The sequence below is a fragment of the Macaca fascicularis genome, chromosome 5 (genome assembly GCF_037993035.2).
Source record: "Macaca fascicularis isolate 582-1 chromosome 5, T2T-MFA8v1.1".
NCBI lineage: Eukaryota > Metazoa > Chordata > Mammalia > Primates > Cercopithecidae > Macaca > Macaca fascicularis.
Genome location: NC_088379.1, coordinates 13,747,501 through 14,232,500, shown reverse-complemented (window position 1 = coordinate 14,232,500; position 485,000 = coordinate 13,747,501). Strand labels below are relative to the sequence as shown.

The 485,000-nt window shown below is 39.1% G+C and overlaps 2 protein-coding genes and 2 long non-coding RNA genes across 15 annotated transcripts in view; 3 read left to right on the top strand and 1 right to left on the bottom strand.

Annotated features, from left to right (window-relative positions):
* The window catches only part of CPEB2 (cytoplasmic polyadenylation element binding protein 2), a 66,226-nt gene extending 2,333 nt beyond the window's left edge, over positions 1-63,893 (bottom strand). The window contains exons 1-12 of one of the 11 annotated variants that reach the window (XM_045392147.2): positions 62,002-63,893; positions 58,750-59,040; positions 57,919-58,008; positions 49,089-49,179; positions 32,534-32,584; positions 25,236-25,259; positions 15,644-15,814; positions 13,955-14,044; positions 9,689-9,807; positions 8,935-9,049; positions 5,932-6,113; positions 1-1,672 (exon numbers count right to left, since the gene is read on the bottom strand). The exon at positions 1-1,672 is cut by the window's left edge and continues 2,333 nt beyond it. In XM_045392147.2, the coding sequence (XP_045248082.2) occupies positions 1,445-1,672; positions 5,932-6,113; positions 8,935-9,049; positions 9,689-9,807; positions 13,955-14,044; positions 15,644-15,814; positions 25,236-25,259; positions 32,534-32,584; positions 49,089-49,179; positions 57,919-58,008; positions 58,750-59,040; positions 62,002-63,672 (3,123 nt within the window). In that variant the 5' untranslated portion in view covers positions 63,673-63,893 and the 3' untranslated portion in view covers positions 1-1,444. Of the gene's footprint in view, positions 1,673-5,931; positions 6,114-8,934; positions 9,050-9,688; positions 9,808-13,954; positions 14,045-15,643; positions 15,815-25,235; positions 25,260-32,533; positions 32,585-49,088; positions 49,180-57,918; positions 58,009-58,749; positions 59,041-61,447; positions 61,658-62,001 lie in introns of those variants that run through there. The other 10 variants (XM_045392148.2, XM_045392155.3, XM_045392149.2 and 7 more) reach the window with 10 other exon arrangements.
* A 6,669-nt stretch (positions 63,894-70,562) lies between these two features.
* LOC102118468 (uncharacterized) lies at positions 70,563-163,596 on the top strand. 2 transcript variants are annotated; one of them, XR_012434685.1, is made up of 9 exons: positions 71,540-72,093; positions 73,379-73,569; positions 76,600-76,750; positions 96,568-96,708; positions 99,030-99,077; positions 99,251-99,398; positions 124,313-124,375; positions 145,363-145,501; positions 162,661-163,596. It is a non-coding gene; the product is annotated as an uncharacterized lncRNA (long non-coding RNA). The 2 variants fall into 2 exon arrangements; XR_012434686.1 differs by lacking the exons at positions 124,313-124,375; positions 145,363-145,501; positions 162,661-163,596 and adding an exon at positions 101,468-101,616 and having other exon boundaries at positions 70,563-72,093.
* A 26,174-nt stretch (positions 163,597-189,770) lies between these two features.
* LOC135964381 (small ribosomal subunit protein uS13-like) lies at positions 189,771-190,323 on the top strand. The gene has a single exon (XM_005554496.5). It carries the CDS (start codon positions 189,812-189,814, stop codon positions 190,268-190,270), a length of 459 nt encoding a protein of 152 aa, XP_005554553.3. The 5' UTR covers positions 189,771-189,811; the 3' UTR covers positions 190,271-190,323.
* Positions 190,324-204,204: 13,881 nt separating this feature from the next.
* Positions 204,205-450,226, top strand: LOC135964382 (uncharacterized). The gene is made up of 3 exons (XR_006698135.3): positions 204,205-204,320; positions 206,284-206,361; positions 449,378-450,226. It is a non-coding gene; the product is annotated as an uncharacterized lncRNA (long non-coding RNA).
* Positions 450,227-485,000: the final 34,774 nt, after the last annotated feature.

Below are 485,000 nucleotides of genomic sequence, written 5' to 3'. Positions count from 1 at the left end.
GTTCCATGCAACAGTGACCCCAGTTTAGACAGAAGACCCCAATATTTATAGGTTAAACACATAAGCAAGTTCAAGCCAGATTTCACCATTGTCTTATAAAGGTAAAACTTAATTTTATGCAACTAGCCATCTGTATATTTCCCCTTCTCCATTTTGACTTTACTTAGGGTTTACTAAAGTTTTGCATTCTTCTATAAAATTCAGATTTTTAAATATGGGTTTCTTATGGGTCTTACATTTGGTGACTGGTTAGCAGTGTGCTGGCCATCTTTGGTTTATAAAGGATGTCTTAACCATGGACTATCAAAGGGGCTTAAATCAACTTTCTTTAGAATTCTTGTATTTTCTTTTGCTCATTCTTTTATCTATACTATATCACTGCACATGAATTAGAACCGCACGTCACAAAATTGCACAGGGATTACAGATATTACATCCAGTCTGCATAAAATCGAATTCCACTACTGACCAGATCACAAAATGGCTGCACTCTCTAATCTAAAACTAATTTGCATATTGTACACATGTAAGACGATTTTTTAAACTTGAAGTCACAATAATGCATGCAAGTTTGCTTTTTTAAACAAATTTTATAATTTGTTCATGCTACCTAGATTCAAGAGAGCTTTTTTGAACATTTGCAATACCTCACCTCGTTAGTTAATAATTCTAGTGCATGCATATGGTGTATACAGGTAAGTAAACATGCATTTTTTTTCACATTCTAAAACTATGGCAGTTTAGGCCATATTGTGCTGCCTGCATTTTATCTGCAATGCAGTGTGTCTCTAACGTTTTCAGTCCCGTATTAATAGGTGGCATTTACACATAACACCTATATAGCAGCAAAGCTAATACAGCTTGTGATTAAAAATGTTTAAAAATAGCTAATAAATCAGATTATCTTGAGGTATTATTTCTTGCAAGTCAAAATGGAGAGCAAAAAAATCAACCCTAATTTTTAGTTTATGTATACACTGAAAATAGCAACAATAAAAATAAGCATTTGTAGCAGACATATTCCATCTTCACTATTATTTTGCTACCTTTGGTAAATTACTGGGGCAGATCTTGAAGTTAAAAACCCATGTTTAGAAATAAGTGCACGCTTCCCCCACTATATAGCAGCAGACTGTGTTGCCCCTACGCAAAACATTCTCATATCTAATTTTAACTTTACATATAAAAATAACTTGGAGAAAATACAAAAAAACATTTTATTTTAACATGAAAATATCACAAAAATTAGTAAGCCTGAGATGTAGGGTTTTGGTGAAAAACAAGAGGCTTGTAGTGTTTTGGCTGCTGATAAAGATGCATGTATTGATAGCTGGGGTGAAAAGCAGAAGAATGCACTTATTTCTTCTGCATGTCAGTATCTTCAGACACAGTAAGCCACATGCACCCTTTCTTTCCTTGTTAAACAGAGGCCAGTTTGCTATTCTTAGTTCCAGCGGAAGTGGATCTGACGTGGGCGATCAGCACCTTCCTTTACCAATGGCTTATGGAACTCACGTCCAGCACGAGAGTGGATATTTGCCCAACAAAACTCACAGTAATACTGCAGGCAAGTGACATTGGCACAAAAAAAGGGAGCAAATTTTCCACCACAGCGTGCGCCCTGGCATTCATCACACATCTGGTCATCCAGCACATATGGCTTTACCTCCACCTTGAAAAAAAAGAAAGTAAGTCTCATTAGGGTCTGCTTCAGAAATCAAGTTCTGTAATAACTTAAAATGTTTCTATAGAGGAAAAAAAGGACCAGCATTAAAAGCTGAGGAAATGGGCAGTTTCTCAAGGAAGGAGCTTTACCGTGTAGTAGGTTAAAATACTTTAAAAATCTACAAAAAATCTGATTTGCAAAACATTTCACTCTCACCTTTCTTGAATAACATCTTTGAAACACCTGTGTCCTCGTATTTTCAGAGTTGGGGGAGATTGTGAGTGAAAAACAAAAGAGATCTCAAGTAGCCATGGAAGACAGTTTCCACACCTTTCTCCCTCATTCCAGTATCACCTGTGAGATGGCAGAACCCGAACAGCCACTGATTAAGGCAGCGCTTCTCCACTGCAGGTGCGAGTCACACTCTGCTTGGAAGTAAGTGGCACAGACAAGCCAGAACTGTGGAGAATCTTACAAAGGGCATGCCTAGACTTCTGTAAATTTGTAAGATATAAAGTACAAGTCCTGTTGTGAAGGTCTGACTTGGCAGAACACTTCAGACTGGAGTCAGCTCTGAATGATAAACTTCTCCACCTCAGTTTCCACATCTGTCAAGTGGGAATAACAGATTTTGTCTCAGAGTTGTGAGGCTTAAATTGTGAATGTCAAAGCATAAGACAGTGCTTGGCACATGGCAAAATATTCTCTAAATTAGTATTATCTACTATTAGCTGCAATAGCCTTGCTTTCCTGCTTGTGATAACTTTATGAATGGAAGGTTTTTACCGTTTGGCTGAAAAGTGCCAGACAGAGTAACAGCTCAGCTGTTCCTTAGGAGACAACAGAACACTGAGTGTTCTGAAAGACTGGATTGAGATAAAGTAAAGGTTGCCTATAGTAAAAAAATAATGACCCAACAGTTTGTATTCTGAATGTACTCTACTGAAATACTTGCATGAGTGCAGAAAATGAATATAAGGATACTTTCTGCAATATTATTTGTAAGAACAACAAACTAGAAACAACCTAAGAGTTGATTAAAAGAACTGTAGGATGTTCATTTGATAGGTCATGGAATTACATTGTTATTTATATTTCATTCATAAGGATTAGGATAAATATATTCGACACTTGGCTTTTCTGAATTGCTTGTTTGTATCTTTTGCATATTTTCTTGCGGGAGTTTGCTTTTTAAGTTGATTTATGAGTTCTCTTTCGTCAGTTAAGAATTTTTAACCTTTTTCCTAGTGGCTTTACAATCTTTAACACAAATTTTTAAAATTTTTATGCTTGATCTTTATCTCTCAACTTTTTCCTTTATGGGTTCTCTTTTCTTTGCCAGGCTGCTATTTTTGATTCATTATCTTCACTACAATTATAGTTATAATAAAAAACATTATAACGACTAAAGAATAAATTAAGGTAGCCGACAGTTACTGGATTTCATCTCACTGAATTATAAACTCCATGAACAATGCGACAGCACCCATTTGCACAACATTCAGTTCCCAGTGCCTAGAAGAATATCCAGCATGAAGTAGAAATGCTATAAATATATGCATAAATGCAATACATTTACATATGTTTTCTGGGTTTCTTTCTCATGGTTATTTCTTTTTTTTTAAAATAAGATTTTAGACAAATTGAAACCAGGGTCTGTGATGTTTACTTCACTTCCATAATAATAAAGTGCCAGATGTTCAGGAGTTACATTTTAATATAAAACTGTTGAACGAAAATTTTGCAAATGCAGTGATTTCAATTATCTGTATTTTTAAAATTCTACATATTAGTTTATGAAGCTAACCTACTTTACTCAAAACCAGAGACTTTAAAGATGGAAAACTGAATTTCAAAACCTATTTTTCATTAATAATCTCTAATAATTAAACTCTTCTACATGCAAAACGAAGTTTCATTAACACTACACTTCACCTAGTCTTATTTTCTTTTTTTTTTTTTTTTTTTTTTGAGACGGAGTCTCACGCTGTTGCCCAGGCTGGAGTGCAGTGGCGCGATCTCGGCTCACTGCAAGCTCCGCCTCCCGGGTTCCCGCCATTCTCCTGCCTCAGCCTCCTGAGTAGCTGGGACTACAGGCGCCCGCCACCGCGCCCGGCTAATTTTTTGTATTTTTAGTAGAGACGGGGTTTCACTGTGGTCTCGATCTCCTGACCTTGTGATCCGCCCGCCTCGGCCTCCCAAAGTGCTGGGATTACAGGCTTGAGCCACCGCGCCCGGCCTAGTCTTATTTTCTAACATTTACGAGAAATCACAGTGAATTATACTACTCATGAAATAACATACAAAAAAATACAATGAATTACACATCTGTGGTGACTGCTTTCCAGCTATCAGATAGGAACTAAACCACAGTATCCATCAGTCTAAAAAGTAAGTGGAATAAACAATTTTCATTCCCTCCAAATATGTATCCTGTGTATCTTTGGGTTGGCAGTTATACACTTAAATTTATTCCATTTTTATGGTTTAATAACCATATTCATATTGGAGAGATGAAAAGTATAAAGGTTAATGGTTTAATATTTCTTTGTATAAGCAATACTAGTGACTTGTAAAATATTTAAGGCTCAAATTCTTTCAAATACAGTTCAAAATTACCTTTGTAACACATATCTTATTACAAGCTTTTCTCTCAGGTATTTCAATCAATGCCTTTTTAAGAAGGCACAGGTATCTCACTTCATCTGCTCTGCAACTGAGTTGCTCTTTAAGAGTCAACACTCTGCTCCAAATAATTGGTCCTTCACTATCATTTCAGAAACAAAGAGGTATGAGGTATGACACTGTAACAGTCTTTTTCTTCTGCTACTGCACATTAAATACCATGACTATATACTATGTAAATAACGTCCCCTGTGACCTATTACCTCTCTGTAAAGTAGGGGATTAGTGGTCTAAACCACTGCTGTACATTTGTGTCACTTTTGGAGCTTTATCAACTCCTGTTGCCCTGGCTGCCTCTCAGACCAATTCAGCAGAACCTCAGGGGGTAGGACCCAAATGTCAAGAATTTTCTAAGTTCCCAGGTGAATAATGTACAGCAGAGGTTGAGAACCACATTAGAGGAACTCTTAACGTTCAGACAAGTTCAGACAAGTTATGTATGCATGTCTTATCAAAAGCAGAACACCTCCTCTTAGTTTTTTTTGGGCAACCTTTTAAATAGCAATGCAAACAAACAAACAAAAAGGAAACCACTCTGCATTTGTGAACTGAACCTATGCTGCGTTTCTTTTCTAAATGAGATGGTTGGGTAATTACATTGAGGACTACTTCTAGCATGCATGGTCTAGTCCATTGGTTTAACCAGCCTCCCTGTCCCCAAAATAGTCTTTTAATGTGCCAAACAGCCCCAGGTTTCAAGAAACTGTTACACTGGGGAAAAGGAGTACCCAATCAACTTATATCTTCTATCTACTAATTTGGATATAAAAAATCCATTTACCCCCATATTCTTAATGTATTTCTGCTGTACTATAAACATGATTATTTTAGAATATGATTAGCTATGTATAGGAACTGTTCACAGATTTTGGCATAAAATAGATTTGTAAATGAATGCTAGTGTCTTTATTTTAGAAGGTAGTTAGTACTTGGAATTATTCAATAGGGTTTCAGTTATCATTCCTAGTACTTCTTAAAAGTTCTTATTGTGATGATTCAAGCAATGCTACTAAAAAAAATTTTAAGTTTAGGTCAATTATTTTAGAGAAATATACACAATGCATTTTTATTTTAGATTTTGTGACAAATGAAAACAATCATTTAAATGACACTCTCCGCCAAGTTCTATTCTAAGTGCTTGTATATATGTGAATTCATTTAATCCTCAAAATTACTGAGAAAGACGTATTATCATTGTTTTCCATTTTACAAGTGAGGAAAAAGAGGCATAGAGAAGGTTAATTTGTAGAAATGGGGTTTAAGCCCAGGCAGTCTGACTCCAATGTACAGGCTCTTAAAACCACCTCTGCCCCCATGGTTAGAATATTTGACCTTACTGGCTGATTTAAAAATTTTGACATGGCTGCACAATGATATTAATATTTTTATATTATACCTAAAGTTTAAAATGTGTTCAGTAATTTTCCATTTCAAGGATATTTTTATATAATATCCTTTAAGACTTAAAGAAGTATAAAAACTAAACAGTGTTTGAATTGTATTATTAACTCCTTAGGGTATGAAGCTTTGGATCAGCACCTCATTATAGGACATAAGTTATTTCCCAATATGCAACTTACACGTTTATCAATATCACCATGCTGAAGCTGAACAAACCGAGCACTAATGGCAGCAATATAGCTCTGCTGATTGGAGAAAGCAACTCGCCCAGCACCTTTTGGGTATTTTAGCTCAGGATCTGTATCAATTCCTGCATAACAAACTCCACCATACAGCCGGTCCATGATCATAGCAAGTTCCACTTCAAAAGGAAAAGAAGTTTACATCAAATTTGAGAGAACACAGGAATCAACAATTTTTAAGTACTTTTTGTAAAACGTAAAAGTCAATAGTGTATTATCATTTGACCAGGAGTAGAATGGCAGATAAGAGGCTGTTGTTAAAAAGGAAGGGGATCAAGGATGCCTTTTTTTTTTTAACTATAAAGTGACTCACCACCATCACATCTACCCACTTACAGCACTAAACCTACTATATACTCTATCTTCTGACCTATAGACAAATAGTTCCATGCTCTTTCCTAAATCCAATCCTTTCACTTGCATACTAGATCCCATCCACTCTCACTAAGGACACTGCTTTAGCAATTCTCCCCTTTCCTTTCTATACAATCAGTTTTCCCCTTATACTAGATCATTCCCAAGTATACTATAATTTTCCTATCTTAAAAAATTCCCTTAACGCTTTTTTTCCCTCTTAGCTACTGCTCCATTTCTCTGTTCCCCTTTACAACCAAATTTCTCAAAGTCTGTTCCAGTATTCCCCCCAATTCCTCTCCTCCCATTCTTTATTCAACTCTTTTTAATCAGACTATCGCACCATGACTCCATTATAATTGTTCTAGCCAAGTCCAATGGTCAATCTATCTGTAAACAGCATTGAAAACAGTTAATCCCTTCCTTCTCATTCAAGTATTTTCTCCATCTGGCTTCTAGAATATATTATCCCACTAATTCTGCTCTTACCTCACTGATAAATTTCTTCTGAGTCTTCCTTGATAGTTCATCTTAAACTCCTTAACTTTTCAATGTTAGAGTACCCTAAGTTTCAATCCTGGCAACACTATCTACACTCCTGGCTTTAGTAACTTCATCCTGTATCATAGCTTTAAACACCATCCAAGTTTTTAAGCTCCTACATTTTTATCTCTAGTATGGACCTCTCCCCTGGACGACGGACTCGTATATGCAACTGTCTAGTGGACAACTCGATATTTAACAGGCACTGGCCACACTCAGTATATTAAAAATGGAACTCATAATCTTCCCCTATCCCATTAAACCTGCTCCAATGAGTTTCTACTGATCCAGTTTGAAAGCAACAGAAAAGATGAAGTTGTCAAGATGTTTGGCTTCATCCTTTCCGTATTCTTCCCTTGCTCCATACTGTACATGCAATCCTGTGAACCTGATTTTCAAAACATATCTAGAGTCCAATCGCCTCACCTCCATCACTAACATCCTGATTCATGCTAACATCATTCTTCATCTGGTTCATGGCAATAGCCTTCTCTCTTTGCTTTTGGCCCTTGCCTTCCCAGCTTGTTTTTAAAACAGTATAAGGAGTGATTCTCTTAAAAAATATACCAGATACCACCATAAAAATACATTAAAAATATACCATATAGGATGGTTTAATTGAAATTTCTATTTGGGAGCTCTGAATGGTGCCATAAACTTGTGTTCAAAACCAAGACCACAATCTTCCCTCCCAATCTGCTCCTTCTCCAGTGCTCCTCCCATCTCAGTAAAAGGCATCACTGTCCACCCAGTGGCTTATGACTGAAAGATGAGATTCAGTCTTTGTGTTTACCTCATAAATATCTGTCACCTCTGTTCAGCTGGCTTTCTCCACTGCTACCACTAATCCAAGCCACCATTTTTTGTCTATCTCCTGGCTTGTAATAATAGGATGCTAAACTGGTCTGCCCGTATTTACTCTTACCCTGGCCCTCCCTCTCTCTGAGTCATTAAAGTGAACTTTGAAAACTGCAAATATGATGAAGTCTCTCTTTTGCTTAAAAACTCTTCAATGGTTTACCCTTGCTCTAAGGGTAAATACCAAGTTAGCCTATTAGACTTGTATGATGTGAATCCTGTCTACTTTTTCAATGTCTCCTTGTGTCCCCTCCCTCACTCTTTGTATCCCAACTCAGGCACTTTGGACTTCTTTCAGTTCCTCCAAAGCACCCTGTTTCTGTCCACTCAAGACCTTTAAATAAGCTGTTCCCTTTCTGTGAAACATACTCCTCAGAACCCTACTACCATCCTGATCCTACTCCTTTTGCCCAATCTTTATATGTCAGCTCAACTACAAATATCTTCAAGATATCAGACTTCAAACATCTTCAAGATATCAAATTATCATATTTCCTTGCTACATGCTCTTCTATTCCCTATGTACTTCTTTGTAGAAGTCATCATATTCTATAAGTATTTACATGTATGAATCGTTCTTTAACATATGTCTCTAAGACTGGGGAGAGGATGTTTTCAGTGATGGAAATCACTAACACTCTACACATGGTGCAGGGTACCATCTAATGTGAGCAAAGTGGGTATATACATCTACAATTATATTCCTATGTAACATATTTTGGTAGGTTTCTGGTTCCTAGTTATTGATAAACAGAAGTTTATCATCATTCACTTATCTAAAGTGCTACTTTAATGATTAAAATATAGATAAAAGAGAAAAAATCCCATATTTCTTTTTCAGATATTGGAATTGATCTACACAAAATAAACAAACCCCAAATACTCATATCTTAGAGAGGTACACCTAGAAAATCGGAATTATTTAGGTGGATTCTTATAGATTTGCTTGGCGTTAGCTACTGCACTAATATTGATAGATAAGCACTCAATTCTCCAGTTTGAGTTTCAAGAAGGGGTCTCAGAATTTGTTTCAAAATTCTGTAGTTAGCAGCTATTGGAGCATGAAGAATCTGCTCCTGCTCTGTCCAAGAGTGTCATGTACACAATAGCTTCCAAATGTTTATTAAATTGACTAGAACATATTTAAATGATTTTTTTAAACAAAATTGTTAACATTCTACTTACCAGCCCTTAATGGCCTAGGAACACCTCCAACAAAAATTGTTTTTCGGGGATCCAAAGGCTGAGAACCATCCATTACAAAATCACTATCACTTAAATTCCAAGGACGTATTTGAACCTATGAAGAAAATCACATTGAGTCTTACTCCCTTGATGGCTTATGAGAATTTTCTGTTTGTTTTTGCCAGTTAATAGTGATTGTTTTATTGTTTAAAAATTTGTATAGTGGGACCTGGAAACAAATTTTTTAATAACTTTTGATCTAAATACTATAAATCAGCAGTCCCCGACCTTTTTGGCACCAGGGACCAATTTTGAGGAAGACAATTTTTCCAAGGATGGAGGTGGTGGAAGATGGTTTTGAGATCAAAGTGTTCCACCTACGATCATCAGGCATTAGATTCTCATAAAGAATGTGCAACCTAGATCATTCACATGTGCAGTTCACAATAGGGTTTGCATTCTTATGAGAATCTAATGCCATCTCTGATCTGACAGGAGGTGCAGCTCAGGCAGTAATGCTGGCTTGCCTGCCACTCATCTCCTGCTGTATGGCCTGGTTCCTAATAGGTCATGGACCACCAGTACTGGTCCACTGCCCAGGGGTTGGGGACTCCTGCTATAAATTATCTGGATGTTTCAAAAACTAAAACTCAACATGATAGTTTAATTGTTCTTTTATTAATTAATAATCATTTCAAAACAATTTTTGAAAAATCTACATTTGTAGCCTGAAGTTCATGTGGTATTTACTTACTGGTTTGTCCTTAATAGTAGGGCTAGAAACACACAGATAGAGTTTTCCATCTTCTTCAATACAAGCATCAATTAGTGCCTGAACTGAGCTCTCTTCTTGAAAGAGAAGAAATGCATAGCCTGGAATAACCATTAAAAATGAGGCAGTATGTCAAGTCAAGTGATTTTACTCCAAATTTCAGTACTATTTAGAAAATACATGCTTTTGAAAAAAAAAACAAAAAAACAACTAGGACAAAAAACCATTTACCTTCTACAAGAGAACACAATATACTATGTAATACACATTAAAACAGATACTCAGTAAAGCAATTGGCTACTTTATATAGAACACTTGCTATCAGATATTGTACTAACTTACATGCATTATTATTTGATTCTCAAAAGTCTATGAAATACGATTCCCATTTTACAGAAGAAAAAAAATCAAGGTACTGAAGTCAGTCTCCTAGTAAATAGCTGGTTGAATAATTTCAAACCCAGGTCAGCCCCAAGGTCTCCCACGCTCTTTCTAGTAGTGATACTACCTTCTTAAAGAACTTGGTAGAATTAACCAGGTGAGTATATCTGGAGCTAAAGTTTGCTATAAAGGCCTTCAGGTTAATCCAAGTTCTATCTAGAGCATACTTTTAGACTGGAATACACTTGGAAAGGTCCAGGAAATCCCCTAAGCAGAGGAAACATTCCACAGTCTCACGAAAACTTCTCAATGATACTAAGAAAGCTACAGTAGAAAGGTTGGAATAAAATATGTTCCTTAATAAAACATGGGTCAGATGGATCAAAACTTTTAAATCAAGCCTCAACTCAGAAAGCAGTGGAATACATTTTTCAAACTGTTTGGAGACTATCTAGACTTGTAAACAACCAATTGCCAATCTTTAACAAAAAATCATGTATCCAGCCGACAGAATAGACTACTTATAAAAAGAAGGCATCAAAATTTACACAACAAGTTTACTATTATGTGATTATTCCCAGCAGGTGATAGCTATAAATGATCTATCCCTTATCTTGGCAAGATTTCTATGTGAACAAATGTACAGCATTTTAATCTAGTCCCAGTATGAAGCAGACATCAAGCAGGGCATGTATGTCTGTTCCACCATATAACAGGAAGTGTAAGGTCATGTTTTACTCAAGTCAAAAAACTCAGCTTATTGTCAACAATAGCTTTATGCCACAAAGGTCTGATGTGACACTAAAGTACTTCATTTTAATAAAATTAATAGCTGATTGTATAAAAAATACCTGAAGCCATTTCACCCTATACAAATGATTTCACCCTATATAAATACAAACTTCCAAAGGTAAGATTACACAGGATTAAAAAACATGTCTTAGATTTTTTACATTGCTAGAAACAATTTAAATATTCTTAAAAATAATGAAGCTTTTTTAAGGCTTTAATTTTGATACAAAATAAGGATCTGGGAACTATAACTATTTTGTAATAATGAAAAGGGTGTAAGACCAATTTACTGAAATAGTACATTAAATTCGGTCATTTAAAAAAATTTTTGATATTAATATTTTAATATTGCTAAATTTTAAAATAATACTTTAAATTCAATATTTTTAGTATTTCTCAATTTTTGTTATTATTAGAGAATAAATGTTTATATTACAAAAATTAAGCCATATCAGGTAAATTATGACTTACCCAATGCAAGTCATTAGATATTAAAATATTCTTAACAAAAACATACTATATAATAGCTTCTTTCGAATTTGTTAAAGCAAGCTAACAATCATGTAACGTGAAGGTTATCCACTGCAAAAGAAACTTATGTACATGTGTGGCTTAGCATCTAAGGGACTCTAGTCACTGCTGTAATTACAAGGTAGCTTCACTCACTGGATGCTTCTATACCAGTGTTTTCCAAACCATGGAAAATGCTGAATTACAGAAATAAAAAAATTGCTTGAAAGAACAAGGTTTGGGGATACTAGTCTTTGGAAATGGCTACAATTAACTGTAATTGTACCAAAAAAAGTATGAATTGCCAATGCCAATTTTATTTTTTCAATTAGAGAAACTACTACAAAACCACAATAACAATGATAGCAACAATAGCAATAAAGACAACTATTCTGTTTCACATTAAATTTGTTCCATCTCATCTTTCTAGGCTTAGAGTACACCATACCTGTAAGTGAACAAGTGGCTCATGCAAAAATGTGCATCTCTCTCCAGCCAAACAATTCCTAATTCCTTTTTAAAATTCTATTTCCATTCCTGCCTGGAACTCTGTTCAAGTACTTTTTATCTATCTATATACAGTACCTTAGATTAATTCCAAACCTCTCAGTGAAGCTTTCCCCTATCTACTTGAAGTAATTTCTCCATCCTATAGTATTTTTTGTTATCTCATTTATTAGGCAGTTAACAATCTGTGAACTATTGAGAATATGAACATTCACAAAGGTGAATAAAGACACTATCTTACAGATCTTTGAAAGAAACTGACATTAATAAAATAATTACAAATTTTTAAAGTTGTAAAAATGTAATACTGCAACTGTGATGAGTGCTCGGAGTGAAAGACACAGACAGCACTAGGAGTTGGGCAGGAGGAGCCGACCTCATTTGGTAGATCCTCAGTGTCTTCTGTGATCAACTTACACTTAAGCTTGAGATACAAAAGATAAGTAGGGAATATACAGATAAAGAGACACAAGGAAGATACACCATCAGTCTAGAGATTATCATACATAAAAGCCCTGAGGCTGGAGAGGACAAGGCCAGTTTGTGGGACTGGAGGGAAACAAACAGTAGTAGTAGAAGAAGCTAGAAAGAAGATGAGGCCAGGCAGAGTGAATGCATTTTTCTTTTATCCTAAAAATAAGAAAAACCACTAAAGGGTTTATGCAGGTAAGTAAAGAATAGTACCATCCAATGAGTTTTCAAAGACTGCTGTGGCTGGACTATAGGAGAAAATTGGAGAGGGCTAGAGATGTGGAGAGACTAGAAAGACAGCTGAAGGAGTCAAGGAAGTGATGATGGTAGCTTGTCGAGAACATTACAAAATAACTCAATACTCTGAGTATTCAATATAAATGGCATTTATAAAGTAAACTTTATGAAATGGCAAGATAGTAAAACTATGGCCAACACTAAAACTTAGCTAATAAGCAAACATCTCTATCCATGTGGAGATAATTTCCTCTCTAAACCAAGGTTTCGTGACCCCCAATAAACTCCAGACTACATGGAGAGAGGTAGATAGCTTTAATCAGATTCTTATAGAGGCCTAGGATCCAGAATCCCTACTCAAAAGATGCTCTTGATTCCATACATACATATAGATCTACAAGTATTAAAAAAAATCATTGCATTATTCCATTTATCTAAAAAACTATTTGAACTATTAGTGGAGGTGCTATAATTCTCAATGGCAGAAAGTAGATACTGTACCTAGTTTTTATATGCCAATAACTTCTTTATCATGCTTCATTTCCCAGAGTCAAAATCAAAGTATTTAACAGTTCTATTGGAGTCTTTTCTCCAGGCTTGACAATTCACTAAGTCATGAAACTAAACAGTATGTGTGATGTGCTTTTTCTAAAATTATATTTCAGCAATGTTTAAAGTAAAGTCTTAATCTTTGAACCTCCTCCTTTCTTTTACTTATTTCAGAGAATCTTCCATTAGCAATTCTGACTCCTTTCTCCTCTCTTCCTCTTGTTATTGTGGGCAGGATATACTTCCTCTCCCCACAGATGACTTGATCATGTGACTTGCATGTGAAGGTTAGCACAATTTGTAATTCTTGTCCTGTGGTGATCAGTCACAGTGTCTTCCTAGCAATAACTGACTAACATAACTAAGCATCTTCCTCAAGTCTTACATCTTTATATAACTGAAAAAAAAAATAGACCCAACTAGCTACTTTGTCTTTTATCTAAATTATTTATTCATCAACAGTTGGTAATAATTTATACCGCTCTGCTGTTATCTAGAACACTTAATGTAAATCTTATATTTCAACTGTTCATAAATTTATATTTTATAAAAGACCAATCACTTCACATAGATCTTAATTTCATAATGCAGAGAGATCCTGTTTCATGTCTACACCCAAGTTACCTGGAATGATGCTTTAGACAGAGAAAATACTCAAACATTTGTTGATTTGAGTCTCTGAAATTATTATCAAATCATAGCAAGTTTCTTATGATTCCTAACTGGCTAAGTAATTGCTATTCTTTCTTTTGCTCTCATACAACCAATTTCCTAGCAAATATTAACAATAACAATCCTTACCTTTTGGTGGAAAATAGGACTTGCTTTCTGCTTTATGAGGCCAATCTACTACCAAAGGTCCAAATCTTCTGAAGCTAGCAGTTATTTCATCTTAAGAAAGTACAATAATATGCATTAGAAATTAGTTTCAGTGATTCGTTCTAAGAAATTCTGTACTTTTACTATGAAGATTTAACATTTAAAACTGCCAAATACCTTAAGATAAATTAGAATATAAACACTGGGAATATGTCTAATATACTTATTAAAATAATATGTCAAACTTAATAACAATTTTTGTTAAAATAAATTCATTTTTAAGCAGTACACTGGTTAGAATACTCAATTGCATGTGAATTTTAAAATTTTATATAACATTGTATGGATACTAATGACTTTATAGTACACCAAACCACAAATAGCACTGGATTGAAAAAAACGCCAACATTACGTAAGTTAAATAAAATCTATTACTGCTTCACAAATAAAATCATTTTATTATAGGAAAAAAAGGTCTGCTGAAACAAGACTTGAATAACTATAATGTTGAAAAAATACACTAGGGTCTGATACATGCCAGGTAGTTTCACTGAAATCCATATAGGTTACATCCAATTGCTATGTCTTATGTTATTTCATTACATGGAAATCTTATGAAGATCAATACTTAAAATATGTTATTTCATTACATGGAAATCTTATGAAGATCAATACTTAAAATAAGTTTGTGGGTATTTGAATCATAACTAAAAAACATTCTAAAATATAAGAATGAGTGATACATTTCCCATAACCTCACAAATATAGTTTAATATTTTAAGTCTTCAATTTTCTTTTGTTATAATTACACATGATCATTTTCACATATAATCATTAGTGTTCGTGAAATCCTAATTTGCTATTCATGTTCTGTTTCCATTTCCCTTTTGCATTTGATAGCCTCTTTCTTCCCTGTTTCTAAGAGCACATTTATCCTCAAAGAAATTAAACTTTTGGCCGGGCGCGGTGGCTCATTCCTGTAATCCCAGCACTTTGGGAGGCTGAGGCGGGCAGATCACGAGGTCAGGAGATCAAGACCATCCTGGCTAACAAAGTGAAACCCCATCTCTACTAGAAATACAACAAATTAGCAGGGCATGGTGGCACACGCCTGTAATCCAGGCTACTCAGGAGGCTGAGGCAGGAGAACTGCTTGAACCCAGGAGGTGGAGTTTGCAGTGAGCCGAGATTGTGCCACCACACTCCAGCTGGGGCAACAGGGCGAGACTCCGTCTCAAAACAAAAAAAAAGAAATTAAACTTTCGATTACCAAGCATTGCAGATATAATCTTATGGTTGGTTCCATTTATTTCATTGTGTGTATGCATGCACACATTATGGTGATTTAAAAAGTTTCAAGTTTTATATACCTAAATATGTTCTATTATTTTAAAAACAAGTAGAAATGACCGAGGTCATGAAAATCTTATTTACCAAAAATGCTCGCAGTTACAAATATGATAAGATCTAAAGAAAAAAATCATAAAAAAGCTTTTGTTCAACTGTTTTCATATTTCAACAGGTGATAAAATATTTTAAAAGAAGAAAACACATTCTAATTCTGAAAATCTCCAGGTGGTAAAAACTTCCAGTCCATTCACATTAAATTTCATATTTTTTTGTTTTTGTTAAAGCCCAAATCACCATGTTAATAAATATCTTAATAAATACCTTCATCAATATCTGGAGGAAGACCACCAACAAAAACTTTTCGAGAGAAGCGTTCTATTCGCTCTCCATTTTGATGAGCTGAATAACAGGTAGGTGAATTTAAAACTCCAACTTGATCACTGTGACCATCATCCAGCAAGCCATCATCTATTGGAAAGAGGGAAGAACGACCTAGAATAAAGAACAAATATAACCTGAATCTCAGATCTGAGAAAATGATAAATTTAAGTATAAAAATACCAATGACAAATTAAAAGACTTAAAAATGAAGGTGATGCAGGTGAACATAAAAATTAAGAGAAATTTAAATAGTATGTGGTTTTAATTACCTGGATTCAAGAAAGAAGCAATCTAAAGAGTGACTTAGAAATAAACATAGCCATATGTCAACAATTAAACTGCAAAAGAAATACTAGATCACTTCAACTTGTTATGAGCAAGAATTTGTTATAACCAAGAATCTAATGTATGCGGACAGTTAGACTGGATATGCAACAGGTAAGACTTTTCAGAAACTGGTGGCAGAAAGGAAATGACACAGACTAAATAGATAAGGGGATATAATTTATAAAAAATCACTTGTAGACTACAGCAAGTAAGGATAAGGAGAACAAGTAACACTTGTATACAAGGTCTTGACCTAATTTATTACATGTGTGCCAATTATATGAAACGGTAGACAGGGCTTCTGCACATGTACAAACTAGAAAAGGGTGTCCCCTCTGGCACTTTAGTGCCCATTTGGGCCCACATTTCAGGAGGTAATCCTTGTATAGGGCACATCCTGTATAATCCTCTGAAGAAGTAATCCCCACTCTGTGGGTAATCCCTCCACAAAACTTAAATGACCTAATATACTCCCCGGCTGTCAAGGAATGTACATTTAGAAAGATCAGATGTATATATGTAACCATGGTACACATCCATAAGAAAGCTTTAAAGTGCTCAGAGGACATACTCTGGAGGAAAGGAGTCTAATAAAAGGGGGATTTCCTAAATCTCTAAGTGAAATTAGATAGTATTTATGATAAAAAGGGAAAAATAGCAGTGCATAGTGAAGCATTAGAGAGGGTAGAATATCTATAGGTGGAAATATTTACAGGAACATGGTTTTCAGTAAATTTTCCTTTTTCCCAAGTGAAAGGAGAAACAGAAAATGTAGGAAAAATTGAACTTAAGAAATAAGGAATAGTCAAGGTTGGCTGAAATATGTTGGAAACAAGCAGAGTAAAAGCTAGAAAAGCCCTTTGAGGCTAGCTAGAGTTATTTAACGCTGAATGCCAGGCTAACAAGACATTTAGTAGGTGATGAAGATAATCAACTGGATGCAGGGGTTCAATCAAAATTATAACTTTTTCTGTGCATTAGGGAGAGTTAGTAAATATGGATAAGGTAGCTGGAAATGAGCAGATTAGAAGTTGTGCAAAAAATCCACAAAGGATGGATGGCAGTCACAAGCAAATAGGAAACAAAATAGGGAGAAAGAATGAAAAAGAGAGATCTAAGGAAGACTTTAGAAAATGATAAGAACCATTAACTGATATAAGGACAGTAAAGACCAGAAACTGGTATGAGAAAGGAAAATAATTTAAGCTTTAGAAATGTAAAGTTTTATATGCTGTTAGGATGTTCAGAAGTAAATGTATAGTAGGAAGCTGAAAAGGAAGTGCAGAAAAGAAATATCATATTTCTGAGAAAATAATTTGGAGTCAACTCCACATGGGTTATAGTTTAAGGTCCTTCATAACATCAATGATAAACACTCCAGTGAGAAATGATGAGGACAGCTCCTCGGGAAACTTACAAGGAGGAAGCAGAACATTCAAGGAGCTAGAGAAAGGAGTGGTAGGAAAAGTGGGAGGGCAGCCAAAATATTACTGTACTAGAAGCACCAAAAAAGTAATAAAAGAACGAAAGAGCAATTAAGTAACAATGTGAAATATTAAGATAATTACTTTTAATAATGACAGTTGTTTTGAGGACATACATGATCTGTGAAGGTAGGTGTTTCAGGAAAGTTGGGTAGCAGTCACATTGCATGTATTTAGAGTTTTATTAAGTATAGAGATCAAATGAAGATTAGTTCTTAAAGTATATTAGATAAGGAACAACAGAGTAAGAATATGGACAAGTTGTTTTTCTTTCAATATTAACTGAAAGATTTTTTTGGATAGGAGACAATGGATATAATCTATAGCAGTGGTCCCCAACCTTTTTGGCAGCAGGGACTAGTTTTGTGGATGACAATTTTTCCACAGCAGGCGGATGATTTTGGGATGAAAATGTTCCACCTCAGATCATCAGGCATTAGATTCTCATAAGGAGCACACAACCTAGATCCTTCACACATGCAGTTCACAATAGGTTTCACGCTCCTGTGAGAATCTAATGCCACTGCTGATCTGACAGGAGGTGGAGCTCAGGCAGCAATGCTCACTTGCCCTCTGCTCACCTCCTGCTGTGTGGCCTGATTCCTAACAGGCCATGGACCAGTATCAGTTTTATGTTAGGTATCTGTCTACATATTAAACAAATAGGCCACAGACCAGACCATTTTATGTTGGGTATTTGTCTATATATTAAATCACATGCCATAGAGCATCTTGAAAAATATGACACATGACGCAAGTAATACAAACAAAGACAATTAGAAATGTGACAGCCTGAGGAGAATGGGTTGGGGATAAGAAGGAAGGGATCATATGCCTGTCAGAGTGAGGTAGCTAGCTACCTAGATGTTTGACATAAAAATTTAGTTTACAAGACACAACAACAGAGAGAAAGATGATATTTGATATAGGAAGCGAATTATTCTAAAGATTCAAATGCTGCTTAAATACGATGTTCTGAAAAATACCCGTGTTCACTGAGTAACTTTGTGAATATTGCTTAACTTTTCAAATACCTGTTATTAGAAATAGGAAGCAATATAAAACAAAATGTCAGTGTTCTTTGTGATGAACAGAAAGGAAACTCTTCAACATGAAACTATTTTTACTTAATAAAATGAACATCAAGATCCACTAAAAATAATATTAATTGTGAATAACTGGTCAAAGTTTTAAAGGTTAGACTTTAATTGAATAATTCTCTATTTTAAAAGGAATAAGATAAACAGCATGCATACAAACTTGATTTTAAGGGAAAAAATCAAAAATCCAAATTCTATATTTATTTCAGATATACCAATTCTTTGGAAAGTTTTTCACTTTAAAATGCCCTAACACAAATAAAAACTTAGCAGTGTCACAAATACAGTAAGTATTTAAATGTCTTTCTAACAGACATTTAAGTTGAGAAAAAATATGGATCACAAATACTTAGGGTCTACATAAAAAAAAAAAAAAAAGAATGCGGTGACAAATCACACTATAAGCAATGCCAAAGAGAAAAGTGACCCAAAAATGACTCCAGTTTTTTGTTTACTATAATAAAATATTGCCCTTAGTATTCATATAACTAAAAACATCTATAATCTATGTGTCTATAATCTATTAACAAAGTTCAGCTAAACAAAGAATGTAATGAAAAGTTTAAGAACATTTAGTACACTAGCCATACTAACAAGAATCTTCACTGTTGGACAATAATGACTGCTTTTTTTCAAGAAGCCATAAAAGCTATAGATTTAAACACTCATTTAAAAGAATATATATCATTGACAAAGTATGACTTTTTACTTTGCCAATTATCCTTTTATCATATTTCAAATTACTATGACAATAAAAGGAGAACCATTAAATAAGTTTATGTCTACCACTGTAGTGTACCTTAAACATGCTTTCTAAATGATACCATACATATGTTTTCAGGTTCTTTCACCTCAAAGGAATAAAACTGAATGATAATGAAACACAACAAATTCATTTTGCTGGAATGCAGCAAAAGCCATGCTTAAAGGAAAATTTGTAGTTTTAAAAGCATATTAGAAAACAAGACATGCTTAAAACAAATCATCTTGTTTCTACCACAGAAAGCTAGAAAAAGAATAGCAAATAAAATAGAAAGTAAGATGAAGGAAATAAAGTAACAAAAAGGAGATATCAATCAACATAGAACTTACAAACATTAAAAGATGAAAAAGGGAATGTTATTAGCCACTTTATGGTAATAAATTTAACAACTAGAGGAAACAAATCCCTTGAAAAATGCAGCTTTTCAAAAATGGCAGAGGGAGAAAAAATCTGAATAGTTATTTATCTATTAAAAAATGAAAATCATAACTCAAAAATCAAAATAAGAAAATATTCCAACAAAGAAAAATCCAGGCCTAGGTGGCTTTACTGGCAAATTAACTAGACTTTTGAAGAAGAAAAAAACAGCAATTTTATACAAACTCTTTCAGAGAATAAAGAAAGAGGAAGCACTTCACAACTTGTTTTTACAACTGCAATCTGACAAAAACATTATAAAGAAACTGTATACTAATGTCCCTCATGAACACAAATGCAAAAATCCTAAAAAATATGTTGGCGGAATGAATCCAGAAGTATAGATAACAAAGGAAAACATATCATGATTAAGTAGGGTTCACCCCAGGAACATAAGATTGATTTATCATTTTAAAATCAATTACTGTTAACTGTACCACATAAACAGACAAAAACAGAAATAGCATAAAATCATTTCCATAAATGTAGGAAATGCATCTGATAAAATTCAACAGCTATTCATAATTTAAAAAAAAAAAAAAGCAACTCCCAGAAAACTAGGAGTAGGAGGGAATTTCCTCAATCCAATAAAAAGCATTTAAAAAAAAAAAAAAAAAAGAGTGAAAGTCTTCAATAATAAATTATCAAATGGCTTCTCTTGAAGGTTTGGAAGGATGTTAACTCTATTTCTACTCAGCATTGTACTACTGGAGGTACAACAAGTCAAAGAAGATGAAAAAAATAATTTAAAGTCATGAGTACTGGCAAAGAAAAATAAAAGTATTTGGTATAGACATAATTGTACATGTAAAATTCAAAGAAATCAAACTAGTAGAAATAATTGTATTTAGGGAAGAAATGCAAATTCAATTTACAAAAACCAAATTATTTCTAAATGCTAGTAATAAACTGGGAAAAATTTTAAATATCATTTCCATATCTCATCCAAACCCACCAAATACTGACAAACTTAAGAAAAGATATGCGAGATTTTTACACTGAAAATGACAAAAAATTGCTATGGAAAATGTTAATAAAATGAAATAAATGAATAAACAAAAGAAACCATGTTAGATGTAAATTCTTTCCAAATTATCCAATCTATAGATTGGATACAATCCATCCAAAATCTCAGCACACAGTCTTCTAGAAATTCACAAGCCAGTTCTAAAATTTATAATAAATCAAAGACCTACGAACAATCAAGGAAAGCATACAAAACAAACAAACAAAAAAGCCAAAGTTGGAGGATTTACACTACCAAGTTTCAAGACTCACTAGTTAGCTATAGTTATTGAGACTGTAAAACTGATATTAGAGTAGACAAATAGAACATAAGAGTCCAGAAATGGGCCTACACATGTATAGTCACTTGATGTTTTAGTTCAATGTGGAAAAGTAAATCTTTTCAATAAATGCATTTCTAGTTGGAGGGGGAAATACATTTGATCCTTGTATCACACCATACTGAAAAATAAATCCAAGAAGGATCACAGACTTAAATGTAAAAGTTAAAACAATGAAACTAGAATTTCTTCATAACCTTGTGGGTAGTGATAATTTCCCAGGACTAAATGACACTAATGGTGAATGAAAACAATTGGATTTTTAAGAAAATTTAGACATTTTTCTGCTTATCAAAGATACTGTTAAAAAGTGGATGACAAACAATACGCTGCTGGAAAATAGGACAAAATATATAAACAACTCCCATAACGAAGAAAAACAACCCAATTAAAAATGAGCAAAAGACTTGTAAGGGAACTTTACAGAAGAATACAATGGAATGGGTTAGAAGCACATGACAAGGTGTTTAGACGCCATCCTTAGTCATCAGGAAACTGCAAATTAGAGCCACAGTGAGGGACTACACACCATCAGAATGGATAAAATTAAAAAGCCAACACTCGGCCGGGCACAGTGGCTCATGCCTGTAATCCCAGAACTTTGGGAAGCTGAGGTGGGCAGATCATCTGAGGTCAGGAGTTCCAGACCAGCCTGGCCAACATGGCGAAACAATTTTTGTAAAAATACAAAAATTAGCCGGGTATGGTGGCGCATGCCAGTAATCCCAACTACTTGGAAGGCTGAGGCAGAAGAATCGCTTGAACCAAGGAGGTGGAGGCTACAGTGAGCCGAGATCGGACCATTGCACTCCAACCTGGGCAACACGAGTAAAACTGCCAACACTGGGTACTTCACAAGATTGTTTCAAATAGCAAATCCTGGATCAACTTTAAAGCAGTATATAGCATACTGCATTTTCAATAATTCCTTATTTATCATAGCACATAAATCTGAATGACTATACATTATGAATAAATCAAACTTCTCTAATTAAACTTCCATCATTTGTCTCCCTTTAAAATTATTTCTCCTATCTTCTTGTCCCATATGTAATCTACTAACTCAAGCTTTGGGTTTACTTGCTTAAAAGGATTGCCTCCTGGGGCTTAGAACCATTAACTAAAATAAGTTTTTATTTCCATTACTAAAAATATTCTACATATTTTTATTCCTTCTGGAACACAGTAGCCCTTTAATCCTTTATTAAAGGAACTGATTGTGCTATAGAAATAGTTTAAGTTGAAAGGATCGAACTTAAGTTACACTTCACACCTCCCTTCACAACCCTCATCCTACTTGAATCCTGGACAAGTATGTTCACTCTCAGAATGGAATGGAAGAAACAATGAATACAAAATAAATACAAATGATAAGTAGTTTTCCATATTAAAGTCAGCTCCCCATGTGAACCCTTTTCCTTCCTAATGCTGCCCCCTAGGCAGCTCTAAAGTAGAACTCTTTATGGCTACCAGGGGACAGAGATACACAGTAGTGGCAGTAGGTTCCAACTAAAAAGCAGGGAAAGAAATCTCTGCTTTTCTCAACTACTACTAGCATAATTACATTTTGATTATTCCTAAAGTATATTTCATAAATTAATACCTAGAGCTAGCTTTAAAGTTCTTATTGACATTATTAAGAAATTCAAGTACATAAAGTCGTTTTGGTATTAACTTGATTTGACTGTAGTCAAGTGAGAAATCTTTTACATGAAAGAAGAAAAACAGTTCTTCCTGAACAGGACTACAAAAGTCAAAGTAAGAATGTCCCGTGAAAATAACTGTTCACCCATTATTGCACTGGTAGAAGAGCCACGACTTATTTTTAGCAAAAATTATATCAACTCAGTGTGACACATCCCACATGAACAGAAGATAAGCAACTCATTTTTAACAAAATAATTCTAAACAAATGCAGTTTCTTTGATGGATCAAATCTAAAACATGAGGCTATATAAAAGGGGGTCTTTGGTGGTAAAAAGGTTATCAGTCTGAGGTTTGTTATATCTAGGATGGAACAGGAAAAAAACAGTAAAAAAATAGGAAGAAAACCAGGTGACTAGCCATTTCTGAGTCATTCCTTTGGTATGCAGGTTTTTTAAAAAAAATCATTACTTACTGTTTCAGTGTACTTTAAAATTCAGATAAAATCTCTCAGTAGTTATTTCTAATGAGTGTGGCTTTCACGTGACTCTCACAATCAAAGTTTTAAAAGTAGACTGCTACTGTTCATAGAAGATGAGCTAAAAATTTACTAAGGCCATATAATCTGAGATGAAAATTCAGGCATTCATTCCCCCTTATGCTAAACCAAATATGTGTGCCAACCGTCAGTTCTGTCCTAATGGAAGCTTTTATCAGAAGCCTTAAAACCATGTGAGAGTCTTCCTGCTTCCAATGCAGGAAGGCAGTTCTGAAGTCAAATAATTCTTTATGGCTTCTAGTGTATCGAGATATACAGGAACGAAAGCAGGTTCCTATATAAAAGCAGGGGAAAATTTTTGCTTTTTCTCAATATCACAATCATAATCTACAATTATTGAACTGAGAAGAAGACAAATAATAACACTACTTCCTAATACTTTGTTCCTAAAAACTTCTTAGGTCATGATATTTACATGAGAGTATATGAAATTAGACTAAACGTAAGCCACAACAGTTAAAAGATGAAAAATGTTTAACAAGGCAAGAATTCTGAATTGCTCTATAGCTTCAAAATGCCTAAAAATCACAGATTGGTAAGTGGGTTGTGTTTCAGAGAACTGAAGCTCCATTATTAAAATGGCATAGTGAAATAAGTTAGTCCATAGGTTTGAAAATAGTATTAAACTTCCAAACTTTCCCCACTTCTCAGCTTGCTACGTCTTTAGAAAAGTTGTTCAGCTTCAATTTTCTAAATCTTGAGTGTCTATCTCCTCTAAATTTTTAGTTTGAAAACTGAAGAACCAAAAGATTCAGTCAAGCATTTGAAGAAACATATTAAAAAATTAAGTTAAATTCAGATAATCTGAAATATAAAATTGGGAGCACTTAAGAATATAAAATACTAGTTTTGGTTGTCAGTCGTGGCAAATGGTTTTGCTTGTTTAAAAAGTCCACACATTCATGACTAGTTGAAAAGAAATGGAAGCACTAGCACATGTATATAAAAGTGATCAAAGGGCATTATTATTACTGTCTATTCTCCATAGCTTAAGGGAGATTTTTAGAGGCCAAATAAAACTCTTTTTATTCAGTGTGGCACTTGGAATAAGCCTAACAATATAAACATCATGATTTTTGCTCATTTAGAGAACAATCTAGTAGCATACTTTTGCTTCCTCTCATCCCATCTACTAGTCTGCACATGGCAAAAGGAGAAGCAGCTTCAGCCACAGAAAACATCAGCTGCTTTCCTAGGAAGTTCAATAATAGTCTTGCATCACATAGTCCTCTTTCCTTAGGATACCACACAAGAACTCTGTGGGGAATACTTTAGTGGGGGAGGGAAAGGAAAAAGGAAAGGGGAGAAGGTATATGTGTGTGTGTGTGTGTGTGTGTGTGTGTGTGTGTGTGTGAGAGAGAGAGAGAGAGAGAAAGAGAAAGGGAAAGAAAGGGTTACATTCTTAGAAAACAGAGAAATATAAGCAACATTATTTCTATAAATCAGTGTTAACAATAATCTATTTGGTGTGTATTATTTTCAACTGGGTCAACATAGAACTAACAAGCTAGAGTTGTAAATTATACATCATAAATATGACAGTTACACATTTAGAGAGTAGAAAAATCATACTTCATGCTACCTTCACTAATATTAAACATATTTAAGCAGACAAACTATAAATAGCATCTTTAAGAGATACAGAAATAACTTTAAAAACTAGAGTTAAATCTCAACAGTTTAAAAAGGGAAAATTTATTAAATAACCACAATTAGTATAAAAATACAGTTCGAAAGTTAAAGAGATTTAAAATTAAAAACTTCGACAAGTGCTCAAATCAAAATACAATTGTGAGTTTTCAGAGATTGCATGAAAAATCTAGAGTAATTACAACATTGATCAGTAAACCCAATTAGAAACAATTATACCATAGCAAACGGAAATGAATTACCTCGTCTTCGCCCATAACTCCTTGCTGCATGTAAACAAAGGACAAATTGTAAAATGTCAGAACTAAAAAATAAGCCCACATATACAAATATTTCTGACATGAAAAGCTATGTGGGCATCTGAAAATTAGTGCTACTTTGTTTTAAGAGCAATGACAAAGTCACCATATAAGATTTGCATGTTTTACCATTCTACAAAGGACTTTTATTTATAGGTAAGTATATATCATCTGAATCACATAAAACTCTGAAATGAACAATACACCATTTATTAGCATTTGTGTTAAAATTCACAAATATTTGTTTCATCTAATGATGATAGAAATATATAACACTGTGCAAGAAATAGCATCCCAAATAATTTTCCCAGTGAATGGAAACAACTTGAACTAAATGCTTATTTTTCCACTTATTATAAAGAATGGTATGGCATATATAGTCCAATAAATAGCTATTCAGATCCAATCCACATTATACCAAGCCCTGCATGGAAGTAGTGCTAGAAGAACAGATGACTGAGAAGATATACCACTATTAGACTGACACTCTGAAGCCTGTACAGATTAGACAGGATTTAAGAAATCAACATTTAAACTTGTTTAGAGAAATTACTATAGCTAATAATGCTTTCCATCATTTTAATATATGGTATAACAGCTATCTACTAATTGTTTTTATGTCTACCTATGAGGTAAGAGGGATTCAGATACAAATTACTATGAACATCATCATAGAATAGTACATATGTTAAATACCATAGAAATAGATAGGCATTTCTATCTATGTTACTTGCAGTGACATAATTCCTACGGAAAAACAAAAAGACTGTAATTTCTTTTTCATAAGAAACTACCAGTTTGATAAAATCCACAAATTGTTTTAAAGGAACTCCTCCCCACAAATTTGAATACACAATGAGTATTTTTACCCTGAAATTAAAATATGAAGTCAAGGCAGTAAACAAACAAACAAAAAAAGACTGTTAAAATTAAGATCTTATTTCATATTCACAGATTTTTTTTAGGCCTGCAAAAAATTCAATAGTGAATAAATCTCAAGTAAAAATATGTACTGAAAGTTGTCAGAAACGTCTACCTAAAAATATAAAACTTAAAGATCAAAAGAAAACATTTCACATTATGAAATACATTCTCTTTTATACTAATGCTTTACTACAAGGAAGTGTGTCTATAACACACTAGTTCCTCTAATAAAAAGTGGGAAAAACAACCTTGTCAACTCTTGGTCATTTAAATTCTAAGAAATAAGTCAATAAATATAAGGCTTATATCAGACCCTTTTATATAAAATAACTTCATGTGCATCTCTGCCATTCTAGTGTCTTTAGCTATATAATCTGTTGCACACTGAACCTATCCTTGAGCTCCAATTACCTCAAAGTCCGGCAGATCTATTTCATAGCTTATCTGACCTATATATTATTCCTCCTCTCCTGAGATAGGGGTGAAAGCAGCACTTAATATTTTGTTGTCTAGGTCTTCTAAACATAAAAGTTTTTAAAAAACTCTAACTGATGGGAGATCAACTGTGAAAAATCAGACTGATACAAGAAATTATAATAGAGTGATCAAGAATAGACTATAGGGCTGCACACAGGTGATCACGCCTGTAATCTCAGTAGTTTGGGAAGCTGAGGTGGGTGGATCACCTGAGTCTAGGAGTTGGAGACCACTCTGACCAATATGGTGAAACCCTGTCTCTACTAAAAATACAAAAATTAGCCAGGCGTGGTGGCGGGCACTTGTAGTCCTAGCTACTTGGGAGGCTTAGGCAGGAGAGTTGCTTGAACCCGGGAGGCAGAGGTTGCAGGCAGGTGAGATAATGCCATTGCACTCCAGCCTGGGAGACAGAATGAGACTCTCTCTCTCTCTCTCTCTCTCTCTCTCTCACACACACACACACACACACAGAAAAAAAAAAAAAAAAAAAGAAAAAATAGACTACAGAAGAGTGAATAGTTGTATTAAGCCTAGAAATGGTCAACAGTCCCCAAACCACTTCACAGGATGAGTCACTTGGGTTTCCTGCTTATCCCTGGGCATAGCCTAATGGTATTAATCCAGTATGAATTTGTTTTGGAGAATTTCATTCATAGGTGTAGAAAGCTGAAGATTTACAAAGCAAATAAAAATATTTTCATCCAGTTTAAAGTCAAATGATGAATTATGAAGTCTTAATGTCACACTTAATTCTTGACCTACTGAGAAAATTAATGGTATCATAGCCAGTTTATGTTCTTAGCTGAGGCTACTCAATACTAAAATGGTAAAAATATGCATAAATTTCATAGCATCTTAAGTTTTCATTCCTTGGCTTGAACATAATCATTTAGAAAATTTCTCCAACTATCTCATACCTGAGGAATTTTAGAATCCTGTAAAGAGCTATTCTACTTATTTTTTGGACAACTCTCAGATTCCAAGTATCTACATTACCAAAAATAGAACTGACTACAGATGAAGCTAAACCATGTGAAATATTTCCTATTCCCTGTTATGGAAATAACTAATCTGCACACTAAACAATGGTGTGTGTATTCACTTTCCTACCAATATTTCTATGTGAATTTCTGGAGTATGTTCCATTATAACTCTGAATCAGAATTATGAGAAACACCTACCTATTAAGAAAAAAACTAAGTGACTTATGTTTTTAAAAAGACTTTTTAAAACAATATGTCCTTCAAACTCATTGAGAATATGATTTTTAAAAGGAAAAACTTGTATAAAAATGAAGAACACCTATGAAGTGTTACAAAAATAACATAAGGAGCTGGCTATTTAACATACCTGTTCACGTTTATAAGCACAGGTAGATTAAACATGTATTACTGACACATGTGTGTCCTTATTTATTTAAAAATAAGAAGGCTTTGAGAAAAGCCTGAAGACAAGCGACTTCACAATTTTGGTTCTGGTTTCCAAATCGTCTTATTAAGGTTCTAATCTATAGCTACAAAAAATAAAAACAGGATGATTCTAATATTCTGACTAGAAACTGTAGGGTCATATATGTATTGGCTCTCAGCTACAGTTGTAACTAAACTACTGCAGCTAGAGGAAGGGATAGACAAACACATTAAATCAGCTGGAAATACAGGCTAAAGTTCTCTTGATGAGGAACCTAATGACATTTTTAGGTTTTTCAACTTGAAAAAGCCAAAACTAAGGAGAGAACTATGCTTCTAATTCATAGTCCTTTTTTTTTTTTTGAGACGGAGTGGAGTCTTGCTTTGTCGCCCAGGCTGAAGTGCAGTGGCCAATCTCGGCTCACTGCAAGCTCCGCCTCCCGGGTTCACGCCATTCTCCTGCCTCAGCCTCCTGAGTAGCTGGGACTACACGTGCCCGCCACCACGCCCAGCTAATTTTTTTGTATTTTTAGTAGAGACGGGGTTTCACCGTGTTAGCCAGGATGGTCTTGATCTCCTGACCTCGTGATCTGCCCGCCTCAGCCTCCTGAAGTGCTGGGATTACAGGCGTGAGCCACCGCGACTGGCCCCTAAATCATAGTCCTTTTCAAGACCCCCAAAAAAGCTTATTTCCTCCACTCATTCCACCAGCATAAAAAAAAAGAACTGATGGCTACCCCACTTTCCTATTTTTATGACTGAATAGATATAGTTAAAGCGTCTGCCTTCAGAAATACAATTACTGACTTAATTTTCTTAAACGATACACATAACTTTTTTCCTCTCAGAAAGTACAGTAAGCTCTTTATCACATACATAGCTGTACTTGGGTTATCACAGCAGATTTACATTTCTAACTAGCTTGATAATACCATTCCCACACCCCGTCCTGGCCACCAATACTTCTGCTCTATTTGTTTCTCTTTTGAAAAATATTATGTACTAACAAAAATGTAAGCTATTTTCCTTGAGAAAGGGGTAAAGAAAATATAATTCAAATATTAATACAAATACTGAATGATAAATCATTTTGTATTGCTCTTTACAGGGTTTTTTAAAAACTACTTATAATAAAAAGTGTTTAGGATTTATACATTTAGAAATATAAACATACATACTTTCATTCTAACTTCAGAAGTACTTCACCTTTGGTTTCAAGACAATCTACACAATTCTATATAACGTGACTTCCCTAAAGTGCTTCTGGATGCTAAATATGGACTCTTCAACATATTTGAATTCTTCAATAGTGACAGTCTCCAGTAGTCAATTCAACTTAATTTGGGGAATATGGTCTGTTCAGAAGGAGACTGCTTGTAGTTATATTTATATGGTTTTTTTGTTGTTTAAATTAAAAATATCTCTACAGCCTCATGAGATATACAGGTATTTATTGTATTACACCTCTTTTTTAAAAAACTATATATCTGAGCTAACAGATGCTTAGAGTTAAGGATTTGCCAGAGACACTTCATAGTTTTAATGAGTTTGATCAACTTCCTGGCTTTTATCCCATTTTCTCTTTATTTCTTACTTAAAGGAATATTTAAAAGATGAACCATAACTGCTGATTAACTATTAAGGTAGAATCATAAAATCTTTACAGATATGTTTACAGATATATTTGCCATATCGGCCCTAACAATTGTAATAGTGTGTTTTATTAAAGAAACTCAAGCCTAGCATCACTGTCAGCTTTCTGTCAGTTCTGCATTTTCTAAGGAATGTTCTTTAATTGCAACAGTCACGCATTTATTTTAGTGGGTATCTGTGTACATCAAAAGTCATCTTGGGTACTCCAAGGAGCAACAGCATCACACTTTAGGAAACAATGCCTCAGAGAGTTATTTTACCTTTTTGGGGGGTTATTTTACCTAAACTTTGTCCCAAGAGAGTTTCTAACAAATAGTTCTAGTTTGGCTTTCTGCAAGAACACAAAATGGGCCATCTTTGTTAGCTACTTGTAATATACCTCAAATAGTTTAAAATATCAGTTATGTTTTCTCTTAAGTTTATATTTTCCAACACAGACATACCTAACTTCATGTATTTATAGGACATGATTTTTACTCTTTCAAATAAATTTTTATCACTGTTCACCATCACCCACTACTTAGCTAACATTTACTTTCAGAAGCTGCTCTAAATACTTTACATGAAGGAATTCACTCACTTCTCACAACAGTTCCCCTGAGTCAGGCAGTATGCTAATCTCTGTTTTAGACATAAACAAACTGAGTCAAAGTGAAGTTAGGTAAGCTGTTCAAGGTTACACAGATAGAAAAAGCCAACCTGGGTTTAAACTCAGATAATCTGGCTCCAGAATCTATGTTAGCAACCACTATGAGCTAGCTACTATACTACACCACTATAAAAAGACTGATGCAAAATTTATTATTAAACATTGATTTTTAAAATTAACAATATTAGCTCTGTCAGTTAATTCAACTTACTTAACCAAATGCCTAAAAGTGAGTTAAACGTGATATACTTAAAGAGAAACTTTCATAATTCAAAAAGTCGGTCTATGTACTATGAGAAACAACAATTTCTTTAATCCGTCAATAACATTTAATAAATACTTAGTACAGGAATACTAATATCACTTAATTCTCACATTTCCCAGAGAGACCATATGCTAAGAATATAACTGAATTACACATAGTTAAAAAATAGTTCAAGAAAAATATCCCCTTACCTATTAGTACATTTCTTTGCCTAGTTCTCTCTTCAATAACCTTGGTGTTTACTAAAACTATTTAAATCCCTAATATTCAAGACTTCTTTAACCCACAAATATTCCCAATTATGTTGCGACTTCTTTAACCCACAAATATTCCCAATTATCTTGCTTTACTCTCAAGCAATGATGCGAAAAAAGTTAAAAAAAAATTCTCTTTGGATCAAATTGTTTCTTTTCCTGATGTAAACACATTTTCATGTCCTAGTTTAATTATCTTTTTCTCCCTGCTAGTACCTTGCCAGAAAAAGTTCAGAGTTTCCAGGCTAGCTTCCTGTACTGAGTATGCATTGTCGCCCCAAATGACAGACTACTAAGACTACTCACATAATATACAAAGCAGATTTGTCCACAAGATGCAACTCTGGCCTGAATACTCTTCTTTCTGCTGTGTGATGAAACACTTTTCCACCTAACATCTAGATTATTTATAAGGGCTTTTCGCAACTGACAAAATCATCAATTAGTTTAATAATGTTTAGTATAACTAATAATGTAAGATGCAGATACACTGTGGATACTAAGTTCTTTGCTTCCACATGACTCAGTACGGCCCCAGTAGTACCCTGGCAATTCTGACCACAACCACCCTGTAGGATTCTCACTAATTAGATAGCCCAATGCTTAGACTAGGCTGGCATGTGCTAGACAACTCAACAGTGAAATGCTGAATGATTAAATCAATCACCTCATCTAATGCTCGGCTTCTTCAATTTTTCTCACCGAAAATCCTACTTACCCTGACCATCTCCTATGTGGCCTAGACTTTATTTCCATCCTTCTGTCTTAATACTAGTTCACATGGTCTAGCTTTACATGTACCTTATTTTCAGTTTTTGTTCCTCAACTTCATTGCCATGTTATTTCAGCAAAGCTTTAGTTGAAATACAAGAGCCAAGCCATTTTAATGATATTGTTTTTTAAAGTAAATATTAATACTATTTCTATTCTTTCCCCTTCCTATTTCCCTCTCCACACCCACCCTCTGACTTAAAAATACTCTTGTGAAGGACATTTTAATCCTCCATCTCTACTCCCACAATCACGGATGTGCTAAGTACTGAGACTCTGAATATGTTAATGTTTGTCTAACAGAAAGAAAACTAACTTTAACGAAAATTTATTATTTTCCTTACTTTGGTGAACTTCACTATGTAAGTTTTCTAGTTTGAATAAGTTTAGTGTGATCACAATATTTATAGTCACCAGTATATTCCTTATTTAACCACAAACACAAGTGCTACACTAAGTAACAAGTTCTACGCACTTTGCAAACATCTCATTTGAATCTCACAATAAACCTTGAGACTATATTCTCATTACACAGATGGGGAAACTAAGGTAATAGTAATCTGTCCAAGGTCATATCTGAAACTGGAAAGGCAATATTCAAAACAGGACTGCCTCCAAGTCTGTGATCACTGAATTAGTCATACTGTTACAAATGACGGCTTTACCAGTCAGAACACACTCAGATTCCTAATTCTGCCTTTTGTATAGGAATAGTAGTAACTTTATTTTTATACTCATAGAATGATTAAACTGTGTGTATGGAGAGGTTCAGAGATACATGTATTAAATCATCTTTACATAAACCAATTGGAAACACAAAATGTTTTTATAAAACTTACCATTTAACATCAATAGATTGTCAGTTCCTGGATGTGGATAGCTCAATCGACCTTTAAAAAGACAGGAAAGGTGAGTTTGAAGATTATGGAGTTATTTGAAAAGCAAAAAGAAAAAAACAAAAAACAACAACAAACAAAGGTGGTGTAAAGAGAAAATTATTGAGCACAGTATTTTTCATAAGATTACAATGTGATTTGGGAGCAACACCAATAGAATAAAGCTTATTTATTTTTGGAAATGTAAAAACAATATACGTATCATATCCTAATCTTGCAAGTTTAATATGAAATGTGAATTTTTAAAATTTTTTCAAAGTTGTTTGTAATTTTATCTATAGATCTCTTGTCAAAAATAAAACTTGAGAGAAGTTCATATTCCTAAATCAAAAACAATTAAAATGTTAAAATAAAAAATAAGCAGAAAAATTCATCTCAACTTGCCAATGTGGCTTTATAAAGTCATATTTAAATAAATAAGGTTAATGAAAACATCTTATATTACAAATATTGAAAACTTCTTCCAAGTTTATGAATGATTAAAAATATAAAAAAATAAATAAAAAATAAAAATACTAAAGCTGATGAGCATAGTAGCATAGTATTTCCTCTGAGTCATTCTTCATTCAAAAGTTTTTTATTTACTAAATGCAGAAGGGACAACAGTATTATGAACTGCTGTGGAGAAGAAAAAAGGTATGCATGAAACATTCTGTGGTTTATCCAGCATTTTTACATCATAACACTTGTTTGATAAATGCCAATAGCTAGGATGACCATTATTTTTAGTCTATTATAAAATACAGGATTTTCTCAAATGCCTGAATCTCTAATGGGACTATTAGAATAGCACATTAAAACCCATTTAAAGGCTGGGCACAGTGGCTCATGCTTGTAGTCCCAGCTAGCTGGGAGGTGGAGAAAGGAAGATCACTTGAGCCTAGGAGTTTGAGCCTATAATGAGCTATTTTGTGCCAATGCACTCCAGCCTGAGCAACAGGACAAGACCTTGTCTCTAACAAATGAATAATAATAATAATAATAAATTTAAAGCCCATTTGAAAAATATCTAAAAATTAAATGTCTGGGATTGCATTTTAGTACTTTTCAGCACAGTCCCTTTAAAAACAAAACAATATGCTAGCTAGCACATGAGTAAGGAGTACAGATTAACTGCATCTACCTTTATCACCTCAGCAAGTCCTCTACAGATTAACCGCATTTACCTTTATCACCTCAGCAAGTCCTCTACACTCTACAGGCCCACATATAAGATGGAGATTGTCGGCTGACTTTTAGTTATGAAATTAAAGAGTTTGATCATCTTCTAATGCAAGAGTAAGTGGTAAAAATAATCCAATTTTGACACTAAAATATGTAAATATATATGATAGATATACAAATATGTTACCTGTACATACACATACACACACACACACTTCACCTGAGCTCTAAGTTAACTGTGGGACATTTTGATTTCAGACTCAACACAGGCAAAATACGTGTTATCAAAAGGATTATCTACCATCTCTTATTTACTCCTGCATTTCACACAGCATGACATGAGTTAACTAAATGACCTCTTAAATAAAGTTGTCATACTCTAAAACATACCAGTAAATTTCTTGTTGTGATACCTTGGTATGGAGAAATAGAAGCACACATATGGGAGGTACACAATAAAGAGCCAGGAAGCACAGCTTGCCTAAACTGCACTTCAGTAACACAGAACATTACTTTGAAGTATTATAGCTTATTTTGGAAATATGCCTATTTCTAAACATCTTGCTGCAGATGGCCAAATTTGGAGAACAATTTAAGGCCTTGAATAAATTACTGTAATTTCTGACTTAAGATTAAAAAAAAAAAACAAAACTCCTACAAAGTGGCAACCTGTTTCACTGTTCAGCATAATAAGTTAATTAAATCTATGATACTGACAGTGTGTAGGATGTAGATGATGTAAACATGAGTGGGACATAATCTTATGATGTGGTAGGGGAGATAGACACAAATATACAGCTTCAATAAAATATGCTAGGTGCTAAAAGAGTTACATACAGAATGCTGTATAAAAAAACACAACAGAGTCTATAGTAATCAGGCCCAGGGATTAAGGCAAGACTTCCTGGAAAAGTAAATTACACAAAGCCTTAACATGAAGCCTAGTTCCACCTTGAAAGATTCTCAACTTTAAACCGTCAAACCCAGTTAGAGGCTGGGCATGGAGGCTCATGCTTGTAGTTCCAGCTACAACTTTAATAGGTTCTCAACTGTAATAGGTTCCTGTTCATTTATTTATCTCAAGATACAGGTTAAGAAAAAATATTTTCACTGCTAATAATCTTTTGCTATTATGGCTCTGAATAGACTTTTAAAAGGCACACATTTTGTGGAAAGTTTAAAAAACAACTATTTGCAAAGTAACATATACTGTATACATTGTATACAGTTGTATACATATACAACATATACATATGTATACATATTCTAAATACTACAGCTCTCTACCTAAGAAAATCTCTTAATATAAGTAATAAAGTACTCCAAATGAAATAAGCAAATTTAGACTCATTTTAAAGATACCCAACCACCTTTTCTCCACCCCAGTGGAAACATTAATGCATCTTCATAGGTTAACTTTTAAAGTTATGTTTTACTTAGGGTATTATTAAAAGTACTTTCACTAAGAACCTGCCAATTGATAGTAAGAACTAACAGCATTTGAGGCTATACTCTGAGCCAGGAGCTTTTCTACGTTCTTTACAACCAGTTACTTAATCCTAACAACAATCCTATGACTTAGGTATTATTATCTTCCCATTTTAAGATGACGACACTATGTCACAAAAAGTTAAATAGGTAAGTTGCCCAAGGTTATACCACTAGTAGAACCTGAACCTAAGCAGTTTGGCTCCATACTCTTAATCACTATCTTAATAATTACTTTATATTGATAACATAAAGGTATATAAAAGTATATATGGTTGGTTGTAGGACAATTTTATCTCTTAAAAAATTCACAGAGTATTCTATAGTATATTTGATAATTTAAGCTTTAATACAGAAAAAATAGAAAAAAACCCATATTACTATAAAACTAATTTCTCCTTATTGTTTAAAAGACCTGTGGTGCAGGGACTGATAGGTGTACACTGTTCCTAATAGAGTCATCAAAGTTAGACAGATACAGAGCTTCCCACAATGAAAAACAAAAAACCAAAAAGCTACATATGTAGCCCTGTCTTCTTGTAGATAAGTGTACGCCTGAATGTAAGATCTGGCCAATGGGATATAAAGTGAAAGTGGTATGTGCAATTTCTGGGAAGTACTGTATCCTTAAAAGGGAAGATCTTCCTTTCCTCTTTCTTGCTTGCTGAAATGCTGATGTGATAGCTAAAGTGAAGAAGCCGTATTAAACCATGAGGCAGAAACTGTGTTCTCAGGATAATAGAAGAACGAGATAAAAACGAGCTTCAATCCATGAAAATCACCAAACTACTCTAAGAGTGTTAATGTTTCTAAGTGTTAACGTTTCTGGTAAGGGAAACAAACTTCTATCTTATTCAAGCCACTTAGGAGTTTTCTGTTGTCCTTAAGAAACCTAAGCTTACTAAGTCCTCTAGTAATAAATTTGAGCAAATTAAATTTTAGGTAATGAGGCAATTGCTTATTATTGTGAAAATATGATCATTTCATAATGGCTTAATATATCTATAAATAATGAGTATACACGAGCTCTTAGCACTCTTCCTTTCACATTAAGATACTATGTAATTTAAAATAAGTAATTTAAAAAATATATATATTTTTAGGTGTCAGTGAATAACTAGAGGATCTATCGTATCTTAAAAATTGTCTTATTCATCTAATTATGGTTTTAAATAGTAATTTGTATATAATATATAGTCGACCCTCTGTGTCTGCGGCTTCTGCATTCATGGGATTCAACCAAGAAATTATATTGAAAATATAATTCCTGATAGCCGGGCGCAGTGGCTCATGCCTGTAATTCCAGCACTTTGGGAGGCTGAGGCGGGCGGATTACGAGGTCAGGAGTTTGAGACCAGCCTGACTAACATGGAGAAACTCCATCTCTACTAAAAATACAAAAAAAATTAGCTGGGCATGGTGGTGCATGCCTGTAATCCCAGCTACTTGGGAGGCTGAGGCAGGAGAATCACTTGAACCTGGGAGGCGGAGGTTGCAGAGAGCCGAGATCGCACCATTGCACTCCAGCCTGGGCAACAAGAACGAAACTCCATCTCAAAAAAATAAAAAAAGAAAAGAAAAGAAAATAAAGAAAATATAATCCCTGATCAAAAATACTCAGGAAAAAAAAATTCCAAAATGTTCCAGAAAGCAAAACTTGAATCTGATGTGCACCAAGTATGATATGACACTGAATCCACACAAATGTGATGTCTAGGCACTGTTTTAGGTATTGTAAGTAATCTAGAGATGATTTAAAGTATACAACAGGATGTGCATATGTTACATGCAAATACTACATCATTTTACATAAGGGACTTGAGCATTGCCGATCTTGGTATCCCTGGGTGGTCCTGGAACCAGCCCCAATGGTTACCAAGTGACAACTCTACAAAAAGGCCTTACTTCATGTTAGCCACTTTAAATGTATTATCTGAGCAATTAAAAATACTAAGAAATATGACAACTGTATAAAACTTATCACTTGTTTAGACAAATTACCAGATTACATTTGAAACAAATATCTGGTCCCTGATTCTTTACCATTTTTGCTACACTGAGCTCTTTGCTGTTCCTCAAACATGCCAGATAATCCCTTTCCAGGATCTTCCTACTTCCTTTTTTTCCTGCTTGAAATACATTTGCTCAGATACAACCAAACCTTGCACCCCTTACTTCATTCAAGTCTTTAAGAGATAGTATGACAGACTATCCTGTCTAAAATAGCAGCTTCTTTCTCTATCCCCTTGATAGTGTATTTTTTCTGCATAGTACTGATTATTATCTAACATTTTCTGTCTCTATACTTCTTTAAAACAGAAGATCCATGAAGGCAGTAACTGAGTCTTTCTTATTCTTTAGCATATAAAACAAAGCCTAGCATATAGTAGGCTCTCAAATATTTGTTGAATGGATAAATGAAATATTTCATTCTACTATGTAAACTACAGACTGAATCAAAAACACAAATACCTTAATATGTGTTTGTATGTGTGGCATAGGGAGGATATTCTCTAAGATAATGAAAAAAAAATCATAGAACAAGACTTTTTTTTCAGCTTATTTCTAAATCTCTTACATATTGGAAGTTGCGGGGAGAGATACTGCAAAAGTCCTGCTTGTTGCTCTTTGCCAAGATAAATTTTCCCCTTCTCTAAACTAGTTTTTCTTTAATAAGTTAATAGAAGAAATGAACTCCAAAGCCCTAATATTCAGTTGATGATGCTAACTCACTCTTCAGTGATGAGAACATAGCTAAAGAACAATGCTATGTGCTCTGCCAACTGTTTTTAAAAGAAAAATACACATTTAAATCACATTAGAATCATACAGAGTTTAGGTTAGAATTAACAACAGATCAAAAGGAAGACAGTATGGTGCAGTGGTTAAAAGCACAAATTCAGGAGCTACCAAGTTCCACCACTTACTAGCAGTTGAAATGCAGACAATTATTAAGAATAAGCCACAGTCATCCAACTGTAAAATAAGGGTAAATATCTACCTCTTAGTCATGCAAATTAAATGAGTTAATACATATATGTAGAGTCCTCAAGAATAATGCTTAGCTGTATCAACTGCTCAATAAATGATAAGTATGGTATGTTATATACTGCATATGTATATTAAACACAAAATGCACACATATCCTTAATAGAAGACATCTAATACTTCTTAATTAAGTGCTTTAAATAAAGCATTGCCCCCACTCATCTGACAGACTCTTCCAATATTGTTTTCATAATCTACATTTACCTTTACTTCCAAATCCAATTAGGAAAAAAAGGTTCATTTGAAGTATGGTAAAATCCACTTAGAATGTGGTCATTACCAACCTTGAATAACTCCAATCTCTGCTCAGATCCAAGGGGCAGGACAGTCATTCCTGACCACACTCCCAAATTTCAATGCATGCCTCATAAAAGCCTAAGAATAAGATCATACAAACGTAGAAAAGACCCTTAGATCCAAATTACCAGATCCGAAGAGAGCAACAGAATCATTCCTTACCTCATCTGATAAAAGCCACCAATCTACTTTAGATTCAACTGAAACTAATTTAGTTACCACGTTCAAATCAAAATCCTATCATAAATTTTTTGACCTAATCATATTTTAAGACTTTTAACCAATTAATACTAGAAAATTTACCAAGAAACACCAAAGAACATAGAATACCAAAAAGTTTTGATTCAAGAAAAGGATAATCCCAAAAGACAACAATAACGAAAGACAAAACTTAAGTCATTAATTATTTAGTGAGATAATGTATTTTCATACACCTATTATAATAAAAGTGGTATTAATTCAGATATATGCAACTAATACTAAAATCAAGTTGAGTTAATGGTTGCAAAACTTTTTACTGTTAAGGGTTTTAAACAAAAGTAATGCTGATAAGCAGTAGGAATAGCAAATGGGTAACAAAATATTGCCAGTGGAACTGGTATAAAGCAAACCTAAGTTGGCAATATATGTTTACAGCCTCAGAAACAAGCATATGAAGTTGTGCTATGAAAATAAACACAAAGAAAGCTAATTCAATTTTATTTAAAAATTTGAAAAACCTAAATGTTCAACTATTCAAGAATGGTTATACAAACTATTTTACATGTATAGATACAATATACAGTAATTCTTTAAAGTTCTAAATCAATATTTTGAAGAGTATGAATCATGAGAAAATGCTTAATCATTTAATTAATAATTTACTGGGCCCCTCCTATTTGTGTGACATTATGATATCTGCTGATTCAAGGTAAAGCAAAAACACATGTGGCCATTGCTCCCATGACAGTCTTATGTGAAAGATTACATGAAAGATATATATTAAAAAACAGTTCCGGCATGGTGGCTCAGGCCTGAAATCCCAAGCACTCTGGGAGACTGAGGCGGGTGGATCACAAGGTCAGGAGATCGAGACCATCCTGGCTAACATGGTGAAACTCCGTCTCTACCAAAAATACAAAAAATTAGCCGGGTGTAGTGGCATGTGCCTGTAGTCCCAGTTACTTGGGAGGCTGAGCAGGAGAATCACTTGAACCTGGGAGGTGGAGGTTGCAGTGAGCTAAGATGGTACCACTGCACTCCAGCCTGGGTGACAGTGAGACTCCGTCTCAAAAAAACAAACAAAAAAACAAGAACAAATGATTGAATCTAAAATAAGAAAGGTGCTCTAATTAAAAAGAAACTTGATTCTCTATAAATCTTTAACACAAAAGTAATCTACCCTTGATAGGGATGCCAAAGAGTCTTTATGATGAGGTAGAAGTTGACTAGAGATTACAGAGACTGCCAACTGAACACGAAGGACTGAATACACGTGTTCACCTCTGTTGCTTTCTGAAACCCCTAACATGGCAGTTAAAAACATTTTAAAGAGGTGTCTCAAAAAAAAAAAAAAAAAAAAAAAAAAGATTTTTAAAGAGGCATAACCCCATTAGGATAAAGTAAAGACACTGGAACAGGATCATAAAACAACCAAATCATCAAATTTCTGGGAACTGTAAATGTGAATGGTTGAATGGTAACTAACTTTGTAGACCAGAAATCACTGAAAGCACAAACCTAAGCCAGTGTATGTATGGGGAATGCCATCAAGTTGACACTCCATTTACTGTAGTACACACCTGGATAGGTTTAGAAATCAGAAGCTCTGGTTATAACCGTGTGTAAAAGTGGGGTACAACTAAAAACAGGAAGGTTTAAGATTGCTTGTTAGTTTTTAAAACAACCCTCCTGGGTTCATCTAAGGCTAGCAGCTAGGCCTACAGCTCACAAACAGAAGACTAGAAGACCCACATCCATGTTCATTTCCCAGAACAAAAGAAAAGACCTAGACGCATGTATTGTAAGGGGCTCACCCGACTGCCTTACTACAATCATTACTAGTTGATAATTTCAACTACATACATTGAGCTTCCAATCCCCTTTTTGTGTGTCTTACTTTTAAATATGAATAGACAGTAAAGGATGAAGCCTCCAACATGAGAAAAGAAGAACTTAGAAGAAGCACAGACAATATAAGGAACTGGGAAAATAGTCTTCAAACACTATAACAGCCTCCAGAGAAATAAGATCAAACAACAAGAATAAGATGTCATTGGAAAGTTCTGAGAATTTTTTAAAGGAGGTTTTAAAAATTAGTAAAAAATTTTAAAACAAAAAACGCAATAGAAGATTTGAAAAATAAACATAAGCTCTTCAAACGCAAAACCAGAGATAAAACAATGGAAAACAGAAAAGAAAAACATATGATGACTATATAAGGTTTAACATTTGAGGAACAGGAATTCCAAAAAGAGGTAATACTAAAAAACGGGAGGCAGACACGGTGGCTAACGCCTGTAATCCCAGCACTTTGGGCGGCCGAGGCGGGCAGATCATAGTCAGGATTTCGAGACCAGCCTGGCCAACATAGTGAAACCCCATCTCTACTGAAAATATAAAAATTAGCCAGGCATGGTGGCGGGCACCTGTAATCCCAGCTACTCAGGAGGCTGAGGCAGGAGAATCACTTGGACCTGGGAGGTGAAGGTTGTAGTGAGCCAGTATCACGCCATTGCACTCCAGCCTGGACAACAGTGCAAGACTCCCATCTCAAAAAAAAAAAAAAAAAAAAAAAAGGAAGAAATTATCAAAGAAATAATATCCTAAATTTCCAAGAACTGAAGATACAAACCTCTGAATTAAAACGGTCCAATGAAGGTACAGCTTCATAAATTAAAAAATGAAGATAGGAAGGAAGGTATGTATGCACATACACACTCCAAGATACACATTTCATTATTATGAAATTGCAGAACCACGAGCATGAAAAAATCCTAAAAGCTTCCAGAAAGCAAAACAACAACAACAAAAATAAGAAATCAAGGCAATCATACAAATGAACAGGATTCAGAACGATGCCACACTTAAAGCAATACTGGAGGTTAAAAGACTCTGAATCAATACCTTCAATATTCTAAATTGCTAATATATAATTCCATAGTGGCCTATCATATTATATTGGTAGAAAAGTTATGTTTTAATACATATAGGGTCTCAAAATTTATGTGCCATTAGCAGGAAGGTAATACAGGTACAACAAATCAAAGAGAAACAAAGATGTAAGTCACTGAAGGAAGGACATGGAGATCAGGACATGGATTCCACAGAAAAAAAGGAATTCCTAGGATTATGGAAGTCCCCAAATGACTGCTATATAGGGCTACAATAATGAAAAAAAAAATCTGGATGATAATTTGATGCATTTATATGTATTGAAAGAAGCTTTACAGTCTATGGATAAATTCTGGGATGAATTAATGATAAATACTTAGAAAACTAAGCAAATAAACCAAAAAAGATAATGATTAATACCAGGAAAAAGAAAGTTTTATGAAAAAGAAAACGTTATAATACAAAACATACTACAAGGTTCATCTATGAATATTATTTGCCTTACCTCAGTAATACAATCCCTGACTTAAACAAAGGTGCTCTTATCATTTTGGAGGACAGAGTAGGGGAAATATTGAAGGATATTAAGTCATATTAGAATATCAACATATAATATCTAAAATGTAGGAAACCTAGAAGCACAAACATATTATTTACAAATAATTACACAAAAAATCAGTTCCAAAAAAAAAAAAAAAAAAAAAAAGGCTCATAGTGGCCACCACTAAGGAGCAGGAATCTGAAGTGGACAGACAAGGAAGAGGAAGGAGACTTCTATTTTTTCCTTATATAAGACTTACAGCACTACTTGACTTTCAAAAGTATGTACATATATTTTTTAAACTAATTTTTTAAAAAGTTAACCAGGTTGGATGGAAGGCAAAGATTTAATTACTGCAAATATTTTAAGTTTATAAATAATGAAAAGATTGGAAAAATTATACACCAAAATATCAATTATGATTACTTTAGTTCGTGAGATAAGTGATTTTAAAACTTGTTTCTCCTAGTGTTTCCACATTTTCTTTAATAAATGAATACTATCTTTTTTTTTTGTAACAGGAAAACAAATACTTTAAAAAGGATAAAATGCTATTATTTTGGAGGAAAAATCCTTCAGAAGAGATTCTTCGATATATCTTCAAATACTATAAGTAGTTAAAATGCATAAGCCTAATTATTCCAATTACTTGCTTTTATCACTGCAAGTTATATATAGGAAACATTCTTTTTGTTGTCTTTCCATTTAAAACAAGTGATATAAATATTTTTCAGATCATATGAAAGATGTTTTGTGGTAAATAACAGGATTGCAGTAAAAACATACATGTTCGGAATAAATAAATATGATTTTAACAAAATTCATTGTAGTTTCTGTCTGATAGGTTTTAGTTTTTAAGAAAAAAATTTCAGTCTGTCATAATTTAAATCATTTACCTAAATATTCAAAGATGCTTGGAAGAAATAAAACTCAAGTATGTTTTAAATGTAATAACAGTTTGTAATAAAGACAATTATGTAAAAAGAAATAAAAGCAAAACTTATCTCTATCCATGATGCCATATTTCAAATAAGTTTTTTTAAAACAAAAACTTTCACAACCACATTTTTATAATTTCCTTTTCAATCTACAGATATTCTCAATGACCAAACTCATAAATTGTACTTTCACCTTTCACTAAGATGAACAATTCTGAGCAGTGGAAGGATAAAGTATTAAGATTCCATGTACATTATAACAATAATCGTTTCTTAAAGTCAGAATTGCTTAATAAAATATACATGGCTTCTATATAAATATAATTTACTCCAAAAGTTGTTAATAATTTTTTTCCTATCAAAGGCCAGGGCTCTATAGAATAAAGAAACAAAAAATCAATAAAGGAGAAATAATATGTCAATCCTATTTACTCCTTTTTAAAATAAATGGAAACATTTCATTTAAAACTGAACACATATGCAACATCCCTCTAACTTTTTAAAGATATATATCTAATACAGGTGATTTTCTTCTATATTCTTTTTTCTTTGTTATTAGCAATTGTAAAACTTTTGACTTCAGGAAAACACCAGTGGCTGAAGAAAAAGTAAACTCAGTTTTGAGAAATGCACCCCTTTTACTCTGTCAGGGGAAATAAGGAAGAGTCCTGTAAGAGCAGATGACATACCTGCTTTGGCATGTATATTATTGGTATTTGTTTTATTGTGAACTTTATTTTAATAAATGCCATTAAAATTTCACAGTTTTTTTAAAGATCTCTTTACCACTGCTCTCTTATACCAGAGTTTCTTCAGGTGTGTTCTACACCCCACATTGACTGCACCACCACTAGGAATGGGCCCTGAAACCCACATGGTTGACACAGTCTCAGAGTCTGAGAACCTCTGTCTGGCTCAACAGTTCTTAAATTCTAAATATAAGTTCTCACAATGGAGACTTTTAGAAATTTATACAGGTTATTTTGTGACTTGGTATTGTAATCTTATATCAAGGTCAGCTGAAGAGAAAGAGAGGGAAAAGTGGAAGAAAATAAGAAATTTGGTACTACCATAATCAGTCAGCACCTTACAGGAATAACTCCTTATTTTCTTAGGGCCTATATGCCCTAAAATAAACAGAGCTTCTTACTTCAGGAGTCTTAAAAAATAGGAGGTTAGCAATCAGGTAATAAAAATGACACTAGACACACAAAAACGTAGTAAATAAGAAGTTTTAAAGGCATCCACTTCTAGACATTCGTTGATGTAAAATCACACTCTAAATTCTTTTTCTTTAATTCCCTTTAACTACTCATGAAACACTGGTAAAGGCATTACAACTTACTGACACATATCTTCCCCAAAACCATTACATAAACTACATTTCTTCCTAGAGTTTTCAAATCAACTTTTATGAGCTACAATTAAGTACTTTTGTTTGTCCCTATACTTTGGGGAACGATACAAGTAATTTCTGGCAAAAAATACACAGTAAGCCTTTTTACAAATTGTTGGGGGCAGGGAAGGAAAAGAGCTTAACAATAATCACTGTCTTGTTCTTTTGTTTAAAGGGGGAATGAACATATAGACACATATATTAAAAAATCACAAATTACTTAAAATAGGTATGCAAATCTAAAACTGAAAAACTACAAAACAGTACTTGGCAAAGCATGATTTACTTTAACCATTTAAAGAATCCATGATTGTTCTTCCTTTGAAAAGATATTTGCCAAGAATCAAGACAGTAATCAGAAAATAGGATGTTAATGGAGAGAAACTACCACACAATAAATAAAGCAGACGGGTCAGTGCCATTCTTACTAAAGAAAGCATTTAACAGTGTGTCACTGTTCATGATCCATAGCAAAATATAGCACACTTTCGACAGTGTTAACTGTGCCCTGTTACACCCAGTCGGCGTCAGGCAGCCCTAAACAAGCTATGCCAGGACTAGCCTCCTTTCAGTTCCTCAAACGTGACAATCTCTTTCATGCTTTTGCACATGCTGGTTCCTCTGTCTAATTGACACTTTCTCCCAATATTTTTTCATCATTGTGCTGCTCATGCTTCAGGTCTCAGCTTCCTTTACTCCACATCTAAATTGGGTACTTTCATTTATAATCTCTCTAAACACCTCATAATCTTCCTCCACAGTATTTCTAACACGCAGTAGATATATGTATATTGTATTTGTATAAGGTATCTCTCTTTCCCCAGTAGGCTAAGGGGAATTTTTTATACATATATATAAAATTACATTTTAAATATAAAAATATATATACACAATTATATATATATGTATACACAACACATAAACACATGCATATATATAGATACATATGTTTTTCAATCTCAAGTGAATTCAAAATTTTTAAGTTAGAAAAATTATCTTTGGCTGTGAGAAGGGAAAAAACATGCTCACTAACCATCTTTAGGAATCATCATGGTGACAGGTCTCTTCATATTTACACAATGTCTGTCTCAGAAAATGTGCAGTCAGTGTCTAGGAAACTTGTGCAAAAGCAGACACACTTAAAGGAGTAAGGTGCATTCAGCGTTCCATCTTGGGTTGCCATCATTTCATATCTGGACAACTCCAACAAGACTAGACCCTTCCCACCTGCTATGCCAGACCACGAAAATATCAACATTAAACAATGGAGGTTCCCTACTGTCCTGAAAAAACACTGGAGAGTAGGAAAATGCAAATAAGCTGCAGTGAAGTGTTCTGGGCATAAACAGGGATGAGAGGGAGGGTGCTTCTGTTAGCACAATCACCCAGTTCTCAGTTAGGTCAGGAACGTGCCACTTAGCATTCTAGAGATCTGCTTGACTCCTTTCTTCCAATTGACAGTCTCACCTTGACTAATTTTTCTTTTCCTTTAACTGAGGGTAGAATTGAATACAAATTTACCACTCTGCCTTTTACCTCTGTGGTAGCCAGCCTCTAGTATTCACATCTCTTGAATAGCAGACCTGACCTAAATTGAGCAGAGCTGATCTACGTAGTTAACAGAATGTTGTGGAAATGATGGTATGAGACTTCTAAGGCTAGGACATAGAAGACATGGGGGCATTCATTTTGAGCTTTTATCACTCACTTTGGGGGATATAAGCAACCACGTTATAAGAAAAATTTTACAGCCCTGTTGAGAGGTCCATGAGGCAACAAACGGAGTTCTTCTGCCAACAGCCAGCCATGCGAGTGTACCATCTTAGAAAAAGATCCTCCAGTTCCAGTTAAGCCTTCAGATGACTGCAGCCTCAGCCAGTATGCTGACTGCTACTTCATGAGATATCCTCAGCCAGAAGTAACCAGCTGAATTGCTCCCAAATTCAAACCCACAGAAATTGTGTGAGATGATGTTTACTGTTGTTTTGATCTGCTAAATTTGGGATAATTATACAGAGATAACTAATATCTCTCCTCACTCAAGTTCATTTTCCTAGATATTTTCACCATTAATATAAAGAGAAACAATTCATTTTAAACATTTACCCTCCAACTCTCTTCTCCTTTTTCATCAGATCCCGTAACAAAAACAAAACCAATGGCTGGTTTGTAAAACAGCATTTAGAAAGGATAAAATAATACTCATTTTGTTTTCCAGGGGAAAATAATTTTTTTTAATTAAACAGAGGACAGGATTTCCTAGAAGGGATGAAAAGGTAAGAGAGAAGAGATGAGACAGAGGGTGAAATACCGCCCTCAAGAACAGTAATGGAAAGAAGGAAAACAAATTCAGGTGTTAAACCCTGGATGGTTTATTCCATTTGCTACCACCTTGATTTAGAAGATTCTACTGAGGTCTAGCCCCGCCCCCCCCCCCAAAAATTACAATAATCAGAGTATGGGAAGAAAGAAAATATACAACATAATATCCCAGGAGGCAGTGGAATCTGTGTAAGTAAGGAAAGAAAGGAAAAAAAAAAAAAAAGACTTAAAGTGGCAGAACCTAGTACCAAGATAATTTTAAATAGGGATATGATGGAGCTTTGTACAAATATCAGTCTTTTTTTTTGATTTTATGCAGAGAAAGTTTCTCAATTTTTTCTTTTTTCTCTTTTTAAAAATTCCCTGTCATAAAACATGTGGAAGACAAAATATTCCACGTTTTGTGTAAATATGAACAGACTTGTCACCATGATGATGCCTAAAGGTGGTTAGTGAGCATGTTTTTCCCGTTCTCACAGCCAAAGATAATTTTTCTAACTTAAAAATTCTGAATTCTCTTGAGATTAAAAAACATATATATCAATATACATGAGTGTGTGTGTGTATATGTATATATAATTCCCCTTAACCTCACAATGCTTCCATTTCCTTTCCAATGTCCTCTTTTTAGGTTTCCCTTCACTTTTACTATAATCCAGGCTAGTAAAAAGAAAAACAGAGATAATTAACAGTGCCACAGTGAACATTTTATCTAATATGTTTAAAAAGCCTTTTGAAAAAAAAAAAGACTGGGAGAAACAACGAAAAACTTTTATTATCCACTGGTAACAGTTAATAATCTTGACTTTATCTTGTATTAGAATTTCTAAGAGTTTTCTTTCTTGAGAAGCCAAGGAGATAAACAGGAAACTTCTTAATCATAAACTGCTGGCTTCTATTCTAAATGGTGGATCTAAGACAAACCACTGAAACTGCCAGCATAACAGTGAAAAAGACCAAGACCCTATACAAAGATACTAAAAAATCTAAGCTGAATTTTGGTTAGAAAAAAAAAAAAAAAACCGAAACCCAAAAACTTGACATATAACTTTACTGTAAGTTTGTATGAGGAATTACTATTAGCACACATAATCAACAATCACTAATATCCCCACAGCTTCTCAAGCTCCTTAAAATTAAGGAATTGAAAAGACAAGGAATTCTTTTGACAAGCAAAATCCATAAACAGAACAAAATAATTAGATATGTGGTCAGTATTATCAACTTAGCCCCACATCACCACCTCCCCGTCAATATGGAAGTTTATAGAGTTTTTAGGCCAAATCTTGAAAGAGAATTCTAACTTGGCTTTATAGAATTAAAAATGGAGAAAGTTTACAAAGTAATCCATGATTTTGATTCAATGAGAGATTTTGAGCCAGAATAAAATAGTTAAGCTGCTCCTGAATTTCTGACTCACAGAAACCGTGTAAAGTAATAAATATTTATTGCTATTTTAAGCTGCTAAGTTTTGAGATAATTTATTATGTAGCAAGATATCTGTCATGACTCAAATTGACAATTTGGTAGATTTTCACCATTGACATAAATGACGATATATACTGTATAAAAATACATAATAATACGTAATAATTTTCATTTTATATACAGAATATGTACAGACAAAAACAAGTATGCTAATGAGACTTCTTCAAATACTATAAACAATTAGTGAAGACTGCTACTGTAGGATAAGTGGGCTGGTTCTTTTCCCTAATTTGTGTCAATTTCTATGAAGAGCTACTTTTCACCTTGGAGAAGCCACTATAAAATATTCTCCCCTTTTCAAAACCCTATGACAGTAGAAGAAAAATAGAGAAAGGAGGTTAACTAGGGAAAATTCTAGACTGGAATCACCGCAAATTGTGAATACAAGTATTCCAAGAAATATTTTTAGTATTTTCATACTTGAAAGAATTCTAGAAAAGTGACTAATGTATACTTTTAGATCCATTCTTCATTCTCTGGTGAACTGAAGCATGTCTCTAAATAGTAAATTTTCCTTAAATTGTAAGTCAAGGTAGGTGAGTTCACATTAAGCAACAAAGGAAAAAGTATGGCATTTCATAAAAAAAAGATTATCATTAATAAATGTATAATAGAATTTTATAGTGGATATAGATGCTACTTAGGGTTCACTTTCATATAAAAACTAGTTAGATAAGCAAATTGGTATATAACATAAACATATTTTTTAAAAAAGTCACCTACCCTTAAGAGGATCATGCTCTGCTCTCATAATATCGATAAGGGAATTTTCCAAAGAGTGCATATTCAAACTGTCATACATTCTACTTCGATCCTGGAAGAGAAGAGGAAAAAAGACATTATAATCTATGCATTTTCAAAACGTGATTATAAAAATACTATCTAAATTCTCTTACACAAAAGAGGACATCTGATTAATATATTACCAATTAATCTGTATCCCACAAAAATACCAGTAACTACAGATCTCATGAGCTACAATGTTCCTTGTATTGGAGGACATTATTTTCAGTACATTTATCTCTTAAATCTTTTATCAAAAGCAATCTAATTTTATTGGCAATACTAATGCAAAACAGTAAAATAATTTCTATGGTTACCTTTCTCTATAAAGTTTCCTGAAATCTTATATACATAGAAAGTATTTTTTGGTTAATTTCTAAACTTTTCTCAAGTATTTAGGAAGACAGATACTTGCACGAGGAAAATAAATATTTGGAAGGAAATATTTTAGTTCCATAATTGCACCATACTTTAAACATCTATCAAACACTTTGTTATTTGACATAGTAGTCTGAATTTCATAATGAGTGCATAAACATCTTATATGGCAAAAATCAAAAGCATAAGATACTAACACCAGAACAAGGACTAATGCCTAGAATATTCAGATTCATATCTTACTCTATAAAGTGCTTCCTTATTTGTCTCTGCATTTTTAAGCCTGCCTCCCCCAACTCCCCTGCAAAATAGGCACGTGGAAGAGAGAAGAGTAAAAGCAGTAATCTCATTAAGTCTGCTACTTCACCAAGTCTCCAAAATCTTGTGTTATCAGAACCTTGTTTGCTGAATGTTCAATCCCTTCACTTGCTTATTTGAAAGAATCTGACTCTTTAATGTCCATGAATTTCCACTGTATTCTGTTCAATACATACTCAATGCATCTGAAAAAAGGTACATGGGGAACCACTACAGAAGCTTTCTGGCCCATGCCATCATCTAGGAGTCTTCCCAAAATACTCACCCAACCAGTTAAGTATGTGTGTACACGCATGTGCAAGCTTATATATACGTTGGGGAGGCAGGATAGTCCATTCTAAACTCTAAAAAAAAGATTGTCACAGAAAATGGAAAGGAAGAATCTGAAAATTAAGTGGAAATAAAAGTCCCCATAGAAGTCAAAATAAGGCACTTAAGAACCTGGGTCCATGAGCTTCAATAGAGACCAGAAGTCTCTGAGATTATATATAATAGACTGCTCATGGGTGTACAGTAGTCCCCCCTTTCTGCCTTTTGCCTTCCACGATTTCAGTTATCTGTAGGACAATACAATAAGATATTCTGAGAGAGAGAGAAATGCCACTTTTACATAACTTTTATTACATTACATTGTTATAATTGTCCTACTTTATTATTAATTATTGTTGTCACTTACTGTGCCTAATTTATGAATTAAACTTTATCATACATACGTTTTCACTGGGAAAAAATCATATATGAAGGCACTATTTGCAGTTTCAGGCATCCACTGATTGTCTTGGAACGTATCCCTCATGGATAAGTGGGGACTGGTGTATACATAAATTTTTTTTTTTCCTGAAGAAAAGGTTTATAGCTTTCATCAGTTTTCCACGGGAGTCCACAATCCAGAGAAGATTCAGAATCAGTTCTTTAGAAAGCTGAAGAAAAACCTAAGTAGCTTTTCTAAGAATATGTCTATTTATTTACTTTGATGTTTAAATTGAGGTTGTAGCCTTTTTAAATCTAGGGGTTCAGAATCAGCACTGTAGACTAAATAAGTTGCTGTCAGGGATTTAAAAAAGGAAGTAACACTGAATGACGGAAGGAACGCTAAACTGGAGACTCTTATTCCAGCTTTATCACAAATTAACTCTATCAGTACTGTTTACTGATTTGTACTGAAAGGCCCCTGAGGTAAAACACATGCATCAATAACAGCTGCTCTCTAGAACAGCGACCTTGATTAGTGATGGAGGCACAAAGAATCAATGAGCTGTAACAGTTGTTCCTAAACTTGAGCATGTTTCAGAATCATCTGGAAGGCTGGTTAAACACACAGACTGCTGAAACACATCAAATTCAGTAGGTCTGGAGTAGAACCTGAGAATATGTATTTCTAACAAGTTCCCAGGTGATACTGATTCTGCGGGCCTGGATATCACACTTCATAAGAAGCAATTAGTTTCTTCGTCTGAAGTCACTAAATCTCTCTAGGCTCTGGTTCTAACTCCTAGAAAATAATCATGTCAGACAAGATTATGCCTATAGTCTCTTTAAAAATTACAGAAAAGAAAAAGACTGAAAATACTCCAAAATTAATGAAATATTAATAAAATCAAAACAGAGAATAGGATGGCCCATATGGGCAAAAATGACATATTAATTTTAGGAATCTATCCAAATATGTCCATCTTCCCTGTGCTTCCACAATACTGTGTTCATAACCAATTTGTTGATTTTCCTGTCTCTTCCACTAAACTTCTAAGTTGATTAAGAATAGGGACTAATTACAGAATATAGTTAGTTCTCATATGTCTGCTGAATGAATACTCCTTTATCTCTACCATACAAACTCAGTAAAAAATTTTAAAAAAAGTCGAGTTCTGTGAGGAGAAAGACTGTACTTCTTAAACAGTAATTGCAAAGGACTATAAAACTTTCTCAGAATCCTCAATGGAATAGGTAGTCAAATGTTAACTGACTAAACTGACACAAGCATCAGATTAATGTGGCTTGCTATGAATCTGAATTTCCAACAACCCAATGGAAGATTAAGTACTATTATACTGAAAGTTCCCAGATGTATTTAAAATAGAATTATAAAATGTAAGCTGTAATGACAAAAGTTAATGTTCATATAATTAAGCAAAAAATCCCTCTGCAGGTATGCCATATCATGACGGTTCTAAGAATACACTGTAAATACTTTAAAATACTTTACTATCCTCCTTACCCTAAATCCTCACAAAGGAGATATATTACAGTTCATAGTTATCTTTTTAGGTTGATGACTTTGAACAGAATCAACCTATGCCCAGTCAACTGATGACCTTAATTAATGGTAACTAATAAATCACCCAAACAATATTTCCCAAGTAACTTCCTTTTTCTGGAGGTGTAGGGGAAAGTACACTCTACCTTCATTGCAAGAGGTGTGATCTTGCTCTAGAGCATGGTAAAATTATTGCCTGGGTCATGGACAATATTTAAAGTATGAAAGAGAAACATCCTTAAACTAACTATAAATATCAGTGACCACTATATAATTAATTTTGAGAGGTGTTACTCAAAAAGGCTGCATCTATTAATAACTTCCGCTTGAGTGTCTATCTAACTCAATCAGTGAGACGCCTACTTATAAGGTCTCTTATTTCCTTTTTCTGTTAAGTATTTGATCCTAAACTCCTACTCTAGGAAAGAAAACAGCAAAGCTATTTTAAAAAGATTAGCTTGGTTATACTTTGTAAAGCATTAGCTGCATCCCATGTGATTTTTAAAGCAACAAACATAAAACAGCCGTGAGCAACCAAAGAGCACATGACATCTCAAAATTGCTTTTTGAATTTAATGAAACCTATAGGCTTACATGCAAAAGATATAGATAATTCCATTAAATAAATTGTGGGAATTAAAATATGACTTCTGAAAAAACAGAAACAAATCTGGTTATAAAACAAACACTCATGCATTCTTCTGAAATAAAGACATTAGGAAAAGTTGTGTTCATGCAAACTGCCATCAGTTTAAAAACTAAACTGAGGAACTAAGGCAATTTTCAAGTGACCATGAACACAACAATACTAATTATCATTAATAAATATGGAAAATCATAGCAATGTAATTTACATTTATTACAAGGCTATTTGAAAACACCAAGATATTCACAAAAATAAGAATCTATGAGGAAAAGTGTGCATGCAATCAATTCTGAAATATAAAAACTATCTGGCAAAGAATCAACTAAATGGGCTTTCAGAAACGAAATTACAGAATCTCATAATAATTAACAGAATAAAATGATTAGAAAACACTGTTGGAAAAGGTATAACCTCTTTTATTATAATACTTATTTCATGGTTTTTCTTAAACCCAGACATTTGCCACAAACACTTACAGGAGTGTCAATAAAAGCTTAGAAAGGCTGAAAAACACACAAAAGAACAAAGTGATCCTAATCTTGAAAAAAGATGACCTAAGCAAAGATTATAAACACTGAAAAATAACTAGGGAGGTCAATGCACAATATTAGAAGCAGTATGACAAAGGGAATTCAAACTTAATTACAATTTGAAGAGATATTAATTTTTTTGCTCAGATATATTAAAAACCCTGTTTTATTTTTAAATAAGTGGTCAATTAGAAACTTTTCCTCCTGAAAATGAGGTACTCTTCCAAAGAAAAATAAGATTATAGAAAAACCCTACATTCTTATATTTAATGATTTAGCAGATGCTTGAAAATGTATTATTCTGCTTAATTAGAAAGATCAGCTTTTATTGTACTTATAATATTTGTGTTTACTTCTCTAATTTTTACTTTAAAATAAAGCAATGTAGTGCTAATATTGTCCTTAATTTTAAGTAGATATTGACCATACATTCCTGTTACACAATGTTATTGCACCATACTCAATGAGTAGCAGATGACGTGCTACTCTACTGCATAACGTAGTACTCAATCTCATAAGCTCTCTTCTCATTCTCTAGATGTTCCACTTAGATAATCCTTATTCATCCAACTAGACTCTTACCTTCTCCAAGACAAAGAATAGTATTTTTTATCCATATATCCTGAGGGTAATTAAAACACTAACATACAGAATGAATGAAGATACATTTCTTGAATTTTCTTTATTAATTTTGAACCTCAACAAAGTGTGTTCGTCATTCTCAGGAAAAAAAAAAAAACAAAAAACAATCCAATGTTTTAAAAGGCCAAAGCTATTCTAGTACTCACAAGAATTAAAATAGAAAGACAAGTGGAAAACATTTCAAGAACAATTAAAGCACTGAACACAGAATAGGAAACAAAAAGAAGGCATCCATTACTTAAGCTGTAATACAAGAGTCCATTCTTTTTCCTTTTCAGTGGGCATGCAACAGTTTGATGACTATGAATGTCCCTGAAGTTCATCTGGTTTACAAACCACTATTTAAGAAATGCTTTATTAGATAAACAAATTGGGCTTGGTATGCAACTACATACTGGTTTTTTTTTTGTGTGTGTGTGTGAGTAAAGACTCAAATAATATTTTTTTCTGAGACAGATCTCCAAATTATGATTTACCACATTATCATAACAGCCTATTAAAGATTAGTGGAAAGTATCTTCAATTAGTTCAAGGTAATTTATTATGTGACATGCTCAAGCACTGCAAGTAGAACGTGTGGAAGACCAAAAATTTAGAGTTGATATATTGACCACTCCCCAGGTGGAAGGCAGGGTGACATGCATGTATATGCTTCACACACTCGATTACTGTTGCAAGACATTACTTTGTTTACAGTGAGCTGATATGTCATATGTAAACTGGTAAGTAATAACAACCTCAGTTAAAGGATATTAACTCTTTGATTTAAAACGTATGAATAAATATAGCATAACCTTAACATTAAACTGAAAACTCCTATTTTTCTGGGAAGAGGGGGTGGTGTCTTGTTATGTTGCCCAGGCTGGACTCAACTCCAGGGCTCAGGCAATCAATCCTCTTGCCTCAGCCTTCCAAGTAGTGCACGTTGCTGGATCTGGCTGCAAATTCCATTGTAATATAATTTAGAATTCAAATTTTTAAGTATGCTTCTTGCAAGGGTAACTAGCTAATGACATTTTAAAGTAAAGTAATTAATAGCCCTAAGGATATTCATGCATATATACTGGCTGGGCGTGGTGGCTCAAGCCTGAAATCCCGACACTTTGGAGGCCGAGGCGGGCAGATTACATGAGGTCAGGAGTCTGAGACCAGCCTGGCCAACATGGTGAAACCCTGTCTCTACTAATAATATAAAAATTAGACAGGCATGGAGGTGCCTGCCTGTAATCACAGCTACTGGGGAGGCGGAGGCACGAGAACTGCTTGAACCTGGGAGTGCAGTGAGCCGAGATCATGCCACTGCACTTCAGCCTGAGTGACAGAGTGAAACTGACTCAAAAAAAAAAAAAAAAAAAAGAAATTCATAGAGATATATAATACTCATTTTAAAGTCAGAAATGTTTACAATTTATATTTGCTTTTAAAAAGTTTTAAATGTGAGGGTTTTCTATTTTAAAAAATTCTTATCTAAAATAAAATTCCAACCCACAAAATTTTACATATTAACAGAAATAAAAATCAACCTACAAAACTAGTTCTTTCTTATTTATTGAATTCAATTATGTGTTCACCTCTTGATATAGGTAAGCCTGCAGTATCCAAGTACAAGAATTAAGACTTCAGTTCTAGAATTTTGTATTATATTCTAGGCCCTAATGAATTTGAGCCTAAAGGAAATAAAAAGTAAAATGTTTTAAAATAATGTACTTGTTAACAAAAATATACTCGAATTACATTGTATGTGATGACAAAAGGTCAGAAATGCAAATAATCTCCTCAGATATTTAAGTGACTAAGTATCTTCTATAATTTTAATTTTGCCAAAGAATGAGAAACTACCCAACATTTTAAGATATCAATTTCATTTTGTAGCTGCTGCTGTATTTTTAAGAGGCTCAACTGCAAATACCTCAACCTTTTATGGAAAGATGGAAACACATAACAAATTATGTATAAGCACTTTTAGGGTACATAGAGGAGACAATGACATTTCTTTTAAGTCCAGTTGAAAGGTCACATACTACCTCCACTTCCTTAGACTAATGCCTTAGACCCTTTGCTCAAAGAAACCAAGAGGCTTGTATTCTAAAAATAGAGGCAAGGGGGTGGGGCACCAGGGAGGAAAAGAAATGGCCAAAACAGATCAGAGAAAGTGTAAAAGCTGGCTGGAAAGGCCTTAAATGACCTAGTTCAAGGTCCCCCTTTTACAGATAAGGAAACTGTGACCCAGAGAGATTAAAGCCCATAAACTATGTCATTCAATGTCATAAAGATTATGAGGAAGAGGAAGAAGATCCAAGTTACAGGCCTTCTTTCCTTCCAGTTCCATTCACTTTCCATTATCTCTTTTTTTCCTCCACCATTGTCTTCTACTTCATCACATCACACGTCTGGCTCAAGTATCTAAAGGGAATGCCAATATCACGGCAGTTTACCAGATAAGTTTATCTTTAAGCACCAAAATCATTTTTCCTAAAATAAATCTCCCTAAAATCTTAGGTTATAAAACAGGTAAAAGCAGAGTAGCTTTGATTGAGGTCTAAGTGGGAGGGCAGCCCCAGAGGCTGATTTGAAAGCTTCCCTTTCATTATCACCCCTGTCTCCTTTCTAGCATTCCACCAATTGAAATCAACTCTATAACCTGATTTCTCGACATCTGTCCCTGCCTCATGGACCCTGTAATGCCAGCTAATTTGTATTCTTTTCCATGGATACTTATTTCTCCTATATATGTATCCATCCTATTGCTTCTTCCTGCACAGAGTAATTATGTCCTCTTCTATCTGAAAACATTTCTCTTGCCACCTTCAAAACAATTACATTAATTTTCTTCTCCTAAACATACCATCTCCTAGGCATTCACGTGTTGAATTTAAATACAAAAATGCTACCATAAAAATGCCACTAATAAGGTTTAACTGGACCAGAGTAGAGAAGAGAGTAGACGTAAATAGCTAACTTATATTAACAAGACAATACCTTGCAAATTACATGAAGTAACTACCACTTCTAAGTGAAGACCCTGGCAGGACTACTTTGGAAAACAGGCAGGACTTGGCTAAAACAATTGTTAGTGGTTGATTATCAAAATTGGTGCTAACTTTCTAGATTAGAAAGTTACTTACAAATATATTACTAATCTGTTTATGTCCTTACTTGTAAAATCATATCATGTTAATAAATTAACCAAGGAAGAGACTTAGAATAACACAGCTCCATTCATAAAACACACACGACGTTAAGTCTATGCTCATTCAAACTGGAGCTCTCTAAGAAAGAACCTGCATATATAAGGACTGAGTTTTCTATATCCTGTAATAATCCTCAACACCTGGTACACCTAGTATACATTCAAATTCAGTTTGCAAGAAGAAAGATAGTATTTTGTAAAAAGGTGTGAATGTAATTTGATTAAGGCTAACTCCCAGCTTTTTCACTAATGGTTTCTCCATAGAAAACTGATTATTTGGAATAAGTCAGGGTACAAAAGCAGTAACAAAATTTAGAATACTAGGCTATAAATTGTTTAATAAAGGTGAAAAAACGAAACCAAGAGAAGTCTTTTTTAGAAATATATCTCAAAACAAATAGACTTCAAGACAAAAATTTACTGAAAAGTTCTACAAAACATTAAATACAAAGCTGCATGTTAAGTAAACATATGATTTTGTACCTAATTGCATATAATTCTGAAAAGAGATACAATCTGTTTAGTTTGACTGATGTTTAAAGTCAGGTGCTCTTGTGTATATAATCCCTTTTTCCAAAAATATTTATTATGTTTTAGAAATATAAAAGGATTAATTACTCTTAAATTTGAAAATAAAAAAATTCTTACATTAAATAGTTCAAAGCAGGTGATCCTTAAAAAATAAATTGCTTCAGTGTCCTCTAACATATGTTTCAATAGGTATAATAAGAAAGTAAATACTAAATCCTACTCATAACATAAATACTAAACTCCTAACCGAAATCCTAAAAAGTATACACTGTGCAGCCTACCTGGTCTATTCTGGATGTTCCGGCTGCAGTGCACCAACTATCTTGGAGTGAATCTGAGCCCCAAGCTGGCAACTGCAAACTAGATCTCACCTTCAATAGCATAGAAGTTTTCATCAGAAATCAGCAGTTGTCTTCCCCATACCCACCCAATGAAAGAAAGAAAGAAAACCAAAAATAAACCTCTATCTTAAATCCTCATTCCATCCTTTAAAGGTTTAAGAAAAAACAAAACAAAACAAAAACCTCACTTGCAATAGCCATAAAGGAACTTCAACAAAATAATAAAAAGCCTGGGGGGAAAAAAAAGTCTAGTCAACATATTAGGCCACATTTAGAAAAAATAATCAGTGAATTAGTGAAGATAAATTTAAATTAGATGCAAAAAAGCCCTAATATTATTTTGCCACAATCACAGCTGTACTAAGTATATTCTAATATATATACAGCCGATCGTAGTCAAATCTAAGAATAGTTAAAATTACAGAACATTTTAGCTTAGCTATATTATAGGAGAAACAAATTTTGGTGGCCCATTACAGTTTATAAATGAAAACATTCTTAAAGAGTTGCCAATTGAAAGCTTCAGTATGTATTTAATCAATACAACGGGTTTTTCTATGTTTTACTAAGCTTATTTTCCATTGCGTGTTTAGAGAATTTTTTTACATTCTCAATTTTCTCTGTATAGATATTTTAACCTTTGTTAATTAAATTACAGGCTTAAAAATTAAAACTTTATTTGAAAAAATGTTAATTTTACCATACCACTACCACCACCACCCAATTCCCTATTTTGAAAGATTAACATTAGAGATAAGGTCATTTACATACCATTCTTACCTGTAAGGGTAAGAGTGTATTACTATTGTTGTCTGTTCTGAACACATTATCTTCAATCCAAGATTTTGGAGTCAGTGATGGAGTTGAGCGAGTAAATTTCGGTGGTGCTATGACATTACCAGAAAACGGTTTCTTCAATGGAGATATCTGATTCATAGTTCCTGGGATTCCCATGTTTCCGGTTCTACGATGATCTCTGCCATGCATTGCTCCCCAGGACATACTTCCAGTGCCCCAGCCACTGCTCTGATGGTTGCTCCAGGGAGATTGTTTCAGAAGAGGCTGGGGAAAACATAGCTATTTAAATTGTGGCATTTAAAGAGTTTGCAATTCAAATTCAAATGTCAGACCTAAGAATTTATATGAATGAAATATATAAAGGCAAAAGAATACATCTTTTCTAGGTTATAAAAGTAATAGTCTTGAGATCTTTCTATGTGAAATCATATTTGATGCTGGTCAAGTTTTCATCTTCTTGTGTACTATAAATATGATATTTTATGACAGTTATTGAAATAGAACCATGCAGTTCCTTATCCTTCAGAAATAACTGTATACATGATAAATATGAAGAAAAAAATTGAAATTAACTGAAGATTCTTAAAGATATAACATACACGGTGATCTTAAAGCAACCATATTATGCTAGGCACACAACTAAAAATATGGTCTTTGTTAATTAAAATATCCTACTCATGCAAGTGAAATACATTGACTTCATGTTTCCAAAACAAGTTGCACTGATACAAAAGTGGGAATTACTCTATTGCACAAATTAAAATCGCCTTTTGGAATAAGGGCAGTATAGAAACTATGTCATTTTTCTGCATTGTTTATTTAACTGTTAAGGCATATTATTGCAGTTTTAGTATAGTTTGTCTTAAAGTGTTTTTGTTTTTATTTCACTTAATTATCCATGAACTTTCAAGCAATTATCTGATGTTGCCCATAGGTGGATCCACTGAGGTATACTGCCAATTAACTATATGCTTTGATTATTCCACTAGAGATCTTGATACAAGTCTCCATCAAGTTGATTCATTTTCAAAAGTAAATTACATCCTAATCTAAAGCCTGTGGCAAGAAAAGTCAAGTCATCAAAGAATGGTAAATCCACCAAAAGGCTAATAATTGTAGTTTTGGGTTTTTTTTTTTTTTAAAGAAGTATTCATTGCTGGTAATTCTACTGTCAATACGTTTATACTTTAATACTTTGGTGTTAAGATGTAGCCAAAGAAGTATGAACCAGACAGTTACTAAAAATATGATTCTCTTAAAATTGAACCTGCTTTTTATAAGACAATTAAAAGAGAAACTCCTGATCTACAGTACCAATTTTTAAAAACTTTTAAATGCTAACATAATCATGAGTATATATTACTCTTTCCTCCTCCACAGAATTCCATGGATAATTAAGGAGCCATGGACAAACCACTTCATTCTTGAGGGCCTTACTTTCCTTATTAAATGATTTAATGCTCAAAGTTATCTTCCAGTGATCTAAAATTCTATATGAAAGCTGTGTGACCTCTCACACTCCATGGCTAGACCCATCTTTTGTTCAAAAGCAGATTACAGTTAAATATGGACCATTGCGTATGTTCTTCCAACGTTCTGTATCACAACTTTAAGAATACAAAATTACCTACAGATAATTTTCTGTGGACAAGTTTCCAGTTAACAAAATGAAGACTCTGAGACACAAAAGACAGTTGCTGAGGATTATAAAAATCATGAAAACGTGGAACATTATTTCAAAATCCCTATTTTCAATCCTTATAGGCCACATTCTCTTTTCTAAGAAAGAAATCAGTGATTCAACAAAAACTGTTCACTATCACTTTGGTTAACTCAGATAAACTGTTAACTTTCACTTGGGTTAATTTAGATAATATTCACTTTAAAAAAGACTAATCCTTGAAAACTTTGGTCAACTGAAAAAGTTATGGGGTTAAGGTCATATTTTGCGTCTCTGTCAATCCTTAATCACGAAAATAGAAAATGGACTTAAACAGAATGAACACTGCAAGAAATGCTAACAAGATTCAAAACCAACAAGACACTCTTTCGACGTCAATTTACCAATCCAGCAGTCACCCAAAAATTGTATTGAGGGAATAACAAAAAAGATCTTGAATCAGAAAAGATCCGGAAAATAAAAACCTCTGCCCAGTGTTATTTCATAATATTACCTACTTAAAATACACACGGCTCAATATTCCCTTGCAGAAGGTTAAGGCAACCAAAAAATGTACCGAGAGTCTACAAGGAAACACTAATCCCAGATCCAAGTTCAGTTTTGTCTTAAAACCCACAAAACATGACACCAACATTGAAAAGCACAGAAACTAAGACAATCGTGGGGTATCTCGGTTTGAACTCGAGCCGTCACTAACAGTTTCTTCTTCCCAGTCCTGTAAGCCGAGGAGGCGACACCGCGGGAACCAGGTCCTGCGAGGAGCGCGGTCAGCCACTCCCTCCCCACTCGCCGGTGGCCCAGGGTGCGGCGCTGCCGGCAGGTTGACCGGACCGAGCTTTGCGAGCGGCTCGACGGACCGCCGGGCGGGCTGCGGCTTCAAGGCGAGATCCCCGCCGGCCAATTAAGAATAAACAAACTCCAAAGAAAAAAAGCCTTTCCGCCTTCCCTCATTGGACGGTAGGACAGAGTCAAGGGCTCCCCCGCACGCACCTTCTCCAACAATCATTTTCCTCCTGCCCAAGTTCACTTTCCACGGCCGCTCTTCCAAGGCCCCTGGCCCGCCCCCGGTCCTCGCCGCGCCTCCCCGAGTCAGGGGCCCGGGGCGGCGGCCCTCCAGGCTCGGGGCGGCGGCCCTCCAGGCTCAGGGCACCGGGTGGAGCCCGGGATGCGCCAGCTAGGAGGGTCAGGGAGAGACGCCGCGCCCGGCAGCCCGCGGCCACGGCGCTATTCAGCCCCTGCCCCAGCCCCCACCGCTGCGCCGGGACATTCGAGGGGAGCCCGGCCAGCCGCGGCTCCCAGCGCGAACTCGTCTCCCACGCCCCCGCAGCCCACGGTGGCTACTGCCTTCCCACCCCGCCGGGGGCTGGGGTTCCGAGTCCTGTCACGGTCGTCCGCCCTCTCAGTCCTACTCTTACTTGCGCGAGTGGCCCCGTCGCGGCTTCTCTCGGGGCTAAGATCGGGTCCCCGGCCTCCCCGCCGCCGCCTCCGTCCCCCGCCCGCAGTCTCCCGGTCCCGCGGCGCGGCCATGCCGCCGCCCGCCGTACCTGGTGGTGGTTATAGGAGTTCCTCTGCTGCAGGAAGGCGGCGGCCGCCGCCTGGTGCTGCTGCTGGAGCTGCGGGCTGACGGGCGACCTCCGGCTCTGAGGCTGCTGCGGCGCCGCGGGCGGCGGGGGCTGCTGTTGAGGTAAATTCATGGCGGGCGGCGGCGGAGGGGGCACAGCGGTAGCCGAGAAGGGGCCGCCGAAGCCGCCGCCGCCGCCGCCGCTCGTCGGCACGCTGAGCCCAGTGCAGCCGTGCGGCGACACGGGCGAGAAGCTCGGGAAGAAGGCCGGGTTCATGGACGACGGCAGCCCGGGGTAGAAGCCGTTCTCTGAGTCGGGGCTGGGCGGCGGCATGGCGCTGAGCGAGCCGCCGCCGCCGCCGCCGCCCGGGGTGGTGGCCGACGAGCCGGGCGGCTGCGGCTGCGGCTGGGGCGTCTGCTGGGGTGGCGGCTGCTGCTGCTGCGGCTGGGTCGGCGGCGGCTGCTGGGGCTGGGGTGGCGGGGACGCGGTCTGCACCGACCAGGGGGTGCCGAAGCCGGGCAGCGGCGGCGGCGACGCGGAGCCGCCTCCCCCTCCGCCTCCTGGGGGCCCCCCGCCCCCGCCGCCGCCGCCGCCGCCGCCCGGGTGTGGAAGGTCCGGGCTCTGCAGGCTGCTGAAGGCGCCCGCGCCAAGCGCACCGCCGGGCAGGAGGTTACTGGGACTGTTGAGCAGAGGGTGGTTGGGGGACTCCATGGAGCCCGGCGCGGGGTTCACCGGCGGCGTCGAGGAGGCCAAGCCCGCATTGGGGGACTCGGCGGCGCTGCCCTCGCCCGGGGCTGGGGTCTTGCGAGGGCTGCCCGAGCCTCCGTGGCGGCGCCGCGGGGCTGCGGGCGGCGAGGGAGGGAGCTGCGGGAGCGGGGGCAGGTCGGCCGGACGCTGCCGCGGGGCGAAGTCCTGCGGCGAGAGGTGCTGCGGGTGCGGGAGGCTGAACTGCTGCGGCGGCTGTTGCTGCTGGCGCTGACCGAGCTGCGCCGGCTGGAGGAGCGGGCCGGCCGGCGGCGGCGGGCTGAACCGACCGGGGCAGTGGAGCGGCGGAGGCGGCGGCGGCGGCGGCTTCGAGTCCGGAGGGTGGGGAAGGTGGGGAGGGCTGAACTCTTTCCTCTTCTGGCTGCTCAGCTGCTGCTGCTGCCGCTTACTGAAGTCCTGCGGGGAGGAGGTGCGGCAGCAGCAGCAGGAGGAGGCGGAGGAGGAGGAGGGGTGGTGCAGACTCGGTTTGAAGTCCTGGGAGGGGAGGAGGTGGGTCACACCCGCGATCGTGCCGCCGCCGGGGTGGTGGTTGGGGAGTTTCTCCGTGGCCGCCGCCCCCGAAAGCGGCCGCGCCGGCTGCTGTGTCAGCCCCAGCAGCAGCTCATCCTGCATGGTCTGCTGATGCGCCAGGAACGGGGAGGAAGAGGAAGCGGCGGCGGCCGGGCTGCCCGCGCCGCCGCCGAGGGGGATGGAGAAGGGGGAGGCGGCCTCTAAGAAGCCGGTGACAGGCAACGGTGGTGGCGACAGCGGGCCGAAGGGCGTGGCGGAGGGCAGCGGGTTGGCGGACCCCACGGCGTAGGGACCGTACGCCTCGCCGCTGAACAGGGGCCCGGGGCTGCTGCTTCGAAGCGGGGCGGTCTGCAGCACCCCAAACCCGAAATCCCTCATTTATCTGGCCGCCGGCAGCGGGAGGAGACGCTCCTCGTCCCCTGCCCCACCTAGGAAGCCGCCGGCGCTGGGGCTGCGCGGCCGTGGTGGAAGGAGGGGGAGTCAGTGAGAGAGGGACACCGTGACTGAGCCGGGGGCACCGACTTCGGCCCCACCACCCCTCGCGGCGATCGCCGCCGCCGCCACCTCCCGAGACCGGCTCGGGCGCCGCCGCCGCTCCCGTCGCCGTCGCCGCCCTGGCCGCTTAAGAACCCCGGAACGTGCGTCAGCGCCACCTCACAATCGCGCCGCCCCCCGCGGTGCGTCCCGGCACGCGCGGGCGCGAGGCCACCGCACCCCCGTCGCCCCTCCCCGCCCCTCATTAATATGCAGACGCAGCCGGGGGCGCGCAGGCGGGAGCGAGCGGCGCGTCTCCTCGGGCCTCTCCGCTCCCGGGGAAATGGAAAGGCCCGTTGGGGCGGGGGTCGGCTGGCTGACAGAGGTCGGAGCACGGGGTGGGCGCGCGCACGAGGGCAAGCACGCGCCTGGGAGGGAGGGACGGTTCCTGGGCAACGGCCCCTCCCTGGCGCGGGATCGGCGCAGAACCTGCCCGGGTCGCACGCGTCTCCGCCCCTCGCGGTGCCTCCTCCTTCCTGTCACCTCGGTTCCGCCCTAAGTGAGGAGAAACCCTGCCGCACCACTCGGGCTTCCCAGGGCGGGGCTGCCCCGTGGGGGAAACTGAGGCCCGGGACCTCGACCAGCGCCTGCGCCGTGCGAGCCCGCGTAGAAATAGGTGCCCGAGGACCCCAGCGCAATGCGAGAGCCCGGCGCAGCCCGGGGGGTCCTGTGGTGAACTCGCATCTGGGCTCTGCAGGCTTGAAGTCCGCTGAGCGCCTGGCGCCTCGCCCCGCACCTCTAGACCCCGAATGCCGGGTCTAGGACCCCCTCGTCGCCCTAGGAAGCTCCCTCTAAGCTTGTTTCTGTTTGTAGGCGCTGGTAGGGGTGCTGTCACCGACATCCTATAGCCGCCGAGAGTGTTTCTGTAGGGTAAACATGAAGCCTCGGAGCCCCGGCTTTATTCCAGGCATTTTCACTTGGGTAAGAAGGAACAAAGTCCCTGGAACAAACACGCTCCGCGTGGTTATTTACACACTCGGATGCGTGGAACGGGTTCCACGGCGAGCTCCCATGGTAACCCCGGGCCAGCTCCGTTTCATAAAAGCGTTTCATGTGCCATCATCAGGGCTGGAGCATGGGACTCCTCCCAACCACATTCATTCTGGCGTCCCCGCCCCTTCCCCCCAGGGAGACTCTAATTTATTCCTAAGCTTTATGAATTTTCAAGGGAGAAATAGTTCTTACATCAGGGAAAAAAAAAGGAGGTTCTGACTCAGCAGCAGACTTGTTGAGACTTGCAAAATGGAAGGGAGAGAGCTTTCCAGGGTAGAGCTCTTTAGAAGCGTTAGAGGAGGAACTAATCCTGTGTATTTCCTTTTGTATAGAAACATTTTACATAGAGTATTTGAAGGTCTAGATGAAGAATGACAGAGTGATGCATACAACATGATGAGATGAACTTCATGATCCTGTTTTGTAATTTTAACGTTTTGCTTGATGCTTAGAGAAATAAAACTATTAAATGAATCCTAGAATATAGACTCTTAACCCCCAAAGTAATGGAAGGTAGATTCAGACTTTACTTGATTTTGGTTTACAAGTGAACTAAGATTAAATATTTAATTTTATAAATTACTATACTTTTACTGATGTAGGCAGAGTGTACATTTTTGTAAGTCCTCATTCTGTATTTGAATTCTACTTCTGTTCAGTGTCTTAAATTTATATAAATCAAAATAAACACGGTAGAAAGAGAGCAATATTGCCCCAGGGAACTGTATTTCGTGTATAATGTTTATCTCTGCTATCCTGTCCAATGAACCAAGTTTTATGTTGCCTTTACAATAAGGAAAAAGTATGTTTTTAAAAACTCATAAATGGTTCAGAATTTGGTCAGGTGAATAGAAAATTGGTTCAACTTATTAATCTCAAAATCATTTTTAACAATCAGGCAAAATGTAGAACTGGAGAAGTACTTTTATTCTAAATTACAATGTCTAGAAAATAACTGGAGCTCAGAATTTAAAATATAAATGGTTATTTTCACAGTACATATTGACATCTTATTCATTTTTTAAAAGGTATTGTGCAGGAAAAAAAACTACTTCTGCAACCAAGGAATGTAAAATCTTAAAAACGGATGAATTTTTTTCCAAGTACAGATGTATTTGATTGGAATCATTTGCAGATCCAACAACAAATCTTGAAATAGGGGGAAAATACAGGCATAAACCTTAGCTCTATCATCCATTAACACTGCAGTTAGTAAAGAGGAGAGAGCACATACTTTTAAAAGCTAACTGGTGCCTTTCTGGGCTACAGTTTTGAACAAAAACAAGATTTATTAGTACTCTGATACTAGTTTTGTTTTAGAGGATTTAGAGCTCTCTGAAGTGGGGAAAAGCCATCAAGTTTGTTGTTACATAATAATGTCAAACTTCGTATTAAGTACACCAAATTCCAAATCCTGCCAGGGCCTCTACTCACTACTTTTGTGAGGGCCCCGTTTTTTTAGAGCAGAAAGTTACTTTCTGACATCTTGGGTAAGCTGGTGATCTTGCCCTTATTGAAAATATTCAAATGAAAAGATTTCCTAGAGTGGGGAGTGGAGTGGGATAGGAAGAAGGAGCAGCACGTGGTGGGGAGGGACTATGGTCCTCTAGCAGTTTCCATGCCAAGTCTTATAAGTCCATTTTATGATTTTTTTTTTTTGTTTTTGACGTGAAAATATTTTGACTCATGATCATTAACTAGGACCTTGACTTTGTGTTTGACAGTCCCTTATTCATTTACTCCCACTGTCCTGGGCAAGTGTTTTTAAAAATATTTTTGCTACAACCCAATATACATGCAACAAACTCCTTTTTATAATTTTAATTTTAAAATCACGTTTGATCTCAAATTCCAAAGTTGGTTTTAACACCTTCTATCAGATTATGAGCTGAAATTTAAAACCACTGTCCTAGAAGACCATTTCAAACATTCTGCTCTGTCTGAAAACCTCTTGTCACATCTCTCCTACATGCATCTGCTAGCATATAGCACTCTCAGCTGCTGAGCTACATGCTTATTTCACTGAGAAAAGAGAAGCAACCACAGGAGAACTTCCACAGTCTCCATCTGTCCCTGCACACCTTGCCTTCCCTCCCAATACAACGGATGGCCCATCTGTCTGCGCTCCTGTCTAAGGCCAGCCTCTCCGCTGGCGGAGTAGATCCTACCCCTAACCTACTCAAGACATGGGCTCCAACAGTTTTCTCTCTCTCTCCTTCATCATGACCTCTTTCCTCTTGAGGAAACACTTCCATGTGCACAAAAACATGCTTTACTAGTTCTCACCTTTGAAAAATAAAGCCAAAACTTTTTGACCGTATATTCTCCCTCCTTTAGCTACTACCTTCTTTTTCTGCTTTTACATTATGTGAACAACTTGCCCGTTTGACTGAGTGTCTCATAGACACCTCAAATTAAACACATCCAAAATTAAACTCTGCCTCACTAGTCCCGATCCCCGTGGCGCTCCATTGTTCTAGTTCCCATTTGGCACTCCATTGTTCTAGTTGCTCAGGCCAAAAACCCTGGAGTCATTCTTCGCTTCTGTCCTTCTTGCATCATATCCAAGCCATCAGAACATGTTGCTGGTCCTACCTTTAAATTACTGGCATAACCTAGAGATACCGTGGGTTCCAGATTACCACAATAAAGCAAATATCCCAATAAAGCAAGGCAAACAAATTTTTTGGTTTCCCAGTGCATGTAAAAGTTATGTTTATTATAGTCTATAGTGTATTATAGTCTGAACATAACTTGTAATTATGTTTAAATAAGTGCACAATAGCATTATTCTGAAAAACATGCACACATTAATTTAAAAATACTGCTAAAAAGTGCTAATGATCATCTGAGCCTTCAGCAAGTCATAATCTTTTTGTCAGTGGAGGGTTTTGTCTCGACGTTCATGGCTGCTGACTGATCAGCATGGTGGTGGCTGAAGGAGGAGGTGGTTGTGGCAATTTCTTAAGACAAAAATGGAGTTTGTCACATAGATTGAATCTCCCTTTCACGAAAAGATTTATCTGTAGCATGCAATGCTGTTTGGTAGCATTGTGTCCACAGAACTTCTTTCAAAATTAGTCCTCTCAAAACCTGCTGATTCTTTATCATCTAAATTTATGTAATATTCTAAACCTTTTCTTTGTCATTTCAACTGTGTTCATAGCATCTTCACCAGGAGTAGATTCCATCTCAAGAAACCATTTTCTTTGCTTATCCATGAGCAGCAACTCCTTCGCTATTCAAGTTTCATTGTAATATTGCAGCAATTCAGTCATATCCTCAGGCTCCACTTCTAATTCTAGTTCTCTTGTTATTTTTATCACATATGCAGTCACTTCCTTCATGAAGTCTCGAACCCCTCGAAGTCATCCAAGAGGGTTGGAATCAGCTTCTTCCAAACTCCAGTTAATGTTGATATTTTGACCTCCCATGAGTCACAGATATTCTGAATGACTGTTAGAATGGTGAATCCCTTATAGAAGGGTTTCAATTTACTTTGCTCTTATCCATCAGAGAAATCACTATCTATGGCAGCTATAGCCTTATGAAATTTTTTTCTAAAATAATACTTGAGGTCATCCTGGTGACAACTTAGTGATTTTAAATTTTAAAATGAAAATAGAATTATAAAAAGGAGTTTGTTGCATGATTAAAAGAATGGCTTAATAGCAGCTTTATTTCAAAACAATCCCAGCACTTTGGGAGGCCAAGGCGGGCAGGTCACTTGAGGTCAGGAGTTCGAGACCAGCCTTGCCAACATGGTGAAAACCGTTCACTTCTAAAAATACAAAAATTAGCTGGGTGTGGTGGCGCATGCCTGTAATCTCAGCTGGTCAGGAGACTGAGGCAGGAGAATCGCCTAGACCCAGGGGGTGGAGGATGCAGGAAGCTGAGATAGTGCCACTGCACTCCAGTCTTAGAGCCAGAGCCAGACTTTGTGTCAAAAATAATAATAATAATACTTGAAACTCATAATTACTCTTGAATCCATGGGCTGCAGAATGGATTTGGGCTAGCAGGCATATGAGAACAACAATTATCTTCTTGTACATCAGAGCTCTTGGGTGATCAGGTTCATTGTCAATGAGCAGTAATATCTCAACAGTGGACTTAAAATGTTCAGTAAACTATGCTCTTTCCAAGTTTTGTGGTTCCATTTACCAAGCACAGGCAGAGTAGACTTAGCATAATTCTTAAGGGCCCTAGTATTTTCAGAATGATTAATGAGCATTGGCTTCAAGTTAAGGTCACAAGCTACGTTTGCCCTTAAGAAAAGAGTCTGCCTATCTTTTGAAGCTTGAAGCTAGGCATTGACATCTCCAGCTATGAAAGTCCTAGATGATATCTTCTTCCAACAGAAGGCTGTTTTTCTACAGTGAAAACTTATTATTTAGTGTAGCCACCTTCATCAATTACCCAGCTAGATTTCTGGATAACTTGCTGCAGCTTCTCCGTAAGCACTTTCTGTTTTACCTTGCACTTTTATGTTATGAAGATGGCTTCTTAAGCACGAACCCACCTCTGCTAGCTTCCAGCTTTTTTCTTCTGCAGCCTTCATAGAATTCTCTCTCAGCCTTCATAGAATTGAAGAGAGGGCCTTGCTCTGGAATAGGCTTCAGCTTAAGGGAATGTTGTGGCTGGTTTAATCATCTCTATCCAGACCATTCACACTTTTTCTATATCAGCAATAAAGCTGTTTCACTTCCTTATCACTCATGTGTTTGCTGGAATAGCACTTTTAATTTCCTTCATGAACTTTTCCTTTGCAATCACAACTTGGCTAACTACTTGGAGCAAGAGGCCTAGCTTTCAACCTATTTCAGCTTTCCACATACCTTCCTCGCTAAGCCTAATTATTTCTAGCTTTTCACTTAAAGTGAGAGTCATGTGCCTCTTCCTTTCACTTGAATACTTAGAGGTTATTAGAGTGTTATTAATTGGTCTAATTTCAATATTGTTGTTTCTCAGGGAATAGGGAGGCCTGAAGCCTTTATTGATTAAATTATTGTCTTATATGGTTGTGGTTTGTGGTGCCCCAAAACAATTACACTAGTATCATCAAATGTTATGATCACATATCCCCAGAATAGTTATAGTAATAATGACAAAGCTTTAAATAACACAAGAATTACCAAAATGTAACACAGAGACACAAGGTGAGCACATGCTGTTGGGAAAATTGTGCTGATAGACTTGCTTGATGCAGGGTTGCCACAAACCTTCAATTTGTAAAAAACTCATTATCTGAGAAGCACAAGATAGCAGAGCACAATAAAGCGAGGAGTGTCTATATATCCAGAATCCAAGCACTTCACCCCATTCTCACCACAAGCAGCCTGGGCCAGGCTACTGTTACTTCCTGGATCGTTCCTCTCACCCACTAACTCGTATCCCAGCTTCTGATCTTGCCCCTCTCCAGTCTATTCCCAACATAGCAGCCAGGATGATACTTTTGAAATGGAAAACAGGTCATGTCAGCTCCTCTGACTAAATACTTACATTTTCTCAGAATAGAAGTCAAAACATTTTAATAACCAAAAGGTTCTTCAGAATCGCTCCTGCCACCAACCCCTCTGAAAACTTCCCTACAGTGGAATGCTTATTTCTCTAACAGCCCAGGCCAATTCAGCCTTAGGGCCTTTGCCCTCGCAATTCCCACACCTGGAATACTTGTCTCCTAAGTAGCAACTGGGCTCACTTAACCATGTTTTTAATCATTCTTTTTTTTTTTTTTTTTTAGTTTCTCTCTCACTTAGGTCTCTGCTAAAAGTCATTTTTCAGTGATGTCTTCCCTGACCACCATTGTAAAATAACAACCCCCCACTCTTTCCCAGCCTTCTTATTCTTTATAAGGTGTTTGTTTTTCCATCTGACCCACTATGTACTTGAACTGTTTATCTGTCCTCTCTTATAAGATCACAAGCCCATGAGGAAAGGTCCATGCCTTGTTTTGTTCACTGTTGTATCCTCAGCACTTACAACAATGCCTTGCACATAGTAGGCTTTCAAGAGTTGGGAAATGCATGCACTGAATAAAGGGATTGTTGAATTAATAAATAGCAATTTTAGGAAATGATAGCTAAAAGAATACAATAGTAATACAAGGGTCTGTTTATAAATTGTTAATTTGCTTTCAGGAGCTATCCAAACACCATGCAGATGCTCCTAGGATTCTTAAACAAGCCAAAAATAATTCCAATCATTGTCAGATATAGGATAAGTGCATGAGGACAGGTAAGTCATCCCAGGACTGTAACACTGGGGAATAGATAACCCTGGAGTACAAGGGGCAAGACTCCTGTCTCAGAAGCCTTGAGTTGGTACTCCAGGCTCCAGGAACACAGGGTTTCATTGCAGGAGCTTGAACAAGGAGAGGAATCAAGACCCCAGCTCGTAGAAATGGAACCAGTTTAGGAGGCACTGCAGTTAAGGTCAACTGGATGCCTTACCTCCATGCTGCTGGTTTTCCGTGGCACAGCCCATGCCCATGAATGTAATTAACCCCATAGAATGGGAAAACTTTGAGTCTTTAGATGGGAGCTAATTAGTTCTGGTTTGGACTTGGAAAAGGAGAAAGTAGAAATTAAGATTCATTCTGACCTTGTCCAACTTCAAGGTGCTTTATTGATGTGGCACTCAAGAATAGTACCACCCTCAGTTACTTCTAGTTCTCCTACTTTTCTAAACCTTCCTTCATAATTTCCTCCGTCACTTTATCGTTATGTATTCTTTACGTGCGAGAGCTCCTTAGGTTTATGTTTCTGGTCCTTTTCTATATTTCTACCTACTTTTTCTAGATGAATTTATTATCATGTTTTCAAACATCATCTAAATGCTAATGTCTTCCGAATCCATCTCTTTAGCCTCGTGGTCAAAATCATATTTCCAACTGCCTATTTAACACTTTGACCTGGGTGTCCTTCAGCCACATCAATTCAATGTGTCTATACCTGCATTCAACATCTTCCCCAAAATCTGCTTCTATTTTGCTGCTTGTCTTGACTGACGTCATCATCACACAACCAGTTTCTCAAGCTGACACATGAGTCATCCTCTTCCTTCATCTCTCTCACTCTCCAAAAACAATTGGCAACCATGCTCTGTCAATTATACTGCAGAAATGTTGCTCAAATGTAATTCCTTCTTGCATCTCCTCATTCCCCTTGCCTTTCACGTACCTAGAACACAAGTGCCTAGTAAGTATTTGTTGATTAGTAATTGCCCAATGAATGCTGTAAGAAGAAAAGATGAAGAAAAGGAGAAAACAAGGTAAGGAAAGGAAGGAGGGAGATGGAAGGAGGGAACGAGGTAGATGTTTCCAAAGCATGCTTTACAAAGACATGTGCCATTCTGTAGCATTGTTAACTAATGTTTACTGGAGAAAAAATAAAATGAATAACCATATTGACAATGACAAAAAAGTTATTTTCCTTGACAATACCAAACTAAAAGTTTCATTCTGGTTATTACAATCTCCATTCTGGTTATTATGCCACGGGATGAACTCATTGACAAAGAAAAATATCAAAAATCTTCCCCGATGACAAAGTGTAGTCCTGAAACATAACAGAAGTTCTCTGTTACCCTTTGTGGCATCAGGGGGATTTATCATCCCACTCCAATACCCCCACCTAGGAGAGAACCTGTCAGCCTCTCCAGTAATTTTTGTCACGATGGTCACTGGGCCCTTACGTAGACTGACTTCCTTCTCTATTGTTACTTATCTTGTAACTTTAAGGCCACGTCAACTTGATTGAATTACAAGTCTTTGGAGGCAGTCGCTATGCCTTATATGTTCTTTAATTTTCCTAGTTCTTATTGATTGATATTTGTATTCAGAAACTCTTTGTCGAGTGCCTACTCTGTACCAGACACTGTGCAAGGCACTATGGGTGTAACTGTGAAAAGAACAGAAAACATACATTATTCTGTGTATCCTCACAGAGACTGTAAATAAATGCCATTGACGTTAGTTATGATAATTCCCAACCCTAATTGTCTGGGCAGAGTCATAAACAGTGAGATTGTAGGTTGAAACTGACTTCCTAAATTGGAATCCTACTTGGGGCAATATGACCTTGCCAGGCTGGTCATGGGTGGAGCCTTGTGATCTCTACAGAATATTGAGGTAAGGCAAATCTAACAAGAAGGCAGATAAAATTACACACTGAAGCTCATCTCAATCCTGGCTTGAAATGAGATTTCTATGATTTCCTTTTCTTGTCACAATATACTTTGTGAGTAGATAAAGCAAATCATATTTTTGTTTTATTGTTGGAAAACCAAAGCCCAGAGGTAAAGTTGTTTGCTCGAGATAATTTGCATAGACTGAGATTAATGCCCCCATCTCCTCATTTCTCAGTTTCTTGCTTCATTAGTTGGCCCTCAGGCTAGTGCTAGAAGCAAAGACAAAGAGTGGGTCACTGCTCAGCAAGTACCTGAGCAAAACAGAGTCACAGAGACACATGCTTAAAAATGGTGCTTGGGTATATATATCCTGAGGACTTGAAACCAGTATGTCAAAGTGATGTCTGTACTCCTGTGTTCACTGCAGCATTAGTCACAGTAGCGAAGACACAGAAACAACCTAAGTGTTCACCAACAGATGAGTGGGTAAAGCAAATGTAGCATATATACACAGTGGAATACTATTCAGCCTTAAAAAAGAAGGAAATTTGGCTATCTGCAACAACATGGATGAACCTGGAGGATATTATAGAAGTGAAATAAGCCAGGCACGGAAAGGTAAAAACTATATGTTCTCACTTATATGTGGAATCTAACACAATCAAATTCATGGAAGCTGGGAATAGAATGGTGGTTATTGAGGCCAGGGGCTGGGAGAACAGGGAGATGTTGGTCAAAGGGTACAAAGTTGCAGTTAGATTTAAAATCATGTAAGTATTTAAGCTGATGGATATGTTAACTAGCTTGATTTAGTCATTCAACTCTGTATACATGTAACATCACTGTGTGTTCAATAGTAATATACAATTATAATATCAAAAAATAAAACTTTTTTTGTTAAAGCAACAGTCCTTGCTTCTACTAAAAGTTAAGGAGTGGAAGGGATAATCCTTCAAGTCTTCAAAGTGACACCTAGCTACATGAATGACAATTGGTAGTACAGACCTCAGAGCAAAAGCATCTTATTTTCAAAATAACATATCCCACTGAAATTCAGAGATATTCCTCACATATGCTTAGTCATTTTTCTCCTATAGTAAGAATGAGGCCTGGCAGTATATATTGGATATATTATACTTTTTCCACATTGTGGAAAGCTAACTGCGTCAATTGATAAATTATTCTAGGCAGAGAAGAGTGATGCATCTTGACTAAATATTAAATATGTAGACTTTAAGTAGATGAAGAGCATTGCATCTATCAAATTTGACCTTAATTTGTTTAGAATCTTAGAAGATTCAACATTTTAAATGTTTGTTTTGGAAGCTGTGAATGTTCAGTTAAAAAGAAATATCATGAAGCTTAAATGGTAGCAGGCATTATGACCAACCTTTGTGCAAGGATTGATTAAATGTAAAGACAAGAGAGGAAAAACATTCAGAGGGAAGAGGGATATTTGATTTTAGTCCTAGTTAGTGCTTCATTGTCAGTGCTAGCAATTCACTTTTGCTGTCTCCTTTTTTTCATTGGACTTGAGAAAGGATTATAGAACTTTATGTCATCTCACATCCAAAATTCATTTATAGTGTAAGCCATTGTACTAACATTGGAGTACATAATTCATAACAATAAGAAAAAACATAGACTTCAATTTTCAATAGAAAAAAAATAGACAAACTGGTACAGAGAATAAGAAACTCTTAAGATTGTCATAAGGACATAAATCGTATATATGAAAATACCATTGTTTGTAGGCCCACAGTTGATGCATATTCATCCCATATTAAGAGATAGGGAGGAGCAATATGATGGACACAACAGAGCTAGAGTCAGAGACCTGGCTTTTAGTCCAACTTCCTCTGTTACTATGTAACTTTGGCAATTAAACTTTGGGAACCTCAGTATTCTCATCTGTGAAGGTAAAGACAAACATTACCTGTGAAGCGGGGGCTATGGTGATGATAATTAGCAATATTTTAAATAGAGAGTCTTCTACAGTGTTTGACACAAAATAGATGTTTAAACAAACTAACAAAACACCTTAGCTGTCATCTACTATGCAGTTCAAGGTAAAGAGCAGATGAGAAAGCCAGCTTGAACACAGTGGTAGTCCTGGAGAATGGATAACCAAAGCAAAAACAAAGCAAAACAGTTACCAGACAACATGGGGGCTGGTAATGGCAGTGAAATCCTGGATTGCTAGCAGTGGAAGGAGATATCCAAATAAAAAATGAGAAAAATAAAAAAAGCTAAATTCCTCTTAGATCTGGAAAACAGAAAAAATTTCTGAAAGTTAAATGTTAAACATATTCAATGACTGTTTAATCCCTCTAAGGAAGACCAGAGACCAATTATGCAATTAGGGCAAACTCTGACTTTAAGGATTATTACTGAATCCCACTACCAGTTCTGACACCTATGGGGCAGGTTATGTTTACCTGGGCATGTTAACCATTCTCATTCTCTGTTTTCTGCTCTGATAAATAACATAGAGAAATATGTATGAAAACACCAAATGCTGTTAGAACACTGATCTTCAAACTAGGATATGTCTAGACCATTGTGGTCCAATAGAAATATAACATAAGCCATAAATGTGAGCTATATATGTAATGTGAACTTTTCTAGTAGCCACATTTTATTTTTTAGAGACAGGGTGTGGCTCAGTTGCCCAGGCTAGAGTGCAGTGGTGTGATCATAGCTCATTGCAACCTCCCACCTCAGCTTCCCAAGTAGCTAGGACTCAGACGTGCACTGCAATGCCTACCTAATTTTCAAAAAAAGTTTTTGTAGAGATGAGGCCTCGATATGTTGCCCATGCTGGTCTCCAACTCTTGTACTAAAGCTAGCTTCCTGCTTTGGCCTCCTAAACTGCTGGAATTACAGGTATGCACTGGCCACATTTTAAAAATTAAAAAGGTACAGGTGAAATTAACTTGAGTAATGTGTTTTATTTAAATCAATATATGCAAATAATTATTATTTCACCATACAGTTGATATACAAGTTATTGCTACTTTACTGCTTTTTCTCCATCTGTTAAGATTATTGTAGTTTTTGGTTTATTGTATTAATATAGTATATTAAATTGGTTGATTTTCATGTTTTAAGCCAACCTTGTATTCCTGGGATGCATTTCATTTGGTTATGGTGTATAATCCTTTTTATATGTTACTGGATTTGGATTGCAAGCAATTTGTTGAGACTATTGGCATGTATGTTTATGGGGGTTATCAGCTTGTAGTGTTTTTTTTCTTGTGATGTTTTCATCTGTTTTTGGTATTAGAGTAACTAATACTGATCTCATAGAATGAGTTGGGAAGTATTACTTCTTATAATTTTTTGTTAAGAGTGTGTGAAGGATTGGTATTAATTTTTCTTTAAGTTTGTGGTAGAATTGATGAGTAAAGCCATTTGGGCCTAGACTTTCCTTGTGGAAAGTTTAAAAATTGTTAATTCAATTTGTGTTTGTTATAAATCTATTCAGACTTTTCATTTCTTCTTATTTTAGTATAAGTTGTTGGTGTTTGTCTGCAAATTTGTTTATTTCATCTAGACTTTCTAATTTGTTGATATATAATTGTTAATGGCATTCTCTTTTTTAAAAAGTTATTATTTACTTATTTTTTTAAATTAATTTTTTTCTAGAGATGGTGCCTTGCGTTGTTGCCGGGCTGGTCTTGAATTCCTGGCTTCAAGTGATCCTCCTGCCTTGGCCTCCCAACGTGCTGGAATTACAGATGTGAGCCACTGCATCCTGTCCATAGTGTTCTCTTCTAATCCTTTTTATTTCTATGAGGTTGGTGCTGAGATCCCCTTTTTTATTCCTGAGTTTAATAATTTGATTCCTCTTTTCTTGTTCAGCCTCACTAAGCTTTCATTAATTTTACTGATTTTTTAAATAAGTAACTTTTTATTTCATTGATGTTTGCTCTTTATTATCTATTTCATTTATTTGTGGTTTAATATTTATAATGTTTTTTATTCTGCTTGCTTTGGTTTTAGTTTATTCTTCTTTGGTAGTTTTGTAAGATATAAGTTTAGATCATTAATTTGAGATTTTCCTTCTTTTCATAATAAACATTACAGCTACAAATTTCTCTCTGATTACTGCTTAAGCTGTATCTAATAAGTTTTGGTATGTTGTGTTTTTGGTCTCATTAATCTCAAATAATTTTCTGATTTGCCTGGTACATTTTAAAACCATTTTTTATTTAAAAGTGTTTAGATTACTTTTTACATATTTGTGTTTTCCAAATGTATTTGTTATTGTGACTTTTAAATGTATTCCTTGGTGGTCAAAGAACATCCTTTGTGTGATTTAACAGTCTTTAAACTTATTGAGTTTTTTTTAATGGTCTCTTCACATGTGCTTTATCGTGGAAAATTTTCACTGTGTACTTGAGAAGAATGTGTACTCTGCTATTTTTAGAGTTTTCTATAGATAAGTTATATCTAGTTAGTTTATAGTGTTGTTCAAGTCTTCAGCCACTATTGGAAGCAAGTTATTGATGTTTCCACTTATTATTGTTAAATATCTGTTTCTCCTTTCAACTTATGTATTTTACTTCATGTTTTAGGAGGCTCTGTTGTTAGGTGCATTTATGTTTTTATTGTTGTCTTCCTGATGAATTGACCCTTTTATCATTATGTCTTTTTTGACTCTAGTAACAAATCTTGTCTTAAAGCCCATTTTGTCTGATACTAGTATAGCCACTCCAATTCTCTTTTGAATACTCTTTGTATGGAGTACAATTTTCTAATTTTTCACTTTGGACTTACTTATATCTTTGAATCTAGTGTGTCTATTGTAGATGGCATATGAGTGAATTGTGTTTGCTTCGTTCTGCATTCTCTATCTTTTGACTGGAGAGAGATATGCATTTTTATTAGAGGAATGATATAGTCATTATTTGATAAATTGCACATTCATTGCTTTATTAAAATTAGTTGATAAGAATTATCCTATTAATTTATATTCCTCTTATAATTGATGAGATGCATTACTTTTATTAGATCTATATTAAGTTTGACGTCCTTTCATAATCTGTCTTATAGGATTCATTTTGTAACTTATTTCTCAATGTTTGTGGGTTTTGTTGATTTTTGTTTTTGAGATGGAGTCTCGCTCTGTTGCCCAGGCTAGAGGGCAGGGTTGTGATCTCAGCTCACTGCAACCTCTGCCTCCTGAGTTCAAGCAATTCTCTGGCCTCAGCATCCTGCGTAGCTGGGATTACAGGTGTCCAACACCACACACAGCTAATTTTTGCCATGTTGGTCAGGCTGGTCTCGAACTCCTGACCTCAAGTGATATGCCTGCCTTGGCCTCCCAAAATATTGGAATTACAGGTGTGAGACATCGTGCCCAGCCTCCATGTTTTAATAACATTATTTGCAATGCAAATTAACACATTTGTTTGAATTGAAAAATAAAGGCAGAATTTTTCTGGAGGGAAAGTACAATTTGGCTTACTGGTTTGCCAATATATGTAGTACACATGTTCCATAAATTGAGCTAAATATGAAGGACCACAGTTTTGATTTTATATAAATGTATAAAATTCAAGGGCAAAGTATAATACAAATGTGAGTTCAAAGAAAAAATATCTGAAATTTTTAAATTAAAACATCTTTCTCATTAAAAAAGATAGTCATGGGTATCAGATTGTTATGATATTCAGATTTCATTAAATACATTAAAAATAATAGTAATTTAAAGTGACAAAATAAAATATGTACTGAAATTATATCCTTTGCAACAATTATTTCAATTTACAATATTTTTAGAGAACTTAAAATGTATGTATGAGACATCTAAAAGTGTTCAAATATGCAAGCTATGTTTTGGAAAATTTTCAGTTTCTTTGAGTAATTCTTGGGGAAAAAGTTTGAAGAATAGTTTAAAACACTCCAAACTCATAGTCTCTAGTTGCCTTAGTTACTACTATATTCCCAGTACCAATCACAGCCCCATGACTGAATGAGTGAATTAATGTGTTAAGTGCCCTGAATGGTATCATTGCATTTTACATACTTGCTGCCTAAAGAAAGGACAACCTGGGAGGCTGATGTTTTCCTACCTAGGTTAAGTAATTAGGTAGTAGGTAGAGAGCTGGGTCTTGATGTAAATGGGGAAAGGAAAGGGATACCTACAATCCTGACTCTCTTCCAGACAGCCCTGGATGGCTACATTTACCTTTGGCAGACTCTAGATAATGAGAGTAAGATTAGGACCTAGACTTAAGAGAGCTCAACAAAGTGTTAAGATCCATACACAGCAATTACCTTGAATTCTACACACTTTCTTGGAGCATGTACTTCTTGCCTGGCACTCTGTGAGGCACTGGGCATGGAAAGATGAAGACGACACAGTACATGGGAAGTATACTTAAAGAAAGAGGTCTGATGAAGCAGGATAAATGCTGTAAGAGGAACATATCATGTTATAAGTTCAAGTACTGGAAACTGCAGTTATTTGACCACTTTGACCTACCAAAAACTGGTAACTCATATGGTTTAACCTACATGTTATATACAAATCCATGTGAAAGAATAATAAGTCTTGAGGAATTTATTAAGAAGGGCAAATGATGTGCAGTCGGTGGCATTTGAGCTGTACATTGGAAGATGAGTGGATGGATAGGTGGCAGGTGGGGCATTTGAGAGAACATAACCAACAAGAGCAAAAGTGGAGAGTAATGGAAGATGCACATGCCATCTAGAAAAGGACACTGAGTGTTCTTTGCGTTGAGATCTGGGAAATAAGATAAGAGTGGAAAGAGCCTCAGACGTATGTTAAGAGTGCTGCAGGCCCAAGAAGACACTGTTCCACAAGCAAAGGCAGGCTACCAAAACTTTTTTTAGAGGGAGTATTGTTAACAGATAAAAATTTTTAGAATGCCTTAGGTGGCTGCATGGGGAATGGGTTGCAGATAAGGAGATTGAAACTGGAGGCACTGAGATACTTAGCAGGTGGCTGCAATAGTTAAGGTGAATATAGTAGATGTATACGGGAGTTGAGGAGTGGGCATGTTTCTCTGATGTAATTGTCATAGTTTGGCCAATTATTAGGTTTGAGGGGTTAGTTGAAAGAGGTACAGGTTGAGGAGTGGTTGGGGGGGGGGGAAAGAGTAAGCTAAGTGAAGATATCAGAGAGTAAGAGTAGGGTTTTGGTCTATGGATCTTGGTTTTTGTTGGTGTGCAGTTGATAGCTGAGGCCGTGAAAGTGTATGGGATTATCGGGCAAACTTACCTAGGGAGAGCAGGGAAATGGAATAAGGGCAAAAGGGCAGAGGGGGGAGTTAGGGATGAATCTGTACCTTGTACTTTGCCTCATTTTATCTCTGTCACAGCACTTGTTTACGTGAGTGTCCACTCTTCACAAGTTTGTGAAATCTCCAAAGATGGGTAGGAGCTAGATCTTATCCATTCTTTAGAATCCTCAAAGCTCCACTATACTCAAAAGGTAGCTACTTAAAGAAGTGCTTGCTGGATCATACTCTTATTTTCTAGGTTTTAGGCATTGTTCTAAGTGCCACGTAGGTGCCATTCCATTTCACACTTCATAATAGCTTTATAAATTGATGCTATTATTAGCCCCATTTTACAGATAAGGAAACTGAAGCATGAACTCATTCAAGGACACAATCAATAAGTAAGAGCCTGGATTTAAACTCAGACAGTCTGAAACTAGAGGCCACTGAGTACTAAACTCTCTGCTATAGAATGAGTGGGATCAGAGGGACTTCTGTTTAGTACTTTGCAGCTTAGAATTGCTTTCATAAGCAATTCCAGTGTCCTCAAGGTAACTTTGTGAGATGGAGGGAGGGGGTAATACTATTATCTGTATTTGATTTGTGAGTAAATGAAAGCTAAAGTCAAGTATATTCATGAAGACACAACAGTAAGTGGCAAAATCACCACTGTCTTCCGAGTTACATTCCTGTGTTCTGTTCACCCCATCTTGTTTCCTGTGAATCCAGTTGTCTGCCCTATTGCTCAACAAGATAAAATGTCTGAGCTGGTGGCTGGAGGCTGGAGGAAGAATCTGGAGAGAGAGAGAGAGACTGTGGAAAAGGCATAGAAAGACCTTTGAACTAGCAGAACGTATTTCTTTGGGGGATGTAGGAACTTCATTCTAGTAAGACTACAAGATATCAAACTTACTTGTGAATTCTAACATAATCTCTTTCATTAATAATCAAGAATGTTTGAAATTTAGGTACAAACTGTGTATAGAAATGATTGGTTTGTTGGTTGTAAATGTAAACAGATAATTTACTAACTTGTTATTTCTTCTTCCTTGCTGAGGACATACTGTAACTTTTCCTTAGGCATGACATCAGAGGTCCCTATACTGTCTAAAGGATTCAGTCTCTTTGGAGCCTTCTGTAGTTCATTTACTGTAGAGGATAAGATTTACCCTCTTCACTGGAGAATGGAAACAAGAATGATGGATTCTCAACTTCTATAGGCATTTGATTTACCTAATCCTCTACCACACATAGATTTTTTTTTTTTTTTTTTTTTTTTTTGATGGCTAGTCTCTTAGCTAGGAGCAACTCACTAAAGATTTCAAAGGAACTGAAAATGAGATTGATAATAAGCTTTATACTTGTGTTCAGCTCATTTTAGTTCAGAAAAAAAATTCCCATGCATCTGACAGATACTGCCTTATTTGAAATTTAGAAATCTAAGGCAAGGTTGTCCTGCCATTTCTCTGCCATTACACAAGATTGGTTATCTTGCCAAGTTTCACTGTTGCTAATATAGACTCTGAAGCAACAAATATTACAAAGGATTTATAGAAGAGAAATCTCCTGTTTTGTAAGTTAAATGTAGACTTGTTTATTCATATGAATGGTGAAAGTATATTCTCTCTATGGCCAATATGTTTAGGCCCTGAACTTATAAAATAAGCAATGTTATAGAAATTAAAACAGAGATAACTACATTCTTGTTTAGGGAAGGATAGAAGGAAAGAAGAAAATTCAGTAATTCTTTCCTCTAATAGTCACATTTATAATATTAACAATTTATAATATAAACTATTAACATTTATGTCATTCTCTCCATGTGCAAGGCATTATTCTGAACATTCAGTACCCTTTTCAAATCCATGATAAATATTACTATTGTCTTCATTTCAAAGGCGAGTGAACTAAGGCACAGAGGTGTTAGGCAGCTTGCCTGAAACCACAGAGCTAATAGTAGAAACAGTATCCCAGAGTTCCTGCTCTTAATTTACTGTGCTGAAATTTTTGTGAGTCTCATAATTTTGTCTCCACTAAACTGGAGAAGACTTCCAAGAGGCGGCAACAGTTTAGAAAATCTTTGTTTTTTGTGAGGATTTGTGGTGTTTGGTTTTCTTATTTTTTGGTTGGTTTGTTTGTTTGTTTGTTTGTTTTTGAGACAGGGTCTTTCTCTGTCACCCGCGATGGAGTGCAGTGCTGTAGTCTCATCTCACTGCTGTCTCCGCCTTCCAGGCTCAAGTGATCCTGTCACCTCAGCCTCCTGAGTGAAGATCTTTGAAAGATGGGAGTTAATTTAATTAAGAATGGAAATCTAGAGAATTTCAGTGTTTGAAAGTAAACTTCTGATTCTAACCGAAATCCGGAACAGTGCTTCTTCATGAAGCAGAGATGTGATGCTGCATTAACTTTATGAGAAACTGGGCTGAGTGTCAGCATGGTTTTTCTGTTGATCTTATTGAAACCAGGGGCCACAAGTTTTCATTTATACATTCATGCTCATTGTTGGTGTCCTTCCTCTAGGTCATATACTCTACAAATGGATGTTGTTTCTTTTTTCCTTCCCTCCCTTCCTTCCATTCTCTAAGTCAATGAAATCAGTTAAATGAGCCAGGCTCTGTGTCAGGGGCTGATGCATAAATAAATAAATAAATAAATAAATAAGACAAGTGCTCTGGCCTTTAAGGAGGCTCAATGATGGTTGTTTGTTTTGTTTTGTTTTGTTTTGAGACAGAGTCTTGCTCTGTCACCCAGACTAGAGTGCAGTGGTGTGATCTCGGCTCACTGCAAGCTCCGCCTCCTGAGTTCACACCATTCTCCTGCCTCAGCCTTCCAAGTAGCTGGGATTACAGGTGCCCACCACCACACCCGGCTAACTTTTTGTATTTTTTAGTAGAGACGGGGTTTCACGGTGTTAGTCAGGATGGTCTCTATCTCCTGACCTCATGATCCGGCCGCCTAGGCCTCCCAAAGTGCTGGATTACAGGCGTGAGCCACCGTGCCCGGCCTCAATGATGGTTTTAAATGGCCCTCTGTTCATGGTGTAAGCAGCTAAAAAAGAGGGAGTTGTTACTTCAACCTGGGGCATTGGGGAAAGGCTTCAATGGAAAAGCTTAGTACTTGAGTTGAATCTTAAAAGATGTGTAGGTTGGGGGTGAGATGGTCAGAGGGAAATAGGAAGAACATTCTAGGAAGAGGTGTCGGCAAGAATAGCCAAGCCTTGGAGGAGACAAATAGTAGGACATGTTATGGAAAGGGAAGAGGGTGTTGCCTAGATGGAGCAAGGGGGTGAGGTGAGGCCGTTTGAGCAAGGCTAGAGAAGTAGGGGAAGTCAAACCAGTCGAGACAGAGGGATTCATCACTGAAAATTCACTTCCAGGACCTGCACCTAACACAGGATCTGTATATGGTTATAATTTGAACATTCCCAGCAGTTTGTCGTGTAATATCTGGGATTCAGGGCTTCAGGGATGCTGGATACTTTTACTAACATATTCTATGGTGTTTTATATAGGTCCTGGCAAGATTAACATATTGTTTTCTATGATGACAAATAGCTAATATGAAATGAGGATTAGTTTGATCTTTCATATAAGGTCTAGAGAATGTTTCTTCACAGTTACCCCAGACCTTTGGTATAGCATCTGTTTTTCAGTTCTAATGCAAAAGTATGTTACTCAGATTGAATATTAATGACTAGTAATATTCATTCCAAGTACCTATTTTCATCAAATTTCTTTTTTTAACTTTTAAGTTCAGGAGTACATGTGCAGGTTTGTTACATAGGTTAACTCGTGTCGTGGGGGTTTGTTGTACAAATTATTTCATAGGTATTAAGCCTAGTACCTATTAGTTATTTTTCCTGATCTTCTCCCTCCTTTCACCCTCCACTCTCCAGTACGTCCAGGGGTCTGTTGTTCCCCTCTCTGTGTCCATGTGTTCTCATCATTTAGCTCCCACCTATAAGTGAAGATATGTGGCATTTGGTTTTCTCTGCCTGCGTTAGTTTGCTAAGGATAATGGCCTCTAGCTCCATCCATGTTCCTGCAAAGGACATGATCTTGTTTTTTTATGGCTGCATAGTATTTCATGGTGTGTATGTACCACATGTTCTTCAGTCTACCATTGATGGGAAGTTAGGTTGATTCCATGTCTTTGTTGTTGTGAATAGTGCTACAGGGAACATACACGTGCATGTGCCTTTATGATAGAACGACTTACATTCTTTGGGTGTACACCCAGTAATGGGATTTCTGGGTCTAATGGTAGTTCTGTTTTTAGCTCTTTGAGGAATTGCCACACTGCTTTCTGCAGTGTTTGAACCTAATTTACATTCCCAGCAACAGTTCCATCAAATTTCCCAAAATAATAAATATGTAATACCTGTGATATGCCAGACAATATTACACACATTTTACTAACAACACAATGAGAGATAGGCATCTTCATTATCCCTAGTTGATAAATGAGGAAACAGTAGTTGAGTAACTTGCCCAAAGTTATAAGCTAGTGAATGTTGGAGATGGTAATTGTGCGCAGGCAACTTACTCCAGAGATGTAAGCCCTGATTATCATTTATCTACTCTTCCAATTTATATATTTTTTTCAAACTAAATCACTGGACAGATTTTTAAATTCTTTTGACCACTTGTTTAATTGACATGATACAATATTATATGAATATAATTCACATACACAAACATTACATGCCCATATATGATATGTGATAGTTATTATAGATCAGTAGTTCTCAACCCTGGATATAGATTGAAATCATAAAGTGAGGGAGGTTTTTTTTTGTTTGTTTCAGTTTGTTTTGAGACGAGGTCTTATGCTGTTGCCCAGGCTGGAGTGCAGTGGCATGAACAAGGCTCATTGCAGCCTCCATCTCCTGGGCTCAAGCCATCCTCCTGCCTCAGCCTCCCAAGTAGCTGGGACTTTAGGTGCACTCCACCATGCCTGGCTAATTTTTAAAATTTTTTGTACAGACAAGGCCTCACCTTGTTGCCCAAGCTGGTCTCGACTTTGGGGCTCAAGCAGTCCTCCTGCCTTGGCCTCCCAAAGCGCTGAGATTACAGGTGTGAGCCACTGCACCTGGCCCATGTGATGAATTTTTTTAAAAACTGTTATTGGCTTAAGTCCCACCTCCAGAGATTCGGATGTAATTGCTTTAGGTGAAGCCTGGACATCAACATTTTAAAAACTCCCCAGGTGATTCTAATATTCATCTGGGGTTGAGAACCACTGTACAGACCAATCATTTATGGTTTACTTCAGGCACTGTACTATACATTTTACACACATTAATTGTCATTTCACGTGACAACATGATTAGATAGGGTATAATTATTGGTGTTTTACGGATGTGGAAATTGGGGAACCAAGGGGTTATATAATTTGCCCAAGTTCACACAGCTAGTAAATTGCAGAGACAATGTATAGGGTAAAACTGCATTTTCTTAGTTGTAACTACCATGCATAAAAATCAACCTGTGTCATAAATTAATTTATCAGCATTCTGGAATATATATGTTTGTATGTACATGCTAAAACTCTTAAAATCTGAATAATTTAACCAATTTTCCATTTGGTCTGTTAAAAATACCTTTGAAACTAAATTATATATCTATTTCTATTATATACAATACAATATATATTTTATATTATGTAATATATTGTTATATATGCCATCTATTTCTAATATTAACCTTTTCATTTCATCTTTTCTACTTCTACATATGAATATGTAAAACATTCTAAATAAGCTTTCAAATACATGAGTAACTTTTAACAACTACTGGTTGTTTATATTTCTATTGAGAAGAAAATAATATAAAAGCCATTTATCCTTAGTGAAAAAATCTTAGGTTACCCTTTGTGAAGAATGTCCTAACCACAAGCAGCATCCAACAGCTAATATTTGAGCACATGTTTGCTACTATGCCAAGTACAGTGTCTACTACTTTCTATGTATTATTTCATTTAATATATTCAATGCATTAACTCACCTCACCTCCCCTCTGTATTTAAAACTTCCACGTTTGCTTATCTAGCTCAGGGACTCCCTTCTGAGGTATGAGCTGCTTATTCGACTACCTACTTGATGTCTTCCCTCAGATGTTTGAGAGGTACCGCAAATATAACGTGTCCAAAATGAAGCTCTCAATTTTCCTCCATTTATTTTTTGTTTCCTCAGTCTTTTCCATCTCAGTAAATGGCTCACCATCTACCCAGTGGCTTCATGCCAGAGAGCTAGGACACATCTTACATTTTTTTTCTTAGCTTCCAAAATGATCTTGTCGGTTTCATCTCCAAAGTGTATCTCAAATCCATCCATTTCTTTCTATTGCCACTGCCGCCACTGTAGTCCCATCCATCAATATCTCTTGACAGAACCTTATTATAACCTCCTAACTGGTTCTCTTGTTTCCACTGTTGTTCTCTTATAATTCATTCTTTACCCAGTAGCCCGTGTTGCATCCAATTCATCCTTTTTTTAAAAAGTCATCCAGTGGTTTATTTGGTCTAGTCTACAAGGCCCTGTGTCTTCTACCATCAACTTGAGACCACTCAACCTCTCACGCACCATGCTCAACTATTCTGGTTGTTCAGTTCTTCAGACACTCCAAACTTTGCTCTGACTTAGAGTTTCTGGGCTTGCTGCTGTCTTGGCCCAGCTGACTCTTCTTCCAACTGCATGGCTGACTCCTCATCTTTCAGATTTCATCTAAGATTTATTTCCTCCTAGAGACCTTCATGGGCTGTAATCTCTAAAGTGTCCTCCTTTTCAGGCCATCTTTTATTTCCTCAGAAGTATTGCTCACCAATATGTAAGATTTAATTCATTTATTTATTTTATTTTCTATTTCATTTGAATATGAGATCCACGGTACACTCAGATATGCACTGTTTGACTTATTCCCAGCTAGTTACTTAGCATGTAGCACAAAATATGCTCACAATAAAAGATAGTTTAGTTCTATGTTAAATGAATATAAATGTCATGAATCTTTAATATGCAATAAAAACATAATAATCTCTCCCTGAGATTTTAAGAGAAAAAGTTATACTAATAGTTCCCAAACTCTATTTTATGTAGTAATAAAATAAGAGGGAAAAAAAGGAAGAGCGAAAATTATGTTGTGAAGATTCTGCTATTGTTGTTAAGTAAGTTTAGTTATAAACAAGAAAATCGCCATACTTTCTATGTCTACCATCATGGTACCAGACAGAATGGTGGAGAGCTAAAAGCATTCTAGGCCAAAAACTGCATCTATAAAGGCACAAAAATGGAGATAGTATGGTGGCTTGGAGTAAAATCAGTAAGAATAGTTGGAAGAAAGTGACCAATAACAAGTTTGAAGAAGTTAACAGGTTTAGATGATGGAGAGTTTTATATACATGAGAAAGCATTTGGACTTAACTCTATAGGGAGTGTGAAGTTCTATATAAAACAGCTTTCAATGGGAAAATGATGTGGTCCAATTTGTATTGAAAAATTATTTTGTGGCCAATATGGCAAATGGTTTGGAGGGAGATGAGATACAAATCAGAGAATCCAGTCAGAAGGCTGTTGGTATAACCCAAGAGTGAGATGGTAGGTCAGGCTTGAAATGAGGAGATGGCATTGAGGATGAAGGTGAAGAAACTGGTCTTTGTTATTAGCAAAATCGCAAAAATTCTTGAAATGATTGCCATGAGGTTCCAATTGACTACTGTTTCCAGTTCTGGCTTTTATCTTCTACCTATGAGATTTCAAATGAATTTCCATGTTGCATATGAGTTGGCCTCATATCTTCCTTTTTTTTTTTTGCAAATGTATCTTAAAGAAAACCATTACACTATAGAACATTCATTGTGAGGATTTAAAGAAGAAATGGATGTGAAAGCACTTTTAAAGTACTATACAAATGGAAGCTATTTTTATTACCAGTAGGTCAATTTAGTTTACAAAGAGAAAAATCACTTTCTAGCATGTAAGCTCTGGTAAGCAAAGTCCCTAGGCAAAATGAATCATTCTTATAACCATAGCACTTTTTTGTACTTCTATCATAACACCTCCATTAATTATAAATTATTTATGCATTGGTTTTTTTCATAATGTATAAATTCTTTGGAGGCAGAGACAGAAGAGTCTTATGAATCATGCATCCTGGTTTGTGGTAGACAGTAAATGGTCAGCAAATGTTAATTGCATGCATGAATGAATGATTAGTTCACAGGAAAGGATAAAGTCAGGTAGCAGGGAGCTGGTACAGACATCAGAGATTAAATAAATAATAGGGCAAACATATTAAAGTGAAAAGATTTAGTGTTATTAATGATCATATATTCAATTTTAGTTTATAAGATATGTATAGTGTGTATAGTATATATACTGGTGTGTGTGTGTGTGTGTGTGTATATATCTTGTAGACTGTACTACAAGACTATATGCCAAAATACTGTATCAACTTGCTGTATATAAAGTTATTTTGTAATGCTGATAATTAAAAATCCTTTTGTGATATTTGTTTATCCATTCATTCGGCAAATCTGTTTCCAATGCCTGATAAGTACAAAGCACTGTGTGGACATGTTCCTATTCTCAAGAGGTTTGTTATGCAGTAGGAAGGAGAGGAAAGCCTGCTCTCTGCCAAACATTCTCCTAGGAGTTTTGCACAATCCATTGAGTATTCTTTATATTTTTAACAGCTCTGAGAGGTAAGCATTATTACACCCATATTACAAATAAGAAACCTCAACACATGGACACAGGGAGGGGAACATCACACACTGGGGCCTGTCGGGGGTTTGGGGGCTAGGGGAGGGATAGCATGAGGAGAAATACCTAAGATAGATGACGAGTTGATGGGTGAAGCAAGCCACCATGGCACGTTTATACCTGTGTAACAAACCTGCATGTTCTGCACATGTATCGTAGAACTTTAAGTATAATGAAAAACAATAAAATAAAATAAAATAAGAAACCTCAGCTAAGAGAATATTATTAATTTAGCTGAGACCACAGAGCTAGGAAGAGGCAGAGGCAGGTCGATTGATAACAAGGAAGAACATCAAGGCTTATTTCTTTTTCAGAGTCTGGATCCATTGCAGCAATTTTGAAATTAACAAATAGTAAGGGAAGGCCAACAAGGACAGATGTATAAAAGTAATGAATCATAACAAGAGCTTCATCCTCATGGAATTACTGGTTTAGTAGAACAATTTAGGAAAATGAATACAATCATAAGGTGGATCTTAACCAAAGATGGTCAGATCATTGGGGGAAAAGCTCTCGGAAAATGAGCAGCATCTAGGTGTCATATGAAAGTGTTCTGGGCTTGGAGGGCCAGAAGATCACTGTTTACGACATCACTGCAGTTCTAGTTCTGTGCTGGTGGGAAAGACACTGAAATTTCTTGACCTCACTGCCCTAATTTGTTAAATATAAGAAATAATAGAGCTTTCTACCTTATTTTAAGAATTAATGAGTGGAAGTATGGGAAAGCAGTTTCTAAAATGCATTACAAATTTATGATTAAGAAAACCAATTTTACAGAAACAAATTTTTGGTGTAAGAGCCATCAAATAAGAGAAAGCATAAAGAAGTGAGTTGTACATTCTTATCCCTAGTAACATGGTGTCTGTTACAGAGTAAGTGCTTAATAAATACTTTTTGAGCTTAGCTCCTAAATGACTGAAAGACACAAGAGAAAATCAGATTCTCTCTCTTCAAGTGAGTGGGAAGACATGTTACATCCAACTTCTTGTAACCTATTCCAGACACCAAACAGTTGTCAATAAATATTACTTATAATCTAAAATGCTGATTAAATTGGGTCTTCTTTGTCAATTTGATTGATTGAGATGCATATGTACGTATGTGTTGCAGAGATGCATGTACATGACTGTGTGTATGTGTCTAAAAGAATATACTTGGGAGTTCTGGTGAACTGTCCTCATATTTGTTTGGTTCTGTTAAGTATCTAATTCCTTTCTATTGGTGAGGGTTGGAAGCATGTAGCACAAATTGGGGTCTAGAGTAGTACCATATATTTTCCATGGATACTTATATTCAGCAGATATTATAGACATTCATTAAAGGGATAAAGCTTAAGCCTGGTAATGCTATACACTAGCCAGAGAGAGAATTTATTTGAGGAAGGCTGGTTTACTTAGCACCATCAAACCACCTATTCATAGTTATCAATCTGCCTACCAAAAATACCTTTAAATTAGATAGGTGACTATACATACACATACCTTTGCTAAGAATGTGGCCAATACTCACCTACAAATCTTAATATTGTAAGGAATAACAATAAGATTACTAAACATACGAAATCTTTATTCTACTTTAACATTTCATTCAATGTCATTTAAATGTGTTTTTATAAGATGTTATTAAGAATAAATGTTTAGAACCTCTGCCTCCTTGAAGATAGAGTAGATTATTTGCCCCTCTTCCTTCCACTAAGGACAACAAATAACCCTGAATATTATATACAAAACAAAAATCTCAAAGTCCAAAAGGTAAAGAAAAGAAGGATAACCATCTAGGCATCTTGGAACCCAAGGGACAGTAAGGCCCTTTGATTTCCTTTTTGCCTTGTATATCCCAGAATTGGAGGTGGAGAATCTAGAACTCTGTAAATGCTAACATGTTCAAACAAACAAACAAACAAACAAAGCCCAAACAAAAGTCTGCTCTATGTAAAAAAAAAAAAAAAAAAAAAAAAAGGTGAAGGAGCAGTCTAGCAGCACAGAAACTTTAGACGATAACCATCCTATTCCGCCAAATAACGACAGAAAAAAAAAAAAATGTGACCCGGCTATCAGCTATGCCAGTAAAGACCAAGTGGGTAGCCTAGAGCTCCACTCTTGCTAGGCTGTAACAAAGTGTTTCCCCCAACACCCTAAACATACCTGGATGTGTTAGATGGTGCTGGATGGTGTTAGAGGAGGCCAAATAGAAAGCTAGTACTTTCATTCTTGCTGAGAAGTAATGAAGACCCCCCACTCACAATGTCAGTGGAGACCACATGTGAACCTGGACTTCCACCTGCACCCTGCAGTAATTAGGTTCTACTCCCTCCCGCTACTGAGTCGACATCAGAAGATACCTAATGGAGAGTCTGGATTTCTGCTAGTGTTCAGTGGTAATGAGGCCATACAATCCCTGTGGTGGACATGTGGGGAGCAGTAATGAGTCATTTGCACTTTTATCCAGGGTGGTATCAGGTGAAGGGTAGTGGGGAACTGAGACCCCCACTTCCTCTCAGTAGTAACATAGAGCCCCCTGTTCTCAGGTATCAACAGGGGCCAAGTGAGGAACCTGGACTTCTATCTCTACCTGGAAGTAATGAGTCAATATCCCTGTCTGCTGTTGTCAGAGTGATATCATCGATAGCTAACAAAAGTATAAGGTTAAAATGAAATCTGGAGTTTCTTAACAAAATACCCAAAATGTCCAGGTTCCAGTAAAAATGATTCATCAAACCAAGAACCAGGACAATCTCTCTTGAATGAACAGTAACAATGAATGCCGACACTGAGATGACAGAGATGTTAACATTTGAGGAGTTTTCAACCATTATTTTTTCAGCTCTCCCTTTTTTCTCCTTCCCATATTCCGATGACATGAATGTTAGAGCTTTTATTTTAGTCAGAAAGGTCCCCAAGTCTCTCTTTTTTTCAGTATCTTAAGATTGCATAATTTTCATTGTTCTCTCTTTCAGTGTACTGATTATCTTTGCTGTCCCATTTATCTGAAAAAGAAAATTAAAGCAGCTATTATAAAAGATGCTTCAATGAGCAATTATAACATGCTTGAAACAAATGAAAATAAAAAGTCTCAGCAAAGAAGTAGAAGCTGTAAAGTCAGATTTTAGAACAGAAAATGCAATAACAAAAAAATTCAGTAGATGGATTCAACAGCTGAATGGAGGGAACAGAGAAAAGAATCAGTAAACTGAAAGAAAGAATAATAGAAATTATCCAATCTGAACAATAGAAAATAAACTTGGAAATTGAACAGATACTCAGGACTTATGTGACTATGTCAAAAGATCTAATATTCATGTCACAAGACTACTGGAACCAACAGGATGTAATCAATATTTACAGAACACTCAATCAACAGCAGAATACACATTTTTTTAAGCACCTATGGAACATATACCAAGTTAAATCATATTCTGAGTCATAAAAAGAACAACAACAAACTTATAACAATTAAAATCATCCAGAGCATGTTGTCTGACTACAGTGAAATCGAACTAGAAATTATTTTAAAAAATAACAGTAAAACCTCCAATCACTTAAAAACTAGACAACTTACTTCTAAATAACCTTTGAGTCAAAGAAGAACTCTCAAGGGAAATAAAAAAATACATTGAACTGAATGAAAATGAAAATAATACATGTCAGAATTTGTGGAATGCAGCTAAAGCAGTACTGAGAGAAAAATTTATAGCACTAAATGCTTACATTGGAACACAGGACACATTTCAAATTAATAGTCTTAGCTTCCACCTCAAGAAACTGAAAGAAGAATAAATAAAGCAGGCAGAAGAAAGGAAATGATAAAGATAAGAGTAGAAATTAACAAAATTAGAAATAAAGAAAAACAGCTGGTTCTTGCAAATTTCTAGTAAGAGTGACAAAGAAAAAAAAAGAGAAAAGGCAATTTACCAATATAAAAAAATGAAACAACTGATATAACCACAAACCCTGAAGACATTAGATAATAGGTGAATATACGAACAACTCCACATACAAACATTTGATAACACATAAAATGGATCAATTCTTCAGAAAGCAAACTCTCAACACACTCAATAAGAAATAGGTAATTTTTATAGCCCAGCAACTCATAAAAATTGAATTTGTAACTTTAAAACTCTTTGATCCCCACCCAAATCTCATTGAATTATAATCCCTAATGTTGGGGGAGGAACCGGGTAGGTGTTAATTAGATCATGGGGAAGGAAGGATTTCCTTGCTGTTGTCATGATAGTGAGTTCTCATGAGATCTGGTTGTTTGAAAATGTGTAGCACTTCCCCCTTCTCTCGCTCTCTGTTCCTCCTGCTCCTACATGTGAAGGTGTGTTTGCTTCCCCTTGCCTTCCACCATAATTGTAAGTTTCCTTAAGTCTTCAAGCCATGCATCCTGTACAGCCTATGGAATTGTGAGTCAAACCTCTTTTCTTCATAAATTACCAGTCTCAGGAAGTTCTTTATAGCAGTGTGAGAATAGACTAATACATCCAGTCCCAGATGATTTTACGGAAGAATTCTACCAAATATTTGAAGAACAACTAATACCAATTCAGCACAGTCTAGTCTCTCTAGAAAACAAACTAGAACTACTTCCTAATTAAATGTATGAAGCTAATGGTATTCTGAAATGAAAACTCAAAAGAAGTACAGAATAAAGAAAACTATAGGTAAATATCCCTCACGAATATAAACAGAAAAAATATTTTATAAAACATTAACAAATATATTTCAATAATATATAAAAATAATTATACTTCATGACCAAAATAGATTTATTCCAAGGATGCAAGTCTGGTTCAATATAGAAAAACTAGCCAGTGTAACCCACCATATTACCAGAGGAAAGAAAGAAAAAAACCACACAATCATGTTAGTTGATGCAAAGAAAACAGAATAAAACAAAACATTTGACAGAATTCAGTGTGTATTTATTATAAAATCTATCATAAAAAATAGAAATACAGGATAACTTTCTCAGCTTGAGTAAAAAATTATAAAATATCTACAGCTTAGCATTATACTTAGTGATGAATTACTGAATGCTTTCCCCTTAAATTGAGAAAAATACATGATGTCAGCTTTCATCATTCTTATTTTACATAATGCTGAAGTTCTTTCTAGTTGTTGCAATTAAGGCAAGCAAAGAAAAAGACATACACATCAAAAAGGAAGAAATACTACTTTCACTATTTGTAGAAGACATGGTTGTCTACATAGAAAATCTGAAAGAATGTGTTATAAAAACTCTCCCAGAACTCATAAGTAAGTTCAGAAAGATCACTGGATACCAGATAAACATGCAAAAACTAATTGCATTTCTATATGCTAGCAGTGAAAACATGGACATCAAAATTAAAAGTATGATACCATTTACAATTGCTCCAAAAATTAAATACTGAGGTGTAAATATAAAAAATATGTACAGGAATTACAAGCTGAAAACTACAAACTACTGATGGAAGAAATCAAAGAATTTCTAAATAAATGAAGAGGTGTACTATGTTTATGGATTGGAAGACTCAACATAATAAAAATGTCAATTTTCCCCAGACTGATAAACAGATTTAATAAGATTCTCATCAAAATTCCAGCTATAATTTTTGTACATGTAGACGAGATTATTCTAACAGTAGTATGGAAAGGCAAGGGAACTAGAATAGCTAAAACAATTGTGAAAAAGAATGTAGTGTGAGGAGTCACTCTGCCCAAGTTCAAGACTTATTTAACTATAGTAACCAAGACCGCATGTTATTGGCGGAAGGATAGACATATAGATGAAAAGGACATAAAGAGAATGAATACAAAGGGACTACATAAATATGCCCAACTGATTTTTATTATTTTTAAATTTTTAATTAAATTTTTTTTGTAGTTGAGATGTTTGAGTTCCTTGTATATTCTGGATATTAATCCCTTGTAGGATAAATAGTGTGCAAATATTTTCTGTCATTAGACTGTAGCTTGTCTTTTCACTCTGCTCATTATTTCCTTTGCTGGGCAGAAGGTTTTTAGTTTGATTTCATCCCATCTGTCTATTTTTGTTTTTGTTGCCTGTGCTTTTCAGGTTTTATTCATAAAATATTTTCTCAAACCAATTTTCTGAAGCATTTCTCTGTTCTACTTAATAGTTTTATTATATTGGGTCTTACATTTAGTTCAAAGTGGGGGTCTAGTTTCATTCTTCTGCATATGGATATCCAATTTCCCTAGCACCATTTATTGAAGAGATTGGCCTTTCCCCAGTGTATGGTCTTGGCAATTTTTGACAAAGATGGAAAAGCAATTCATAGGAGGAATTACAACTTTTTCAACAAATGGTGCTAGAGTAATTGTAATTTATAGGCAATAAAAATGAACATAAACCTAAACTTCACATGTTATACAAAAATGTAAAATGCATTATGTATTTAAACATAAAACATAGAACTGTTAATCTTTTAGAAGAGAACATAGGAGAGAAGCTCTGTGACCTAGTCTTGCATGAAGGGTTCTTAAATATAACATTATTAGTAAGATTCATAAAAGATGAAAATGAATAAATTGGACTTCACTGAAATTAAAAACTTTTGCCTTCAGAATAACACTGCTAAGGGAATGAACAGACAAGATAGAAGCTGGAGACACAATATTTGGAAACCACTTCCCTGACAAAGGGGTAGCATATAAAATACATAAAGAACTCTCAAAACAAACAGCCTGATTAGCAAATGGCAAAAAAATTAAAGCCATGATGAGTTATCACTACATACCTATCAGAATGGCACAAATAAAAATTACGACAATACCAAATACTGTTAAGAATGTGAAGAGAGTGGATCTCATTTTGTTGCTGGTGGTATGTGAAGGGGCACAGTCACTCTTGAAAACAGGTTGGCAATTTCTTTATAAACTAAATATGCAGCTATCATATCATTCAGCAATTCCACTTTGAGGGATTTATTCAGGGAAATGAAAACTTATTTTTATAGAACTTGTACATAAATATTCAAAGAAGTTTTATTTATAATAGGCAGAACTGGAAGCAATCCAGATGTCTTTTAATAGATGAATGGTTAAACAAACTGTGATATGTCAATGTTTATTCATGATCTATTTGGTGTCACAGGACTCAACCAGGTGCTTAAATACATTTGTGACTTAAATTTCATAATGTAAATATTATTATCCTAATTTTGTAGATTAGAAATTTGAGTTTAAGGGAGTTTAATAGCTTAGCCAATGTCATTCAGGGCAAAGGCTAGAATTTTCAACCTGAGTTCATGGTATTCCAAAACCCATTTATATCCCACCACAGGAAGCTGCCACGAAAATTAGGTGAGGGACTATGTGTGCTTGTTATTCTTGTAATCGAGAAGGATATAACTAATCATGTTATACCCTGTCTAAGGACTACTTCTGTCATTACATTTTTAGCCCAAAGTGATTGCCTAAGAACAGACTTTCTTATTCAGTAGTTTCCATTCAATGCATTTACCTAAGTAGGTATCTGCAAAGTCATGGCATTTGATGAGACTTCACCAAGAAAGAGAATAGGCTTAAACTCTCTTCTGTTGACTCATTTAACTAAGTAACAGAACTAATGCTTATTCTTTTTCATAATTAGGTTTGCAGCCTCATTTTTGGAGCCTAAAACACTCATTTGATCACATGGATGCCTGGAATGACTTTGTTTTACAATGCATTTCCTTGTCTTCAGAGTCAACTAAAGCACAACCATTGAGGTCCATCCCCAGTTATGGAACAGGTATGGTTGAAAAAGAAGACATATCATCACATTTTGTAGCCAGAAGAAATTATTCAATTGAATCAATCACCTCATTTTGTAGAGGCAGAGTAACTTGTCCAGGTCACACATATGTGTTTAAAATTAAAACATGAGTCTTAGATTTCTCCTGAGGCTCAAATCTGGGTGTTACCAAAACTTCTTTCTATGCTCCATACGTTGAATTCCAGTTGCTATTCCAAGTTTTACAAGAGCAATTCTTGTTTTGTGAATAGACCATGAACAAAATACTTAATTATTTATTTTAAAAGCCAAATTTCAAGGTCCTTAAACCTAGAAGGAATGGCAGCTGCAAAGATATAACTTGCTATGTTACCTAAGCACCTCTGTGTTTTAGCCATGCCTCTTAATTTTGATACCTTAACAAATTCTTATTTGGTGCTTACCTTGCATTTTGCTTGGCTCTGGAGAGGAGATTCAATGATAAAGTAATAAAAATACTGCCTTTATCTAATTTGGAGTGTTGATGAATTAGAGAAATGAGATAGTAGATGTGAAAACTTTTTGTAAAGTGTACAATTCTGTAAAAATTAGACATGACACCATTTGCAATTGCTAGTGTATATGATATCATAGATGAAGATTTGAAATATTGAAAACTCATCATAAACAAAAGATATATTTATATTGTAAGTTTATGACATCTAGACATTGAAATTGGACAGAATGCTTAATAACAAACGTTTGTTATGTGCCGATCACTTATTTATAATTTCTGTTCTCCACTCAAATGTAAATACAGAAAAGTTTTATCTTTTTTATTACTATTATTCCAGCTCTTAGAATAGTAAGCACACACCATGCACTAAATATTTGATGAACAAGTTAATAAATTAATACTTTTTGTGTATATATGTTCATTTTATGATACATGACCAAAAGTGGAATTAGTGGACATAAGATTATATAAAGTCTTCATAGATATTGCTAAATTCCTCTTCTAATTAATTGATTATACCAATTTATCTTTTAATTGTCTAATTTATTAAAAAGGACACTGAGTGCCCGTATATTTTAAGCTCTTTTGCATCTGGCTAGCATGTTTTTCTTCTGGGAATAACAGTCCCTTCCTCTGGGAATTATGACTTCCCTCATCCTTCTGTTGAGAGCAGCCAAGTTAATGTGAATTCATCTTCTGGTGCAATGGATTGGGTCAGGAGTGGCTCCAGACTCAAGCTGGGCTAGTCATAGAACCTCATCTCTGAAGTTATCAATTATTGGTCCAGGAATGTTCATTGGATCTAGTCAGGGCCAGAGACTGACTTTCTTGGAATTTTTGGGCATGGGAAACTTGTGACTTGAATCAATAATTTTCTGATGGTTGAAGCTATTAAGGACTTAAAACTCAAAATTTGTTGGTTGCTGTTTTTCACCAAAGGGACAAAGTTACTTGGCACTGAGAGAGAAAAGGATGAAACCCATACCCAGAGAAGATCCCCCAAGATAAGTCTAAATGCAATTTGAGTGCCTGGTTCTCAGTGTTCCTGCAGTCAAACTACATGAGCAATGTTAAGATTGAGGAAATATCTCAATCTCTTTATGATGATAGTAGTAAACAGTAATAATGTTCTTATTTTTAACTTAAATTGATTCAAATTATCTTTCCCCCATTTTTTGTAACCAAGAATCATAATAGTGAAGCTTACTACACCAGCAGGCACCTTGACTCAATGTTCTCTTAAGCAGTATATGAAAGTATCCATTTGCCCATATATTTACCTATAAGGCATGTTATGAATATTTACATTGTTGTTTTCATATGGTGAGTAAAAACAATGGAATCACTTACTTGTTTTAATTTGTGTTACTTAAGCAGCAGCTAAGCTGAGAATGTTTTCAGGTCTTTATTGGCTATAATTCTTCTGTGAATTGCTGATATATAATATTTGGTCATTTTTCTCTGGGGTTGTATTTTTCTTATTAATTTGCAGAAACTTTAAAAAAATGGCTATTAATCTTCATTGTATTCATTGAAACTGTATTTTCCTGGCCTATTACATGCTCAGTTGCATTTGTTTATGCTATATTTTATCACATAGAGGTTAAGTATTTTATATATTCAAATCTATTATGCTTTTTCTTTAGGATTCCTGATTTTTTTCTTGTTTAGGAGCATTTGTCCCACTTCTAAATTATTTTCAAAAATCTAAATTTCCTTTTTACACATCTTAGTTTATTTTCTACCTTTCATTTTATGTTATTCCAATCACTGTACTTTGCTCTTTTCGTATGAAATTTAATGCATACTTTGCAAGATAAATATTGTTATCTCCATTTTCCAGATTATGGGAAGGAAAATGAGTTTCAGAAAGTTGTTCAGGTCACACATGGTAAGTGCTGATATTCTGGCAGCAAATCTCATAATCGTTGATACGGTTTGGCTCTGTATCCCCACCCAAATCTCATCTAGTAGCTTCCATAATTCCTGCATGTTGTGGGAGGGACCCAGTGGGAGATAGTTGAATCACTGGGCCGGATCTTTCCCTTGCTGTTCTTGTTACAGTGAATGGATCTCATGAGATCTGATGGTTTTAAAAACAGGAGTCTCCCTGCACAAGCTCCCTCTTTGCTTGCCGCCATCCATGTAAGATGTGACTTGGTCCTCCTCAACTTCTGCCATGATTGTGAGGCCTCCCAAACCACATGGAACTGTGAGTCCAATAAACTGCTTTCTTCTGTAAATTGCCCAGTCTTGGATATGTATTTATCAGCAGTGTGAAAATGAACTAATACAATCCTTCAACCTTTCATGCCATCTCTGCAAAATATAGATGAGAAACTGGCTAATTTATAGCTGCTGGGATTTTATTTATTCCCTAAGTGATTTGAGTTGATTAATACTGCAAATTAATGTAACAATATAGATATATATTATGTACGGGACCTTGGATCAGTACAAACTGTAGTCTAATGCACTTTGTATTCAATATATCCTTGATTAAGAAATTGGTGAATAAATAATTGACCGGGGTGGCAAGGGTCACACTAAGCTCATCTGCACTTGGAGAGTCAAGGTTAAACTAGAAGCAAAGATGTGGTGTAGGATGAGGAAAAAGCTGGATGTCAGGTGTGTGCAGCAGCACCATTAAGGCACATCTTGCTACCTGGAGTTCCCAGCTATTCACTATTCTTCCCATAGTGATGAGTTGAGGCTCACTCCTCTGAATTTGCATGATGTCTTCACACACCTCTAGAGCACTTTTGTCCTTGTTAGCTTAGTGTACTAGGCAGTGTCCTCCGAAGCCGTGGCACTTAGTCTTTTTGTTCTGTGCCCCTGGTCCTCTCCTAGCACCTGGTATACTATGGAGACGTGGTCAACACACAAGCCAGAGAGCCAGCTGGGGCTGTTGAACTTGGAAATGTGGTCTGTGATCTAATTTCAAGATGAGAAACTTAGAAAGTTGCCTTATTCTTGATGTTTTTCAAATAATTCTGGATATAATCATTTTGGTGGCTAAAAAGCAGTGCCAACTTTCTTAATGGCATTCTTCTATTCAATAAAGCAGGCAATTTAAGTTCCAAGGATATGTATTTTTTCTGTGAAACCCAATAAGTCTATTTTCTTTTTGAATGAAAGAAATATAGCCTCTAAGTAATACACACACACATACACTCCTATGTGTACATATAATATGTACCCATACATATTATTCCTGTATTGGCCTTCATGTAAAAGAAGGCTGCTCAGTACTGAACTCCATGATCTGCAAATGCCAAACTTAGGAAAGGATCAATTCATCAGTCCACAGATACATTTAACCAGCAATGCATCAATCTTCCCCATAGATAGATCCCATCAGAGAGCCATCAGTAGCCTCAGTTGCTTCCTCCTGGCTGGTCCCCGCAAAACATTAGAGTGTTCAGTGATACCTGCCAGGTGTCCACCTGCCAGCAATGGTCTATAAATCATGACCTAATAAAAAAGGTCAGTGGACATCATGTTATGTGTGCGTTTCACCTGCATAAATGCAACCACAGGGACTCTAGCAACCATAGAAGTGTGCCATTCAGATCCACTTTTAAGAGGACCTTTTGTGGGAAGCACAGCTGATGGCAGCTGTTGGACTTTCACATTCAAAACTGCCAATGCTGTGCTTCATCTGGACTCTTCTAGCCAACATCTGGATATGACGGGGGGACTGGGTCCCTTCTCTACCCAATGTGGGATTCCACTAACAGGCAATGTTGTGTTTGCTTGTTGACTCCTTATTGGTTTGGCTGAGATTTTCTTAGAACCTCACTATAGTCTGAGCTTTTCCTGGCCAGTCCTTCTTTCTTTCTCTCCTTGCATAACTATCCAATCTGTGTTATGATCTGAAAGCTCTTCCTTACCACTCCTGCTCCCTTTATCTTTATCTTTCATATGTGTTTTCCCCATCAAATCTCTTGTTCATCTAATCCCTTTTTGGTGCCTACCTCTCAGAAAATCTGAATTGATACAGCAGCCCATCAGAAAAAAAAAGATGGGGTGGTGGTGTTGGAGAAAAACAGCAACTTAAATAGTACCATCTATGAATTAGGAGTATTCACTGAATGAGCATGAGATGTAGGTATCTTGTCCCCTCAGCCAGGTCCTATTTGTTCCTTAAAGTCCTAATTTTAGTCAATAAATCTTTATGGCATTTACTCTATGCCAGACATTGTTCTAAATATTTTACTTATACTGAATTATTTGGTGTTTACATCAGCCCTATGATTAACTACTGTTTCCATTCTGCAGATGAGAACAATGAAGCACAGAGAGATTATGTTAACTTGTCCAGTGCCAAAGAGCTATTAAGTGGCAGAGCTGGGATTTATTGCCACTGCACTGTTGCCTCTTCTGTTAGGAGCTCTTTGCTGTGCTGAGATTGCAGTATTTAAAGATAGGTATTTTTAATAAAATATGTTCATTAAACTTTATTCAATTTCTTTGCATGCTACTTAGCTAAATAAATAAGAATTTCTTTGCATCAGTGAAAGGAAAGCTGACTGCACTGAATTTGTTAGTCTTCAGTATGGCAACTTCATAGAAATTGAGGTTCAGAAAGTTGTTCAGGTAATTTGCAAGAAGAACATTGATTTTATATATATGAAATTATATATTATATAATTAATATCTATAATTACATATTTATAACATATATAATTAATATCTATAATTATATATAATATGTAATATATAATTATAGATATAATAGGTAATATATAATATATTATAATATAATATGTAATTATAGATATTATATATGTTATAAATATATAATTATTTTTTATATATACACATATCAGCTATTTCAAATGACAATTCCCAGATTTGCTTCATCAAGGCAAGGTCTTTCAGTGGATTTTTGTGGGGTAAGAGTGAAGAGGGTTGGTGGTATGTTCTAATGTTGGAAAATTAATCAGAAATATATATTCCTCTTCTATTACCAACTGGAAAACTCTATTTTCAGAGGACTCATGTGACTCAACAGGACCCACTTGGATAATTTCCGTATTTTAAGGTCAACTGTACCATATAAAAAAATCTAATCACAAGAGCAGAATCCACGATATTCATGGTCAGTAAAGCAGGCAGTTCAAATTCTAAGAATATATGCATTTTCTGTGAAACCCAATAAGGCTATTTTCTTTTAGAATAAAAGAAATATAGCTCTTAAGCAATACACCAATAATTGTTTAATTTAATAAGTTTCAATTCAGAAATATATATTTCTGACTAATTTTCTAACATTAGAACATACCACCAACCCTCTTCACTCTTACCCTGCAAAAATCCACTGAAAGACTGCCTGGGTGAAGCAAATCTGAATTGGCATTCAAAATAACTGATTTTTGCAGAGTGATGGATGACAATTTTCAAGTAGTTACTATGCTCTGGATAATGTTCTAGATAATGAACATGCATCCAATAATTTAAATCACACAACCACCTGTGGAGTGGTTGCCCATTTGAGAAGGAAGAAACCTGAACTAGATATATTAAATAAATTGCTCAACATCAGAGCTCGTAAGTAGCTGAGTCAAATGAAAACCAAGTCTTACCAATTAGTCTGTGTTGTTGTTATTTTAAACTGCCTGCATCAGCTAACTAGGGTTTATATTTCTGAGCTACCCCCTCGCCCCCAATTATTCTTGCTTCTGTGAACTTTCTTCTTAACCATGGCAAATTATACCCACTTTAAGCTTTTCATGATGTCACAGGGACTTCTTTATGAATTAAATTACTTTAATGCCAATATTGGTGAGATTATGTGTGATATTAGATAACTACTTTTATTACTCATTCTTTTTTTCTTTCACCAATGTTTGTAAAATACCCTCTTTTTTTTTTTTTTTTTTTTTTTTTTTTTTTTTTTTTTGACAGTCTCTCTGTCACCCAGGCTGGAGTGCAATGGTGTGATCTCGGCTCATTGCAACCTCCGCCTCCCGGGTTCAAGTGATTCTCCTGCCTCAGCCTCCCAAGTAGCTGGGATTACAGGTGAGTGCCACCACGCCCGGCTAATTTTTGTATTTTGTTTTTAGTAGAGACGGGGTTTCACCATGTTGGCCAGGCTGATCACGAACTCCTGGCCTCAGGTGATCCACCCACCTCGGCCTGCCAAAGTGCTAGGATTACAGGCGTGAGCCACCACGTCTGGCCTAAAATACCCTCTCTTTTAGGCAGATAGATAAAGGCCATTCTAAAACAAGCCCTAAGATTTCCTGCTTACTGTTGTACATATTTTTCATAATCCCCAGGACAATGAATGTAGTGGATTGTAATAGATAATACTGAGTGTCTACTTGATTGGATTGAAGGATGCAAAGTATTGATCCAGGGTGTGTTCATGAGGGTGTTGCCCAAGTAGATTAACATTTGCATCAGTGGACTGGGAAAGGCAGACCCACCCTCAATCTGTGTGGGCACCATCTAGTCAGCTACCAGTATGACCAGAATAAAAGCAAGTAGAAGAACATGAGAGATCAGACTGGCTTAGCTTCCCAGCCTACATCTTTCTCCTGTGCTGGATGTTTGCTGCCCTTGAACATTGGACTCCCAGGTTCTTCAGCTTTGGGACTCAGACTGACTTTTTTGCTCCTCAGCTTGAAGACGGTTTATTGTGGGACCTTGTGACTGTGTAAGTTAATACTCCTGAATAAACTCTCCTTTTCAAATACATCTATCCAATCAGGTGTGGTGGCTCACGCCTGTAATCCCAGCACTTTAGGAAACCGAGGCAGGAGAATCACTTGAGGCCAGGAGTTCGAGACCAGCCTGGTCAACATGGTGAAACCCCGTCTTTACTAAAAATCCAAAAATTAGTTGGGTATGCTGGCACATGCCTGTAATCCCAGCTACTTGGGAGGCTGAGGCAGGAGAATTGCTTGAACCCAGGAGGTGGAGGTTGCAGTGAGCCGAGATTACACCATTACACTCAGCCTGGACAAAGAAGGGAGACTCCATCTCAAAATAAAGTAAAATAAAATAAAATAAAATAAAATTAACACATCTATCCTATTAGTTCTATCCCTCTAGAGAACCCTGACTAATACAGTGGATTTTGCTCTTGTGATTAGATTTTTTTATATGGCACAGTTGACATTAAAATAGGGAAATTATCCAAGTGGGCACTATTGAGTCAAATGAGTCCTTGAAAACAGAGTTTTCCAGCTGTTAATAGAAGAGAAAGTCAGATTGGAAAGCATAAGAAGACTTTGCCACACAATTGCCAGCCTGAAGATGGAGGGGCCCAGATGATAAGGAGTGTGGGTGGCCTCTAGGAACCCTTGGCTGATAGTTAGTAAGGAAATGGAGATCTCAATTTTATAGTATCATGAAGCTGGATTTTGCTAATACTCTGAATGAGCTTGGAAGCAGATTCTTCTCCAGAGCCTCCAGATAAGAACTTAGCCTAGTCAACACCTTGATTTCAGCCTTTAGTGCCCTCATCAGATCATAGACCCTAGCCAAGCTGTGAATGGACTTCTGACCTAAAGGATCAGTACTAATAAATGGTTGCTGTTTGGAGCCACTAAGATTATGGTAATTTGTTATACTGCACTAGAGACAAATACACTCTTTATAGAGGATCATCATAGTTCTTAGTCCTGGGGATATAACATAGCCTCTGCAGTCATAGAGTTTATGTTCCAGGAGAAGGATGGGGGATGAAGAAAATGCGTGAATAAATACCAATAAATAAACAGTAAAATATCAGTAAAATATCAGATGGTGGTCAGTGCTATGAAGAGAATTATAATGGGGTGATATAATTGAGAGTGTTATGGGGCTCCTTTAGATCAGTTGGTCAAGAGAAGTCTCCTTGAGGCAGTCTTATTTGAAAAGACTCGTATGACAAGAAGGTTCCAGTCAAGTTTAGTTCTGGGAGAAGTGCCATCCAGGCAGATGAGGTGCCACTGCAAAGGACTTCATGTGAGGAAGAACTTGTGATTGACAGACAGGTGGTATGGCTGGCCCCTAGATGATGGTGGTGGGGCCAGAGGAAGTTGGAGAGATGATTAGAATTCAGATTTGGTAGGACTTTGTATACTATGGTAAAGAATTTGAATTTGATTCTAAATGTGTTGTGCCACTGGAAGACTCTAAATAGATTATATGATTTGATTTATATTTTCAAGATTTTATACAGTGCAGAGACACATAGAAACATTTCAATTAGAAACAGAGCAAGACTTTTTTTTCCTTTTTCAAAAAGTTGAAATACTTCTCTACCTGTACATGTGTAGAACATTTTATATTTAAAGTTTTAATGCATTTTTTTTAGCTCAGGATATTATCCTTTTATACTTTTTATATCCTCCTTTTACCCTTGTCCTTGTTATGTTTTCTATCTTCTCCTTTCTGTGTTTACTTTTTTTATTTTGAAAAAAATCAGAAGAAATTTACAGAGAACAGTATCAAAATATCTGACCAAGAATCAACATTTAACATACTGACATGTTTGCTCCAAGTTCTTATGCTTTTTAAAAGAAGGGAATGTTATGTGTTAAAGTCAAGTCCATTTTGTCCTTCATCCTTGTCTTAATTTTTTTTGAAGAAGTTAAATGTATCATAGATTTTGTGTGTATCATTCTAGGCCTTTATTGATTTTTAATTTTTTTACATATACATATATGTGTAATTGTTTGGTGATTTTTAAATTAAAAACACTGTATTTTATGCATTTGTTATTTATTTATATAATGTCACTAAATTAAGTTTGTATAAAGGCTATAATAAATGTTTAAAAAAAGTTTGCCTAGGCTAATAGGAAAATGAGGACCAGTTGAGAGTCGTCTGTGGACATTCAGATGAGCAAAGACGGTGGTTTGAACAAGGGCTATGGTAGTAGTGGTGAAGAGAAATGGACAGATTTGATATCTGTTTCGGAGACAGTTCTTGCTGGTGGATAGGATGTGGGAGATGAGGGACCAGGAAATCTAGCTCCTAGATTTTTTTTTTTGTCTTAAGCAATTGAGAGGATGAATGACAAAAATAGAGAAGACTAGGAAAATAAGGGGTTGGATTGTGTAGAATCAAGAGGCCTCTTTTGGCCATATGAAGTTTGAGTTGCCTATCAGGCATCAAGTGAATATGTTGAGTTTACAGTTAGATATGTAAGTCTGAAATTCAGAAGGAAGGTTAAAATCGGAGATAAAAATGTGGGAATGATTAGCAAAAGGAATCATACTTAGAGCCTTGAGATTACCTAAGGAGAGACCTTATATAGGCCAGAGAAAAAGGATAAGGACTGAAGTCTAGGGTATTCCAAAATTTAGAGATCAAAGAATGGAACCTGCATAGCAGTATGAGCAGGAATAGCCAATGCATTACAGGGAAACAGGGTGGTGTGTAGGGTGCTGGAAGCCAAGAAAAGAGAGAGGAGGGAACGAGGTGTGAAATCCAGTCAGTGACTCTATGCAGCAGCTCTTTTACTTTTGATCCCCACCATGACCCTTAGAGTAGGCAACGACAGAATTATTATTTTTATTTGTGGATAAAGAGCAGCTTTGAGAGATTAAATGACTTTCCCAAGTGGCCTGGCTAATCGGGGGCCTTCCGAGTGCCTGGTTCCTGATCCCTTTGCCTTTCCAGGGAGCACTGCAGCGACCCTGTCTCCTTCTGTTGGGTTGTATTACATTAATATCTTGGGGCCTATGACACATTTAACATTCGGTGCTTCTATAAAAAATGAATGCTGGGGTTTTATATGCTTGTGACCAGTTTTTATGGGTTTCCTGCTTCCTCATTTGATGTTAGGATGTCAACTAGCACTTCTCCTTACCCTTAGTACTCCTGCCTGCATATGACCCTGGCCTGCCTTCTGTTATTTTAAATTTTTTGAGCACTTTATAATTCACACCTGAATTCCAAATGAGTGGTAGGTACCCAAATTTTTCATAGATGATGCCAAGTGTAAATTTGTAGAGTTTTAAATATTTACAGAATGCTTGGCCCTGTTTAATTGTTAACACTGGGTCATATTAAGTGAAACAATGTTAACTTAGGGTTTTGATATTCTTGCAAAAGTGTTTAGGGTCTGTGGAAAATAATAGCCTAAATTTTCTCTATTCTGTCACAGCAAATAAATTTGTACCACGATAATCCTATAGCTAGTCCTGGAAAAGTACTGTGATTCAAGTGGAAAAGTACTTTGATTTACTCTTTGGAAAACAATCTCTGGGATCTAACAGCCTCAGTCCCATGATTGAGAATGTCTTTCCTTTTGTTTTTCTCTGTCTGGTTTAAGGAACACTCAGTTACTGAGAAACAATAAAGAAAAAAATTTAAACAATAAAAATTAGAGGAAAGCACCAGGAAACACACACACACACACACACACACACACACACACACACACACACACATTTGCAAGACATGAAGGTTAAGTTTACATGTGCAATGACTTGGTTGATTTGGTAGTGTATAATGAAATTAAAACCATTTGTTCTAAGTGTAAACTACAGCCAAAGTTTATAAGTAAACTCAATGAACCAGGATTGTTTTTTAATGAAAAATTTTAAGATACCAATTAGGATGTTTAGTTCTCAAAAATTTAATTCTCCTTATAAACTAAAATGGCACTTATTTGTCATCTCTCCAGTTAAACTATCTTCATGATTTTTCTGCCTATTGTAGAAGGCTGCTGGGTTACAATATTAAAGGAAAAAATGCCTGAAAATTGTATAGGATTTGAAGGCCTACTTCTTCCGTCTGTGGGGTAGTATGTATTTCATTACATGGAGAGCAAGAGAGCAAGGAAAGAGACTCACATTTATATTAATGGGAGGTAGGGCCATCTGAAGGATTTGAAGATGAGTGTATTAATTTTCTAGGATTGTATAACAAAGTACCACAGAGTGAGCAACTGAAACAACAGAAATGTATGGTCTTGCAGTTCTGGAGGTTGAAAGTCTGAGATCAAGCTGTGGGCAGAGCTGGTTCCTTCTGAAGGTTGTGAGGGAAGATCTATTCCAGGACTATCTTCTTGGCCATTTCTTTGTATGATCTTTCTTCTATGCATATCTCTATGTCCAAATCTCCTCTTCTTATAAGGACACCAGTCATATTTTATTGAGGCCACTTGTATAACTTTGTTTTAGCTTGATTACTTTTTTAAAGGCCCTACTCCACATAAGGTCACATTCTGAAGTGCTGGAGTTAGGACTTTAACGTATTAATTTTGAGGGGAAACAATTCGGCCCATAACAATCAGGCATCTTTAGTTCATTAACTTATTAATTCATTGGCCTCTTATACACACACAGACACTGCACCAGGAATTGGAGGACAAGGTAGCCAATTTCTTGCCATTCTATTAAGGGAGGCAGATTTTAAACAAATAACCACAACAAAATGTACAGAGTGACATGATCAAAGGAGTACAAGGAGCTATCAGAGATGACTAGGAGTTGGCCAGATGAGGAAAATGTAGAGGGAAGTGTCTTGAAATCTTTCCTCTGAACAAACCTGAAAGGTAGAAGACCATGAGATGACTCCTCTGGGGGACTGGGTATATAGCTCAAGGCTGTTCACACAACTGGGATATCCTTTCATTTATGCTCTCTTTTTCATAGCATTTATGCATTTTATATTCTACTCTGTAATATATTTATGTTGGTTTAAATACAAAAATAATCTTTTAAATTTGTTTCTATCACGAAAAAGGCCAAGCCAAAATGATTTCCTTCCTGCCACCAGGAATATATACTATTTTTAACTCCTGTTGTGTCCCCAGCAGTTCTAATTTTACCCCAGTTTGAGAGACATCCTCTTATCACCCCAAATTTTATCCTTGGATTAATCCAGAGCATCTGAGAATTGCCTTGGTTTGGACCAAATATATCGGAGCAACTAAATTAAATTTGTGGTAGTGTTGATAGATGTTTTCAAACTCCTCATTGCATACACCATAGGGATGCTACTGACAGTTCCATTGTCATGCAGTGACCCCTTTAGGAAGACTTGTGGGAAAAATAATTTATCTGAGGACTCTGGATCAGAAATATCTTTATTTCTCCAAAGTATAATGTGGCCCCTTTAACTGATCATTCTTCCTTCTTTGCTTTGGCTGCCAGGAGGCTCAAAACAAAATTACCATTTATTATTTATTTATTTATTTATTTATTTGTTTTGAGACAGAGTCTCACTCTGTCATCCAGGCTGGAGTGCAGTGGCATGATCTCTGCTCACTGCAAGCTCTGCCTCTCGGGTTCACGCCATTCTCCTGCCTCAGCCTCCTGAATAGCTGGGCTATAGGTGCCCGCCACCATGCCTGGCTAATTTTTTTGTATATTTAGTAGAGACGGGGTTTCACCATGTTAGCCAGGATGGTCTTGATCTCCTGACTTCATGATCCACCCACCTCGGTCTCCCAAAGTGCTGGGATTACAGGCGTGAGCCACCGCTCTCAGCCTGCCGTTTTATTTGTAATTAACTTGTTGGGGCTTTTACTGTTCAGAGTCTATCTAGTAACTTTCCCATTGTTCTCATCTCACCATTTTACCTTTATTATCTCTTCAGCTTTATCTTGTTATTTATAATATAACAGTACTATGTGTTATTATATAGTCTATAGAGCTATATAGACTACAAAATAACATTATAAGACTATTATATTGCATCAGAATCTTTATATTAATTTTTACTTTATTGTGAGTGCAGTGGATATTGCTGTTTATATACCCATTATTGTATTTGCCCTAAGTAAACTATCCCAGTGTTCACTTAATGATGTACCTCTTTCTGTCACCCTTGATTTCAGGAACCCTGTCTCCATCTTCAGTTCTGGAGGTTCATGTAAGTTGTTTGGAGCTAATTCATGCAAAACTGGCATAGTGATTCAGGAATCCAGGTCTAAGACAGTTAGCACTTGCTAGGCCCCTGGACTCCATTCATGAATCGATCAAGCTCAGTCTAGAGACACAAGAGGGAGAAATTCTTAGGGTTCTGAGTCAGACAGTTCCTGTAACTGAAAAAGTAACCACTGGATGTCAGAGGGAAGTATATACACTGAGTAAGGGGCAATCATAAAACTATGGAGAAACTGAGTTATAGTCTTCAGGTGAATAAATCCTGAAGTCTAGCTGGTTTCTAGGTTTCTTTTTTCCTGAGCCAAATATATTTCCTTATTATTTAAGATAGTCTGAATTTTTCTTGCTTTGTTATTGTTGTTTTCACTTAAACAAACCACCGCTGATATGGTTTGGATGTTTTGAGCCCTCCAAATCTCATGTTGAAATGTGATTCTCAGCATTGAAGTGAGTTCTCACTCTGAGTTCATGCAAGAGCTGGTTGTTTAAAAGATTCCTTCTCTTGCCATGAGACACACTGCCTCCCTTTCACCTTCTGCCATGATTGTAAGCTTCCTGAGGCCCCCAACCAGAAGCTAAGCAGAGGCTGTTACCATGCTTATAAAGTCTGCAGAATGATGAGACAAATAAACCTCTTTTCTTTCTGAATTACCCAGCCTCAGATGTTACTTTATAGCAAAGCAGAATGGACTAACACAACCTCAGATCCTTTCAGGAGCAAGGTATAACATAAATAAATAAATCAAGACTAAAAAGTAACAGCACATGGAACAACAGTAGCCATTCATGAGTACATCCGGCTGCTTTTGCCAGCCCTGCCTCTCACTGTGTGCACCTCTGCTTCCACAGCCCCACCCACACTCCAGAAGGACTGGTGGTTCTCTGGATGCATCATGCCACCCCCTACCTTCTTGACTCTGCACAAGCTATTATGTACCATCACAATGTATTATTTCTGTCCATTAATGAGTCAACACAAATATCCCTTCCTAAAAAAGACCAACCTGAGCTTGCTAAGCCTGCTTACATACATCTATATTTCTATCTATCTATCTATCTATCTATCTATCTATCTATCTATCTACATCCATTCATCCATCCATCCATCCATCCATCCATCCATCCATCCATCCATCCATCCATCTTTCCATCTATCTAATTCCTCTGCATACTGTATGTCATCTCTCCATTTCTACAGCCATGACATAGCTTTGTGGGTGGTTATGTGTCTCCCCTAGGCAGTAAATTCCTTGAGGGCAGGCACCAGGTCTCTTCACCTTGGCATCATGACTGCCTAGTATAGTGCCTGCCACATAGCAGCTTCTCAATCCATTTGTATACAATTTGTTGTCTTTCAAAGTAAGCATCTGGAAACTGAGAAATAAGAAGGAATTGGGTTCTTTGGTGACAGAAGTTTGATCCCAGAGAACAACTTCATGTATTACTTTGGAAAGAGCTCAGAAAATCTGGGGATAGATTCTATAATTTCCGAGTATTAGAACTAAAAAGGCTTTTAATATAAACTTCTCATTTTCTACATAGGGAAACTGAGACCCAGAGAAATGAGATGACTAGCCCAAGGTTGCTTAGCTTATTAGACTTGGGACAGGACAAGAACCCAAGTCCTCTTCCTCCCAGACTGCTGTTTATGTGGCTACTTTTCCACTGTCTTGCATGCTCAACTCTTTGTGTGACCTTGGTTTGAGTCACTTAGTCCTCACTAACTCCTTTTTTCTCCATTGCAAGAATGGAATTATTCCTACTAAATCGTTGGGTAGAACCAAATGATGTAAACACGTGAAAATACTTTAAGCATCATTAAAATACAATGTTTTGTCTTAGGATACTTTTCAACCCTGTGTACTATGCAGAAAAAAACCATTCATTCTCCGTGGTGACAGGAAATATTGTAGAATCTTATAATTGGCAGGCCTACAAAGAGTAAAATTCAAGGCATTACAGACAGCATCTTTTTTTCATTTGTTTTAACAACAATTGTTTCATTTTAATAATCTGTGACAAGATGTTTAGCTAATAAGAAAAGCCTGGTAAGTATATCGGGTAAAAACAAATATAGTCAGCACTGTAGTCCTTTCCTAAAGTGCTTTGCTGTTAACCCTTTTGTCAAGTAGGGCGTCAGTACTGCTGGGCAGGCTCGTGTGAGATTTGCCAACCTTGGAGATTTCTGAAGAGTTGAAGTCAAATGGTGTTGTTTATTTCAGTGCTACTCAATGTGCCTAGTTTATGCATAAGAAACTTAATTTTTTTTTTAAAAAAAAGGCTAGAATATGGAATATTTGGGGATTTGTGAGGTCATGAGCATGAAATGAAAGGCATATCAAACCAGCTATTTTCCATTCTATCACCTCAAGCTTGCTCTTGCAAATGTTTATTTAGATAATTTAAGCAGTTTTTATTTATCATGAACTATGTGTTCTAAGTACAATGCTACATGTTGGGGAGATAGAGGGGAGAATTAAACCAACTGGGTTCCTCCCTAACCACAGCTATAGTCCCTTGAGGAAAATACATGAACAGGTAATGATATGTATTAAGGGAAGTACAAAGTCCTATAGGAGAACTTGGCTGGACCCTCCATTATTTCCAGGGATTGACTGAAATATCAGAGTGTACCTCTGGGCTAGTTTTTAAGTCTGACAGTCAGTCACTCTCATTTGCAGTTTAATTTCAACTTTCCAGTTCTAAACTTTTCAGGATGCTTTATTTGTCCTATGCCTATATTTAATAATAATGATAGCAAAATAGCTACTACTTAATAAGTACTGTGTGATACGTTCTAAATAGCATCTTACACAAATACTTATGTTTAGTTTAACCCTTCAAATAACTCTAGTTTCTATTAGGAAACTGAATCCAAAGTAAGTCTTTTGTAATTTGGTTGCTAATTCTTCATACAAATTTCTTCTGCTCATCTAAATTATTTTGGTCAGTCTTCTTAGTCAAATTTTCCCTATTAATGTGTATTTGTATAATTGGAGGTTGATGATGATGACATTAACTCATGTTTATTGGTGCTTACTGTTTTGCTAGACACAAGGCTAAACTCTTCACAAAGCATCTTTTCATTTAATTGGTACAAAAACCTTATGAAGTAGGTCTAATTTTTCTCCATTTTTGACAGATGAGGAAATGGAGGCCCAGAGAAGTTCAATTTTCCTGATAGATACACAACTACTTAGTGAGAGACCTGGAATAAAATCTGTATCCTCCCATATGCTAAGCTTGAAAATTGAATGCTATGCTACTTGAATACTACGCTACTTCTTTTGAAGTCGCATGGTATTCCGCAGTCGAAAGATGCTACCCATGAACAGATGATTTTATATGTCTCCTAGAAGACCATCATGTAGAACTCTGCCTAGACTGCCCTTTCTAGTTTCGCCACTTGACTGACTCCATTGTTTGTGTTTTCTTAATTGTCATTAGGCTTCCAGTTAATCACAGTCCGTTGTTCACATAGACTTATCACGTCTCCCTCCCAAACTCTTGAAATGTTGGCAGGTAAGTACAGATATTGTTCTGCAAGAACAAAAAGAATAGTAGGAGAGACAATAATGAATGGAATGGCTCAACCACTTTTCTGAAGATAGGAAACAGATGCAGGCATGGCAAGCAACTTAGCAGAGTGGAGAAAGTACCTCCTTAAATGCCTGCAGATGACTTGCCCATGGAGCCTGAGAAGCTCTGCAAGAAGAGTATAGGATCAGTGGAAGGCTGGAGGGACAGGCTCAAATAGAGTGACTGGCAGACCCCTGAGGGTGCAGCTTCCTCCCAGCCTTTCCTAGCCAGAAGGTGGTTACATCCTTGCCTTTTACTGTCACACTGGAGAAAAGTCATTTGTTGGAGAATAAACTAGTGGGACTGTGGTCTCAGGGACACCAACATCTGGGGAGAGCAAGGTAGTGTGGCATGGGGTTAAATGGGATTAAAGAAAATCTATATAACAAATTCAGAGACACTCAGCACCCTTCCCCCATTGCTTTAGAAGGCCAACAGCCAGACATATGTCCTATTCTTCACCTTCTACGGCAGCAGATTGGAAGGTCATTTTGTGTAGAAATGAAGTGGGCCCAGAGACATTTTTAGAGACAGACATGTGGAGCTCTACATGAGGAAGGATGGCTTGCCCTTTCATTACTATCAGTAAAACCCAGCAATTAAGTATCTGCCCATGCTTACAGTGTTCAGATAAAACACTTGGTGCTTCACTCTGAAAAAACAAGTGGACAATCCCGGATAACTGGGTATTTTGAGGAAGGCTTTCCACATGAAAGAGCCGAAAACACGCAAAAGATCAACCAATGAAAGAAACGAATCTTTTTTTTTTTTTTTTTTTTGAGACGGAGTCTCGCTGTCTCCCGGGCTGGAGTGCAGTGAGTGGCCGCAATCTCGGCTCACTGCAAGCTCCGCCTCCCGGGTTCACACCATTCTCCTGCCTCAGCCTCCTGAGTAGCTAGGACTACAGGCGCCCGCCACCATGCCAGGCTATTTTTTTGTTTGTTTTTGTATTTTTAGCAGAGACGAGGTTTCACAGTGTTAGCCAGGATGGTCTTGATCTCCTGACCTTGTGATCTGCCCACCTCGGCCTCCCAAAGTGCTGGGGTTACAGGCGTGAGCCACAGCGCCTGAAAGAAACGAATCAACAAAAACAACAAGGAAAAGGAATTCAGTGAAATAGAGACAATGTTGGGAACAGAGGAAAACTTTTAAAAAGCTGCCACTAATAACTTCAGAAAGACAAGAAAATTTGTTGCATCTTTAGAATAACAACAGGAAGCTAGGGAAAAAGAAACATCAGAGCAATAAAGAGCTGTTGGGGAAAATATTTTTATTTCATACACCAGAAAAGAAATTTAAAAGTGCGTACAATTTTGGAAAATAACTGTGTTGAAAAACAAGAGGAATAATGATGAATAAGAAGGAAGGAAAGAAAATTAGAATCTCAATCTGGGAAGCTTCACCTCTAAACATTAGGAGTTTCAGAAAGAGAAGATACAGAAAAAGGAAAGGATAAGATAATCAAATGAATAATGTAGGAATATCTGTCACAGCTGAAATACGTGAGCTTCTACACTGACGGGTTCCCTGATTGCTCAGCACACTGTACACAAGAAGACCCTAGAGGAATTATTTGAGATGAAAGAGGGAGTGGGGGAGAGAGAGAGAGAGAGACAGAGAGACAGAGAGAGAGAGAGGAAATTCAGAATGGCTTCTGAATGTCGAAGCATTCAGCAACACTGAATGCTAGAACAAAAAAAGCAATGTTTTCAAAACTTGGATAATTATTTTCAACCTACTATTCAATACTAAGCCAAATTATCGATTTAGGGTATACCATAGTGTATAGACATTTTCTGACAAGAAAAACTCAAATGTTTTACCCACTCCACATATTTTCTTAGGAAGCAACTGAAGAATGTTCTTTATAAAATGAGGAGTCAATCAAGGAAGAGAAAGATGTGGTATTAAGAAACCAGGCCATGTAATGCCTGGGGTAGAGGAGGGTGGAGAAAAGAAGGCTTAGCATGAAAGCCAGGTAGCTAGCCTGGAGATCAAAGGGTCCACAATAGGAGCAGAAGAACTGTAGGCTGTGGGAGAAAGGGTGCAGGATGGGTGGGTCGAAGAAGGGAGGGCAGGAGGCAGAAATGGATAGAGTGTTTGAAACTGTAGCCCAGCAAGTGCAAAAATTACTGGTAAGTTTTAAAAGATCTGTTGGAGCATTTAGGACAAAAGTAATAGTAAGTATGTTTAAAAAATGAAGAGAAACCGGAATGTATTAAGAACCCAAGGAAAAACAATAAGTTCTAGGAGAAGGAATATGTAATTATGGTACATTACATGGTTCAGTAATAAACAACATTTATATACTCATAATGATGCCCCCAGCATTTGATATATAATTAAATTAGGGATGTTGGTTGAGGATGGCATAAGAAAGCTAACCCCTTAACTTCTGTAATGGGAAGTTAACACAAAAGACTGAAAATTTATGAAACAAGATTTCGCAGTATAAGCATATTATTTAAAGATAGGGAAACAATTACCAGGAGAAGTAGGTAAAACAATTGAAAGAGGTTGGCTCTGGGGAGCAGGACTGGGGTGTTGATGGTGACTGGGGCAGGAGATTACCATTTTCTCAGTATAATCTAGTTTATTTTATTTAAGAAAAAAAGAACATTTATTATTTAGATGAAATAAGCAACCAGTATTAAAAATCATGCTTCCTGTGCAGCTTTTCTTGATGCCTTCCATGCAATCAAAATTACTTGTCTTCCCCTCTTCTCCCACTCCAAATCACCCTCCTCATTTTGTACTCATCCGGATTATATGACCTATTTTGCTAGTTTCATTTATTTATGCTCTGGCATTTGAGACTAGATGATGAGTTATTTGAGTGTAGGGGCTATGTCAAAGGTTTCCAAAATTGTCTTGGTTCACGTTGCCTTTATTGTCTCAGTAATGTTTTGATGGGGCCCGTAGTCTAAAATAAACACCTAATGGGTCTGTTTATTAGGTAATTAGGTCCAAACAACTTAAGATATCTTCTCTAAGTGTTTTAGTAAGGAGCACCAGCAATTTACAGCACATGTTGTTCATATCAGAGAGGTCCCAGTTGGTGTTCCTCAAATAAGACTAACTTCCCCACAAAAAGGGTTGCTTAAATTGCTAACCACAATAATAGTGAAAATTTAAAATGAAAGAGAAAAAGACTAATCCAGAATTCTGCCAGTGAAAAACATCACCTGTTTTCACTTCCACATTTCTATCTAGCTTTTTCCATATGCAGAAAATTACATATTTTTACATATAATCAGTAAAGATGTAATTTTGTGTCATATTTTCTCAAGACTTTCAGATACAGCCAGCTTTCTTTGCCAGTACGTGGTCTTCATAATGGTCATTTTCAACAGCCGTGTTATATTTCATCAGATTTTAGTGACTATTGAAACATTTCCCTGTGAATGGATATATTGTTTGATTCTTTCTTCCTCTACAATTAACATCTTCCTACACATTTCTCTATTCTTCTTTGTGATTATTTACCTCCGTTATTTTCTGGTGGAGGCTAAAATGGGTATGAATTTTTAGAGTATAGGAATCTTAAAACAGGGAGAGAAGTTGCTTTGTTAAACCTCAAACTTAAGGCAGGGACACCCTCTAAAGCCATACGCCTCTTCTTGACTCCTTTCTATAAATTTCACTTTCTCACAAGAAAGTTTATCCAACTGCTGGCCAATTCAAATTTCTAAAACTCAGAGTTCCTTGAGCTCCACACAGCATCATTTACTTGACTTGCTGGCCCTCATTCTGTCCTCAGGAGCCATATGAAACAAGTATGTTTTCTTCCTCCACGTGATAGCCTTTCAAATATTTGAGGATGATGATCATGGACAGGTTGACCTTTGTACAATCTTTTGACTAAGGTATTCCCAGTCTCTGACTGTGAATCCTCCCACACAATCACCTTTGCCATTTTCTGCCCCAGTTACCCAAACTTCTTCCATTCCTGCCAAACATCCACAGCTCCTCCAATCTCCTCCATGGGCTGTCCCTTTAGATCTATGCCACTATATCCTGTTACATCAAAGATGCCATCAATTGTAAGATGCAATATGATTTTTAATTTTTTTTTAACTAAGAAACAAAAACCACTGCCAATTAAACTCTGACATGATATCAATTGTAAAGCACACCTCATTTTCCGAGATAATAAAATATGAAAAAAATGTGTCTTAGAATCAATGACACACAGGAAGGCAATTGTTTCTTTTGTTTTTTAATTTTTTTATTTCCATAGGTTCTTGGGGAACAGGTGGTATTTGGTTACGTGAGTAATTTCTTTAGTGGTGATTTGTGAGATTTTGGTGCACCCATCACCTGTGCAGTATACACTGAACCCAATTTGTAGTCTTTATCCTTTACCTTCTTCCCACCCTTTCCCTCTGTGTCCCCAAAGTCCACTGTGGCATGGCTTTGCAACTTCATAGCTTAGCTCCCTCTTATTAGTGAGAACATATGATGTTTAGTTTTCCATTAACGGCAGTTGTTTCATCTCTTCCAGTTTGTACCTTGTGAGTGAGTCCCTGGGTTGGGGGTGGTTGCTGGTGTGTGTGTGTGTGTGTGTGTGTGTGTGTGTGTGTATGTGTGTAGTATGTGTTGCAAAGGTGTGTTCATCCATCCTATAGATAACAATGTAGTTCTATTCCAATAATCATTTATAGTAAGAATAATTGCAAAGTCATAACTCAGGAATGGAGAAATTGCAGTTAAAGCACTGATGATGAGTATTGAAATCAGCTTAAAAGTAGAGCAAATCTGAAAAACTATTGAATTTATGGTCACATCTTCAAATGCAAATGGCATAAGCTTTCACAATGTCACAGTAATAATTTAACAAATTCAGGATAGGGGTAGAGAGAAGATGTGTCTGTTGGGAAGTATAAGAATTCTAATATTCTCATGTCAAATAATCCATGAATGGCATGTAAATTTGAAGCCTAGTTTAAAAACATAATGACCCCAGCCTCTTAGTAAATTCACAACCATATTCATGCCTTTAAATTTGGCAATCTAGAGGGGTCTTTTAAGAATTGATGTTTCTTACTGGGAAGAAAATTGAATATTTTTTAGCGATTTATTGAATTCTACATGATTTATACTTTACTGTAAATTCAAATAAAAGTAATTAATACTTTTATTAATGGTAGCATTTATAGTACAATTCATTAAAAATTTTTATTTCTAAGTTTTCTAAAGTACAGTTGATTCAAGAATTCATGGTTGGTGTGTTCTATAAAGTCACTAGGAAAACTGAATTAGAGAATACTCAACCATTGTTCCTGGGGGAAATTATGTTTCAGGTTAGGTTCCTTCGAGCCTCTGATCACAGCATCTTCATCAACTGATCATTGCAAAATTGTGTGTTTTATGTGTGTTTCTGTTTAAAGGCACCTTATTTAATATATATTGTTGATTCATTTAAATCGAACCCGCGACTGATGGCATTGTGATTCATGACTGAATTGAGCTTATCCAACACTTGTATTTTCTCACATCATAGCTTCTTGCACTTTGGAAAACTAGACGGAACTTCAGCATTATGCTTCGAAACCACTGTAACCTGTAAAATCACCAACATGAAGCACAAAAATGGGAATTACATGGCACAAAATAGACTGTGCAAAGGATACTTATTTACAGTATAAGTGCTGAAACCAAATGGCAGGACATCACCTGGTTTGACTTAGCTGGGAATGTGTATGTCAGGTGACTCAAATTTCTGCTACCGTGTCCATGTCTGTGAATGGCCACAAAAGCTCCAGTAGTATTGATTTTGGGATTACAAACAAATTTTAGCATGTAGGCAAATTCACAAATATGGAATCCACAAATAATGAGGATACACTGTATCTCTAATAAGGACTTCTTTCACCCTTCTTTTCCCTTTTCCTCCCTAACTTCATACCTGTTCTGACATCTTCTTATCCATAGAGAGATGTCTGAAATTGTATGAAGAAAGAATTGACAAACACTATGATTGGGTGGTAGAATTTTTAATTTGTATTTGAAAACAAAAATATAACAGTATACATTGTAACACATATAATGAAGTCATTATTGTTAAAACATTGATATTAAACTTTATTATTACATATTACAAAAAATAAAATATAGTAAGACTTTTCGTTTGTTTACCACAATGATATTTGTGCTGTTTTTTTCCGTGCTATAATTCAGTCTTTCATTAGGAGGTAAGGAAATAGGTGGTCATACACTGCTGATTTTAGTGTAAATTAGCACATTTTGGGGGGGAAGAAAAATGTCAATGATTTTCATTTCATTCATTAATTCCATTTAGGAATTTTACCCATGGAAATAATCCCCCCAAATTTATTAATAATATTATTATTGTTAATAGTTGTAAACATATAAATCAATTCAACAGAACATCAACAAGAGCTCAGAAAAAGGAAATACAGCTTTTAGAAATCATGTTCTTTAAGAATTTGGATGACATTGTTAATGTAATGACAGATAAAGTACTATACATGCAGATACAGATGTTAAAAAGACTTGAAGGGCTGGAAGAGGTAGCTCATGACTGTAATCCTGGCACTTCGGCAGGCTGAGGCAGGTGGATCATCTGAGCCCAGGAGTTTGAGACCAGCCTGGGAAACATGGCGAAACCCTGTCTCTACAAAAAATAAAGAAATTAGCAGGGCATTGTGGTGTGCGCCTGTAATCCTGAGGTGGGAGAATCGCTTGAGCCCAAGGGATGGAGGTTGCATGCAGTGAGCTGTGATCTCACCACTGCACTCCAGCGAGAGAGAGAGGTGGAGGGAGAGAGAGAGAGAGAGAGGAAGAGGAAGAGGAAGAAGAAGAAGGAGGAGGAAGAGGAGCAATGGAGGGAGAGAGGGAGGGAAGGAAAGGAGGAAGTAAAGAAAGATTTGAAGAATGTATAGCTAAAATGTCAGCAGTGATTGTGTCTGGGAGACAGGGTTCTAGGTAAGTTTCATTTAAAAACTATTTGTAGGTATGATTCACCATTTCTACAGTAAATATGTACTACTTTATAAAAATTGATAAAATTATTTTAAAATATACTTGGCCCCTCAAGGAAACATCACGATAATGGTATAATTCACACAAACATTGTTTTTCTGTTGTTGTCATGATTTTTCTTTAATTTTTTTCTTAAATTCTGGGGTACATGTGCAGGACGTGCAGGTTTGTTACATAGGTAAACGTGTGCCATGGTGGTTTGCTGCACTTATCAATCTGTAACCTAGGTATTAAGCCTAGCATGCATTAGCTATTTTTCTAGGCAGTACCATTCAGGACATATGTAAGGGCAAAGATTTCATGACGAGATTGCCAAAAGCAATTACAACAAAAGCAAAAATTGACAAATGGAATATAATTATACTAAAGAGCTTCTGCACAGTGAAAGAAACTATCATCAGAGCAAAAAGGCAACCTACAGAGTGTAGGAGAAAATTTTTGCAATCTATCCATCTGACAAAGGTCTCATATCCAGAATCTACAAGGAACTTAACCAAATTTACAAGGAAAAACAACCCCATTAAAAAGTGGGCAAAGGACATAAACTGACACTTCTCAAAAGAAGACATTCATGCGGCCAACAAACATGAAAAAAAAAGCCCAACATCACTGGTCATTAGAGAAATGCAAATCAAAACCACAATGAGATACCATCTCATGCCAGTCAGGATGGCAATTGCTGTCATCATTTTTGTTGTTGTTGTTATTTTTTGAGGACCTTGTACTTGTTTGGCACTCTCATAAATATTGTATCATTTAAAGTAATTTGTAATACAATCTTATGAGGCAGATTTACTTATATTCAATTTATGGATGAGAGTACCAGAGAGATTAAACACATAATCCAAGGTTCTCCAATTAATTAAGGTCCCCCCAATTAAATCCAGAGTCCAGATTTAAACACAAACCTTCCCACTTTCACCTACAAATGACAATGTCAGAGTTGGAAAGCCATTGTTCTACAGAGACTAGTAGAGCAATCTACCATTTTATTGCCAAAAAATAAAAGACATTTTCTATAATGTAATTTATTTGAACCTCACAACAATCCAATGACTAAATGAAGTACTACTAAAGATGGTTCTTTATATATAATTAGAAGTTATTCCAATGAGGAAATTATGATGTTCAATATATCATTCATTCATTGATCCTACATGTTCCTGTCATGTTCCTAAAACATGCCAGGCATTGTTCTAGTCACCGGTGATGTTAGCAATTAACAAAACAAGTTGCTTACACTGATGAAGCTTTCCTTCTTGTTTGGAGAGACTTTGCCCTAAAAGCAAAAATGGGAAAGGACTTTCCCAGTTTTATGATTCTTCTATTTCTGGGTAGGGGGCTTTGAGCAGTGTGGTTAACTTTGTCCTCAGTTGGAGAAGTTGGAGGAGGAATACTTTTTGGAGACTCAAGTGTGTATGGAAAATCAAGGCCTTAAACTGGAGATGCCTATTAAATATCTAATGAGGATGTTAAGCAGGAAGTTACATTTTTGAGTATGAAGTTTAGGTGAGAGGTCATGTGTGGAGATATAAATTTGGGAGACATTGGCTTACATATGGTACTTAAGTCATGGAATTATATGCAATTATATAGGGAGATGGTGCCCTGAAGCACACCAACATTTAGACGAGTGGAAGATTTGGAGGCACCGAAAGGGACTGAAAAAAATAAATAAATAAAGATAGAAATCCAGAGAAGTGTGGTGCTATGGAAATCATTTACTGTAGAACTTGGATTAGAATGCAGTTCTGATTCCTAGTGTTTGTACCATTCTCCAGTTACTGAAGATTTTAGTATGCTTTTTTCTTTTTATGCTTACGATTTTGTCTCTAAAAGAGTTATTTAAATAATAATTGAAGTGGTAGATTTGCCAGATGGTAATTGCTAAGACGACTTTCTTGACTCTCTAAGTCTTTTGGGCACAAGTCCAGTTTTCTGTAACCTTCAAACATATGTGTAAATAGTTCAGTGAGTTCATTACCAAACTCCCTGAACAGAAAAGCATGATATCATCCAGAAGCCAATTCTCACTTTAAGGTAAATGGAGCAATGAACCATTTACCTTAAAGGACCTTCACAAGTAGATTCATCTAGTTGTAATGTCCTTCAAAATTCACACTTTGTTTTTTTTATAATTCTTGCTTTTCCATAAAGGTAAAACCATCGCGTAATAAATTGAACTAATTTTCAATGCAGTGTGTTTTTATACCTGCATATGCTCATCTGTGCACCACCCAGATTAAGAAATACAAATTTTCCAATACCTCGCAGCCACTTCCATGCCCTTTCCCAGTCAATACCAACACTCTTCACTTTCCTCCATCACTATTCTGATTTCAATTTCTATTAGCTACATTTACCTGATCTTGAACTCCATATAAATGAAATTAAACAGTATTTTTTTCCTTTGTTTCTGGCTTCTTTCATGTAATGTGATGCCTGTGAGATATGTGGTAGTAGTTTGTTCTTTTAAAAATCTTTCTGTAATATTTCATTTTATGAATATACCACAATTTACATGTACATTCTGCTGATGAGGGACATTTGGGTTGTTTCCAGTGTTTGACTATTATGAATGAAACAGCTATCGTGAACACACCACTCATTTCTCCTGGTTATATACTTGGGAGTGAATTGGTGGATGTATAAACGCATTTAGGAGTGGAATTACTATGCCATAACATAGGCATTTGTGTTTTTCTTTTATTCCAGTCTCTAAAAAATACAAATTAAAATAATGCGTCATTTATTGCTTATGAAGTTAGTAAGTATTTCAGTACGTAGACTACCATTTTCTGTTCTCACCTTCACACACTGCTGGTTGAAGTATGAATTGGTATACTCTTTTTTAGAAAGTATTTTGCTTTTATACTACTTGACCCAGGAGTCTTTTCTCCTTTTAATGTTTTAGAACCCATCCCAAGAAAATAATCATAAATATTGTTAAACGTTCTGAAACAAGATATTTACTGGACAACTATTTGTAGTAGAAAAAACAATGCAAATGATCTATGTCCATCAATAAGGAATACTTGAAGTAAATTATGTAAGAACCCCTCAATGAAATATTACATTTTATCTATGTAGGTATCAATAAAATGTGATTTAGCATTTTATCAGTTGTATATCAATAAAGTTTGACTTTTTTTCTATGAACAAGTTTATAACAATGTAGAAATATGGTTTGCTACAATGCTAAATGTTAAAAGTAGAACATATGTTTAAAGCTTGAACATAACTTTGGATATGGAAGAAACATCTCCCAGGAAGAAATGTCAACAAATTGCTAGTGCTGACCAACAGAATGAGAAATTGCTGGGTGATTATTCCCTTTACTCTATTTTAAAAAATTTCTGAAATGTTTAGTCCAGTTGTATTTGTGTGATTGGCTGCCTTTACTGGTCATTTGAGATGAACACTGATTATCCACCTAATAAGTACTTTTTAGTTCAATACTTACCACAGATGGTGGGACCTGGGTGGAACCAAGGTTTCCTAATGCTTCTTAAGAATTTCTTTTTTCCTAATACGCTTCCCAGTGATAACATCATTTCTTGTTGTTGTGTTTTGCATAGACATAATATTTTTACCATTTGCAACAAACAACTGGTTTTGGTATTTTCAAACCAAACTAGTTTCTTAGGGCTGCCAAAACAAAGTACTACAAACTGGGTAAAACAACAATTTTACTCTCTCACAGGTCTGGAGGCTAGAAGGTTGAAATCAAGGTATTAGCAGAGCCATGTTTCCTATGAAGGCGAAGGTAAGGAATTTCCTTGACCCTTTCAGCTTCTAGTGGGTCCTGGGGTTATTTGGCTTGTGGCAACATAACTCCAATCTCTGTCTCTGTATTTTCACATGGTCTTTTCCCTGAGTATTTCTCTGTGTCCTCCCTTCTTATAAAGACACCAGTTTTTGGACAAAGGATCTACCCTATATCCAGGATAATTTCATCTTGAGATCCTGAATTAATTTACATCTTCAAAGACACTATTTAAAAATATCACATTCTGAGGTTCTTTGTGGACATGAATTTTGAAGGAACGCTATTTAATCCACTATGAACAGTAACAACAATATTATCAACAATATGTCTTGTGATTTTTAAGTCCTTAAGCTTAATATACCTAATAAAGTTTATAACAACGGTTTCCTTAAATATACTGCCTTCTTTGTAAAAGGTGAGTGGAACCCCAAATTTTTAATAGTGTGATTTTGAGAAGTAGGAGCCAGAAAAGGTTAAGGAATCATATAGTCTGAGATGCTTCAGGCTCTGATTTTGTAATGCTTTGGGAAGACGCATGTATCTCCACAAGAGATGAGATCTGAAAAGGTTAAGGGTTGTGTCTAATGTGAACTTACTGGAAAAACAGGAAATGAATGAGGCGCCTGAACATTGAACAGAGATTTTGTTCTTTGCCATTTCTCTTCATGATGTAGAAATTCCAGTAATCCATTATCCACACTAAATCCTTTAGTAGGATGATGTGAATTGCTGTGCCTCATGACTCTTCCATTGGTAGTGGGAATTGTTTTCCCAGCAATTGAGACCTCTAAATTCTGATATTTTTGTTGAGGGAAATTCCAAAAGCACTTACTGTAAAATGAACATGCAGGGGTGAGTTTCTGGCAATTGGGCTTTCCACAGTGTTTTATAGTTGTGTAAATTAGATGTAACAAAGGAAGCCTTTGGACCACAAGGGTCTTTATCCTGACTAAGCAGCAACACCAGTGTTTAGGACAATACCAGAGAGAGAAGAGTGACATTCAGTTACTCATTTATTTAGAAAATATTTATTGAACACCTATGTACCATTCCCTGGGCTATGCGTTGGGAATACCACAGTGATCCAAACAGTGCTCCTTCTTTCAAGGAAATCTGGGGTCTTATGGGGCAGATGAACAAGTAAACAGGCATTCAGAGTACAGGGAAGGATATGGGATAGGTGGCATAGAGAAGTGCAAGATACAAGCAATTATGGACCACCATAGCAGTTTAAAAGAATCAGCACCTAATGTAATCTATGTGTGGTGGTGGTGGTGGGGTGTCATAAAGTTCTTGGTTGAAGCGTCAACTAAGCAGAGATCTGTAGGGTGAACTCAAACAGGTCTTCGTCATAAGAGGAGTGAAATAATGTATTCATGGTTAAGTTCTTGGTCGAAGCATCAACTAAGCAGAGGTCTGTAGGGTGAACTTAAACAGATCTTTGTCATAAGAGGAGTGAAATAATGTATTCATGGTCTTCCATGCTTATCAGAAGAGTCTTATTTCCACTTTTCTTCCTATAACTACAATTTCAATCAATAGGGGAATGCATCAGCCTTTGTATGAGGAACCACAAATTTAGGCAATTGACACCCAGGGTATATTCTATGACGCATTGTTTGGAAGAATGCCTCGTGATCAGTTATCTCCATGTATTAATAGTAGGAGTTCATCTAATGCTGATTAATAATAACAACAAGGATTTATCAGGGGCAGCCAGAACTTGAGATATTTGATGAATCTAGGGTTTTATTTTAAAGTCAAAATAACTGAAGCCTCATATAAGAGAGTTTGTAATGAAGCTTGTGTCTTGTAAGTATAGCTTATGTATTCTAAGTTTTTTGTGTATATGTATGTAGAAGCTTAGATTACCTTTTTAAAATAAACGAACAATGGTGCAAAATTGACCATTTGAACATTAAGTTAATTTTTTAATTACATGGAATATTATAAATGTGGAGAAAGCAAAAATAAATATAACAAATATTACCACCTTGCTTTGTCAAATCTTAATATTTTTGAAATATTTGCTTCAAATACTATTTATTAAGAAGTAAATAATGAGAAGTACAGTTAAACCCCTCTGTGTTTCTTTTCCCTCCCGTTTTATGTTCTCATTCATCAGAGATAATTGCCGAATCCCATTAGAATGTTATTGTGAATTGGGTGTTTATCATTACCTAATTGCTCACCATAATCTATTCTTCTCTTCTTTGGAACAGGTAAATCTTGATTTTTAAAGGGAAGAGTATGTTTCCCAGTTGCCCTCGCAATGCTGTAGTACCATGATTTGGCCATTAAGATTGGGTAGTAGTGTTGTGTATAACTAAAAGGAAATCTCCTTAGAAATAAAGAAAAACATCTCCTTTGCCTGTTTCTCCATCCTGCCACTGAAACTTTGATATAATGGTTAGAGTTATAGCAAGCATCTAGGATCCTAGGATGAAAGACATTGTCTGACAAGGGCAGAGATACAGATTGAAGAATGCTGGGACTGATTTTCTTGTGGGTTGGCCATATATAAACCTTAGATGGTCTATCTCTCTGCATGTCTTTTACCTGAGAGAAAAACAGGCTGTCATGTTTGTTGTTATTTCTTCAGTCTTTATGTCTAGCAATTAAACTTAAAACTAGCATTGTAACTATTCTAACCTATCGGTATTAATAGTGTATTTTTCAAATTTAAATATATCAACATTCTATTTTTAACATTTGAATTTTGTTACATTTTGAGATTTATTCATTTTAACATATCTAGTTCTAGTTCATTTTATTTTGTTCATAACATTATACAATTTAATAATTTTTCTGTTGGTGAACATTTAAGTGGTTTCTAACATCTTATTACAAACATGATGTGATAAACATTTTTAAAGAGATGGTTATTTTTACACTTATGCTAGAATTTCTTATTGAGTTTGTATATAATGAGTTAATATAATGTATCTTTAGAAGCATTCAAATTAAGTGAAGAAATAAAATAAAGCTGCTTCTTTTTGACTTCCATTTGAGGCCCTAGACAATGCAATAAGGAAAGAAATAAGAGGTATAAAATTAGAAATGAATAAATTATTATTTCTCCCAGTAAAATTTTCTCATAGAAACCCAAAGATAATTTATAGAACTATTTAGAACTTTTTTAGAAGTTCAGCAAGACTTCTAGATACAAGATCTATATATTTTGTTTATATATGTATGTATATAGTTTATATATTATTTACTGTAGAGATAACACATTCTTCACTTCTTATTTGCCTAGGTTTTTCATGTACCTATCATTAATTGATTCTAAAAGTCACAAAGTACAATCATTTTTTCAGTATAGTCAGATAAATTCAGGCAATATATCACGCGTGGAGGTGTGTGGAATAATTAGACAGAAAAAGACGGATTTGTTTTCTTTGAAGCCTTACATCTTTGTGAGCAGCTGTTGACTGGTGACATCCTTTACCATCATCGTGAGAATTACCTTACCTTTGCATCTCTCCTGGGTTGGAGTTCAGGGTAGTTTTTCATTCCTTGCTTTCTCTTTTTAGGTTAATGTCTTTGTTTGGTAGAACATAACCTTCATCTTCTTTCTGAATAAGAATACATGGCATGAACACAAGGAAAAGAACAACAGACACTGGGTCTATTTGAGAGTGGGGGGCACGAGGAGTGAGAGGAGCAGAAAAAAATGACTATTGGATACTAGGCTTAATACTTGGGTGATGAAATAATCTATACAACAAACTCTCATGACGTGAGATTATGTATATAACAAACTTTCACATGTACCCCCAAACCTAAAATAAAAGTTTAAAAAAGAAAGAATTCATGGCAGGTAATTTTTAAAGATATTGCCAGTTTGAAAAATTCTTCTTTCGACCTTCACATTTGGTTGATGGTTTGCCCTAGTATAGACTTCTAAGTTTAAAATCACTACCCCTCTCTTCACACTTGAAGATATTTCTCCATTGTCTTGTAGAATCTGGTGTTCCTGTAAAAAAGTTCAGTGCCACTCTCATACATGAGTGTATAAAATTGTATGCTTTTCTCCTCTATGGACCCTAAGTCTATTATTTACCTTCACTGTTCTAATATTTCATAATACTATGCCCTGGTGAGGGTTTGTTTTTGTTTCTTGTGTTCAGAGTGTACTAGACTCTGAATGGGGTCTTTTAATCTCTAGATCCATATCCTTTAATCATGGGAAATTCTTGTACTGTTTTGTTATTATTTCTTTCCCTGTGTTTAATCTTTCTTTCTGGAACTCCTAATATTTAGCTATTGATCCTCCTAAAAGGATCCTTTATTTTAAAAAATTTCCTATTTTTAGCTCTTTGGACTTCATTCTAGGAGATTTCTTCAGATTTATCTTTCAAATACTAAACTGGATTAAAAATTTTTGCTGTCACATTTTTAATTTCAAAGAACTCTTTTTTTCCTTGTTGTCCAAATAGTATTTGTTCTTGTCTCATGAATGTAATATATTTTACCTCTTTGAGACATTTTAAAAACTTTCATTCTTACTTACTGTATTTTCTCTATTTTTGATACTTTTAAACAATTACTTTCATCTATCTATTATGTTGGAAGTATTCTTCAAAAAACTGACAAGTTTTTTGCTGTCCATTTATATTGAGAGATGAGGCACTTAAAAGTTCATTGAATGGCCAACACATGGGGTGAGGATTTTCTGAATGATGGGCTTCACTATTGGGTACCAAGCAGAGAGTCAACTAGTTCCTTGCAGAATCAGAGTACTCCAGTAACTACATGTCTTTTCACCTGGGGCCAATAGTCCAGAATCCTCAAGGCTACTGCCTGGGCTTGTAAACCTAGATGATGACCTTCTGGGAGTTGAGTGAAAAAGGAAACTGGGCTCTCCTTTTGAGCATTTTTAATTCTGCACTCTTCCCTCAGCTGTACCTGGTATCACTGAGTCCAGAGGCATTGGATTCCACAGTTCAAGTGATAAACCTCATCTTTTGAGGCCCTGAGTGTATGTGGAAATGAGGAGAGTAGTTATCTCATTTGGGGTTTATGAGGCATCCTAGGAGTTGAACTGCTTCTCACACACACCTTTATTCTTTGTTTTACTGTATCTCCAGTGTCAGAGGTATCTGGCATTTCTGATTCCTGGTTTCTATTCTGTTAGGGTTAGGCTAGGAAATAAGGCTAGGGTTAAATGATAGAATTTTATTCATTCTTTTCTGTCTCTATCTATATTAATTCTGTCCTACCTAATGATTTAAAAATTGTCTTCCCCTTGCCTTCAGACCCATATAGGTCTCTAGGTCTCACCATAGCATTTCAGGCACCCTGTTTCACACACAACAGTAATGGGAATATTGTAAAGCCAATCTCCAAATAAGCTTGGTTCCATTTCTAATTGTGAGGTGGTGACTGTGCCCTCCAGTCCCTCTTGGGCTGGAAGCCTCCTAAAATCCATAGCACCAGGTAGGGCTGGGAAGTGGGGATTTTCCCCCTTATTTATAAGTGGGAAAACCCTATATGTGTATCACTAGCTCTAAGCAGTGAGCCTAGCCCTGATTTTCCATCTTGGATGGCTTAAGTTTTATGATCATCACTCTGTGGGACCTGAACCCTTTGCCCCACTGCTGAGCCCCAGGTCCAGAGACCAGGAGGCTCTTGGCTGTATTCTCGAATTGGTTTTTTTTCTTTCGAGACAGAGTCTCCCTCTGTCATCCAGCCTGGAGTGTAGTAGTGTGATCTCAGCTCACTGCAAACTCTGCTCCCCGGGTTCAGGTGACTCTCCTGCCTCAGCCTCCTGAGTAGCTGTGATTACAGGTGTGTGCCACCACACCCAGCTAACTTTTGTGTTTTTAGTAGAGACGGGGTTTTGCCATGTTGGCCAGTCTGGTCTCGAACTCCTGTCCTCAAGTGATCCACCTGCCTTGACCTCCCAAAGTGCTGGGATTACGGGCATAAGCCACCATGCCTGGCCCTTGACTATATTCTCTCTCACTCATTTGTGTCTTTGTTTCCTTCCTTATCTGAGGTAAGTCATCTTTTCTCCCCCATTATCCATATGTCTTTTTGCACGTTCATGCATGCATGCATCCACACACATGCATATTTTTCTTTGTCAGTTCTATTGTTTGGAAAAGAGAAACAAAGTGTGAACACAATATACCATCTTCACAGAAAACTTAAAGAGCAGTTCTTTGAAAACAAACATAATAGCAACAACGGCAACAACAAAATCAAAAGCCAACAACCAAATGCAAAACCCACTGCCTTTCACTTAAAAAAAAAAAAAAGTAAAATTTGGAGTGGTTCTAATTTGGATACTATATATGACCATGCTTTGTATTACCTAATGCCCCCTCACAAATCTTAATTATTCATTTTATGCTTATGAATCTAGGTCACCTCATTAGGAAATCTTATGACTTTCTTCACACTGGCCTCATTTTTTTTTTTTTTTTTTAATGCTTTAAACATAAAAGATGAACTTTTGAAGACCTGGGATTTAACTCTTTCTCAAACATATTCCCCAAACTTCCAATATAATCAAAGCATTTTTCTGTTTCTGGAGTCCTTGAGCAGTGTTTGGCTGAGAGGCACACAATGAGAGGGTTATAAGGTTGTTCTTGACAGCCTGGGTGAGATAGAGTGACCTCCTTACTGCTTATAGTTTTCCAGTCCTGGCCCACTGCCAGAAACGCAGAAGTTCCCCAAGAAGACAAACACTGAGAAGTTCACTAAACATTTGGACTTCAATTTGCTTCTTGAAATGCCAGGCTGTTTTCTTTTTCTGGCAGAAATTGTTACTCCTCCTCTAATCTCACAGACTCTAAATGCTAGTTCTACTTTGGTAACAATTTTCCCTGAACTTCATCAGTTCCATTCAACAAATATTTATTGAAGCGTGCCACGCAATGTTAGGTACGGGGAATATAATAACAAATACAGCACAGTTCTGGTGCTTAATGACCTCATGGTCTCATGTCAGCAGAGACACACAGGACTGCAAACACAAAGACTTACCAGGTGGCAAACCTTTGTCCTTAGTGTTCTAGCTGCCGAAGTTCACATTTGCAGGACCATTTGCTCACTGGACCTTGAAAAGTAAGTCTCTCTGGGCTTGAGTTTCCTCATATGTATAAAGAACATGATAATGGTACTATATAGTATATACATATATACATACATATATAAACTATAGATTATGATTCTATTATACATACAGTTGATCCTTGAACAACATGGGTTTGAACTGTGTGAGTCCACTTATATATGAGTTTGCTTCCACCTCTGCCACCCCTGAGACAGTAAGACCAGCCCTTTGTCTTTGTTGCCCTCCTCCTCAGCCTGCTCAACATGAAAATAATGAGGACGAAGGCCATTATGATGATCCACTTACACTCAAGGAATAGTACACATATTTTCTCTTTCTTATACTTTTCTAAATAATATTTTCTTTTCTCTAGCTTCCTATGTTGTAAAAATACGGTATATAATACATGTAACATGAAAAATACTTGTTAATTGACTATTTATGTTTTCAATAAGGCTTCCAGTCAACTGTAGGCTATTAGTAGTTAAGTCTGTGGGGAGTTAAAAAATCATATTGGGACTTATGACTGTGGGTGGGGTCAGCATCCCCAGCCCCCACATTGTTCGAGGGTAAACTGTGTATATGTAAATATACGTACACACAGATATGTGGATATATGTATATATTCATATATTTGTGTATATATACATAGTATACATACCTATATATCTATATACGTGTGTGTGTGTGTGTGTGTGTTGTAGATTAAATTTCATAATACATGTAAAGTATAAACTTGAGGCTGGCAAATAGGAAGGACTCCTTAAATATTAACTTCTATTTTTATGTATATTTTAGCTCTATAGCATGAAGGAAAGCCTAAACTAGTAATGGATAAAACATGGTCTTTAGAGACAGGTAGGTCTGGGTTTAAAACCTCATTCAACAACTTGTAAACTTGAGTAACCTTGTATGTGAAGTCCTTAGTCCATTTCATAATCAATGCTCAATGAGTGCTGCTTTTATTATTATTATTAATATTTTTAGAGACAGGGTCTCACTATGTTGCCCAAGCTGGAGTGCAGTGACTGTTCGCAGGCATGATCATAGAGCATTATAGCCTCAAACTTCTGGGCTCAAGTGACCCTCTTGCCTCAGCCTCACAAGTAGCTGGGACTACAGATGTGTGCCACTGTACCTGGCACTTTTATAATTATCATTTCTTAATATTATGAAACAAAGCTTCCTCATCTCAAAAATAATTAGTATTATCTTTAAGTTACAATTATCGTTAAATTATTTGTGTTGGAAATAATATATATTATATTATCTACAATATAATATTTATATTATATAAATTATGTATTATATTTATATTATATAAATTATGTATTATATTAATAATATACAATATGTGATATAGTATATTATATATTTTATATAATATATTTTAATATATATCTTTGTATTGGAAAAATATTTAATATATATTAAATATTATAGTATATAATTTATATTATATATTAATTTAAATTATATTTTTCCAACAGTATTTATTTTTCTATCTCCATTATATATTTTACATTCATCTCATCTACTTCATTTCTATCCCCATTTTCTAGCTCAAATCTTGGTCACCTCTCCGTTTATTATATTAGTATTCTAATTCATGTCCCTTGTTTCAATTACTCTCTCCTCAAGTCCTCTTTCATAAGACTTCCAGATAAATTTTCTTGAACTGCAAATCTGATGATATCACTCCTCTATTCTCCATTGATAGTATAATAAAGCCAGACTCTTTTTTCTCATTTCAACCTAAATTTGAATTCTATCTACCTTCTTATCTTTAATTGTCACTATTCCCCTTTATATACTTGACATGCAAATTTGAAGGAGATAGTCACTCTACTGAAACCTTGCTCTTATTTTGCTCTGGCTTCTTCCTGTACTACCTCTTTGAGCTTTGCTGCATGTCCAAATCTTCCAAGGCCCAGTCAAGCCCTTTTACTTGATGGTGTCTCCTCTGGTCCCCTCTCCCTGTCCTTCAAATACTCTCAATATTTTAACTACATCTTCATAATGGCTAGATTTTTACTGTGTTCTAAATTTTACCTGCCTGTTGTTTATCCCTGGTACCTTCAGCATTTAGCATATTCTGTTCATTAAGTTTATACTAGTTTCTCTAACAAATAAACTCCCAAATTTTGGTGGCTTAATGCAAGAAAAGTTTATTTCCTTCTCAGCTGAGAATCTAATAGGGGTGTTTCTGCTTCATGTAGACAACTTCCCTTCAAATAGTGATTCAGAGACACAGACTCTCCCCATCTTGGGGTTCTGCAATTTCCTAAGATCTCAGAGTTCTCTGCCTCCAGCCAGTAGAAAGGAAACAAGAGAGTAGAAAAGCAACATCCACATCTTAATTACCATCACCTGGACATATATCACTTATATTCATATTCCACTGCAAGACCAGTCAAATGGTTCCTCACTGATGCAAAAAGGCAAGGGAAGTGTAGTCCTTGGCTGAACAACACCTTCCCAGAGATAGCTCTATTCTGTAGAAGAAAGAGCAGAAATTTTGGGTGAAGAGTAAGCCATCTCTGCCATGCTCTGGTATTAGGAAATACTTTATATCAAACACGTATAGATGAAGATGGTAATAATATTTAGAATACCCACCATTTATTACCTATAATGAATCTTTTTGTCATAGGAATGGTATGTGTATGTATATATGTATGTATATATATGTATCTATATATGTGTATGTATATAATATTTATTTTATATATATACACACACATACATAACTGTATATACATTTATATATATATTTAAGTAAATGTTAAAATGTTGAGAGTATTTGAAAGACAGGGAGAGGGGACCAGAGGAGACACCATCAAGTAAAATAGCTTGATTGGGCTTTGGAAGATTGGGACATGCAGCAAAGCTCAAGGAGGTAGTACAGGAACAAGCCAGAGGAAAAGAAGGGCAAGGTTTAGTAGAGAGTGACAATCTCCTTCAAATTTGCATGTCAAGTGTGTAAAGAGGAATAGTGCGAATTAAAAATAAGAAGGTAGACAGAATTGAAATTTAGGTTAAAATAAGAAACAAGTGTCTGACTTTATTATACCAGCAATGGAGAATAGAGGAGTGATATCATCGGATTTGCAGTTGAAATGATGTATCTGGAAGTCTAGTGAAAGAGGACTTGAAGAAATAGTAATTGAAATCAGGGACCTGAATTAGAAGACTAATATAATAAAGGGAGAGGTGACCAAGATTTGGGGCAGAAAATGGTGGTAGAAGTGAAGTAGATGAGATGAATGCAAAATGTATAATGGAGAGAAAATAAATACTGTTGATGGTGTTTGTGGGGCAGAGGGTCAGGGTATAAAATAGAATCTTAAGTGTGCTAATTTAGGTGACTGGGAGAATGATGGTGACATTAATAGAAGTGAGGAAGGGAAGATGAGTATGGAGGAGGAAATGGGGGGTGGCTAATTTATTTTGGACGTTAGTAACAGAATATTTGTGTGGGAGAGCCTGTTGATGCTGACTAACAGGTGGTTGTCAGTTTTGGACTAGCATTAAAGAGAGAGCGTTAGTTAAATCAGCAACATTTCTTGTGAGATGTGGATTTACAAGGATTATTTGAATGGGGAGGTGAGAGACTAATTGGTAAGCTCATTGAACTGGAAGTACAGTGTCTTAGTAACAAAATACCATAGACTGGGTGGTATTTCTTATATAACAGAAATTTATTTTCTCACCGTTCTGGAGGCTAGAAGTCCATAATCAGGGTGATGGCTGATTTGGCAAAGTCTCCCTTCCAGGGGTGCAGGGAGCCATCTTCACTGTGTCCTCACATGGCAAAGAGAAAGAGGAAAAGGGAGCAAGCTCTCTGCTGATTCTTCTAATAAGGACACTAAACCCATCATAAGGACCCCACCCTCATGAAATCATCTAACTCTAATTACTTCCCAAAGGGTCCATCTCCAAATACCATCACATTGGGAATTAGGGCTTCGATATATGAATTTTGAGGGGACACGACATTCAATCTATAACACACAGGTATCCAAGTCTGAAGGAAAATAGAAGTTGGAGTAGGGAAGATTCTTCCTGATAGAAGTTTATTAGAAAAGTCAAAATCGATTGAAGTTGAAAATTTTCAGGGGTTCCATTATATTAAGACAAAGTAATAGGCAGACACTTAATATCCTAATTGCTCATTAGGGAGAAGCCGGGAATGTGGAAATGCTACCCCTCTCTAGCTCGTGAAGTTGAAAATGTCTGCCACAACAAGAAGTGAATTTTGACCTTACCCAGTATAAAATTAACTTCTCAGTTCATTTCTCAAAACTGAAAAACCAGTTTTAAGGCTTTTAAAATAAGTGTTATCCAATCTATATAGTTTATTTGGCATGGTCTCCTTGATAAGTAGAGACCTGGAATAGACCCTAGAGATGATCTGAGATTTCTGTCTTTCAAACTGTGTTTCATCCCAAGGATGAAGAGAAGGTGCCTCAGGGTTGACCCAGGATGTGAGAATGGTCAGAGCCTGAGATAGAATCGACACCGTTCATATCTCTCCTACCCCTTCTACTCATCAGCCAGGTCAGTCACACTTATTCTGTTATTTATTAGGCTTCTGGCTAAGACTTCATCTGAAGAAAAGATTTCACGCTCTCTGTCTGTGGGCACATCTATGCCTAGCCATGTCATGTCTATATCTAACAGCTATTTGAGAAACAGCACTCTAGACCAGAGCCTGCACACTTTTTCTGCACTTGGCCAAATGTGATTTAAACGTTTGGAGGCTGTACAGTTTCTGTCATAACTATTTAATGATGCTGTTGTAGCAGGAGAGCTGTCATAGACAATACATAGAAAAATAAGCATGACTGCGTTGTAATAAAACTTTATTCACAAAAACACAAGGTGGATTTGTTTGCAGATCTTTGATGTTGATCAACTTCCCTCTTGTTTTATATATTGAGAAATTGAGGTAGAGTGAGGCTAAGAGACTTACTAAAGGTAATAAAGTGGTTAGGAGTAGTCATGAGAATAAAGCTGCAGTCTCCGCATGCATTTCAGTCACCCCTGTTCCACCTCATTCTTGTTACATCTTTGTCAAAATCCCTCAAAGTGTTGTTCTGGTGCCTTGAACATGCTGTAAGATTAATCAGTTGGTTATCTACCTTTATTATGTGCCCTCTTCACAAGCCAAATGATTTGCATGTATTATCTCTTTTAATATTCATGATAACCCTATAATGTTGATATCATTATTCTCTGTTTTACAAAGAAGAACATGGAAGTTTAGAGACTTGTCCAAGATCACACTTTAATGGACCTCTTTAATAGTCCTGATTGGCTCAGACCGCTAAGCTTATAATTTATCATCAACTCGTCCTTTTCTCTTGGAGTCCCTAGAGTCAATTCATAGAAACGTGTTTCAGCTTTCAAAATATACTCAGGATTCAGCCACTTCTCATCACCTCCACTATTACTATTTTGGTCTGAACTGCTGTCACCTCTCCCCAGGATTGCTGCAACGGCCATCTAGTAGGTCTCCCTGCCTCCTGCTGTATACACTTAAGGTCTATTCCCACCATAATCACAAGAATGATTCTGTTAAAACACGAGATAGATCCTGGCACTTGTCTTCCAAACCCCTGCCAGGGCTACTCATGTCACTCAATAAAGGCAGAAATCCTACCATGGCCCTTATGGCCCTGCATACTCTGCCCGTAACCTTAACTCTCTTACTACTCTCGCCTCCCACTCTTTGCCTACCTCCTGGGCTTCCTCGCTGGCCCTGGACAGAACAGGCATGACCTCTCTTTAAGGCCTTGTATCTAGGCCTACTCCATGTCCACAGGCCTGCCCAACTCTCTCACTGCTCCTGGTCTCTGCTCACCTGTGGGCTTCTCAGTAAGGTTCACCTTGACAGCCTTATTGAACACGGCATTTGAAATTCCCAGGCCGCTGGCCCTGCTCCATGTTTTCTTTTTCCCATAGTACTGGCCAGCTTCTAACATACTGTGCAATTTATTTGTTATGCTTATTGTTCATTGTCTCTCTCCCCCCACAAGCCCCAACCAGTCAATGTCCTTGAGGGTAGGGAATCTATATTTTGTCTGCCTTTTTCTCTCTAAGGCTGTGAGCAGTGTTGGGCCCTAAGTGGGCACTGAATAAATCTTTCCTGAATGAATGAATAAACCTGACTCTCTTATTTCAAGGCTTTGTTCTTAATTACTGAATTATATGGCCAAAGAAGTAAGATATTAAATAAATAAATGAATAAATGGAATGAATGACTCCTCTACTAATTTGGGAATTCTCTGGGCCCTGGGATTGTCTCTTAATCATGTGAGTATGCCTGGAACAAAGCAGGTGCTTAGTAAGTGCTTACAGAATTAAATTACATCCTGCAGGCACCAATTCTGACATTTGGGAGGCCCTGTTACCCCATAAAATGCTTCCCTCCTGTTTTAGCCCATCATGACCACAATTGTACTTCTCTTAGCCAAAAAAGCCCTTTGTCCCTTGGCTGAGGTTCAGGCCCTGCTGCTTCCAGCCAGACTGGGCAACAAAAAGGAGCTTCAGAAGGAAGGACAACAGTCACTTTCTTTCTGCAGAATTCCTCCCAGGCTGCTTAAGCCTCTCTCCATGTCTCCCCATTTTAAACCTTTTTGCTTTCTTTGCTCTGCAGGATTCTAGCGACAGTCCAAAGAGGTAACTCTAGCTGGATAGTATAAGGAGATTGAGGGTTTCCTGGGGAATCCTTCCCCCTGGAAACAAGTATCAGGGGCTCCTTTTCCTGCCTTTTATCAGAGATTTTCCAGAGGCACAAATTCAAGGAAAATAACAAATTGCTACTTACAAAAGAGCAGTTTTGTAGCAGCAAACTTGTCGTCAATGTTAAATCTGAAGACAAATCCCTGATAACTCTTTCTAATGCTATTTCACCTCCAGCCTCTACCCTTAAGGTGGAATCTTTTTTTTTCTTTCTTTCTTTCTTTTTTTTTTTTTTGAGATGGAGTCTCACTCTGTCGCCCAGCCTGGAATGCAATGGCTTGATCTCGGCTCACTGCAAGCTCCGCCTCCCGGGTTCACACGATTCTCCTGCCTCAGCCTCCCAAGTAGCTGGGACTACAGGTGCCGCCACCACACCCGGCTAATTTTTTGTGTGTTTTTAGTAGAGACGGGGTTTCACCGTGTTAACCAGGATGGTCTTGATCTCCTGACCTTGTAATCCACCCGTCTTGGCCTCCCAAAGTGCTGGTGGGATTACAGGCGTGAGCCACTGCGCCTGGCCCCTCTTAAGGTGGAATCTTTAACACAACACATGCTGAGTGTCAGAAAACTGCAGGTAGCAATTCTACCACTGAGGAAAGTTTAATATACCTCCCCAAGTGGAGAAACACAAAGGTAGTGGAGAGTAGGGATTTCAACCAGGGTCTACAAAAAGACACATGCACTTGTATGTTCACCAACACCCTCTTCACAATACAAAAACATGGAGTCAACCTAGGTGCCCATCAGCAGTGGATTGGATACAGAAAATGTGGTATATCTACAGCGTGGAATACTACCCAACAACAAAAAGAAAAAAAATAATGTCTGTGTAGTAACATGGAGGCAGCTGGAAGCCATTACCCTAAGTGAATGAACATAGAAACAGAAAACCAAATACTACATATTCTCACTTATAAGTGGGAGCTAAACATTGGGTACAAATGAGAATAAAGTGGCAACGATAGACACTGGGACCACTAGAGACTGAAAGGAGAGAGGGAGGGCACAAGGACTTAAAAGCTATCTACTGGGTACTAATCTCAGTACTCCAAAGCTGAGTATCACTCAATATACCCAGGTAACAAACCTGCACACACATACACCCCCGAATCCAAAATAAAGTTGAAATTACATAAAACAAACGCAAAAACAACCAGGATCTATCTGGTTCCAAGGCTATTTTTTTTTTCATTGGTTCATTCATTCATTCATTCTTAATCACACGTTTATGGAGCACCCACTCTTGGCCAGGGACCATTCTCAGATCTTGAGAGACAGTCATGAACAAAGCAGATAAAAATTCCTGCTTTTGTGAGGCTTTTACATTCTAGTAATGAAATACAGATGATAAAAAGTAAACAAAATTTTTAAAAATATGTGTGAATGAAAAAGACAAAGAAGAGCAGGTAAGGGAAATTGAGACTGCAGAGCAGGGGAAATTCGCAGTAGGAAATCCAATGTGCTGACTTCATTGAGAATCCTGGATATGATCAGGGTTGAAGGAGGCAACGGAGTTCACCCAGCGGATGTTTGAGGAAAGAGCATTTCTGGTGGAGGAGTGGCCAGGGTAGAGGCCCTCAGACAGTGGGCATGTGCCTGTGTGCGTGTGGCCAGCCCAGTGACTGGTTTGGCTGGAGTAGAGTGAGTACACGGGAAGGGCAGATCATAAGGACCCCAGAGAGCATTGCAAGGGCTCTGTGAGGACTTTGGGTTCTCTCAGGGTAGAGCCACTGCAGGGTTTTGTGCAGAGGAGCAGCTGCCTCGTGTCTTTACAGTCTCTCTGGCTGCTCTGTGGAGGCCAAGGTTGTGTCAAGGTTGAAAGCAGGCAGACCGATGAAAGGCTGTTGCAATATTCCAGGCAAGGGATGGTGGCTTAGACACAGTGTCCAGGGTGAAGGAGCTGCCTTTCTCCTGACACAGTTCCTCTCCCATCCACTTTCCTCTCTCAGCTGATGACATGTTTATAGAATCTCTTACAATTAGTTCCTCCTCGGTAAGGTGGCCTTTTCTTTCCCCCCTCTGTCCATTGGCTCAGGTCCTCACTCCTCTCCTCAGCTGCTCTGCATCACCCACTCCAATCCTGGCCCAGAACTTTGTATCTCTGACCTCTTCTGTGGCCCTGTTTTGTGTCCAGGCCTCACCCACAGCAGCCTCAGAGCTCTCTCTTGCCCCCCTGTCCTGGTTGGTTGGTATTATATTCCCTGACAACCATTTTCCCCGTTTCACCTAATCTGTGGGATATTGCAAAACAAAAAGACACAAATGGGCTAGCTAATGCATGAATTTGGGAACAAAACAGGGGCTCCTACCATCCATCCCAAATCCAGGAGGATGGCAAACTCACTCCCAGTTTTCACTTCTTCCAGCCAGGGACCATCAGTGCTTGTCTCGAGGGGTTGTCCTATCAGTCAATGGGACAATACATGGGACATTACATTGCAGCAAGAATGTTACATAGATGATAGGGAAGGGGAAGGAAGAAGATGTTCAGCACACATTATATGTCATGCACTTTGTCTCCAGTGTGTTATGGAACTGTCACAAGGACTCTGTGGGTTGGTTCTAGCATTCATTGTTAACTAGATGAGGGAATGAAAAATAAAACAACCTGCACTGAGCCTGCAGTTGACTCCAGTCATGAGGGTGTGAGCAACCTCCAAAGTAGAAAGATGTTCCATGTCTGGAGAAGACAACAGATTCCTTGTTTAAAAAGGAAAAATACAATATTAAAAGGATGGCTTGGTTTCTCAGGCTTGGGTGTGACTTAGTCATCACATTAAATCAGCTGTGTCGCCAGAGCTTCAGCCAGTGCCAGGTTGTGGAGAGGTGGGCACCCAGGCCAGGGTTCCCACTGCCTATTCCAGGCACTTCTCCTTGGCCCACATAAGGAAGGGGTATGTGAGGGTATGTGAGTGCTTTCCCATGACACCAAAATGCAACTAAGCAGAAAGGATGCATGGCTTGGGGCTGGAAAAACATTTACAACAACCTGACAATGGAATCCATTTGTCCAGGTCTAGCCAGGTTTGGCAGGTGAGGCAAGAGTCCCACCTAATGATACAAGAGCTCCTTTTCATCATTTGTGGTTGGGTTTTCCCCCACTGCCAAGGAGGTGCAGGGTGCATGGGCAGGGGGAACTACGCCTGTGGTGCAGGAATGCACTGAGAAGGTGCTGCCCAGGTAGCCCTGCCCTGCATGTGTGAATCACCCAGTTAGAAGGCCATTACTGGTGGGTTTGCATCTTGTCAGCATTTTACAAACTGGTAATTCTCTTGCCCAGAAAGTGTCTCCCTGTTGCCAGAGTCTGGAAATGCGGCCAAATAATTTGGCATTTTCAAAGCCAAGAGCCTTCTTGTTTCCTCTATCATAGGAGCTTTCTGACAGCTGGCGGAATTGTGGCTTTGAGGGTGAAATTTTTTTTGTCAACTTGGCTAGACTATGGTGACCAGTTGTTTGGTAAAGCATGAGTCTAGATGTTCTTGTGAAGGTACTTTGTAGATGTGATTAATATTTACAATCAATTGATAGTAAGTAAAGTAGATTATCATTCATAATGTAGATGGGCCTTGTCAAATCAGTTGAAGACTTTCAGAGTGAAGACTAAGGTTTCCTAACAAGAAGGGATCTCTGCCTGGAGACTGCAACATAGAAATCCTGCCTATGTTTCCAGTCTTCAATCTGAAGACTGCAACATTTCTTACCTGATCTCCAGCCTGCTTGCTTGCCTGATCGATTTTGAACTTGCCAGCTCCCACAGTGGTGTGAACCAATTTCTTAAAATAATCCTTCTGTCTCTCTCCTCCTTGCCTCTACATAGGTAGAGTCATGTATCACATAATGATGTTTCAATCAACAACTGCATATATGATGATCTTAGAAGATTATAATGGAGCTGCCCTACACAGGTGTACAATATTTAAATGTTTCATATTGTGTTTATGCTGTTTCTTTCTATGTTTGGATACATAAACACTTAATGTTGTGTTACAATTACTTAAAATATTCAGTACAGTCACATGCTGTACAGTGTGTAGCCTAGGAGGAATAGGCTGTACCATGTAGCCTGTGTATGTAGTAAATTATAGCATCTAGGTTTTTGTAAGTATACTCTAATGTTTACACAATGACAAAATCATCTAATGATACATTTCTCAGAGCACATCACTGTCATTAAGTGACAAATAACTATAATGTGTAAGTGTGTGGGGTATGTGGATACATACATATACATGCATATGTGTGTATATATAAAATATATACATATATAAAAAAATATGTATATATTATATAATATGCATATATAATACATGCATATATAATATATAATATGATATATACATATATTTATATAGGTATATATGTATATTATATATACATATATTATATATACAATATATACATATATAAAATATAGACATATAATATATAATATATACATATAATATATATTATATATATAAAATATACATATATTTTATATATACACACACGCGCACACACACACACACCATTTTCCCTTGGCATCTGTGGGAGATTTGTTTCAGGACCCCCTGCAAATATCAAAATCTATGACTTCTCATGTCTCTGATGTAAGATGGCATAGGATTTGTATATAACCTACAAACATCCTGTGGTATACTTCAAATGATCTCTGAATTACTTATAATATCTAGTACAATGTACATACTATGTAAATAGTTGTATTTTTTTTAAGGTTTTATTTTTATTGTTGTATTGTTATTTTTTATTGCTTTTATTCTCTGAATATTTTCCATCTGCAGCTGGTTGAATCTGCAGTTATATAAAATAATTATAAAATCTATAATATAGATAATATAATTATAGTAATATGTGACATTGCTATATACAATATAATAATATGAAATATCTATATGGATATCTGAACTACTGAAGTATTGTAGTTTGGGAACTGTGAAAACTTCTTCAGGACTCCTGAAGTCCTTCAGAATTCTAAAATTTCAAGCATTCCTCATTTGCACATACGGATGCTGGAACCCTGCCTTGAGTCAGGCTTACAGTCTGGTACCTGGTACCTGCCAGGAGCAGGATGTGACCAAAGAGTAGAATCTTAGCCAGTGAGGCTTCCCTCTGTAGACTTGCTCAGCTGCCTCCTGTGGGGCCATGGCTCCAGGGAGCTGCACAACTTGCTTCTCTGCTTGTCTTCTGAATCTGTCCTTCCAAACTCCTGGCAGAGGTGATGGACTGCCCAAGTGATACTGTTTCTGTATTACTGCTTATTGTTTTTGTTTTTGAGATGGAGTCTCACTCTGTCACCCAGGGTGGAGTGCTCTGGCGCAATCTCAACTATTTGCAACTTCCACTTCCTGGGTTCCTGCCTCAACCTCCCTAGTAGATGGGATTACAGGTGACTGCCACCGTGCCTGGTTAATTTTTTTGTATTTTTAGTAGAGACAGGGTTTCGCCATTTTAGCCAGGTTGGTCTCAAACTCCTGACCTCAGGTTATCCGCCCACCTTAGCCTCCCAAAGGGCTGGGATTACAGGTGTGAGCCACCGCGCCTCCCTTGTTTCTCTATTATTTCTTGAGACACATTTATATCCAGGTAATCCTATAGTGGCCGTTATCCATCCATCCATCCATCCATCCATCCATCCATCCATCCATCCATCCTTCCATCCTTCCATCCAGCATAGATTTATCCAGCACCTTCCTTCTACCAGCTTTTATTCTGGTTGCTTCTGGGGGAGGGCACATGAATGCACAGATAAGCTATTTTGGAGCTCTGTGGTCTAGAGAGGTCCTACCCTTGAGACCCACAGAGGGAAATTCTAATCTCCTTTTCCCCAGACAGCCTCAGCACTGCAGACCATCTCTTGTGTTCCTTCTTGCATCTCTTTGGACGCAGGAGCATGCTTAACAGCACTGTGGCTGACCACTGTTGCCATCCTTGGCTACACGTCTTCCTGTTCCATCTTGACGGTTGAGGGCCTAGGAGTTCTTCAGGGAACCCCCGCTGGGGTTTGCAGTCATCTATCTCCCTTTCCCACTCCTCTCTGGAATTGCGCTTGCTAGTAGGAACTGATGTTGACCCATCCCTTTCCCTGATCCTCAGGCTGTTTGATCATGACTATATTTCTTGAAGATTCCTTTTCTTCTGGTGTGACCTTTTTGAGGACCAGCCCCAGCCTGGAGGCCCAGACAGAGCTCTAGAGAAGGAGCATCTGGATAGACACATCTGCTATCCCATTAGTCTCACTGCTCCTACTTCGCTCTCAGGCTCAGGCTCTTGCTGCTCAAATACACCATGGCACACCTGAATCCATGGGTGATGGCACGAGCCACACTTCCTGGTCTTGCCCTTCCCTTCTGGATGTAACTTCATGTCTCCCCGTTGGAAAAGAGATTGACATGAAAACCCAAATTAAAATACTGTAGTAAGTGCCAGGAAGTGGTAACTGTAGTGTTCTATATGGCCTTCTGAGCCTGAGGTGGCAGGTCAGGTCAGGTTCAACAAAGGTTTGCTAGCGAAGGGGTGGGTAATATGAAATCTGAGTGGTCAAAAGGAGTCAGAGTGATTAAATGGATGGTGGGGAAAAGAGTTTTAGACAGAGTGAACACCAGCTGTGGCAGCACAGTGAGAAGACATTGAGATGTGGTCAAAAACCTGGAATCAGTTTGTGTAGCAGGAACACTGGGCAGGAGAGAGAAAACACTATGGGGACCTGGCGCTTTGGGAGGCCGAGGTGGGCGGATCACTTGAGGTCAGGAGTTCGAGACTAGCCTGGCCAACATGGTGAAACTCCATGTCTACTAAAAATACAAAAATTATCCAAGCATGATGGCACACACCTATAATCCCAGCTACTTCGGAGGCTGAGGCAGGAGAATTGCTTGAACCAGGAGGCAGAGGTTGCAGTGAGCCAAGATCATGCCACTGCACTCCAGCCTGGGCCACAGAGTGAGACTCTGTCTCAAAAATAATAAATAAATAAATAAATAAATAAATAAATAAATAAATAAATAACACTATGGGGCTGTTTCTCATCCTGGAGTACAAAGAGAAGCACCTTAACTTGACTTTGTTTTCTCTAAGAAGTGAGACTTCTTTAGTGATGATGCTTTCTGGCACCCTGGCATCCTACCTGCGTAGGGTAAGATGGATACCTTCAAATTACCATTTCTTGTTCCAGTCCCTTCATACAATGAACCAGTTCCTGAAAATTTGCATTGCAAAATCATGAAGATACTGTAACTTCAATTGTGCTAACACTTCCATGAGAAGGAAAAGAGGCTGGGAAGCACATATGCAAAAGGTCGTCATTGGTTAAGGTGAGTGCTGTTTGGTTGATTTAATTCTTGGCTTTATTTTTTGTGTTTACTTTTGTTTTGTTTACTTAACTTTAGAATTATATTAAAAAATTACATTTGAGTTATATTCAAACAGCTCTCCCAACAGATATTCTGGGTCTAATTTCTAGGCTGCAGCATAAGATACTCATTCTCCAGGTGGAATTAGTCTTGTTCTGTAATATATTAGCAGAGGCTCTATTAGGAAGTGATAAGACCACATACTAAGGTCTCCAGGAATATAGGGGATTTTTCTACCAGTGGCAAGGAGTGTTATTCCAGATGAAGCTAATAACTTTGCATTCATGGCACCCGTTAGGGTGTCTTCTTTGTGGTGATTGCTAGTTTAGAAAATGGAAGGAAAATTCAGGAAGGCTGTTTGTGATGTGGCTGCAGAATTCCCTGATGGCTGAGGGTCCCAGAAAGCTGTGTGTCCAGCATACAATATCCTTTGTTTAAGCATCTGCATCTTTCCCCCAAGCAGGCTGTCAGCAAGGCAGTCATGCCCCCTCTCTCACTCAGTTCAGGCAGGAATCGAAGCACAATTTGGTCTCTTTGTCATTTCAAAAATCAAACCTGCCTAGGGACCGAGTTCCAGCAGCAGCTGTTTTTGCTTTATGTTTTATTTAAAGACATTTAATTTTGAGTCCTGTATGTTTTCAATGATATTTTTAATTTTTGGTAGAGCAGACTGTATACATGTATAAAATACCCTTGATTTATATACAGCAACTCTTTCATTAGCTGACTTTTTTAAAGGATAAATGCAGATTAATGATCCTAATTAATAACTAAGTGATTATAGCTATTTATTGTTTTAATTATTCCTTAAAAATAGTAGTAACTAAATATCAAATATATTAAATTATACTTTATGGCCAGCTTTGTGTCAAGTAGTTTACATACATTTTCTCATCAGGCTTTATAAGAATCTTATAAAGTAGATGGAGAAACTGATATTCATTTTATGAATAGAGTCTCAGGAAGGGTAAGTGGCTTGTTCAAGTTCTCATGGCCAACGAGTAGGGAAGCTGAGATTTTTAACCCAGGTATGTTTGATGCCACATAACATACAAAATGTGATATTACATGTATACTGTATATGTATATTTATGTATGTGCATACCTATATATTATATTATTTGTATGTGATACCCAAACTTCCAAATCACATTTTCTCCTCGTCTCTTTCATTTTCTTTTTTCTCTGACTTTTTCTATCTCTTGGCCTCTTGGCTCCTTCCGATGGTTGACTAACCCTGCTGTCCTTCATGGGCTGTGATCTGAGAGGGCAAAGTGTTAAAGCATTTCCCATCTTATGTGGATTTCCCAGCTCACCCATGCCAAAAGTGGACTGAGCTCCTGATCCTAATGCCAGAGGACCTGGGATCATATCTCATTTCTTTTCTGTTCTAGCCTCATATATTTGGGTAAGTCTTGCAGCTTCTCTGAGCTCAGCTTCCTCCTCTCATATGTTGGCTGAGGCTCAGAAGAGCTGGTGTCCTGTGTGCCTGCCAAAGTTATCATGCGGATTAAATGTGAGGATAGATGTGAAAGCAGTTTATGAGCTGTAAAGTGCAATGGTCACTCTGTCATGTTCTCTGGGCTGCACGTCCTCTGTCATGAGAGTTTATCTGGGAGGCAGGAAAGTAAGGAAAAAAGGAATTCCTGCAGAGCCAGCCCCACACATGAGCAGGAATTAGAAAGGTCATGTGGGATCCAGCAAAGCATCCAGGAGGCAGGATTAGTCATCATCCCAAGGCAGAGGCACTTGTTTGTTTCTACTCCAGGAATTTGTCATCATCGCAATTCTGCCACTCCCTGACTCTGCTTATTCTGAACCTGCCATTACTATTCAGCTTATTTCTATTCCTATCTCTCAGCCTTGTGGCTTTTGCTGCCTCATACCATTGTCTGTCTCCATCTTTCACGCTCAGCCTCCTCTCTGAGTTAGTTCTGCCTTTGTTTCTGTTAAGGACCGCTGACTCATTCTGTAGGTCTCACACTTCTACTGCCCAGGGAGAAGGTTCAGTTTGCTATCATCAATGTTGTGCTGGTAAATGTTTAATAACTGGTTCTCTGTGGGAGGCTGGGTGGGGGTACGGGAAACTCTGACACCTGTGTGTTGCCAATTCTCTTGGTACAGATACTCACACGAGAGATGGTTTCAAGATGCCGACATAATGTCACCTGGCTCCTCAAATCCTGAAAATGAAACAGTTGGAGCCCATAAGCTAGCGTAAGCCAGCTCCAGCATATCACTATGAGCCCTGTCTGCTGCCTCATAGCTGCTGGTCAGTCCAGCGATTGGCTGGTCTTGAACTGGGGTCCCATCCTGGTCCATTTAGCTGTGGTCAAGGTATCAGGATTATACATTTAACCTCTCTCTGAAAGTCCTGTGGACATAGGAACTTTCCAGTTTATTTGTTTGACTCTCATTTTACAGATGTCTCTGTGACTTCAATAAAATAAGGGGAGAGATAGAAAAGGAGGGTAAGTAAATATAAATTAGAAAATGATTAATGCCACAATAAAGGTGTAAAAGATGTAAAATGAGGGTTCAGAGCCAGGAAGTGTCACTTTCCAGTCAGTGGCAAACAAGGAAGACTTTATGCAGCAGATAACATTTTAACAGAGACTTCAAGAATGATAGGGTTTGGAGAGGTAGAAATAGAGGAGAAGGTGTTCAGGACACAAAGAAAAAAGTTTGAACAGAAGTGTGCAGTGAGGAGGCATGGAATAGGTATGGAGTTAGTAAACATTTCACTTTATTGGAGCAGAAAGTTTGTGAAGAGGAAAAAGTGATCCTATTATGAAGAAAAGTTGGACCGGGCATGGTGGCCCATGCCTGTAATCCTAGCATTTTGGAAGGTCACGGTGGGCAGATAGCTTGAGTTCAGGAGTTCCAGACCACCTTGGGCAACATGGTGAAACACTGTCTCTACAAAAAATATTATTTAAAATATTTATATTATAAATTATATTGTATTAGGTTGGTACAAAAGTAAGTGTGGGTTTTGCAATTATTAATACTTTTCATGGCAAAAACTCACTTACTTTTGCACCAAACTAATACAAAAATTAGCCAGGAATAGTGGTACACACCTGTGTCTACTTGGGAGGCTTCCTGAACCCAGGAAGTCGAGGTTGCGGTGAACCATGATCATGCCACTGCACTCCAGCCCAGGCAGTAGAGTGAGACCCTGTCTCCAAAAACAAAAGCAAAAACAAACAAACAAACAAACAAAAAAAAAAAAAAAAAAAAAAAAGAAAAGAAGAAGAGAAAAGTAGAGGACTTTTGGGTGTGTCAAATAAGCCTGAAATATCTTATACTGCTTTTCTGAGGTACTGTTTGCAAATAAAAGTGAAATACAAAATACAAATTATAATGCTATTATCTATTATTTTTACATGAATCTACTGAAATAGAGTCTTGAGAGCTTATGAGAGTAAGGTTTTGTTGAGTCACATAAATTGGTTCTGATCTTCTATTTTTTCAAATAGATGATATTATCATGGGTATTAGTTCTTGCACTGAATGGTGTCAGCAAGTTGAGGCAGAGCATTGGTGAGAATAAGACTGGGCTGAATCTGGAAGAAGAGAGATCCTACCTTGTTGCCAACTCAAGACATGGGCAAGTCATTTCTTTGCCAGCCTTGGTCCATCCTTATGCCTGTAATCTCGCAGGGTGGTTATTTGATGGTTGCTTTCTTAGCCTTCCCACGTCTATAATCACATACACTTGACCTCTTCAACTTTATTTTAAATGAAGTCATTCATTATTTGAGGACTGGCAAAGAGTAAAATTCTCCATGCCCTCAACTTGGAGACTCTTCCCTTGAGAATGAGTTACAACTGGAATCACTGCCAAGGTTCATATGTCAAGGGGGAGGAGAATTCTGGTTAACTGAATATCTTTGTTAAAGTGAAGATTAGCTAGCATGAACTGTTTAAACCCTTGCTGTTAGCAATATATCTAGAGTGTGCTAATTAACATCTCTAACTTAGGAAAACAGGAAAATAAGAATTAAGAAATATATATATTATATATATATATAAAATAAATACATATATATATATTTATATATATATATATATATGTACCAGCCTCTGTGATAGTTACTAGGAAACAGAATAATAATGGCTATCATTTATTGAACATTTTATTCTTCGCCAGATACTGTTCTGAGAGCTTTATGCACATCATCTCCTTCAACATTCCCAACAAATATAAAAACTAAGCAAACAGTTATAATACTTTGTAGTGGGCTGAATAGGGATCATCCAAAAATGATATGTCCGTATGCACATCCCTGGACCTGTGGCCTTATTTGGGAAGGGGGTGTTTGCGGATGTAATTAAGCACCTTGAGATGATGAGGTCATCCTGGATTATCCAAGATGGCCCTAAATACAGTGGCAAGTGCCGTTACAGGAGACACACAGGGAAGAAGCACACAGAGGAGGAGGCAATGGGACCATGGAGGCAGATATTGGGGTGATATAGCCATAAACCATGCCCCCAAATGCTGGAAGAGACAAGACACAGATCATCTTCTACAGCCTTGGTAGGCATGGCCCTACCAACACCTTGATATCAGACTGTGGGCCTCCAGAATTGTGCAAGCATGAATTTCTGATGTTTCCGGCCACCAAGTTTATGGTAATTTGCTACAGGAGCCATAAGAAACTAATAAATACCCATTTTACAAATATGAGAATGAAGCATAGAAGGGCCAATCAACTTACCTGAGATCTCACAGTTAGTAAGAAATGGCTGCAGGAGACTCACCTAGGCATCCTTAGAGTTTGCTTTCAACCTTAATAGACAACTGCACCTCATAATGTCTCTACCCCTAATGAGATATATAAGTGACCCAGTTACTCTGAAAAGTGCAATGGAAACTTGGGACAGACATAGGGTGCAGCTATAGGAGCACAAGAGGGGCATATAACCCTGCTTTTGAGGGGAGGCATGAGTATCAGGGAAAATATCCTGAGGGAGGTGATGATATTGAGCTGATAAAGATTTATTTTTTTTAATTTAAAAAAATTTTAAGTTCAGGGGTATGTGTGCAGAACATGCAGGTTTGTTACATAGGTAAATGTATATCATGGTGATTTTGTGCATAGACCATCCCATCATCCAGGTATTAAGACCAGCATCTATTAGCTATCCTTCCTGATGCTCCCCCTCCTCCCCACTACCCTCTGACAGGCCCCATTATGTGTTGTTCCCCACTTTGTGTCCATGTGTTTTCATCATTCAGCTCCCACTTATAAGTGAGAACATGAGGTATTTGGTTTTCTATTCCTGTATTAGTTTGCTGAGGACAATGGCCTCCCGCTCTATCCATTTCCCTGCAAAGGATATGATCTCATTCCTTTTTATGGCTGCATAGTATTCTGTGGTGTATATGTACCACAGTTTCTTTATCTAGTCTATCATTGATGGGACATACCATGTCTTTGTTATTGTGAATAGTGCTGCAATGGACTTACACATGCATGTATCTTTATAATAGAATGATTTATATTCCTTTGGGCATGTACAAGGAACTTAAACAAATTTACAAGAAGATTTTTTATGTTTTTTTTTTTAAGAGAGTAAAGTGGGGATATTTTTCCAAGCAGAAGGAGCAACCATAGCAGGTGAGAAAGAGCAGAGATGTTAAAAAGACTAAGTAGCTGGTCCTACATAGCAGGAAATTGTGGCCAATGTCTGGGAAGCCCTGACTTCAGATCCCATCTTCTTTCAGGCTGCCTTCCGGACTGAGAGGCAGGAGTGCTCTTTGTGTCACATCTTTCTCATTTCTTAGCTGTCTGACCTCTGCAAATTTGCTTAACCACCCTACACCTCAATTCCATCTGCTGTCAAAAGAGGGTAAAAATAATAGTGCCAGCTCTCTCTAACTCACATAAGACTCTGTGAGTAAAATCTTTGTAAATGGAAAGGCTTAGAAAAATATGAGTAATTGTTTATGTGATGAGCCTAAGTTTTTCTTTGGAATTTTATTTTTTGAGATAACTTTCCAGTTCAGCACAGTTTCTTGTGGTTTGCTGATTTCCCCTAAAAGTCTAGTAACATAAGTTTTCTCATTAACAGTTTTTAAGATATGGGCTTATTTTAATATTCCTCTCCAAATCATTCCAAGCAGTTTTCAAATGTTTTTCTCAAAAGTCCTGTAAAAACTCAATCCATTGATCATGGATTTTCATTGGATATATGAACACCAGACCTATATTACATTTGCCTCATGAAAGGTGTTCAGAAACACTCTTTACGTTAAATTTGGAGATCATAATAGAAGAGACTCCCAGCACCTCAGCTGAACAACACAGGTTTGCTTTATTTTAGAATGTCAGCACCTAGGTGTGGACTATGTCTTCTCATTCTGCAAACTGCAATCCAGCACAGCCATGCGTCTTCAATGCAGAAAATGTGGGTGTTTACAATAGGGTGGTATTTGTTCCTCCCTAATCTCTATCCAATTTTACAATTAAACTTTTACCTTGAAAAACCTAGCATGGCAAAATAAAGAGAACTATAAAGTCAGTCATAAATAAAAACCAGTCGCATATTTCAAAGACATGGGTGCCTGCATGTGCAATGTAAAGTCACATCATCTTGTATCCTGTCTTTAAAAAATTGTGTAAGAAGTAACAAGGGGTAACAGAGCAGAAATAGTGAGAAGACAGTTGTGTAATTAGCAAACAAATCTCTTTTCTTGGAGGGGATATACTGTCTCTATTACATAACTCTGCCAAAGTCTCTACAAGGGTGATGAAGACAGTAGGGTACAGTGGAAGGAAAAGTAACCTGGGAACCAGGCTATTTTGTTTTTTAATGTTCTTAAGCTCTTACGCTATTTGGCATTAGGTTTTTATTACATACAACTGTCCCTGTGGCTACAATAGTGGGTGTGTAGGGTAGAGGAGGGGGAAAATAAATTGAGTACATTCATTTGAGCTTGAAAAAGAAATCCAAATCCTAATGCCTTGGAATAGATCATCTCAATCTTTTAAATCATTCTAATAGGACATTTTTAGGCTGATTGTCCGTACTTGAACAAATCCCTGAGGTCAGGGTAATAGAGTCCTCACATATGTTGCATTATTTGTTCACTCTGGTAGCTGGGATAAGGGAGTGGTCAGTATTGGTGAATCACAATGATTTGCTTCCCCATTGGAAAAATGGGCTTTGTTTTCGGAAGAAGAAATGAGTGCTGGGCAGAGAAGGACATTAAATGTCCAGCAAATCTTTGAAACCCTATCAAGCCTTGATGGTAAGGATCCTACAGGATCCATGGTTGTTTCTGTGGTTCCCACTACATGCTCCCCATTCATTATCTCCCACCTGGAGTCACATCCTATTTTTTTGTCATTGAGTGTTCAGCTCCCATTTCATCACCTCTGTGGCACCTTCTCTGGCAGCTCTGATCCATAAAGGCTATTTTCTGTGATACAGCACTGTGCTTCACAGATCACCAGTCCACCATAGCTTGCTGAATCTGAATCTCATCCAATCACTTTTCCAGGTCATTTGCTTCCCTTAATGTGTCTCTCATTTCTTTCTGATTCTCCCTCTTCATTACCACCTTAGTTCATTCATTTCTTCTCACTTGGATAATTGTATGTTTTCTTCTTTGTCCCTCCAGCTAATTTCTCTTTATCTGCCATTTCTTTCAGGGCAATCTTCCCAAAAGGTACACAGCTCTGAACGTACCAACACTCTATTTAAAAATCGGTAAGGTAGAGAGGAAGGTAGTGCTGAGTGAAACTGAAATCTGCTATGTGCTGGAGTTTTCCTTCTGGAAAGCTGACAGCACACCTCTGACCCTTTCCAAAGGGTCTGATGTGAAATATTGTGACAAAGTTGGAATCAACTGGCAAGTATTTCAATAGATGTGCTAATAGCATGCAACAATGGGAAGGTGCCAGAACTGAACCGAGGTGGTGAATTGAGGTACAGATAAGCAAGTACCGAGGAAAAGGAGGCAAGAGGAATGCCAAAACTAGGGTGATACAAAGGAAGGAAACAGGGTTTGATGCTAATGATTATTGTCTGGCTTATCTGAGTAGTTTTTAAAGGGAGAGGAAGGGAGAGGTGTGTACCTACCTGTTGGTACTGTGGTGTGCCTTTATTATGTTTGGACATCCAAGCAGACCGATTTATTTGTTCCCTAAGCAAATATTTATGGAGTACGTACTCTATGCTAAGCACTGTGTATCAGAAGTAACTGCATACATGAGCCTTGGAGGGTGATTGTGGTTGATATGCACGGACATGGGTGAAAGGTAAGAGACATATTTTTAACTTTGTATTTTCCGACACATCCAGCTGTGTGCTTTCTGCCAAGCAGGTGCTCAAAATAGGTTTACTGAGTTGAAAACCAATTCATGCCACTAAAGGGTGTCCCATAGTCTCACAGGAATTAGGAAGGAGTGAGGAGCATCTTTAGTAAATAAACAATATGCTCATAGCACAAAAATATACAACTTTGGGTTTGTTAGACTTTGCTCTGTCTTACTTATTAACTAGAACTCAAATTTCCTTCATGTGATTGTTTTTCTTCTCTTTCTTCTTACTTTCCTAGTTTTCTTTCTGCAAAGTTCTCATCAACACGTTTCAATGAGTATAAATGAGGACTCCATGTCCCAAGAAACAGAGTAGCCAAGCAGTGAGGTGGCAGCGGGGAAGGAGTGGGGGAAAGAATGAGAGAGAGAGAGAGAGGGAGCGAGAGAGTTATGAAGTCTGAATCTCCTGGTGCTTGCCAAGTCTGCAGGAAATGACCTGATTGCATAAGAAAGATAGGATTGGTGATAAAAGTGCGGATAAATAGATGTGTGTGTGTGTGTATAAATATATGTATGTATGTGTATGTGTGTGTATATAGTCAGAGTATGTTGCTTATAGGGATAATGAATGTCTTTGACCCTGACACTCCCTCACTGACAAAAAATAAAAAGGTGTTTTTGTCTATGACTGGTGTGGAAGTGGAGAACAAACATGCCAATAACCATAGGATGGTGGTCTTGATCACAAGGGTGAACCAGCCTGGAGTGAATGGGATGGTACTGTGACTCTTGGTATTGGTATTCTTCATCCAAAAGTTGGTGTCCTGGGTCCTGGGCAGAAGCAGCAGCAGCAACAGGAGCAAAGAGAGGGTGATTCAGTGGACAAGGGAGACAGAATGAACATTTTGATGTCTCTGTTGACCAGAAATAGCAGCACTGCAATCTAGAGAGCAAAAGAGAAAAGGTGGAAATGTAAACTTCACAGCACCTATAAGACATTCTCCTAAGGCCCAGCAGCATTCTGGGAGCACGTGGAAATGCTGGGGGCAAGAGGGATCAAAGTTGTGTCTGGTCCTCTTTCTCCCTGGCTGGTGGGGCCTGGAGAGCAGCTGTTTTAATTAGAGTCATCCCTGAGGTCTGTATGAACTTCCTCTTCCAGCTGTATGGTGGACAAGATGAGCTAGAAGCATTTATACTGTGGAATATCTACATGCTGAATAAATCACAAAGAAACCATACTTGCCTGTGCATTGTTGAGCCCACAAGAAAGTAACGAATGTCCTAAAACCCACAACTCAAACAAATCGTGAGCTGACACAAGAGAGGTGAGTGATTGTGAAGGCAGAGTCATCCTGGGTAAAATGATGCAACAAGGTGCCTGAAGCTTTGAGGATTATTGATCGCACGAGGTATGAGAAAATGGATCCGGAGGTCATGCAAGAGGGAGGATGCTGGGCTTGAGATGCCCTCCTAAAGGTTCACTCTCACAGGGTCTAAATAATCAGTGAAAAGCTAGACTGAAGAAACAAACAAACAAAAAAGCCTGTGTGTCACTGCTGTGACTCTGGGTAGAATTTAATTTGTGACAGTACTAGTCGCCAGTGGAATTTGTTAGCTCTGGTACAGGTCTGTTCTCATATGGATCCAGGGTTACTTTAATACCATCCATAAAGTCAGAGAAAATAAAGCCAATAACTTAAAGCATCGCTAGTTTGAGAGCCATTCCTATTGTTCAAAAATAGCAGATGCAGAGTACCTTGGGGAGTCAGCATCTTCAGCTTAGAGCCTCCAGGGTGCTCCCAGGTTAACTTCAGGCAAGTAAGAACTCCTAGGGAAAAATGACAAAACACACATGGAAGCAGGCCATCATGGATGAGAGTCAGTCTGAACAACTATGAACAGATTTTGACCCCTGAAGTCTTCAAATTTTATTCTGGTATTATCAGGTACAGAAGACATTCTACCTAAGAATACCATATTTAAAGAAATAAAGAGAATAAAGATAGCAAGGAAAAATGAATTATCAAAGAATAAAAGGGAACTCTGGAGATAAAAATGTAATTATTAAAATTATGAATAAAGAAGGGATTTATCATAAGGATGATATGACAGCTAACAGGTACATATCATTTATTATATACTAGACCTTGCTTTGCAGACACACCTGAAGAAAGGAGTGAACTGGAAGTTAGATCTGGAAAAATTACCTTTAGAGAGACCAAGAGAGAAAAAATATAAATGTGAGTGCTGTGGTTCAAATTTACTAGTGTGGTATCTTAGACCTAAATTTTATAACCCATCTGAGTCTTACTTTCCTCAGCTATAAAATGAAAACACAGAGGAGGTGATTTGGTGGATTTCATTGTAGGACTATTTTTGGAGTTTAGGTTTGTCAACACTGAAAAAGTAAAGTACTAAGTAAGAGAAGGTGAGACTGATTTGAACTAGCCTCAATATTTTCTGTATACATTTTTGGGGAATATTTTCTTGGCTTTTTAAAATTTCCACTGTTATGTAGATTTAGAAATTGCATGTATATTTGCCCAATTATAATTTAATGCTTCGAAATAGCATTTTATCTTTTCCAAATCTTATAAATGACTTAGAACCATCATGACTTGGGAAGAGAATGTCACAGACATCCCACAGCAGGTATTTTCTGTTCATCAGATCATATCATTTTCATGTCCCATGAGTCACAGCAAATTCATACATTATTAGAAGCTGATTTAGTAAATGAATTATCATTTAAAAGCCCTCTTAGTTAGAACAACTTTAATGTTTATATCCTTTCAGGATTTAGAATCTTGGAAAACAAAATTCTGTTTTGGAATGCTGCCCATTTAATGGGATTGTGTGGACAATTGAAGAGATAATGGAAATATAGTTAGTTGCTCATAGTAGATACTTATCCCTTTCGTTGTTTGAGGTTTGCAAATGACAAAAACAAACTCTAGCTTATTTAAGCAGGAAAGGAATTAAATGGAAGGAAGGCAAGGTGGAAATGCTCATAGAATTGGTAAGAAGACTGGAGAAACAGCCTTAGAAGGTGAGCAGAAACCACCGGAGGCAAGGCCCAGCCACCATCAACCAAGCCCCAATCGATGAAGAAGCTGATTGGCATCTCTGAACTGGAAACTTATCACACACCAGTGGATCCTTGAATCAACTTCTTTGACAAATGATCTCCATCACTATTGTGACTCTGAAGTCATCCACATAGTGTAGTGTAGGTCATATGCTGGAAACCTTGTGACTACAGGGTGGAGAGGGTATCTGGCCTCCTTTCCTTCTGTCCTAACAGAATATTGATATTAATGCAGTCAAGATGCAGAACAATTTCTTCACAGTATTAGTCCGTTCTCATGCTGCTATGAAGAAATACTTGATACTGGGTAATTTATAAAGAAAAGAGGTTTAATTGACTCACAGTTCCACAGGGCTAGGGAGGCCTCAGGAAACTTACAATTGAGGCAGAAGGGGGAGCAAACATGTCCTTCTTCACATGGCAGCAGAAAGGAGAAGTGCCAGCAGGGGAAATGCCAGACACTTGTAAAACCATCAGATCTCACTCACTATCATGAGAACAGCATGGAGGAAACCACCTCCATGATTCAGTTACCTCCCACTGGGTCCCTCCCATAACATGGTGGCATTATGGAGATTACAAATCAAGATGAGATTTGGATGGGAACACAACCAAACCATATTAATCACCAACACGGTGACTGTAGTAAATAACAATATGTTGTATTCTTGAAAAATGCTGAGTAGATTTTAAGTGTTATTGCCACAAAGGACAACTGTGTGAGGTAATGCATAAGTTAATTAGCTAGATTTAGCCATTCTACAATGTATATATATTTCAAAACATCCTGTTGTACATAATAAATAAATATGATTTTACCTGTCTACTAAAAAATTTTTAAAAGGACAGGATTGCTATTTTAAAAAATCAAAACAATACAGAATGTTCTCCTTTTCATGAGAGATCCCCAAATCCAACTCACCTGAGTTACTTCTTTCAAAATTGTGATACATACACACATATACATATAATGTGATTTCCTATAAAAATTAAAGAATATCTATTTCAACAAACATTTTTGAAACTTTTCATGCAACAATCTGAGCAAATCACTTTCCGCGCACAATAACTTCTATTCTTTTTTGTGAGTCTGTGGCTTCCATGCTTTTCCAGCTCTCTCTTCTTCCCCTCCTCTAGGCTGCGAACTCCTTGGCAGATGGGACTATCCATCATTGCTGCATCTTCGGCACTTAGCTGCATTCCCTATACATGGTGCCTCCCAACATATGTGTGTAGGATGTCAGGAGGACCATATTGTCTAGAAAGAAAAAAAAATAGTCCAATGGAGAGCCTTGCAATGTATAGCAATCTCTCACTGAAGGCAAGTCCTAAGATGCCTAGAAACCAGAGTTTCAATTTGACCTTGGGCAGGGAAGTGGGAGCAGGAAAATCTCACTGCCCTCTCTAGCTGGCATGGTCTGCACATTTTCACAGCAGGTCTCCCTGACTCATTCAGAAACAGTCTCCTTGCCTTTCCCTCTGGGTGAAAAAATGGCAAATCCCCATCTCTCTCAAAGTGCGTTGCATTGCTGCTTGTTCTTGAAGCTTATTTTCAGAAAGCAAGAAGTCACTTCTTGTGACATCCCACAGCAGGGGATGCATTTTTGGCACAATTCAACAAACATTTCCTCAAAACCCTACTGAGTTGCAGTAGGTGCTGATAACCCAAAAACTAATTCAACCACCAGTCATAAATTAATAAGCATTTTCTGAGCACCTACTACATGCCAAGAAGAGGACAAAACACTCAGGCCAGTCCAAGGAGAGTAAGATGTGGTCCCTGGCCTCTCATAGATAAAAATTTTCTGGAGAAGATATGAGTAGATTATTAACAACATTGAAGTAAAATAGCATGAGTGTTATACCAGCAGTGCAAACACCATGTTTGGGGAATGTTGAGGTGGTATCTATTTTGATCACCTTGTGTAAACGCAACTGACCTAAAACTTTTTGGAATAATAATACACATCAGCTACAAAATAGAGCAGTTTCTCTCTTGTCTCTCTCTCTCTCTCTGTTAATTATAATCAGTAGATAGGGAGGTTATCTTCTCTTGGCTCTCCTTGGGAGGAAGCAGGAGGAAGTAGAAGGAAGCAGGAGGAATGGTTGGCTTCAGGGTGAAGGTGGCATTTGCAGAGTCGTAATAGATTACTAGAATTCACTGGAGAAACGGGAATGAGGAGAGAACAACATGTGCAAAGGCAAAGAGGGCGTGCAATGCAGGTGGTTTAGGAAAAAAGTTAAATCTAGTGTTATTGGAGCACAAACATGAACTTCAGATTAAATTGCACACTCCAAAAACATACTTCCTTGGAGAAGAAAGGGGAAAAGTGAATCATTCCTCCATACCATTTTCACTGGCAACCTGCCCTAATCAGAATAGCAAACACTCATGTAGCATTTAACATATGCTTGTACTGTTCTGTTTTTCATATAATCTCCTCACAACACCCTGCCATATACTATTATACCATACATATTTATTATCTTTTTACATACGTGTAGGCTGAAATGCAAAGAGGTTAAATGGTTTCGTCACACAGCCGTTAAGTAGTAGAGGGATTTTAATTCAGGCAGCCTAGTGGTATTTCAACCCTTAACTGCTGCATTTTACTGCTGTATGCAAAGGGGTGTGCCATGCTCTGGAGATACAGAGGTGGCCATGGGTGTGATTTTACCCTGCTCTCTAGAGCTTACATTCAGGGAGGAGGATTCAAATAAGCAAAATTAAGCATGAAATTAAGCACCTATTTCCAATTAGGAGTGCACCTGAAGTGTAAACCAGGGGGTTCTGGCCTGGAGTGGGGTCACAGGTACTGAAGAGTCAGGACAGACAGTTGTACCTGAGTACGTGACAGTCATTCTGTGGCCTGCAGGATGAACGGGAGTGACACAGGAAGAAAGGATAGAGACTGTGAGGACAAGCCTGTTTTTGGAGCAGGAATCATGCTATGTGAAGGTCTTGGGCAAGAAGAGCAGGCCTCCTTCAATATACCAGCAGAAAGAAGGCTGGTGAAGTCCAAAGCCAATTTTGTGGGGTTTTTATTAAGTCAAAGGTGGTCAGGAGGTGGAAATCTCATTCTGCAGGATCTGCTATAATTTTGCTTCTTATCCTAAGAGCAATGGGAATTCTCTGAGTGATTCTAAGGAGGGGATTTGCATGATTTGCATTTTTTAAAAAACACACTCAGGCTGTTGTTTGAGGAACAAATTGTGAGTGTGTTTGTGTGTGTGTATGTGTGTGAGAGAGACAGAGAGAGAAAGAGAGAGAGAGAGAGATGGGCAGGAAAGGAGAGCCAGAGTGGCTGCTAGGAGCCCTTGTAGGAGGCCAGTGTAGTAATGACTGTGGCTTAGACCTGAGGGTGGCTGTGGGGGTGAAGAGAATCACAACGATTCATGAGATGTTTTGGAGTTAGGATTCACAGGACACAGAAACTGAGGAATGATTGCACTGAGGAGTGACTAGGGAGCAACGAAGACAGTTTGCTTGAGCTGACTCCCAAATTTCACAACTCTCTGGAGTGACTGTTGCTAAAATTTCCAGCAAACGGCACGGAATAAATATTCTAGGCTTTGTAGACCATATGGTCTCTTGTAACTACTCAACACTGCCGTGTAGCGCAAAAGCAGCCATAGAGGATAGTAAACAAATGGGCATGGCTGTATTCCAGTGAAACCTTCCTTACGCACAGAAATCAGCCTAGACTTGGCCTGTGGGTCCTAGGTGGCCAACTCCTGGTCTGGAGTGTGTGAAGGTCACTGAGAAATGGTCTCCTAGAGGAGCACCAGCTAGGCAAGTAATTTCTCACTTGGTTTCCTCCTCAAGACACCACCATATAAGAGCCATTATGATGATCTTCATTACCCCTGCAACTATCAATTGACTTTTCCAAGGCCACATAGCTAGCATATGGCAAAGTCAGTGTTTGAACCCAGATCTTTATTTCCAAGTCCATTAAAAACCTTCCAACCACCCCATGCTATCACCGCTTCCATTTCCTTCCGCAACTGTCCCATGATGGTGGCAAACTTTGTTTTGCAAGCTTTTTTCACTCTTCCCGAAGGAAACTTTTCCTTTTTGAATGATTTTTAAACAGCCAAACAAAAAGGGACAGTGAGTCTCCAAACGTGCCATTGCTGCTTTTGTTCAGTACAATAGACTTTATCTTGCTTTGTCCAGTTTCTACGAAGTGGGACATAGGGGTTTTGTTTTCAGGAAATCAGCATCCTATTTTTCTCTTTTTTTTTTTTTTTTGCTCCTGACACAATTTTGTCTTCGAGATAAACTGTTATTTTCATTCCCTCCATTTGAGCCCCGTGTAGAACGTTTTCTATTAAAATTTAAATAAGCCACTTCAGAGACAGATGAAGATGTGAAGCTCAGATGAGCTGATTCACTAGAATTTGTTCCTGAGAATATAACTTATTTGCTCTTATAGCTTATGCAACTGGGTTTCATAATAGAAGTTTTAAGTGGGCCAGCATCGTGCTGCTACAGTCATTTCATCCAAATTCTCCAGCTAGAACAGCCAATTGCAAAGGGAGAAAGGAGGAACATAAACTCTCAATTCCCCTGCCCCAGAGAGATGCAATTATTATTCCAGGAAATTGCTGGCAGCTGACATGTTTTTGAAGATACATTGAATTCTGTTTGTGTGATCCTCAATCAGTATACATTGCAATAAAATACTTTGCTACTAGCTGACTGTCCGAATTTTTCTCTTTTTCCTTTGATTGAAGTAGGAGACAGAGCTTAACAAGTTGGAGATGTGTATATGGGGATCGGGGTGCTGAGAAGAGGTAGTAGTGGGAACAGAGAGCAGGATGGGTGCTGAAGTAGAACACAGGCAAGGTCAAAAACTGAGTTGGTGTGCAAAGACCCAAGAGGAGAGACTAGATGGCTTCTAAATCAGATGATCTAAAGTCAAGGGATAGAGTGAAACATTCAAAGACCAAGTAGATGAGACAAATGTAAGTAAAGTGTGGGAGGGGTAGAGCAAAGTGGGAGTTATTCTGAGTGATTACAGAGAAGAGCATAATGCAAGCTGTGTTCCTTACCAATCAGTGTTCTGAAAGAGATTGATTCTTTGAATAATCTTGAAAATACATAATTTTTTATTCTTGGAGAGACATATTGATAGAAATAACAATGAAAATAATGATAATGATAAAAAGTAAATATATAGATGATTGCTGATATAAACCTTACTACCACCTACAAATATACAATCTTACTCCCTTTCTGGGTATATTGAAAAAATGTATTTTTGCTGTTATTGAAGTTAGCTATAGACAGGTGACTCCCTGGGCCAATGAAATGTGAGTAGAAGTAACATGCAGACGTGCTAGTGTTCACATTTTCTGTCTGCTTTTCTTCTTGCATCTGTAAGTGATGCTATTTCCAGAATAAAGATGACTCCAACCCCTACCCCACAGCCAACATGTAATGAATATGTAGGATGAAGAAGTAACTGTTTTTCTAAACCACTGAGATTTTGAGATTGTTTTTTATAGAAGCATAAGCACTCCTATCCTGACTGATAAAATAATGAAACCTAGAGTTTAGTAGCTTCATGAAACCATTAAATGATCACTCCCTATGTGCCAAATACTATTCACAGAATTTTCCATGTGCTTACACAATAGTGTATTATCAGGAGCTCTGGCACATCTGTGAGAAAATAAGTAGGTAAATAGTATATAGAGCAACAGAAGCCCCTCATTCCTATTATCTTTTTTTTTTTTTTTTGACACAGAACCTATTGATGTCTTATGGAACGCAATCAGATAACACACATTGAAAAACTTAGGCTTGAAACATGCTCCACTGTCCATGGCTGAGCCAGGATATCACCAGCTGCAGAGAGAGTGGAAGCCTTACATAGTGGGCTAAAAGGAGATGATGGATTTACAATGCTGGCAGCTTCTCTTCTCCTGTGCTTGTTTCCATGGCAGTGCCTGAGATGATCAGTGATTCTTCATTAAATCATGACTCTGACCCTCAACTAACATTTAGTACCCAGGAGGAGTTTGGAAATAGAGCACTGAGGAAGTCGAGGGCTTGCTTTTTTGGTGAAATGGTCTTCCCAGAGGAAAACTTCCAGGATGCTACCTTCTTTCTGACCCAAAGCTCCGGGGCAAGATAAAATTCCTCACCTGTTGAATAGCTAGGGGAGCAACTAAGGCTAAGATCAAGAGTAAAGGAAGGGTAATCTTAGGAAGGTAAGGGTCATTTGGCTAAAACAGCCATGGCCAGTACTTCTCTATCCGTCGTAGTGCTATGATTACAGTGGTGATGTGATGAATTTATTACAGAGAAGCTGGGTGACCACAGCATTGTTCTCAAAATCACTGGGTATCTTGAGGTCAGTCACTGGGCCAGGTAATCAAAGAGGCAATAAGGTTGGATGTAGAAGCTGCATGGGAAGGATGCAGGGCCCTTGTGTTTGTTGTTTCCATTGCTGCAACAAATTTCTCAGGACCATTGCATGTCTGGCTCTTTCTCATCATTCAGGTATTTCCTAAAATGGTATCTCCTGAGGGGACTTCACTGACTTCTGAACTGAAAAAGGGCCTGGTTACATCACTCTGTTTTACTTGTGCCCCAGAACTCATCACAACCTAAAAATTTTCTTATTGATTTATTTGTTTATTATGTGTCTTTCCTTAGTAAAATATAAGCACCATAAGCATAGAGACCTTGTTATGTTCAACAACGGACCCCCAGTGTCCAGCACAGTATCTGACACCTAACAAAAGCTCAATCAGTATTGGAGAATGATCAGCTGAATAAATGAATTATTGAGTGAACAGCTGCCACAGAAACTAATAGAGCTCCACACAGTGAAACGTGCACAGAATGAGCAGAAAGAAATGCTAATGTGATAGCAGCCTAGGAACAACAGAAGATAGAAGTAGGTAAAGTACTCTGTCTATACTACAAGCTGGGGATGCAGTGTTGCCCCGTCCCAAAGGTTACCATTCACATCTAATGTCACCAGGGCTGGGTTTGGGGCACCTACTCTATGCTTCCAGAACCTACATAGGTTAACACTAGCTAAGCATCCATAATCCAGGAGTGTGAAGATTTGCTAACTTACCTACCTCAATAACTAGCCCATATATTCCTAGAACCACTGTGTCTTATTTGTAACAGTGTTCAACATATAGACATGATATTTAATAAAAACCTGTGGAATGGGTAAATGAATGCATAATTATGTTACATAGACAACTCACTTGACATCTCAACCCAATCGCTAACTCCTCTAGCTTCAGCCTACTGCAGACTTTGGGCCCAGAATGGCAAAATGTTTCATCATGCATGACATACTGGTTACTGTCAGTGACTACTTAAAGGGATGCAAAGAGAAGGGACTTAAGGCTGATTCTAGTGTCAAATGAAAATGAGTACCATGATGGGTTAGTTCGGTTTGCACTGGGCAAGGGGCAGAGGAATAGCATGAGATTCCTGTATTTCCTAAGCTGACTTTGTGGCCATGGATGTTGCCTCATTAGTAAAAATGACTCCAACTTGACCCAATTTTTTCAACCATCTCTTTGTAGTCAGTATATCAATCCTATGCATAAATCACACTTTGTGGGTTTTAAACTCTTCTCCTTGTATTCTCTTCTTGTTAAGACAGATTTAATACTGTATACCATAGCGAGAGCCATGTTCCAGGACAAGAAAGTGACATAAGGAAATGTGAGTGGGAAAAGAAAAAAAAAAAAAGGTAACTTGGATGTTTAAAAATTGGAAAGAAAGAACAGGAAAAAGAAAGAGCAGGAAGAGTAGGTTAAAATAATTACTAAAAAAAAAAGATAGAATGCAAATATTTTCTTGAGTAGAAATATCAGATGTGAGGCTTTAAAATAGGCCTATTAATACCTGACCTCTCTGAAATCAGAGGGCGAAATCAGATGTTCACTTGAGATTTTATCAGCTTTATAAGTTAATGACTCTCTTGGTTCATTAAACAAGAATCTTTTTCCTAGTTTCCTCTCCTTCTCCTCTCTTCTCCCCTCCCTCCCTCCCTCCCTCCCTCCCTCCCTCCCTCCCTCCCTCCCTCCCTCCCTCCCTCCTTCCTTCCTTCCTTCCTTCCTTCCTTCCTTCCTTCCTTCCTTCCTTCCTTCCTTCCTTCCCTCCTTCCTTCCTTCCTTCCTTCCCTCCTTCCTTCCTTCCTTCCTTCCTTCCTTTTCTCTTCCCAGGTCTAGGCTAGAGCTATCTTCCTTGAGCACATGGGAAAATAAGCATTTGAACAAAATCAGGGATTTGCCATGAATAAAAAAGAAAACAGAGTTGAGGGGTTAGTTATGCAGCCAAGAATGTCTGCTGTCATTTATATTTATATTTCAAAATCTCAGCCAACTGCCACTTACTTAGTAGGTCCTCTGAAATAACTGTGGCAAGAAAACCCCGTTCTTTCTCATACTTCCAGCTGCCTACTCAATATTTTCACTTGGATGCATGTAGACAATTTAGACTCAAGAAGCCTCAGACTAAAATTAATCTCCCTTATCTAAAATCTGCTCTTTTCTTTCTGTTTATTTTTTCAGTAGACGGTGTCACCATTCTTCCAATTTACTCAAGCTAAAAGCTTCAGAGACCATTAAATGTCTCACTCTCCATCATCTCCAGCATTAAATTGGTCTCCAAATTTTGCATAGCTACCTGTTGACCTGATGTCCTCCACTATATTTTGCTACTGCTGCAGATAATTTAGCTCTTATGCCCTCTTGCCTGGTCACTACATCTGGTCTTCCTGCCTCCAGACATACTTCTTTCCAATCTATCTGCCTTATGGTGTACATTATGGTCAACCTTGCATGCATACCTAACAGATTGTCTCTCTTGCTTGTAACTCTTCAGACGCTTTTTGTTATGGAATGAGTTATGTCCCTCCAAACAGATATGTTGGAGTACTACCCCTCAGTACCTCAGAATATGATCTCATTTGGAGACAGTGTCTTTACAGAGATAATCAAATTAGAATTTGGTCATCAGGATGGGCACTAATTCAATATGACTGATGTTCTTATGCAAAAGGGAAATCTTAACACAGATATGCGCACAGGGAGAGTATATAAGGTGAGTGTGGAGATTGGGGTAATTGCCAGCAAACCACCAGAACCTTGGAGAAAAGCATGGCAAAGATTCTTCTTCACAAGCCTTAGAAGAAACCAACTCTGCTGACACCTGAACAGAAACCAACTCTGTTCTCAGACTTTCAGCCCCTAGAACTGTGAGACAATACATTTCTGGCCTTTAAGCTACTCAGTCTGTGGTATTTTGTTAATGGAAACCTTAGCAGACTAGTGCACTTCCCCTTGCCTACTAGGTAAAACCCATGTCCTTTATCATGATGTAGAAGGTAATCCAAGATCTGGTTCTGGCCCATTTTCTAGCATTTCTCACCTTTCTGTCCTCAAGAGATGGCCTATGTAGAATCTTCTCAGGGTTCTATGAACACACCTCTATTATTATTATATATATTCCTTTATTTTCTTGCTACATCACATTTGTCCTTTGAAAGTCAGATCAACTGCCATCTTTTCACAGAGGCCTCTTCAACTCTGTCTCTCTATAGCGAGTTTTCTCTGTTCTGTTCTCTCCTAGCACTTGTGCAAGCCTCCACTGAAACACTTACTCCATTGGGTTATGTTGGTCTCTGTGTTAAGTGTCTCTGTCTAGACCGAGAGAACACAGTGGGTGGAGATCACTTCTGACTCACCTTTCCATCTAGTGTCCAGCCCCGGGAGGTGGCTTATGAGCTCCACCAATCCATGCTGGGATGTTACTAAGTAACTAAGGAGTCGAGTGTGGACTCCTGGAAAGTGGGCTGGACTAGGGTGGTGAGAACTTGGTTCTGTGTTTACTCTGCTGCTAATTTGCTGGATAATCTTAGGCAAGTTCCCTCATCTCTTTGGGACTCTGCCTCCCTATTTGGAAATTTGGATGAGTGGTCAGATGATCTTTAAGATCATCTAAGTATTGAATGAATTTCAGGCAAGCGTAGGTAAAGAGGCAATGTTTACTCACTGAAAGGCCTGCTCAAGCCTTACACTGGTTGCTATGAAGGCAGCCATTTCCTTTGCTTACTGGCAAGGCTGATCATAACCAAGAGGTACAAGGCCACTATGGCTGGGGTTATAGTTATAGTTGGAGTTTTAAATTGAATGGCCATTAAAAACATTGTCTGGGCTATTTAGAGCCACTCCCTCTTTTGCCAGCAGCAATCTCAGGGGCAGTTAGGAGGAAGGTGCAAGAGGAAATGGAACTGCTTTCAGCAAGATACCTGCAAAACCTGAATGGAAAAAAGCCATAGGGTAGAAAGTAGAACTTCTTATGGCACCCTTGACTCTCCTCCTTCTCTCTCAGCACTTGCAATCTCTCTTCAAAGCAATAAAAGGCTCACTTGGTGAGATAGAAGGTCTCTCCATTGTTAAACCACCTGAGCTTTGGGTATCCAGTGGAGGGACAGGTTTAGAATATACCAAGACTGTCACAAGCTTGGTGAGCTTGATTTTGTGATAGGATAAGACAAAAGTCTTTATTTTTGCAATGGTGCCAAATTGTGTTGGTTACTGATAAATTTTCACATGGGAAATTCTTGGCTGGCTTTGCCATTAGTGAAAGCTCCCTTCGCGTCAACACTATTCCTTGGGAGATCCATATCTTGACATCCTGAAACAGTCTAAGAAATTGTTCCTATGCTCTGTGAGTAACTAAACATGGCTCTGTGTGTGTGGAATATAGACACTTTTTTCTCCCTTCCTGAGATGTTTAATATAGTATTTGCTTTATAGCTTGCTAGCTTGTGTAAATCATTTGATCTCCATGGACTGTAAAGTGGGTATAATCATGTCTTCTTTCCCTTTACTTTTTACTTCTAACAAATCCCATTCTTTATCTCATCTAAAATCTTTCACTCAATGATGTTACTTCTAGTTTTAATACCTATAACTTGTTGAAATAAAATGATGACTTCAACTTTGCAAAAGATCATTTATTTAACTGACTTTAGTGAAAAGAAAGCCCTATTAAATTCTGCACTGTCATAGGTCTGGTAGTGACAAACTTGGGTCCTTCAAAGGCTCTGGTTTGAATAATAATTCTAGTGACATTTCTTTCTAGGTTATATTGCAACTTTTTCTTCTTTATTGGCCATTTCATTCTTTATAATAACCAAGGAAGTTATTATCACTTCCATCTATCAGCTAAGATTAATGATACTCAGGGAGAATAAATGATTGTTCCAACATCACCAAGTGGCAAGAAGCAATCAGTACTGAGAGCAAGGTCTTCTAACACCAGGTCCAGTACTCTTTCCACTACAGACATGATTACATTCACCATGTCTTGGAGCTGTTCAGTGCTTTATCTTAACATGGAGTCAAAAAATATATTAAGTGCTTGCTATAAGATGAGCTCTCTGATAAATGCTAGATAACTTCCAATCCCTCCCCTGAAGAAGCTAACAATTGAGTAGTAAAGATAAGATTTCTGCAGAAATAGCCCCAGTACAAAACAGAATATAAATAGCTTATGGGTTAGAAAGTTCTTAGATTGTCTGGCTAAAGAGTTTGGAATTTATTGGTAGGTCATGAGGAGCCACTGACAATTTGTTGAGTGTCCTGTATCCACTGAGCTCTTACAAAAATGGGACGAGTTTAGAGCAAGGATTTACACTAAAGGAAAATGAAGGAGGACAAGCAGGAGGCAGTGACCTATTCAAGTCACAATGAGTGAGAGGGCAGAACTGGAACTTCCAAGAGGTCAAAAACATCCTCCACCATGCCCTTCCCTCAGTTTCTGTTGTGCAGATGAGTGAAAGTTGGCCGGGCAGGAAGACAGGAGCTAGCAGGCTACAGGGGCTAGCTGAACTTTGGTCTTCCTCTCTGTACCATTGTGCACACACCTGCTGGTATATTGAGCCTATTTCATTCATGTCACTTTTCTTCCTGGCTCTTTGAGAGTGGACTAAACCATGCCACTTGCTTTGGACAACGCGTTGTTAGCAGACCTGACACAAATTATATCTTCAAAAGGCCTTGAACTTTGGGGTTTGCTCTTCTGTGCCTCTGTCATCACCTGAGGAGCATGCCCAGGCTATTAGCTCACAGTAAGAGGGCACTGCAAAGTTGCATAGCAGAGAAAGTGGGTAGAGGGCAGGGGGAAAACTGCAATTTTCCAGCATCCATCTACCCTCATACCCAACCTTCATACCATACCATACTGTCTCTCTGTAGCACCTACACTGTATCCTGCTCATTTTATCGAGAGCTACCACATGTGAGTTGACCAAACTCTTGATCCTAGTTGTATCCCTCCTTCAAGCACAGCTTAAGTATCATATTTTCCAGAAGGTAGTAAACACTTCTAAATCCTACTAATGGTGCTTTTCTCTGGGTTCCCAGCACAAGTATATATTGGCACCTTTTAAAATATACTATATCTTGATAAATGCCTTATTTGAATATCTCCTTCAAGCAAACATGTAGCAGACAGAGAGTCTAGGGAAGAGGCAGAGAGAGCATGTGAAAGCCCCAAGTAGCCACGAACTCCTAGGGTGGAAGGGGTCTCCACCCCCAGACACTTAGAGCCTCTTCAAAGTTGGTTCCTTAAGAACTCCAGTAAAAGGCCTTATGCAAGCAGGAAGCAAAGAGCTAAGGCCTCTAAGCCTTATATACAGGGGCAGAGAATAGGAAATGAAATTGGGAATAGATATTTGGTGTAACAGCAAACTTGAATTTATGGACAATCAGAACACTGTGTCATTGTCAAAAATATTAATACATAACAGTCTTCTGTGCTGGTCACTTATTTTGTGCCTTCCAAGTAGATGTTTTAACTGCCACTTAACAGAAGAGAAAACTGAGACTCAGAAAAGAGAAGTAATGTCCACAAGATCAACCAGCTAGAAGCAGAAGAAATAGCATTCAAATCCAGACCTGCTTAACTCAGGGCCCAGTGCCTTTCTGCTGTGCCATCTCCAATGTCTGTTGTCATTGCTGTTACCAGCTGTAAACCTCTCTTCGCAATGTAGGCCATGCTGTTCCCCATGGGACCACACCAGTGGTTAGGGCTTATGATAGGAAGGCAATTACAAAGTGTCTTCAGAGAACCTGTCTGCAATCCCTTGGGCAGACAATCATACCTGGTTCCTTGAGTCCCACTGTCGACCTGCCGCACATGTCCCAGCAGGCCACAGCATTGGCTGGTAGACCACATAGGCACTTACTAGGGAGGAAGGAGCTGAGATTCTAGTTCTGGCTTGACTCTGTGACCCTAGGCAAGTCACAGACCTGTCTGGGTTTGAGTTCCTTCAACTATAAAATGAGGGAGTTGGACCACACTCAATTCAACAGACAAGTATTTGGCACGTACTAGAGCTAATGAGTGAATCAGGGTCAAGAGAGGCATGGTGGGGGGTGGTCAGTCTTTGCTTCCAAGTAGCATATGGCCCACTGGGGACGAGAACACATGCCCAGTTCTCCTAACACAACTCAAGCTGTAGTGAGAGCTTTGACAGAGATGTAGCCATACTGTGGGACATCAAGGAAAGAGATACCTGTAGGGAGGTTTGGGAGGGGAAGTTTGCACCAGGAAATTAACAGGCAAAGAAGGCCTCAAGGATGAGTGAAATTTCAAAGACAGACAAGGGTCTCATTTCATCCAAGTATCCCCAGAGTGTAGACACACACACACACACACACACACACACACACACACACACATCTTCCCTGTTTTATAATTTTTTTACTATGTATAGAATAAGAAATATGTTCAGACAAGAAAAAATGAGACCATGTAAGCTGAATATTGTCTTTTGCCCTTTTATATGAAAATGGAACTCATGGCAACATGAAAGAGGGACATAATATGGTATATTAGTCTATCCATTCTCAAAATATAAAAATAATCTCCCTTCTTCCAAATGTAGCCTTTCTTTTCCCTGCAAATAATGATGATATTAATCATAATATTAATAATACCACTCATTAACATATCATCATATACCAGGTAGTATACAAAGTACCTCACACATTTTATCCTTCTTTAACCTCACCACTACTTTGTGAGGTGGTGTCTCCATTTTACAGAAGAGTTTTAGAAAGTTGACAAAAACTACTCAGTTAGGAACTCAGGTTTGACCAACTGAAAGTCAAGTACTTAACTAGCCTCCAAGGAAGTCAGAAAGTGGTTCTAGAGGTCTTCACACAGGACAAAGAACAAGACTTCTAAATGTCATAGGATCCTTCCATGAGTTTAAAGGGCTTCTAATGATGTATCTTTGTGTATAGGGGATGTAATGGAGACAAAAATAGGGCCATCTCAGCCAGCTGTTGGCTGTTGCGGTCCTGAGCTGACCTATCTGACAGCCTAGAATGCCCTAAGTTGCAACAGGCACCCTGGTCAATGACCCCTGTTGTGTTCCCAGCCAACAGCCCATATCAACTGCCAGCCATGTGCATGAGCCATCTTGGGGCCATAGCTCAGGAAAACCTTTAAGTCAGCTCAATGGCCAACCAACTACAACCACATGACAGACCCAACAGAAGAACCTACCAGTAGAGCCCAGTCAACCCCTAGGACAAAAATTAATTGTTTTGTTTTGGGTAGTTTTGTTACATAGCAATAGATAATCATAGTAGTACATTGAGTTGGGTTGAATTTCCGGCCTAACATAATTTTTCAATTTTTTTTTTCCAGGAAATGGATTTTTGGCTTTCAAATTCAAATTCTTAGGTGGGAAAGGTTGTTTTTGATTATTACATAATGGGTTGCCTCCATTAGATGTTGGCAGTGAATATGTTTTCTGCATCTATATTGGCAAGAGACTCTGTGCAGACAGACATTTCAATAGATTAAGGTTTGGCAAAGCCATTAGTATATTTTAAAAGGGGGAAAACATGGTGTCTGGTGCCAAAGGGCTTTTAAAGATTCCTGGAAAACAATGAAAAAATATTTAGAAATATCGAGAGTAGATTAGGTTATAGAGTAAAGTGCAATGTGGTGTTTTAACAGGCAAATCATGTTGGCCATTTCTAATTTTCTCATGTGATAACATTGTGGGCCAGTAGAGTAAAAGGAAGTAGGCTTGCATTCCTGAACCAATTTGTATTTGATCATGCTATATTATTATTTTAACACCCATGGATTATGCAGCCTAGTGTCTTAGCTTCAGTTTGTATAGAGATCCTTTATTAAGTTTCTATTTTTTTCTGTTTCTTTGTTTTTTCAGATTCTAATATTTTTCTGGCTTCATGAAGGAATGTCAAGGTTTAGGATTTAATGATCTGGAATATTCTAAAAGGTATTTGGTTGATTTGTCTTCATTGGCTTCATAGAATTCTCTTTTGAAATACTCTTGACCTAAAACGTGTGTGTGTGTGTGTGTGTGTGTGTGTGTGTGTGTGTGTGTGTGTGTGTGTTGTGAGAAAGTAGGCATAAAAGAGAAGTCAATGATGATGCTAGAATTCTGGCTTGCATATTTGTTTGGATAGTGTTGCCATTGCCTGAAATAGGGAGCTCTGAAAGAAGGCTAGGCTTAGGTGGAAATTTCATGGATTTGATTTTAAAGAAATGTTGACTTTCAGATTTTGCCTGAGGAGGAACCTCAGGGTAGCAATGTACTTATCAGGGAGAAGATGACTAGGAAATTTGTGCAGAAGCTGTGTTTAAATGTTGTATTCGTTTTCTAGGGCTGCTACAACAAAAAACCACAAACTGAGTTGCCTGAACAATAGAAATGGGTTCTCTCACAGTTCTGGAGGCCAGAAGTCCAAAATCAAGCTGTTGGCAGGATTGATTTCATCTGAGAGAAGGATCTGTTCTCAGCCTCTTTCCTAACATCTGATAGTTCCTTGGCTTGTGGTGGCATAAACCCAGTCTTCACATGGCATTCTCCCCATGTTTCAGGGGAAGCCCATCATATGAGCCCACTCTAATGGCTTCATTTTAACTTCATTACCTCTGTAAAGCCTGTGTTTCCAAATGAGCTCATATTCTGAGATATTGGGGTTAGAACTTCAACATATGAATATTAGGGGGAAACAATTCAAACCATAACAAATATCAAACATTCTCAATTTAGATTTTATGTTTATTTTGGGGTAGCTTCTGGGGTGGAGCTAACGAAGATTATTTGGGGGATATGTGCCCCACCCACCAGACACTCATTGTTGCTACCACAAATTTGCTGCTGTGTATTGAGGTGACTTCAGGATATTCAAAAGCATATGTTATGCTAAATGAAAGAAACCAAGCATAGGAGACCACATATTGTATAGTTCGATTTCTATGAAATATTTGGAATAGGCAAATGCATGGAGACAGATTCACGGTTGTTTAAGGCTGGGGTTGGGGCTGGGATGTGGAGCACAGCTAATGGATATGAGATTTCTTTTGGGGGTGATAAAATATTCTAAAATTAAATTGTGGTAATCAACATATAACTGTGGATATATTAAAAACTACTAAATTGTAACTTAAATTGGGTGAGTTGTATGATGTGTGAATTATATCTCAGAGTTGTTAGACATTGTCAGCAGGTGGATGTGGGAATATTTGACTAGATGAATTTTAATGTTCATTTCAGCCATGAGATTCTAAGATCCTACATTCCTTTATTGTTCTGAGTCTCAGTTTTATCATTTGTAGAATGAGGAGACTGGCATCTATGTAATAGATGATTCCATTTATAATTGAGCTGAAAAGCATCACCTGACATCCTTATTTTACCTACAGAGCGGACTAGTTTAGAACATGGACTTTGGAAGCAGCATGCCTGGATTTGAATCAAGTTCTTTCATCTGCTGGCCCTGCAATTTTAGGCAAATTATCATACTTCTCCCAAGCTTAATCTCCAAAATGGAATATGGAAGGGGATAATACAAATACTACCTGCTTCACAGTGCTGTTGGGAGGATTTAATGTGATAATATTCGAAAGGGCTTAGGAAACACTTGGCACATGGCAAGTCACTACAGGAAGGTAGCTATTAATTTCCTATGGCCAAGACTAATGGCTCTACTTCATTAGTGGACCAGATAATTCTTTTTCAACAGGAAGCAGACCATTGTGTTGTCCTTTCTCATTTTATGTTCTATCATTTATGCATCCCATGCAATTTTTAATTATTAATTCAGCAGCATCTGTGTCAGTCCAGAACATATTTTTCCTCATGCCCCTCCTGCAGTCTGGTAAGATCTTTTTGTTATCAAATAATCAGATTGCCTCTGTTTAGAAGAGGCACCAAATGCCAAATCTGTAATCATTAAAAGCAATCCTGATGGATGTAAATGCATGTAGTTAATATTTATTGAGCACATATTTTGTTCAAAATATTATGCCAAGCACAGAGGGAACTGCAAAGATGAGCAATATAAAGATGTTACTCTCACAAATCCCATGGTTTAATGGGGAAGATGCCCCCATGTATTCATTCAGTGATACATCAGATATTATTAGGGGAATGGAAAGATATGTAGTACAATGCATCTTATTGTGCTCAATAATAGATGTATGAAGTAAGTGCTGAGGACACCTGGAGAAAGGGGTAATTGATTCCATATGGAGAGGACATGCCTGGTGGAAAGGTGAATGAGGCCATTCCCAGCTAAAATCAGGGAATACATTGAATTTCTCATCTTTCAACAAACAGGTCATGCCCATTCATGGTCTGCATTTCCGATTTGGAGACTAGGGCAGGCTTCATGTCTAGGTAGAGCTGCCTCTGGAATGACGAAGTAATATTTGGATATTTAGAGAAGAGACTAGGGAGGGTGATTATATGAAGGGAAGATAAGGTCAGATTATGAAAGGCCTTCATCATAAAACATTGAGACAATAAAAACTCATAAAGGGGAATGACAAACCCAAAATTATGCATCAATGTGGCTGTGCACATGCTGGAAATAAAACACACAAGTGCCTTTTTTCTCACTTTTCACTTAGTGTTTTCAACCCAGAATTTTGTGTGCATTGATCAGGAAATTGCTCTTTTTTCCTAATAGGTAAGTATTTGAGCAACAAGGCAGCATGCAGTTTCAACATCAAGCTCACTGCTGACTCATTTGTCTCTCAGCACCTAAGCTTTTCATTGTCAGTAACATTAATTATATCTATCATTCACTCTAAAATGACCTTTATTTTTTCCCCCCTTATAACATTCTCTCCACATGGGCTCATGTTTGGGAGGCTGGAGACTAGTGATGTCAGCCCTGAGTTTTCATCATGTGGCAATCAGAACTCTAGAAGCACAGGTCAGACTTTCAGGCTCTTCTGTTGCTCTGCCTCCGGCATTACGTGCCTGAACTGAATTGGCAAACCATTCTCTGCTACCAGGATGCAGAAAATCAGGTTCCTAATTTGCCAAACAATTCTTCATTTCAAAAGATTAGGGAAAGATTTGCAGAAGAGAGTTGGAAGGAACAAACATTTATTAAAACATCAGTGAATGAACGTGGACAGTGGGCTCCAAAGACCCATATTTGAATCCCAAATCTGCCACTTATTTTCTGGGTAACTTTAAGCAAATTGCTTCCCTGCTCTGAGCCTCTGTTTCCCCCTCCTCTAGAGAATGAGGATGGTATTATTTATCCTGCAGGCTTGCTGTGTGGCTTGAATGAAGTTCTCACTGTAAAGCATGTGATCCAGACTGGGGCATAAGGTTGACTCCTCGCTTGGCTCGGGAGAAATGACAGCTGTGGTGAGCTTTCGCCTTCTGCAGGCTTTAGGAAACCAGTGTGTAATGGGAAAATAGAGTAAAAATGACTGTTATGGTTTGGCTGTGTCCCACCCAGATCTCAACTTGAATTGTATCTCCCAGGATTCCCACATATTGTGGGAGGGACACTCAGGGAGGTAATTGAATCATGGGGGCCGGTGTTTCCTGTGTTGGTCTTTCCTGTGCTATTCTCATGGTAGTGAATAAGTCTCACAAGATCTGATGGGTTTATCAAGGGTTTCTGCTTTTGCTTCTTCCTCATTTGTCTCTTGCCTCTGCCATGTTAGAAGTGCCTTTCGCCTCCCACCATGACTTTGAGGCCTCCCCAGCCACGTGGAACTGCAAGTCCACTTAAACTTCTTTTCGTTCCCAGTTTCAGGTATGTGTTTATCAGCAGCGTGAAAAATGAACTAATACAACTACCCTTGAAAATCCCTTAAACCAAATGATTGCATCTTTGGTTTTATGCACATGAAAATAAGGTTGCTTCTGGTTAGCGGCCAAAGTGAACAAAAACCAAGTAAACAAAATATATATTTTAGAATTAAGATCATATTCATCATAGAACTTATTCACCATATTAGATATGCATGAGAACCAAGAACCACTGGGATATGGGAATAAGAAAGTCCAGGGTTGACCTCTTGGGTGTGCATTCTGTGACACTGTAAAGGGCCTCACACTCAGAAGAATCCTGTGCTTGGCCCAATGCTTTGCTATCACCATCTTGAAATTCTTAATTTTTAAACAGGGAGGCTCTCAATTTTACTTTTCTCTGGTCCCTACAAATTATGTAGTCAGCCCTTGTCATATATTTAAATTATTATTTCTCTCTTACCCTCATTCCTATCCCCATTTGGTATAGTTGAATTCACAGAAAGGCTTATATGATATGTTGTATAGCTAACTGGCTGTGGTATACAGTATCTTAGTATATTTCAAGCATACCCTCGGAGACTGGTATAATTGGCCCCATTGGAAGGATGTGTAATTTACTCAAGGTCACATGATGAGTAAGGCAATTGGTATGCCTGTCTACTCTTTCTATTATGCCACAATGAATGAGAAAAAAATAAAAGGAAATTTCAGTGCAAAAGTAATAGTTATAGGAGTACGTTTGAACTAAACTGAGGAAGAGGGGCATGCTGGCACCAGCAACACATAATTTATTTATGTAAACTTCCTTCAGATGTGTGCTTGCTTCCTGGCATGAAATCTGCAGGGTTTTGCTTGTCATTGTATTCCCAGTCCCTGGTATAATGGTTGGCATGTAGAAGATCCTCAATAAATACTTGTGGAATGAAGAATATTCCTGCCAGGTTCTTCTTCATTCTGCCTTAATAATTTGGTCTTCCTTCTTGCATATTCATATGTTTGCTCCTTTTATTTGAATCCCCATCTGTTTGATAGAAGAATGTTCTTTAGCAAGCGTGATGATTAATGATATCAGGCAAAAAGCCCTAAGATCTTAACTGATGAACAAACACAAACTTTGCTAATGACACTTTTTGTGTAAGACATTGCTGGTTTATTATGTATTTCAAGCTATAGGAGAATTGTAGTTACCACTTGAATTCTCTGCTACCTGGAGTGCCTTGGAAAAGGTCTTAGGAGAAAGAACTCCTCTTCCAAGTTGCAATTTTAAATTAGGAGTGATCTTCCTGCCACACCTGAGAATGAATTAGCATACTCTCTCTGTGTCATTATCCATTCATCCTTACTCTGTCCCCATAGTCAATGTGTCATGAGGGACTTTTGATTTTTTCCTCCTAAATTGCTCAACATCACCCCTCCTCTCCATGACCTATTATTTCTCCATCTTGGAACTCACATTTCTTCTCCCTGGACTAATCCAACGACCTTTCAGCAGGTCCCTCTGCCTCCTTCTAGTGTAGTCATTGCACAGAAGCCAGAGAAGTCTTTCCAATATAAGACCTTAAACTCAGCACCCTCTGATTACAAGGCCCCCAGTCTCTCACTGCCAGCAGCGTAAGCTCATACCTGTTGGCCCAGCATTGCAGAACCCTCACCACCCTGTTCTCAACTACCATTCTAGTTGATTCCTTTGCATAAACCCATTCATGTCATAACCCAGGCTTGCAGCATGGTTCTCTGAGAAGCAGACTCAAGTACAGAGTTTAGTGTTCAGGTGAGATCAACACCTGTGAGAGGAAGGATGGAGGGAAGAGTTCAACTATGGTAATGCAGTACCAGTGGTGGCCTCTGCCTACCCCAGTGGGAGCTCTGGAGAAAAATTGCTGCTAAGATTGTCCCTCAGTGGACCCAAATGTCTGAGCAATGGTGGGAGGGGGCTGCTTCTGGGATGGTGTGACCTTGGGTAAGATGGCTCTCTGCAGCCCAGGCCACCCCTAAGGAGCTGACCGCTGGAGATGTTTCTCTGCAAATGCTTCCAGCATCCGGGAAAACAAAATTTTTCCCTCTCAGAAGGAGAATCCAGGAAGCGTATCTCCATGTTTACTTCATCTAATCTCTTTTTTATGCAAAGAACTTTTCCTCTTTTTCTGTGGCTTCATGCCCTTGTACCCGCCTTTTCTTCTGTCTGAAATGCCCCTTGCCTGCCTCTTTCTCCCTTTGATCTGAATACCAATTTTTTTTTTTTTTTTTTTTTTTGAGCCAGAGTTTCGTTCTTCTTGCCCAGACTGGAGTGCAATGGCGCGATCTTGGCTCACTGCAACCTCCGCCCCCTGGGTTCAAGCGATTCTCCTGCTTCAGCCTCCTGTGTAGCTGGGATTACAGGCATGCCCCACCATGCCGGGCTAATTTTGTATTATTATCTTTTTTTTTTTTTTTTTTTGAGACTGAATTTCACTCCTATTTCCCAGGCTGGAGTGCAGTGGTGTGATCTCGGCTCACCGCAACTTCTGCTTCCTGTGATTCAAGTGATTCTCCTGCCTCAGCCTTCCTGAGTAGCTGGGACATGCGCCACTATGCCTGGCTAATTTTGTATTTTTAGTAGAGATGGGGTTTCTCCATGTTGGTCAGGCTGGTCTCGAACTCCCGACCTCAGGTGATCCACCTGCCTTGGTCTCCCAAAGTGTTGAGATTACAGGCATGAGCCACCACACCTGGCCTGATCTGCATACTTTTAGTTTTCCTTTATGACTGATGTCAAATGCTAAGTCTTCTTGAAGCCTCCTGTCACTCACCCAGGCAGAGTTAGTTGCTATTTAATATTTTCAGTCAATGTACATTGCATATATGCATGCATCATAAGCTCTGGACTAGACACTAAAAATATAGGAGGCGCAATCCATGCCCTTATGACCTCCTAAAGATATGTGCCCAATTTTTTTGTGCTGTGGCAATGCTCAGTGCTTTGTTTTACTTTAGCATCTGCTACATTGCTTCTTTATTCATCCACTCAGTTATTCGCTTGTTCATTCACTGAGAATTAATCAAGCACTTGCCTTCTATGTACCCAGTGTTTCAGTAAGCCCTAGGATACAATGATGCATAGTCAGGTTTGCTGAAGGATAAATATTAATCAATGGATCATATGAAGCCTGCACAATTCTAACTTGGACAAAGGGTATGAAGTTCATGGAGCCAGGAAGTTTTACAATAGCGCGTTTAGCCTAGTGAGGGAGGTCAGGGGAAGTGGCTGGTAGAAGTGATTATTACAATATAATTTGGTGAAGGGAGAGAAGAAGAAGCCTTTCAGGTAGAGATTGCAGAATGTGCTCAAACCTCATGGCAGGAGAGTGGAAAGAGAATTTAAAGATGAGAATGAAGTTGGATGAGGCTGGAGTTCACGGAGTGAAGAGAATAGTAGAGAACAATGAGTCGTGATTGCAAATGCTCATGGGAATGTTTATGGCTTGGCATTTATGCTCAGAGCAGTAGGAAGTCATCGAAAGGTTTTAAGCAAGAGGTCGAAATGATCAGATTAGAGAGCTGAAAATATGCTCTGACTTCAGTGTGGAGAATAGATTGGAGGATGGCAGAGATGCCATGTGGGAGGCAGGGCTGTTAACTAATGAACTGAGGGTAGCTTGAACTAAGGTGGGGGATGGACAGTGGGAGATAGATCTAGAGCAATTTAGGGGAAAATGAAAAACAAACCTGGCAATCCTTGGTGACTGGTTTGTGTGTCATTAGGGATGATGGAAAGGGAAGTGTCAAAGATGACTTTACATTCCCATTGATCTCTAGCCCTTTTGGATTCTAAATTTGATGAAAATTATAAACCTCTTTCTGGAGGCACGCGCGTGCGCGCACACACACACACACAGACACACACACAGCATTTTGAATGTCATTTCAGAAGGACATATAGAACTTGTAAAGCTCATGTATGAGCGCCAGATGGGAAAGAAAACCAAATTTTATTCCTCACTGTACCTCTCGATTCTATTCTAGAAAACAGTGTGGAATCTGGCATGCAGTACATGTTCGTTGAAGTAATGAATAAAGGTGAGAGGAGATAGAGGGCACTGAGACAGTTCTAGTGGTTAATTTTCTGCCCTTTCAACTGCAAAATGGATGTAGGAGTCTTAATAGAAGAGCTATAACTTGCATGTCTATGAACCAACTGCTCATTAACTTGCAAGGCAGCATTAGGTGGGAAAGTCCACAAATGGACTCATGAGCCTCCAGGTGGTGAAGAGGAATAAATTTCAAAGTATTTAGGTTCCAAAGACCCAAGATTTGTCTGCAGCAGATGTCTCTTCGTAATGCTAAGTACTTTGGACTAAAGAATAAAACTGTCTGCCTTTTTTTTAATGTAGGGGGGTGCATCATTTAGAGATGAAGACAGTCTGCCTATGGCTGAATGGGTAAGTTAGGTTAATGCTACCGTGTGGAAGAAGCAAAAATGATAATTGTGTTCATAGACAGAGATTTAGAACAGAATCATGCCTTTGCAGATAAGACATTTCAGGAGGCCGGTGAAGATAAGAGGAAGAAAAAAATGCATTGAAGGAAGTTTTAGGAAAGATTCAGTTTGCACTTATTAACCCTAGGCTGGGTTGGGTTTTTCTCTTTGTGTTTTGAACAGCTGCATTTTAGAGGGAATTGCCATCTGAACCACAGACTCTCTGAAGGGCCTTAGCGATCACCTGGTTCAGTCTCCACCCCAGAGCAGGAATTCCCCTGCAAGACTTTTGGCAGATGGTTTGTGGTTCCTCCTGAAGCCGTGCTAATGAGACTGTATTGAACAACTCTGATGTAAAGTCCTGTCCTGATTGTTTAGTCTACACTGGGAATGGCAAATAGATTCAATTTGCATGACAATTCTAATTACTCGATAGTGCTTAAGGATTCTGGGGCTGAGTCTCCATTTTTTTTCAAAAAGGCAATAACTGTGGTAACGTGGAAGCTAAAACTGTTCTATATTTGCCATTCCTGGGCTGGTTCTTTCAGTCAATGAATTCAACTTCCATTTATTGAGCATCTACTATCAGCCAGTAGTGTGGTCTTAGAGGGTTGGGATGTAAATCTAATGGCTATTTCTCAGTTCACATTTTACCTGTCCTGTCTGCTACATCAGATACAGTTGTTCACTTTTTCCTTTTTTTTTTTTTTTTTTGAGATGGAGTCTCGCTCTGTCGTCCAGGCTAGAGTGCAATGGCACAATCTCGGCTCACTGCAAACTCTGCGTCCTGGATTTAAGCAATTCTCCTGCCTCAGCCTTCTGAGTAGTTGGGACTACAGGCATGTGCCATCACGCCTGGCTAATTTTTTATATTTTTAGTAGAGACAGGGTTTCACCATGTTAGTCAGGATGGTCTCTATCTCCTGACCTTGTGATCCGCTGGCCTCAGCCTCCCAAAGTGCTGGGATTACAGGCGTGAACCACTGTGCCTGACCCACTCTTTCCTTCTTAAAATATCTTCCTACCCCACAACCCCACCATCCAGCCCCACGACAATCCCCATGCTTTTGGTTTCTCTGAAACCACATTCTCTCACAGGCCAGTAATAATCTCACAGGCTAGTAATAATCTCACAGGCTAGTCCTACTCAATTTTCTCTTCTTCTCTGTCTTAAAATGTCGGCTGACCATAAGTATGACCCCCAAATCTCCTTTTCTTCTCTGTCTCACTTTCTGTCTAGGTACCTCCAAAGTACCTCCACTTCCTTGTCTTCAAATACCATCTATATGCTAATGATATTCAACTTTTTGTCTCTAGCCATAAAGTGAAACCTATATAACCATCTGCTAGGTGACATCTCCACTTAGAGATCTAAAATGCATCTCAAACATAACACATTCAAAAGAGAAACCTTGATTTCCATATTTCCTCTATCTACCCCCAAAATCAGACCTCGCTCATCTGTCCATCTTCCCCATCTTGGTAAATACACTACTGTGTATTCAGTGGCACTTGCAAACCAGTCAGAATTTCTCTCTTCTTATCACCCCTTCTCTAAGCCATGAGCTATTTCTGCCAATTCTATCTCCAAAACGTCTTTCTAATCTGTCCAAGTCACTCTACCCCTTGGCCATCCTGATCATTCTTGCCTGGAATATGTCAATAAACCCCTGTCTGTTCTTCCTGCTTGCATTTTCGCTTCCCGGCGGTCCACTGCCCACACAATAAGAAGATAGTCTTATTTCTCCACATCCTCTCCAGCACCTGTTGTTTCCTGATTTTTTAATGATTGCTATTCTAACTGGTATGAGATGGTATCTCATTGTGGTTTTGATTTGCATTTCTCTGATGGCCATCAGTGACAGACTGGATTAAGAAAATGTGGCACATATACACCATGGAATACTATGCAGCCATAAAAAAGGATGAGTTCGTATCCTTTGTAGGGATATGGATGCAGCTGGAAACTATCATTCTCAGCAAACTGTCACAAGAACAGAAAACCAAATACCACATGTTCTCACTCATAGGTGGGAATTGAACAATGAGATCACTTGGACACAGGAAGGGGATCATCACACACCGGGGCCTATTGTGGGGAGGGGGGCAGGGATAGCATTAGGAGATATACCTAATGTAAATGACGAGTTAATGGGTGCAGCACACCAACGTGGCACATGTATACATATGTAACAAACCTGCATGTTGTGCACATGTACCCTAGAACTTAAAGTATAATAATAATAAAAAAAAGAAGATAGTCTTTACAAATGATTGCTAATGAGATCATGGAAATTGGCTGTTTAGAATGCTCCAAAGGCTTCCCTGTGAAGAAAATTCAAACGTGGACAGGGTGTACCTCAGCATTTTCCTCCCTTACCGATCTCACTGCTCTTGCTTCCTTCAAACACCCCCTGACTTTTTATTGCTCCATGCATCTTCCCTCTTTGGGGATTTCACAGTTTTTTGTTTCTCTGTCTAGAATATTCTTTTCTCTGGTTTCCCTATGGCTGGCTCCTTCTTGTCTTCTAGGTCTTAGCTTAAATTCCACCTTGTGGAATATCTCTATCTTCTGTCATCTGGATGACTGTAATCATCCTTGTTTCCCACTCCTCCACACTGCTCAGCAGGTTCAGCAGGATCTGCTCACTGTAGCATGGTACAACCCCTGCCCAGCCCTCCAATCTCAACTTCACTGGACTGTGCCTCACATGTTCGGTTTGCCTCACATAGACGAGCTCTGCCTTTTGCTGTATTGTAGAATGCCTCTGAGCCTTTTCCCAGGCTGTTCCTTCTGCCTGAAATTGTCTTCCATCTTTTCTTCTGGCTGACTGCTACTCTTCATCTAAGATGCAATTTACCAGGTGTCACCTTCCCTGGAAATGCTTTACTGACCTCTCTCCTTTCCCAAAGTTCGCCCACTGCTTTCTGTGCTTGGTTCCTGAAAGTTCTTGGGAACTGTTTAGTTACATTGTTGTCTGTTTTCTATTCTCTCTCGTGTATGGCCTTCTTGGGAAGAGAGTCTCTGTACGTCTGAGCTTGTATTTATCAACAGCACTGAGCCGAGACCTTTACAATATAATAAATGCCCCATAAAGATTGACTGGCAGGATTCCTGGAAGATGGCAGGAAGCTGTCTGTTGTGCTGTGATGGATTATAGTCAGTGTTTTACTCAGCTCCAGAATTTGTGAGCTCTGAGTGAAGGCTGACCTCTGGGAACAGAGTGAATAACATGTGCTTTGTGGAGGATCAGGGTGAGAGTGCTCAGTGCTGTCCTGAGCACTGAGTTTTGCATCCTGCAGGAGCCCATGTAGGCCTAGGAAAGGACGGAGCATCAGTGGTAGAGGAAGAGTTGGAAGGACAGGAAAGTCTTGAGTCCCCCAGGAATTATTGTTGTGTTCAGCCCTGGTATGGCAGTCTCCTTTTCTGTAGCCTGCCTCTAACATGCAGTGGACTCTAACTGGCCATATTTCCATTTAGTGACCCTGCCCACCTCGCCATACCTGGTTGAGACAGGACTAGGCATCCAACCTCACCTGGGCAATGAAATTCTCCCTCTCCTAGAATTTAATAATTAAATCAGAAAGATACAAAGGCTGGAAGGTGGTGGAAGGTAGTATGCTAATGGTAGCATACTAGAAATGGGGGCTGAAAACTCTTGCTTTTGGAATATTCCCATTTCCTTTCCCTTTCTGAATCAAATCTTCTTGATTCTATGAGATATCCCAGTAGCCCTACACACATATAGGGAGGGAGGAGGGAATTAGGATGGGAGTGACTCAGATGCCTTCTGGGAAAAGGAGTGGACCAGTTTTCCAGGAGTGAAGGGTGCAGTGAGAAAAGAGCCAGGAGTGGATCTCAGGCCTCCCATTTCAAGTCGAGCAAGTGTTTTCACCCTGTAATAAAATCAAGGACTCAGAAAATCAGAGCCGGAAAGGATCTTACTCATGAGGAAACAATGGCCCAGAAAGGGGACATGACTTGCTGAGGATCCTGCAGTCAGTGATTGGGTCTGGAACCCAGGACTCTCATCTCAGTTCTCTTTCTACCATCTCTGTTGTCCCCAGCTCATCTGAGCTCAGCTCCTCTGTCCAGATGGGTCTATTATGCTCCCATTCTCTGTCCTAGTTGGTGGCTCTGGGTGATTTCCTGTCGGGTCCAGTTGCCTGGGGTTAACTCCAGCTGTGCATTTACTTGGGGAGGGTGTTTACTGAGAGCATCTGCCTACATAAGGACCCAGGTGGCTCATCTCTTAGGATTGTGGGATTGAGAGCCACAATGCGATAATCACATGGAAGGACACCGGTATGGAGGAACACCAGTCATAATAGCATGATGTGATGTGAGCGTGGGGGTGGGACTCTCAGACTGCCCCACCCACACGCACCCTGCCAGCCATGCAGCATTCTAGCAGGGCTGCATTCCTGGCCTCAGATGTAACACTTGTTATATTGCTTCCAAATTTGGTTGGATGCAGTAATTGCACTCTTCTTTCCAGTCGACTCAGTCTCCCCAAGGTAGGAGGATGTCTGCTCTCTCTGCACCAAGCAGGATCTTAGGGTGACTAAAGATGGTCAGTGCTCCTGCATTACTTATATAGTTTGTCTGAGGACATAGCCCTAAAGTATGATCTGAAGTTTGCTAGGATCAGAATCCCTTAGTGTGACATTGGTAAAAATGCCAACTATAGGGCCTCTTGCAAGACCTACTGAATCATAATCTCTATATTATTAATAGACTTTTCAGATGGTGAAGGCTACTGGTGCAATGAGTTCATTGAGGTTGGAAAAAGTGATGGGTTTAGGCTGGAGAGATGATAGTTTTCTGTTCCTGCCACAACACTTCCTAGCTGGGTGATTTGGGGCCTGTCACCCACTCTTTGAGCATCCCTTGAAGGAAAGGAATGTGTCTTATATTTATCACTTTTCAATGGCTAGAACACAACTGGTCCTTAACTAGTGTTGAATGAATACATACACGTAGAAGTGAAGATCATAACCCATATTACACCTCTTGAAAGAGGTAACTCAAGGAAATCACTTGTGCAAACTCCTACACATTGCAGGTCCTCACCAAGTGCAGTTCTCTCCCATTCCCCTTGGGTCAGTGGCTTGTGGTCTGCAGGTAACTTGTTCAGGGATACCGTGAAGTGTGGAGGCAATGGCAGGTTCTCAGGGACCTGGCTGAGACCTAGGGTGATAAGTGCTCCTATATTCTCCAAACTCCATTCTTATTCCCTCCCTGTGGTCCTCAGTCCTTTGTCCTGGGAGCCACCAAACCAGTGAAGGTCAACAGAGGCCAATCACAAAGGAGGGGGTTATGGCTGTCCATGTGGTCAATGTGAGGCTTGGGAGGCCACACCCAGCAGATGCTAAGTCTGTGTCCAGAGGCAGAAGAGTCGTGGCTGTGATCAGCAGCTAAGGTTAGGGGGCAACACAGAGGGTTAAGTTGGGGATTTGGGGTACTGCATATGAATAAATGAATCCAGGCATTAGCATTTGTGATACCCCTGGGAAAATTTTATACCCCCCGAGTCAATGATTATTTTTTATCTATGAAAGGGTCATAAAGAACCTCCTATATTCCTTCTCAGTATTTGTCTGAGAAGGAAATGAGTTAAATGAGGATACAATTATTGTTTCTCTCTCTCTCGACTCTATTGTGATGCTTTCTGCTCAAAGTGTGGTCCCAAACCAGCAGTATCAGTGTCACCTGGGAGCCTGTTAGAACTGTAGACTCTCAGGCCCTGCCCCAGACCTAGTGAATCAGAACCTCATTTTAACATGACACCCAAGTGACTTAAAATTCACATTAAAGTTTCAGAAGTGAAGGCTAAACAATTACAAGGAATTTTTCATTCTCTAAGCACTTTTTTTTTTTCTAGTGAGCACTTCGAAGAAAGGGAATGTCTTGTTTCTCTCTTTTCAGTACCTGGAATATAATTGATTATTCACTAATGTTGAATGAATGAATGAATGAATGAATGAATGAATGAAGATATCAACCTGTATTGTCTTGTTTCTCACCCACTTGGAGTTCTTTACCCAATTGATTTCCTGCTGTAATAGCAGGAGATATACACGGGGATTGCAGCTGCCTCACACGCAGCCGATGCCAGCCACAGATGCAGGCATTTAGCGTGTGATTAAGGACAGAGTAATCTACTTAATGTGGGTTGTGGGAGATATTTGGCAAGAACCAAGGGACAGGGGTTGGATTTTACTTTCCAAAGATAATGTCTTTCCCAATTGTTTAAAGCCCTCAGTAACTTGGATCACACCCAGACAGAAATAAGCCTTCTTAAGACAGAATTCTGTAAACAGGACTCTTGCTCACTTTTGCAGCAGAATCTTGACTCTAACAGTCTGCTTAGGTTTTTATGTAACATGGCATGGAGGCCTGCCCAGCCGGATCTTTGTGGAGCTAAGCCCAACTGAACTAACCGCCTATAGAGGAGAAATGCTTTTTGTTTACTGTATTTTACCACGAGCTAAATTAATTAAAGAATTAATCTATTCCATCACTCAACAAATACTACAGTGCCCGGTTTGAGGTTACTGTAGTGAGTACGTCAGCAGTCCCTGCTTCTACCAAGTAATTGCCAGGTGGTGAGGACGGAATAAGAATCAAGCAATTACAGTGAGGTTTGAGGAAGTGCAGACTGACATGGGAGAGCATGGCAGGCAAACTTAGCCTGCAAGGGTGGAGGTGCTGGAGAGATACTTCCTGCAGGAAGTGGCCTGTAGGCTGATACTTGAAGAATGGTTAGGAGTTAGGCAATTGGGACGGGAGGGAGGAAATGAAGCTGAGGCAAAGAATAGCATGGGCCCAAACCTAGAAACAAGAGAGAGTAAGCTAGAGCAAAGGAAGTGGCTCAGTGCATGTTTTGGGTAGGTCTTGTGTGGGGTGTTTGTGAATACACATGTGGGGTGTGGAGCCTGATGAGAGACAAGGCTGAGAAGGTAAGCAGGTGGATCCTCTTATGAAATTTGCATTTTATCCTAAGGCCGATTGAGGAAGTCTTTGAAAGGTCAGGTGTTCGTGGGGTCTGATAGTTTCCAGTTTGCCTCCCTCATGGACCAGTGGGCCCCTTCATCAATATGGTGAAATATGATGATAGGAAAAGATTTGGTTTTGGTCTGTGTGTCTCACACTGCCCTCTTGCCTCTGGTCTAAAGCTTCTTGCTTTGCATCCTGTAATGCTAACAATAGAGGAGTCCTAATTTGGCCTTGTATACTTCTTCAAAGAACAGGGTAATACTGTTCTGTTTTTTAACTCTTATTTTAATTTAAGGGGTACATGCACAGGATGTGCAGGTTTGTAACACAGGTAAATGTGTGTCATGGGGGTTTGTTATACAGGTTATTTCATCACCCAGGTATTAAGCCTAGTATTCACTCATTATTTTCCCTGATCCTGTCTCTCCTCATACCCTCTGCCCTCCAATAGGCCTCAGTGTGCATTATTCCCCTCTATGTGTCTATGTATTCTCATCATTTAGCTCTGACCTGTAAGTGAAAACATGCAGTATTTAGTTTTCTGCTCCTGCGTTGCTTTGCTAAAAATAATGGCCTCTAGCTCCATCCACGTTCCTGCAAAGTACATGATCTCATTCCTTTTTTGTGGCTGCATAGTACTCCACGGTACATATGTAGCACATTTTCTTTATCCAGTGTATCATTGATGGGCATTTAGGTCGATTTCATGTCCTTGTTTTTGTAACTAGTGCTGCAGTGAACATACAAGTGCATATGTCTTTGTAATAGAGCAATTTATATTCCTTTGGATACATACCCAGTAGTGGGATTGCTGGGTCGAATGGTAGTTCTGTTTTTAGGTTCTTGAAGAATTGCCACACTGTCTTCCACAATGGTTGAACTAATTTACACTCCCATAACCTATGTAAAAGCATTCCTATTTTTCCGTAACCTTGCCAACCTCTGTTATTTGTTGACTTTTTAATAATAGCCATTCTGACTTATATGTGATGGTATCTCTTTGTGGTTTTGATTTGTGTTGCTCTAATGATCAGTGATGTTGAACTTTTTTTCATATGATTGTTGGCCAAACGTGTAGCTTCTTTTGAGAAGTGTCTTTTCATGTCTTTTGCCCACTTCTGAATGAGGTGGGTTTTTTTTTTTTTTTTTCCCTTGTATTTTCCTTATAGATGCTGGGTATTAGACCTTCATCACCTGCATAGTTTGAAAATTGGGATACATACAGAGCAAAATGTTTCTCTGTAGGTTGTCTGTTTACTCTGTTGATAGTTTCTTTTGTTTTGCAGAAGCTCTTTAGTTTAATTAAATCCCATTTGTCAATGTTTGCTTTTGTTGCAATAGCTTTTGCCATCTTCGTCATGAAATCTCTGCCCATGCCAATGTGCTGAATGGTATTGTCTAGATTTTCTTCTAGGGTATTGCCTAGGCTTTGGGTTTTGCATTTAAGTCTTTAATTCATCTTGAGTTGACTTTCATATATGGCATAAGGAAGGGGTTCAGTTATCCCTGCACCATTTATTAAATAGGGAATCCTTTCCTCATAGCTTGTTTTTGTCAGGTTTGCTGAAGATCAGATAGGTGTAGATGTGTGGTTTTATTTCTGTTTTCTCTATGCTGCTTTATTGGTCTATGTGTCTGTTCTTGTAACAGTACCATGCTGTTATGGTTACGGTAGCCCTGTAGTATAGTTTGAAGTCGGGTAGCGTGATGTCTTCAGCTTTGAAGAACAGTGTTTCTCTACCAATATGTCAGCAATTCACTTCTCCTGGTGGCTCTGCTTCCAGTCTCTCTATTGTGAGGGCTTCCTCTGTGTGGCTTATTTCCCTGAGTCCCCCAAGCCTTGTGTGGCAAGTGGGGTTCTGCTGCTTGGTGCCCTCACTGAAAACCACTGCCCTATGGGGTCTCACCAGCAGCATCCCCATGGGCACTCCCCATGGAGGTCAGGCCATTTCTGTATAATCATTTTATAACCATTAATGTACTAGCTACATTGATATATGCTTTCATTACGAGAGCCCTTACTTTGAGCTGTGACTGTTCAAAGATTTTTGAGAGGCCATGTGGTATAGTGGTTAAATCATAGGACTGAGGGTCAGAAGAGCTGGTCTGAACTGTGGCCCCTTTCTGCCCTCGTTGTATGCCCTTCTTGAGTCATCAGAATCACAGTTTCAGTTTCCACAGCTGTAAAATGAGGACAACAAGAGCATCTCCCTTGTCTTTCTCAGGGTGGTGGTGAGATCAAACAAGATGGTGCATGGGAAAATGTTTTGAAAAATTCTATAAAAGATTGGGCTTTTCCTTCCACAGGAGGCCTACACGCCACCACTTGTGCTGCCGCCATGTCTCTAGTGATCCCTGAAAAGTTCCAGCATATTTTGCGAGTACTCAACACCAACATCGATGGGCGGCGGAAAATAGCCTTTGCCATCACTGCCATTAAGGGTGTGGGCCGAAGATATGCTCATGTGGTGTTGAGGAAAGCAGACATTGACCTCACCAAGAGGGCGGGAGAACTCACTGAGGATGAGGTGGAACGTGTGATCACCATTATGCAGAATCCACGCCAGTACAAGATCCCAGACTGGTTCTTGAATAGACAGAAGGATGTAAAGGATGGAAAATATAGCCAGGTCCTAGCCAATGGTCTGGACAACAAGCTCCGTGAAGACCTGGAGCGACTGAAGAAGATTCGGGCCCATAGAGGGCTGCGCCACTTCTGGGGCCTTCGTGTCCGAGGCCAGCACGCCAAGACCACTGGCCGCCGTGGCCGCACCGTGGGTGTGTCCAAGAAGAAATAAGTCTGTAGGCCTTGTCTGTTAATAAATAGTTTATATACCTTAAAAAAAAAAAAGATTGGGCTTTTATGAGCACTGTGGACATCCCGGGTTCAGTTCCTGGCTGCCCATCTCCTTCTGGTGCAGCTGAAGGTAGGAACCAGGAGTTATAGCATTTCTCACCTTTTGCAACTCATCACCTTCCTGTCTTGAGGCTTGCAAACTAGGTTTCATTTACCACTGCTCCTGCACTCCATCACTTAATGGGCAACCTAATTGGAAACCATTTGTCCAGATGTAAATGTTCATCTATAATTGTGGAGACCAAAGTAGTCCAAATAATTTTTGGTGACACGATCCACTTTGAAACTCTTTCTGGTGGACCTATGGAGAGCAAACATACCTACCATGCTTCCCTTGTAAGTAATTATCTATTCAGACTTCTTGCTGGCATTTTCTGAAATGTTAATGGAACATTAAATTCCAGTTTATTTCAGAACCCCTGTTTCTGCTAAAAAAGTTTCTCAGGGAAATTTTAAAAATGACAGCTAGACAGATAAATAAAACACAAGAGCAAGCTATTCTCTTTACCCAAGTAATTCCCTTCTAAAATGCAAAACACAAACAGGCATGGTGGCTAATGTATGTTATCCTAGCACTTTAGGAGGCCAAGGCAGGCAGATTACTTGAGCCCAGGAGTTCTAGAACAAGCTGGGCAAGTTGGCGAACCCTGTCTCTACAAAAAATACAAAAATTAGCCAGTCATGGTGGTGAGTGCCTGTAGTACCAGTTACTCGGGAGGCTGAGGTGGGAGGATCACCTGAGCCTTGCGGATGTTGAGGTTTGCAGTGAGCCATGATTGTGCCACTGCACTCTAGCCAGGGCAACAAAACAAGAAGCAAGACCATGTGTAAAAAAGGAAGGAAGGAAGGAAGGAAGGAAGGAAGGAAGGAAGGAAGGAAGGAAGGAAGGAAGGAAGGAAGGAAGGAAGGAAGGAAGGAGGGAAGGAGGGAAGGAGGGAAGGAGGGAAGGAGGGAAGGAGGGAAGGAAGGAAGGAGGGAAGGAAGGAAATTATAGCACAAAGGGAGAAATTAAAGTTTTAAAGCATAGTCACAAAAATGGAATTTAGAGATTTTCAAAAACTCATAGTATTTATTTTTTTCTTCCCAACATGGAGTCTTGCTCTGTCACCCAGGCTAGAGGGCAGTGGCCTGGCCTGATCTTGGCTCACTGCAACCTCCGCACCCCCAGGTTCAAGCAATTCTCTTGCTCAGCTTCCCAAGTAGCTGGAATTACAGGTGCATGCCACAAAGCCTGGCTGATTTTTGTATTTTTAGTAGAGATGGGGTTTCACTATGTTGGCCAGGCTGGTCTCGAACCCTGACCTTGTGATCCACCTGCCTCAGCCTCCCAAAGTGCTGGGATTATAGGGATGAGCCATCGTGCCCAGCCAACTCATACTATTTCAACTTTGAGAAGCATTCTCCCTATCCCATCTTTGGGTCCATTATACATGCTGAGAATTCCTGTCCTGGAGACAATGGGCCATATTAGAATATCCAGTCATTTCTTTCTGGGTTATCTTTAAGATAGCAGAGGGGATCCTTCAGGAAAGAGGGAACCTTCACTGGTTGCATCCTCCCTGAAGCCTTCTTGGAGCCTCCTCCCCATGAGAGGCAGGCAGGACTATTTTCTCTTTGCCTCCAAGTGGTACCCATTTCTTTTCCATTATTCTTTACTCATTTATACAGTACTTAGTTTTTTCATCTGTGTCAACGGACCATGAGCTCCCCAAGGACAGGGACTAGGTCTCATTCACTTTGGCGCATCTAATGACTATTTGTAGGTAGAAGGCATGAAACAAATCATCCAAGGTCACCATCTCAAACCCTCATCAGCCCTCACCAGGATGACTGCAACAGCCTCCTAACTGGTTTTTCTGACATTCCTTTGTCCTTCTCTGAACCATGTTCCCCTAGCAGCCAAGGAAGGCTTTAAGGTAAAAATCAGATTAGTCTTTCCGCTGCTTAATATCTTCTGATGCCAACTCTTGTCCTCACAATCAGTCCCAACTTCTCAGCATGGCTCAGGGGGCTTTTTGTCATCTTGACCTGGTTTAGCTCTCCAGCCTCATCTCTGTCTACTCTCCCCTCAGCTGAAGTTCCAGCCACCAGCAAACTACCATATTTCCCTAAATACATCCTATCTTCTCACATAATAGTAACTGATATTATAGAGCACTTGCTATGCTGTATACTTTATAATGGCTCTGTCTGCATCGTTAGTAAACCTCACACAGCCCTATATCATAGTCATTATTATTATTATTCCCTTTTTACAGCTGAGAAAACTGAGATTTGGTAAAGAAAGGAAACTGCTTCAGGCCAGATAGTTAAAGGCAGCTAAAAGTTATAAACAGGCCTGTGACTGACTCCAGAGTCTGTGATTTTGTCTACCACATTTCATTGAAGAAGAGGTGGTTTTCATGCTTAAGGAAATTTCATCTAGCTGAGAAGATGTGACTCTACCCAAATAAAGAGAAGTCACTGTATAAGAGTAACTCCAATGCCATGCTGAGAAGTGGGAGCTGAGTTTCTGAGGGACAGTCTGAGAGACGATGATGATCTTCTAGCAGAGAGGTGGTCTAATTCTAGTGTTGGCTGGTTGGGAAAAATAAGAGTGAGTTGAAAGTAAGCAGCGAGAAGGGGGAAGTCTGGACCACCCAGTAAGGATGCATTTGCAAGAGTTCTGACATGAGACAAAAGTGGAGGCTGTGCAATTGCAAAGAAAAGGACTGGTCCCACAGGCATTTAAAAACCACCTTGGGCTATAATTTTCTCTTTAATGAAACTGCTGATCCTGCTGTTATTCATGTCTGAGGACCTCAGAGGCATTTTAGAGACACCCCCTGGTGGCCATTTGCCACTGCGTGTGGCACTTAAAAAGCCCTCAGTGAGGGTTCAGGAGCCCCAGGTAGGCTTGACTCCTGGTGGAATAGCCTTAGGCAACTCATTGAAGCATCGTGGGTGATTGCCACATCTGTCATGGCAGCTCATTGAAGCATCATGGGTGATTGCCACATCTGTCATGCCAGGTGATCTGCTCATTGTATCCACCAATCAAATTGGAGTTTTGGCTTAGAAATACTGTTTCAGGACTTGGGAGTTCTCACCATGCATCAAGAGCTGTGAGTAACAGTGGGATCAGGTCTCGCTCCTCCTCTCCCTCAGGATGACACACCCAGTGAGACTGTCACTAATCACTGCTTCTGCAGTGTAAAACAGTGTGTGTGTGTATTAAAGACCTCACTTAAAAGCGAGGAGGAGAGACAAGGGTGTTCTGACGAGCATCCTAGCATCGTAGCCAAAGCAGAGGTGAGTCAGTTACATAAAAGCCCTGATAGGGCCCCCTCGGTGCTGATCTGAGTCCTGTGCAAACTCAACCTGTTGAAAACAAGCCAGAGGCCTCCAGAACCTTCAGCCGGGAAGAAAGGGAATTAGGATTCAGTCAAAGGGAACCTTAGTAAGAGCACAAAGCAGACACAGAGTAGGACTTAACTATATCCAGTCATAGTTTGAGAAAATTGATTCTTTTTTTTTTTAACATTTATTCATTCACTCTGCATTTTATAAGCATCCACTTATTACGTGGGTTTACTTGACTGTTGAACTGAACAGTTTCTTCTCCATGTGGAGAAGAAACACATCTTGTTCATCACCCTGTCATCAGGGCTACAATCGACAGTGGTGGACGCTCAGCTGAATGCCCCGGGGCTGGACCCCAGCCTCTGCTCTTGCTTACTAGGGCTGCTTTAGCCTGGAGGAACAGCCAGAATAAATGACGACTTCTTCCCGTAAACACAAGGTACTGTCTGTTTGTTTATCTGCACACCTTAAGAACTATGTGCTCCTAGAAGGAGCATGTTTTCAAATTGGTGGGCTCCAAAACGGAGTTTTCTAATTAGCACAAACATGTTCTTTATGCCAGAAGTGGCCATAGGTATTATGGGCCTAATGTTACGCTACTCTACTGCTGTATTTTTTTCAGGTAACGTTTATTCGGCACAATTGTATACCAGGTGTGATGTTCAGTTGTCCCCAGGTGTTCGGTCCTGCCCCATCACACAGATATGAATAGGGCAAAATACTGACTTTCGGTCCTGTAGGGAGACAGGCATATAACTAAGCAGTTTAAGGTAAGTTTTGACAAATATGCATGCACAGAAAGTAGGGGTACTTCCTGTGGTCTGGGTAGTGATGGAAAACTTCCAAAAAGTGACTTCTGGTTAGGTTTGGAAGAATGAGTAGGGTTTAGCCAGGAGAAGTGTGGGGACATGTTGCAGCCCAAGAACGGAGATGTGAGTAGACATAATGAATGTGAGCAAACTACAAGTTTCATAGGTCTGATAGGAACCAGAATGTATACTTTTTTAGACTCAAGTCAGATAAGTCCTTCTCCAGGAAGTCTTCCTGGATCCCTAGAGAAGGAGGGACGTATTCTCTTTTATTACTGCCCCGGACCTATTATCAGCTTCTGTTATTGTATTTGCCACATAGCACTGCAAACATTTATAATATGTGTATTTCCCTGTTAGACCGGGAGCTTGTTGAGATCAGAGAGTTAGTGTCTTTTTTATCTTTGTTTAGTAAATTGCACATGCTCTAGAACAGAGTAGGCGCTTCCTGCACATTTACTGAAGTAAATTCGTACATGGAGAATATGAAGAAGGTGTTCTTCCTCCCAGAGCCGAGTTGAGGGACAGATTATCTCTGTATTCATTACATTTAGGGGGCCTCCAAAATCTTTCTTGAATTTTTTAATGTAGATCTTTCTACCTAATCATAGAAACATATACATACATGTACATGTGTGTCTTAGATATACACTGGAAGCATTTATATCCAATTTATCAGTGCCTCTTTCTGGGGAGAGGGGTGGGAGGAGGGCAGTGGGGGACTATTTTAGGACCACTGGATGTGACTGTTTACAATGTGCACCCTATTTTCAAGAAGACCATTCATTTAGGAGTGAGTCTGTACTTTACAAATTTAAACAACAAAAAATAATCATAAAGGAAAACATCATGAGACTGTCAGTTATTTTTTACTTTCTTTTCAGGGTTTTTCTGTATTTCTCCAAAATATCCAAAAATGTATAGGCCTGGCTTTCATATTAAAAAGCTGTTAAAGTTAGTAAATAGTGGACAATTTAAGAAATATTAAAAAGCATAAAGGAGAAAATAAAAATGACCCACATTTTACCAGCCCCCAAATCTACAATTAACATTTTACTTAATAAAGTTTGTTTAATTTTTTGACTTAAAATATTATGTTTTTTTCTTTGAGTAATTTTGGATAATACAGAAATATACAAATAAAAAAATTCATTTCATCACTCAGAGATGACCCACTGTTGACACTTTTTGCATTTTCTTGCAGCCTTTTTCTATATTAGTTACAATCATAGCTCCCATTTGGTGAGTGTTTAATTTGAGCCTGGCAATGTGCTAAGTTCTTGCCAGACCTCTCGTTTAATTCCCACATAAGCCTGTGAGGTGGGAATTGTCAGCCCCACCTCAAAGAAGATACAAACTAAACATTAAGAAACTTGGATCCGCGGTGGCTCAAGCCTATAATCCCAGCACTTTGGGAGGCCGAGACGGGCGGATCACGAGGTCAGGAGATCGAGAGACGATCCCGGCTAACACGGTGAAACCCCGTCTCTACTAAAAAATACAAAAAATCTAGCCAGGCGAGGTGGCGGGCGCCTGTAGTCCCAGCTACTCGGGAGACTGAGGCAGGAGAATGGCGTAAACCCGGGAGGCGGAGCTTGCAGTGAGCTGAGATCCGGCCACTGCACTCCAGCCTGGGTGACAGAGCAAGACTCCGTCTCAAAAAAAAAAAAAAAAAAGAAACTTGGATCCTCTGCAATGTGAACCTAATGTTGTCTGACTCTAAACTTAATATTCTTAACGATTACAATTTACTCCTTCATAGTTGCACATGCCCACACACACACACTTGCTGTACACACAGACACACACAAGCTGTGGTCACATTGTGCCTTCCACTTAGTCATTTTTTTTTTTTTTTTTTGGTATTATTTGGTGTGCGTCTTATGAGGTCATGTAAAAATACTTTTAGAAATGTTTGGCAATTTTTAAAAGTTATATTTTAAGCAAATCAGTCTTGACTCAATTTTCCATTGACTGCTGGCCTTTGCCATCAGGCCTCCAGACATACTACATATCCAGTCCTCTGGGCTTTTTACTCCTTTATTCCTGCTTCCTCCTCAAACTGGGAGTAGGAAAAGCTGGGCAAGCTTTACTCATTTGTACTCAGAAGCTGTCAGGAAACTAACTGCCAAAATGCCTGCACTTTATGGCAGTACCTCATATGGGCATTGCTCTGAAGTCTCAAAGCCTTTCTTGCGAGTGTGTGTGTGTGTGTGCATGTGTGTGTGTGTTTAATGTGAATAACTTTGTCTGACTGAGACGGCATTTTCAAAATGGAGAAATTAATGGACAGGTTAAGCAATCAGGATACTATAAAATATTTAGCAAGGATTGCGACAAGCATTTAGGACATAGAGCACAAAACTTTTAGTAGACTGCAAACTGTTCACAAAAAAGTGGAAGAGATCACTGTGGGTTTTCTCAGCTCTGATATGTTAATCATGTGTATTGTGAATTCCCAGGGGGACCCAGAGTAACTGGTGCTCCCCAAACTTTCTTGACTAAGAACCTATTGAAGTGCAGGCAGCGTTCTTGGATAACTAGCATTCTGAAGTACATAGTTTGAGAACTACTAATCTACAGGTTTTCTATATAATGTTAATTCACTAATTTATTTTTACTCAATAGCTAATTAGGTCCTGGCTACTCAAAGTATGGTCTGTGGACCAGTGGTGTCTGCTTCCTCTAGGAGCTCCTTAGAAATACAGAAGCTGTGTTCTACCTCCCCTGTCCTTCCCCACATAGACAGATTTAGAATCTGCATTTTAATAAGATTGACAGGTCGTACACAGGAATAGTAAAGTTAGAAGCAGACACACTGCTGATAAGGACACAAAAGTTGTTAATATAGAAGTCACACAGAGTTCAATTTAATAAAGTGTTTCACACATGTATTTAAGGTAATGTACAGTAAACACAGGAAGTGAAAAATGTATTTGGACACTGCTTTCTCAAAATGCTGGTCATTTCCTCTGAGGGTATATTCTGGTGTTGGCTCAACAAGGAACTCAAACAACTGTGAGCCCACAGCTTTCTCTGAGTCCTTTTTCTTGTCCTTTTTAGGAGAGGGTGCAGTCCCATAGCATGTCCACATTTGGAACCGGTATGACATGCAGCCACATCCCATCAGCTAATAGCACTAGGTGGTGAGGCCCCTGGAGAGGGGTTTCAGCTGGGAACACACAGCTAAAGCCCCTTTAATTGCCCAGTCAGCTGTCAGGGCTGTAAACACATTTCTTCCCATTCAGAGCCGTTTGCCCCTCTCTGTGACCTCTCATGGCTCTCAGACCCTAGCCACGTGGCCCAGATGGCATAATCTGTCAGGCCGAAGCAGGTGATAGTAGGGCTTGCTGTTAGGTAATCAGTGACTATAATTAGCTGGGGTGGAAGGGATAATGGGACCAACTGCAGGGCTGTGGGGAGGGGGCTGGGGCCAGGGGAAGCCCTGGATGGATGAGAGGGAGCCCAGTAGGAGGGAGGCTTGTTACCTGCCCTCCTTATTTCTCCTTTCCCCTTCCTCCTTCTTCCTCTAGTATTATGTTTTGTAGCACATGGAGTATGTGTGTGCTGGAGGCGTCATCCTCAATGAGGGAGGTCAGGGTTGAGCACTGGCAATTCAGTAAGTGAGTCGTTTGGCAGCCCTGATCAATTTTATTTCACAGAAGCTGTTCCAGAAATCTATGGTGCTTTGGTAATTAGTTGGCTACAAGGACCTTGTGGGAGCAAGGGTCAGGGTGGGGGTGGTGTGCTGTAGAGGTTTAGAACTTGATTCTGGGGAGTCAGACACACTGGCATTCAGACCCTGGCTCTGCTGTCACCAGCCAGGTGAGCTTAGGCTGGTGTAGCAGCCTCTCTGCGTCTCTTACAATAACAGCTCCCAATGCTCAACTTCTGGGCATGTTGTCAGTGCCAAGTAAACATGGCCATCAACACTTCCTGAAACATGCTTAATCTATAGTAGATACTCTGAAAATATCATTTTATTTCTCCTTTCTTTCTTGATAGGAATGATTTTGTACATGATGTCCATGATATGGAAATAACCAACCAAAAAATTGCTATTAACAGATCTTAGAAGGTGTCTTTGATAACAGGTGAAACTCGGTTATGTTTATCAAAAAGAGGTTGACAGGTGGCTGGGTGCACTGACTCACACCTGCAAGCCCAGCACTTTGGGAGGCTGAGGCAGGTGTATTGCTTGAGGTCAGGAGTTCGAGACCAGCTTGACCAACATGATGAAACGCCCCCCCCCCTCCCCCACTTCTACTAAAAATACAAAAATTAGCTGGGCATGGTGGCACGTGCCTGTAGTCCCAGCAACTCTGGAGGCTGAGGCAAGGGAATTGCTTGAACCTGGGGATGGAGGTTGTAGTGAGCTGAGATCTCACCACTGCACTCCAGCCTGGGCAACAAAGCAAGACTCTGTCTCAAAGTCTAAAACAAACAAACAAACAAACAAAAAAAGAGGTTGACAGATAAAGCTGGCTTTGTTTGTAACTTTTATCAGGAGAACTGTCCCTTCATTTTCTAAATCAAAGCGAAAGAGATAGCGCAGTCTACGAGTAAACATTGAAGCCTTGTGTATTTGTCCTGTGGCCACAGATGATGGTTTTCCTGGAACAGAACGTGCATTGTGGAGTGCACTGGACACATTGTTGGAGCTTGTCCACTTCTGTTTTGTTGAAGGTCTAAACTTCTCCTCTCATCTATCCTCTCCACCTCCTAGAATTGTTTTCTCCTTTTCCCCTCCCTTAATAAAAAATATATATATAATTAATAGCTGTAAGCTACTTATATGTCCAACTATGAATATATATCTCTCTATATATATCCTATATATATCTCTCTCTATATATCCTATATATATCTATATATCCTATATCTCTCTCTATATATCCTATATATATCTATATATATCCTATATACATCTCCCTCTATATCCTATATATATCTCTATATATATCCTATATATATACCTAGAGATGAAAAAAGGTAACAAAAACCACCTATAATTTCAGAAATAACCAGTTAACACTTTGGTTTATATTCTACATCCATCTGGACACAGATATTTTTCATCAAAATGAGTCATATTTGCTCACTTGGTACATGTTTCCCCCTGCCCCCCTTAATATATTCAATCTTATTCTATGTCAAAAGGTACATTTCTATAACATCATTTAAAAGTTTTTTGTATAATAGTTTGTTGACTCTTAATGGGCAGAATCGTACCAATCTTTTTTTCCTCACTATTTTTTCAGTTGAGATAATTCACATACCATAAAATTCACCCCTTTAAAGTGTAGCTTTTAGTGTTTCCACAAAGTTGTGTAGCTTTTAGTGTTCAGTAGCTTTTAGTGTTTCCACAAAGTTGTGTAATTCTGTTACTGAATTTCAGAACATTTCTTATCCATTTGAGGTCACTCCCTATTCCCTGCCTCCTCCAACCCCTAGCTAATGGTAACTAGAGTACTGTTAAGATGCCATGAACTATTTGAGTCAGCTCTTCATAGTTGGATATGTAAGTTGCTTACAGCTATTTATTATTTCAAACAATACTATAATGATCAGTCTGTACAACTGTGGTCCAATTAGATTATATTTTTGAGCTGTCAAGGTTAATACACACATGTTGTTTAAATTTGAAAAGGAGTGTTACATTTGGGATCATGTGGTTTTGGGAAAATTGAGAATTAAATCTCTAAATCTGCAGAATGTTAAACATTGGAGCTTTCCCAAGGAAAATACTCAAAAAGACTTAAGCGATAACAAAAGTGGTCATTGCAAAATTGCTTTTGCAAATAACTACCTGTGGAGTTTGCCAGATGTTTGAAGTTATGAAATTATACTACTCTGCAGTTTTGCAGTAGAGGTTAATTCCTCACTCCACCCCTTGAGTGACAGTCAAAATTGTGTTTTGTGTCCCTCTGAACAGCATGAGGACCTGGTAGAGAGAGGAGGTGTGAGGTGGAACCAATTCTGTTTATAATTTTTAGGACTGATTTTGAAAGTTTGACTTAAAAAAATAGATCTTAATCTGATATAAAAAATCTGGTAATTACATTTAAAAGCCCTGTATACCTTTGCACACACAGACTGTATTTAAACATTCATTCCAATAATAATTATTATAATACTTCACATGAATTGGAGAGTTATGAGACTATGAGGCCCAGGTGTTATGTATGCTAAGTGTTTCATATTCATTATTTCATTCCACAGCCTTGCAAAATCATCTATTAGATTGTTTAAAAAATGGATGTCATAAGTTTGCACAAGGTAAATGATGGTCAAGTAACAAGCTACTCGTGGTGTCGGTTTGGCATGTCCATTGTTCCTTAGTCATTTATTCCTTCCCAGTGCCTGACTCACTGCCTGCAGTCTGCACCACCCCATCTCTATCCTTACCTGAGAACCACATGAGAAATGGGCAGGGCTGGGCCTTAGTGGAGAGAGCATGGTTTGAATCTTGGTCCTACCACTTCCATGCCACCTTGGGCAAGTTACTTGGTGACTCTGGCTCAGCTTCCTTATCTGTACAATGAAGATAAGAGTATCTGCTTTAAGCATTTGTGGTGCCAGCTAAATAATTCTATGACATGAAGCTAAGAAGTGTGTAAGCTCTCACTTGCTGTGGCAGGGTTGATCCAGCCTTGAGGTGACAGCACCAAGCCTGTCACCAGAGATAGTTACAGAAGAGATCTCAGTGATCAGCCATCTCCCCCCATCCTTTTACATTTGGGAAACCCGGGGGCTCCAGAGAGGAAGTGACTGTGAAAAATTACATTGCTTGTCAGCAGCAGAATCTTTCTAATGATTCTCTGAAGTGATCTGCTTAGTTCCTGTTTACGTTCCTCTAAAGCAAAGACTGTAGTGGCTTTATAAGCATCTGAGAGCTGTGCTCTATTTCTGTACTCTTGCTCCCAGGGTTCCCTTATTTAGTCTTTGCTCTAATACACAGCTCAGGGGTTACTGGACTCCCTTGCATTGTCCCAGCACTGGGATTGACTGTGTGTTTAATCGCCACTGACAACCAGGCACTGTGCCCTCAGTACATTCTAACAAATGCCCTGTGAGAGAAACCAACATAGTCATTTTGCAGATGTGGAAACAGAGGCAGAAATAAGAAGCTGTGCCTAAGGTCACCCAGATACAAAATGAAGAAAACTTAGGAAAATTGCATCGTGATCAAGAGCTCTGACCTTGGCAAGTTTCTTAGCCCATTTGTCTCCTTGCTTTCTGTAAAATGGAGTAATAAGAGTATCTGCCCTAAAAGGAGGTGGTAGGGATTATTAAGGCTTGTAAAGTGCTTGGAGGAATGCCTGGCACATAGTATGAGCTCGATAAATGTCAGCCTTAAACACAACAAACAAAACCAAACTGCTTCTAAAGTTTGTGTCCTTTCTGCAACTCCCTGACGCCTCACAAGGAATCAGGGAATTGAATTCCTACTTAGAAACTCGGAGCAAGGTTAAAGATTGCAAGGCGTTGGAAAGTGTGGCCTACTTAGAAAGCATAGTCACTCACATACACACACATATAGCTACTTTTAATAGCTGGTAAGAGCCAGAGAAAATCCAATTACAGATGAGTCAATCGATTAAAAAAAAAGAGGGCAGAATAAATGAAAGAATGTTGGAGAGACACAGAACCAAATTACAACCGGATAATAGAATTAAGGTCTGTAGAACAAACCGGGAGAAATAGCAAAGGGATACAGGCTGGAGACGCTTTCACAGCTTTGTAATGATTTGATTCTTTCCGAACCCCTAGACTCCAAAGAGCGGTTATAGGACCAACGCCCCAAACAAGTGGGTGGATCAGAAACAGCCGGAATTGTGTTTGGCAAATCATAGTTTGTGGAGAAATGAACCACATGTGGCCTGGGGAAGAAGAGGATTGTGTTTGAGTTAAACAGATGCTCCTAGTTAAGGGTGAGAGTCGCCGGCCCAGATGCAAGCCGACTTCGATTAGCAAAGGTATAGCCTTGCTCCAAAATATTGTTTGCTAAGACATTCTTCCTTTGTTTTCAAAGAAACATCTCTCTGTTAAATAGGATTACTCTCTTGCGTATACCTAAGCCAAAGCAAAACACATGCACTTTTCATTTTATTTTTCAGGTTGCGGGGACAGCAAGGTGGGGCTGTTAATTTCAGCACCAACCTCTACAGCTGTGTCTATTATTGGTGGGCTCTAGAATAACATCCGTTTCTATGTATTTATGGAAAGGCGTTCTTAACTAGGCCACATAAAAAGCGAGCGCATCTATAAATAAATTAAGGAGGCTGCAAGGCGCGGGCGGCTGCCCCTCTGCTGCGGCCTCGCAGGCCCTGCCGCGCAGCTGTCGTCTTTGTGCCCGGCTTTGCGCGCTCCATTGTGGACGCGATTACCCCGGCCTGGGGCGGCGCGTGCGGGGGCGGGGCGCACCTTCGCCGCCGACGGCTGGGGATTGGCTCCAGGGTCTAGGCTGGGCTACTTCGCGACTGGGGCTGGCCTTGCTGGGCTGCGAGGTTCATGGCCTGTGACTTGGCGGGTGCAGGTGACCTGGCGGCGGTCACTTCCTGGGAGCCAGCTGCAGCTACCCGGTCTCAGGCTGGGCTGGACTGACAGATGGTGACGTTGGGGGTGGGCGTACGGTGGGGCAGGGGGAGGACAGTACAAAACAAGAATAAGAAAATGACTGGATAGACAAGATTAAACAGGTCAAAGCTGGGGTAGGGAGGATACGGATGAGGGAAACTTCTTTCAAAGCTTGAGAGCCCAATCCTTTCTTTCCACCTTAGGATGGGTGCCCCTCCTGGGCTCCTCCCTCTGGAACAGGCGTGAAGGATCCGAGTTCTACTTGCAGGTGGAGATTTAAGATAATAAAGGCAGTACTTTTCACTAGAGAAATGGAGCAAAGAGCTTCTATTTGCTTGGCAATCATTTCTGGGTTTTGTAGGAATCTTGTCTCGAAAAGGATCTCGTTGTGGTCCCTGGACCTGCGCCAACAGTTTCTCCAGTTCAAAAAGCAGACTCGGGGCCCGCAGAGCCACCGAGTCAGAACCTGCTGTTTTCTAGGATCTCCTGGAGGTTCCTGGATAGACTCCATTTGAAAAAGCTCTGGTCTGCAGCACTGATTCTTAACCCTGGCAGAAGTTATGAGTTGAATTGTGTTCTTCAAAATGATGTTGAAGTCCTAATCCGCAGAACCTGTAAATGTGACCTTATTTGGAAATAGGGTCTTCACAAATGATCAAGTTAAGATGAGGCTATTAGAATGGATGGACCCAAATCCAACGTGACTGTGTTCATATAAAAAGGGGAAATTGAAGCACTGAGACAGATGTGAACACAGGGAGGATTTAATGTGAAGATGAAGGCAGAGATCAGGGTAATGCATCTTCAAGACAAGGAAAGCCAAAGTCTGATGGGAACCACCAGGTGCTAGGAGTGAGGCGCGGAACAGATTTTCCCTCATGGCCTTCAGAAGGAACCAACCCTATCTACACTTTGGTCTCCCACTTCTAACTTCCAGAACTGTAAGACAACATATTTCTGTTGTTTAAACCACCTTGTTTGTGATACTTTGTTACAACAGCACTAGCAAACCAATACACCTGGGTACTCCTAAGAATAACCCAGGTTTCTGAGCTCACATCTGAAATGTTTTCAATCAGAATACCTAGGAGCGGGGCCAATGGAACAACATTTTCTAAATATCCCTTGGGTGATTCTAAGGTAGTTGGGAGTTTGGGAACTAGTGAGCCTGTCTCCCTTCCTTTGCAGTGTGGTGCAGAAGGAAGAGAGTTAGAGCTGAGGCCGACGATGTAAGATCTGCTCTTCTTGCTGCATGACTGGGTAAGTCATGGCCTCTCTGAGCCTTACAGTGTTCTCCCTAAATCCAGATGCTTGCCTTCACCAGCTACCTGGGAAGCTTCTAGTGATGACGATTCATCACCTGATGGGGCATCCCAATCTATCATGGAAAGTTTGAACTGCTTAGAGAAATCTTTAAATACAGTCAAAACCTGCTGTGATTATCTCCATGATAAAGATGAGGAAACTGATGTCCTGAGAGATTAAGTAACTTGCCCAAGGCCAAACAGTCAGTATGGGGCCGACTGTGGATTGAATGCAGGCAGCTGTCAGAATCTATCCTCCTGGCCACTTGTAATACCCAGACTGACATAAGTTTACAAAGGGCTATCACACTGGTGACTCAAACAAGACTCCTGCCAGCCCTGGGAGACAGAGACCCAGCGTCCATTTCTGACCCTCAAACCTGGATTGTGTGGGTGGTGTATGAGGCTGGAGGAGGCATCCTGGGCATGGAATTTGCCATGTGTGCAATCTAGAACCTGAATGAGTTGGACGGGGATGCCAGGGTATGAATTTGATTCTTGTGTCAGGGCCTGCACCTGACCCCAACTCCCTCAGTAACCTGGGGCAGTTTGTCTTGCTCTGTGGTCCTCAGTGTTCACACCTGTGAGACGGGGCTAATAGAATCTACCTTTCCTACCTTGTAGCAGTCTTGGGGGCTCCAGTGAGATCACAGATAGGAATATGCCTTGTGAGTCACAAATATGATCGTTACTACAGCTTCGCCTGAGAAGAGAACTTAGCTATTTCCATGAAAAGACCTCTCCTCACTAGGGCAACTCTGGCAATTGCTCCTCCTCACCAACCATTTTATTTCTGCTCATTTCTACCAAGCCATTTCCTTCCAGGCTTGGGCAGAAGTGGGGTTTGGAGAAGGGAATTAGTCAGGGGTGAGGTCTTGTAGGAAGCAGTAAGTTCAGTAATATACTGCCCTACTTTCAGGACACACCCTTTGATCTCCGAAATCAAAGACAATGTGCCTCGCTCCCTTCTAATAGATTATACCTGAGCTGCATTTTCGTTTTCTTTTCTTTATGTTTTTAAGTTCGAGGATACATGTGCAGGACATGCAGATTTGTTACATAGGTAAACATGTGCTATGGTGACTTGCTGCACATATCAACCCATCACCTAGGTATTAAGCCCCACATGCATTAGCTATTTATTCTGATGCTCTCCCTGCCCCCATACCGCCCCCCCACCCAGAGGCCCCAGTGTGTGTTGCTCCCCTCTGTGCCCATGTGTTCTCATTGTTCAGCTCCCACTTATAAGTGAGAACATGTGGTGTTTGGTTTTCTGTTTCTGCATTAGTTTGTTGAGGATAATGGCTTCCTGCTTCATCCATGTCCCTGTAAAGGACAGGATCTCATTCCTTTTTATGGATGCATAGTATTCCATGGTGTATATGTACCACATTTTCTTTTTTTTATTATTATACTTTAAGTTCTAGGGTACATGTGCGCAACGTGCGGGTTTTGTTACATATGTATACGTGTGCCGTGTTGGTGTGCTTCACCCATTAACTCATCATTTGCATTAGGTACTTGAAATACCTGACTTGCATTTTATAAGGGTGGGTCTGTCTGTTCCTTCTTTCCCTTAGAAATCTGAATGCCCCTTCATCTCCTCCCCACCTCCATACACCTCCACTAATAGGCAGGGCCTGGTTCACCCATCAGAGTCTAAAATTCCCAGTAGTATTATTCCCACCCCCTATTTTCTCATTGATGTTTTTTATTCATTCATTCCTCTGGTATTCCCTTGGTGTTTACTCTGTTCCAGATGCTGTGTGGGTACTAGGAATATCAAGTGGATTAAGATGAGCTCCTTGCTCCAGAAACTTACAAGCAATCTAATGTTAAAGCTGCACATAACTCATATTGGTTCTCAAGGTTGTCTCTGCTTACAGGCCTCATAATAAACCTTCTCCTTTCCCTTGCAGTGTGGTGGAGAAGAAAGAGAGTTGGAGCTGAGGCAGATGATGTAAGATCTGCTCTTACTTCTTGCTGTGTGACCTTGGGTAAGTCATAGCCTCTCTGAGCCTACATATTTATCTGCAAATTTAGATCAGCAATAAAGATATAAGATTCAGTGAGAGTTAACTATGAGCCAGCTGCTATTCTAAGTGCTTTACTTATGTCAACAGTTAACAACTTTAGGAGATAAATGTTAATGTCTTTATTTTACACATGAAGCAACTGAGACATAGAGAAGTTAATTAATTTATCAGGAATCACAAAACTAATTGCTTGCAGAACAAGAGTCAAGCCTAGGCTATCTGATTCCAGAACCCAGGTCCCTAACCCTCTGTATTAACCTGCTTCCATAAGCTGCCCATTATTCCAGTTTACCTCAGGGGGTCTGTGAACAGATATAACTACTCTAATGAATGCATGAAGAAGGGGGAGGAGGAGGTGCCAGGAAAAGGAGAAACAATTCCTTCTTTGGCAAAGAAGTCTTACATGTCTTTACCAAAAGGTCTTAACATTTTCTCAAAAAAATTTTTTTTCTTATTTAGTTGCACATATACAACAAGTCTTCTATAATAGGGAAAAATAAGAGGGAGATGTAGAGGAAATAAAAAGGATGAAGTTTTTCCCATTTTAGGAACTTTGGGTAAAAAAAAACATTGAGTGTGCAGATTGTGTATCAGACATTGTGTTGGATACTCTTGTATGAATAATCTATAATCTATCGATTGATTGAGGGATGATATAATCCTACACACTACAGAGGTATTAATATCCCAGTTTTACAGATGAGGATATGGAGGCTTAGAGAGGTGACATGCCTTATTCAGGGACGGTTAGTGGCAGAGCCTGGATTTTACCCAAGAAAATTCTGATTGCCAAGCCAATGTTCTTATATCTCTCTTAGCTCTTGAACAGACAGGAGTTAGCAAATCTCCTGTGTAGTTGAAATTCAGTCTTCTCTCCTCTTCCTTCCTTCATTGATTAGTAATTTTCAGAGCAATTTCTACATACTATTAATCCATGGATAATTCAACAAAAGCAATTCCACAATCCCAGCTTTTAGGGAGATGTGTTTGTATATATATATATAAAGTTGTTTATATAAATATGTTTTATTTATATATATGTATTTTTTTTCCCTTGTATGAAGGCTTGATAATTCCTATATGGGATAAGCTATTGATCTGAAGGAGCCAAAGAAGGCTCTAGTCTTGGATTGAATACTAAATTTTATGTGATGCTACCAAGCCATATCTTTTTTTAAAATATACTTTATTTTGTTAGAGGCATTTTAGTTTCACAGCAAATTTGAGAGGAAGGTACAGATATTTCCCATATCTCTCCTACCTCCACAAAACCACAGCTTCCTCAATTATTAGCATCCCTCACCAGAGTGATACATTTGCTACAATTGATGTAGCTACATTGATGTATCATAATCAGCTAAAGTCCATAGTTTACATTGGGGTTTGTTCATATTTTGGCTTTTTAAATCAATAGTTTGTGGGGAACAGGAGGTGTTCGGTTACATGGATAAGTTATTTAGGTGTGATTTCTGAGATTTTGGTGCACCCATCACCCGAGCAGTGTACACTGCACCCCGTGTGTAGTCTCTTATTCCTCAACCTCCTCCTACCCTTCCCCGCAAGTCCCCAGAATTCATTATGTTATTCTTGTGCCTTTGCATCCTCATAGCTTAGGGAGCCATAGTTTTAAATTATTATATAATTTTATCTTCCGTAACATACAAGATTTACCCGAGGAATCCCTACTTCAAATAAAAACTCTGGTGCCCGAAGGAGAGGCTTATTCTATCTCTCTCTTCCTCACTTCTGGTTTGTTAGAATCTGGATTTGAGTGCTGCTTCCTGTGCCACGCCGACTTGATTTGTACAACCCAAAGGTCAGGGCAGCAAAGCCGGGGGAGCTGTTTCTTTCTAACTTCAAGAACTCATGGGACTAGGTACATTAAAAACAGGGTTATTCCCAGTTCTTTTTGTTGCTTAAATAGATTGGCTTTTCAGTATTATGTTCTGTGCCGGTAGTTCTAAGCTATCACAGGTAACAAAATCATAATTAAAATGATGTGTGTGAAGTTAATGTTGGTGAAAAAACGCATGTAAAGCTGTACAGTGCAAGAATGGCCAAAATCGAAGGCATTTTTTTTCCCTTTTGCAAGGGAGGCATGTATAAATTCAACTAAACTCAACTAAACATGCTCATAGAAAACCTAAAGCCCAAGAGATGTACACTTCCTTAAAAAGGAGAAGGTTAAAGGAAAATGGTACCTATTTAATCCCTATATTGTGCCAGGCAGTTAGACTCTTTCACTGGACTCTCTCCTTTAATCCTCCCAACAACTCTGAAATGAATCTATTATTATAAAGTAGGCATGGAATTATTTGAGATGATGCAAATAAGATACCAAGTCGAGTGCCTGGAACATAGTAATTGTTCAAGAATATGTTGCTTAATGTCCACAGAGATTCAACGACTTGCCTATGATCACACATCTAAGGAGAGGCAGAACAGGGATCCCATGCAGACAGATTTGGTCCCAAGATCACTCATACACTCATGGTGCTACCAAGGCACATTTTTTGCAGGAAAGACAAAAGACAACCTTTGATTTATTATTATTTTTTAAATGACCTGGAATTCTAATTCCCCAGGGCCAGTCTTGTCTCTGGCCTTTTTTGTTAGTTTTTCCCTGATTCTCTACTTATCCACTCTAATTAGTAAGAGACCACCATATAGTCCCCATTTTAGCCCCTTTCCCAGCTCAAAATCTGAAAAGAAACATGAGAACTCAGAAAACACTGGAAGACATCACTATTACGGGCCTTTCTCAAGTCCCATACTAGTGAGTCCTTCTCTCCATTGTGACTCACATCCCATCACCCTTCCTCCTCCCAGGACAAACAGGGTTATGACTCACTGTGGCTTCTGACAGCCTTAAAAGAACCATGAACTTGTGCCCAACCCTTGAAGGTCAAGGAGTACTATCATTCTTTAAGCCACACCATTGTGAACATACTTTTTCCTTTAGCCAAGGGGAACACCATGCCTCTGTGGGTTTTTCCCTTTAGACTAATATATTTCTTCTTGGTTCCACCCTGAGAGGACTGTCAGTCAAGGGGGGCATTTTTGGGTTTGAGGTCAGCTTACAAAAGCTGCAGGGCAGAGGCCTTAGGTGAATTCTGGGGATTTACAAAAGAATCAGAGACTGGGGAAGCCAAGTGTTCTGTGAAGTGAAGCTTATCAGGAATAATTCTAGCAAAAGCAGGGACCCCTCAGTGCTATGTCATTACGGGCCTCTGGGCCTGTGGCTTCATGGGCAGGAGATAATTAGCAGACAGCTCATCCTGGAGGAAAGCAGAGAATGAGCTTTGGAACTAGTTCCCCTGCCTCCAGTTTGGCTTCCCTCCAGCTTGCCCCATTATCATGTCATGCTCACGCTAAAGATCTTTAATGCTTCCCTTTCATCTCTATTTAACAAGGGGAAGAATATTTTTATAGCTTAAATGGAAAGGAAACAAGAAACACACCTCTTCTACTATGCCTCCCTGCTTTACCTGAACAACTGCTCCTGGTTCTCCAAGGCTCAGCTCCGCTGTTGCCTCTTCTGATTTGCCAAGTGGGGCTAGGTGCCTGCTCTGTGCATTTGCTATACACTTTGAACTCCTTCTAGCCCAGCCCTAATGCATTGTACTTTGGTTTTGCATTTAGTCATCTAGCTTCCCAACCATGCCATGAGCTCCTCAATGGACAGGGCCTTGTTAGCTCTAGCAGCATAGTAGGCATTCAAAATGGTGGGCACTGTAGCAGGGTGGTTGAGAAACTTATCTGCGTCTCATTTGATGCCACAGAGTTACTGGAAATGAAGGAAAGGCGTTCCTTCCTCTCCTAGCAAAGTTAACAAGTCTATGTTACGGAGATCTGAATTTTCTTTACTCTTCATGAAAGTAGTAGCCTTTCTGAGTTTCAAAGATGGGGGAAAAAAAAAAAAAAAAAAGAAATAGGCAAGCCTCTCCCAAACTCAGTTCTAATCCCACAACATTTTTCTTTCTTGCTTGAAGGTACAGACCCATTGAGGTATAGTCTAAAGTAGAGAGGGACTTCTTCAAGATTTGAAGACAGTGGAGGCATAATCAGTGAGTTGGCTGGATCTTCAGGGACTGGGTCAAGGGCATGGTTGTGGGAGTGTTCAGTGAGTTGCTCCAGCTGGAAGATGGGTTCCTAGAAGGGGGTGCCTTCATGAGGGCCTGGGAGGGCTGAGTATTGAGTGTGGTGGCCTCAGGAACCCCGTGGCTGAGCTGGTACAGAGGGAAGGGGAGCTACTAGCATAACCACTCATTTTTTGGTGGTCTATGACAACCGAGCAAGGACTTACATATAGCAGTAGCACCAGGGATGGAAAATGAATGCTGAGGCTGTTGTGTCCTTACGATACCACTCTCTGTTTACCATTTTCCTGAGCTGGTAAACTCTAGCATACTTACATGACCCAAATGAAAGAGACAGATTCCAAAAAGAAAGAAAAAAAAAAGGACTAAAGCTTTCTTGGAGTGCTTTTGCATAGCAAAGAAGCCTTGTGAACAAAGAAAGCAGATCACTAGCCTAGGAAATAAGTCAGCTGGAATGAGAAAGGTTTCAATCCGGTAAGCATATGCCATTGGCCCTCTGTATCTGTGGGTTCCGCATTTGTGGATTCAACCAACCGTGGATCAAAAATATTTGAAAAAATAAAGGATGGTTGTGTCTGTACAAACTTTTTTTTCCCTTGACATTATTTCCTAAACAATGCAATATAATAACTATTTACATAGAATTTACATTGTATTAATATAAGCAAACTAGTGACTAAATTATATAGGAGAATGCATAAGTTATGTGCAAATATGATGCCACTTTGTATAGGGAACTTCAGCATCTGTGAATTTTGATATCCACTGGGGATCCTGGAACTAATCAGTTACTGAGGGGTGACTGTATAGGCTACACTGGCTCTAGGGTAGGAGCTGGGATATCATGACGGACAAGTCATAGACCCCTCTTGGTGCTGCTCCTTTGCAGCCTGTCATGCAGACCAGACGGCTACATTATCAGGACTGCAGTATAATTTTTGATACATTGAGGCAGAGGGAAGCACTCAGCAGGAGAACTTAGCCTGGATTGAGAGAGGAAGAGAGGGATTCCTGGAGTAGATGGCACTTGGACTAATCTTTGAAGGTTAATATAAACTAAGTTTATGATTAAAAAAAAAAAAAACCAAACCAAACAAAACAAAACAAAAAACAGTAAGGGTATTTCAAACACCAGAAAGTTAGTCAGAGATAGATAGAAAGGTATATGAGCTATCCTGGGGAGTGGGGGAACTGACATGTAATTGGATACTACTGGAAAGTGAAATGCGTCACCTTAATAGTGAGATAAATGATTAGAGAGTTTGATAGGGCCAGAGCCAGATAACTCTGGACTTGATCTCAAAGATGATAGGCAGAGATTAGAAGGTTTTAAGCAAGTCAAATTTCTTCTTTAAAAAGATAGATTAATTAAGGCAAAGGTAGGTGTTCCAACAGAGAAATTCTGAAACCTCAGTGATTAAATGCCATGCAAGATTATTTTTCAGTGACATGTATTTCAATTGGTAAGAGCAAGGGGTCTGTTCACGGAAGGTATTGAGAGTTGCAGGTGGACGTAGGCTCTGCCCTTTTCTAGACATGACTTCTAAACTCTGGCCGTTGACCTCAAGCCAGCAGATGAGGCAAGGAAACTGAGAAGGCTTGTGCAGAAAGTGTTTAAGGATTAGGACAGGGAATGAATACATCACTTGCATCTACATTCCACTGTCCAGAGATCAGTCAACACAGTCACACTGCCGCTGCTACCAGCAAGGGAGCCTGGGAAATGTCGCTGTACAGGAAGAAACATCTACCCTTCATAGTTCTTAGTTGGGACAGACCTCTGTAACAAAAAAATAGATTAACAAGAGAAAACCAGGAGTTTATTAACATGTATATACTTCAAGTATACATTGGAGATATGCAAGGATAAGTAAATCTCACAGAAGTGGCTTTGAATTCAGGTTTAAATACCATGTCTGTTGAAATGAAAATAAGGTTGTAGGGAAGGCTGGTTATGGAGAAATACCCAGGAAAATCCCAGTGAACAAGGGTAAGGTTTATTATGCAGATTAAGTCAGTACCTTCTCCATTGATAAGAGTCTTTAGAGATGTAATCATCCTTTTCCTGGTACAAAGAAGGAGACACCCTTCTATGATTTGAATGTGTCTCCCAAAGTATATGGGTTGAAAACTTAATTCCCAACACAACACTGTTGAGAGGTAGCACCTTTAAGATGTTTTTAGGCCGTGAGGATGAGTTTAGCCCCCTCTCTTGTTCCTTGCCTGTGATCATGATGCCCTCTGCCATGCAATGATGCAACAACCAGACTTCTTAGACTTCAGAACCGTGAGCCAAATAAATTTCTGTCCATTTTAAATGACCTAATCTGTGGTATGCTGTTATAGAAGCATAAAACAGACTAAGATTCTTGCATATGGAGTTTTTTTTTTTTAATAGATGCAAATTTTCTTTTCAAAAGGGTAACTTCTACTCTGTTTTCAGAGATTCTCTTGTGTCTGCAGGGTCTCAAAATAATTGGCTCAAGATAATACTATGCCAAAGAGGCATATTTTGAGGTGGCATGTTTTGGTCTCCTGCCTAGCCAAGATGTTGCTCTGGAGGAAAGAAAAACCAGTTTGGTGAATGGTTAGTTTATCTCAGCTCAAAAATAGTACTTTGCCACAGTAAAAAATAAATTGAAAAGACAGAAGACAAAAGGACTATAGCAGCAGTCCATGCTAGAGGTGATGGTAGCCTAAAAGTGGTGGGAAGAGAGATTAGAGAAATAATATGAGAATGTGTACAGAGACAGAATTGGCAGCCTTGAAGTATGGATGGGTGAGGAAGTATGATGGGAAGGAGAGAGATGACCCTGAGGTTTCTGGCTTGGTGGATGATGCATCCAAGAGAGATCATAAATTACAGGAGTAGGAACAAATTTGGGAGGAGTAGAAATTGGCAGAGATGATAAATGTGGTTTGGGGCATGTTGAGTTTATACTGTTCATGAGACAAGTGACCATATGAGTGACAGGCTGGGTTCAGAGATAAGACCAGATTAGGGAGAGGGCTGAGTAAGGAATTAACATTTAAAAAGCCAAATAAATATTTCTTCTTTCCTTAAGGAGGAAAAGGGATCTCTTTCCTTAAGGAGGAAAAAGAGATCTCAAAAAGGGAGAAGGAAAGGTAACTCTCCATAGGATACAAACCATAGACATATTTTGAAAAATTTTTAATGTTTTTCTCCTGTAGAGTATCTTGGCTGCATAGTACATGCATTATACTTACCAAATGCCAGGAACCATGCCGGGCGCTGGGAGAGCACCTCTCTACTCTGAAGGAACTCGAAGTTTAGTGGGGAAAATGCTTGGGTATATCATGAATGGAGCTCATAGTCAGCAAGATTTCCTGTTCAAGATGGATTGTGGGTCACCAGGAGAGACATTTCCTTCTACATGCCTGGAATTCCACCATTGCAAGTTCACTGCTTTTGGCTACACTCTTTACCTTTTATTTTGGGAAGTAACGCATTGTAAGAAAAAGAAGATAGTCCTTAGAGATAAGCAGTGGAAGATGACATCTAGTAGGTGACAGACCTTGAGCTGATAACTTAAATTCCTTGAGCTTCATTTCATTATTCATTATATGAGAAAAACGAACTCTGCACAACTCAGCACAACCAACTCTGATTGTGCTGAGGGTAATTGGCAACCATCAATGAGAAATTCTTGATGTTAAATATACAGTGCTCCTTAACAAGATTAATGATAATATAAAGATGATGATGATAGCAGCTAACAAATAGTATCTTCCTATGTGCCAGGATTACTCTAAATGCTTTATTAATATTATCTCCATTAATCCTTGTAACAACCCTACAAGATAGAATTATTATTACCTATTCCCTTTTAACTGGTAAGAACACTGAGGCACAAGAGGCCTTAGGTTTGAAGAGTAATGAATTCTGGCTGGCCACAGTGGCTCATGCCTGTAGTTCCAGCACTTTGGGAGGCTGAGGCAGGCTGAGGTCAGGAGTTCGAGACCAGCCTGGCCAACATGGTAAAACCCTGTCTCCACTAAAAGTACAAAAATTAGCCAGGCGTGGTGGTGCGTGCCTGTAGTCCCAGCTACTTGGGGGACTGAGACACAAGAATCTCTTGAACCCGAGTGGTGGAGGTTACAGTAACCCAAGATTACGCCACTGCACTCCAGCCTGGGGTAACACAGTGAGACTCTGTCTCAATTAAAAAAATAAAATAATAAAGAAGAAGATATAATGAATTCTGGATGGGCCACACTAGAACTAGTTCTGAACACATCCTTGAGAAGGAACAACTCTAGGACATGGAGGATTGCATAGGTAGGCACTTAACACCTGTTGAAAAGAAACTTGGAAATGGCTCAGGGTGTTGCAGTGTGTGCAAACCCATGGGAGAAAAATGGGAGACAAATGCTATTTATCATTATTTCGTTCAGGACTGCACAGATGCCAAGTGGTTCATGCATTCATTTAGTTATTCAGTGTTCTTTTATTGAACTAACTCTGTGCCAGACCATGGGCTAGGCTCAAAGACACTGCTCCCTTCTTTCCTGGTTCTAGAAACTCCTGGTTGGTTCTGAAAAGGGCTGAGTAATAAGTGATAGCCAAGCAAAAGTCGTAAAGAACTTTCTTTTACATTTCATTCATTCTAAAATATGCATAGTTTTGTGTCTATCTGACATTGACTTTCTTTCTCCTGGGGAGTTACTCCTCAACCATAGTGTACAACACTCATAGAATTGGTCTGTGACCCAACTCTGGTGCTCAGCCATTCTCTCTCTACGATTTGTTTTGAATGGAGTGACACATGGCTGAAACAGCTTCATCCAGACACCAGCACCCTGAAGAGACTCGATTGCTAGAACCTAGAACCCTTGAGTTGCCCAACTTCCTTCTTTCATAGCCACGTGCTTTCCTATGTCCTATATATATACACACACATTTATTTTTATTTTTAATTTTGTCATTTTAAATATAAGATACTATATATTATATATAATTATATCTTATATAAATATAATATTTATGTAATATAAATTATTATTGCCCGATTGGCCAATTTTTTACGTTATTTGCAACCAAATAAACGAGCATGCGTCACTTTCTGGTACCTTTCTACCTTGGGTTTTCGACCTATAAAATGGGGATAGTAAAACTTGTTACTCACCCTCAGGCAGCTGTGCAGATTAAAGGTGTATGTCAGTAAAATGTTTTCAGATGCTTGCATGAAAGTTGTTGAAGTACAAAGTCTTCTCTTCCATTTTAGCAATACTTTCAAAGGACTTTCTTTATATACCATAAAGCAGCTTTTATCTTGGGAGGGTGTGCTCCTCACATTACTGTCTCTGTAAACAGTTCAAGGGTTGCTCTGTGCATGATCCTTTTTCCAAAGCTGCCATTCAAGATGAAAGCTCAGCTCTATTTAGCCTGAGAAGTTGCTGTGTGACACACAGAGGGCTTGTGCTTATTATTGCCATATATATTACTTAATGATAAGGAAATTTGTTCAAATCCTTGGATAGTCAATTTGTTAGCTTTTCAGGGTTAATACATTCTTAAATAAAAATAAAATGTAAAAACTCTACCAATTTTGGAGCAGAAAGTGTAGCATCTTATTAGAGTGCTCAACAATTATGAAAGTAGGCACCATAGTAAAAACTATAACACCTTACAGATTATAAGGAATTTTATGATTTTTTAAAACACATACTTTGGACTAGTCTAGATACTAGAGTATGTGGCAGATACCAACTATCTCTAAGACTCCTGAGTTACTATTGCTCAATAAACTGTTTGTATAATATGCAAACATGATGACAGTAATGCATGCTCATCAAAATTTGGAAATGCAGAAATGTAGAGAGATAAAAATATATCAATATTTTAATAAGCTTGCTGTCGTAAAACAACCATTCATCTCATTTTCATGCATATCATTTTTTTTTGGTCATAATTACAACAATTTCACATTAATTGACATATTTTACTTGTGATTTTTTTCTTTTTATATTGCATCATAACTCTATCAGTTATCTATTGCCACCTATTTAAACAATGACCATTTATGATTGCAAATGAGTTCAGAGGTTAGCTGGAAGGTTCCATAGTCACTCTAGTTTCAGCAGGGCTTGCTAATGGTTCTGCAACCTTGGCTGGGTTCTCTCACTTGCTGGTGGGTTCACAGCACTCCTATCCTTGGTCTCTCATCACCTAAGAGGCCAGCCTGGGGGTGTGTACATAGCAGTAGCAAGATTCCAGGAGAGAAAACAGAACCACAAGATGCTGAGGTCCAGAACTGACACACTGTCACTGCCACACTTTGCCAGTGCAAGTTACAAGGCCAGCCTGGATTCCAGCGTGGGGAAGTAGACACCACCTCTGGATGGGATGGGGCTCCCCAGTCATTTGCAAAGGTCATGGATAGAGGGAGGAATAAAGAATGGCAGCTACTTTTTGCAATTGATATAGCAAAATAACATAAGCACACTTCTGTATGATTCCATGGACATTTGTGATGACTTTATATGACAAATGAGTGTGTTAAACTGAGTGACACCCTCATAGATAATTTTAAACATTTCCAAAGCTTTGTTGGGAAAATTTTATATTTGTGGTAATTAAAAAATCTAGAATCACATAAGTTAATATATTATCTTAAAGTTTATAAATTTTTTTTGCTTTTCCTTCATACTTCCAAAGAACTTTTCAAAAGGCTGATACTAATTTAAATTCACATTGGAAGTATGTGAGTGTTTATTTCACTACCCGGCTATGAATATTGAATGCTAAAAAGATAAATCTCTGTTGAAACAAATAAGGAATCTTCCTGCCTTCAGCATTTTGTTGATGTAATTGGCACTTATTTAATTGCTAGTAAAGGAAGAAAGGAAGGGAGCTAGAGAGAAACAGAAACAAAGAGAGTTCTGCAATCAAACAAGGTTAGGAAATACTGTGGCAGTTTGGTTCCTATCTTAGCTATTCCCAGTGTATGTTAGCACTGGACATGCTCTGAAGAGTCTTGCAGTAAAGAATCATATTCCACTTTATTTGCATCAATGTTGTCCTAATTAATTTCATCACAGAACTCTTATTTTTTGTATCAATTAATACCTTAGAACAACTGTTCTGAGTGGAACATTCTTGAGGAAATGGTGTCCTAGTAAAATACAGTCATTTTTTCTGATGGTGGGAATTTCAGACACCTGAGTAACGTGGGCAGGATACGAGACACAGCTGGGGCTTTCGATCATTCCTCAGATCATACTGACCTTCACAAAAAAGAAATGTAACCTGTCAATGAAGATATTCAACTTCTCTTTCCTCCTAGCCATTCTCTTTGTAGTGATAACCCCAAGAGCTTTTAGTCTTTGTTTGAAGGGATGCGTTCTTCCCTGAAAATAGCCTGTTGGCATTTTTTTCTCCTGTTTGAATCTCCGCAGTAAAACCAATCTGAATGGTGGCCCCATGTCTAAGGGACTGAGCCTTTCCTAGGGCTCTGCAGCTCCAAGTGTAGTCTGTGGACCAGCAGTGTCAGCCTCATCTGGGAGCTTGCTAGAGGGCAGAGTCTCAGGCCTCACTTAGACCTACTGAATCAGGGTCTGCCTTTTAACAGGGAAATGTCGTGGTGATTACCAGGCACATTAAAAAGCCCCACTGCTCCAGGGGACATCCAAATCATCTAAAGGACTTACCTCTTCCTCTTGACCATTGCTTTCTTCTTGTCCTCCCTGAATTCTATTTCAACTGCCACCACTACACACTGCAAAAAGTTACCTGGGCATATGCTCCCCTCCCTCCTTTCAAAGTCTGACCCAAGCAAGGTCATAGGCCCATTCTCCTGGTTCCTTTAGACATACACTTACTGTATAAAATAACAACTATCAACACCAAATACAGAGGCAAAACAAAGGGGAAAAATAAAAGGAAGGATGAAATCAAGTCTAGGAGGCACAGAATTTTGCTCCTACCACAGCCCTTGTCCCTATCTTGGGTCCAAGATTCACAAGCCAAGTCTTGATCTATTTCTAACTCTGTCTTAGGAGACTTGCCCTCTACCCCCAGATGCATGGTACACTGTCCCCAGGGCCTTTTATAGTCACTTATCTTGCCTTGGCTTTCTAGTCCTGCTGCTTCCTGGAGGGGGTTTCTCACAATTCACACACCACACCCCCAACTTTCTGCTCACTCCCAATCCCTGCAAATAGGCCTGAGATCATCTTGATTATTCTGTAGTCAAGAAACAGAGAGGCTGGGCATGGTGGCTCATACCTGTAATCCCAGTAGTTTGGGAGGCTGAGGCAGGAGGATCTCTTGAGACAAGGAGTTTGAGACCAGCTTGGGCAACAAGACCACCTCTCTATAAAAAGTGAAAAACAATTAGCCAGGCGTGGTGGCAAATGCCTGTAGTCCCAGCTACTTGGGAGGCTAAGGCAGGAGGATTGCTTCAGCCTAGGAGTTAGAGGCTACAGTGAGCCATGATGGTCCCACCACACTCCAACTTGGATGACAGAGCAAGACCCTGTCTCAAAAAAAAAAATTAATTGCTTATAATAATAAGGAAAAGAAAAAGAAACAGAGAGATGAGTCTTCCAGGATGGGAGACTGTCCCGGAAACTGGAGGCTTCTTCTACTTTCTGATGTCTTGTTACTTTCCCTGCTGACTGATAGCAGGCATTGATACCCTAGCTCTACTCCCTTAAAGGAGATCTTGCCTCAACCTAACTGACAGGGCAGTGACTTTCACTTAACTCTGGCAGGCCTCCTAGGCACTATATTCAAGAATTGTATGCATCTGCAACATGGGAATCATTTCTTAAAAGCTGCTGGGCTAAGAGTCATCAGCATGAAGATAAAGATTACTTGGGTGATAGGAAGTGAGAATGGCAGGGAATGGAAGCCACTTGGAGTTATAAAGCACAGAGTAATGGCTTTTAATTAAATTCTCTCACCAGGAAGGCACTATCCAGAAGCATTTAAAAGCATGGATCAGAAAGAAACTTCTTCTTGTGCTACTTACTAGCTGTGTGACCTTGGACAAGTTGCTGAACCTTTTTGCATCACAATTTTTTCATCTGTAAAAGGAGTGTAAGGGTAATTCCTGTCTCTGAGAGCCATGGCCAACTGCAAAATTTGCAGGGCCTAGTGCTAGGTGAAAATGTGGAGCCCTTTCTTCAAAAGTTATTAAGAATTTCAAGATGGCCTTTCTGAGCCCAGGGCCCCATGCAACTGTAGAGATTGCATGCTTGTGAAGCTGTCCCTCCTCAGAGCTGTTAAGATCATTCCTGTGTCTAGGACAAGGTAGGAAGTCAATAAATTCCACTTATGAATGAAGCCTTGAGAGGTATATATTAATAATGCTGTATAAATGAACTGAAGACTGAGAAAGTAAAGCAACTTACCCAACAAGGTCAGACGGCTAAGTGACTGAGCCATGCCTCTGCCTGGTTCTGTGTGGAAAACCCATAAGCAGAAATTTCTATAATAAGTAGCACAAATGAGAGGAAATGAACTTCATTTCTACCCCAATGAAGGGGGAGAAAGGGGCCCAGGGATACATCCACCCTCCTCTCTGTCAAGGAGACAAGAAAGAGGGAATTGCATATCTTATTCTGGGGACATTTGACAAAATCAAAAGCAGGGCTGAGGAGCTTTGACTCAGGGCTGGCCTATTTGTGAGATTTCAGCAAAGTATTCAGCTTATTTTGATCAGAACCTTAAAACTGAGTCTGCGGCCTGTAGTTTTCTCAATCCTTGAATGACTGCATCCTAAGTGGAGTACCCAAGTTTCTTGTGCCACCCCAACCATCTGGCAAGAATCTGTCATTTTTGTGGGCTGCGGTGTTTCTGGGCCTCCAAAGAGTGAAAAGCAATCTGAAAAACCCCATGAAGCTCAGGGTCTCAGAAATCTGGCTAATTAGCCTGGTTGAGAATAAAAGCATTTCCAAAGGGAAACCCTAAAGAGGCCATGTGCAATGCGCCAGCATCTGGGGACGTGTCTAGCACAGTTCCCTTCCACGTGGGGAGGGTGCACTCAGCACTCATACTGTTGACTCTGGTCTCGATACTGTGTTAGCCACCTTACACATGAGCTTTTATAATTCTCCCAGTATCCCTTGGAGGCAGGCATGACTATTCCCACCTTACAGATGAGGAAACCAAAGGTCAGAGAGTATAATCATTTGTCTTAAATCATACAAGCTAGAAAAAGATGGAGTCAGGTTTTGAATCCAGCTCTCTCTGGTCATGCCATGCCATCCCAATCCCCATCTCCATCCCCACCCTATCCCATCCCTATCCCCATCCCCTCCCATCCTAGCTTTTAACTACTTGCTATGGTTTGAATATGTTCATGTGTTGGAAACCTAACCCTGATTGACACAGTGCTGGGAGGTGGTACCTAATAAGAGGTGATTAGGTCATGAGGACTCTGCTGCATAAATGGATTAATGTTATAATAGGAGTGGCTAGTTATCTTGCAGGTGGGTTTGTTATAAAAGCGAGTTTGCTCTTGCACATGCTCTCTTGCTCTTCCGCCTTCTGCCATAGGATGAAGAAGCAAGAAGGCCCTTGCTAGATGCAGGCTCCTCAACTGTACACTCCCCAGCCTCCAGAACTGTAATAAATAGTTTTCTTTTCATTATAAACTACCCAGTCTGCGGCATTCTGCTATGGCAACGTAAAACAGACTAAGGACCACTGTGCAGTGAGAGTTTACAGTCGTGATGGTTAATTGTATGTATCAACTTTTTTTTTTTTTTTTTTTTTGAGACGAAGTCTCGCTCTATCGCCCAGGCTAGAGTGCAGTGGCCGGATCTCAGCTCACTGCAAGCTCTACCTCCCGGGTTCACGCCATTCTCCTGCCTCAGCCTTTGGAGTAGCTAGGACTACAGGCACCCGCCTCCTCACCCGGCTAGCTTTTTGTATTTTTTTTCTTTTTAGTAGAGACAGGGTTTCACCGTGTTAGCCAGGATGGTCTCGATCTCCTGACCTCGTGATTCACCCGTCTCGGCCTCCCAAAGTGCTGGAATTACAGGCTTGAGCCACCGCGCCTGGCCATATCAACTTGACTGGGCCATGGGATGCCCAGATATTTGGTCAAACATTATTCTGGGTGTTTCTGTCCTGATAATTTTGGATGAGATTAACATTTGAGTCAGTTGACTGAGTAAAGCAGATTGTCTTCCCAGTGTGAGTAGGCCTCATCCAGTTTTTCCCCAAGTAAGTGACAAATTTTTCTACTTTAAATTTAAACTGAAACATTGACTCTTCCTGAATTTTGAGCCAGCTGGCCTTTGAACTAGAACTCCCCTTCAGCTCTCCTGGGTCTCTAGCTTTCTGACTCACCCGACTCTACCTGGAGATCTTGGGACTTTCCAGTCTCCACAACCATATGAACCAATTCTTCACACATTTTTTTTATCTAAATATAAATTTAGATTATATATATATGGGAAATCATAATATTTAGTCTTCCAGTGGATTAAATTAGATGGTGGTTATAAGGTAAATATCCTTAGCTTGTCTATCAAACGTTGCTCAAATGTCAGCTTCTCAGGGAAGTCTTCCCTGGTCTCTATTTCAAATTGCACCCCTTCACACCCCTGTATCTAGCATGTATTATTCCTATTCAATGACTTATGTCTCTCTAACCTTTATTATTCTATAACTTATAATTTACTTATTATTTGTTTTGTTTATTGTTTGTCTCCCTGACCAGTATGCAGGTACCACGAAAGCAGAGCATTTGCTTTGTCTTGTTGTTTAGCACATAACTGGTATTTGATAAATATTTATACCACACATGAAAGACCCTGTCTGGTAAATAGTATGCACTGATGAAATATTAGTTATCATAAACAAGATGAAAATTATTTTACTAGTGTTTTGGCCTTCCATAAACACACTTTCACGACATACCCAAACTCTACTCCTTAAAATGAGATGCTAACCTACTCTGAAAATCATTTGAGAGGACTAACCAAGCTAGAGTTCCCGGCCCTCAATAATAGCTAGGCAACGTTAGGATTTTTGACATCTATCAGACATCCCTCAAAACTGGTCAATGGATTTACCCTTTAGATGTGACTAAGGTAGAACATCTTTCTTGGCCTACCTTCTTTCATTTGTGAGATAAAAGAATCAGAAATAGAGCTCTGAAAGCATGAAGTCTGGAGCGAGTCACACAGATACTAGTAACATACTGGAAATCCTACAGGTACCTCTTCATTTGCTCTTTTACAACTATCAAGTGACAGATTAAACTCTGAGCATACAAGAGAGAAATGACAGTGTAACTTATTATATGGCCCAGATAAGTTTTTTTAAAATGCTACTAACTGGCAGTTATTTGAGGACTCACTTTAATAAAATAAAACTGGTGTTTTATTAAGCTTACAGGAAGCCAAGTACCTCCCTACATTGTACCAAGCCTTCTCTCATTGTGGCAGGCATGAAGACATCTTGATATATGTGGGTGCTGTGGTTTGAACATGATGGAAACTTAGTTGCTACTGTAATAGTAGTAAGAGGTGTGGTCTTTAAGAAGTGATTAGGCCATGATGCCAGGGCCATGCTCTTGGGCTTCTCAGTCTCCAGAACTATAACCAAATAAACTTCGGTTCTTTATAAATTACCCAGTCTGTGGTACTGTGTTATAACAAAAGAAAACAGACTAAGACAAAATTGGTACCAGGAGGGGGTTGTTGCTATAACAAAAATCTAAAACTGGATAATGGGCAGAGGCTAGAAAAAGCCTGCATTGCCATGAATGGAGAGTTAAGGGTGATTCTGTTGAGGGTTCAGAAGAAGAGAAGAGCTTTAGGGAAAGTCTGAGTCTTCTTAGAGATTACTTAAGTGGTCATGACCAGAATGTTGGTAGAAATAGGGGCAGTAAAGGCCATTTTGTTGAGGTCTCATATGGGAAATGAGGTATTGGAAACTGGGATAAAAGCCATCCTTTTTACAAAGTAGGAAAGACCTTGGCAGAATTGTGACTGTGACCTAGGACTTTATAGAATGTGGAACTTAAGAGTGATCAACTAGGATATCTGGTGGAAGAAATATCTAAGCAGCAAAGCATTCAGGCTGCTGCATGGCTATTTTTAACCACACAGTGAGATATGATAGTAAATTACTTAAAGGCAAAATTTATATTTAAAAGAGAAACGTAATGGAAAGATTTGGAAAATTTGTAACCTGGCCATGTAAAGAGTGAAAAAAAAAATGTGTTCAGGAGAGAATACTAAGGATGTGACCAAGTGAACATTTGCTAAAGAGATTTCTATCAGTGGAAGAAAGCCAGGTGCTACTCATGAAGACAATGGGAGGAGGACCCAGAATTCATTACAAAAATTTTTGAGGCTGACTTCCTATCACAGTCCTAGAGCTCTAGGAGGGCAGAATGGTTTCAGGGGATGACCTTGGGGTGCCCTCCACAGATTCATTGCCCAGGACTGCCTCAGAACTCTACACTGTGCATTTCAGCACAGCGCTTCTCAGCTGCCCAAGCCAGGGCTCAAGTGGCCCCTGGTGTGGCTCAGGCTGCCACTCCCAAAGGAGTATCATTCACACTTCTTCTTATATCATGTGGTATTCACCTGTCAGAGGGGTGGAGGCACTGCAGAGAGCTACTACTAGGGTATTGCCAATGGAAATGTGGGATTGGAGCAGCCACAGATGGTCTCCATTAGGGAAACATGTAGTGGAGTGGTGGAACTGGGGTCATTCCTGAGACCTCAGACCTGTAGAGTTACCAGTGTGAAGTGACAATCTGAGAGAGCTTCAGGCGTGAGACTCCAACCAGTAAGAGCAGCATAGGCAAACTGCATAGGTCCCAACCCATGCCCCAGTGTGTTCAGGATTCAGGAGTCAAAGGAGATTATTCTCCAACCTTAAGACTTAATTTTGTTTTCCCTGTTGGGTTTTGGACTTACTTGGAACCACCTACCCTTCTTTTCTTGCCAGTTTCTCCCTTTTGAAATGGCAATGTCTATCCTATCCCTATTCTACTATTATATTTTGGAGGTAGATATCTTGCTTCATTTCACAGGTTCACAGCTGGAGGGAATTTGTGTCAGAATGAAGTATGCCTTGAGTTTCACCCATATTTAATTTAGATGAGACTCTGAGCTTTGAACTTTTGAGTTGGCACTAGAATGAGTTAAGACTTTGGCGGCTATTAGAATGAAATAAATATATTTTGCCTGTGAGAAGAAGAAGGGCATGAATTTTAGGGAACAAGGGCAGAATGCTATAGTTTGAAAGCATCCACAAACATTCATATGTTGGAAACTTAGTTGTCATTGTAACAATACTAAGAGGTAGGGTCTTCGAAAGGTGATTAGGCCATTAGGGCTCTGAAGAGATGATTGTCATTATCGTGGGAGTGGTTGGTTATTGGGGGAGTAGGTTCCTGATAAAAAGAATGAGTTTGGTCCAACTTCCCTTCTCTGTCCCCTTCCTTCACTTCCCTTACACTGTGGGATGACTCTCAGCAGATGCCAGTGCCATGCTCTTGGACTTCCCAGCATCCAGAATTGTGAACCAAATAAACTTTCATCCTTTATTAATTATTCAGTCTTTAATATTCTATTATAGCTGCAGAAAATGACTAAGACAATGGCTACAAGGTCAAGGTTAAACATACCCTGACGGTGACGGGAAACATTTTTGTGTTCCCAGTGTCAGCCGTCTGAGCTGGCAGATCCTTGGTCAGGAACCACAAAAGGGGTGAGTGGCTTACATGGACGATAGGTTTACTTTTGTATTCCCTTCTTGACCTGCACTTGAAGCACCTAGGTACCTATGAGGTCACTCTCAAGCAGCAGGAGACAGAGACAGACTCTGTGACTTGGGAGTGAATGCCAATGGTAATGGAAGCTCACACTAGTTGAGCACTCTACCACTATTATACCAAGCACTGGGATCAGTGATCTGAAGTGGTGTCATCAACTTCACAGGGAATTTAAAAGATCACTGGACGCTACTGTTATTCCAGTTTTGCAGACAAAAAGATTGAGGCTCAGAATAATCAAATGACTTTTCTCAAGTTACATATGCAATAAGTGAAGGTACTGGGATTTGAATTGGATGATTCTGACTCTGTATTAGTTTGCTAGACCTGCCATAACAAAATAGCACAGACTGGGTGGTTTATGCACCAGAAATGTGTTTTCTCACAGTTCAGGAAGCTGGAAGTGCAAGATCAAGGTGCCAGCAGGACTGTTTTCCTCTGAGGCCTCTTGCAAATGGCAGCCCTCTTGCTGCCTTCACCTAGCGGTCCCTCTGTCCTGCTCGCCCTTGGTATTTGTGTGTGTGTCCTAATCTCCTCTACTTATAAAGACACCTGTCAGATTGCATTAGGGCCTACCATAACAACTTCATTTTAATTTAATCACTCCTTTAAAAGCTCCCTCACCAAACACAGTCACATTCTGAGGTACTGGGGGTTAGGACTTTCTTATGGTTATCTTAGGATACCATAAAAAAAATACATAAACCAGGTGTCTTAGGAAACAGAAATACATTTTCTCACAGTTTTGGAGGCTGGGGGAAGTTGAAGATCAAGATTCCAACACACTCAGTTTTGGTGAAGGCTCTTTTCCTGACTTGCAAACAGCTGTCTTCTTGCTGTGTCTTCACATGGCAGAGGAAGAAATGGAGAAAGAGAAAGAAAAGACGGGGAGAGGTAAATTAGGGCCTCACTCTTAAGTCCTCAATTAACTTTAATTAATTCCTAAGGATGCTATCTCCAACTACAGTTATATTGGGAGTTAGGGTTTCAATATATAAATTTGGAGGAACACAATTTAGCTCATAGCAGACCACTCTTAGTCATTTTACAAGTTCAAATACTTAACCAAACCAGTCTTAGTCATTTTAAAAGTTCAAATATTTAGAACCTGAAGATCCTTTATGTATATTTGGCTGATGTTAACTCTCCGTTGGTAAAGACTTTTAGGAGTCACATTCACGTCCTGCCTTAGTTGTACACGCAGAGGTGAAAGGGCCCTCTGTCCTAGGACCACAGCATAAAGGGGAAGTGGCACCCCCTGAGGCCAGTGTAATGAAGGCCAGATCATTAGTGAGCTTTTCTTGGGGAAAGCAACTCTTGGGCAAGTTGCTCAACCTCTTGATCCCTACCTTTCCTCATTGGTGTACCAGGCATAAAAATCATACCCAACTCGTGGGGATACTGTGAGAGAATATAACTTTGCATAATGCCTGGAACATACTCAGACATTACTAACGAAGTGACTTTTGATTTTTTATTTTTTTGCCTTAGTTACTTCCTTTCAGTAAGAGTTCAAAAATGTCACTAAACATCTTAGATAATCTCCTACAACAGCGTTTTTCAAGATATAATTTCTATATCCTGAAGTCAAAAGATGCTTTGCTCAGAATGAGTTCTAGAATCAATTATGTTTGGAAGCACATTTACAATTTCTGCCCCTTTGAAAATTAAATGCTCTGGGACATCTTAGAACAAAAATCTTGTTGAACTTGGCAAACCCACCATCTTCTAGATGCATTTAATAGTGGAATGCACTTTGGAGATGGCATCTTATATAATTTCCTAAATCTTTGTGTATGTGGGGGTCTCTTTAACTCATTTTCAAGTTTCCTCATCATATTATGTATAATATATACGTGTGTGTGTGTATGTCTTTTTATATCTACTATGTTAGTGTACACATAGTGTACACAAATGTCACTCATCCACTTCATTGGATTCTGTGTTCTATTTCACAGAGAAAGAGCTTCAGTCCAGCCTGGTAGGAAAGTATCCTACTTCCAGGCAGGCAGCCTAATCATAGAGGGAACATTGGATCAAACATTTCTGTGCTTTACTTTCCTTATTTATAGCTTTAGTGTGACAAATTAGAGAGGCCCTGATTTATTGTCCACTTTTAAATTCTATGTAATCCTGAATTAGTGGCACTGAAGTTGGTGAAGTTTTATGATAAAAATAGAGAAAAGAGTCATAATCTTGTGAAAATAAGTGAAGACTAACCACATGAGAACAAAGGAAGGCTATTTATTCAGAGCTTGCTACAGGAAGGGAGTCAGCCACCATCATGTGCCAGACTCCAAGGCAGGCAGGGAAGTGGGAAGGATTTGTAGTGGAAAGAAGGGAAGGGCTCAGGTGTGCCCTGGGTGGAGGCTATTGGCCTGGGAAATCTGAACATGGGCTAAGTCAAAGCAGGGCACCCCATCTGATCAATTAAGGGTGAATATTTAGTTTTTGCTGGTTGGTCCTAAGCTGGAAGTGAGAACAACAATTAGGAAGCCTGGCAGTTATTAATAAAATCTTGGCCATTATGGATTGACTGTGACAGGGGTTATGTTTGGCTTCCAGGACAAATGACTAGAGATTACCAGTTACTGCTAACCTGACTTCTGCACATCTGATTATAGACAGCAGGCTGGCTTCCTGGGTTTGTTACTGTGGATAATGGATTGGTTTTCTGGACAGGTTACCAGTTGTGTGGGTCAGAGATCTATGTTTACGCAGAGTTGGGCCATTGTCTATTTGGATAGTCAGCCTCCTCTTATACTCACTAGCTCTTGGTTAAAGTTCCCCATATAACGCAATTCAAAGTTCTCCAAGTCAAGGAAATGTGTCTTGTGTTTGTGCTTCTGGTAAGTATGACAATAGAGGAAACCATGGATCTTCCTGGAATTCTTTTCCTGTAGTTCACCGTTGTCACAAATCATGTGCTGACTGCAATAGTTAGCCTTCTGTGATTCTGGGAAGGCATCTTCTTAAACTTTATAAGAGTTGTGAGTTCCAGAAGAACCTACTGGGACTCCTGGGCACTCTCATGGCTGCTGAGGGGAACTGGAGGCTCCCCCATGGAGTGTTTAATTCCCTGTACTGATTCTTCTCAGGATGTCAATGAAGACTGGACTAGATTTGACATAGCATGTCTCAGCAATTTCAGAACAACTCTCAGCATCTCTCTCTCTTTTTTTTTTTTTTTAAAGACGGAGTCTCCGCTCTGTTGCCCAGGCTGGAGTGCAGTGGCACGATCTTGGCTCACTGCAAGCTCCGCCTCCCAGGTTCACGCCATTCTCCTGCCTCAGTCTCCTGAGTAGCTGGGACTACAAGCGCCCGCCACCACACCCAGCTAATTTTTTTGTATTTTTAGTAGAAACAGGGTTTCACCGTGTTAGCCTGGATGGTCTGGATCTCCTGACCTCATGATCCACCTGCCTCGGCCTCCCAAAGTGCTGGGATTACAGGCGTGAGCCACCGCGCCCGGCCAGGATCTCTATTTTATTTTATTTTTTAATAAAAAGAGAAATTCTTTCCTAGGAGTCCATATGCTCTGACCTGTGACCTGACCTAAGGAGAATTTTAAAAAATGATTATTTAAAAAAACCACACAAAGAAGAACATGTGGCAGAGACTGTAAGTGGCCCACAGAGCCTTATCTGTCTGCTCACTTCAGAGCAAACTTCTGTCGGTTCCTATCCCGGTCAATTCACAGAGAGCCTTTGCCAGATTTTAGAAGTAGGGTCCCCTTCACTATTAGTGCAGTGAGTTTGCGGGAGGTGCCTGGCAATGAGTTTGGGAATAGTGTCTGGCATCTCCATACAGTAGCTGTACAGGATAAACCAGTCTAACTTGTCGGGCTGGCCACATGGGGAGCAGCTGGGGGTGGTCTCAGAGGCTCTGACATCAGCTGGCTCCCAGAAACTGTAGACCTGAGTGTTTTGCTTTGTTTTCTAAACCACTATGGCTCCTCCTGTGTGACCGCTCCCGGGGCTAGTCCTGCTACCTTTTCCAGTTCAGCCTGCCTGATGGCTGGAGAAGAGTCAGTATCTTCAAGGCTTCAAAGTGTCCTCATCCCAGAGCTCAGTCTGTCTGAGTAAAACTTAAAGCATACTTTTTTTTACCTTTTTCATTCCTGCTGGTTCAATTCCCAATCTTTAGTTCAAAAGCCAGGCTGAATTACCTTTCTGGGAAAAGCTATCAGACATGTGGGATGATAAATAATAGCAACTCAAAATATTAATACTTACAGCACATCATTAGGTGAGCAAGTCAAATACGAATGTGGGCCTACAGCATAGTCTTGTTTCCTTTTTTTTGAGACGAAGTCTCACTCTGTCACCCAGGCTGGAGTACAGTGGCACGATCTTGGCTCACTGCAACCTCTGCCTGCCAGGTTCAAGCGATTCTCCTGCCTTAGCCTCCCGAGTAGCTGGGACTACAGGCATCCACCACCATGCCTAGCTAATTTTTGTATTTTCAGTAGAGACAGGGTTTCACCATATTATCCAGGCTGGTCTCGAACTCCTAACCTCGTGATCCGCCCCCGCCTCGGCCTCCCAAAGTGCTGGGATTATAGGCGTGAGCCACCGTGCCTGGCCTAAAGCATAGTCTTAACTACTTGAAGTAAGTGAAAAGAAAAATAGCAAAATTTGCACTGAAACAAAATGTCAGAAAGGAAATGCTCCAAAGCTAAACTGTGGTTGCCACAAGGAACTGGAATTGTAGGTTATGATTTTTCCTCATTTTTTATTTTCTATGTTTTCTAATATTTCTGTTAAAAGCACATACAATTTTAAAATCAAATTAAAAAAAGTAGTTTAACCCAACACTGCTGTGATGTTTTAGTCATAAGAAACACGTATGTATTTGTGCTCAAAAGTCCTGGAAGCAGATGGAAAAAAGGATCCCTAAAGATGTGATTTAGACCCAGTTGTCACGGTTATCAGAAACAAGTCAAACACTTAGACAATCTGATGTTAGAGAGCTTTGAATTATTCTGGTAACTACTTCCACTCTCGGTTTACATTCTGGGCAAGACCTTTTTTTTTTCCCTTGCTTTGAATGTTTTAGTGTTGGAGCAACCAAGAATTATAGTTGTTCTAACTCTTAATATATTTAATTTTCAAAACATGAAACTTCAAGTAGAAATTAAAGCCCTGAATATATTTGAAACTCGCTGATGCCTCCTTTTTCACATGGGACAAATCCATTGCCTCTTGTATTTATTTTTATTGCATCTATAAATCGATTGGGAACAATAAAAACCCAGGAGCCTGAATGTCAGGAAGGAAAGGAGACTCAGTCACAGCTTGTTGGTAACTCTTTGATGTATATATTTGTTCCAAGTGTGGGACATTGGCATCTTTTTCTGTTTCTTGATAGAGGACAGTGTCTTCTGTAGTAGGCAGATAATAGACTTGGCAAGAGGGCAGGCCTGTGTCTTCTCAGGGCAGTGTTACCACCTTATGTTCATGGTTCTTGATTTTGTTGTCATTTGTTTCTCCTCCCTCCCTGGGCCACACTTAGAGGTGTTAGGGATCAGGATACGTAATTCTGTATTTATCATCTATCTTTTTGTTCCATACCTGTTTGCCCTTCCTCAGTCTTGCAGGGACTCCCTCTGCATCCTTGGCTTCTCCCTGTAACAGCCACTATAACTCTGTTTTGCACTCATCTGCCTGCTTGCCTTACTCGTTTACTAGATTACAGGCACTTTGAGTCCAGGGATCATGCCATATTCATCTGCTTTGTATTCTTATTTTTATTTTTTTCCGAGATGGAGTCTTGCTCTTGTTGCCCAGGCTGGAGTGCAGTGGCTCAGTCTCAGCTCACTGCAACCTCTTCCTTCTGGGTTCAAGCAATTCTCCTGCCTCAGCCTCCCCAGTAGCTGGGATTACAGGCACATGCCACCACACCCAGTTAATTTTTGTATTTATAGTAGAGACAGGGTTTTACCACGTTGACCAGGCTGCTCTCGAACTCCTGACCTCAAGTGATCCACCCGCCTCAGTCTCCCAAAGTGCTGGGATTATAGGCGTGAGTCACCATGCCCGGCCTCAGCTTTGTATTCTAAGCAAGCAACATGGAGCCTAGAAGTACACTTCAAAACAATTTCTTAAATGAATAAATAAAGTAAAATCATTAGAACTATGCTTCAAGCACCGGTTTTAAGCACTTTGCCTATGTGGGTTCATGCAATACCCTGCAAGAGTTCTATTATTGTCCCTGCTTACTTGTATATGAGATAGAGGGCTCTGGTGACTGCAGACTTTCTGTCTGTAAAGCTGTGGCTGTTGAAAGTTGTGTCTCTCCTAATACTTCCCCAGTGGGCTCCTTGGGGTGATGAGGGTGGGAATGGTCCCAGCCCCATGGAGAGAGGGCAATATTTAAGCACACTCAAAGGTCTATATAGAGATCATCCCCCTGCTAGTCCCTGCACAGACTACCCCCCATGACTCAAACTGTAGTGCATAGGGGTGCTTCTTATCTGTCCAGACTCTTGGCCATCTGGTTCACCAGGCTGGGCTATCTGGACACCTTGTGATTGGGCCTGTGCAAGTAGGATGCTGACATTCCATCCCTCTTCAGGCTCTTGTCTGGAACACTGTTGCTTATTTTCCACTCTTATTCTCTGTCCGTTTTCTCTTCCCATGTTTACTTGGCTGCCCTTGGGCCCTCTTGGCTTTGTTTTCAGCTCTAGCTCCTACAGCCTTTTCAATTTTTGCAGCAGTGCTTGACTTCCCTGGGTGAGCCTCACTTCATGTAGCCAGCACTCGTCCCGGGCTCTTCTGCCCCTGGCAGCTTCTGGCAAGTCTCCTGCCTGACCAAATGACAACTTGAGTCCCCATTTCCAGTGTGACACAGCCTCTAAGGCAGGGGTGGGGTTCCCCCAGAATTTATCACGTAGCTCTGCAGAGAAGTTGTATGATGAGTTATACATCTCTAGTTCCAGAGTAGAAGTGGGAGAGGGTGGTTATCAGATTGAGGCTTTTCTCCCCAGCCTGACCTGCCAGCATTCTTTGTGGTTTCCCCGAAACTTCCATTCACCCTTGTTTCTGGGTTATTGCACACCCCCTGCCCATGCCTGGGAAACTTTCTCAACCCCACTCTCCACCCTTCAACTCGACTCCTGCTCCTCCTGTGAGCCTCGGTTTTGATGCTCCTTCCCTTAAGAAGAAGCCTGTGCTGCTCACATCCCCTGAGCCCTGGAGGCCTGGATCATGTAGGTGCCTTTTCTTTTTTCTCCTTTGTCACCATGTAAATCTTCATCATCATCATAATAGCCAGTGTTCACAAAATGCTTCATTTGTGCAGGCACATTTCTAAGAGCTGTACAAGGATTAGCTCAATGGATCCTCCACAACCACCCTGAGACAGGTACTATTTTTATCTCTGTTTTACAGATGAGGACATCTGGCACAAGGAAGTTACAGAACTTGTCTAAGGCTGCACAGATAATTAGTGGTGTAGTCAGGTTTTGAACCCAGGTAGGCGGGCTCTAAAGCCACACAGGGCGTAGCTGTTCTTGACTGCCTCTCATGAATGGCATTTGTCACACTGCATTGCACTGTCTAGTTACTCCTGTTTTACTCATAGCTGTGAGCTCCAATCTTTACATTTGTCTGTAACTAGAATTCAGGAATTTGAGCATAAAGCTCAAATCCAGGCAAAAATTAAACTCAATGAATATTTTTGGTGAAATAAATGCCTGAATTCTAGTTGCAGATATTCTGTCTCAGAAATTCAAGTAATTATTTCTTGATTTTGTGAGATGAAGTCTGACTGAAAAAAGGGATGGCCAGCTGGGCACGGTGGCTCACACCTGTAATCCAGCACTTTGAGAGGCTGATGCGGGTGGATCACCTGAGGTTAGGAGTTTGAGACCACCAGCCTGGGCAATATAGCAAAACCCTGTCTCTACTAAAAATACAAAAATTAACCAAGCATGGTGAGGTGTGCCTGTAGTCCCAGCTAGTTGGGAGGCTGAGGCATGAGAATTGCTTGATCCCCGGAGGTGGAGGTTGCAGTGAGTCGACATCGTGCCACTGCACTATAGCCTGGGCAACAGAGTGAGACAGACACACACACACACACACACGATGGCCAATCAACTGTTGAGTTATCTTTGAGTTCCTTAATGATTTCTGTTTTCATTCCTCTTATTTAATGAATATCAGCTGGGATTAACAACGCTTTCTTGTCAGCTCAAATTTTTTGTAAATATTCATTAATTATTATTTGAAATAGTTGAACTGATAGGAAAGTGTTGTTTATCCCAGCACCCCCCGTACGATAGAGCTGGAGATTGGAAACAGAGGGTATAAGTGACTTGCTGAAGGTCACACGTGGAGCCAGTGACAAACAGGATTCTAGGTTAGATGGTTTCCAGTCCTGTGCCCTTTCTCTACACCTGGTCAAACAAAAACTGCAGTCACATGAGGGCTTGTAGTTAAAACAAACAGCAGGTTCACAATTGGTTTGATTATGACTTCAAAGAGCCTGACGGTACTCATGGCTTTGGTGCTCCCTGGGGCTGCAATCAGCCCAGAGTAAACACAGGGCAACTGATAGGAGGCCTGCTTGGCATGGCCAGAAGCACCCAGACCCTGCAAAGTCTCTTAGGGTGTTTTACTCACCATGAGGCCTCTGTCCCTGTGTGACCTTGGGCCCATTGCTCTGCTTCTCTGGTCTCCAGTCTATCCTCCTGTAGTATGATGAGCTTGATCTCAAAGGCTCCATCAAGCTCTGAAATTCTGACATTCTCTCTTAACATCCCCTCTGCTATTGGCTGTGTTCACTCCTGCCCCTCTGCTTTCACCTGAGCCATGCGTCCTCACTGATGTTTTCCATAACTCCTCACGGTTCTTTGGAATCCTCTCACTTAGAGGTAGAGCACAAGTCCCAGCTCACAGGTGTGAAGGAAGGTCAGTGCTTTTGGGTCAAATCCAAATACTTTTCTTAACTTTTATGTGACCTGGGAACAGCGACTTTACTTCTCCAAGCCTGTAGCTGCAAAGGAATTGATAATACCCACAGTATAAGAATGGCTGTGATGATTCAATAGAATTAAATGTATAAATTACTCAATGGGGCCAGGAATATAGTAGACTGGGGGGATCAGGGAAATTTTTCTGTAAAGAGCTAGGTAGCAAATTATTTCAGCTTTCAAGGAGTATGGTCTTATAGCTTTGCCACTGTAAGGCAAGAACAGGCATGGACAATATGTAAATGAATAGGAGTGACTGTGTTCCAGTAGAACTTTATAAAGCAGGCTGCCATCTAGATATGCACCCCACAGTAAGTTTTGCATGCTTTCTTGACTCCTGTTGTAGCTTCTGATTCACATTGCTTTTTCTGTTTCCCTGTGGACAAATGTAAGGCTGTCTTGTGCCGTCTTTGTGTTTCTGTGGGTCCCCTCCCTGCTTCATTCCTCCTTTGCCGGGTAAGAGAGCAAGAACAGAGATGTTTTCATTGATGTTCTTTCCTCCAGGATTGTAGGCACAAGCAGTAGATGTGCCCAAAGTTATTTATTTATTTGTTTATTTATTTGTGTATTTGAGATGGAGCCTCACTCTGTCACCCAGGCTGCAGTGCAGTGGTGCAATCTTGGCTCACTGCAACCTCCGTCTCCCAGGTTCAAGCGATTCTCTTGCCTCAGCCTCCTGAGTAGCTGGGAACTACAGACACACGCCACCACACCCAGCTAGGTTTTGTATTTTTAGTATAGACAGGGTTTCGCCATGTTGGCCAGGCTGGTCTCAAACTCCTGACCTCGGGTGATCCACCTGCCTCAGCCAGAGTTATTTTTTAAAAATAAAATTGGCTGGGGGCAGTGGCTCACACTTGTAATCCCAGCACTTTGGGAGGTTGAGGCGGGTGGATTACTTGGAGCCAGGAGTTCAAGACCAGCCTGGCCAACATGGCAAAACCCTGCCTCTTCAAAAAATACAATAATTAGCCTGGCGTGGTGGTGCACGCCTGTAATCTCAGCTACTTGGGAGGCTGAGAAGGATCATTGCTTGAACCCGGGAGGCAGAGGTTGCAGTGAGCCGAGATTACGCCACTGCACTCCAGCCTGGGTGATAAGAGTGAGACTCTCTCAAAAAAAAAAAGGGAAAGAAAAAGAAAAAAATAAAAAGGAGCCTTCTTCCTTCTCATTTCAGGCCAGGGACTTGCATCTGAGGTCTCTCAAGTGTAGAGGTGAAGGACCTGGCACCAGGGGAGAAGAAAGCCTTTCTTAGGACAGAGTGGGCTTGCAGGCTGGGAGGGGCTTTACTTCTAAAGAGATGCTGTGCTTGAGAGCTGCTGGCACACAGGGGAGCTGGCCAGCAGCAGGGCAGCGTGTGGGTCTACTGCAGAGGTTCCATCGCCATGCCAGCTGCACGGTGGCCTCTGCTGAGAGCAGAACCATTGTTCCTTGCCATTGTGCAGAGCAGAGGGTGTTCAGGACTGTGGGCAGGATTGGAAGCAGCCACTCATTTCACAGAGCTCAGCTCTATGAAGAACAGGAGAGAAAGGGTAAGGAAAGGGGAAAAGAGCACCCGCTATTAGAATGTGTACCTGCTCAGAAATTGAAGTGACCTGTGGTGTGAGCGACGATAACATTTGCTGTGAGTTGCTCTGGGTTTGGAGTGAGAACGGGGCTTCTAGAGGCTGGTAATTGGAGTGCTCAGAGATGCAATAACCCATCTGGCAGTTATTCTGCAAATTTCAGTGCCTTGGTCAGGAGCCAGAAAGAAAAAATTCATGCTCTCTTCTCTCTCTCTCTCTCTCTTTTTTTTTGTTTTTTTGTTTTTTGAGATGGAGTCTCGCTCTGTCATACAGGCTGCCAGGCTGGAATGCAGTGGCATGATCTTGGCTCACTGCAACCTCCACCTCCTGGGTTCAAGCAATTCTGCCTCACTTCCTGAGTAGCTGGGATTATAGGTGCGTGCCAGCACTCCTGGCTAATTTTTTTTTTTTTAAATAGAGATGGGGTTTCACCATGTTGGTCAGGCTGGTCTCAAACTCCTGACCTCGTGATCTACCTGCCTCGTCCTTCCAAAAGTGCTAGGGTTATAGGTATGAGCCACACCTGGCCTGCTCTCTTCTCTTAATCCCCTGTGCACACACTTCTAGCTGCACGAAGCAGCCCCCATTCTGGCAGGATTGTTAGTGCTACTTTGCTTGGCTCAGCGACTCAGGGAAGCCCCTAGAAATACCAGGTGTGTCAGCCGCTGGCCTCCCACAGGGGCTGGAATATGGCCAGGCACCCAGGACGGGCCAGGAAGGAGTGTGGGTAATGGAAGACTGTGACTTCCAGGGTCATCTGGGCTTGACTTTGAGTCCTTGTTCTATATGGGCAAGGTATGGAACTTCAGCAAAGACCGTCTCTGGGACCTACTTACCAACTCTGTGATTTGGCCAAGCTACTTAGTGTTCTGTGCCTCAGTTTCCACATGTGTAAAATGGGAACAATATTGTACCTTCTCAGAGTTGAGGAGGTACAGTATTCCTCAGAGTGTTATGAGGACCAAATGAGCATGCACGTACACACGCACACACACGCACACACTTTAAAGAGTCTTGCCCACAGCACACGCCAGTATGGGTTTACAACCTTTGTGATTATTTTCTCACTTGTGAAATGGGAATAATGACATCTACTTCCTGGGGTTCCTGTGAAGGTGAGATGGGTTCATGAATGTAAAGCCCCCATTTCTGGGCTTGGTATATAGTAGGTCCTCAGTGAATGTTAGTAAGTTTGTGGTTCCCTTCACCACAGACTTGTTGCACAGCATGGGTAGGACTCATCAATGACCATGGATTGTGGACCAGGCTTCGTCACCTGTTAGCTGTGTGACCTCAGGCTAGTCACTGGCCCTCTCTGGGTGTTCTTACTAGAAGATTAGGAGGTCAGACAAGGTTCAGTCTTTCTGCTATAGTATCCCAGTCTTCCCAGGGGGTGTGAAAGCTTGTCACAGATGCCTGTCTTACAGAAATCTGCCTTGAGCACTAGCCTGACGGTAGATGGTAGAGGTCACAGGTGGGGTGTTTCCAGCATGTGTGAAACATGACAAGGTGAGGGGCTCCCTGTGTAGCCTACAAAACTTGAAAGAAGGAGAGGCCAGGTGCGGTGGTTCATGCCTATAATTCCAGCACTTTGGGAGGCCAAGGTGGGAGGATCACCTGAGGTTGGGAGTTTGAGGCCAGCCTGACCAACGTGGAGAAACCCCATCTCTACTAAAAAAAAAAAAAAAAAAAAATTAGCTGAGTGTGGTGGCACATGCCTGTAATCCCAGCTACTCGGGAGGCTAAGGCAGGAGAATTGCTTGAACCCAGGAGGCAGAGGTTGCAGTGAGCCGAGATAGCGTCATTGCAGTCCAGCCTGGGCAACAAGAGTGAAATTCTGTCTCAAAAAAAAAAAAGAAGGAGAATGAGGTTTCCTCAACTCTTAGCAGCTCCCAGATCCATCATCATCATTATCACAAACACTTTGTTATTACTGAGCACTTTATATACTTTAATTCATTTGACCCTCACAAGTATCTCATGAAGCAAATGCCATTATTATACCTGTGTTGCAGATAAAAAAAAAAATAGGCAACGGAGAAGGTTACCTTGCCAAGGTGACACAGCTGTCAAGTAGAAATGGGCTTTGATTACAGTGGTTTGAGTTCTACATCTGGCTCTACACCATGGGACTTAGCTGGCAAATGGAAAAAACAGATCAGGCCACAGGCTGCAGGACATGCAGTGAAGTGGGACATGTATTGGTTCAGAGGGCAGGCATGCTGTGTTCATCCGGGGGCCCAGTCAAGACTTGCTGGAGGCCAAAACCAAATTGCACAACTTTAATTTCTCTGGGTCATAGCTGCCCTAGCCTGGTTCAGGGAATGGGAGGGTCAGGCGAGAGTGCTGTCTTCAGTAAGGCCTGGGAAAGGAAGAGGCTGTTGAAATGGGAAGCCTCATTCCCAGGAAGGCAATAGCACGCATTGACAGGATACAGGATGGTACTTGGGGATGAAGAGGCAAGTCCTTCCAGGTAGGAGACATTGAGGCACTTTACATTCAAGAACACATGGGGCAGAGGATCAGAGGCCCAGTGGAGACTCCACAGTGATTGGTTCTTATGGAAAAAACTACATTTTCACATGACTTGAGCCTTTGGGTGTCTTGTCTAACTTAAACCCTTTGGACAGGTCCAAGGTTAATCTCTCCAGGGCTCTCTGAGGGAAGCAAACAAGAGTGTGTTCTATGTAGTGTCCAAAGAGTGCCCAGAATGCAGCCCCACTGCTTCCACGACTGCTCACTGGGCGCTTATCTTTTGCTGCTTATAGTGTTACCACTTTATAGAAGATGGAAGTGAGACTCAACTGTAAGCTTACTGACCACCAGTACACAGGCTGCGGTAGAGCTGGGATTTGAACCCTGGTTGTTCTGATCCCAAACCTCTGCCGTAAACTGCTCCACTCTACTGGATTTTAGGAGAAAGTCTCTGTCCTTTGGCTTAACATGTGAGGTGTTTCATGACAGGCCCCTGTCACTCCTGCTCACTCATGCTACACTGCAGCCACAAGAAGTTATTGCTGTTCCTGGACTCTGTGCCCTTTCTGGACCTCTGTCTTTGCCTAGGTCATGCATCTGCCAGGATTTCCCTTCAGTTTTCTCCTCTTCCTTTAATGCTGAGCTCATGTGTCACTGTTTGAGGAAGGCTTTTCTCATTACATTTTCAGAGACTGCTGAACAGCTTTCAGCCTGTCTTCCTGAACCCATTCTCACCAATCTAATCTTTTCTATACCCATCTGCGACAAGGACCTTTCTAGAATGAAGCTAGGATCTTGTTCCTCCCTGGTTCATCACCCTTCAGTAGCTCCCTATTGCTCTGAAGGTTCCTGGCACACGTGGCCAGTTCTTGCTGACTCTTGCCTATTCGTCTCTTGAATAATGCCTTGCCAACCTCCCTCTCCCACTCCAAACTTCTTCCAGTTTTCTGGAGGCTCCTTAACTCTCCTACTGCCCTCCCATGTCACATGCTTCTCCCTCTTCCTGGAATGCTCTCCGCCTCTGTCTTCAGTGGCCAACGCCTTCTCTTTCTTTTAGTCTCAGGTTATCTGTTCCTCAGGGAGACTTCCCTGTGTCCTAAACCAAGACAGATCCCCTCTTGCAGCTCCCATTGTAAAACTCAACCTTGTTAACATTTTTTCCTCTCTAGAAGATGGTAAGTTTCACTAGGGCAGGTAACTTGGCCTGGCTTTGTGCAGAGTTCCTGGTACATAACTAGTGCTCAAGTCATAGTAGGTAGATGGATGAACAGATGAGTGTGGTGGTTGCCCAAAGCCATCAAGAGCTAATTCTGGAGCCTTGGAATTCTAAATTCCCCATCCCAAACCATCTCCCTACATCCACTTGTCTGTAGACCCTGCTTGCCTTGCATGCTCATTTCCTACCTCTAGACCATTTTCCCCAAGTTACTCTCACTATATACCATATTAACAATCATACTATATGATGTTTCCTGCTCTAGGGAGCACCTTTCAAATATTTGTACACTCTTGGTCCTTGTGTTTTGTCTGCTAGTCAAGTTCTCCAGTTCAGCTCCTTTAATTTTTCTTTCTTAAATCTCGTCATACTCACTTTGTACCCAGTTTAATTTCCAAAGTATTTTCCCCTCTTCCCACCTCCTTAATATTATTTTTTAAAATGTCCTTAAGTTTAGAAGCACTGGCTTAGATACATACTTCAGTTTAAGTCCATAGAAAATCATTGTGCCCAACACTTGAGATAGAAAGATGAGCAAGACATTTCCCAGTGTTCAGGGAACTATAGTCTTGTATCTCTGAAGGCTGAGTGCCTCTATGCTGGAAGGGACATATTTTGGTGTATTTATTTGTATTGGGCATTAAGCAAGATGCAAGTAGCTTCCCCCCCCCCAGTGCAGGGTACTTGGGAAGCACCCCCTAGAATCATCCTGTTCTCTTCTATTCTTTCTGCAGACCCACAATTGCAACTCTACATCCTCTTAGCGAACACTGAGACAGCCTGAGCTACCTGGTTCTAAATCTCAGAGAGAAGGAGACCATGGCCCTGAGTCAGGAGACTTGGTTTGGGAGTTAGGTTAGAAAGCTGTTTACTTTGAATTAGGAGACAAAGTGTAGGGTTTGAATTATTACCATGCCCTTATTAACTGTATCTTCTTGGCAAAGATATGTCAAGCCCCCCCGCTTTCTTCATCTGCAAAACAATAATAACTGCCTCACAGAGTTCTTCTAAGGATAAAGTAATGGAATGAATAAAATATTTCTGGCTCAAGGACTCAGCAAATCCGATCTCAAATCAATGGAGTGGCAGTTTAGCCATGATCTGTCTTTTGCAGCTACACTGTGTGTTTGTTAGTGATCCCGTGAATGAACTGCCTTCTACTGTCTAGGTCACACCATAGATTCAGTGCAGCTTAGATAAGGTTAAGCCCTTGGCTTTTAGACACATAGCAGGTGAGGGCGTAGCCAGACATCAGGTGTATTGGAAAGAGTTTTATATTTGATCAAGTATAAAAGATACATTCAAATATGATATAGTCACTTCAGAGAACACCTTGGTTATGCTGTTCAGAGTACAAACAATTTTTTCTCTCTCATGATGCATCCAGCCCTCCTCCATCTGTGCATTCAACCTTTGAACTGGGGTTTATTGAGCCCCTACTATGTGCCAAACACTGCACTAGTGACCCAAAGATGTAGTACCTGTGTGAGTGGGCACACACTCTTAGTTTGTAGGCAATACAGCCTGATGTAGACTGTGATGGAAATAAGCAGAGAAGCTATGGGATGGGGGCAGAGAGAGGGACTGGTGACCCCACTGAAGGGCCAGTAAGGGTTGCCTGGGGAAGATGATCTGTCAGACAGTTTATATAGGCATTGGACCAATCAGAGTAGATTCTGGTCAAGGAGTTAGGACTGGATTCTTAGATGCGTTCTGTTATGCCAGGCATTAACCCTGTAATCGCAGGCTCCCAGAAACCTTGGGGATGAGACAGGGTGGGAGGGGTTGAGCACCGTCAGTTGAGGGAGCTCAGGGAAGTGGCTATTCACTGACCACATAGAAAGGGTTCTCTATGTTACCTCTGGCATTGCCATCCCACCCTCACCTTGCTTGGTTATGAAGTTTAGGACAAAGTTACCAGGTTTACAAAAATCCTGAAACCCTCACCAGGTACTCTACTCTAAATCTGACTGATTTTACTTCATTTTCCCTGTATTGCATTTTTGAAAATGGTGTTTTATGTCTTTCTTTCTTTTCCATCAGTTGTATAGATTCTTTCACAGTTTCTTGCTAAATAGGATGTCCAGAATGGTTTCAAGCATCTCTGTCTCTGTGCCTTCCTGCCTTAATTAGTGCTGTGGGTCTTTCTCTCCTCCTTGTTGAATCATGCCATCAGCACACCTGTAAGCTCCTCATAGTGTCTTTTTACTCTCTAATATTAACTCAAGTGTTGTATATCTTCTTAGTCTCCATGATGTTTGAGAGTAACGCAGAAGTGCCTGATGCCTCTTACTTTCTCTGAAAATTTCTGTGCGAGAATGAAACAGCCAATTCTGGGAGGCAAGCAAGTGCAGAGAATGCACGTTTTGGAGTCAGGAGACTCTAAATTTAAGCACTAGTTCTTTTGTAGTTGGCTATTCGGCTGTGGGCTAGTCTATTTCATGGGGCTTTATTTAAAAACTAGAGATTAAAATTGTGAGACTTCAGTGAACCGCCTGCATTGGCTTAGGTCCATCAATAAGTAGACACCAAAGTGGGATAAGACATGTTAAGATGTTATTAGAAGAAACGCCTGTGAGAAAGGAAATAGGTCAGGAGTTTGGAAAGGCTGGGAGAGCCTCAGAGGCAGTGTAACTCTGACCCCAGTGAAGGGGAGAGGGAGAGGAAGTTGGTGGAAGCATCCCAGACTATTGTTTAGTCTACAGAAGGGTTGACAAAGCCTTTGGGAAGTCCTCAAGCTTCAGTTGACCAACAAAGATGTCCTGGAGTTCCATGTCTCTCGGGAATGGGTCGGTTTTGGTGTCTTTGATGCAGTGAGTCATTGTGGGGGTAGCCTGTGTTGTAGAGGGGTACTCAGGCATAAATGTAGTGATGAATTTCAGGTACAACAGCTGAGTCCAAGATCAGTTATGTTCCCTGTTGTTGGAGGTCCACAGGGTTCATCCTCACAGCTACACCAATGCCTGTCACATTTCCTGGAATACAAAAGTGGCTGTCCGACACTTGAATCTGAAGTGAGATGCCATTTCCTGAATTTGCGAGGCAGGGTTCCTCTACCTCAAAATAGACAAAGCCTTCACATTGGCAAAGAATGAGAAAGTGCCGAGTGCTGTGAGCAGCACACAAGAGATGCTCAGGAAACCTGGGAAGAGGCCCACATATGATGGAAAGAATATGCCTGTCTTCAAGTCCCAGTCCTATGATATGCCTTTGTTTTTAAACGTATTTTTACCTATTACAGGGAGCTGACAAGAGGGTAAAACAAGATAACTCTACCAGACATAGGTACCCCTAAGTGCAGGACGGCTCCATAACTTTCTTCTCTCTGCACCCTACCCCCTTTACTTTCAATTATCTTAATTTACTTAGGTAACAAATTTATCAACGTACCTGTTCCAAGGCCCAGAATGAGAGCTTGTGTTCTACATGCCTAATCTTATACGGAGTATTTACCCTTTCAGAGAATGTTCCTGCAGGAGTCAAGTTTATTTATGATGTGGTGATACTGGGATTTCAGAAGGCGGAAGTGTTCATTGGGCAGAGAAGCGGTACCTAGCATATCAAAGCTCTGTTTTTCTACCTGATCCTAGGGTCCCTCTTAGCAATGCTATCCCCATTAACAAGGTTCTTTAATTTGTGACCTAATGTAACTTCTTTCTACTTTCCATCTGTTCATTTATACAACAAATATTTGAGAGCCTGCTCCATGCCAGGTACTATGTTGCTCTAACAGAGCATCTGAGTTTTGGTCCTTCCAAAAGCCAACTCCAACCCAGGGATTTGGGTGTAGGTAGCTTATTTGCGAGGCGGGTACTCCCAGTAAGGAATGCAAAGAAGTGGAGAAGTGAGTCAGGGAAGAAAAGGAAACCAATAGAGTATGCTCCCTCTAGAGCAGGGACCAGCAAATGTTCTCTGTAAAGACCCAGATAGTAAATATTTTTGACTTGGTGGATCGTATGGTCTCTGCTGCAATTACTTGACTCCACTGTTGTAGTGTGAAGGCAGTCACAGGCAACATGCAAATAAATGGGCATGGCTGTGTTCCAATAAAACTTTATTAAAAACAAGTGTCTAGATGGATTTGGTTAATATTTGTTGACCCCTCATGGAGAGGGTACCTACCATGGGCAACTGGGGCTCAACTGCACTGAGAATCCACTGGAAATACACTTCTGCTAATTTGTCCTACTGAAAAGCAAACTGGCAGATTTATCTGTCAAATCCCTTCCTGCATGGTTTGAAGGGTTGATTCTTTGCTCCCTCGATTACACTTGGTTGACCTCGAGCCCATATAATCTTCCCCAGGAGTGCTGGGCATGTTCTGTGTCCAGAGAACACCCTCGGGCCAAGAGGCATAGGATTCCTCAGTGTGTGCCAAACTAGATAGTGACCTTGAGGGTGACCCAAGGGGACATGGGTGAGGCACCAAAAGTACCTATTACACAGAGGATCAAATATGAACCTCTAAAAATGACATCATATTTCATGTGGTCAAGAAAGCCCTGTTCATTGGAGAAAACCTACCAGGCATAAAGAAAAATTTCAAGTGTAAATTAGTTAAACCATTGTAGAAGACAGTGTGGCGATTCCTCAAGGATCTAGAACCAGAAATACCATTTGACCCAGCAATCCCATTACTGAGTATATAACCAAAGGAATATAAATCATCCTATTACAAAGATACAGGCACATGTATGTTCATTGCAGCACTATGCACAATAGCAAGGACATGGAATCAACCCAAATGCCCATCATGGATAGACTGGGTAAATGTTGGTTTTTAAGCTACCCGGTCCATGACCATTTGTTACAGCAGCCTGAACTAAGGCACATGGCTTCTGCCAGAGCTGAGTACAGGCAGAACTCTGGGGTCTTCTACCCTATCTAGCAGCCCAGTGCTCTCCTTCAGCTTGTTCACACCTAGAATGCAGGCCCTGGAAGCTTCATCAGAGAAGATGTTTATAATAAAATACTCTGGTTGAGGGGAGCTGTCAGCAGGTCCAGGGAATAGCTACAGAGACACCAGCAATTGTCAATTAGGCACTAATTGCTTCCTGGCAAAGCCAGCCCTTTGATGGGTGATGGCTCAGAGATCACACAGATTAATCAGGTCAACATGCTTCTTCCTTTTCTGGGCTTTGGAATCCAGGTGGTAGGAGAGCTCGGAGAAAATAACCTGGTTGGTGGCCAGAAATTGGAGTGCTTATTGTAGGCGGAAGGCCAAAAAAAGGCATGGGAAGTTTCAGTTTATTTTTTAAAATCTTTTTTTGGTCATATGTCTAAGTCTAGCTGTTTCTAAGGCCTTGGGCTTTGTAGTTCTGCCTATCTGGGTTTAAATCACTTTCCTTTCACTGTGACCTTGGAGAAGTTACTTAGCCTCTCTGAGTCTCAGTTTCTTTATCTGTAAAGCAGATACAACAGGAGAACTTACATTGTTGGATGGTTGTGATATATATAAGTTTACAAGTAATGGTGCCTGCAAAGGGTTTAGCATGGTGCCTGGCACATAAATACAACTAGTCAATGTTTGTTGTTATTATTATTGACTCATGAACCTTGTGGGTGGTGAGAACAGAAACTAAAGGACATTAGCACCAACCGTGTGCCAAGTATTGGGCTAAACAACATACATAGAATCTCATTTAATATTTATAATAAGCACACAGGGTAGGTGTTGTTATCTTCTGCACTTTATGGGTGAGAAAACTGAGGCCCAGGGAGGTGAAATAATTTGCCTAGGGTCCCAAAGTGGCATGTTGCTGGAGCCTGACTCCAATCATCTTCCTTCCCTCCGTCCACAGTACATATATCTGGGTGAAATTGGGTTAAAAAGAATAAGGGAAAGCCATAAAAGGAGAGATATTTCATAAGAGAGCAGACTGGGGTCGTGCCCACATGCACACATGTGCTGATAGTTACCCTTATCCGGGAATTTAGTTATAAACATCTTCAGTGAAATTATAGGGTGTCCAATACAGGTGTTAAGAAGCTGGAAGGAGCAGCACTATGTACTAAGAGGTTGAGATGATAACTCTGAATCTACTCATCTATCCATCATCCCCAAGGCATTTCATGGGCTATGGGAGACATTTTGAATATCCATCGATAAGTTTATGTACTTCTCTGTGGCAGGCAGGGCCCTTCCCAGATGAAATTCAGAGAGCTAATAGGAGTTTCTGGGAAGGAGAACCAAGTTCATCCTCAGAGGTGGGCAAAGGCTCTAAGAGTCTGACTGGTCCCTGATATGAGTAATTTCTTATCACCGTTGGTTTCCTTTTCTCATTTACATTACCCACCCTATGTGCCTGAGGAAGGTCAGGGGCAACCCCCTCCCTGTTTATATTTTTTATTTTCTATTGAAGTTAATTAGTACTATCTCAATGGTCCTTATCCCAAAACACAGCCCCTCGTCTTGCTGGGTCAGAGAACCTGGAAAGTATTGGTATGGTATGCAGAATAATGGCTCCCAAAGATGTCCACGTCCCAATTCCCCAACTTGTGAATATGTTAGGTTATATGGCAAAGGGGAATTAAGGTTGTGGGTGGAATGAAGGCTACAAATCCGCTGACATATCAGTATTATCCAGGTGGGCCCAATAGAGTCACCGGGTCTATTAAACTGGAAGAGGCTGGCGGAAGTTAGAGAAGCAGAGAGTTGGCAGCGTGGGAAGGACTCAGCCTGATGTTGCAGACTTTGAAGATGGAGGAAGAGGCCATGAGGCAAAAAGAGCTGATGGTCAGGAGGCAAGTTGTCTGCTGCAGAAGGAATACAGCCCTGCTGACATCTTGATTGTAGCCCCATGAGCCCAGAGTAGGACCTCTAACCCACATAACTGTAACATAAGGCATTCGTGCTGTCGAAAGCTGCTAGGCTTGTGGTGATGTGTTACAGCAGCAATAGGAAACTAATCTACTTGGCATAACACAGGGAAGGGGTAGAGTAGGAAACCAGCCAGAGGGTTTGAGCTCAGGGATTGGAGTGTGTAAAGGTGACCACCCTGTGTGGCCCAAGCCAAGCACAGGAAAGCACAATTAAAACAGGAAAAGTGGTAGCTGATATTTTCTTAAACAAAAGGAGAGCAGACATTGTACTGGGAAGATTCCTCTGGGAAAGTGGAAGAGCATGGGTCTTGGAACAAAGTAATCTGGTTTAAAACCTGACTGCATTTCTCCCATTCTGTGATCTTGGGCAGTTGCTTAACCTCTCAGAGTCTCAATTATTCATGTATAAAATATCACATACTGACTAGCAGATTAAGGTATGCATGATCCCATTGATTATCTGTAAATTCAGATATTAGCTAACTATGGATTTGTTCTGATTCATAACAACCAAAGAGAAGCAGCCCAGAAGTAGATGTATAATAAATGGAGACAAGCTTCTTCTCCAAAGGCTATATGCCACTAAACCTGCTGTATTTTTGTTTCTCTGAACTAAGCCATTGATTATTCTTTAGAAAGAAATTGATCTACATTTAGTGTTAATGCAATGCTATATAGTAAAAGTTTCCAGTTTAGAAGCTTTTTGGACATCATTGGGAGCCATTATTCTGCCCACCACACCAAGTATTTCCAGGTTCTCTGACACAGCAAGGCGAGGGGCTGTGTTTTGGGATAAGGACCATCAAGATAGTACTATTTAGGGAAGATAATTTTGGTGGGAAGGGAACATGTTGCTTGAACTAAGAATTAGGATTAGGCCTAAGGACTAAGATATTCTTTGCAAAAACACACTTTTAAATCAACCTCTATCCGTTAAACACTTCACGTTCACTTCTTAGTTGGCCAGTCAACCAAATTTCCAATTCTTGTTTTTATCTTTACTTTAAAGCCCAGCAATGATCTTTATGTATAATAATGGATCTTTAAGATGGTCTACATTTCTACCTTTGCATCAAAGTCAACATTCCCCGATCTGAACTCATTATTTATCCACTTCTGTCCATAAATCTGTCCATCCTATGCTTCCAGTCTTAGTGAGTAGCAGTCACTTGGGTCCCATCACCGAAGCCCAGAGCCTGGAGTCACCAATCCCTGCTGAGGTCCCTCCTTAGCATCTTTCTACCTGAGCTCTTCTCTCCATGCTCATTAGTAGTAGTATTATTTCCACACAGAAGAAGAAATGATACTATAGTTCCTCTCTCTGCCTCAAGTCTTGTCCCCATCCCTGCTCTAATCTAGTCTCAACCCTGTGACCAGTATGACATTTCTAAATTAATAGTTTGATTGTGTTACTTTCTGCTTAAAACCTTTCAGTGTCTCTTTGCTAACTACAAGTGCTATGGTCTGAATTGTGTCCCCTAAAATTCACACATTGAACCCCTAACCTCCAGAGTGACTGTGTTTTGAGATAGAGCTTTTGGGAAGTAATTAAGGTTAAATGAGGTCATGAGGGTGGGACCTTGATTTAATAGTATTAGCAATCTCATAGGAAGAGACACCAGAGAGTTCCCTGTCTCTGCCATGTGAGGATACAGCAAGAAGGCAGCCATCCACAAGCTAGGAAGAGAGCCCTCCCCAGAAACTGACCCTGCCAGACCTTGACTGGGGTCTTTGAGCCTCCAGGACTGTGAGAAAACAAATTTCTGTTGTTTAAGCCAACTTGTCTGTGTTATTTTGTTATAACAACCTGAGCAGACGAATACAAAGTGATACAATCATGGCATATAAGGCTTTTTTCTTTCTAATCTCCACCTACTGACAGGTCACAATAGACAGCTCTTCTCTTTACCCACTCATAATTTAGTTTCCTGATCCACCTTGCTCTTTGGAACAGAAGTCCTCCCTGCTGGGAATAGTCTGGATAGTTTCCTTTCATTCTTTATGGTTATTCTTAGTGCATGTGATGAGAACTCCATTTTGTATTTTCTTAGGACTTGAGAGGAGCCTCCTTCATCGCAATAAAATGTGTTATAATTATTCCTTATCCAATCTACATCTCTCAGCTGACAGATTGAGAAGGAGAGAGAGAGAAGGATGCTGCCCTACGTGTCTGTCATATCCGTAGAACTCATCACAGATCTGGCGCCTGGTATATTTTGCAAAAAAAAAAAAAAAAAAAAAAAAAAAAGTCTTTTGAATGGATGAATCAATGAATAGGTGGAACATGAAGCAAAGCTTATTCTTGCTTTTAGGATAAGTTCCAAAGTCTCTCATATGGCCTATGTACCTCTTCAACCTTGCTTAATTCCGTCTCCTCTTGGTACCAGCCACAGGAAGCTGCTTGTTAGTCCCATAATCCCCCCATCGCCAAGACTTTGTACATTCTCTTCCTTCTGCTTGGAATGTGCTCCCTGCTCTAACCAATCTTATGCTAGTGAGTGGCTATCCATTTTTCAACTTGTGGCTAAATGGCTTCCCATGGAAGGTTTTCTTGACATCTAGTTCCTTAGACAAGATCTCTTCCTCTGCCCTTTGTTCACTTAGCACTTTTCTGTTTGTTTCCTGATACTTTCTCCAGTGTGCTGTAGCATGCTTATGTGATTATATAATTAAAGTTGGGCTTTCTGATAAGGCAGTAAGGTCCCTGAGGTCAGGGAGGTTTTATTCACTTGCTTGATTGTTTTGTTTACATCTCGTACTCTCCACTAACCCCCGGCTCCACCACCTTACTACTGAGGCTTTAGAACAGTGCCCAGCACGTAGCACAGAGCAGGCACTCATCATAATACTCTGAGATGGTAGATAATTGATAGTTGCAAGATACAAATCAGACCCTACTTTTAGCCATTTTTCTGTACATCATTTCATTCACTTGGAGTTATCTAATAATAGGCCAGAATGAATCAGACCTTATCTCTCAGTGGCTTAACCCTTGCATCCCTTGGTTTCTGTCCACCCTGGAACAAAGGTTACAGGGTTCAGGCTGTCAATTAGTAGGTTTAAAAGTAAAGGCTATTCTTGTAGCTCCAAAGCCTTGCAGGTATAATAGGTGAAGGAACCTCACGGAACTCCTTTGTCAGGGAGAATTTGCAGGAAGCTAGAGCTCGTGCTTAGCCTTGAGGGGCAGGTGTAGTTGGACTATAGAGAAAGGAATTGTTAGGGGAGAACTCTTGTGTATTCTTGGTAGATTTGGAACTCCTAATTTGGTAGTTAAGAGCCTTGTTTCTGGAATCTGACTTCTTGGGTTCAAATCCTGGTTCTAGTCGTTTTTGGGAGAGTGACCCTGAGTAAATATATTACTCTCTCTGTGCCTCATCTGCTGAAGTGGAGGTTAGAAATAGTACCTACCTCATCAGGTTGTCATGAGGATTAAATGGGTTAAAATATGTAATGGGCTTAAAACAGTGTCTTGAACATAGGATGCATCTGGAAAGGCTATTTGATACTACTGTTGACCATTCTTGGTGTTTTTAATCCATGTAGAGAAACATCCATTACTATATCACTCCTGGCCTCTTCCCCTGGAGGAGAGAAATAACTAAACTCTTTGGAGAGTCTAGCAGGAGAAACTGGCAATACTTCGAAACTTTCCTTCCTCTTAGGAACTATCTGGGTTTGCTCTGGCTCAGAATTGCTATGTCTGGGAGATAATTCTGACCAATTCTGGGATTCAGTATGAGGCAGTTTAAATGCCTGTGGTTATAAGCCAGATTCTCTAATATCAGCTTAACAGTGTCTCACTTTGACACAACTTGCCTGCTTCCTTAGTTTTCTCTACTGGTTTGGAACTTAATCAGGAAAGAGGTTGACTATTTATTTATTGGCTCCTCTTTAAGGCCCCAACAGGATCACATTTACAGTGAGTAGAAATGCATGGGAGAATAAATGGCAGAGGTCTTAGTGTCCCAAGAGCAGAAGATTCATGCTTGAGAAATTGGAAGAATTAAACAGTCAGTGTTCTTGGAGATGGTTGGAGGAGCAGCAAACCAGCATAGCCCACATGGTTGTGAGTGACATTCCTAAATATCAGAATCCCTACACTCTTGGAGTCAGAGGATGCAAATGTTGATGCTCAGAAAGTGTCACAACAGCTGCCTCTATAAAGGAGCTGTTCTTAGCCCAGATCCTCAGCAATGAATTACATTAACATGAGTGAAATGTGTGCAGAGCCCAAAGGTATGACATAAAGCATAAAGACAGCATTCAAGACAGAGCACTCAGTTCAGAGAGACAGACACAGAGGACCACAGGGGCTATGCACACAGAACAGCCATTCTTAGGCCAAGGGACGATTATGCACAGATATTTGTGCAGCATTGAGTGGACTAAGCAATCTAATCCAATTGCTTAAGATGATTTATAAATGAAACTAGCAGAAAACAAATGGCAACGACTGGGAATGTGGCCTTTGAAACAAGGTAAAAGTGCTCCAGGACAGACCAACATAGCAGTATGAGGACATGGAAAGGGACCAGCAGAACTTGGTCAATGCAAATGGTAGAGCAATCTAGTGTCAGCTGGGTCAGATACTCTTCTACCTGGCACACCTGGCTAAATATGATTATGAGTGGTAATCATAAATAAATGTAAGACCACACTGTAGGTATTTGGTAGTTTGGGGTGAATAACTTTGCTCAAGGTACTTGTTTAGTGTAAATACATGTATATACTCCTTACTTCACAATTCAGATTTGCATGACTTTTAAGCAAACCCATTATGTCTGTTGTTATAATGTCTATGTTAAAGGGTCCATACAGGTATATGTGTTTAGAACTGGATAGACCCCACAAAACTTTCAGGCAGGGAAGCAGTAGGCAGTGTGGGAAAAATCAGCTCAGCAGATCGTGTTTGTGGCTACCTTTTCCTAGTATCTTCTTTTAGTATAGGAATAATCCTATTTCTAAGTAAACAAGTTAAGATTCTCATCACTTTTGTCAAATGTTTAAATATCAGTGGAAATAGTGACCACAGTGAGGCTTCTGAGGATGCTGGAAGAAGAGACCAATTTAGTTAATTAGAATGAATAATTCTGTTTAATTTCCCCTCCCTCCCCTTCCTTCCCCTCCCTTTTCCTCTCTATTCCCCTCTCTTCTCTTCTCCTTCCCTCCTCCCCTCCTTTCCCCTTCTCTCCTTTCTCCCTCCTCCCCTCCTTTCCCTTTCTCTCGTTTCTCCCTCCTCCCCTCCCCTCTTCTATTTTCCCTTCTCTTCCTCCCTCCCCCGTCCTTCTTCCCTCTCTCCCTCCCTCTTCCTTTCCCTTCTCTTTTCTCCCCTCTCCTCCTCCTTCCCCTCCCCTCCCCCTTCCCCTCCCCGCTTCCCCTCCCCTCATTTCTCCCTTCATTTCTCCCTCCACCCTTTCTCCCCTCCCTCCCTCCCTCCCTCCCTCCCTCCCTCCCTCCCTCCCTCCCTTCCTTCCTTCCTTCCTTCCTTCCTTCCTTCCTTCCTTCCTTCCTTCCTTCCTTCCTTCCTTCTTCTTTTCCCCTGAAAAGATATTACAGGTTGTTTATCTGGAAAGCCAACTCTGGAAATAATTTAGCAGGCTGGATATTTATTAAAGCATTTCTTTGGGATGAGGTCCAGTGGAAGGGAAAAGAAAGAAGCAGGACTGGGCAGGGAGAGAAGCTGAATGGTGATACATCCCTGATAATTTTATACAACCCCACAAAGGCTCCAGAGCTAGAGTGGCTCTTCAGAGTTGTCTTGAGTTAAGCCAAGATGACCTGGATTTTTCATAGTCTCACATTGGTCCATCATTGCATGTGGGCCTTCTGGGGAGGGGCATGAAATTAGATAACCTTGGGGCATCTCTACAACTGAGAGATTTATGAAGGGGCTGATCATTGCAGGCCTCTGCCCTCAGAACTCCCAGGCTAGGACAACTAGATCCTCATTGAAGGAGCATATGGGAAGCACATCATTATATATAACGACTATAGAGCTGTTACAAGAATCCAGAAATAAGATGGTAAGGGAGGAAAGTTGAGACATACTTGCAATGACAATCAACAGAATTACTCTGTCTGCAAAATGAATGGGATCCCCAAAAACTGAATCTCTTACTTGTATCTTCAATGCACACTTGAGTTTAATTTTCTTTATGGGAAAATTCTTCCAGAACTGATTTTAAATATGTATATATTTAACCTTTTGTTTTTCTCAATTAGCTCTTGAGGCAGCTTTGTGCAATTATAGAATGATAAGAATTGATCCCAAATTTTGTCTCTGACTAGTTTTAGATGTTTGATTTTGGTCAAAATTGATAACCTTTCTGAACCCAGTTTCTTCATCTGTAAAATGGGGATAATGCTTTCTACCCTTCTTAAGGTTAAGATTGGTACAAGGTTAAAAGAGAAACAATGTACATAAAAGGCACTTAGCACAATGTCTAATTTTACAAGTTTAGCCAACCTGCCTTATTTTGTTGTTGTTCTGTTTGGTTTTGTTTTAGGCTTTTAGCAGCCTGAAGCCATGTAATATTGTTTGACTCTCTGTCCCCACCCAAATCTCATATTGTAGCTCCCACAATTTCTATGTGTTGTGGGAGGGACCCAGTGGGAGATAATTGAATCATGGGGACAGGACTTTCCCTAGCTGTTCTTGTGATAGTGAATAAGTCTCATGAGATCAAATGGTTTTAAAAACAGGAGTTTCCCTGCACAAACTCTCCCTCTTTGCCTGCTGCCATCCATGTGAGATGTGACTTGCTCCTCCTTGCTTTCTGCCATGAGTGTGAGGCCTACCCAGCCATGTGGAACTGTAAGCCTGTTAAACCTCTTTCCTTTGTAAATTGCCCAGTCTCGGATGTGTCTTTATCAGCAGCATGAAAAGGGAGTAATGCACCATGAATTTTAGTTTCTGTCTCTAGTGATAAGCAGAAATGGTAGATGAAAAAGGGGCTTTACTTGCCCAACCAGAAACAGAAACCAGGACCCCATGACTATATTATTTCCCTTGGACACCCCTAGATACATAGCAATTTTTCAATAAAGTCAGTCTTCTTCTCTAGAGGGGAAACTAGTTCAGACATTCTAGACTGTTCTGTCAGACTCAGTTTCAAAAGAGAGTATGTGGGAGAACAGTCTTTGTCAACTTTTATATATAAAATAATAGTATAAAAAAGCTTCTGGTTGTCAAGTGAAGTACATGCATGAAACATTCATCTTGCAGCTAAGACCTAGCTTGTTGAAATCTGCCTGGAGCAAAATTTCATGGCTGAGTTACAGCTTCAGAAAAAAAATTCTAGGTTTGAATTTCTGTACCAACCTTCACATCCTGGCCTTATTTAAAAGGACATTTTAAGTCTACCGTGAAGTGGGATTTGGGATGATAAAGTTTTTGTTGAAGGAGAAAAGAGGGGAGACAGAAATATTTGTATTATTTTGTTTTAGTAGCTTTCTATCTAGTGAAAACTAGAAATGATCTCTGACAGAGAGTGTAATAGAAATGTTTTGAGTGGCCTTCAAATCTGCAACAGTGTCCTGAGGCCTCCACTATATGGAGGTCCCTTGTGTGTAGAGGTGTAGAACATATCAGGATGCCCTGTCCTGAGAGAGTCAGAGTCCAATGGGGAGACCTTCATGAAAACATACTTTACTCCATCATATAACTAGAAAGGGCTGTGGTCTAATGCAGTTTATCCATTAGGCACTCAAAGCAGAGAGCCTGAGGCCTGTGAGTTTTTCAGTGGGCTTGAATGTAAATGTTCAATATCTGAAAAAATAGCAACTCCTAAAAGAAAAAAAAGGAAACTGCAAAATTACAAGTGAATAAATGATAAGTTAAATGTTTATAAAACTTTACATCAGCTGTTCTACTTCAACTCAACACAGACACATATACATACACACATATACACCAATATGTACATATATACACACAAAATATACACATTATATATAAGCACATAAAATAAAACTTAAACTGTAAGAAAAAAAGTCAATAATTTATACTAAACAAATTAAGAATTATTTTTATAATTCTTAACATTCCCGTCAATGAAATAATGACCGTTGGCCATCAGTATTTATGGGGGACTGGTTCTAGGATCCCCTGTAAATACCGAGTCTAAGGATGCTTATGTCGCTTTATGTAAAATGGTTTAGTATTTGCATATAACCTACACATATTTTCCTGTATACTTTAAATCATCTCTACATTACTTATAATACCCAATACAATGTAAATGTTATGTAAATCATTGTTATACTGTATTGTTTTGAGAATGATGGAAAAAAAGTCTGTACATGTTTAGCACAAACAGTACCATCCATTAGATAAATTTTTCTATCCACAGTTGGTTGAACCCAAGGATGTAGAATCCATGGTTGTGGAGATCAGACTCTATAGTAAACATGGGATGTGGATATGTTTTATTTTCATGTGGTGTGCAGACAGCCTCTGAAAACATGAGTTCCTAGATCCTGCAAATGTTTAAAGATGGCCCTTGCTGTGGGGGCCCCAGAAGGGTGGTATCCCTCATAGGGAAAGATTCCCAAAAGATTCCCAAAGAAGGTAAAGCAAGACTTGAATGTTGGGTATAAAGCAAGCATGGTGACATGCCACACATATCACAACTAAGGAGAGTTCCAAAGCCATATAGTCAAGTCTCTCCGCCTTATCTGGCCATCGGTTGGACACCTGTGACTTAACAGAATGCAACTCAATGCTTCCTGCTCATGAGAACTCATGCCAACTCCTGAATTCATAATAAACAGAACCTGGCAAGTTAGGGTCATGTAATTGTCTTTCAATTTTTTGGTGAGTCTCTTTTGCAAAGGAACTAATTCTCTTGGACCCATTTGAGAACGAAAAGAGCAGAAACCAACAGGACAGGTGAGTGGAAAAGCAGGTAGCACAATATAAGCATAGCATATGTTCACTGGAGCACATAACCAGGTTCAGCCTCCCAGTGATGCTGATGGCATTTAATTTATCTGCTGCAGCTTCATTACAGCACTCCTGCTTCTGAGTCTTCCTTATCCTTTCACCAGGCTTAGGTAAGAAACAGAATTGGAATTTGAGGTAGGATATCCCCGCCCCACATTTTGTATTTTTTGAGTCAGAGAAATATTGCCATGTTGTTTGTCTGGATAGGATTTTAGAAGATTTGCCTTTAATCTGAAGCCTCAGAGAAATTATGGCTTTACCTCTGGGAATGAGTGTTCTTCCTCTGGATTTACTGTATGCCATTGTTAATTATTCTAGTCAATTTAGAACTGGACCTGGGGGTAGTGGAATGAGGTCAAAAGTTAAATATCTGTATGGCCTGATTATGAATTTAACAGTAAATATCAGCATTCTTATTTTTTAAATGTTTTCTAATTGATCCATCTTTTATTTCATGTAATAAAGGAAACTAAAGAAATAGTTTCTATGGAATGCTTACTCCATGTTAAGTCCTCGGCTAAGTGGAATTTAATCTCTATCTCATTCCTATAAATTAGATATTATTGGCCTATTTTAGAGTTGAGGAAATGGAAGCTCGGCGATATTAAGGAAATAACTAGAAGTTACAGAATTATCAGTGGTGGGGCCAAGATAAAAATGAGGATTCCTAAGCATTTACTTTTTTTTTTTTTCACAGCACAGAATATTGCTTTTGAATGCTCTAATTGTCTCTCCTCTCTTTTCTGATGTAAAGTTAAAATAAATTTTGTTCTAAGAATGTATCAAGTTCCACTTTAGGTGCTGGGAATAAAGGGAGAACTTTCTCTTTAGGTAGGGTCTTTGCACTCAAGAAACTCACGGTCTACTGGAGATATGGAAACAACTGACTTTAATACCAGATGGAATAAGTTTCCTAGAATGAACTATCTGCCTGAGTGTTAGGGGAGAGGAGACTGGTTTTGAGGGATGGGATTGGTTATAACTGAGGGACTTAGAAAGCCTCCCTAGTGGAAATAATATTTTGAGGTGTGCTTTGAAGGATGAGGTTCAGCTAAGCAGAGAATGAATGGCCAGAAAGGACCTCTGGGCGGAGGACTCAGGAGGAGAGGGAGCAGGGAAGCATACAGTATGTTCTACAGGTGAGGGGATGGGGTTTTTCAGGATGTTCTGGCAGGGGGCTGCAGGGAGGTCTGCAGGCAGGTGCAGCTGTGTGAATTTCTTTCTTCAAGGACAGGAAGGAGGCTGGGAGGTGCTCAGAATACCTCAGCCTCATCACACAATGTGTTGTTCAAAGTGTTCCCAGCCAGATATTATAATGGGGCCATAGAGTAGAGTGTGGCCAGCCCTTTTGCACTTTTTACAATCAGGAAAATAATTCAAAAATTGTCCTTTATGGACAACCAGTAGGGCCACTTTTGTCTACACACTGAGGTCAGGCTTTGTTATGAGGACAAGCATGCTTTACTCTGCACTTTCTACCTCAGCCTACCTCTCGGTGTGGGGTGTATAGTTCCTCATAGTTCCCCTGTGCCAGTCACTGTCTAGATGCTGGGATTCACTAGCCAGCCAGGCAAACATGGAGCTTGCATTCTAAAGTGGTATCCCAACAGTAAAATGATAAACAAATGAAGATGAAGTCATGGCTAGTAGAAAGTGCTGCAAAGAAAATAAACCATGGGATGTGATAGAGAGTGATGGGGAATGGGATATTTAGGGAAAGCTCTTTCAAGTGGCAGTCAAGAGAATATTAATTATTCAATTTAATTTGGAAACACAGGTACTCCACATAAATTCCAAATATTCTAAAGTGTACAAAGAGAGAAAAGGGGCATCTGTCTCTCCATATCTATTCCCCAGCCACCCATTTGCATTTCCAGAGACTGAAATCAGTTCCTTGTTTGTCTTTCTAGAGCAGTTCTATGCATGTACAGCTCATGTGTGTGCGTGTAGAATGCCAATGCCAATGATAGCATCCATATACACTTCCTGACATGTATTTTTTACCATTTAGAATATGTATTGAAGTTTCCACATCAGTATATTGAGTTGCCTCACTTATTTTTAGCTGGTTTCACAATATTCCACTATGTAAATAAACAGGTCCACAATCCTTAATTCCAATTCCCAAATTACCAAAGGCATAAAAACTAGGTTTTTTTCCTCTAAATTTTGACACCCAAACTCATCTGGGAGGAAACAATTTTGAACTGGTATGAAAATGTTTATGCTTTTTGGTTATCCCACTTCATGTTCATGTGGCATGCCTCAGAAGTACAAATAAATTTGATTAGAGGATGCTTCCAAGGCCTGCTGGTAATGGGTGTACATCTCATCTGTTACACCATGTTACTAAACTAGAGTGAAAAAAATCTGCATTCTAAAACAAAACTGGCCTCAAGCATTCTGGATTAGAAATGGTGGATCTTTCTTGTGTTTTATTTAACTTGCTTTCTTTGGATGGACATTTTAATGGTTTCCAACATTTGTTCCCACAAACAATGTTAGAATGATATCTTGATAAATATATAATTCTGTACTTGTGTTCCATGGATCTAAATGCTTTTATATTTATAATTTCAATCAATTTTACCAAACTGCTCTTATGCTCTTACCAGCATTAGTTTAAACTACCAATTTTCCGTGTCTGCGTTTCATGTCTACCAAGCACTCAGCTCTCATTGAGAGCTTCATTAGCTGGATCTCCTTGTCAGCCAGGGCCACATTTTCCTGATTTGATGATACTTGCTGATGATAAGAACCACATTGGTTTAATGGCAAGAGAAGAGCAAGTGATGCCTGAGCTTTGTTTGAATATCAAGTAGATTTGACTGTCTCCTTTTTAGAAAATAGGCAGCCCAGGTATGAGATCAGGTTTTATGATGTAATTATGTGATTGATCTTTTAGCCCATATGACAGATACTAGGCAGTGACAATATTGAGGATGATGAGATTTATCTGAAGCAAAATGATTGCGTTCTTTATTATTGTAGGTTACACTTCGTGAATATTGTGCATTATATGGTGAATACTCTTGGTGAATATGGGAATATTGAATCAGAACACAAGTCCTTGGCTAGACAATAAAGCTAACTATAGAGGATATATAGCGTAAGGGAAGGATCTGAGTTCAAATCCTGACATTCCTACCTAGTAGCTGTGTGAATGTAAGGAAGTCACTTGACTTTCCAGAGATTTGGCTTCTTTTCTTGTTTAATTAGGATAATAACCCCACATTTTGTCATTATTATTAGGGTTTAGTAAGATGAATGCTTTTAAGGCACCTGGCATATATAGCAGGTACTCATCAAGTGACTGGTTTTAACATTGGAGTCCTGAGCCAAGAGGCTTGTCAGTGCCTTTTAAATTTTTTTAAGTCTTACAATAAAGCAGTTAAACCCACTACACTGGATCTCTTTGGAAAAATGATATGAACAAGCTTTGGTAAAAATGAGTATGTTTTAAGGACAGAAAACACAAGGAAATCAAGAAGACCAGGCATGGTTGATGATTGGTCCTGATCATCCATGAAACAGATATTATATGTCCTTGTTTGAAAGCAATCAGACTGTGGAGGCTATTATCCTAAGCTAATTGATACAGGAACAGACAACAGTTTGATTTCAACATGGGTGTGCCTAAGTATAGACAGGCTTTGAGTGCAATTCCAAGCACACCATCATAGGAGAGTAGAGGAACCAAAGGATACTTTCTCAGGCAAGTCATTTCTGATTGTCTTTGTTATGCTGAGATGTGAGGATAATTATATCTCCTACCTCCCATTATTTGTAGCCATCCCTTTTATTTTTAAATTTTTATTGTTTTCCGCTTTTATTTTAGATTCAGGGGGTACATGTATACATGTGCAGGTTTGTTACCTGGGTATGTTGTGTGATGCTGAGGTTTGGGGTACTAATGATCCCATCACTCAGGTACTGAGCATAGACTCCAATAGTAGGTTTTTCATCTCTTTCCCCTTCCTTCCCCCTCCCTTATTGTAGTACCCAGGTTCTATTGTTGCCATCTTTATGTCCATGAGCACTCAGTGTTTAGCTCTCATTTATAAATGAGAACATGTAATATTTAGTTTTCTGTTCCTGGGTTAATTAGCTTAGGATAATGCCCTCCAGCTGCATCCATATTGCTATAAAATATATAATTTTGTTATTTTTAATGGCAGTGTATTCCCCAGCGGATATGTACCACGTTTTCATTTTCCTGTCCACCATCGATGTGGCACCTAGGTTGATTCCATGTCTTTGCTGCTGTAAATAGTGCTGCAATGAACATGCAAGTGCATGTGTCTTTTTTGGTGGAATGATTTGTTTTCTTTTAGATGTATACCCAGTAATGGGATTTCTGGGTCATGTGGTAGTTCTGTTTTAATTTCTTTGAGAAATCTTCAAACTGCTTTCTATAGTGGCTGAACTAATTTACATTCCCAATAACAGTATATAAGCATTCCCTTTTCTCTGCAGCCTTACCAGCATTTGTTGTTTTTTGGCTTTTTAATAATAGCCATTCCAATGGATGTGAGATAGTGTCTCATTGTGGTTTTGATTTGCATTTCTCTGATGACTGGCAATGTGAAACATTTTATCATCTATGTTGGCTGCTTCTATGTCATGTTTTGAGCAGTGTCTCTTCATGATTTTGGCTCATTTTGAATAGGGTTATTTGTATTTTTCTGTTTCAATTGTTTAAGTTTCTTACAGATTCTGAATATTAGACCCTTGCCAGATGCATTTTGCTATTTTTTTTTTTGCCACTCTACAGGTTGTCTGTTTATTCTGTTGATAGCTTCTCTGTTTTGGTTTATGTATGTGTTTTTGTTTGTTTATTTGAGACAAGATCTCACTCTGTCACCCAGGATAGAGTGCAGTGGTGTAATTGTGACTCACTGAAACCTCAAACTCTTGAGATCAAGCAATTCTCCCACCTCAGCTTCCTAAGTAGTTGGGACTACAGGCGTGCACCACCTTGCCTAGCTATTTTATTATTATTATTGTTATTTGTAGAGATGGTGTCTCACTATGTTGCCCAGGCCAGTCCTAAATTCCTGGGCTTAAGCAGTGCTCCTGGCTCAGCCTCCCAAAGTGCTAGGATTACACAGTTTGCTGTGCAAAAGCTCTTTAGTTTAATTAAGTCCCACTTGTCGATGATTCTTTTTGTTGCCATTAATTTTGAGGACGTAGTCATAAATTCTTTCCCAAAGCTTGTGTCCGGAATGACATTTCCTAGGTTTTCTTCTAGGATTCTTGTCGTATTCTTAAATCTTTAATCCATCATGAGTTAATTTTTTTATATGATGAAAGGTACGTGATATGGTTTGCCTCTGTGTCCCCACCCAAATATTATCTCTAATTGTAATCCCTTTGTGTCAGGTGAGGGGCCTGGTAAGAGATGATTGGATCATGGGGTACTTTTTCATCTTGCTGTTCTTGTGATAGTGAATAAGTCCTCATGAGATATGATCACTTACATGTATGTGGCACTTCCCCTTTACACACTCTCTCTCTCCTGCTCCTCCATGGTGAGATGTGCTTGCTTCCCCTTTACCTTCCTCTATGATTGTAAGTTTCCTGAGGCTTCCTAACTATGCTTCCTGTACAGCCTGCAGAACTGTGAGTTAATTAAACCTCTTTTCTTTGGAAATTACCAGGTGCAGGTAGTTCTTTATAGCAGTGTGAGAACAGACTAATACAGATTAATACAGAAAATTGGTACCAGGAGTGGAGCATTGCTATAAAGATACCTGAAATTGTGGAAGTGACTTTGGACTGGGTAATTAGCAGAGGTTGGAACAGTTTAAAGTCCTGAAAAGAAGACAGGAAAATGTGGGTAAGTTTGGAACTTCCTAGAGTCTTGTTGAATGGTTCAGACCAAAATGCTGACAGCTATATGGACAATGAAGTCCAGGCTGAGGTGGTATCAGATGGAGATGAGGAACTTCTTGGGAACTGGAGTAAAGGTTACTCTTGCTATACTTTAGCAAAGAAACCATTGGCATTTTGCCCCTGCCCTAGAGATATGTGGAACCTTGAACTTGAGAGAGTTGATTTAGGGTATCTGGTGGAAGAAATTTCTTTCTTCTTCTTCTTTCTTCTTTCTTCTTTCTTCTTCTTCTTTCTTCTTTCTTCTTCTTCTTCTTCTCCTCCTCCTCCTTCTCCTCCTCCTTCTCCTCCTCCTCCTCCTCCTTCTCCTCCTCCTTTTCCTCCTCCTCCTTCTCCTCCTTCTCCTCCTCCTCCTCCTCCTCCTTCTCCTCCTCCTTCTCCTCCTCCTTCTCCTCCTCCTTCTCCTCCTCCTCCTCCTCCTCCTCCTCCTTCTCCTCCTCCTCCTTCTCCTCCTCCTCCTCCTCCTCCTCCTCCTCCTCCTCCTCCTCCTCCTCCTTCTCCTCCTCCCCCTCCCCCTCCCCCTCCCCCTCCCCCTCCCCCTCCTCCTCCTCCTCCTCCTCCTCCTCCTCCTCCTCTCCTTCTTCTTCTTCTTCTCCTTCTTCTTCTTCTTCTTCTTCTTCTTCTTCTTCTTCTTCTTCTTCTTCTTCTTCTTCTTCTTCTTCTTCTTCTTTTCTTCTTCTTCTTCTTCTTCTTCTTTTCTTCTTCTTTTCTTCTTCTTTTTTTGAAACAGAGTCTTGCTCTGTCACCTAGGCTGGAGTGCAGTGTCATGATCTCAGCTAACTGCAACCTCCACTTCCTGGGTTCAGGTAATTCTGCCTCAGCCTCATAGTAGCTGAGATTACAGGCATCCACCACCATGCCTGTCTAATTTTTGTATTTTTGGCAGAGATGGGGTTTTACCATCTTGGCCTGGCTGGTATAGAACTCCTGACTTCATTGTCTGCCCACCTCAGCCTCCCAAAGTACTGGGATTACAGGCTGGTGGAAAAAATTTCTAAGCAGCAAAATGTTCAAGATTTGACCTGGCTGTTCCTAACAGTGTACGGTCATATGCATTCACAAAAAGATAATCTGAAATTGGAACTTTGCTTAAAAGGGAAGCATGGCATAAAGGTTTGGAAAGTTTGCATCCTGACCATGTGGTAGAAAAGAAAAACCCATTTTATGGAGAGGAATTCAAGCCAGCTACAGAAACTTGCATAAATAAAGGGAAGCTGAATGTCAATAGCCAAGACAATGGGGAAAATATCTACAGGGCCTATTAGTGACCTTTGTGGCACCCCTTGCATCACAGGCCCAGAAACCTACAAGGGAAAAATGGTTTCAATGGCTAGGACCTGTGCCTAGCTTCTTTCTGTATCCATGGGACATGATGCCCTGCATCCCAGCCACTGCAGCTCCAGCTGTGACTAAAAGAGAGCAATGTACAGCTCAGGCCATTGCTTCAGAGGATGCAAGTCCCAAGCTTTGGCGGCTTCTATGTTGTGTTAGGCCTGTAAGTGCACAGAAGGCAAGATTTTGCGAGCCTCTACCTAGATTTCAGAGGATATATGGGAATGCCTGGATGTCCAGACAGAAGTTTGCTGTTGGGTTGGAGTCCTCATAGGGAACTTCTACTAGGGCAGCGCCCTGCACAGAATTCCCACTGGGGCGTTGCCTAGTGGAGCTATGAGAAAAGGACCATCATCCTCAAGACCCTAGAATGGTAGCTCCACTAACAGCTTGCACTGTGTGCCTGGAAAAGCTGTAGGCACTCAATGCCACCCAGTGAAAGCTGCCATGGAGGCTGTACCCTGTAGAGCCACATGGGTGGATCAGCCCAAAGCCTTGGGAGCTGACTTCTTACATCAACATGTCCTGGATGTGAGACATGGAGTCAGAAGACATTATTTTAAAGCTTTAATGACTACCCTGCTGGGTATTGAAATGGAGCCTGTGGCCCCTTTGTTTTGGCCAATTTCTCCCATTTGGAATGGGAGCATTTACCCAATGCCCATAACCCCATTATATTTTGGAAGTAACTAACTTGTTGTATTAGTTTGTTTCTATGCTGCTGATAAAGACATACTTGAAACTGGGAACAAAAAGAGACTTAATTGGGCTTACAGTTTCACATGGCTGGGGAGGCCTCAGAATCATGGTGTGAGCAAAAGGCACTTCTTACATGGTGGCAGCAAGAGAAAAATGAGGATGAAGCAAAAATGGAAACCCCTGATAAACCCATCAGATCTCGTGAGACTTATTCACTATCATGAGAATAGCACAGGAAAAACCAGCCTCCATGATTCAATTACCTCCCCCTGTGTCCCTCCCACAACACTTGGGAATTCTGGGAGATAAAATTCAAGTTGAGATTTGGGTGAGTACACAGCCAAGTCATATTGTTCCACCCTTGGCCCCTCCACATCTCATATTCTCACATTTCAAAACCAATTATGCCTTCCCAACATTTCCCAAAGTCTTAATTCGTTTCAGCATTAACCCAAAAGTCCACAGCCCAAAGTCATCTGAGACAAGGCAAGTCCCTTACATCAATGAGCCTGTAAAATCAAAAGCAAGCTAGTTAATTCCTAGATACAATGGGGATACAGGTATTGGGTAAATACAGCCATTCCAAATAAGAGAAATTCACCAAAACAAAGGGGTTATAGGGCCCATGCAAGTCTGAAATCTAGCAAGACTGTCAAATCTTAAAGCTGCAAAATGATCTCCTTTGATGTTATGTCTCTCATCCAAGTCATGCTAATGCAAGAGGTGGGTTCCCATGGTCTTGGGCAGCTCCATCCCTGTGGCTTTGCAGTGTACAACCTCCCTCCTGGCTGCTTTCATGGGACGTGAGACTTGGAGGGGGCCAGGAGCAGAATGATATGGTTTGGCTCCGTGTCCCCACCAAAATCTCATGTTGAATTGTAATTTCCATGTTTCAGGGGAGGGGCCTAGTGGGTTGGATCATTGGGATGGATTTCCCCGTTGCTGTTCTCGTGATAGTGAGCTCTCACAAGATCTGATTGTTTAAAAGTGTGTGGCACCTCCCCTTTTGTCCCCCCTCCTGCTTTGCCATGGTAAGATGTGCTTACCTCCTCTTCAGCTTCTTCCATGATTGTAAGTTTCCTGAGGCCTCTTAGACATGCTTCTTGTACAGCCTGCAGAACTGAGAGTCAGTAAATCATCTTTTCTTAGAAATTACCCAGTCTCAGGTAGTTTTTAAATTTTTTTTTAATTTTCGTAGGTTATTAGGGTACAGGTGGTGTTTGGTTATGTAAGTTCTTTAGTGGTGATTTGTAAGATTTTGTTGCACTGATCACCTGAGCAGTATACACTGTGCCATATTTGTAGCGTTTTATCCTTCGACCCCCTCCTACCCTTCCCCACAAGTCCCCAAAGTCCATTGTATCATTCTTATGCTTTTGTGTCTTCATAGCTTAGCTCCCACATGTCAGTGAGAACATACAATGTTTGGTTTTCCATTTCTCAGTTACTTCACTTAGAATAAGTCTCCAGTGTCATCTGGGTTGCTGCAAATGCCGTTTATTTATTGCTGTTTGTGACTGAGTAGTATTCCATCATATATATATGTATGTCTCATTATATATATATGTGTATATATATATTAAAATTTCTTTATTCACTTGTTGATTGATGGGAATTTGGGTTGTTTCCACAATTTTGCAATTGCAAATTGTGCTGCTACAAACATGTATGTGCAAGTATCTTTTTCGTATAATGACTTCTTTTCCTCTGGGTAGATACCTAGTAGTGGGATTCCTGGATCAAATGGTAGTTCTACTTTTAGTTCTTTAAGGAATCTCCACATTGTTGATCCATAATGGTTGTACTAGTTTGCATTCCCACCAGCAGTGTAGAAATGTTCCCTGTTTGCTGCATCCATGCCAACATGTACTGTTTTTTTATTTTTGATTTTGGCCATTCTTGCAGGAGTAAGGTGGGATTGCGTTGTGGTTTTGATTTCCATTTCCCTGATCATTAGTGATGTTGAGCATTTTTTCATATGTTTGTTGGCCAGTTGTATATCTTCTTATGAGAATTGTCTATTCATGTTGCTAGCTGACTTCTTAATGGGATTGTTTGACTTTTTCTTACTGATTTGAATACATTGTAGATTCTGGATATTATTCCTTTGTCAGATGTATAAATTGTGAAGATTTTCTCCAACTGTGTGGGTTGTCTGTTTACTCTGCTGACTGTTCCTTTTGCTGTGTAAAAACTCTTCAGTTTAATTAAGTCTCAGTCATTTATTTTTGTATTTTTTTGCATTTGCTTTTGGGTTTTTGGTCATGAAATATTGCTTGAAGCCAATGTCTAGAAGGGTTTTTCCAATGTTATCGTCTAAAATTTTTATAGGTTCAAGTTTTAGATTTAAGTCCTTGATCCATCTTGAGTTGATTTTTGTATAAGGTAAGAGATGAAGATCCAGTTTCATTCTTCTACATGTGGCTAACCAATTATCCCAGCACCATTTGTTGAAAAGGGTGTTTTTTCCCCATTTTATGTTGTTGTTTGCTTTGTCAGACATCAGTTGGCTCTAAGTATTTGGGTTTATTTCTGGATTCTCGATTCTGTTCCATTGGTCTATGTGCCTATTTTTATACCAGTACCATGCTATTTTGGTGATTATAGCCTTATAGCATAGTTTGAAATCAGGTAATGTGATGCCTCCAGATTTGTTCTTTTTCCTTAGTGTTTGGCTATGTGGGTTCTTTTTCAGTTCCATATGAATTTTAGAATTGTGTTTTCTAGTTCTGTGAAGAATGATGGTGGTATTTTGATGTGAATTACATTGAAGTTGTCGATTGCTTCTGGCAGTATGGTCATTTTCACAACATTGATTCTACCCATCCATGAGCATGTGATGTGTTTTCATTTGTTTGTGTTGTCTATTATTTCTTTCAGCAGTATTTTGTAGTTTTCCTTGTAGAGGTCTTTCACTTCCTTGGTTAGGTATATTCCTAAGAATTTTTTTTCCAAGTACTGTAAAAGGGGTTGAGTTCTTCATTTAATTCTCTGCTTGGTCGCTGTTGGTGTATAGAAGAGCTACTGACTCATGTACATTAATTTTGTAATTGGAAACTTTGATGAATTCTTTTATCAGTTCTAGGAACTTTTTGGAGGAGTCTTTAGGATTTTCGAGGTAAATGATCATATCATCAGCAAACAGTGACAGTTTGACTTCCTCTTTACCAATTTGGATACCCTTAATTTCTTTCTCTTGTCTGATTGCTCTGGCTGGGACTTCCAGTACTGTGTTGGAGAGGAGTGGTGAGAGTGGGTATCTTTGTCTTGTTCCAGTTCTCAGAGGGAATGCTTTCAACTTTTTCTTATTCAGTATTATTTTGGCTGTGGGTTTGTCAAAGATGACTTATTACATTAAGATATGTCCCTGTATGGTGATTTTGCTGAGGGTTTTAATGATAAAGGGATCCTGGATTTTGCCACATGCTTTTTCTGCATCTATTGAGATGATGATGTGATTTTTGTTTTTAATTCTGTTTATGTGGTGTTTCACATTTATTGACTTATATATGTTAAACCATCCGTGTATCCCTGGTATAAAACCCACGTGATCATGGTGGATTTTCTTTTTGATATGTTGCTGGATTTGGTTAGCTCATATTTTGTTAAGGATTTTAGTGTCTGTGTTCATCAGGAATATCGGTCTGTAGTTTTCTTTTTTGGTATGTCCTTTCCTGGTTTTGGTATTATGGTGATGTTGGCTTCATATAATGATTTAGGGAAGGTTCCCTCTTTCTCTTTCTTGTGGAATAGTGCCAAAGGATTGGTACCAATTCTTTGAAATTTCTGACAGAATTCTGCTGTGAATCCATTTGGTCCTGGACTTTTTTTGTTGGTAATTTTTAAATTACCATATCAACCTTGCTGCTTGTTATTAGTCTGTTCAGGGTATCTAATTCTTCCTGATTTAAGCTAGGAGAGTTGTATTTTTTTCAGGTATTTATCCATCTCTTCTAGGTTTTCTAATTTATGCATGTAAAGGTGTTCATAGTAGCCTTGAATTATCTTTTGTGTTTCTGTGGTGTCAGTTGTAATATCTCCCATTTTGTTTTTTATTGAGGTTATTTGGATTTTCTCTTTTCTTTTCTTGATTAATCTTGTGAATGGTCTATCAATTTTATTTAGTTTTTCAAAGAACCAGCCTTTTGTTTCATTTATCTTTTGTATTTTTTTGTTTCAATTTCATTTCATTCTGCTCTGATCTTGGTTATTTTCTTTCTTCTGCTGGCTTTGGGTTTGCTTTTTCCTTATTTCTCTAGTTCCTTGAAGTGTGACCTTAGATTGTCAGTTTGTACTCTTTCACTCTTTTTAATGTAGGTATTTAGGGCTATGAACTTTCCTCTTAGCACTGCCTTTGCTTTATCCAAGAGGTTTTGATAGGTTGTGTCCCTATTGTCTTTCAGTTTGAATAATATTTTTATTTCCGTCTTGGTTTCGTTTGTGACCATTCAGGAGCAAGTTATTTAATTTCCATGTTTATGCATAGTTTTGAAGGTTCTTTTTGGAGTTCATTTCCAGTTGTATTCCACTGCAGCCTGAGAGTGTTTGATATAATTTTATTTTTTTAAAATTTATTGAGACTCATTTTGTGCCCTATCATATGGTCTGTCTTGGAGAGCGTTCCATGTGCTGTTGAATAGAATGTGTCTTCTGTGGTTGTTGGATGGAATGTTCTGAATATATCTGTTAAGTCCACTTGTTCCAAGGTGTAGTTTAAATCCATTGGTTCTTTGCTGACTTTTTGTCTTGATAGTCTGTCTAATGCTGTCAGTGGACTATTGAAGTCCCCCACTATTATTGTGTTGCTGTCTGCCTAATTTCTATGTCTAGTAGTAATTGTTGTGTAAATTTGGGAGCTCTAGTGTTAGGTGCATATATGTTTAAGATTGTGATATTTTCCTGTTGGACAAGGCCTTTTACCATTATCTCTTTGTCCCTTTTTGTCTCCTTTTAACTGCTGTTGCTTTAAAGTTTGTTTTGTCTGACATAAGAATAGCTACTCCTGATCACTTTTGGTGTCCATTTGGATGAAATGCCATTTTCCACTCTTTTACCTTAGGTGAATGTGTGTCCTTATGTATTAGTTGAGTCTCTTGAAGGCAGCAGACAGTTGCTTGGTGAATTCTTATCCATTCTGCAGTCCTGTATCTTTTAGATGAAACATTTAAGCAATTTACATTCAATGTTAGTATTGAGATGTGAGGTACCACTCCATTCATCATACTATTTGTTACCTGTGTACCTTGGTTTTTTGTTTTTTAAATTTTATTTTTGTTTTATAGGTCCTGTGAGATTTATGCTTTAAAGAGGTTCTGTTTTGTTATATTTCCAGGATTCGTTTCAAGATTTACAGTTTCTTTAAGCAGTTCTTGTAGTGGTGGTGAATTCTCTCAGCATTTGTTTTTCTGAAAAAGACTGTATCTTTCCTCCATATATGATGCTTAATTTCTCTGGATACAGAATTCTTGGCTGCTAATTATTTTGTTGGAGGAGGCTGAAGATAGGGCTCCAATCCCTTCTAGCTTGTTGGGTTTCTGCTGAGAAATCTGTTAATATAATGGGTTTCCTTTATAGGTTAGCTGGTGCTTTTGTCTCAAAGCTCTTAAGATTTTTTCCTCATCTTAACTTTAGTTAACCTGATGACAGTGTGCCTAGGCGATGATCTTTTTGCAATGAATTTCCCAGGTGTTTTTTTGTGCTTCTTGTATTTGGATGTCTAGGTCTCTAGCAAGGCCAGGGAAGTTTTACTTGATTATTCCCATAATTGTTTTCCAAACTTTTAGATTTCTCTTCTTCCTCAGGAATGCCAATTATTCTTAGGTTTGGTTGTTTAACATAATCGCAGACTTCTTGGAGCCTTTGTTCACATTTTCTTATTCTTTTATCTTTGTTTTTGTTGGACTGGGTTAATTTGAAGACCTTGCATTTGACCTCTGAATTTTTTCTTATTCTTGTTCAGTTCTATTGCTGAGATTTTCCAGGGCATTTCATATTTCCATAAGTGTGTCCAATGTTTCCTGTAGTTTCGATTGTTTTTTATTTATGCTATCTATTTCATTGTATATTTCTTCCTTCCCTTCTTGTATTCTTTTTTGGATTTCCTTGCATTGGGCTTCACCTTTCTCTGGTGCCTCCCTGATTAGCTTAACAACTAATCTCCTGAATTATTTTTCAGGTAAATCAGGGATTTCTTCTTGGTTTGGACTCATTGCTGGTGAACTAGTGTAATTTTTGGGGGGCTGTTAAAAAGTCTTATTTTGTCATATTGCCAGAGTTGATTTTCTAGCTCCTTCTCATTTGGGTATGCTCTGTCAGAGTGACGTTATAGGGCTGAAGGCTGTTGTTCAGATTCTTTTGTCCCACTGGGTGTTCCTTTCATGTAGTGCCTTCCCCTTTTCCTATGAATGTGACTTCCTGAGAGCCAATATGTAGTGATTATTATTTCTCTTCTGGATCTAGCCACGCAGCAAGTCTACCAGGTTCTGAGCTGGTACTAGTGGTTGTCTGCACAGAGTCCTGTAATGCAAACGGTCTATGGGTCTCTCAGCGGTGGATACCAGCACCTGTTCTGGTGCAGGTGGTGGTGGATGTAATGGACTCTGTGAGGGTTCTTAACTTTGGTAATTTAATGCTCTATTTTTATGCTGGTTGGCCTCCTGCTGGGAGGTGGTGCTTTCTGGAGAGCATCAGCTATCATACTATGGCGAGGAACAGGCAGAGGGTGGAGCTTTAGTACTTCCAAGAGTATATGCCCTTTGTGTTCAGTTACCAGGGTGGGTATGGAAGGACCATCTAGTGGGGTCAGGGCTAGGAGTGTCTAAGCTCAGACTCTCCTTGGGTGAGTCTTGCTGCAGCTGCTGTGGGAGATGGGGGTGAGGTTCCCAGGTCAATGCATTTATGTTCCTACAAGGATTATGGCTATCTCTGTTGAGTCATGCTGTTTGTCAGGGAGGTGGGGGAAAGCTGGCAGTTACAGGCCTCACCCAGCTCCCACACAATCTGAAGGGCTGGTCTTACTCCCACTGTGCCTCCCCTATCAGCACCAAGTCTGTTTCCAGGCAGTGGGCAAGAGGGCTGAGAACTTGCCCCAGGAAACCTGCCTCCCAGCTGCAACAGAAAGTAGGGCTTTAGTTCTTCCCCTGCCTGAAAAGTCTGCACCCGGGATTCATGCCCTCCCCCAAGTTGTGGCTAGGAGGCTTCTCAGCAGTTCAAATTGTTACAAAGTTCATCTGGAGATTTCCTTTTCCCTGTGGTGCTTTCCTCACACTTCTGGCTGCCCTCCCAAAGGTTCCCTATAATTCCAGACAGCAATGACCTGCTTGGGGACCCAGTGAGCTGACAGGGCCTTTCCTGCTGCTGCTTCTACCCCTGTATTTTGCTTGGCTCTCTAAATGGACTCAGCTCCAGGTAAGGTCAGAATCTTCTCCTGTAAACTAGACCTTCAGTTTCCCCAGTGGGGGTGTGTGTTTGGGGGAGGACAACCTCCCTTTTCCCACTTTCACAGTTTGGGCACTCATAATATTTGGTGTGTCTCCCAGATTGTGCAGGGGCGATCTGCATCCTTCAGAGGGTCTTTGGGTCCTCTCATGTTTCCTTATTTATTCCTGCATTTGTTCTGGATCTAAAATTCACGATGCAAGCCTCCACACGCTTCTCTGTCCATCTGAGTTGGAGCTGCAATCTATTTCTGCCTCCGATCTGCCACATCCAATACCTTTTTTTCCCTCAGGTAGTTCTTTAAAACAGTGTGAGAATGGATTAATACAGTAGGGGTCCAGTTTCAGTCTTCTACATATCCCAACACCAGCACCATTTATTGCATAGAAAATACTTTTCCTATTTCTTATTCTTTTTGGCTTTGTTGAAGATCAGATGGCTGTAGGTGTACAGCTTTATTTCTGGGTTCTATATTCTGTGGCATTTATTTATGTGTGTGTTTTGTACTGGCACCATGCTGTTTTTAGTTACTGTAGCCTTACTAGTTTTAAGTCAGGTAATGTGATGCCTGTGGCTTTGTTCTTTTTCATTGGGATTGCTTTGGCTATTTGGACTTTTTTGGTTCCATATGAATTTTAGAACAGTTTTTTTCTAGTTCCATGAAAAATGAATTGGTAGTTTGATAGAAATAGCAGTGAATCTGTAGATTTCTTTGGAGATTGTGGACATTTTAACATTATTGATTATTCTAATCCATGAGCATGGAATGTTTTTTCCATTTATTTGTGTAATTTATGATTTCTCTTAGCAATGTTTTGTACTTCTTCTTGAAGAGGTCTTTCACCTTTTTGGTTAGATTTATTCTTAGGTATTTTATTTTAGTTTTTGTGGCTACTATGAATGGGATGGCATTCTTGATTTGGCTCTGAGTTTGAATGTTATTGGTGCAACAAAACGCTCCTGATTTTTGTATATTGATTTTGTATCTTAAAATGTTACTAAAGTTGTTTATCAGTTCCCCAGTCTTTTGGCAGAATCTTTAGGGTTTTTTAGGTCTCTAAAATTCTTATCATCTGTGTAGAGTGATAGTTTGACTTCTTTTCTTATTTGGATGCCTTTTATTTCTCTTTCTTGCCTGATTGCTCTGGCTAGCACTTCTAGTATTATGTTGAATAGGAGTGGTAAGACTGGACATTCTTGTTTCAGTTCTCAAGGGAAATGCTTTCAGTTTTCGCCCACTTAGTATGATGTTGCCTGTGGGTTTATCATAGATGGCTCTCATTATTTTCAGGTATGCTCTTTCAGTGCCTAAGTTCTTGAGGGTTTTTATCATGAAGGGATGTTAGAATTTAATGCAAGCTTTTTCACATTTATTGAGATGACCATATGGTTTTTGTTTTTAATTCTGTTTATGCGGTGAATGACATTTATTAATTTGCATATGTTGAACCAACCTTACATCCCAGGACTTAAGCCTAGGTGATCATGATCAATTAACTTTTGGATGTACTGTTAGACTTGATTTCCTAGTATTTTGTTGAGAATTTTTGCATCTATATCTCTCAGGGATATTGGCCTGTAGTTTTCTCTTTTCGTCATGTCTTCACCAGATTTTGGTATCAAGATAATTGCAACTTCATAGAATAAGTTGGGAATGAGTCCCTCCTCTTTGATTGATTTTTTGGAATAGTTTTAGTAGAATTGGTACCAGCTTTTCTTTGTATGTCTGGTAGAATTCAGCTGTGAATCCATCCAGTCTATGGGTTTTTTTGGTTGGTAGAATTTTGTTGCTGATTCAATTTCAGAACTCAATATTAGTCTGTTCATGGTTTCAATTTCTTCCTGATTCAATCTGGGGGGACTGTGTTTCCAGTAAATTATTAATTTCTTGTAGAATTTGTAGTTGGTGTGCATAGAGGTATTGATCTTTTGTATTTCTGTGGAATATGTTATGTCACCTTTGTCATTTCTAATTGTGGATATTTTCTTCTTTTTTTCTCTTGTTAATGTAACTAGTGGTCTATTGATCTTGTTTATCCTTTCAAAAAATACCTTTTGATTTCATGGAATCTTTGTAAAAATTCTGGGGTATAAATTTTGTTCAGTTCTGATCTGATTTTAGTTATTTTCTTCGACTAGCTTTGGGGTTAGTTTGTTCTTGTTTTACTAGTTCCTCTAGGTTTGCTCTTAGATTATTAATTTGAGATGTTTCTAACTTTTTGAGGTAGGTGCTTAGCACTATAAACATTTCTCTTAACACTGCTTTTGCTGCAACCCAAAGATTTTGGTATGTTGTGGTTCTGTTTTCATTTATTTCACATAATTGTTTGATTTCTGACTTAATTTCATTCTTTACCCAAAAGTTATCCAGGAGCAAGTTGTTTAATTTCTATGTAATTATGTGGTTTAGAGAGATCTTCTTGTTATTGATTTTTATTTTTATTCTACTGTGATCTGAGAATATGGTTGGTATTGTTTTGATATTTTTTTTAATGTATAGAGACTTGCCTTATGGTGAGCATCTGGTCAATCTTGAAGTATGTTCTGTGTGCAAATGAGAAGAATATATATTCTGTGGTTGATGGATGGAGTATTCCATAGATGCCCATTAGGTCCAAAAGGTGAAGTATCAAATTTAAGTCCAGAATTTCTTTTAAAATTTTCTGCCTCAATGATCTGTCTAATGTTGTAAGTGGGATGTTGAATAGGGCTTCCTCCACTATTATAATGTGGTTAAGTCTTTTCGTATTTCTAGAAGTAGTTGTTTTATGAATTTGGGTGCTCCAATGTTGGGTGTGTATATATTTAGGATAGTTAAGTCTTCTTGTTGAAGTGAGCCCTTTATCATTGTGTAAAGGCCTTCTTTGTCCTTTTTTGCTGTTGTTGGTTTAAAGTCTGTTGTTTTTTTTTTCTGATATAAGAATAGTGACCTCTGCCTTTTTGTTTTCCATTTTCATAATAGATCTTTATCCAACTGTTTATTTTGAGTCTGTGGGTGTCATTATATGTGAGATGGGTCTCTTGAAGTCAGAAGATGAAGGGATCTTGGTTTTTTAAAAAATACAAATTGGCATTCTGTGACTTTTAATTTGGATTGTTAGACTTATTATCGTTCAAGGTTAATATTGATATGTGATGTTTTGAGGCTATCATGAAGTTACTGGCTTGTTGCTTTGTAGTTTGTATTGTGTGGTTGTTTTATAGGGTCTGTTGACTATGTACTTGGTGTTTTTTTGTGTACTTAGGTGTATTTTGTGGTAGCTGATATTGTTCTTTGTTTCCATGTTTAGAATGCTCTTAAGGATCTCTTGTAAGGCTGGTCTAGTGGTATTGAATTCCCTTAGCACTTGCTTATGAAACTTAGGGAGGAATATGAAATTGTCAGTTGAAATTTATTTTTTTGAAAAATGCTAAATGTAGACCCCTAATCTCTTCTGGCTTATAAGGTTTCTGCTGTTAGCCTGATGGGATTCCCTTTGCACATGATCTGACCTTTTTCTCTAGGCGTTTCTCTTTAAGGATTTTTTCTCTTGCATTGACCTTGGACAATCTGGTATCTCTATGCCCTCGTGTTCATTTTGTATAGATTCTCATAGATATTTTCTGGATTTCTTGTATCTAGATGCCTACGTGTCTTGTAAGATTAGGAAAATTTTCTTCACCTGTTCTCCTCAATATCTTTTCCAGATCATCTGCTTTTTATCCTTCTGTCAGAAATACTAATGACTCATAGGTTTGGCTACTTTACATAATACCATATTTCTTGAAGACTTTGTTAATTTTTAAAAATTTTGTTTTATTTTTTTCTGATAGGGTTTGTTGGAAAGACCAGTCTTCAAACTCTGAAATTCTCTCTTCTAGTTGATCAGGTCTACTGATAAAGCTTTCGATTGTATTTTGAAATTCCTTAAGTGAGTTTCAATTCCAGAAGCTCTGGTTGATTTCTTTTAAAGATGTCTCTGTTTCTTCATTTTCTCGATTGCTTTAGAAGTTTCTTTGTGTCAGTTTTCAACCTTGGCTTGGATCTTGTTGAGCTTCCTTGCAATCCATGTTTTGAATTATTTATCTGTAAATTCTGAGTCCTGTTTTCATTAGGGGCCGTTGCTGACGAGCTAGTGTAATACTTTGCTGGGGTAATTATATTCAGAATTTTCATGGCCACCAGAATTTTTGTACTGGTTCCTTCCCATCTGGAGATGCTGGCAGTTTTAATTTTTGTGATTTTTTTTTGTGGGTAGGATATTTTATTTTCCCTGTTTTTCCTATAATGTATTTTTCCCCCTTCCTTGCACTCACTCCTTAGAGGGTGCAATTGTAGAGAATGCTGGGTAGGATCTTTTGGCTTTGCTCCTATGGCCCTATGCAATTCTTTTTGCAGGTTTTGTATTGGGCTGTGCAGTTTGACATACAAACCAGTAGAGGGTGCTTATAGGTAAGAGCTGGCTGTGGCCAACATGGCTGGGTATATATTTGATCCTTGTTTACTGGCAGAAGCTCCCTGTTGCTTCAGTCAATGGGCTGATTTGTGAAATGCATAGTGGTCTGAGCTGCTTGCTCAGCCCCAAGGGGATAGTGACGATTGTTGAGCAGGGCCAGACTGAGCAGGTACTCCTATGGGTCCTCTGATTGCAGGTATAAGCACTAGTGCTGAGGGAGAATCTGGTGGGTGGCCACCAAATGTCCAGAGGTGTGCCTAGTGGAAACCTTCTTGGCCCCAAGTTCTCCACATGGGGACAGGGGGCAGTCTAAACTCCTAATCCAGGAAAATGGGTCCTCTCAATGCCTGGAGATCTGCCTGGGCTTGGAGTGAAGGAGGGCTCCCATATACTAAGATCTCTACACAAAAGTGGTGGGGCAACTCAAGTGGCTGATCCAGGTGAGAAGGCGCTTTGAATGCCTGGAGATCTGCCTGGGCAGGGAGCAAAGAAGACCCTGCTGCACTGTGATCTATGTCCATTAAGGGTGGGGCAGCTCAGGCTGCTGATTCAGGTGAGCTGGTGCCCTGAATGTGTGGAGCTCTGCCTGGATGTGGAGCAGGGAGGGCTTTGCTATACCGCAGTCTATGTCTGGGTAAAGTGGAGTGGCTCAGGCTGCTGATCCAAGAAGCTGTTGCTCCGAATGCCTGGAGATCTACTTGGGTTTGGAGCAGGGAAAGTCTCTCTCTACTAGGATTTCTGCATGGGAAGGGTTGGGCAGGTCAACCTCCTGATCCAGGCGAGTGGGTGCTCTGAATGCCTGGATATTTCCCTGGGCATAGAGTAGGGAGGGTCCTGCTACATCACAATCTATGTCTATGAAGGGTAGGGCACCTCCGGCTGCTGGTTTAGGTGAGTGGGTGTTCTAAATGCCTGGATTTCAGCATGGGAGTAAAGCAAAACATGTGAAATGCTTAGAACAGTGCCTAGCACATGATAAACATTATATATTAGATATGTATTAGATAATATATATCAGAATATATTAGATAATATATATTAGAATATATTAGATAATATATATTAGATAATATTATATATTAGATAATATATATTAGATAATATTATTCACTCCTGAAATTGCTGTTTACTATGTGCCAGGGAGATGAGTGGTGGGGGCAGCATCAGGGTATATTATTGGGTCTGTAACTTGCAGCCCTCTCTTTTCTAGCAGAGTTTTGAAACAATTGAGAAATAGGCAAGATAATTAGCAAATAGAGAAGAAAATGTTAGATTTATTATTGATAGAGTCTATGTAGACATACATCTTATAGACTGAGTTTGAGAAATGGGCTTGCTAACTCCAGCTCCCTGTCTAGGTCTTGAATTAGCACACCCTGCAAAGTTGGATGCTAGGTCACTTCTCTCACTGGTACAGGTGTGGAAGGGAAGAGAGAAGAGATTCCCAGGGTTTGGGGTCCTTGTAAATTAGCTTCACTCTATGAACCAATGACTACTGCCATTAACTAGGCAAATGACTAAACCTCAGTGAAGAGTAAAAGGTGAAGCATGAGAAAAGGTCTTTTATCTACTAAATAAAGTGGGGATAGCCTGTTCAATGATGCGAAATCAAGCATAGGAAGTCTTGTGTGTCTTCAGAATACACTGAGTCATGCCAAAAGATGTCTTCATGCTATGAATAATTTTTGTGACCATGGTCGCAAGTATTCTTTACGATCACATAAACCAAGTAAGAAGATAGGGAACTGAGTGATCACAACTTCCCAGGTGATGATCCAGCACTTTATGTGCATCTCTCAGGTGGCCTCGGCTGCTCATGGTGGAGAAAGTAGGGATTGGGAATATTCCACATGTATCTATGGGCCCAAGAGGAGAGAGTAGGATGCTCAGGGAAAAATAAGACCCACACGTGAGTCTGCATTTATATACATGTTCTTTCCAAGATAACTCTCATAATTCACACTTGTTTGGTGATTTCTTATTTTTTACTTTATTAATCATATTTTATTGTGGTAAGAATGCTTCCCACATGATCTACCCTCCTAAACATTTTTTAAAAATTCAAGTGTACAATATTGAAGATGCAGGATTGCTGACTATAGGTACAACAATCTTTAGATCCCTAGAATTTATTCAACTTGCTTGACTGAAACTTTGGACCCATTGACTAGTAACTCCCCTTTTCTCCCTCCCCACAGGCCTGGGCAACCACCAACCACCATTACCCTCTTTGATTCTGTGAATTTGACTATTTTAGGTATTTTAGATATCTCATGTAGGGGAAATCATGTGGTATTTGTCTTTCTGAAACTGGCCTATTTTGCTTTTAGTGAAACATTTTTAAGATTCATCCATGTTGTCACATATGGCATAATTTCCTTCTTTTTAAAAGCTAAATAATATTCTATTCTATGTATATGCCAAATTTTCTTTATCCATTCACCTGTCAATGAACATTTAGGCTGTTTTCACATCTAGGCTGTTATAAATAGTGCTGCAACAAATGGGAATGCTAATATCTCTTAGGGACTCTGATTTCACTTCTTTTGGATGAATACCCAGAAGTGGAATTTATGGATCATATGGTAGTTCTATTTTTAATTTTTTGAGGAACCTCCATACTATTTTCCATTGTGGCTACACCATTTTTTTTTATTCTCACTAACAGTGTACAAGGGTATCAATTTTTCCATATTATCAGCACTTGTCTTTTGTTTTTTGATAATGGCCTTTTAGATACATTCAATCCTTTGTTCCTTAAGACAACCCTGAGAGGTGACCTCTCAGGGTGAGATAAGAGGAGACTTTCAGGGGCATCTGAGAGTATTGAACATTGCTTTCTGCTCCCAAATTCCCTTACAGACCTGCTGGACTATTTTCAGCCTAAGTGTCAGTAGGTAGGTGTAGGGCACAGAGCTTGGGCACTGGGTTGTAACTGCAAGCAAAAGCAGACATAATCCTTCACTTTGGGGAACTTTGTGGGAGAGAGGTGATGGGAAGTAGCCACCATGATTAATGTAAAAGGGGAACTCTGACAGGTCTATGAGGACCAGGGTACATGTCTAGTAGACTGTATAATGGGGTAAGTGTTGAGAAGAATATTCTGGACAGAGGGAATAATGCATGCCAGAGACGGAGGGCACACTTGAGAAAACTCGCATGGCTGATGTGCAGAGCAAAGAAAGGCAGCAAATGTGTTGCTATCCCCATTTACAGATGGAAATACAACCTCAGAACAACATGTGGCTTGCAATATCACCACCAGGGAGTAAAGGAGCAGCACCTAGAAGTGTGTAATTAACTCCAACACTACCACACCAACCTCTCCCTCCGTGCTAAACTTGTGGAGGGAGGAAAAAAAAAAAGCCTAGCAGAGGTGTGGTTGGTTAGCTTTGAGTTTCGGGGGAAGGAAGCTCGTGGGTAGATTAATTGTTTCCCAATATCACAGAGCACCAGAATGTGTGCAGCAGAAGCTAAGCATAGTGGCCAAGCAGTTGCAAATCCCCTCATGGGCCTGCTGGACCCTACCTATTATCTACACCTCCCCCTTCCCCCACAACAACTCATGCACAGCAGGGCCTTTGAACTCCATGGCACTTATATTTCTGTTTGACATTTTTGTTTTTAACTTTTTCAATTCATGTCTCAGATGAGTTCTCAGAACTTTTCAAGAAACGTGAGGAAACTTTATGTACTAGAATAAACAGGCTGACAACTGTGAAAAGATAGGCATATATACACGCATGCATACACACACGTCCATTTATCACTACCATGTCCTGTGACCTGGAGGGATCCCCTGCTTGTTGTTTTCCCAATTCCACCAAATCAGTGGGAGAAAAAGGTCAATAAAACTTGAGACCCTTTCCCCTTCTCTTCAACCATGCATGCAGACACACATCTCTGCAAGTGTTTTTCAGGGGCTGCACATCCCTTAAGCCTGAGCCTGGGTACCTCCACCATTCTCTTTGTTCTTTTTGACTCTCTTCTCCTCATCCCTCGTTTTTTCTTTGACTGTCAGCCTTAGGGCCTTCAAAAAGCACAGGGGCTGTGGAAAGAGCAGTGGTGTGGAGATCAGAAACCTGCCTGCCTGGATTACTTCTACTACTTACTAGCTCTGTGCCCTTGGGCAAGTCACCTATTCTTTCTGAGCATTTGTTTGCTCTTGGGGTTATCACCTACTGTTTAATTTTTGGTAAGGATTTAAATGAGTTCAACACTGCAGTGCCTGATGAGTGGATGAGAGTTGTAGTGATTCATGGGTGTTTCTGAGTCTCACATCACTGTGTATAAATTGAAGGCGTTCGTCCAGCTGATCTCTGATATTTTCCAGGTCACAGGGTCTATGATTCTTGGGTGTTCTCTATCTCTTCTCCATTGACTTATTCCCCTTCTAACCACATCTCTGCTCCTCACAGGCTTAATTCAGGGCATTGTGAGGAGCAACTCCATGTATAGACTTGTTTGATGATAATGGTGCTTTCTCAGCAGCAAGACTAGAGACTCATGGTGAGGAAGGATCGTTGGTTCTGAAACCAAGTGCTAATGCCACGAGGGAGACCAAGTCTGTCTGAGTCACAAATTTGGGGAGAGAGGTGACCTCTCAGGGTGAGATAAGAGGAGACTTTCAGGGGCATCTGAGAGTATTGAACACTGCTTTCTGCTCCCAAATTCCCTTACAGACCTGCTGGACTATTTTCAGCCTAGGTGTCAAGTTTCATTACCATCATTGAGGACTCCTTTGGGTTTCCTTTATGACTGTGCAAAGAAATGAGCATCTCTCAGAAAGGCAGACACCGATGGGAAGTGAGTCAGCCTCAGAGCCAGGGGAATCAGGGCTCCTTCCAATCCCTCTCAGCCACTGACCTGCTATGTGGGTTTTGGCAGGTGACTCAACCTTTGTAATCATCCTTTTCCTAACTTACATATTAGAGAATCATAGTAGATATTTCCTAGGGTCTATTTGAAGGTTGCATAATATATTGGCACCAATATGTGTTCAGAAGAACCATGAAAGATAGAAATTTAGGTGTAGGTTTTGTATAACATGATATAACTTTGGCTGCATCCAAATTTAACACTTAGCCAACAAGAGAAAGCAGCATGGTGTGATGATTATATGGATGGCTGTTGACTGCTTCAAGTCCCATTTCTACCCTTCTAGCTGTCACCTTGGAACAGATTCTGTGACGCCCAGTTGCTTTGTTCATTGCCACACGTTACTTTTTTGTTGAAGTAGAAAGAATTGTAAGGCTATAGTATATTATTGTGGGATTAAGGCATTACAGGCCCCTGTTTTAAAAGGTAAATGTGATCTTTTAATAGGAAAATAGAAACGTGGAAGTATAATATTCAAGTGTGGAATTGTTAGATAGTGCCTTCACATAAGAATTTCTAGGTAGGCCGTATATTCATCTGTTTATCCATCCATTCATCTATTTGTCTATCCATCCATCTTTCCTTTCCTTCCTTTTATCCATGTATTATCAAGTCCTTCATTTTTTCATGTATACATCCTTCCATACATCAACTTATTCATCTGTCCATCCTTATCTATCTATCTATCTATCTATCTATCTATCTATCTATCTATCTTCATCATGATCATTTATCTGTCTTGTCCATTTTGCTTTGCCCATCTACCCATCCATACACTCACATATCAACATATTCATCCATACACTCTCTCATCTACCTATCTTTTTATCCATCCACTGTTTCATTCATTTTCTTTCCATCCCCTTCCCTCCTCTCTCTTCCCCTCTCCTCTCCTCCCCTCCCCTCCCCTCCAATCCCCTCCACTCTCCTCCCCTCCCCTCCCCTCCACTCCCCTCCACTCTCCTCCCCTCCCCTCCCCTCCCCTCTCCTCCCCTCCCCTCCCCTCCCCTCTCCTCCCCTCCCCTCCCCTCCTTCCTTCCTCACCTACTCAGTCATTAACCTCCATGTATTGACTGGTCATTCTGCTAGGTGTTTGGTAATGTAACAGTAAAAAGGCCCATTATTTGCCTTCAAGAAGTTTGTGTTCTGTTTGAAGAGCAAGCAGTTGCAGTATAGTATATCTTGCGATAACTGGGGCTCTTAATCTGTATGTCCAATGCCTGGGTCTTAAATGGCCTTCACAGTTGGGCAAACAAGGGGAAATCAGTGTGGCTCTATCCTGAGACCAGCAGGGCTGTGCAGGTGGCTTCATGCACATGCCTTAGGCCCAGTGGAGCCCTCAGTTCTGATGTGGATATCCTGCTGTGTAGCATGTTGTCTTTGGAATGAGCAAAATCTTTTGCAGTTCTTCAGATGTTTGAAAACACCAAGTACATTTGGCAAAGTGTTCGCCCTTAAATTTTAAAATCATGTTTTATTTAAGGGAAATGACTTTCATAAATTTCTGACCCATTTAAGCTTTATATCATTGTAATATTCTTTAGGAGCCAATTCGTATCCAATAAGGTTTTTCACCTTGTTTAATGACTTTTTAAAATTCTCTTTTCTTGCAATCAAAACTGTATAAGCCAATTTGAATGCTGGAGAGTTCAAGTTCAGTTCAGAGTGCTCAAATCATGAATTCTGAGAGAACTTTAAGTTGCTGAAATGAGTCTGCTCATTTATATTCGACTCTGGGTCCCCAGTGATTAGCCCTGGGTGGACTCAGCATGGACGCCATCTGAAGGATGAAAGACTGGACTTTTCACTGAACATTTAAAAAACAATTTAGCCAAATCTTGCCTTATATATATCTAACTTTTCCCAAGCAGAGAAACTGAGCTTATGTTTCCAATTCTGAGAAACTGAGAAGGAAGAAGTACAAACCAACTAGTCTTTATCATGCTGCACTTCAACTTGATCTTGTTTTATATACATAACACAGTCCTAGGTGGTAGATGTTATTTCCATGTTAACAATGAGGAAACTCAGGCCTAAGAGGGTGAGTTGATTAAGGCCACACAGCAAGGAAGTAGAAGAGAAGGTCATCAGGACCTCTGAAATCAAGTTTTGTGACCTCTGAAAGTTCTCTTCCTATATGCTCCTTGCTTCATAAACTACTAAACTATGGTGAGGGCTGCCACTGGGCAGTGTGTTGGGTACTGGATATCAGCACATTACCTCATTTAATTTTTGCTGTAATCAGGAATTGAAGCCTGTGAAACATAAATAACCTGTCCCAAGTTATAGAACAGAGCCAAGCAGACTTGGGATTTAATCCTGGCTTCGCCATTATTTAAGTTTCCAGAGGTCACAGTAGTACATTACCATATATTTGATGGTTTAAAATGATAGAAATGTGTTGTATCACAGGTGTTGAGCTCAAAAATCTGAAATCAAAGTGCCTGCAGGGCTAGAGCACTCAGGGAGAATCTGTTTACTGCCTCTTCTTGCTTCCAGCATCTGTAGGCAATCCTTGGCTTGTGGGCACTTCTTTCTCTGCTCCATCTTAACATCACTTTCTCCTCTGTGGTCCTCCTACATGAACACTTATTATTTTATTTTGGTCACATGCAGATTGTTCAAGGGATCTCCTCATCTCAAGATCTCTAACAATCACACTTGCAAAGACTTTTTATCCTAATGAGGTCAAATTCACAGGTGCTGAAGATTGGGTCATGATCATATCTTTTTGTAGGAGCCACTTGTTGGTTGGTGACTATGCAACTTAAGCCTCTCTGCTGTCTCACTTCTTCCACAGAGTGATAATGCTGGCAGTTCTTATCCCACAGTATTTCTGTGAGAGATGAAGAGCAAAGATGAGTCCTTGGAGTTATTGCAGCACTCAGAATCCATTCACTGCATGGACTGTTCATTGCATATCACACACAAGGTCACATCAACAGACTCTTACATTGCCACAGGCTGATAAAAGATGACATATTAAGCCAATCAGGTGAACCAACACTTTACCTATAAAAATTTGCTCCCCGGCTTTGACCTAGATAGTGGTCTTGTCCTGTGTTCTTTCCCCAAACCCCTTTATCAGGTGGTTTTAGGGGACCTGCTCTTAAAATACAGCAAGTGTTTTCCCTTAGGAACATTTTTCTGCCTGGAATTTGAGAGTCAAGAACCTCAGTATCCTGATAACCTCGTGACTTGAAAGATGACAAAGGCTTTTCAGAACTGGCCTGGGGCTAATTTACAAATAAATTATGATTCCTGACTTACATCACAACTTGCAAACCTGCAATACAGTGTCACTTCTGTGGAGAAGTATGTGGATGCCCACCAAAGAGCCAGGAAAATTCTGAACAAACTTGAAAACAAAACCTATTTCTAAATCTGGTGAATCTTTATATTGATGAGTTAAGTGTGAGTTCTGGGTTTACAGCAGCACAAATTGCCCCAACTTCTTCTCTGTCCTTCTGCTTCTCTCGTTTCTTCCTTCCCTTGCTTCCTGTTTTCTGTATCTTGCATCAAATCCCTGCAACACTCCATCACATGCCAGGACCTGCATTAGCTCAGGAGGTACATGATATGGGCTCATATTCCAGAGGAGAGTAAGGGGCATGGACAAATGGATCACCCTGTGATGTTTCTTAATGGAGGATACAGAGAGTTCTGGGGCCACATGCTCTCTTACAAAATTGGCCATGATGGGGAGACAGGGAGGAGAGGTAGGGGAAGGAGACTGGGTCACAGAGGTGTTTGAGTTTTGCCTTGAAGGGGCAAGACGTACAGGCCTGGTAGAGGAAACAGTGCATACAAAGGCTTAAAGGCAAAACGGCAAGTATGTTTCAGAGAACAACAGGTTTTTTTAAATGTGATCTGAGTATAGGAACATAGCAGGGCCCAAGGCTTAGAGGAAGAACCAAGCACACCACACTGAAATCAAAGGCCATCATCAAAGGCTCTGAAGCTAAAGACTGGCAAGGCCAGATCAAGTTTATTGAAAGATTTATCTGGCCTTTACAGGAGAATGGATCTGACGGGAATTGACCTACAATAAAGGAGACTAGTTATGATATTTTTTTGACTAGTTTATCGTTCCCTGTAGCTCAGGCATTGTTCTAAGCACTTTAAATGCAGTTTCACTAGCTTAGCCCTCACGACAATCTTAGGAGAAATGTCTTCTCTCATTTGACAAAGAGAGAATAAATAACTTGCCCATGGTCACCCAGCTAATAAATGCCAGAGCTAGGATTTGAACTGGGGTTGCTGGCTGTAGAAAATGAAGATCCAGATTAGGTCCATGACCATGGGAGGTAGAAGGTCTAGACCTTGGGGCCTGAATGTCAGGAAGGGGTGAGGGAGGCAACCGAGTTCCTCAGTCCCATTCATGTTGAGGCCTGGTTATGTGATCTGCTCTTCCCTCACCCATCCTCACTTCTACATTCTGTCCTCCAAAAGCTTCTGCACATCAGTGTTCCCAGGCCTGACTTCTTTCAGCAGGATCCTGAAACCAGGGTAGAGTTAGTCCAGAAGATTTTGTAGTGGTTTGATATCCAGGCTCTGGAGTCAGGTTGGTGGATTTGCATCTCTGCTTTCTACTTTTTAGTTCCTTGCTCTTTAGGACATGGTTAGTGGATCAGCAATATCAACTTGTTACAAATTCAGAATCTCAGGCCTCACCTAGACTTTCATCTTCAGAGTCTGCCTCTTATCAGTTGATTCTAATTGTATTCATGTTTAAGAGGCACTGTTCTTCCTGTATAACTTGGAGCAAATTATGTAACCCCTCTCAATCTCCAGTTTCCTCATCTGAAAATAGGGGGGTTAATAATACCTTCTTCAAAGGGTGATTTGGAAGAATATTAAGTGTAGTTCAGAAGCATAGGACAAACATCAAAAATGTCACTTACTATTACTGTTATATAGTTCTTATGATAAAGACCAATTTTTTGTGTGCCAATTTACAGCTTACAAAGTACAAATCCATTATCTTAGCTGGTCATCATAACATCTTGTAGAACAGATGAGGAATGAACTGAGGCTCTCAGAAATGGCACGACATACCCAGAGCTATATTTGAAGTCTATCACAAATGCTCCATTTTCAGAGGGAAATGGGGCACAGATACATACATTGCTTCCTTTATTCTGTTTGGGCAGAGATATTTTCATGGTGAAGAAGGAAAAGGAGGAGATAAGTTTACCAAATTCATGTTGTAAGTCAGCAAACTTTTGGAGATCTTCTATACAGACAGAACATTAGCCTGCCAGGTCTAGAGAACCAGAAATCTTTACTGCTACTTTGCTCCTTCAGACCCACTTCCACCCTTCTCTTTCCTCTTCTATGCCTCAGGAGAACAACCTGTATAGACCACATTAGTGGGTTCCTCTGTCTTCAAAATTCTGGATGAGTTTCTTGGACAGGGACCCTCAGCAGAAGGTAGTGGGTGAGAGGTGAATGACAATGGAGTATTTATTTCCCCAACTCCTTTTCCTTAGGTTGCTCAATGTTGGTGGCATCTGGAAGCCCTCCCCATACTATTACCCTCTCTGAGGTTTAGCACTTACTCTCAATCCTTGTCCTTTCAGGCCTAGCATTGGAGAGAACTCTCCATTTTGCAAGTCCTGGGTACTCTGCCAGAATTCCTTATACTTTATCCACATCCAGGCCTCACCTACCAAATCCTGCTATGACCCAATTAGAATGAACCATTTTTAGTCCATTTTCATATTTCTATGAAGAAATATCTGAGACTGGGTAATTGTTTTAAACAAGGAGGTTTAATGGACTCACAGTTCCACGTGGCTGGGGAGGCCTCACAATAATGGCAGAAGGTGAAGGAGCGGCAATGGCCTCCCCTGCATGGTGGCAGGCAAGAGGGCATGTGCACGGGAACTGCCTTTTAACCATCAGATCTCATGAGACTTATTCACTATCATGAACAATACAGGAAAAACCTGCCCCCATGATTCAATTATCTCCCACCAGGTCCCTCCCACATCACGTGGGGATTATTATAATTCAAGGTGAGATTTGGGTGGGGACACAGAACCAAACCATATCAAACCATCTATTTCCTTCCATGACCCTGACTGATGGAGATGGGGGAGGAGACATCATTTTCCAGAAGAAACCTTAGGCTCAGTAAGGAGAGCGATGTATCTATTTTCTCATGATTGGTTAATGATAAAGTCAAGTCTAGAATCCAATCACATGAGTCCCATTCACTATTTTCTTATATGGTGTTCTCTTTGCCTTACTTTTTCTTTCACTTTCTTCCAAGGCTCCATAATTATTTCTGTATCCCCAAGTTTGTATTCTATTTCTCAAAGAGATTCTCCCAGATTGTAGAAGTCTCAGACTTCATGCAGCTAGGTGCCTTCCCTTTGTCTTGGGAGAGAAGTCTAGGCATGTAGACCTTTCATACATCTTGGCCATGCATCTTAGGCTTAAGCTAAGCGGGAAGGCTGGGTAGCGGAGAGCTGAGGATTCCTCAGGAGTTTCCAGCTCCAGAAAACCTAGACAGTCACTCTTATGAATCTATCCACTTGGCTTCTGGGACCAACCTGCCTGCTTTTCCCTATTACTTCTCCCTTTCCTATGTCCCACACAGCACTCCCTTCACTCCTGGCCACCGTGGATGGTGACACAGGTGCCCTTCTTACTATCATGTTACTAAGATAGCACAAAACTCTCTTGAAGTCTTTTGAGAATGTTACAGACGAGACTAGGAGTAAAGGAATAAGAACATAAAAATCTGGGAATCCTCAGAATATGGGACTATTTGAAATTAGCTACTGCATAATCCTAGCCTTTACTGACTTGGATACAGAGCTAGACCTTCTCTTTCCTAGATCCTCTGTTGTATCCCTAATGAACACATCTTTTGTAACTCTCCTAGGAATGGGTTCTATAGTTGCCCATCAGAGTCACCATAACTTCTTTCATTTACCACTCTCGTCTCCTTTAGATAGGCTGCTGGGGCAAGACAATGGTGAACAAAGTGGCTAGAGTAGCCACCTTGTATCATTACCATAAGATGACCTTGAAAATGAAGGTCACCCAGAGTAGCCACATAATTGCAAGGATATCTGCCCATCATCAGTGATTCATGGGAGTTTATTCCTTTTCATTTCCTTAGTCTTCCCCAAACACCGTGTCCTGGCAAACTCTGTGTCTCTGTACTGTGGGTTCTCCCTGTCCAGAGCACCTTCTTCCCCAGTCCCTGACTGACAAAGTGCCACTGCATTCATGAAACATTTAAAGCTTGACCCTTGCAGAAATACATCTCCTCCTCCTATGAGGACCCACTTACATAAAATAGTGTACTTAATGCCTTATATAAAATAACAAAATGTGCTAACATCTGTTTACAGTATTTTTCTGTTTATATATCACTTTTACATATACTGAAGGCCTTGATCCTGATTTTTAATAGGTATTATACCTATTTTATAGATGAGAATACTACAGGGGAGTGTTTTGTGATTTTTTTTTTTTAAAGATCACTGGCAATATAATAATTATCCTTAGTCATAGCCTTGCTGTAAAACAGTGGAAGAAGGAGGTTCAAAGTTTTGGATGGAGCATGTCTGGAACTCCACTCCACTAATCCATTCATTAATGGCATTGTCTATGGCCTTGATTCCTATAGAAAAAATGGATTTATGACAATATAATTTAGTAGAAAGAATGAAATAAACTCACACAACCCTGGGCTCAAATCTGGGTTAACTAAGCAAGTGACAACATCTCTGAGGCTATTTCTACTCTGTATTTTGAAGATTTTAATAACAATGGCCTACACTGCTAATTTTCCCTCAGTATCTATTTTCTTCTTTATTCTTAGAAAATCACTAGCCAGAATGAGGACTACATTTTCCAGGTACTCTTAAAGCCTTTGACTAAGTATTGGCCAGTGATATTCATGCTGAAGTGTTATAGGTTCTTACTTGGAAAATATTTTTAAATTAATTTTTTAAATTTTTTATAGGCTTAGTAGGTACAGGTACTATTTTGTTACATGCGTAGTGGTAAAGTCTGGGCTTTTGGTATAGCCATTATCTGAATGGTGCACATTGTACCTGTTAAGTAATTCCTTATCCCTCACCCTTCTCCCACCCTTCTGAGTCTCCAGTGTCTATTATTCCACACTCTATGTCCATATGTACACATTATTTAGCTACCACTTATAAGTAAGAACATGTGGCATTTGACTTTCTGTTTCTGAGTTATTTCACTATAGATAGGCTTAAGTTAATCCTTTGCTGCATGATTTTGTGGTCAAGTAGTATTCCATCGTATATATGTATATACCACATTTTCTTTATCCAGTCATCCATGGATGGACACTTAGGTTGATGTCATATCTTTGATATTATGAATAGTCTTGTGATTAACATACAGGTAAAGGTATCTTTTTAATATTGTGATTTCTTTTCTTTTGGGTATATACCCAGTAGTAGGATAGCTGGATCAAATGGTGTATCTGCTTTTAGTTCTTTGGGAAATCTCCATACTGTTTTCCATAGAGTTGGCACTAATTTACATTCCTACCAACAGTGTATAAACAATTTCTTTTTTTCCCACATCCTCACCAACATCTATTTTTTTTTTTTTTCTACTTTTTAATAGCTGTTCTGACTGCTTTAACATAGTATCTCATTGTGGTTTTAACTTGCATTTCTCTGATGATTAGTTATGTTGAGGATTTGTTTCATGTGTTTCTTGGCTATTTTTATGTCTTCCTTTGAAAAATGTCTGTTTGTGCCCTTTGTTCATTTTTCAGTGGTATGATTTGGTTTTTGCTGTTGAATTGAGTTCCTTGTAGGTTCTGGATATTTATCCTTCATTGAATACATAGTTTGCAAATATTTACTCCCAATATGCAGGTAGAATTTTACTCTGTTGATTTCTTTTGCTGTACATTTATTTAAGCTTTTTCATTTATTTAAGTCTATTTTTAAAAATTTGATTTTGAGGTCTTAGTGATGAAGTCTTTGCCTAGGCCTATGTCTAGAAGAGTTTTTCCTAGGCTTTTTTCTAGTATTTTTTTTTATAGTTTCAGGACTTACATTTAAGTCTTTAATCCATCTTGAGTTAAATTTTATGTATGATAAGAGATAGGGGTTTAATTTCATTCCACTTGGTGAGCTAACTTTCCTAGCACCATTTATTTAATAGTGTGTTCTTTCCCCAGTGTGCTTTTGTCAACTTTGTCAAAGATCAGTTGTCTGTAGGTATTTGGATTTATTTCTAGGTTTTCTACTCTGTTCCATTAATCTATGTCTCTATTTTTATGATGGTACCATGCTGTTTTGATTACTATAACCTTGTAGTATAATTTGAAGTCAGATAATGTAATGTTTCCAGCTTTGATCTTTTTGCTTAGGATTACCTTGGCTATGTGGGCTCTTTTTTGGTTCCATATGAATTTTAGGGCTTTTTTTCTCTCTAATTCTGTGAAAAATGACATTGGGATTTTGCTGTTCATTTCATTGAACCTATTAATTGCTTCGAGTGTATGGTCATTTTTAACAATATTGATTTTTCTAGTCCATGAGCATGGAATGTTCTTCCATTTGTATTTATCACCCACAATTTCTTTCATCAGCATTTTTTAGTTTTACTTATGAAGATCTTTTACCTTTTTGGTTAAATATATTCCTAGGTGTTGTTGTTGTATTGTTGTTGTATTGTTATTGTGATTGTAAATGGAATTCACTTCTTAATTTGGTTCTTACCTTGCTTATTTTTGATCAATAGAAATGCTACTGATTAAAGGCATCCAAATTGGCAAAAAGGAAGTCAAAATTATTTCTGTTTGCTGATGATATGATCTTATACCTAGAAAACCCCAAGGACTCCCTCAGAAGACTTCTAGATTTGATAAATAAATTTTGTAAATTTATTTATCAAATTTATGTATTTATTAGGTTTTTTTTTTTTTTTTTTTTAAGACAAGTGGATCACACCCTTTACATTTATTGTTAGTCCTTATATTGCCCTGCTGGCTGGAATGTGGGCATAGTGGCTGGCAGCCAAAGCAATAATTTTGAACTCTGAAGGTATCTTGGGAATGAACTTCACACTCAGAGGAGCTTGGGTTCTTGAAAACATTTTGGAACAAAGTATATAAGTCTATTTTCTGTCTTGAAACTTACAAAGAGAGAGCAGTAAACTTGCTTAAGCCACTGTTACTTTTTGAGTCTCCCTTACTTTTAGCCCAACCTCACCTTAACCTTACAACATTCTTAGAGTCATAGTGAATATTGGATATATTGTGTTCAGTGTTCTTGACACATGGTAGATATCAAATAAATGCTAGTTGTTAGTAATATCACCTAACCTCTCACATACACATATTTAATAAGTTATTGAGAATTGTACTAAATAAAATTTATATTCCAGTGTAACGTTGGCTGAAAAAAAATACTCTTGGGTTATTCTTAATGGAAAGACAAAAAGATAGTTTAGGAACCTTAATGTAAGTTCTGCCTGAAACCAAAGCTGGTCATGCGATAAGCCATCTTCTAGGACTTGCTCTGCATTAGTGGCAGCTTTGACTCAAATCCCTAAGTGATTTGATATGGAAGCAGAAAACTGAGTTCAGATCCTAAGTGTTCCACCATGCTTTGGTTTCATAGTCATACAGAACTCTGACTAATCTGACTATCCAGATGAGCCAATAAAAGAAAAGCTGAGAAATAAGAAGTCATAATGGGGGCAAATGTATTGGAAAGTAGGGGTGGAACTTATGTAAGTAGGATTTTCTGAAGTTTCAGGTGCAGCCATTTGTTTTCATCATCTCTAATTAGTGCACAGATCCTACTACCTCAGAAAGAAGGTATTCAACTTCACTATTTAAACATCTCACTCTGATTTGTTCTATTAATACCCCATTTTAGAAGGCTGCTAGTATGATAGAATGTGAAATATACATTTACTGAGTGCCCACCTGTCATGTGTTTTACATATGGTATATCCTTAATCCAGTCCTCATTGTATCATTGTAAATTAAATATTATTGTCCCCAGTAGGAAGATTGGAAGAATGGAAACCAGGAGTGGTAAGCAAGTCATCCAAGGTTATAGAGTGAGTAAATAGCAGAACTGGGATTCACACCAATTCTGACTATATCTCCTGTGCTCTTTAATGATACCAGATTTAAAGAACCATATTCTCTATACCTTGAGTCAGTTTGAATTGCCGCCCTAGCTATGACTAAGATGGGAAAGAATTGGCATTCTGATCCTCTCCCATCCCTGAAGGCACTGACTCTGCCCTTTCTGGTAACCCCAACAATTCTGGATCCTAGCTAAGCTACCTACCCTGACTTAGATGGTTTGATGGGTCTGTGGCAAGGTTGGCATTCAGGAGCTGCATCATGTCCATTTGCTATCCCTGCTTTGGTAACAGCATTGCAGCTGCTGCATAATGACAATCCATAGGACTGCTGCTCTGCACCCCTGCTATGAGTGTGGGAAGGCTCAGGCAGATAGTGTGAGTAAAGCAATACCAGGTTAGTTCTTCCAAGGACATATGAGGCAAATTATATGGCTAACAGGTTTTCTTAAAAAGGAAAAGCTCATAATCTGTCACTTCCAAGGGGCTGAAAGGCTGTTTCTGAGCCTATGCCCGAAGATTGAGCATCTGAGTTCTCATGACAAACTCATGGTAAAATGTCTGCAATTTATTTTGGAGCAATATGATAGATTGCAGTAATGGACACATTTCTTTCCACCTCTCACCGTGTTCATGCCCTTTTGCATATAACTCTGCAGCTCCTCCCATGAAGACATGCAGTCTTTCCCCCAGTCTTTGGATCTGGGTTGGTCTGGTGATGTGCTTTGACCAATGATGTGGCAGAAGCTATGAGATGCCAGTTCCAAGTCTTTTCCCACTCACTTTTGGGACTTTGCCTGGTTCTGATGTAAATAAACAAGCTGGGGCTAGCCTGCCGGAGGATGAAAAACTGTGGAGCAGGCAAACAATTGCAACCAAAGCTATTCTGGGTCAGAAAAACTCCCAGCCTGCAGCTGAAGGGGCGACTCATGAGCCATGTTAAACTGTTACTGTTCTAAGCCGGAGCTTAAACATTGACAGAATGTTTAAAATGATTAAATCACTGTGACAATAATAAAAACACTGATAAAATTAATCACTGAGCATTGGGAAACCTGATTATGAGGCAACAGCCAATACAAATCTATCAATGAAAATGGTTTTAAAATAGAAAAAGTTTGTGAAACAGTCTGTTAGGTATACTGGGACAGCTACTTGGATACTTTTTCGGGTTTTTTTTTTTTTTTTTTTTTTTTTTGAGACAGAGTCTTGCTTTGTTGCCCAGGCTGGAGTGCAGTGGTGCGATCTTGGCTCACTGCAAGCTCCACCTCCCGCGTTCACGCCATTCTCCTGCCTCAGCCTGTCGAGTAGCTGGGACTACAGGTGCCCACCACCACACCTGGCTAATTTTTTTGTCTTTTTTGGTAGAGAAGGGGTTTCACCGTGTTAGCCAGGATGGTCTCGATCTCCTGACCTCGTGATCCTCCCGCCTCGGCCTCCCAAAGTGCTGGGATTACAGGCATGAGCCACCGCGCCCAGCCCAGATACTTTTTCTCATTTCGTCTTTACATCCATAAAAGCTGTCATTTTACTGAACTCAGTACCAAATACTGTGCCATTAAATAATATGTCATAAAATTTAATTACTATTATATCTACTATATGAGTTATGAGAGATGTCTTATTATTTCCATTTTATAGGTAAAGAAACTGAGTCTCAGGGAGGTTAGGTGAATTGACTAAGCCCTAGGTGACCAGCTGGAAAGTGGCGAAGCTAAGCTTTCACTTCTGATCTGAATCTCACACCTGCGTTTTTTTTTTTTTTCCTTGAGTTTCCATTTTCTTAACTAGCTTTCAAGAGAAGTACTTTTATATCCTATTTTTAGAGGATAACTTGGAGTTTTAGGGACATTAAATAACTTGTCTAAGAACAACCAATTAATAAGTGGAAGACTTGAGTTTTAAACCTAGGACTCACTGACCCCACACTTGCTACAAGCACTCTGTTAAGTGCCAGGTACTGGGCCAGGTACATTTCACTGACATTCATTGTTAAGAAATATATCCTAAATAGAGAAGAACATGTTTATATCTGTGCTAGGATCGTGTTATTTCTTTGTTTTAGAAACATGTTCTGTTCTGTTTGAGTGTTTTAGAAGCCCATGTTTTCCAAACCCCAAACTATAACAGAAAGCAGGTTGTAAAGGAACTGGTGAGAGTTATTGCCCAGAAAAACCAGCTGGGAAGCATTTCAGTGTCAATCTTATTATTGCTTTTAAATTAGCAGTAACTTCAAAAGCCTTTGAAGTAGCTGGCAGGGAATGCCTGAACTGGGGAAAACAATCACGACAGGGTATTCTCAGCAGGGATGTGCTTTATAAATGTTCCTTCTCTTTATGCCTTGGCACTGCAAAAGGTTAGAAAGGAGGTGCAGAGATTGTAGCAGGAAGCTTCTAACTGATGTGGATTTCCAGGAAGACCCAATTAGCCTGTCCCTCTCAGTAGCTGAAGTTCCAGCAGAGGGAATAAATTATCTGTGGCAGTGGCCGAAGCTGCTGACAACTTCAGAGACCACCTGTGTGGTCTTCTCAAGTCAAGCTCACTAGCAGGCCCTGAGAAACTCTAACCCCAGGGGCCTGATGAATTCTAATCCAAGAGTATAACTAAGTTAAATCGAATGGTGTTTTTCAAAACACCTGAAAAATAAGGTGTTCCCTATTTCCCACACTGAATCCCCTATCTGAAGACATCCACTGGCCATCCTCTAAGTCTAGATTTAGAGCTTACTTCATCTTTGAAAGCTCTGACATATCCTGGGATTTCTCTCTCTTCAAATAGAGCTCGCTCATATTTCCCTCCATTCATCCATCCAACCATCCATCCACCCACCCACCCACCCACCCACCCATCCACCCACCCATCCAGCATTGAATGACTTCCCACTCTGTGCCTAATGTTACCAGGCCTTGCAGATACCACTGATTCTAAAGTGGACGAGGTCACCCTCCTCTGCATGATGCTTTAGTTTTGTGAAGAGTATAGAGATCACCCAATGGGCACACCACGTATACACCTGAGACACAAAACAGGGATACCAAGAAATTGTTTGGAAGTAATATGACATTTTTTTGCACACAAAAAATTATTTTATCAACATCAGAAAAATCACAACTACTTTGAACTTCCTTACACATATTTATGCTTTAGGGTGATTTTTATATTGAATTCCATATCAGAAGAGGAATCACAATATTTCCAAGGCTTGGAGTCTCAAAAGGACAGCCTTCGTCCTTGTAAAGAGGAGAACATAAGCATTTAGCTAAGTTATCTGATAAGGAATACTTGTGGGCTGTGGAATGAAGAGGTGTGTGTGTGTGTGTGTGCACATGCGTGCATGCATGTGCGCATAGGTATGCATGTATGTGTACATGTGCATGCATGGATATGTGTGTACAAGTATGTGCTTGTGTGGTCAGGGAAGCCTAGTGGTCCATAAATCAATCATTCTCTTCTATGTGCTTTTGTAGTACCAAAGTCATATTCCTATTCTGGCTTCTGCTTAAATTAATCATCTACGTGTTCATTTGTAGCAGATGCTGTGGGGTCTTCCCCATCCCGTATCCTCTTGGCACAGTGCATGCCTACAGTGTCCTACTCCAAACACCTGGAGCTTTCAGTCTGAGAGAGTTTTCTGCATCACAGGCAGGGAAACCAAAAATGCAAGGGGATTATGGTACCTGGGAGCAGCTCTCACCTCAACCAATGATGGATGGGAGTTAGATGATAAGACTCTGGACTTCCCCCTTGCCGTTCTCATGATAGTAAGTGAGTTCTCATGAGATCTGGTTGTTTGAAACTGTAAAACTGTCTAGAACTTCTTCCTTCACTCTCTCTCTCACTCCTGCTCCACCATGTGAAGAAAGTGCTTGCTTCCCCTTCGCCCTTCTGCTGTGATCGTAAGTTTCCTAAGGCCTCCCCAGCCATGCTTCCTGTACAGCCCATAGAACTGTGAGTCAATTAAACCTCTTTTCTTCATAAGCCCATCTCATCGCCCCTTAGACAGGTTCCCTTGGAGGCATGTTCTACAACATGTTCCAGAGTTACCCAGGTAAACCGTGAGCTCCGCACTAACCGGCATGAAGGCATACCCTCTATTAGCTTCCTTCCCTGCCCAGTCTGACTCTGCTCCTCACACACTTGTGCCAGTTGTCCTGGGATTGCCTACAAATAGACCTCTTGCATACCCATTCTGGTCTCAGGGTCTGCCTCTAGGGGAATCAAACCTAAGACAATGACTCTCCTCTCAAGGCAAAGCTGGATCTGACACAAATCCTGGCACACAGACTTAATAAATATCCAGCAAATATATCAGTGAATAATCAACGGACAGTAAAATGTGAGTGACTGATAGCACTTTTCCCCGTTTTTCCTTTAATCAAAGCCAAATAAATCTCTAAATAATAACATTTTGGAAGAGAAAATATAATTTCCTCGGAAAGTAACTGGTGGGTGATTTGGACTCTGTGGCATGGGAGGCACCAAGGCTGGCCTTAGAGGAAAAAGTGAAGCTGTGTTGATATTCTCTCCCTCCCTTCCTGACCCTGGCTTCTCCTTCCCTATGGTACCTACAATGATGCAAATAACAACCTGCCTTCCCTTAGTGGCAGTTTTAATTAGATTCAAAGAATTCATGGAGGATGTATCTCAAGATACAGACTAAGGAGATTCGCCAAATCCTTTGTAGTTCTCAGAAAAGTGGTGATATCTATATGTTTATTCAATTCATTTGTCTACAAATGTATGCATTGAGTAATTTACTTACTTATAAATTTGGTCATTCTGTAATTGATTCATTTATTCCCTCCCTAGCTGACTCAAACAATTTTGCACAGAGGAGCTGGTCCTTAGGCACATGGTCCCTAGACACCGAATGCCTGGGTTAGAATCCTGGCTGATAGGCTATCAGAGCTTCAATCTCTTCATATGTAAAATGGAGATAGAGAGTATCCCCTTGCTGAGAAGGTGAAGCAATTAGCAATGTATGTATAGTGCTCAGAACACTGGCCATACATAATCTGTGTCAGGGAGCAATCACCTTCATCCTGTTGTTTGAATTAAGCCATCTGTGCTGAGTATTGCTCACTCCTTCATTTTCTGTTTCACTTCCTTTATTCTATTTCTAGTTTTCTTCTCCACAACAGGAAGACCACATCAAACTGGAGGAACTTAGTGTCCCAACTTCCAAATGAATCCTGAAGTTTTAACTTTCACAGGCTCTATCCTGACTGTTGCCAAAAGTTGAAAAAACTGCCAAGTGGATAAAAATGTGTCTATTGTACTTTTTCAACTCCATTTGGGGGCTGCTTGTGCAGAACCTTCAAACCACACTGCTATGGTTTGGCTCTGTGTCCCCACCCAAATCTCATGTTGAATTCTAATCCCCAATGTTAGGGGAGGGACCTGGTGGGAGGTGATTGGATCATGGGGGTGGACTTCCCCCTTGCTGCTCTCCTGATAGCGAATGAGTTCTCATGAGATCTGGTTGTTTGAAACTGTGTAGCACTTCGCCCTTCTCTCTCTCTCCCCTCCCACCACCCCGACCACCACGTGAAGAAGGTGCTTGCTTCCCCTTCGCCCTTCTGCCATGGCCGTATGTTTTGGTCTCTCCAACCATGCTTCCTGTACCACCTGTGGAACTGTCAGTCACTTAAACCTCTTTTTTTCATAAATTACTCAGTCTCAGGTAGCTCTTTATGACAGCGTGAGAATGGATTAATACACAAACTTTATCCGTTTCAAGTTTTCCTTCCCTCTTTTGAGTCCTAATAGTTCCAGCTTCACTTCTGCTTCTATAAAACCAGCACTTTCTGCTGGGTGTGAGGGGATTAACCCAGAACAACAATTGACACAAGGAGTGAAAGATGCTGTAGCTTTCACAGAGTATTTCATTTTGGAGGCTCCAATATTTAGACTGTGCAAAAGAAGGCAATAGATATTAGGTAGGCATCAAACAATTTCTGTCACAGTTGTTCCTTTAGCTACCCAACCTCCAAACCTACTTTTTTTTGTTTTGTTTTTGTTTTTGTTTTTACAGAATCTCACTCTGTTGCCCAGGCTGGAGTGCAGTGGCATGATCTTGGCTCACTGCAATCTCCACCTCCTGGGTTCAAGCGATTCTTCTGCCTCAGCCTCCCAAGTAGCTGGGACTACAGGCGCACACCACCACACCCAGCTAATTTTTGTATTTTTAGTAGAGACGGGGTTTCCATATAGGGCAGGCTGGTCTTGAACTCCTGACCTCATGATCCACCCACCTCGGCCTCCCAAAGTGCTGGGATTACAGGCGTGAGCACCATGCCCGGCTGAAACCTACATTTTTTTTTATTTGTAGAATATAATCCCTATCCAAGGAAGAGGACCTTGGTATCTCCTCCAGGTGCTGTATTTGCTGAAAGTCTAGGATCTTGGAAGATGTGCAGTTCTCTTCACCAGGTCTGATTTTATCTCCTTAAACCCCAGTGATCTATACACTAACACAACCTATCTCCTTCTCACTCCCTGTCCACCAGCAACCAACAGTGAAGCAGAAACAGCATTCCTGCAGAAAGAACCTCCACTCAGTAAAGGAGACGGTTGGACAAACGCAACAGCCACAAGTCCATAACAAATAACAACACTCGTGGGGCAGTTTCTAGCTTAATAACTTAGAAGGTTCCTGTTCCATATGCTTCTGGAAATTTCCATATGTAAGTGACCACAGCCCCAAATCTTGTCCAGCTAGAGGTTTTAAACGTGATGGCTCTTGAATTTCAATCATAGATCTCTGTGATCTGTTCATTCTTCTCTCCCAGCTTGAAGGCCATCTGAAACAATAGGCTTTGGTCAGGAGGCAATTCACTTATTTTCATTTCACCAGCAAGTCTATTTGATGCTAAGGCTGCAGCTGCTGATAACAGATTCAGGTTAGACCATAATCTTTCTAGATCTCTAATTATGGCCTCACAGGGAGCCTAGATTTTAGTCTGCAGACAAAGGAAAGCTTAATTTCTTGCTATTCTTTTTGTGAATGGATAGGTGTTGTTTGCCTTTATTTTTTGTGAAACTTTGTTGAAAGTGGCAGACAATGTTATCACATATCAACTATGGTGAGCAACTATGATGGTCCCTAATGATCCCTACCTTCTGGAATTTACTTGTGTAATCTACACACCTTGAATGTGGGCTGAATTTACTGATACACTTCACAACACACTAGGGTGATAAATGCCACTTGTGCAATTAAGATTTGGGTCTACTCTCTTTCTTATCCTATCACTTGCTCTCTCAGGAAAACTAGCTTCCATGTTGTGAGTTGTTCTCTAGACAGATCCACATGGCAAGAAATTGAAGGAGGCCTTTGATAAGTATCCATTGAGGAAATGAGGGTCTTACTCAAACAACTTGCGAAGAACTAAATCTTGCCAACTACATCAGTGAGCTTATAAGTGGATCTCCTTCATTCGAGTCTTCAGATGAGACTGTTGCCACAGGAAAAATCTTGATTATAATTCTAAAAGAAATCTTAATCCAGAGAGACCCAGCTAAATTGTGCTAAGATTCCTGACCCACAGGAACTGTCAGATAATAAATGTTTGCTGTGTTAAACTGCTAAGTTTGGGGGGTAATTTTTATGCAGTGATAGATAACCAATATATCAACATTCTTGACTTTTGCTTTCCTCTCTCCTAATGGTATAGCCTAAGTGAGTGTGTGGTCTGTGTTTCAACTTCTATTAGTCAATAGGTTGGCAAACTGTTTTGCTATCATATAGCATGGGACATCAGCTTTTCTACCTGCAATATCCTAGTCCATAATATTTGCCTGTAGGACTTTATGCAATAAGATAATACTGTATTTTAGATTTCATTTCTCATGGTACCTCTCTTGCAAGAAATAAATGCTGTATCATTTAATATTAGGTTCAGCTGCATCTAACAGAAAGTCTAAAAATTCAGTCAAATACACAAGAAAGAAGTTTATTTCAGTATCATATAAAAGAAGCCTAGCAGTACATAGTCTAGGACTCCTTTGGCTTTGGTGGTACTATATTCATTGGTGTCCCAATCTCTTTTCTTTCTTCTCCTGGAGTTTGGCATCCATCATCAAGACCACCTCATGGTCAAAAATGACTGCTTTGGCTAAATCCATCATATCCTCATTCCAAGCCACAGAGGATGAAGCAGGTAAATCACCCTAGCAGAGTCAGCACCCTTGAAGAACTCTTCTCAGAAGTGTTTTCCTTAAGTGTTTGTGTAATAGACAAAATATATTTAAAAAGCAGGAGGGCTTCTAAGTCATCTACTCCAGTATCTCCCCTACTTCAGAAATTTTCATTCCATCTTTATGATTTTGCTATATTTGATGCTATCCATCAAAGTGATTACTTTATGTTGAATCATATAGCGAAAAATTATTTCCTTACATTTGCATACCATCTGTACTGTCTTTAGGTAATGTGTTTTTCAATCAAGGTACTGTTTAAAACTTAAATAACTATGTCTAAAATAAAAGCAATATATTGTTATCTTCAATTAAAAAGTAAAACTTCACATAAAATTATGAAAAAAAGTAAAATGAAATAAATTTGTACAATTGTACACAAATACCAAGTCAGCCAAAAGTTCTGAGCAAGCCAGTGGTCTCCTATTTTCTTTGTTAAAACTGAAGATTATCAAGTTCCAGAGGGCAGCTACCTCCTGAAAGAACCAGAAGGATTATAAAGAGAATTACTTTCTTACTATACTATTAATTATAATTTATTTAATGTCCTGTCTGTATACCACCTAAATTGTCTCAATTTTACTAGAGATTTGTGCTCCATACTTGGGACACTCTGTTGGATTCTTGTGACCAGTGAGGAAACCAATTTTCTAGAGACTCCATGTGGTTCTCTGGTTGCTCCTTGATTATTTGTAATGTTTGTGAAAAATTTACTGTCTGATACCAGAGTCAGATGTTTGAGGGTCTGTATTCACCTCCTAGACTGAGATCTCAGAAGACTAAGCCTGGCTCATCTTTGTCTGTAGGACAAGTCCCAGGGCCTGCCCCTCCCCCCAGAATCAATACATTCTGTTGGTTGGAACAAGTGGAATTGTTAAGGACACACAGCTCTGTACAAAGATGAAACTAAGGCCCACATCTTCTGTGTCCTCATTCGTGGTGCTTTCCAAGTCACGTTTTTAGAGAGAGGTCAATTTGATTCCAAGAACCAGAGATAAAAGGGATTTTAAAAAGTGCTGCATTTTTATTTTTAAAGCTCAAGGTTACTGTTGCTTTTTTTTTTAATGATAAACTTCTATATATATAATAATAGGTTAAAAATCAATGACCCAAAGTGCAAATCTCTGGCAAAGTTAGTTTGATCATACCATTGTTTTTGATGATGACAGTAGTAATAAGAAGAGCTGTTATTTATTGAGCATTTTCTATGTTCTAGGAACAGTTGTGAGCACTGGAATTTTCTCATGAGCCAGATACAATTACTCTTTCCATTTTATTCACAGGAAACTGAGGCACACATAAGAAACATAGCCAGCAGGTGTTGGGATAGTGTGCATGAGACTTACCTATTTCTTGGCCTCACCTGATTTTTTGTTTCAGGGGCTGCTATAGCAATACGCTCAGCATGAGTTCCACTCACTTCAGGCAGAGGTGGCTGGACATCGCCTCACCCAGCCACCCTATGCCTGCTGCCTTCTGTCCTGGGGCTTCTCTGTAACCCCAACTGCACAGTACCTTTAGTCACCTGTGTATCCCCAGCCCACAAGAACTGGAGAATTAATGCTCCATGGGATGAACCTTTGATCAGTAGGAGGTAGAATCAGGTGTACTGATTATTACCCTGGATAGGCTGTGCAAACATACATTTTATATATTTTCTTTTTTTTTTCTTTTTTTTTTTTTCCTTTGAGTAAGAAAATTTTACTCCTTTATTGAGTAAATACATTGTACTCAAAATTTAATGCTCACATTTTTAGTTGTATAGCCTTCATTTTTATAGAATGTGCATTCCCTGTGTCACTAAGCTTCTTTAAAAATACAATTTTAATAGGCAAATATTTCATATAATAATTTATAAATCATATAGATACATCCTGTTTTACTTATTTATTAATTTTTGGATGTTGAGATTATTTCCAGGTTTTATTATAAATAACACGGCACTAAATCTCTTCTGATGAGTGGTGCTCATAAATTGCCTTGCTTTTGATGCTAGGTGCTGTGTTTGTAGGCAAAACTTATATTATGAAAAGCAAATAGATAACAATAGGCATTTAGAAGATGTAACTTCTTAGAAGACCTGGGTAATCAATAGCTTTGGGCCTGGCACAAGTAGGAATTTCGATGCTGTATGTTTTTTTTCTTTTTTTTTTAATTTATTTATTATTATTATACTTTAAGTTGTAGGGTACATGTGCATAACGTGCAGGTTTGTTACATATGTATACTTGTGCCATGTTGGTGTGCTGCACCCATCTGACAAAGGGCTAATATCCAGAACCTACAAAGAACTCAAACAAATTTACAAGAAAAAAACAAACAACCCCATCAAAAAGTGGGCAAAGGATATGAACAGACATTTCTCAAAAGAAGACATTCATACAGCCAACAGACACATGAAAAAATGCTCATCATCACTGGCCATCAGAGAAATGCAAATCAAAACCACAATGAGATACCATCTCACACCAGTTAGAATGGCGATCATTAAAAAGTCAGGAAACAACAGGTGCTGGAGAGGATGTGGAGAAATAGGAACGCTTTTACACTGTTGGTGGGATTGTAAACTAGTTCAACCATTATGGAAAACAGTATGGTGATTCCTCAAGGATCTAGAACTAGATGTACCATATGACCCAGCCATCCCATTACTGGGTATATACCCAAAGGATTATATATTATGCTGCTATAAAGACACATGCACACGTATGTTTATTGCAGCACTATTCACAATAACAAAGACTTGGAATCAACCCAAATGTCCATCAGTGACAGATTGGATTAAGAAAATGTGGCACATATACACCATGGAATACTATGCAGCCATAAAAAAGGATGAGTTTGCGTCCTTTGTAGGGACATGGATGCAGCTGGAAACCATCATTCTTAGCAAACTATCACAAGAACAGAAAACCAAACACCGCATGTTCTCACTCATAGGTGGGAACTGAACAATGAGATCACTTGGACTCAGGAAGGGGAACATCACACACAGGGGCCTATCATGGGGAGGGGGGAGGGGGGAGGGATTGCATTGGGAGTTATACCTGATGTAAATGACATTTTATATATTTTCTTGAAGAACAGTCCTACAGAATCAAGCAACCAGTTGTACCTTATGGCAGCCAAATTGATAATGCATCTTTTTATTTTATTTCAACGTATGTTCCTATTTCGTCTTCCTTTTTCCTCACTTCTACTCTCTGGGATACATAATAAAGAACCATCACGTAAGGTCTTACCTATGGCTGTTTTCCAAACTGAGGCTATAACAGCCTATGTTTCTCTGATTTCTAAGTCCATACCTAGGACACCGTGCTGTATTGGTTCTAGGCACAAATCTTCAGGATGGTCTGACTCCCTGATGAGACACTAATGGCCTTTTGGAATTTTGATCATCTGCCACTTCCCTCTTCCCATTCTTTACCTGAAATCCTGATCTTTGAGTTCTGTTAATTAAGGAGCTACTGCCAACTCTGGTTTTAGCCCTCAAGGACACTTGTTTCTTTGTTGGAGAATACTTCCTGTTTTCTTCTTCTCTATTCCTTTCTACTTCCTTTCTGAGCTAACTCCTACTCACCTTCCAAAATTCAGTCCTCCTGGCCTTTTCTGATGTTGCTTTTCCCACTACCCTCAGCTTCTGTTCCCTGTACCTTACCCCGATGTTGTTCCTTGCATGTTGCCGTCTGTTTCTGTGTTCCCTTCGAGGACAGGCATTGTGTCCCACTGACATCTCTGTCCTAAATGTGAGTATGGGGTTTGTCTCAGAGTGTCCGCTAAGTGAGTGATGGTGGAGGGGCTAGTTGATGATGGCTCCAGATTCCAGTCCTTCCCTGACACTGACTGTCATGGGCTTCTCAGCAAGTCACTTAACAGCTCTGAGCCTCAATTCCTAATCTATAAAAAGGAAAGAATTATAACAGCATCAATATAAGGTCCTTCTATAGACTAAATTACATAAAACTACAAAACTACAAAATTATGAAAAAAATTATATTGCCTTTAGTACTAGATAAATAAATTGTTGGCTGCTCTTATCAATGATAAATTAATATTATTCTTCCTTCCAAAAGAGTAGGGAAGAAGTCAGAAGTCACTGGGGGCACTCATTAAAACTGTTCTTAAAACTAGGCTAATTGTCACCTAGGTTTAAACACAGGTTTATTGAGTGCCCCCAGTGTTTAGGGATACCTGGGGCTCTCTTCAGACCCCACAAGCTTGTAGACAAAGTCAGCCTATTCCCTTTTACTGGGCACCCCCATGTGCAAGGAAGTGCACACTGGGCTGCGGCTTTGGACATGGTAAGAATTGTTGCCTGCTCTCAGCGAGTTCATAGTCTAGCAAGGCTAAGACATAAAGCCTGCAACCTTTTATCATGACCACCTTCTTTCCCATTTTGAGGGTAAATGTGTTTATATCTTCAGGAAAATATTTGTTGTACAAATACTATGTCCCCAGCCCTGTCTAGGTGTTAGGGACACTACAGTGAATTTATACTTTGATCATTTGAAATTCATCCACACTGGGAAAGACAGACCATTAGCTTACAAAGAAACACACAATCAAGATGAAAAAAAGTGGAGGCCTAAACAGTGGACAAGAGAATTTTAGGAATATACATCAGATTGTGCAAAGGTATGAAGAAGAGAGTCCAGGGAAGAAAAATGGGCAAGGCTGGAAGGACAAGCTGGGGACAGAATGTCAATGGTTGTCTTGTTTTTGAGGATTCTTTTCCATCACAGAAACCCAACTGGAGTTGGTTTAAGTGGAATGGAGGTGGACTTGTGTGGCAAAGCATGAGTGTGGACCAAAAAAGATGGCCCCAGAGCAACTGGACCCGAACCTAAAGACCTCACCTCTGTCTTCTGCTTCTAATTTTCTATCTTAGCTTCCCTCAGACTGACTCTCTGTCTTTCTCACGCTCTCTCTCTCTCTCTCTCTCACGCTCTCTCTTTCTCTCTCACACTTTCTCTCTCTCTCTCTCTCTCTCTGTGTGTGTGTGTGTGTGTATTTTCTTATTGCAAAGATGGAATTTGGAATTCCTATGCGGTAAGAAGCAATCATAGGTATGTCTAGAATTATTTATTTCCAGCCTAATGACTTGCAATAAAAAGGAACTTTATTTATTTATTTATTTATTTATTTTTTAAATAAACCCCAGGTAAGACTTATTGACTTTATTTAGTTCAGTGGTCTTCCTGGATTACCAACCACAGTGACTGGGGTTGGGAAAATCTAATTGGCTAACTTGAGTTACTTGCCCATCTGCATCTGAGGTGGCATCAGGCATCAAAAGATCCTATCCAGACCCAGACCCAGACCGAATAATAGCCCCAGAGCCTTGAATGCCACACTAAGGAGTTCGGGTTGTATTTGAGGGTGACAAATTATTTTCAGGTTTTAGACAGGGGGATGGAATGGTCAGACATGTCTTTAGAAAGAGCACCCCAGGAGCAGAAAGAGGAAGTAGTTGAGATGGTGGGGCAGATATGAAACTGGAAGACCCATTATGATGCTAATTTCAGAGTCTAAAGTAAGACCTTAGAACAGGAGCTGTGTACAAGGTGGCGGAAGTGTGCGAGAATGAAGGAGAAAATAGATGATGTTCCCTTCTGAGTCCCAGTTGGAGACAGACAGAAAAGCATTAGCCTCTGCTGGGTAAATTGTTGACAAGGTCTTTTAAGAAGTCATTCTGGCTTAGCAACTGGTCAATTTCCTAGACTTACTTATGCTTTTTTGGGAGCTAAATTATGAACAAACTACCAAAAAACCCACTCTTCAGATTAAGATAGTAATACTTCTATTTAAGAAATATTTATTGGACACTCAGTGATATGGTTTGGCTGTGTCCTCACCCCAATCTCATCTTGGATTGTAGTTCTCATAATCCCCACATGTGGTGGCAGGGACCTGGTGGGAGGTAATTGAACCTCCATGCTATTTTCATGATGGTGAGTAAGTTATCACGAGATCTGATGGCTTTATAAGGAGCTTCCCCTTCACTTGGCTCTCATTCTTCTCCTTCCTGTTGCCATGTGAAGAAGGACATACTTTCTTCCCCTTCCACCATGATTGTAAGTTTCCTGAGGGCTCCCCAGCTGCACACAACTGTGAGTCAACTATACCTCTCTTCTTTATAAATTACCCAGTCTTGAGCAGTTACTTATAGCAGCATGAGAACAGACTAACACAGTAAATTGGTACGGGTAGAGTGGGGTGCTGCTATAAGGATACCTGAAAATGTGGAAGTGACTTTGGTGCTGGGTGACCTTTGGCAGAGGTTGGAACATTTGGAGGGCTTAGAAGATGACAGGAAAATGTGGGAAAGTTTGGAACTTTCTAGAGACTTGGAACACTCAGAAGACAGGAAGATGTGGGAAAGTTTAGAATTTCCAAAGACTCGTTGAATTGCTTTGACCAAAATGCTGATAGTGATATGAACAATGAAGTTCAGGCTGAAGTGGTCTCAGATGAGAAACTTGTTGGGAACTGGAGTAAAGGTGATCCTTGTTACACTTTAGCAAAGAGACTGGTGGCATTTTGCCCTGCATTAGAGATCTGTGGAACTTTGAACTTGAGAGAGATTATTTAGGGTATGTGGCAGAAGAAATTTCTAAGTGGCAAAGCACTCAAGAGGAAGAACAGCAAAGTTTGGAAATTTGCAACCTGACAATGCAATAGAAAAGAAAACCCCATTTTATGAGGTGAAATTAAAGACTGCTGCAGAAATTTACATCAAGACAGTGGGGAAAATGTCTCTAGGGCATTTCAGAGACCTTCATGACAGCTACTCCCATTACAGGCACAGAGGCCTAGTAGGAAAAAATGGTTTCATGGGCCAGCCCAGAGCCCTTCTGCTGTGTGCAGCCTAGAGACGTGACGCCCTGCATCCCAGCCACTCTAGCCATGGCTAAAAGAGGCCAAGGTAAAGCTTGGGCCATGGCTTCAGAGGATGTAAGCCCCAAGCCTTGATGACTTTCACGTGGTGTTGAGCCTGCATGAACACAGAAGTCAAAAACAGATTTGGAAACCTCTGCCTAGAATTCAGAGGATGTATGAAAATGCTTGGATGTCCAGGCAGAAGTTTGCTGCATAGGCAGAGCCCTCATAAAGAACATCTGCTAGGGCAGTGTGGAAGGGAAATGTAGGGTCAGAGCCCCCACACAGAGTCCCCACTGGAGCACTGCCTAGTGGATCTGTGAGAAGAGGGCCACTGTCCTCCAGACCCCAGAATGGTAGATCCATGAACAGCTTGCACTGTGTGCCTGGAAAAGTCACAAACACTCCACAAGAGCCCATGAAAGCAGCTGGGAGGGGAGCTGTGCCCTGCAAAGCCACAGGGGCAGAGCTGCCCAAGGCCATGGGAGCCCACCTCTTGTATCAGTATGACTGGATGTGAGACACGGAGTCAAAGGAGATCATTTTGGAACTTTAAGATTTGTCTGCCCTTCTGGATTTCAGACTTGCATAGGGCCTGTAGCCCCTTTGTTTTGGCCAATTTCTCCCATTTGGAAGGGGTGTATTTACTCAGTGCTTATACCCTTGTATCTAGGAAGTAACTAACTAGCTTTTGATTTTACAGGCTCATAGGGAGAAGGGATTTGCCTTGTCTCAGACAAGACTTTGGGCGACTGTTGCCAGGGCATGATTGTGTTTTGAAATATGAAGACATAAGATTTAAGAGGGGCCAGGGGCTCAGTGATGCAGTTTGGCTGTGTTCATGCCCAAATCTCATCTTGAATTGTAGTTCCCATAATCACTACGTGTGATGGGAGGAGCCCAGTGGGAAGTAATTGAATCATGGGGGCAGTTTCCCCAATCATGAGTGAATAAGTTCTCATGAGATTTCATGGTTTTATAAGGGGCTTCCCCCTTCATTCAGCTCTCATTCTTCTCCTTCCTGCTGCCATGTGAAGAAGGACATGTTTGCTTTTCCTTACACCATGATTATAAGTTTCCTGAAGCCTCCCTAGCTCCACAGAACTGTGAGTCAATTAAACGTCTTTTCTTTACAAATCACCCAGTATCAGGCAGTTATTTATAGCAGCATGAGAATGCACTAATACATCCACTGTGGATTATGTCTGAGGCTTTTTGTACTTTTCATGCTGAATAAAACAAGATTCTGTTAAAAAAAAAAAAAAAAAAAGCAGCAAAATATTTCTGTTTTTTTTTTTGAAAAGAACACATTGCACTTACACCCTTATTTCTTTCAGCCTTCAGCATGGGCCTGTTGGGTAGCAGAGGGGAGGTATCCTGCAGTTCACTTTCTTGGAGAAGTGAACTGACTTCCTCAATAAATAGTGGAGTTCTCTACAGTTCTACACACTCTCATCTCCTGAAACCCATGGGTCTTGTATCTTTTCTATCTCATAGTAGCCAAGTGACTCCCTTGGTGACTTACAGCAGTGGGCTGATGAATATTGAACAACATGCTCTCTGAGCAGATTTTACTAATTTGCATGGTGTGAATCTTCCCACCTGGCTGATTTCAAACCATCAGCATGATGTCACTGAATGTAGACTTGGGAAGAGACTTATGCATGCTGGGTTCTCCTGAACTTAAGGGTTCAGTGACCCCATCAGGCAAACCACAGCCTAGGCCCTGGTTGGGGGAGTGGAAATCAATTCTCTGGAAGTTCAATCCACATGGTCAGTTATGGTGTGTCTTACACAAAGAGTATATTGAAGTTGTAATGCTCAGCACCTCAGAATGTTAACTTATTTAAAAATGGGGTTATTGTAGATGCAATTAGTTAAAATGAGGTCACACTGGAGTAAGGTGAGTTTGTAATCCAATATGACTGGCATCTTTATAAGAAGATAGACAAGTGAAAACACAAAAGACACAGGCAGAAGGCGATGTGCAGATGGACACAGAGACCAGAGTGATGAATTTTCAGGCTGAGGAACTCCTGTAACTACCAGAAGCTGGAAGAGGCAAGGAAATCTCATCCCCTAGGAGCTTCAGAGGTAGCATGGCTCAACCAGCACCTTGATTTCAAACTTCCAACCTCCAGAACTGTGAGAAGATACATTTCGGTTGTTTCAAGCCATCTAGCCACCTTATGCCTGCTTTAGGAAACTAAAGGTCCCTGCACTTTCTTATATCCTGCATCCCCTGGTTTGAAATATGACTACCTTTGAGAAAAATCCCAGTTTTTGTGCTTTAAGGTTAAAGTGATCTCTCCACTCCTTCCCCATTTAGATCATATCATAGGAATCTAGTGCAATGGGCTAAAATATAGGAGAACCCATTGCCTTATAGACCTAGCAAAGTTATATTAGTTAAACATATACTAGGTATCAGGTGCTATACCACTGGTTTTGCATGTATTGCCACATTTACTTTAATCTTCACAACAACCTATGAATGGGTATAATTATCCTCATTTTCCAAATGGAAAAACAGAAACTCAGTGATGTTAGGTAACTTGCCTAAGGTCACAGAGCTGGTGGACAGCAGGGAAGACAACTCGGGTATGGTGAGCAGTCACAGATGCAACACCACATCTTAGTGCTCCACCCTGTGGCTGATTTGTGGGAGTCCCAATAGGCTACAGCTGCATAAACACCTCAGCGAATGCTCCATCTGTGCCCAGAGATAAAATGGGATTTGAGGAAAGGAGAGGAAAGGTGGAGGGCGGTCAATTAAATAAGTAACCCTGCATCTCCTTGGTGAACTGGTCCACATGGGATGGTTGCCATTTCCATGTGGCAAATGACAATGAAGGATTCACAATGATATCATAATATGCTAACCTTAATTCTTCATGTGCATACAGCACTGAACATCTGTGACAACTTTTCTATTAAATGGTTCTTGTCTGTTCACAGGCTCTGGAGCCAGGTAGAGCTGGATTCAAATTCCAGCCCTGAACCTTATCAGCAGTAAGCTGCTTAATCATTCATGAGTTGCTTCACTTCCACCTTTTATAATCTCATAGGGGTATTGGGAGGATTCAAGTAGGTGATTGGAGTGTGTGCAGTGCATAGTAGGTGTCAAGTGAGAAACACTGACTGCCAACTCCTTGGCTTCTTATGAAGTAGTTTCCCTCAGTACTTCTGACCTGTGCCACAGTTTTCCTTCCCACAGATTGCATAGTCATGATGGGAGAGTCATGCTGGGAAACAGGGGAGAAACAAATTGACCAAAAGTTCCAAGTATGTGCCTCAGTTTCCCCATCTGCCTCCCCTGGATCCATGCCATGTCATTCTGCATTTGTCATCCCTCTTATGGGTTGCATTGTATACCCACAAAGAACATGTTAAATTTCTAACTTCTGGTACATGGCAACATGGCCGTATTTGGAAATAATCTGGGTCTTTGCAAATTTGATCAAGTTGAGATGAGGCCGTTAAGATGGGTCCTTCCTCCAATATGACTGGCATACTTCTAAGAAGAGGCAAACACCATCTGAAGACAGAGGCACATGGGAAGAATGCACCATGACCATGGAAAGAGGTTGAAATGCTGCACCTTTAGGTCAGGGAAGCCCAGGGCTACCAGAAGTTGGAAGAAACAAGGAAGGATCCTCCCCTAAGGGCTTGCAAGGGAGCGTGGCCTTGCTAAAACCTTGATTTCAGACTTTTTCTCTGCAGATCTGTGAGAGAATAAATTTCCCTTGTCTTGAGCCACCGAGTGTGGTATTCTAAGGCAGCCCTGGGAAACAAATACGCCCCACCAAGATCCATGCTACCTTGTGTTAATGAGGAAGCGAATGAAGGAATGAGCACCTCTGTGTGTAGTTGCTCTTAGCCAGAATGGAGATGAGGGCTGTTGTAAAACAAGGAAGTGTTTTTCTATTAACACCTGAGGTGGATAAGTGTAGGTAGGGCACTGTGAAAAAGGAAAAGACAAGGAAGGGAACCAGTGTATATCGAGCACATCCTATATGTTTGTTCCTCCACCAGGTGCATTGCAAATGTCTTCTTTAGTCTGTGAACCCTGTAAGGTGGGTGTTGTTCTAGTTTTCCAGATGGGAAAACTTTAGAGAGTAGACTCTCAGCTTAAGGTCTAACAAGGGAGCAAGGGGCTGAGCTAATTCCATACAGGGGTTGGTCTCATTCCAACATCTGCCTGTGATATTTCTACTTGATGCAAAGCAATTGAGGCAATAAAAATCAAGTTGTGATAGGTACAATTTCAAACACAGGTGGCCATTATCAGTGGTCATTGCACTTGTTCTGAAATGAGGAGGGAGGAGAGTCTTGATGGAGGTATCCAGTTAAGGCATAGAAAGGTAGCATAGCAGAGTTTATGTGGATAGGTCTAGGGGTTCCAGCGCCAGCCATCTCCACATTAACTAGCTGAGTGCCTTTGCCACATTACTCCTTCTATATTTAGGCCTCCTGGCTTGCCATGTGGCAATAACAGGGGCAGGGACCATAAGGCTGTAGTGAGGACTAAATGATCATCACAAAAGAAGAAGTTAGAACTGAACTTGCTACATACTGAACATGACAAAGTGCTTGTTGCTGCTATTATTTTTTATTACTTAAAATGTGACCCGTGCCAGGTCTCCTCTGCCCCCTAAAAGTGCAATGATGCCACCAGCATAAATGACTGTCTCCTTTGCATGGCTCTCAGGACATTTTGCTGATCTGCTCTCTACCACAGTGACTTCTGACACTTGAGTCAAGCTGAAATATTATGTTTCTGATTAGAGAACTGAATGCCATGTTGGTTCATACTGCCTTTCCTGAAGCTTTTGGCTGTAATGTTTCACAGCCATTAATAAGGAAATAATCTGGAAGAGAATTTGTAGTCGTGACTTCTAGCACTGGTTCAAAAAATGTCTCTCTGGTCCCCAATGTGTGCATATCTCTCTGTTGGGTCACTTAAGGGTGTGGGAATGCTCCTTTCGGAGCAAGTGCACAAGCCTCACACCCAGCTGGTTCTTGTTCCCAGGAGGACTGTGCATCTCTGGGAAACTCTCTAAATTCTGAAGTAATTGTCCTGGGGTCCACTGCATAAACCATGTAAACGGAGAAGCCGTTACTTAAAGCTGGGTGGTCAAGCTGTCCTTGACCATGTTCCTGAAGCAGAGAAGGAACCACAATGACCTGCCTTCACCTAACTAGTCAACCATATTTCTTTCCTCTCCTGCGATGTGTTTATCAGAAAGACAGAGCAGACCCAACAGATAAAACCAGTCCAGCTTTGAGGATTTTGCTCACTGAGTAGTGTGCACAGTAGTGGTATTACTATTAGGGGGCAAGGACTGCAGTTCTCTCTCTCAAATGATGTTGTTGTCTTTCTGGTCCTGAGGGAAAGCCCCAAGCCACCTTTATATGTTTGTCTTCTAGGACTTGTATGCTTGAAGTTAAGATTTTCAAACACAAGCGTCTCTTATTTATTAAGGTCAAAAAAAAAATTTACAAACTATGCAAAACTTGCTGGATTTGGGAAGGAGGGAAAGGAGAGCCTGCATTGGATATGTAGTATATTTGAGAGCTGGATTAAAATGTGAGGATATAATAAAAATATAGAATAAGAATTATTTGAATGTTCTCCAAAGAAACAGGAAAAAATTGGGTATATATGCACATTATATACACATATCCTAAAAATACATTGTGTGTATATATATGTACACACATATAGACATATACATATAGACACACAATTATGGTATATTGGGTATAAAATAGGGCATATACCCTGCTTTTCGTTTTACTTTCTTCCATATGATTATCATCTGTGTCTCATGATTATCATGTGTCTCATATGATTATGTGTCTCATATGATTATCATGTGTCTCACATGATTATGTGTCTCGTATGATTATCATGTGTCTCGTATTATCATATATGTCTCATATGATTATCATATGTGTCTCATATGATTATGGAGGCTGAGAAGTCCCATCATCTACAATCTGCAAACTGGAGATCCATCACAGCTGCTGGTATAATTCAGTCCAAGTCTGAAGGTTTGAGAACCAAGAGGAGGCTGATGGCGCAAATCCCAGACCAAAGGCAGAAGACTTATGTCTCAGCTCAAGCAAGCTGGCAAAAAGCAAAAGAAGTGAATTCCTCCTTCCTCTGCCTTTTTGTTCTTCTCAGGCTCTCAGAGGATTGGATGATGCCTACCCAATTGGGAGGGTGTTCTACTTTACTGGATCTACTGATTCAAATGCTAATATTATCCAGAAACACCGTTACAGATACACCCCAAAATAATGTGCTATCTGGGATGCCATGGTTCAGTCAAGTTGACACATTAAAATGAACCATCACTAGTAGTAATAATAATAATAATAAAAGCTCCAGGGAAGGAAAATAGTCTACAAGAATGTTATGACTAAAAATCAAATAAATATTTTAAAAAGTGTAGATTTCAAAACATGAATTTCATGCAATAGGTAGGCAAAGATAAATACAATGAAATAGAAATTATTATACATATAATGAACATAGGCAAATATAGAATGCAAATACACACACTCCTATCTTCATACCTGATACACTCACAAAACAAGAAAGTTCTGTATTTTGCCTATTAGATTTTAAAAAGATTCAATCAACTATTTTCTGTGACTTTTTTTCGTTTTAATATATTATAGATATTTTATATTAGTATATACCATTTTCTTTCTATCATTCTAGGACATTCTTTTTAATGGTTTCATTGTATTTATTATATAAATGTCCATAATTTATGTATAGATCATCTATTAATGAACATGCAGATTATTTTCAGTTTGGAGCATTTTATGTTTTTAATTTCTTTTCCATGCAATACTCCAATGAATATTTTTAGCCATACATCCTTGTGTGCCTCTGTGGGCATATCTGTACACAGAAATTATTTGGAGCAGAATGTCTGAATTAAAGGGTATTTCATTATAATAGATACCGATCTTTTGCCAAATTGACCTTTAAAAAAGTTATGCCAATTTGTACTCTCATTACCAGTGTGTGAATATACATTTCTTCCAAATCTTGCCAAATCCATGTTTTGAAATCCCCTTTACTCAATGCCAATTTGATAGGTAAAAATAACTATATCTTGCTGTTTTAATTTGCATTTATTAAATCATTGAGTGAAGTTAGACTTCTGTTCATATAATTCTAAACAATATATATATTTTTCTGAACTGAACACTTAATAGGTGAACAATAAATATTTGTGGAGCAATTAGTCTGGGCGCGGTGGCTCATGCCTGTAATCCCAGCACTTTGGGAGGCTGAGTCGGGCAGATCACGAGGTCAGGAGATTGAGACCATCCTGGCTAACACGGTGAAACCCCGTCTCTATTAAAAAAAAATACAAAAGGCCGGGCGCGGTGGCTCAAGCCTGTAATCCTAGCACTTTGGGAGGCCGAGACGGGCAGATCACGAGGTCAGGAGATCAAGACCATCCTGGCTAACATGGTGAAACCCCGTCTCTACTAAAAAATACAAAAAACTAGCCGGGCGAGGTGGCGGGCGCCTGTAGTCCCAGCTACACGGGAGGCTGAGGCAGGAGAATGGCGTAAACCCGGGAGGCGGAGCTTGCAGTGAGCCGAGATCCGGCCACTGCACTCCAGCCCGGGCGACAGAGACTCCGTCTCAAAAAAAATAAATAAATACAAAAAATTAGCTGGGCGTGGTAGCTGGCTTCTGTAGTCCCAGCTACTTGGGAGGCTGAGGCAGGAGAATGGCGTGAACCCAGGAGGCGGAGCTTGCAGTGAGTCAAGATCGTGCCACTGCACTCCATCCTGGGCGACAGAGCGAGACTCCGTCTCAAAAATAAATAAATAAATAAATGAATAAATAAATAAATAAATAAAATAATATTTGTGGAGCAATTATATATGCTGCTTATGCTGTTATTCCCTTTATTATTAGTTTGAATGAACTCTATAGCATGACAAATTAACATCTTTTGATATAGTTGTTATAAGTATATTTTTGTTTGTTTTCTATTTGTCTTTTAATTTTATGTATGGATTTTTGGTGGGAAGACATTCAGAAATTTAGTTTTTACTTTTTAATCACATTTATTATTTTTAAATAATTTTTAGTTTTTGATTATTGCTTAATGTTTTATTCCTCTAAATAAACACAATGCCCCTTATAGGCTTCCTTTTCTGCCTGTGATGATTCCTTGTGTAATTCCTAAGTTGTCCTGTTGCTAATAGGTTTCCTTTTGCTTAGCAGGCTCTCTTCTCATCCTCTCTGCCCATATAATTACCTATATTTAGGGAAATCAGGTGAATTCTACTTGCTCGTAGAAGCTTTGTAATGTGGCAAATGCAGAAGTGACTCTTCGTACAAGGTACTGTGGGAACACAGTTTGAGCCTCAGAGCATTCTGGAAAGTATCCTGGAAGTAGAAAGCTACTGCTACAGAGAGTATTAAATGCCGGACTAAGGAAACTGTTTTATCTCCTATAGGAGTCTCCACTGAGCAGGGCTCACTAGTCTTTGCATTTTATGTTAGGTGCTAGCTCTAGGCAGGAAGAAGGATATTAAAATTCCTTGATTGATCTTCTTTGGTAGACTCTCTTATGGGAATCCCTAATTAGACATTTTTTGGGTAGGTTATTTCTCCATCTGGTACCCATTGTCCATGGTTTGGGCAGACCTGGAGCCTCACTGATCTTACAGGGCTCCCCGGAGTGTGGCCTCAGGAAAACAGGCTATGGTAGATCTGCCTGCTGCTGGGCAAGGTTAAATGAGTCCTCTGGCAGTCATATGCCTCGGTCTCCTGGTGGGGGCTAGTGTTGCTGTCCACTCAGCACACTGCTTCCTCTCTTTGCTTATGATAATAGCATTCTTTCACTTGAGGACTGGCTTTTCCCTCTTTGTTGTTTTACCCAAGGGGGCAGATAATACTAGTGAGGATAAAAATTGGAATCTTGACTAAAGACCCACAGGCACCCAGGGCTCTTGGATCTTTCCACAATGAGAACATCAACATCAGTTTCCCCATTCCTGAACACCTTATTACATCCCCAGGGGTCTGAGATTGTTCAGGCTTCCCGTAGTTGCACACGCCACCACAGTAACCATCCAATAAGCACTTTTCTCCCTTCGTTTAAGTTATACTCAGATTCTGTTACTAGCTCTCTAGAATCTTAGCAGATGCAAGAGGTCACCAGTGTCAGTAGATACATGGAGCAGGAGACAAAGCCCTGGCTGTGCTCAGTACATCATTATTTGGGGAGCTCTCTATGTTAATCTGAGGCCATAGAAGGCCTTTTGTGAATTCTAGACCACAAAGTTAGGAAGACTGGGTCCCTTTACCATATCAGCAAATTGAGTTTCATGGAGGGTTGAGGACTTGGCAGGATGGAGGGAAGGAGTCCATGACAATTTTTGTAAGATGGTGATTTTGCCCAGGCTGATTGTGAGCTGATTTTGGGGACTCTTGCTGGTTTCTTAGAGTCAGAACCAGGAAGCTCTCATCTGTTTGTGATTACAAGGCTCAGCATGCCCCACTATAGGCCCTCTGGTGCCTTTCCTCTTCGGAAACACATTCAGCACATTTTTAGAAACCGCACTGAGAAGCCCTCCCTGAGAAAGTGACTACACACTGCTTAATATTCTGAAAACATAAATAGCTGCTGAGAAGCCAGTCATAAACTACTTGGGAAAGCTGACTTGGCACTGTGAGAAAGCCAGCTGTTGCTGGCATTTGATTGGCGGAGATTATAAAATTTCTTGCCATGTCAGGATTGTCAATGAACACATATTAAGCTTGTTCCTCATCTTACATGCTGAAGCATTCTGGTTAAATTTGTGTTCTTTTGGACATTTGGAGAGATAAGGTGCATTAGGATGGACGTGTCTCTCCTGGGACCATATGTTCTGGGTTGAACTGTGACCCCTCAAAAGATATATTGAAGTCCTAATCCACAGTAGCCCAGAAAGTGACGTCATTTAAAAACAGTGTCTTTGTATGTATCATTAGTTCAGATGAGGTCTTACTGAAATAGAATGGGCCCTTATTCCGATAGGACTGGTGCCGTTATTGGAAGAGGAAAGAGAGACACCCAAAGAGAATGCCATGTGATGGCTAATGCAGAGATTGGAGTGGTCCAGTGGCAAGCCATGGGATGCCAAGGATTGGTGGTGGCCAACTCCAGACACTAGGAAAGGCAAGGAAGGATTCTCCTTTACACATTTCAGGGGGAGTGCAACCCTGCTGACATCCTGATTTTGGATTTCTAGCCTCCAGAACTGTAAATCAAACAATTTCTATTGTTTTAGGCTGCCCATTTGAGATACTTTGTTCCAGAAGCCCTAGGAAACTGATATGCCATGGTTCTAACCATCTCCCTGCCCTATATCACACTGGACCTCTCATTCCCATTTTTTCATTCATGTGTTCATTGAACATCATTAAGCATTGACCACGTTTTAGATTCAGTTTTGAGTGCTGGGAATATGTGGTTTGAGGCCACAGTCCCTACCGTCAAGGATCTGAGAAAATTGGGAGGGAATAGACATGCGCCTACCAACAGATGAGTCCTACTGAGCCTTAGATTCTTAGCATTTGTCCTCCTTTATTGAACTGTAAGTTAGGGTGTGTGTGTGTGTGTGTGTGAGAGAGGGAGAGATCTTTAATCACATTGATCTAAACTCCTCAAAACCTATTCTTTTTCTTAACTGTTTTATCATGAAAATTTTTGAATAAATATTCAAATTAAACTGCATTAATCACCCATAAACTTAGTGTCTGGATTCAATGACTGTTACCATTTTGTTATATTTGGTTTTAAAACCTGTGTTTTAATTTCTTTACGTATATTGTATTCCAATGGGAGTAGTAACAATACCCAGCTCATGGGGATGTTGTAAGCAAGAAATGCATCCACATGTAAAAAGTAATTAAAACAGTGCCTTTCAACATGTAAACACTCAATAAATATTAGTTCTTTCAATAATTATATCCTAGAGTTCTTGGGAAATAGTAGGAGTCTTACTCTCACAAGTGGGGCTGGAGTGATCCTACAGTGGGTGAATCATGTGAAGATTTTGACCTTATTTGATTCATTCTCCAGCTTTTCCCCCTTTAAGGCATGTTGATTTCTGTACCCTTTGAAGCAGTACCTGGCACATACTTAGCTCATAAGAGGCATTCAGTAAATAGCTTGCTGAATGAGTCGTATTTAACATGCTGCTATTTGTTCATGCACTTATTCACCTACTTATTTGTCAAATATGTATTGAGCATCCTTTTTGTGCTAGGCATTTGACTCTGTGCTGTGGCCTCATTGATGAATAAGATGAAGTCTCTTTTACCAAGAAACTTAAACTTAGTCTTGTTGATAATTGATTTTGAATTCATCTTCAGTTTTGTATATAGCTCATTTTATCAGCCAGACTATAAAACCTCTGTGACCAGAGACTGCTTTCTACTTCTCTTTTATTAAAGGCAGGAGTCATGAGAAGGTTAGCATACACTAAAGCAAGGCTTTAGAATCACATAAAAATGCCAAGACATCAAAACTTTTCCATTATGTTGACAATACATATTTCACTTTGCCTATCTTTATCTCAATACCTTTTTTTGTCAAGTAGGAATATTATTCACCTGGATGTTTTAAGAGCAGAATAAGATAATGTAATGAATTCGTTAGATAAAATTCATTTGAAATTAATTCAATTCAATGATATTGAATTAAATAATGAAAAAATAGTGTGTTCTCAGTGAATATATTATTTTTTTATCTGCTCCCCCTTTCTTTCCAGAAATGGTGAGTTTGAGGATATCGTGAAAAAGGTTGATTTGTTCCTTTTACAATTTTCTGGCAATGGAATATCTGATTCATTAGAGTACTTGTAAGAATTGTTAATGGGTGAATGGTGATCCCCGCCCCCACCCCAACATTCATATGTTGACATTTTCAATCCTGGTACCTCAGGCTATAACCTTATTTTGAGATAGGATGTTTACAGAGGTAATCAAGTCAAAATGACATTATGAAGGTGGGCATGAATTCAATACGACTAGAGTTCTTTTAAAAAGGGGAAATTTGGAGACAGATACAAACATAGGCAGAATGCTACGGAACAAATTCTTTCTCGCAGTCATCAGGAGAAACCAACCCTGCCAACACCTTGATCTTAGACTTGTAGCCTCCAGGATTGGGAGATAATAAATTTCTGTTACTTAAACCACTCACAGAAGTAAAATCTAAACTTTAAAATGTTCTTGTGAAAAACAATACAACTGAGAGTCTATGAGCTTATCTAAAACAACAACAACAATGGCAAATTTTTGAAAACAATAGCAGACGTGAAGCCAGGAAAAATTTCCTCACTACTAAAAGTTCCTTCTTTTTTTGGACAGGACGCTAAGGGACAAATGAATGATTTTCTCACAGTCTCTGTACCTTTGTTTTTCTCTGGGAGGTGTGGTTTCTGCTGTGTTTGTGTTCTGAGTAGGGGGAGTGTAAGTTACATGTCTCCATTCTGGTACTGTGGAAGAACATGTCTGGCTGTCACAAGACGACATAAAAGCAAGTTAAAATGACAACAATTTAATATTAATTCTTCCAATTATTTAAAAATTTTAACCCCGATGCCTATTCTAAGTCCCAACTAGACATTGTGTTGTGATAAGAACACACAAGATGCGGATTTAAAGTAAGTAGATCTGCAGTGACCATTTAGAGCCATATGACGTTGGGCAACTTGCTCAAAATGTCTCAGCTTCCGTTTTTAAAACTGCAAACTGGTGGTAAAAGTAATATTCACTTATCCATTGATTTATGTATTCACTAAGTGTTGAGCATGTACTATATGTGATTATACTCTAAGCACTGCAAATATGTCAGTAGACAAAGCAGCAAGTCTATGCCATCTCAGACTTTACATTTTAGTTGCAGAGACAGGCAATGGATAACTAAACACAATTCAGAGAGTGACATGAAACCTGAAGAAAATAGAGTAGGGTAAAGAGATGGAGCATCACTGGAAGGTAAAGAGCTAAATGATAAGTAGAGGTCAACCCATACCAAGATATAGGGAAGTAGTGTTTCAGAGAAACTGGAAAATGTAACATGTCTGATGCTGGAGTTAATGTGGTGTGTATAAAGCTGGCAAGAAGCCCAGTGTGGCTAGAGTGTGGAAATCAAGGAGAGGCACATGGTTGCTGAGATAGGAGGGAGAGGCAGGGGCTGGATCATGTGGACAAATGTAAGGGGTTTGGATTTTATTTTGAGTGCAACAGGAAGCCACTGAAGTAGTGAATTAATGTATTTATTTTTCCCTCTAACTACTGTGTGAACAAGTTTGGAAATATGGATGCCAGTTCTGGGGAAACTCTAGTATCTAGGTTCTAGAAGGAGAGATTGTGTCTGATCGAATTTCAGACATATTTTAAGCTAGAGCAAAACTACTCATTGATATATTAAGTAGGAAAAGAGAAAAACAGGAATGTCATCTGAAGTTTTGAATTGAGCAACTGTTATTGACCAAATTATGTATCTCTCCATGTCCAGCATTTGTATGTTGAAGTTCTAGCCACAGTACCTCAGGATGTGACTATATTTGGAGGCAAGGTCTTTCAAGAGGTGATTAAGTTAAAATGAAGCCTTTAAGGTAGACCTTAATCCAATATGACTGACAATCCCTATACAGAAAGGACATTTGTACACACAGAAAGACATTAGACATGTGCGTGTGCACAGAGAGATGACCATGTGAAGACACAAGGAGAAGTCCACTGTCTGCAAGCCCAGGAGAGAGGTCTCAGAAGGAACTAAAGGTGCAAACATCTTGATCTTGAGTTCCTAGCCTCAGAATCAAGAGCAAATAAATCTCTTTGTTAAGCCACCAGTCTGTGGTATTTTGTGACGGCAGCAGTAGCAAACTAATAAAGCAATTGAGTATTACTGGTGCCGTGTATTAAAAGAAAACTGGGAGCAAACACAGGAGGTTTGAATATGTGTGTGTGGAGGGGTGGTGGCAGTGGTGGTGAGAAATCAAGAGTTCTATTCTAACCTTGTTCAGACTGAGATGCCCACTAAACATCCAGTTGGGGTCTCCTGGGGGCAATGAGACTCATAATTTTGGTGCTTGATAGCACTCAGCATATACAGCAGTCCCACTACGGTGGTTTCAGTTTCCTTTCTGTGGTTTCAGTTATCTGTGGCACAGTACAAGAAGATATTTTGAAAAGGAAGGGAAAGAGAGGCCATATTTATATAATTTTATTATAGCATACTGTTATACTTGTTTTCTTTTATTATTATTGTTAATTTCTTACTATGCCTAATTTATAAATTAAACTTTGTCATAGGTCTGTATGTATAAGAAAAATCATAGTCTCTATAGGATTTGGTACTATCCATGGTTTCAAGCATCCACTGGGAGTCTTGGAACATACTCCACATGGATAAGGGGGCACTACTGTAGATGGTATTTACAGTCTTGGGGGCATGATGAGATCACGAGTGAGGCCATGGAGAGAGAAGCATGAAGACTGTGCCCTGAGGCACTTCAAGATAGACATGCAAAAGAGACTGTTCAGGTGTCCTTGGTGAGCTAGGAGGAAAGAGTAGGAAAGGGGTGGAGCCCTGAAAATCAAGTGAAGGCAGTATTTAAGGAGAGAGGAAAAAACCAATTCTGTCAAATGCTGTGGAGATTTGGCATAAGGTGAAACAGAAAATAGGTCTCTAGAGTTGGCAACTTGAAGGTTGTTAATAACCTTGAAAGAGTAGTTTTAGTGATTTGATGAGGTAGTTTGTATTTGAGATGGGCTGAAAGGAGAATGGAAGTAAGAAACTGAAATCATGCAGAAAAAACTCTTTTGAGGGGTTGTTTTTAAGAGAAGCAAAGAAACGGGGAGGTGGCCTAAATGAAATGTGGGGTGAGTGGAAATGTTTTTGTTAAGATGGGTTTTGCTATGGCACCTTTGAATACAGTTTGGAATAGTCTAGCAGGTGGAAAGCAGTAAAGATTCAGGTGATGAGAGAAAAAAATAGTTGTAGAAGAAAACGTGTTTAATAGGTGAGAAGAGACAGAATCCAGATCAAAGAAGTAGCTCCAAATAGGCACAGTGACGTTCACTCACTTTAGCAGGAAGCAAGGCAAAATGCTCCCTCATCTCCCTCAAACCAAATCTGCCACCCTTTCTCTATCGGTACCTGTGCATTTTGCCTTGCTTCTTGCTAAAGTTTTCTCAGTTTAATAAGAAATGCAATTACCAGCTGAGAGTTTCAGGGAAATACTGAATTTCCCTGAAATGGGGAAATGGAAAATTAACATGTTTGAAAACATCAGATAAGATATACAATGGTCACCCAGAGAATGAGAAAGTAAATTTATTAAGCACGTAAGTCAGAGTGGTTAAGCAGAGTTGAGTGACCACTGGATTTTTGGTTTTTAAAATTTAACTTTTATTTTAAGTTCAGAGGTACCCGTGCACATTTGTTACATAGGTAAACTTGTGTCATTGAAGTTCATCAGGGATATTGGCCTGAAACTTTTTTTGTTGTGTCTCTGCCAGGTTTTGGTATCAGGATGATGCTGGGGATTACAGGTGCATGCCACCATACCCAGCTTATTTTTGTATTTTTACTAGAGACAGGCTTTCGCCATGTTGGCCATGCTGGTCTCAAACTCCTGACCTCAGGTGATCTGCCTGTCTTGGCTTCCCAAGGTCCTGGGATTATAGGCATGAGCCACCGCACTCGGCCAGCATTTGAGTCTTTAATGCATCTCTTGTTGATTTTTGTATATGCTGTATGGAAAGGATCCAGTTTCAATCTTTTGCATATGGCTAGCCAGTTATCCCAGCACCCTTTATTAAATAGGGAATCCTTTCCCTATTGCTTGTTTTTGTCAGGTTTGTCGACAATCAGGTGATTGTAGTTGTGTGATCTTATTTCCAGGTTCTCTATTCTGCTCCATTGCTCAATGTGTCTGTTTTTGTACCAGTACTATTCTGTTTTGGTTACTGCAGCCCTGTAGTATATAGCTCGAAGCAGGGTAGTGTGATGTCTCCAGCTTTATTCTTGTTACTTAGGATTGCCTTGGCTATTCGAGTTCTTTTGTTTTGGTTCCACATGAATTTAAAATGGTATTTTCTAGTTATATGATGAATGTCATTGGTAGTTTAATAGGAATAGCATGAATCTATAAATTGCTTTGGGCAGTATGGCCATTTTAATGATATTAGTTCTTCCTATCCATGAGCATGGACTATTTTTCCATTTGTTAGTGTCATCTCTGAATTTTTTGGCAATGTTTGGTAGTTCTCATCATAGGAATATTTCACCTCTCTGGTTAGCTGTTTGCCTAGGTATTTTATTCTTTTTGTGGCAATTGTGAATGGGATTGTGTTTCTGATTTGGCTCTCAGCTTGACAATTGTTGGTGCATAGAACTGCTAGTGATTTTTGTACAGATTTTGTATCCTGAGACTTTGCTGAAGTTGTTTATCAGCTTTAGAAGCTTTTGGGTCAAGCCTATAGGCTGTTCTAGATCATGTCATCTGCAAAGAGGGATAGTTTGACTTTATGTTTAAAGTGACACTAGTCAGCATACTTGTGAGCTTTTCACCAGTTATATCTTGGAACTCAAGTGTAGTAATAAAACAGTTAAGGGATGAGATTTACTAGGACCCCAGGGTTTTGTGACATGGAATATGATGGGAAAAGCAGGAAAAGGGGAGCCAAGTGAGCAAGCTAGGGTGTTGATGTACTAATTGACCATGGCATCTAAGGCCGGTAAGGAAAGGTATGGTAGATGAAAAGGAGCACAGAACTATAGCAACACTCTTGTGAGATCATTGGATTGGATTTCTCAGTGGGGCCAAAGAAGAGGGCAAGTTTAACACTGAAGAGTGAGCTGTAGATTACAAAGTGATAACCAGAAAGTGAGATACTTGAAATCAATCTTTGGAGGTGGAATGATTGTTGGCAATGACAAAATCCAGGAAATGACCATGGCAACCACAGCCTTGGAGTAGTCATCATAGGAGGAGTGGAGGATAAGATTCCTTGGTGGAGGATGCCATGGGACCAAGAATCCAGAGTGAGTTATGCAGATGTTGAAGTCATCAAGAAAAGCCATCTAAAACTGAATTCCCGATCTCACTCACTAAACACGCTCCCCCTGCTGTCTTTTCCACTCAAACTGCAGGCACTCAATCCCAGCCTATGAAAGCTAACGTGAAAGTTGATAGTGTCCCCATCCTGGTTACCCATGCCCCAAATCTTGGAGCATAAATGAATTATCTTTTTCAATAATTCATTTATCATGTATCAATATAATCTTTATGTTTCTAAGTAAATGATTATTTTTTTCATTACATCCCACATTTAATTACTCAGCAAATCCTCATAGCTATTCCTTCAAATTATATACAGACTCCAAACACTATTACCTAAATTGTGTATCTTTCAAATTATTGCAATAACTTGTCAGCTGCTCGTCCATCTCCTATTTTATTTAATAGAGCAGCTGGAGTAAACCCTTACAAACATTAACCTGGTCCTGTTGATCCCGTGCTCAAAACCGCACAGGGGCTTCACATGCCAGCTTGACTAACTTCTGAATCCTTACCATGTCCAGTCAATTGCACTTGTCCCTCATTTCTCTGACCTCATCTCTATTCTCCCATTGCTTACTGTGCTCCAGCCACTCTGGCCTTTGTACTTTCCGAACGTATTCCTTGGGCATATTCCAGCCTCAAGGATTTGGTATTTATTATTGCTTCTGCCTGGAACTTTCTTGATATGGTTTAGCTCTGTGTCCCCACCCAAATCTCATCTTGAATTGTACTCCCATAATTCCCACATGTTGTGAAAGGGACCTTGTGGGAGAAAATTGAATCATGGGGGCGGTTCCCCCATACTGTTCTCATGATAGTGAGTAAGTCTCACCAGATCTGATGGTTTTGTCAGGGATTTCTGTTTTTGCTTCTTCCTCATTTTTCTTTTGCTGTGGCTATCTAAGAAGTGCCTTTCACCTCCTGCCATGATTCTGAGGCCTCCTCAGCCATGTGGAACCGTAAGTCCAAGTAAATCTCTTTTTCTTCCCGATCTCGGGTCTGTCTTTACCAGCAGCATGGAAACGGACTAATACAGTAAACTGGTACCAGTAGAGTGAGGCATCGCTGAAAAGATATCCAAAAATGTGGAAATGACTTTGGAACTGGGTATCAGGCGGAGGCTGGAACAGTTTGGAGGGCTCAGAAGAAGACAGGAAAATGTGGTAAAGTTTGGAACCTCCTAGAGACTTGTTGAGTGGCTTTGACAAAAACGTGGATAGTGATATGAACAATAAGGTGCAGGCTGAGGTGGTCTCAGATGGAGATGGGGAACTTATTGGGAACTGAAGCAAAGGCGACTCTTGTTATCTTTTAGCAAAGAGACTAGTGGCATTTTTCCCCTGCCCTAGAGATTTGTGGAACTTTGAGCATGAGAGAGATGACTTAGGATATCTGGCAGAAGAAATTTCTAAGCAGCAAAGAATTCAAAAGGTGACTTGGGTGCTGTTAATAGCATTCCGTTTTGAAAGGGAAACAGAGCATTAAAATTCAGAAAATTTGCAGCCTGATGATACCGTAGAAAAGAAAAACCCATTTTTTGAGGAGAAATTCAAGCTGGCTGTAGAAATTTGCTTAAGTAACAAGGAGCTGAATGTTAATCTAGACAATGGGGAAAATGTCTCCAGGGCATGTCATATGTCTTCATGGCAGCCCTCCCATCACAGACCCAGAAGTCTGGGTGGAAAAAAAAATAGTTACATGGTCTGGGCCCCCCCCATGCTGTGTGCAGCCTTGCAACTTGCTGCCCTGCACCCCAGCTGCTCCAGCCAGGCTAAAGTGTGCCAAGGTAAAGCTCAGCCCATGGTTTCAGAGGGTGTAAGCCCCAAACCTCGGCAGCTTCTCTGTGGTATTGAGCCTACGCGTGTACAGAAGTCAAGATATGAGGTTTGGGAATCTCCACCTAGATTTCAGAAGATCTATGGAAAGTTTGCTGCAGGGGCAGGGCCCCCATGGAGAACCTCTGCTATGATGATACAGAAGGGAAATGTGGGATTGGAACCCCCACACCGAGTCCCTACTGGGGCACTGCCTAGCAGAGCTATGAGAAGAGGGCCACTGTCCTCCAGATCCCAGAATGATGGATCCACTGACAGCTTTCACTGTGCACCTGGAAAAGCTTCAAACACTCAATACCAGCCTGTGAAAGCAGCCAGGAGTGGGGCTATGTCCTGTAAAGCCACAGGATTGGAGCTGCCCAAGACTGTGAGAACCCACCTCTTGCATCAGTGTGACCTGGATGTGAGACATGGAGTCAAAGGAGATCATTTTGGAGCTTTAGAATTTGACTGCTCTGCTGGATTTCACACTTGCATGGGGCCTGTAACTTTTTGTTTTGTTTTGTTCAATTTCTCTTATTTGGAATGGCTGTATTTACCCAATACCTGTACCCCCATTGTATCTAGGAATTAACTAGCTTACTTTTGATTTTATAGGCTCATAGGTGGAAGGGACTTGCCTTGTTTCAGATGAGACTTTGGGCTGTGGACTTTTGGGTTAATGCTGAAATAAATTAAGACTTTGGGGGATGTTGGGAAGACATGATTGGTTTTGAAATGTGAGGACATGAGATTTGGAAGGGCCAGATGTAGAATGATAGGTTTGGCTGTGTTCCCTCACAAATTTCAACTTGACTTATATTCCCATAATTCCCATGTGTTGAGGGAGATAATTTGAATCATGGGGACAGTTTCCTCCATAATGTTCTCATAGTAATGAATAAGTCTCACAAGATCTGATGGGTTTATCAGGGGTTTCAGCTTTTGCTTCTTCCTCATTGTCTCTTTCCACCGCCATGTAAAAAGTGTCTTTCACCTCCCGCCATGATTCTGAGGCCTCCCAAGACATGTGGAACTGTAAGTACAATTAAACCTCTTTTTCTCTCCAGTCTTGGGTATGTCTTTATCAGCAGCATGAAAACAGACCAATACAGCTCTTTACCTACAGAAATTCATGACCTGCTTTGTCATTTGTCACCTTGTTCAACTGTCAGCTTCTCAGTGTGGCCTTCATTTAATATACTATTAAAAATTTACATAAATTTACCTCCCACTATCAAAATAACCTGACTAGCCCCTTCCAGCTTTGCTTTTCTCCATAACTTATATAAATGTGTGTATGTGTATACATTTATATGTATGCATGTTGCAAATGTATGTATGTATACATGTTTTCATTAAATCACATGCTAAATGAAGACTGGGATATTTAATTTATTAATTTGTCTATTACTGTAAACTAGTAGCTGAAACTGCACGTAAAACAAAGTGGACCCTCTAAAAATATTTGTTGAGTAAAAAAAATTAATGATGAAAGGAATAATGATAGAGAAGAAGACAGGAAAGCAGATGCTAATATCGCTAATGAAGAAGGAACAGTGATCAGGAGAGCATTGGATGAGAGCAGCATGGCTATTTTGGAGAAGGAGGGAGTGGACGTCAGGAGGAGTTGGAGTTCTTGGCGGGGGCAAGTGATGAGAAATGGTATGAAGGGAGCAACAGTAGCAAACAGAATATTCTACCTGACCATTTGATCTTCTGGTATGTGTACAATGAAGACAGTAACTGGAACATAGAGAGAAGAGACTAAGGACCTTGGGAAGGATTTGGTTGATGGATAACAGACAGGTCCGGAGGGCAGAATGTGATGGGAATTCAAAATCGAACAGCCACTTTGAAAAACAATTTGACAGTTTTCTTATACAGCAAAATATGCACTTATTATGCAGCCCAGCAATCCCATTCCTAGGTATTTACCTAACAGAAATGTAAATATATGTCTATACAGAGATTTTTCTGTTCATAGTAGCTTTATTCATAATGACTAAAAACTGGACACAACCCAAATGTCCATCAACTGATAGATGGAGAAACACATTGTAGTGTATTTACTCAATTGATTAATGTTCGTAAATGAAAAGGAAAATAGTATTGATACATAAAATAACATGCATAAATCTCAAAAACATTACGCTAAGTAAAAGAAGCCAGACACAAAGACTACACATTGTATGATTCTGTTTATATGAAATTATCAAACAAAAGGCAAAAACTATAGTGACAGAAAGATTACTGGTTGCTAGGAGCTAGGGATTGAGTAGGAGATTGACTACAAAGGAACATGAGGTTGCATTTTAGGGTAATGGGAATGTTCTAAATCATGAGGGTAGTGGCAGTTGGGTGACTATATTTATTTTTCAAAACTTCTAATTTTACACTTAATAGTGGAGTATCTTATTGCATTAAATTATACCTAAATTGATTAAAATAATTAACATATTTATGTTTTGGTTTACTGTGTGTCTCAGTCCTAGAATCAAAAATGTATACTTCTTGAAGGCAGTATCAAAACCAGTATTCTCTCTCTCTGTCTCTCTCTCTTTTTGAGACAGGATCTCTGTCACCCAGACTGGAGTGCAGTGGTGCAATCACTGCTAACTGCAGCCACAATCTCCCAGGCTCCAGTTATCCTCCGGCCTCAGCCTTCCAAGTAGCTGGGACTACGGGCACATGCCACCTTGTCTGGCTAATTTCTTTCTGTATTTTTTTTTTTTTTTTTTTGGTAGAGAAAGGGTTTGGCCATGTTGCTCAGCGTGGTCTTGAACACCCTGGGCTCAAGTGATCTGCCCACCTCAGCCTCCCAAAAAATCCAGTATTCTTGGTATATAATAGGTTATAAATATTTATTGAATGAATATGTTACATATTTCTGACAATAACTTCAAACTCATATTTCTGTGATTAAATCTAGTATTTATCATTTACTATTGGTATCACCTTGGGACAATACACTTAACATTCCTGTGCCTTGGTGTTGGGATTAAAAATGAAATTTCTTTCATCGAGCTATTATGAAAATGAAATAATTAACAGGCATAATGTGTTTTCAGCTCTATCAGGCATATATGCTAACTGTACAATAAGCCAAATTTGTCATCATGATTATTTTATGACTTCATATTATCTCAACTGCCTATGACTTAATTATGTCTGTTATTATTGTACATTTCCTAAAATTAGAGACTTTGCTTGTAGTTTTTGCATCTTTTATTGCCTGAAATTTGTAGCACACAGTAAGTACTCACTTAACATTTATTGAAGATTCCTTAATTCTTTAAATGTTTAAGAATCATCTTCTCTCATGCCTTGGGATGTTTATATGTGTTATCGCCCTTTCCTGCAAATATTGCCTACATCCTCATATACATGCACACACACACAAATGACTTTGGGACTTTTTGTTTAGGTCTAAGCACAGTTTCACGCAAAAAAAAAAAAAAAAAAAAAAAAAAAAAAAAAAAAAAAGTCTCTGACTTCCCAGAAGAGATCAGATTGCTTTGGTTTTTGCTTTTATAGTACTCAATACTCAACTTCTTGACAGGAAGGAGAAGGTGGGGAGGAGGAAGGCAGTTAGCTGGGGTTGTTAAGTTGGAAAATAGTTGTTTTTTTGTTTTGAGGGGGGATGGTTTATTTTATTTTATTAATTTTATTTCAACTTATTTTGAGTTGAAGTTCCAAACCTGGGCTAAATTCTGTGTGGTTCAAGAGTAACCACCAGATGGGAAGAGAATACAGATCAGCTTGTCCAATAAAGAAAGGAAAAATCCAAAGGAGATTATTTCCATAGACTTATCAACTTCTAAGCAAAGTAAGAGAGCTATCTTATGCAATGGTTGTGTTTGGAGAAGGTAACTGGCAAGAAACTATGAAGTGTGGCATCTTCTACCCAGATATTTGTTTGCTCAGGAATCTGTAGTTGTTCCTTTTTGATTATGGTCAAATTTTTAGACTGGTGTTCAAGGCCTTCTTTGTAGCACAGATGTACTTTTTCTAGTATTCTCTTTCCCTGTATTCAAAGAGGACTTCATTCCATTTCTTTAATATAAAGGCTCAAAGTTGGTTCTTTTTCTCACATGTCCAGTTCCTGAGCATCCACAACTCTTTCTGAAATATCTATTCTGATTTTCATACGCTACAAGATTCCTTCTCATTGTTTATGAACTCCACTTCAATAAATAGTTCAAAATCCACGAAGATGTCTAATAGATAGTTAGGCTTGAAAAAAGTTGTTTGAAATAAATGTATAATTACACATCCTGATGATTTCTTATAGTTCATATAGAGTCACAAGAATTTTACTTTAGTTGATTTCTTCAATTGTATCTTAGTCAGCTATTTATGAACATGTGCTAGAAAATGTGGATGGCCTTGAAGGGAGAATGGAGAGTTAAATACAATTATTTTGATTAAAAATTTTCAGTACAGTTGTCAAAATGACCCAGTAAACAGGAGATTGCAACCCAGTGTCGACAGTCCTACACTCGGGGAAGCTCAGCAAGCTGAGGCAATGCTTTAATGAACAAATGGAGGGTCAGAGAAAGCTCCCCAGAAAGGATGGAGGCACTGCCCCTCTTCTCTGATCCTGCTGACCTTTCTTGAAGGTAACTCCTTTGTTCCAATGGAAAATACTAGCAAAACTTTTCCATAGGGTTCAGAGAGGTATGCATCAACAAAACATTAGCACAGGCCAAACACTGCAGAGACTTTTTAATCACAGTAACAGCTCTTTGGGGTAGAGAGTATCATTATACTCATTTTACCCAGGAGAAAATAGAGGGTAAGTGAGATTAACTGACTTTGCTGAGGACACACAGCTGGTGAGCGTGAGCCCTGTCTGTCTGTCTCCCAATGCAATACTGTTGCCTACTAAAGGCAAAATCAAATCAACAAACCCCCAACTTCTGCTTACAATAAAAGCGCTGTAAAAATTGGCCCCCAATAATCATTCTTAAAAAACACACACACAGTAGTGTAATGGTAATGATGATAAGAATAATAGCATTACCTCTTAACCAGGCTGCCTGCTTTAATCTTGATTGAAAGCCTCATATTTACCCCATTAATGGAGCTCATGAAGAGCTGAGAAATGTGAAGGAGCTTGTCTAAGGCAGGAAACCCACCCAGGAGCAGAGCTAGGTCCAAATGGAGCTCTTTGATCCCTGGTTTGATGCTTATTCCTCTACATGGGGGGGGGGGGGTCTCTGAGTTTAGAAATTAATATTCTAATTATTCTTTTTAAATATATATATACACATTTATGGGATACAAGTGCAGTTTTGTTACACAGATATATTGCAGAGTGGGTAGTGGTGAAGTCTGGGATTTTGGTGTAACCATCACCGAAATAGTATACATTGTACCCATTAAATAATTTCTCATCCCTCACCTGCCTCCCAGCCTCCCACCTTTCCAGGTCTCCAGTCTATTATTCCGTGATCTGTGTCCATGAGTACACTTTATTTGATTCTCACTTATAAGTGAGAACATGTGTTATTTGAGTTTTGCAGCAACATGGATGAAACTGGAGTCCGTTATCTTAAGTGAAATAACTCAGAAACAGAAAGCCAAATACCACATGCTCTAATTACTCTTCGTCACTATTTTCACATGCTCTGTACAACAGCACAGTATTTTAATTGTGTAGCAAATGGAGACAGATTAACATAATTAAACATTGCTTCTTTCTTTACCTGGCTTGCTGGGAATATTATTGAGAAGGAAGCTGATTCAACACACAGATACATGTTCTATAATGCTTGAAGAGAAAGTGTGGATAATATGAGAGGACTTTTGAAAACAAACCTCGGTTGGGATACAGCAAATGATTAATAACCTAAGAAATGGAAATGTCAAGTTTATCATCTAAATATTAGTCAGCAGACTCGAATTTGTTTTGGAAAAGCATCAACAGTCATGCATATAGCAGAAGAAAGGCACCTCTGACACCCAAATCCCCTCTGAATATCAAGGTCTATTCCAACAAGACATTCAGAAGCACAGGCAGGGCAATTAATAATCCATGACATAAGTAGCGTTTGCTTATTTTAATGACTAGGAACTTCAACTAGGTCTCTTCCACTGTAAAATGAAAAAAACAAAAGCACAAAACAAAAACATAAGCCAGTTTCTTGGGTAATGATTTGTGGTTGGTGTTCTTAGAAGTCCTAGTACCTGGCAATGACTCAGTGCTCAGGTATAGGCCAGCAATGGGAGGAGAGAGAGCCCGGCCTGATACCTACGTATATGGGAGGGGCACATATGGTCTAAGCAAACTCTAGTGCTAAAACAAAATCCTGAAATCCAACTTCTGTTCTCTGCTTAAAACCTGTCACTCTTTTGCTTTTGTTTTCAGAGAAGTGTTTGGACTTCTTATATTACTTACTACATTATTTATGATAGGTGCTTCCCCCCCCTTCAGACACATCTATTACCACTCTTCTCTTATGCCTCTTTGTGCTTCACCTTTATGAAATTCCCTGGGTTCTCAGGATGTTTCATGCTATGACTTGCCTTCAGGCTTTCGCTCATGCAGATTCTCCCTGAAATTATCTCTTTCTTTGCTTATAAGCTATTTAGATCTGGCTCTTATATCACCTGCTTGGGAAACCTTCTCTCATTTCTGCCTCTTCCACCTATCACACGTGGGCTGTGTCAGTGGTCTCTTCTCCAAGCGGCCAAAGCATTCTGTTTAGTTGTTATTTGTACCTGAAAGAAAGGCACTCCCTGGAAAAACAACTCCCTTACTTTTCTAAGAATTACAAATGGACTCTTACACAGCCTTTCTTCTGTGTCTAGGAATCTCAAAAAGACAATCTACCAGAGAGGTGACTTCGACCAAACAGTAAAACAAAATTAAAATAATTTAAAATGTTCTATTGGCCTGTTGGTAGTTAAGGGTTGGCCAGTGGGAGTAGATGATTCTGTACGGCACCTTGTTTCTCATACATCACCAATGATACAGGACAGAGTCTGAAGGGAAATGGCCATTGCTCTTCTAATGTTGGAAGATGATATGATCAATATGAGCAATAACAACTGTGAAAATATTCCTGCTGCCAGAAAAGCACCCTCCTTTACTTAGGATGGATTCAGATTGCCTTGTGTTTGAAAATTGATGCTTACACCCGACAGGTGTGTGTGTTTGTATATTTTCTTGATCTAACATCTATTTATTTGGTGATTAAGAAGAATGAGGAGGTTTCTTAGTTGGCTTGAGTTGCAATAAAAATACCATAGGCTGGGTAGTTTATAAACAACGGAAATTTATTTCTCAGAGTTCTGGAGACTGGGAAATCCAAGATTAAGATGCAAATCAATATCATTCCTGGGGAGGACTTGTTTCCTGACTTGCAGAAAGCCAACTTCTTGTTATGTCTTCACATGATGGAAAAAGCAAGGATCTTCCTTGGGCATCTTTTACAATAGCACTAATCCCATTAATGAGGATTTGATCCTCATGACCTAATCCTTTCTCCTACTATCATTACCTTGGGGGCTAGGATTTCAACATATGACTCTTGGGAGAACACAAGAAAACATTCAAACCATATTGGTAGCATTGCAGTACCTCACCTGGAAGAAGATCATTTGAAGGGGCTGAGGAGTTTTGATAAATGTGTAGGGCCAGAATTGGTGTTAAAATATTCTGCTGAAATATTGGACTGAAAGACAGACTCTGAAAAATGTAGCTCTGCCTCTGTGTCCTAGAGTGCAAATAGGTGAAACACTGTCAGGGCACAGATTTCTGGTCCAGACCAGCCCTGTGGATAGAAATTAGGCATCAGCACTGAAGGCTTTGAAGAAGGTCGTATTCTGACTGGAATGGGGCACTATAGATTGGTAAGTTGTCTGGGAAATCTGAACAATCGACATTTCTTATAGTTTTCTTTTGTATGATTAGGATATTCATTCACTTATTGAGCCACTGCCCTTTGGAAGGCATTGTGTTAAGTGTTGGGATAAAGGGTAGATAAGGCAGTAAAATGCTTTTTTTGATGTGATTTAGAAACTTGGTGGGACAATGCACACAATAAAAACAAATGCAAAGAAATAAACATGACAATTTCAAGTCATGACAATAGCTATGCATGAAATAAAAGGGAGATTTTTGTTAGCACCTCATGGCATGGGGGTGGGGGACAAATTGGATAGTCAGTGAAGTGGGGGCATTTGAGCTGAGACGTGACATAAGGGTGCCAGCCAAGTGAAGGTCTTGAGGGAGTAAAATTCAGATAGAAAAAAATAAATGCATAGACCCAAAGGTATGGAACCAAGCTGAACATCTTTTTTCTTTTTTCCTTTTTTTTTTTTTTGAATACTTTAAGCTCTGGGATACATGTGCAGAATGTGCAGGTTTGTTACATAGGTATACATGTGCCATGTTGGTTTGCTACACCCATTGACCTGTCATCTACATTAGATATTTCTCCTAATGCTATCTCTCCCCTTGCCCTCCAACCCCCCACAGGCCTCGGTGTGTGATGTTCCCTTCCCTGTGACCATATGTTCTCATTGTTCAGCTCTCACTTATGAGTGAGAACATGTGGTGTTTGGTTTTCTGTTCCTGTGTTAGTCTGCTGAGAATGATAATTTCCCGCTTCATCCATGCCCCTGCAAAGGACATTGACTAATCTTTTTATGGCTGCATTGTATTCCGTGGTGTATGTGTGCCACATTTTCTTTTTCCAGTATAACTTTGATGGACATTTGGATTGGTTCCAAGTCTTTGCTATTGTGAATAGTGCTACAATAAACATATGTGTGCATGTGTCTCTATAGTAGAATGATTTATAATCCTTTGGGATTGCTGGGTCAAATGGTATTTCTAGTTCTAGATCCTTGAGGAATTGCCACACCATCTTCCACAATGGTTTAACTAATTTACACTCACACCAACACTGTAAAAGTGTTCCTATTTCTCCACATCTTCTCCAGCATCTGTTGTTTCCTGACGTTTTAATGACCACCATTCTAACTGGCATGAGATGGTATCTTGTGATTTTCATTTTCATTTCTCTAATGACCAGTGATGATGAGCATTTTTTTTTCATATGTTTGTTGGCTGCATAATGTCTTCTTTTGAGAAGTGTCTGTTCATATCCTTTGTGCACTTTTTGATGGGGTTGTTTTTACCTTGTAAATTTAAATTCCTTGTAGATTCTGAAGATTAGCCCTTTGTCAGATGGATAGATTGCAAAAATTTTCTCCCATTCTGTAGGTTGCCTGTTTACTCGAGTGATAGTTTCTTTTGCTGTGCAGAAGTTCTTTAGTTGAATTAGATTCCATTTGTCAATTTTGGCTTTTGTTGCAATTGCTTTTGGTGTTTTAGTCATGAAGTCTTTGCTCATGCCTATGTCCTGAATGGTATTGCATAGGTTTTCTTCTAGAGTTTTTATGGTTTTAGGTCTTACATTAAAATCTTTAATCCATCTTGAATTACTTTTTGTATAAGATGCAAGGAAGGGGCCCAGTTTCAGTTGTCTGTATATGGCTAGCCAGTTTTCTCAACACCATTTCTTAAATAGGGAATCATTTCCCCATTGCTTGCTTTTGTCAGGTTTGTCAAAGGTCAGCTGGTTGTAGATTTATGGTGTTATTTCTGGGGCCTCTGTTCGGTTCCATTGGTCTACAGATCTGTTTTGGTACCAGTACCATGCTGTTTTAATCACTGTAGCCTTGTGGTATAGTTTGAAGTCAGGCAGTGTGATGCCTCCAACTTTGTTCTTTTTGCTTAGGATTGTCTTGGCTATACGGGCTCTTTTTTGGTTCCACACGAAATTTAAAGTAGTTTTTTCTAATTCTGTGAAGAAACTCTGTGGTTACCTCATGGAAATAGCATTGAATCTATAAACTACTATGAGCAGTATGGCCATTTTCACGATATTGATTCTTCCTATTCATGAGCATAGAATGTTTTTCCATTTGTTTGTGTCCTTTCTTATTTCCTTGGTTTGTAGTGCTCCTTGAAGAGGTCCTTCACATCCCTTGTAAGTTGGATTCCTAGGTATTTTATTCTCTTTGTAGCAATTGTGAATGGGAGTTCACTCATGATTTGGCTCTCTGTTTGTCTATTATTGGTGTGTAGGAATGCTTGTGATTTTTGTACATTGATGTTGTATCCTGAGACTTTGCTGAAGTTGCTTGTCAGCTTAAGGAGATTTGGGGCTGAGATGATGGGGTTTTCTAAATATACAATCATGTCATCTGCAAACAGAGATAATTTGACTTTCTCTTTTACTATTGAATACTCTTTATTTCTTTCTGTTGCCTGATTGTCCTGGCCAGAATTCCAAGTACTGTGTTGAATAGGAGTGGTGAGAGAGGCATCCCTGTCTTGTGCCAGTTTTCAAAGGGAATGCTTCCAGCTTTTGCCCATTCAGTGTGATATTGGCTGTGGATTTGTCATAAATAGCTCTTATTATTTTGAGATGCATTCCATTGATACCTAGTTTATTGAGAGTTTTTAGCATGAAGGGGTGTTGGAATTTATCAAAGGCCTTTTCTGCATCTATTGAGATAATCATGTGGTTTTTGTCATTGGTTCTGTTTATATGATGGATTGCATTTATTGATTTGCATATGTTGAGCCAACCTTGCATCCCAGGGATGAAGTCAACTTGATCGTGGTAGATTATGTGCTGCTGGATTCTGTTTGGCAGTATTTTATTGAGAGTTTTTACATTTAATTTCATCATCAAGGGATATTGGCCTGAAACTTTCTTTTTTTGTTTTGTCTTTGTCTCTGCCGGGTTTTGGTATCAGGATGATGCTAGTCTCATAACATGAGTTAGGGAGGAGTCCCTCTTTTTCTGTTGTTTGGAATAGTTTCAGAAGAAATAGTACCAGCTCCTCTTTGTACCTCTGGTAGAATTTGGCTGTTAATTCATCTGGTCCTGGGCTTTTTTTGGTTGGTAGACTATTAATTACTACCTCAAATCAGAACTTGTTATTGGTCTATTCAGGAATTCGACTTCTTCCTGGTTTAGTCTTGGGACAGTGTTTGTGTCCAGGAATTTATCCATTTCTTCTAGATTTTCTAGTTTACTTGTGTAGAGGTGTTTATAGTATTCTCTAATGGTAGTTTGTATTTCTGTGGGATCAGTGGTGATCTCCCCTTTATCTTTTTTTATTGTGTCCATTTGATTATTCTTCTTTATTAGTCTGGCTGGCAGTCTATCTAGAATTTTTTCAAAAAACTAGCTCCTGGATTCATTGATTTTTTGAATGGTTTTTGTGTCTCTATGTCCTTCAGTTCTGCTCTGATCTCAGTTATTTTGTTTTCTGTTAGCTTTTGAATTTGTTTGTTCGTTCTTCTCTAATTCTTTTAATTGTGATGTTAGGGTGCTGATTTTAGATTTTTTCCACTTTCTCCTTTGGGCATTTAGTGCTATACATTTCCCTCTAAAGACTGCTTTAGTTGTGTTCCAGAGATTCTGGTATGTCGTGTCTTTGTTCTCATTGGTTTCAAAGAACGTATTTATTTCTGCCCTAATTTCGTTATTTACCTAGTAGTCTTTCAGGAGCAAGTTGTTCAGTTTCCATGTATTCAGTTTTGAGTGAGTTTCTAAATCTGGAGTTCTAATTTGATTGCACTGTGGTGTGAGAGACTGTTTGTTATGATTTCCATTCTTTTGCAATTGCTGAGGAGTGTTTTTACTTTCAATTACTTGGTCAATTTTAGAATAAGTGCTGAGAAGAATGTATATTCTGTTGATTTGAGGCGGAGAGTTCTGCAGATCTTTGTTAGGCCCGTTTGGTCCAGAGCCGATTTCAAGTCCTGAATATCCTTGTTAATTTTCTGTCTCATTGATCTGTCTAATATTGAGACTGGGGTGTTAAATTCTCCCACTGTTATTGTGTGAGAGTCTAAGTCTTTTCATAGGTCTCTAAGAACTTGCTTTATGAATCTGGGTGCTCCTGTATTGGGTGTATATATATTTAGGATAATTAGCTCTTCTTGTTACACTGATCCCTTTACCGTTATGTAATGCCCTTCTTTGTCTGTTTTCATCATTGTTGCTTTGAGGTCTGTTTTATCACAGACTAAGATTGCAACGCCTGCTTTTTTTCTTTCCATTTGCTTGGTAAATCTTCCTCCATGCCTTTATTTTGAGCCCATGTGTGTCTTTGCATGTGAGATGGGTCTCCTGAATACAGCACACTGATGGGTCTTGACTCTTTATCCAATTTGCCAGTCTGTGTTATTGGGGCATTTAGCCTGTTTACATTTAAGGTTAATATTGTTATGTGTGAATTTGATCCTGTCATTATGATGCTGGCTGGTTATTTTGCGCATTAGTTGGTGCAGTTTCTTCATAGTGTCGATAGTCTGTGTATTTTCATTTGTTTTTAAATGGTTGGCACTGGTTTTTCCTTTCCATATTTACTTCTTCCTTCAGGAGCTCTTGTAAGGCAGGTCTGGTGGTGACAAAATCTCTCAGCATTTTCTTGTTTGTAAAGGACTTTATTTCTCCTTCACTTATGAAGTTTAGTTTGGCTGGATATGAAATTCTGGGTTGAAAATTCTTTTCTTTAAGAATGTTGAATATTGACCCACACTCTTTTCTCGCTTGTAGGGTTTCTGCAGAGAGATCTGCTGTTAGTCTGATGGACTTCCCTTTGTGGGTAACCTGACCTTTCTCTCTGGCTGCCCTTAACATTTTTTTCTTCATTTCAACCTTGGTGAATCTGACAAACATATGTCTTAGGGTTGTTCTTCTCGAGGATTATCTTTGTGGTGTTCTCTATATTTCCTGAATTTGAATGTTGACCTGTCTTGCTATATTGGGGAAGTTCTCCTGGATAATATCCTGAAGTGTGTTTTCCAACTTGGTTCCATTCTCCCCATCACTTTCAGGTACACCAATCAAATGTAGGTTTGGTTTTTTCACATAATCCCATATTTCTTGGAGGCTTTGTTTGTTCCTTTTTGTTCTTTTTTCCTAATCTTGCCTTCATGCTTTATTTCATTAAGTTGATCTTCAATCTCTGATATCCTTTCTTCTGCTTGATCAATTTGGCTATTGATACTTGTGTATGCTTCACAGAGTTCTCGTGCTGTGTTTTTCTGCTCCATCAGGTTATTTATCTTCTCTAAACTGGTTATTCTAGCTAGCAATTCCTCTAAACATTTATCAAGGTTTTTAACTTCCTTGCCATGGATTAGAAGATGATCCTTTAGCTCGGAGGAGTTTGTTATTACCCACTTTCTGAAGCCTACTTCTGTCAATTCATCAAACTCATTCTCTGTGCAGTTTTGTTCCTTTGCTGGTGAGGAGTTGTGATCCTTTGGAGGAGAAGAGGCATTCTGGTTTTTGGAATCTTTAACCTCTTTGCACTGGTTTTTGCTCATCTTTGTGGATTTATCTATCTTTAGTCTTTGCTGTTAGTGACCTTCTGATGGAGTTGTTGTGTGGTTGTCCTTTTTGTTGATGTTGATGCTATTCCTTTCTGTTTGTTAGTTTTCCTTCTAACAGTCAGGCCCCTCTTCTACAGGTCTGCTGGAGTTTGCTGGGGGTCCACTTAGCAGAGCTCGAGCACTATGCTGGGAGATCTGCTGCTCTCTTCAGAGCCAGCAGGCAGGAATGTTTAAGTCTGCTGAAGCTGCGCCCACAGCTGCCCCTTCCCCCGGTGCTCTGTCCCAGGGAGATGGGACTATTATCTATATGCCCCTGACTGGGGCTGCTACCTTTCTTTCAGATATGCCCTGCCCAGAGAGGAGGAATCTAGGGAGGCAGTATGGCTACAGCAGCTTCATGATGCTGTGGTGGGCTCCACCCAGTCTGAACTTCCTGGAGGCTTTGTTTACACTGTGAGGGGAAAACCACTTACTGAAGCCTCAATAATGGCAGATGCCCCTCCCTCCACCAAGCTCCAGTGTCCCAGGTCGACTTCTGACTGCTGTGCTGGCAGCAATAATTTCAAGCCAGTGGATTTTAGCTTGTTGCACTCTGTGGGGGGTGGGCTCCACTGAGCAAGACTACTTGACTCCCTGGCTTCAGCCTCCTTTCCAGGGGAGTGAACGGTTCTGTCTTGCTGGCATTCCAGGTGCCACCGGGATAGGGGAAAAAAAATCCTGCAGCTAGCTCAGTGTCTGCCCAAACGGCTACCCAGTTTTGTGCTTGAAACTCAGGGCCCTTGTGGTGTAGGTACCTGAGGGAATCTCCTGGTCTGGGGGTTGTGAAGACCGTGGGAAAAGTGTAGTATCTGGGCCAGATAGCACTGTCCCTCACAGCAAGGTCCCTCATGGCTTCCCTTGGTTAGGGGAGTGAGTTCCCTGACCCCTTGTGCATCTCAGGTGAGGCGAAGCCCCACCCTCCTTCTGCTAGCCCTCTTTGGGCTACACCCACTGTCTAACCAGTTCCAATGAGATGAACTGAATATCTCAGTTGGAAATGCAGAAATCACCCGCCTTCTGCGTTGGTCTTGCTGGGAGCTGCAGACAGGAGCTCTTCCTCCAAGCTGAACATCTTTAGGGCACAGAAAGAGGGTCATGTAGTTTGGATCCATAGAGTAAGGGGAGAGAAGTAAGAGAGAGATTGGAAAAGACCAGCAGAAACCAGGTCTTAAAGACCATTGTGAAGATTCTGGATTTTAAGTGTTACAGAAGTATTGGAGGGCTTGTATAATACAGAATATGATCTAATTTATGATTTTAAAAGTTGTTCTGGTTGTTGAGGGGAAATTGATTTTGGGAGTGAGGGAAAAAAGTAGAGTGTGAGAAATCAGGAAACTATTGGTTTATTCAAATTACAAACAACCATGAGTTGTTGGGATTGGGGGATCTCACTGGAAGGGTAAAGAAATGATTGGATTGGGGATCTTTTGGAGGTGGATATGGCAGGATTTGTTATTTTTAGTGCATGGATTTATATACTCTGACCTCACCATGCATGCCACCCTCAGTGGTATGAGATACGTGTTACCACCTTGCAATGTGCTATCATAAGGAATGCAGTGTTGAAAGAAAGAGAAAAGCCTGCCCTGCCCCTCATTCACCCCTGCATCAGGCAGTGTAGTAATAGGGTCCCAGGCGGTAATGGCCCTAGAATTTAAGATGTAACCAGCAGCAGAGAGGGTTGGGAAAGAGCTATCAAAGTGCAGAAACAGGCTGGGCACGGTGGCTCATGCCTGTAATTCCACAGTTTGGGAGGCTGAGGTCAGCAGATTCCTTGAGGTCAGGAGTTTGAGACAAGCCTAGACAAAATGGTAAAACCCTGTCTCTACTAAAAATACAAAAATTAGACAGTTGTGATGGTGCCTGACTGTAATCTCAGCTACTTGGGAGGCTGAGGCAGGATAATCTTTTGAATCCAGGAGGTAGAGGTTGCTGTGAGCCGAGATTACACCACTGCACTCCAGCCCGGGCGACAGAGCAAGACTCTGTCTCAAAAAAATCAAAACAAAATAACAACAACAACAAAGCAACGGGCAAAAACAATTGCCAAGGACATCCCTCCAGGAAAGACGTGAGACAAACCATCTCTTTATCAGGTATTGTGAGGAAGGTGATGCTTTAGGGGTTAGATGGACGGGGGAATGAGATGGAAGAAGACCTGTGCATTGCACACTTTTCACTGAATTATCATCATTTATTTGTCAAGTCTTTCACTAAAATCTAATCACAGAAGGGTGGAGCTAAGTCGTATTTACTTTTATATCTTAGTGCGTGGTTCAGCCTCTGGCACCCAGTGCCCAGTAAATGCTTCTTGAATGAATGGTGGGATTCTTTATTGAAAAGGCATTGGTTTGAAGACTTAGGCTTTTTTCCTGACTTTTTAAGCAAGTGTGGCAGGAACAGAAATTAGCATAAGGAATCCTGCCTTTTTTTCTACTTTTATGCTTTGGTAATCATGTTGCCGTTCCATATTTATCACTCTGAAATAGCTGAACCTTCTCTAACAGAGGCCTTTTTTTACCCCTGGCTTTGCATGACGCAATTTGTATCAGCCAGCGGGAAGGCATATATGTTAGTACAAAATGTGAATATGCCTATTAACATTCTCCCAAAGGATGTGGACAGCCCTAGGAATCAGTTTAGAAGTTCAGCCTGGCCCCTGGTCAGCACATTCTACGAGCTCATGGAAAAGGGCAAGCACAGACTATTTACAGCCACAGAGAAATGGCCTCATAAAAATGCATAAGGGTATGTGCACAGTGATGACTTGGATGAAAAAAGCAGTGTTTGCATACTGTTACACTAAAAATATTCACACCTCATCAAATTGTCAGTCGTGTTTGCTGGCAACAATGGGAATTTTCCCCCTGTAAGACGGTAATAGCTCTCAGGGGAGCACTGTGCATTATGTCTCATTAATCCTTCCCAGATCCCAGCGAGGTGGGTGGTGAGGGTTCGTATTCCTGTTGTTTCAGAAAAGAATAGCATGAGATTCATTTCCCTGCTCTCTGCTCACACTGCTTCATAGAATGATGGAGGGTATTTGCCATCTCATTTTTGAAGCCTGATTCACTGTGGCCCTTGGGGCTTGGTCCTTCCTAATGACATCTGGTCTACTGCCCTTTGTGCTGATGAGAACATGAAGCCCCAGAGGAGGGGAGTCAGTTCATAAAGCCCTCTCAGCTACCCTGGAAAATCGAAGCCCAGCTCTCTAATTTCCTACCTAGAGAAAGGGTAGGAAGAGTAAGAGCACAAACCTGTCTAAACACCTATTAGCTGTCAAGAATTTTATAATTAATAGTATTTTGGAATCACTATGATAATCTTGTAAGATTGGTTTTCTTCTTATTAATTATTATAAGTTTCTAAATAAAAATTATAAAGATCAAGCATCAGTTTTCCAGGATTCAAACTGGAGTTTATTTGACACCAAAGCTGATACGGATGAGATGTCACACACCCCATGCTGTACACACCAGAGAGACCGACACATAACAGAGGCTCAAAGCTGTTTCTTTCTTGATTCGGTCTGGCAGGGTAAAGACAGCTTTGGAGACAGACAGACCTGGGTTCAAATGCAAATTTTTTCCTTACTAGATGGGCATCCTTGGGTAAGTCAGGAATAATGCCTGAGCCACAGTTTTCTTATCTATAAAAGAAATAAAATATGCCATGGCAGGATGGGTGTGAAAATGAAACGAAAGAGTACAGAGAAAGTGACTATCATGCGTAAGGACTGCTCCATACCTGCTGGTTCCCTCTGCTCCTCCCCACAATGGCAGTCTTGTGTGTTTTTAAATAATCTTCTTAGAAAACCAAAACAAACCCACACATTTCTGTTTGCTTGTCTTTTTTTTCCTTCCCCACCTGGAGCTGACTTATTTATAGTGTCCAAGATGGTAACATCCTTCCTATTGATTTTGACTAATTATCAGCAACTTGCAGGGGTCACCTTCTCAAGCCTCATCTCAGGAGGTCATTAAGTGAGGTTATTTAAGCTTCTTGGCAGTAGAAACTATGCCCTCAATACATTGACCACTGACCATATACTGAGCATCTAAATGTTGCATGAGACACTGAAAGCTAAAGCTTGGTGAGCTCAAGGGTGCCAAGAAGGGCTGCTTCAATACCTATGAAACCTTGGTAATTTACTTAATCTCTCATATAGTCTTCTCATTTATATAATGGGCATATATATAAACAGGTTTGAGAAGGTTAAAAGAAATAATATATAAATAGTGTTTACTCAGTTCCAGCTACATAACAATGGTTTGGTAATTATTAGTTATTAATAGCATTAGCAAAATACTTAGTAAGGGGAAATTCACAAGTTAATTATTTTCAATGTAAGGAGGTATATAATTATTTGCTATCCAATGTGCCTTTAAATTTTTATATTAAATATCAAAAAACATGTTAATTATAATTATGTAGTAATATTAAATAATATTAATTACAAAAATGCATACACTTTTTTTTATTATACTTTAAGTTCTAGGGTACATGTATACAACATGCAGGTTTGTTAAATATGTATACATGTGCCATATTGGTGTGCTGTACCCATTAACTCATCATTTACGTTAGGTATATCTCTTAATGCTATCCTTGCCGCCCCCTCAGCCCTTCCAAGATGTTCCCCTTCCTGTGTCCAAGTGCTCTCATTTTTCAATTCCCACCTATGAATGAGAACATGCGGTGTTTGGAAAAATGCATGCATTATATAACATGACAGCAAAATAAACCATCCACTCACCATACTGTGAAGACCACCATATGAAAGCACTCATCTTCTTCCAGAGGCAACCACAACCCTTAATTTTGTGTTGAGCCTTTCCTTGCCTTTCTTTATAGCTATACCATTTATGTTTGCATTTATTAACAATAAATTTTTTGGGGGTTTCTCATGCTTTTGTCATTTATATTAATGTAATCACATTGCTATTGATCTTCTGCTATTTGCTTTGTCTGCTCAGTGTTATATTCTGAAATGTATCCTTGTTGTTCACATAGGTGTAATGAATTCTTTCAGTGCTATGCAAAAGAACGGATATGGAGGAATTCACTTATCCATTTCATTCTTTTTTTTTTTTCTTTTTTATTGTACTTTAAGTTCTAGGGTACATATGCACAACGTGCAGGTTTGTTACATATGTATACTTGTGCCATGTTGGTGTGCTGCACCCATCAACTCGTCAGCACCCATCAACTCATCATTTACATCAGTTAAAACTCCCAATGCCATCCCTCTCCCCTCCCCGCTCCCCATAATGGGCCCCAGTGTGTGATGTTCCCCTTCCAGAGTCCAAGTAATCTCATTGTTCAATTCCCACCTATGAGTGAGAACATGTGGTGTTTGGTTTTCTGTTCTTACGATAGTTTGCTGAGAATGATGGTTTCCAGCTGCATCCATGTCCCTACAAAGGACACAAACTCATCCTTTTTTATGGCTGCATAGTATTCCATGGTGTATATGTGCCACATTTTCTTAATCCAGTCTGTTACTGATGGACATTTGGGTTGATTCCAAGTCTTTGCTATTGTGAATAGTGCCGCAATAAACATAAGTGTGCATGTGTCTTTGTAGCAGTATGATTTATCATCCTTTGGGTATATACCCAGTAATGGGATGGCTGGGTCATATGGTATTTCTAGTTCTAGATCCTTGAGGAATCGCCATACTGTTTTCCACAATGGTTGAACCAGTTTACAATCCCACCAACAGTGTAAAAGTGTTCCTATTTCTCCACATCCTCTCCAGCACCTGTTGTTTCCTGACTTTTTAATGATCGCCATTCTAACCGGTGTGAGATGGTATCTCATTGTGGTTTTGATTTGCATTTCTCTGATGGCCAGTGATGATGAGCATTATTTCATGTGTCTGTTGGCTGTATGCATGTCTTCTTTGAGAAATGTCTGTTCATATCCATTGCCCACTTTTTGATGGGGTTGTTTGTTTTTTTCTTGTAAATTTGTTTGAGTTCTTTGTAGGTTCTGGATATTAGCCCTTTGTCAGATGAGTAGATTGCAAAAATTTTCTCCCATTCTGTAGGTGCCTGTTCACTCTGATGGTAGTTTCTTTTGCTATGCAGAAGCTCTTTTGTTTAATTAGTTCCCATTTGCCAATTTTGGCTTTTGTTGCCATTGCTTTTGGTGTTTTAGACATGAAGTCCTTGCCCATGCCTATGTCCTGAATTACCAGTATTACCTAGGTTTTCTTCTAGGGTTTTTATAGTATTAGGACTAACATTTAAGTCTCTAATCCATCTTGAATTAATTTTCGTATAAGGAGTAAGGAAAGGATCCAGTTTCAGCTTTCTACTTATGGCTAGCCAATTTTCCCAGCACCATTTATTAAATAGGGAATCCTTTCCCCATTTCTTGTTTTTGTCAGGTTTGTCAAAGACCAGATGGCTGTAGATGTGTGGTATTATTTCTGAGGGCTCTGCTCTGTTCCATTGGCCTATATCTCTGTTTTGGTACCAGTACCATGCTGTTTTGGTTACTGTAGCCTTGTAGTATAGTTTGAAGTCAGGTAGCGTGATGCCTCCAGCTTTGTTCTTTTGACTTAGGATTATCTTGGCAATGTGGGCTCTTTTTTGGTTCCATATGAACTTTAAAGTAGTTTTTTCCAATTCTGTGAAGAAAGTCTTTGTTAGCTTGATGGGGATGGCATTGAATCTATAAAGAACCTTGGGCAGTATGGCCATTTTCACGATATTGAGTCTTCCTATCCATGAGCATGGTATGTTCTTCCATTTGTTTGTGTCCTCTTTTATTTCACTGAGCAGTGGTTTGTAGTTCTCCTTGAAGAGGTCCTTTACATCCCTTGTAAGTTGGATTCCTAGGTATTTTATTCTCTTTGAAGCAATTGTGAATGGAAGTTCATTCATGATTTGGCTCTCTGTTTGTCTGTTACTGGTGTATAAGAATACTTGTGATTTTTGCACATTAATTTTGTATCCTGAGACTTTGCTGAAGTTGCTTATCAGCTTGAGATTTTGGGCTGAGACGATGGGGTTTTCTAAATATACAATCATGTCATCTGCAAACAGGGACAGTTTGACTTCTTTTCCTAACTGAATACCCTCGATTTCTTTCTCTTGCCTGATTGCCCTAGCCAGAACTTCCAACACTATGTTGAATAGGAGTGGTGAGAGAGGGCATCCCTGTCTTGTGCCAGGTTTCAAAGGGAATGCTTCCAGTTTTTGCTCATTCATTATGATATTTGTTGTAGGTATGTCATAAATAGCTCTTATTATTTTGAGATCTATTCCATCAATACCAAATTTATTGAGAGTTTTTTAGCATGAAGGGCTGTTAAATTTTGTCAAAGGCCTTTTCTGCATCTATTGAGATAATCATGTGGTTTTTGTCTTTGGTTCTGTTTATATGCTGGATTACGTTTATTGATTTGCATATGTTGAACAAGCCTTGCATCCCAGGGATGAAGCCCACTTGATCATGGTGGATAAGCTTTTTGATGTGCTGCTGGATTTGGTTTGCCAGTATTTTATTGAGGATTTTTACATCGATGTTCATATCACGGATATTGGTCTAAAATTCTCTTTTCTTGTCGTGTCTCTGCCAGGCTTTGGTATCAGGATGACGTTGGCCTCATAAAATGAGTTAGGGAGGATTCCCTCTTTTTCTATTGATTGGAATAGTTTCAGATGGAATGGTACCAGCTCCTCGTACCTCTGGTAGAATTTGGCTGTGAATCCATCTGGTCCTGGACTTTTTTTGGTTGGTAAGCTATTAATTATTGCTTCAATTTCAGAGCCTGCTATTGGTCTATTCAGGGATTCAACTTCTTCCTGGTATAGTCTTGGGAGGTGTAAGTGTCCAGGAAATTATCCATGTCTTCTAGGTTTTCTAGTTTATTTGCATAGAGGTGTTTATACTATTCTCTGATGGTAGTTTGTATTTCTGTGGGGTTGGTGGTGATATCCCCTTTATCATTTTTTATTGCATCTATTTGATTCTTCTCTCTTTTCTTCTTTATTAGTCTTGCTAGTGGTCTATCAATTTTGTTGATCTTTTCAAAAAACCAGCTTCTGGATTCATTGATTTTTTGGAGGGTTTTTGTGTCTCTATCTTGTACAGTTCTGCTCTGATCTTAGTTATTTCTAGCCCTCTGCTAGCTTTTGAATGTGTTTGCTCTTGCTTCTCTAGTTCTTTTAATTGTGATGTTAGAGTGTCAATTTTAGATCTCTCCAGCTTTTTCTTGTGGGCATTTAGTGCTATAAATTTCCCTCTACACACTGCTTTAAATGTGTCCCAGAGATTCTGGTATGTTGTATCTTTGTTCTCATTGGTTTCAAAGAACATCTTTATTTCTGTCTTCATTTCGTTATGTACTCAGTAGTCATTCATGAGCAGATTGTTCAGTTTCCATGTAGTTGAGCGGTTTTGATTGATTTTCTTAGTCCTGAGTTCTAGTTTGATTGCACTGTGGTCTGAGAGACAGTTTGTTATGATTTCTGTTCTTGTACATTTGCTGAGGAGTGCTTTACTTCCAACTATGTGGTCAATTTTGTAATAAGTGCAATGTGGTGCTGAGAAGAAGGTATATTCTGTTGATTTGGGGTGGAGAGTTCTGTAGATGTCTATTAGGTCTGCTTGGTGCAGAGTTGAGTTCAATTTCTGGATATCCTTGTTAACTTTCTGTCTCGTTGATCTGTCTAATGTTGACAGTGGGGTGTTGAAGTCTCCCATTATTATTGTATGGGAGTCTAAGTCTCTTTGTAAGTCTCTAAGGACTTGCTTTATGAATCTGGGTGCTCCTGTATTGGGCACATATATATTTAGGATAGTTAGCTCTTCCTGTTGAATTGATCCCTTTACCATTATGTGATGGCCTTCTTTGTCTCTTTTGATCTTTGATGGTTTGAAGTCTGTTTGATTATCAGAGACTAGGATTGCAACCCCTGCTTTTTTTTGTTCTCCATTTGCTTGGTAGATCTTCCTCCATCCCTTTATTTTGAGCCTATGTGTGTCTCTGCATGTGAGATGGGTCTCCTGAATACAGCAAACTGATGGGTCTTGACTCTTTATCCAATTTGCCAGTCTGTGTCTTTTAATTGGACCATTTAGTCCATTTACATTTAAGGTTAATATTGTTATGTGTGAACTTGATCCTGTCATTGTGATATTAGCTGGTTATTTTGCTTGTTAGTTGATGCAGTTTCTTCCTAGCCTCGATGGTCTTTACATTTTGGCATGTTTTTGCAATGGCTGGTACTGGTTGTTCCTTTCCATGTTTAGTGCTTCCTTCAGGATCTCTTGTAGGGCAGGCCTGGTGGTGACAAAATCTCTAAGCATTTGCTTATCTGTAAAGGATTTTATTTCTCCTTCACTTATGAAACTTAGTTTGGCTGGATATGAAATTCTGGGTTGAAAATTCTTTTCTTTAAGAATGTTGAATATTGGCCCCCACTGTCTTCTGGTTTTTAGAGTTTCTGCCGAGGATCTGCTGTTAGTCTGATGGGCTTCCCATTGTGGGTAACCCAACTTTTCTCTCTGGCTGCCCTTAACATTTTTTCCTTCATTTCAACTTTGGTGAATCTGACAATTATGTGTCTTGGAGTTGCTATTCTTGAGGAGTATCTTTGTGGCGTTCTTTGTATTTCCTGAATTTGAATGTTGGCCTGCCCTACTAGATTGGGGAAGTTCTCCTGGATGATCTCCTGAAGTGTGTTTTCCAAGTTGGTTCCATTTTCTCCATCACTTTCAGGCATACCAATCAGACGTAAATTTGGTCTTTTCACATAATCCCATATTTCTTGGAGGCTTTGTTCATTTCTTTTTCCTTTTTTTTCTCTAGACTTCTCTTCTCGCTTCATTTCATTCCTTTGATCTTCAATCATTGATACTCTTTCTTCCAGTTGATCGAGTCAGTTACTGAAGCTTGTGCATTTGTCACGTATTTCTCATGTCATGGTTTTTATCTCTGTCAGTTAATTTATGGCCTTCACTGTATTGATTATTCTAGTTATCTATTCTTCCATTCTTTTTTTCAAGGTTTTTAGTTTCTTTGCACTGGGTACGTAGTTCCTCCTTTAGCTCTGAGAAGTTTGATCAACTGAAACCTTCTCCTCTCAACTCGTCAAAGTCATTCTCGGTCCAGCTTTGTTCAGGTGCTGGCGATGAGCTGCGTTCCTTTGGAGGGGGAGATGCACTCTGATTTTTTGAATTTCCAGCTTTTCTGCCCTGCTTTTTCCCCATCTTTGTGGTTTTATCTGCCTTTGGTCTTTGATGATGGTGACATACTGATGGGGTTTTGGTGTGGGTGTCCTTTCTGTTGGTTAGTTTTCCTTCTAACAGTCAGGACCTTCAGCTGTAGGTCTCTTGGAGATTGCTTGAGGTCCACTCCAGACCCTATTTGCCTGGGTATCAGCAGCAGAGGCTGCAGAAGACAGAATATTGCTGAACAGCAGGTGCTGCTGTCTGATTCTTGCTCTGAAAGCTTCGTCTCAGGGGTGTACCCAGCTGTGTAAGGTGTGAGGTGTCAGTCTGCACCTAGTGCAGGATGTCTCCCAGTTAGGCTACTCAGGGGTCAGGGACCCACTTGAGCAGGCAATCTGTCCGTTCTCAGATCTCAGCCTCCGTGCTGGGAGATCCACTCCTCTCTTCAAAGCTGTCAGACAGCTGTCAGACTCCACCCAGAGGTGGAGTCTACAGAGACAGGCAGGCCTCCTTGAGCTGTGGTGGGCTCCACCCAGTTCGAACTTCCCAGAGGCTTTGTTTACCTACTTAAGCCTTAGCAATGGCGGGCGCCCCTCCCCCAGCCTCGCTGCTGCCTTGCAGTTAGATCTCAGACTGCTGTGCTAGCAATGAGGGAGGCTCTATGGGTGTGGGACCCTCCGGGCCAGGTGTGGGATACAATTTCCTCATGTGCTGTTTGCTAAGACCCTTGGTAAAGCACAGTATTAGGGTGGGAGTTACCCGATTTTCCAGGTGTTGTGTGTCTCAGTTTCCCTTGGCTAGGAAAAGGGATTCCCTTCCCCTTTGCGCTTCCCAGGTGAGGTGATGCCTGGCCCTGCTTCAGCTCTTGCTGGTCGGGCTGCACCAGCTGACCAGCACTGATTGTCTGGCACTCCCCAGTGAGATGAACCCAGTACCTCAGTTGAAAATGCAGAAATCACCCGTCTTCTGTGTCACTTGCTCTGGGAGCTGGAGGCTGGAGCTTTTCCTATTCTGCCATCTTGCTCCTGACCCCCCATTTCACTCTTAATAGGCATTTTAGTTGCTTCCTTTACATTTGTTTTCTTGTTACTACAAGTGCTTGTAGTAACATAATTATATAAATTCATGGTATACATGGGCGAAATTCTCTTCAGCATAGACAGCAGAGAATGAAACTGATGGGTTGCAGGATTTGAACATTTCCAACCTTACTAGATAATGCCATAGCCTTGTTACACCGCTATGCCCATTTACAATCCCACCTGCTGTATATCATGCAGGATGTCTGCCTCACATCCTTGTCAACACTTGTTATTCTTAGTCTTTAATATTTGCCAATCTATTGGATAAAAAATTGTCCCCCTTTGTGGTTTTAGTTTGCATTAGTTTGATCACTAGCAAGATGAAGAATATTTTAAAACTGGTCATTACAGTTTCTAATTTTGTGAGATGCTTACTCAAGACTTTTCCCATTTTATTTTATTAAATTCTTTGTCTTTATCAATTAATATAAATTGTATATACATGTATATACAGTCTGGATACTAATTTCATCATGTTATATTCCCAAACATCTTCTCTTGCTTGGTGACTCGTCACTTCGGTTTCTGTACTATGCCTTTGGATGCATAGATATTCTTGACATTGACAAAGTACATCATTCATTTCCTCAAGATTTGTACTTTCTATTTCTTGTTTATAAACCCTTCCTTCCCTGGATGTCATCAAGATATTCTGGTATTCTCCTGTATTATATTTTAGAAGCTTTATATTTTTATTTTTGTAATTAAATATTTAAACGGGCTGAAATTGATATTATGTGTGGTGTGAGATGGGGTTAATTTTTATTTTTGTCCATGTAAGTAACCAATTGCTCTAAGATTATTTGCTGAATGGTCATCTTTTGCCACTTATCTGCAATGCTGGCTGTCATAAATCGGGTTACCAAATATGTGTGGGCCTGTTTTTGTCCACCTTTTTCTTCTTCTGTACGTATTTGTCTTTCTGTACACCAACACCAGCCTGCTTTAATTACCCTCACCTGATAATACCTGGTATTGTGAAAGTTAAAACCCCAAATTGTTCTTCCTCAGGAGTGTTTTGGCTGTCCTTGGAGTGTTGCTATTTCGTATAAAATGTTCATTTTGCCAAGTTCCTTAAAAATAACCTGTTAACACTTTCTTATAATTATATTGACTTTATAGGCTTATAAATAAATTTAGAAAGAAGTGATGTAAATATTGACTCTTCCTATGCATGTACATATCTCTTCTTTAAAATTTTGTCCTTCTTTAATGTTTTTCAATAAAGTTTTATATTTTCCATAAAGCTCCTTCCCATTTCTGTTAGATTTATGTGTAGCAGACATAAATACTTAATTTTATAAATTTTAAAGTCTATTTTCTGTTTGTTCATATTTCATATTTTATCAAGAACTTCTGATAATATATCTATTGAGTCTAATGGTTAATCTGTTGATTGTGTTTTTTAGTGTGTAGATAATCATGTCATCTGTGAACAATAATATTTTTCTTTTTTTTAAGAAATGTGTAACTTCTGTTTTTATTCATGACTTTTATTCTATTTTATTTCTTTACCCCCAACAAATATTGAATGGAAGAGGTGATAGTGAGTTCTCTCGTCTTATTCCTCATCTGAAGAATTATTTGAGGCCTGATTTGGACCTCATTCCTTTAGGGGAGGTTTGTTCTACTAATTTGGGAATACTCTAAACCAGATCTTTAGATAGGAATTTTCACTCAGTTATGGATATTTGGAACAATAAGCCTGATTGGGGACCAACTTATGATTAAGAATGTTCAGAGAGCTTTTTGTCTTCCACACAGTATAAAAGTTTGTGACAGGGTCATCCTTTTGTAATCACTTTGATGGTGGATTCATTTTATGTTCAGTCTTAAATTAAGATCATAGCTCTTTGGGAAATCTCCTATCAGATTTCCTACTTTGGGTGAGCCTTGGGGATTGTCTCCTCATTAACTAGGGCTCAAGACCACTGGAGCTCAGCAAACAAACCCTGGATGCGAGCTGACTTCAGTGCTATGCTCAACTTTCTGAGTTACCCTTGTGCATTTAGGTTTTGTCCTTTACATATTTTTCCTTGTTTGTTAGTCCATTGATGCATTTAATGAGAAGTTTGTGTATATTGTATTCAGCATTTTCAGTGTTAGAATGTTTTGTTCATAGTATTTCTGAAATTTCAAGTCCCTAATGTACGTTTTCAGCACAACTCCTATGTTTGTTGGTCATTCAATGATGCACGGCAAGACATCATCCTCTTGTGAAGGAGTTCACAGTGGAGTTGGGAAACAGGCATGTAAAATGGCATTGCAATACAGGATCATATGTGTTTTCATACGGTTAGCCATATGAAGGGTGACTGGATGGGATAGGGCATTCGAGAGAGAAGGAGAGACACTTTCAGAGACTGTAAAGTAAGAGAAAGAGTCTGGGGTATTATGAAATCTTTGTGTTTCCTACATGTACCATGTATTCTAGGAGGTAAGAGATGCATATTTCACTATTATTAGACAATGTAATGAGTCTGACAGAGATTAACTGATTTGTTCATGGTGCCATGGGTAGCAAACCAAAAATCTGATCTTTTAAGCCTAAGTCCAGTGCTGTTTTCAATCCTACTACTACTGGACATTGAAAGCTGAGATACTGAGTCCCTTCTCATATATTCTTAAGCCTCCTAATTCTAAACTTCTGGCTATAGAAGATTCAACCTGGTGCTTATTCATCACTCAAAAGCTCTCATATTTGGAGAATTTACTGGTAAATTCTTCAAGTAATTTTTAAAATTTTTTTCTTGCTTTTTTTTCATTAAAAAAGCTGTTCAGAGAAGGAGAATGCTCTGGGAAGACAAGCCCTAATGCAGCTAACAGTGAGCCTCAACCAGTGCTGCTAAAAGAAGTAAGAAGGAGGAAGCTGCTGGGATTGTATCACTGGAGTTCCGAATCCTCTACAGGGTGCTGAGCTCTCCCACTTCTCTAGTTTAACAAGGTTCCGCCAATATTTGCTCTTTTCTTCCTGTTCTTTTTTCCACTGGGTTCTCCTGAGAGCTGGTTTGTGTAACCTGAGTGTCTGGTATTTAGCCAAAGCTTTAAACTTTAGTGTCTACCTCTCTGGACCTGGCCAGTTGCTTTCTCTGACTTATTCCTCTGACTTATTACCAATTGAGACTTGGTGTGTTGACTTATCCTACCCAGAGATGACTATGCATGGAGGTAGCTCTAGAACTGGATACACAAGGAACCTAAAAAGAGCAATCTGGTAAAAAGGCAAAGACAGGGACTGCTTCTTCAACTGTATTTGCATAGCAGACTTACAGGTTGAATTTAGATTACGTGACCCCTTGATCCTTGCATCCTTTATTCTCACATGAGAATGAGGCTGATAGTGATACCTAATTCACTGGGCTCTTGTAAGGATGAAATGAATCAATATGTGAAAAGAATTTTCAAAACCATTTGCTATGGCACAATTGTTCAATAGATACAGGCTATACTAATATTAACACTAGTAATGTTTACCATTAGATTGTTTATTTGGGGTGGTGTTGAGCTGATCATGATAGCATTACTGAGGAGTAATAGACTTCTCCCTTTTGGCTCTTCCAGAAGCATCTGTGGTTCCAGAAACATCTGTTTTTGGTTGACAGTAGGTATAATTTAAGGCGGCAAGAAACTTCTTACTTGCCCTAAGTCTTTCCTAAGCATGTACAATTTCTAAAATGTTGTTAATATTTGAGAATCTTTCTTTTATACATTTAGAATGTCCTATTTAGTTGGCTGGCAAAGCAATAAACTAGGAATTTGGAATCAAAACATTTGAAATGGGGTCTTTGCTACTCTGTCTTCTCCCTATGTAGCCTTGGGCAAGCCTCTGTTAGGACTTACTGATGTCTAATTCTTTTCTTGTGGGTAATCACAGTTGAATGAGGGCTTTTTGTTGTCCATTGGCTGTAAGCAGAAGTGACACATACCACTTCTGGACTGAAGCATTTGTCAATGTGAGATCTTCTACTTTTTTTTATTCTCCTGCCAAAATAGCTATTGAAGAGGTCTCGCATTAAGATTGCAGATTCAAAGTGGTGATCAGCTTGGAGTCTCAACTCACCACTTGGAGGAAAGTTATTCTGGAGAGTGCCCTGGATTCAAATCAGAAAGAACTTTGTGTTAAAAACAAAAACGAAAAACCTTTAGATTTGGAGGCTGTTTGTTAATTTAATATAACCTATCCTATTTTTGGTTAATAAAATCTCTTAACTGTTCTGAAGCTCAGCTTCCTTATCCTAAAACATGGAACTAATAATACTTAGAAAATTGTGTAATTTTTGAAGGGTAAAACTAAACAAGGTAATAAGTGCAAAGTATCTAAGGTAACATCTGGGCATAGAGAAACTGCTCCTAGTTATTATTATTGTGTTTAATGTGCCATGAATAGCCTCAAGAATTCTTGACAGAGATAACCATGAAAGGTTCCTACTTTCAAGAATCATGAGAAATGTTGAGAAATTAAAAATATTCCCATTTTAAGTTGTATTCTTCTGACCTCTTTTCTGGGTGTCACTTATCAACCAATGAGGGGAAAGAGGGAATATGCTTGTTTAATTCCTCTACTGATCAAATGCTAATGCAGATAGGGGGGTTCTTAGCATAAGGAAGGAATTAGCTTTTGTATTCAACCTGCTCTGTCACTCTGTCTTCCAGTGTCCTCTTTCTGTTTCTTCTCAAACTTCATCTCAGTCTCTCACTTTTGCCCATTCTCTCCTTTTGCAACTAGAAATAAACCACCCAATGAATTGCCCCACATTGGTTACTTTTCCTGAGAATCAGAGATATAAGTGCTGTCCTCGCCTATGTTGCTGTCTTTTCTGAGCCAATTTTGCAGTGTTCAGTAAGTTCAATAAGAATTGAACTCACGATAGCTTAATAGTGATTTGTTAAGTCTTATTTGTTGAACTTTTTAAAAGAGCTCTTAAGTGGACAGTATGATCTTTTGAAATTCTGGTCTTAAACTGCACTTACACATCTCAGGCTTGTGCAGCTCCAGCAACAAAGAATCCTGGATTCTAGGGTTGGAAAAGAATTTGTTCTCCACCATGTGAAAGAAAAAAGGAGCTAATGTTCATTAAGTACATGTTAGGCTATTTATGTGTGCTATCTTATACCACACTTATATTTAAGGTAACAAAATACGGCTTGAGAAGATTAACTAACTTGAGAAATGTCACATGCCAAAGATTTCTTTTGTAGCTTTTTTCTTCCACTGTCTCTTGTTTTAACTTTTGGTCAAACTAATAGCATTATCATTTTTATTAACAAAAGACATAGATAATTCAGGAAAATAGTGAAAAGTAATAATAAATAGCAATTTTAAGAAGCATTAAATTATCTTGTATAATAAGATGTTAGATATGTTACCTGGAGGAACATAGTGATGGTTAAAATGTGTTATCTCCATTATGCTTTCAGTCATATTCAAATTAGCCTAAGGCTTGTCTAATACTATCTTAATGAATTCACAGGGTTCATAGGATCTCAAGATGATAACCACTGATACAGTATAATCAAATCACATAATACATTCAACAACAACTGCCAGAAATATCTGTTGAATTCCTATGTATTCTATTCTGGAACAGGGAGATTGAATAGCATCTATATGTAACTTGCATTTTACTGGGGGGAACAATTCACAAAATGAATAAATTAATATATTAAAAATAAAAATTATTATGGGGAAAATCAAGTGGGGAAGGCATATAGAGACTTCTGGAATGTGTGTGTTTACAAGTTTAAATGGGGTAAATAAACTGAGCAAGAAAGATGAAATAACTTACTGACAGTCATGAAATTCATAAGGGGCAGATGGGAAACTGTTCCCAGTGTTCTAACTTTCAAGTTGATTGGCTTCTGCTCTATGATTTTGTTATGGAAGCCAGTCCCAGGATAAATAACAAGAATGAAATTGTTCATTGGTACTTTTTTTTTTTTTTTTTTTTTTTGAGACGCAGTCTCGCTCTGTTGCCAAGGCTGGAATGCGGTGCCACGATCTCGGCTCACTGCAATCTACGCCTCCCCGGTTCATGCCATTCTCCTGCCTCAGCCTCCGGTGTACCTGGGACTACAGGTACCCACCACCATGCCCAGCTAACTTTTGTTTGTTTGTTTGTTTGTTTTTTAGTAGAGATGGGGTTTCACCCTGTCAGCCAGGATGGTCACCATCTCTTGACCTCGTGATCCGCCTGCCTCGGCCTCCCAAAGTGCTGGGATTACAGACCTGAGCCACTGTGCCCGGCGGGCACATTCTTAAAAATTCTTTTGATTTCAGAGACAGGTATCTGTCTTGAATTTGCTTAATCAAAATAGGCAAGTTTTGTGTGGTAGGACACTAAAATGACTCATCTAATGTAGAAGGGCAGGGGTCTAGTCTAGTCTCTGGGAATGTGAAAGCTGATGAGATGGTCTTTTCATTGTTCTTCGCTGCTTCTCTCAGATCAATTTTGTCCATCCCATTAGAAGATCTGACTGTTAACAATACTGTCTTTTGATCTGGAAAACAGGGGGTCCTGGTCTGCCCAGTGTCAGGGATGGCTGAGCTTTTGGAGCCCCTGTCTCTGGGTCTGGCTATGCTAACTGGTTGGGACGCCCCTTGGGGAACTCTGAACTTTATGTGGAGTGGACCAGATGCTGTGAGTTGCTCTAGGACTTGTGCCTACAGGGCTGTCTTGGGACTTGTAGCCTGCAAGGTTTCCAGAAGGATAGCATGGTAAGCATATTGCTCCTACTGGCTGGTTCACTATTTATTTTGCAGGATTGTGTAAATTTGGGCCACATAGAAAGATGTAAACATGACAGTTTGGGGTGATCCTCTCTCAGGTCTGTGAAAATTATCAGTACAAAGATGGAGTCACTCATGTCAAAGTCTAAGAAAATGGAACTGGGAGGCCATGAAGGATGGGCCCTGACACAGGTCTGACAGTAACAGGAACTGCCACAAAGGACTTTCCCAACCAGAACTTTCCAGTTAAGCCTCTTTTACAAAGACCTTCACCTATCAAAACCTAGCACCACCAATGAACCAACACCACTGCCTTTGATCATCTCCTGTAAACAATGGTCTTGCCTTTAAAAGCTTCTCCTTGGGCACAGTGGCTCACACTGTAATCCCAACTATTTGGGAGGCTGAGGTGGGAGGATTGCTTGAGCCTAGGAGGTTGAATCTACAGTTATCTGTGATTTTCCTACTGCATTCCAGCCTGGCTGACAGAGCAAGCCTCCATCCCCAAAAAAAGAAAAATTAAACAATTTAAAAAAGCTTCCCTTGCTGATGCTTCCTCAGATGTGCCTATGGTCTGCCATAGCATACATATCCAGAAATGCAATCCCTTGTTTCTTCCTGCATGAGTTCTTTGTTTTGGAGAGTTGATATCTGTGTCACTCATTTTAGGTTGACAGGTCAAACAGAGGATGAGTTAGAGCTCTGGGGTACCTATGGTCCACTGACAACAGTAATCTTGAGCCAGATGTGTTTCCTGCATCACGTCTCCCAGTCTGTGTCTTAACAATGGTGCCACCTTCAGTTTACAGAATCCAAGTAGTAGGGATTAAAACAGTGAAACTGAAATCTGTTGGATGAGTTGGGAATCCAGATTTTATTCTGTACTAGCTGTGCGATTCTGAGCATGTTATTTAGCTTTTTAAAGCTTCATTTTTCTTATCTTCAAAATGGAGAGATGGGATTTTTAATAATTATTATATGAGATAACATTTGAAAATTACCAAGAACAGTACCTAGCATATAAGCATTCAATAGGTACTATTATTATTATTATTTGGAGAGATTAAGAGAGGTTAAAACACATCACCCAACATCTCATAGAAATCTAGGTTTCAAATCCCATTATTCTCTAGACCACGTGTTCTTTTGAATATGTCACATTACATTCTTAGGTAAAAGGGATGAGTGTCCAAGAATAAAACCAATGCGGTGATGAATTTATTTGATGATTAGAGCTTTTGACCTAGGAACACCCTGACTTTGCCTTATCCTGACACAAACATTTCTAAAATACAACTCAAGCCCAAAGTGTGTGAGAGAAGTAAAACAAGAGAACATTTACAATTTTGTTGAATGATGCTTTTTTTTTTTTAAGGGGGAAAAACACACATAAAGTTAATTGGTACTTTGAATTGCAAAATATTGACACTTAAGTAAATTTAACTCACAAAAAGGAAATTATATCAAAGTCCAAAATGCTGAGGGGAAAGTAATCAGCCCTTATATTGTATGCAATAGTAAATTAAATTGAAATAGTTATTTCTGTAACATTCAAGCTGTGACTTTAATTATCCTCAAGTCTGAGAATTCTAAGTTAAAGTTTTCACAGTAACCGTAATTTTTGTCCCATTAAAAAGCTAACAGAATTAGCTTTATTTTAGACTTTCCCAGATTAGAAATGGCTCGAGCCTGTTGAGTTGGTTTGTAGTGACAACTGGAATTATAAATCTGCCTTTAAATGTTTAGTTATGAGTACTTGTAAAATTTTAAAGCCTCTTGCTTTTTATTAAAATTTGTCAGGTATATCAGTTAGCTAAGAAGTATTTATTGGATACTGTATTAATCCATTCTCACACTGCTATAAAGATATTACCTGAGATTGGGTAATTTATAAACAAAGGAGGTTTAATTGACTTACAGTGCCACATAACTGGGGAGGCCTCAGGAAACTTACAATCATGGCAGAAGGGGAAGTAGGCACCTTCTTCACAAGGTGGCAGGTGAGAGTGTGAGCCTATGAAGGAGGAACTGTCAAACACTTATAAAACCATCAGATCTCATGAGCACTTACTTTCATGAGAACTGCATGGGGGAAACTGCCCCCATGATCCAGTCACCTCCCACTGGGTCCCTCCCTTGACACATGGGAAATATGGGGATTACAATTCAAGATGAGATTTGTGTGGGGACACAGCCGAACCATATCAGGTACATATTATATGTCAGCCTTAGTGGCAAATGCTAAAAAGGAAGAAAGGAAGAATACAAGCAGGGAGGAAGAATAAAAGAATACACAAATGCATTAATTACCAACCGTGTGTGTGTGTGTGTGTGTGTGTGTGTGTGTGTGTGTTCATGCACATGAGCATATGTGAACATGGCCTTTTAGGAGCCCAGTGTGACAAGGAAGTGACAACTTCAATTTAAATGAGAATTGAATGTATCACTAATCAAATATGGCACTTTTGGAGAAAGTCTATCATTTCCAGTAGCAGATGTCAGTGAATGGCCTTTGATGTTTCATGCCCAGTGGTTGGGGAGGAAGTCCCTGCCAGACAGTTCCTAAACAAGTGAGAGTTGAAGTCAGAGCCCAAATACCTTCCTAGGACAATGACTAATGACTAGGTGTCTAATGTTTGCAGGCATGGCAGAGGCCCTGGGGCAGGGCTTCAAAAAAAAAAAAAAAAGAATCTTATTGACCTAGAAGGACACTAAAGGGTGGCAGACAAGAAGAACATAAAAATGAGAGCAACCAACCTTTGTTGATTGTATACTGAGGTTAATGTGAAATATTGAAATAGCCAAGATATTTTTCCTCACTTAAAAATTGCATTGCTATGTGTCTAGCTACCCCATGAAAATAATGGATTTCAATATTTCAAGGGGAGACAAGATACCACCTTGAATACAAAGTTATTCCTGGGATTTGAGTGTGAAACTTGATTTTATTATTATTATTAAGGCCATGGGAAAATAATGGTTTTAAAGCCAGTCTTTGAATATTTTCACTTTACATACTAAGATACAAGTACAGGAACTCACTGTAAATGAATTTGACTACTAACCGCAAATGGGGTAAAAAAGCATGACATGGAAGACATTCATAGCAGAACTGCACAGTCCAGTACAGTAGACAATTGTGGTATGTGGTTATGCCATATACTAAGTCCAATTCAAGATGTATCATAAGTTTCAAAGACTTAGCATAAATAGAGTAATGTAAAATATCTTAATATTTTATGTTGATTATATTTTGAAATGATAATATTTTAGATATATTTGGTTAAATGAAATATATTTAAATTGATTTTTCCTGTTCATTTTTACTATTTTTAATTTTGAGAGGTGAAGCCAGCTAGGCTTCTGGGTCAGGTGGGGCTTGGGTAACTTTTCTGTCTAGCTAAAGGATTGTAAATGCACCAATCAGCACTCTGTGTCTAGCTAAAGGTTTGTAAATGGACCAATCAGCAGGACATGGGTGGGGTCAAATAAGGGAATAAAAGCTGGCCACCTGAGCCAGCAGCAGGCAACCCATTCCAGTTCCATTCCATGCTGTGGAAGCTTTGTTCTTGCGCTCTTGGCAATAAATCTTGCTGTTGCTCATTCTTTGGGTCCGCACTACCTTTAAGAGCTGTAACACTCACTGGGAAGGTCTGCAGCTTCACTTCTGAGGTCAGTAAGACCATGAACCCACCAGAAGGAAGAAACTCCAGACACATACGAACATCAGAAGGAACAAACTCTGGACACACCATCTTTAAGAACTGTAACACTCACTGCGAGTGTCTGTGGCTTCATTCTTGAAGTTAGCGTGACTAAGAACTCACCAGAAGGAACCAATTCCAGACACAATATGGCTACTAGAAAATGTTAAGTCACATATGTAGCTTGAATTTGTGGCTTGTGTTACATTTCTATCTGGACTATCTCAAAGGGGAAGGAAGGAGAGAATGGGCATATCAGAGCTCTGCCCTACCTGGGGTAATCACATCATTTCTTATTCATACCAGGATATTTGGAGAATAAAAGTGGACACTGTAGACAATGATTTTGGGACAAGTGGCATTAACTGGGACTGTTAGACAATGAGATGTGAGGTCACCTTCCCAATGAGTAAGGTGACTATGAATGCCACAGAGAAAGGGCAGGTGAGAACTGTCATAGATGAGTTGTTTTAGGGAGATTTGTTTTTCCATGCACTAAACAAAAACTGAAATTCGTCCCACCATGCTTCCTACTCTTAGAAAACATCTAAGCTTTCTATTTCTGAGGAGGATTTCAGACTAAAATCCAGGTTCCAAGAACTTCTTGGATGGCAGAAATTATTGTGAAGCATTTGGATATATTAAACCTAAGTCCATCAGAAACATACGGATTACATTTCCCTTTAAAACACAAACACACTTAAAATTTAAGAGAAAAGTATTTGGCAAGGGACTTCCAAATACTTTTCTTTGGTTTTGCTAAATCTGCAGTGTTTTCATGCACGTGCAGACACACGATCATTTGGAGGATGCTCTTCACATGAATGATAGGCTTACTTTCCTCTGCCGGAAAGCGGGCTCAGCTTTCTTGATGTCTACTCGTGTCCCTGGATTAAGGGCTGGATCCCAAAGACCTTAAAGAAATAAAAATGTCATCTAATCTGAAATTTGGAGAGTCTAAAGGCAGGTGGAAGAATCTGACACACTTAGGGAGTGTGGCCTTTGGTAGCATCTCTCAATAGAGCCATGGACATGGGGACACAGCAAAATGTGGGAGTAGAGAAAATCATTATTCTCAACAGCCAAGCTCTGCCTTTTTTCAGGGTGGTGAGGAGACTGGAGAGGGCACTTGTTCCCTACTCTCTCCCTCCTCAGCCCCACTTCATGACCCTGAAATGTCCTTTCAGTATTTGTGTTTTAATTCAAGACTCAAGGCATCACAGTAAGTACTTATGCCCATATCAGCAGCCTGAGCTGAAATACACAGTGTATTAGTCTGTCCTCACGCTGCTAATAAAGACATACCTGAAACTGGGTAATTTATAAAGGAAAGAGGTTTAATGAACTCACAGTTCCACATGACTGGGGAGGCATCACAATCATGGGGGCAGGCAAATGAGGAGCAGAGTCACATCTTACATGGTGGCAGGCAAGAGAGTGTGTGCAGGGGAGGCCCTTTATAAAACCAGCAGATCTCATGAAACTTATTTACTATCATGAGAACAGCATGGGAAAGACCTACCCCCCTGATTCAATTACCTCCCACTAGATCCCTCCATGATACATGGGAATTATGGGAGCTACAATTCAATATGAGATTTGGGTGGGGACACAGACAAACCATATCATGCAGTCATTATTATTACATTTCTCCTCTTTAATTTTGAGCATGCTGATTCCCTTGATGGAAATATCCTGTCCCTCCTTTTCCCAGCTGGCTCCTCTCACTGCCCTGGTGGGTTCAGTTCAGATGCTTCTCTCCTTCAGGAAGTGTTTCCTGATTGTCTCAGAAGGCATGTATTTCTCCCTGGAAGGTCTCATAAAGCCTTTGTCAGAATGCTTTATTATAACGAACTGCCGTCATTGCCTTCCTCGGCCACCTCCCCACTCCACGGGAGCCCCTTCAGGGAAGGAGGGACCTATGTCCCCATCTCCAAGGTCTGTCATGTGATAGCTGCTCATTAAACTTTCATATTTCTATAGTTCCTTTTATCATTGGAGAATCACTTTGACCCACAGGAAATGTAACCTGACAAAAACCTGAAGAGGGTGACAGGTGACTAATAAATTCCCATTTTATTCATGAGAACATTGAAAACTCTGAAATGCTGAGTGACTTTCCTAACACCAGTCCAGGACTGCAGGAGCTAAAAGTAGAGACCAATATTTACTCCAGAAGATAATAGTAGGGCTCAGTATTTACTCCAAGGATCAATTTTTTGGGTTATTTTTCCCCATTAAACTTGCCAGGTTTTTTTTTAATTAAACACAGACACATCAGGCCACAGACAGACATGTTTTGAATTTTGGATCTGATCTTAGTTTGAAAGGAAGTGTTTTGACTCTAGTGAAGGCTGATGGAAAGAGGCCTGTGAAAAATAGAAAGGCTTTTAGTAAGAGGTTCTCAAAGAGGTCAGGGATCTCATGTTATAAGACAGGGGTTCAAGGTCTGTGGGTGGGATAGCTGAGATCCATGAACGCTTAGGTTGGAGGCAAAATCTTGTGAGTATTTCTCTGGGGGGAGGATGTGAAAGTTTGTTTTTCAAAGGGAAGCGAATCCGACTAGTTAAGATGAGAATATCTAAAACCTCCTTCCACCTCTGGGCAGAGGGAATGTTTTGCACTTTCTTGAGGATCAAGCTATTGCCTATGGTCCAATTTCCTCCTGCAAGCCCCTCCCAGGGCCAGTGGATGCCAAGGCCTCTCAGGAGGGGTCCATGCAGCCTGCTGGCATCCTGTGTATCGACACTTCTGCTTTGCAGGCAAGCTAATCTGTCCCTTAAGCTGCTTGGCTGAGCTGCTTGGCTGAGCTTCTTTGCCAGATCTGATAGGAGAATTTAACCTTTCCTTTTTTTCTTTTGGCACACACTCAATGGAATCCAAATAAAGAATGAAAGAGACTTGAAAGGGACTTTCCATTACCAAACAATTCAGTTTAAATTTCCAACCTTTCCTCTACTTATTTTTTTTCCATTCTCTCCTTTCTTCCTCGTCAACATTTGGAACTCAAAGCTGGCATAAAAGCTCGTGGGGACATGTGGAAAGCCAGAGACCAGGAACGTGAGTGGAATTTTCCAAATTAAGGTGGATTATTGGCCTTCATTGCCAAGCAAAGTGGAGAGGCCTGGCTTTGAGGCAATGCCTTGGAGCAGGTGTGCTTCAACATCTGGAAGAGGGTTTTGGCTTTCATGTCTGGAGCGACACATATTCTGTCTTCATGGAACACTTTGCATTCTTTGCTACCCATTCTGTACTGTCCTAGCACCGAGTCATTGCTCCTGCTGCTCATAGAATATAACATCAAAAAGTGTTCAGTGAACAGCTATGAGGTCAGATATTGTCCTGAAATCTTAGGGTAACAGTCATAGCTAGAATTCATGGGGACCTATCTTTACCCAGTATTATGCCAACTTAACAATACTAAGAGGTAGGTTCAACTTATTTTCTCATTTGATAAGAGGATACTCATGCACAGAGAGTAAAATACATCTCCAAGCTCTCATAGACAAGATGTAGAAGAACCAGATTGCAAATATAGGCAGTGTGGCTCAAGAACCAGCCAAGGGTAATCAGAGTGGAAAGAAAGCTTAGCACAGGAACATGGAAAGGAATTAACAAATTGTACTTACCACGATGGGGAGGTGAAGGAGTCAGAATAACAAAACCAATTCATGTTATAAATCTAAGTTTTAAAAACATTTGTTTCTTCTTGCCCTGATTATAAACAATAGCCCATGTTTATAATAATGACTTTGGAATTACTCTCCCAAAGTTAGCTGGTATGGAAGATTTTATAAGACAGATTTTTTTCAAATTTACTATGAAAAGTGAGTTCACATACTATACCAAGATATATAGAATTGGGATGAAAATATTCAATATTCTTTATAATAATGATAGCTAACATTTATTGAGTGCTTACCAAAGGTCAGCTACTGTTCTAAGCTTTTAACCTATGTTAGCTCTTGTCATTCCTCCAATAGTCCTATGAGATAATTGCTATTATTATCCTTCTTTTACAGGTGAAGTGAAGTGAGTGTGCCTGGGATCACACATAGCTGGTGTGTGGTAGAGCCAAATTTCAAATCCATGCAGCCTGGCTCCACAGCCCACACTCACAGTCACTCTCAACACTTTTCCATGCTATGGGCTCAAGAGTCCTTTCTTTAGTGGTTGTTTTTTTTCTCCATTCCTGTTCAGTTGGTCAATGTAGCCATGTATGCCAAAGGCTGTACAAGCTCTGGAAATAGCTGAACGTGTTTTTGTGAGGACGCTGCAACAGAAATTAAAGGCAGTTTATAGTAAAGACTGAGAGAAGGTACTGAGTGATGCATGTGACACAAGGAGGCATGATTGAGAGTTATTCTTGCCCAGTGGAAATCAATTTCATCCTGCTTGTGCCCCCCAAGTAGAAAGTGTGATCTATCAACATTTGTTTCGTAAGTGAATTAATGGCTAGTATAGCTGGTTGCAAGTACTGGGAATACAATATGGGAAAGACCTTGAAATAAGTAGTGGTGCTTGTTTTTCCTTCAAACATTTGGAGACCTTTCTGAGAGGGCATATTTGGAAAGTATACTTTAGAGCAGTAGTTCATAGCAGACTTAAAATTACAAACAAAAATATCAACACAAGCCACTGGGCAATCTGAAGACTGTTGGACAGTAATTAGGTAATGAGTCAGTGCCTCCTCATTGCACAGTATGGGGTCATCAAGTGTTGGGATTGGCACACATCGCTGTACTTCCCTGACAATTACAGTCCTAAGCAAAACCCGTTAGAACAACAAGGCATCATTTGTCTTTCAGAACTAATTCTGACTGACGTTGTTCCCCTTGAGGTTGCAGTTTTTTTCTAATTTCAGAAAGTTATGTATTCATTTATTTATTTTGCTTTAAGTTCTGGGATACATTTGCAGGACGTGCAGATTTGTTACATAGGTATAGATGTGCCATGCTGGTTTGCTGCCCCTACCAACCTGTCATCTCGATTTTAAGCCCCACATGCATTAGGTATTTGTCCTAATGCTTTCCCTCCTCTTTCCCCCATCCCCCAAAAGGCCCTGGTGCATGATGTTCCCCTCTTTGTGTCCATGTGTTCTCATTGTTCAACTCCCACTTATGAGTGAGAACATGCGGTGTTTGGTTTTCTGTTCCTGTGATAGTTTGCTGAGAATGATGGCTTCCAACTTCATCCATATTCTTGCATCTTACATCATTATGACAGAAACAAGTAAGCGCTGTTGTGGCCAGAAGACATGTTGGGAACAGACCAACAGAGCTGGCTGTAGATGTGAGTCCCAACTCTTCTGAGTTTCAAGTGTGTGACATCAGTCAAGTCACTAAACTTCTTTAGGCTCTTCTGTTTTGTTTTACTGGCATAGGGTAGGTACTCAATGACTTATTTATTGAAGGAATTCATGGGCTAATAAAAACTAGTCCTCACTTACTTCAAGGTTAATATAATGAAAAAATGCTTGAGTATGTATGGAAAAACTGTGTAAGTGGGGTCCTCATTCAGTGTTGTAGCCAAGGAAAACCCTAGTGTATGGCAAGATGACTTTCTTTTGTTTGGTCTTTCAATACTTTTGTCGGTGTGTCCATGGACATGTAATCCGCTTCTCTAGGGGTAACTGGAGTCTGAAGGAGAAGCCCCCAAACATCAACAGCCTTAGAGAAGGAGCCCCCCAACATCAGCCGCCTTAGAGCAGGAGCAGCCTGTATTGTGAAAGTATTCTATTTCCATTGATTGAATAACTGATAGATAAAGCTAGCTTCGTTTTCTGATGTCCCACCAAACAAGTTATAAAATACTTGTTTTATGAATTTGTCTCAGGCTGAATTCTCACTAGCTGTTAGAGAGGATTTTAAAAGCATGTGTGTATTGTATCGTGGCTAAACATGGGTAAGCTGAAGTTTGCTACTATCATTTAGTTTGCTAAAAATTGTCATTCAGTAATACGACAAAAGCCTAAAAATAAATGACATGGCTTATTATATAAAGTCAGTCCTACCCATCCACTTTACGTATTCACTCCTTATTTGGAGGCCTTTCATATTCTAGGTACATAGTTGAATCTTATGCATCCACAGCCCCTCTGAGACCTTGTTACAGTAAAGCTATCTAGGGCCCCTAAGAGTGTTCTGTAACTCTGGACTTATTAGGAGACATTAACTAGAAAGTTCTAAAAATATGTCTTTCTTAACTATATAGAAGGCATGAATTGAATAAATGAATTTGTCTTTTAAAGAGATATATTATGCCCAAGAACTCTGTAAACATATTTTTTCTGACTGACATATGTAGAAGATGCATGTAGTATTTTTTGAAAATGAATACATACAAGGTTCAGTGCCAATTAGGTTATTTCTTGCTGCATAAGAAATTACTACAACTTATCAGATTAAAACACAACACATTTATTATCTGTCAATTTCTATGAGTCAGAAGTCTTAGCTGAGTCCTCTGCTCTGGAACTCACAAGGCTGCAATCAAGGTGTCACCTGAGCTGCATTCTCATCTGGAGACTCAACTAAGGAAGACTCTGCTTCCAAAATTTCTCAGGTTATTTCCTTGTGGCTTCATGGCTGAAGGTTCTGGCCTCTTGCTGACGGTCAGCTAGAGGCTACCTCAGCTCCTGGGAGTTTCCTGGAATTACTGCCTGCGTGGCCCCTCTGTGGCAGCTCACAACATGACTGTTTGTTTCTTCAAGGCCAGTAGGGGCATCTTTCTTTTTGCTCTGCTGAAACAAAGTCCACTCTTTAGGTTTCCCTGGACCACACTGGAAGAAGAATTTTCTTGGACCACACATAAAACACACTAACACATGAAGTCTTTGCCCATGCCTATGTCCTGAATGGTACTACCTAGGTTTTCCTCTAGGATTTTTATGGTATTAGGTCTAACATTTAAGTCTCTAATCCATCTTGAATTAATTTTCGTATAAGGAGTAAGGAAAGGATCCAGTTTCAGCTTTCTACTTATGGCTAGCCAATTTTCCCAGCACCATTTATTAAATAGGGAATCCTTTCCCCATTTCTTGTTTCTCTCAGGTTTGTCAAAGATCAGATGGCTGTAGATGTGTGGTATTATTTCTGAGGACTCTGTTCTGTTCCATTGGTCTATATCTCTGTTTTGGTACCAGTACCATGCTGTTTTGGTTACTGTAGCCTTGTAGTATAGTTTGAAGTCAGGTAGCGTGATGCCTCCAGCTTTGTTCTTGGGATTGTCTTGGAGATGCGGGCTCTTTTTTGGTTCCATATGAACTTTAAAGCAGTTTTTTCCAATTCTGTGAAGAAACTCATTGGTAGCTTGATGGGGATGGCATTGAATCTATAAATTACCTTGGGCAATATGGCCATTTTCACGATATTGATTCTTCCTATCCATGAGCATGGTATGTTCTTCCATTTGTTTGTGTCCTCTTTGATTTCACTGAGCAGTGGTTTGTAGTTCTCCTTGAAGAGGTCCTTTACATCCCTTGTAAGTTGGATTCCTAGGTATTTGATTCTCTTTGAAGCAATTGTGAATGGAAGTTCATTCCTGATTTGGCTCTCTGTTTGTCTGTTACTGGTGTATAAGAATGCTTGTGATTTTTGCACATTAATTTTGTATCCTGAGACTTTGCTGAAGTTGCTTATCAGCTTAAGGAGATTTTGGGCTGAGACAATGGGGTTTTCTAAATATACAATCATGTCATCTGCAAACAGGGACAGTTTGACTTCTTCTTTTCCTAACTGAATACCTTGATTTCTTTCTCTTGCCTAATTGCCCTAGCCAGAACTTCCAACACTATGTTGAATAGGAGTGGTGAGAGAGGGCATCCCTGTCTTGTGCCAGTTTTCAAAGGGAATTTTTCCAGTTTTTGCCCATTCAGTATGATATTGGCTGTGGGTTTGTCATAAATAGCTGTTATTATTTTGAGGTACGTTCCATCAATACCGAATTTATTGAGCGTTTTTAGCATGAAGGGCTGTTGAATTTTGTCAAAAGCCTTTTCTGCATCAATTGAGATAATCATGTGGTTCTTGTCTTTGGTTCTGTTTATATGCTGGATTATGTTTATTGATTTGCGAATGTTGAACCAGCCTTGCATCCCAGGGATGAAGCCCACTTGATCATGGTGGATAAGCTTTTTGATGTGTTGCTGAATCCGGTTTGCCAGTATTTTATTGAGGATTTTTGCATCGATGTTCATCAGGGATATTGGTCTAAAATTCTCTTTTTTTGTTGTGTCTCTGCCAGGCTTTGGTATCAGGATGATGTTGGCCTCATAAAATGAGTTAGGGAGGATTCCCTCTTTTTCTATTGATTGGAATAGTTTCAGAAGGAATGGTACCAACTCCTCCTTGTACCTCTGGTAGAATTCAGCTGTGAATCCGTCTGGTCCTGGACTTTTTTTGGTTGGTAGGCTATTAATTATTGCCTCAATTTCAGAGCCTGCTATTGGTCTATTCAGGGATTCAACTTCTTCCTGGTTTAGTCTTGGAAGAGTGTAAGTGTCCAGGAAATTATCCATTTCTTCTAGATTTTCCAGTTTATTTGCGTAGAGGTGTTTATAGTATTCTCTGATGGTAGTTTGTATTTCTGTGGGGTCGGTGGTGATATGCCCTTTATCATTTTTAATTGCGTCGATTTGATTCCTCTCTCTTTTCTTCTTTATTAGTCTTGCTAGTGGTCTGTCAATTTTGTTGATCTTTTCAAAAAACCAACTCCTGGATTCATTGATTTTTTGGAGACTTCACGTCTAAAACACCAAAAGCAACGGCAGCAAAAGCCAAAATTGACAAATGGGATCTCATTAAATTAAAGAGCTTCTGCACAGCAAAAGAAACTACCACCAGAGTGAACAGGCAACCTACAGAATGGGAGAAAATTTTTGCAATCTACTCATCTGACAAAGGGCTAATATCCAGAACCTACAAAGAACTCAAACAAATTTACAAGAAAAAACCAAACAACCCCATCAAAAAGTGGGCAAAGGATATGAACAGACATTTCTCAAAAGAGGACATTCATACAGCCAACAGACACATGAAAAAATGCTCATCATCACTGGCCATCAGAGAAATGCAAATCAAAACCACAATGAGATACCATCTCACACCAGTTAGAATGGCAATCATTAAAAAGTCAGGAAACAACAGGTGCTGGAGAGGATGTGGAGAAATAGGAACACTTTCACACTGTTGGTGGGATTGTAAACTGGTTCAACCATTGTGGAAAACAGTATGGCAATTCCTCAAGGATCTAGAACTAGAAATACCATATGACCCAGCCATCCCATTACTGGGTATATACCCAAAGGATGATAAATCATGCTGCTATAAAGACACATGCACACCTATGTTTATTGCAGCACTATTCACAATAGCAAAGACTTGGAATCAACCCAAATGTCCATCAGTGACAGACTGGATTAAGAAAATGTGGCACATATACACCATGGAATACTATGCAGCCATCAAAAAGGATGAGTTTGCATCCTTTGTAGGGACATGGATGCAGCTGGAAACCATCATTCTTAGCAAACTATCACAAGAACAGAAAACCAAACACCACATGTTCTCACTCATAGGTGGGAACTGAACAATGAGATCACTTGGACTCAGGAAGGGGAACATCACACACCGGGGCCTATCATGGGGAGGGGGGAGGGGGGAGGGATTGCATTGGGAGTTATACCTGATGTAAACGATGAGTTGATGGGTGCAGCACACCAACATGGCACAAGTATACATATGTAACAAACCTGCACGTTATGCACATGTACCCTACAACTTAAAGTATAATAAAAAAAAAAAAAAAAAAAAAAACACACTAACACAAATGATAGCTGATGAACTAAACAAAAATCACACAAAAAAACCAATCTCATAATATTTTAAGAAAGTTCACAAATTTGTGTTGGGCCACATTCAAAGCTGTCCTGGGTCACATGCAGTCCTCAGGCTGCCAGTTGGACAAGCTTGTCTTATATAATGGAGCTTAATCACAGGAATGATAACCCATTGCCTTTGACATGTTATTAGTTAGAAGCAAGTCACAGGTGCCTCCCACACTCAGGGGCAGGGGATTACAAAATACATGAGACCTTGGGACAGAGATTATAGGGGGCATAGTAGAATTCTACCTACCCAGATGCATAACCTCATTTGATTATTAACAATAGCCCCATGAGACACATTCTTTCATTGTTATGTATTAGCACATAGAACTAAGGAAACAGGGCTAGCTTAAAGAGCCAAGATAACCCATCCAGATGAATATGCCAGAGCAAGTGCTTTTACCCCTGTATTTGATTGTAACACCTGGGACCTTAACCACCTGCATTCAAAGCGCATCTGTACTTCTGCTTTAAGTGACTGAGTGAAGATCTGTTATTTGCTGTATGCTGGACTGTTCCCGTATATACATTTTCTCTTTTCATTGGGACACAATTCCAGTAGGCAGCTGTTATACTCACTGTTTTACAGAGGACAAAACTTACACTCAGAAAGGTTATTGCTTTCTTACTTTGGGCAGGTTAATTTATCTGAGCCCATTCATCTGTACAAAGGGGAATAATAGTAATTATTTCATAGAATTGTTGTGAGGATTAAATGAGGTAATATAGACATACCAGTTAGCAGAATGTCTGACCCAGACTATTAACTAAATAAATGCTACTTAGTATTTTTTTAAGATTGGTAAATTTTGCCTGTCTAGCTTTAAAGATTTATAGGCTGGGCACCGTGGCTCATGCCTGTAATCCCAGCACTTTGGGATGCAGAGGAGGGTGGATCACAAGGACAAGAGATTGAGACCATCTGGCCAACGTGGTGAAACCCCAAATCTATTACAAATACAAAAATTAGCTGGGCATGGTGGTGTGCACCTGTAGTCCTAGCTGCTCGGGAGGCTGAGGCAGGAGAATCGCTTGAACCTGGGAGGCAGAGGTTACAGTGAGCCGAGATCATGCCACTGCACTCCAGCCTGGGCAACAGAGCAAGACTCCATCAGAAAAGAAAAAAAAAAAAGGATTTATAATTTAACAGTGTGAGAGTAGAACAGAACAAGTTGTTTTTAAGAACCTATATTTCTTTTGCCTCTAGCAGATAATGGAGAAATATTCTGTACCTGGCATTCTGCTCCTGATAATTTCTTTCAGATATACTCTTCTCGTCTATTACTGCAAAGGCCTCTTGGAGGTCAACCAAAACCTGGGCAGGTTTCGTGGCCATCGTATGTCACCAGTCCTTCTCTGGGGCCTCTCAAGCCTCTTTGATCTTCTCTTCAGCCTCCATCCCTTCCTCCTTCCCTTTCTTCTTTAGTCCTCCCTGTTACCTGCTTCCCCGTCCAGTAGGACTCCATTAGTGCAGATTAAATGAAGAATCCAGCCCCTCAGTTAAAGCTGTTCTAATGAATGGATACTCTGCTGCCAGCCCTGTACTAAGCTCTCCAGATACAGAGAATAACCAGAACTAGCCTCTGTCCTCCAAGCCTATGGGAGATTAACTTGGGAAATCTTTTCTAAGCAAGCCAGATTTTTCAGGAGCTTTCCTGAGGTTAACAGGAGATGGAAATCAGGGCTGGTGACAATATAGGTTTCTAGAAGAGGCATTAATTTTGGCATTGAGTCAGCCTGGGCACCAATCCCAGCTTTGCCTCTTGCTAGTTAGGTGACCTTGCTCAATAAATTGTTTAATTTCTCTGAACCTCTGTTTCCTTACCCATGAAAGAAGGATAATAGTAATTCCTTCCTCAATATTGTTGGTACCCAAAGAATGAAATCATACAATAAAAGTGCAACATGAATTGAGAAAGGCTCTGAAAATAGGAATTAAGATACAGGAATGAGATAAACTGCAGAAAAAGCCAACAATTGCAAAAATCTTAACCTTGAAAAACATTCATGGAATTTGTATTTTATCCCAAGGCAATCCTTCGTTATCTTTCCAAAGCATTAGGAGATATACCTAATGTAAACAACGAGTTAATGGGTGCAGCACACCAACATGGCACATGAATACATATGTAACAAACCTGCATGTTGTGCACATGTACCCTAGAACTTAAAGTATAATAATAATAAAAAAGAAAATAACCTATGGAGAAACAAGGATGAACAATTACATCAGAATTATCAACAGCAAAACTGAGTATAAAAAATAAAACAATGTCCTATTTTAAAAAAATGAAAATCCTTTAAAAATTATGGTCACACAATGAAAATATGGCTTCTAAGCATGGAAAAACTTGCTTTGAAACCATGAGTCACCTATTATTATTATTGTAGATGAAGAGGCAGAGGAATGATGTGTGTTGTGAAACACTCCCCACATCTGGAGGCATAATTTTCATCTTCCATTTATAGTTTCAGCTGTAGTTATTCAAATCTGAGTCTGCATTAGTAACGTCATTGGGATTCCAAGAAAACATTTTAGACGCCTCTCATTTAATCAATTGTAACAACCCGTGATAGAAAGTCCACCCTTAAAAGCAGGACTCTTGTGGATAATTAGTTAGAATAATAAAAAATAGTAATGCAATTTGTGGGAAGAATTCAGTGTGGTTAATCGTTATTTGATTTTGAAGACAAGATTAAATTAGTATTGCCCCTTTTGTCATTGTGTCAACAAATTAAATGTGGGTAACCCACACCCTATTTTCCATGGGCCAGTGACAGATGGAACAAATGCATGCTTGTTTTGTTTTGCTTTGTTCTTGTTAAAAAAAAATTCTGGTCAGATTCTTTAGTTGGTTTTGGTTCCACAGAGCTTTTCTTCATATATTTTCATTGTGCATTTTATCAACAGAATGTAATTTTTTCCCCATCTTTGGAACAAATGCCAAAAAATAATTTTTAATTGCTCATTTCCTCAATCCTCAACCCCTTTATGAAGAAAACAGAAGAGTGCAAACTGCAGTAGAGAACAGCAAAGACTGATAATGCTTATCTGTGGAGAAAACGTAAGAATGGCCACAGTTGTACCCTTTTAAACTGAGGATCACCTTGGGTTAATGAAAGGAAGAAGGGTATTTTGTTTTATTCTAATCGGTGTTTAACTCAAGTGTTGTTTTGTGAATTCATTAATTCCCAAGGAATTCATTAATCCATTAGCAGTCCTAAACTGTGAACTTCTTAATTTTTGAAGAAAGTACAGCAATTCACTCATGAATTAATGTGGTTTAATGAGAGCTTGATTTGAGGTAGGACGGTCTATCCCATTACAGAAGCCTTTCAGGGAGTACAGGGCATGACTGAACAGTTTGGACCATCTTCAGGCAGGGAAAATTATTCCTTGGGCCATGGGTATAAAAGAAAGTTCAGAGTTAGAGGAATCTGGGCAATTCTAGACTCATGAGAAAGGCTGGTGAGAAACCAGGGGTCTCAGTTGTATAGGCAGAGAACAAGAATGAAGCTAACCTTAATTCAAGAATTTTCCCTGACACACTGTCTTCCTCAAAGAAGACCTAAGCTATCAACTTCTTAATGTTTGAAGAAAATACGGCAAGGACCAGATGAAGGTAGGACGGGGTGAGGTAGATGCACTGATAATGGCTCCCATGCATGGATACTTACTATGTGCTAAGTGTGTTTATTAAGCATTTTAAGAGCATATTTTATTTACTCCTCAGAATTATCCTGTTTGACTGGAACTAGAAGAAGGTAGTTTTGTGTCTCAATGTTAATGATTAGGAAACACAGACAAGTTAGTCAGCAACAGCATTTAACACCAGGTTTTCCCGGCTGCAGGGACCCAGCCCTTAACCAATATTCTATATGTGCTCCTAAGGGGTTTAAATCTGTTTTGTCTCACTAGGAAAAGAACAAGATTCTGCCCTAATCTCTTTTATGCAGATTGCTTTTTTATATAGACACATAGCTTAAATCATATGAACATTTAAATTCCCAAAAATCTGGTATTTTCCACTTGGGTCTCTTTCCACTGGCTACCAAAACCATTCCAACGATACAAGGTTAACTTTTCTTTCCAGGTCTCCCATTTGCATTTTGCTTATTCAGCTGTTCTTCTGCGTATCCCAGTGTTACTAAAGAATATTTTGTGCTCCCATATACAATTCTAAACATCTAATTTTTTTAGCCAGCAAGATTCCTATATTTATCACTTACTAAGCTATCATCTCTCAATCTCTCAGCATCAAATCTATCCTTCTGTATTTGTCCTCTTAATGCTGGTGCTTGGAACCTGCAAACTCTATTTCTGGTATGCCAGCTGTTAGGATCTGCTGATAAAGAGTGTTAGAGCAAGACTTGAAGGCAGAACAGGACAGAAGGGATTAACTCTTTCTATTTGCCTGTAATTCCTTTCAGTGTGGTTTCAGCCATAGATCTTTACTCCCATAACAGTAATAGTTCCCCCTAACCCTAAGAATGACAGCTGCTTCCTGCAGTTGCAGTCTGGGTTATCTTCAGGTTATCCATTTGCTTTTTCAGTTGACTAGCACTTAACTCAGATCTAATAATAAACTTTCTCTGTTAAAATACCTAGCATGGTTTCTGTTTTTTTGATTGCATCCTCTCTGGCACCTCTCTGAGACTCAATTCTCCTGTTGCCCTTTTCAGAGCCTGCAATGAATTACAGAATCTTCAAATTGGGAATAATCTTAAAGGTTGTCAAGTCCAGATTCTGACATAGTAGAGAGGTGTTCTATTTTCAGATGATAGATGTTGTGTTAGTTCATTTTCATGCTTCTGTGAAGTAATACCCAAGACTGGGAAATTTATGAAGAAAAGAATTTTAATTGACTCACAGTTCCACATGTCTGGGAGGCCTCAGGAAACTTACAGTCATGGTGGAAGGCAAAGGCTAACAAAGTCACCTTCTTCACAGGACGGCAGGAAGGAGAAGTGCCAAGCAAAGGGGAAAAAGCTCCTAATAGAACCATCAGATCACATGAGAACTCACTCAGTATCTTGAGAACAGCATGAGGGTAATCACCCCCATAATTTGATTACCTCTCACCAGGTCCCTCCCATGACACATAGGGATTATGAACTGCAATTCAAGATGAGATTTGGGTGGGTACACAGCTAAACCATATCATTCCACCCCTGACCCCTCCCAAATCTCATGTCCTCAAATTTCAAAATACAAGCATGCCTTTTTAACAGTCTGCCATAGTCTTAGCATTAACCCAAAAGTCCAAGTCCAAAGTCTCATCTGACACAAGGCAAGTCTCTTCTGTCTATAAACCTGTAGAATCAAAAGCAAATTAGTTACTTCCTAGATAAAATGGGGGTGCAGGCATTGGGTAAATATACCCTTTCCAAATGGGAGAAAATGGCCAAAACAAAGGGGCTACAGTTCCCATGCAAGTCTGAAATCCAATGGGGCATTCATTAAATCTTAAAGTTCCAAAATGATATTCTTTCACTCTGTGTCTCACATCCAGGGTACACTGATAGAAGAGGTGGGCTCTGATGGCCTTGGGCAGCATCACCCCTGTAGCTTTGCAGGGTACAGCCTCCTTCCTGGGTGCTTTCAAGGCTGGCATTGAGTGTCTTTGGTGCAACCTGTCAGTGGATCAACAATTCTGGGGTCTGGAAGACAGTGGCCTTCTTCTCACAGCTCCACTAGACAGTGCCCTAGTGGGAACTCTGTTTGGGGTCTCCAACCCTACATTTCCCTTCGGCACTGCTCGTGCAGAGGTTCTCCATGAGGGCTCTGCCCCTTCAGCAGACTTTTGCCTGGACATCCAGGCATTTCCACACATCCTCTGAAATCTAGGTGAAGATTTCCAAATCTCAATTCTTGTATTCTGTGAACCTGCAGGCCCCAAAACATGTGGAAGTTGCCAAGGCTTGGGGCTTGCACCCTCTGAAGCAATGGCCTGAGCTTCTCCTTGGCCCCTTTTAGCCACAGCTGGAATAGCTTGGATGCAGGGCACCAAATCCCTAGGTTGCACACAGCAAGGAGCCCTGGACCCAGCCCAGGAAACCATTTTTCCATCCTAGGCCTCCAGGTTTGTGATGGGAAATGTTGCTAGGAAGGTCTCTTATGCCTTGGAGACATTTTCCCTATTGTCTTGGTGATTAGCATTTGGCTACTAATTGTTCATATAAATTTCTTCAGCAAGCTTGAATTTCTCCCCAGAAAATGTGGTTTTTTCACTACTCCATTGTCAGGCTGCAAATTTTCCAAACTTTTATGCTCTGTCATCTCTTGAATGCTTTGCTGCTTGGAAATTTCTTCTACCAGACACCCTAAATCATCTCTCTCAAGTTCAAAGTTCCACAGGTTTCTAAGGCAGAGACAAAAAGCTTCCAGTCCCTTTGCTAAAGCATTAACAAGAGTCAACTTTGCTCCAGTTCCCAACAAGGTCCTCATCTTCATCTGAGATCACCTCTGCCTGGACTTCATTGTCCATATCGCTATCAACATTTTGGTCAAAGTCATTCCACAGGTCTCTAGGAAGTTCCAAACTTTCCCACATCTTCCTTTCTTCTAAGCCCCCCAAGTCTCTAGGAAGTTCCAAACTTTCCCACATTTTCCTACCGTCTTCTGAGCCTCAAAACTTAAAACCTCTGCCTGTTTCCCAGTTCCAAATTTGCTTCCACATTTTCAGGTATTCTTATTGCAGCACCCCACTCTCTGTGGTACCAATTTGCTTTATTAGTCTGTTCTCATGCTGCTATGAAGAAATACCTGAGACTGGGTAATTTATTTAAAAAATAAAGAAGTTTAATTGATTCACAGTTCCACAGGGCTGGGGAGGCCTCAGGAAACCTACAATCATGGTGGAAGGGGAAGGCATAAATCCTTCTTCACATGATGGCAGGAAGGAGAAATGCTGAGCAATAGGGGGGAAAGTCCTTTATAAAACCATCAGATCTCATGAGAACTCACTCACTATCATGAGAACAGCATGAGGGTAACTGCGTCTGTGATTCAATTACCTCCCACCAGGTCCCTCCCATGACACATGGGGATTATGGGAACTAATTCAAGATGAGATTTGGGTAAAGACACAGCCAAACCATATCAGATGTCCACTCATGGACAACTTCTATTAGAGGAAGCTTCCAGAGCATTGTGTTTTCAAGAAGTATGAAGTTTTATTGAATTATTTTTTTCTCAAGGAAAAGATGTTTGAGATGCAACATCTCTGTCTTAGTATGGAATGGAGTTAGAGATAGTTATGTGTCAAATGCTTTAAGCAATGACAATAATAATAAAACACTTCAATTATATTCTAAAAGTACCTGCCTTTACATGAGATTTTAATGAGAGAAGGCTGTATTTACTCAATGGTATTTATTGTTGATGTTTTCAAGCAGAAGCAATCTATGTCAATCTGGAAAAAAGACCCCTCATGTGGACTTATGAGAAGTTCTTTAGCCTATTGTGAGTCTTGTTTTTGGGTTACTTGTACATTGTGAGATAAGGCCAGATGTATGTGTCCTTGTCTTCCACAAAACTTAGATTTACGAGGGATAGATCCATTCATTTTACTCATTCATTTCATTCATTTATTGTTTTACCCGACCATCTGTCTTTTCATATATCTATCCATTCATTATTTTATTTAATTCATTTATTTTCCTGGGATTCTTATCTGCTCTGAATACTATGCTAGACTAGAAGGCAAAAGAAAAAAAAAGATGCCAATTTCAAGGAGCTCTATAGAGAAGTGAAGATGTTTCAGTTGGATAAAATCTGGAAGGAAAGTGGAGAAAAATCTGATAAAATTAGTAGGAGGAAGGCCTTCTGAGGAGAGAAAAGCTGATGGAAAGTTGCAATGTTGCTGATAGAGGAAATAATATTAAATGATCAGGAAACTAAAAAGTCATTTTAAAGCTGAGGAACACTGGAAAATAAGAATGCTGATGTAGAGTACACAAATTGCAATGGGCCCCCTTTGAAGGAAAGTGAGAAACATATTCATAGATTTATATGTGTGTGTGCATTATTTTAAAGCCTATCGCAGACTTCACGGTGATAATAGAGACTATTAATATTCAACAATAGCTACTATTTAGCACAGATATTAGAGAGTATGACCCATGTTCAATAATAAACGTAAATCTAAGTAAATTTGCTGCTACTCTAGTCAAGAGCTCCTGACCTTCACCCACTTTTACCAACCACCTAAAATAGTGAGTGGTTTAACCAGTTGATGAGTATCCATCCATTTATTTATTCATTCTATAGATACTTTCTAAAATCCACAATTTGTGTGTCTCCTCATTTATTTGGGGGTTATTATGGTAATCAAGACTCTTTTCTCTTAGAGCCTAGCTGCAGAAACAGTCGACTAAATGTGAGAGTTCAGTGAAGCATACTAAGTATTATTATAGAGAAAGAACGGTATGCTTTGGGACCATATAAGCAGCGACACCTTTGATAGCCTGGAAGTTCAGACAAGTCTCCTAGAAATGTGACATTAAAGCAGACCTAAATATCTAGTAACAGTTCATTAGACAAAGATGAGTGATGTAAGATCGGATTCCAGGCAAAAGGAGAAGCACAGTGAGATTTGGAGTTTGGTGAGAGCTTAATATTTTGAGAACCTGAAAGAAGGTTATTATGACTGGATTTGATGCCGGGAGAAGGGCTGCAGAGGCACAGATGGATAAAACCCAGAGGGCATTTTATATTACATCAGGGACTTTTAGAATTTATCTAATGAGTAATTGGAAGTCATTGGAAGATGCACGCCAGGAGGGCCGTGATCAAACCTGTAAACAAATTGCATTATAAACAATTACAGCACCATGAAAGCAGGCAGACTTATGAAGGGCTGTTGTGTGAGACCTGGTGTGACATAGTTTGGGGCCACTTGCATGGAGATGGAACCATTCCAAAGATGTGCTCCTCTGAGGAAACATTGGTCTGCAGATACAGATGCACATAGGTACAATACTGAATCATTAGGAAAGTAAGACTGAGATGTCCATTGATTTCAAAATGCATTCATGTGTGACATGAGGGGGACCACGTAATGAGTAGGAGAAAGTTAAGGTAGAAAATTATGTTAAGACTTTGAATATAAAGAGACAGGGAATCGGTAGACACAGCAGGAGCTGGAAGGTAATAAGGAGCAATAAAAGCCTTTTGTTTTAATTGGGCAAAACTGGAATGTTTACCTCTTGATGAACAGAAATTGGTTGAAAGGAGATTGCAAAATATATTGGAAAAGGGGACAGTAATTGATGAGAGAAGTCCCTAATAAATTTGAAGGTAATGAGATTAAACTTTAGGTCTTTATGAGACAGGATGTGAGATCATCTGCTTTGAAAATGAAAGGAGTTGGAGGGCTAGTTAGTTGAAAATAGTAGGACAAAACACAAGTTTAAATGAATGATACAATTTAAGAGTATATATATAAGAGAAAAGATAAACATTCTAAAATTGACCTCAATAAATAAATATTTATGGTCCGAGGGATTTTTTTTGTCCTAAGAATTTACTAAGCTTTCCTTCTGCCATTTTTTCTTTCTTCGTTCCATCATTCCCTCCTTCCCTCCTTTCTTTCCTCCTTCCTTTCCATTAAGCGATTATTAATATTAAAGCTCTCATCACTATAAGAGAAAAAGGTTGAATACATTTTAGAGTTATAAATAGAAGCTATTACCCTCTAGTGGATATAATATTACTTATATACTATATGAGAGAATTGGAAGACCAACTCTAAGCATTTTTATTACTATTGGCAACTGCTGAGAGAAAGCGAAATCTGACCCATTTATAGAACCGAGAGGATGTTAACATGAATATTTTTACCCTGCTGCTATAACTTGCTGTTTCTTTTACATATAAAACAAGCCAGAAAACACATCTACGCCTGAGTGAGGCTGACCTTATGTAATGTCTATCGATATATCCATGTACTCATTCATGCACCATTTAATAAATATGTCTCTATAAGAGAAATTGTCTCAAGTTCTAAAGAGGAGAAGTACACAGGCCATGTCCTGGCTGCAAGAGCTCCCATTGTACTCGGGGTAACAGATCGAAGGGTGAAACTTTACAACCAATTAAAATATAATCTTCTCTCTCTCTCTCTTTCATATAGAATAAATATATATATATATACACACTATATATATGTGTGTGTGTGTGTATATATGGCTTCTTTATCAACTTGTTGATTGATGGGCTAAGTCTCGTTATCTGAACACTGCTAACGATAAAAATTCCTTCCTCATAAGGCTGTTGTGAGGAAAAAATAATGTCCCTAAAGAACCCACTCATGCTAGTTGTCATAGTGTTACCACTAAATAATGGTGATTGTTATTATCCCTCCAAATTACTCTTGAACAACTTGAAATTCCCATTTGTCAATCTAATCAGTAATTGGAAGTCGTTGAAAGATGCAAGTCAGGAGGACGATGATCAAATCTGTAAACGGCTTGCATTATAAACAATTAGAGTACCATGAAAGCAGATGGACTTGTGAGGGGCTGTTGCATGAGACCTTGTGTGAACTAGTCTGGGGCCACTTGTTTTAATTGACTCACAGCTAGGGAGGCCTCAGGAGACTTACAATCATGGTGGAAGGCAAAGGGGAAGCAGGCATCTTTTTCACAAAGCTACAGGAAGGAGAATGAATGCAGGAGGAACTACCAAACACTTATAAAACCATCAGATCTGGTGAGAACTCACTCACTATCAAGAAAACAGCATGGGGGAACCACCCTCATGATTCAATTACCTCCACCTGGTGTCTCCTTTGACATGTGAGGATTATGGGGATTACAATTCCAGATGAGATTTTGGGTGGGGATACAGTCAAACCCTATCACTCATTAAAGAAAAATCAAACAGAATATTCATAATCTCTTGCACCTTGACATCTGTTAAAACCATTGTGTATACCTAAGATCTTCCCAGATATCTCTCTACATATTCTTATTTTACTATACCAATAAGATTTAATGTAAACACTCTTCTGTTATCTTCCACAATTTATGCCATCATCTAAATAATTATTTGTCACTTAGATTTTTCCAATGTTTCTCAACGTAAAGTATACAGAACAGAAATAATTGACAAAACAAGATTTAAAAATGGACTGGCAGAAAAGTAGAACTCACCTAAAACATTCTGAGAAAGGCATATTTTTAGAGACCAATAACTTTATAATGGAAAAGTCAATTACTCGTGCTATGTCTTTATATCACCTTACTTTTCATCAAATGACTTTAGCAGGGGAAGGGCATGGACCACCTGCAGCCACCAGCCTCCAATTTCCAGAGAAGATGGAGGCCATGGACATGGTCCACATCAACTTTAACCATGCAGGGACAAACAAAGATGCTTTTGTTCATACACCAGGGCCATTCTTGGCTCTCTGGCCCCACATTCTATGGATCAGCAAATCCTTTTTGATCTACATTCCCCACATCTGGGATCCGATTATTTCTCAACACATCTACATTATCACTCTAGGTCAAGTCACTCTTTTATCTCTTAATTGAACTCCCTGCTTCTACACTTGCCCTCTCATAGTCACTTCTCATACATAGACCAGAGGGGGTCCTCTTAAACTCTAAGTTGGAATTCCACTCCTCAGCTCAAATGTTGAAGCACTCCCAGGGCAAGCAGTAACTCACAGAGTCTGCCCTCGGCCACATCTTCTCTTTGTCTTCCCCTCCTAATATTTTCCTCCTCACTTGCTCTACTCCTGTCATACTGGGCTCCTGGTTCTTCCTCAAACACAGGGCACTCCCTCACCTCAGGGACTTTGTGTTTGCCAGAACGCATTTATGGAATGCTCTTTCACTACACACTGACATGGCTTAGCCTCTCATAGCCTTGTGTTCACTCAAATATCACTTCCTCACTGAAGGCTTGCCCACAGGACCCCTCTGGTCTATGTATGAGAAGTGACTATGAGAGGGCAAGTGTAGAAGCAGGGAGTTCAATTAAGAGATAAAAGAGTGACTTGAACTAGAGTGAAAATGTAAACTTTATAAGGATGAAGATTTTTGTTGCTTGGTTCACTGCTAGAGCCCCAACCACATATAGGAGGCATTAATACATTTTATTGAGTGACTAACCCCCATCCCTACCTCCAGCCATAGAAGACCGCTTTTCCTGTTACAACTAATTTCATTATTTCTGCAGGTTTGATGGGAATGGGTATGAAGAAAATTGGTACAAATTACCAGGACCCAGTTGGAAGGAGCATGGGGGGAATTCCCCATGCAGACTTTTAGGAGGATATACTTTTTTGTCACCAAGATCCAAGCCTTGTCTTTGCAGCTTTGATCCATGTCTTATCATTTCTTGATCTTTTATATCTCAACTCAAAAGAGAGAAATAATTATTACATGTTCCCACTGGGACAGTGTTTTGCTGTTAAAAAAGTTTACAAGGAATAAATAACCCAAAGAAACATGGTTAAGAAGAAATATCAGTAGATAAGAACTCTTGTTCTGGATTAGAACTATACCATTTGAATTCTTTTAAGCTGTTGGAACTTAAGCAAGTTTTCTAACTTCTTTATAATTATAAGTGTTGATGATAATAGTACACATCTAATAGGGAAGGGGTGATAAAATGAGACAATGCATGGATAATGCACAGCACACAATGCTTGATGTTCAATTAATAGAGACCATTGCCATTATCACCATAATTGTGGTAGGTAAAAAAAAAAAAGCATGGCACAAAGTCATATGTATAGCATGAAGTGACAAGGTAAAATAAGGTCCACATTAGCACAGGATTTCCAATCTCTGCATCAAAGCTGGGGCACTCTTGCCCTCTCACCACTTCACAATCTCCCTCAACTCAGCCAGTTTCACATATTAGCATCTGCCACCTGCAATGCACCAACTGGATACTGATTTTGGTATCAGTCAGTGTTCTTTCAATTGTAAGTCATAAATATGCAAACTGACTTAATCAAGAAGACAATTTATTGTCTCATAAGAATGAGAAAATCCACCAGGCACAGTGGCTCACACCTGGAGTCCCAGCACTCTGGGAGGCCGAGGCAGGCAGATAACTTGAGGTCAGGAGTTTGAGACAAGCCTGGCCAACATGGTGACACCCTGTCCCTACTAAAAAAGAAATATATGTGTATATATACATATGTATATACATATATATAAAATATATATACACATATAAATATATACACACACGTGTATATATGTATACATATATGTATATATTATATATACATATATATTGTGTATATATATACACACACATGTATGTGTGCATATATATATCAAGGCATGATGGTGGGTGCCTATAATCCCCATACTTAGGAGGTTGAGGCAGGAGAATTGCTTGAATCTGGGAGGCGGAGTTTTCAGTAAGCTGAGATTGTGACACTGCACTCCAGCCTGGGCAACAGAGTGAGACTCTGTCACAAAAAAAATAAAAATAATAATAAATAAATAAATAGAAAATCTACTAGGAAGAGCTGACTTTACATATATTTAAATTTAATTATCCAAATAGAATGATGTAGTGAGATTCTCCCCCTCCTTCTCCCTCCTTTTTCTTCCCCCCACCCTCTTCCTTTCTTTCTTTCCGTCTTTATCCCCATATCTATCCAGGCTCTGCTCACTTCAGCTTGGATTTATTTGGAGGCCGACTTTCCCTACATGATAACACAAGTCTAAAATCAGCCCAGTGAAGAGACTTCATGCTTTAGAATAAGAACATTCTTTCCAGTACCCAGTATCTAGCAAAAGTCCTAGAGGGGTCTTCTATTGGCTTGGCTTCATTCCCGTGGTCGTCCTTGAACAGATCACTGTGGCCAAGGCAAAGAGCCAATCACTGTGCTCAACTAGAGGCCAGGCTAACAGTGTGAGGCCTATTATGAGGCCATAAAAATTTTTTAGTATTGTTATGTGATGGAGGAGATTTCTTTTCTCCAAAGAGCTGTTGAGTAGACACAGAGGGAAAAAAAATTACTGGAAATTCTATATATTCTTCATAATATTAGCAATAATTAACATGTGGATATCTTGGTGAATGATTTATTTTAACTTTTAACATAGTTTCCAAATGATTGTTAGTCATAACCCACCATTTTTATAATTGAAAAGAAAAATTTAAAAAATGAACCCTGAAAGCCAAGCCAGCTGGTAAGCCCATCAAACAACGTGTGGATGAGTACATGTGACCCAAGGACCAGCCCAAACCCAGATGTAGACAGATTGCAGACTCTTCAGCAATCCATCCCTTATATGGTGCAAGGGCTGTGATGCCTACATAGTCTGTCATTTCATCCCTGATGCTCCAGTTTTTAGGAGAAACCACCTAGTCATGTTCAAACTTCTAGAAATGGTGGTCCTGTGGAAAGAATCCTAGGCCAGCAGCCAGGAGACCTGCTGTGAGTCCCAGCCCTGCCCATCACAGCTGTGTCAGGTGGTTCAGACATTTTGGGCTTCAGGTCCTCATCTATAATCAAAAAGTTTATTTCTAGCTTCAACAATCTGTGACTATTATTCCCGTTTACTGATAGAGTTACTAATTACTTCATTATAGGATTTTTCAAGACCAGTTACCTCCTGTTTGGTTCAATTAGCAAAATGCCAACATGATTGTCATTGATTTTGACGGTTGGGCTTCCAGGAGAGGAGCCCAATGGGAAATAGTTCAGGATCTTAAGCAGATTTTGTATTTATTATTCCAAGGTAGTATATACAGGAGCAGGGCTTGTCATGCATTTCTCAAAATTCTTGCTTAAGAAAATCTCACTACCATCATTCTCTTCCATTGTAGTGATGCCTTAGGACTCTTCAACTTACAGTTTAGAGCCAGAGGAGAAGGAGTAATCATGGTTAAGACTGGCTAGAATGAAGGCTTTTTTTTTTTCTTTTTTCCACTGTGTAGAGAATCATGGAGTATCAGACAGAAGGTGAATTTCAAAGATCATTCAACCCAATCCTTTTGGATTAGAGGCAACATTTACTGAGTATCTTCATGTATATTCTAGAGAAAGAACATATGGTGCAGAGTTGAACAGAATGTGGTTTGAATCCTTATATATGTGTGACCTTTGGAGAGCTTCCTACTCTTTCTGAGTCATATTTTTACTATTATATATTTTAACCTTTAGAGTAGAAATGTTGATAATACCCATCTAGTAGTTGGTATGGATATAGTAGGCAGAATAATGACCTTCCCCAAAAGATCCACATGCTAATCCTCAGAACCTGTGCATATATTTCATTCCACAGCAAACAAAACAAAACTTTGCAGATGACATTGAGTTAAGGATATAGAGATGGAGAGATTCTCCTGGATTATCTAGGTGGATTCAGTGTATGCATAAGGGCTCTTATAAGTAAAATAGGTCAGGCAGGAGGGTTAAAGTCAGAAGGAAAGATACGAAAGAAGAAAAGGTTGGACTGATGAAGGGGGTTGTGTGGCTACAAGCCAGGGAATGAGAGCAGCCTCTAAAAGCTGAAAAAGGCAAGGAAATGAATTCTATCCTAGAACCTTCTGAAGGAATACAACCCTGCTGACCCATTTCAGACCTCTGATCTCTAGAACTGTAAGATAATAAATTTGTACTGTTTGAAGCCACCACCTTTGTGGTAATTGGTTACAACAGCAATAGTAAACAGATAAAATGAGGATTGTTAATTACACAAATAGGTACCCTGGAACACCAAATGCATGAGGTACACTGAATGCTATTGTTTTTGCTGTTCTAGTTATTGTTGCTTTTCTTTCCCTTATCATACTTTGTCTTCTTTTCCTGTCCATCATCCTTCTTTACCATTCTCTTTCTCTTTCTCCTGCTCTCCCCTTCCTCTCATTCCATTAAAAATAACAGGAAAGGAAGAAAAGAACTAGCATTTGATAAGGACCTGTCAGGAACCACCCTTGGTGATTTTACATGCATCACCTAGTGTAATCTTTAAAATAACGCTTCAAGAAAGGTTTTAGTATTTTTATTTTGCCAATGAAGACACTGGGGTCTACTGAAGTGAAGTAGTTACTTCCAGATGCACTGAGTTAGTGAGAGTCCTGAGACCGTGGGTTGGCCCACGCCTCCCTCCTCATTAGCAGCCTGATCTCTGCTCCAAACAGCAAGCTGTCCACTTGTGTTCTGTGCGTCCTGGCTGGCCAGAGCAGAACTGAGCACAGGACTCCATCACCATGGCAACGGCATTGCCTGCCTGGGTTGTGGAGTGGTATCTTGTCAGGCCAGGGTGGCAGATGCTGGGGAGAGATGCTGTACCCCAAGAAGGAGTTGCCATCTCTCTGAAGATGGTCCCTCTTCTCAAGACAGCAAATAGCTCATCTCACCCTCACCCCTGTCATTTCAAATGAGCCCTCTCTTATGAGTTGAAGCGCAGACCGTTTATCAGACACCTACAGTATGTCACACACTGCTAGCCTTGTGCGAGCTTTTTTCTCTGGTTCATATTACAATTCTGTGAGGTGGGTATTGTTTTTCCTATTTACAGACATGAAACTGAGGCTCAGAGAAGGAAGTATTGTGCCCACTCACACATGAAGTAGCAGACTGGAGTGTAGCCTGCTGTGCTGCCAGGCCATGGCCAGGCTTTCCCAGCTTCCACCCCAGTCTCCGTTCCAAGTGAAGATTGCAGCGCTTCCCAGAGGCCTTGAATCTCAACCTGCCATGTGCTAATTAAGTCATTTTCATTTTCCCTCTCTCCCCTTCCCAACCTGTCTCTTTTCGGGTCCACATGTAACAGGTTTGTTATGTAGATCCAGATCATATAACAGGATTTACACAAGCACTGCACCAGTGGCCATGGCATGGAGCAGGGCATGCCTTGGTGGAATGAGAAATCTGCAGAGCCAAGGAGGGGGAATTGAGACAGTTGATGCAGACACCCAGACTAGGTAAGAGAGGATAGTCCTCCCCTCTGCCACAGGCCTCCCCACTGGCTCTGTCGGACAGTCAGCAGCACCTTTGTAACTCTGCTGCTCAGAGCACCCAGGACTTCTGACAGGATGGAGGGAAGGACAGCAGAGTGTGCAAAAGGCCCAGCTTTGGAACTGGACTGAGCTGAGCTTTTGGGTCAACTCTGCTGCTCTGGAGCTGTGTGGTTTTGGGCAAGTTGTTTCACATCTGTGAGTCTGTTTCCTTTTTTGTAAAATGTATCTGACTGTGCAAGTTTGACCATGTCATAGAGTTGTGAGGATCCCATAGCCAAAGGGGCCATGGAGGTCAGGTTACCCCACCAGGCATTTAGAATCAGAAGAACTGCTGATCAGAACAAATAAGAACTACCTGTTGGATACTAGTCTCACTACCTAGATAATGGAATCATTTGCACACCAACCCCAGAGACATGCAACTTACCCATGTAACAAACCTGCACATGTATCCCCTGAACCTAAAATAAAAGTTGGAAAAAAAAAAAAAAAAAAAAGAATCACTGTCCGAAGCCACTGGAGTGGAGCTTCCGGGTTTATTTCTAAAATTCTTTCCTCTAAAGCATATTGTTTCTTGTGGGGTCAAATGTGATGAGCAAGAAACAGCTGTGCCAGTGTTGATGTCAGAGTGTGAGGTATTGAGGGCCTTTCCTCTGACTCCTTTCCTTATATCGGGCTGCCTCCTGGCAGGGCTTGCTGCAGTCAGGCCATGACACGGGCAACTCCATGACTCCACTCCAGATCTCATGCCCACTTTGAATCTCTAGTAACAAGCACAGAAAAGTGGTATAAAGGCATTTAAAGCATAAATGGCACACGGTGGAATAATTGATAGGCTTATCAAATAAGATTCTTAAATGGAATCATTAGAGAATGTAAAAATTCCCTGAGAGTGTGTTTAATGAGCTTATCAGGGACTGAGGCAGGCAGAAGGTCTAAGGTAACTGCAGTTTCACAGAGAAAATGGAAACTGTCAGGTCCAAAATCCCTCAAAAATCTCTCCTTTGCCTACTCCCACCCCCACTTTCTTATTTTCAGCATCAGAATGAGAGGTTTCCCTCTCCCTGGACAACTTTAGGTCTTTCTTGGGATCTTACCTAAATTTCTTTGTTTTCTCCAGGTGATTCCTTCTAGTGACTCCATCTCTCCCAATACCTCACTAGTCATTCTTTTAACAGGAAACCATTCTATACTTTTCTATGCCTGCCATGTGACAGACATGTTCTTGACACTGCTGATGTAACTGCACATTAGTCTTTGATCTCCAGGAGCCTATGTTCACGAGGGGCAAGTTACCCTAAACAAGTCTATGATATATAATGTTACCTACATCAAGCCATGCAAGGTGCTGGGGAAAACATTAAAGCAAGCTAGGAGAGCGAAAGCAGGGGCTGGTGGTGATCATGGTGCCTCTAGGGGGAGGTGATGGTGATGGACGTTATGGGGCTAAAAAACTATTTTCAATTAGGTAGTTAGTGAAGGCCTCCATAGAAGATGATATGTGAGTAGAGACACAAATCTTAAGAAGCTAGATCTGCAAAAATCTAAGGAAAGAGACTTCAAAGCAGGGAAAGTGCAAATGCAGAGTCCCTGGGCTTCACTGCCCCTTCCTCCTCAGTTGTGGTTTATGCTGCCTCTCTGGATCCTTGGGGGATTGAGCAAAGGTATCCTCTGTGGGAATCTGCCTGAGGAAAACACTTCCTAATAAGTCACTTCAGCACACATCCTCCTCTCAGTGTCTCCTTCTGTGAACCCCATACCTAAGACATTAAGTATAAATATCTCTTTCAAGACATTTCTCTTTAAAGAGAGGAAATTGGGGTCAAGATTATTAGAGTCCAACAGGCAACTCACACTCAACATTCCCCAAATTGAACCTATTAACATTTTCTTCTCAAATTAGCTTCTCTTCCAACATTGCCCTTCTGAGAGAATGCCTACATTGTTTATCCCAGCACAAAGGCAGAAACCTGGCTTATCTTCAGTTCTTCTCCAGTCAGTCTCCAAACCTTGTTGTTTCTACCTCCTTTACATTAAACGCAGAAGTCAGCAAGGCTTGGCCAAGAATGATTTAGATGTGGTTGGTGGCCGTGGGAACCACTGGAGCATGTTCAACCTTGTTTACCGAAAATAGAACTTAAAATAAAACCACAGCCAATGTGTTGGTCTTTGTTCTTGGCAGTCTTTTCCAAATTGTGCATTGCATATGCATAATGTCAATTTCATGCAGATTTTAAGCACAAATGGAAAGGGGGAGGGGCCTTCCACCATGTCCTTGAGGATTGTTGGGAAGAGTGAAGCATTGCACATTTATTGTCCTTCCTCCAGGCTCTGAGGAAACAAATACAATCAATGGGGAAATTCAATAGAAGCATAACAAAGAGCAAAGGCAAGAGGCAAGATTTTGGAGGGGAAATTAAACTAAATTAAAATGAGTGGTTTTAGGTTTGGGATTCTGAGGCAGGCTGGGGTATGGAGAACTGGAACTGAGAAAGGAAGTGTCCTGGCAGGGAGCTGACTCAGGGTCCAAGATTAATTATCATTCATGACCTAATTACATAGTCAGGACAACCACTCTGCCACTTCCTGTAACACAGGGGATGAGAAAAGGATGTGACTCTGGAACCTGGGGGTCTGGTTTCTAATTTTCACTTAAAACAGGTAATAAAATGGCCCTCCTCTGCCCTTTTATTCTTATTATTTATCATTTTTATATTTTTAAAAGAGCCATTCTCTTCCAGATGATTTTCTCCTTCCTTGCCAAATAACCAGTAAACTTTCTTGTGATCTTAATATAAAAATGCCAGGTATATTCCCACTGGGTAGATGATGTATACCAGGTAGAATACTTATTCAGTCTTTATTCAGTTTACTTATTTATACTGCCTACTATCTGTAGGATATCTCTTAAGATACTTCCATTTTGGTAATAGGTTCAATGAAGGGTAAATGTGATTTGGCTTAAAGCTATTTACTTCTCTTGCTAGCCCTAGGAGCTGGGAACTACTATGAGCTCCATTCTATAGATGTTTAAATTGGAGTTAGAAGATTTAAGCAACTTTTCTAAAATTACGTGACTAGTGAATTAATGGAACCAGAGATTCAAAGTCAGCTTTATGTGGCTTCTCCAACTAATACATTATCTTTCACTTTGATAAAATCTGAACCTGTCTATTGCACGTGACCAAGTCTAGCCACACATCTAGGTTGGTCTATCACAAATGCTTTAATACAATTTTCATCAAGCAACGAACAATTAAAAGTTTATCTTCTGGGCTCCTTGGCTGCTACTAAAAATTGTTTGATAGCTCTTTACTTCCTTAGGGTAAATCTCAAAATAATTCCAGGTGTGGCAGTTGAGTTCCTTTGTATCAGAAACCTATCTTACTTGTCCAGACTCACCTGTCCTCACCCAGTATCACCCCTACAACCTATTTTTATGGTTAAACCAAACTAGACACATATGCAAATCTTAGCTATGATGATGAAGACTGTAAATATATTAGTAAGAACAAAGTGAAAGGCAGGAAAAAATGTTGGAGCCCTAGAGAGTAAGTAAGTGTAGTGGAACATGGCCTCTGGAACCAGAATATTTGGGTTTGAATCTTGGCTCTGGAATGCATGAGCTGAACAAACCTGAGAAATTTACTTATCCTCTGTGCATTAAGTTTCTTATTTGAAGAAGTAGGATTAGTAATAGTATTTTTCTTATGTGGTTAAATGATATATGAAAAATTGTGCAGAGCAGTGTCTTGTACATAGTAATTGTTATATAATTATTAGTTACTATCATCATCATCATCATCATCATCATCATAAGACTGACCTAGGTTAGAATCTTCTCTTGTATTTTGTTTTCTCTTCCTTAAGGCAGGATATAATTATTACCTGATTGATGTGAGAAATAAATAGGATAATATGTTAAAATCCTAAACATAATATTTGATATATAATGTGAGCTATAAAATGCTCTCACGACCTTTATTCCTCAATTTCTTCTTTCTTACTCAAGACTCTTGACATTTTCCAAACCTTGCTGAGGTCTCCAGGAAGTTGTTCATGGTCTTTTTCTAAGCTCATTCCTCACTTTCGCTGCTCCTTTCACTGTGGTTGAACTCTGTTCACTGGCCATTGTCTTACCACAGTCGTCATCTGTATGTGGTGACATGTAGGAAGTCAGTGCGCATTAACTCCCAGATGTCACTAAATATCCAGAAGTAGACACCCAATCTCTGTCCTCAAGGAGCTGGTGAAAATGAGGACACAAGTTAAGTTCATAGAAAAAAGTACAGACTTTGAAGTGTTCTTTAGAACATTTCAAAGAACTTTAGAACCTATTTAGCTTCAGAATTCATATCCTGGCTCCCTTTTATGATTTAAATGGCAAGTTATGTTTAACATTTCTGAAGTGCTATTGCAGTTTGCTCAACTTGAGTGTTACCTAGATGACAGGACTCCATACCAGTGTCCATAGTGTCCACAGTGCAGGAGGAATGGCAATGCCTGTCACTGCAGGGGTGGGGTGGAAGTTAGAACTCTATCTTAGGCAGCACCTAGAAGTGGTATTTTGTCCTCACTGAAGTCCCAGGGTCCCTAGCATGGTGTCCTTCTTTTCTCCATCTCCCAGAGTTTTCTACTAGATGACTTATGCATTTTGTCCAGGGACTTTTAAATTGTGATTATCAGAAAGAGCAAAATGGAATACCTTTATCATGCATTCAGAACCAGAAGTCATTTTTTACTCGAAAGGCTATGCCTTTCCACTATTGCACACTCTCTCTGAGGCTGTGATATTTGAAACAGTATGTGTCCTGCCCAATTTCAAATTGTATCCTGAACATTCAGACACATTTCTTCTACTGTTCTTGTCCCTTCGATTTTTCTATTTCTCTCTACATGATATGGTTTGGCTGTGTCCCCACCCAAATCTCATCTTTAATTATAGTTCTCATAATCTCTACATCTGGTGGGAGGGATCTGTTGGGGGGGTAATTGAATCATGAGGGTGGTTACCCCCATGCTGTTCGTGTGATAGGGAGTGAGTTCTCACAAGATCTGATGGTTTTATAAGGAGCATTTCCCCCTTTGCTCAGCACTTCTCCCTCCTGCCACCATTTGAAGAAGGACATGTTTGCTCCCCCTTTTGCTATAATTGTAAGTTTCCTGTGGCCTCTCCAGCAATGCTGAGCTGTGAGTCAATTAAACCTTTTTCCTATATATTACCCAGTCTTGAGTATGTCTATTGGCAGCCTGAAAATGGACATATACACTACATAATACTGTGTCACAGTTATATCCAGAATATTATCTCTCTTCTATATGGTACTTTCAATCTCTCTTGTATCACATCCCTAAAGTGAGGAACACTATTGTTACTAGTTGTATTCAAATCACTGATTGGCCTTGTTCACTGGAAGATGAAATCACAGAGTGTTTTAGGAAGGATACATGGGTCAGGCTTTCTCTTCTGTACTGCTAAAGCATAAAGGGTCAAAGTAAAACTCAGGATGCAAAGAACCTTTGTTCTCTCTGCTCCTTTTTTACAGTAATCCATAGTGTTTTAACATTTGAAACTGGAGTTTAGGCACTTAGAGAAGTAAAACAGAGCTGGCAAACTAATGGAGCATTATGTCTCACTTAGTGAAGATGAGTGTTCCCTATGGTCCAGTGCAATATCCCAGTTTACAGCATTGGGTGTTGTTAGTTTTAGCTACACTTCAGCCTCAGCCACGGTTCAACCCTACCCAACTTGTGTGTGTGTATGTGTGTGTGTGTTTGTGTGTATGTCTGTGCATGTTTGTGTGTTCTTTTATCTCCCTCACAACCCTTGGACAAGTGGGTTCAGTCAGTAAGAAAGAAGGATAGACAACCCAAAGGTGACTGTACAAGAACTGATTGGCAGTGTTTCATTAGTTACATTAGGAAAAGGAGCCAAGTGATGGTAGAAAGGTTTTTTTGGTTGTTGCTGTTTTTTTATAACATGAGGAATCATAAATGTGTGTCCTAAAAATCACGTGGAATAAACCTGGGCAGATTCTCAGGGATCATCTGTGAAAGTGAATATTCTCTCTTTCTCGTTTCCAGGCATTGTGATAATCAACTGTGCTGTGTGTCTGCTCCTATTCCCTTCCTCTCTCCTGGCTGTATGTGGAGTCCTCTTACAACTCTCTGAAAATGAATTTCTTCCAAGAGAGAAAAAGACTCATCTTTTCTATTTTTATTTATTTTTTAATTGATACATTTAGAATTGCATGTATTTATGGTGAATTGCATATATTTATGGTATAGAGCATGGTGTTTTGATATATATATGCATTGTGGAATGGTTAAATCAAGCTAATTAACATTTTTATTACCTTACATACTTATTTTTTTATGTGGTGAGAACATTTAGAATCAACTCTCTTAGCAATTTCCAAGTATACCATACATTATTATTAAGTATAATTACCATGTTGTATAATAGATCTCCTGAAAGTATTCCTCATTACTAAGTGATATTTTGTATCTTTTGACCAATATATCCCCAGTCCCCCTGCCCCCCAGCCCCTGCTAACCACCATTCTCTTCTTTTGCCAGGAAACTGGGTAGCTGAATTGTACAAATCATTCAATCATTAGCCTTATTTCCCCTTGTTATAGAGGGAGGTGGCTCAGACTCAAAGGCAACCTGAGGGATTATAAAGAAGGTAAAATCTACCCCCTGCCCACTATGAAAAACTTGCAGTTCCTTTTTTTTTTTTTTTTTTGGTAATTTTCCAGAGGTAGCAAAGAAACTGCTACTGCATGAATATCAGGTTCCAGGAAATTGAACTTCCACCTCTATACAAAAGGAAGATGGATGTTTATGACCCTCCCCTGCAACTGAAGTCCAAACTACCACAGGAGTATGGATGCAGGGGTAAGCACTTTAATTAGCCACTTAGGTTAGATCAAGGGCCACCAACATCAGACCTTATCTTTGAACAATCCCTTTCTGATACTCACCTTTCTCAATGCATTTTAGGAAAACACAGTTTCTTTATTCAGCCAACTTAAGCTTAGCTGAGAAATTGAAAAAGAAAAAAAAAAAAAAGAAGCGATCAAAGTTTTGTTTTCCACTCCCCATCTCCTCAATTCTTTTGCCAATTTCATCCTCCAGCTTTCCTTCAACAGAGCTTGATTTAGCAAGAAAACAGTGGGTTCATTTACCCAGCAAGGGAGTGCTTTTCATGTTTGAGCTTTGAAATGAAAATTATCTATGGGCAGGCTTCTCTGCAGCTCTGTCTGAGAGCAGCAGGGCCTGTCATCATGGCTCTATGGAATTGGGGGAAAGAAGTTGAAGTCTGGAAAGAGCAGGAATGGATAGTAGTTTTCTCTAGGTAGGACCTTGCAGTAGTGGAGAGTAGAAACCCAAAGCAATGGGAATCCTGTGCTCTAAGGGGTCTGGGGTGATGGCATTTGGTTTTCAGCCCGTATACATTAAATGACTTCATCCCCACCGCCCTGTGACTCCCAGCCATATAGACCTTTGATAGAAATACGAAAAATAATCCCAGCCCCTATGCTGAGAGAATTTAAATCCACATTTTCATGCAACACATCTATAGACATCCTTGAGGCGAAATGTAGATGCAGAAACAGACATCTTTCTCCGAAGACAGATTGGATTGCGTTAAAACATTTTAACAACATCTACTTTTGAGCTTCTCCATTTGAGTAGGAGTGGTACACAAGTGAAAATCACGTGTTTTCTCTTCTCTTAGGATTTGTTAACTTGATGATAGAGGTAGTCACAGACATGAATAATTGTCAGGTACATGATACTCAGTAATAAATATTTTACCCAGAGTCCCAACACATACATGCAGGATAAAAGTAAGGGCTGGTGCCTTGGAATTACTTCATATCTGGGTTTAATGCTAGGTTATGCCTCTTATTAACTCTGCGGATCTGGGCAAGTTATTTCATCACTCAGAGACTCAGTTTTCCCATCCATAAAATGAAATTAACAATAACTCACTTTATAAAGATGAAATGAAGTTGTGCAAAGAAAGCAACAGGTTTACATCTGTAATGTATAGTAAATACTCAAATACTGATAATTCTACACCAATAACTTTGGGATTATAGGGGAAAGAGAAAGAAGCTCTGATCAAGCTGATCAAGGGGATTAGAAAAGGGTTTTTTTTTTCTTTTTTTTTTTTGGTAGGAGATGGCTCTGGAGGAAGGGTTATGCCACTGGACAAGAATGCAGTAAAGGCAACAACTTAGAAGTTTGCTTCTAACAGATGTGAAAAGTAGAGTATAAGGTTCATGTGGGCTGATGATCAGTGGAAGATTATCATGTATAAATAGGATGGGCCCAACATACAGAGGATTTTGAGTGCCTGACTGAAGGATATGCACTTGATTGAAGAGATGGGTTCCTGGGTAAGTGGTTTAATCAGCTATTTAGGTTAAATCAAGGGCCACAGACAGCAGACCTTATAATTAAATAGGCTCTTTCCTCTGGTAGAGGGAAGTCACTAAAGCCTTTTGAGTAGGAAAATGACAGACTGAGAGCCATGCCTTCTCAGGAAGATCACTCAGGAAGCTGTGAGTAGGGTGGTTAGATTTGGGGGGTAGAGGTGGGCAAAGACTGGGAGAGACTGCACTGAAGAGGTGCAGTCGTGATGGGGAGATTACAGATCAGAAATGTTGCCGCATTTCTGGCACATGTGAAACATGATTCTGACATTGTTTTCAGGTGGAAAAAGTTAATTCTTGAAAGCAAAGACCAAATTTCAAAGCTAATAACCAAGATGGAGAGCAGGAGGAGACAGAATGTTCTTTATTGTCTGTTTCGTATCCGGAGTGTTCTTCCAGTAAATCATCCCACGGTGGCAATCAGCACACCTGTTAAGTGAGCCTTGGCATTTAATTGGCATTATCGTCCCTTGCACAGAAGCAGACAAAGGATGTCACTGGCGTGTGAGTGGGACACATTTGCATTTCATAGACAATTAAGAGGGAGCTAATCAAGTTTGTCTGCAGCTTCCCTAGGGAGGACACATCTGGCTGGAACAATGAGTTCCTTGCTTTTCTGAGTCAAAGGAGTGCAAGGACTTCCAGGCAACCAGGATCTTAACTCAGCCCCTGGGTGGACCTGAAATGCTGTTCTTGTGGCCAATAATAAAGGAAAGTGGGCAGAAGACCAAGCTGTAGCCTCTCAGGGCTGACCAGTGCCAAAGGCATCAGGTGAGACTCTCAAGGCTTGGGTTCTTGTTCTAGCTACCCCACTAATTTACTGTGTATTTTTGAGCTAGGCTACTTGTGTTTTGTGTGTTTCCGTTTTTTTTTTTTTTCTTTTTTTTTTTTTTTCTGAGAAATGGCTCTGACAGGAAAAACTTTAAGTTGCTGTCATTATGGGTGACCTTTTGAGCTCTGTTTTGGTCAAGCTGGTATCACACATTCATTCATTCAGTCATCAAGCACTTGTTGAGCACCTCAATAGGCTCTAGACACAGCAGCACAAAGTTCAATAAGATACTGTTGTATTTTCAAAAAGCTCACAGCACAGTGGGACCCACACTTAAACAACTACACTGATTTAAGTGTAGAAAGTACTGTAATAGAAATGGGTGCAAAGTGTAGAAGTCTGACTTGGGAAAGGAGCAGTTCTTTCCAGTCTGGCTGTGCCTTGGGACATAAGAAGAGTTTTCTAGCTGTACATCAGGGTGAATTCTAGGTAAAGACAAAAGCATAGATAAAAACACAGGGATATTTAAGTGTATGTCCTGTTGGAAAGCAGTGAGTAGTCCAGCATGTGAAAGGATTTACTGGAGGAAATTGTGAGGAATAAAGTTTTGAAAATAAATTTTGTGTCTCGGTTATTAGAATTCAGAGCCCTCAGGTTAATACCATCAGTAACATCTGAAATTTCTTCAATCAAGATTAATTTTTGATGTGAATCAATCAATAATATAATATTGAACACTTGCTCTGGGCAAGGCCCTATAAAGGACAGAGTGATGAGTAAGATACATTATCACCACATTATACTGTCTGCCAAGGGACAAAGGGCTTCAGAGACAAGCAGACCCGAAGCCACCCATTCACTTGTTTGTACTTTCATCCAGTCATTTACAAATCCTTAGTGAACCCCTAGCATGTGCCAGGATTCTGGATTAAAAAAGAAAAAAAGACGAGTAAGTGAATCACCATTCTTGCTGTGGAACTCGTAGACAATCCATAGACTATCACACTGTCAGGCACTACAGGTTATTACCAGGATGTGCACAGGATCTGTGAGAGTATTGGGAGGGGACTGGACTCGGGCCTAGTGGGAGTTTGATCAAGGAGGGCTTCTCAGAGGAAATGGCAGCAGAGTGGCCCCTGTGAGTACAACCAAATCAGTCAGAGAAGATGGGTGTGTGTACATGTGTCCCAGAGGACATGGAGAGATTGTTGTGAGAAGGAGGAACAGTTTGTACAGAGGAAGTGCTGAGGAGATCCTGGTGATGGGAACAACATGTGCATTAGTGGAGGAGGGTGTGCTACGAAATGGGGTGGACAGGACTAATACTGTAGGGGCGGCTTCACCTGCCAGTGCCCATCAAGAGATTAGGAATGCAGAGGAGACAATATCTCAGCACCAAGACCCTTGGCATATCTCCAGTGACAGAAGAGATGTTTCATGGAAATGTGAAACCTTTTAAAAAGGGTTTTAATTGTATTCTAAAGCCTGACTAAAGAAGGTCTCCAGTTCAGGGAAGGGGTGGAGCCAAGGAAACTTTCTTTATAGTCATGCATAGCTTAACAATGGGAATATATTCTGAGAAATGCATCGTTAGTTGATTTCATCATTGTGGAAACATCACAATAGGTTACTTACAGAAACCTAGATGGCTATGTGATGTAGCCTACTACACACCTGTAGTATAGCCTATGGCTCCTAGGTTACAAACTCGTGCGGCATGCTACCGTACTGAATGCTATAGACAATTGTAACACAATGGTTAATAATGGTGTATCTAAATATGTCTAACCATAGAAAAGGCACAATAAAAATACAGCATTAAAATCTTGTGGCACCAGCCAGGGACAGTGGTTCACACCTGTAATCCCAGCACTCTGGGAGACTGAGGTGGGTGGATCACCTGAGGTCAGGTTCGAGACCAGCCTGGCCAACATGGTGAAAACCCGTCTCTACTAAAAATACAAAAAATTAGCTTGGTGTGGTGGGAAGCGCCTGTACTCCCTACTTGGGAGGCTGAGGCAGGAGAATTGCTTGAACCTGGGAGGCAGAGGTTGCAGTGAGCTGAGATTAGGCCACTGCACTCCAGCCTGGGTGACAAGAGCAAAACTGTGTCTCAAAACAACAACAACAACAACAACAACAACAACAACAACAACAACAACAAAAACCTTATGGGACCATCTGCCCTTAGGTGAGACCCATAGCAGCCCTGGGGGTTGGCTTGCTCCTTCGGGGGGACTGACTGGAGGTCTGCGGCTGTACAAATAGGAAGGTTCCGGACTTCACAGGCATTATTCACCCAATCTTCCCGAGACTCTGTTTAAAAGCTGCTTCGGCCGCGTGTGGTGGCTCAAGCCTGTAATCCCAGCACTTTGGGAGGCCGAGGCGGGCGGATCATGAGGTCAGGAGATTGAGACCATCCTGGCTAACACGGTGAAACCCCGTCTCTACTAAAAATTAAAAAAAATTAACCGGACGAGGTGGCGGGCGTCTGTAGTCCCAGCTACTCGGGAGGCTGAGGCAGGAGAATGGCGTGAACCCGCGGGGCGGAGCTTGCAGTGAGCCAAGATCGCGCCACTGCACTCCAGCCTGGGCGGCAGTGCGAGACTCCGTCTCAAAAAAAAAAAAAAAAAAAAAAAAAGCTGCTCCAAGACGGTTCTTGAAGATTTGGCTCAAAAATAAAACTCTCTTGGGCTCTGGAGGTGTAGGCCCTTGTTCTGGCTGCCCCACTAATTTCCCACACTGGCCTGGACTTGGCCATGTGTCTGCTGTGTGTGATGGCTATCAAGCAGGGGGCCCCCAAGATGAGCGGCAGAGTGGTGTTATTGTTAAAGAATTAAGACCAACAGGAATTCCAGTCCTTATACTTGTCTCTTGCAAACATTTAAAGGAGGCCAGCAGCCAGGAAGGATGACAGCAGAGTTGTTTAGGCCGCCCAGGTCAGACTGCCTGGGTTTGAAGAGAGCTTGGCAATTTACTGGGCCAATTACTTAAACTCGCTTGCCATCTATATTAGTTTCCTGTGGCTGCTGCAACAAATTATGACAAACTTTGTGGCTTAAAACAACTGAAATGTATTCTCCCACAGTTCGGGAGGCCAGAAATCTGAAATTAATATCACTGGGGCAAAATCAAGTTGTTGGCAGGGCCGTGTTCCTCCAGATGCTCCACAGGAAAATCTGTGCTTCTTCCAGATTCTGGAGGCTGCCAGCATTCCTTGGCTTTTGGTCACATCATTCCCATTTTCAAGGCCAGCATCTTCAATTCTCTCTCTGCTCTGTCTTCACATCACCTTCTCCTTGATGTATAGGAAAATGTCTCTGGGCCTCTCTCTTGTAAGGAAACATGATTTATTGCATTTAGTACTCACCTGGATAATCCAGGATAATTCTCCTGAAGGTCCTTAATCACATCTGTAAAAATATTTTTTTGTCACATAAAGTAACATTCACAAGTTCTAGAAATTAAAATATGATTGTCTTTTGGGAGGCTAGTTTTTCAGTCTCCCATAGTATCTTCAAGGATAGAATGGGCCTAGTGAAAGCAAGTACCACACTGGGTATTTGTGAGGATTAAAGATAGTCTCACCCAACACACACACGCACACGCATATGCACATGCACACACACATATACACACATGCACACAGAATAGTATTTTGCGTATGATAAATGGTCAGTACATATTAAAGATGACTAACATTTTATAAATCCTTGCCATTTCTCTTCTCTGCCAGATTCCTAGTGGCTGTGCATATTCACCTCTCTCATTCTTCCTGTTCTGCTGCCCTGTTCTCAGAGTTGGCCCTTTTCTCAGCACCTTAAACTTTATGGTAACATAGTCCTTCTCCTGTTACTTTTTTTCCTGAGAGGATCTTTATGCCTCCTCAGTGAGTAGGGGGTGAAAGTGGGAGATGGGAGACAGAGAAGAGAGTTGTTAAGTTTAGCCTAAAGCATCCCCTGTCCATATTTTCAGTTCAGTCTAAATGTTTCTTCATACACAGTGAACTGAAACCTAACTGGATGTCCAGACTGTAACCTACTGTGGTGCCGATCACCACGTTTTGGCCAATTAAAGAAGGCCAGCTGTTCAAACCATGTTCAAATAAGCAAATGCCATGCTGGAACCTATCCAGCTATTCTTTTACTTCACTTCCATTCTCTGTACATCACTTTCTCTGTCCATAAATTTTCTTCCACCAAGCGCCTATCCTGGAGTCTCTCTGAACCTATTCTGGTTTGGTGGCTGCTGATGCTCGAATTGCTCTTTCCTAAATTAAAGAGTTACATTTAATTTGTCTAAGGTTTTTTAATGCAGAATTGCAGAACACACAAGAAGGATGGAAGGAAAACCATGAATCCACACACATTAATATGTTCTTTTCCTTTGAGAATTCTTTTTTTTTTTTTTGGTCTGAGACAGAGTCTCGCTCTGTTACCCAGGCTGGAGGGCAATGGCATGGCATGATCTCAGTTCACTGCAACCTCCACCTCCTGGGTTCAAGCAATTCTCCTGTCTCAGCTGCCCGAGTAGCTGGGATTACAGGCACAGACCACCATGCCGGGCTAATTTTTGTATTTTTAGTAGAGATGGGGTTTCACCATATTGATCAGGCTGGTCTTGAACTCCTTACCTCTCAGGTGATCCACCTGCCTTGGCCTCCCAAAGCGTTGGGATTATAGGCATGAGCCACTGTGCCCGACCTTGAGAATTCTTTATTTCCTATCCTCATTTATAAACCACAGAATTACCTGTTCTCCTCTGTTGTCTGCTCTCATGAGAAAGCTGGGAGGTGTCTTAGATTCTTCCCCTCCTCCATACCTCTCCTGACTTCACTTTCACCCCTTACATCTCCCTATGTCAGAGGAGCCCACCTCATCAAGGTCTCCCTGCTGAGTTTCCCACTCAATACCACCATCTGATCTCAGCGAAGGCTCTTGCAGTCACCACTGCTCATGCTGATGATTAAAGGAGCTTCCTAATTGACTTCCTGCCTCCTAATTTGTCCCATCTTTCACACCTGCTAGAAGCTTATTGTTGTTTGTTTGTTCCTCCTTTAGAGAAGGTAACATTTGTTGAGGTAGGAGGATGGTCTTTGGACTGAGGTAGGTGAATATTTAAGCTCTGGCTCTGCTGTTCACTAGCTCAAGATATTTCATCTTTTTGAGCCTTGGGAGCAGCCTAAAAGAGCTGTTGGGAAAATACATTTTTGGCGAAGTTATATAGAATAGAGAATTCAAAGCATGGTGCCTAGCATATGGCAGACACCAAATAAACTAGTTGGCCTCCCCACATTTAATAAAATAAACAAAATCTTTGTATCATTCCCCTATATAGTTATCTTCCACTGGGGACTTTGCTTTACCAATTCTTCCCTCTCTCTTACATCTTCAATAGACATTTCTCTCTATTAGGTCATTGTGATCAGCATTCAATCATGTGCTATTTCTGTCTTAGAAATAACCTCTAGAACCCACTCTTCCTGTGAGTCTCTATCCATTCGTATGCTCCCTTTTGCTGCAAATCTTGAAAGACCTGTCTATTCTGTTTCCAATTTCTCCCCTCCTCTTTTCCTTTAAAACCATTCTAACTAGGCTTTCTTCCATATACCTCTATGGAAACTACTCACTTCAAAGTCTCCACTGGCCTCCAAATTGCGAAATCCAGTGGTCCGTTCTTAGTCCTGATCTTACTTGATTTATCAGCAGCATTTGCTATTCTTTCTTTAAGATTTGGAGGACTCTAAAGCCTCTTAATATATTCTGGCTATTAAACACAGATACACAATTCACAAATGCATTTTCCCAATTTGATAGCATGTCTTTTCACTTTCTTGACAGTATCCTTTGTTGTACAATAATTCTTAACTTTTATGAAATTTTGTTCACTTTGATTTTCTTTTTCTTTTGTTGTCTGTGCTTTTGGTATCATACCTATGAAATCGTTGTAAATCATTGTGAAATCTAATGTTACATAGATGTGTTGGTTCGTTCTTGCATCACTATAAATACCTGAGGTTATCTATTCAAGTATGTCACTGTACCTTCTTTTAATTTGAAATAGACCCACACTGAAAAAAAAAATAGAGAATTTTACTTGTCTCACAGTTCTGCAGGCTCTACAATCAGGACTCCCGCATGTGCCTCTGGTGAGGGCCTTGGGAAGCTTACAATCATGGCGGAAGGTGAAGGGAGAACAGGTGGTGTCACATGGTGAGAAAGGGAGTGAGGAAGGGGAGTTCCTAGACTTTTAAACAACCAGATCCCACGTGACTGACTGAGCAAGAACTCACTTATCACTATCAAGGGGATGGTTCTAAACCATGCATGAGGGATTGACTCCCATGATTGGATTGACTCCCATTGTTCAGTCGCCTCCCACCAGGCCCCACCTCTGACATTGGGAGTCATTTTAACATGAGATTTTGAGGGGACAGATATCCAAAGCATATCAATAGATTTCCCCCAATATTTTCTAAGAGTTTTATAGCTGCACTACAACCTGGCTAGCAACAGAGCAAGACTCCATCTGAAGAAAAAAAAAAGAGTTTTATAGCTTTAGCCCTTAGTTTAGACATTTTATCCATTTTGAGTTAATTAGTGAGTGTGGTTACATAATTTGCTTTCATACTTTTGCATGTAGATATCCAGTTTTCCAGCACAGTTTGTTGAAAGACTGTCTTTTTCCCCATAGAATGGTCTTGGCACCCTTCAAGAACAAAAATGAAACAATTCATTTCAAAAATAGGCAAAAGACTAGAATAGTTATTTCCCCGAAGAATATATACAAAGGAACAATAAGCGTATGAAAAGATGTTTAACATCATTAATTAGTAGAGAAACATAAACCAAAACCATTTTATAACAACTAGGATAGCTATAATTTTAAAAAGAAGAAAGGCAATAAGAAGTGTTGATGAGGATGCAGAGAAATTGAAAATCTTTTGTATTTCTGGTAGGAGTATAAAATGGTCGAGCTACTGTAGAAAACTGCTTTGTGGGTTCTCATAGGGTCAAACATAGAATTACCATATGATGCAGGAATGACACTCATATATCCAAAATAATTAAAAGCAGGGACCTGAACACATACTTGCATACCAGTGTTCATAGTTCCATTATTCACAGTATCTGAAAGGTAGAGACAACCCAAGCTTTCATCAACAGAGGAATGAATAAACAAAATGTGATATATACATACAGTGGAATATTATTCAGACACAAAAAAATAAAATTTTTATATGTGCCATGACATTTCGTTGCCTCCAGGGTCCTAATCTGGACGCTCTGCCAAGGTCTCTGGCCTAGCTGGGCTCATCTCAAAGGTGTGCTCTACTTCTCACTCTCCTTTCTAAAATTCTCAGTAGCTAAACCTGTTCAAAATATTAATAAATATGTTGCATAGTAGCAAAAAAAGGAAAAAATTTATACACGTCTGGTATGCTTTGTACCCTAGATTTCCTAAAGTCATCTAGTATTAAGGTATAATCTTTATTTTGAAGTACATCTATCCAATCTTTGAAAATTCTAAGTCTAGCTGCTGGCTTTCTCCTGGTTAGTGGTCAATGATCCTGCAGGACGTTGTAACTGCTAATGTCTGCATATTGTTTTCCCTTCTATGGGAATGCAAACTTCCTGAAGGCAGAGACTGTGTCTAACTAACCTTGGAAGAAAAATTATGGAGGAGTTCACCTAGATTTTAATTCTAGTTGTGTGACCTTGTACACATTACGTAACTGACCTGAGTGTCATTCTGTTCATCTTTAATTGGAGACTTGAATATTTAAACCTCAGAACTGTTCAATGTTGGGAGAAATGAATGTGATTCTGCATAAAATTTGTGCAGTAGCAAATAGATAATCAGTAAATATTTGTTTTCTTCCCCTTCTCTCTCTCTGTCTCTCTCTGTCTCTCTGTCTCACTCTCCCTCTCCCTATCTTTTTCTCTCCCTCTCTCTCTCTCTCCTTCTTTCTCTCTCTCCCTCTTTCTCTCTCTCCCTCTTTCTCTCCCTCTCTCTCTCTCTCCCTCTTTCTCTCCCTCTCTCCACTACACCTACTTTCCAGCACCCTGCTTCATAAATGGTCAGCATTTGGTGAAAATGAGGAAACTGTTGAAAGATCCAGCACAGATGACAAGGGCAACTCCTGCAAGCCTGATCTTGTATTCTGTTTACATTTTGACATTACTTATCCAGGAATCCACTTGCACACAACTACTTATTCTCTTGGCCCCACCTTTTATGCAGCCATTTCTAGACAGACCAGTTTTATGCAGGTTGGACCCATTTCACCAGGTGCAGCCTGAGAGCATCTCATCCAGCCCTGCACTGAATACTTCCCTCTTCCTGCCCTGTATTTTCTCTGACGCTGAAGATTGGGATGCACTGTGTGAGTGTTACCTGAAGTTTCAGGAGAGTAACAATGTGGGGCAACTTTTGACTAATGAGGGCAGGGACAGGTGAATAAGTGCTCTGCCCATTTATTCTCTGAGCAGACAGTTTTGAGAACTATGTCATGAGGATCATTAAAATGTCTCTCAGGATTGATGGCCAGTTGGCTCTTCCTTCCTTACTTCGTGTCCCAACCTCGCCCCTTCTCTGTAGCATCACGTTCCTAAATGAACTCTCCATGCAAGCCTTTGCCGTAGTCTCTACTTCCAGGAAGCTCAGTCTGAGCCCTTACCTCATTAAAGCACACTACTGCTTGGCATGTAATACAGCTATAATACCTGGGAGATGTAATACTTTTTTTGATGCTTTTGATGTTCCGTATTGAGAAAAAGTAAAAGTTTCAACATTTCCCCTCTGAGTGTCTGACCTCTTGAATGTTTCTTTTGCTCTTGAGCCTCTACCCCATCTACATTCTCACATGTTTTGAACAAGGTAATCCTGCCACCCTTGAATAGCTTAGTGAAGGGTGAACATCTGACTCAGAGGGACACACTTTCTTGGTAAGGTTGAGCAATCATGTTGGCTCCCTAGATCTGATATTAGTATATGGTGACCCATATACTGATACATAAACATATGTATTGTACATATACATAAACATATGTATTAGTACATATACATACATATACTCTTTTGGTTGGGTGCTCAAATTGGTAAAGCATTGGGTGCTAAAGCAGCATTAAGAAGATACAAGAGAGTAGAGAAAGCCAGACTTCAGATCTTCAGGTAAAGAAGATTCAAAGATATAAGAGATAATAAGACTCAATTGAATAGAAATTGAAAAGGTAGATGCTCTGATTCCTTGGAACTTCTTATTCCTGCTTCTAATTCTTACTGAAGACCAGTTGTAGTCCCAGCCCTTTGGTTCTATGAGATATATAATCACCCTGTTAACAAATCCTCTACTGAGTTTTCAATGGCTTTCTTTCCCTTGGAATTGGATGCTCTCTAAGATATCCCAGGTCATGATTAGTACTCTTCTATTTACAGAGAGATCTGTAAAAAGCAGATATTGTGTTCTGCTCAAAGTTGTGGCCCCAAATGCCTTGCCTCACAGCCCATTTACACGGTAGATGTAAAATGTGTTTGGTGAGTAACTGATTGACTAAAGATTACCCTCCTCCTTTAATTCTTTTCTTTGCTCATGCCTTCCCAGCCAACCTGAACAGTAAAGTACAGAGCAACTCTGTGGCCTGCTACCATTTTGATATTTTTCCTTTCAACTTTAACCTTCTTAATTCACATTGTTTCTTTCAATATACTAATCCAGGTCATCCACTCCCTGGTATACTGGCTTCTGCTATGCTCTGTGCCAACCACTGTTGCTGATGATAGCTACAGTGTGGTAGTCAAATTCATGACAAGTTGATTCCCTGTAAGCTCAGCTGGGCTCTGCCCACAGCTTAGCAACCCTTGATTGATCTCTGAAGGGTTCTGACATATTCTCAGAGCAACCATTGTAAATCTTTTAAATTGCCATCCAGACTCTTCAGCTACTTGCTAATCATTGATCATCTTCACCTGCTGCCTCACTGGAAAAAAAGATGAGATATGGTGAGAGTTCTCATAGTTCTTCCATATCTCCACTTCTCTTCCATTGCTCCTCCTCCACTGCTTGCCCAAGCCAATACTTTCACTTCTGCTCTAGGTCACCATTCCACCTCCTTTTTAAGGTGTGTCGCATCTCTCTACTTACTTTTGCTATGAGCATCTTGAAAACATCATATATATATATATTACCTATATGACATTATATTCCAATGGATTCCCTTGTATCTGGATTCTGTTCACACAGCTCTATTAAACTGGCTAACTAGAGAGTTGGAAGTGCCTTTGCAATAAGGAAATTTAGTGGTTTTTATTCTGCCCTCATTCCCCTCCAACACATGTCATTTTGCTGACTACCTACATTCTTGGGGCTTTTGTGAAGCTTCGTTGTCTGGGTTATCCCCAACTTGATAGGCTTTCTCCTTCACATGAAAGCTTTCCCTAAGGTTCAATCATCTTTACTCTCCTTGAAGATTTTGTCCTTTCCAATGCTGTGAGGTGGATGCTTCCTATAATGCTGAAATAGGAATTAGCTTGTCTTCAATATTCTTGTCCTGAATTTCTAACTCCCTGCTGGACAGCTCCCTGGGTGAGCTCCTGGTAGGCATAAATTGTCAAATTCCAAACTGATCTAGTTTTACCAAGAAGGCTAAATTTGTATGACTTTGGAACTAATTCAGAGGAAGAATGTTAGAGGGGATTTTTTCAAAAAAAGAGAAAAGTCAAAAATGATTCTGACGTTTTCAGCTCACATACTTACAAGTGGTAATTAAAAGAGATAAAATGTCTCCATTCTCAAGACAATTGGGTAGAAGCATGGTTGTTTATTGAATTCCTACTGTGTGTCAGACAATGACATAGGTGCTTTTCATGGGCTATTTTATTTAGTTTTCAAAGCAACCATGTTTTATGTATTTGCTGTTATCAATTCTCTTTTTTTTCCAGGTAAAGGAACCAGGGTTGCAAGATATTAAGTGAGAGTTTTTAAGGTTATAAAATGAATTATGGCCTGTGTGTGTTGGCCCATGCCTGTAATTTCAGCACTTTGAGAGACCAAGGCGGGAGGATCATTTGAGCTCAAGGGTTTAAGACCAGCCTGGGAAGCATAAAAATAAAAATAAAAATAAGATTTTAAAAATAAAAATAAAAATTATCTGATTGTGGTGACGTCCATGTGTAGTTCCAGCTATTAAGGAGGGTTAGGCAGGAGGATCTCTTAAGACCAGGATGTCAAGGCTGCAGTGAGCTATGATAGTGCCATTGTACTCCAGTCTGGGTGAAAGAACAAGATCCTGTCTCAAAATAATTAAAATTAAAAAAAAAAAAAATGAACCTAGGATTCTTTTGGTCCTAAGTCTATTCAGCTGTAATATCTTCGTCTTTATCATTGTAGCTCATGGTAGGAGAAATAAAGAACCACATAAATCCTTAGAGATTAAAGCAAAAATTAAGGATAAACTTAATTCACTTTTGTGGCTGGAATCAAGACTATTCTTTTTTTTTTTTTTTTTTTTTTTTTAAGACTTGTCATGAGAGACAGGTACAAGTCCTAGTTCTTCTCGCTGGAAAAATCTTGTCTCAGATATTACAAAGAGAACCTTCAGTCTATTCAGGGCTCACCTCTTCAAGGAAAACTTACCTGATATTTGTACATAAAGTAGTCCCCATAGTACTCCATTACTTTGTTTTTTTTGTACTTTTCTTCATAGTTCTTTAACTCTCTTTCTGTCTGTCTCTCTCTCTGTCTCATACACACACACACAGACACACACACACACACACACACACACACACACACACAATATTAGATTCTCAACACCCTATTGACATTTTGAACTTAATAATCATTTGTTGTGGATGGGGCCATTCAGTACATAGCAGCAAGTTTAGCAGTATCCTCAGCCTTTACCTACTAGATGCCAATAGGATTTTCCTGCTAATATAACAACTAAAAATCATACCATACATTGTCAAATGTCCTCTTGGGAGGAAATCCATCCCTGGTTGAGAACCAATGGTCTACATTTAAATCCATCCATATCCACACCCATATTCAGATCTATTCACCAAGGATGTATCTGTGGTTTATGAGGACTAAGATTTGTTAGTCATGCTCACATCTTGTACCAGTGCTCAGAACAGTGCCTGGCATATACTCAGCACAAAATGCAATAGATGGACTGGGCGCAGTGGCTCACTCTGTAATCCCAGAACTTTGGCAGGCTGAGGCAGGAGGATCACTTGAGCCCAGCCTGGGCAACATAACAAGACCTCATTTCTACAAAAAAAAAAAAAAAAGAAAAGAAAAAAATTCAAAAAAAAAATGTCCCAGGCATGGTGGTGCACACTTGTGGTCCCAGCTACTTGGGAAGCAGAGGTGGGAGTATCACTTGAGCCCAGAAGGTCCAGGTTGCAGTGAGCCATGACCATGCCACTGCACTCCAGCCTAGGTGACAGAGTGAGACCCTGTCTCACAAAATGAAATGAAATAAAATAAAATACAAACGTGCTGAATGAATAAATAAATGAAAGGAAAGGAAATAATTTTTATGGAGCATTTACTTCATGCCATAATCTTTTTTTTTTTTTTTTTTTTTTTTTGAGACAGCATTTTGTTCTTTTTGCCCAAACTGGAGTGCAATGATGCAATCTCGTCTCACTGCAACCTCCAAAGTGATTCTCCTGCCTCAGGCTTTCAAGTAACTGGGACTACATGCACCTGCCACCATGCCCGGCTTTTTATGCCATATTCTTAATTATAATCTTTTCTCCAAAATAACTCTGAGGTGGACAATAGTAAACTTGTATCCCAGATGTTGAAACAGAGGCTCAGAGAGGATGACTTTCCTGGTTCACACAGCCAGACCTTGTGAGAGGCAGCATTTCAACCCAATTCTGTCTTCCCTAAAAGTCCACTCTTCTAGGGCACCAAGCTGTGATACAGGTCAAGAATGATGAGACCCAGAGTTTAAGACTAAACAAATGAATCAGTAATTGTCATTGCAGCATTTTGTAGGAAAAATGGTTTACCTACCATGTGGTGTCCAAAATAGAATTTTTGAGTTCAATTTCCCAAATTCTGTTTCCGACCATGGATGATCTTGTTTGTCAAGTAAAATATTTAGTAATCTGCTTTGATTTATCACTTTCCCTCACTGTGTGTCTAAACCATCAAAAGCACATAGACTTAAAGCTAGATCATTGCCTACAGATCCCTGCTTTAACTGGTTCCTGATATCTCTTGGACCTCTTAGTACACACTTCTTTTCCTTCTTGCTCACTAATCTTTGGTCAGCTGGTCTTTCTTTTCTCTGAACCTGCCAATGCCACTCACATTAATGCCTTCAGCTTGTGGCACTTGCTTTTCCCTATTTTTGAAATGCTGTTCAGAATGCCTGTTTCGTAAGTAAAGTTTTATTGCAACATAACAATGCCTGTTCATTTACAAGTTGCCCATGGCTTTTGTCATGTTCCAGTGGCAGAAGTAATTGTGACAGTGGATGGTAATTGATAAGGAGAAAAGGCAACAATCTTTACAGAGTAGTTACAGTGAATCATGCAATGAATTATGCTGAGTGCTTTGCTCCAACTATCTAGACTTAGATGCAAATATTGAGTCTACAAATGACAAGCTGATAGATTCATGGAAAAAAAACTTATTTGAATATGAGCCAAGATATTACCTTGGAGAAAATGGAGTGTGAAATGTTGAGGGAATATTACCTTATCAGCTTCAATCAGTTAAAATTAGGAGTGGGATGATTGGCTTTTAAGGACCAGCTTCAAAATGGTACCCAACACTGTGACTAATCATTTCTCTGTTTCTCTCTTTTAGAGAAAATTGTGGTTTTGAGGAAGACAGATTTTTCATTTGCTTAGCCACTCAGTAATGTAGACGTTTCCCCCAAATGGCTTATGACTCATTAGCTGCCCAGACAGAAGGGCTGGGTGAGCTTGATCAACCAGGTCTAGCTGCCATCCTTATCTCTCTCTATAGCTTGAAGTCATAATCTGAAACCCAGTAATCTTCAACAAAAACATCATTTTCAAGCACTTTGGGGAAAATAGTCACTTTACTTGGAAGGGACCTGGAAAGAAAATGAACAAATGCATTAAAAAAGATGTTTCTCTTGACCCAAACTTCAAACATTAGACACATTGTAATGAGTTTCCAATCTGTGAAGTGTTTTTAGGGGATGGCTTCAGTATAACAGCGGAGTTTCCAGTGTCCATTCCTTTTTTCTTAAAGATGAAAATTATATGACAATAATTATAATGATGGCAAAAACAGTGATAACAAGAGTAGGCCAAAAACTATAAAAAAGAATCCCAGGATGGCTTAGCATTGTTCCTTTCTGTGGGGCAGCCTTTCTGGGGCAGATTCTAGCAAATAGCTAAGAGATGCAGGCTCCTTCCAGCCTGTGATGTTCCATACACATCGCCCAGCTTCTAGAGTTCATGAAGAAGAGAAAGAGAGAACATGGTAAAAGTTTACCATATATATAATTTCCTTGGTCCCGCTTTGACACATGTCAGTTTTATTCACATTTCAATGACCAGAAACAAGACGTCACTTGGATTAGATGCAAGGGAATTGGAAAACATAATCCCTGACTTGGCAACTACTTCCCAACAACAACTCTATATCATAGAAAGGGAACGTGGCTCTTTGATTTTTTTAATCCATTTGTGTGTTGGCAACTTTCCAAAGTTCATGACATAATACCATTTTACTACAAGTAAATAAAACTATAGTATCAACTGCTATTTCTTCCTATTGAAAAGTATTGTGATATGAATTAAATAGGTTAAGAAATGCAAACTGTCTAGAATAGTGAATAGTGAACTCCAATAAAACCCTGCTCTATGTTGGTATTCAGTGCAGTTCATTTGTTCCCATTGAAGTTTATTTAAGGCTTATGCATCTGAAGAATTTATTTCCCAGTTAGGACTGTGGCAGTCTCTGTCTTCTTTAAGGTATTATGAAATACACTAAACTAAGGTTACACTGAATAGACAGGATGAAGGAATATTCCACTTTGTGTTCAGCCATCAGCTTGTCCAAATTCATGAGACTGAGAAATCCTCAGACCAAAGTGGTTTCTGTGGTGGTAGAGTTACTGCTCGAAAAGCTCACCAAGTGTTCTCATATATTTAATTGTATTAATGTCCTATGGCTGCCATAACAAATTATTATAAATTTTATATCTTAAGCAAGAGAAATTTATGGTTTAACAGTTCTAGAGGCTATAAATTTGAAATCAAAGTGCTGACAGGGCTGGTTCCTTCTGGGGACTCCAAGAGAAAGTATGTTTCCTGTCTCTCTCCTAGCTTCTGGAGTTGCTGGAATCCTTTGGCATGTAGTTGTATTATTCCAATATCTACCTTTGTCCCCCCCTGACCTTTTTTCCTGTGTGTCTGTGTCCAAATTTCCTTCTTCTTATAAGAACACTAGCCACTGGTTTAAGGCTCACCTTAATCTAGTATTACCTTCTCTTAAGTTGATTATATCTACAAAGATTCTACTTTCAAATAAGGCCATACTCACAGAGCCTAAGGATTCTAACTTTAACATATCTTCAGGCGCAATTCAACCCACAGCATTAATCAAATTAATTTTAGTAAGATATTTATACTAATATAATAACAGCAGATATTTATTATGTGCCTGCTATTCACCAGGCATTGAGTTAGCTATTGTCTTATTTAATCACAACACTCCCATAAAGCAAGTCCTGTTATCATCATAATTATTATCACACTGTTTTATATGAGGAGACTAAGAGATAAAGAAGTATAGTAACTTGTCATAGGTGAGACAATGAATTGGCAGAGCAAGAATGGAAAAAAGTCAGTATTGAGCCCAGAGTCAATGGTTTCTTCCAATATCCTGTATAGTTGGTATCTGTTTTCAATGAGGTAATTGTTCCTGAAACCGATATAAATACAGATTATTTCTCCAGTTACATTCTAGCGTGTGGGGACCTTTTTTTGCTGCTACCTCCTTCACAGGTTTTACATTTGAAACTTCCTGCCCCTATGGGTATGTATTCCCCAATTTTCATCTCAGAACGATGCTGCTTTTCTCCAGCTCAGTTAACCACAACCAAAGACAGCTGAACCTTTCCCTGGAGCTGTGCTCTTGCTCAAGGTGAATGTTCAGTGCCAGTTTCCCCCTCAGAATCTCTGGCTGATATGCTGCTTATCTACAGAGCCACAAGAGGCCATTCTACCCTTCCCATATGGCCTTAGTGTTTGTACAGTACTTTACAGAGAACTTGTGTCATTATTCCTCCTACTTGCAGAGAAATCAGAAATTACTATTTTGGGGTGCAACAAACTGATATTTTTGTTCTTGATTTGAGATTTTACAAATTACAATAATTTTCTGCTGTGACAAGCAAAAATAAACAAAAAAGTGAAGATATATAAAGGCACAGTTAATGATCCTCTCCATAGTGACTGCTCCACTTCCAAACCTCTGGGGTAGCCAATGTTATTAGCCTCATATGCACGCTCCCATTTTCCTCCTTGTTCTGATATACATATGCCAACATGAAATAATGTAAGGGTTTGGTCTAATTACTTTTTAACCAAACAGAATATTACACATATTACTTTGAAACTTGCATTTTTCATTTGACAATATGAATATAGCACATAGATCATGGATATTATCCAGCATTTAGTTTTCGGACTTTTTGTTTTCCTTAGTCCACTTATTCTCTTCATGGTATCATTCAGTACCAAGACTTTAGAAATCTCTAAATTACTGATTCCAAATTTCTACCTCCCAACAGGACCTTTGCCTGAATTTCAGACTTGCGTATTCAGCTACCTAATCTTTGTTACTCTTTGCCTGTCTCATAGATTTTTAAAAGTTAACCTGTTCACCATGGAGCTCCTAGTGTTCGCACCACTCCTGTCCCCACCAAGCTGGCTCTCCCTGGACTGTCTCATCTTAGTTTATGAAATGCCATCATTCCTCTGACTCAACCTCCTAAAATCTTGTGAATCCTCTCTTTCTCTGCTATGCCACACTGAATCTTTCAAATCCCTTTCACTCTTTCTTCAGAACGTATTCAGAGTCCAGTCACTTCTGACCTCTTTCCTATTTCCATTCTGGTTTAAGCCACTATGTTTTCTCACTCGCCTTGCTGCAGCCTCTTCACTGACCTCCCTGCTTCCTCCCTTATGCAGCTCTCTCAAGTCTTTATTCAAATATCACCTTCTCAGACAGCATCTTTCTAGATACTCTATTTATAACTGCAATGTAATCTGTACCTGTAGCCCTGAAAAGAGAAGCCTCCCCTAGCCTGGTGACAGAGCGAGACTCTGTCTGAAAAGAAAATAAAAGAAAAGAGGAAGGAAGAAAAGAAAAGAAAAGAGAAAAGAAAGAGAGAGAGAGAGAGAGAGAGAGAGAGAGAGAAGCTTCCCCTTTTCTGCCTTGTCACTTGTGGTCCATACAACAAGGCTAGTGCTTCCCCTGAGGAGGCAGCCCACCTGTGACTGGGTTAAAAGTCACAGGTGAGATATGAGGTAAAATACTCCGTCATGTTTTTCAATCAAGAGCCTTGCCTTTGCAAATGTTTGGATCCTTTCTTAGCATTCCAAAAGCAAAAAGCAGATAATTTCATCTCCTTTTAGGTAATTGATTCTCCTGTCTGTTAGTTAGACACAGGAGAAGAGGAGGGTGATGTCCTGGGTCTTGTACACCTGTGTCTGGAATGCTCTTCTGCTCTTTTTCAGGGATCTGCTTTTCAGTCAATATTCGCTGACTGCCTTCTGGTGCCAATCATTGTACTAGGTGCTGGAGATACATCCATGGATCAGCTCTGCGTGGCCTCTGGTCTGCTGGTGTTTGCAAGTCCAAAGTGACTCTCTTGTAAAGTCTTCCCTCATTTCACTCTCATCCCACCCCTGACTCCTGTCGCTGAGCACATCTTTTTACCATTCTTAACTCCTGATGCTTTATCTAATATGCTCTTCACACACATACACACACACAGCTGCTTCCCTAAGCCACACCAGGGGAGGGATGATGTTAGAACAATAAGGGAAAGTTGCCTTTGAATCTGTGCTCACACTCAGAAGAATTCCTATAACTCCAATCCCTTTACTTTTCTCCTTCCCCTTTCAGGGTCCCTGAAGATTCACATATTCTCTCTGGTGATTAGTAAAATGTTCTGCTGGTAATTGCAGGACTGATTTCTGCTGTCTGCCTTGTGGCCATAGCCAGAGCTGCTGGATCCAGCCAAGGCCCTGGACTCTGACTCCTATTACAGCCCTGCAGCTCTTTTTAGAGTGGGAAGGGATCATTTTCCTGGGGTTAGAACTCTCTATTTAGTTTTCTCAACACAGGATTACTGAGGAGGAGGGTGTGCCCTGGGTCCTGTAAACCTGTGTCTGGAATGCTCTTCTGCTCTTTTTGTCTGATCTACCTTTCATTTTTTTAAATGGGCTTTAAGCAAAATCAGAGTCTTGAAACTAACCCAGATCTGATTCAGATAATATTTTAACGAAATTACTATTTTTTTTGCACCCTGAACTATACTGTTATCATCATTATCCTCATCAAATTATGATTTAATATGTACTTGCTACATGACAAAAAATGGTTCCTGCTTAATGTTTAGAGTAACATTAATAGTTAAATCTACCCATTGAGGGAGTTGAGGGATCAGAGGCTCAGAGAAGAAGAGAGCCTTGCTCAGAACCAGGTGAACCTCTCCCTGTTTCTCAGTCCTATTCCCAGTGTTCCAGGCTGATTTTCAGCTCCAGAGCATTCTCTTCTGTTTCCCCCAGAAGATTCATCAGGTCCTCAAGCCACGAGGCTTTCTGGTGAGCTGCTCTGGCTATGCAAGGACCCTAAATCAGCAAAGAGACTACCTCTTATCTCTTTCTCAGTGTAGCAGAACCTGTTCCACTATACTGTCCTCGTTGGTTGATGTTTCTTTTCCTGGCTGAACTGTGAGGAAGGAACTCTGTTATTCCCATCCCTGGAGTCTTGGAGCCCATCCTAGGGCCTGACATATTCTACTGAACTAATCTGTTGGATAATCATGAAGATGAGACACAGGCTGGTCCTTTGCTTTGATCTAAGACATAGGTCTGATCTAAGGCCCCAGGAAAGTGTGTCTTCATAGACCCATGAATATCATGAAAACAAAATAATCACTCTCCTTATCCTCAAGCCTCTGGTCTTCAGTGGAACCGCATTTACTGCTAATGAGTGACAAATAGCACAAAAATAATAATTAGACATGAAAAAGAAGCAGGAGCTCCAGGAAAACAACCTACATCTACGGTGTATTGATAAATCACTGCGCCATATATAGTAGCCATTATTATTATTTCTGTAGTAGTCATCATGTCTAATATGATGGTAAACTAATTACATGGATTATCTCATATAGTCTTCCTAAGACCTGATAGGAAGGCACTATTGTTTTACCCATTTCATAGATAACAAACTCTAAAGCACAGAAAAGCTAAGTAGCTTGCCATTAGCACGCTGCAAATAATAGAGCTATTCTTTAAATCAAATCAATAGGACTCTAGGACTCATGTCTTTAAAAGTGAGATGGCAAAACAATCCCATCATGACATTTCAGACAATGTTTTGAAAGCCAAATAGGGCTTCACTTTGTTTTGGCATTAACAGACAGGGCAGTGTGACTGGAGTTGACCCAGTAATGAGTCAGAAGTCTGTCTCCAGTCCTGATTCTGACAACTAATTTGCAAAGGCCATCTGGGCTACAACTTCTTTAGTTTAGAGTGATAGATGGAGATAGCTGGTCATGGCAAAAATATCATGGGTTTTGCAGGCAGACAAAGTTTAAAGTTGGCTTTGCCACATGCTATATGTCCTGGGACAGGTGACTTAATCCTTCTAAACATCTGTATTTCACATCTGGAATGGACATATAAACCCCTATGATAACAAAAGCTGTTGGGGGGCAGTAAAAGTGTTCTATAAAGAGACAAACTCAGGTTGGGCATGTGGCAGTTGCTCAGACGAGCACTCCCACAATATGCTCCAATCCTTTTGTAGGTAGCTTGTGTTCCCAGAGCTCCTATTTCTCCTTTGTGTCTAATTTTCTTTGTCCTCCTAATACAAGTAACCCTCATGATCTGTGGCTGTGGGTTTGTGGTTTGGAAGTTTGTGTGGCATGGCACCCTGGCTCCTTGTTTTAACAATTTACTTTTCTTGACACAACCTTTGACTGCCCTGGGTGTAGGATTTCTATAATGTCTCAGAAGGCTTTGAGGGAGTCTGAATAATTCGACCATTGTTCCCTTCTGAGGTTTTGGACTAAGGGAGTACTATGCACAAAGGGAATAAAAACAAATCCTCAACTGGAAGAAAATGCTTTATCAGTAGTCAACCAAGATTCCAATACCCACTAATATACAGATCTCTGAGAACTTTGAGTTAGTGTGTGATCAATTCTGGATGAAGTGCCGTGTCTTGTCTTCTTCATATTTAAATATTGGGGCTCAGGGACTAAAACATGCATATACAGGAAGGAACATTTAGATGGGTGCCGTGTTTTCTGAACATATTCACCCTGGTGAACACATGGGTGGGAAGAGGGAAGCTAACAGGAGGACCAACCTTCCCTAGAGCACAGGGCCTGCCCAGGAGAGCTTATTGCACCATGAGACAGGGTGAGAAAGCGATGGAGCAACTTGAGTTCCTGCCCAACAAGACACAGTGACCTGCCCTCCAGGAAATGTGGCCCAATGAACGCATGGCCTCTGGTCAGTGAGCTTAACGAGGCCTGCTTCTGAGAGAGGGATTCAGGAAGAAGTACAGAGAGGTGAGCCTGGCATGAGGGAAAAGTGGTAGAAATTTCCTCCTCCACAAACTATTAATCAGAAAGGACTCTTCAATGCATTTCCTTTTCAAGTGACTGCATAATTCACTTGTTAAATTTCTAGATGATAAAGCTAGAAAGGATCATTCAGGACATGTAGTCTATCAACAACTTTTGGATACATAAACTAACCACTAACAAGAATAAATGATTTGCCTAAAGAATTCCAGGGTTCTGAGTTGCTCAACCAGAATTTTTCCTCATAGGAGGGTCCACCTCTGATCTTGAAGTGCTGTTGTATGTTTTCTCTGTATTCCATTTTCTCTTATGCTTGTTTCTTTTTTTCCCTTTTACACTTTTTTTCTTTCCATTCAACCATAATCTATAACCCACTGATAACCAGAAATGATTTACTAATGTACACAGAAAATGGTTAAAAGGGCAACTCATTCCTAAGTACATACCCAATATAAATAAGTGTTGATAGCCACCAAAATAAATTAGACATGAATCTTCACATCAGTTTTATTTGTAATACTCCCAACTAGAAATTACTCATATACTCACAACAGAAGCATGGATAAAAAATTCATACAATGGAATACTACACAGCAATAAAAAGGATGAACTACTAGCACATACAATAACATGGATGTATTTTGAAGATCTTATATTAAGAGAAAGCAGACACAGAGGATTATATACTCTATGATTTCATTTATATGAGGTTCAAGCATGGCCAAAAGTAATCTATAGTGATAGAAGTTGGAATAATTGGGGTGAAATTGGGAGCTATTGACTGGGAAGGGGTGCAATGTAACTCTATTTTTATAAGGGTGCATGGATATGTGAAGATAATCTGGCTTTGAACTTTAGAGTATATTTATTATTATTATTATCTGAGACAGAGTCTCGCTCTGTCACCCAGGCTGGAGTGCAGTGGTGCAATCTTAGCTTGCTGCAACTTCCACCTCCTGGGTTCAAACAATTGTCCCACCTCAGGCCCCCATGTAGCTGGGATTATAGGCATGCACCACCACACTCAGCTAATTTTTGTATTTTTAGTAGAGATGAGGTTTCACCATGTTGGCCAGGCTGGTCTCAAACTCCTAACCTCAAGTGATCCACCCACCTCAGCCTCCCAAAATGCTGGGATTACAAGTGTGAGCCATAGCACCTGGCCTATAGTATATTAATTATATCTATGTTTAAAAAATCTTTAAGAAGCACTAGAAAAGCAAAAAACTTGACAAATAGGCGGGGGGATTAACATATCCAAACCTGGGCTAATAAAGTTACTGTAATTGAATATCAAATTTAACTTTGAGGTAGTAGCCAATGAAAAACTTCCTAATGATTTCCACTGCCTTTTAAAAAATAAAATAAAAATGGTCAGAAGATAAATATTTTAAAAGAGATTTTGTCTTTCTAAAATTCATTCATCATACAGCCTTTTGAATGCAAGACACTGACCAATATAATGGGGAAAGCTTCTGATAATAATTCAGCAGAAATATTGAAATATCTTAATATGTTCATTTTTTTTTTTCTGTTAAACTTTTATAAAGCTCCCATTTATAAGGAAGAGCAATGACTTTTTTTTTTTTTTTTTTTTAAACAGAAAAAGAAGCTATGAGATCCAGGGAGAGTCAGTTATCTAACTCCCAAGAGACAGAGCTTAGACACACACACACACACACACACACACACACGAGTCACCCAGGGATCTTGTTAAAATGCTGTCTCTGATTTAGCAGGTCAGGGTGCAGCAGAGATTCTATGATTCTAGCAAATCCCCAGGGAGTTGCTTTTGCTGTCAGAACAAGCACCACAGTTTGAGTAACAAGAGCTTACACCACTCAAGAAATGTTTACCCATCTGCGTTAGACTGTTTTCATGCTGCTGATAAAAGACATACCTGAGACAGGGCAATTTACAAAAGAAAGAGGTTTAATGAACTCATAGTGCCACGTAAATGGGGAGGCCTCACAATCATGGTGGAAGGTGAAAGGCACGTTTCACATGGTGGCAGACAAGAGAAGAGAGCTTGTGCAGGGAAACTCCCCTTTAAAAAACCATCAGATCTCGTGAGACTTATTCACTATCATGGGAACCGCAAAGGAAAGACATGCCCTCATGATTTCACTACCTCCGACCAGGTCCCTCCCTTGGCAAGTGGGAATTGTGGGAACTACAAGAGGAGATTTGGGTGGGGACACATCCAAACCATATCGCCATCATTTGTGTTATTGTGTTAAAATTGTTTGTGAAAAATCAGATTTCTGAGCTCCCTCTCCATAGGAGGAGGGTCCACGGATACTGCTGCCTTTTTAAAAAAATGAATCTCTTTTTTCATACCAGTACCATGCTGCTTTGATTACTATGGCCCTGCAGTATGATTTGAAATTGGGTGGCGTGTTGCTTCCAGCTTTGTTCTTTTTACTTGAATTCCCTTGGTTATTTGGGATATTTTTTTGTTCTATATGTATTTCAAAATAGCTTTTTCTAGTTCTGTGATACATGTTATTGGAAGTTTGATATTAATTGCATTGAATCTATAAATTGCTTTTATAGATAAATTGCTTTTATAGATTCAATGATATGACTTTTAATGATATTGACTTATCCTATTCATGAGCATGGCATGTTTTTCCATTTGTTTTTATCAGCTGATTTCTTTGAGCAGTGTTTTGTAGTTCTCATTGTAGAGATCTTTTACCTCCCTAGTTGGCTGAATTCCTTGGTATTTTATTATTTTTGTGGCAATTGTGAATGGGATTGCCTTCCTAGTTTGGCATAAAATTCTGACATCCACTAAAATTTTGGAGCTGCTGACTTAGAGATATTGGCTTATCACATGTCCCTTAAATTACAATTCTCCAGTAAGTATATATTTTTTGCAACCAGTTTCAGAAATCAGTAAAAACTGAAGGAAAATGTAAAGAACATATTTTTAACCTTTCAGAGACATCACTCACTTATTGGATGTGCAGTTTACTTTAGTTCATTCAATCCTTATAAATATCCTATGAGGTAGAAGTTATTGTCCATATTTTAGAATTAAAAATAATAGATAATCATCATTGAGCATTGGGCGTGTCCTAAATATTATGCTAAAGGCTTTAAAAGCACCATTTGGCTACCAGAGTAGCCAAATGAAATAGGCACTAGTGTCATCTTCTCCACTTTACAGTTGACAAATTGGAGACAGGGAGATTACTTCAGAGTCTGTCTGACTTTCAAGTGCTCAAGCCTCACAATTGCCTGTAGGACTTCCCTGCACTAACTGACATTGCATAGGAAGCAGCTGGGCCAGCATCTAACTAAGATTGTTTTAGACTTTTTTTGTTTTAACTGTAACAATTTGGCCAGTGGACACATTTTATTTTCCTTTCATTTCACTATTATTACTCCATCTTTCAATTATTTTGCTTTGAGGAGTACCAATGAGAAGACATAGGGACTCAGACTATAATTACTAACATCTGTATAGTGTTTTACAGTTTACAGATTATGTACAAAATACTTGGGCTGATTTGATTCCCCAAACCGCATGTATCCTTTAAGATCCAGGAAAACTGAGTTCCAGGAAAATGTAATTGATTTATCTGGAATTTAGACTCTAACCTTTTATTCCAAATCTGTGAGCTGCTACTAGACTCGTCTGTAAAGTGGGGCAGCGGGGAGAAGGGCCAAATAACAGTGTGGGAGAGAGGGAAAAGCTTTCACTTGGAGCCTGGAATGTGATGTGCTAGTCCTGGCCCTGCCACCAGCTCCACAAAACCTCAGGATTTGGTTTCCCTTTTTGGGGCATAAAATTTTAATCTAAAATGAAGGTTTAGAATAGACCAGCTATTTTCAAATAGTGTTGGTTCATTTTTATCAAAATCTTTTCTTTTAGAGAAGTCTTACAACAGACCACTAACTCAGGAAGCAAATCTTACAGCAGGCACTTAACAATTGGACTACCAGCAACTTAGGTTTTCCATTCTAGGGCAAGGTAAGATATTATTTGTTTTTATCACTGAGTACTAGAACAGTGTCTGCCACATAGCAGGTACTCATTACATCCTTGTTGAATGAATAAGACTCTTTTATGGACTCTTCGGGGCACAGTAAAGAGACCATTGAATCAACAGGTCTGAAGTTTCCCTGTGGTTCTAAGAGACCACATTTCTGGGAAACTAAAACCTCTCATAAGAGTTCAGATATAATGCAGAGATTTCTCTGAATGTACCTTTACATATAAGGACCTCAGATGTTTCCAGACAAACGGATTTCTACAAGTACAGAATTCTGCATCACTATTTTTCACATCGTTTTATATAATAGGTTTAAGAATTGTTTACTTTGGCTTGCATTCTTTCTCAAGAAAATGCCAACTGAAGAGCAAAACAAATAGACAAAAACTGAACGTACTTAGTGTCTTTGTTTTTTCCCTTGTCGTGACTTCTGTGCACACATCCTTCTCTTAACTCTTCTGAAAGGTTTCTGGATTATCATGGAACTAGTCTTCTTTTGTTGGGGGAGGTATGTTGTCTACAGATCTGACCATGCCACAGCCAAGACTTTATTTCTTTTGTTTTTGAATTAAAATAAAAGACATTTTAGTATGAAATCTTTTTAAAATGCCAGAAAGTAGAAAAAATAGTACAACAAACGTTTATATATTCACTATATTTTACAGTTTCCAAGAGTTTGTCATATTTATGTTACACCCATTTTTTCTTTTCTTTTTGCTTTCTTTCTGAAGGATTTCAAAGCAATTCAGACATCATGTCATTTCACCCCTACTGCAGCATACTACAAATGTTTACTTTTCTTTTATTTGGGACCAACAAACAATTTATTTTAAACTTTGGGTAGGAGAGTAAACATAGCTCACTTTCACTTATATTTTTAAGTGACCTCAGTTATTTAATCAATACATTGATAACAGTGATTGCTCACATTTACCTAAAGCTTTATATTTATACGTGCACGTGTGTGTACAGCGCTATGCAAATGACACTATCCTTATGCTCTTCTTTAATCCCTGTGCCTACTTCCTAAGACAGGGACTCCTTCTTTTTCTATTTTACCTATGAGAGAACTGAGGCTAGAAGATGATGGATGTTGACTTGACCCCAGAGCCTTTGCTGTGCACAGACTACCATATTGCCTCTTGGAAATTTGTCTCTACTTATGATACACAGCTTTCTTCTTTTCTGCTGTAGAGTTGCAGAATGTACTATAAGGACCTTAGAAATACCTGAGGCAACAATTCCCATCAGTAGCTCACCATTAGAATTACTCCGTTCCCAGATACTTTCGTAGACCAGTTAAACCAGGATTGCTAGAAGACCCCTGTTCTAAAATTTGTAGTAGCTCCCTAGCTAATAGTTAGGGCTGGGAATCATTAATCTACTTTAAGGCAAACTCCTAAATATTAAAACTAGATTAAGGCCTATTGAAATAAAAGGACATATTCAATATCTCTTAGTCCACTCCTGGAAGATCTAGGCCTAGAGTCCAGGCATAAGGAATTGAGACATTCTCCTTTGGGTTCTTCTTTTTACTGCATAGAAAGGAGGCATGGAGAATATTTCTTAGGTCATTTTTGATAACACATCATTTTATCTATTTTCAGAAGCTTAACTCTTCAGTCTACTATGACTGCTAAATCCTTGCTGGCCAAGCTATTTACTTTGTTCCCATGCAGCCAAATCCTGGTCCCCAGTGCTGATATTTGTGATATTTTGGCAACTTCGTTATGCTTTAGAATTTTGTCATATAGTACTTGAACTCATGGAATTAGCATTCTTTATTAGCAATAGAGTGTGATGGGAATCTTTGATTTAGTTCATGAATCTGTGTGTCAAGAGGACCATGTATGAGATAGAGTTCATCCAGAACAATGTCTTTCAAATTGCTGGTTGTTGTACATTAGCAGATTCTGAAATAAATGTGTGAGTCATGACCAGAATCTAAAAAAGAAAAATGGAAAATAAAATCAGAGTCCATTGGACAGAAGAAGTGATGTGTGTGTGTGTGTGTGTGTGTGTGTGTGTGTGTGTGTGTGTAGATGGTTAGTATGATACAGTTGACCTTTGCTGTGCAGGTCTGTTTAGATGTGGATTGTTTTCAATAAGTATATTGAAAAAGCTTTTGAGACTTGCTGCAATTTGGAAAACTAGCAGATGAACTGAGTATCCTAGAAATATCAAAAAAGTCAAAAAAATTAAGTATATGACAAATTCACAAAATAGTAGATACTAGTGTAAAATAGTAGATCTAAAATAGTAGATAGTAGTCGCTAGTAGTAGATAGTAGATCTAAGATAGTAGATTCTAGTCTATTTTATCATTTGCCACCTTAATTATACATAAATCTCTTATGGTGCCCCTCACAATTGAGACAAATGTAAACAAATGCAAAGATGCAATATTAAATTATAATTGAATACAATTAACTGTAATAATACTGTACCACTGTAATAATTTTGTAGCCACCTCCTGTTGCCATTCTGGTGAGCTCAGGTTTTGGGAATATACATTTAAAATGCCAAGTGACACTAATCACCTCTACTTGAGCAGTTCATCTCACCAGTAAATTGCTTATCACAGTGAAAAGTAATTTCTTATAGTTCTTATGTGTTTTTCATCGTGTTTAGTGCAATACCAACTGACATGGGACTTATACACAGGCAGTGCCACTAGTGATGCTGGAAGTGTCCCCAAGAAGCAAAGTCATGACATGATATATAAGAAAAAGTTGACTTGCTTGATATGGACCATTGACTGAGGTCTGCAGTTGCAGTTGCTGCCATTTTAGACTGACTGTTCATCTTGTAAACTTATAGAATCAATAAATACTGTACAGTACTCAAAACATATTTTCTCTTCCTTATGATTTTTAATAATATTTTCTTTTCTCTACCTTCCTTTATTGTAAGAATACTGTATATAATACATATAACATATGAAACGTGTTAATCAACTATATGTTATTGGTAAGGTTTTGGTCAACAGCAGGTCATTAGTAGTTAAGTTATTGGGAACTCAAAAGTTGTGACTGCATGGAGGTTAGTGCCGCTAAACCGTGAGTTACTCAAGGGTCAAATATCTATGATACCTAGTCATGCATCACTTAACAATGGGGATATATTCTGATAAAAGTGTGGTTAGGCGATTTTGTCACTGTATGAACATCATAGAGCTTCTTAGACAAACCTCACTGGTCTAGTCCGCTGCACACCCAGGCTATGTGGTACAGCCTATTGCTCCTAGGCTGCATCATCATAAGCACAGTCCGTGGTTGGCTGAAACATCTTTATATGGCACACGACTAAATACGTGTGTGTGTGTGTGCATGTGTATAGCGGACTGTAATGTGAAATGCACTTTTTTGATGGGGTAACAATACAAGAAGCTTGGGAACTCTTGTTTTAGAAGATGTGTCTGAGGAGCATAGGATGGATGACTTATTCTCACCTTTGTCTCCCTTGTGTTTTATGCACTCTCTTATCTTCTTATGAAGTTGGCATACATAGCTGGGCATAGTGACTCATGCCTGCAATCCCAGCACTTTGGGAAGCCAAGGCAGGCAGATCCCTTGAAGCCAGGAGTTCAAGACCCGCCTGGCCAACAAGACAAAACCCTATCTCTACTAAAAATACAAAAATTAGCTGGGCGTGGTGGTGCATGCCTGTAATCCCAGCTACTCAAGAGGCTAAGGCACAAGAATATCTTGAACCCAGGAGGCAGAGGTTACAGTGAGTCAGGATCATGCCACTGCACTCCAGCCTGAGAGACAGAGCAAGACTCTATCTCAAAAGAAAAGAAAAAAAAGATAATAGCATATATACACATACACACAATTATGCCTAAATATAACATTAGAATAAAAATATATGAGAATTGACTTTTAATATTTGACAATATACCATTGTGTACAAAAGAATTAGATTGCTCTTAAGTAACTCCAGAGGGCAGAACTTAGAGGGCAATGGATGGAAATTATGAGACACAAGATGCTGGTACCTGTAGTTATATATATATATAACTAACTTTTGCAAAGAACTGGACTGCTTTACAAAAGAGTGGGCTCCCTGTCTTTTTCACATTATACAAATATATCTCAGGATGGTTATTTGCCAATGTTGTTATGTTGGGTTGAAAACCTGGGCTCCAGTTGAGCTCAAGGCCTTTCAGTTCTCTGGGGTCCTTGAGAAAACATCCTACATAAGTGCCAGAGGTACGAAAGAGTGTTGCATATCTATTAGATGATTAGATGTAAGTAGTTTGTGTACTTAGAACATAGATTGTGAGGTAGGGGCTGTAGAATCAGGTAGGGCTATGCTCACATCAAGTCTCCTACATCTAATACGGTTTTCTAATTTCATTATTCTTGATTTTATCATGAGGGCAGTGGGATATTATTAAAGGGTTTAAAGCCTGGGCAGTGGTCCAATCAGATTTGTATTTGAAAAGTCTGGTTTGGAGCCAGAGGGTTAAGTGGTGCTTACCATGTCTTAGTACGAGCTGGATGGTAAGTCTGAGGAAGGGGTGGGACAGGAACAAATATTTGAGAACAACCCAGGAAAAACTCAGCAGTACCTGGGATTTGACTGGATACAGAGAGCAATGAAGAAGAAAACATGTGTGTGGTGGCATGGTTAAAGCCCAGGCTCTGCAGTCAGACAGAAAAGGTGGCATCCATTTTTGAGTTTTGCGTATTTAGGCAAGTAAAGCTTCAGCTGCTTCATCTATGGAATGGGAATGATAACAGCACTTTGTAGAGCTGATATAAGAATTTAATAAAGTAGGCTGGGTGTGGTGGTGGCTCATGCGTGTACAAAGTGGCTCAGCACTTTGGGAGGCCGAGGCAGGTAAATTACCTGAGGTCAGGAGTTCAAGACCAGCCTGGCCAACATGGTGAAACCCTGTCTCTACTAAAAATACAAAAATTAGGAAGGCTTGGTGGCACACACCTGTAATCCTAGCTACTTGGGAGGCTGAGGCAGGAGAATTGCTTGAGCCTGGGAGACGGAGGTTGCAGTGAGCTGAGATCGTGCCATTGCACTCCAGCCTCCAGCCTGGCCAACAAAGCGAGACTCTGTCTGAAAAAAAAAATTTAATAAAGTAATGCATATAAAGCGCTCAAGAGCTATGTATTTTGCTTTTGTCTGTGTGGGCCCAATCATTCTCAGAGAAAGCTCCCACCATTTTCATAATGCTCTACGTTAAAGATATGGGCATAAAAAGAGAAGTATGCCACAGTGCCTAGTGAAGACAAATTCATGTAAGCGAATCTCTTTAAGAATTCTGTTTTAACAGGGCTTGACTTTTCCTAGGTGTGCTAAACATTATGCAAAAATCAAACACCAAAATCAGTTAGGATCTCAACAATCTGAATTTACTCTACTCTTTTGACTTTATTTATAGCTGTCAAGATTTAAATCCCAAATATTAAGAAAACCAATTCTAAACTTCTAGAAATGGGAAAATGAAACCTTGTTCACCTTGAAGGTATGACAAAACCTATTTTAAATCTGTCATTTGCCCACAGGATTTCGTCCCTTGTAGTTCTCTAAACCAAAGGTATTAAATTGAATCTCTCTGACATAAATAAGTGAAACAATGTATAAGTTTCTCCAAAGGCTATTTGGTAAAAATTGTAAATAGAATCTTAATTATAATGTGTGCTTATAAACATTGATTTATTATTTACTTAACCAATTTTTGTTAGTAGAAAATTAGTATATCTATTTGACATTCATCATCTTTGTGTCATCAGTAGTCTGATGAGAAAAGATAGAGTCCACATGTGTGTGGAAGAAAAGTATGATAAGAACTGCATCAGTGCCATCCTACGTTTTGAACCTCCACTGGCACAGCCCTCTTCATGTTTCAGAACTACTGCCACAGACTTGTGTCTGATCTTCATACTCCCGGATCCTGGCTTCTGCAATCCATCTTCTATATTAACAAGATTCCTCTGCAATGCAGTTCTTCTCAAATCATATTCTGCATTAAAGCTCTTTGTGAAAAGCCCGGTATAACCAGGGGGATACCCACACTACCTAGCACAGTAAAATAAACCCTCCACATCTGCCCCAGTCTTTTACTCTCACCTCAGTGTCTTCTCCAAGAATACTGTGCTCTACCTACCCACACCATGGACCATTCTGAATCTGCTGTAGATAGAACCCACCTCTGGCATGTCTTCTGCCCTTTACAACTGGGTAAACTCTTAATTATTTTTAACATCCAGCTTCAGTAACTCATTTTCCAGATTTAAATCAGTCATGTTTTCGTACTGATAAAATGCTATATTAAAAAACCCCACAAGGAACTTATTAATATCTTTAATGCATTATTATTTTATTTATCATAAGAATACGTAATTGCTTATGAGAATTTCAGTTTATTTATATAGGCAAGATATCTACTCATTCTACAGGCAGATTCTGGGTATGCATTTATGCCTGCCTAAGTCCCTTATCATGGCTCTAAGGACACCCTATTCCTACCTGTAGCTTGCCGTTTAGAAACCTCAGAGTCAGAGGACTGACATATGCATTCATTCATTCACTGTGCAAACGGAGAGGACAGGAACTGTTATAGACTGAATTGTGAACCCACAAAATGTATATGTTGAAGCCCTAACCCTCTGTATTCATCCATTTTCATACCACTATAAATAATCACCCGAGACTTGGTCATTTATAAAGGAAAGAGGTTTATTTGACTCACAGTTCAACATGGCTGGAGAGGCCTCAGGAAACTTACAATCATGGTGGAAGGTGAAGGGGAAGCAAGAAATCTTCACAAGGCAGTGGGAAGGAGAAGTGCCCAGCAAAGGGGAAGAGCCCCTTATAAAACCATCAGATCTCAGGAGAACTCACTCGCTATCATGAAACTACCATGGGGGAAACTGCCCCCATGATCCAATCACCTCCACCTGGTCTCTTCCTTGACCAAACATGGGGATTTAAGGGGATTAAAATTCAAGATGAGATTTGGGTAAGGAGACAAAGCCTATGGTTACTATCACCCCCAATGTGATGGTTTTTGGAGACAGGGCTGTTAGGGATGTTAATAAGGTTAAATGAGGTCATAAAGATGGGGCCATAAACAACCTAAGGATTGGTGTCTTTATAAGAAAAGGAAGAGATACCATTTATCTCTTTCTCCATGCAAACACAGAGGTAATGTCATAAGAAAGCACAGTGAAAAGGTGGTTGTCTACACACCAGGAAGAGGGCCCTCAGCCAAAACCAACCTTGCTGGCACCTTGATCTTAGATGCCTAGCCTTCAAAACTGAGAAAATATTCCCTGCCCTGTGTCCAAGTGTTCTCATTGTTCAATTCTCACCTATGAGTGAGAACATGAGGTGTTTGGTTTTCTGTCCTTATGAGTTTGCTGAGAATGATGGTTTCCAGCTTCATCTATGGCCCTGCAAAGGTCATGAACTCATCCTTTTTTATGGCTGCATAATGTTCTATGGTATATATGTACCACATTTTCTTAATCCAGTCTATCATTGATGGACATTTTGGGAGGTGTGAGGTGGGGGAGGGATAGCATTAGAAGAAATACCTAATATAAATGATGAGTTTGTGGATGCAACAAATCAACATGGCACATGTATACCTATGTAACAAATCTGCACGTTGTGCACATGTACCCTAGAACTTAAAGTAAAATTTTTAAAAAATTGAGAAAATAAATTTCTGATATTTAATCCACCCAGTTTGTATTGTTTTGTTATGGAAGTCCTAGCAGATGAATTCAAGACCCATTCAACTTGCTGCCTATCTTTTCTTCTCCAGATAATAGCTTATTGTCCTAATAGATAGTTGGAGCAAGATTACCTCTGCTCATGAAAAGATCTGATCGTGCATGTCTTTTTCCAGTTCCACCTTCAGTGACATCACAGTAGTGGCATAAAATCAGACACTGCAGAAGTATTTACACTCTGGAAATCAGCGAACACTACACATCACACTTTTACTCTGGAGAACTTGTTGTTAACCCTTTACCAGCATACCCTTGCTCACTTGTCACTTCCTAGTCTCTCAAATTGGGTCAAGTCTCCTGTATTACGATACCATCACCCCATGCTCCCCTCCTTTGTAGCATATACTTTACTTGTAGCTTGATGTTCATTTCTAGTAGGATGATTCCTAGAAATAATATATATTTAATATTGATTACAGGTTCTGGTACAAAATGTTCAATCAATTTAAATTATTAAGTGTCTATAATGTTTTTCTTCCCCTACACAAGACTATAAGTTCCATCAAGGCAGAACTACATTTCTCGTCTATCCTCAGGACCTAGCACAGTACCTGCCCATGGCAAATGAACAACGACAGAGTGAAAAAGGAATAAGTGTAATCACCATATTCTGCTGCTGCAGACAGCTCTCTGATCCACTCCCTAAAAGTTTGCCACTCAGAGTGAGGAAACTTGATTTTTCCATATTACCTGTAAAGGCGGTGTAGTTGAGGTTCCTACTTTGGCTGTGTATGATTCTTTCACACTTGTGGTCATAAGCATTTTAATCTGTCCCTGTGGTTTAGAAAATTATTAACATAAGGACAAGTTTCCTAAGAGACTAGGTAACCTTTAAAAGATATTTAGTGACTAGGAACAACAAATGGATCCTGAGGATACATTTCTAGAAAAGAGACTTAATTTGGTACTTACCCATTCACAGCCAGCTTCTCCTGTGAGAGAATACATATTACATTCTCTATGTAATAATCTGACTTTGATTTGGTTACTATGGTTGTCCCCAAGAGTTGCTGTCTTAAGAAAATGCATTTTCTTTCATTGTCAGTTCTGAGGATGTTGCAAAATGATAGTTATGAAGCATTTTTAATTTTCATTTTCTTAGTTGATTCATTAGTAAGAATGTAATTCAAGTGTGGCCTCAGTAAGTTTTTTCATTGATGGCAATATATTCACATAAAAACAGAGCCTCCCAACGCTGACTTTCAACCATGACAGGCCTCTAGTGCTTCCTGCTAGCAAGCTGGATCTTGCATCTTTAGTAAGAGCATCAGGGTGCTTAGCAGCCAGGGCTGCATGGTAGAGGCAGTATGTGTGGATTTAAAGATCAGTTCAGGAAAATGAGAAGTTTTGTTTTTCAGTACTTTGTTTTGCAAGCAGTTGATCTGAAGTGTCTCAGATCTTACAGCACCAGGAATCCAGTGTACAAGTTTTAATAATGCTGATGGCCAATCATGGCACTGTCTTCTTAGTACAAATGTATTGCTAACATGAGAGGCCCCTGAGATTCCAGAAAGGGCATTTAGTTAGAAGTCAGGAGACCTGGTCCTTCGTTCTGTCCCTGCTATTAATAATGACGGTAATAAAAATTACACTCCCATACTCTTGCATTGTGTCAGACACTACGTTAAAAATACAGAAAGGTTGTAGAGGTTGAAATCCTAACTCACAAGGAAACTCAGTCAGGCAGTCAGAATATAGTTTATTTTCTTCCATGTTTGTTCTAGCTTTCCTCTTAAGCTTCATGCACTGGTTCCTAGAAAATAAAATAGTATTTAGCACAGTCTAAATTTAGCCAACTCAGTAATTTTAATCTGTGCTGTCCAATAATATAGCCACTAGACACATACTCCTTTTTGAGGACTTTTAAAATTTGACTAATCAAAATTAACAGACTGTAAATACAAAATACACATCAGATTTCAATGACTTTGTATGAAAAAACATAAATCTAGTAATTGTTATATTCACTGCATGTTGAAATAATATTTCGACAATATAGGTTAAAACATTGTTCAAATTAACTTCATTGTTTCTTTTTCTTTTTCTTTTTTATTTATTGTATTTATTTATTTTTTTGAGACGGAGTCTCGCTCTGTCACCCAGGCTGGAGTGCTGTGGAGTGATCTTGGCTCACTGCAAGCTCCGCCTCCTGGGTTCACGCCATTCTCCTGCCTCAGCCTCCTGAGTAGCTGGGACTACAGGTGCCCACCACCACGCCCAGCTAATTTTTTGTATTTTTGGTAGAGATGGGGTTTCACCATGGTCTCAATCTCCTGACCTGGTGATCCGCCTGCCTTGGCCTTCCAAAGTGCTGGGATTGCAGGCGTGAGCCCCCGTCTTTTTACTTTTATTTAATATGACTATGAGAAAATGTAAAACTATGTATCTATTCATCTAATGTTTCTGTCCCACTCCTGAGGTGTTCTCAGTGTTTCCTTCCCAATTTGAACTCTTCACTCTGCAGGGGAGAATAGCCAGGTTGGGAAATGACTACCTTTTTCTTCACATTTCTTAATTGGATAAATCAGTGAGAGTCAGTGACTTAAATATCCATCAAGTAAGATTTTTAGCAGGCTCATTTTCATTTCTCTCACTGATCTGTAACTCCAATGTAGAGCTAGTTGTAGAACAATGGAAGCTAAAGTACGTTTTTTTTTTTTTAGTCACTGATTCTTTTGTGTTATTTATAATTTGGTTTAGTATTCGAAGAAAAAAAAAAAGAAAAGAAAAAAAAGAAAGAAAACGGATGCAATTTAATGAGCCACACAAGATCCCTGTAGTGGCTGAAGCTTGTGACTCTTACAGATTGTGATCTTGACTCTATCTCTGGCTGGAACTCTGAGGGGCTTTCTGGCTTATTCGGCTCACTTTGGTGCAAATCCTGACTCCTTGCACCATCACCATGTAGCTCATTGGCCTGGGGGTCCTGTCCTGTCCACCACTCTGTTGATGGATCTCTGTCACCTTTCCTGGCAGGAACCTTGATAACCACTGGATCTTCCCTTGACATGGGCCCCTTTAGGAATGAGGGAGTCTCAAGGAACTATGCAGCTGATGTTCCTCTGTGTAAACACTCTGCCCTGTCTGATACCTGGAGGTGGCTGTGCCCAGCTGGCAGAGATACATAGCAAGTCTTTCTGTGCTGCCCCTACCAGCGTAGCCCAATGGTGATGAAATTGGCAGTATTTGCAATGGTTAAGTACACAGCTTCAGAAACTAGATTGCTTGGATTGATCCTGCCTGTGCCTCTGACCATGTGATATAAGGCATATTTATTACCATCTCTGCATCTACCTCTTAATCTGAAAATGTAGACAATAATAGCAACTTCTACTACAGGGTTATGGTGAGAATTAAATCAATAGATGGAATCAAAGCATGAGTTACACATTATAAGCACTAAGATAATGGTAGTGGTAATAATGACAATGATGATGACAATCTTGGTTTTGTTTTCTATCATTGAACAGTAAACCTCATGGCCTCACTGTCTGCCTTGAGTAGAAAGGTGATTTTCTCTACATTACGGGAGACCCCTCCTTTGATTAGAACATAGAGATAAAGGGATTTAGCAAATATCCTTTCTCCACAACACTTGGCTATAGCAAAACCCAATTTAAAGGGGCTAATGCAGGTGCTTGAGTGAAAACATCACCTACCTTTAACAAGCATTGTCTAATTTAATTGTTATAGAATCTTGTAAATTAAGCCATAAACATTTTTATTTGTATTTACCTTTTATATTTCAGAAAATAGAAAGTTTATTCATTCATCTATTCTTTAATTCACCCAACAATTCTGATTCAGGGCCACTGAGGAAATTAGCAAAAGTCTCATGTTTTGTTCTATTGACTTAAACTTACTATACACTTTGAACAAATATGTGTAATTCTGGTCGACCAAACCTCAGACCAGAACTCACCCCATAGATTGGGGGTACTAGGTGGAGTTCGTTCCCCTTCAAAACAAATGAACAAAGTAGGGTTGGGGCAAGTTCCAAAGAGAAAAACAGAATTAGGAAATGGATACTGAATACTGAGAAAATTAATGTCCTCAGTCCTTGATAGACAGGAACCAAAAAGAAATGACTGTAGTTCTCATATTTCACAGGAACTGTAGTCTAATAGAATAAAATACATTAAAAATAATTATACTAATTAATTCATAATCAGGAATTATTATAATACTTTGAAAGAAGTATTCATGGTTTTATTAAAAAGTATAGCAAAGGCTCCTGCTTTATGTGGAGTAGGATTAGTCAGGAAAAGCCCTCCTAGGCAAAACTGAGAACTGAGGCACATGCAGTATTAGTTGAATGAATAAAATCAGAGAGATAATTCCAGGCAGAGGAACATCATGTGTTAAGGCCCTAAGTCCTGAAAAACTTGGTGCTTTTGAAGAAATGAGTCAAGACAATATCTTGGTGCATTGTAAACATGGTAGGGAACGTAATGGGATAAAACTAAAGAGAAAACGAGAGACCAGACCATGCGGGATATTACAGTCTATGGTAAACAGTTTGAATTTATTCTAAGAATAATGAGAAAACACCGAAGGGTTTGATACAATGCATGTTTTATATCACCTCTGTAAATCCTAGTTTCACTATCTGTAAAATAACATTTATTATTATAAAAATATATAACAATGTCTTTGGAAAATGATCAAATAAGATAATACATGAATTACACTCTGAAAGCTGTAAAGTGCTCTTCAGATATAAATTAATCTTATCACTATGGCTACTGCTCAAAAACCTTCAGTGATTCTCTGACATCATTAGTATAAGAACTTCCATCAATGTGTTTAAAGTCTTCCATCTATTGGCCCCATCAGACCAGTAAAAGCATTTATATCATGGTCTGCCCCAGTGCATTATCTCTGGTCTTCTTTACATTTTATCACCTGTTCCTACTTCTGACCTTTGTTCATGATAGATAATGGTTCATTAAAAACACTTTTATTGCTTTTCTCTACCCATTCTAATCCAAGTCATATCCAGGCTTGTATTAGTTAGGACGCTCTTGACTGCACGGGATATAAACACTTCATACTGGCTTGATTCATAAAAAATAATTTGTGAATGGTGACAGTGAAAAGTCTGTGGAGATGTCTAGTTTTTTCAGGCATGAATTCAAAGGCTCATGAAACCACATCAGGAATTTGCGTCTTGGGTCTCCATCCCTAGGCTTCTCCCATGAATTGTCGAAATGATCATCACAGCTCTAGACTTTATCCTACCAGCTTAGCTCCTCTGATAGAAAGAGGATTTCTTTTCATCAAATCATTTAGCAAAAGTCTCATATTTTCTTTTATTGACCTGAACTTATTTTACACCTTGAACAAAACCTATGTAACCAAACTTCAGACCAGAAGTCACCCCACGAATTGGGGTAGTAGGTGGGGGTTAGTTTCCCTCTAAATCAAATGAACAAAATGGGATTGAGGCAAGTTCCAAAAAGAAAAACAGAATTTGGAAATGGATACTGAGAAGGCAAAAGCAAAACAAAACAAAATGAGAAAATCCACCCAGATATCCATCATAATGATACAGCTCATCTCCCTCATCCTCCAGTCTTCCATGAGGCCTGCCTCTATGACTTCAGGCCATAATTATCTTTTTTCTTCCAGTCATCTTCATACTTGGTCTCTGGAGCATACATTTTGGCTTTTAAATATTCCATTCTGCACTTTATTACAATCATAAAATTTTTATTACTTCGTTAGACCTTGGTAGTAATCTAGTCGTAGAGATGTAAAAGTCCAGAAGGAAAAATTTGGGATTATTTTGAAAATATTTCTTAAGGACTTTTTGGTTATTTGGGGGATGGGGGAAGGGTACAAAAATTCTTTTTTTTTTAAATTATGCTTTAAGTTCTGGAGTACATGTGCACAATGTGCAGGTTTGTTGAACAAAAATTCTTTTAAAATAACTGAGCATTCCTAAATTTCAGAAATGTTCTATGATTTCTCTCATCCATAAAAATCTAAATATGTCAGTCATGATGATTTTATGAGCAAACTAAGCAATGCATGATGTAATTTTAAATATTAAATCAATAATATGCCTTTTGATCTGGAAAGTATGAATGTATTTCTTCCCTCACCATACGTATGTATGTATGTATATATATATGTGTAAATACAATATACTTTTTGCCCTTAAACTTTTCCAACATTATGATTTTACAGATGGAAAAAGAATAATGAGATGTATACACCTGAGTGTTAGTACCTGCTGTAAGACTAAATAATTCTGAATTTCTTAGCAACATCTTTACTCTCTGAGCCTTGGGGTTCAAATCTACAAAGTGGAGCTAATGAGACTTATTATTCTATAGGATGATTATAAAATTTAAATGAAGTAGTACATATAAAATACCAAATAAAATTTATAGCATATAGAAATGTATTTATTATTGTATTCACTAAATATTGCCCCAAAGTTTTACTATGCAACTGGCCATTATTTCAAGCACTGTGAATGCATAGGTGAATAGTATAAAAATTTCTGCCCTTATCATGCTCACTTCATCATGAGAAATTTACCAGCAAATGTTATTTTCCAACTTCTAGCATACTTTTTCCAATATTGCATGGTTCTTTTCTAGCTCCTAGGACCAGAACCTAGCATTAGGACCTAGTTATACTGAATCTCAAGCAAGTAAAATTTTTCTTATTTTTTACTGACAAATTAAAGTTAATATTGGTTTCACATGTATCCTAAATCAGTTGTTTGAATGGTATAATCATACTTTGGGAGGACTCAAAGCTATAGAAAAAAATTAGCTGAGTGGAGAAATCTTTACTAGAATTTAGAGTACTACTCTGTAACTATTGTGTATCCTCTACTGCCAGCTAACTGTGGGAGTTCTTTTCTTTTCTTTTCGTTTTTTTCTTTTCTTTTCTTTTTTCTTTCCTCTCCTTTCCTTTCCTTTCCTTTCCTTTCCTTTCCTTTTTCTTTTTCCTTTTCCTTTTCCTTTCTTTTCTTTTCTTTTTTCTTTTCTTTTTTATTAGATCCTGACATTCTGGGCCTCCGTTTTTGTCAACTTTAATTTAATTTAAAATTTAATTTAAAATTTAATTTTTTTGTGTGATAGGATCTTGCTCTGTTAGCAAGGCTGAAGTGCAATGGTACAAATATGGGTCACTGCAGCCTGGACCTCCTGGGTTCAAGCAATGCTCCTGCCTTAGCCTCCCAACTAGTTGAGACCACAGGCAGTTTGACTAAACATATGCAGATCTAACATGTGTGTTTCTAATTATAAAACTTCTCTTTCAATATTCATGAGTTTATTTATGTGTTCCTTTATTTAATAGTTATCAAATTGTCTTTTCTATGCAGGGGGACTTGGTAGACATTTGGAATAACAGAGAGGATAAAAATCATGACTTCAGCCTTCTTAGATTACACATATTAACTAAGGATGTGAACATGTAGGTAATAAATGATAGTATAATGTAAAAAATTCTACTGAAATAGACACCGGATTTAGTTCAATTTGGAAGGATGTTAGGAAAAGACTTGACAGAGGAGATGACAGTAAATGTTAGACTTCAGTAGACATTGATGGATAAAATTTTGACAGATAAAGATTTGGGGAAAGAGAGTCTAGTAAAAGACAGCAATGGAAGTATGTATCATCTTGCAGTAATGGCTAGTATTTGGTTTCATCAGATAATATTGTACTTTAAGATGAGTGGTCGACATCAAGTTATAAATGTAAATTGGAATCTGTAGAGACGTTAGAATATCAGACTTAGGAATTTGAAATTTATTCAGTAGGCAATGGTTAAGTGTTAAAATATTTTAGGTAGAGAAACATCATAGTTGATCTTCTAATATGAAGAAATAGAATTCTGATGGTGAAGTTGTGGGTGAATTAAAAGACAGTCAAGTGGAAATTCAATGAGGAAGCAATAAAGGTCTCAAGTAGAGCAGTGAGAATTGAGGAAGTGAATTAATATTACAATTAAAAAAACTTGATAAGCCTTAATAACCAATTGGATATAAGGGCAAGGGATGTGTGGAAGCTACAGATAAATATGTTATTTCTGTCTTAAGCAACTACACTTCATTAATTACCCAGGGAGAGGGAAGCAAAAACTTTGCAAGAACGATGAAGGATTCTGGTTTGGAACTGTTGTGTTGTCTCAGTGTGACATCCAGCTTGAAGAATCTGATGTATGTTTGGACAATGTGGGTTTAAAGCTAGGAAGGGGACCTTTGATGCAAATGTAGATTTGGAAATCACAAAAATATGAAAGAAAGTTAAAATCACAGATCATGGTGACAGTTTAGCTTGATAAGCTGACAAGTTCCAGGATGGATCAATTGAAGAAAAAGTCCTGAATTTAGATTGTAAACTTTATGCCCACCATTGCTTCTAAATCACCTTTAGTGCAGCTCTGAAGAGGAAATAAAGGGCAGCTTTTAATATCAATACATCCATCTATGAAGATAAATTATGATTATAGGTAAGTAATTGCAATTTATTCTACATGGAAGTATTAAACAATAGTCCTGGACCTCCCCAAACTATGTATGTGGAAACCCCTCATACTAGATTCTGCCTTGTAAAGTTGTGAAATTGAAACCCTTTTAGCCTGGAATGCAATGAATTTTATTCATGTTGCTATAGAAAGTAAAGCAGGTTGATGTCCTTCAGATACAAAATTGACTTATTGATTTACTTTGAGAGCGATTAGCATAGTATCCTACACATAGCAAATATTCAATCAGGTTTTGGCACATGGATGGTTACTGTACTATGAATGACTTAGTATTTGCAATGCAGGAACATTGGGTGGAAACCAGGCTATTTGGCTCCATCTGACACTAGGCTAAGTCTCAGCCTAATCTCAGGCAAGAGTAAGGAGGCTCCTGAGCCTCAGCTTTCTCATTTTCTAAGGTGGGAGTTGGAGTCTGCTTCTGAGGTTCCTCCACACTCTCCAAGGCAAGGGTTCTATGTAAGTTAATGGAATGAGCAGATGAGCACTGCTTTCCTGTTTTCTAAGTGACTTACAAAGTTTTATCTATTTGTTTGTTTTTTCCCAGAGAGTAGAATAGGGAGAATTGAAGATTTTTACCTCCCACCCCAAACAACTTAGAGTATCACAAATTTTGAATACATTAGCTTTATGGTAGCCAAAATTTCTAAGCTAAAGAACTCTCTTTTTAGGGAAAGATGATGCAACTGGGAAAAACCACAGAAGCAACTCTGTTTTTTGCTTCCAGGCAAGTTCCACTTCTCACCTTGCTTATCACTTTCTTTTTATTGGAAAGAAATATATTCTCTCCTTGTCATGCTCTTTCCAGGACTGACCTTCAATCACAGCAACACATCCATCAGTGTGATCTAATTCTTCCTTCTTTAGGGAGGCTAGGAGCCAGAGGCATCCAATCTTCTCAGCTCTCAGTGAGCACAAGAAGAAATTGTGAGTCCCCCTTCCACCCAGCTGTGTAGTGTGTTTTCAAAGTCCTCATCCTGACACTGTGCCCAAGGAGAATTTCTTGGTGTCATCCTGGTGAAACATACCCAAATGGATTGCCACAGCTTGGGGTCCCAGGGTCAGTAGTGAACTCTGTGGTCAGTAATCATGATGGTTATTGAAGAGAGGATATGTGTAGAGGAAGAAAAAAGAACAACAGCGTGGAAGGGCTGGGTAGGCAAAGTCTGGATAAATATCTCAAGATGGGGTCAATTCCTGAGGCCAGGACATTCTGAATTATTACTGGGATAATATTACTGGGATAGTATGGTGTGCAGGTTGGGTTTACGCAAAGTGTTTGTAGTGGGATGGATAATTTAATGATCTTTATTTTTTATGCCATAAGGATAATCATATACTCAAATCAAATGGGGAATTGGGGGAATAAAGTAACTGACAAGGGCAAAGACATGGCTTGATCTAGATGGCTCAGACTATGTTATTAGTGCTTATTTTATCATGTCTGCCTTCTGCCTCCTTTTATATTGGTTTCCTCAAAACCTGGCTCATCTAATGGTGGCAAGATGGCTCCAAGCCTTGTATCCTATTACCACTAGGACTGGAAGAGAGAATAACTGTTTTCTTGGAGTAGCCACAGCATTTCAGAGGCTCTAACCTGGTCATAAATCCATGTCTGAATCAGGCATGAGATAGGCTGATTGGTTCAGGCCAATAGGCATTCATTTCTTGAAATAAATTCAATCCACCTTAAATGCATTGTCTAAAATTGGATGAGCATGAATTCTCAAAAGTAAAAAAAATGGAAAGGACATAGGGAAGGTGACTAAGAAATACCCACTGTGATTTATCCATCAATCTAATTGATCTAATTCTTATTTTGCAAGAATGCTGATAGGCAGAAATTAGTTTTCTTTCTCTTTCTCCTAGTTTAAGATGGAGGCAAACATAGGTAGCTGCAGCAGTCAAGATAAAATGCATGGACAAACTCAAGTTTAACATACCAGGAAAACAATACACCAAATTACCTGAGGTTGCCGGTGATTTGAAATGCTAGAGACAGAGTTCACTGTGACTTTTTATTGAATAGCCAAAGCTCTATGAACACTTCTAGTCCCTATCCAAGATTACATTCCATTGCTCCAGAATTATTTTAGCTTTTAGAAAAGAATATTTGGCCCAGATATTTTATTTTTCAACCAACCCCAATAACAATGATACTTAACACAGTTTTGCTTCTTGGCTTTGTTTCAAACCATCAGCCTCCCATAAACACATTTTCTCTATGAAACAAAATCAATTTTGCCCTCTGAATTTTTTTTGAAAGTTGAAAGTTCTCATCTCTGGGTATGTTATATTCAGTTTCCAGATATGCAAGTACAGCCTCAGGCTGGTTCTATGGCCCCATTATAATCGGACTTCCTGTTTTGACAACTCTTTGCTTATACAAAGAGGAACAGGTAGCATCTTGAAGTAAATTCACTGCAACCAATTGAAATGAAGGCTTCCAGATGCAGCAACTGACAACTCTAACTCAATGGAGAAAATGACAGCATCTGCATTTCGGAGAGTTACCCCATAAATCTGCTGTTCCAGCCGGGCACGATGGCTCACGCCTGTAATCCCAGCACTTTGGGAGGCTGAGGCGGGTGGATCATGAGGTCAGGAGATCAAGACCATCCTGGCTAACATGGTGAAACCCCGTCTCTACTAAAAATAAATAAATAAATAAATTAGCTGGGCGTGGTGGTGGGCGTCTGTAGTCCCAGCTACTCGGGAGGCTGAGGCAGGAGAATGGCATGAACCCGGGACGTGGAGCTTGCAGTGAGCCGAGATCGCACCACTGCACTCCAGCCTGGGCCACAGAGCCAGACTCTGTCTCAAAAGAAAAAAAAAAAAAAAGGAAAGGAAAGGAAAAAAATATCTGCTGTCCCACTTTTGGTATACAGATTTTAATGTAGACTTGATATATATTAGAAATTTTCTGAGCTGCTGTGAAATTAAGCATGGACTGAAACGTCTGCCTTGCATGTGATAATTAATGTCTGGATCACTGATTATGTAAATAGTGAAAAAAAATCTCAAATATAGTTAAATACTACCTTATTTAAAATCAAGATAACTTGTTTCTAGTTCATGAGTTGGCCCTGAGCAGCTGTGTTACTTTGGACAATGTCCTTGTGGGGCTTCTTGAAACACTTCCAGTTCTAGCAATCTATTCTGTTTCTGCTTCTCTACCAACAAGTTAAGAAAAAAGAAGATAGAAAGAATACAATCAAATTAGCACAGAATTTCTTCAGCACTCACCACTTTAATAAAACATTTTTTTTTAAGTTGCAACAAAATGGAGGAAAAAGATTTATTATTCTTTATTTTAACTCAGTTGCCTAATTTCATTTAGGGAGCTCTAATGGCATTTACTGAGACCTAACTAGCTAAATTATGTAGATGCTTAATTCCATTTCAGAAGATCTCAAGGCTTTTATTCTGCATCAGCACAGCTGAGGGGTAGCATGGACTAATCTTGTTTTACTCTGGAAGTGCATTTTTGAAGACTGGCTTACTCTGTAAGGATACATCAGAATCACAGGGAGTAGGAACTGTGTTGGATATTGAGCTGTGTACCCAGAACACATTGGCTGCCTAATTTATAGGGCTCAGTGCAAAATGAAAATACAGGAACTCTTATTTTAAAATTTAAATGTGAGGACAGCAGCAATAGCAGAGCATTGAACCAAACGTGGTCCCCTCAAAGCCCAAGACCGTGTGTGATGGCAGAGATCCTGTGCCAGTGAAGCAGGTGCCAGCCAGATTCCTCCTTCAATGGAAGAATTTGTTGCCTCAACTTCAGGAAATGCTGTTAGGGATCAGCATTCAGCTATCAGCCCATAAGGACTAGCCTCAGTAGAGCCAGCTTGCTCAAGGTCACCCAACTTTGGACAGGAACTTTAGGGCGGAACATATCCAACTGACTGACATGGAGAAAAAGGACTGCTCATTTTAGCCTCATGTGCAACAGCTTGTTGGGCCATTTCAACTCTATACCTTCTCATGGGTCCACTGAGGCTCTTGGGTCTGCGCCACAGTTTATGAACTTACTTCACCCAGTTCTGCTTCACCACCTCCTCCATGGGTGTTGCTCCCAAGGGACACCCTGTACACTAAACTCTCTCAGAGTCTTTTTCTAGAGCGCGCAAGCTGGGACAGGACTCTTTGGGTATTTATTATTTTTGTTAATAATAAGAACCTTGAAAACAATGCATTTTTAAATTGAAAACATTCATGCAACAAGAAAATGTAAAAGGGGAAAATAAGAGTACAATTATCCAAATGTTCACACCCAGTAAGGATCAAAATTTGTGTTAGCTAAACCTTATCTCAGGCTTCCCTCTGTGTTTGAGCCCAGATAGGGTGGTCTGATGGTTCCATATTGAGATAGATACAGAGATAAATAAATGTAAAGTTAATGTGAGGACTAAATAATGTTGCATATTGAGTCTACACAATAATTCAAAACAATGCAGGCACATAAGTGATACGTCCCCAATATCCCTCCCTGTCTCCTCTTTTCCTATATCTGTCTCTCAGTTTCAATTATAGTCTATCCTTTTCCCTCACTGCACATATCACTGGCTGTTCACACATGAATGAGGCATATGAGAAAAGTTTACAAAAGCAGAAGACTGAGAGAGAGAGAGAGAGAGAGAGAGAGAGAGAGAGAGGAAGATAAGGGACTGAGTTTTCAGGTAGATGCTGCTTTATTGATAGCTCTTTTACTATAAGATGTAGTATCAATGGCCCACATGTGTTATTTGTAATAAATATTGATATTTTAATGCTCAAACTCACTATGGTCATTAGTGCCATTGGCAAACTAAGAAAAGTCAATCCCAGCAAAACCATAATGGAAACAAATATAATTCAGAATTCTCCTTTGCATGGAAATTTCCGTCCCTGAGCTGAATCATAAGAGCATAAGAAAGGCCATATGAAATCAAATATTTTGTTCCAGGGATTGATGCTACCACAATGTACCAAGTTTCCTTTAGAGCCTTAACACTATAAGGAATATTAAAAATTTTAGTTCCTATTAAGTGAATCCTCCTTCAAAGTGTTGGGGTTGGCTGAAATGAGCATTGTGGATTAAGACTCAGAGAGTTTTCGAGGTCCTTGTTGACAATTCGTGACCATCACAATAAGTCAGTAGATACCAAACAATACCAAACATTTTGTCTGAATTAGAAAAATGATTAAACTACTCAAAAGGAGTATGCGTTCATCTTGACTAAGGACATCACTTTTAAACAAGGCAAACAAATTTTTTTGTTGTTGTTGCCCAGATGATGTCCTGGGAGAACACTTTTCCAGATTTGTTTAAATATGGGAGTCATGTTTTCTGAGCCCCAAACTAAAAATGTCTTCAGAAAAAAAAAAAGGTAGTATGGGAATCATCCGTAAACAAATTTGACGGCTTCTGAGAAAACCCTCGGAAGGTCCAAGACCAGCAGAAATTCAAGTCATAGTAAATGATAAGTGACCAATCAAGGCTGTGCATTACAGAATCACATGGAAATAGGGGTGAATACTGGTTCTACCACAATCCATCTGCAAGAGAGTGGGCAAGTCACTTAACCTCTATGCACCAGAAATTCCTTCTCTGTAAATGATGATAAACACAACCACAGCAAGTGTGACTGAAAGGGTTGTTTGAGATGATGTAAGTAAGGCATTGGAGCAGAGGTAGCATACAACACATGGAAGTTATTATCTTTCATGAAATCATCTCCCAGACTTCTGCCACACGTGGAAAAAAGGGAGAAAAAGACATAAATGGCAAACCTAAGACATACGACATTTGAAGTTTGGAAAGCATTTTAAAGATACAGCAACCAATGTGAGATACAAAATGATACAGGGGGAAATGAGGTCCGTAAACCTAGATGCTTAAAAGGCTGGAGAAGGCCTTCAAGCCAAATAAAATTATGTATAAGAAAATAATTTATAGAAGGCACAGCACTGCAAAAATATTACCAAGGGCAAGATTTTGAAGTTTAATTTTGAAGAGGACAAGACAACATCAACAACAAAAGCAACAGCAATGACAGTTTGGACATTACCAAGAGCTTATTATCCATCGGGTGTTTTGCTCTATGCTTGCCATAAATAATTTATATTTCCAATAACACTATAAACACATTATTATTATTAACCCTCCTTTACAGATGTAGAAACAGGCACAGGAAGGTTCAGAAATATACTTAAAGTCTCACAGGTAAAAACTGGTGGAGTCATTGGTCTATGTGTCTGTTTCTGTACCAGTATCATGCTGTTTTGATTACTGGAGCACTGTAGTATAGTTTGAAGTAGGATAGCATGGTACCTCCAGCTTTGATCTTTTTGCTTAGCATTGCCTTGGCTATTCAAGCTCTTTTGTTGGTTCCATATGAATTTTCGAATAGTTTTTTATAAATTAATTATGTGAAGAATGTCATTGATAGATTGATAGGAATATCACTGAATCTGTAAATTGCTTTTGGCAGTATGGCCATTTTAATAATTCTTCCTATCCATGAGCATAGAATGCTATTTCATTTGTTTGTGTCATCTAATTTATTTGAGCAGTGTTTTATAATTTTCATTGTAGAGATCTTTCACCTCCCTAGTTAGCTGTACTTTACTGTTTTTATGGCTATCGTGAATGGAATTGCATTCTTGATTTGGCCTTTAGCTTAAATGTTATTGCTGTATAGGAATGCTATTGATTTGTGTACATTGATTTTGTATCCTGAAATTTTGCTGAAGTTGTTTATCAGATCAAAGAGCTGTTGGGCAGAGACTATGGAGTTTTCTAGGTATAGAATCATATATACTAACAGGGATAGTTTGACTTCCCCTCCTCCTATTTGGATGGCTTTTATTTCTTTCTCTTGACTGATTGCTCTGGCTAGGACTTCCAATACTATGTTGAACAGTAGTGGTGAGAGAGTTCGTCCTTGTCTTGTGCTGTTTTTCATGAGAAACGATTCCAGTTTTTCCCCATTCAGTATGATGTTGGCTATGGGATTTTCATAGATGGTTCTTATTATTTTGATGTATATGGTTTCAATGCCTAATTTCTTAAGGTTTTTAAACATGAAGTGGTGTTGAATTTTATGGAAACCCTTTTCTGCATCTATTGAAATAATCATGTGGTTTTTGTCTTTAGTTCTGTTTTGATGAATCACATTTATTGATTTATGTATGTTGAACTAATCTTTCAGCCCAGTGATGAAGTCTATTTGACCATGGTGGATAAGCTTTTTGATGTGCTGCTGGATTCGTTTTTTGACTATTTTTGCATCTATGTTCATTGAGGATATTAGACTGAAGTTTTCTTTTCCTTTTTTTGCTGTGTCTCTGCCAGATTTTAATATCAGAACGATGTTGACTTTAGAGAGTGAGTTATGGAGGAATCCCTTTTCCTTAATTTTTTAGAGTAGTTTCAGTCAGAATGGTATCAGCTGTTCCTTACAAACTGGAGAATTTGGCTGTGAATTCTTCTGTAACTTGGTCATTTTTTGTTCTTGTTGTTCTTGGTAGGTTTTTTATTACTAATTGAATATTAAAACTCATTATTGATCTATTAAGGTATTCAATTTCTTTTTGACTCAGTCTTGGGAGGTTGCATATTATCTAGATAGCAAAATAATCTATACACCAAACTACCATCACACACAGTTTACCTGTATAACAAACCAGCACATGTACCCCTGAACCTAAAATAAAAGTTAATAAAAAGAGAAAATGATGGAGCCAATTTGCCAGTTTGAGCAGTCTGATTCCAGAGCTCCATCCACTTAACTTCAGTTATTATGTTCTTCCATAGGCCATGGAAGGGTATAGACGGCAATTATTGTAAAACTGCTTTGAATCGTGGCTCTGCCACAAGTCAGATGTGTGGTTCTTTACAAATTAGTCTCCCTGAACTGTTGTTTCCTTATTTAACAGGGAAAATAACAGTTTCGTCCTTCTATTATAGCCATTAGCAGTAGCTATTATTAACAGTGTTCTTATTAATACAGAAAAAAAAATTAGTTCTTGTTGATGTTCCTGTCTTTTAAGGATAAAAAATCACATTTTTCAAGCAGAAAGGATTCTTCTGGTCCAGTGCTTTTTAGTTGCTTCCCCACACATATACTTTTATTATTATTTGTTTTTTTCTTTAATTTGACTACCTTCAACAATTTCAGTACCTACTCTAGTCTCAAACTAACCAATAATGTTGATAAAATCTTAGAGAAGATACTTTATTGTTATTCCAATCCCTATTAAAATAAACAAATTATGATCACAATTTAAAGCTTTCAGCTCTGTCCCGACTAAGATTGACATGTGTGCCGTCAGTGGTATGGGCAGAACACTTTGGAAAATGCTATGTATTAACACTTAAATGAGAGTACTGAGACTCACATCTTATGTGCCCATGGTCACACAACAATTCTTAGCCAAGTGGAAAACCACACCTCCCAATGGCTCATAACACTATACAAGATGGCAGCTCTATCCTTCAAAGCCAAAGCTGCAGGTCCCTAAGTGAAACCTGTTTACAGAGTAAGTGTGCATTGTCATACCAGTCCATTCAAGAGGAGCAGCTGAGGACCCCATGCTGTGAAATGTAGCTGTGAAACCTCTTCATGTCCCACATTTTCCTTCCTATTAAAAATCACACCAGAATTTCTGCAAACCGTACTTTAAATGGTTGGTTCGTTGTTCAAATTACATACACTTTGGCACTATCCTGAAGAAAGTGTTCTGGATAATGTCTTTATCTTAATAGAGGAAAATTTTCAACATTCTCACTGAAATGTTACTGAGTTGGAATCCTTTTCTCTTCATTGTTTGCATCCAGAAAGACACTGTTTGCTTCTCGATATTGCAATAATCAATAAATATACTATTACTACTACACATGTCAAGATTATACTCATTCTTGTGGAATGTTCAAGTGTGGTAGTATTTTTCAGATTCAGATGAACATTCACAGTTCTGTTTCCCTTACACACTCTGGTCATAGTCTTATAAGGGTTTGGCAGACCAGTACCAAGTGTAATGAAAAAGCTCAGGGTTTGGAAAAGAAAAATCAGCTTTGATAATATACTTAGCTCATCTGTGTTAGTTTGTTTTCTCACTGATGTAAAGAAATACTGAAGACTGGGTAATTTAAATTTATAAAGGAAAGAGGTTTAATTGACTCACAGTTCCGAATGGCTGGGGAGGCCTCAGGAAACTTACAATCATAGTGGAAGTGAAGGGGAAGCAACGGCTTCTTCATATGGTGGCAGAAGAGATAAGTGCAAGCAGGGGAAATGCCAGACACTCATAAAACCATCAGATCTCATGAGAACTCACTCACTATCATGAGAAAAGCATGGGGGAAACCATCCCCATGATCCAATCACCTCCCTCCTTCGACAAGTGGAGATTAGAGGTCACTCCCTTGACATGTGGGGATTACAATTCAAGATAAGATTTGGGTAGAGATTCAGAGTCAAACCATCATCACCATTCAGGCTAATAATGAGTCATGATTGAGTTTCAAGGTCTTCTCCCTTTTTAAACAGGACTGTCAATGGTAGTACCCTATCTTTGTTCCAGCATTACATATTGGATGTGAGGAGGACACATAGCAGTGCCTTCAGTTCCAGGTTTTTAGATTAAGAGGAACTGTACTGAAGGAACCATATCTGAAGACCTCACTTTCTTCTTTTGGAAAAGGAAGACAATAGTAATGCTTGCTCAATAAAGCAACAGAAGTGTTATGAACATGAAATAAAAAATATGTATAGGAAAATCATCTATCAAAGGCACAGCACTACACAAATGTTACCAATGGTGTTATTTTGGAGTTTAATTATAACATTGGCCTGCATTTTAACACACATTTTTATTTTTGAGATGGAGTCTCACTCTGTTGCGCAGGCTGGAGTGTAGTGGCGCAATCTTGGCTTCACGGCAACCTCCTCCCTCAAGCGATTCTCCTGTCTCAGCCTCCCAAGTAGCTGGGATTACAGGCACCTGCCACCATGCCTGACTAATATTTTGTATTTTTAATAAAGATGGGGTTTCACCATCTTGGCCAGGCTGTTCTTGAACTCCTGACCCATGATCCACCCACCTCGGACTCCCAAAATGCTGGGATTACAGGCGTGAGCCACCGTACCCGGCCTTTAACACACTTTTAAAGTGTAATAAACATTGGATTTATTTAAAAGATTTGTAAATTTGTCGTCTCAGTCATTTTTCTTGTAGAAACTATGGTATCGGCTCTCCTGAAGTGTTATTATTATTTGAATTATTGAGCTTATCTTGAGTCAGAGACAGAGAGGAACTTCTGAAGAATTCTTTAGTTGCTTATTTCAGAATAGTAACATTGCAAAATTCATTCAACATCATCTTAGGCTAGTGGGGTACAATTACCACACTTGAAAAAAATGATGAGAAACTACCCTTTGGAAATTAATTTTAATTTTTGTCAAGTATTTCAAGTGCACAGTGAAACGAATCAAATATTATTTCAAAGGCTATAAATAAAATGTAAGAAGAGCTTTGTTTATCCCTTTCTGCCAACAAGTCCTCCCCAAGAGGTACCTACTTTCTTTTCTTAAAGCCATTATTTCTAGAATTTATCTCGAAAGCTATAAGTAATATGTTTGTACTTCTTGGTCTTGATAATAATTACAAATATTATCTATTGACTCTGTATTATAGTAGTTTAACATTTAGCTCCCTTACACTTAGAGCTCTATTCTCTTCCTGCACTCTCTGAAATAATTGTGGTGGATTGAAGAAAGCTGCAAGTTCTGTGACATGCCTTTCGTTGAGAGGTGGTATCTGCTCTCCAGTCCTTGAACATGGGCTAGAATGTGACTGCTTTGGTCACTGGAGTGTGGCATAAGTGATACTATGCCAGTTCTGGGTTGAGAGTTTAGGAGGACTGGTAGCTTCTGCCTTTATAATTTTTGAGTCCTGAGCCACCATTTAAGAACTATAGCTCCTTTGCTGACAAGATCATGCAAAGAGACCTTCAGATTGCATTGGGGAGCAGGAAGGCAGCTGACTTCAGCCTTCCTGCCATCCCCACCAAGGTACTGGGCCTCCTGGGGAAAGCCATCTCGGATCCCCTAGACCAGCCTAGTTATTAGCTGAATGCTACTAAGTTATACAGTGTCAGAAGAATAACACAGCCTATTCCTGCCTGACTCCCTGACCCACAAAATCACAGACTATTACGAAACATTTGTTTTTTTAATTACGCTAAACTTAGGGGAAGATTGTTATACAGCAATATATAGCTGAAATAGAATCTGGCATCTATTTTTAAAAACCTAAATAATGTAGGTATGTCCATCAACCAAAAGATACTCAAAGACATGTCTCAGGGCAAAGATCAAATCCATGGCAATAATGCATAATTTCAGGGCAAAAAGGTGGGGTGTGGCTACAAGACTATTAATATCTCAGAAAGATTTAAAGGCATATTTGTGGCCTGTCATTGCTAGACAAGAGAACTTTGAAGAATCTTATAAGTTGCCCCACAGCAACCTCCTAGCCAAACGAAGACAGAGAAGAGCCTTTGTCAGAAAGGCATATCTTCCTCTGGAAAATGAAGACAATAATAATGCCTGATCAATGAAATGACACAAATGTTGTGAAGATGAAATATTTTATTTTGTGGAAAAATACGTTATTATGGGAAAAATGTGGTTTATTGTAGTGAACCTCAATAAGATCCAAATGAGATCCATGAAGTTTTAAAAATAAGTTGGCATATACACCACCAGCTGGCATGAGAGCTCTCAAGACCTTCAAACTCTCAATAGGAATTGGGCTGAAATATGGGCTATCCAGTTCATTTCTTATGGAAAAGGAAAGGTGATTCATGGCAGAACCCAAAACCCAAAGGGCAGAGGTTAGAGCCACAGAAAATTTTTCCAAAAAGTTGGACTGGAATGAAATAAAGGAATTGGCAACATATATCTGGCAAGACTTCAAAACTTCTCTACACTACTGATGGCAATATACCTCTTCATTTCTCTCTTTTAAAACAGGACTGTCGACGGTAGTACCCTGTCTTTGTTCCAGCATTACATATTGGATGTGAAGAGGCCACATAGCTATGTCTTCATTTCCAAGATTTTAGATTAAGAGGAACTTTACTGAAGGAACCATGTCTGAAGAGCCTCCACCACTCCTGGTTGTGAGCTAATGTTGCAATGAAATGGGCTAGTACTTAGGAAACCTTCGAAGAGAGTGAGTATATTTTAGATTTATGTGGAATGCAAATAATTTATGATCAAAGGGTGAACTGTGGGTGATTAAAGATGGCTGCAGATTCTATGACACTCCTCCCTTCAAGAGGAGGATTCTGTTTCTGTCCTCTTGAACAAGGGCTGACCGGTAACTGCTTTGGCCAATGGACCATAGAGGAAATGATGCTGTGATTTTCTGGGCCTGACATTTAGGAAGACTGCAAGCTTTCATCCTAGTCTTTTGGAGCACATTATCCACACTATTAAACAACATGAATGTGAAGAGGCCCTGAAAGAACATGGAGAAAAAGAAGGCTCCTTCTAAGTTCAGCTTTCAAGTCAATCTGAGGAAGGTACCAGACATGTGACTGAAGTCATCTCATACTTTCTCTCCTGCTGGTGTTTGGAAATAAAGGATGACACTTGGACTTGCCTTATTTACTCTGCAGGCTTCCATGTAATGCACATTTTCAGTGTGTCACTTCCAACAACTTCCAGACATGGTGAATCTGCTTCCAAGACCTCTTTGCTTTTTGTTTCTCCAAAGAATAAACTCTAGTCTCCGACAGCAGCAGGAAAATATAGCCAGCTACTTCTTCACTGGATGAAAGAGAGAAGATGAGGATCAAATCTGCATTTAAGTTCCAGGTATGATCTGTATTTTTCATAGTTCATAGTACCACCAATTTTGAATATTTCTGAGATTATTTGGATTTAACTGAATTGTTTCTAATAATTTCTCACCTCCCAGATATTTAGGTTTTAACTTCCTCTGCTGGCTTCTCCTCCTTCAAAAATCTATTGAAATCTATCATCTATATTTATTTCCTCTTTTTTGTATGTGCTTGAGGGATCCTACTCTTATACTTACTTACTTCTATTTCAGCAGTGTGTGGGAAGGGAGAGACAAATACACACATCTGCTACCATGTTTAATTGGTATATACTAACATTTTTTGAATTTCTATCATATGTCAGGCCCCTTGCCTACATCACTTTACTTAACTTTGACAGTGATATTTCAATAAGATATTTTTTATTCAATTTTAAACTTGAGAAAATGGAAATTCAAAAGGAGTAGAAAGGAGGAGATAACTTTCCTAAGATCACAAAATAAATGTGATGGTACTACAATTTGAACCCAGCTATCTTTTGTCCCAGTATCCTCCTTACCACTTTATCATTTTTGAGTTATCACTTATAGTTTTGCACTAATTGCCTTCATTATCTTTTGAAGCACTCAGGCTAATAATGAGTCGTGATTCAGTTTCAAGGTTTACACACCTTAGTTTGAATCATGGACCTTGCACTTACTATCTGTGTGACCTTGGGGAAGTCGTTAAATGTTTCTGAACCTCCCTTTCTTCACTAGTAAAATGGGGACAATACGTTCAGATTTATAGTGTTATTTTCATTAGTAAATAACACAATTAATGTATAGGGTTTCTCAGAGAAATACTCATGTTAACAATTTAATACATAGTAGCTTTGCTTACACTGTTGATTGTCTTCATCTCTATGATAAAGGGATTAGCTGTAGTTTACGTCACAGGTTCTGGAACTGCATAGTCCCAATTCAAATCCTTATTCTCCCATTTTATAGTTACAAGAATTTGGGAGAGTCACTTCTTTTCTCTATGCATCGAGAATCCCATCTGTAGCAATGGTACTAATTTACTATCCTATAGGGTTGTTCTGAGAGCTCTATATGGTAATCTATATAAATTGTCTACCCCCTGGATAATAGTGAATGAATATTAGATACTCTTATGAATAACATTTCTAAAGTCTTCTCCAACACGGTGATTCTCAAATGATGTATCTCTATACTGACATTTATTTGATCAAAATAAAGTATTGAATGCAATGGCAGAGTTACTGTTTATTTATCTGCTTGACAGCTCATTCATCATCCCAATGGGTTGTCTGAGTGGCTGACTTTGAGACTTCAACTTACAGGTCTACTGTTCTCTCTCTTTCTCTGAGAGGCTACTGTGCACAGAAGAATCAGGGCATGGTTGCATTTCCAGTGTCTTTGTTATTGAACTGGGATATAGAGTTTCTTCCCAGAGATCTGACAAGACATTTTTACCTTGTTATGGTACCATGGGCTTTATAAGTCATGTGCTTTGTGCTACGTGTCATGGAATGAAACCTGATTATCACCTTCTTCGCAAACAAAGAATACTCCAAACCACAGAAAGCATGTTGCTCTTTAAAAGTGGTTGAAACTCAACTGCCTTGGAAATGGAAAATAACTCAATCAACCTTAAACAGAGGCATGCAAGTAGGTCTCACTTTGTGTGATGTATGTCTCACTGAAAAATCAGTGTGACTTTTCCTTTTGAAAAGACAATAACATCCGGTTGACTGTGTGATTAGTTTGGTAGTTTTCCATGGGCAGTAGGTACACACTGACACCTAAGGAAACAAAAGTTATTACTATTTTTATTGTTGAAACATAATCTTAGTCCATCACCCAAGCTAGAATGCAGTGGCATGATCTCAGCTCACTGCAACCTCTGCTTCCCGGGTTTAAGGGATCCTCCTGCCTCAGGATCCCATGTAGCTGGGACTACAGGTGTGTACCACCACGCCTGGCTAATTTTTGTATTTTTAGTAGAGACAGGATTTTGCCATGTTGACCAGACTGGTCTTGAACATCTGATCTCAAGTGATCTGACTGCCTCGGCCTCCCAAAGTGCCAAGATTAAAGGTATGAGCCACCATGCCCAGTGGAAACGATAATTTATCATCAATCCCTGAGCCAAATATGTTTCTGTTCAGTGGGTATATGACATAAATAACATGTGGTCCCTCTCCTCAAGGAACCCGCAACCTAGTGAGGAAAATGGTCCCCCAAATAAATAATATTCAGTGTATTTCCAGGACACAGAAAAAAATATCAAGCACATTTTCATCTCTTAATCTAATTTCTCCCTCAGAGCAAGAGTCCACATTTAGGGTGCCTTCTCTGTTTTTATTTTCTCCAGTGGTATTAATTTATTAATCCACAAACCAATATTTACTTCAAGCCTACTCATTTCTGGATGCAGGGTTAAGTGCTGGGGAAAACCAAAGTGAACACACCCATGTATAAATTAATCTCAATGAAATGTAGTTGGTAAATATTTAAAGTTGTGGGACTATATCACATGATACCTGTATAGGGTCAGCCAAAACCCTGTGTAAAACAATGGTAAAGTTGAGACAAGTAAAATGTGTGACATTTACTCAATGCAGAGGGTCAGAGATCGGGATTTGAGAGGAAGAGCAAAGGTTCAAGAAGCCATAGGGCAATGGGTACAGCATACGTTATTTGGATGATGGATGCCCTCAAAGCCCTGCCTTCATCACTATGTAACCTATGTGTGTAAGAAAATTGCACTTGTAACTCATACATTTATACCAATATTGCTTTAAAAGAATAGAGTCCATGGTCCTTCAATAAAAAGTTCAGGAAGGAGACCAGCAGGAGATGAGTCCAGAAAGGGAGGTAAAGGCCAGATCACAGAGAATCTTGGAAATCACATGAAAGTGTTAGGGACGCATCCTAACACCCATATGAGACCCTTGAAGGATAGTGGGCTTAAGTCTGTGCTCTGAAGAAACCACATGGGCAAATGTGAGCAGAATGGGTTGGTAGGTGGTGTGGCTAGACCAGTTAGAGACTATGATAGGCAGGAGTCGACTTGAATCAGGACTGTAAAGTGAATGATGTTTTTTGCTATTAAAGCAATTTAAAACACAGGGTAGGTTGGGGAGCACCTTTCTGTTAGGCAGATGACTTTTCTCTTTTTTTGTATTCCTAAAGACACACTAATTCTAAAAAGTATTGGAAAACACTTTGAAGTGAAGCAACCACTTTTAAATTGCTGTCTGATTCAGGGTGATTTCCTTAATTGCTCCGTGCCTTCATTTTCTCATTGTGCTTCACTGACAAAATGAGGATAAGAATAGTACTAGCACCCTCCTTACAGAGCTGTTACATGGATTAAATGAGGCAATTATTAAAAATTAGCTGAAACAGTTGTTAGCAGATAGCAAGGGCTCAATATGTATCATCAATTGTCATGGTCATTATCATCATCATCATTGTCATGAAAGTTTCTCCTTTGAAATCCATAAAAACAAACGTGAGGATACTAGGACTCTGATGGCAGCAACTCTCTCAGGTCTCAGAGAGATAGTGGAAGAGTCAGGGTATCCTTGAAGATTTTTTGAGCCAGTGGTTAGAAAGGTAGGCGATGATCGTGATCATGATCAGAGGCAGTTCTGGGAGAGACTCATTCAACTCCAATATGAAAAGCAGAGGGGTAAGAGGGGGTGTGAAGAGAAACAAAATCAGAACAGCAGATGATAATGCATTTGTCAACTATTAAAGCAGACACAACAGGACAAATAATAAATGACAGTGAGAGATAAAATGACTGAAATTGATTTTTTTTTTTTGTCATGGAACAGAGTTTTGGGATAATCACAAAAGAATGCACAGAAAAACTAGATGAAGAGATTAAGCAAATAGATAGGAGAAGGTAAATATAGAGGGTAGAAAACATAAGGATAAATGGTGTCCTTATTAGTAAATTCAATATGCAGAACAAAACATATTTAAAGGTATAATACAGGAAAGTTTTCTGAAAGTAAGAAAGAAGTAAATTCATAGTTAGAAATAAAATTCTGATTGATCAACATTGGGGCATGTCCTAATAAAATTACTGATTGTTTGGTATAAATAGAAAAGCATATTTCTGATACCCTAGGAAAAATAGTGAGCCATCTACTTGGGGAAAGAATAGTCTGGACTTCTACTGCTTGACAGTGATACTTAATCCAAGAAATGGTAGATAAATTTCAACACAGTTCGGGTGGCACGGATAGAGCTTATAGTACAGATGTTTCTTTTCTTACTCCATTTGTGTTGCTATCAAGGAATACCTGAGGCTGGGTAACTTATAAAGAAAAAAAGGTTTATTTGGCTCATAGTTCAGTAAACTGCTCAAGAAGCATGGTGCTGGAATCTAGTGAGCTTCTGGTGAAAGCCTCAGGCTGCTTCCACTCTTGGTGGCAGACAAAGGGGAGCTGGAGTGTGGAGGTCACATGGCAAGAGTGGAAGCAAGAGAGAGGGAGGTGCCAGACTCTGTTAAACCACCACCTCGTGGGATAATTGAGAGAATGAGAACTCACACATTATTGCAAGGATGGCACAAACATGAGGCATCTGACTCCAGGACCAAAACATCTCCCATTAGGTCCCACCTCCAACATTTGGGGTCAAATTTCAATGTGAGCTTTGGAGGGGGAAAATATCCAAACCACAGCAGTCCCCGATTTACAATGGTTTGATTTATAATTACTTGGCTTTAAAATAGTATGAAAGCAATAACACCTTCAGGAGAAACCATACTTCGAGTACCTATACAACCTTTCTGTTATTCACTTTCAGTATGGTATTCAATAAATTACATGAGATGTTTAATACTTTATTATAAAATAGGCTTTGGGTTAGATTATTTGGCTAAAGTAAATATTTATTCTAAGCACCTTAAAGGTAGCTTAGACTAAGTTATGGTGTTCACTAGGTTAGGTGTATTAAATTTAGTTTTGACTTACAATATTTTCAAGTTATGATGGGTTTATCTGGATGTAACCTCATCATAAGTTAAGGAACATCTGTATTGTTAGATACAGAATATTTAAAAATACAATAACCATATGCCTTTCTTACAGCACAACAAGCAAAATGACCAATTAAAGAACACACAAAATTTAAAAATTAAAAAAAAGCTATGTAAAAATGTGGGTTGAATATTGCATTTATTTGATACATAGTTAAGACTTGGGTAATTATATACAAAAGAGTACATAAATATTATAATTAGTAATATAAACATCATAATTTACCTTACACAAATTAGAAATGGGAAAAAGAGAGAATTGAGAAATTGGAGACAGGGTATTTTGACCGCCTTATCTCACCTGTTTTATAGTAAATAATAAATTTAAACCATCTGAAATTAAAGAGTGTTGTTAAGGAAGTAATGAGTCTAACCTTGTAATGCTGTTTGCACAATCATTTTTATTAACTGTAAAGAAATAATAATAAATATTTACTATTTTTGTGAAAATTTCTTATCAGATATTTAACAATTTCTTCTGTTTATCAAAATACAATACTGAAAAAATTTAACAATTAATAAAAATATTTGCCAGAATTATTTTTTCCTTTAGACATTATTTCTATCTATTCATTTGTCTTTACCTTTCTCACTCGGTATATGATAAATTGATGGCTGAAATTATAATGCCAAACAATTATACTAAGAGCTGTCCAGCACTTCTTACTGAGTGTTTACTGAATGCAGGAAGTCTCCTGAGCACTGTGTATGTGATACTTTACTACGTCTCATAACCAACCACACTAAGAGGCAAATATCATTATTCTCACTGTTGAGATGATGGCATTGAGACATAGGCAGGTTTGGAGAATTACCCAAGCCAACATAGGTAAAGCCTGGATGCTAACCTGGATAGTTTTCAATTACAAACATGAATGTTTCTAGGTAATAAAATTGTTATGGTGATTGTTTCTTTAATTTCTAGAATTTTACATCATATATAAAAATACATACAACATATATATATAAAACATATAATGTATATATAACATACATATATAAATAATTAAAACATTACACATATAGGTCATTTAGAAATAATGGTGTAAAAGGGAGATACATGAGTGCAGAGCGCAGAGAAGAAAGAAGGGTAATAAAGAGAGAACTGAGAACAATATAGGGAAGGCTACTAAAATTCACTTGCTAGAATTAGAAAATGGCCTTAATGTTCAGTATAAATAATTTATCATGTGTTATTGCAATGTGGAGCCCCTAAAAGAATAATAACAATCTAATTGAGGCAGCTGAGAAACCAAGAGAAAGACACTTTTTAAATTTGGATTTTCAATGAAGCAGATAGCCACAAAATGCAAAGTAAAGACTGAAATTTTAGCAGAAGATAGGCATTAAAGCTACAGGTGACTGGAAGAGACACAAACTCTCAGGAGTTTCCAGAACTCTGGTGAAGGATTTTGCACAGGATGTGGGATGAGAGACTCAGTTATTCAGAGATTTTCAGAGGAGACTGGCTTCTGAGTCTGTCACACACCCATCCTCTCAACAATGCTGTCTGGTATTTTATTAGCCTCCAACCTGTCACAGGCAAAAGGCGGTGAGTCTTAAGGAAGGGAAAAGCTTGCTGAGGTGTACTCAACCAGCCTAGTGGCAGAGATTGAATTTACACCCACGTTTCCCTATCTGCAAAATCTAGACTCTTCATGGGCACTCTCTCTTCTGAGTAGTGGAATATATTTTAGTATCTTAGCTCAATAGATGTGGATAACATCAGAATCAATATAAGCTGAGACTGTGGCTCTATTAGCATCCAATTAAACCTCACCAACTCTGGAAAACTGTCTGACCAATCCAGTTGTTCTCCAACTCATATGAGCCTCTAATTCAATCACTTGTTATTTTAAAACTCAGTTTTGACTTAAATTTCCCAGTAGGCATCATAGTATGTTGTCCATTATGTGATTCATAGATCATGGATTATAGCAGCCAAGGTTGCTGATGGGAAGTGTCCATCAAAGAGCATAATTCTGCCCTTAACATCAGAATGTTCTACATTATCCCCTGACACTCACTGGAATATTTGACTGCTTTTCCTTTGTTGGCCCAATTCTCACCTTTGATATGGCTGCAGCTGTTGTTACTGTCTCTAACTCTGTTTCCTTCCTGGGGTAATTCTCTGGCAGAGATAAACGCTCTCAGGCTTAGCCACTGTCACCTCTTTGATCTCCTCTAGGCTTCTAGGGGAACTCAGGAGAAGATGATGTGGGCTGTCTGAAGAAATAGCTGTGTCCAGTCAGTTCATAGTCCCATGTCCAGCATCTTGCCTATGTGGGATAGAACAGTGGTCTTTCCACTCTCAATGGCTACAGGAAAAAAACAGGGACACTTGTCTCTTCTGCTTTCAAAATTTCAATCTTCAAAGCAGGGCTTCCTCATATCCCCATGCACTCAACACATTCTACTTCCTTCTCTTCTCATCATCTCATGATTAATTGCTAAAAAAGGAAGGGCTTAATACTGTCATTTGAAGTGAAATGTTACTTGCTGGGTAGTATTTTTTGAGTTCTTCAGGTGAAGTTAGGCAAAATTCTCTAGAAAACAGGCCTGTGAAAATAATGGGAGACCTCTAACTTTTCTTGAGTTCACGCATTCTAAGAAGTCCCCTGGAGTGGACTTATCAAACATCAAAGTGTCAGGAAGACCAGCAAAAATGTTAACTTGTTAAGAAATTTAGTATCCTTGAGACCAACATAAGAAAAATTAATACTGTGTGAATTTAGTGGCTTAATTGTGCCTGGATTAGTTAATTAGATAATTAACATAAGAATGTGCTTTTCATATTAGCTCTCTGTATGTTAATAATAGAACTGTTCATAAGTTGAACAAACTTGACATTGAGAAGTGCTAATTAATTTCAGAAATGGAACCTTTCATTTGCTAAAATACTTTTTCATTGTCTCCCTCAGAAAAGTGGCAGTGCACCCTATTTACTGGATCATCTTTCTTAAAATTGCATTTTTTAAACTATTTTTTTTTAAAAAAACTTTTCACATTCTCTTAAAAGCTATATATGCTTTTAAGTATCAACATTATCATAAATATAATCAAATACTTTTTCACATACCTGTCATAAAATAACATACACAACTGCTTCCTTGGCTTTCTACAGGAAATTCTGGAAATTCTTTACACCTTTACTACATTGTAATTCTCAACAAATTATTTAATTCATGGAACACATTTGTTAGGACTGAGATTTTGTTTCTGGTATATGTAGTTTTAAAAGTCCAGTGACTTAAACAAATAGAAAAACTATTCTTTTTAACAGTTCACTTGGTTTTCCTCCCATTTTAATCCCTTGTGGGTAGATGATCCATGGGCAGAAGCCTGGTGAACTGGCCTTTCTCAACCTGGGGGCCTTAAAGGTGTAATTACCTTTTATAGACAGAGGGGAATTGACAGCTCCTCCTTTATTGCTTTTATGGTTAGAGCCACTGTTGAGGATTTCAAAAACCTCAATAACCAGTATTTCTCTTTTCTCTTCAAGTTTTATCCCTTTATATTAAAATGAAACAAGGAAAGTAAAGGAGATGAACAATCAAAATATTATTTTTATTCTTGATAAAGGAAATACTTGATAAAGGAAATTCTTGATAAAGGAAATCACTGTTTATTTGAAACAGTGGCATACACCTGTGAGAAAGTGGGATTCATTAAACTCCAAATTATACAGACTTTCCTACTCACTTGTGCAATCAGAATGAAGTGTAAAAAGTGAGGAAGAATGGCTTGCCCTATAACATAAAAAAGTGAAGGGGCATGGACAGACTTGTATTCCTGGCTGAAAACAGTCCAAAGGGATTGGTTATTTATACACTGAATCTTTAAAAGTGTCACTTTGGAGTACACAATGAAACTTACTTTGTTTTTTCTCATAAGGATGCCAGATTCTGGAGATCTGAGACTCTGATCTCAGATCTGAGAAATTTAAAGCTTTCATACTATTTACTAGTCTGAACTGTTTAAATGTTTTTTAGTTTATTTTCTTCTAAGAATTTTCAGAAATATTTATTTTTAATGAAAACTATCTGTGTCATCTAGATTTCAAAATTAACTGGTATATAGTTGTATATGCTTTTAGGTGAGTTATTTAGAATATATGTTTTAAAAATTCTGTATGGATATATATGTCTTGTCATTTATATGTCTAATTATGCGTATCTATATATAACAAGTTTACAACATAATCATTAGAGAATATAGCTTATATAATTTCCTTTTGAATTAATATTTTCATTGTAGCTTAATGAGTAATAGATTTTTATAGTTATTCTACAGTCTTTTAAAAATATATTCAAGTTTTAATGTAAAAATTTATAAGTGTTTTCAATCAATCTGATTATTTGTAGTTTAAGCAATTTAAAAATATTTTTCTTGGTAGTTAGAAAACTTTTTGCCTATCTCAATATTTATTTGGTGTTTTTTCTCTTTCTTACATGGTTAGACTTTTTGACTTAAAAACAAATTCAACTTTTATGTCCTTTTTTTGTTTTTATGTATCCATGTGTATTTTAAATTTTAAGAGTTTCTGATTTTATCCATATATTTATACTTCTGTTATTTATTGTCTTGTTCTTCTAGTATATTGGAGAGTTGCACCATTAATTCTCTTTCCTGTTACCTAATACATGAATTGAAGACCATCTCAACAATTTAGTATTTAAGGTTATCTTTTTGATTCAAATATCAATAGCTTTTACTTTGATTTTCTATTAAAAACAAATTTAGCTTATTATTTGATACCTTGCTAAACTATCAATTTAGAGCACACTGTACATGCAAGGAGTCTGAAAATTTTTATTTTTCACAGAAGTCACATGAAAACAAACTTCAGAAAAATAAGAAATAAAACAATAAAGAAGATTATGTTGAATCTCATGGAGATTTCAAAGTGGAGAGTCTCAGAATGCCACTGTGCAATATCTCTAGAGGTCAACTAACCTGGAGAACAGGTTCATGATAAGGCTAGTGTTTATGGCTTGTGCAGGAGAATTACATAAATTTTACTACATAAGTAGGATTGCTGTCTTCCCTTTTCATGTTCCTTAAATGTTACCATCATGTTTAAAAATAAATACACACTAAAGAGTGTGAATGCTCCATTCTTGCAACATTCCAAGCTGCTCCAAGTCTCAGAACTTTCCCACAACATCCTGTTACCTCTTCACTATTCCAGGTGTAGGGAAGACTGAGATAAAGACAAAACCGCTCCTCTCATGGAGATTATAATATTATAGAAGGAGAGTGACTCAACAAAGTTATTAAACATAAACTCATCAAGATTATTTCTGCTGTTTCAGAGAGAAATAAACTATATTTTAAAAGTGTAAAAAGGTGACATGAAGACAGTTATAAAATGCCTCTTTGAGGAGATATAGTGAAACCCAAAGGATGAGAAAAGGCCAGTCCTATGACTGTTGGAGGACAGACTAATTCAAATGGAGAGGATGAGTAGAGGGAATATAAAATAAAAACCCATAAGGCAGGAACTGTCTATGACTAAACAAGGAGATGAAAGAAGGACAGGGTTGCTGAAGCACACTTAGTAATGGGTTTGGGTAGTAGGGAATGACTTTGGGGAGGGAGGCAGAGGCAACCATCAGATATTAGAAATGACACTCATAATGAGAGCAATGCAAAAGAAAACAGTAATGAGATATCAAATACCATCATCAGACTGGCACAAATTAAAAGTCTGACAAATACCACAGGCTGAAAAAGGGGATTGCTTACAACTACTTGTTGTAGTGCACACTGGTATAACTACTTTGGAGAGCAATGGGCTTTTCTGTAAATTTCATAATGTCCACCCTGTACAATCTAGGGCTTTTCCTCCTAGGTATATGCCTCCCAAAAATAATCTCATCGGGGCACCATGTTGTTCAGAGCATTGCTGTTGTCACCAGCAAAACAACAACAAAAGCAACCACAATTAGATTAGAAACAACCTAAATGTATATCATTGTGAGGATAAAAAGTATAGAGTACTCATAATAAAACTACCGTACAGCAGTGAAAATGAATAAGTAAGAATTATGGGTAATCTTCTAGCTGAAGTTTATAAACAGTGTTGAGAGGAACCCCCCAAAATCACAAAAGAATACATATAACACGATTCCCTTTATGTACATTTTTAGCTTATTTTGATATAAACTGACAAAAAGTTTCTAAAGAGTACAGTGAGATCCAATGTACCTATTACTTGGGTCCCTTCATTAATAGCATCTTACATCATTACTAATGTGTAGTAATGTTTTTAATAAATCTAGGTAATTGACATTGGTATAATACAACTAACTAGACTGTATAACTTAATCAGACTTCATCAGGTTTTACATGCACTCATGTTTTTGGTATGTCTGTGGGTTATACATATACATTCTGTGACATTTTATCACATGTATAAATTTATATAACTACTACCATGATAAAGATACAGAATTGTTTCTTCACTACATGGGAAATTGCATGTTATTCTTTTATATTCACACTCTTCTTAAAACACTTTTAAGTTCAGGGATACAAGTACAGGTTTGTTACATAGGTAAACTTGTGTCACTCTTCTTCTAAACCATGATCATCACTAATCTATTCTCCATCTATACAATTTTGTCATTTTGAGGATGCTGCATAAATGGAATCAGGCTGGGCACAGTGGCTCACACCTGTAATCCCAGAACTTTGGGAGGCTGAGACGGGTGGATCACCTGAAGTCAGGAGTACATGACCAGCCTGGCTAATGTGGTGAAATCCTATCATTACTAAAAAAAAAAACAAAAATTAATTGGGAGTGGTGGTGCACACCTGTATTCCCAGCTACTGAGGATGCTGAGGCATGAGAATCGCTCAAACCCTGGAGGCGGAGGTTGCAATGAGCCGAGATCATACCACTGCCCTCCAACCTGGGTGACAGAGTGAGACTCCATCTCAAAATATGTACTAAATAAATAAATAAATAAATGGAATATGTAACATCTTGGGACTGGCTTTAAAAATATCCTGCACAATGCTATTGAGATCTAACCATGAAGTAATTTGTTGAGTCTTATTGGTGAGTAGTATAGATGTACTAGCGTTTATTTTACTTTTCATCCATTGAGGGATATTTAGATTGTATCCAGTTTGAGATTATTACAAATGAAGATGCTGTGAGCATTTTTGTATAGATTTTAGTGTAAACATACATTTAAATTTTCTTAGAGTGGCATTGCTGTGTCACATGGCGAATGTATGTTTAACTTCAAAAGAAAGTGCTAAACTGTTTCCCAGAGTAGCTGTACCATTTCACATTCCTGGTAGCATGTATAAAATACCCAGTTTCTCCATATCTTCTCCAGCATTTGGTACTAACAGCATTATTTCAGCCTTTTTGATAGGGTTTTAATGATGTATCTTCATGATTTTAATTTGTGTTCCTTTCATAGCTAGTGATTTGCAGCACCCTTTTACATACTTATTCACTATTCATTTATCTTCTTTAGCAAAGTGTCTGTGTAAGTATTTTTCTCATTTTCTAATTGAATTCTGTGTTTTCTTATTCTTTAGATTTTTTTAAATATTCTGGAGAAAAGTCCTTTGTCATATATGTGCTTAGCAAATAGGATCCTCCCCGCCCTCCAACTCAGTGGCTTGTCTTTTTGTCTTCTTAACAGGGGTCTTTCATGAAGAAAACCTTTTTTTAAATTTTGATTAATTCAATTTATCTACTTTTTCAAAGATCTTTTATAGAACTTTATGTCTAAACATTATTTGACCCAAAATTCTCTTTTTAAAAGCTTTCTTCCAAAAGGTTTATAGTTTTGTGGGGTTTCTTACTTTTACTTATTTTCTGCCTAGGTATTCTTTTCTTTCTAAATATTTTAAACATTTTATACACTGAACACAAAATTTACCATCAATGACATTTAGTACATTTACAATGTTATGTAAACATCACTACTGTCTACTTTCAAACATTTTCATCACTCCAAAGGAAATCTCATACAACTTAAACAGTCATTACTCATGCCTCTCTCCCCTTAGCCCCTGGCTAGTACTAATTTGCTTTCAGTTTCTAAGAGTTCACCTGTTCTGGGTATTTCATCTGAATGAAATTATAACATATATGGTCTTTTGTATCTTACATTATTTTTAATTGTAAAGTAGGTTCTTGTAATTTTAGCTTCATCTTCTGTTACTATCTGGAATTAATTATGTTTTGTGAACATAAAGGCTCTGTTTCAAGGAAAATTTTTTAAAAAAATTTATGGATACATAATGGTTGTATATGTTTAAGAATACATGTGAATTTTTGATACAAGCATACAATGTGCAATGATCAAATATGGGCAATTAAGATATCCATCATCTCAAAAATGTATCATTTCTTTATGTTGGGAACATTCTAAATCTCTTATATTTTAAAATATACAATATATTGTTTTTATCAGTTTACTTTAGATTTCTGATTCACTTTGAATTAATTTTTACAGAAGGCCTGAGGTTTTTTTTTTTTAACCTATGCATGTGCAATTGTTTCAACATCATTTGTTTAAAAATTCTATCCTTTCTCCATTGAATTGCCTTTGCACTTTTGCCAAAAATCAGTTGAATATATATTTGTAGATCTCTTTCTGGGTTCCTTATTCTGTGGCATTGATCTCTGTGTTGATACTTCCATCAATCCACATTATTTTAAAAACTGCAGTTATATTGTAAGCCAGGAGATTGAGACCATCCTGGTCAACACGGTGAAACCCTGTCTCTACTAAAAAAAGATACAAAAAATTAGCTGGGCGTGCTGGCGGACGCCTGTAGTCCCAGCTACTCAGGAGGCTGAGGAAGGAGAATGGCGTGAACCCGAGAAGCGGAGCTTGCAGTGAGCCGGGATTGCGCCACTGCACTCCAGCTTGGATGACAGAGCGAGACTCTGTCTCAAAAATAAATGAATGAATGAATGAATGAATAAATAAATAAATAAAATTGGCTAATGTAACTCCATTCACTTCACTCTTTCTCTTCAAAATAATTTCAGCCATTCTTTGCCTTTCCATATAAAATTTACAGTGATCTTGTTTATAACTACAAAAATTTTGGTGAAGTTTTGATATTGTTCTTAATCTATGTATCAATTTTGGTAGCATTGATGTGTTTCCTATGTAAAGACTTGTAATCTACCTACATGGTATTTATCTCCATTTATTTATTCTTTGCTTTCTTTCATCAAGACTTTACAGTTGGGGGCGGAGCAAGATGGCCGAATAGGAACAGCTCCAGTCTCCAACTCCCAGCGCGAGCGACACAGAAGACCGGTGATTTCTGCATTTTCAACTGAGGTACTGGGTTCATCTCACTGGGGAGTGCCGGACGATCGGTGCTGGTCAGCTGCTGCAGCCCGACCAGCGAGAGCTGAAGCAGGGCGAGGCATTGCCTCACCTGGGAAGCGCAAGGGGGAAGGGAATCCCTTTTCCTAGCCAGGGGAACTGAGACACACAACACCTGGAAAATCGGGTAACTCCCACCCCAATACTGCGCTTTAAGCCAACAGGCACACCAGGAGATCATATCCCACACCTGGCCGGGAGGGTCCCACACCCACGGAACCTCCCTCATTGCTAGCACAGCAGTCTGTGATCTACCAGCAAGGCAGCAGCGAGGCTGGGGGAGGGGTGCCCGCCATTGCTGAGGCTTAAGTAGGTAAACAAAGCTGCTGAGAAGCTCGAAGTGGGTGGAGCTCACAGCAGCTTAAGGAAACCTGCCTGTCTCTGTAGACTCCACCTCTAGGGACAGGGCAATAACAAACACAGCCGAAACCTCTGCAGACGCAAACGACTCTGTCTGACAGCTTTGAAGAGAGCAGTGGATCTCCCAACACGGAGGTTGAGATCTGAGAAGGGACAGACTCCCTGCTCAAGTGGGTCCCTGACCCCTGAGTAGCCTAACTGGGAGACATCCCCCACTAGGGGCAGTCTGACACCTCACACCTCACAGGGTGGAGTACACCCCCGAGAGGAAGCTTCCAAAGCAAGAATCAGACAGGTACACTCGCTGTTCAGAAATATTCTATCTTCTGCAGCCTCTGCTGCTGATACCCAGGCAAACAGGGTCTGGAGTGGACCTCAAGCAATCTCCAACAGACCTACAGCTGAGGGTCCTGACTGTTAGAAGGAAAACTATCAAACAGGAAGGACACCTACACCAAAACCCCATCAGTACATCACCATCATCAAAGACCAGAGGCAGATAAAACCACAAAGATGGGGAAAAAGCAGGGCAGAAAAGCTGGAAATTCAAAAAATAAGAGCGCATCTCCCCCGGCAAAGGAGCGCAGCTCATCGCCAGCAACGGATCAAAGCTGGACGGAGAATGACTTTGACGAGATGAGAGAAGAAGGCTTCAGTCCATCAAATTTCTCAGAGCTAAAGGAGGAATTACGTACCCAGCGCAAAGAAACTAAAAATCTTGAAAAAAAAGTGGAAGAATTGATGGCTAGAGTAATTAATGCAGAGAAGGTCCTAAACGAAATGAAAGAGATGAAAACCATGACACGAGAAATACGTGACAAATGCACAAGCTTCAGTAACCGACTCGATCAACTGGAAGAAAGAGTATCTGCGATTGAGGATCAAATGAATGAAATGAAGCGAGAAGAGAAACCAAAAGAAAAAAGAAGAAAAAGAAATGAACAAAGCCTGCAAGAAGTATGGGATTATGTAAAAAGACCAAATCTACGTCTGATTGGGGTGCCTGAAAGTGAGGGGGAAAATGGAACCAAGTTGGAAAACACTCTTCAGGATATCATCCAGGAGAACTTCCCCAACCTAGTAGGGCAGGCCAACATTCAAATCCAGGAAATACAGAGAACGCCACAAAGATACTCCTCGAGAAGAGCAACTCCAAGACACATAATTGCCAGATTCACCAAAGTTGAAATGAAGGAAAAAATCTTAAGGGCAGCCAGAGAGAAAGGTCGGGTTACCCACAAAGGGAAGCCCATCAGACTAACAGCAGATCTCTCGGCAGAAACTCTACAAGCCAGAAGAGAGTGGGGGCCAATATTCAACATTCTTAAAGAAAAGAATTTTAAACCCAGAATTTCATATCCAGCCAAACTAAGTTTCATAAGTGAAGGAGAAATAAAATCCTTTACAGATAAGCAAATGCTTAGAGATTTTGTAACCACTAGGCCTGCCTTACAAGAGACCCTGAAGGAAGCACTAAACATGGAAAGGAACAACCGGTACCAGCCATTGCAAAAACATGCCAAAATGTAAAGACCATCGAGGCTAGGAAGAAACTGCATCAACTAACGAGCAAAATAACCAGTTAATATCATAATGGCAGGATCAAGTTCACACATAACAATATTAACCTTAAATGTAAATGGACTAAATGCTCCAATTAAAAGACACAGACTGGCAAACTGGATAAAGAGTCAAGACCCATCAGTCTGCTGTATTCAGGAGACCCATCTCACACGCAGAGACATACATAGGCTCAAAATAAAGGGATGGAGGAAGATTTACCAAGCAAATGGAGAACAAAAAAAAGCGGGGGTTGCAATACTAGTCTCTGATAAAACAGACTTTAAACCATCAAAGATCAAAACAGACAAAGAAGGCCATTACATAATGGTAAAGGGATCAATTCAACAGGAAGAGCTAACTATCCTAAATATATATGCACCCAATACAGGAGCACCCAGATTCATCAAGCAAGTCCTTAGAGACTTACAAAGAGACTTAGACTCCCATACAATAATAATGGGAGACTTCAACACTCCACTGTCAACATTAGACAGATCAACGAGACAGAAAGTTAACAAGGATATCCAGGAATTGAACTCATCTCTGCAGCAAGCAGACCTAATAGACATCTATAGAACTCTCCACCCCAAATCAACAGAATATACATTCTTCTCAGCACCACATCGTACTTACTCCAAAATCGACCACGTAATTGGAAGTAAAGCACTCCTCAGCAAATGTACAAGAACAGAAATTATAACAAACTGTCTCTCAGACCACAGTGCAATCAAACTAGAACTCAGGACTAAGAAACTCAATCAAAACCGCTCAACTACATGGAAACTGAACAACCTGCTCCTGAATGACTACTGGGTACATAACGAAATGAAGGCAGAAATAAAGATGTTCTTTGAAACCAATGAGAACAAAGATACAACATACCAGAATCTCTGGGACACATTTAAAGCAGTGTGTAGAGGGAAATTTATAGCACTAAATGCCCACAAGAGAAAGCAGGAAAGATCTAAAATTGACACTCTAACATCGCAATTAAAAGAACTAGAGAAGCAAGAGCAAACACATTCGAAAGCTAGCAGAAGGCTAGAAATAACTAAGATCAGAGCAGAACTGAAGGAGATAGAGACACAAAAAACTCTCCAAAAAATCAATGAATCCAGGAGTTGGTTTTTTGAAAAGATCAACAAAATTGACAGACCACTAGCAAGACTAATAAAGAAGAAAAGAGAGAAGAATCAAATCGACGCAATTAAAAATGATAAAGGGGATATCACCACCGACCCCACAGAAATACAAACTACCATCAGAGAATACTATAAACACCTCTACGCAAATAATCTGGAAAATCTAGAAGAAATGGATAATTTCCTGGACACTTACACTCTTCCAAGACTAAACCAGGAAGAAGTTGAATCCCTGAATAGACCAATAGCAGGCTCTGAAATTGAGGCAATAATTAATAGCCTACCAACCAAAAAAAGTCCAGGACCAGATGGATTCACAGCTGAATTCTACCAGAGGTACAACGAGCAGTTGGTACCATTCCTTCTGAAACTATTCCAATCAATAGAAAAAGAGGGAATCCTCCCTAACTCATTTTATGAGGCCAACATCATCCTGATACCAAAGCCTGGCAGAGACACAACAAAAAAAGAGAATTTTAGACCAATATCCCTGATGAACATCGATGCAAAAATCCTCAATAAAATACTGGCAAACCGGATTCAGCAACACATCAAAAAGCTTATCCACCATGATCAAGTGGGCTTCATCCCTGGGATGCAAGGCTGGTTCAACATTCGCAAATCAATAAACATAATCCAGCATATAAACAGAACCAAAGACAAGAACCACATGATTATCTCAATTGATGCAGAAAAGGCTTTTGACAAAATTCAACAGCCCTTCATGCTAAAAACGCTCAATAAATTCGGTATTGATGGAACGTACCTCAAAATAATAACAGCTATTTATGACAAACCCACAGCCAATATCATACTGAATGGGCAAAAACTGGAAAAATTCCCTTTGAAAACTGGCACAAGACAGGGATGCCCTCTCTCACCACTCCTATTCAACATAGTGTTGGAAGTTCTGGCTAGGGCAATTAGGCAAGAGAAAGAAATCAAGGGTATTCAGTTAGGAAAAGAAGAAGTCAAACTGTCCCTGTTTGCAGATGACATGATTGTATATTTAGAAAATCCCATTGTCTCAGCCCAAAATCTCCTTAAGCTGATAAGCAACTTCAGCAAAGTCTCAGGATACAAAATTAATGTGCAAAAATCACAAGCATTCTTATACACCAGTAACAGACAAACAGAGAGCCAAATCAGGAATGAACTTCCATTCACAATTGCTTCAAAGAGAATCAAATACCTAGGAATCCAACTTACAAGGGATGTAAAGGACCTCTTCAAGGAGAACTACAAACCACTGCTCAGTGAAATAAAAGAGGACACAAACAAATGGAAGAACATACCATGCTCATGGATAGGAAGAATCAATATCGTGAAAATGGCCATACTGCCCAAGGTAATTTATAGATTCAATGCCATCCCCATCAAGCTACCAATGAGTTTCTTCACAGAATTGGAAAAAACGGCTTTAAAGTTCATATGGAACCAAAAAAGAGCCCGCATCTCCAAGACAATCCTAAGTCAAAAGAACAAAGCTGGAGGCATCACGCTACCTGACTTCAAACTATACTACAAGGCTACAGTAACCAAAACAGCATGGTACTGGTACCAAAACAGAGATATAGACCAATGGAACAGAACAGAGTCCTCAGAAATAATACCACACATCTACAGCCATCTGATCTTTGACAAACCTGAGAGAAACAAGAAATGGCGAAAGGATTCCCTATTTAATAAATGGTGCTGGGAAAATTGGCTAGCCATAAGTAGAAAGCTGAAACTGGATCCTTTCCTTACCCCTTATACGAAAATTAATTCAAGATGGATTAGAGACTTAAATGTTAGACCTAATACCATAAAAATCCTAGAGGAAAACCTAGGTAGTACCATTCAGGACATAGGCATGGGCAAAGACTTCATGTCTAAAACACCAAAAGCAACGGCAGCAAAAGCCAAAATTGACAAATGGGATCTCATTAAATTAAAGAGCTTCTGCACAGCAAAAGAAACTACCATCAGAGTGAACAGGCAACCTACAGAATGGGAGAAAATTTTTGCAATCTACTCATCTGACAAAGGGCTAATATCCAGAACCTACAAAGAACTCAAACAAATTTACAAGAAAAAAACAAACAACCCCATCAAAAAGTGGGCAAAGGATATGAACAGACATTTCTCAAAAGAAGACATTCATACAGCCAACAGACACATGAAAAAATGCTCATCATCACTGGCCATCAGAGAAATGCAAATCAAAACCACAATGAGATACCATCTCACACCAGTTAGAATGGCGATCATTAAAAAGTCAGGAAACAACAGGTGCTGGAGAGGATGTGGAGAAATAGGAACACTTTTACACTGTTGGTGGGATTGTAAACTAGTTCAACCATTATGGAAAACAGTATGGCGATTCCTCAAGGATCTAGAACTAGATGTACCATATGACCCAGCCATCCCATTACTGGGTATATACCCAAAGGATTATAAATTATGCTGCTATAAAGACACATGCACGTGTATGTTTATTGCAGCACTATTCACAATAGCAAAGACTTGGAATCAACCCAAATGTCCATCAGTGACAGATTGGATTAAGAAAATGTGGCACATATACACCATGGAATACTATGCAGCCATCAAAAAGGATGAGTTTGCGTCCTTTGTAGGGACATGGATGCAGCTGGAAACCATCATTCTTAGCAAACTATCACAAGAACAGAAAACCAAACACCGCATGTTCTCACTCATAGGTGGGAACTGAACAATGAGATCACTTGGACTCAGGAAGGGGAACATCACACACCGAGGCTTATCATGGGGAGGGGGGAGGGGGGAGGGATTGCATTGGGAGTTATACCTGATGTAAACGATGAGTTGATGGGTGCAGCACACCAACATGGCACAAGTATACACATGTAACAAACCTGCACGTTATGCACATGTACCCTACAACTTAAAGTATAATAATAAATAAATTAAAAAAAAAAAAAAAAAAAAGACTTTACAGTTTTTATACATATAGATCCTGTTTTTGTGTTTTGTTAGATTTATACCTATATATTTCCTTTTTTTTTAAGTGATTGTAAATGGTATCTACATTAAATTTTTGTTTTTGATATATTACTGACAGTATGAAAATTGTGAATAATTTTTGTGTATTGACCCTCTACCTGGTGCCACAATATCTTCTAGGATAATATCTGAAGTGAGGTGATTGTAAAATTAATCTGTAAATGATAACTTAAGAAAAAGGAGCAACTGTTCAACCAGAGATTAAAACACATACACAAAACTGTAATGATAAATACAATATGGTATTTGCATAGAATAAATAAATACATCTGTAAGACAGAATAGAGAATCCACATTCATGTATATATATGAAAATCCATGTGTGACAAAATTATCATTTCATTCAGATGTCTTGGAGAATTTAACAAAATCATTTCAACTCACTAGTGAAAAGATGGACTTGTTTATATATGACTTTAGCAAATTTGATTAATATTAAAAATTAACTCAGGATTGTACATCCTCAGATATCTTATAGTATGATAAAAATAACTATTAAGACAAAAGTATTACAAACATATAGGGAAATATGTTTATAATTTTGGGATTGTAAAGTTTTCAGAGACAAACAACTTGGAAGCCATAACAAACAGCATTATAAGTGAGATCTCTTAAAATTTAAACATTTCTGCAGGGCACGGTGGCTCATGCCTGTAATCCTAGCATACTGTGAGGCCAAGGCAGGTGGATCACCTGAGGTCAGGAGTTCCAGACCAGCCTGGCCAACATGATGAAACTCCATCTCTACTAAAAATACAAAAATTAGCCAGGTATAGTGGCACTCACCTGTAATCTCAGCTGCTTGGGAGGCTGAAGCAGGAGAATCTCTTGAACCCTGGAGGTGGAGGTTGCAGTGAGCTGAGATCATGCCACTGCACTCCAGCCTGGGCAACAGAGTGAGACTCTTGTCTCAAAAAAAAGTAAAAAATAAAAAAAAATAAAAACTTCTATTATTCAAGTGCCATGAAACACAATGTTAAAAAACAAGTAATATCATGAGAAAAAATATTTAAAATAATATAAAATAATTAATACCTACAATATGTAATTCTTGTAATTCAGTATTGAAGAAACAGACAAATTAGAAACAGGAAAAGATATGTGAACAACTTACAGAAAATAAACACAATGATTAGCATGAATCGTTTTTAGTTAGTAGTCAATAAATTGAGTTGTTTTTTTACTATCAGATTGTCAAAAATGTGGCCAAAAACCTGAGGCTACCTAGTGAGGATGTTAGAGAGAGGATAAGAGTATTCCTAAAAATGACTCTTGGAATATAAATTGATAGAGCCTCTTCATGCAGGAGCCAATATAAGAAAACAAAATAAGAAAATATAATCTAACAGAAAACAGGAAAAAAGTTGAAGAAGCAAACAAAACTAAAATGGCAGAAATAAAACAAATGTCATTATTGTAAAATGTACTAGTTATGTTCCAATTTTAAAGGATAAAGACCATCTTTTAATTATTTTCTTTTAGATTAAAGGGTTGAACAGTTTTCCTCCAGAACTTTGAGTCTATTGTTCTGAAGTTTTCTGAGACTTAGTGTTGACGCTAGAATGGTGATGGTCTGATTTTGGTTCTTTTGTATGTGAATTACCCTTTTCTTTAGAAAAGTAATCGTTGATGTGGTACACTGTATGAAGACATGCTAATATGTGGGCCTTTTTTGTTTAATCATGCTTATTTATTAGTCAGCTGTTTTAATTTGAGGGATTCTTCATTAAGTCTGAGATTATTCTGAATTACTTTGATTTTTCTTAATTTCTTCTCTTATCACACTAGTAGCCCTACCTAAGACATTTATGTGATGAGCATTCATATTTGTTTTCTATTACCTTAATTTTATGTTTATTTGTATTTTTGCTCTATGCTCTCGAAAACTTTTTCACATTTTATTTTTCTTTCTTTTTTTCTTCTTAAAAAAAAGATTTCTCTGTTTTCTCATATAAATGTATTCCTTTTTGTGCTTCTTGAATTTTATTTTGGTGGGGCCTTTGTAGACACATAAGGTGGGGTTTCAGGAGAGACATTAGGAACGCAATCCCTATGTTTTAGGAATTGAGTCTCTATATTCAACCAGGCAGATTTTACCTATTGAGAAATAAATGAATGTTCAGATTCTCCAAAGAATTAGTTGAACGAATGAGTGAGACTTAGACATAATTTGCAAACTCCCAATAGAGAGGATAATCAATTTCGATAGCAAAATCAAAACAAGATTTTCCAGGTTATGATAAATTTAATTCAGTTCAAGTAATATTTTTCAATCTATTTGAAGTACTTTGTTTTTTGCTTTGAGCAGTCTGTGAAATTAAACTGAACACCCTTTGATTCTGCCGTATAATGTTTCCAGAGTAATTTTATCCTGGTGTTCACTAACAACCCAGCAGATCCTACACAGTACAATTTCTCTGCAGTAATTTAGCCAAATGTCACTCATTCCTTTCTGACCTCTCATCTCTCACTCATCCTTTATTCGTGGGATTTTGAAGACATTAATGGAATAGAAACAGGTTCCAGCTTTCATCTTATTCGTCTCCTGCACACCGTGTACAATCTGGCCATGCAGCCTGCTATTCTCTGTGCACATCTTGAGCGCTTTGACCTCCATGCTATTGTCCTCTAGAATCCATTTCCTCATTCTATTCTATAATCAACACCAATTGGGGTAGTTGCTCTGCTTACAAAGGCATTCCCAATGACTGTGTCGTCCCTACACTGGCCACTTTTTACTGATACACACTGTGCCAATTTGATTCTCTCTACAGATAATTTGAACAAAGGAACAGAGAGGTCTATTTGTGAAATGCAGCTGAAAATTAGTTATTTCTTGCTTGCATCCTAGAGAGAAGAGTTATATGCTTCTTTTGCTAGCATTTTCAGAGAGGCCCTGGTTCCTGAATTTCCTCAGGTTTGATACTGAAATTCCGCTTTATGAATCTTTCCAACAAATCCTACCTTTTCCTTAACAGAACCATTAAGAAATGTTTTTATTTTCCCTGCTTTCAGGTACATGCCATGAAAGAGTTTTAACCTAACTTAAATCCCATCTCCTCAGGTCCATCTTTGCTTGCTTTTTTTTTTTTTTTAAATGTTTTATTCACTTATTTATGTTTTATGTTTTACTTTTAAGTTCAAGTGTACAAGCGAGGTTTGTTACATAGGTAAATATGTATCACAGGGGTTGTTGTATAGATGATCTCATCTCCCAGGTGTTAAGCTTAGTACCCATTAGTTGTTTTTCCTGATCCTCTCTTTCCTTCCTCTGAAAGACCCCAGTGTGTGTTGTTCCCCTCTCTTTGCCCATGTGTTCTCATCATTTAGCTCCCACTTGCAAGTAGAACATGTGGTATTTGGTTTTCTGTTCCTGTGTTAGTTTACTAAGGATAATGGCCTCTAGCTCTATCCATATCTCTCAAAGCACATGATCTCATTCTTTTCTTATGGCTGCATGGTATTCCATAGTGTCTATGTACCACATTTTTTAAATCCAATCTATCACTAATGAGCATTTAGGTTGATTTCATGTCTCTGCTATTGTGAATAGCGCTGCAGTGAATATATGTGTGCATGTGTATTTATAATAGAATAATTTATATTATTTTGGTTCTATACCCAGTAATGAGATTGCTGGGTCAAATGGTAGTTTTGTGTTTAGATTTTTGAGGAATCTCCACACTGTCTTCCACAATATTTGAACTAATTTACTTGCTTGCTTTTTAAGGGCAGGTTTAAAGTTTTTCTCTACAAGGAAACTTCATGGCCTTATCCAACTAGAAGGCTTTTCTCTCTCATCTTCTGCGATCTCAGTCTCTTGCCTTTACCTCTCTCATGGCAGTCACCTCTCATACCTTGACCGAAGTATACTAACAGTGAGAAACATCACCATATAGGAGAATAGCTATTCCTTAAGGGCATAGTTTCCATTTTGTTTTTCTCTACAATACCTTGCACACAGCAAATGATCAGTAAGAATCAGTTTGATTTATTAATTTACATGTTTAAAAAGGGCTTCACTGATTTGGCAGAAGACACTAGAAGAGTCATTGGTTCAGAGACCATTTTCTTAATAGAAGCTACTACTTTGTATGTGTCCTGTCTGTACTATCTCATGTTGTCCTCCTGTTATGGACTGAAAGTCTGTGTCCCCTCAAAATTTATTTATTGAAATCTTAATTTCCGATGTGGTATTATTTGAAAGAGGAGCCTTTGAGAGGCAATTAAGTCATGAGTGTAGAGCCCTCGTGAATGAGATTAGTGTCCTTGTAAGAAGAGACCAGAGGACTAGCTCACTATTTTTTTCTGCCATGTGAGTATAAAAGGAGAAGTCAGCAGAGGGCCCTCAGCAGAACCCAGCCATGCTAGAAACCTGATGTTGAACTTCTAGCCTCCAAAACTGTGAGAAATACATTTCTGTTATAAGCCACTCAGTCTATGGTACTTTGTTATAGCAGCATGAACAAATAACACCTAACCATGCTGCAAAGTAGATAATATTATGCTCACTCTCCAGATAAGAAAAATAAAGTTTAGAGAAGGGGAAACAATTTGTCCAAGGTTGCATATTGATTCATAAGTGGAGCTGAGCTTGAACCTCTGTTATTGCAAGACAGAAGATGTTGTGAAAAGAGTCACTGAGACAATTCCCAGTGGGAATATGCAAATGCTAGAAGAAAATATTCTTATTTATCCAACACCTGGAAATAAAGAGAAGCAGTTATTTTTAGGCCTGAATCATTAACGGTGTCAGCATGAGCATCACCAGCCATTTGTGTGTTTGTGGACCTGTTAGACTCCAGGTATTCAGAGTCAGTTAATTACATTTTCAGACCATTCGTGAGAAGAAGGCATTTTTACCCCATTTTAGAGACTAGAAAGCTGAGACGTGCAGAAAAATGCCATGTTATATTTGTACAGAAAGTAACAGAGTAAAAATTCAAATTTAGATCTTGTCTCACTCTTCAATGATTTTTTTTCACCGTGCTGCATTGTGTTGGCAAAAATCTTGTGACTAAAGAGTGATGATTAAAATCATAATCAAAGACTGTAGGTCAATCCTATGTAGACACCTCTAATGAACAAATCTTCGTGACCCCCAAGTGAGTCCTCTCCTGTATCAGCAGGGAATCTCCTGATCTCTTTTTGAACAACATTTTTATAAAGGATGTACACAAAGATAAAAACAGATTGCTTATGAAGTTTGCTAACAGGCATAATAGGGAGGGATTGGTAGCTCATATGATTAACAAAGGATATGAGATTAAAATAATATTCAGAGGTATGGATGCTGAGGCGAAAACCAAACCAAATGAAACCAAAACGAAAAAACAGTAAAAGTGAAATTGCTCACGAGAAAAGGTTACAAACTCATTTCATAAGTGCAGGAAGAGACTCCTGACTGGGCAGCTGTTCACTAAAAAATAGCTGAGGGTTTAGCTGATCATGTGCTTTCCACCTACCAGCAAAACAGTGAGGGGTTGAAACTGGCACCGCTGGTTCCCACCACTATAGTCCAGTAGACAGGTCTTGGTAAAATCTTCCATCCTTGTGCTCCTTTCGGAGGATTATAGGCAAACCAGAGGCCAGAGAGGTCTGTGCTTGCTCATTTGAGTTCTAGTCCCTCTGCTTGGAAGGTCTTTTCCAGGCCCTACCCGGTGAAGGCAGCTGGTCCTGCAAGTCTACCCTTAAACATTTTCTTTTGTATGAAGACTTCCTTGTTATCTCTGGGTAGAAGGTGCTGCTATGAAAAGAATGACCACAGGCTGAATTGGTGGGAGTGTAGCTCTCCCCACTATGCAGGGAGTCCTGTTTGCTGGATTCCCTAGTCCACACCTCATGCCTCATAACCTATGAGGCACTTTGCAAGCGTTATAGGTCATTCTCATTATGTAACTGAGCAAAACATTTTCCGCATATTTACTTAACACCTAGTATGTCAACTTATCAGCAAGGAAAGCTCAACACTTTGTTTATATTTGGGGCCTTTAAACCACTCTTTATCCCTGTAACATAGTAAAAGGTGAGCATTCTCTCGGTGTGCTACAATGCTCCCTTTCAGATCAATGCAATCAGAGCTGTGTCAAATAGTATATTGTGAAATATTGGATTTCACAGAAAGACAGAGGTTCAATTTATTTTTTTGTTGGCATGCCCATCTAATCAGAAGAATAGGCCCACCACAGATTTTTCTTTAGACATGATACCTAAGGAAGATGAAAGTGCAATTATATTCTGCTGTTGTGTGGCCATTTGAAAGGAGCTAATGCGGGTGTTTGAGAGAGAAACTTGGAGACAATGGATGCCTCACAAACAATGAGTTGTGGGACATGGAGCTAGTGAGAGAGGGATGGGCATTTTTAAAATGATGACAAGCAACAATAGGCTTGGGAGTCATTTCAAGTGTCTGTCAGGCGTCAGTCAAACAATAATTCTCTGTTTGTTTGTTGGGAGCCAGTGAACTTACTGAGAGAACACTTTCAACTTGACTGAACATAATTGCTTCCTGAAAATAGATTCTGATGAGTGAATTGAGACTACTCCCTTCTAGCTGTAGCCTTTTAGTTTTTTAGAGTTTACAAAGCACTTTCCCACACACCATCTCAAGGTTTCTCACACCTGTTTTGACCTCTATGCTAGGTGCTGGCAATGCGATGTTGAGAAAAGCAGAGCGATTTATGCCCTTGGGAAGGTAGTAGTACAATGGGACAGACAGACATTAAGCAAATCATCCCATAAGCAAGTATGCCATTGAAATCCTTTTTCTTACACCAGTAGTTTCTGTTTTAATTTTTCAATTCAGTCCATTCAAGGTGCTTCTGAGGCAGCTGTAGGCAAAAGGGGCTTGAAGGAAATGTCTTGTCCCCATCCTGTTTCAATTAATAGCACTCAGATTTTGTTTGATTGGTGTTTGTAGTAAGCTTTTCCTTGGAAAATAAACTTTATTGCACACAGAAAGCCAAGACTGCTGCACTCTACATTCAGGAAAATGAGTAATGTGCTATGTGACAGAATAATTGTATTTTTCAGGAGGTGTCACTGCTTCTAGGCATAGCACCTTTGTGTTTATCTTCTTGAATCCAGTGTATGTATTTACCTGGAGGGAGTTTCTAAGTCTTTTTATTGAGGGAAGGTTCATTCTGTCAGATTCCTATATGGGGCTCCAGCAGGGTGTCAGTGTACAACAGCCACTTGGCTCACCAGTGTCATATGGACCCACCTGTTAGGGCTCCTGCAGCCTTCACTCGTCGCTAGATACCTAGGGTGCCATTTCTGCTTAGAAGAGGTAGCTGACCTTTGCAAGACAGGCCTACCCTCTTTATAAATCACTATGCAAGTCTGATTGCCTTTTCAAAGGTCAGCCTTATTATCTTGGCCTTTGGCTGATCTAACCCTTGGCTTCCCTCGGGACTTTTCTTCGGGGTCAGTTGCAGGGGTTAATTAGCAGAGGGAGAGGATAATCACGCTCACCAGGCCCTTGGCTTCAGCGTGTCCCCCAGGATTGTCACGGCCACTCTGAAGAGGAAGTGCATAGTGGAAACAGCAAACTCCTTTGCTTCCCCTACTCTCACCCTGATCAGTCCCTGCTATGATACCACAAACATTTAAAGGATTTCATCTGAGAAAATTGAGGACCCCTCTTTAGTGTCACTGTTTTGCAGAATTTCAACTCTGCAGAAAAATCTTAACATCCATTTGGGCAAATTTAGACAACTCATGAGATCTCGCTGGACCTTTTCCCTTATATGCAGAATGGGTGGGTGGGCCAGGTAGGCCCTGAGCTAGCCACACCAGTGGGAAGACTCAGAGGCTCTTTGGCATAAAGGTTAACAATCATAATTAAAATCGTATCTTCAATTTAATGCCTTGAATATATCCTACTTAGACTCTTAGACTATTAGTATCTTTACCTACAAGTTCCAGCTATAACTCTTCCTGTTAGGAAAATCAAGTGAGATGATATGTATGGGTTCACCCTCATTCTCACGTCAGCAGCAATGCTCTGGTTCTTAACTTCTTTTACCTGTCCTTGTTACCCTCTTCCTCCATCATTTACTATTTCTATCCTCTTACTTTCAATCATTCTGCAATCCTTCCATCCTCTTTCAGTTCCCTAAAAATTTTGCATTTAGAACCTGCATTACATGATACAACTTATGACTCATGGGTCATTCCTTCCTACCATCAATCATTCACCATCAATGTACTGAACATCTTCTAAATGCAGAATCCTGCAACAAGTCTGGGGATACTATAAGACAGTAAGAAGTACTACCCTCAATGACTTAATAGTCTTCTAGGAAGGCCAGCTTCCAGGATGTTATTTCAACAACAAGCGAAAACATTTGATAGCATATTTAGTAAAGGGAACCTATTATAATTTATAGATTGAGATTGAAATGAGTCAGTCCACACTAAATAAACACATATCTACTCGGTTCCAACTATGTACAATGTTCTATTCTAGGCGATGGTCATTCAGCAGTTAACAAAGCAGACAAAATGCCCTGCACCCTTGAAAGTTATATTCTGTTGTTCACATGTCCCTGGGTTGTGGAAAGTGAGATGAAGCATGGAAGAGATGAAGTGAGAGTTTGCCTGGTATTCGGAGTGTACTGGGTTCCAGATATGGCCACAGAGGGTTGCAAAGCCAGATCACATGAGGCCCTTGCAGGGCCTCTTTCAATTAATTACGACTTAAGACTATGAATCATTTGGAAACCATTTTTGAATTTACTCTGAAATTATCATGGAGGAGAGTGACTGCTGTACTGAAGAGTAACCCTGGTAGAATAACCCATGTGGAAATTCATTTTGAAGTTTGAAATGAGACTTTTCCTGTCCTGTCTCAACTCCTCTGGGCCACTGGGACTTTTCTTACTGTGACAATAAAATTTAGTAACTCATCATGTTTTTTCTTTTTGCTCTTGCTGCAAGAAAGGTTGGGGACAAATGAGATATTAATATTTTTACTTAAATTATTTGCTTCCTATTCATTTATTTTTTTTTTCACATCACTACATAAATACCCTTTTTGAGGTGGTTTAGTCTATATTCAAAATATGGATTCTGATTAGAAGACTGTCAAAAATGCTAACTCAGAATTACCTGCTGTTGTTATCACTTTTTTTTTTTTTTTTTTTTTTTTTTTACTACATCTCAAATAGCATATAATGCCAAAAACAATAACAGGGACCGAGAGGGTAGACTTCTCTCTTGCATGAAGCTTTGACAGCTGTCATTGTTTATATTTTTACTTTCATCTCTCTACCAGCTTAATTTCTTTAATTGTTTATGCTCCTTTCTCCCTGCTAACTATGTCTGACCTATGGCTTTGTCTACCTACCATCTCTTATGCCTACCATCCCTGCTAACTATGTCTGACCTATGGCTTTCTCCCTGCTAACTATGTCTGACCTATGGCTTTGTCTACCTACCATCTCTTATGCTTTCTACTGGTAATTCTAGATACAGTATTTTTATTTTTTGCTTTTTCTCATATTACCATTTACATTTGTTTTTCTTTTTTCCTATTATAATTAATAAGTGGATCACCTATGTTGGTTAATTTTACATGTCAACTTGACTGGGCTAAGGGATGCTCTGTTAACTGGTAGTTAACTGGTAGTTATTTCTGGGTATGTCTGTTAGAGTGTTTCAGGAAGAGATTAGCATTTGAATCAGTAAACTGAGTGAAAAAGATCCACCTTCACCAATGTGAGGGACATCATCATACTATCCAATGAGGGGTCTAATAGAACAAAAAAGATGAAGGAAGGATAAATCTTTTGTCTCTTCTTGAGCTGGGATATCCATCTTCTGTCCTTGGACACCAGCGTCCCAGTTCCAGGCCTCCAGACTTGAACTGGGACTGACATCACTGTCTGCTTTGATTCTCAGGCCTTTGGACTTGAACTAGAACTACATCACCAGCTTTTCTGAACCTTCAGAGTGCAGACAGCAGATGGTGGGACTTCTCTACCTCTGTAATTGTGTGAACTATCTTTCAGAATTAACAGAATTATCCATCAATCTATCTCACCTATATTTAAATGTACTGTTGGTTCTGTTTATCTGAAGAACACTGATTAATACAGCATTTGATTGAATCATTTTTTAAATTCCAGGCCATAAGTCATACTTTGAATGTCATTGAATATTCTGGCTATGGGTCAGATGCCTAAGCTGGTCTATATGGCTGTGGCTAGCTGAGATGAAGCTATGTGGTACCAAATACAGTGGCTATTTCTCACCACAGAGGGAGAAAGTATATTTAGAAGAAGGGTTGGGAGGCCGAGGTGGGTGGATCACGAGGTCAGGAGATCGAGACCATCCTGGCTGACACAGTGAAACTAAAAAATACAAAAAAAAAAAAAATCAGGCATGGTGGCGGATGCCTATAGTCCCAGCTACTTGGGAGGTTGAGGCAGGAAAATGGCATGAACCTAGGAGGCAGAGCTTGCAGTGAGCCGAGATCATGCTACTGCACTCCAGCCTGGGTGACAGAGCGAGACTCTGCCTCAAAAAAAAAAAAAAAAAAGAAAAAAAGAAAAGAAGGGAAGGGTGGAGCAGGAACAATTACATCCCTAATTAGGTGTCTTTCCTGTTACAGGCCAGGGGGATGGGTAGATAATGTTGATATGCCTGCCCCTCCACACTGTGATGCTCTGGCATGGGCTGTGCAATCTGCCTAGGATTTTGAGCACCCTTCCTTCTCACAGCTTCTTTCAGTTTCTTCCCATGCCGATCTCCTGCTCATTTTGAGACCCAGTCCGTTCATCACTGGTCAAGGACGGATTTCTCTACTTCTGTCCCTATGCAGAAGCCTTCCACTCCAATCTCAAAGAATCCTGTGCTTTTCTCTGTTCTAACATTTTGCCATTTTATTAGATTTGCCTTTTTCCTTATTTGGCTCTACTATGTCCTAACAACGTGACCAGCGTTAACCTATCATTTCTGTACTTCTAGCTCCTGAACCAGTGTCTAGCCTGTAGTAGGATACCCCATAAGAAGGAGGCAAGGGATTGGGACTGTCCTTTTTCTATCCTGAATCAGGATAAGAACCCTTATTCTGGGGCAGGGATAAAGCAGGTGCTCCAACATAAGTACAGTCATACTCCAGAGCATTTGTACAGTCATACTCCAGACATGTGTATAGCTGTATTCCAGAATATCTGTGCAGCCATACTCCAGATAAAGAGTAAAAAGTTCCAGCCCCCACACTGAGATCACAACCAAGTGTTCCTTTCCATGGGAAGGGCTTCTTAAAATGTCTTTCTTTTCCATTCTGTTCCAGTCTCTACTTTGGACCTGTCCTTTGTGTCAACTTGTCCCATGCTTATCATCTAATAACATCTGTTCTCTTCTATAACCCTTATTGGCCTCATATTTAAATCCAACCCTTGCTTTTTACTTGAAGTCTCCTGACACAAACTGTGAGGTATTTTGTTTTTATTTTTTATGATTTGGGTACTCAGAATTTTATGTGTATGAGAACCAGCTCCACTTCTCTGTAAGTGACTGTGAACAAGTTACTTAATTTCCTCATCTCTAAAGTAAGAATCACAAGCCCTTCTCCGGCCACTTAAAGAGCTTCTAATACTATTCAATGAGATAAGCACTAAAGAGATTTTCCTAAGCCCTTTGCAATTTTTCTTTAACTTTTATGTTAAGTTCAGGGGTACAAGTACAGGTTTGTTACATATGTAAACTTATGTCATGGAAGTTTGTTGTACAGATTATTTCGTCACCCAGGTATGAAGCCTAGTACCCATTAGTTATTTTTCCTGGTCCTCTGCCTCCTCCCAACCTCCACCCTCCAAAAGGCTCTAGTATGTATTGCTCCCCTCTCTGTGTCCATGTGTTCTCATCACTTAGCTCCCACTTATAAGTGAAAACATGGAGTGTTTGCTTTTCTGTTCCTGTGTTAGTTTGCTAAAGATAATGGCCTTCGGCTCCGATCATGTCCCTGCAAATATTAATGACAATTACTATTCAACATTTATTTTCTGGTTTCATTCATCTTCAATCTTCTTGGCTTATTAACATAATTATCTTGGCAATATAGCTTCCTGAAACTGTGTGAACTCAATTTAATAAATATTGATCTCTTGCGATATTGACTTTATTGAACACTTACTATTCCCTGGAGGCTACACAAATTACATCATTGAAATCAGACACAAAGAACTTGAGAAAAATATTTTTATTTACCTTTGCCTGCATATAATTGTATTGAGGCTTACAGATGTTTAATAACTTGATCCAAGTTTCACATCAAAGTTGTAGAGTTAAGATTTAAACTCAGATCTCAATGACTCCAAAGTCGATGCACTTAGCCGTTATTCTTTTTCACCCTTTATGTCCTGTGGCCCCAAATGAATCACTTTTGTATCTAACTAATTTTCTCTCACAATCTTTTTCAAACATTATTTTGGAAACTCTTCTGAAATTCTTATCAAATTAATGGAGAGATTTGCACTAATATTCACATAGCACTCAATGAACCTGCCTGTGGGCTCTATGTTCCTTGATTGGTGACTCATTTCCTCCCTATAATTTTAGTTTCACTTGTCATTCTATCTAATTGAATTCTAAGCTTCTTAGGAAAGATTGGGAGTGATATATGCATACTGTGTTTCTCGCCTAGTTCATTTTTAGTCATAAATTGATGTAAAAAGGTCATTACACTGTAATATGAGGATTAGAAGTTTATTATATATCACAATGTTCAATTTCCAAATACAGAATCTTTCATTCATTTCTCCCAGGCAGCAAAAACCATCAACTCAGAAAATGGATACTGAAACTTTTGGGTTGTGAGAGGATTGAGAAAGCCCCTAATCCAGACTTTTTATTTTGGAGGGGAGAAGATGGAGGCCCAAATCAGGAAAATAACTGGTCTTAAAGAGCTAGAGTATCAGCTATGGATTTTGATTGCTTCAAGTTCTCATCTTTTATATGACTCTTTATTGTGCATTTAAGAATGGCAACATGGAAGCATGAAAACAAGAAGAGACTAGAAGTGAGGAAAACAAATTCTGGGTCTTCCTCTGTGCACCTGCTGTTTGGTGCTGGGTGTGGTACTTCATGCTTATTTAGCTGCCCTGAAGATACAAAACAGTGGCTCATGTTCAGGTGATCATATTATCATTTAGAATATAAAGGCTTGGAAATTCTATTCTTTGAGGTTTGCACTATATGCTACACAGTGGAGAACATGGCATAAAAGACACAGTGTGTATTTTGAACAGTTTCATAAAGAATTCCATGCCGATTATCCACACATACACTTGCACAGTTACACAAACACACACTTCATGAAGCCGAGAATAGCACATCAATTTTGTGTTGGAATCTGTGAAAATGGTAACTCACATTGTACAAATTCAGAGGTAGGGACATCATTACAAGTGGCATGGTTTTTATGATAAAATCAAAGTTTTGAACTAGGCTTTTATGGACCACATAGAAAAGAATGGGGGCAGTGACCCCAACAGAAAGTACAGCACCTTCAAATGGAGAGAAGTGGATATCACATAGGCCATCACATGACTGGTATGAAAGCCAATTCTCATCATGGTGATTAAACTTTTTGAAAAGAAACAGTAACTTTGATTCCTTTGTTCAACAAATATGTACGAAGTTCTTACTGTGTGTAGGGCCCAGTGATAAACTGCAAGATACAGGGTTTGCAGGGCAGACATAGCCCTTGTCTGTATTTTTTGCTACAAGAGAACCACTAATTATAAATGATTAAAACCTAGATGAGATAAGCATCATCAAGCAAAAGCCCCAAAACTGGAAGTGAAAACAGGCGATCCAATCAAGCTGTTCTCTGAAATATCTGCCACACTACCTACCATCTCCTTTACCTCCGCTTTCTTTTTTCTTTTTTTTCCCCATTGGATGATTTCAATTTTATTTAGATACACTAAAGGAACAAAGCACAACAATAACAAGTCTTAGTCAAAATTTCTGTAAATGTACTTTGTGTGTGTGTGTGTGTGTGTGTTTCATGTATATACTTTAAGTTCTAGGGTACATGTGCACAACGTGCAGGTTTGTTACATATGTATACATGTGCCATGTTGGTGTGCTGCACCCATCAACTCGTCATTTACATCAGTTATAACTCCCAATGCCATCCCTTCCCCTTCCCCACTCCCCATAATAGGCCCTGGTGTGTGATGGTCCCCTTCCTATGTCTAAGTGTTCTCATTGTTCAATTCCCACCTATGAGTGAGAACATGCGGTGTTTGGTTTTCTGTTC

Bases quoted from the DNA above. Each gene is read 5' to 3' on its own strand.
- LOC135964381 (XM_005554496.5), top strand. From the start codon at position 189,812: ATGTCTCTAGTGATCCCTGAAAAGTTCCAGCATATTTTGCGAGTACTC.